A 576,716-nucleotide genomic window follows, 5' to 3' on the forward strand; every position below is an offset into this window, starting at 1 on the left:
AGACAAAACATCTTAAGTAAGTCTCCAGGCTCTGATTAGTGCGCTCGGTCTGTCCATTCGTCTGAGGATGAAAAGAAGAAGAAAAAGACAGTTGTACCCCCAGCCAAGTACAGAACGCCTTCCAGAATCTGGAAACAAACTGAGACCACGTCAGAGGGATTGCCATGAAGTTTCACAATATTGTCAACAAACACTTGCGCAAGTATTTTAGCATTAGGTAGGCCAGGCAATGTTATAAAGTTCACCATTTTACGAAAACAATCAACTACCACCTGAATAACTGTTTTTCCAGACGAATTAGGAAGATCAGCAATAAAATTATTAGACAAGTGAGTCCATCGTCTTGACGGTATGGGCAACGGAAGTAGAGATCCAGATGCTACAGGATTGACACGCTTACGCAACCCCGGCCACCAGAATCTACAAGAGATGAAGTCGGCAGTGAATCTACTCCCAGGGTGTCCCGTAAGAACCGTACAGTGATGTTCCTCAAACACTTTATGACACAATTCTGATGGAACAAACAATTTCCCAGAGGGGCAAGATTCTGGTGCATCTCCCTGAGCCTCTAACACCTTCACCTTTATGTCAGGGTATAGAGCAGATATCACTACCCCCTCCAACAGTATCGGACTCGGATTTTCAAAATCACCACCTCCAGGAAAACTACGTGAGAAGGCATCAACCTTGACGTTCTTATCCCCAGGACGATAATTGACAATGAAATTGAATCTGGTGAAAAACAAAGACCATCTGGCCTGCCTCAGGTTCAGTGTTTTAGCCGACTCCAGGTAAGCCAGAGAGTTTTTTTAGAGAAAAATGCACATGGGTGCCATTTGCCAGATGACGGGCCCTGCGATAAGACTGCTCCTACCCCTACCCCCACCTCGGACGCATCAACTTCCACAATGAAAGGTTGTGATACATCCGGCTGCACCAATATAGGGGCAGAAGCAAAGCACTCCTTAACTGCAGAAAAGGCTCGCAACGCCGAATCAGACACCACTGAAACATCTGTCCCTTTCTTAGTCATGTTCGTTAAGGGTTTCACCACTGTCGAATAGTTCTGAATACATTTTCGGTAATAGTTGGTGAACCCCAAAAACCGCATAAGAGCCTTCAGATTTTCGGGTCGATCCCAGTCCAATACTGCACAGACTTTCTCTGGATCCATTCAAAAACCTGAGGATGACAGCATGTAGCCCAAGAATTGCACCTCATGTACAGCAAAAACACACTTTTCTAATTTTGCATACAATTTATCATCTCTTAGGATCTGTAACACCTGTCTAATGTGATCCTGATGAGTCTCCACATCTGGAGAATAAATTAGTATGTCATCCAAATACACGACAACAAACCTCCCCACCATGTAATGAAAAATGTCATTCACAAAATGCTGGAAAACCGCAGGAGCATGGGTCAACCCAAAAGGCATGACAAGGTTCTCAATATAACCCTCTGGGGTATTAAAAGCCATCTTCCATTTATTCCCTTCCTTGATCCTGACCAGATTATATGCCCCCAGATTATATGCTTAAAGGGCTTCTGTCACCCCACTAAACTCTTTATTTTTTTTTGTGTACTTATAATCCCTATCCTGCCATATTGCCATACATTATGTTATTAATAATTTTTGTTCAGTAGATTTAGCAAAAAACTTACTTTTATGATATGCTAATTACCTTTCTACCAGCAAGTAGGGCGCCCACTTGCTGGTAGCAGCCGCAGAAAACCGCCCCCTCCTTCTGTTGATTGACAGGGCCAGCCGCGATCTCCTCCTCCAGCCAGCCCTGTCAGCATTTCAAAAATGAACACAGGCGCTCTGAGATAAGGAGGCTCGCCTCCTCAGCACGCCCTCAGTGCGCCTGCGCCGATGACGTCACCGAAAGAGAAGACGTCATCGGCGCAGGCGCACTGAGGGAGTGCTGAGGAGGCGAGCCTCCTTATCTCAGAGCGCCTGCGCCGAATCAACACAGACGCACGATTTTTGAAATGCTGACAGGGCTGGCTGGAGGAGGAGATCGCGGCTGGCCCTGTCAATCAACAGAAGGAGGGGGCGGTTTTCTGCGGCTGCTACCAGCAAGTGGGCGCCCTACTTGCTGGTAGAAAGGTAATTAGCATATCATAAAAGTAAGTTTTTTGCTAAATCTACTGAACGAAAATTATTAATAGCATAATGTATGGCAATATGGCAGGATAGGGATTATAAGTACACAAAAAAAAAAAAATGAGTTTAGTGGGGTGACAGAAGCCATTTAAGTCCAACTTGGAGAACACCTTGGCATCAACAATCTGGTTAAATAAATCAAAGGAAGGGGGTAAGGATCACGGACAGTAATCCGATTGTGTTCACGGAAATCCAGACATGGCCTAAGAGTTCCGTCCTTTTTTTTAACAAAGAAAAACCTTGCTGGAGACTTGGAAGGTCTTATGTGTCCTTTAGCCAAACTCTCGGTAATATACTCTCTCATGGCTGTTCTTTTGGGTCCAGAAAGATTATACAACCTAGATTTGGGCAACTTAGCTCCGAGAATAAGGTTGATAGGACAATCATATTCCCGATGCGGAGGTAAATCCTGGCATCCACTTTCAGAAAATACATCGGCAAAATCAGATATAAAAGAGTATAATGTTTTAGTGGTTAAAGCAGAAAAAGATGTATTCAGACAATTGTCAATGCAATAATCACCAATCCAGAATCTGTCTAGCTTGCCAATCGATGGTTGGATTGTGCTTGCTTAACCGCTTTAGGACACAGGGCGTACAGGTACGCCCTGATGTCCTGGTACTTAAGGACACAGGGCGTACCTGTACGCCCTGTGTATTTTCGATCACCGCCGCGCGGCACCTGGGGACAATGCGCCGGGGGGTCCTGTGACCGCCCCATGTAGGCGAGCGCAGCAAACCGCAGGTCAATTCAGACCTGCGGTTTGCTGCGTTTCCGGGTTATTCGGGTCTCTGAGGACCCTATAACCCGGAACAGGATGGTGATCGGTGGTGTGATATTACACCACCAATCACCATCCTGCGATCCTGAGAGGTGATGGTGACATCACCTCTCAGGATCGGCTCTGATTGGTAGGTGGGCGGGCGGCGGGAGGTTCAAATCATAGCAGTGCCCCTCTCCTCCTCCTTTTGTGTCCGGGAGCCGAGGAGAGAGGAGCGCTGCCGCTGCACGTCGTCGCATCTCAGCACCCCCCATCTGTCCAGGCATCACCCCATCTGTGCCCAGCACCCGATCTGTGCACCAGCACCCCCCATCTGTTCAATCAGGTACATAGGGAAAGGCTAGGGAAAGGTTGGGTTAGGCAGGAATAATTAAGGGAAAGTTAGTGGAAGTAAAAAAAAAAAAGTTTGTGATTGCATCACCCTAAACAGCTGTGTGACCCTAGACCCCCCCAGGGGTGCTGCAGCTTACCCCCCTGCCCCCCCCCCCCCACAACTTTTTTGGGGCACAGGCATTTTTTTATTTTTTGTGCATACGCTGACTGTTGCCGGCACTCTTAGCGTCCGGCCACTGTTAGCGCATCGCACACCCCACCGCTGATCAACTTCGGACGGTTGATCAGCGGTTTAGAATTTTTTATTTTTTCAAATTTTTTGCCCTTTTTTTAGTTAGTCTTTTCTTTTGTCTGTTAGGTTTAGGGATAAGTCTGCGAACACCCGTGCCCCCACACACACGCACACTGAATAAAGATTTACACGCACACACACACGCAGACACACGAGGATGACCCCACTTTCCTGTTGTCATCCGCGTCCTCCTCATCATCTAGCGATGATGATGAGCCCCGAAGGCGGCGGAGACGCCGCCAGGCGGAGCAAGGGGACCGCCGTGCTAGGGACCCTGTGGCCCACCCTAGTACGAGCAGCTCTGGGGCTCATACTAGTTTTCCGGCCCACCAGTTAAATCCACAGGAGCCCCCTGCCGGTGAACTTGTCTGGTGTACCCCAGAGCGTTATAAACCAGTGATTCCTGATTTTGTAGGCCAACCAGGAATCCAGATTTCCACAGTGGGCTTCACTGAATTCGACTACTTTAGTCTTTTTTTCAGTGACCACTTTGCAAATCTAATGGTGGAGCAGACAAACCTGTACGCCCAACAGTTTGTTGCTCAACACCCGGGCTCCTTTTTGGCTAGGCCCGGTGGCTGGACCCCGGTCAGTGCAGCCGAGATGAGGACATTTTGGGGCCTCGTGCTGCACATGGGCCTAGTCAAGAAACCTAGTGTCAGGCATTACTGGAGTGGGGATATCCTCTACCAGACCCCACTTTACAGTACAGCCATGACACGTACCCAGTTTGAGGCCATCCGGAAATGCCTGCATTATTCAGATAATGCAGCATGTCCCGCCCAAGGTGATCCTGCCTATGACCGCCTGTACAAAATCAGGCTGGTCATCGATCACTTTGGGGCCAAATTTGTACAGACCTATGTACCTGGAAGGGAGGTCGCGGTTGATGAGTCTCTCATTGCGTTCAAGGGGAGACTCATTTTCCGCCAGTATGTTTCCTCAAAGCGGGCGAGGTATGGCGTGAAGCTGTGCAAACTTTGTGAGAGTACCTCAGGGTACACTTACAAGTTTCGTGTGTACGAGGGGCGAGATTCCCATATTCAACCCCCAGAATGTCCCCCCACTCTGGGTGTTAGCGGGAAACTTGTGTGGGACCTTATGCACCCACTGCTAGATAAAGGTTATCACCTGTACGTGGATAACTTTTATACTAGTATTTCCTTGTTCCAGTCCCTCGCCGCCAGATCCACGTCCGCTTGTAGGACCGTACGGAAAAATCAACGCGGCCTCCCTGCCCACCCCTTCCAGGTACTTATCCCCAGGGGTGAGACCCATGCCCTTACCAGTGAAAACCTGTTGCTGGTCAGATATAAGGACAAGAGGGATGTCCTTGTACTGTCCACAATTCATGGTAACTGCATCACCCCTGTCCCTGTGTGAGGTACCGCGGCAACAGTCCTCAAGCCCGATTGTATCATTGACTACAATCGATATATGGGAGGAGTTGATCTCTCTGATCAAGTTCTCAAGCGATATAACGCCATGCGCAAAACCCGGGCATGGTACAAAAAAGTTGCGGTCTACTTGGTACAGGTTGCCTTGTACAACTCTTTTGTGCTGTCAGGGAGCGCTGGCAACACAGGGACATTCTTTCAGTTCTATGAGGCAGTCCTCAAGGCTCTTATCTTTTCGGACCGGGAAAGAACAGGCCAGAGTACCTCGGGAACTGGAGGCGCCCGGATCGTCCCTGGCCAACACTTTCCAGGTGTGGTCCCCCATACTGGAAAGAAGGGACGGACCCCAAAAAAGAGCAGAGTGTGTCGCAGGAGGGGGATAAGGAAGGACACCACTACTCAGTGTGACACGTGACCCTATCATCCGGGCCTCTGCATTGACGGTTGCTTCAGGGAGTACCACACTTCCATGGAGTACTAAATTTATATCCCAATTTAGCCACTGACAATCGGATAAAAAACTGGTTCTCAGACTTGAGACACTAAAACAAAAATAAATAAATTTCAAAAATATTATTTAGTAATACTAAAATACATATTAGGTATTGCCCCGTCCGTAATAATCTTCTTTATAAAAATACCCCTCCAACCCCTCAGATGAACACTGTCAAAAAAATAAAATAAAAAACGGTTCAAAAAAGTTTTTTTTTGTCAGCTTACATCACAAAAATTGTAATAGCAAGCGATCAAAAAGTCATATGCACCCCAAAATAGTGCCAATAAAACCGTTCTCTCATCCCGCAAAAAATGAGCCCCTACCTAAGATAATCAGCTAAAAACAAAAAAAATAATTACTCAGACTATGGAGATACTAAAATGTTTTTTTTTTGTTTATAAAAAGATAATATAGTGTAAAACATAAATAAAAAAAGTAGACATATTAGGTATCGCCGTGTCCGTAAGAATCTGCTCTATAAAAATACCCCCCCAACCCCTCAGATGAACACGGTAAAAAAAAAAAGGTGCAAAAAAAGGTATTTTCCATTTTAATCCTTTTTTTTCCAATAACAAAGTAAGGGTTAACAGCCAAACAAAACGTAATATTTATTACCCTCATACCGCAGTTTACAGAAACACCCCATATGTGGTCGTAAACTGCTGTATGACCAAACGGCAGGGCGCAGAAGGAAAGGAACGCCGTACAGTAGTTTACGGCCACATATGGGGTGTTCATGCAAACTACAGAATTGGGACAATAAATATAGCATTTTGTTTGGCTGTTAACCCTTGCTTTGTTACTGGAAAAAATGGATTAAAATGGAAAATTTGCCAAAAGATTTAAATTCTCAAATTTCATTCCTATTTGCCAATAACTCTTGTGCAACACCTAAAGGGTTAACGACGTTTGTAAAATCAGTTTAGAATACCTTGAGGGGTGTAGTTTCTAGAATGGGGTCATTTTTGGGTGGTTTCTATTATGTAAGCCTCATAAAGTGACTTCAGACCTGAACTGGTCCCAAAAAATTGGGTTTTTGAAAATGTATGAAAAATTAAAAGATTTGCTTCTAAACTTCTAAGCCTTGTAACATCCCCAAAAAATAAATATATCATTCCCAAAATGATCCAAACATGAAGTAGACATATGGGGAATGTAAAGTAACAACTATTTTTGGAGGTATTACTATGTATTATTGAATTAGACAAATTGAAACTTAGAAATGTGCAATTTTTTTAAATTTATGGTAAATTTGGTATTTTTTATAAATAAAAATGAGGTTTTTTTACTTCATTTTACCAGTGTCATGAAGTACAATATGTGACGAAAAAACAATCTCAGAATGGCGTGGATAAGTCAAAGCGTTTTAAAGTAATCACCACTTAAAGTGACACTGGTCAGATTTGCAAAAAATGGCCTGGTCCTTAAGGTGAAATAAGGTTGTGTCCAACGGAGCAGGGAGACCCTCCAACACAAAACACGAGATGAATTCCTGATGAAAGTCACCCACTATTAATCATATGTCATGCACCATCTGGGATAAACACTTCTAAGTTAGAGGCACAGAATCAATAGCAAAAAATGGAAATGTTTTTCTCTAATGCACTTGGAGACAACCCATGCATACGGACGAACTGAGCATCAGTCAGGTTCACCCATGCCCCACTGTCGATAAACACCTCAATCCCCACAGTCTTGGACTCTAGTGCCACCTCGGCAGTCAGGAGAAATCGGGCACTACCAGTCAAAGACAAATGCACGTTCTCTGACTCTTCTCTCACCCCTCCAAGAGTCAGATGGGAATTAGACGTCCCCTTTTATTTTATTTTTGACGCTGAATGCATGGACATACATCAATAAAATGTCCCTTTTGTCCGCAGAAAAAACACACTAGTGGCGTATTGCTCCCCCTACCAACCTGTGGCCATGCCCCTTTTTACAAATAATGTAGAAGATATCACTTGCAGTCATACGTAACACCACAGATAACACAATCATTACTCTCTGAGTACAGATAATGTAGTAGATGGGTGTGAGCCCTCAGAATTCAGAACACGCACAGTGTGACCTGAAGTCTGGAGCCAAGCGGCTACAGTGTGGGCCAAATTCTATATCCACCTTCCCATCACTACAGAACATACAGGGTAATACAGCACCCCATACCTCTTACATCCAGTGACATTTCCTTTGATGTAAATGTTCTATTTCCTCATCTTCTCCTTTCAGACCTTCAGACCAGACCATCATTTTTCCGCCATTTCTCATCTCTTCAGTTTGACAAAAAAAATCGTAGTTTACTACTTTTTCATCATGTTGTTATAATGAGAGGGAGACAGGGTGAACTTCAAACCAAAACTTACAGAAAACCCACATCTACCAATGCTCTCCTTAGTTGGAACAGTCACCATCCCCTTCCACTCAAAAGGGGTGTCCCTACTGGACAGTACCTGCGAATGAGGAGGAACTGTTCCACCCTGAGAGAATTTAAACAACAGGCTGATGATTTGCGTGAAAGGTTTAGGGAAAAAGGTTACCCCGAATCGACTCTTAAAACAGCCTATCAGAGGGCCTGCTCAAAAAACCGTACAGAATTATTGTATCCCAACAAAATTGTGAAAGAGGATAAACAGATTTGCCTAATTGGTACCTTTGATGGAGCCGCAAAGGAGGTACGTGAGGTTTTATCCAAACATTGGAACATCCTTTTGCTTGATCCAGACATTAAGGATGTCGTCGCACCCACTGTTAACATCACGTATCGTAGGGGGCGATCTGTACATGACCGCCTGGTACGCAGCCACTTCAGCGAGACCAATGCCCGGTCAGGTGGATGGCTTAAACCGCCTGCGGGTTGCTTTCGCTGCAGTGGCTGCGTTGCGTGCCCCTACATCAACAAAGGATGTGAATTCCAAAGCAATGTAACCGGCAAGAGTTACTCCATTAAGGGATTTCTTAATTGTAGATCTAAAGGAGTTGTTTATAGAGCCACATGTCATTGTGGCATGGAATATGTGGGTAAAACCACACGGGAATTTCGAAGGAGGGTGGGGGAACATCTTGGAGACATCAGGCACAAAAGAGACACTCCATTGGCCAAACATATTGAAACCTGTCACAATGGAAACTATAGGGGTATTACCTTTATGGGCATCGAATTAATCCCTCCCCTGAAGAGAGGGGGCAACTGGGATAGGAGGATATTGCAACGTGAGACGTGGTGGATATTTGAGCTAAAAACTTTTAACCCCACCGGCCTTAATGAGCAGCTCTCATTTAGGTGCTATATTGAGGAGTCTAGATCCATTCACTAATTCATTATTCTAGATTCATCCATTGACATTGGGGCAAACCTACCCATTCAGTATACTCACTTGCGAATCTTCTTGACCGGATTTATACACCTGTCATCTACCCAGTGCTCGGATTATTATATGCCCTAGTTTGGTAGGTTATACATACTGTCTACAGTCCCCTTTCAATTATAGCTCCATTGAACTAGGTCTGGAGGTAGATCACATTTTTATGTTTTTCTATTTTGAATCTCTAGAAGGGCTACTAGGGTCTCATGGTGTCGTTTAATCTATAGCGACATACCCTGGCTCTTACTCTTTGCTTATGTGTCTATATGGGATTGTTAGTTCCTAGGATCTCCTGTTCTCCCCCCTCCTTCCTTTCTTCCCCTTTTCCTCTCCTTTCTTTCCCTTACCCTGACATGTTGTATTCATATCTATGGGGTGACTACATTCATTTATCATTCATTTATCAATATACATCAACTCTACACTTGGGATATATATCCATCCAGTCTTTGATCATCTAATCTGCCATTAAATACTCTAGGTAGCGCCTCCTGTGACTGTACGGAGTGACGCACCTTTGCCTGGCTATTCTAGCCGGAATATTAAAAAAGGTAACTGGTGGCGATGTGAATTAGCCCATCTTCACTTCACCAGCAGTTTACTCTGGCATCCGCCCCCCTCCCACCCCCCATCTTTGCTGGACCTATCAGGTACTGAGGAGATACGGCCACAATAGAAGAGAGGCTTTCTTGCCGCATCCGATCATGTGATCTTCGATAGGGACGTGACGTTACACGTCATGTGTCACATGATTGATCATGTGCTGCGGGGGGAGGAGCCTATGTGACGCGCAAGGTTTAAAAGGACGCCAGCGCTAGTCACCCGCTCCCACTGCCATACGCAGGAGAGGTGTGGACCGAGGACGCAGGCTAACTACTTTGGCAAGCTAAGTATATCCATATATATCAATAAGATTGTCTTACCACGTGCCATAGCCTGTGATTTAGGCTGTGACAAGCTCACATTGTTTGTTGCTGTTTGCCTGCGTTCCTGGCATTGTTTGGTCCCCTGATGATCTGGCATCCGTCAGTGAAACGCGTAGGGACATTTTTCTTTACTATGTATTTTGTCTGCCTGCCCTAGCAAGTGACTGGTCTTTGTTGCTTCTGACAAAGCTGGGCAGTCAATGGATAGGTCTGAGGGCCATCTAGGGGCAGTCAGTGAGGGTTTCATGTGTAGTTAGGACACAGGGACGCTGTTAGGGGAAGAGACCCAGCATCTGTCTCCCTCTTATTATCTATCCCTGTCTTCTTCCTAACTCACCCTCTGAGTGAGCCAGTGAACACACCTTCTGGCTGTTATCAATATATATTTTTTTCTTCCTACCAGTTCACCTTGGTTGGCAGTTGTTTATAACCTCCTAATGAGGTATTGCTTACATTATTGTTGGGCCTATCATTTTAAGAGGTACTATTAAAGTATATATTTTAAGGCATTCCATTATCCAATTTATTTAGATACTTTTCCATCATCCTCTCATCTTCTGGACAAATCATCCTACCACCCCCAATATTGTGCCGCTGTGCTCCCCAATACTATACTGCAGAAACAGATAAACCCCCTGAAAATACTAGTGCCACACAGATAGTGCCCCCTTCAATAATTATTGGCATACACTGCCCTAAAATAACTGCTCCCAGCAAATAGTGCCCCTTACACTAATAGTGTAAAACATAACGTCCCCCAAAAATAATTGTGGTAAGCTGATACTGTGCCATGGTGTCCCCACAGTAATGGTGCTCCCAAAAGTCCCACCAATAGTAATAATTCTCTGCTAGAGCACACATGGTAGTAATAGTGCTCCTACAGTGCCCCCAACATGTCCCCACTGTGCCCCAGAAGTAATAATGCTCCCATAAGGCCCATACTAGTAATCATGTTCCCCATAGACCCCCAGCAGTAATAAAGCCCACCATAATGCCCCCCAGTAGTAATAATTTTCCTTATAATGTGACAGTACACAAAATGCTTCCTTATAATGTGTGCTAGTGCAAAAAAATACCCCCTTTTAATGCCCCCAGTTGAGCTAATGTCCCCATAGTGTCCCAAAAATGTGCCAGTATAAATACCCCTATATAGTGCCCCCAGTTGAGCTAATGTCCCCATAGTGCCCCCATAATGTGCCAGTATAAAATACCCCTATATAGTGCCTCCAGTAAATGCCCCCATAGTGCTCTTCTCCCCCCTTCCACCTAGTGCCCCCCATAATGTACCAGTATAAAATGCCCCATATATAGTGCCCCAGTAGATGCCCTCAGTGTCCCCCATAATTTGCAAGTATAAAATACCTCTTCTTAGTGCACCCGTAGATGACCCCATAGTACTCCTCTCCCACCTTCCCCATAGTACCCACCAAAATGTGTCCCAGTATAAAATGCCTCAGAGCAGAGCCCCCCATATAAAATACCCCTTCTTTGTGGCCTCAGTAGAAGCCCCCATAGTGTTTCTCTCCCCCTTCTCCCATAGTGCCCCCCATATAAAATACCCCTTCTTTGTGGCCTCAGTAGATGCCCCCATAGTGCCACCCAATAATGTGCCAGTAAGATGTGCCCCATAGATGCTCCCATAGTGCCACTCAATAATGTGCCAGTAAAAAGTGCTCCCATAGTGCCCCCCAATAATGTGCCAGTAAGAAGTGCCCCCATAGATGCCCTCCACAGTGCCCCCCAATAATGTGCCAATAAGAAGTGCCCCCATAGATGCCCCCCAATAATGTGCCAGTAAGAAGTGCCCCCATAGATACCCCCAATAATGTGCCAGTAAGAATTTCCCCCCATAGATGTCCACCCAAATCATGTGCCAGTAAGAAGTGCCCCCCATAGATACCCCCCCAATCATGTGCCAGTAACAAGTGCCCCCCAATCATGTGCCAGTAACAAGGGCCCTCATAGCGCTCCTCTCCGTATTGTACCACATTAAAAAAAATAAACACTTATACTTACCTCCATTAGGCTGGCAACGATGCTATGCAAGCCTCTTCCGGTCTGTGTCCTGTGCTGTACGGCTCAGGTGGTGCGATCATCGCGCCGCCTGCACCGGCCTCTGATAGGCTGCAGGCCTAGTGCCTGCAGCCTATCAGAGGAACAGGGAAAGGAGACGCCTCTCCCTCCCCTGCCCCGCCGCAGCACATCTATCTGTATTGCTGTCCTGAGGACGGCGATACAGATGACTATGGAGATGAGCGCTTCCACAATGGAAACGCTCATCTCCCTGTGCCCTTCTGCCACCCCCCACTTGTCACCAGGGCCATGCTGCCTGAGGCAATTGCCTCACCTCACCTAATTGGCGGTTGGCCCTGCTGGTGCCCCCTGCAGTTTTGTCCCCCCCCTCCCCCCACGCAACGCCACTGAAACACACTCCCTTCCTACAACTAATACACTTAAAAGCAGATCCAGGAGTATCTCCCCCTAACTGCATGGGTTCGTCCCCAGATATAAACCCAGGAGTATCTTCATCCAAAGGGTCAGAGAAAGACGATATGTTATGTGATAGTACATCCTGAGAGTGGGGGCCCCTAGATCTCTCTCTCAAGCATCTATCAAAGCATACTGCAAGCGACATAACGGCTTCCAGAGACTCAGGATTCTCATAGTAGCATAGTATATAAGGCCGAAAAAAGACATTTGTCCATCCAGTTCGGCCTGTTATTCTGCAAGTTGATCCAGAGGAAGGCAAAAAACCCTGTGAGGTAGAAGACAATTGTCCCCACTTTAGGGGAATAAAAAATTCCTTCCCCACTCCAATAAGGTAATCAGAATAACTCCCTGGATCAACGACCCCTCTCTAGTAGCTATAGCCTGTAATATTATTACACTCCAGAAATACATCCAGGCCCCTCTTGAATTCCTTTATTGTACTCACCATCACCACCTCCTCAGGCAGAGAGTTCCATAGTCTCACTGCTCTTACCGTAAAGAATCCTCTTCTATGTTTGTGTACAAACCTTCTTTCCTCCAGACGCAGAGGATGTCCCCTCGTCACAGTCACAGTCCTGGGGATAAATAGCTGATGGGATAGATCTCTGTACTGACCCCTGATATATTTATACATAGTTATTAGATCTCCCCTCAGTCGTCTTTTTTCTAAAGTGAATAACCCTAATGTTGATAATCTTTCAGGGTACTGTAGTTGCCCCATTCCAGTTATTACTTTAGTTGCCCTCCTCTGGACCCTCTCCAGCTCTGCTATGTCTGGCAAGCGCCCGACTTCTAGGGAGGGTGCTTAGGGACTGGTGGCCCCCTTTCCCCCTTCCTAGCCGTGGGAAGATGCAGCACCTTGACGGTTGCTTTCAGGGACTGAAGGGTTAAGGGAGTCGTGGCACGTCACGGAGGGACGAGTTAGTGATGTTCCCTCCCTCTAGCAGGGTATATAACCCCCTCCCCGGCTGCTGCACTTCCTCTTTGCAGCGGAAGCCGTGTTGGCTGTCTGTGAGGAAATGTCCGCAAGGGATGCCTCCTTGAGGGAGGCCCTTATGGCGAGTTTTTCGGAAGGGGGAGAGGGTTGGCTGCGCTCCTTTTTGAGCAGCCTTGGTTCCCCTCTGCCCCCTTCGGCTGTCGCGATCAGTGGGAATGTGGCGGCCCTGCCGCAAGTGGCAGGCAGCGCCGTTACTTCTCTAGGAGGCCGGCGGTCTGCCCGGTGTACCCGCCCTCCCACCCGTTTAGGTCACAGCCCCCCCGCGCCCTCCCATAGAACAGGAGACACTCACCGGAGCTCCCGGTCCCGCGCGTGCGCTTTGCCGTCCGGCCGGGAGTCTTCTTCGGCGAGTCAATGCGTTTTGGCCCCGCCCCTTCCTGTTTCGTCACCTCCGGCCGCTCCGGAGTTAGCGCGCGCGTGGCAGGCGAGTTTGTTCAACATAATGGGAGCACAAGGCAGCGTCGAGTATTGTGACTCCACACCGACCTCCCCTCTCTCTCAGCCCGCAGCTCTTGCTGCTAGTGTATATGAGGCCCCAGGGGGCACAGGTGCTGCCCCGAATATGTTAAATGCCAGTCAGGCTAGCTTTATGGGGACTGCTCCTACCCTGGCGGCCCCCCCCCCCCCGCGATAGCTGGGCCTCCTCCTTTGCCATCCCAGTCCCTCCAGCTGCCTCAACCCCCCCTGCAGCCGCAAACCCCCCTGCAGCCTCAGACTCCCCTGCAGCCTCAAACCCCCTTGCAGCCTCAACCCCCCCTGCAACTTCCAACCCCTGGGGGCAGCGTTAGGTCACGCAGGCGTAGGGAGATGTCGGGATCTTCGTCATCATCCTCAGGCAGTAGGCGGCGGTATCATCGCCATGCACGTAGGCGTCGATCCCGTCGCCGTTCCAGGATTTCAGGTAGCAGCAGGCGTTCCAGATCCTCTAGATGGCGCTCACCGTCATCTTCGGATGGATCGACGGGCGCATCTGAGGAGTCTGGTCGGGCGGCGGATTCAAGAAAAAAGAGGCGGGTGCCTAGTCATACCTCCAGGGCCCCCAGCCTGGCTCCAGTGTCGGAACCCCGGATTGAGATCCCGGTACCCGGTCCTTCTCCGGTTTCAGCGACTGACGCACCTGGTGAGTACCAGTATACCGGGGCATGGGGGGGAGGGGGGGTTGGTGGGGATGTGGAATCAGTGCTTAAAGCATTGCTTGCAAAGATGTCCCCTTCTCCTGCCCCGTCTCCTTCTTTATCGCGCGCCCCAGTTTTAGCGGGGGTATATAAAGACTCTTTCTTTTGTGGTGTTAGCCCCCTGGGTTGTCATTTGGATGAAACTGCGAGAGAGAAAATATGGTCCAACCAATATATCGACATTTGGTCTCTTATATCGGTGGATCAGCATATGGTTGATAAGAAGAGGCGTTTTCCTGACAAGCCGTTTGATCGCAAGCCCAGGGTCGCTAAGACCATTAATAATTGGTTGCAAGCTTTTTCAGTATTGGGATGTATTATGGGTCAGCGTCACCCTGACCGTTGTTCTGAATTGTTTGTCTACCAAGATACCATTTATAGTGCTTATAGAGCTCATGGTGGTAGTGCTTGGTGGAGATATGATGAGGAATTTAGGCGACGGTTAGCGTTACATCCGGAGGTAGGTTGGGGTGTCAAGGCAACGGATGTATGGCTTCGCCTTATGGTGTCCCAGCGACAGCCCCCCTTTCTTAGCGCGGCCACTGGTTCCGGAACAAGTGCTGGTCAAGGACCAGTGGCCGTCCGCCGCCCAGGGGCATGCTGGCTTTTCAATGAAGGCCATTGCAAATATGCAGGCTTGTGCAAGTACAAGCACGAGTGCTCGGCATGTGGTGGCAGCCATGACGCAAACCGGTGCTCTCGTCCCTCGTCTAGACCTTTCAAAACCCCTGCTTCGGGAAACCCTAAGGACCCCGGTGAGCGTAGCAGAGATGTCCCCTTGGCTAGACATTTACCCCAATAAGGCGGCTGCCTCACAGCTTCGGTTTGGTTTCACGTTTGGTTTCTTTATTCCTTTTGTCTTGAGCAGGTTTCCTGTTTTTTCCGATAATTTACGGTCTGCTAGGGAGCTCCCTGAGGTTCTTCGTGAGAAATTGGGTAAGGAGGTATCTTTGGGAAGAGTCAAGGGTCCGTTTCAATCCCTGCCGTTTCCTAACCTTAGAGTGTCCCCTTTGGGTATTGTCCCCAAAAAGGAACCTGGTAAGTTTCGCCTCATTCACCACTTATCCCATCCTAAGGGTTCGTCGGTGAATGATGCTATCCTTCCTGAGGAGTCCTCAGTGTCATATGTATCTTTTGACCGTGCGGTTTCTCTGGTCAGGACGGCAGGCCAGGGCGCCCTTTTGGCCAAGTCTGACATTGAATCGGCTTTCCGGCTCTTACCTGTTCACCCAGATTGCCATCATCTTCTCGGTTGTTCGTTTGATGGTCTGTATTATTATGATACTTGCCTTCCTATGGGGTGTTCTATTTCCTGCCATTATTTTGAGATGTTTGGTTCTTTTCTAGAATGGGTGGTCAGGTATGAAACGCTATCCTCGTCGGTTATACACTATTTGGACGACTTTTTGTTTGTTTCCCAAGGAACGGGGGATGGTTGTCTTTTGCTACTCAACACGTTTTTGTCCTGTATGTCCAAGTTCGGTGTTCCCATATCAGCGGAGAAAACGGAGGGTCCTGTCACGTGTTTGTCTTTTTTGGGCATTGAAATTGATTCTGTCAAGATGGTTTTTCGTTTACCCAGTGACAAGTTGCAGAAGTTGTTGTATTTGATAGAAGGCTTCTTGGCAGTGCGTAAGGTTACCCTACAGCAGCTTCAGTCATTGCTAGGTTTGCTCTGTTTTGCATGCCGGGTCATGCCCATGGGGCGGGTTTTTTCCAGGCGTTTGTCATTGGCTACGCGGGGGGCTAAGTCTCCTAATCACCGCATCCGCCTGACTAGGTCCCTGAAAGCCGACTTGCGGGTATGGCGGGATTTTCTGCACTCGTACAATGGTCACACGTGTGTTATTTCTGAGGAGGTCCCTAATTCGGTTTTGTCCCTTTTTTCAGACGCATCTGGTTCCTGTGGTTTTGGCACCATTTTTGGTAAGGAGTGGTGCTCTGCCCCCTGGCCAGAGTGGTGGCGCTCTCATGGTCTTTGTAAGAATTTAACGTTGCTGGAATTGTTCCCTATTGTGGTTGCTGTGGAGATCTGGGGCCGCGAGCTTTCTAATCACCACGTTTGCTTCTGGTCTGATAACTTAGGTGCGGTCCATTGTATTAACCGCCTGTCATCGTCTTCTCTCCTGGTGATTGCGCTGTTGCGACATTTGGTATTGCGTTGTCTTGAGCATAATATCTATTTCAGGGCTCGACATGTTCCAGGTGTTGATAACAGTATTGCTGATGCTCTCTACCGTTTTCGTTGGCAGGTTTTTCGGGAGCTGCTTCCGGAAGCGGAGCACATCGGGAAGGAATGTCCGGAGGATCTATGGCGTTTGGTGGCCACCAGCTGATGTCTCTGGTTGGGGCTTCGGTGTCGCCTGCGACCTGGCGGGGTTACGGTAAGGCATGGGCCGACTGGTGGTTGGGCGTGGGTGCCAGGGACGTTTCCACACAGGACTCCCTCCGTCTGGAGGTTACGGTAGAGTGGTTGCTAAAGCTCAGATCCATGGGTGTATCTGCACCAGTTGCGCAGCGGCGGTTATCTGGGGTTGCCTTTTTCTTTCGCCTTTGTGGTTGGCCTGATGTCTCCAAGCATTTTATCATCAGGCAGGCTATGAAGGGCTGGAAGAAGGATTATGTTTTGAAGGATTGTCGCCGTCCTATTTCTTTTAACTTGTTATGTAGGTTGGTCGAGGCTTGTTCGGGGGTGTGTACTTCAGTGTTTGAGGCAAAGCTTTTTTCGGCCTGTTTTAGTTTGGCCTTTTTTGCAGCTCTCCGGGTGGGTGAATTGCTTCCCCCTTCCGGTAAGAAGCCAGGGGGGTTGTTATCTCAGGATGTGGTCTGGGGGAATGGGGCTGTCAGGGTCCGTGTTCGCAGATCTAAGACGGACCAGTTTGGCAGGGGGGCGTGGATCCCGCTTCACCAGGTGTCTGGTGTGGCTTGCCCGGTTCGTTTGGTCTCGGTTTACGGTGAGTCTCGCGTTGGTGGTGCTAATTTCTTCACTCATCTGGACACCTCCCCTTTGACAAAATTCCAGTTTGTATCTGTATTTCGCGCTTGCTTATCACGGTTGGGAATCGAGCCGAAGGATTTTGGCACTCACTCGTTTCGCATTGGTGCGGCTACAGAGGCGGCCAGAGCCGGTTTGCCTGAGTCGGAGGTTATGCGCATTGGCAGGTGGCAGTCCTCCTGTTACGCCAGGTATATTAGGCCGGATCTCTTATAAAAAAAATAAAATAAATAAGTAAATAAAAAAAGTAAGAATTTTGCAATAAATGTGTGAGTCATACGGGTGTTGTATATGTGTGTTTCTTGTGTTTCAGCCTGTTATGCAGGATACGGCACCAGTGGGTTTTTAGCGCGGGTTCGCAGCGTTATCATATGTTACTTTGGTACTAACTGTTTTCTCTTTTAGGTGTGGTGCGCCCGGCGGTCTGGTTGGTTGGCCACTCGTACATTTTCTGGGCGGCTCAAAGGGCGGAATGCAGGCCTGGCGGTCGGATGCTGGGATTCCGTGAAGTGGATGTATCCTGGAGGGGTATCCGTGGTCTTAAATGGTCACAGCTTCTTACTGAGGTGGTAGATATTGGTTTTCATTCCAGGGGTCCGGTGATTCTTGTCATTCATGCTGGTGGCAATGACCTATGTCTATCACGCTTGGCTGAGCTCATGACTCTCATGCGCTCCGACATTGAGAGGTTCTCGTCCTTCTTTGCCGAGATGGTACTGGTCTGGTCCGAGATCATTCCCCGGGTGGTCTGGCACGGCGCCAGGGATGCCGAGGCTGCCGAGAAATGTAGGAGGACGGTCAATTCTCGCATGTCCCGGTTTGTTCGGTCCCGTGGCGGGATTGTGGTGAGACATCGCCAACTAGAAGGCGACAATAGATCCCTGATGAGGCCCGATGGAGTTCACTTGACTGAGATTGGGCTGGATATCTTTATTTCTGGCTTGCAGGACGGTATTGAACAGGCCATGTTTTTGCTGGGTGGTGGTCGGAGCCCCGTGTAAGGCTGCGGGTCTCCTCCGTGGCGGCAATTGTTACAGTGGAGCGTTGGAAATGGCTGATGGCGTACTTGGGGCAGTTCTTAGGTAAAGGGAGCTTCAGGTAGGCAGAGGTGCCGGCCCGGTTCTTAGCTCTCCTTTGCCCTCTCCTGAATACCAGCAGTCTGGCAAGCGCCCGACTTCTAGGGAGGGTGCTTAGGGACTGGTGGCCCCCTTTCCCCCTTCCTAGCCGTGGGAAGATGCAGCACCTTGACGGTTGCTTTCAGGGACTGAAGGGTTAAGGGAGTCGTGGCACGTCACGGAGGGACGAGTTAGTGATGTTCCCTCCCTCTAGCAGGGTATATAACCCCCTCCCCGGCTGCTGCACTTCCTCTTTGCAGCGGAAGCCGTGTTGCCCACCCTCCCGCCCTTGGATGGGTGTCTTAGCGGAGAGTTTCCTTAATTTTCTGTTAAAAAAAAAAAAAAAAAAAGAAAAGTGGGAAGTGGAAATATAAGAGGAAGATGAGATAAGTGAAGGTGAAAGGAATGACGAGGTATAAGGTTTAGTTTATGTAGATGTTAAACCGGTTACCATGTTTGAGTTATTTACATTGTCTTCTCTTTTAAGAAGGGCGATTTGATTTGAGAAATGAAGTCACAGCTGGCGGCAATTGTTACAGCGGAGCGTTGGAAATGGCTGATGGCGTACTTGCCCGCCGGGAGACCGGCGGTTGTTACCGCTCCAAGTTGTTATTTGGTTTTGCCGCATAAAATAAATAAGCTGTGGCCGATCATCACCCAGCTAAAAGGTTACCTGTTGTCCTGCGTTTTTATTGTATGGGGCAGTTCTTAGGTAAAGGGAGCTTCAGGTAGGCAGAGGTGCCGGCCCGGTTCTTAGCTCTCCTTTGCCCTCTCCTGAATACCAGCAGTCTGCCTTGTTCACAGGAGCCCAGAACTGTACACAGTACTCCATGTGTGGTCTGACTAGTGATTTGTAAAGTGGTAGGACTATGTTCTCATCACGGGCATCTATGCCCCTTTTGATGCAACCCATTATCTTATTGGCCTTGGCAGCAGCTGCCTGACACTGGTTTCTACAGCTTAGTTCGCTGTTTATTAAAATTCCTAGGTCCTTTTCCATGTCAGTGTTACCGAGTGTTTTACCATTTAGTATGTACGGGTGACTTGCATTATTCCTTCCCATGTGCATAACCTTACATTTGTCAGTGTTAAACCTCATCTGCCACTTCTCTGCCCAAGCCTCCAGTCTATCCAGATCCCTCTGTAGTAATATACTGTCCTCTTCCATGTTAATTACTTTACACAGTTTAGTGTTATCTGCAAAAATTTATATTTTAGGCCCCTTTCACACGGGCGAGTATTCCGCGCGGGTGCAATGCGTGAGTTGAACGCATTGCACCCGCACTGAATCCGGACCCATTCATTTCTATGGGGCTGTGCACACGAGCAGTGATTTTCACGCATCACTTGTGCGTTGCGTGAAAATCGCAGCATGCTTCTGTACGGAGTTTGGATAACTCACAAAAATGACTGCTGAGGTTCAGCTTGTCCTCAGATATGACACACTGACCTTCTTCTTCCTGCTCTGTGGACTGCGTGTAGGGCGGAGTTAACCCTTGGAGGCCTGTTAGAACCTCCCCGTCCCTATGCAACTTTATGAGAACAAATCTACGAGCATAGTTTACATGAAACACAATCACAACATTAAGCAGTGGGTTTCAGGACACTGCAAGTGGGAACCCCACCCGCATTAAAGGTTCTCACTGAAATTGCAGTCATTTCTGACTCTGTACTACCTTATGAGACCTATAGTGGGAGCCCCACCTGTGTTTTGTAAGCCCATACCATTGATCATACATAGGGCGGGAGCCTTTCACATGTTTGCACTATATTTTTGCACTAAAGTTTACTGGTTCTGCAATGTTCAAGCACTTTAGCCCATTGTATGGACTCTTTTTATGGGTACAACAATGTGATCTGGATGCACTTTAAATGGACTTCGCACTTTTAGCTAGATGGCTAGCATCCTTGCTTCATTGCTCATATGGACTGCCTCTGAGAGCGCCGAATACTAATGGTCCCACTTTGCCTTGTGTCAGTCTAGAAAGCCTAGGTATTGTACTGTATTTGCATATGCCCTTAACCTTCTTCTCTCCACACATTTGGAAGGGGAAGAAGCCAGTATGTCCTGTGTCTTTGGGATCATGTGCTGTTGCTACACAGGAGGACCATGGCGTAGAGTAACAAGCAGTCTCACCATCTTTAAAGGGTAACTATTCCGACTCCGATTGTTGTGATAGCGATCTATCCCTTGGAAGACCTCTATGCCTGGCCTGTATAAGCAGATATAATCACTGCGGACAATCCTCATTAGATAGCTGAACTCACCAATACCGTGTCCATCCACAAGTTGCTTTATTCTGTACATCAGACACCAGGATGCAGCAGAATTAATGGATCTCAGTATTATGTGGTCAAAAGATGGTACTTTCTTTAGCGTACCATGAAGAATACATGTGTCCCTGTTACATGAGGCTTGTTAGCTGCATCCATGACACAGGAAGTGATGTACTTAAGAAGAAGGGTGGAGCATCACACAAAGGAAATGTGTCATAGATCTCAGGGAGGGAACATGGAAAAAAAAGGTCACTAGATGGCAGCATATAACTAACCATAGAAATGTCCATAGGAAATGGTTCAAAGAATAAACTATATAAATTCCCATCTACATTAATGTAAATATCAACTGTGTAACAGCATAGTAACACTTCTGCTAAGAATATGCTTCTAGGTGCCTTAAGGCACTGTGCACTGCCTAAGAAAAAATCATGTGAAAAGCTACCAGTCTAGTCATCAAGGTAATGAAACGTAAACCATGATGCAAGGAAGGGATTACAGGATGAAGCCACCTTCTATTTGTGGGATTTTATTGCATAGTGGTGGGATTACTGAGTAAAGACACCCCCGCGCCTTCTGTGGTACTAGGGCCCTATATACACAAGACAGAAATGATCGCTTGGTGCAGTCTTTTGGCTCTCTGGTTATACCGAGAGGGAAACGAGACACCCTACTCAAAAGGGCAGAGATCTGTAGGTAGCCGTCAGGGCCGCACACCGCCAATTAGGCGAAGTGAGAAGATCGCCTCAGGCGGGGCAGCCCTGGTGACAAGTGGGCGGCAGCAGGAGTGGAGATGAGTGCTTCCATTGTGAATGCGCTCATCTCTCTATTCATCTGTATTGAGGTCCTTAGCAATAGAGATGAATGGTGCAGCAGTGAAAGGAGAAGCGTCTCCCATCTCTGTTCCTTTGATAGGCTGCAGGCACTAGACCCGCAGCCTATCAGATGCCGGTGCAGACGACGCGATGACGTCATCTCGCTCCCTGAGCCGTACAGAGCGGGACATAGGCTGGAAGAGGCCTGCATAGCATCTCTGCCAGCTTAATGGAGGTAAGTATAAGTGTTTATGATTTTTTATCTGGCACACAATGCAGGAAAGGAGCGCTATAGGGGTATCTATGGGAACACTTCTTACTGACACATTATTGGGGGGGATCTATGGGGGCACCTCTTACTGGCACATTAATGGGGGCACAATGGGCACTTCTTACTGGCACATTTTTGGGGGTAACTATGGGGGCATCTATTGAGGGCACAAAGAAGGGGTACTTTATATGGAGGCACTATAGGGAAGGGGGGAGAGGAACACTAAGGGGGCATCTAGGGTCACTTATTACTGTCACATTATTTAGGGGGTCATTTACTGAGAGCCCAAAGAAGGGGTATTTTATATGGGGGCACTATGGGGAAAGGGGGAGAGGAACACTATGGGGGCATCTACTGAGGCCACAAAGAAGGGATATTTTATATGGGGGGCTCTTTATAGGGGGATTATATACTGGGACACATTATGGGGGTACTATAGGGAAAGGGGGAGATGAGCACTATGGGGGCATCTACGGGGGCACTATATAGGGGTATTTTATACTGGCAACTGGCAAACAATCCTGTCCTCAGACCATAAGGACACAGCAGCCAATCAACAAGCATCATACTACTTTCCCCAAAAGGCCATCACAGCCATGCCTACTACTGGCATGGCTGTGTTTGGCCAACTGCAGCATGTGACCCAGCCTCTATTTAAGCTGGAGTCACGTAGCGTCGCTCGTCACTCTGCTCGGATTAGTGTAGGGAGAGGCTGCAGCTGCTGTGAGGGAGAGATCAGGGAGAAATCTTATCAAGAACTGGTTTATGTACTCAGCGATCTACAGAAAAAGTGTTTTCTGGGTGCAGTGCACAATTTTTTTTAAGCCTGCCCTGAGCCAACTACTGCTGAAAACGAACTTTTTTTTCTTCAGTTAGTCAATATCAATACATGATCGGCAGCCATTTTATGCAATGATAGTGCACCAGTACAGGTTATCTGCAAGTCCAGAAATACAGCTTTGGCATACTGGGGTGAAAAAACCCTCTGATATACTGCACATCTGGGATTAGACAAGCATAAGTGACTGTCACATTTAGGCCATAAATACGGCTTTTTGGTTACTGGGGTGAAAAAAGCCTCTAATATATTGCACATCTGGGATTACACGTGCATACGTAACTGTCACATTTAGGCCAGAAATACGGCTTTGGCATACAGCGGTGAAAAAGCCTCTCATATACTGCACATCTGGGATTACACGTGCATAAGTGATTGTCACATTTAGGCCAGAAATACGGCTTTGGCATACTGCGGTGAAAAAGCCTCTCATATACTGCACATCTGGGATTACACGTGCATAAGTGACTGTCACATTTAAGACAGAAATACAGCTTTTTAGTTAGGGTGAAAAAACCCTCTAATATACTGCACATCTGGGATTACACGTGCATAAGTGACTGTCACATTTAGGGCAGAAATACAGCTTTTTAGTTAGGGTGAAAAAACCCTCTAATATACTGCACATCTGGGATTACACGTGCATAAGTGACTGTCACATTTAGGACAGAAATACAGTTTTTTGGTTAGGGTTAAAAAAAAAACCTCTAATATACTGCACATCTGGGATTACACATGCATAAGTGACTGTCACATTTAGGCCATAAATACGGCTTTGGCATACTGGGATGAAAAAAGCCTCTGATATACTGCACATCTGGGATTACACGTGCATAAGTGACTGTCACATTTAGGACAGAAATACAGCTTTTTGGTTAGGGTGAAAAAACCCTCTAATATACTGCACATCTGGGATTATACGTGCATAAGTGACTGTCACATTTATGCCAGAAATACAGCTTTTTGGTTAGGGTGAAAAAACCCTCAAATATACTGCACATCTGGGACTACACGTGCATAAGTGACTGTCACATTTAGGCCATAAATACGACTTTGGCATACTGGGGTGAAAAAAGCCTCTTATATACTGCACATCTGGGATTACACGTGCATAAGTGACTGTCACATTTAGGCCATAAATACGGCTTTGGCATACTGGGGTGAAAAAACATTCTAATATACTGCACATCTGGGATTACACGTGCATAAGTGACTGTCACATTTAGGACAGAAATACAGCTTTTTGGTTAGGGTGAAAAAACCCTCTAATATACTGCACATCTGGGATTATACGTGCATAAGTGACTGTCACATTTAGGACAGAAATACAGCTTTTTGGTTAGGGTGAAAAAACCCTCTAATATACTGCACATCTGGGACTACACGTGCATAAGTGACTGTCACATTTAGGCCATAAATACGACTTTGGCATACTGGGGTGAAAAAAGCCTTTTATATACTGCACATCTGGGATTACATGTGCATAAGTGACTGTCACATTTAGGCCATAAATACGGCTTTGGCATACTGGGGTGAAAAAACATTCTAATATACTGCACATCTGGGATTACACGTGCATAAGTGACTGTCACATTTAGGACAGAAATACAGCTTTTTGGTTAGGGTGAAAAAAACCTCTAATATACTGCACATCTGGGATTACACGTGCATAAGTGTCTGTCACATTTCTGCAATAAATACGGCTTTGGCATACTGGGGTGAAAAACCCTCTAATATACTGCACATCTGGGATTACACATGCATAAATGACTGTCACATTTAGGCCATAAATACGACTTTGGCATACTGAGGTGAAAAAAGCCTCTTATATACTGCACATCTGGAATTACACGTGCATAAGTGACTGTCACATTTAGGCCAGAAATACGGCTTTTTGGTTACTGGGTTGAAAAAAGCCTCTCATATACTGCACATCTGGGATTACACGTGCATAAGTGACTGTCACATTTAGGACAGAAATACAGCTTTTTGGTTAGGGTGAAAAAAACCTCTAATATACTGCACATCTGGGATTACACGTGCATAAGTGACTGTCACATTTAGGACAGAAATACAGCTTTTTGGTTAGGGTGAAAAAACCCTCTAATATACTGTACATCTGGGATTACACGTGCATAAGTGACTGTCACATTTATGCCATAAATACGGCTTTGGCATACTGGGGTGAAAAAACCCTCTAATTTACTGCACATCTGGGATTACACATGCATAAGTGACTGTCACATTTAGGCCATAAATACGGCTTTTTGGTTACTGGGGTGAAAAAAGCCTCTAATATATTGCACATCTGGGATTACACATGCATAAGTGACTGTCACATTTAGGCCAGAAATACGGCTTTGGCATACTGGGGTGAAAAAAGCCTCTCATATACTGCACATCTGGGATTACACGTGCATAAGTGACTGTCACATTTAGGACAGAAATACAGCTTTTTGGTTAGGGTGAAAAAACCCTCTAATATACTGCACATCTGGGACTACACGTGCATAAGTGACTGTCACATTTAGGCCATAAATACGACTTTGGCATACTGGGGTGAAAAAAGCCTCTGATATACTGCACATCTGGGATTACACGTGCATAAGTGACTGTCACATTTAGGCCATAAATACGGCTTTGGCATACTGGGGTGAAAAAAACTTCTAATATACTGCACATCTGGGATTACACATGCATAAGTGACTGTCACATTTAGGCCATAAATATGACTTTGGCATACTGAGGTGAAAAAAGCCTCTTATATACTGCACATCTGGAATTACACGTGCATAAGTGACTGTCCCATTTAGGCCAGAAATACGGCTTTTTGGTTACTGGGTTGAAAAAAGCCTCTCATATACTGCCCATCTGGCATTACACGTGCATAAGTGACTGTCACATTTAGGACAGAAATACAGCTTTTTGGTTAGGGTGAAAAAAACCTCTAATATACTGCACATCTGGGATTACACGTGCATAAGTGACTGTCACATTTAGGACAGAAATACAGCTTTTTGGTTAGGGTGAAAAAACCCTCTAATATACTGTACATCTGGGATTACACGTGCATAAGTGACTGTCACATTTATGCCATAAATACAGCTTTGGCATACTGGGGTAAAAAAACCTCTAATTTACTGCACATCTGGGATTACACATGCATAAGTGACTGTCACATTTAGGCCATAAATACGGCTTTTTGGTTACTGGGGTGAAAAAAGCCTCTAATATATTGCACATCTGGGATTACACATGCATAAGTGACTGTCACATTTAGGCCATAAATACGACTTTGGCATACTGGGGTGAAAAAAGCCTCTGATATACTGCACATCTGGGATTACACGTGCATAAGTGACTGTCACATTTAGGACAGAAATACAGCTTTTTGGTTAGGGTTAAAAAACCCTCTAATATACTGCACATCTGGGATTACACGTGCATAAGTGACTGTCACATTTAGGACAGAAATACAGCTTTTTGGTTAGGGTGAAAAAACCCTCTAATATACTGCACATCCGGGATTACACATGCATAAGTGACTGTCACATTTAGGCCATAAATACGGCTTTGGCATACTGGGGTGAAAAAAGCCTCTCATACTGCACATCTGGGATTACACGTGCATAAGTGACTGTCACATTTAGGACAGAAATGCAGCTTTTTGGTTAGGGTGAAAAAACCCTCTAATATACTGCACATCTGAGATTACACATGCATAAGTGACTGTCACAATCAGGCCATAAATACGGTTTGGCATACTGGGGTGAAAAAAGCCTCTTATATACTGCACATCTGGGATTACACGTGCATAAGTGACTGTCACATTTAGGCCAGAAATACGGCTTTTTGGTTACTGGGGTGAAAAAAGCCTCTGATATACTGCACATCTAGGATTACACATGCATAAGTGACTGTCACATTTAGGCCATAAATACGGCTTTGGCATACTGGGGTGAAAAAAGCCTCTCATACTGCACATCTGGGATTACACGTGCATAAGTGACTGTCACATTTAGGACAGAAATGCAGCTTTTAGGTTAGGGTGAAAAAACCCTCTAATATACTGCACATCTGGGATTACACATGCATAAGTGACTGTCACATTTAGGCCATAAATACGACTTTGGCATACTGAGGTGAAAAAAGCCTCTTATATACTGCACATCTGGAATTACACGTGCATAAGTGACTGTCACATTTAGGCCATAAATACGACTTTGGCATACTGGGGTGAAAAAAGCCTCTGATATACTGCACATCTGGGATTACACGTGCATAAGTGACTGTCACATTTAGGCCATAAATACGGCTTTGGCATACTGGGGTGAAAAAAACTTCTAATATACTGCACATCTGGGATTACACATGCATAAGTGACTGTCACATTTAGGCCATAAATACGACTTTGGCATACTGAGGTGAAAAAAGCCTCTTATATACTGCACATCTGGAATTACACGTGCATAAGTGACTGTCCCATTTAGGCCAGAAATACGGCTTTTTGGTTACTGGGTTGAAAAAAGCCTCTCATATACTGCACATCTGTGATTACACGTGCATAAGTGACTGTCACATTTAGGACAGAAATACAGCTTTTTGGTTAGGGTGAAAAAAACCTCTAATATACTGCACATCTGGGATTACACGTGCATAAGTGACTGTCACATTTAGGACAGAAATACAGCTTTTTGGTTAGGGTGAAAAAACCCTCTAATATACTGTACATCTGGGATTACACGTGCATAAGTGACTGTCACATTTATGCCATAAATACGGCTTTGGCATACTGGGGTGAAAAAACCCTCTAATTTACTGCACATCTGGGATTACACATGCATAAGTGACTGTCACATTTAGGCCATAAATACGGCTTTTTGGTTACTGGGGTGAAAAAAGCCTCTAATATATTGCACATCTGGGATTACACATGCATAAGTGACTGTCCCATTTAGGCCATAAATACGACTTTGGCATACTGGGGTGAAAAAAGCCTCTGATATACTGCACATCTGGGATTACACGTGCATAAGTGACTGTCACATTTAGGACAGAAATACAGCTTTTTGGTTAGGGTGAAAAAACCCTCTAATATACTGCACATCCGGGATTACATGTGCATTAGTGACTGTCACATTTAGGACAGAAATACAGCTTTTTGGTTAGGGTGAAAAAACCCTCTAATATACTGCACATCCGGGATTACACATGCATAAGTGACTGTCACATTTAGGCCATAAATACGGCTTTGGCATACTGGGGTGAAAAAAGCCTCTCATACTGCACATCTGGGATTACACGTGCATAAGTGACTGTCACATTTAGGACAGAAATACAGCTTTTTGGTTAGGGTGAAAAAACCCTCTAATATACTGCACATCTGGGATTACACATGCATAAGTGACTGTCACAATCAGGCCATAAATACGGTTTGGCATACTGGGGTGAAAAAAGCCTCTTATATACTGCACATCTGGGATTACACGTGCATAAGTGACTGTCACATTTAGGCCAGAAATTCGGCTTTTTGGTTACTGGGGTGAAAAAAGCCTCTGATATACTGCACATCTAGGATTTCACGTGCATAAGTGATTGTCACATTTAGGCCATAAATACGGCTTTTTGGTTACTGGGGTGAAAAAAGCCTCTGATATACTGCACATCTAGGATTAGACATGCATAAGTGACTGTCACATTTATGCCAGAAATACGGCTTTTTGGTTACTGGGGTGAAAAAAGCCTCTGATATACTGCACATCTAGGATTAGACGTGCATAAGTGAGTGTCACATTTAGGCCACAAATACCGCTGTCATATAGAGTTAAAAAAAAAAATAGAGTGCAATACCCTACATCAGGGTATATATTGGCGGGTTAATTATTTTTAACATACTTAACCACTTTTTACTTTGCTTTGTGAACGCTAACTATGAGGCAAACATCTAATAATGCGGGTTAATTATTTTTAACATACTTAACCACTTTTTACTTTGCTTTGTGAACGCTAACTATGAGGCAAACATCTAATAATGGATGCGGTCATGGTCGTGGTGGTGGTGTTGGTGGAGCCTCTGGTGCAGGGAGAGGACGTGGCCGTTCTGCCACAGCTAACACGTCCTACTGAACCTACTACCTCAGGTCCCAGTAGCCGCCAGAATCTACAGCGATATTTGGTCGGGCCTAATGCCATTCTAAGGATGGTAAGGCCTGAGCAAGTACAGGCGCTAGTCAATTGGGTGGCCGACAGTGGATCCAGCACATTCACATTATCTCCCACCCAGTCTACTGCAGAAAGCGCATAGGTGGCGCCTGAAACCCATGCCCATCAGTCTGTCACATCACCCCCGTGCATATCGGGGAACCTGTCTGAGCCTCAAGTCATGCAGCAGTCTCTTATGCTGTTTGAAGACTCTGCTGGCAGGGTTTCCCAAGGGCATCCACCTAGCCCTTCCCCAGGGGTGGAAGACATAGAATGCACTGACGCACAACCACTTATATTTCCTGATGAGGACATGGGAATACCACCTCAGTACGTCTCTGATGATGACGAAACACAGGTGCCAACTGCTGCGTCTTTCTGCAGTGTGCAGACCGAAAAGGAGGTCAGGAAGGAAGACTGGGTGGAAGACGATGCAGGGGACGATGAGGTCCTAGACCCCACATGGAATGAAGGTCGTGCCACTGACTTTCAGAGTTCGGAGGAAGAGGCAGTGGTGAGACCGAGCCAACAGCGTATCAAAAGTGGGAGCAGGGTGCAAAAGCAGAGCAGCCGTCGCCAAAACAGTTCGCCTGCTACTGGTGGCCACCGTCAACAGGGACCGAGCACACCAAAGGCAGCTTCAAGGAGTTCCCTGGCATGGCACTTCTTCACACAATATGCTGACGACAAGACCCGAGTGGTTTGCACGCTGTGCCATCAGAGCCTGAAGCGAGGCATTAACGTTCTGAACCTTAGCACAACCTGCATGACCAGGCATCTACATGCGAGACACGGGCTGCAGTGGAGTAAGCACCTTAAAAACCAAGAAAGGGCTCAGGCTCCTCCTGCTCCCTCTTCTGATGCTGCCTCGGCCTCTTCCTCCGCCTCTGAAGGAACGTTGGCACCTGCCACCCAGCAAACAGAGGATGTGCCACCAACAACACTACCTCCGTCACCAAGCATCTCCACCATGTCACACTGAGGCATTCCGCTCTCCATCTCACAAACCTTTGAGAAAAAGCGTAAATTCCCACCTAGCCACCATCGATCCCTGGCCCTCAATGCCAGCATTTCTAAACTGCTGGCCTTTGAAATGCTGTCATTCAGGCTGGTGGAGACGGACAGCTTCAAACAGCTCATGTCGCTTGCTGTCCCACAGTACGTCGTTCCCAGCCGCCACTACTTCTCCAGGAGAGCCGTGCCCTCCCTGCACAACCAAGTATCGGATAAAATCAAGTGTGCACTGAGCAACGCCATCTGTGGCAAGGTCCACCTAACCACAGTTACGTGAACCAGTAAGCACGGCCAGGGATGCTATATCTCCCTAACTGCACACTGGGTAAATGTAGTGGCGGCTGGGACCCAGGCGGAGAGCAGTTTGGTGCACGTCCTTCCGCCGCCAAGGATCGCAGGGCATCATTCTTTGCCTCCTGTTGCCTCCTCTAACCCTCTGGGGTATTAAAAGCCATCTTCCATTCATCCCCTTCCTTGATCCTGACCAGATTTTATGCCCCCCTTAAGTCCAACTTGGAGAACACCTTGGCACCAACAATCTGGTTAAACAAATCAGGAATCAAAGGAAGAGGGTAAGGATCACGGACAGTAATTCGATTGAGTTCACGGAAATCCAGACATGGCCGCAGACCTCCGTCCTTTTTTTAAACAAAAAAAGAACCCTGCAGCCAATGGAGACTTGAAAGGTCTTATATGTCTTTTAGCCAAACTCTCTGCAATATACTCTCTCATGGCCTGTCTTTCTGGTTTAAAAAGGTTATACAGCCTAGAATTTGGTAATTTAGCTCCGAGAATAAGATTGATAGGACAATCATATTCCCGATGCAGAGGTAGATCCTGGCATACACTCTCAGAAAACACGTCGGCAAAATCAGATATAAAAGAGGGTAATGTCTTAGTAGTTAAAACAGAAAAGGATGTATTCATACAATTGTCAATGCAATAATCACCCCAATCCAGAATTGTCTAGCTTGCCAATTGATGGTTGGATTGTGCTTGCTTAACCACGGTAAACCCAGAACCACCGGAGCAGGGACACCCTCCAACACAAAACACGAGATAAGTTCTTGATGAAAGTCACCCACTCTTAATCTGATATCATGCACCACTTGAGATAAACACTTCTGAGCTAGAGATGCAGAATCAATAGCAAAAACAGAAATATTTTTTTCTAATGCACTCGGTGACAACATGTGCATATGGACGAACTGAGCATTAATCAGGTTCACCCCGGCCCCGCTTTCGATAAACACCTCAATCCCCACAGTTTTTTACTCTATCGCCACCTCAGCCGCCAGGAGAAATCGGGTACTACCAGTAAAAGAAACATGCACATTTTCTGACTCTCCTCTCACCCCTCCAAGAGTCAGGTGGGAATTAAATGTCCCTCTTTTTTCTTTTTGCCGTCGAATGCAGGGACATACTCTGATGAAATGTCCCTTCTGTCCGCAGAAAAAACACACTCCCTTCCTATTACCAGTATGCTTAAAAGCAGATCCAGGAGTAGCTCCCCCAATTGCATTGGTTCGTCCCCAGACATAAACCCAGGAGTAGCATCACCCAAAGTGTCATGTGATAGTACGTCCTGGGAGTGGGGGCCCCTAGATCTCTCTATCAATGCGTATGGCCAGAGACATAGCAGCCTCCAGAGACACTGGGGTTTCAGGAAAGGTCAAAGCGTCCTTTAGCCTCTCTGATAACCCTTGACAAAACTGGTTACCGAGGGCATGATCGTTTCACTCTGTATCCGTAGCCCACCTCCTAAATTCAGAGCAATAAATCTCAGCGAAACGATCACCCTGACGAAGGCCGCGCAGCGTGGTTTCGGCTAGAGAAGTCCGATCCGGATCATCATAGATAAGACCCAAAGCTTTGAAAATTCATCTACCGACCAGAGAGACTGCGATCCGGTCGGCAGAGAAAAAGCTCATGACTGCGCATTCCTCTTAAGCAAGGAAATAACCACACCGACTCGCTGTTTCTCATCCCCAGATGAGTAGGGACGTAGCCTAAAAAACAGTTTGCATGGCTCCCTAAACATAATTTAATTATCATGTCCCCCGAGTATCTATCCGGGAGGGCAACTTTAGGTTCAAGACAGGCTTGGTCTCCACCACTACTACTAGGACCAGTAGCCGGTCGTCTCTGCATCTGTGAGACGGTCGTGCGGAGGTCAGTTACCTCCAAAGATAGCCCTCGCAGCTGACCTGCCAGTGCAGCAATAGGATACATGGCTGCACACAAACAAAAAAATGATGGTTTTGGCGGTTTATAATGTCACGCTTTGGTGTGGGAGGGATACACCACACCGAGCATGAGAGGGAAGAGGGGAACAGGGAATCAGGCCTGAGAACTAGGGAAGGAAGAGGGATACCTCCTAGTAAAACCCTAACCAAAAACCTGAATGACTACCAGTATGAATAAACCCCAGAGGTAGGTGTGTTTATGCACAGGAATACCCTATAGGACCCTGGTACTAATGGCAGGGACTGTTTTGTAGTGATATACATAATGTTAGGAGGAAATGGGTTAGGTTGATAATTTGGTGATGCCGGGAGGAGGGGGGAGGGGGTTCTGTTTCAATTTTCGCCACAGGCAGCAGAAAGGCTAGGTGCACCCCTGGTAGTCGTTGCTATTTCTGCTTATATGGTAATAGAAAGTGATATAAAGCAACACTCTAACTTAAAAAGGGAACCCTGGAGCATACCCTAAGCACAAGCTGTGGGCTGCTTGGTTTTAAGTAAGAGAGTATGTAATACCTCAGAGTGGTATTACCATTACTACACCCTGCCATTGTCTCTAGTGGGCTAACCATAATGTCATCTGTGTATTTATTGCATTAATTGTTCTGCTATGTAAATGTTATTTGTTGTTTTGTACATGTAATATGCCTGCAGGTGGCAGTGGATATGTGGCAGACATAACTCTAGATAGAATGGAACTTAACATTCCATTCTCCCCTTTTTGGGCAGAAGTGGGCCAGTTCTGCTTCCTACCAAAGAGAGGGGCTGCAGGAAGTGTTTAGTCAGTCTTAGTCCTTCTAGTATTGAAGGCAGATGTGTGGAGATGTAGCAGCGAGAGGCCCCCCTCCTGCAGCAGGAGTCCCTCAAGAGGGAAGAAGCTAATAGAGCACCCTGACTACTTATGGATTTGCAGAAAGAATATTACGAGGGGGTCAACAGCCAAAGGCACTCCACTCCAGAGGTACCAGAATTCTATCTGCCAGACTAAAGCCGAGTTTAGCACAGCAGAGAGAAACAGAGAGATAAAGCAGAATATCCCAGTTTGCCTGCCAGTTTATGCCAAAACCTGCTGGAACCAAGAGAGAGCCTGAATATAGTCTGGATGCAAGTTGATGCAAATAAAGTTGTTGAACTTTATAAAAGTCTGGACTCAACTTATTCTTCACCTCCGCCATTACTCTCTCCTTTATTGCTTCAGAGCCTAACCCTGGTGAGTGACGGTATCCAGGTAGAGGCACCGTGACACACACCGAGACTATTAGGGCCGTACCACACCACTCAGCATTACTATAAACCTGGGACACGATCAGCCCTGGGGGGGTGGCACGTTGCAGGTGTAATGTATCTGCTCTTATTCTGTATATATGGACACTGCACAGTACCACTTTTCTTCTCCTGTATACTGGGTGTAATTTTCAGTATCTGCTCTTATTCTGCATATACTGTATGGATACTGCACAGTACCACTTCTCTTGTCCTGTATACTGGGTGTAATCCTCCCTGTCTACTCTTATTCTGTTTATATGGACACTGAACAATACCACTTCTCTTCTCCTGTATACTGGGTGTAATTCTCTGGGGTGGGGGGGGGGGGGGGTAATGTGTTACCCGTGGACAGACTGTGAATGTGGTCTCAGCTGGGCAAGGCTGAGGAACCAAGAGGCTGGGAAATATTCTGGACTAACTTTGTTACAGCCTGGAAGTGAGCTGGACTACTGGCTAAGAAAGCCGCACCTGAAACAGTGTGTGAACTGTGAGGTATACGTTAGGTGAGTCAGGTTATCATATGTTTAGTTAGAGCCCAGCCGGGCAGGTGTTTGCTTTGTATTATGTTTTTGCTGAGGTGCCAAATAAAAGCAATGTTTGGACCTTAAAACTTGGTGTCCGTGAAGACGTGTGTGACTGTCCCCCGGATAAGAGCTAACCCCCCCACAATTGGTGTCGGATGCGGGCAAGGGTCCCTGCTGAAAGGAGACAACTGGTTGCTATGGGCAACAGCAAGAGCAGGGGCTGCTGAATTCTGCTGTGTTGCAAAGGAAATTGCTGTGTGGATTGCTGGGAAAGAAACTGTGATGTCTGCGATGCAAAAGAGACTGTGAATGGTGAAATTATCTCTAGAGAGTGACACACCTGGAGGCCGGGTCTCTGTTTCAAAGTGGACTTGTTGCTGAAAATTTTTCTAGTGCCTGGGCTGTCTGTTGCTATGGGGTGGATGGAGGATCTCACCGAGCAGCTGAGGCAGGCCAATCTGGAGGCTAACCAAAGGCACCTGAAGTGACAGCAGGAGCATGAAAAACTCATGGAGGAGTATGAAAGACAAAGAGAACTCCTAACCCAAAGCGTTTCCCAGGGTAACAGCTGTGCTGATGCTTTGAGGGCGCAGTTGCAGTGGGCCCTGGAGAAAAAAACCTGCAAACGTGAGTGGACAATGTGTAAAAGTCCAAAGTGTCGGTGATGCGGCTGGAAAACCAGTTGAAAAGGTGATGTGTGCCGTTGCCAAGGGCAACCGTCTGGAAGAAAAGGAGGCAGAGAGCGGTGCGGCTTTCAAGAGTTAAAGTGTTTACGGCTCGGGTGTACAGAGTCCTAGAGAGGATGTCCGGAGGAGCCGTGATGCGGGTGCTAGGTGCAATCAACCACCAACCAACCACGGCGTCTCCAGCAGCTGTCCTGCAACAAAGAGAGGGCTGCTGGAGACACCGTCAAGTCACAAAGTGTGTGTAGTGTCCCACTACGTAAGGGTGGGCACTACTAAGGGTCATGTTGCCCCACCTCCTGGGGGAAATTGCTATTGTATTTTATATTGCATTGTAATGTCTAATTTCATTATTATCTCCTGTGCCAGGCCTTCTAGGGGTGTAGTTTCTCCTCCTAAGCTGTAGAGGGAGCTAGGGATCCCCCTAATATATATAGTTAGGCCCAGACAGGAAGGAGGGGTTCAGTCCAGTCCAGGAGGCTAAGTAGCTCAGTCTAGCCTGCCTGAGGGTCCTGAGTAAGCAAAGCTCAGAGGTTAACCCAGGAGAAGAAGTTGCCTCCTGAAGATATCTAGCACCTTGAAAAGTACAGTGCAGAGCCACTTTTATCCAGCTAAGTAGAAAGCTGAAGGGCAGAAGGATATTTACAGCAAGAGGATTTACACCAGAGGAAGGTTTCCCTACCCAAGGATAAAGCCAGCTATAGGGCATACGGGCCTTGGAGAAAGCCAGACAGGATCTGAGGACAATACAGCCTGATCTGTAAGTGTTTTTCCCTCTGAGTATCTTGCAAAGACTTTGCCTGCCATTTGTATGAAGCCTGCCTGTATTCAACATTATACCTATGGAACTAACTGAAGACTGTATATAGTTGAACTGTTCAGTAAAAAGAAGTTCTGGTTCACTGCAACTTTGTGTATCTCAATTCTTCCTACAATAAATCGGTGTGCCACCGTTACCGGCACTGGCGTCACGAACTATAAGGGATTTTGCCACAGGCACACTAAACCTACAACACCCAGGGCACTTCACCTACCACCTGGCCTGGTCCCTATACACAGAGAGTGCCCCAGAGGATCCATGTGCCAGCCTCTCCATCACTGCTGTACGCCTGCCCAGGGTAGATAAAAACTGTGAGTACCAAGAACAACCCTCGGTTTGTTAACTACCCCTGTGACCTCACATTCGCTCACCCTGCAGGGCTGCGTACTGCATGTGCACATGATTGTCCTATCGTCAGAAGTCAGGTAACCAGGAATCAAAGGCGGGAGCCTCCTAATGTCCAGGAGAAGGACGGTGACCTCGGGGAAGATGTTCCTGGCTTTCCCTCATCGCCTGAGACTGCCGAACCAGTGACGTCTGTGGGTAAGACTGTTCCGGGTTTTTCTTGTGTAAAAGACAAAGTGACAGTGAGCACGGATTTTTGCCGCCCTAGGCAAGATAAAAATTGACGCCTACCCCCCCCCCCCCCCCCCCCCTTATCAGATGATCTGCCCATATCATGACATCACATACAGTGGGGGAAATAATTATTTGACCCCTCACTGATTTTGTAAGTTTGTCCAATGACAAAGAAATGAAAAGTCTCAGAACAGTATCATTTCAATGGTAGGTTTATTGTAACAGTGGCAGATAGCACATCAAAAGGAAAATCGAAAAAATAACTTTAAATAAAAGATAGCAACTGATTTGCATTTCATTGAGTGAAATAAGTATTTGAACCCTCTAACAAAAAAAGACTTAATACTTGGTGGAAAAACCCTTGTTTGCAAGCACAGAGGTCAAACGTTTCTTGTAATTGATGACCAAGTTTGCGCACATTTTAGGAGGAATGTTGGTCCACTCCTCTTTGCAGATCATCTCTAAATCCCTAAGGTTTCGAGGCTGTCTCTGTGCAACTCTGAGCTTGAGCTCCCTCCATAGGTTTTCGATTGGATTAAGGTCCGGAGACTGACTAGGCCACTCCATGACCTTAATGTGCTTCTTCTTGAGCCACTCCTTTGTTGCCTTTGCTGTATGTTTTGGCTCATTGTCGTGCTGGAACACCCATCCACGACCCATTTTCAGTTTCCTGGCAGAGGGAAGGAGGTTGTCGCTCAGGATTTCACGATACATGGCTCCGTCCATTTTCCCGTTTATGCGAATAAGTTGTCCTGTGCCCTTAGCAGAAAAACACCCCCAAAGCAAAATGTTTCCACCCCCATGCTTGACGGTGGGGACGGTGTTTTGGGGGTCATAGGCAGCATTTTTCTTCCTCCAAACACAGCGAGTTGAGTTAATGCCAAAGAGCTCTATTTTGGTCTCATCAGACCACAGCACCTTCTCCCAGTCACTCTCTGAATCATTCAGGTGTTCATTGGCAAACTTCAGACGGGCCTGCACATGTGCCTTCCTGAGCAGGGGGACCTTGCGAGCCCTGCAGGATTTTAATCCATTGCGGTGTAATGTGTTTCCAATGGTTTTCTTGGTGACTGTGGTCCCTGCTAATTTGAGGTCATTAACTAACTCCTCCTGTGTAGTTCTAGGATGCTTTTTCACCTTTCTCAGAACCATTGACACCCCACGAGGTGAGATCTTGCGTGGAGCCCCAGAGCGAGGTCGATTGATGGTCATTTTGTGCTCCTTCCATTTTCGAACAATCGCATCAACAGTTGTCACCTTCTCTCCCAGCTTCTTGCTAATGGTTTTGTAGCCCATTCCAGCCTTGTGCAGGTCTACAATTTTGTCTCTGACATCCTTGGACAGCTCTTTGGTCTTTCCCATGTTGGAGAGTTTGGAGTCTGCTTGATTGATTGATTCTGTGGACAGGTGTCTTTTATACAGGTGACTAGTTAAGACAGGTGTCCTTAATGAGGGTGACTAATTGAGTAGAAGTGTCTAACCACTCTGTGGGAGCCAGAACTCTTAATGGTTGGTAGGGGTTCAAATACTTATTTCACTCAATGAAATGCAAATCAGTTGCTATCTTTTATTTAAAGTTATTTTTTCGATTTTCCTTTTGATGTGCTATCTGCCACTGTTACAATAAACCTACCATTGAAATGATACTGTTCTGAGACTTTTCATTTCTTTGTCATTGGACAAACTTACAAAATCAGTGAGGGGTCAAATAATTATTTCCCCCACTGTATGTTCCACCCCTTTCTCAGCATTTAAATTAAAAGAACCGCTATGTTTTCCTTAGGGTTAATCAAGTTTCTTGTAGCTGTCTCCCTGAAAGCCGCTAGAGGTGCTTCCGCGATTCTCACTGTGAAAATTACAGTGGGAAGACGCGGAACATAGTTTTGAATGCATTCGCATGCGCATTCGCAGCTAAGAGGAGGATCGGGGAGAAGAGTTCCTAGTGCCGGCGCTGGAGAAAGGTAAGTGGCTGAAGGGGTTTTAACCCCTTCAGCCCAGTGGGAGGGGGACACGAGGGTGCCCCACTCCTAACAATTATATAGTGCCAGGAAAATGAGTTTGTTTTCCTGGCACTATAGTGCTCCTTTAGGCTCCATTCACACATCCGCAATTCCGTTCCGCATTTTGCAGAAAGGAATTGCGGACCCATTCATTTCTATGGGGCCGCATTTCCGTTCCCGAATAAAATAGAACATGCCCTATTCTTGTCCGCAATTGTGGACAAGAATAGGCATATTCTATTAGTGCCAGCGATGTGCGGTCTGCAAAATGCGGAACGCACATTGCCGGTGTCCGTGTTTTGCGGATTCGTGGATCTGCAAAACACACACGGATGTGTGAATGTACCCTTAACACCAGTACTGCACAGTGTCTTTTCTCTGCAGGAACAGGCTATAGACACCAGTACCACTACATTAAACTGTACTGGTTCTGGGACTATAGTGTCCTTTTAATGTGAGGTAAATTAGTTTCCAATGTAGTATTAATAACTAAACAATTACATAATAAACATATTGCATTGTCTACTTACCACCAGGACAATAAGATGATCTGCTCTCTGGCTGCAGTCTGGCTCTTGGTCTGGCTCTGGGGACTCCCTTGTCACTCTCTTCTCCCCCCCTCCCTCCCTTGTCACTCTCTTCTCTCCCCCCTCCCTCCCTTGTCACTTTCTCCCCCCCCCCCTTGTCACTCTCTTCTCCCCCCCTCCCTTGTCACTCCCCCCCCCCTCGTCACTCTCTTCTCCCCCCCTCCCTTGTCACTCTTATCCCCTCTCCCTTGTCACTCTCTTTCTCACCCGCCCCTTGTCACTCTCTCCCTTGTCACTCTCATTCCCCCCTCCCTTGTCACTCTCATTCCCACATTCCCCCCTCCCTTGTCACTCTCACCCCCCCCCTCCCTTGTCACTCTCACCCCCCTCCCTTGTCACTCTCACCCCCCCCTTGTCACTCTCATCCCCCCTCCCTTGTCACTCTCTTCTCCCCCCTCCCTCCCTTGTCACTCTCTTCTCCCCCCTCCCTTGTCACTCTCTTCTCCCCCCTCCCTCCCTTGTCACTTTCTCCCCCCCTCGTCACTCTCTTCTCCCCCCCTCCCTCCCTTGTCACTCTCATTCCCCCCTCCCTTATCACTCTCGTTCCCCCCCTCCCTTGTCACTCTCATTCCCCCCTCCCTTATCACTCTCATTCCCCCCTCCCTTGTCACTCTCATTCCCCCCTCCCTTGTCACTCTCATTCCCCCCCTCCCTTGTCACTCTCACCCCCCCTCCCTTGTCACTCTCATCCCCCCTCCCTCACTTGTCACTCTCATCCCCCCTCCCTCCCTTGTCACTCTCATCCCCCCTCCCTCCCTTGTCACTCTCTTCTCCCCCCTCCCTCCCTTGTCACTCTCTCCCCACCTCCTCGTCACTCTCTTCTCCCCCCCTCCCTTGTCACTCTTATCCCCCCTCCCTTGTCACTCTCTTTCTCACCCGCCCCTTGTCACTCTCTCCCTCTCCCTTGTCACTCTCATTCCCCCCTCCCTTGTCACTCTCATTCCCCCCCTCCCTTGTCACTCTCACCCCCCCTCCCTTGTCACTCTCACCCCCCCTCCCTTGTCACTCTCTTCTCCCCCCCTCCCTCCCTTGTCACTCTCTCCCCCCCTCCCTTTTCACTCTCATTCCCCCCTCCCTTGTCACTCTCATTCCCCCCTCCCTCCCTTGTCACTCCCCCCCCCTTGTCACTCTCATTCCCCCCTCCCTTGTCACTCTCATTTCCCCCCTCCCTTGTCATTCTCAGCCCCACCTTCCTTGTCACTCTCAGCCCCCCCTCCCTTGTCACTCTCACCCCCCCCTCACTTGTCACTCTCACCCCCCTCCCTTGTCACTCTCACCCCCCCTCCCTTGTCACTCTCTTCTCCCTCCCTTGTCACTCTCATTCCCCCCCTCCCTTGTCACTCTCATTCCCCCCTCCCTTGTCACTCTCATTCCCCCCTCCCTTGTCACTCTCATTCCCCCCCTCCCTTGTCACTCTCATTCCCCCCCTCCCTTGTCACTCTCCCCCCTCCCTTGTCACTCTCCCCCCTCCCTTGTCACTCTCCCCCTCCCTTGTCACTCTCCCCCTCCCTTGTCACTCTCATCCCCCCTCCCTTGTCACTCTCATCCCCCCTCCCTTGTCACTCTCATCCCCCCTCCCTCCCTTGTCACTCTCATCCCCCCTCCCTCCCTTGTCACTCTCTTCTCCCCCCTCCCTTGTCACTCTCTTCTCCCCCCCCTCCCTTGTCACTCTCTTCTCCCCCCCTCCCTCCCTTGTCGCTCTCTTCTCCCCCCTCCCTCCCTTGTCACTCTCATTCCCCTCCTCCCTTGTCACTCTCACCCCCCCTCCCTTGTCACTCTCACCCCCCTCCCTCACTTGTCACTCTCATCCCCCCTCCCTCCCTTGTCACTCTCATCCCCCCTCCCTCCCTTGTCACTCTCTTCTCCCCCCTCCCTTCCTTGTCACTTTCTCCCCACCTCCTCGTCACTCTCTTCTCCCCCCCTCCCTTGTCACTCTTATCCCCCCTCCCTTGTCACTCTCTTTCTCACCCGCCCCTTGTCACTCTCTCCCTCTCCCTTGTCACTCTCATTCCCCCCTCCCTTGTCACTCTCATTCCCCCCCCTCCCTTGTCACTCTCACCCCCCTCCCTTGTCACTCTCACCCCCCCTCCCTTGTCACTCTCTTCCCCCCCCCTCCCTCCCTTGTCACTCTCTCCCCCCCTCCCTTTTCACTCTCATTCCCCCCTCCCTTGTCACTCTCATTCCCCCCCTCCCTCCCTTGTCACTCCCCCCCCTCCCTTGTCACTCTCATTCCCCCCCTCCCTTGTCACTCTCATTCCCCCCCTCCCTTGTCACTCTCAGCCCCCCTTCCTTGTCACTCTCAGCCCCCCCTCCCTTGTCACTCTCACCCCCCCTCACTTGTCACTCTCACCCCCCTCCCTTGTCACTCTCACCCCCCCTCCCTTGTCACTCTCTTCTCCCTCCCTCCCTTGTCACTCTCATTCCCCCCCTCCCTTGTCACTCTCATTCCCCTCCTCCCTTGTCACTCTCATTCCCCCCTCCCTTGTCACTCTCATTCCCCCCTCCCTTGTCACTCTCATTCCCCCCCTCCCTTGTCACTCTCCCCCCTCCCTTGTCACTCTCCCCCCTCCCTTGTCACTCTCCCCCTCCCTTGTCACTCTCATCCCCCCCTCCCTTGTCACTCTCATCCCCCCTCCCTTGTCACTCTCATCCCCCCTTCCCTTGTCACTCTCATCCCCCCTCCCTCCCTTGTCACTCTCTTCTCCCCCCTCCCTTGTCACTCTCTTCTCCCCCCCCTCTCTTGTCACTCTCTTCTCCCCCCCTCCCTCCCTTGTCACTCTCTTCTCCCCCCCTCCCTCCCTTGTCACTCTCTTCTCCCCCCTCCCTCCCTTGTCACTCTCATTCCCCTCCTCCCTTGTCACTCTCATTTCCCCCCTCCCTTGTCACTCTCATTTCCCCCCTCCCTTGTCACTCTCTTCTCCCCCTCCCTCCCTTGTCACTCTCTCCCCCTCCCTCCCTTGTCACTCTCACCCCCCCTCCCTTGTCACTCTCACCCCCCCTCCCTTGTCACTCTCATCCCCCCCTCCCTTGTCACTCTCTTCTCCTCCTCCCCTCCCTCCCTCGTCACTCTCTACTCCCCCCTCCCTCGTCACTCCCCCCCCGCTCCTCGTCAATCTCTTCTCCCCCCCTCCCTTGTCACTCTTATCCCCCCTCCCTTGTCACTCTCTTTCTCACCCCCCCACTCCCTTGTCACTCTCATTCCCCCCCCACTCTCTTGTCACTCTCATTCCCCCCCCACTCCCTTGTCACTCTCATTCCCCCCCCACTCCCTTGTCACTCTCATTTCCTCCCCCCCTCCCCCTTGTCACTCTCATTTCCTCCCCCCCTCCCCTTTGTCACTCTCATTTTCTCCCCCCCCCTTCCTTGTCACTCTCATTCCTCCCCACCTCTAGTGTAGTTTGGCCGAACTCTGTTCGGTCCGCGGTACAGGAGCATTTGTTTCCTGTACCCGGCCGGACTGAAAGGAAGTGCACACTAAGTGAGCACTTCCTGTCAGTCCGGCTGGGTACAGGAAACAAAAGCTCCTGTACTGCGGACCGAACAGAGCTCAGCCACGCTACATTAGAGGCTCTTCCCTCCTGTCAGTCCCTCTCTTCAGGCTGTGCCCGGGCGGTGCACATACATAGACGCGGCAGCCGCCCGGTGCAGGGGAGGGTCCTCCGCCGGACTTAAAAAAAAAAACTTGCGGCAGGACCACATAACCAACGCTTTTTTTTTTTAAACCACACGGGGCCGGCGCCCCCTGCTCAATTGCGCCCTAGGCGGCTGCCTAGGTCGCCTTACAGGTAGCGCTGGCCCTGCCTGGGGCTTCAGAAGCCGTGAACTCTGGTGTGAACCGGCGGCAATTGCTATCTTCCGAGCCGGGAGGTGTTGAGACACCAGCACTGGAGACTGAGCCGCAAATGATAGATGTGCATGACAGTCATGTGGATAATAAGGACTATCTGGTGGTTCTCACTCAGTGTGAGACTCCAGTGAGAACTGGGACTTGTGAACCTGATGTTATAAATATGCTCATACATGAGGGAATGTTGGGCCGTGATTTCCCATTGTTCCATCACTTGTCGGGAAGTGGAAACACTTCTGCAGTCAGTGACAAAACTCCTGGAGAACTGGTACCTAATCCGTTAAGTGAAGTGACCATTAAAAACAATGGTGCAGATAAGGTGCAAGGTGATTGTGTCAAGTTGGCGGAAATGCATAATGAAAGGGGGATGTCATGTGAAATATCTGATGTTGATAACGTGCCTTTTCCGTTGCAGGTTGTGGTCAGGGGAGAAGCACCCCCTGGTGGTAAAAATGGAAATGATAATGAAGCTTTATTTTCTTCATCTGCTATTTTTCATGAAGATCTATATGACTTGATCAGAAGATTTGAAGAAATGCATATAAGTAGTGAGGAGCAAAGCACAGCTCCAACTCAGTGTTTGAATGTGCAGGGAAATATGATAGGGCTAGAGGGTGTACGGCACGTACCAGAGGTGGATATGCAGTCTCCTCAGTGTTTTATGGTTACTAAGGAAGTGTCCCAGGTGGGGATTAGCTCATCGGTGCCCCTAGAGGTCAGAATAAATAATGACACGAGCGGTATATGTGACTTATGTGCTGTGACCGATAGCAACTCAGAGAGTGAAGCTATCATGTCAAGGTCCTGCGAAACTAAGGTGGTTACTAGTAGCGACCAGACAGTTATATCTGACGAGATGAGAATTAAGTCAGATGACGTCAGCCTAGTGTCTGAAGCCCATATCCAGACAGTTGTAGATGACCTGATAGGACAGTACAGCTGCAAACAGGAGGATGATCTCTCTCTCTCTCTCTCCACACGCTTTCTAGAAACGTTAGGGAAGGGACTAGCTGTCTTCACAGAGCAACTGAAGAAGGCTTCAGAAAGGTCAAAGGAGGAGAGCCAGAAAGAGAATGGTGATACTCCTACATCTGCTGCAGCAGAGCCGAGCGAGGAGCAGCTGGAACCGGAGGCCCAAAAGCGGGGCACTTCCCACAAGCTTGTGCGAAAAGCTGAAAAGAAACTGTTGAAAAAGTTGATGGTTCCGCGCCTGGAGAAAAAGGGTCTGACCTACGAAAAGTTGGAGAAAACCAAGAACAAACTTCAGCGAGAATTGGATGATCTGATGGTGGACTTGGACCACCAGAAGCAAATTATGTCTAACCTAGAGAAGAAACAGAAGAAGTTTGACTGGCTCCTGGCTGAAAAGAAATACATCTCGGCTATATGACGAAAAACATGACCGAGCGGAGACTGATGCTTGGGAGAAGGAGACCAAGGCCCTCTCCTTGGCTAGAGCACTTGAAGAAGCGCTTGAGGAGCATGCTGAATTTGAGAGGCTGAACAAGCAACTCAGAGCAGAGATAGATGATCTTGTGAGCTCAAAGGATGACGTCGGGAAGAACGTCTATGAGTTGGAGAAGTCTAAGTTAGAGCCTATTAAGAATGGGTCTGGAGATGGTGGTGATGGACGAGGCAGATAAGATGGAAGATGCTTCTGCTGAACCAGTTGATTGGGCTTATCTGGATGCCGAAGACCATAGACCCGTAATAGAGTGTAGCCCGGGCATGGAAGACGTCCCCTCTGCCTACAAGGCCATCCAAATAGCCAGCAGCCTGCTGGGGAAGAAGTACGAGGAGGTGAACGATCAGTTTTTGGATCCTGGCTATTACGATGGGCTGTCTTTCCTGACTCCTCCCCAAAAGGAGAACAGTGTCCTGGGTGAGCCTCTGGAGAAAATGCCAGAAGACGAGGAGTCTGCTGAAGACCCCGGTGTCTCCGGTGCCTCCTGCCTCGATGAGAAAGAGGGGGAGGAGTTAAGAGGACAAGTGTTTGGTGCCATATCCGAGAAGGATAAGAAGGCGGTCAAAGAGACTGGAGACTCCAAGAAGAGAAAGGCTGAAGAAGTTAAGGCCGATGTGTTACAGGACGTGAAGTCCCCAGGTGCTGCAGAGACCAAAGTTAAGACAAAGGGAGCGGCAGCCGAAGTGGAATAAGCCACTAAAGTAGCTGAGATCTCTGAAACTGCCACTGTAGCTGGGGAAACTACTGCTGGAAAGAAGGAAGAAGTGAACCAAATGCATGTAAAAGAAGAGACCAGGGGCAAGCATGCTCTGCTGAAGGAGCCCTAAAAAACAAAGGAGAATGTGTCTGGACATGAACATGACTGGGAGCAGTTCAGTCAAGAGCTGCAGCAGTCCAAGAAAGGACATGAGGCGCATGTGCGGGAGCCAGAGGATCTAAAAAGAGAGAGAGATCAAAGAGAGCGAGAGCGCATCATCATCACCTGCGAAAGGGTAGAAAAAAGAGTATCTGGCCATGAGATGGGCACATGAGGCATTTAGGCAGTTTCTATTGGGCAAGACGTCAGTTTTGGTGATAAAGCAAGCTCTGCTGGCGTGGATCTGGCAGAACAAAGGGAAGGTTATAGGCCAGGTGGATGCCCTCTCAGCAGCCTCCCGTGGTTATGCATGTGTTCACCCTCACAGGCTTGAACAAGGGGGGGGGGGGTGTATGTGAGACAGCGACAAGTCTCACACAGGTTAGAGGCAAGGAAGGGGTGGATAGTGTGATCCACACCCCTATTCCACCACCAAAACAGCGCGTCCTCAGCCCGGGAAATCTGTCACCAGCTTCTCGTTTGATATAAGCCCGGTCCGCTAACATGATTATATAGGGTGAGAAACCAACCCGCAGTAGCTTATAACTAGGCCGAAACACGGACGTGGGGATTCGTGACCGAGATACAAGACATAACACAAGATTAAATTATATATTTAATCGCCTTAAGGGCACACTAGATATAACACAATATACACAGAGAATATACACCATGGTCTGAGGTTACAGATACAGGTTATATGGGTACAACAGGGTTAAGCAGAGCAAAAGTCAGTTACTGGGTAGATGAAAGTTTCTTTGGGTTATAATGGTGGAATAGTCCTTGGCTGCAGTTACGTGGGGGCAGTCAAGTCAGCGGGTTCCCGGTCTCTCCAAACACATTGGCAAGATGTGACCCCCTTCAGAAAAGACCCCGCTCACTGGCTTGCATTGGCTTATGACCTGTAGCCGGCCGCTCCCCTCCCCGTATATGGGTAGGGTTCTCTCCTCCTTCTCTGGTGCTGGCAGAAAATGACCCATAAAACCCCTTAGGACTCATAGCCTCAGACCAGAATTTTGCAGGAAGATGGTTCTGGGCCCAATTGATCCGCCTGGGTTCCGGCTACAACTAGAGTCCAAGCATGGTACCGTTATTTGGTTTCTGTGGGAAGATATGGATATCTCCCCTCCCGGGCATCCTAGCATGAAGCCAGGACCACTTGGATGTTTGGCTTTGCCCCAGGATCACAAAAAGATAACCGAATTATGCCTGGGATGGACGTCCTGGGCCATGAAGCGACTGAAGACCCAGGATCCTACTTCCCGGGGTAGGCCGGCGGGAGGTAGGGGAGGTGAGCTACCGGCCTCAGTTCCATCTTCCACCTCGGGGGTCAGAAGATCCAGCAGGAGTCGTGGTGCAGCGGCCCCTGCAGCCCCCGGAGGTGAAGCGGTGTCCATCGCCGGCAGTTCCAGGGGGGCAGACAGTAGCCCTCCAAGAGGTACGCAGAGTGCTCCTGGGGGTGGGTCGGTTCCGGTTGAGGCTGACTGGGGCAGTATGAAGTCCCAGGAACTAATCGACGTTTACAGCTCCCGGATCATGGCCTACCTCCGGGAGTATGAGGAAGCGAATAGGACCCTCAAGAAGCTTAGAGAGCGCTTAAAGCTCGAGAGGGGGAAGGTTGATAAAGCAGCAAGAAAAAACAGGCCAGAAATATAAAAAAAAATAAAAGGCTTAAAAGAAATTATTAAAGAGCTGCAAGAAAGAAGGGCGGCCATTCTGGAAAACAGTGGTCCCTTTAAAGAAAAGCTCATGAATGATGAAAGGTTCAATGAAATGGCTGGAAGCCAAAAACAGCAGGAAGATGACTCCTCTAGTGAGGAGGAAGAGTTGGACATGGGGGGGGCAACCTGCGGAAACTGGTATCACCACAGGTATCACCGCAGAGCAGGTATCCCTGCCCCCCACTAGTTCCGATGAGGAAGGAGAGTACTATGAGAACAGCGGAGTTGGGGGGCAGCTTATGGCCAAAATACGCCACCTGGAGTCCCCCAAAATTCGGAAGGACATTTGCTTTGGTAATGAATTACCTGAAGATGAGCCGATAGGAAAGAGGAGAAAGACAAAGACATTAAAGCCAGAGGTGAGGTATGTCTATGTGACTCACCCTGCGTGCCCTGGGCCGGCTGAAAAGCCAGCTCAGGGCACGAACCCCACCATCCTCCTTGGCCCGGTCTCTGCTGTGGGACCGGTACGTAGGAGTGGGGAGAAAGACGTGGCAAAGATGGCGCAGGACGCCGTCCCTGTTTGTGGTAACAGGGGCGGTGAGGAGAAGCAGGAGGGGCCAGACAGGAAGGCTCCCGGGGCGGGCGGCGAGGGGGACATGGTTGGTGGTCGGATGGCTCCGCCTGCCTCTGCTGGGGCACTGGACAAGTGCCAGGTGGAGGTGCGGCGGGACGGTGTGGCTGCCACTGCCCCCCTTGCAGAGGTCATTGCCGGGATCCCTGTCCTGGGGTCTGCCTCCTCTGCCCCGGTCTGCTTCGCCGCTCCCGTGCGCCCTGCCGGTTTTGGCATGGCGGTGGGGGACGGGGGGGGCGGGGGTGGTGGCGGCGGCTGTGGGTGGAGGGGGTGGGGCCGCGGGTACAGCGGTGTCCCGATCCGGAGTTGCAGGGGGAGGGTGCGAGGTGGCTGCCTCTGCCCCTCCCAATTTGTATGCCCAAGTCCTTGCCTGGTCCGGCTGCCCCTCCTGCATCGGTTACGCCTGGCAGAAGTTATGCTGGTGTGGTCGCCGGCGCAGGGGGGGAGGGGCGGTCCCCATTGTCCTCCCTATTACCAATGTCTGGTGACGGTAACTTGCAGTGGCAACTTTTAGAGGCTCTTAGGAGAGGGGAGAACTCCATAACAGTAGGGGGGCAGCAGGTGGATCTATCCTTCTGGATAGACAGGCATGGCCTGCGTGCCTTCCGAGAGCAAGGCGGGAACGAGACCACCTGGTCCTCACCCACAACCGGCCCCGGGTCAACCAGATGGAATGTTGTCTGTCTGAAATGGAGAGGCAATGAAGCGTGCCCGACCAGGAAGAGGGTGGCAGAGCTTCTCTTTCGGATGGGCATCAGGGCATGTGACATCTTTGCCCTGATACATCCGTATGGCACCCGGGAGTTTGATGTCAGTTTTGCCCGGCCAGAGGGTCTTGAACTTTTCTGGTCTGGGTATGAACTGGCAAAAGACCAGCCGGACTGGCAGGGGTTCTTTGTGCAAGCGATAACCCGCCAGAATGAGGTCAAGAAAGTGACCGTTCTGACCCGTAATGAGTCACTTTCTTGTGTTGACATCTTGACCTGGTTGACCAGGTACGGGGACATCCAGGGTATTCCTAGCAAGATCCTGGATGAGTTTAGCATCTGGTCGGGTGCCTGGACGTTTCAGATTAAGTTGAAACATTCAGGGGGGTCGGTTTCCCACATACCATCATCTGCTTTCCTTGGTCGGGATAGGATCATGGTGTTCTACAGGGGGCAGCCTAAGCTGTGTTACAAGTGCGGCAGCCCTTCGCACTTCAGCGCCAGCTGCCAAGTGCAGAGGTGCGCATTGTGCGGGGGTGAAGGCCATCTAGCTGCATCTTGTGGGCAGATTAGATGCAACCTGTGTGGTGAGCTAGGGCACTCGTTCAGTCGTTGCCCTCGCTCTGTCGCCAACGTGGCTCGTGCACGCGCGGAGGTGAGCCGGGAAGCCCCCACCGCCGAGGCGAGTGCTGGTGAAGGCGACAGGGCAGTGGGGTCGATGAAGAGAAAAGACGGCCCGTCCCAGCAGAGACGGAGGGAGAGGCGTCAAATGGAGAGGGGGCAGGTGGAACCCCGTCCTGGGGTGATGCCTGTGCCCTCCCAAGAGAATGCCTCTCCTAGAGCTGAGATCCTGGGGGATATCGAGGTGAATGAGGAACTCAGGAGACTAGACCGTTCCGAGGTGACTCTGTCCTCTTGCTACGAGAGTGCAACAGAGGGGAGTGAGACAGAGTCTAAAAGAATAAGAAGGAAACGTCTGACCAAAAAAAGATCTAGCCCGACTAGAGTGCCTGTGGAAGGCAAAGCCAGCTCCCCCCTGGACCTCTCTAATCCTGACTCTCTTCCCCTGGATCTTTCCAACCGTTACCTCACCTTGGATGAGATCTCCACCTTCTCTTCTTCCGGGGAGGAGGTTGAAGGTGGGGAGCCGGAGGGGCAAGAGAAGGAGCCTCTGGAAGGGCCTGCACCTCCCTCCGGTGAGGATGCAAGGTCCTTGGGAGGTGGGGCGGGTCCAGACACTGGGAATGGGAATGACAAGGGTGGTGCGAAGGGGGAGGCGGTGGTGACTAATGAGATGGACACCACTGTCTCTCTCAAAAGAAATCGTGTCACCTTAGGGGGTAGCCCCAAAAGGGGTAAGAAGAAGAAGGAAGAAGGCCGTCTAATTTAATCACTCTGTATGGCGGCACTCACTCGTTGACGCTGGCGACCATTAATGTCGCCAGTATTAAATCGGATGCGGCTAGGTTTGCAGCCTTTGATTTTCTCAGCCAGATTGAAGCAGACATTTTATTTTTGCAAGAGACCAGGCTGCCAGATTTGGCGGCTGTATATAAAGCAAAAAAAGGAGTGGAGGTGTGGTCCATCATATTGGTCTCTTGCGGCTGAGCCGTATAGCGGAGTGGCGGTTCTTTTTACCGCACCAGTAGAAAGCCGACGAGTGATTAAGTTAGAAATGAGGAGGTGTTTGATTTTAGATGTCCTCATGAAGGGTCAAGAGCTTCGTCTGATAAATATCTATGGTCCCCAAACCAGGTGGGATCGGAAGCGTCTCTTTATGAGGATCAAACCTTTCCTTTTTACGAGTCGGCAGGTGGTCTTTGGCGGGGACTTTAATACAGTCACAAGGTCCCAAGACCGGGGAGGCGCCAGAGACCGGCTGGCTTATGATAGTGTATCCCTGAATAGCATAGCTAGCGAGGCTAGTCTGGTGGATGTCCACATTAGGCACACCCCAGGCCACGGTGGTTTCACTTATTATAGAGGTAGTCAGATTAGGTCTAGAATAGACAGGTTTTATTTAAAGGAGGAGACTACTTTTTCACCTTTAGAGGTGGTAGAGGTGGAATTCTCTGATCACTGTATGATTATGTTCTCTTTGAATGTTGCAGAATCCCCCCAAATGGGAAGAGGCTATTGGAAGCTAAATTCGGCCCTCCTGGAGGAAGCAGAGGTGAGACAATCTTTTGAGGACTTCCTTCAGAGTCAGGTAGAGTTGCTGGATCTTTGTGACACTAAGTCGGAGTGGTGGGAGATATTCAAAGATCGGGTGGCAAAATTCTTCCGCCAGCTCTCGAGCCTCAGGTCCCTGGACAGGTACCGCTTGTATCAGGGTCTGAGGAGGAAACTCGAACAACTGGTCTCGACTGGAGGTAGCCGAGAGGATATCTCCAGGGGGAAATATTTGCTTAAGAGGTGCCAGTACGATAGGCACACATCTTTGGTTTTTGAGAGGGATTTCGGGAAGTACCGCTCGCCCGACCCTTACAGAAACTGTAAGATGTCAGTGAAAAGTAAGTTGGTGATGGGACTGGTCGATGGTACGGGATCTCTGGATAGGTCCAGATCAGGGATCTTGGAAATCGTCAAGTCCTTCTACTCGTGCCTCTTGAGGAAGAAGGATCTGAATCGGGACAGGATTTCGGCTTTCCTGGCTGAAACCATCCCTGAGTCAAGAGTAGAGCGCTCTCTTGACGTTTTGATAGAAGAAATCAGAGAAGAGGAAGTCAGTCTGGCGATCGAAGGGCTTGCCCTAAAGAAGTCACCAGGCCCGGATGGCTTAACATCTGAGTTTTATAAGACCTTTAAGGACTCCTTGGTTCCCCTCTTGACTAAGGTATTCAATGAGTGCCTTTCCTCGGGTGCTCTGCCAAAGTCAATGAGGAGGTCAGCTCTGATCCTTATATCAAAGGGTAAAGATCTGAGCCGTATTGAGAATTGGCGTCCCATAGCGCTTCTCAATACGGACAGAAAGATCCTGGCCAAGATACTGTTTAATCGGTTGGTGCAGTTTGCGCCCCGGCTCCTTTCGGAGACCCAACATTGCTCGGTTCCAGGCCGAAGCACGTTTAGTGCTGTGCTCGGTGTCCGAGAGGCAGTGGAACAGAGTAGGGCGGGTAACTGGAAGGGGTACATGCTGGCTTTAGATCAGGCAAAGGCTTTTGATCGGGTTAACCACGAGTACCTCTGGGCAGTCCTTCTAAAATATGGCCTGCCGGGAGGGTTTGTCGATTGGTTAAAGATCTTGTATGCAGGGGCAGAGAGTTTCCCGCTGGGTCTCTTTCCTCTGGAGAGGCTTCACCTTTGATGTGCCGTAGCCTCAGTAGCACTTTTCCTGGTGTTGGGCTGAGGCTTTCACATTAGGTTTTTGTTTTGTATTTAAGATGAGTTTTTGAAGAAAGGTTTGCAAATGACTGAACTTGGGCCTTCGGGTGGATTTTAATATTGGTTTGTATAGATTGATATGGTTGTTATAAGATGTATATATTGTATGATAGGGTAAGTGGGGTGTAGTTAGGTTGGGTGGGATGGGGTGGGGGGGTTCATATTTTTGTGTGGGGAGGCCTGCATCCAGCCCTGGACTATGCGGACATAGGAGGACATGAGGCGAGGGGCTGGGTGTGGGTGGTGGTGGAAGGGCTGGCCTCATGGAGGGACAAGAGGCGGAGGTTGGCCCTGGGTGAAGGTGATGGGATAGATAGATTGGTAGGGATAGTATAGGTTTGTGTTTTCTCATAAATGTGTATGTGTATAAAAAAAATATATATATAATAATAATAATAATAACAAAAAATAAAAAAAGTTATTGTTATTTGATATTTCTATTATGATTTCTATTATGATTATTTAATTTGTGTGGATTATTTATTGTGACAAGTTGTCATTTATTTTCTGTTATAAACAATTTGTATAAATTTGTATATAGTCAGGGTTCAGCCGGATCGGATGTTTAGGTTAGGCTAAGTTTCTTTTTCTCTTTTTCATTTTCTCTATTTAGTAGGTATGAATGAGATAGTATGCATGTAGCTGGGCCAGTAGGGTAAGTGTATATACTTTATACCTTGTTTTATATCTTGTTTGGAAATTTTATGGCAAAGTTTTTGTATTTTTGTATAAAATCTGCTCCTATTCTGTATATATGGACACTGCACAGTACCACTTCTCCTGTCCTGTATACTGGGTGTAATTCTCAGTATCTGCCCTTATTCTGTATATATGGACACTGCACAGTACTACTTCTCCTGTCCTGTATACTGGGTGTAATTCTCAGTATCTGCCCTTATTCTGTATATATGGACACTGCACAGTACCACTTCTCTTGTTCTGTATATTGGGTGTAATTCTCAGTATCTGCTCTTATTCTGTATATATGGACACTGCACAGTACCAGGGCCGGACTGGGGATAAAAACCAGCCCTGGAAAAAGTTGCTTACCAGCCCCACAGCATTGCGTCATTGTTTACTTGTTTATAATAGGAGAAAGCATTCATTTTAAAACACGTGTGTAAACACGAATATGAACTTTGCCCCACGATAGCTCTTTTGTAGAACCCCCATTGTTCATATTATCACAGTGTTTTCCCAACCAGGGTGCCTCCAAACTACAACTCTCAGCATGCTCAGACAGTGTTTTACCACGCCCTTTGACCCGCCCCTTTTTTGTTGGCCACCTATTTAATGATTGTTGCATGCAACATTTTACTTGACCAGCTATTTTAGATATTCTACGGCAGTCCTGTTATAATCCCCCCCAATGAGCCTTTCGACCAAATAATAAAAATATTTATAAAATCTCACCCATATGCTGCAAAAAAAATAAAAAATCTGCAATGTAAAATCGATAATAAAGATCAGATACAAACATAAACATATTTCACATAAAAACTTACAGTTACTTGGCTTGGCCCTTGGGGGTCTCGGACACCACTTCAACACTTGGCTGGGGGGCTCGGTGGAGCTGATGTGTTTTATCCTAATGAGAAAGATTTCATAATAAGGATTTGGAGAAGGGGCAGAGGGATAGCAGAGCAGGAAGAAGCTGGTGCTGCTACTAGGGGGTCATACCATGGGGAAGTAATAAAGCCCACCATAATGCCCCCCCCCCCCAGTAGAAATAATTCTCCTTATAATGTGCAAAACATACCCCTTTGTAATGCCCCCAGTTGAGCTAATGTTCCCATAATGTGCCAATATAAAATACCCCTTCTCAGTGCCCCCGTTGATGACCCCCATAGTGCTCCCCCCCTGCCCCATAGTACCCACCATAATGTGTCCCAGTATAAAATGCCCCTATACAGAGCCCCCCATATAAAATACCCCTTCTTTTTAGCCTCAGTAGATGCCCCTATAGTGCCACCCAATAATCTGCCAGTAATAAGTGCCCCAATAGATGCCCCCAATCAGGTGCCAGTAAGATGTGCCCCCATAGATGCCCCCAATCATGTGCCAGTAGTAAGAGCCCCCCCATATCATGTGCCAGTAGCGTGAGCCCCCCCATATCATGTGCCAGTAGCCAGAGTGCCCCCCTATCATGTGCCAGTAGCCCCCCCTTATCATGTGCCAGTAGCCCCCCTTATCATGTCCCAGTAGCCCCCCCTTATCATGTGCCAGTAGCCCCCCCTTATCATGTGCCAGTAGCCGCCCCTTATCATGTGCCAGTAGCCGCCCCTTATCATGTGCCAGTAGCCGCCCCTTATCATGTGCCAGTAGCCGCCCCTTATCATGTGCCAGTAGCCGCCCCTTATCATGTGCCAGTAGCCGCCCCTTATGTGCCAGTAGCCACCCCTTATGTGCTAGTAGCCCCCCTAATGTGCCAGTAGCCCCCCTTATGTGCCATGGGGGAGTAATAAAGCCCACCATAATGCCCCCCCAGTAGTAATAATTCGCCTTATAATGTGCAAAACATACCCCTTTGTAATGCCCCCAGTTGAGCTAATGTTCCCATAATGTGCCAATATAAAATACCCCTTCTCAGTGCCCCCGTAGATGACCCCCATAGTGCTTCCCCATAGTACCCACCATAATGTGTCCCAGTATAAAATGCCCCTATACAGAGCCCCCCATATAAAATACCCTTACTTTTTAGCCTCAGTAGATGCCCCTATAATGCCACCCAATAATCTGCCAGTAATAAGTGCCCCAATAGATGCCCCCAATCATGTGCCAGTAAGATGTGCCCCCATAGATGCCCCCAATCATGTGCCAGTAATAAGAGCCCCCCACCATCATGTGCCAGTAGTCAGAGCCCCCCGATATCATGTGCCAGTAGCCAGAGTGCCCCCCCTATCATGTGCCAGTAGCCCCCCTTATTATGTTCCAGTAACCCCCCTTATGTGCCAGTAGCCCCCCTTATGTGCCAGTAGCCCCCCTTATGTGCCAGTACCCCCCCCTTATCATGTGCCAGTAGCCTCCCCTTATCATGTGCCAGTAGCTGCCCCTTATCATGTGCAGTAGCCGCCCCTTATCATGTGCCAGTAGCCGCCCCTTATCATGTGCCAGTAGCCGCCCCTTATCATGTGCCAGTAGTCCCCCCATCATGTGCCAGTAGTCCCCCTATCATGTGCCAGTAGCCCCCCTGGCACATGTGCCAGTAGCCCCCCTTATGTGCCAGTAGCCCCCCCTTATGTGCCAGTAGCGCCCCCTTATGTGCCAGTAGCTGCCCCTTATCATGTGCCAGTAGCCCCCCCATCATGTGCCAGGAGTCCCCCTTATGTGCCAGTAGCCCCCTTATCATGTGCCAGTATTGTACCTATATAAAAAAAAAAAAAAACACTTATACTTACCTCCAGTGATGCGATGCAGGCCTCTTCCGGCCTGTGTCCCTCGCTATACGGCTCAGGCGGCGTGATGACCTCATCGCACCGCCTGCATCGGCCTCTGATAGGCTGCCAGCACTATCAGAGGAACAGGAGGGGACACACCTCTCCCTCCCCTGCCGCAGCATAGACATCTGCTTCCACAATGGAAGCGCTCATCTCCTGCTGCTGTGCCCTGCCGCCGGCCACCCCCACTTGTCACCAGGGCCGCGGTATCCCGGCAGGCCAGTCCGGCCCTGCACAGTACCACTTCTCAAGTATGGATACTGCACAGTACCACTTCTCTTCTCCTGTATACTGGGTGTAATTCTCAGTATCTGCTCTTATTCTCTATATATGGACACTGCACAGTACCACTTCTCTTCTCCTGTATATTTAGTGTAATTCTCAGCATCTGCTCTTATTCTGTATATACGGACACTGCACAGTACCACTTCTGTCCTGTATACTGGGTGTAATTCTCAGTATCTGCTCTTATTCTCTATATATGGATTCTGCACAGTACCACTTCTATTGTCCTGTATACTGGGTGTAATTTGCAGTATCGGCTCTTTCATGGCTCTGAGGAAGAGATCTGAATTAAAGGGACTGTCCAGAAGTTTATTTCACATGGTGCTGGACAGTCTTTCATTTTGGGATCTTTGTGATTAAAGGGCATTATGTTGATGGTGTGATGTGTGGCCATGGTCTTTAAAACAGGTCAGAGTGTTTGTCTGTAAAAAAAAGTTGGGCCGTCGATGATTTTTGTTGTGTATGTGTTTGTATATGATGTATTTGTTTATATACTGTAAGCTGTATATGTGTATGTTGTGTACGTGTTGTGTACGTGTTGTATACATATGCTGTGTACAGTATATGTGTGTATGATGTACATATGTGTGTATATACTGTCTATGCGTGTACTTGTTACTAGTGTAAACCTGTCTCTGCCTCTCAGTATGAGTGACCCCACACCTATGCCTGGTTGTCTCTATGGCAGGATCCCTGGATTCAGCTCCCAGCGCTGGAAACTGAGGAGATGAGTAACCACCAGACACCAGGTACTTGACTCATTACTTTCCATAGACACTTAAAGGGGTTGTCCGGCTTCAGAGCTGAACCCGGACATATCCCCATTTTCACCCAGACAGTCCCTCTGATATGAGCATCGGAGCATTTTATGTTCCAATGCTCTCCTTTGCTCTGCGCAGGTTTTTTGTTGTTGAGGAAAAGCCCCCAAAATTTGCAGAAAAATCTGAATGCTCAGCAGTGCATTTTGCCATGGAGTTTGCATTGCAAAGTCTAACATCTAAGACCAGATCTACAACATTGAAAATCTGCAACATTATTATTATTTTTTTACTAAAGAGGGGGCGTCATTTCACCTTTAGCCTCAGGCAGCAGAAGGGCTAGATACAGCCCTAACCGAGCTTTCACAGCCTGTTCATTGAATCTGGGCGGCCCTGACAGAACTACAAGCCCAGGGAGAGCAGACTGTGCCAGCAGTGCGACCAGGAGCCTGTGGAGGATGAGGCCCACTTCCTGCTGCGGTGCCCCAAATACTCAGCAGTGAGGTACAGTCACTTCAGGAGACTGATTGATCTCTTCTCAGACTTTGCCTCCATGGAGGAGGAAGAAAGGCTATCCATACTGCTGGGGAAAGAGGAAAACACAGCGGCCATAGCAGTACGGTGCCTGCCATAGACTGAAAAGAGTGGGATATGCTATGGACTCCTATACCCTTAACCTGGATGTGTCTCTATCCCCATTCCCCATCCAACCCAATTATCTCCTACTTGCTTTCGCAATGCTATTATGCATTTAATCCTGAAAATAAAGCCTATTCGAATTTGATAGATAATAAATACAAGATAGATAGATATGAGATTGATAGATACTAGATAGATAGATAGATAGATAGATAGATAGATAGATAGATAGATAGATATACATAAGATAGATAGATAGATAGATAGATAGATAGATAGATAGATAGATAGATAGATAGATATGAGATGGATAGATAGATAGATAGATAGATATTAGATAGATAGATATGAGATAGATAGATAGATAGATAGATAGATATACATAAGATAGATAGATAGATAGATAGATAGATAGATAGATAGATAGATAGATAGATACTAGACAGACATTAGATAGATAGATAGATAGATAGATAGATAGATAGATAGATATTAGATAGATAGATATGAGATAGATAGATAGATAATAGACAGATGATGGATAGAGAGGAGATAGATAGATAGATAGATAGATAGATAGATAGATAGATAGATAGATAGATAATAGATAGATAGATAATAGATAGATAGATAATAGATAGACATTGAATTATTGAATTGACAATAGATAGATATCTCTTAGCTAATAATCCAGACATCATATGACTCATATCCAGTTACATATATGCAGCAATACATGACACTATACATGTACACGCTACATACACATCCGTCTGAGGCTCCGTCCCTCCTCGTAGTGTGTACACATAATGGCAGCCCCCGCTATGTATGCGGAGCTCCAATTAAATCCTAATGAGGATTGTATGATGTACTATGGAGACAGACAGAGAAGGGGGGTATAGGCAGGACAAATGTACAGAGAAATCAGTGTAACATGTACAGGGAAGGATGCTGAGAGGGGAGGGGACCAAAGATGGAGTGAGACAGAAATGTTTGTACAGAAAGAGGAGGAGAGGTTGATGAAGCAGGCGAAAGATGGAGAGAGAGAGGAGGGAGCGGGTGAAGGAGAGGAGAGGGTGGAGATAGGGAGATGGAGGGACACAGAAGGAATGAGAGCAGAGACGGCGGCATACAATGGTAGAGGTGAAGCATCAGTGAGACACAGTCAGAGTGCCTGCTCTGAGGGCAGGGAATGGCAGACAGCAGAAGAGACAGCTGAGATGAAAGAGAGAGTGCTAGGGTGAAGAGATTTACATCTGGCGAAGGGTTAAAAGGAGTGAGGGGGAGGGAAGAAGGGAGGGAGAGAGAGGAGAGGGAGAGCAAGGGAGGGAGAGACAGAGGAGGGGCAGGGAGCTGGAGACCGAAACAGCCCCACAATCTCTCATTTATTTTCTTTGTTATTTCTTTACGTGGGATACAAAATTACAAGAAGAAGAGCAGTGGCAGAGAACATCTCCAATCCTGAGGAGAGAAGAGACAGATCGAAAAGAGACACCTCTAGTGAGAGCTCACCAGTCTACTAGAGAGGGAATGCGAGAGCGGAGCAGAGGAGAAGAGAGAGGCAAGTAGCGAGAGACAGACAAGAATAACAGACACGGAGACATCTCTGAGACAGAGAGTCAGGTACATGGAGAGGACCAGTGGAGACCCCAGATAGCCACCGAGATAGCCATGAAGAGAGGACAGGACCAGTAATGAGATGATTGGGGGCTGCTGACAACATTAGGAGTAGTGAGGACATACGAGGGGTTTGGCTCCTTTTCGCCTTTGCCGCTTTTCCGCCTAATTCTTCCCGTACCCTGGTAATCATGTCTAATATGATGGATGTCAAGATTGCAGCTCTCAGACAGTCGGATACAAGTGGCCACTGAGTGACTACCTAGCAGGTGCAGCAATAGGAAGTAAGACATTTGCCTCGCACCCTGGAAAGCGACTGGGCCACCCGGGGATAGGAGGCTGTTGGACAGGTGACAGTGACTGGTTACTACACAGGTTAAGAGAGTACTAGCCCACTGGGGCCAACAAGACAGGAGGGCAAATATCTCCTGACAAATCCCATGTGGTCCTAGTTTGCCCAAGCATTCGATGACCTCCCCCTTCTTCTCCCTTCCAAATCCTGCAATGGCTAGTCTATGGGAAAGTCTCTGAAAGCGGTCAGGCCACAGGGATACAATTCCGGCTTAGAGTGTAGGAAGACGGTCTTCCATCCTGCGGCGAGCAGGAATTCACAATGAATAACGTCTCGGAGAAGCATCATCAATCCTGAAAAGCCAGCAGTGGCTACCAGTACAGAAAGGATAAGGAAGAGGAATTCTACTGACCTATGGCAAGGCCCACTAAATGCAACCATGCCAAATCCAAACCGAGTCTTCACCACGGCAGCTAATACATGTCCGAGAAGCTAAGAGGGGAAGAAGACGGACTGGTGTTTTGGTGACAAATGTATAGGAACATCTGGAATTGCCTAGATTGTTGTGTATTTAAAGCTATTCCGGTTTCTGGACTCTTGGTATAGTGCCACACAGATCCCTCCAGCAACAAACCGGGAGCAGCCATACTGGACAGGTGGCCATATTCTTTAACTACAAGAGGCTGGCTTATTCGCAGCCCTCCAAATACGAGGACAACCGTCCTGTTGACAGAAGGCCAGAATTCTCTTTCCATCCTTGGACAGTGGCAATAAGGCGCAGGAGGCGGGGCCTACCTATCAGGCTCCACCCCTGTGGGATCATGTCCATGGCAGGTGGTCTTCTTGGACAAAATCAGTGACCAGGCTTTACCCCAATCCTCCAAAAACATAAACAACTGGGCAAAAAAAGACAACATTATAAGGTGAGGAACCCGGATATTTCTATATCTGCATAGGCATGCAGCATATACCACTGTATACAGCCATCCATATACATACGTGTGTGTGTGTGTGTGTGTGACCGTGTGCACAATGTACAGACACACAGACCTCACTACATTGTCACACTAGTTAGTATGCACAGCACTAGTACTGGTTCTGCAGGGGTCAGAGAGATTTGTATTATCCATCTGTCTGTCTATCATCTATCTATTTTCTATTTATGTACATGATTATCTGTTTATCTATCTATGAATTCCATTTTCATATCTGTCTGTCTATCTAATCGATCTATTGATCTATCATCTCATATCTATGTAGCCACCTCATATCTATCTATCTATCTATCTATCTCATATCTATGTATCTAGCTACCTCACATCTATCTATCTATCTATCTATCTATCTATCTATCTATCTATATATCTATTTATCATCTATCTTCTTATCTATCTACCTATCTCATATCTATCTATCTATCTATCTATCTATCTATCTATCTATCTATCTATCTATCTATCTATCTCATATCTATCTATCTCATATCTATCTATCTATCTATCTATCTATCTATCTATCTATCTATCTATCTATCTATAAGTCTCATATCTATCTCCATGTCTTGTACATTACTGTTCTGTAGGCAGCCTGTACAGGCCATCTGGCCTCTATTTGTGGATCTCGTTCTGTTTCACTGCAAGGCAACCTGTATTATTTCCATGCTGGGATTCACTCTGTACTGAGCGGTCAATTAGAAATTTATGAAAGGTGGTCTCTCTCGTCTCATGCTGGTGGAGGCAGCCTGCTTCATGGCATAATACTTTTATTTGCTTTCCCTGGCACAATGCAAAGCATGGCCAATCTCATTTCTTCAATATACATCCATTTGAAAGCAATCTCATTATTTGCTAGACCACGGTATGTTATCATCATCTGCACAGTCCTGGTCCAGCTCTCCTTTTTAGGACAACAATACAGTAAGTGTCTTATCTGTTGGTTTGGGTTTTATGACATTTTAGGACTTTGTAGAGGATTTTCTCAATGTGGAAATTAGCCTATTGCTTCGACAATCAATTGGTCCTAGGTCTTGTTTTATGCAATAGAACTAAGACCCGTTCTGTCCTGTCTGTTGTGCATTATAGTGAGGTTCTAAAATCTGGTGCCATGAGCTTGTATCTCCATTAACGGAAGGTTCATACCTGAATTTACTGCGTCCCTGGTAAGTATAAGACTAAGAATTGACCATTTGGAGGGGAAAAAAGCCCTTGGTTCTTAGTACATGGTCATGGTCATTAATGATCATTTTAATTGACCTGACTGAGGATCCTCTTCTTGGATGGTGACGACAGTAGATGAGATTTCAGTACTAGTGGTAGATCACTCATTTCAGGTACTGTCAGCAGAAGACAACACATTGGGAAGGAGTCTTATTACAAGGCAAACTGTCTATAATGGACAGTCTCCCTTCCTGCAAAATGCCATAATTGGTTGAAGAAATTGCCTCATCCAACAGAATGTGACTTTTTTTTTGACAAACATCTGTTATTTATCAAGAAACCTGTAAGGAGCAGCCACCGGCAGAGAGTAACTACCGTAGTATTGTAATTGTACATATCAGTCATTGGCAGGTAATGTCACTTATTAAAATCTATGTCACTCACTGGTGGTAACCTGAGTCAATTACTCATCGGGAAAGTAACCCAGGGAAAAAATGTACTACCACTCATTAAGAGATAAATCTAGTAGATGGTGGGGTGACCGAGGACGGTAAAAATGACTATTGGGAAATGCAGAATTACCGAAACTGAGATCAGTCACTCATAGTAGAACCATACAACCCGTTGTGGTATCAGAAATGGTTACTAATCATTTTCTTTTTTTAAATTTGGCCAAAGAGGCATACTATAAAACCTTTGGGCCCTATTGTAAAATCGGTAGCATGGTCTTATAACCATCACATGCCTTTTATAGTCTTCTCATTGGGCAAAGTGGTCTTTAGACACCAGGCTTGGGTGAGACTAAAACCTTCATACCTCTTGTACAGTGATTTTAGTATACTTACCTTGACCCTTTTACTGGAGGTCTGGTCATTGACATGGGCATCATCGAATAAATGTGCACAGCCTTTCTAATAGCTTAGTTTGGTAACTTTGGGCTAGCTTAGTTGTCTTTTGAAGTGCCAGTAGCCAGGAAGAGACATTGATGGCCCCAGGGGTCTTTTTCAGGATCTGGTTCAGGTCACCATGCCATCCTCATGACCTAACAGTCTGGAGTTTGGTCATCCAGAACTCGTGCTAAACATAAGAAACTCTTACCCCATGGGCTGTTTTCATCCTTCCCATGAAGAAGAAAATGGAGCAGCCTTATTTTAGCCCTCTTCCTTTATTGGTCCCATAGAAGCCGCCTTGTCTGCATCTGTGGTATGTACAGTCTTGCCAATAGCATCCCATGTGTGATAATAAGCATATGTACCGATTTCCCAACAATCTGTGAACTCTCCCAGCCAATAAACACAATGACAAAAGGGTTCACGTCTCCATTTTTGAGAGTCTCATCCAACCCCTTGTGGTTCCTTGTGTTACATATGCTGTTAAATACATGGCTTACTGGCAAGAGAGAATAGGAGAGATTTACAAATTTAGATGGTACAAACTTAAGAGTATATAAAAATGCACCAGATTTATCCCAGAGGCTGATGCTGGATGGTAAATTGGGTTTACTTAAAGTAGACCACCTATTAGGTGGCTCATGTTGCAGCAGAATTTTCAGCCAAAATTTTGTTGCCCTTTTGTCACAGTGTTGCAACTTAAAGGGGTCTTTCCATCTCAGACATTGATGGCACATCGCTAGGATATGCCTTGAATGTCAGATTGGAGTGGGTCCTAGGGGTGGGACCAGCACCTATCCTTATAAAAGGTCCCCAAAAGTGAAGGAGAGCAGACCACGCATGTGCGGCATGCTTCCCATTCATTTCTATAGGACTTTAAAAAATAGGCGCCCATGTTCACTCAGCTATATTCAGAAGTCTCATAGTTGTAAGTAGAGAGTGCATTGCATATGCCCGGCTATCTCTCTATTCACTACTATTGGACTGCCGGAAATAGCCGAGCCAGCGCTCAGCTATTTTTAAAACTCCCATACAGGTGAATGTGCATACATAGCTGCCCTCTTTGCATTTTGGAGGGCCAATTCTTGAAATAGGAGAGAGTCCTAAGATTGATGGTATATCCTAGAAATATGCCATCAATGTCTGAGATAGAAATACCCTTTTAAGTCACAACTGTTTTCCGCTAAACTAGGCCCAATTCCCCCGCTAAGCCATGACCACTTACAGACCAAGGTGCAAAAACTGTCTAAGACACTTAATAAAGGTGGTGGACAGCTATTGCCCTTGAGGTTACTCATGCCCTGAGCTACATAAAAGATACATCTAGCATATACCTACTCCCATGCAAAGAGAATCCCTTGAAAGCCGTGTACAATTGCTAGATGGAATGTAGACTAATTTATCGAAAGGTAGAATAACTCCCTGGAATGTCGACCCATCTGCTGAAAGTTAAAGTCATTCTTAAGATGTGGAAGGTACAGTCTTCTAGAGGAGAATCAAATTACTCACTGGAATGTTGGCTTCTATAAACCCTGGTATATGGTTGGAATGTACATTTCTCTGGAATGTAGACGGGTCCATTGAAAGGTGTAATAAGTAAAAAGAATGTAGAATAAAGGGTAGAGAGATAGATATGGGACAGTTCAATGAAATGTAGAATGGAGGCTAGCCAAATAGATGAAATGGTCTATCAACAACTAGACCTTATGATAAGGCACACCAAGAGATACAGCCAAATTTCACAAAGAAATTTGATTCATGCCATTTTTTTTTATGTAGGGGGCACAATCACGGGGAACGTCGATTGCGCCTCCCCCCATCATTGAACCCCTCAGATGCCGCGTTCAACGCTAATCGCGGCATCTGAGATTAAAATTAGGACCTTTCAGTGGCTAATCCTGTTAAACAAAAATATAATACATACTCATCTTATCCATTTGATCGTCGAGAGGCTGTTGCAGCCATCTTGATTGAAAACACCACGCGAAATCTCACGCGGTGACGTGATGACGTCATCATTGTGCCCGGCCAGCGCGGTGACACACACATCTTCCCATGCATGATTTTGTGTGATTTTTGAAATTAAGATGGCTGCGGCGGCCTCTTTTCGCAAAGATGGATAAGGTGAGTATGTTTTTTTTTTTACCGCCATTTCAGGAAAAATAGACTCGTTAACCATGAAGCACAAGGAAACTCGGCTTTGTGGTGAATCAAATTTTTACTGAAATTCGGGTCATTTCACTAGGAATGCTTCCTAAGGGGAATGATTAAGCATTTCTGATGAAACGCGTTAGCTGAGTGAGTCTATTTTTCTTCTTCCGTTTTCTGTTGAGCTGAGCCTCTTGGCCAAATTTGCCTGGGAAATTCTCTGGTATTTACGTTGATGGAGGTTTTTTGCGTCACACCTAGAACTGGGGTCTATATTTGCACATTGCACGTTATTCTATTGCAATCTTTGTTTGGATGCCTTTTTTTGACCTCCCAATACCAGCTTTTATATGTCCGGTTGTTATGTTTGTTTCCACTTAATTGTCTGTGCTAAGGCTACCCCCTCACATGAACTGTACTTACCTACTGTTGTGTGGACTCCTCCTCTTTTAATGTTTACCTAAGTGTATTTTAATTCATTTTAATCAAGGATATACTTTTTTATAGTGGATGGTACCGGTAATTTTTTGTCTGGGCATCAACACCCGTATTTCTCATAGGATTGGTAGCTAATTAGATGGTGGAACCACCTTGATGGAACGTGGCTTTAGGCTAGAGAAGCTCACTGAGATGTGCTGCAATGGAGATTTGTTTGAGACTAAAGGCTCATTCAATGGTATGTAGAACCAGTGTAAGGGGAAATCAGTCACTAGAATGCAGAATCGATCAGATACGGTATTGCGGAATCACTCACTGCAAGCAAAAGTCATACTGTACGGCTGAATCATTGCCTTGAATCCTTAATCAGTAACTGGGCAGTTTTTTCACACACTCGAAAATATTGTGAATTTCTAATGTGAAGAGACCATTACTCTTTGTCAAGCAGAACCATTTATTAAAGAACAGGGTCAGGTTTTTTTCTTACACTGTAAGGTGGAATCAATTATTTGAATCCTTTAGTTGATAAATTAATTATTTGTTCTCTGTAATTCATATGCCTGAAAAATGAACATAGTGCATGTGTGAGCTTATTTTCGAATACAGAGACTGTAATTTTTCAGTAATGTCACACTCCCTATCATCTTCTGTGGATTCATCACTAATGGAGCCACATGAGTGGACAGGTCACTGCCTCCTACAAGGTCTGCACATTCCTCTACTGCTGTTGCTGTTTTTCCAGTGATCTAATTGTTGAATGTTTTATCCCTTACCATTGTGCGCTACAGTTTTAGTCACATACAGCCTATTTTTTTCATTCACTTAATCCAATAACTGGGCAATTCACCACCTCTTACAAAGTCAAAACACTCATTTGCTGCTGCTGTGATCATTCCTGCAATCTGATTTTAAAGTTGTTTGCCCCTGCCTGCTTCATGTTACAGTTTCTGACACCTGTATCCATTTAGTTACTAACATAACCACAGGACTAGACAAGTCACTGCCTCCTACAAAGTCAGAATACTCATCTATTGCTGCTGTGATCATTCCTACAATCAAACTGAAATGTATTTTTGCCCTGCCCGCTTCATGTCACAGTTTCTGACACATGCAGCCATTTCCTTTCTTATATAATCCCTGGACTGGACAAGTCTCTGCCTCCTACAAAGTAAGAAGCCACATCTGCTGCTGCTGTGATCATTCCTACAGATTGTTTTAATCTAGCCCAACTTGAAGCTCACATGCAGTGCTGTACTCCGTCATATAAACCTACGAGTACAGACGTGAAAAGCCCTTACAAGGTCAGCGTTAGTGTTGAGCGAATTGAGCGATCAGTGCGTTGAGCGATCACCGTTCCCCATCATTGCGCCCGCTACATACAATGGAATGCGATTCGTGATGAAGTCATTCGTAATAAATCAAATTTCTTTGTGAAATCCGCGGAAGCAGCCAAATCAAATTTTTGATAACTTCACTCATCTCTAGTCAGTGTACTGCTTCATGTTAACAATATGGCCACTGTGCCGAGTCTTCCAGGGTGATGGCAGTTACCTGATGATTAAATGAATTGTAAAAGAAAAAGCATCACTGGTGGCATCACTGTTGACCTAATTGTTGATTGACAAGTCAATTCAAGACTTTACCTCACCAGTTCCAACTCCTCAGCACCTTCTGTGGGTTATTTCACGTATGTTCTTTATGAAAGTCTTATTTTAGCCAACAACCATACCAATTTACCATAAAAAGAGCTAAGTTCCATGTTTTCTGCCCTAGTTAGCTCCTAAGCAGGGTCCTACTCTAAATTAGTGAAGTCAAGAGTTCTTAATATTGAGCATACACATAAGGTCTTCATTCTTCAACAGAGAAAAGAGCAGAGACAATCTTCCAAAATGCTCTTAACACTAAGATGATGATCACTAACCTTGTGTTACCAAGTAGGTAACAGATTTTACCTGTAAAGATAATTATTTTACATGTAGGTTTGGAGATGACCCATTCAGGTTCTAAGAGGTTGTCCAGATTAGAAAAATATGGCTTCTTGGTGGTATTGCAGGTCAGCTTCGGTGAAGTGAAAAGGACTGACCTGCAATACCACGCACAACAAGCATGGTGCTGTTTTTGGAAGAAAGCAGCCATGTTTTTCTAATGCTGGACAACGCGTTTAAGGGTCTTCAACCACGCAAAGATTTTCTGTAGAGAAAAGGGCAAAGTGAATCGATTGAGGAATAGTGCTCCATTCTAATGTGTAGGAGTGACGTCAGCTGTGCAGATAAAAAATAAAGCAAGGCATAACTTCAAACCCGTGGGTTCTGATTCTGAACCTGTACGAGATCCCCCAAACCATAATGTGCTATTTAGAGCACTAGTGTTTTTTTCTATGTGGTAGATGGGCCATAGAGCATCATCAACCACCAGAATCAAGGTACAGCTTCTACCTTTGCAGTCCCCTACAGTTAACCCCCTGTGTGTATTGTATGTTACATTGGTAGATTATAATGTGTAGCCAGTTATACTGTGAAATACCTTAATGAATTATCTTAAAGTATATGGACTGTGGTTGGTACCTTGCATGGAAACCAAGTTGGTTTCTCTGTTAAATTATTAAGATTTAATGAGCTTTGAGTACATGTATGAAATAACGCTCTTTCCAATCCATAGAAAGATCTGGGCTGTTGGGGTGGAGCAATGGATGGTATTGACTATCCTCAACAAGTGTCTCCTGGTTTTCCAGGACTTAGATATTGATGACTTATCCACAGATCAGTGTTGGTCTGATTCTCTGCACCTTCCCCGATCAACTGCTTTGGGCAGCCACTGGCACCACAAACAATAGAGGGGAGGGAAGGCTCAGAAGACTGCCAGGTGTCGGATCCCCACAGATAGGATATTAATGACCTATCCTGGGGACCGGAAAACCACTTTAAAGCCACTGTCTAAAGCTGACTGAGACATAGCAATTTTTATTTAAAATGTCTAAATGATGAAATTTGTCATGCTTAACTAGTGGATCCAGATTGACCGTTCCTGAGAAGAACTGGCTATGTCTGCTCATTTCTGTTTATTGTAACGCCTATGGTCTCATTTACTCAATGGCTATATGAAGTACCTATTGAAAGTACTACACAGTTCCCATGGTGTGTAATTTCATCATGCATGGTTGATGTGGTCAATTCTGATTAGATGGAGGGTTTTGGTAGAACATTTGCACTGGAGGCCAAGAGCTTCAAGCTATGGCTCAAGGTGTAACGCTTTGGAGTAGTAGTAACAGTTGTATCAGAGGACTCAAATTCAATGTAATATTGGACTTCTCAATACTCAGAGACTTTGTCCCAATTAGCGGATCCTTCATTTAACCTTCACTGGTTACCACTATTCTTATGGTAACAGATGTTATTTATTACTGTATGGGTTTAAGCCGCTTCTTGATGTTTTAATTCACTGTGTTCTTATTGTTTATTAATCCAGCTAATATTCTATTCTATTAACTTTTAGGTAGTCTTAGTCTATTGTATATTTTATCTGTATCAATTTATGGGTATATTAATAAATTAATCCATTTGAATATTACGGTTTTTATCTCATGGTTCTATTTATAGTGTGAGTGCCCAGTATACTGTATTTTATTGTTAGCTTTGGAGTAGTAGTCTACTGGTGACGTACTGAAATAGGTTAATGAATTGAATATTTATTCAACAATCCCTAAAGAATCCTAAAAAAAGAAGAAAACTTAACATTGTACATGATCTAGTGATCTCTTGATCATTGCGGCTAATGAAGGACAGACAATATACCACATATATCGACATTGATGGCGCAATGCAAGACCCGAGGTATGTTTCGTCCTGCTTCTTCTGGTGGGTCAAGTTCCTAATGCATATTCCACCCTTATAAGCCCGAGTTGACCGAAAAGGACACCAAACTCACCTGTCCATAATTACATAAATGAAGTGTGCTGTCTTAGGCTACTTTTACACTAGCGTTTTAGTTCTCTGGTATTGAGATCCGTCATAGGGTCTCAATACCGAAAAAAAACGCTTCCGTTTAGTCTCCATTCATTGTCAATGGGGACAAAACTGAACTGAACAGAACGGAATGCTCCGAAATGCATTCTCTTCCATTTAGTTGCGTCCCCATACCGGAGAGCAAACCGCAACATATTGTAGTTTGCTTTCCGTCCTGGGATGCGGCATGACCCCCAATGCAAGTCAATGGGGACGGATCCGTTTTCTCTGATACAATCTGCCACAATAGAAAACGGATCCGCCCTCCATTGACTTTCAATGGAGTTCATGACGGATCCGTCTTGGCAATGTTAAAGATATTACGATCGGATCCAGCAAAAACGCTAGTGTGAAAGTAGCTTTATGAAGATGGTGTCCACCACTCAGTAACGCCAGGGGATGTTTATAAATGCAACATGTTACATCGCTAGCTACTTACCGCATCATCGCTTTTGCACTGCTTGATCTCAAACCAACTTAGGGCACTTGTTAATGTACCTATACATCATCTTTTTAATAAAAAAAATATAGCCAACAATTATGTATAAAGAGTAGTCTACACATCGTATAAGCAAATGCATGACAAAAAAAACTAAATAGATAAATATAAGTATATAGTGCAAAAATAAAGTGCAAACATGCTCAAGTGTTCCCCCAGTGATGTGAACAGTGAATACACAACCTATTCTGACAGTAATGAACATTCTACAATTTAAAAAAAAAATATTCAAAAAGCTAAAGTGAAAATTCCTATATTTATCTCCAAACCAAAACAAGAAAAAAGAAAGTACCAGAGCTACAACCATTTGCCATTAAAATCAATCTTTATTAAATTATAATAATAAAAGAAATAATAATTACCCCATGTAGTATGGAAACAGTATGCAAACACAGGATTGAACCCTACAACTAGAGTTGAGCGAACGTGCCTTTAGCAGGTTCGGGGTTTAAGTGAATTATGTAATGGATTCCATTCTCATGGAATCCATAACGTAATTCAGTCCTGGCATGCCAAACGGATTAGCTTTAGAGGCATTCTGTTTTGCATGCCATCATAATACAAGTGTACGGCCAGCAGAACGGAACCCTCAGAGCTGGCCATACACTTGTATTATGCGGCATGCCGGCATTGAATTACGTGATGTATTTCGTGAGAATTTAATCCATTACGTAATTCACTTAAAACCCGAACCTGCCAAAAGGCAGGATCGCTCAACTCTACCTACGACAGTATTGTCAACCATTACAACATTGTTTTTCTAAATTTATGTATGAGAAAAAGCATATTATTTAATAAAACATATACAACGTATGAACCTAACCATACCCTTAAATATATCTGGAAAATACCATAGATACATACAGTCAGGTCCATAAATATTGGGACATCGACACAATTCTAACATTTTTGGCTCTATACACCACCACAATGGATTTGAAAAGAAACGAACAAGATGTGCTTTAACTGGAGACTGTCAGCTTTAATTTGAGGGTATTTACATCCAAATCAGGTGAACGGTGTAGGAATTACAACAGTTTGCATATGTGCCTCCCACTTGTTAAGGAACCAAAAGTAATGGGACATAATAATAATCATAAATCACTCTTTCACTTTTTAATACTTGGTTGCAAATCCTTTGCAGTCAATTACAGCCTGAAGTCTGGAACGCATAGACATTACCACATGTTGGGTTTCATCCCTGGTCATGCTCTGCCAGGCCTCTTTTGCAACTGTCTTCAGTTCCTGCTTGTTCTTGGGGCATTTTCCCTTCAGTTTTGTCTTCAGCAAGTGAAATGCATGCTCAATCGGATTCAGGTCAGGTGATTGACTTGGCCATTGCATAACATTCCACTTCTTTCCCTTAAAAAACTCTTTGGTTGCTTTTGCAGTATGCTTTGGGTCATTGTCCATCTGCACTGGGAAGCGCCGTCCAATGAGTTCTGAAGCATTTGGCTGAATATGAGCAGATAATATTGCCCGAAACACTTCAAAATTCATCCTGTTGCTTTTGTCAGCAGTCACATCATCAATTAATACAAGAGAACCAGTTCCATTGGCAGCCATACATGCCCACGCCAAGACACTACCACCACCATGCTTCACTGATGAGGTGGTATGCTTAGGATCATGAGCAGTTCCTTTCCTTCTCCATACTCTTCTCTTCCCATCACTCTGGTACAAGTTGATCTTGGTCTCATCTGTCCATAGGATGTTGTTCCAGAACTGTGAAGGCTTTTTTAGATGTCGTTTGGCAAACTCTAATCTGGCCTATCTGTTTTTGAGGCTCACCAATGGTTTACATCTTGTGGTGAACCCTCTGTATTCACTCTGGTGAAGTCTTCTCTTGACTGTTGACTTTGACACACATACACCTACCTCCTGGAGAGTGTTTTTGATCTGGCCAACTGTTGTGAAGGGTGTTTTCTTCACCAGGGAAATAATTCTTCGGTCATCCACCACAGTTGTTTTCCGTGGTCTTCTGGTGTTGCTTAGCTCACCGGTGCATTTCTTCTTTGTAAGAATGTTCCAAACAGTTGTTTTGGCCACGCCTAATGTTTCTGCTATCTCTCTGATGGGTTTGTTTTGTTTTTCAGCCTAATGATGGCTTGCTTCACTGATAGTGACAGCTCTTTGGATCTCATCTTGAGAGTTCACAGCAACAGATTCCAAATGCAAATAGCACACTTGAAATGAACTCTGGACCTTTTAGCTGCTCATTGTAATTGGGATAAGGAGGGAATAACACACACCTGGCCATGGAACAGCTGAGAAGCCAATTGTCCCATTACTTTTGGTCCCTTAACAAGTGGGAGGCACATATGCAAACTGTTGTATTTCCTACACCGTTCACCTGATTTTGATGTAAATGCTCTCAAATTAAAGCTGGCAGGCTGCAGTTAAAGCACATCTTGTTCATTTCATTTCAAATCTATTGTGGTGGTGTATAGAGCCCAAAATGTTAGAATTGTGTCAATGTCCCGATATTTATGGACCTGGCTGTAAATCATATTGTTTAAATAATCAAGTTAGTACCTACAGTCATATAAACAAAGAAAAAAACTATATAAATGCCTTAATCATGTCAGCAAGTAAAAGCCAAGACGACCAAATCACATATCAAAAATATGTATACCATAATAAAAGAAATATCTATATATAAAATTCCTACAATATGATGTAGTAAATCAATGGAGTAAGGACAACGTCATATGATTTTTCAATTTTAATAGGGTCGGCAGCAGGAGCGTAGCTAAAGGGTCATGGGCCCTGGTACAAGAGTTCAGCTTGGGCCCCCTTTCCTCAGTGCTTTGTGGCCAGGGGCACATAGCCCTTCTGCTGGCTGAGGCAAAAATTGAAATGGCTCCCAAACCTGCCAAATTCTTGAAATAATCCCTTCTGTCCAGCCAGAAGTGTAACTTAACCTACATGCACTTTATATAATACGGGTGTCTTTTTGTGTGCCACAAGAGTCTTTGGGCCCCCTCAGGCTCCTGGGCCCAGAAGCAACTGCTACCTCTGCACCCACTATAACTACACCCTGGTCGGCAGTCTTCAGATCCTATATAATCCATACAGTAATAAATGTATAATCCGTACGGAATAAATAGAGTAAGGACAATGTCATGTCATTCATCAATTTTCATGGACTCCACATTATTTAGATCCTCAGGTGCTACAAAAGAAACTAGTCATAAATATATTTAAAAACGCAGTAGAAAGATTACATTCCTATTAGAGAAACCCTCATCAAATTAATTACACCAATCTACTACGGTACATATTACAAAAAAGGAGCAAAACTGATGCATTCATTTAAACCTTTTGGGGTTCATGTGTCTAGGGTATATATTCACTTCATCTCCTCTTGGGCCAAGATCTTCTTCCAGTTGCCTCCTCTTCACAACATCAGAACATGAGTTGAGAACTGTCACAGTCATAATGCTCTTTGAAGAGTCTGGGGAAAGTTTTTAAAAAAGTATTATCTTGTTTATCCCTAGCTGCATCCATCCTCAGAACCTGTTCACGGATCCTGTGGTGAAATTGCCTAGATGTCTTTCCTATGTAAATTAAATTGCAAGGGCAAATGGCGCAGTAAATGACCCCCATCGTACTGTGTAATAGGATATGTTTTTTGAATTCAACACTTCCAGAGGAATTCCAAAAATTGTTCACTCTGTCCACATTGCTACAAGCTGCACAATTGCCACAGGCCCTACACCCCCATTTTGGTTCTTTAGATCCAAATGGTTGTTCAATGCCAGATAGTTCCTCAAGTTTTTTGACCTGCCATATATGATTGAAGGATTCTGGGTAATATGTCTTGACAAGTATGGATCAATTAACAACAAATCCCAATTTTTCAACTCTTGCTGCATTTCCTGCCATCTTGAATTGTATCCTGAGATGAATCCTACCTATTTTTCTTGTGTTTCCTGATGTACACGAGGAGATAACAAGGTCTCCCTCTCTGTTCATCGAGCTCTTTGACATCCAGTTTCAATATGCCACTGATTGTTCCCTCGTTGTATAGATCTTTTACGTCTGTCTCTCAAAAGAGTCCTCTGTTGATTAGATACGTCTAATTCACAATTTTTTAAATGTACCTTTTTATGAATTTTTTAATGATGACCTAATAACGATGAAATTATTTAAGGAGTTGTGTGGTTTTGTGTGTTAATTTTGGAGTACCACACTGACCTATTTGAAGGGTTGTGACAAGCCCATTGTTTATTGGCTTAGTAACTTGCATACAAAATATATAATAGACACAAGGTGCCTATCATTTATGGAGATTAGTGGCAGAACGTAGGAAAGAGTAGCACCGCATAAAGTGCCAATCATTGTAACTTATTGATGCCACCTGGAAGAAAGAACATACTCTTTATAAAGTTCTGTAATTGGAAGGAACAACCTCATAGAAACCAGATAGACAGGTCAACCTTCATCTGGACATGTAGTAGTCATGCCTGACATGCTTACCTACTGGCACAAAACTGGAAGCTCTTACCACTTATTATTGTACTAGACTTCAGAGGTTGGTCGTACTTTTTGGAAGATGTAGTAGCTAAATTAAACATAGAATCACTCATAAGATGATAATGTTACTGACTTTGTGTTTTAATCACTCTGAGATAGTGTCACTCAAAGCTTTTAGTCACTCAGTGTTGGATGGTGTAAGTCATAACAAGATAGTGTCACTTAATGGAAGCATGGCACTTTCATTAAAAGATAATGTCACTCATCGGAACAGCTTATTCTTGAGTGGATATTGGCCCATGGGAATGTGTCACCTTCAGGGGGTCCACCACCAACTGGCAGCTTTTACGGATGACCTACTGGGGTTTATTACGAATCCTAACAGTGTTTTTCCAGCGATTCAGACTTTGTTTGATCGTTTCGGGGCACTGTCTAATTTTTTGGTCAACCCCTCTAAGTCACAAGTGTTGAACATAACACTTGACTTGCAGAAGCAGAAGACCCTGGAGCTCCTCACCCCCTATCAATGTTTTGAACACAGCTATGAAATTCCTGAGAGTGCATATTACCTCTGACCCTTCAAACCTTTACAAGGAGAACTTTCAGAGTTTACCTCAAAATATTAAAATCTTGTTAGACTCGTGGGAAATCCCATTCACCTCATGGTTCGGTAGGCGTTCTCTAGTCAAGACGGTAATCTTGTCCAAAGTACTATATTACTTACAAACCCTTCCTATCCCTCTCTCACTCCTTTTTTATACAACTGAGATCCATTCTATCAGTGTTTCTTTGGTGCAAAAAGAGACCTAGACTTAAGCATTCTTATATTACCCAGCCAACAAGACAAGGCGGCATTGGGATGCCAGACTTTTTCATGTACTATAAAGCTGTACAAGGTATGTGCTGTATGGAATGGCTCAGACCACAAAAGGATCGCTTAGATATCCACGCTCAATCCACCTTTTCCCCAATCCCCCTAAGGACTCTACTGCTGTAAGACTGTAAAGATGTACAGATATATATCTTAAACCCTATGACACGGAACACGATCAAGATGTGGAAATCTAATTTAGGCCCATTATTACTATCCTTCCCCCTTTCTCCCTTAATACAGATTAGAGATGTGCTCTGGGATTCATCTACCCACTTCAGGCCCACTCTAACAGAAATAAGTAAACTCCACAATTCCACTGATTGACTTAACCGACCCCCAGGGAGGCCTGAGGAGGGACTGGGAATCTCACGACCATCTATCCTCTTTGACTATATTTCACCGTTTACACATTATCTCAATAATTTCCTCCCTATTTTCTGGAAGGACCCCACCACGTTTGAAAAAGAAGTTCTCTTGACCCGAGAACCCACTAAAAAAATTTCCAACCTATACACTTGTTTGGTTTCCCAGGCCAGGCCAGCAGCCTTTGACTATGTTAAGGAATGGGAGAATTATTTACAATTATCACCCACGCAGAATGCCCTCTAGCGCTGTCTCACTTTGACCCCTAGAATCTCAACATGCGTCAGATTGCATGAGAATTATTATAAGGTCCTTACTCGCTGATATTACACCCCAGAAATTCTGCACAAGATATACCCAGAGGTCAGTCAGCTGTGTTGGAGATGTGAGACTGAGACTGGCTCCTATATAAACATTTGGTGGAGCTGCCAGGATATCCACCCCTTTTGGAACGAGGTATGCCGAGTCCTCTCCAGTGTCTGTGAGGTCACAATCACCCCCTAGCCACAATTGTGTCTATTAAAGGGGTTTGCCGGGAATTAAGAAAATTGAAATACTTAAACATTACTTCATTATAAATATATTCCCAAATACCTTTCATTAGTTATAATAGCTCGTTTTGTCTAGGGAGCAATCATTAGGAGAAACAAAATGGCCGCCATCCTAGTAGTGCACACAAAACCTGTCCTAATCACACAGCAGGACAAGTTACTTCGCAACACTGAGCTAAAGAGCTGCTGCATCCTCTTCTCTGCTTGTCAGTGATTATGATCCTGAATACAGATACTAAGATCTTTAGCTAGGAATGGAGTTCATGAGCAGATGTGGCTAATGAGCAGCAGCACTTGTATGCAGTCTCAATTACCACAGCCTCACATTGCCACAGTCTGTCCTGTCCTCCTCTCTGTACTTCATGTCTCCTCATGAACTCCATTCCTACAAGGATTCAGCTAAATATCATATTAAACTGTATTTAGGATCATAACCCCTGACAGGTAGAGCAGAGAGGAGGATGAGGCAGATCTTTATCTCTGTGTTGTGAAGTAACTTGTCCTGCTGTGTGATTAGGACAGGTTTTGTGTGTAGTAATAGGACAGTGGCCATTTTGTTTCTCTTAATCATTGCTCCCTAGACAAAACAAGTCATTATTACTAATGAAAGGTATTTGGGAATATATTTATAATAAAGTTATATTTACGTATTTTCATTTTCTTAATTCATGGAGAACCCCTTTAAGGTTAACAGACCAAATAAAATGCCCAGCCCATACTAAAACTCTGTCAACACAGCTTTTGGCAGCAGCTAGAATCCTTATCGCCTCATACTGGCGGAAAAACTCCACTTCCCCACTGGTCGATTTGCTAGCAAAATGTGACAACATTTACAGGTTAGAACAAATTGCAGAATGGGAGACCAGACGCACAACCAAATTCACAAGAATATGGAGACCATGGCGTGAGTTTCGTGGTTTTCTCTCTGGATGAGATTGTATTTCAGCTTCAGAAAAGTCTTCTCTGTAATATGGGACTACCTCCCTTCCCTATTCCCCCCCTACCCCCTTCCCTTTTGTTTCCTTCTTGCACCTTGTTTTTTTATTGTTTATGTGCATATTTTGTGCGCTTATTCAATACTGTATGTTAAAATGTCATTTGACTCAGTTGATTTCCAATTTCGTGATGTAATGTCGCATATAAGTGCTCTCAATAAAATGCGTTTATAAAATGAATATAAATGTGGAGTTGCCCACAACAGTAGGGTAAACCATTACAACATTGTTTTCCCACCTGTGACAGTGGCACAGGTGATATCTTACCTAAACCTCAGGTTAGAAAGACAGTTAGAAGACACAAGATGTGTTAGGCAGTACTGTCTCATGAAGCTTTGTTACTCTTGAATGGACACCGTCCCTTCTTGGATGGAAGCATCATCAATAGCATGGTGGGGTTGCCCACAAGAGTAGTGTCAACCATTACAACAGTGTTTTCCCACCTGTGACAGTGGCTCAGGTGATATCTAACCTAAAACTCAGGTTGGAGACCACTATATAACAAGGTATGACTGATCTAAGACGTTAGCATACCTCCCAAGTGTCCCTCTTTTGGAGTGACAGTTTCTCTTTTTGACCTAAGTCCCTCTTTTCAACCCGAGAAATAAATGTACTTTAATAAACTTCTAAAAACAATCTGTTTGTGTTCTACCAGTACATTATACCCTCAACTTATTGTTTTTTTGTTTTCATTATGTGGACAAATTAGGACCTTAAAATGTCTATATTAGATGATTACGGAAGTCATTGGAATGGCTTACTCTTGAGTGGATAGAGTCCCTTCTTGGATGGTGGCATCATCGTCGCCGGAACTGCCTGCCGGATCCATCAAAATGTATGCTAACTGATGGCATTTGTAAGACTTATCGGGATCCTGATCTGTCTTACAAATGCATTGAAATGCCGGATCTGTCTTTCCGGTGTCATCCGGAAAAACAGTTCCGGCATTTATTTTTTTCATCTTTTGTTCAGTCTGCGCAGACCGGAAGGACGGATCCGGCATTCTGGTATTTTGAATGCCGGATTCGGCACTGACACATTCCTATGGAAAAAAATGCTGGATCATTCAGGCAAGTGTTCAGTTTTTTTGGCCAGAGATAAAACCGCAGCATGCTGTGGTATTATCTCCGTCCTGATCAGTCAAAAAGACTGAACTGATGTATCCTGAACGGATTGCTCTCCATTCAGAATGCATGGGGATAAAACTGATCAGTTCTTTTCCAGTATAGAGACCCTGTGACGGAACTCTATGTCAGAAAAGAAAAACGCTAGTGTGAAAGTACCCTTATTTTTATTTTTCTATTTTTTATTTTTATTTTTCTATTTTTTATTTTACACTTTGTGTCCCCCATGAGATCATACAAGACCCCTGGATGACAATTAACATCACTTGAAGACCTGGCAGCTCCTGCATTCTCCCTGCCCCGGCAGTCATAGTGCTTCCTGATCTGTATACACAGCGCTCGTTCAGAGCTGTGTATACAGTGATCCAGAAGGCAGGGACACAGAAGAAAGGTGCCTGCTTTCTCTATAGGGTGCCCTGCTGTCATTGACAGCGGGCCCACAGCACAGCAGCTCCACGATTAGTGTGCAGCTGCGGTCTCTGAATGAACGTTCTAAAATGTCCATTCAGAGGTAAATCCCGAACCCCCAGGAAGTTTATAGTCTATGGGCGTTCAGAAAGTGGTTAAAGGGGTTGTCCCACAAAAAATATTCTAAAGTTTTCAAACCAACACCTGGATATGAAAACTTTTGTATTTGCATGTAATTAAACATTTAGTACAGCCATTCAATAAAATGCATCTGTATAGCGCCACCTGGTGTTTGATTTTTTCTTATTTCTTTGTCCTGCTTACTGAGATAGCCGCACATGCTCAGTTTCATCTTTCAACTACCTCCTGAGTTATGATAGGCAGAGAGCTACAGCAGAATGGACACGCCACTTGAACTGAAGCAAAAAAGACGCTCCCCTTGAGCTGCCAGCTTGATATGAATATAGCAGAGCAATGTGGAGATCTCTGGATCCATGTAAGGTACAGGGCTGGTTTTAGCTTTGTTAGAACGAAGTTGTCATGTCCTGTATGATGTCCGATTTTCATTATTTTACAGTAGTCAGGCGAGAACCCCTTTAAGCAGCAAGGCTGCTAATATAGCCCCACCCCTGAGGTGTATGAGGTGGCCTGCCCACAGACAATGGCATTAGTTATGAAGGAGATGTGGAACCTCCACCCCCCTCAGCCACACGTGTCTGTGTGGAGGGCCGGGGTTCCCATTATATGATGGTGGGATCTATGGGAGTTAACCCAGTGTGAACGGTCGGTGGACTGTTCGTGGCATGTGAAATAGAGGACTTTTTGAAAGGGACAAAAGCGGTTACATATGATCGATATCATGAGAATACTAGCTACAGTCCTGATGAAAAGTTTAGGACCACTTGAAAAATGGCAAAAAAATCATATTTAGCATGGCTGGATCTTAACAAGGTTCCAAGTAGAGCTTCAACATGCAACAAGAAGAAATGGGAGTGAGACAAAACATTTTTTGAGCATTCAATTTAATGAAAACAACGAATAAACTGAAACAGGCTGTTTTTCAGCTAATCAAAAGTTTAGGACCACACCTCCAAAAAAAAACGAAACCCCCCAAAACAGAAATCCAACTTCCAAACATGAACTCAGTAATGAGTAGCTCCGCCGTTATTGTTTATGACTTCAAAAATTTGTTTCGGCATGCTTGATGCAAGCGTTCCCATGAGGTGAGTGGGAACATTTCTCCAAGTGGTGAAGACGGCCGCAGGCCATCTACTGTCTGGAACTGTTGTCCATTTTTGTAAACTTCCCTTGCCATCCATCCTCAAAGGTTCTCAATTGGATTTAGATCAGGGGAACACGCAGGATGGGCCAAAAGAGTGATGTTATTCTCCTGGAAGAAGTCCCTTGTCCTGCGGGCATTGTGTACTGTAGCGTTGTCTTGTTGAAAAACCCAGTCGTTACCACACAGACAAGGGCACTCAGTCATGAGGAATGCTCTCTGCAACATCTGGACATAGCCAGCGGCCGTTTGACGCCCCTGCACTTCCTGAAGCTCCATTGTTCCACTGAAGGAAAAAGCACCCCAGACCATTATGGCGCCCCCTCCACTGTGGCGCGTAGAAAACATCTCAGGTGGGATCTGCTTGTCATGCCAGTAACGTTGGAAACCATCAGGACCATCAAGGTTAAATTTTTTCTCATCAGAGAATAAAACTTTCTTCCACCTTTGAATGTCCCATGTTTGGTGCTCTCTTGCAAAGTCCAAGTGAGCAGTTCTGTGGCGTTCAAGGAGACGAGGTCTTTGAAGACGTTTTTTGTTTTTGAAGCCCTTCAGTCTCAGATGCCGTCTGATGGTTATGGGGCTGCAGTCAGGATCAGTAAGGGCCTTAATTTGGTGGGTCGAGGATCGTCCAGTGTCTTGACGGACAGCCAATTGGATCCTCTGGCTCAGTGCTGATGAAATTTTTCCACTTGCCTTTTTTGTTCCATAACCCTCAGGATCATTTAAGAAATTCCAAATGATTGTTTTACTGCGTCCCACCTCAGCAGCGATGGCGTGCTGTGAGAGACCCTGCTTATGCAGTTCAACAACGTTCAAAAAGGAAGAGTTTTTTTGCCTTTGCCATCACAACGTGTGACTACCTGACAGAAAATGACAATGAATCCACATCTTTGCACAGATTTGGCCTTTTAAAGGCATGTGGTCCTAAAATTTGGATCAGCTGAAAAACAGCCTGTTTCAGTTTAATCGTTGTTTTCAATTAATTGAATGCTCAAAAAATGTTTTGTCTCACTGCCATTTGTTCTTGTTGCATGTTGAAGCTCTACTTGGAACCTTGTTAAGATCCAACAATGTAAAATAGGATTTTTTGCCATTTTTCAAGGGGTCTTAAACTTTTGATCAGGACTGTATATGTTGCAAAGAGAAAAGATGGGAAAATTTAATAAATTAGACAATGTCCAAAGCAGAAATAGAGAGAATATCACAAAAACGTAAAAACAACATGTAAGGTCATACGTTTAAGGCTACATGCACACGACCGTTGTGTGTTTTACGGTCCATTGTGTGTTTTGGCCTCCGTGCGCGTTTCGCAATTTGTGGAACGGCACGGACAGCCTTTAATATAACTGCCTATTCTTGTCCGCAAAGCGCGGACAAGAATAGGACATGTTGTTTTTTTTGCGGGGCCACGGAACGTAGCAATGGATGCGGACAGCACACGGAGTGCTGTCCACATCTTTTACGGCCCTATTGAAGTGAATAGGTCCGCATCCGAGCCGCCAAAACTGTGGCTCAGATGCGGACCAAAACAACAGCCGTGTCCATGAGGCCTAATAAACATAGCAAATTGTGTGTAGGGTGGTAAATTGGGGGATGGTGTATATATAATGAATATGAAGACATCAATTGGATGTGTAGATATTAAACGGCAGTGGAGTACTATGGGGATATATTAAATGACAGTGGTCATAAACATACATATATACATATACATGACCATGGTCATGGGCTAAATATATGTGGGGCCAAGCAACAAGCCCACATGTACCAGGGTGACCAGAGATAGAAATTGATGTGAGACATGATATATTGTGGGTGTTTCCTATATATCATGCTCATGTTAGTCATGTCATAAACGACTGACCATAGGAAACAATGTATAGTGTCATGCATGTGTAACCAAGGTGGCACATGTAGTGAGAGCTGTCAGATAGCCATGGTATAGCAAGTCGCAAGTATATTATAATTCACAAGTTCCCACCTATATCGGAGGAGCAATGTAAGTTGGCTAGTGCCAAATTGATTAGAGAAAACACTCAAGATGGAGCTGCTCGTCGAAGCCCCAAGGGTATTGTGGTTTTTAGGTGAAAAATCCAACATGCTTCCTTCTGCAATAGTTTTTCATCCAAATCTTCTCGCTTCTTGGAGGAGAGTATTCTTTCTATTCCTGTGAATTTAATTCTGCGTTGGTTGCCACCATGTTTGGTGCTCACATGTGCTGCCAGGGGTGTATTACTTTTATTATGGACTAGCTGAAGGACTCGGCTTCGCTCGGGTATATTTAATCTATTTCATTTAATGTTTGTGTGTGTCGTTAAAAGATATCAACACTATCCACTATAACAGTCACCTCCACAGCCCCCCACCCCTTAACACTGACCACCTCTACAGTGCCCTGTCCCTTAAAATTGGACCTCCACAGCAGCCCACCCCCGGAACTTTGACCTTTACAACAGCCTTCCCCTTTAACAGTGACTTTCACAGCACACCACCCCCTTGACAGTGACCTCCACAGGGGACTGCCCCCTTAATAGTGGCCTTTACAGCAATCTGCCGCTTAACACTGACCTCCATAGCAGACCATCCCCTTAACTGTGACCTCCACAGTAGCCAGAGGTCTAGTTTTAAGCCGGACAGTCCACCTTTCAGACTCCCTGTCCTCCGTCTGGCGCAGGGCCTGGACGGACACAAGGATGTCCTTTTTAACAGCTCACTCTCAGACAGCAGCACTGTGCTGTCTGAGTGTGAGCTGCAGGAAGAAAGTCACCCTCCCTCCTACCCCTGCAGCTGACAGAAGTTGATTTTTAACTTCATTTTTTCAATCCCTGTCGGCTGAGGAGTGGGAGGGGGTGTGACCTAACCAAATTGGGGTGTGGCTTAGCGGGACCTAAAAGTAGATTTTTAACTTCATTTTTTCAATCCCTGTCAGCTGAAGAGTGGGAGGGTGTGTGGCCTAACTGGATCGGGCCATGGCTTTACTTCTTGGCTTTAAGTGCTATTAGGCCATGGCTTTACTTCAATAACGATTATCCTGGTGACAGATTTCCTTTAAAGCTCACCTACAGCAGTGAAGAAAAATGGCTTGGTTGTTATGGAAACCTGGAGTAAAACTGTGTATGTGGAGGCTAACAGCCTGCGAGCTTCTATTGGCTGATAAAGGTAATGTGACCAAGCTTCTATTGGCTAATGCATTTTTTTGGGAATATCTCAGGAACGGTACATCCTAGAGAGCTGAGACCTGGTCTAAAACCTTCCCGGACACCTGATGTACCTGTGTGCCAAATTTTGTGATTGTAAATGCGACGGTGCAGATTCCTTTAGCGGACATGCATACATACATACATACACTCAGCTTTATATATTAGAAAATCTGATATGTTCCCACATCTAACACCTTAGTTCGATGTATGTTCCTTAGGCGACTCCTTGACTGCCTATGAAGCCATGTATGTTCCTTAGGGGACTCCTTGGCTGCCTATGCAACCATGTATGTTCCTTAGTGGACTCTTTGGCTGCCTATGCAACCACGTGTGTTCCTTAGGGGCCTCCTTAACTGCCTATGCAGCCATATGTGTTCCTTAGGGGCCTCCTTGGCTGCTGATGCAGCCATGTATGTTCTTTGCAGCCTCCTTGGCTGTTGACGCAGCCATGTATGTTCCTTAGGGGCCTCCTTGGCTGCCATTGCAGCCATGTATGTTCCTTAGGGACCTCCGTGGCTGCTGATGCAGCCATGTATGTTTCTTAGGGGGCCTCCTTGGCTGCCTATGAAGCCATGTGTGTTCCTTAGGGGCCTCCTTGGCTGCTGATGCATCCATGTATGTTTATTGCAGCCTCCTTGGCTGCCGACACAACCATGTATGTTCCTTAGGGTCCTCCTTGGTTGCTGACGTAGCCATCTATGTTCCTTAAGGACCTCCTTGGCTGCCGATGCAGCTATGTATGCTCCTTAAGGGCCTCCTTGGCTGTTGATGCTGCCATGTATGTTCCTTAGGGGCCTCCTTGGCTGCCAATGCAACCAAGTATGCCCCTTATGGTCCTCCTTGGCTGCTAACGCAGCCATGTATGTTCCTTAAGGGCCTCCTTGGCTGCTAACGCAGCCATGTATGTTCCTCAGGGGCCTCCTTGGCTGCCGACGTAACCAAGTATGCCCCTTAGGGTCCTCCAAGGCTGCTAACGCAGCCATGTATGTTCCTTAAGGACCTCCTTGGCTGCCGATGCAGCCATGTATGTTCCTTAGGGGCCTCCTTGGCTGCCATTGCAGCCATGTATGTTCCTTAAGGACCTCCTTGGCTGCTTATGCAGCCATGTATGTTACTTAGGGGGCCTCCTTGGCTGCCTATAAAGCCATGTGTGTTCCTTAGGGGCCTCCTTGTCTGTTGATGCATCCATGCATGTTTATTGCAGCCTCCTTGGCTGCAGACACAACCATGTATGTTCCTTAGGGTCCTCCTTGGCTGCTGACGCGGCCATGTATGTTCCTTAAGGACCTCCTTGGCTGCCAATGCAGCCATGTATGTTCCTTAAGGGCCTCCTTGGCTGTTGATGCTGCCATGTATGTTCCTTAGGGGCTTCCTTGGCTGCCGATGCAACCAAGTATGCCCCTTATGGTCCTCCTTGGCTGCTGATGCAGCCATGTATGTTCCTTAAGGGCCTCCTTGGCTGCTGATGCAGCCATGTATGTTCCTTAGGGGCCTCCTTGGCTGCCTGTGCAGCCATGTATGTTCCTCAGGGGCCTCCTTGGCTGCCGACGCAACCAAGTATGCCCCTTAGGGTCCTCCAAGGCTGCTAACGCAGCCATGTATGTTCCTTAAGGACCTGCTTGGCTGCCGATGCAGCCATGTATGTTCCTTTAGGGCCTCCTTGGCTGCTGATGCAGCCATGTATGTTCCTTAGGGGCCTCTTTGGCTGCTGATGCAGCCATGTATGTTCCTTAGGGGCCTCCTTGGCTGCCAGTGCAGACATGTATGTTCCTTAGGGGCCTCCTTGGCTGCCTGTGCAGCCATGTATGTTCCTCAGGGGCCTCCTTGGCTGCTGAGGCAACCAAGTATGCCCCTTAGGGTCCTCCAAGGCTGCTAACGCAGCCATGTATGTTCCTTAAGGACCTCCTTGGCTGCCGATGCAGCCATGTATGTTCCTTAAGGGCCTCTTTGGCTGCTGATGCAGCCATGTATGTTCCTTAGGGGCCTCCTTGGCTGCCAGTGCAGACATGTATGTTCCTTAGGGGCCTCCTTGGCTGCCGCTGTAGTCATGTATGTTCCTTAGGGGCCTCCTTAGCCACAATAATGGAGTCAACCTGTGGCAGTGGCTCATTTGGTCACCAAGTGGAGACCTCTATATCACAAGGTATGGCCACATCGTACATGGAAAGAGTAATGCACAAAGATGTAGGAAGCAAGGAACTCCCTACTTAGTCTTCTGCAGTTAGAAGGCCCAGGATGCATTGGTCGGTACGGTGTGTTGTACGTCTGTGGCACTCATCGGGTGACTCATTAGTCTGGCTCATGGGTAGGCATTATTGCTCCTCATCGCGATGTAGTATCACTCTTTCGTGGATAAAATTCATTCATGAAGGCAGTGGCAGTCACTGGGAGATGCTGACACTTTTGAGAAGGTGTTGTCAGTGTTTCTCACATTTCCTTTGGTTCCCATTAGATTTTATATAACATTCAGCAGGCAGATGATTCTTACGACAAGTTTTTCACAAGGTAATTGTTGATCATGTGCATCAATGTGAGTATCTCTCTCCCTGTTCAGCTCAATTTTGCGTCTTGATGCTCAGAGTTTATTGAGACCTGGTGCCAATATATACCTTTATCACACGGACATATTAGAATATGGTTAAGAAGCAGAGTTGGTGCACTTCCATATTGAAGACCTAATAAGGTCCTTTCTCCTGAGCTTTGGGGGAGATTTATCAAACTGGTGTTAAGTAGAAGTGGCTTAGTTGCCCATAGCAACAAATCAGATTCCACCTTTAATTTTTCATAGCTCCTTTGAAAAATGAAAGGTGAAATCTGATTGGTTTCTATGGGCAACTTAGTTCTACTTTACACCAGTTTGATAAATCTCCCCCTTTGTTCCTACTTTTCTCTTGTCCATGGACCTTGAGTTGATTTTTTGGACGCCATTGTCTGCAATAATGACTATACGCTTTATTGCTTAGGAATTTAAAGGGGCTTAGGCAAATGACATTTATCATGTAGAGAAAGTTAATACAAGGCACTTACTAATATATTGTGATTGTCCATATTGCCTCCTTTGCTGGATGGATTCATTTTTCCATCACATTATACACTGCTCGTTTCCATGGTTACGACAACCCTGTATTCCATCAGCACACTATAAGAAAAGGCTCCAGCCTGTCTGGTGGTTGGGACCGTGGCAGCTCACATATAGTTGTGTTCAAAATAATAGCAGTGTGTTTAAAAAAAGTGAATAAAGCTCAAAATCCTTCTAATAGCTTTTATTTCCATACACACAAATGCATTGGGAACACTACACATTCTATTCCAGATCAAAACATGAAGAAAAATATATAAAATTTGTGTTGTTCCTCTAAGAAAATGGAAGAAAAGTGAATATTAGACTGTTCAAAAAAATATTGTATTCTTCTTTACAAACTCAAACATTCACAAAATGTTTGAAGATTTTGCTTTCCTTTGAATCACTTCACTAATATTTAGTTGTATAACCGCTGTTTCTGAGAACTGCTGTACATCTGTGTTACATGGAGTCAACCGACTTCTGGCCCCTGTGAACAGGTATTCCAGCCCAGGATGATTGGACTACATTCCACAGTTCTTCTCTATTTCTTGGTTTTGCCTCAGAAACTGCATTTTTGATGTCACCCCACAAGTTTTCTATTGGATTATGATCCGGGGATTGGGCTGGCCGCTCCATAACGTCAATCTTGTTGGTCTGGAACCAAGATGTTGCCCGTTTACTGGTGTGTTTGGGGTCGTTGTCTTGTTGGAACACCCATTTCAAGGGCATTTCCTCTTCAGCATAAGGCAGCATGACCTCTTCAAGTATTCTGATGTATTCAAACTGATCCATGATCCCTGGTATGTGATAAATAGGCCCAACACTGTAGTATGAGAAACATCCCCATATCATGATGCTTGTGCCACCATGCTTCACTGTCTTCACAGTGCACTGTGGCTTGAATTCAGTGTTTGGGGGTCGTCTGACAAACTGTCTCCGGCCACTAGACCCAAAAAGAACAATATTACTTTCATCAGTCCACAAAATGTCTCTTTAGGCCAGTCCATGTGCTCTTTGGCAAATTGTAACCCCTTCAGCACATGTCTTCTTTTCAACAGTGGGACTTTGCGGGGGCTTCTTGCAGATAGCTTGTCTTCACATAGGTGTCTTCTAATTGTAACAGTACTCACATGTAACTTTAGACATTCTTTGATCTTCCTGGAGCTGATTGTTGGCTGAGTCCTGCCATTTTGGCTATTCTTCTGTCCATTCAAATGGTAGTTTTTCGCTTTCTTCCACGTCCTTCAGGTTTTGGTTGCCATTTTAAAGCATTTGGGATCATTTTAGCTGAGCAGCCTATCATTTTCTGCACTTCTTCATATGTTTTCCCCTCTCCAATCAACTTTTTAATCAAGGTACGCTGTTCTTCTGAACAATGTCTGGAACGACCCATTTTACTCAGAATTTCAGAGAGAAATGCACTGTAACCAGCAGGTACAACATTTGCTGCCTTCCTTCCTTAAATAAGGACAATAATTGCCACCTGTTTTTCAAAGAATGAATGACCTCACTAATTGAACTCCACACTGCTATTATTTTGAACATGCCCCTTTAAATAAGTGATTAAATTACAGAGAATCAGCAGTATGCATGTCATGACTGTTGGGTCTGTTGGGTTTCTATTACTCTACACCTGCTAGTAAATTATTTAATCAAGCCGGCAAAGAAGGCAATATGTACAATCACAATACATTAGTAAGTGCCTTGTGCTAACTTCCTCTACATAATAAATGCTACTTGCTGAAGTGAGACAACCCCTTTAAAGGCGAGCTTTCACATGTTTCTAGATTCAGTTTTTAGAGTGTGTACCAGGTGATTCAGAGTGCCTTCCACACGGATGAGTGGGCCCAGAGAATGCCACGAAAACATTCCCCAGACCATAGCGCTGCCACCTCCAGCTGGTGTTCTTCCAGCAGTGCTTGCAGAGTGTTTGTTCTCTGATGTTTCTTGCCTGACACACCAATGACCATCCTTTCGCTGAAGCAGGAAATGTGACTTATCAGAGAAGACAACCCTTCCATCACCGGAGGTCCAATTCTGATAGTGCCGCGAAAATTGAAGCCTTTTCTGCCAATGCAACCTCATTAGCAGAGGCACAGTGGCCGTCCGTCTGCTTCGGAGCCCCATAAGCAGTAGTGTTCACTGAATTGTTGTTTTAGACACACGTCTGGTAGCCCACTGTTCATTTTGGTGGTGACCTGCTCCACTGTGCGCACCTTCTTACCTGACGTTTACCTCTCCCATCAATGGCATGAGGTGCTCCGCAGTTTCCAAGTCGCTTATTCACAATGGTGCCATTTGTCCACTCACCATACACTTTCATCACAGCAGCACATGAACAGTTCACACTGCACAGTTTCAGAAATACCCCCACCCTTGGCCCGAAAGCCAATAATCCTCCCTTTTTGCAATTCTGATAAATCGCCCCTTTTACCCATGATAGCAACAAGGTATTATGTGTACAGACAGCCTATCACCCACCTTATATACCCACCAAGACAGCTCAGCACGTGACTTTCTGCATGAGCTACGCACTACCGATGGCAATAGTAGGTAGTGGTCATAATAATGTGACTTGACTGTGTCTATATATATATATATATATATATATATAAAGTGATAACGTGCACTGTAGAGGTATGGTCGGGTGTATCTCACCTGGTGGTTCAGTTTAGCTAGGTGAGATAACTGAACTCCAGAAATAGTTCTGCTTCAGCAGGGCATAGCTTGCTGGAGATTGTTTTATTTAAAGTTGTATGGGCTGGATTTCTTTGGACTGGGAGACAGGTTGGTAGTGGGAGTCTCTCAGTCCATACCCCTCGTCCACTACAGGTATTACCTTTAGCTGAGAAGATCACAGGTGAGGTCAGCTGGGCTGTAATCAAGGAGGGATTGTCACAGCCAGACAGCTGAGAAGCGCTCACAGGAGCTTCTCAGATCCTCCTCCTTGAATTTCTTTGTTTTGGTTTAGTTTCTCATCTCGTTAGTCTATCTCAGCTGTCATGCAGTTGGACTAATTGCTACCCTTTAAGTTCCTCCCCATAATGCAGTAGTGTGCGGCTGATACAACTTCCTGGAGTGTGTGTGCATGCTGTTCCCAGTTTCCAGTCCTCAGTCGTCAGTTGTCTGCAAGATAAGTGCTGTTTATGTATTTATGATTTTGTCTTTTCTGGATCCAGGTGACCCTGACTCCCTCCGTGTCTGTGTAGGGAGCCGGTGGTCGTGTCCCTTCACTATTGTAGGGTCTTCAGGTAATAGATAGCCGAGGAACGTGGATATGCGGCCCTCCACCTTTGGGGTGTTCGCATAGGCTGAGCAGTGAGGGAGAGCGGCAGGTCTATTACAGGGGTCTCCCTTGGTTCCTTAGTTGTGGATCCAGAGAGACATTGTTTATATGGTATTGTCTTGTTTCCTGTACACCATCCGTGACATTATCAGCCGCCAAAACCGTCTCAAGCATGGATCCGGTTTCACTTTTGGCTGAACGCTTTCAGGGTCTTTCTTTGGAGGTAGCTGATCTCCGTAAGACTTTTTCTCAGTTTCAAGTGACCGGTTCAGCTTGCGTTCATGGAGTTTGTGTTGAGCCTAAGATCTCGCTCCCGGATACGTTCTCCGGGGGTAGTGAGAATTTTGTGCGTTTTAGAGAGGCTTGCAAACTCCATTTTCGCCTTCTTCCCCATTCTTCTGGTGATGAAGAACGGAGGGTGGGGATCATTATATCGCTGCTCAGGGGTAACGCTCAGTCCTGGGCCTTTTCGCTGCCGGAGGGGGCACGGCCCCTTCGTTCAGTGGATGAATTCTTTTTAGCCCTGGGTCAGATACAGTCATGTGAAAAAATTAGGACACCCTTTGAAAGCATGTGGTTTTTTGTAACATTTTTAATAAATGGTTATTTCATCTCCGTTTCAACAATACAGAGAGATTAAAGTAATCCAACTAAACAAAGAAAACTGAAGAAAAGTCTTTTCAAGATCTTCTGTAAATGTCATTCTACAAACATGCCTATTCTAACTGAGGAAAAAGATAGGACACCCTCACATGTATTCCCTCTTAAATTGGCTCAGATCACACACAGGTATATCACACCAGGTGCACATAATTAGTAGATCGTTACTCTGCATGTTGAATGAGGCTTGCCCTATTTAAACCTCAGACATTTAGTTTGGTGTGCTCCTGACTGTTGAAGTGAGAGTGAGCACCATGGTGAGAGCAAAAGAGCTGTCAGAGGACTTCAGAAAAAAGATTGTAGCAGCCTATGAGTCTGGGAAGGGATTTAAAAAGATCTCAAAAGATTTTGAAATCAGCCATTCCACTGTCCGGAAGATAGTCTACAAGTGGAGGGCTTTCAAAACAACTGCCAACATGCCCAGGACTGGTCGCCCCAGCAAGTTCACCCCAAGAGCAGACCGCAAGATGCTAAAAGAGGTCTCCAAAAACCCTAAAGTGTCATCTCGAGAACTACAGCAGGCTCTGGCTACTGTTGATGTAGAAGTACATGCCTCTACAATCAGAAAGAGACTGTACAAGTTTAACTTGCATGGGAGGTGTGCAAGGAGGAAACCTTTGCTTTCCAAGAGAAACATCGAGGCCAGACTGACATTTGCCAGAGATAAAGTTGACAAAGACCAGGACTTCTGGAATAATGTTCTTTGGACAGATGAGTCCAAAATTGAATTATTTGGACACAACAGCAGAGGACATGTTTGGCGTAAACCAAACACAGCATTCCAAGAAAAGAACCTCATACCAACTGTGAAGCATGGAGGTGGAAGTGTCATGGTTTGGGGCTGCTTTGCTGCAGCAGGACCTGGTCAGCTCACCATCATAGAATCCACGATGAATTCTACTGTGTATCAGAAGGTGCTTGAAGAACATGTGAGACCATCAGTTAGAAAATTAAAGCTGAAGCGGAACTGGACCATGCAACATGACAATGACCCAAAACATACTAGTAAATCAACCAAAGATTGGCTGAAAAAGAAGAAATGGAGAGTCCTGGAATGGCCAAGTCAAAGTCCAGATTTGAATCCCATTGATATGCTGTGGGGTGACTTGAAAAGGGCTGTACGTGCAAGAAACCCCTCAAACATCTCACAGCTGAAAAAGTTCTGCATTGAGGAGTGGGGTAAAATTTCCTCAGACCGATGTCGAAGACTGGTAGATGGCTACAAGAACCGTCTCACTGCAGTTATTTCAGCCAAAGGAGGTAACACTCGCTATTAGGGGCAAGGGTGTCCTATCTTTTTCCTCAGTTAGAATAGGCATTTTTGTAGAATGACATTTACAGAAGATCTTGAAAAGACTTTTCTTCAGTTTTCTTTGTTTAGTCGGATTACTTTAATCTCTCTGTATTGTTGAAACGGAGATGAAATAACCATTTATTAAAAATGTTACAAAAAACCACATGCTTTCAAAGGGTGTCCTAATTTTTTCACATGACTGTATATGATGATCCGGATCGTATTGCTCTGGCTGAGTCTAGACTACGTCTGTTATGCCAGGGTAAACAATCCGCAGAGATATACTGTTCAGAATTTCGGAGATGGGCAGCAGATACGGGTTGGAATGATGCTGCACTCCGAAGTCAATTTTGCTATGGTCTTTCAGAGGGATTGAAAGATGCATTTGCCTTTCATGAAAGACCTACCTCCTTGGATTCTGCTATGTCTCAGGCTGTTCGTATTGACAGGCGTCTTAGAGAGAGAGGAGAGATCTCTCCTTCCTGTCATACTCAGTCCCGGGACAGTGCAGCGGTCTCATTCTGTGCACAGGGGTCTCAGTCGCTGTCAGCCCCTTCTGAGCAGGAGTCCATGCAGCTGGGGTTGATTGCCTCTGACAATAGAAGATTCAGCCCGCAGGGGAGGGTTTGTTTTTGTTGTGGAGGTATAAATCATCTGGCAAATGTTTGTCCCTCTAGGAGATTCAGGCAGTTTTCTGGGAGTAATAAAGAGACAAAAAGGAAAAAATCTTTTAAAAATGTTCCGTCTGTTACTATTGGCAGGGTTGAGGCGGAAATTGAAGGTTTTCCGTTTGCTTGTAGGGTGGCGCTAGAGAGCAAGAGCATTTTTTGTGAGATTTTTGTGGATAGTGGAGCAGCTATCAACCTCATTGATAATCAATTTGCAATAACTCATGGTTTCCAGGTATGCACTTTGGGAAAGGATATTCCTGTTTTTGCTATTGATTCAGCTCCACTTTCTCAGAAATCATTAAAGGGCATAGTTCACAATATCCGTTTAATTGTGAGTGATGCTCATGTTGAGGATGTGTCATGTTTCGTCCTTAGCGGTTTGCCTACTCCTCTAGTGTTGGGGCTACCCTGGCTCACTAAACATAACCCCACCATATATTGGCAAGCGAGGCAAATAAATGGTTGGAGTAACTTTTGCAGAGAGAATTGCCTCATAACATCTGTTTCTGAGGTTTCTACTAAGACTGTACCACCTTTCCTCTCTGAATTTTTGGATGTCTTCTCTGAGAGTGGAGTTCAGGGTTTACCTCCGCACAGGGAGTATGATTGCCCTATTAATCTCATCCCAGCTGCCTAAATCTCGTTTATACAATCTCTCCCAACCTGAGAGGGTCGCTATGCGGGCTTATATCTCTGAGAGTCTGAGAAAAGGACACATACGACCCTCGAAGTCACCTGTTGCCGCTGGTTTTTTCTTTGTTAAGAAAAAAGATGGTTCTTTAAGACCTTGTCTGGATTTCAGGGAGCTGAACAGTATCACTATTCGTGATCCTTATCCGCTTCCTCTGATCCCGGACCTGTTTAACCAGGTTGTTGGGGCTAAAGTCTTTTCCAAATTAGACCTAAGAGGGGCATACAACCTGGTTAGGGTCAGAGAAGAAGACGAATGGAAGACTGCTTTCAATACCCCTGAGGGCCATTTTGAGAATTTGGTTATGCCTTTTGGTTTGATGAATGCCCCAGCCGTTTTTCAGCATTTCGCCAACAGCATTTTTTATCATTTAATGGGAAAATTTGTATTAGTGTATTTGGATGACATTTTGATTTTTTCTCCTGATTTCAAGACTCATAAGGAACACTTACGTCAGGTCTTGCTCATCCTGCGGGAGAATAAATTATACGCGAAACTGGAAAAATGTGTGTTTGCGGTTCCAGAAATCCAATTTCTGGGGTTTCTTGTCTCCGCTTCTGGTTTTTGCATGGACCCCGAGAAGGTCCGCGCTGTGCTTGAGTGGGAGCTTCCTGAGAATCAGAAGGCGCTGATGCGTTTTTTGGGCTTTGCCAATTATTACAGGAAATGTATTTTGAATTATTCCTCTGTTGTTAAACCACTCACTGATATGACCAGAAAGGGGGTAGATTTTTCTTCCTGGTCAGTAGAGGCGCGTAAGGCCTTTTCTAATATCAAGGAGAGTTTTGCTTCCGCTCCCATCCTAGTAAAACCTGATATTTCGTTACCCTTCATAGTTGAGGTTGATGCTTCTGAGGTAGGGGTGGGTGCGGTCTTGTCTCAGGGTTCCTCTCCTGCCAAATGGCAACCGTGTGCCTTTTTCTCAAAGAAACTCTCCTCCGCAGAGAGAAATTATGATGTGGGAGATAGGGAATTGTTGGCCTTCAAGTTGGCTTTTGAGGAATGGCGCCATTGGTTAGAGGGAGCCAGACACCCTATTACCGTGTTTACTGACCATAAAAATCTGGCCTACTTGGAGTCAGCCAAGCGTCTGAACCCGAGACAGGCCACATGGTCTTTGTTCTTTTCAAGGTTAAATTTTGTTGTCACGTTCCGCCCTGGGGTTAAGAATGTGAAGGCAGATGCCCTGTCACGTTGTTTTCAGGGAGGTGGGAATTTTGAAGACCCGGGTCCCATTTTGGCTGAAGGTGTGGTGGTCTCTGCTCTTTTTCCTGAATTGGAGGCAGAGGGGCAGGCAGCCCAGTCAGAAGCTCCTGATCTTTGTCCTCCTGGGAGGTTGTTTGTGCCTCTCGCTTTGAGACACAGGATTTTTAAAGAACACCACGACACGGTCCTTGCTGGGCACCCGGGGGCAAGAGCCACACTGGATCTCATCGCTCGGAGATTCTGGTGGCCTGCGCTTCGTAAGTCGGTTGAGGGTTTTGTGGCAGCTTGCGAGACTTGCACTCGTGCCAAGGTCCCTCATTCACGGCCATCTGGTCCTCTCCTTCCTTTGCCCATTCCTTCCCGTCCTTGGACACATCTGTCCATGGACTTCATAACGGACTTGCCTCGTTCCTCGGGGAAGTCTGTGATTCTGGTGGTAGTGGACCATTTTAGCAAAATGGTGCATTTTATCCCTTTTCCTGGTTTGCCCAATGCTAAGACGCTGGTGCAGGCATTTATTAATCACATTGTCAAATTGCATGGGATTCCTTCAGACATAGTCTCTGATAGGGGCACGCAGTTTGTTTCCAGATTCTGGAAGGCTTTCTGTTCTCGCTTGGGGGTTCGGTTGTCATTCTCTTCTGCTTTCCATCCGCAGTCGAATGGCCAGACAGAGCGCGTCAATCAGAATCTGGAGACATATCTGCGCTGTTTTGTGGCGGAGAATCAGGAGGATTGGTGTTCTTTTTTGTCCCTTGCTGAGTTTGCTTTAAATAACCGTCGTCAGGAGTCCTCTGATAAGTCACCATTTTTTGGTGCATATGGGTTCCATCCGCAGTTTGGGACTTTCTCGGGAGAGGGCTCTTCTGGTTTGCCTGATGAGGACAGATTCTCCTCGTCTTTGTCATCTATTTGGCAAAAGATTCAGGATAATCTAAAGAGCATGAGTGAGAGATATAAGCGTGTGGCGGATAAGAGACGTGTGCCTGGTCCGGACCTGAATGTAATATGAAGACCTCTGTATTAGCTAGAGCCCAGACGGGCAGGTGTTTATTTTGGTTTATGTTCATGTTTGTGATGGTGCTGAAGTGCCAGAATAAAGCACCATTTGGACTTGAACGTCATTGTCGGAATAGAAATCTGTGATTGCGACCCCTTGTGAGAGAGCGATCCCTTACAATATATTGACATAAGTATTCAGACCCTTTACTAAGGACTTAATTGAAGCACCTTGGCAGTGATTACAGCCAATGCAACAAGGTTTCTACACCTGGATTTGGGGATGTTCTGCCATTTTTCTCTGCTGATCCTCTCAAGCTCTGTCAGGTTAGATGGGCACCGACGGTGGACAGGTATTTTCAGGTTTCTCCAGAGATATTCAATTGGGTTCAAGTCATGGCTCTGGCTGGGCCACTCAAGGACATTCACAAAGTTGCCTTAAGACACTCTTCTGTTCCAAAGTATTATGCTTTTGTAAATTTTCAGTGCAGCAGAACTTTTTGTTCTACCCTTCTCCAGATCTGTGCCTCCACACAATCCTGTCTCTGAGCTCTACATGTAATTCTTTCCTCCTCATGGAAAAAAAACACCACATATACACAATCTGAATATACAGAGGATGTTTTACTTCCTCATTAAAGGGACCTATAAATCTCAGACATTGTGGGGGAGTGGTAAGAGTCACACTGGGGCCCTGTGGGGGCTCAAAAGCCCTGTTCTGTATAAGAAGACACCAGCATTATAAATGACACACAGTAGGTGGAGTGACAAATTTTGCATTGGCCCAAATACGTCAACTTACCCCACTGGCAATGTCATTGAAATGCACCAGTTCAGCTATTGGGGTGACATAATACAATGGCCGTGATACATGAAATGTGACACTGGGACTATATGATACCAGTGTGGTATAAGTCATTCTACAGTCCTTACCAGCACTGAAGACTATTGGGGTCCTGCATTTCCAGTATTGAGGAGGATGGAAGACACGTAGCACCTTACCAGCCCTACATCCCTATTTTGTCACTTTACAAATAAATTATATGAAAACCGTATAATTCACTGAATCCACACCACGAGGGGAAACTAGATAGATATGAGATAAATAGATAGATATGAGATAGATAGATAGATATATAGATAGATATGAGATAGATAGATAGATAGATAGATAGATAGATAGATAGATAGATATGAGATAGATAGAGAGATAGATAATAGATAGATAGATAGATAGATAGATAGATAGATAGATAGATAGGAGATAGATAGGAGATAGATAATAGATAGATAGATAGATAGATAGATAGATAGATAGATAGATAGATAGATAGATAATATATTCATTTTTTTTACTCATAATTAGATAGAGAGATAGATATATATGAGATAGATAGATAGATAAATAGATGTCTCAGTATGATAGATATAGTATAGTATAGTATATAGTATAACAGTGTATTGTAATATATTGTCAGTTATAGAGGCAGCATCTGGGCAATCAGGGGTTACACACATAATGTGTGCATGATCCTTGTGTGGCTATAACCAGAGCACAATGAATGGTTAATTTGGCAATCAGGGTAATTATGCCTCCTAATCTGCCCCATTCTTCTCTCTGCTGTGTGTGTGGCACAGCTCTTTCTGTGTGTTAACCATTGTGCTCTATGTCGCTCATTCTTTGCCTTGTTTTTTGGCTTTGTTCTTCATGTGAAATTGTTAGTGAAACCGCTGTTATTATTATTTTAATACGTTTGTATATTTGTAGCTGATTTGGGTTAAATTTAGGAATATTATTTTCTGTTAGGCCTCATGCACACGACTGCTGTTTTTGTCCGCATCCGAGCCGCAGTTTTTGCAGGGTCGAATGCGGACCCAAAAGAGGCGAACAGCACTCCGTGTGCTGTCCGCATCCGTTGCTCTGTTCCGTAGCACCGCAAAATAAAAATATAACCTGTCCTATTCTTGTCCGTTTTGCGGACAGGAATAGGCATTTCTATAATGGGCCGCCCGTTCCGTTCCGCAAATTGCGGAAGGCACACGGGTGGCTTCCGTGTTTTGCGGACCGCAAAAAACGGAACGGTCGTGTGCATGTAGCCTTACATTGCTAGTGTGTGATTTTCTTATATAAACACCATATGTAAATTATAAAATATGTTATTAGATAGATAGAGAGATAGATAATAACAATATTCCACGGCACTCCAGAGAAGTCAAATAAATGTGACTTTTAATTCACCAACGCAACGTTTCGGTCCGCACACTGGAACCTTCCTCAAGGTTTTTGCAACAGCTGGAAAGCCACAGGTTGGCCATCCCTGCTCTAGGAGCCTACGGGGGCGTTGTTATTACACCTAGAGGCTCTGCTCTCTCTGCAACTGCCTCGCCCCCTACATTTTGATCAACAGGGACCAGGCAGTGTAACTGTGATCTCGCCTGTCCTTGACCTTTCCTAAAGTCTTGCGCTGCACTGTGCGCTTCAGTATCAGTACAGGAAAGGGGCTCGCCGGCAGTTCTCTTCTGTACTGCAAGCCTCTTTCCTGTACTGCGCCTGCGCTGTATACCAAAGCACACGGCGCAGTGCAAGACTTTAGGAAAGGTAAAGGCCAGGCGAGATCACATTTTAACTGCCTGGCCCTGTCAATCAAAGTGCAGAGGGTGCGGCAGTTGCAGAGAGAGCAGAGCCTCTAGGTGTAACGGCAACGCCCCCGTTGCTCCTAGAGGCTAATTTGCATATATAAAAACTTCATATTTCTCAGCAATGCGGGCACATATGAACATGGGACCAACACTGATGTCTGAGTAGCGCCACACTTGTCTGCGGGCTGTGTCTGGTATTGCAGGTCCTCTCGTTAGAAGTAGATGTGACTGAGCTGCAATACCAGACACAGCCCATGGACAAGAGTGGTGCTGTTTCTGTTTTCTAGTCCTGGACAGTCCCTTTAAGAAATATTTCTGCGAGTGTGGTGAACATGGTGTCCACAGAGACATATCTGTGTGTTATTAGGGGAACACGTACAGGACGGGGTGAAGAATCACACGCTTCGTATAAACATACGGTGCGGTGATAGCTCAGCTGCCGGCCTGAGACCCGACCCTCCTCCCTCCCCTGTTTTTAAAGGGCCGGTGCCACACGCCTATTAACGAATCAGACTAATTAGCGCTGTGCTGTTACCCAGTAATTTCCCTGCCAGAGCTCACACTCCCCCGTTAATTAACACACATAACGATATAGTTGTTACAGGGGAACCGGAGGAAAGCTATCTCTGGCTGTGTCCGTGTGCCCTGCGAGTGCCAGACGTTCTCATATCTTCTTCCCTGTCTATAGGATGCCATAGTCTGTCAGCATGCTCACTGTGACGCATGAGAGGGTAAAGTTATTTTATGGCAAGGCCTCTATTTTTGTGTGCCAGTCTCCGTGCCATGACAGAGGTTGGCACTCAGTATAGTATTATAGCGCCACAATCTGTTGCCCTGCTCAGCTCTGAATGCACATGGTTCATCCAACATGCTGCCACCCGAAATCCCTGCCAGCCTTGATCATGCATGCCGCTTCAACCGTACCTTCTTAACGCGCAGCTGCTGTCAGCGCCATGTATAATACAGGGCCACTAAACATCATTCATGGCGCCAATCTTCAGAATTATGTAGACAAGGTGTAAATCCGAGCCTCCACACTGTGCCCGCTATCGCCGATATATGTATGGGCGAAGGGGAGCAATATCCATAGGAATTTTTGAAAAGGTTTTTTCTGGTACTTTCATATTGAAGACCTACCCTCATAGGTCATCAATATGAGATGGGTGGGGGTCCGACTCCCAGCCGATCAGCTGTATGGAGAGGCCACGGCAATCCGTGAGTGCTTAGGCCGTGTGACGTCATGCTAATCGGTCATATGGCCTAGGCGCAGCTTAGTCCCATTCAAGCACAGCCACTATCCAAAGGACGGCACTCTGCTTGGTAAGCGGCAAGGAGGCCGTGGCGCTCACAAGAGCTTCCTCAAACAGCTGGTCGGTGGGGGTGTTGGACCCCGCTGATCTCAAATTGATGACCTATCCAGAGTATATAAAAATCTCAGAAAACCCCTTTAATGTAATCACTTACTGTACATGACGGGTTCCTCCATAAGTCGTAGTTGATCACTGGGAAGTTCTACCATTTTGTATAAACTGTGCTGAACTTTGGAGGAACCCTTCCAACAAAAAAGGGATAGTAAAAAAGTGGACAAACCCTTTAAAAATACTGCAAAAATGGCTGTGGATGTGTATAAGGCTCTGTTCATTTTCCGCCAAATAGAAGACAAAGAAGAGGAAAATCGTTCCTCCTCAGGAATGCCGGAATTTTGAGCACCAGAAAATGTACCAAACTGCGGATGGAATCCATATGCCCCAAAAAACGGCGACTTATCAGTGGATTCCTGTCTACGGTTATTTATAGCAAACTCAGCTAACGACAAAAATGAAGACCACTCTTCCTGATTCTCTGAAACAAAACATCTCAAGTAAGTCTCCAGATTCTGATTAGTGCGCTCCGTCTGTCCATTCGACGCAGGATGAAAAGCCGAAGAGAAGGACAATTGTACACCCAGACGAGTACAGAACGCTTTCCAGAATCTGGAAACAAACTGAGTCCCTCTATTGGACACCACATCAGAGGGAATGCCATGTAGTTTCACGATGTTGTCGACAAACACCTGTGCAAGAGTTTTAGCATTGGGTAGACTAGGTAATGCAATAAAGTGTGCCATTTTACTAAAACGATCTACAACCACCAGAATCACAGTTTTTCCCGAAAAATTCGGTAAATCCATGATAAAATCCATGGACAAATGGGTCCAAGGTCTGGACGGGATGGGCAATGGAAGCAGAGATCCGTAAGGCCGAGTATGTGTCTCCTTAGCACGTGCACAGGTACCACAGGCTGACACATAGTCCTCAACACACGCAACCCCGGCCACCAAAATCTGCGAGACATGAGATCGACAGTCGATCTGCTCCCAGGGTGCCCAGCAAGCACCGTACAGTGATGTTCCTCGAACACCTTGTGACGTAATTCGGAGGGAACAAACAACTTCCCCGGAGGACAAGAGTCCGGAGCATCCTCCTGTGCCTCCAACACCCTGCCCTCAAGATCAGGATAAAGAGCGGATATGACAACCCCTTCAGATAAAATGGGACTAGGGTCATTAGACTCACCCCCCCTCCCCCCCCCCCAGGAAAGCTACGCGACAAAGCATCCGCCTTAACGTTCTTAACCCCAGGGGCGGTAAGTGACGATGAAGTCAAATCTGGTAAAAAACAATGACCATCTGGCCTGCCTTAGGTTCAGTCGCTTAACCGACTCCAGGTAGGCCAGATTCTTGTGATCTGTAATTACTGTAATAGGGTGAATTGCTCCTTCCAACCAATGCTGCCATTCCTCGAACACCAACTTAATGGCCAGTAATTCCCTATTCCCCACATCACATAATTCCTTTCAGCAGTAGAGAGTTTTTTAGAGAAAAATGCACATGGGTGCCATTTACTAGGTGAAGGACCTTGCGACAAGATTGCTCCTACCCCTACCTCGGACGCGTCAACCTCAACAATAAATGGCTGAGTCAAGTCCAGTTGCATCAGAATAGGGGCCGAAGAAAAACATTCTTTCACAGCAGAAAAGGCCTGTAATGCCGCATCAGATCAGACAGAAATATCCGCACCCTTCCTAGTCATGTCTGTTAAAGGTTTAACCACCGATGAATAGTTCAAGATAAATTCACGATAGTAGTTGGTAAACCCCAAAAACCGCATAAGCGCTTTCAGATTTTCGGGTCGATCCCAGTCCATCTTAGCATACAACTTATTCTCTCTTAGGATCTGTAACACCTGTCTCACATGATCCTGATGAGTCTCTATATCAGGCGAATAAATTAGTATGTCATCAAGGTATACCACGACAAACCTCCCACCAGATGATGAAAGATGTCATTGACAAAGTGTTGAAAAACCGCAGGAGCATTGGTTAACCCAAAGGGCATGACCAGGTTTTCAAAATGACTCTCAGGGGTATTAAATGCGGTCTTCAACTCATCCCCCTCCTTGATCCTTACCAGATTATATGCCCCCCTCAGATCCAACTTAGAGAACACCTTGGCACCGACAATCTGACTAAACAAATCCGGAATCAAAGGAATGGGGTAAGGATCACGGACGGTAATACGATTGAGCTCACGGAAGTCCAGGCATGGTTTCAGGGTACCATCCTTTTTCTTTACAAAGAAAAACCCAGCAGCCACTGGGGACTTGGATGGTCTAATATGTCCCTTTGCCAAACTCTCGGTAATATACTCTCGCATGGCCTTTCTTTCTGGTTCCGAAAGATTATACAACCGAGATTTGGGCAATTTAGCTCCGGGAATAAGATTGATGGGACAGTCATACTCCCGGTGCGGAGGCAACTCCTGATTACCACTCTCAGAGAAAACATCAGAAAATTCTGAAATGAACGAGGGTACAGTTTTAGTGGTCACCATAGAGAATGATGCATTAAGACAGTTATCCATGCAAAAATCACTCCAATCGAGAATCTGTCTCGCTTGCCAGTCGATGTTAGGGTTATGTTTGCTTAACCATGGTAAGCCCAACACCAACGGAGCAGGCAGACCCTCCAATACATAACAGGAGATAGATTCCTGATGCAAATCACCCACTCTTAAATTAATGTCATTCACTACCTGCGACAAATATTTTTGGGTGAGAGGTGCTGAGTCAATTGCAAAGACAGAAATACTTTTCTCTAATGCATTAGTAGTCAACCCATGAATGTGTACAAACTCTCCATCAATCAAGTTAACTCCTGCCCCACTGTCGATAAATGCTTCGATTTTCACAGTTTTGGACTCTAGCGCCACCTCGGCAGTCAGGAGAAAACGGGTACTACCAGTAAAAGACAAATGTGGGTTTTCTTGCTCCACACCACCAATAGTAACTTGAGGATTAAAAGTTTTTTTCTTTTTGTTTACACCTTGATGCTGCAAGTACGGACAAATGTTCACAAAATGTCCCTTCTTGCCACAATAAAAGCAGACTCCTTTCACATGACTCAAGCTTTTACCAGGAGTAGCTCCTCCTAACTGCATAGGCTCATCACAAGGAGCAACTACCAGTGTCTCAAAGGAAGCAGTACCCTTATTGGACAGTACGTCCTGAAGGTGAGGACCCCTAGATCTCTCCCTCAGGCGTCTATCTAGATGTACAGCAAGGGACATAGCTGCCTCCAATGACACAGGATTTTGATGAAAGGCCAACGCGTCCTGCAGTCTCTCAGAGAGACCCTGACAAAATTGGCTGCAGAGAGCAGGATCGTTCCACTCAGTATCAGTAGCCCATCTCCTAAATTCAGAGCAATAGGTCTCCGCGGAACGATCTCCCTGCCGCAAACTCCGTAACTAGGTCTCGGCCTGAGAGATCCAATCCGGGTCATCGTAGATGAGAACCAAGGCTCTGAAGAATTCATCTACCGACCGGAGGGACAGTGATCCGGTCGGCAGAGAAAAAGCCCAAAATTGGGCGTCCTCTTTAAGCAAAGAAATAATCATACCCACACGTTGTCACTACCCCTGGAAAACCTGTCCGGGAGAGCCACCTTCGGTTCAGGACAGGCCTGGGACCCACCACCGGAACCAGCAGCCTGTGGACTCTGAATCTGCAAGACAATTGCGCGGAGGTCTGCTACCTCCAAAGTCAGATTCTGCATCTGTTCGACCAGTGCAGTCATAGCATCCATAGCTGCACAAATCAGAACAAAAAATGGCGGTATGGGCTTGGGATAAAGTCACGGATGAAGTAGGGGAGAACACCAAAAGACAATCAAGAAGGAAGGAGAAAGACACTAGGCCTCACCGCTAGGGAAGGAAAAGGGTCACCACCTATAAAACCCTGCTCCTGGCCCTAACTCCTATCTGTATGGGCACCTCTCGATGGTAGAGATACCCATACACGGGAACCTAGATAACCCTGGTGACCCTCAGATGCCCTAAAGATAATGACTGGGCAGAGACCACCTGTTCCTTCCCTGGTGAAGGAACTAGCGTCTCACTGAGGCCTAGTAAACAACCGGGGGGGAAGGGGGGGGATACAAAACATGACAAGCGGAACACTTAACTTCAGAGGATGAAGGATGAACAGGACTTCAACACGAACCACACTCCAGCTCTTCCAGGACCAAATGAAGCTATCCCAAGCAGGGATGATTGGAAAAGTCAGACTAAATAGGGTGTGGTAGAGGTCACATGATCCACACCTAAACATGGACATACCAGCAACACACAGACAAAGTGAAACCAAAAGAGGCTGTCAGATTACTAATGCATAGATAATCTTTCAGACCTTCTGGGACCTGTCACAGATGTGACACACAGGGGTGCACCTAGCCTTTCTGCTGCCTGAGGCGAAAACAGAAATAGAGCCCCTCCCTCCCAATGCCAATTTCGTAACCTAACTCCTTCCCTTCAGTCCATGGCCCTTCAGCTGCCCCCTCTTGCCCCTGCCTGGTGCTGCCTAAGGAAATCGCCTCACCTGGCCTCATTGGTGGTGAACCCCTGCTGACACATGCCACAGTGCAGGTGAGGTATGCCCGGGTGAATGGGGTCCCGGGGACACGTTTGGCATAGGACTTGGCAGCTTTCCCAATGCAAACACTGGGCACAAAGTGTGAGCAGAATATCAGATGTACAGTAGTGCAGCCAGAAATTTCGTGTTTCACCCTGGATTGGTTTTAGAGAGTGAAAATTTTGGAATTATGTCACTTTCCTAGGAGCCCAAAAAGGAAGAAACTCAAGAGCAACCTGAGAGTGAAGCAGAAGAAACTTTGCATCCATCATCATGTCCAATGGTTGTACAGGGCGGTCATTTATACTGAGTGGGCGGGTCCTTCCTGTGTGATGTATGAGCTGTACTGAGCCAATCACATCTCCCCACCTCTGCTTCTCCTCACCTCTCACAGGATGCAGTCTCACACACACTGTGGGAGTGATGGTGCAGCTTCATCTCCCTCCTCCCTCTGCTGAAGCCCTTAAACCATATAGGTGCAGCGTATGATTACTGTCCGCAGGAGACTGGGACCCATATGCAGCATAGGGCAACATGTTATTAAGATGGTTGCCGGTACTTACAGTTAGAGCTGTGTGAAACACAGACCAGCAAAGATGATTCCTTTCTTATTTGGATTTCTAGAAGGCTTTTCACATTGTGTTGCAGCTCCTGGGTGAGCACGATGGCTTCTTCTTGTAAATTCTTTTATTTTGAAAAGTTTTAAGATTACAAACATGAGAGTAACGTCACTCTCAGTAAACAAAAAAAAGCATATATATAAATAATGCAAATCACATAATTCCGAAAAATGGGGAATAAGAAAAAACTAGGGTGAGTGATGGGACAGTGGAAGGTTGTTTTTGCTTGTTTTCTTTATTCTATGATTGTAAGTCGTATGTTTTCAACATCTTTAATTTTTGTTTAGTGCTTTTTCCGAAATATGAGAAATAATCATTGGGTTACGATGGCTTCTTCTATCTATACTGGTTCTGATTATAGAGAAATCCCCAATATCTGCCCCCTTAGGTCTGACTTGCTGAAGTACAGTACTGTATATAGAGTTAATACGTTTATTTATACAGGGTGAAGAGTCCCTTTACATTTAGAGGGGCTGCTCAATGTAAACAATGGCTTTCTACTTTAAATGCCCCTTGATTCTTTTCATTAGACGCTGTCACTTCACAAGGAGCTTCTTCTTCACAAAGAAGCGACTGATTGTGCCAAACTGCGGTAGTCAGTCTTCTCTGCAAAATATTGATGGCACCTGAATATTGTATGATAGATAGATAGATAGATAGATACATAGATAGATGATAGATAGATAGATAGATAGATAGATACATAGATAGATAGATAGATAGATAGATAGATAGATAGATAACGAGATAGATAATATACAGATAGACTATAGATAGATATGAGATAGACAGACAGATGAGATATACCCTCTGTTGATACAGACAATAACCCTTTAAATGCTGGGCATAGACTGCTGGTCTGCAGTGGATATCACGCACATACAATGTGAATTCCCATGCCCCAGCCATTTATTTATAGCCCTATCATTCACATGGGTGAAGCAGGTGGGACAGCATGGCGTGAAACACACTGCCGCAAAGATGGCTGCTTTGGTTTCCGGGTGTCCTGAACCATGGTCTGTATCCATGGAAACCAGGCAGAGCTCACACAGTTGCTATGGTTACCTTGGTCTCTGCCTTCTGACAACTGTTTCTAAAGACTAGATACTGCAGCAGCCACTGAGTGCATTCTGGGTCACATATATATATATATATTACATAAGTGATATACCCATATATCTAATATATAAAGCTGAGTGTATGTGTGTGTGTGTGTGTGTATGTCTGCTAAAGGAATCCATACCGACGCATTTACAATCACGAAATTTGGCACACAGGTACATCAGGTGTCCGGGAAGGTTTTAGATCAGGTCTAAGCTCTCTAGGACGTACCGTTCCTGAGATATTACCAAAAAATGCATTAGCCAATAGAAGCTTGGTCACATCACCCTTATCAGCCAATTGAAGCTCGCAGGCCAGTCTTCACATACACAGTTTTACTCCAGGTTTCCATAACAACCCAGCCATTTTTCTTCACTGCTGTAGGTGAGCTTTAAAGGAAATCTGTCACTAGGATAATCGCTATTGAAGTAAAGCCATGGCCTAATAGCACTTACTACCTTATTTCCAGATGTGCCTTTGTATCAGGAATAGATGATCCTTTGAAAATCCAGATAATTTAGTATGCAAATGAGCCAGTAAGGTGCCCAGAGAGTCGTCACTCTTGCAGGAAGGAGCCCAGACACGCCCCCTGTCATAATGTGTCCACCCTCAAAAGATAAACTTAAAACCCCGCCCCCAGGTCCCGCTAAGCTACGCCCCTGATCTGGTCAGGCCACGCCCCTCCCACTCCTGAGCCGACAGAGATTGAAAAAATGAAGTTAAAAATCAACTTCTAGGTCCCGCTAAGCCACGCCCGATCTGATTAGGCCATGCCAGCTCCCACTCCTCAGCCAACAGGGATAGAAAAAATGAAGTAAAAAATCAAGTTCTGTCAGCTGCAGGGGTGAGAGGGACGGTGACTTTCTTCCTGCAGCTCACACTTAGACAGCACAGTGCTGCTGTCTGAGAGTGAGCTGTTCAAAAGGACATCCTTGTGTCCGTCCAGGCCCTGCGCCAGACGGAGGACAGGGAATCTAAAGGCCGGGCTGTTCCGACTAAAACTGGACCTCTGGCCACCCTAGGGGCAGGCTGCTGTGGAGGTCACTGTTAAGGGGATGGTCCGCTATGGAGGTCAGTGTTAAGGGGCAGATTGCTGTAAAGGACACTGTTAAGGGGGCGGGCCCCTGTGGAGGTCACTGTCAAGGGGGTGGTGTGCTGTGAAACTCACTGTTAAAGGGGAAGGCTGCTGTAAAGGTCAAAGTTTTGGGGGTGGGCTGCTGTGGATGTCCAGTTTTAAGGGACAGGGCACTGTGGGGGCAGTGTTAAGGGTTGGAGGGCTGTGGAGGTCACTGTTAAGGGGGCGTGGTGCTGTAGATGTCACTGTTATAGTGGATAGTGTTGAAATCTTTTGTCAACACACAAACATTAAATGAAATAGATTAAATATACCCAAGCGAAGCCGCGTCCTTCAGCTAGTACCTGTATATATACCTGCAGATACAGGCGTCCTGCACTGCTGTCTGCCAGACTGCCACTGTAACATCCATGATAGGAAATCTGGCGATGCCACAAGATGGTGGGTTAAAAGCACAGATAGTATGTAGAATATCTATTAACCCTTCATGACAAATATTTGAATCTGGAATTCATCTTTGACTGTGAAACTTTTTGTCACGCTAACCATATTCTCTAACATGGAAAGTTTACATATTTCTGGTCCTTTTCAGACAGACTCCAGAGGTTAGGTAGACGTGGGTCTTCTGTACTTGCCTGCAGAGCCTGTTCAGTGGCACGTGGAGCCCCCACAGCTTCTTATCATGAGTCATTGAGCCTCCATTTGCTTTCATATGGCACCAAATATTCTTCCTTAAAGGGGTTGTCCGGGATTGGTGACATTTGTTTAATAGCACCAAAGTCACCTTAACTGTATATATATATATATATATATCTGTGTGTTACCTTTATTTTTCTATTGTGATCCCCCGATTCATCCGCTTTAAATTGCGAGCCGGAAGTGAGGATTTTCTAAATGTGAGTGACATACCGGGCTCCTTTATGGAAAGTGAAGCCTCTTCTTCCGCTTCGGAAGGAGCCCGGTGACGTCACAGGCACACAAGGAGGGAGGGAGGTTAGTAGGCGGTAACTGGCAGCGCTAGGCAACGCCCCTCTGGGGCTGGTGATGTCACCGGGCATTCAGGAGCGCTATCCTCTGAAGAAGGAGGCAGAGAACTATGCTATTTACCATAGTCCACACTTCCCATCTACATTACATATGAGTGGCAGGAGGCGGAATAGCAATGAGGGGGAGGGATACACGGAGGAGTGGAGACTGCTGTGACATATAGCCTAACAGTGGCGATGGGACCCACAAGGCACTGCGGCCGGGAATTACATAACACAGTTTCAGACATGTAAACATTCTGTGGGGGACCGTAGCAGCACTGGAGAAGTACTGAAAATATTAAAAACCAACAGGGGGACATTGGAACTGCTAGACAAGGTGTTATTGCATGTTTAAAAAAATGTGTTTTATCCCGGACAACCCCTTTAAGTGCAAAACTTCCATTGGGCCATACCATGAAAAACCCTCTGTGTCTCCATGTGCAACCAGAGGTACACAGAGGTACTGTAGGGCCCCATAGCATGCCACGTTACAGATCAGTACAGCGTGTTTCTTGTACGGATCCATAGTTAAGCCCTGCACACAAGGCTTTTGGGAATCTGTATGAAATGTCTGAGATACAGTAAACCAGCAGGTGAAGACTTGAGAAAACATGACCAAAGCGTGAAGCGGTGTATCAGGTATCCCTCTGCTCAGCCTCATGTTCTTGAGTCGTAGAGTTCAACCTCTCATTAAAAGCATTAATTGCATCATTATGTTCAGTGCTGAACGCCGGTCATTGAGCAGATCTGGATCGTCAGCTCTGGTCAGTGGAGCAGAGTCTACAGGAGGATAGTCGGGAACATGAAGGACAGTGAGAGGAACAGACGTCATCAAGGGACACGCTTGATGGCTGATAACTAAAGAGAACAAATTAAAGGGCAACCAAACCCAACATGAGCAGCTTATACCAGTACAATGGTGCAAAAGAAGACAAAGACTGATGGCAGTCACACATATGGATGTAAAGGCATCTGCAAGTTCTCAGCACTGGACATATGTGACATAAACTAGTGATCATGGGGGCAGGAAGTTTTCTAAACTCCATGTCATAGATCCCATTGATCCCAGTGTGGTTCTTGGTCAAGATCATCTATTAGCCACAGAGTAGAGCTGCGTTAAAGACTGTCTCAAGCCCTGAAGGACCAAACACATCTGATCATTACATGGACAACCCAATGATTTAAATGGGCAATATGCAATGCTTCATTTCCCCTGTGGTGGAACTGCAGAGCAATTGAAGAGTTTTTTCTGAGATCCCCAACAGATTGCAATTGAACACTTGTCACAACCTTTGTAATTAAGTTAAATCCTCTATTTCAAAACCTCTACATTGATGGAATAGGCATATAGTAGGGTTGTATCCATTCAAGGGGTTATCTGACTTTGACCACCCATGTACACATGCAGTGCTCACATACTTTATAGAATGTTTCTTGTGATGTCTTACATATATGTAATTTAGCAAACATTAAGCCAACAGGTAGCGTTGAGAGACACATCATGAGATAATATTGGCAGGTTCAGATCATGGGGACCCCCTATGTCATTAAAACAGAAGGTCTTGAGATATCTCCACTGACATCATGCAGCTCTCACATGTCTGCCATGTCAGATGATGGAACAATCTTACCTTACCTCACCAGTTTGGTATTTCCAATGTTGGGATACCGCTATATTAACTGTGCTGGAAATGTATTCCCTTTGACCTTAAAGGGGTTGTCTCACTTCAGCAAATTGTGTAGACAAAATTACTACAAGGCACTTACCAATGTATTGTGATTCTCCATATTGCCTCCTTTGCTAGGTTGATTCATTTTTCTATCACATTATACACTGCTGGTATCCAGGGGTTACAACTACCACTGCAGCGTACATATAAGGTGGACAGGCCGGGAGCTGCTGCGTATGGATGTTTATGTGCGCTCCCATGGTTCTGGCCTCCAGAGAGTGCTGCTTTTTTCTATAGTAGTAAAAGCACGACCACCGCTGCAGGATTGTAGGTCATAACCCCTGGATACGAGCGGTGTATAATGTGATGGAAAAATTAATCAAGCCAGAAAAGAAGGCAATATGGACAATCACAATACATTAGTAACTGCCTTGTAATCACATTCTGTACATGATAGGTCAAAGGGCATTCATTGATCTACTTAGCCCTTGACTCCATGGACTAGACATGGCTATGACTCTTCATGATGTATCCCATGGACATTGTTACTAGTGTCACCTGTATGCACACATGGGATGTTAAGGGCCAACAACTTATTCCAACCTTGAGAGCAACTCTCGTGGGCCAAATTCTAAAGAAAACTCCAATAGAGGAACATAAAGTCCACTTACAGCTTCTTACCACCTATAATGGATGCAGAAATAGTTGCAGAAAAACCATAAAATGGATTATGATCCAAGTTTTCCATGATCCAACGCTGTGTATTCTACTTGGGCAGAGGATGTCCAAATATGCCCACCCACCTCTACTCTGAGTGACCAAGTGGCCTGTCCACCAGACCACAAACTGATGTATCGTGGCTGTGGCCAAATATACAGTGCCAATTAAGGAGTCTGGAGTTTTCCTAGTCATTTTGAAGGCCCATTCACGTTTGTAGTAGGGCTGAATTTGTCCTTTGGAGTTACTTCATCTGTGCACTGTGCACCATCTGTGCTGTGACATCGCTGTGATGCTTCAGCACTGACACATCTATAGATCAAACTTTGCAATCCCTTTAAGGCAGTAATCCTACAGTTCTTGCTCTTTGATGCCCAATAATGGTCTATGATGTGAACTTTTATGCATCCAATGTGGGCGGATATGTGTGCTATATGTAGCGATGGTTTGCCGTCTCCTTTTATGGAAATCCTCCCGCTATCCACTGTTTTCGCAGCGTAGGAGTATCTGTTTCGGGTACAGTATATTATTTTCTATGTGGTTAAGTTCAATAAATTATGCTAGCACATTATAAATAAATGATAATAATTATGCCTTGCCGCATGGAACTTGTTAGATGCACACGGAAGGTTTCCATTCCAAGAACTTTTCCTTTTGTTTACAGACGTATAGTTTAGACTCTTGCGAGGTGCCGCGGGATATTATCCTTTGTGGTGAATACAAGACCTGGATTTTCGGGACCGGACTCATTGTTTCACGTGATGTTATTATTTATAGGATAATTCCAGCCTTCTGGGTTATGTTAATGTGCAATAGAAGCAAATGACTTTACATTCAGTGCGCACAATATAGCGGCTGTATTTATAGATGTATAGGTACTCCGTTTGACAGATGTAATACCATATTATTCAGAACTGAACACGCGGTGAGAACAAGATGGTTTAGACAACAGAAAATAAGAAAAAATGTTCTGTGCTAACTTTTAATTCTCTGGTGGTAACAAAGATATTCATCTTAGCTTCCTTGGTGGTCTAAAGTATAAAAGGGTCTTGGTTTAAGGTTGAAAAGGGGTTAAAGGAGTTATTAGGCTAAAAAACTAAAAAAAAAAAAAAAAGCATTAAAAAAAGTCATACTCAACCTTACCGATCCCCTGCCACTCCTACTCCAATGCTTTCCGGGTCTTCTGCCGCTGTCTCCTTCCTGGTCCCTCTCAACATGGAAATGTGATGGGTCATCGTTGTGGCTATCAATTGGCTGAGTGGTCACATATTACGTGCGATAAGCAGAGTATTTCTTCTTAGGGCTGTTTTTTACATGAATTTGATCGTCCAGGATTTCCTGGGCCGACCGCGCTTCCCTGAACTGACTGTATAGTGTTTTATGATGTAGTGTAGTCAGTTCCATAGTTGCCAACTGTCCCGAATTTACTGGGACTGTCCCTGATTTTCAGAGACAGTCCTGGCATATTCGCGCTGTCCTAGGACAAAAGTGGGCAAGGTGGGAAAAAGTGGGCCAGGAAAGATTAAAGGACCTTAACATGTATAGCTTGGAAGAAAGACGAGACAGAGGGGATATGATAGAAACTTTTAAATACATAAAGGGAATCAACAAGGTAAAAGAGAAAAGAATATTTAAAAGAAGAAAAACTGCTACCAGAGGACATAGTTTTAAATTAGAGGGGCAAAGGTTTAAAAGTAATATCAGGAAGTATTACGTTACTGAGAGAGTAGTGGATGCATGGAATAGCCTTCCTGCAGAAGTGGCAGCTGCAAATACAGTGGAGGAGTTTAAGCATGCATGGGATAGGCATAAGGCCATCCTTTATATAAGATAGGGCCAGGGGCTATCCATAGTATTCAGTATATTGGGCAGACTAGATGGGCCAAATGGTTCTTATCAGCCGACACATTCTATGTTTCTATGTTTTTAAGGTTAACACAAACCCCAACCACAAGTGCGTGTTCCTGGGCAGGTTAAGAGCATCCCCGGTGGTGGGGCTTATATGCCCCCATTTTACCAACTAAAATGTTGGCAAGTATGTAGTTCACATCTGATTGTGGATCCCTTGTACTGTACTCACATCGTGTGATTTCAGTACAAGAGATCATTGATGAGATATGACCTGACAGCATCATAAAACACTAAGCTACCACTGTCAACGGTGCACAATCTGCAATCTGCCCAGGAGATCCGGCAGACACAGGGCCCGTTTTTCCTTATACTATTGTACATCATTTTGCCCACATCATAAAAGCTACGATGCTTGAGCGCTAAACTGACATTGACTGACTTAACTGATAATCAAACTTGGTTCTCCATATGGTGTCCTTCATCTCTTCCCATGGGCCCACAAAATTTATGGGCGTGAGAAAGTATGACCATTATCCAAGTGTTTGCGTTAAAGTACTAGATGGAGTTGGACGGAAATGATAATGTGTTCTGCCCAGATATTTCTGATGGTCGCCCAGTATCTATCTTTTCATGGCTCTTTGCAATGGCCTCCCAGCCAAGGTCTGTGGCATTTGATAATCTGAGAACATAGACGTTGCACCCGCATGCCCACAAATGAAAGGGGTTTTATGGGTGTTTTAATATTGATGACCTATCCTCGGGATAGGTATACAATTAGACAGCACTCCAAAACTGAAGGTGAGATAATCAGTGATTTTTATTCAGCCCGACATAATGGTGTATAATAAATTCAGGCAACGTTTCGGGCTAAATGTAGCCCTTCATCAGGCTTATGAACAAAGATATAACAAGAAATTGCAATTAACTAAATGCATAATTTTGATACAATTGATACATGATTATATATGATTCATATTCTTGCAGAAAATTTAAATACATGATTAAAGGTTCATAGTTTTGCAATACATGATCCAGAACTTTCATACAATTCATGCAACTGTACAATATATGCAATATATTAGTTAATGTGAGGTATATAAGGGTTAAAGTACCCTATGTGATAGAACCACACATATAGCAGGAAAAGCAGGCTGAATAAGTAAATAACAATAGATAATGAATAAAAGATGAATAAAAGTGACAGTGATAAAGTGAGTCCCTGAGGGGTGTAAGGGACGAAGCTAGCGGTAGAGAAGAGCAGAAACCGATGGTAACAGGTAAAATAAGGCTGGAAAGAACAGAAGTTTGTTGAGCTTATCCTGGTGTATAGGTACAATCCTGTGGACTCCGGCGCTGGGATGAAGGGATGGCGAGCGTCATCTTAAATAGTCCTGATAGGAGGAGCAGGTCGGGAGCGAGCACAAGAGCAGAAGCGCAATGAATAGGGCTCCGGAATGATGCCAGGGCTAGGAGGTGCGATCGCGCATGCGCATTAGGCGCTAAGGATACGATCGCCACCTTGGATTAGGGCAGGAGCCGAATTTCACATGCAGGGCGCTACCACGCAGGCGCATAGAGTGCTGAGGATCAAATCACTATATTTGAGTAAGACAGAAACTCATACTAACATAAAGCACTTGTCAGTGTGCAGAACTGTTGGTGCGTCATGACAGAGCTGGTAGAAGTGCCAAATCATAGGCAGAGTTAATGGCCATATTTGATCAAATTACCGCAAACTGAAATGGCAGTACAGTAGGGAGTATAGTGAGACACCAAGGTGTAATTGCCTTTACGTAGTAGTGTTTGTCATATACTGTGTATATATATATATATATATATATACAGTGGCGGAAATAATTATTTGACCCCTCACTGATTTTGTAAGTTTGTCCAATGACAAAGAAATGAAAAGTCTCAGAACAGTATCATTTCAATGGTAGGTTTATTGTAACAGTGGCAGATAGCACATCAAAAGGAAAATCGAAAAAATAACTTTAAATAAAAGATAGCAACTGATTTGCATTTCATTGAGTGAAATAAGTATTTGAACCCTCTAACAAAAAAAGACTTAATACTTGGTGGAAAAACCCTTGTTTGCAAGCACAGAGGTCAAACGTTTCTTGTAATTGATGACCAAGTTTGCGCACATTTTAGGAGGAATGTTGGTCCACTCCTCTTTGCAGATCATCTCTAAATCCCTAAGGTTTCGAGGCTGTCTCTGTGCAACTCTGAGCTTGAGCTCCCTCCATAGGTTTTCGATTGGATTAAGGTCCGGAGACTGACTAGGCCACTCCATGACCTTAATGTGCTTCTTCTTGAGCCACTCCTTTGTTGCCTTTGCTGTATGTTTTGGGTCATTGTCGTGCTGGAACACCCATCCACGACCCATTTTCAGTTTCCTGGCAGAGGGAAGGAGGTTGTCGCTCAGGATTTCACGATACATGGCTCCGTCCATTTTCCCGTTTATGCGAATAAGTTGTCCTGTGCCCTTAGCAGAAAAACACCCCCAAAGCAAAATGTTTCCACCCCCATGCTTGACGGTGGGGACGGTGTTTTGGGGGTCATAGGCAGCATTTTTCTTCCTCCAAACACAGCGAGTTGAGTTAATGCCAAAGAGCTCTATTTTGGTCTCATCAGACCACAGCACCTTCTCCCAGTCACTCTCTGAATCATTCAGGTGTTCATTGGCAAACTTCAGACGGGCCTGCACATGTGCCTTCCTGAGCAGGGGGACCTTGCGAGCCCTGCAGGATTTTAATCCATTGCGGTGTAATGTGTTTCCAATGGTTTTCTTGGTGACTGTGGTCCCTGCTAATTTGAGGTCATTAACTAACTCCTCCCGTGTAGTTCTAGGATGCTTTTTCACCTTTCTCAGAACCATTGACACCCCACGAGGTGAGATCTTGCGTGGAGCCCCAGAGCGAGGTCGATTGATGGTCATTTTGTGCTCCTTCCATTTTCGAACAATCGCACCAACAGTTGTCACCTTCTCTCCCAGCTTCTTGCTAATGGTTTTGTAGCCCATTCCAGCCTTGTGCAGGTCTACAATTTTGTCTCTGACATCCTTGGACAGCTCTTTGGTCTTTCCCATGTTGGAGAGTTTGGAGTCTGCTTGATTGATTGATTCTGTGGACAGGTGTCTTTTATACAGGTGACTAGTTAAGACAGGTGTCCTTAATGAGGGTGACTAATTGAGTAGAAGTGTCTAACCACTCTGTGGGAGCCAGAACTCTTAATGGTTGGTAGGGGTTCAAATACTTATTTCACTCAATGAAATGCAAATCAGCTGCTATCTTTTATTTAAAGTTATTTTTTCGATTTTCCTTTTGATGTGCTATCTGCCACTGTTACAATAAACCTACCATTGAAATGATACTGTTCTGAGACTTTTCATTTCTTTGTCATTGGACAAACTTACAAAATCAGTGAGGGGTCAAATAATTATTTCCGCCACTGTATAATCTCAAACCACAAAGCCGATAAACCACTGGCAACCTGACAAATAACCCACCCAGTATAAAGGGGAAAAAAAAGAAAGGGGGGGGGTACCACCTTAAGGACAGCAGAAGTGAGGCCCATGGAGCGTGCTTCACGAGGGTCGCCACTCACTATTGGACATCAAAGGCCCTGTAAGTAAAAAAACAAGAAACGTAAGGTTAAAATATCAATATTTATCACATTATTCTTATTTCTATTCCAATAAAGGTTATCATAATGGCAAAATTAATCCCAACAATCTTTATTAAGACCAGCTGGTTGTAAGGTATTGAGGCGGAGGATCCAAGCCATCTCTCTCTTCCGGAGCAACTGTTCACAATCCCCTCCTCTCCTCCGAGTGAGGACCAAGTCGATGACTTGGAAACGTAATTGGCTCACAGAATGTTTGTGTGTGGAGAAATGTTCCACTAAGGGGGCTTCAAGTTTCTTTGTGCGTATATTGGATATGTGTTGGCATATCCTATCTTTAATTTTCTGGATTGTTTCGCCAACATATCCCATGCCACATGGGCATTTGATAAGATATATGACATGGCTGGTGAGACAAGAGAAGTGGCCTCTGATATTAAAGATTTTGCCCGTTATTGGATAGGTAAATGTCAGGCCCTTCGTGACATTCCCACACTGGGCGCAAGTAAGACAAGGGTATGTACCCTTAATGGGAGTACTTGTGATGGTTGTCTGGACGCTTTTTGGTTTACAGGAGCCCAAATCGGATATAATGAGTGTATCCCTAATATTTCTAGCTCTTTTGTAGGACATTAGCGGTCTAGTTGGGAAGATGTTTGGGAAATTCCTTTTTAGAATGTGCCAATGTCTGAAGATAATCTTTTTGACATCATAACTTAAATGAGAGAAAGTGGTAACACAAGGTATCTGTTTTGTTGGAGGTTCAGGGGCGGGTTGTTTCGGGGATAGCAGACTCTCTCTAGGTAAATCCTGAATTCTGTTAAAATGACCTTGGAGGATATGTGCCGGAAAACCCCTCTTATGGAATTTATCAGACATATCACGGAGTCTGGAGTCCACATCATTGGTATCAGATACGATACGTTTGACTCTCATGAGTTGTGATAAAGCGAGAGACCTAACTAAACCTGGAGAATGGTAGCTATCAAATCTGAGGAGGCTGTTCCTATCCGTGGGTTTGGTGTATAGGTCTGTACTAAGAACACCATCCCTTACCTCAAGTCGGACATCAAGGAATGAAATCGTTGTCTTGCTGAAGTCCAGGGAGAGAGAGATGGAATCCACACTTGTGTTAATGGTTTCATGGAACTTAAGTAGGTCATTCTGAAAACTCTGCCTGATACAAAACACGTCATCAATGTAACAAACCCAAAGTAAAACATTCTCTTTAAATAATGGATGCGTGTATACCACCTTTTCTTCTAAATGGTTCATGTACATGACAGCTAATGTAGGCGCAGTGTTACAACCCATCGCTGTCCCTGACACTTGTAGATAGAACAAATCCTCAAACAGAAAATAATTACGTCTCTACACAAAGGATAACATGGTGAGAATAAATTGTTGCTCTACAGGTCAAAATTCCTGGTGTGATTCAAGGGTTTCCTTGACACATTCTATACCCTCTAAAGTAGGGATGTTGGTGTATAGCAGGGGTAGGCAACCTCCGGCACTCCAGGTGTTGTGAAACTACAACTCCCAGCATGCATACTTGCTCTGCTCTTCTCAGAACTCTCATAGAAATGAATGGAGCATGCTGGGAATTGTAGTTTCACAACAGCTGGAGTGCCGAAGGTTGCTGATCCCTGGTGTATAGGCTGGCAACATCCATCGTCACCAGAGTACAATTTGTCCAGTAAGGATGGATGCTTTGGATTTTATTTAAAAAATCGGTAGTATCTCTGATGAAGGATTTGCCACTCTGGGCATAGGGCCTTAGAAGGCAATCCAACATCCTGGAGGCTGGTTGAAATAAAGAGTCACATCCGGAAACTATGGGCCTTGGTGTAAAATCTCATACCTGTATTCTGATTTATCCATGATAAATCAGATTACAGGGATGAGATTGCACACCAACTGGGAGACCAACAGAATTATTTACCTATTGCTTGTGACCCCACAAACAACTTTCTAAACAAACTCAGAACGATTGTCGAGGAAGCTCGTAAAGATGGGGTCATTAACAACAAGTTGGCTGAATATCTCACCCCTAAACATCCACGTATTCCAGTGATATACACTCTACCCAAAGTACATAAGAACCGTGAACATCCCCCGGGGAGGCTCATAGTTTCAGGATGTGACTCTTTATTTCAACCAGCCTCCAGGATGTTGGATGGCCTTCTAAGGCCTTATGCCAGAGTGGCAAATCCTTCATCAGAGATACTACAGATTTTTTTTATAAAATCCAAAGCATACATCCTGACTGGACAAATTGTACTCTGGTGGCAATGGATGTTGCCAGCCTATACACCAACATCCCTACTTTAGAGGGTATAGAATTTGTCAAGGAAACCTAGGAATTTTTTTACCTGTAGAGCAACAATTTATTCTCACCATGTTATCCTTTGTGTTGAGACGTAATTATTTTCTGTTTGAGGATCAGTTCTAACTACAAGTGTCACGGACAGCGATGGGTTGTAACGCAGTGCCTACATTCGCTGTCATGTACATGAACCAATTCGAAGAAAAGGTGGTATACACGCATCCATTATTTAAAGAGAATGTTTTACTTTTGGTTCGTTACATTGGTGACGTGTTTTGTGTCTGGCAGGGTTTTCAGAATGACCTACTTAAGTTCCATGAAACCATTAACACAAGTGTGGATTCCATCTCTCTCTCCCTGGACTTCAGAAAGACAACAATTTCATTCCTTGATGTCCGACTTGAGGTAAGGGATGGTGTTATTAGCACAGACCTTTACACCAAACCCACGGATAGGAACAACCTCCTCAGATTTGAAAGATACCATCCTCCAGGTTTAGTTAGGTCTCTCCCTTTATCACAACTCATGAGAGTCAAACGTATCGTATCTGATACCAATAATGTGGACTCCTGACTCCGTGATATGTCTGATAAACTTCGTAAGAGGGGTTTTCCAGCACATATCCTCCAAGGTCAATTTAACAGAATTCAGGATTTACCAAGAGAGAGTTTGCTATCCCCTAAACAACCCGCCCCTGAACCTCCAACAACACGGATACCTTGTGTTACCACTTTCTCTCATTTAAGTTATGATGTCAAAAAGATTATCTTCAGACATTGGCACATTCTAAAAAGGAATTTGCCGAACATCTTCCCAACTAGACCGCTAATGTCCTACAAAAAAGCAAAAAATATTAGGGATACACTCATTATATCCGATTTGGGCTCCTTTACACCAAAAAGCGTCCAGGCAACCATCACAAGTACTCCCATTAAGGGCACATACCCTTGTCTTACTTGCGCCCAGTGTGGGAATGTCACGAAGGGCCCAACATTTTCCCATCCATTTACGGGCAAAATCTTTAATATCAGAGGCCACTTCTCTTGTCTCACCAGCCATGTCATATATCTTATCAAATGCCCATGTGGCATGAGATATGTTGGCGAAACAATCCAGAAAATTAAAGATAGGATATGCCAACACAAATCCAATATAAGCACAAAGAAACTTGAAGCCCCCTTAGTGGAACATTTCTCCACACACAAACATTCTGTGAGCCAATTACATTTCCAAGTCATCGACTGTGTCCCCCCTCTGAGGAGAGGAGGGGATCGTGAACAGTTGCTCCGGGAGAGAGAGATGGCTTGTATCTGCCACCTCAATACCTTACAACCAGCTGGTCTTAATAAAGATTACTGTTGGTATTAATTTTGCCATTATGATGACCTTTATTGGAATAGAAATATGAACGATGTTATAAATACTGATATTTTAACCTTACGTTTCTTGTTCTTTTACTTACAGGGCCTTTGACGTCCAATAGTGAGTGGTGACTCTCGTGAAGCACGCTCCATGGGCCTTACTTCTGCTGTCCTTGAGATGTTAACCCCCCCTTTCTTTTTTTCCCTTTATACTGGGTGGGTTAATTGTCAGGTTGCCAGTGGTTTATCGGCTTTGCGGTTTGAGATATATATATATATATATATATATATATATATATGACAAACACTATGTAAAGGCAATCACACCTTGGTGTGGCTCTTCTACCAGCTCTATCATGACACACCAACAGTTCTGCACACTGACAAGTGCTTTATGTTAGTATGAGTTTCTTTCTTACTCCAAGATAGTGATTTGATCCTCAGCACTCTATGCTCCTGTGCTGTAGCGCCCTGCAGGCGTCCTATGTGAAATTCGGCTCCTGCTATAATCCAAGATGGCGATCGTATCCTTAGCGCCTAATGCGCATGCGCGATCGCACCTCCTAGCCCTGGCATCATTCCAGAGCCCTATTCATTGCGCTTATGCTCTTGTGCTCGTGCCCGACCTGCTCCTTCTATCAGGACTATTTAAGATGGCGCTCGCCATCCCTTTATCCCAGCGCCGGAGTCCACACGATTGTGCCTATACACCAGGATAAGCTCAACAAACTTCTGTTCTTTCCAGCCTTATTTTACCTGTTACCATCGGTTTCTGCTCTTCTCTACCGCTAGCTTCATCCCTTACACCCCTCAGGGACTCACTTTATCACTGTCACTTTTATTCATCTTTTATTCATTATCTATTGTTATTTTCTTATTCAGCCTGCTTTTCCTGCTATATGTGTGGTTCTATCACATAGGGTACTTTAACCCTTATATACCTCACATTACCTAATATATTGCATGAATTGTATTTGCCATATGAAATTTCTGGATCATGTATTGCAAAACTATGAACCTTCAATCATGTATTTCAATTTTCTGCAAGAATATGGATCATATATAATCATGTATACCTGAATTTGACACAACTATGAATTGTATCAAAATTATGCATTTAGTTAATTGCAATTTCTTGTTATATCTTTGTTCATAAGCCTGATGAAGGGCTACATTTAGCCTGAAACTTTGCCTGAATTTATTATGCACCATTATGTCGGGCTGAATAAAAATCACCGATTATCTCACCTTCAGTTTTGGAGTGCTGTCTAATTGTATACCTATATTGATGCAAGTGTTCCTGAGGTGGAGCTGGGAACGAATCTAGGCGAGCACCCAGAGAAAGCCTAGAAAGTTAATAGATGTGTGCTTTGATCTTTTGAATCTCAGGATAGGTCATCAATACCTGATCGGTGTGGGTCTCACACCTGGCAACCCCGCCGATCAGCTATTTACACATGCCGTGGCGCTCCGGTGAGCACTGCAGCCTCCTCAGAGCTCACCAAACATGGTGCCGTCCATTAAATAGTGGGTAGAGATGAGAGAATCGAAGCTGATGAAGTGGAATTTGATCAGAATTTCAGGAAAAATTCGATTTGCACCGAAACCGAATTTCCTCACACTTCGTGTTAACGAATCACATTTTTTCCTAAAATGGCTGCTGCACGTGTGAGGACATGGAGAAAGGAACTGTGGGAAGGCGGGATCACCCATAATGCCATGCATGCAGCCAATCAGCAGCCAGCCAGCCCTGAGATGTCACAGCCCTATAAATAGCCTCAGCCATCTTAGATTCTGCCATTTACCAGTGTACTTAGTGCAGGGAGAGACGTCAGCAGGCGCTAGGGACAGTGCTATAAAAAACCTCATTGTGTTAAAAAAACGATTTACAAGTACAGGGAAAGATTATTCAAGGTGTAGGGAAAGGATAGAGAGGAATCATTCCACAGCATTTATGTAGAACAGGGTTCAGTAGGGGAGGTTACAGCCTGGGTAATAGGAACAATCCTATTACACCTTGCTGCACTGACTGCGGATCCAAATTGCCATTATACAGCTCTGTAATTCCAGCAAACCGTTCTTGTTATTGGGCTGCAAGTGCTGTTTGATACAGCCATTAACAGGGTTTATTACATGGAAATATTTCTACGTCTTATTTGCCCTTGTGTGCAGTTATATTTTCTAAAGCATTTTTTGGCTTGTATTAGTGGGAAAAAGGGCTTATTAGCCATTGTGTGGTGAAATGAGAAAATTACAGACCTTTTTGTCGTGTATTAGTGGCAAAAGTAAAATATATTTGCCGTTCAGAGGTGCAGTTATATGTTCTAAAGCCTTTTGTGGCGTGTATTAGTGGCACAAAAAAGTATTTGCCGTTGTGTGGTGAAGTGAGAAAATTACAGCCCTTTTTGGCGTGTATTAGTGGTAAAAAAGGGCTTATTAGCCGTTGTGTGCTATAGTGAGAAAATTATAGATTTTTTTCGGGTGTTTTAATTTCTTTTTTATTTATTTATTTGATCTAATAGTATGTCAGACAGAGAAGTGCCAGACCCTGCACAGGGTAGTGGCAGAGGCCTAAATGTTTCTGGCGCAGGCACGGGTAGCAGCAGAGTAAGGGGGCCGTGGCAACAGGGGTCGCAGCAAGAGGCCTGAGCTCCCGGTGTCATCTAGTGGTCGTGTCTTGACCAGCAACCCAGCGGTTCTTGAATAGTTGACTCGGTCATCTCTGTTTTGGATCCACTCCTGTTTTTTATTTTTACATTAGCAATACTGATGGATTATTGATCAAATGCTGACTGAACGAAGGCGGATGCTCCACAGACAGGATCCGTTTTTTGGGGGTTATTGTTCTGACGGATCAGAGGAAGGGCAAAATAATCAGTGACGTCAACACAAACTTACTGCTGACTCCCTCTCCACTCTGTCAGGGGGGCTCTACTTGTATAAGCGTTTAATAGAACAGGGTCTGTAGACATCTATGTGGAATCAGCTGATGACGGTGCAAAAGGAGTGCGCTTCTTCTTTGCGCTAACATCGACCTGTAAGGCTGAGTTCATACTTGAGTTATTTAGTCAGTTTTGGCCCCGTGACTGCCCAAATAAGTGAAGTGTGCAGTGATTCTAAGAGCGACACCTGTCATCTGCATGTCATATGGACTCACAGTATTATTTTACTACCAAAGCAGACTCCCTAAGCGTGTTACTGCTAGGCACAGTGTTTTACACCACTAGAAAGACTCTCTGCAGCCAGGAAATAGCCTTTTTTTTTATCAAATTCGCCACGAATATATTCAGATCTAACCAAATTTTATATTTTTTTATTCGGACCGGCGAATCAAATTCTTGAAAAATTCACTCATCTCTAATAGTGGCTGTGCTTGGTATTGCAGCTCAGCCCCATTAATTTGAATGGGTTGGAGCTACACCTAAGCCATGTGATCGATGACGTCACATGAAACAGATAATCGGCTGGAATTCCGGGTGCCAGGTATGGATGACCTATACTGAAGATAAGTCATGAATATTACACCCTCGGAAACCCCTTTTAAGTATTTTTATTCTTCTACTGCAGTTGCTCTTTTTTTATACTATATCATAATATATGCTTTTTCCTATGTTTGATCCCCCGGACAGCTTCCTGCAATCAGTCCCCAGAGAAGGTTTTTAAAGGTTAGGGTTGACCTGACCATTTGACCACATTTAGCCACCAAAAAAAAAAGTGTATTTTAAGCAAAGTATTCCTGCGATCGACTGTAGCTCAGTGACTCCATATTACAACAATCTGCTTTCCAAACCTCACACGTAGTCAATATCTTCCTGCTGCTTCAGCCATCTGAATTACAAGATTTCTAAGTAATTTTGCTAGGAAAAATGGCCACTTAGGCTCATTTCAGCTGGAAATATTCTATTATATCCCAATTAACCCCATTATGGCTCCCATTACCTAGAAATATGGGGACTCTGACAGCAATATTCAGCTTAAAGATACATTGCGTTACTAATGACAGCTTTAAAGGCAAATATTTTTGATTTTTATATGGCGGTTTTTATAGGTGACATATCCGGTAAAGCATAAAAATTAAACATTAGCTGATTTTAATGCAGCTTTTTTTTTTAATGTAATGCATTATACAAGCAGCAGGGATGTGATGAGACTCTTATATATGTTATTAGGACTCTATTGATTATACATTGTACACCTTCTACAAACGTTCCTCAATCCGCCGGTGATATTGATTCGTAACTTGACACATCACTAATTTACTTATCAAAGACAGCTGCCAGTTTGCAGTCACCTGGCACGACATGCAATGAACTGCTTCAGCGTCCATGCAGTACCACCGCTGACCAGCAGGGCATGGATAATTTTTAGGGCTTTCATAAAATAAAGGGGGCTTTATGATTATGTGTGCTGTAGATTACATTATGTAAGGGCAGAGGGTAGACTATGCCAGTCATTTTGCTGGTGGAAATGTCTCCCTATAGCCCACACATAGTTGACTATGGCATCTTGAATATTACGATCCGAATTTCAGGATAAATTTGATTTGCCACGAAGCCGAATTTCCTCATGCTTCATGATAGCGACTCGATTCAACCTGGAATAGTGTAAAAAACTAAATAAATCATACATACCTCCTCTATTTGCTCAAGATGGGCTGGCCGCCGCCATCTTGATTGCAGATCGCGGCCAAAATCTCATGCATGGTGACGTATGACGTCACCATGCCGGCGTGATGATGTCATATAGCTCTATGCGAGATTTTGCGCAAGATCTTTAAGCAAGATAGCGGCGGCGGCCAGCCTGTCGTGAGCAAATGGAGGCGGTAAAATTACATTTTTTAATGTTAATTTTACACTGTATTAAAGGGGTTGTCTCATCATAGACAAATGGGGCATATCGCTAGGATATTCCCCTAATGTCTTATAGGTGCAGGTCCCACCGTTGAGACCCGCACCTATATCGAGAACGGAGCCCCGCAAGGTGGTGGCTGGAGGACTGCGGTCCGGCCACCACCAAGCCGGCTCCCCATAGAAGTGAATGGGAGCGTACCGCGCATGCGCGGCCCCAGCTTCCATTCATTTCTTTGAGGCCGACAGAAATAGCCGAGCCAGGGCTCATCTATTTTTGCCGGCCCCATAGAAAATGAATTGAGGCCGGCTGCGCATGCGCAGTGCGCCCTCTTTCACTTGCAGGGCTCCGTTCTTGATATAAGATGCGGGTGGGAGTGGGATCTGATGGGTACATTGATGGGGAGGGGCTCCCTGTCATTGCACCCGCTACTTTAAAAAAATGCACTGAAAATTCGATTTGGCTGTAAAATTCGGCGAAGCAGCCAAATCGAATTTTCCAAAACTTTGCTCATCTCTAAATATTACTAACTTCCAGGAAAAAATACTGTGATGTGGGTCTAGAGCTTAGTTTATGTGTTTGGGGGCTTATCTTTAATTGGTTTACCACTAAAAATATAGAATACCCTATTTTGCAGCGTAATTTATGTCTTGTACCTAATGAGATTTACTTTGTTCCTTTATAAAATTAAAAATAAAATAAAAGTGGTCTCCTCCTTAATCTCCTGCCACTCCCACTATGATGCTTATGGGTGCTTCCCAATCCCTCTCCATACAGGAAGTAACCCTTAATTTTTTTTTAAAAAAAAGTAATTTTGCTGGCCGGACAACCACTATATCTCTTTGCCTAGAGGACTTTCTTCCTTTTCTGTGTGTGGGTAGTAATTCATCATGTACCTGCATCTCTCAGGAGACATTGCAATTAGCTCTTTTTAACCCCTTCCTCCCCTGCATAGAAAATAGTCCCTCACATATATACATATATGCCCCCACATTTTCCTTCTTCACTGTCTAGCGCGAGATATAGCGATATATTTCAACAAATTTAGTAGTATGCATGAATGAATAAAATGAAAGTTGTCTTCAACCTGCTTCTCTATGAGTTCGCAATGCAGGAACTGAGGAGAGTAGAAAGGAGCAGGGAAGCTACTGGGCATGTTAGTCCACCTCTAAATGAAGGAGAAGGTGGACCATAAGGATAACCAGCAGTTGGCGCTACCAGAGAGAAAAATGTAATGTACATAAAAAAAAAAGATATTTTTATTGAATGTATATAATATGACACTACTATTTCATTTGAAATACTGTATTCATTGACTAGTAATACTTTTCGTGGGATAAGCCCTTTTTGTGAGGCTATGGTCTATACATAGAAAAAAAAAATATTCCATAGCATGTAGAAAAGCACATTTTGAGATCCCCAGAAAAAGATTGTGGAAGGTAGGCATTTTGGATGGTTGTCTCAAAGAGGCTTCCCAGTATTCCTACTCAAACAATAACTCTAAGGCCTCTTTCACACGGGCGTTGCGGAAAAAGGTGCGGGTGCATTGCGGGAACACCCGCAATTTTTCCGCGCGAGTGCAAAACATTGTAATGCGTTTTGCACTCGCGTGAGAAAAATCGCGCGTGTTTGGTACCCAAACCCGAACTTCTTCACAGAAGTTCGGGATTGGGATCGGTGTTCTGTAAATAGTATTATTTTCCCTTATAACATGGTTATAAGGGAAAATAATAGCATTCTGAATACAGAATGCTAAGTAAAACAGGGCTGGAGGGGTTAAAAAAAAATAAAAAATCATTTAACTCACCTTAATCCACTTGCTCGCGATGCCCGGCATCTCCGTCTGACTCTTTACTGTATAGGACCTGTGGTGAGCATTAACTATAGTTTAAGGACCTGGGATGACGTCACTCTGGTCATCACATGGTACGTCACATGATCTTTTACCATGGTGAATCACCATGGTAAAAGATCATGTGACGTACCATGTGATGACCAGAGTGACGTCATCCCAGGTCCTTAAACTATAGTTAATGCTCACCACAGGTCCTATACAGTAAAGAGTCAGACGGAGATGCCGGGCATCGCGAGCAAGTGGATTAAGGTGAGTTAAATGATTTTTATTTTTTTTTTAACCCCTCCAGCCCTGTTTTACTTCGCATTCTGTATTCAGAATGCTATTATTTTCCCTTATAACCATGTTATAAGGGAAAATAATAAGGTTCGGGTCTCCATCCCGATCGTCTCCTAGCAACCGTGCGTGAAAATCGCACCGCATCCGCACTTGCTTGCGGATGCTTGCGATTTTCACGCAACCCCATTCATTTCTATGGGGCCTGCGTTACGTGAAAAACACACAAAGAGGAGCATGCTGCGATTTTCACGCAACGCAAAAGTGATGCGTGAAAATCACCGCTCGTGTGCACAGCCCCATAGAAATGAATGGGTCAGTATTCAGTGCGGGTGCAATGCGTTCACCTCCCGCATCGCATCCGCGCGGAATACTCGCTCGTGTGAAAGGGGCCTAAGGATATACTTCTGTATGACCGATGCTTCTTATGTTTAATCAAAACATTGCATCTTAAGCCTCATTTACACAGTGTTTTGGTCAGTGATTTCCATCAGTGATTGGGAGCCAAAACCAGGATTCGAGCCTCCACAGACATAAGGTATAAGGGAAGCGTCAATTTTGACGTAAATTTGTTTTTCCTTAGTCCTAACCAGCAGCACAAGTGGGGGATTTGCCCCTGTGAAGCTGGTCAGGACAGGCGGAATTTTTATTGAACAAAAATCTCTGCCAAGTATCATTAATTAATTAATTGATGCCCCCCCCCCCCTATATAACCCGCCCCTTGCCTGGACGGGGTTGCTTTTTTAACAAGTAATTCACACAACCAAAAAGGGTGGGAAATTTGTGTGCTGCTGTTAGGACTAAGGGAAAACAAATTTACGTCAAACTTGACGCTTCCCTTTCATCCTAACCAGCAGCACAAGAGGGGAAGTAGCAAGGACTTTACACAAATCTGGGAGGGCAAAATATTATGTGTGAACATATTTACCAAGAAATAATTTCTCTCAGTCTAAGGGAGTACAGCATTTTGAACGGAGTTTCCAAAGGCAGCTCCTTCTGCTCGCCTTGAATCTATCCGGTAGTGAGAGATAAAGGTGTTCTGGGAACTCCAAGAGGCGGCAGCGCAAATCTGGTCTAAAGGAATTAATTTCCTTTCAGCATACGATGTGGATACTGCCCTGGTCGAATGGGCAGATACAAGTGATGGCGGTGACAGATTTTGTGATAGAAACGTCAAATGGATAGTGTCCTTGATCCACCTACTCAAGGTAGGCTTGGAGGCTTTAAGCCCTCTGTTTTTTCCTGAGTAGGCTAGAAGGAGATTCTCAGATCTTCTGAAGTCCAGTGTTCTATGTAAATATATTTTTAGAGCCCTCGGAATGTCCAGGGTAAGTAACTTTTCCTCCTCTGGAGATGTTGGAGCGGGGGAAAACGGTAATGTTATTGTCTGGTTAAGATTTACGAAATCAAGGCACCTTCGGCAGAAAGGTTGGCAGGAACCTCAACAGGACCCTGTCCTGGAGGAAAGTTAGGTATGGCTCTGCCGCTCCTAGAGCTTGAAGTTCCCCAATTCTTTTAGCCGAGGTAATGGCTAAAAGAAAGGTGACTTTGAGAGATAGGAGTCTCAAGTCTACCTCGTCTAATGGCTCAAAGGGGGAAACACACAACCCCTTTAGCACTATTGCTAGATCCCACTCAGGGATCGGTCTCAGGATGCTAGGTTTAAGTCTCTGAGCTCCTTTAAGGAACCTCCTGATTAGGGGGTCTTGAGAAATCGGGCTACCAATACATGCCGACAAAGCAGAGACGTGAGCTCTGAGCGTAGATGGGCTTAGACCCTTGTCTAGACCATCTTGAAGAAACTGTAGGATCGCCGAGAGAGGAGGATCTGAGGGAACTACCTCTCTCTCAGTACACCATAGAATGAAAATGTTGTATATCCTGGAGTATTTCTTGTTTGTGGACTCCGCCCGGGAGTGCGAGATTGTTCTCAAGACCTCCTCAGATAACCCTCTAGCATCTAGAAGGGACCTGTCAATCTCCAGGCTGTCAGACTGAGCCTCCTCAGATCTAGACAGGGACCTGTGTCCTGATACACTAGGTCCTGTATTAGGGGAAGTCTCCAATATGTGCCCTGGCTCATCTGCATGAGCTGGGTGAACCAAGACCTCTTTGGCCAGAATGGTATGATGGCTATCAATGAGGTCTGGTCTTGCTTGATCTTCATCAATACCCTTGGTATCATGGAAATTGGAGGGAACACATAAGCCAGCCTGAACCTCCAAGTTATGGACAGAGCGTCTATCGCTACAGGGTTGTCCTCTTTGTAAAGGGAGCAGAACCTGTTCACTTTGGCGTTCAAACGAGTTGCCATCAGATCGATCTCTGGAGTACCCCAACGCTAGACAATCCTGGAAAAGATGTTCTCGTTCAATGACCATTCCCCTGGAATGGGAAGACCCCGACTTAGGCGATCTGCCACTACATTGAGGTTTTCTCTGATATGAACCGCCATCAGGTGGGATAGGTTGGTCTCTGCCCAAGCGAGAATTTGTCCCACCTCCCTCAGGAGAGTCTGGGATCTCGTTCCTCCCTGTCTGTTTAGATAAGCCACTACTGTTGTGTTGTCTGTCCGGACTCTCACCGCCTGACTGCGAATGAGAGGAGCAAAATGATTGAGGCCTAGTCCGACCGCTCTCAACTCCCTTAAATTAGAAGAGAGAAGTCTCTCCCGAGGACTCCAGGTACCTTGTACTGGATAGTCCTCCAGATTGGCTCCCAAACCTAGAAGGGAGGCGTCTGTGGTCAACGTAATCCAATGCGGTTGGATTAAGGACCTCCCATCTGTTAGGTTCCTCCACCACATGAGTGAAGAACGGGCTTTTGCAGACAGGGAGTGCATCCGACCCAAGTCCTTTGGCTTGCGACTCCATACGGTTAACACTTCTTCCTGAAGTGGGCGTAGATGCCATAGGGCCCATGGAACTGCCTCTGCAGATGCTGACATGTGGCCTAACATCCTCATGAGAACCCTGATAGACACCCGTCTGGGTGGAAGTAGAAACTCTGCTGCTTTTATTACTCTGTCTTTCCTCTGTGGCGACAGGGAGAGGATCATCTGCTGTGAGTCGATCACAAACCCTAGGAATGTTCTCTTGGTGGATGGGATCAACTGTGACTTGTCCCAGTTTATAAGCTAACCTAGAGTCTGCAGAGTGTGGAGAGCTTGCTGGAGGTGAGTCTGCAAGACGACTGCAGAGGCGGCTTTTAGCAGCCAGTCGTCTAAATAGGGGACGACTTCTAACGCTAGAAGCCTTAAATGCGTGACAACAGGAGCCGCCACCTTTGTAAAGGTGTGTGGGGCAGAGGAGATGCCAAAGGGCAACACCGCAAATTGGTAGTGCTTCACTGCACTGCCTATGGTGACCGCAACTCTGAGGTATTTTTTGCACTGGATAGATGGGAACATGAAGGTAAGCATCCTTCAGATCTATCGTCACCATCATATCTCGGTTCAGGATGTTTAGAACTGAACGAATGGTTTCCATCCGGAAACGCTTCTTTCTGATAAAATTGTTTAAATAGCGTAGGTCGATGATCATACGCCAATCCCTTGATGTCTTTGGGACCAGAAATATGGGAGAATAGACTCCCCGACCTTGCTCGCGCGGAGGAACTTCCTCCAGTGGCCCCTTTTTTACGTACTGCCGTACTGATTTCTCCAGGATTAACTGCCTGGTGGGAGTCAAAACCCTCGTCAGGATAAACCTCTCCTGAGGTAGGGAAATAAAGTCGATCTTGTACCCTGATGTTATGACTTCTAATACCCATGGGTCTGGGATTTTTTTATTCCAAAAAACTCAAAATAAACTTAAACGACCTCCAACTGGAGGAATGAACTGAGGGTTTGGGGCTGGCACAGCGGTGGGGGACGGGGGGCCGTCGGGCTGCTGAGAGTAATGGTTCAGCCCTGCAGTTTCCACGACCGTGGCCTCTACCTCTTTTATCTCCTTCAGGACACCTCTGGGTCCTGTCCCCCCTCTGGAACTTTGCTGGTCTACCTCTTCCTCGACCCCGAAAGGACTGTTGAGGAAGGGACTTCCCTTTTTTATCAGCGAGGTCCTCCATTAAGCGATCCAGCTCAGAGCCGAATAGTCTACCCGGCTCATAGTGAAGGGAGCAGAGGTTAAATTTCAACGTGTTGTCTGCTACCCATGGCTTCAGCCACAGGGGGCGTCTACTGGCCGAAGAAAGTGCCATAGATTTAGCAGCTAACTTTAGCTGCTGCTGGGATGCATCAGCCAAAAAATCTATCCCTAACAAAAGGGTCTTGAACTGGTCCAGTATATCATCTCTGGCAACCCCAGAATCCAGCTCAGACTGAATTTTAAGTGTGCGGGCGCGGATGAAATTTGAGACTTCATTGCTTGCGATAGCCACAGAGGCAGAGGCAGCAGTGTAGTTGTATCTGAGTGAACATTCAGCTCGTCTGTCAAGGGGGTCTTTTAAATTACTTCCATCATCAGAGGCAACTAGAGTTCTCCTAGAAAGCTTAGATATTGCCATATCTACTTTAGGAGGTGGAAACCAACTCTGCGAGTCATCCTCCTGTAGGAGAAACATTAGTTTAAATCTTTTTGTCAGGATCGGACCTTTTTCCGGGTGTTTCCATTCTAAGGCCATCATGTTTTTCAAAGAATCGTCCACTTTGAAGGCCCTTGGCCCCCTAGAGGTGGATTGTGGAGCTTCCCCATGCTCAACATCCTGGTCCCTTGACCTGATGGAGCGAAGTAACCTCTGAGTTTTTTCGGCCGGGAAGAAAAATGGCACGTCCTCATCATTAGAGGAAGAATAATCTTCTAAGGAGACAACTTCTTCCAACATGGGGACTGGCCCCGGAGAGGCCTCTCTAGGTCTCTTATTAGAAACCGCGCCTTTTATCTGCGCGACGGAGGTGTCCATGAACTCTTTCATCCAGGAGAACATCTCCACCATAGTAGGTTCCGGATTCGCAGGTCTGGGTCGACAACCTGGACAGCGGTGGAACTCATATCCATCAGGCAAGGGGGTGCTACAATTAGAACAAGCCAGATGTCTCTGCTTGTGCGTAGACTTCCCTAGGAATAATAATAATAATACAATTAATATAGGTGTATTTACCTCCACCTTACCAAGAGAGGGCATAGAGGGATCTGGATTAGTTGACATGCTGGAGAGACAGAAGACACCACTCAATACACAGGTCAGTTGCATACAAAACTGAGTGCAACTCTGAGCTTTAGCACCTGGAGGTTTAAATAGGGTGGTAGGCCACGCCCCCCGCCTGTTCCGCCCCCCCGCCCCAGCCCTTGGAGGTACTAACCTGTTTGATTTTAATCAAACTAAGGGAACCTGCATGCACTACCCTGTACCGCTGAGCGAAAGAGCCCCAGTGGAGTCAGCCTTCTTGTTTTGTTATTTTTCAGAGCACACGAACGGCGTCCGAAACCGGAAGTGATCCATGACGCACTTCCAGTATTACGAGAAATGCAGTGAGAGGCGGTGTACGCACGCAGCACTAGCCTGCGGCGCTGACGAAAGCGCAGGGTAAGGCTATGAGCATCGGAGGGGGTAGGAAAAAAAGGGGGGGAATGGGAGAGAAAGGATCTCTAAGCGGACGCTCCTCATATCCTGGCCGGATCCATCGTCTGCAGCAGCAGGCAGCGGACCTGTAAAAACAAAGATGTAAAAAATATTAACATACTCAACCCTACCATGGGGAGAAAAACTCCTAAAGGAGTTTAGCCTGTCCATTTCCAGTCCACAGGACAGAAAAAAAGCAACCCCGTCCAGGCAAGGGGCGGGTTATATAGGGGGAAGGCATCAATTAATTAATTAATGATACTTGGCAGAGATTTTTGTTCAATAAAAATTCCGCCTGTCCTGACCAGCTTCACAGGGGCAAATCCCGCACTTGTGCTGCTGGTTAGGACGAAAGGGAAAGATCTGATCCTGTTCTGTTTAGAGCCGCACCTGGTTTTGGCTCACAGTCACTGATGGAAATCACTGACCGAACACTGACGTGTGAATGAGGCATTAGGTAAGAGATATGAAGAAAAAAATCTTGATCTAGATAAAACGTTTACTCTACTGAGTTTTGGAATGGGTCAGTATTAGTGTTGAGCGAACACCTCGAAGTTCGGGTTCGCCGGGTTCGGCCGAACTTCGGGTCAAAGTTCGGGTTCGGGACCCGAACTTGACCCCGAACCCAAATTCTAATGAAGTCAATTAGGACCCGAACTTTGGGGCACTAAAATGGCTCTAAAAAAGTCATAGAAAGGGCTAGAGGGCTGCAAAAGGAAGCAAATTAGGGGTAAAAGCAGGACAGTTGCCCTGCAAACAAATGTGGATAGGGAAATGAATTCAAATAACATAGAATAAAAAAAATGTAAAAGATAATGATCTTGAACTAGGAGGCGGAGGACAAAGTAGAGTAGGAGATTGAGGAGGCGGTTGACGTGGCGGTGTAGGTGGAAGCGGTGGTGGAGGAGGAGGAGGTAGCCAACATTATTTTTGTATATATATTTTTTTATCTTTTTTATTTTATAAATTTGGGAAGACCCTAAAACATTGGGAAATATAAAAAAGAAAACAAACAGAAAGTGCGCTGGAGTATAACAATGGCTGGGTGCGGCCGGTATACTTATCTATTCTGCAAGAGGTACAGACAAGTCCTGAGGGATCCATGCCTCGTTCATTTTAATGAACGTGAGCTTGTCCACGTTGGCTGTGGACAGGTGGCTGCGCTTGTCTGTGATCACCCCCCTGCCGTGCTAAACACACGTTCAGATAATACACTGGCTGCAAGGCAGGCCAGCACCTCCAAGACGTAAAGGGCAAGCTCAGGCCATGTGTCCAATTTGGAGACCCAGAAGTTGAAGGGGGCAGACCCGTTATTCAGTATGTGTAGGCGTGTGCACACGTACTGCTCCACCATGTTGCTGAAATGCTGCTTCCTGCTAAGACGTTCCATATCAGCTGGTGGTGCTGGTTGTTGTGGCGTGCTGACAAAGCTTTTCCACATTTCAGCCATGCTAACCCTCCCTTCTGAGGTGCTGGCGGTGTCCCAGTTGCGTTGGTGACCTCTTCCTCCTCCTCCCCTGCCTTCACCTTGTGCTTCCACTGAACCCTCGGTGTCAGGTGGAAATGCCATCAGCAGCGTGTCTACCAGCGTGCGCTTGTACCCGCGCATCTTCCGATCACGTTCCAGTGACAGAATTAAGGACAGCGCGTTCTCCTTGTAGCGGGGATCCAGCAGGATGGCAAACAAGTAATCAGCACTGGTTAGAATGTGGGCAACTCAGCGGTAGTTGCGCAGACACTGCAGCTCTGACATAATCGGGGTAATTTTTTCAGTAACCTCTGCACCACCAAATTAAGCACATGCGCCAAGCAAGGGATGTGTGTCAAATTGGCTAGGCCCAGAGCTGCTTCGAGATTTCGCACACCACCAGATGAGGGTGAGGTAAAGGAGGAAGCGGAGTAGAAGAAGGAGGCAACAGGAGGCAAAGAGAAACGTCCTGCAATCCTCGGTGCCGGAAGGACATGCACCAAACTTCTATCCGCCTCAGGCCCAGCCACCACTGCATTTACCCAGTGTGCAGTTAGGGAGATATAACGTCCCTGCCCGTGCCTACTGGTCCACGTATCAGTGGTTATGTGGACCTTGCCACAGATGGTGTTGCTCAGTGCACACCTAATTTTGTCTGCCACTTGGTTGTGCAGGGAGGGGATGGCTTGCCTGGAAAAGTAGTGGCGACTGGGAAACACGTACTGTGGGACAGCCACCGCCATAAGTTTTTTAAAAGTCTCCGTCTCCACCAGATGGAATAACAGCATTTCAAAGGCCAGGAATTTTGAAATGCTGGCATTCAGGGCCAGGGATCACGGGTGGGTAGGGGGGTACTTCCTCTTTCTCTCCAGTGTTTGGGAGATGGACAGCTGAACACTTCCTTGGGACATTGTGGAGATGCTTGGTGACGGACGTAGTGGCGTTACTGCCACATCCTCTGTTTGCGGGGTGGCAGGTGCCACTGTCACTCTAGAGGGGGAGGAAGAGGCCGAGACTGCAGCAGAAGAGGGACCAGGAGGAGCCTGAGATCTTTTGTGGTTTTTGAGGTGTTTACTCCACTGCAGCTCGTGCTTTGCACTTAGATGCCTGGTCATGCAGGTGGTGCTCAGGTTTAGAAAATTTATGCCTCGCTTCAGGCTCTGATTGCACAGCGTGCAAACCACTCGCGTTTTGTCATCAGCACATTGTCTGAAGAACTGCCACGCCAGGGAACTCCTTGGAGCTGGCTTTGGTGTGCTCAGTCCCCGTGGTGCGGTGGGCAGGAGCAGGCATACTGGCTAGGAGACGGCCACTCTGCTTTTGCACACTGCTCCCTCTTTTGCTGTGCGGCTGGCGCTGTGTGACCACCACCTCTTCCTCCGAAACGCACACGTCACTCGCATGACCTTGATTCCATGTGGGGTCTAGGACCTCATCATTCTCCAAATCATCTTCCACCCACTCTTCACCCCTGCCCCCCTTGCCAGTCTGCACACTGCAGAAAGCCGCAGCAGTTGGCACCTGTGTTTCGTCATGTGGACGGCCCTCAGAAACCCTGCCAGCAGAGTCATCAAAAAGCATAAGAGACTGCTGCATGACTTGGGGCTCAGATTGCTTGGCTGATTTGCAAGGGGGTGATGTGAAAGACAGATGCCTATGGGCTGCAGGTGCCAATTCTGTGCTTTCAGCAGGGGACCGCGTGGGAGACAATGTGAAGGAACTGGAGGCACTGTCAGCCACCCAATCAACTACCGCCTCTTCTTGTTCTGGCCTCACCACCCCCAGCAGCACCACAACCGGGGCCACGTCCCTTATTTGACGCTCTCCTCATTCTTTGAGGTCACCCACTGAACTAACAGATGGATTAACTATATCAATTTTCCTGTCACGTATGCAGTGCAGTTCGGGTTCGCTCAACACTAGTTAGTATATTACTCCACTTGGTGTATTAGATAGCCTCTGATCTGAATATACACAAGATGGGCCTAAAGAAGAGTAAGAGCTAGAACAATAAATGATTTAATCCTAAGAGCTATAATGGCAAACTCAAGATTTTAGTGAAGGTTAATTTTCTAAGCTACACCTTGGTCACCAAAATATTTCGAAACACAGATGAATGTTTAGCAACAAGCATCATAAAGTAGTGCTTTATATATAGTAAAAAAGCAGGCCAACTGAGTCTGCTTGAGCAGCAGCCACTGTTTGTGGGCATATGGACAGAGGATGTCCAGTTGGGTCAACCCATTTAAATTTAGAGAAACGGTAGTTTAATCCTTGATGGACAGTGATATAGTCAATGCCATTCAAAGAGACAGCTAACACCCCACTGCCCGACACTCAGTGATTGAGAATTTGGTCTTTTGTGGTCAGTGGTCCATTCAGCATTCTGTCACTGTGGTGATCAGATGGGAAGGTTTCGGGACTGTGGTGGTCTAGAACCTGTTGGAGGTGAGCAAAGATCTTAAAATCTACTAACGTTTCTGAAGGTCCAATGGACAGATTCATACAGTTTGTCCTAAACCACTTTGTGTCTCAGAACTGTTTCAGGATTCTCTTGAGCCCCATATTCTTTGTAGAGACAGCGTTAGAGTCATTTTTGCCAACTCTTGGTTTCCACCAATGCATTAATAAACATGTAGCTCGAACAAAGAACATGGTACACATGATGTACAGAAAGGTAATTCTACGGGAGAATAGTTCTTAAGGTCTGGAATAAGTTCCTTTCTATTGTACCTTGCCGATCGGTCTCAGTTTGCTGGTTATGAGATTCCAGTGGATTTAAACCATGGAACCTATAGCTAGAGACTATGCCAATATTGAGTGCTTATGGCCACTCTTCCAGGCTAATCTCCAACTCCAGAAGTGGATGGTGGACATCTGGCTATGATCCAGGGAAATATATTTATCAATAATGATATCTATCAGAAAAAAATAGAAGAAGGTAACATTTTCTCTACTACATGTGTTGACTAGAGATGAGCGAACTTTTCAAAAATTTGATTAGGATGCCAATTTTTTTAAAGAAATTTGCTTTGTTCCAAATTCATTTTTCACAAAGCGCATTAAATCAGCTATACTGGGGCCTGCAAGGAGAGTGTATCTTGATGTACATCACTGTGCATTGCAGCAACACGCATAGCTAGTCCTTTCTGGAAGTAAAAAGTGAAAGTTATTTTGACAGGCAGGTGGGCACCCCAAGAACAGTAGAACTAGAAAGCCTATTCACCACAATTTGAGAATCAAGGCCTAATCGAATTGCTTATCTATTAAACAAGGTGGAGACCTCAATGACAGTGGAACTAGACAATTTATTCATCCCAATTTGAGAATCAAGGCCTACTGTAATTGAATTTCTTATCTATTAAACAAGGTGGACACCGTAATAACAGTAAAATTAAAGAGCGTATTCACCCCAATTTGAGAATCAAGGCCTAATAGAAATGCTTATCTATTAAACAAGGAGGACACTGTTCAATTAGATAGCTCTGTGTCCTACACAGAGATGGCTGCAAACTGCTCTGTCTCGTATGGATCCCTTCACATTACAGTCTCTGAACTGTCCCTGCAGTCTCCCTATGCTCTAACTCTGCTCCACCTACAGTGTGTAAGAACTCTCCCTACGATCTCCCTACACTGTCCCTGCACTCTCCGTATCCAATATTCCACAATTAAAAGCTTTGAGCAACACTTTCCCTAGCACTTGTCACTTTGCTGAGATCACAGTGAAATAAAAATAAAAAATTTACTCTAAAATTTGTGTCTTCAGATTTGCTGTTTTGAACAAAGGAATAGGTCATTTCAGATGTTGTCGTCGGGACATTGGCCAAGTTTCTTCTAGGTCATGTCACAAGAACATTTTGTTGCAGTGGAAATGCCCTGGTAAACACGTGTGAAACAGTAGATGTATATGCTTACCTATATAGCCAGAGGCTGCACAGATAAATTTAGCAGGACCCTTAGGTGAATAATTTATATAAAGGAAGTCATTTAGATTTTTTTTTTATGTGACCTGATATGTCCTCCTGTCCCGGATAAATAATTAATTGATAACAACATTATTGTCGGCCTTCACTAGAGTCCTGTAAACAGCTCTGGATTACTGTTGGTCATAGACGCCTGGTGGCCTGCCAGCTTATCTTTCCTTTCATATCCTTGGCTTCCTATCATAAGCATTATGAGCCAACTTTTTTCTACAAGTGTATACACTAATCAATGATTCTCATAAAAACAAGAATGTTTCAGTGCACTTTTGGAACCATGTATTTTTGCTTCTACGTGTCTAAAATAATTTTAAAAAAAAACTTGCAAATAGGTTTAGATTAGATATAGATTAGATATTTCCTATATGTTACAAGTTGCAAACAAACCCTGCGTGTATTACAATCCTAATACACACACGGCTTCCTACTTTTCTCCTTCTACAGTCTGTAGGTCAGTATCACAGTGGTGTAGCTATAGGGGGCACAAAGGTAAAGGTGGCCATATAGAGTAGAGAAATGTTGGCTGAATTGGCCAATTTCAGTAGCACTGGCCAACCATCTAACGAGTACGGGGTGTCCCAACTCTTTCCCCTAACATTCGTCATTGGGGTACAGAGGGATCGGGCATGTTGGACGTTATCCTTTTACTCCAAAGGTTGCTAAGCCATCACCAGTGGTGTCAATGGAGTATCTCATTCCCTTCTCCATATTGAGTACATATGCCCACTTTTCCAAGATGAGCATGCATGTGTATGGGGGGAATCTGAAGGCACAGCTGTCAGTGGAATGAGCATTTGGCTGATGACTATCTAAAGTTCATGGCCAGCTTTAGTGTAATACCTGGGCCCTGGGGCCACAAAGAGCACGCTACCTAATGTCCTTAAAGGCTATGTACACCTGTGGACAATAATTTTGTATTATTATTTATTATTATAATTATTATTATTATTATTCATTTTGAGCTAAAAATATTTTTTTCAATTGGTCTTTATTAACAATATAGAACCTGTCACAGGGAGCTGGCGGCGTGCTCTTGATTCGCAGCTCAGCCGGCATCCCGCGCATACAGCGGAGCGAGGAAGCGGTCGGCGTCCTCGTCTCCATGGGGACCAGGGGGGCGGGGACGACCTGGCCGCGCACGCCTCCTCAGCGTGGCCGGCGTCCTCTGTCCCCTAGCCAACGAGTAGCAGGGGATCATTAACATCAGCGCTCAGCTGTGTTATGAGCAATCAGAGTCACGTGACGCTGGCCACGTCACGTTACTAGCCTGTAGGTGTTATTTAAACAGGCAGCCTGCTGGCCACAGCTTGCCTGTGATTGGTCTTGCTACCCTCACCAGCATTTTGTATTGCGCCTTTCTGTGTGTGTTTGGACCTCGGCTCTGTTTTTGACCTTGACCTTGTGACCTCCCTGGAATTGACGTGACCTCTTGGCTTCTGACTCCGGATTGTATTTTGACCTCGTTATTGTATTGCTCCCTGTGTCCCTTTGTGACCTTCTGGCTTTGACCTTGGGTTTCCTGACTCTGCTACGGTACTTCTTTATCTTCTTAGGCCCCTGCACGTGTCTAAGCGAGGGACTGCCACCAAGTTGTATGCCGTTGGTTAGGACGGGCCGTGCAAGTAGGCAGAGACAGAGGTGGGGGGGGAGTTTAGGGCTGCACTTATCCCTACCCGCTGTCGTGACAGGAACCCTTTTTTCTGGACAGAGCTGAGATGCTCTACTAGATTTTTTGTATTTTCCGTCATCTGAGGAGCAGATGGGTTCCTTATCTCTGCCGACTGACATTATAAACACTCATCAAAGATCAATCCTTATCTTACTGATAAGAATGTTGCTTAAATGAGTGTTTATGACTTCTTAGTAGCTTAGAGAAGAAGGTTATTAGATGACAGCACAAAGTGAAAGGGAAAGTACCATTCACACAGTTAGAAAAACACTTAACCCTTTGTAAAAGAACAGCTCAATATTTTAAAAAAAGGCCAATTGAAAATATGACTTTTAGCCAAAAATAAGCGAAAGACAGTCATAAACAAAAATTGCCTCCAAAGGTGTACATAGCCTTTAAAATAACATATTTTTTGCCCAAAAGTTTTAAGTTACACTACCTGATCCTACTAACTAGAAGGAGTAAAGTAACATAGGATCTGACTACACACAGCCTGTTTGTAGTCTGTTACCATGGAAACACGTAGGATTGCAAACGAGCTGTATACACAAAACAGTTAGAGAATTTAAATTACGTCTTAATTTTTTTTATCTTAAATTAATCGGAGCAACGCAAATAAGAGCAGACAAATGAAATCTATCGAGATAAGGCTGAAGAGAGGAGCCAATAGTCTATATGGATGGCATAGTAAATAATCTTCACAGACTATGCCCCAATATGACAAACATATCAGATCACAAACTGGCAGCTCCATCCACGTTTCTGGCACCGGTTCCTGCCTTTGTGATGTTTATATTTATCCAAGTGTGCCTTTGTGAAAACACTCCAGAAATGACGCCAACGTGTTTTCAGGGGAAGTGTTGTATCTGCTGCAAGAAGCCATGTTATTTTATTTTTCGGCCGACTCCTCAGTTGTGAAAACATGCTGTTCTTGCTATAGGAAAGCAGCGATATCTATTTTAACCTTTCTCTGCAATCTGTATGGTTTTAGGATGAGCAGCCAAAACCCTGGTATGATATCAAAGAAAGATATTATGTAACTTTAAGCTCCGCGCAAACAGCAAATGGTAAAGCAGACGGGCCGCAGCAGACTGCAGGAAATCCGTCGTGAGCGCTTCTGTGGGTATTCGCCAACCTGTGTCCATGTTCAATTTTGTAGCCGTGATTGGTCTATTTGTGAGAGAGACTCGGGTAATTGTCCAACTGTGATTATTGACCAGAGACAGGTGCACTTGTATAAAAGTGGACTCGGAGGTGAATTGATGTAAAAAATAAAAAAAAATCATCAAACTCAATTTTAAAGTACAACTAAACCGGCGAGAATAATAACATTTGATGGCAGGTAGTAAACGGCGTAAGAAATCTATTTAGAGCTGGTGCTTATTATACAGAGACGGTGTATTAAGGATGCCCCCGACATGGGTAAAGTGAGCCATGCCCACTGCATAAGTCTTATATAGTGTCTCTCTATGGCACCATATTATGGGGCCATTCTAAAGGGAACCTGTCATGTGGATATTTGATTATAATCTAACTAATTATATACAATCATTAACTACTAAAAAGTACCTTAGATGTATTCACTTACTGGTGTGACAGATGGTTGCCTCATAATATACACACAAAGATGCCACATGCCGCATGCTAATGAGCTGATTTGAGTCCAGCGTGATGTCATTGAGTCCAGCGTTTATTTAATTCAGAGCTATAGCCACTCCCCTGCCCACCTGCTGCTGATTCATATGGAAAAAACTGTCAATCTGCAGCCAGTAGGCGGGGAGAGTCAGGAGCTCATAAATATTCATGACTCATCATTATCAGCTGGAGCTTTTCAATACAAGATGTTGGCAGATTACATAGAAACATAGAAACATAGAATGTGTCGGCAGATAAGAACCATTTGGCCCATCTAGTCTGCCCAATATATCTGAATCCTATGAATAGTCCCTGGCCCTATCTTATATGAAGGATGGCCTTATGCCTATCCCATGCATGCTTAAACCCCTTCACTGTATTTGCAGCTACCACTTCTGCAGGAAGGCTATTCCATGCATCCACTACTCTCTCAGTAAAGTAATACTTCCTGATATTACTTTTAAACCTTTGCCCCTCTAATTTAAAACTGTGTCCTCTTGTGGTAGTTTTTCTTCTTTTAAATATGCTCTCCTCCTTTACCGAGTTGATTCCCTTTATGTATTTAAAAGTTTCTATCATATCCCCTCTGTCTCGTCTTTCTTCCAAGCTATACATATTAAGGTCCTTTAACCTTTCCTGGTAAGTTTTATATTGCAATCCATGTACTAGTTTAGTAGCTCACTTGGGTCAATTGACTGGGTCAATTAAAGAAAGTGACCCAGCATTGTGCTAAGAGAATCAGTCACTTATTTATGTTGCCCTTAGTTAGGACACCATAAAACTGGTGACAGGTTCCCTTTAAAGGGTTTGACTCACAAAAAAATATTCTACATTATTCAAACCAGAACCTGGATCTGAATACTTTTGTAATTGCCTGTAATTAAAAATGTAGTATAGCCAGTCAAACGTCTCTGTATGGCGCCACCTGCTGTTTGTATTTTTCCCTATTTCTCTGTCCACCTACTGAGGAGGTCGCATATGCTCAGTTCCATTCTTCAACTGCCACCAGTCGTATTGAGAGAGCTGCAGTAGAAATGACTTGTCCCCTGAGAAAGGATATGCCTCTGAGAAAGGACATGCCCCCGGCTTTGTGATTGGGCGAGATCTGCGGCAATCTGCCAGCTTGAAATACATCTAGCCGAGCTATTGGTGCAATGAATGGGGAGATCTCTGGATCCATGTGAGGTACATGGCTGGTCCTAGCTTTGTTAGAAAGAGATTGTCATGTACTGTATGATGTCTAATTTTCATTTATTTTACATTAAACATGCTGTGACCCCTTTAACTGGAAGCTATTTTTCTAGGGCAGAATGCCTCCATAAAATGACATCTAATAGAATATGATACAGGTTGTTTTTGTATGCAGTCGTGACATACAAAGGTACAGTAAGACTCCATAGGTTTCTACGGGTGCAATTTTATGCACCTGTATGTACTTATCCTGGCACTGAGCTGCTTTCACTGCTACCAAATACAGTGAAATTAATTTCCTACAGCCACCACTAGAGGGAGCACACTCCATAGAGGTTTATACAGCTCATTTTGAGTCCTGTTGTAGCTGTGTAAATACATATGTACTGTATAAATACGTGTACTCCCCCTAGTGGTGGCTGCAGGGAGCTAGAACTTTATCATTTACGGATATTGAGCTTACTGAGGAGATTAGTGTATTTATTGCAGTTTTACAGCATAAATATACTGGGACAAACATCATAACATTTCTGGTGTGTAACTGTCACTCAGAGTGCTAACAACATCAGTCACTATAACACATACTGTAAAAAAAAAATTGTTGCTTTTTTTAGAGCATTTTAGTTTTTTCAAAAACAGCTACAATCGTCAGAGATCCAACACCCTGCCCCTTCTGCGGATCAGCTATTCTGCCGCAGCTCCAGCACAGAGTGAATGGGAAATGGAGCAGAGCTAGCTACCTGTCCACTGAACAGCAGATGGACCTTTGTAGTTTCTGCACCACAGCTACTGCCGAGTACCTGATTGATGTCGGTGTGGAGTGTAAGACAACTCCCCTTTGTTACCACTTTAAAAACGCCAAATAAACTGCTTTTGATTTTTATGTGTTTTTATTTTGTGGCATTTTTGTTTTGTTGGTAGCGGTATTTTAGGCCTTTTTTCCCTATACAGGAAGAAATGTTAAAAAATTGCAGCTTCAGCAAGCCACTTTTTAATTAAAAAATGCCATAGATTTCAGCTAAGATCTGGAGCTGGCATTTTTGTAAAAAAATTAATAAATAAAATGCGTATGAATACCTACGTGTGAACCCAGCCTAATCTTCAGATGGTGCAGTGGTTCTGCAGCTATCACTGGTGAAGCCCAAAACCATGTCAAATCATGAGAAAATTGTGGCACAACCACACTGTCTGAATATACCCTTAAAAGTACCTGCACATTTCTCAATTTTGTTATTTTTGTGCGGCAAATCCAGATTTACAGTAATGGGTAAATAGATTACATTTTCAGCTCTCTTTGAAGTGTGACCAGCACATTTTTGGGGAGGATTTCTCAAATTGAGACATAAATTATATTACGTAGTTGTATAACTCTTCAATAAGGAGGTACATACTAGACATATTATACTTATTACAAAGATGGTAGTTAAATTTAGTAGATGTAATGTTCACATGCAGCAATGGCTGTGGAGGAAGGAAGCAGAAATAATGTAAATGTAGAAAATTTGAATAAAAAACATTTAGGGGTACTTTCATACTAACGTTTTTCTTTTCCGACACTGAGTTCCGTCACAGGGGCTCTATACCGGAAAAGAACTGATCAGGCACATCCCCATGCATTCTGAATGGAGAGTAATCCGTTCAGGACGCATCAGGATGTCTTCAGTTCAGTCATTGACTGATCAGGCAAAAGAGAAAACCGTAGCATGTTACAGTTTTATCTCCGGCCAAAAAAACTGAAGACTTGCCTGAATTGCATTTTTTTCTATAGGAATGTATTAGTGCCGGATCCAGCATTCAAAATCACTCTTCCGCAAGTGTGAAAGTAGCCTAAAGTTTTTTTTTCCCCCAGCACTTGAATACTTATGGCCTATCCTGAGGATAGGTAATCAATATCTGATCGGTGGGGGTCCAACTCTCAACACCCCAACTGATCAGCTGTTTGATCGGAGCAACTCTTCCTAGGCTTCTGACGTCACGTTGCAGCTCAGTCTCATTCAAGTAAATAGGCCTGGAATTCAATACCAAGCAATGGCCTATCCTGAGGCGTGAGGGTATTTTATTAATGTTCTACTCCCAGAAAACCACTTTAAAATGTATTTTACCTCCTGGAAAATCATCAAACCAGAACAAACCCTGTAACCCTAGTCATATTGAATGATAAGGCTGAGTTCACATCACCGTTTAGCTTTCCGTTCTTCTGATCCGTCAGAACTTCGAAGAAGAGAGAGAGAGAGAAAAAAAACAGGATCCTGTAAAAAAACGGATCCTGTTGCATCAGTTGTCATCCGTTTGAAGCCATTTCTGTCTGAGGCTACTTTCACACTGGCGTTTTTGGTGGATCCGGCAGGGCTCAGCAAAAACACTTCCGTTACTGATAATACAACCGTCTGCATCCGTTATGAACGGATCCAGTTGTATTACCTTTACCATTGCCAAGACAGATCCGTCATGCACTCCAATGAAAGTCAATGGGAGACGGATCCGTCCCCATTTACTTGCATTGGGGGTAATGCCGGATCAGTCTTGCTTCGCATCCCAGGACGGAAAACAAAATACAACATGTTGCGGTTTGCTCTCCGTTCTGTTTAGTTCAGTTTTGTCCCCATTCACAATGAATGGGGACAAAACTGAAGCGTTTTTTTCCGGTATTGAGCCCCTATGTTGAATCTCAATACCGGAGAACTAAAACGCTAGTGTAAAAGTAGCCTGAGATGTGTTTTTTTTTAAGACGGAAGCAAAAGTAGTGCATGCAGGACTTTTTTTTTCATCTACGAAAAACGGATCTCAGACGGAAATGGCTCAAACGGATGACAACTGATGCAACATGTTCCTTTTTTTTTTTTTCTCGCTCTCTTTTCTTCTGACGGATCGGAAGAACGGAAAGCTAAACGGTGATGTGAATGCACCCTAACACTGTTATTTTTTTCTGTTTGTTGCCTTTCCCAAAAAGCCTTAGTCACACATGGTGGATCAGTCGCAGCTTTCACTGTCTAAGGCCTCATGCACACGACCGTTTTCTTTTAAGGTCCGCAAAAACGGGGTACGTAGGTCCGTGATCCGTGACGTTTTTTTCATCCGTGGGTCTTCCTTGATTTTTGGAGCATCCACGGACATGAAAAAAAAGTCGTTTTGGTGTCCGCCTGGCCGTGCAGACCCAACGGATCCGTCCTGACTTACAATGCAAGTCAACGGGGACGGATCCGTTTGACGTTGACACAGTATGGTGCAATTGCAAACGGATCCGTCCCCCATTGACTTTCAATGTAAAGTCAGGAGTCCCTATTATACCATCGGATCAGAGTTTTCTCCAATCCGATGGTATATTTTAACTTGAAGCGTCCCCATCACCATGGGAACGCCTCTATGTTAGAATATACTGTCGGATATGAGTTAGATCGTGAAACTCAGATCCGACAGTATATTCTAACACAGAGGCGTTCACATGGTGATGGGGACGCTTCAAGTTAGAATATACTAAGAACTGTGTACATGACTGTCGCCTGCTGCCTGGTAGCACCCGATCTCTTACAGGGGGTTGTGATCCGCACAATTAACCCCTCAGGTGCCACACCTGAGGGGGGTTAATTGTGCGTATCATAGTCCCCTGTAAGAGATCAGGGGCTGCCAGGCAGCAGGGGGCAGACCCCCTCGGCCCCCCTCCCTCCCTCTATTGTATTAATTTCATTGGTGGCCAGTGTGCGGCCCCCCCTCCCTCCCTCTATTGTATTAATTTCATTGGTGGCCAGTGTGCGGCCCCCCCTCCCTCCCTCTATTGTATTAATTTCATTGGTGGCCAGTGTGCGGCCCCCCCCGGCCCCCCTCCCTCCCTCTATTGTATTATTTTCATTGGTGGCCAGTGTGCGACCTCCCCTCTCCCCCCCCCCCCGATCATTGGTGGCAGCGGAGAGTTCCGATCGGAGTCCGAGTTTAATCGCCGGCGCTCCGATCGGTAACCATGGCAACCAGGACGCTACTGCAGTCCTGGTTTCCATGGTTACTTAGCAATATTAGAAGCATCATACTTACCTGCTGCGCTGTCTGTGAACGGCCGGGAGCTCCTCCTACTGGTAAGTGACAGGTCTGTGCGGCGCATTGCTTAATGATCTGTCACTTACCAGTAGGAGGAGCTCCCGGCCGGTCACAGACAGCGCAGCAGGTAAGTATGATGCTTCTAATATTGCTAAGTAACCATGGCAACCAGGACTGCAGTAGTGTCCTGGATGCCATGGTCACCGATTGGAGCCCCAGCAATTAAACTGGGACTCCGATCAGAACTCTCCGCTGCCACCAATGATGTGGGGGGGGAGGGGAGGCCGCACACTGTGCCACCAATGAAAATAATACAATAGAGGGAGGGGGGGCCGCACACTGTGCCACCAATGAAAATAATACAATAGAGGGAGGGAGGGGGGTCCGGGGGGGCCGCACACTGTGCCACCAATGAAAATAATACAATAGAGGGAGGGAGGGGGGGCCGCACACTCTGCCACCAATGAAATTAAAACTCGGGAGGGAGGGGGGTCTGCCCCCTGCTGCCTGGCAGCCCCTGATCTCTTATAGGGAGCTATGATATGCACAATTAACCCTTTAGGTGCAGCACCTGAGGGGTTAATTGTGCGGATCACAGCCCCCTGTAAGAGATCGGGTGCTGCCAGGCAGCAGGGGGCAGTCATGTACACAGTTCTCAGTATATTCTAACTATAAGCGTCCCCATCACTATGGGAACGCCTCTGTGTTAGAATATACTGTCGGATATGAGTTTTCACAAAGTGAAAACTCAGCTCTGAAAAAGCTTTTATGCAGACGGATCTTCGGATCCGTCTGTATGAAAGTAACCTACGGCCACGGATCACGGACGCGGATGCCAATCTTGTGTGCATCCGTGTTCTTTCACGGACCGATTGACTTGAATGGGTCCGTGAACCGTTGTCCGTCAAAAAAATAGGACAGATCATATTTTTGGGACGGACAGGGAACACGGATCACGGCCGCTGATGAACAACGGTGCATTTTCCGAGTTTTCAACGGACCCATTGAAAGTCAACAGGTCCGCAGAAAATCACGGAAAACAGAACAACCGCCACAGATGCACACGGTCGTGTGCATGAGGCCTAACCATCACAACTCATTACCTGTCCACAGAATAGGCCTGTGATGGCTAACCTCCGCCACTCTAGCTGTGGTAAAAAATTACAACTCCCGAGATGTACCCTTGCTTGGCTGGTCTCAGAACTCCATAAAAAAAGAAAGGAGCATGCTGGGAGTCGTAGTTTCACCACAGCTGGAGTGCCGGAGGTGAGCCATCACTGGAATAGGTAATACTGTAAGCGTTTGATTGCCGGAGATCCCACCACTTGGATCTCCACCGATCACGAGAACAGTTGTTACACGTCCAACGTCTAAATGGAGTGGTGGTCAGACATGCTCAGTACTTCTGCATGGGACTGCTGGACAGTGTTATACTCGGCGGTTTCCATCAGTACCATAGACATTGAGAGTGCGCATGTGTGATGTGAAGCTATCTATAATAATAATGTCGTGGTGGATGAGTCTTTGGACCTCCTTTATGCACCTGGAGATAGGTTCAACTGCTACTCCTATACTCCATATAGCTAAACTGCAAGAATATGGGCTTATTGATTTTACTAATGACCTTCTACCTAATGTTTTCTGCGTTTTTCCCTATTTTGTGTTTTTATGTTAATGCTATTTATATAGTTTCCAATTTTAAGGTCAAGGATTCTGCATCTGACACCCTCAAAGATTTCCACCCGTTTTATCTGTGAGCTTGCTCGAGACAAATTCCCTTGGAGATGAAAATTTGACTTCATTAAGTGTCTAGGTATATATCCCAAATGTCCTCTGCTTCTGTATACACTAGATTACTCTACACTGCTCTCAGTGATCACTTCAGAATTATCCCAGCGGGATTCCACGAAATTCTCATGGCTGGGCAGAATTAACATCACAGTGAGGAGAAAAAGTAAATACTTACCATGTACAGCGAAAAGAAAAGAAATATTGAACACAGCGATCATTATGCCCAGCATAACAGCCCCATGCCAGCTTGTGCCGCCTCATGCCAGTATAAGAGTCCCAGCACAACGGCCTCTTTCTGACGGGTAACACATTAAAGTGCTAAGTTAACGGTTTCACCTATTGCCTTGTGAATGGGCGGCCTTTGTGCTGTAACTAATGATGTAGCCTGTGGCTTCCTAATTACTGAGCGGGGCACCAAGCGTCAGCAATTTCCATTCACCAGTGAAGCATCTTGCATTGTGAGGCCCCACAAATCACGTCTTTATGGTAGGAATGTGCTAGTTAGTAGGTTATTACTTCCCCTTAGACCCGCTGGTTTCCTATGGTCACTCCAGATTCATTCTACAATCAAAAATATCTTGGTTGATTATTTGGCTGTCTGAGAAATTCTGCGGTGGAGAAATTATATAGAAAGCTCTACAGAATCCTTAGAATAAATATAAAGAACAGTGAAATATTGGGTTTATGAGATTTGCAGAAGTCCAATTATTTGAAGCTATGTATTTCACCTTTTTAAGACTCAACCCTGGTATGAGATTGGAAAAACATGATTGTATTCTTCCAAAAGCAGAACCGCTCTTGTCTTTAGGCTGTGTCTGGTATTGTAGCTCAGTCTCATTTACTTGAAGGAGGTTGAGCTACAATAGCATACACAGCCCATGGATAAGAGTGGCACTGTTTGTGGAGGAAAGTGGCCATGTTTTTCTATATAACCCCTCTAACCCTAACACCTCTTTAAAAAAGGGGTGTCCCATGACTAGATCTTCTTGGGGAACCACTCTATCAGCTAGAACTTATAAGAACAGCTCTTTCTCGTACGTATATTACATGGTTGGCCATTCATTTAATATATGGCTAGATGTTTGCACTAGGGGTTCGGGTTAGCAAACCAAGACCCCTGCTGAACAGTTGATCTCCAGGCTGGCTTTGATGTACAAAGGGGTTGTCTCATGATTAACACTAAGAATGAGCGAATCAATTCATCAGCAAGAGTTCTTCACCTGTGAAGGGCTGTCCCTGAAGGTGAAGAAGCACCCACCTGCTGCTTGATTTACAGGCCTGGACATCTCGCCAGGCCCAGACAATCTTGCACCTGTGGCACTGCTCCAAGTAGCAGCACAAGGGCAGAGGCTCTGCTTTCGATGCCAGTGTAGGAACTGTTCATGCACTGCTGTCTGGAAGTGTAGGTTCCACTGTCTGCACTTGTGCTTCTACTCAGAGCAGCGGTGCAGGCAGGATATTGTCAAAGCCAGGCAAGGTATCCAGTCCTGTCAATAAAGGAGCAGGTGGGTGCTTCTTCATCTGTGGGGACAGCCCCTCACAGATGAAGAACTCTTACTGATGAGACAAAATCAATTTGTTAAAATCAATTTGCTTATCCCTAATCAAGTCCTTCTTGGGACCCTACTCAATTAGCTACAACTCAGAAGAGCTGCTCTTGAAGACCTGGCCTATACATATATTACATGGGCAGGAAATAATTCAATATATGGCTACACGTGAGTTCCCAAACAATAACAGATGCTTGCCAGAGGTTAGAGAAGCCAGATCGCTAGCCTGGCTCCGATGTACAAAGGGGTTGTCTCATGATTGAGACCTTCTTGGGACCCCACTCTATGAGTTATATCTCACAAGGGCTGCTCTTTCTAGTAAGTATATTACAGGACTGTCCATTTTTCAATACAGCTTAGATGTGGGTTCCCCAAAAATAGCAGATGATTGTCAGGGTTTAGCAAAGCCAGGCCCATGTTCATCAGCTGATCACGAGGCTTGCTTAAATTTTCAAAGGGGTTGTCTTTGTGATACCAAAACTTTGAACTGAGTATATTTAAGTCATCATTGTTATTGGCTGTTTAATCTAGCATAATGTTGGTCAGTCTTACAAACAACACGACGGGTGATTAATCAGCCGCATTTTGGCCAATTATAAGCGTAAGTGTATTGCCAACTTTAGATCACCACAGAACCCTATGGTGATAGAAGTTAGGTTAGGTTAGGCGATTTAACTATGGGGGTCCTGATCTATTTGCTTTATATGTATATACGATAAAAGGCAGAAGTATTATAGCACAAGGCCTTACAATGAATATAGTTTTTTTAGGCAGGGAGACCAATCCTGTATAGAGACTTACTGGAAGTACTCCATGTTGGAGACTTATTGCCAATGCTCTATTGGAAACATATATGCAAATCTTGAGATTTTAGAAGGGAATATAGCCAGACTAGATAAAATAGTTATATTCCTTTGCAGGGGCGGACTGGGAACTTAAAGTAGCCCTGGAAAAAAGCCTAAAAGTGGTCGCTTGCTATAGGCGAATCCAGATTGACAGAAGACTAGGCAACAGAAGTTGGCAGGGACAACAGAAGTAGCAAAGGGCCAGCAATACTGTAGTACTGCACAAACTATCGCCCCAGCAGAACAAAATGTAGCACAAAATGCTACTTCAGCAGAACCAAATACCACAGTGCAGCACAAAATACTGCCCCAGCAGAACCATATACCACAGTGCATTTCAAAATACTGCCACCCGTACAACAGTATTCAACTGTATCCTGTGGATGCATAAGTAAATGATGCTCCTAGCATAAATCAATGCTCAAAGCATCAGATCATTGTGTACCCAGCTGGTGGCCATGAGTAGTGATGAGCGGCAGCGGCTATATTCATATTTGCGATATTTCATGAATATGTTGTAGAATATTTGTCATATATTCGCGAATTTCGAGAATGCTAGATTATTTTATTGAATGTGAAAAATCGGCAATGTAAAAATCGCGTATTGCAAATTCGTAATGTGAAATGCAGGCGTGGGTCACTTTGGCTACATTTTCCAAGCTGCTAGAAGTTTACTGAGACTGGAGAACATGGTTGGCACGGCAGAACATTACAATAGCTTTATATGCAGATAGAGCCAAGTGCTCCAATATATTCGCGATTGCGCTAATCGGCAGTGATTAGAATATTTTTTCGTACTACGTGCAACTTCACATTTTAGCAGGTCTGACTACAGATTACTGATTGGTGCACCAAGTATTGTTGTGAACTTGTCATTGCTTCCTTTTCATTGGCCCACAAGCAAGAAGCAGAGAGGATCTGTGTTCAGATGGAAAGAAATGCTGAATATTCGATATAACAAATACATAGCACTATAGTCTAAACACTCGTGAATTCTCGAAGTGAAGATATTTGCGATAAAAATTCGCTATTCGAATATTCGTGCTCAACACTAGCCATGAGGAGGGCAAAGAATTTTCCTGTGGGGGTCTATGGCCAGTCCGCTCCTGTTCCCTTGTCAAATCCCAAGGCTTGTTGGAAAGTCAGATCTTGACTCGTAGGGAGCCACTTTTAATAGGTAGCACTGGCAAGATCATTCTTTCTTGGGAGATACCTCTTTGCATATAAATATCATTGTAAGATTACACGCTAGATTTGATGGACTTCTGTCATTTTTTCAACCTTGTCAACAATGTGACTATTTCATAGGTTGAAAAACATTGCCCAACAGCTTACATCTGAAGAGATGAGCATTCAGGGAATGTCTGAGGGGTTGAGTTTTAACAAAGTGGTGAAATGCTTATGCAAGGAATTTCCAGGAGAGGCGCAGGCGATATGTAGTGGTGAGAAAGTGAAGCAGTAGAGTAGATATGCAAAGTACTGTAGCATAGTACCGTAGATAGGCAAAGCTGTGCATCTGGTGCCACCAGCTGGAAGATTACTATCCTATAAGTCCGTATTCAACCATTTAAACAGGCCTTGAAGCATAAGTTAAGAATATAACGAAGCCAGTACTTCATCTACAGAAAGCTGCTTATAACTACGTGGTGGTGAGCTTGATTTTTTTTTTTTTTTGGAATATCTGCAGATTAGTCAGCAGATATACAGAAGAGCTAGGTTAAGTTGTTTTGTTGTGGGTTATCATTTGGCAATTAGTCAGCCAGTGAGGGCACTGAGGGCAGTGAGAAGCAGTACAAGACTGGATGGAGAGGTCTAGTAGCCGAGCAGCTGTATTTAGGTTGACCTGGAGAGACTTTCACACAGTTCTGTGCAACCAATGATCTGTTTACTCATTATCTTCATCACTTATTATACTTAATTAATCCAAACATTCTTCTGCCATTGAAACAAGCTTGAGGATCATGGTCTCTATGGTCCTCCCGAAAACCTTAAATGGCCAAGGTGTTGCTTGTGAATAAACATAGATCACATAATTAGCTACAAATGCTAGAAATCCATTTAAAAACAGTTCAAAATGTAAGTGGAAGTTTCTCTGATACAGATAAAAAGACCATCCATGCATCAGACAGGAGTTTCCAAATACTTTTATTGAGGACACATGGTAGGAATATTAATGATTGGCTCCCATTTCTATAACATACAGAATATTGCTAGATTGAAGAGAGGAGTTAATAGGGGGACCCTACTCCTTAAAGGGAAACTGCCATCAATTTTTTTTATCACATATCAGCCCTTATGTGACTATTGAAAGATTTTTTTTTTACATAAATTAAGTGGATTGTTTTCTGGATATCACATTTTGAAGTCACTCCATGTATTCTACTTCCTGTCCTGGATCTTAAACTTCCTCTTTGTTTGGACAGCAAACAACTTCGCTTTAGGGCCCCTTTACATTGCTCCACTTACATTGCTCCACTTCTGACAATTACCTGCTCGTCAGAAGAGACCGCTGCCTTTACATGTAGCAATTTCTTCCAATTCGTTTCACACGTTCACCGGGTAATCGGCGGCACCTTTATGCCGCCAGATTATTGCTAATGAGTATTTGTACAAACTCTCATTAGCAATAATCTGCCCAAACTTTGTGCAGTCTAAAGGGGCCTTAAAGGTAGATTTATACGGGCTGATGAGCAGCAGATTGTTGGGAAGGAAGCAGTCGGCTCCTCATTAAGTGGAGGACTAGGGATGGCTATTACGATCGCTCATCCTCATACAGCTGCATTGTTTCTGGTCAGCAGATCTTTGTTTAAACAGCGCGATCTGCTCACCAGAAAAGATAATTTAGGTGCCTGCATGAATGACAGGATCACCCAAAGAACGAACTCATTCATAGGGTGATAGGCTGGACCTTTAGATGGGCAGATTGTCGGGAATGAGCGTTCACAGGAATGTTCGTTCCCAATAATCTGCACATCTGAATCCATCTAACTCTCTCTCTCCGACCAGAGAGGGAAGAGGGTTGAGCGGCTCAATGAGGGCATCACACATTTCTTAATGCTCTTCTGTGGGCATCTTTATCTAGTGTTATCAAGAGAACAAAAAACTATTATAGTAAGGATAATCCTTCAGATAGCATCTTACCTAACAGCAGCAGTATGCTCAAAATGGGTTCGCTGTGTGTATCGGAGTTTAATCTTTTTTTGCTGACCGCTACAGAAGAACAAGATTTTGAAGTGGAAAAGAAAAACGAGCAAATTTTTTAAAAATAAAATAGTTTTCTATGAATATTGAGTTAAAATAAATAAATAAATAACCCGTGCTGATGGAAGCGTCCCTTTTAGAGATGTGTGAACCTGGACCCGAACCTGGACTTTTTCACTGAAGTTCAGGTTCAATGTTTGGGTGATTTTATTATGCATGGTTATATCGGAAAATAATAGCATTGTTAAGACAGAATGCAAAATGGCCATTTAGGGGTTAAAAAAAAAACTCACCCACTTGATCGCACTGCAGCAGCTTCTTCTATCTTCACTGAACAGGACCTGCCAAAGGACCTGCGATGTGCGAGATGACATCACCGCGCATATTGCAGGTCCTTTGCCTTCTGTCTTAAGAATCCTATTATTTTCCAATATAAACATGTTATAACGGAAAATAATAAAGTGAAGTTCGGGTTCCCGTTGACTTCAATGGGGTTCGGGGTCAAGTTCAAGTCCCGAACCAAAACTTTGAACTGAAGTTCAGCCGAACCCGGAAAACCTGAACTTCCACGGTTCGCTCATCCCTAGTCCCTTTAATAATGAAGCCACCAGGTTCCTAAGTTAAATTGACAAGGCAACTTGTTATCCATTTATTAAGAAATCCTGTACTTTGATTTTGTTTTGCTCAATCTGATATCTATTTGTGTTCCAAGCCGATGATGCAATCTGCCACTGGCTGTCACCAGAACACGATTAGTCCATTTTGCTTTTAAAAGTTATACATTTGCCTGTGTAGTTAGCAATGAGTAAGAATGTGACCAGTGTATTTTATGATGTGCCAATAAAAGAATTAGTTTTACCTACGAAGACTGCTATATTGCCAGTCTTAGTTCCAGAGAGACATCTACAGAATCATCCAGATTTGGAAAACCGATTGGGATTACACTGGACCTGTGGTGAGGATTGAGCTGTATGCTGTTTTGTTGCCTTTGCATGTTGGGTTTAGTGCATTGGTTATATCACGGACCTCAAATTCTTCATTGGATAGAGTTGGAAATGTATGTGGCTTGATATACAGTACTTTTAGTACATAGTACCAGTGTCCAAAAAAGGGCAATATCCAAGCACTGAGTTATGGGGAGCAAAGAAGAAGAATAGTCACAGTATTAACTAATCATCTTCATTGGCAGTGTATACTGTGATACATACTGTACATGGTATATTCTGTGGATTTCTTTACAAGCCCTTCATTACTGGTATTTTTCCTCTTCTATGCTGGATCCATGTCTTTGTATATCCTCCTATTTGACCCAATGTACAATTTGCCGACCCAGGATCCTGTTTTGGGGCTGTAGAGTAGTAACATTTCCTTAGAGGCGAATGTCTGGCAGTACAGTTTTCCTGAAAACCAACCTCTGAAGTTGTAGACGGCAGCAGTTTACATTCCACTCCACATACATTCCTGGTCATCATTATACACTGATAATTAAAGCATTTCACAGTTGTAAACAGTTCTTCCCGTTCTCTGAGACGAGCATGTTGCCCAGATCACAAGTGAACAGCAGGTGCTCCAGTGGGGTGTAAGAGTACGACAACAGGTGAGATTTATGGGAGGAAGTAAACACCTGAGTGTGACATCAAAGCAACAGATAGAGATTTAGGCGTACAGTTGACTCTAGCTGTTGTTAATCTCATAAAGTTATTCTAGGGCCTCTTTTACACGAGCGTGACGGATCAGGTCCGGATGCGTTCAGTGAAACTCGCACCATTTTGCAAGCAAGTTCAGTCAGTTTTGTCTGCGATTGCGTTCAGTTGTTCAGTTTTTTCCGCACGGGTGCAATGCGTTTTGATGCGTTTTCACGCGCGTGATACAAACAACATCTCTTAGCAACCATCAGTGAAAAACGCATTGCACCCGGACCCGCTTGCAGTTATATTAATGTATCAAAACATTGCATTTCTTCTTCAAATGTTACTTGGCATAAAATTAAAGAATAGATCAAATGTAACGGTACAGTAGCTAGAATACATCAGCATTTCCAATGTACGTAGGGGATGACAGTGTTTAAAACATCTTGTGGTATCCAATGCATCCAAATATTTTTAAAATTGAAGAGATCCAGATGGCGTCCAGAGAATTAATTCAGACAATGGTCCATGGGAAAAAAAGCATGTAAATAACTCTCCTACAAAGGGAAGACAACGAACTCATACCAGCCAAACCAGACTCCTCCAAAAGTAAGATCACCATCTGTAGACAACCATTTCATGAATCCTACCACTCATCAGTATGGAGAAGGGGACTGGTAGACTGGATGAAACGCCTTTGACGCAGCTCTTGGGGGGAATTCATTTACAGCTTCTCACTGGAGCGATCAAGATGCGTGGAATCCTACTTCAGTGATGCTGGTGATCGTAAATGAGCTCTGTTAAAATGTGAAACCTCTTGGATGTTTGTGTTAAAGGTGTCCCACAAAAAATATTCTACATTTTTCAAACCAGCACCTGGATCTGAATACGTCTATAATTGCATGTAATTGAAAATGTAGTATAGCCACTAAGTTATTCAAAAATATGTATCTATAGTGCCACCTGCTGTTTGATCTTTTCCTTATTTCTCTGTCCATCTCAATAACATCCCTGAGGCGGACGCATATGCTCAGTTCCATCCTTCAACTGCCACCAAGCCGGATGTTTGGATGAGTTTACCTGCATGAGTAAGGTCGGGTTAGGCCTGAAATGTGTCAAATAGTGATCTATCTATCTTATATATTGCCCATTTGCATGAAACTCATCTTGCTAGATTTTACTTTTTCCACAGTTTTCAAGCTGCGACCAGACACAACCTGTATATAAAGCCCATAAAGGTCTGGTGAGCTGCACTCTTATTCTTCTACCTACTGTAAATGGAAGAGTATGGGCCCTTCCACCTCGGTTCTGGGATGTATAAGACATATTTCTGTAACTGAGAATCAAGTGCAATGAAAGGCACAACCAGGGGCGTAGCTATAGGGGCTACAGAGGAGCCTGAGGAGGCGCAAAGACCCTTGTGCTATATATGAAGACACCGGTATTATAGAAAGTGCACGCTGGGAGGGCTCTGTCATAGATTTTGCACTGGGGCCCAGAATCTTCAAGTTACACTCCTGGCTGGAAGGAAGGGGTTAGGTCAAGAATTTGGCATGGGGGGAGGGTGCCACTTCAATTTTTGCCTCAGGCAGCATGAAGGCTATGTGCTCTTCTGCCCCTTGACACCAAGCATTGAGGGAAAGGGGCCCAAGCTGAACTCTTGCACCAGGGCCCATGAGGGCCCCTGGTCACAACTATTTTGTATTATCACGATTGATGGAGTGTGGGCAAATTCAAATTTCTTTTTTAGGCCTGTTTCACACCGCTGTTATGGGTTCCAGCAGGCTGTTCTGGCTAAAAGCAGCCTGCCAAAGATCTCTGGATCTGGCATTGCCGGATGTTACCAGAATGCCCGCTGGCCCCATTGCTCCCGGCGGAGATGAAGTCGCTACCCGGCAAACACAAACAACCAAGAAGCAACAATCATTGTTTTCCATACATTGTGAGGGCCTAAATGACCATGATGAAGGTCAATCTCATACTAAGGAATAATATCATGTATCATTCAAACATAATAGCTCATATATTGTAAAAGCAATAAGGAATTATTTTTTTCAAATTCAACAATTTCCTTCGATTCACACTTTTTCCGTAGTTTCAGCTGGTGGATGTTGACTACATCCATGAACAACTGCTTGAACAATATTGAGGTCATTCGCTATATTTTATTGGCTGTGAATACTGGGAACCAAGCAAAAAAATACTACAGAGACCCATTATCCTAAGAGAGGGCAACATGTGTTGATCATTTTGCTGCTTCTGAGGCAGACAGTCACTTCCAGTGCAGACCGAGCTACTGTAATAGATGCTCGACCGAGTAGTAGGAAGTCGAGTGCTTATTACAGATACATTAGACCGCCACTTGCTTCCCTTTATGTCTCTGTGGTGACAGGGAATTCCTGCCCAGGAGAATGCTGAATTCTCCAGACGTATTGCCTTCTCCATAGGAACTGTAGAGAGAGTTGGAGGTCCGCTATAATGACACAAAATTCCCATAGACTGAGACCGTAGGTTTTAGTCCTCATTATAATAGTGAGTTTTTCCACATGCTGATAATGAATAGGCAGCCCAATATAGCTAGACAGCAAATCTCTATCTATGCAGCGATAATTAATGTCAATTACACATTTTCGTTGCAAAGAGTTAATTAACCTGATCACCTAGCCCGCACACCTCTCTGCTCACATGTGTCTCTTTTGAAACACGCCGTGCCATCACTGTCAACATGCTGCACACCTCCGGGGCTGATGGCAACAAACCTTTCTGATTAAACATGTCTTCGAAAGCCGAAAACACTCCTCTGACTAAATTTAATTGCCGTGAAGAAAAATGATCATTGATCCTGTAAGAAATGAGTCAGGAAATTGAATGTTCCTTCATCGGTTGTGCTGCCATGTTTACTGGAGAAACAAGTGACGTGGATCGCACAGTTCAGGGCACGCAGTCTTGTCCATGGAAAGCAAATTTAGTAAGAAAAGGCAAAAACATGTAAAAGATTTCTTCGAAAGGACTTATTGGTGTTAGTCTTTTTCCTAAATGTTATTTGTAAGACTTTATTCACATTGGCATTTTTATGTTTTTTTTTGGGGGCCTTGTGTCTAAATAGACCTGTCAAGGGATGCCTTTCATTTTGGTGGTATTCAAGGTAAAGGAGATCCTTTATATAACCTCATAAATGAAGAAATTGGATTACTTTTCCAATACTGTCCTATCCTATAAAGCTGCCACCCAATCAAACCCCATTTTGTGTGCCCTACTGTCCATAGACATCAGAGAGCGTCATAGACACAGCATGTGCCCCATGGGGTACACGCACTTTAGGTTGAAAACCAAAACTCTACACCATGTTAGAGGTAGCTTCTAGAGATGAGCAAATCGTTTCTAAAATTTAGAAATTTGACCAGAATTTTCCAAAAGAAAGAGAGAGAGAAAATTTTCAAGGTCATTGGGGCACTTTCAATATAGGTTGAATTTATTCAAACCCGAATAGAATCTGCCATCCGATTCGGCCAAATTGCCACAAAATCAAATTTTAAGAAAATTGTTCATCTTGTACCTTGGTTTTGTGTAAGAACTGGCTGGATAGCGAGGGTTGTTGCCTTGAAATCATTCCTGCTGCCAATGCAAATTTTGCTTGCAGGTGTACCAGTCTACTTCTCATGTCGCATGCTAGCTAGCGCGATTAATTTGTCATGAGGATGTTTAATCAAGTAACACAAGTTTAATAGGTCTGTAGAGTCAAACGTCAGTTCATTTGCCAGAAGTCTTGGTGGACCAATCTATGGCACTTGGTCTCCATTGTGACCATGTCACTGTGTTAGTGCTAACAGGCAAACGCTAAATCAGTATGTGCAGATCCACACTTGAGGGAACCGATTTTTCCAATCCATCGCTTACAATTTTTTGGAAAAAGCCAAAAAATTGACTTCCTTAACTTTTAACTTTACTATATCAAACTGTGCCTGTGGTTTTGCAAAAAAGAGTTAACAAAATGATTTTTGTAGGGCATGTCACAGTGAATACAGCTCTGTGACATACCATGTAGTTCTGGTGTTTTCCACAGGGTACAGCTTAGAGGGCAAACTTTTCTGAACCTTGTACATATTCAGGGAGTGTGCCCTCGAGCTGGGTGTTGAACTGGTAGACATGCAGCCAGCTTGTCCTTAGGCATAACAATTACACGTGCATTACACAAGTATTTATGCATCTCTCTTCTGCCGTTAAATATCTATCTCCCAGACAGCCATGTTTTATGATATTTCATTATCCATACATTTGACCTAAATAAATGGCTCCATAAATGATGTGTTTCCCCTACGCCTCCTGTGCCTCCCTGAGCAGTACTAGACACCTAAGGCAGCAGAGTTATGTCCAAGAGCTTGGCTTCTGGCTTAAGAAACATTTCAAAATCCATGTAGGAAAGAGAAAGAAGGAAGACCTAGACCCAAAAGTAACAAATACAGAAGCAGAGCAGCCGTTACGTGGGTTGAGCCAGTGTGAATATATTTATTTGGGACCTATTCTCATAGGATTATAAATCCTATTTTACATAAATGGGAGGTAAACTCTCAATAACCAAATAAAATTAAAGAGAATAAAAGAAAGACACTTGGAAGTCAACGGGAACAGCACTATGGTAGCAAGATCCCTCTAAAACAATGTTGATGGTGCTGTGTAGTTCCGGCACCAGCTTCCAGTGATGGAGCTACACCAAATAGCTGATCAGTGGGGGTGTGGGGTGACAGAACCCCCTGCAGATCAGCCAGTGATGGCCATGACTTAAAAAGGCTAGACAACCCCTTTAATGACTTTTGTTATTACGTCGGGTGGCGGCTATTTAGCACAGATTCAATCTTTAGAAATGGGTCCATGTTCTGACAAACCGAGAGCTCCAACTCAGACATAATTTATCCAAATCTTGAGGGTTACATGTTTAATCCAGAAGCCCAATGACCCTTGGTCACTGGGTAGGCTATTTATGTACCTTAGCCCAGCATCAGCAATGACATACAGTAGGTCAAAACAAAGACCTAATTATTGACTGTTGCTACCGACCTGTTGCTACCGACCTCTAAACTTGCCCAAATATAGAAAGAAAAAAATAGAAAAAAATATAGAAAGAAAAAAATTGACACTTTTGGTGGGAAAATTCCTCGCAAAGCATCTCGCAAATTGAAGGAAAAACCATCTGGGCCGTTCATATTATTTACTTGGATTCCAATGTTCCAGGATTTTTCTAGTAAATACCAACAGCCACTACTGTGTGGCTAAACAATCCATACACACTACTCCTGAGCTGCATTAATAATTCAGCTGGTTACTATTGGAATCAGTTGAGAAGCATGTGTTTTACGGTATTGGGTGAGGAACCACTGTTTCAACCAACAGATTTGACTTTGGGCTACTCCAAAAGGTGTTATCCTGGCCGTCCCCTGGTATTAAACCTTTAATCCTGTGCAAGAACCTGGACTTCGCTGCAGGGGAACCACCAGGCCGTTACCTCCTGGAGTATTCATAATGTGACTGACAGCTGACCCATGGGGTCAATAGACACTGGTGCAGGCAAAATTATAGTCAGAGACAATCCAAAGCCAGGACGGACAGAGCACGAGCAAACAATGAATATAGCACATCTTTGCAGAATAGAAGCAAACTAGGAACCTATTGCTGAGGCATCCTGCCATAGGCTGGAGTAGATTAGAACATGAGCACGCTGGCCCTTTAAGATCTGAAGGGAGCACGCATGTGTTCCCTATGGGAAGAGGAAGAGAGTAGGGATGAGCGAATCGACTTCGGATGAAACATTCAAAGTCAATTCACATAAAACTTTGTTTGAATACTGTATGGAGTGAGCGCTCTGTACAGTATTAGAATGCATTGGCTCAGATGAGCCAAAGTTATTACTTGGCGAAGTCTCGCGAGACTTCGGGTAATAATTTCAAAATTATTAGACAAAGCTCTGACAGCCCTATTACATAGGGGACAGATAGTCTTTTCATTTATCTTATGACTGTATAGTCATATTCATTTATCTTATGACTGTATAGTCATGATTGCAAATCATCCATGCAGACATTGATTAGGCAAGGAATGCTGGAAATTTTAACTTCTAAAACTTTATAAACTGAATTATAAATATAGTTCTAAACTGTTCAAATATTTGTCACAAAAGGTAGGGATAAGTGCAGCCCTAAACTCCACCCACTCCTCTATCCCTACCTACTTGCACAGTCCGTCCTAACCGATGGGGTACAACTGGGCGGAAGTCCCTAGCTTACGTACGTGCAGGGGGTTACAGGAAGGAACAACAAGGGGATAAAACAAAAAACAAAGACAGAACACACAGAAGCGCAAAGCTTCCCAGGCTGGGTAAGAACCGCAAACGGAACTAATGCAAGCCAAGGTAAAGAGCCAGGAGGTAACACAAGCACTTAGGGGTAATACAAGATCGAAGTCAATACAAGCGAGGTCAGGAGCCAAGAGGTCGCGTTAGTACAAGGGGTAACAAGGTCAAAGTCAAATTCAAGCCGAGGTCAAACAAACGAAGTCACACATGCAGAGTACACTAGTGAGGTAACAAGACCAATCACAGGCAAACAGTGTCCAGCAGGTTACTTGTTTAAATAGGCCTAATTGATGGGTCACATGACATGGCCAGCATCACGTGACCGATGTCCAGCACATCAACACACCTGAGCGCCGACTCATCGATATCAGCGCTCAGTTCTCCCCCTGCTCGTTGTCTAGAGGATGAAGGACGCCGGCCATGCTGAGAAGGCGTGCGCGGCCGGGTCCCCCCCGCCCATTGTTACCATGGAGATGAGGACACTGAGTCCTCGCTCCTACTCAAGCACGGTATGCCGGCGGAGCTGCAGGGAGTGAGCGCGTCGCCGACTCCCCGTTACAATATTATTAAACATAAAGTGAATAAACTTAAAGGGGTTTTCCAGGACTTGTTACTGTAGATATTGATGACCTCTTCTCAGATCGGTGCGTGTCCTGCACCCCCACAATCATCGGGCAGCCGCCAGGTCTGAAAGCTATAGAGTGGAAGGAAGCCTGCATCCTCTGTGTAGTTTCCACCACAGTCATACTCCAGCTAAGTTCCCATTCACTTGATGCCACTACATGGTGGACAGAACCTTCTGCTTCCAGTTCCATCCACTGTATAGTTTCTAGCGCCAACGCCTGCCTGAAACAGCTAACAGCCGATCTGATATTGATGACCTATCCTGATGATAGGTGTTCAATATCTAAGTACCAAAAACTCTTTAATGGGGAACTTTTCAATCGAAACATGTTTCTCAACTTTTCACTTGGCCACTAAAATGTTCCATATTCATCGTGGCAAAACTGTTTTAGGTCTCGCAATTGACATGGTACAAGTCCATGATTGAGAGAGTGGGATGGCCAAAACCGCTATATGAACAAAATGTGAGGATGCACCCAGCATGTTCATGCACACAACCATATTACAGTTCTCTTCTGTCCAGAACCATAACTGTACCTCCATTCACCTCCGATTTCTTACACACACTATTTCTATCGTATTCCGTAGAAATGTTCTGTCAGATATCTTATGTATGTAGGTAATCTTCCCCCCACCCCACAAGCTTTGACTCTCCAACATACAGTATGTCACATGTCATGAAAAATAAAGGGTCTGGTTATACAAATAGGGGGTGCAGTAAAATATTGCATCATTCCTAGGATCTATTATAACTTACATCTGATGACTCATACTGAGGACACTGAAACAATACAAAAAAGAGAGGATATGCTCATATGGATGTGTGTAGATACCCCCTGCGCTAACTTGTGAACTAGGTCAACCTCTTTTGAGAAAATAGCCCTTACTCTGTGACACCACTGGTCAAATGGTACTGCAATGAACTCACCTCTCCACACTCCATCACCCTGTCACCCACCTCATGGCAGCCACTGCACTGAGTCTCATCCAACCAAAACCAAAGGACCTATACCCTGTCAAGCTTTATTCACATCTTCATTGGCCATTCTGTCCTCTTCTTTCATAGGAACAAACAAAACGTAAAATAAGCAAACAACGTATCCATCACATGACTGACACCATTGATGCCCAACGAACTCCACTGACTAAGATGAGGTCCATTGGTTTTCCGCTAGGGTGTCCATCATTTTACCAGACCACATAAATGTTGTGCCATGTCGTCTAGCATTTTCATCACAATCTGTGGCATATGTCCCTAAGGGGACCTCTAACACAGAACTCAGCCTTCTCTAGGTATTACTTCTCTGCTTTGACGAATGTTCATTTTTTGCTTTCCTAGTGACCTAGCCTTCCAGACTACTCCCCATGGTATGGCATCCTAAACCCTTGGTCAAATTTGAACCCAGGACCCCAGAGATGCAAAGAACATTACTCACTACTGAGCCACTATGTTGCTCACAGTCTTCACATTAACATATTTGTGACTTACATCAATATATATACTGTATATATATACTGTGTGTATATATATATATATATATATATATATATATACACTCACCTAAAGAATTATTAGAAACACCTGTTCTATTTCTCATTAATGCAATTATCTAGTCAACCAATCACATGGCAGTTGCTTCAATGCATTTAGGGGTATGGTCCTGGTCAAGACAATCTCCTGAACTCCAAACTGAATGTCAGAATGGGAAAGAAAGGTGATTTAAGCAATTTTGAGCGTGGCATGGTTGTTGGTGCCAGACGGGCCGGTCTGAGTATTTCACAATCTGCTCAGTTACTGGGATTTTCACGCACAACCATTTCTAGGGTTTACAAAGAATGGTGTGAAAAGGGAAAAACATCCAGTATGCGGCAGTCCTGTGGGCAAAAATGCCTTGTGGATGCTAGAGGTCAGAGGAGAATGGGCCGACTGATTCAAGCTGATAGAAGAGCAACGTTGACTGAAATAACCACTCGTTACAACCGAGGTATGCAGCAAAGCATTTGTGAAGCCACAACACGCACAACCTTGGAGCGGATGGGCTACAACAGCAGAAGACCCCACCGGGTACCACTCATCTCCACTACAAATAGGAAAAAGAGGCTACAATTTGCACGAGCTCACCAAAATTGGACTGTTGAAGACTGGAAAAATGTTGCCTGGTCTGATGAGTCTCGATTTCTGTTGAGACATTCAAATGGTAGAGTCCGAATTTGGCGTAAACAGAATGAGAACATGTATCCATCCTCTGGTGGCTACTTCCAGCAGGATAATGCACCATGTCACAAAGCTCGAATCATTTCAAATTGGTTTCTTGAACATGACAATGAGTTCACTGTACTAAAATGGCCCCCACAGTCACCAGATCTCAACCTAATAGAGCATCTTTGGGATGTGGTGGAACGGGAGCTTCGTGCCCTGGATGTGCATCCCTCAAATCTCCATCAACTGCAAGATGCTATCCTATCAATATGGGCCAACATTTCTAAAGAATGCTATCAGCACCTTGTTGAATTAATGCCACGTAGAATTAAGGCAGTTCTGAAGGCAAAAGGGGGTCCAACACCGTATTAGTATGGTGTTCCTAATAATTCTTTAGGTGAGTATATATATATATACATATTTTAGATGTACATTTCATGAAATTTCAAGAGACAGAAAGCAGTCAGGTAGTCATTTTATGATCAAAACCAATACAGTGGATATAGAGTCTACACACACCTGTTAAAATGTCAAGTTTCTGTGTTGTCAAAAAATGAGACAAAGATAAATCATTTAAGAACTTTTTCCACCTTTAATGTGACCTATAAACTGTACAACTCAATTGAAAAACAAACTTAAATCTTTTAGGTAGAGGGAAGAAAAAATATAAAAATAAAATAATATGGTTGAATAAGTGTGCACACCCTTGAACTAATACTTTGTTGAAGCACCTTTTGATTTTATTACAGCACTCAGTCTATTTGGGTATGAGTCTATCAGCATGGAACATTTTGACTTGGCAAGATTTGCCCACTCTTCTTTGCAAAAACACTCCAAATCTCTCAGATTGCGAGGGCATCTCCTCCTGTGCACAGCCCTCTTCAGATCACCCCACAGGTTTTCAATCGGATTCAGGTCTGGGCTCTGGCTGGGCCATTCCAAAACTTTAATCTTCTTCTGGTGAAGCCATTCCTTTGTTGATTTGGATGTATGCTTTGGGTCATTGTCATGCTGAAAGATAAAGGTTCCTCTTCATGTTCAGCTTTCCAGCAGAAGCCTGAAGGTTTTGTGCCAATATTGACTGGTATTTGGAACTGTTCATAATTCCCTCTAACTTAACTAAGGCCCCAGTTCCAGCTGAAGAAAAACAGCCCCTTGGCATGATGCTGCCACCACCATGCTTCACTGTGGGTATGGTGTTCTTTTGGTGATGTGCAGTGTTGTTTTTGCGCCAAACATATCTTTTGGAATTATAGCCAAAAGTTCAACCTTGGTTTCATCAGACCATAACACCTTCTCCCACTTGCTTTTGGGAGACTTCAGATGTGTTTTTGCAAAATGTAGCCTGGCTTGGATGTTTTTCTTTGTAAGAAAAGGCTTTCGTCTTGCCACTCTATGCCATAGCCCAGACATATGAAGAATACGGGAGATGGTTGTCACATGTACCACACAGCCAGTACTTGCCAGATATTCCTGCAGCTCCTTTGATGTTGCTGTAGGCCTCTTGGTAGCCTCCAAGACCAGTTTTCTTCTCGTCTTTTCATCAATTTTGGAGGGACGTCCAGTTCTTGGTAATGTCACTGTTGTGCCATATGTTCTCCACTTGATGATGACTGTCTTCACTGTGTTTCATGGTATATCTAATGCCTTGGAAATTCTTTTGTACTCTTCTCCTGACTGATACCTTTTACAATGAGATCTCTCTGATGCTTTGGAAGCTCTCTGTGGACCATGGCTTTTGCTGTGGGAAGCGACTAAGATAATTTCAGGAAAGACCAACTAGAGCAGCTGAACTTTATTTGGGGTTAATCAGAGGCACTTGAAATGATGGCAGGTGTATGCTGACTCCTATTTAACATAATTTTGAATGTGATAGCTTAATTCTAAACACAGCTACATCCCCAGTTATAACATTATTTTAGTTTGTTTTTTGTTTTTTCCCTCCACCTAAAAGATTTCAGTTTGTTTTTCAATTGAGTGGTACAGTTTATAGGTCACATTAAAGGTGGAAAAAGTTCTGAAATTATTTCTCTTTATCTCATTTTTTTACAGCACAGAAACCGGACACTTTAACAGGGGTGTGTAGACTTTTTATATCCACTATATATGAGGCAGTAACAATGTCTATTTCCAGCATTTGGAGTCAAAGGTTATTAGAGAGCAGTCTATCATCTCACTAGATGCTGGTGACTTATATCACGTTATTAGGTCCCAGTCAATTGATAGATTGTGTTCTCAAGAGTATTGGTTCAGCCCACAAGATGGTCGCATCCTCTGTGCATGAGTAACTACTTTGACATTAAAAGCCTTGGGAACACTAATGACCACTTCATCAGCTCTGAAGAAATCTTTCGGATTGACTGGCCAACTGATTGTAATGACCATGTTACAGGGCCCATTGATTGCTGGTGGAGCTAGTGATGGGGAGTGATGGTGGATTATGGAGCTTGTGGTGAACTGCTAAGTACTTTCTTGTTCAGGATTGTTTTTCCCGTTATTTTGTATATATTAGAAACCACTTATTGCTTCTTCAGTTTCTGTCATCAGTTTCTGGTATGTCGTCTATAAATCTCATTGTCAGTGGTTACTCTAGTCACCAATTCTCTTCTTGTGTATATTGGATCTGGATCAATACCTCAATAACAAGCTTCCTTTTATTTATGCTAATAGTAATTCTCATTATCCATCAATGTTTTCCATGTTATATTTTATTGATTTTTTTTTATGCAAAAGTACAATTCTTCAGTGTCTTACAGGAACGTGAAACTTGCATGTCCTACTGTATTGCTATAAGTGGTAAATGTGGGTTTTCATGCGGGTATGTATACTTCCGTGTATTAGTGTACACTCTAAGGGCTGCTGTGTGCTAAACCAAATGGGCATTAAAAGGTTATGAGCACTGTTGCACAGATTTTTTTTGTTGTTTAGTTTAGTTTGTTTCCTAAAAATTGATAAACTTTCTAAATAGCCTTGGTTAAAAAATCCTACCATTTGGCTTATGCAGAGTGTGCAAGTGTGCTTCTGTTTCTGATGGCTCTCTCTGCTCTCTCCCTCAGTGTTGTATATAGCGGGGAGAAAGAAGAGGTTCTCCATGGAAGATAAGAGTAAAGAGAGAGAGGAGAGTATCGAAGGTGGACAGCTAACACAGACTATAGATAGAAAGCACACACAAGCCAGTTTTCAGCGAGACAATGAGAGATCAAACAGGTTGTGCCCATGTGTAGAGAGAAAGCAGTGAACCCATGGCAAACTTTACAGGGGGAGAGGAATTACACAATCCTCACCTTTAGCGAGGACATCCCTAATAGGTTGCAGAATTGGAAATCGGTACAGGAATGAAGCTGTACTCATACAGGAGAGCTAGTGAAGGTAGCAGCAACCTGGATACACCAATCTGGACACATCCAGCAGGTATTACTAGATGGGATAGGACCACGTGAGAAAAGACTGAAACTAAGAGCAGCAGCAGACTGAATATCAAGGGGTGCAAAAATGAATGGCAGACTGAAGCTTAGTTTACCAATCACATGTCAAAGGCGTCCATAGGTTTTAAAGGTCCCAGGATAGAGGATACATTTCTGACCTGTGGGGGTCCAAACCCCACTGATCACGAGAAAAGGGACCCATGCTTCCCTATTTCAATGGAGCGCCATTCATGCATGCACTTTGCCGTTCCCTTCAGCTTCAGGGGGCTGCGAAAGATAGCTGAGCGCTTGTGCTCAGTTGTCTCCAGCAATTTCATAGAGTTGAATGGAGCAGCAGACACTCATGTGTGTCTGCTGCTCCATTCATACAGAAAAAACTAACCTCCCCCATTCTAGTCATTCTAGTAATCAACAGGAGCCTCAATGATTGGACCCCAACCGAACATTCACTTATCCCCTATCCTGTAAAAAGGGGATAAATTGTCTTAAATGGACAAACTCTTTGAGGCATCCTATAGCAGTAACATACTATATAGGAGACTGATAGACACAGAGATGAGATAACGAGGGTTGAGGTCTATCTACACTATCTACCAGTCTAACAACCCTTTGTTGAACTCCAGCAACCAAAATCTATTTACCTGCACAGATGTTGTATGCTATCTCTCTTTTTGTCCTGTGGTCCACTTTCAGAAATCTTTAACAAGAGCTGCTCTCACACAATTCACAAGTGCAGCGCTTTTGCCTCTGCACGTGTTGGAGCTTCACCTACAATCATCCCACTTTCATGGTTTGTTAGATCACGTAATTTACACATTATGCCTCACATTAATCTCCCAGGTAGTTGCATAATGATTTCACCTTCAACTACTTCAAACTTCCAGTCAATAATATCTACAGAGTACATAACTTGCCCTAATGGTCACAGTAGTCACAGTACAATGACCTCTATGAGTACTTATAATTACATAGAAATCTAGGTTTATTTTACCAGAAGCTTTAGTTTTTTTCTGATTCAGAGGAAACCAACTTGATATCTTGGGAGGTAGGGTTGCCTTATGTACACACTTCCCCCTAATCCAGTGCCAAACTCTCTGCTGCCAGTATACAGTATATTATGGTCAAATGTATGTCTGGTATGCAATCAGTAACTATGCTTTCCACTGGAATACTTTATAACAGGGCTTGTCTTGATCATTTATTCAGTTTGTCTTGATTCCTAGTACTTTGCCTCCTGTTATGCAGTGGGTGTGGAACCACTGTGTCAATCAACAGATTTCAGTTATTGCTACTCCTAAGGGCCTAATCCTCGCAGTCCCCTGGTTTTCACCATTTAATTCCTGTACAGGGATTTGGACTTCGCTGCAAGAGAGCCACCAGGCCATTACCTCCTGTAGAAGTTGACTGCTAACCGACAGGGAACAAGAGACACTGGTGTAGAGCACCGAAAGATGAGGCAAAAGCATAGACAGGGACAAGCCGTGGTCAGGGCAGGCAGAGTACATTCAATCTGATAGGCAATCAGAGCAGGCAGCTCCGGGTCAGTATTGAGGTCAGGCAGACAGTTAGGTCAGGCAGTGAAGGTCAAATATGGAAAAAAGGCAGACGTCAGTACTGGGCAGACTAACGTTAAACAGCACACCTTAGTAGAACACTAAAGCACTAGAACTTATTGCTCAGGCACCTACCCCAAAGTGACCAGCCTTTGGCTGGTGAAGACTAGGGTACGCACACTCTAGCCCATTAATAATCAAGGGGAAGGATTGTTTGTGTCCTACAGGCAGAGCTAGAGAAATATGGCCAGCAAGCAGGTTATAGCCTGCATGGAGAGACTGAACTACCCCGGTGGCCAGGCCTGCCAAAAAGAAGAGGGAAGAGGGGAACTGGCAGCGGATCTAATCTGCCGGGACAGGGGCAGAGTTCCTTTCTTTTTGGCCAGCCTTCATTTCTGTTTTGTGTTCTGAAACATCCCTTCACCTGAGTCAAAGACTGAGTTTACTGTCCTAGTTTTGTATCTAAATACTCTAGCCATCTTGAAGCTTCTTGGTGCCTCCTGAAGCTCAGCACCTGAGGCATATAACTTTTTATCCCACCAAACTACGACCCAACTTCTGGTTTCATGCGTCTTGCTTTATCCTAACTTATTCAGTGGTCTACACCAGTATAATTTGGTGCTTTGATTTTTCCTCACTTGTCTTTTTAGCTGAAATGTCTTTATAGTGGCAAAAACAAGGTTTGTGATTGTCCAGTGGTGTCTAATGAAGCTCACCCTTCATTGCTGGTGCTCTCGGTGAGGATCATCTATCCATGTAGACATGGCTGAGCATATGACTATCATTAGTGACACAGTGAGTCCACAATTGCATTGTGTAAAAATAGTTCCTGAGGTTATGGAAGCCAGATAAAATACATGCATCAGTTAGCCCTGTAATAAGATCTGACAGTTATGACTAGAAATTCCAATTTTAGAGGGAAGGTTTACAAATGACTTTTAAATCCAGCGGAGAACTGGCTGTCGACAGTTGAGAACCTCATATTTCCCAGATGGGCAAAGAGCCCTTCTTATCAACCTACAAGATATATAACTTGTCTAATTCTTAGGCATTAAGTGATTTTTAGATCTTTATATATTTCCCATTGGCCAGGAACAGTCATTTGACTTGTTGAAGACCAGAATGTGGGCAGGGGCTATGTGGAATCATTGGCTGAGGAAAGCCTTTATATTGGGAAATACTTTCTATTGAGTTCTAGCATTTGATTTGGCTGTCCAAAAAAGTAGGGTGTCCATTACGGACTTTGATGTGGGGACTTATGAATTCTAGTGTTGCCCCTGCAAACTATCCATTCCTCCTGGCTGTTTTTTGAGAACCAGCCTGGTATCAGCGGGCCAGATATTTCAGTACTTCTGCCCCTGCTCATCCCCCCTTCCCTTGGTGCCACAGTTTTTTGAAATAGCCAAAAACAAAACAAACAAATAATCCACATCTTCACCTTCTAGCGACTGCAACCAAGACAGACTTTGAATTTTCATCTTAAATAAAAATAGATTAAAGATGTTCCAGTGACAGCCTCCAACATCAGATGAGTGACAAGTTTATATACATACCCACTGGACATACCTATAATGTCTCACAGGCAGATGGGTGCACTTAGCGACATGACTATTGTCCTAAGCCTGACCTGCATCGTCGTAGACTAAGCAACCCAGTCACGTAGAGTTAAAGGTGCATTCAACAGTGCTCTCAAATGTATCCTCTTGATCCTCATCACTTATGGAAATGAACGCTAATGAACAATCGCATATTCATGTCTTCTCTTCTAATTGGGCATATCATTAATTAATATTCTAATAGGGAATTGCATATTCATAAACACGGATATCATTAGGAGTTATTTAAATGAGCCTGTACCTTCTCTTCTTTCATTTCAGGTTGATGTCTGACTGATGTCCCACTTACCACCTGCAGATAGTATACAGCACGGGTCAGGGCAGAACACTATGTCAATGCACTGGAGCAATATGCACTGCACTGTATAACAATGATGAGTATCTCTGTTGGCACAAGCGGCACTGCAGAGCATTATGCGGTATCTTTATGCAAGTCAGGATAAGGCAATTTAGACCATAAGTGGTACCTTTTCAAAAAAAAAATCAAAAGTTCCCCGGCCCTTTTAATTTTATTCTTGGGCATATGTCGAGGAAACAACAGACTTCAAGGCACCAGTAATAACATAAAACAGAACAAAGATACTTTGCATGGATGTGATTATATTAAATGCAGGAGATAAGGAGCTATTGAAGCAAGAGAGATATGGCTGAGAACATAACCCAGAATGGCTCACATGTGACATCATTGTGAATTCTTGTTCAACGAGCCAAAACTGAAGCTCGGAAAATAAAGCCAGCCCCATTTATCATAGCCTAAGAGCTTTTCCAAAAGGTAAAAAAACAAAATATGGCTATGCGTCCGTCATTTTTACTTTTGTAGTGGATGCTGAGGCTTGCTTCCTGGATAGTTGCTATATATTAGACTGTTCAAAAAGCCCAATAGACACTTGCTTGTCACTTCACCCTCTGAAGTGCCGTGATTTTTGTAGTCACTTGGCTTAAAGAAGTTTTCCCACAAAAAATATCCACAGACTAGGTGATAAAGTTCGGATAATGATCATGAGAATGAGGGTCCTGTTTTCCCAACTGAATGGAGGAAAAGTCAGGGATGATCTCTGTCCTTCCATTCAAACTGTATGGGGCTGACGGGTATATCCAATAACAATCTGTTTTCTATTGTTTGTATCATGTCTCATGAAGAAAACCTTACTCTAAAATTGAAGCCGATCCTCTAATTAGCTGGTTATTAGGATAGCTTCTGGTCAGGCATTTCCACTGCATTCAAATTATTGAACATCCTTGTAATGCATAGATGACTCTGGATGATAGATGGTGGACCTCGAGAAGGAGACACCCTCTATGATGTCCATATGTCCTAATCGCGTATATAGATATGGTTGGATTCATTAGACAACCTCATCAAAGCATGTCTTGCCACTCAAAAGAAGCAAATGAAATGAGGAGGGGTCTAATAGTCAGCTTACTTTTACTACTATGCAGGTCGAGGTACAGCATAGAATTTGGCATAGGGACAGGGTTTCTCTTCACAAAACATCTACTTTAAATGGGAGTAAGGGTCCATCCCATATGCAAACATCATGAGTATTTCAGATGATCAAAGGTGCCCAAACCCTCACAAGTTGTTCAAGTAATATGAGGTCTTTGAAACATCTGTGGTCTAATAGTCAACTTTTACTACTATGTGGGAGACACCATGGTAGTAAATACCAGGTGAAGTGACTGGAGGGTGCACCATTTCTCCCTTTGGGGTACACCCTGATATTGTGGCTCCTGCCTAGTGGTAGTTGCGGTGCCCTTGATGGTAAAAAGCTGGCAGGGTGCAAGACAATAGTGTAGATGCAGTGGACAGCTGATGGGCGGTGGAATCAATAACCAGGCCCGTTTGTTGTACTGAATAAAATCTTTCTGTACTGAACCAATGATAACACTGGTAGTACAAAGAGCAGCAAACAGTATGGTTCCAAAGTTTATCAGGGGTGCAGATCTTGGACACGGATGGCCAGTCTGTCTCAAAGTGTAGCAGATACCTTTCCACAGCAGTAAAGTCTCTTCTGCAATAAATGAGTGAATACATTACTGACATTATCTTGCATGGCCTGAATGGTTCTGGATCTTTTATAAAGTATGGTCTATTTCCTTCAGGGGTACTCTGGTAGTAGAGGTGCTCCTTTGGTAGCTATAGTCTCAGAGACATACCTGTAGATTCTTATTACTGGTCTGCTGAAACTCTCACATGCATGTCATTCTTGTAGCTTTGCTCTGACTAGATTCCTTAACCAGAGGGCAGGCCTAAGTACATCACCCTGGTAACCTACACAGTCTACCAATATTAAATGTCTGTTGCCCATACATTGCTGTTAGGGTCACACAGTACATAAAGAAGTGAGTGCTTCAACAGTAAATCACAACATTTAACATGACAACATTAAATTACCCTTTTGGCAATAATTAACACTTTGCATTCATCCTCTAGGGCACTGCACCATTTGGTGTTTGGACAGCATTTTTCTTCATAAAACAAACCTTTCATTTGAGAATAAGCGTCCATCCCATATCCAAAAGTCTTGAGTATTTCAGATGATCATCAGTGCCCAATCTTTCACAAGGTGCTCAGGTAATATGAGGACATTCGACCAATTGTGGTCTACTGGTCACCCTAAAATTACAAAGTAGATTGAGGTATCAGCACTTACAAAAAGTCAAGTTGTTCAGCAGGGAGAAGAATTGGAAGCTCAGAAGAATACTTATTGCACTCTTTATTTTTTGACTGGAAGCAGAGGTTGAGGTTGGTATTGAGTGATCTGATGCGCTTCCCTGAAGAGGTGTGTTTTCAGGGAACAGTTAATTGCATGGACAGATTGTGATAGGAAAATCCACAGGCTCTGTGCAGTCGGGAGAGGAAAATGTTGTTAGAGGGAGGCTGATGCTGGCAAGGGGATAGACATTGACAAAGCACATTTATGGAAACAGGGCGGTACTCAAAGACAGGAGAAAGATGGTGCCGTTGTGCCTTTATATGCCGGAATCATGATGCGATTTAGTATTTCTGAGCCCTTTTCATCTCTGGGTATTTATATTCTAAAAGTTATAATAGTTGCGTGATCTCAGAGAGAAAAAAAAAGAAAAGCTAAAGTGTGAAGATGAACAGATTGCCAAACAGAAAGAAACTCGAATAGTCATGTACAAAACAACTGTTTTTGAATAACGTTATGTGAATGTTATAGCATAAAAATTGAAAGGGAATCTGTCACATTGAAAATCCAGACTGACCTGCAGACAGGGTGTTATAGAGCAGGAGGAGCTGAGCAGATTGATATACATATTTGTTGGGGGGGGGAATTCAGTATAACTTTTTATCACTATTTTTATGTTTAATGTGTGTGTGTATATACACTTACACAGAGAAGGCTGTCAGTCACTGAGTAGGACCACCCACTGGACTCCTAAGCACAGAAAGAGAAGGGATGTAAATGAGTTACAAGTTATAATGAATCCTTCCCCATAAAACTATATATCAATCTGCTCAGCTCCTCCTGCTCTATAACATGCTTTTTAAAGGGTATTCACATCTCGATATTTAAATACTCATCGTATGCGGTGGACAGAGCTGGGTGTCAGGGTGACACTTCCTGTTGGTATTGTAATATTTGCCATAAGGTAAGTCACCCAGTTCAGCACCCCACTCTATAAGCCAGAACGAAGACCGATTCCTGTTCTGTTGAACTCAATTAATACTTCTATTACATAGAACCCCATTCATCTGAATGGCCGTTATTTAATATTACATTTTTAGCTGTTTTCCAGGAGTGCCAGGAGCATGACCCACGGCGATTAGCTAGTTGGTGTACCTTCTGCAAAGGGTTGTCTTTGATCAGACAACCCCATTAATATCAAATCATGTTGGTAACAGGGTCTAGCCCACATATACAATGCATTTAGAAACTCCTCAGACACTCACTTTTTTCAAATTTCGTTATGTTGTGGCGTTGTGTTGAATTTTAGAGATCTGCTAATTTATTGAAAAGGAAAAATTTATTTTAAAATCTTGCATTGACATAAGTATCCAGACTCTTTACTCAGGACTTAGTTGAAGCCCCTTTGGCAGTGATTACAGGCCAGCCTCCAGTCTTCTTGGGGATGATGCCACAAGGTTTGCCACTCTGCTCTGCAGATCCTCTCAAGCTCTATCAGGTTGGATAGGGACCATCGGTGGACAGCCATTTTCAGGTCTCTCAAAAGATGTTCAATTGGGTTCAAGTCAGGGCTCTGGATGGGCCACTCAAGGACATTCACAGAGTTGTCCGTAAGCCGCTCCTGTGTTGTCTTGGCTGTGTGCTTAGGGTCATTGTCTTGTTGGAAGGTGAACCTTCAACCCACTCTGAGGTCCAGAGCACTCTGGATCAGGTTTTCATTAAGAATATCTCTGTACTTTGCTCCATTCAGCTTTCCCTCAACTCTGACCAGTTTCCCTGTCCCAGCCGCTGAAAGAAATCCTCACAGCATAATGCTGCCACTACTGTGCTTCACTGTAGGGATGGTTTTGGGCAGTACCTGGTTTCCTCCAACATGACGCTTAGAATTAAGGTCAGAAAGTTCAATCTTGGTCTTGGGGACCTTTAGGTACTTTTTTGCAAAAGTTCATGTGCATTTTTGCAAACGTTCAAACCTGTGCTCATGCCAAAGCCATTGGGCTTAATTGGGCCGTGACAATCAAGGTAAACAAGATCGCTGCCAGTGACACCATTACTGAGCATCTGTGAATAAAAGGATATTACCAGTTTTGAGTGGCATTACCTTTTAATTAAGGTACAGATGTGATTTAACTCATCATATGATAATGGTACAAGAAATTGCCAAGACAAAATAATAAGAGGCACAAGAAGCACAAGAGTGATTTCTGCCACTGAACTTCAAACATCCTTATTCTTCATGTTAGGATCATTACTGTGCATGTGGAAGCAACCTCATTAAATCTCTCCCATTGAGAGACTTTACAGGCAGCCATCAGCCAATCCTTCTAACTTACTGCTTATTAGTATAGTTCCATCTAGATGGAAGACACATCTCTGTCATTGTTTGCTAATACAGGTTATACCTCTCGTAGAGGTCATCTCTCATCGGTCCATGGTAATGGAGATCAGCCGCCATTACCCTGCATTAGTAAAAATCACCCTTTACCACCTAGTATTAGTGGAAAACAACCCCATCACTCTCCATCAGTACAGATCAGCCCTCATCAACCTCATATATCAGTCCCCATCACCCTGCATTAGTAGAGATTATGCCCCCATAATCCCCTCATTAGTAGAGATCAGTCCCCATCACCCTCTATTAGTAAGACCAGCCCCCATAATCCCCCGATTAATAGACATCAACCCCCATCACCCTCTATTAGTAGGTCAGCCCCCATAATCCTCTATTAGTAGAGATAAGCTCTCATAATCCCCTCATTAGTAGAGATCAGTTCCCATCACTCTCTATTAGTAAAGGTCAGCCCCCATAATCCCCCGATTAATAGACATCAACCCCCATCACCCTCTATTAGTAGGTCAGCCCCCATAATCCTCTATTAGTAGAGATAAGCTTCCATAATCCCCTCATTAGTAGAGATCAGTTCCCATCACCCTCTATTAGTAAAGGTCAGCCCCCATAATCCTCCGTTAGTAGAGATCAGTCCCCACCAGTTTCTATTAGTAGAGATCAGTCCCCATAATCCTCCGTTAGTAGAGATCAATCCCCATCGCTCTCTATTAGTAGAGGTCACCCCCCATAATCTTCTATTAGTAGAGATCAGTCCCTATCACCCTCCGTTAGTAGAGATCAGCCCCCCATCATCCTCTATTAGTAGAGATCAGTCCCCATCACCCTCCGTTAGTAGAGATCAGTCCCCATCACCCTCCGTTAGTAGAGATCAGTCCCCATCACCCTCCGTTAGTAGAGATCAGTCCCCATAATCCTCTATTAGTAGATGTCAGCCCCCATAATCCTCTATTAATAGAGATCAGTCCCCATCGCTCTCTATTAGTAGAGATCAGTCCCCATAATCCTCCGTTAGTAGAGATCAATCCCCATCGCTCTCTATTAGTAGAGGTCACCCCCCATAATCTTCTATTAGTAGAGATCAGTCCCTATCACCCTCCGTTAGTAGAGATCAGCCCCCATCATCCTCTATTAGTAGAGATCAGTCCCCATCACCCTCCGTTAGTAGAGATCAGTCCCCATCACCCTCCGTTAGTAGAGATCAGTCCCCATCACCCTCCGTTAGTAGAGATCAGTCCCCATCATCCTCTATTAGTAGAGATCAGTCCCCATAATCCTCTATTAGTAGAGATCAGTCCCTATCACCCTCCGTTAGTAGAGATCAGTCCCCATCACCCTCTGTTAGTAGAGATCAGTCCCCATCATCCTCTATTAGTAGAGATCAGCCCCCATAATCCTCTATTAGTAGAGATCAGTCCCCATAATCCTCTATTAGTAGAGATCAGTCCCTATCACCCTCCGTTAGTAGAGATCAGTCCCCATCACCCTCCGTTAGTAGAGATCAGTCCCCATCATCCTCTATTAGTAGAGATCAGTCCCCATAATCCTCTATTAGTAGATGTCAGCCCCCATAATCCTCTATTAATAGAGATCAGTCCCCATCGCTCTCTATTAGTAGAGATCAGTCCCCATCGCTCTCTATTAGTAGAGATCAGTCCCCATTGCTCTCTATTAGTAGAGATCAGACCCAATCACCCTCCGTTAGTAGAGATCAGTCCCCATCACCCTCCGTTAGTAGAGATCAGTCCCAATAATCCTCTATTAGTAGAGATCAGTCCCCATCGCTCTCTATTAGTAGAGATCAGTCCCCATCGCTCTCTATTAGTAGAGATCAGTCCCTATCACCCTCCGTTAGTAGAGATCAGTCCCCATCACCCTCCGTTAGTAGAGATCAGTCCCCATCATCCTCTATTAGTAGATGTCAGCCCCCATAATCCTCTATTAATAGAGATCAGTCCCCATCGCTCTCATTAAATCTCTCCCATTGAGAGACTTTACAGGCAGCCATCAGCCAATCCTTCTAACTTACTGCTTATTAGTATAGTTCCATCTAGATGGAAGACACATCTCTGTCATTGTTTGCTAATACAGGTTATACCTCTCGTAGAGGTCATCTCTCATCGGTCCATGGTAATGGAGATCAGCCGCCATTACCCTGCATTAGTAAAAATCACCCTTTACCACCTAGTATTAGTGGAAAACAACCCCATCACTCTCCATCAGTACAGATCAGCCCTCATCAACCTCATATATCAGTCCCCATCACCCTGCATTAGTAGAGATTATGCCCCCATAATCCCCTCATTAGTAGAGATCAGTCCCCATCACCCTCTATTAGTAAGACCAGCCCCCATAATCCCCCGATTAATAGACATCAACCCCCATCACCCTCTATTAGTAGGTCAGCCCCCATAATCCTCTATTAGTAGAGATAAGCTCTCATAATCCCCTCATTAGTAGAGATCAGTTCCCATCACCCTCTATTAGTAAAGGTCAGCCCCCATAATCCCCCGATTAATAGACATCAACCCCCATCACCCTCTATTAGTAGGTCAGCCCCCATAATCCTCTATTAGTAGAGATAAGCTTCCATAATCCCCTCATTAGTAGAGATCAGTTCCCATCACCCTCTATTAGTAAAGGTCAGCCCCCATAATCCTCCGTTAGTAGAGATCAGTCCCCACCAGTTTCTATTAGTAGAGATCAGTCCCCATAATCCTCCGTTAGTAGAGATCAATCCCCATCGCTCTCTATTAGTAGAGGTCACCCCCCATAATCTTCTATTAGTAGAGATCAGTCCCTATCACCCTCCGTTAGTAGAGATCAGCCCCCCATCATCCTCTATTAGTAGAGATCAGTCCCCATCACCCTCCGTTAGTAGAGATCAGTCCCCATCACCCTCCGTTAGTAGAGATCAGTCCCCATCACCCTCCGTTAGTAGAGATCAGTCCCCATAATCCTCTATTAGTAGATGTCAGCCCCCATAATCCTCTATTAATAGAGATCAGTCCCCATCGCTCTCTATTAGTAGAGATCAGTCCCCATAATCCTCCGTTAGTAGAGATCAATCCCCATCGCTCTCTATTAGTAGAGGTCACCCCCCATAATCTTCTATTAGTAGAGATCAGTCCCTATCACCCTCCGTTAGTAGAGATCAGCCCCCATCATCCTCTATTAGTAGAGATCAGTCCCCATCACCCTCCGTTAGTAGAGATCAGTCCCCATCACCCTCCGTTAGTAGAGATCAGTCCCCATCACCCTCTGTTAGTAGAGATCAGTCCCCATCATCCTCTATTAGTAGAGATCAGTCCCCATAATCCTCTATTAGTAGAGATCAGTCCCTATCACCCTCCGTTAGTAGAGATCAGTCCCCATCACCCTCTGTTAGTAGAGATCAGTCCCCATCATCCTCTATTAGTAGAGATCAGCCCCCATAATCCTCTATTAGTAGAGATCAGTCCCCATAATCCTCTATTAGTAGAGATCAGTCCCTATCACCCTCCGTTAGTAGAGATCAGTCCCCATCACCCTCCGTTAGTAGAGATCAGTCCCCATCATCCTCTATTAGTAGAGATCAGTCCCCATAATCCTCTATTAGTAGATGTCAGCCCCCATAATCCTCTATTAATAGAGATCAGTCCCCATCGCTCTCTATTAGTAGAGATCAGTCCCCATCGCTCTCTATTAGTAGAGATCAGTCCCCATTGCTCTCTATTAGTAGAGATCAGACCCAATCACCCTCCGTTAGTAGAGATCAGTCCCCATCACCCTCCGTTAGTAGAGATCAGTCCCAATAATCCTCTATTAGTAGAGATCAGTCCCCATCGCTCTCTATTAGTAGAGATCAGTCCCCATCGCTCTCTATTAGTAGAGATCAGTCCCTATCACCCTCCGTTAGTAGAGATCAGTCCCCATCACCCTCCGTTAGTAGAGATCAGTCCCCATCATCCTCTATTAGTAGATGTCAGCCCCCATAATCCTCTATTAATAGAGATCAGTCCCCATCGCTCTCTATTAGTAGAGATCAGTCCCCATCGCTCTCTATTAGTAGAGATCAGTCCCCATCGCTCTCTATTAGTAGAGATCAGACCCAATCACCCTCTCCGTTAGTAGAGATCAGTCCCCATCACCCTCCGTTAGTAGAGATCAGTCCCCATAATCCTCTATTAGTAGAGATCAGTCCCCATCGCTCTCTATTAGTAGAGATCAGTCCCTATCACCCTCCGTTAGTAGAGATCAGTCCCCATCACCCTCCGTTAGTAGAGATCAGTCCCCATCATCCTCTATTAGTAGATGTCAGCCCCCATAATCCTCTATTAATAGAGATCAGTCCCCATCGCTCTCTATTAGTAGAGATCAGTCCCCATCACTCTCTGTTAGTAGAGATCAGCCCCCATCACCCTCAATTAGTAGAGATCAGCCGCAATCACTTCCAATTCGTAGAACTCAGTCCCTGTCATCCTATAATAGTTCAGATCCTTCCCCATATTCCTTTAGTAGACATCACTTTTAGGGGTGAGCATATTGATTCTAAACAGATTAGTCATGAATAGCACAAAAATTCTTCTTCCAAACGAATCAAAATTTTTGACAATTCGCTACAGATAAACATGCAAAATGGCATCCTCCATTTTACATTTAAAATCCAGTGACGCCCCTGTGAGATCAGCTACTAATGAGACAGGATGTATCTGTCCCATCTGCAATAGACACAAAGAAGATAGCCATTTTAGGATTGTGAAGAAAGTAGTTGGAATTACTAGGTAGAAAGTCAGGTTTTATCATTAGGGACAGCATAGGGGTAAATAGTGTACTGTGCGTCTTACGGTCAGGGCTGCTGGAGCTGTTCATAACTTCATGTGTTTTACTGCAAAGGACAAGAGACATGAGCTTTTAGGCTAGGTCTACACGACGACATTTGTCGCACGACATTTTTTTGCACTAATGTCGCGCGACAATTTTTATAATGGCAGTCTATGGTGTCGCACTGCAACATGCAACATGCTGCGACTGCGATGCAACAGTCACAGAAAATCCATTCGAGATGGATTTTTCTGCGACTGTTGCGTCGCAGTCACAGCATGTTGCATGTTGCAGTGCGACACCATAGACTGCCATTATAAAATTGTCGCGCGACATTGGTGCAACAAAATGTTGCGCTTCAAATGTTGCAGTGTAGTTGTGTCCTATCTGTCGCACGACTTATTGTCGCGCGACAAATGTCGTCGTGTAGACATAGCCTTAACGAGACAATACTCTTTTTTCTGCATGAGACATTGTTTTTGTCCAAAAGTGTGGAATAAGCATATTCCCAGCATTACTATCAGCTTATGTTTCACAATTGTGCTTTTTTTTTTCTAAATACAGTTTTTCTACTATTTATATGTGCACAAATAATCAGAGTTTAGTGTGTCAATAGCAGTGTATAGTTTGGTGGCAACCAGTGGATGTCCAATTGTGCTTTTTCCCCCCCAAAAAGTTGTAAAATTCCTGATTTAATAATCAGTGTACCAAACCTCTCACTTGTCATTGTTTAAATAAGCTTGTCTGGTAAATGCAAGAAGGAAAATGAATAACCTGTGCTTCATCAACCACGAGTGGAATGTGGGTGGCTGTGGTAGTAAAACAACAGTAGCAGCAGAGTCAGCACCAGTCTTCCGGCCAGTGGTAGTAACAGCAGGCCACAGTTCTCCCTTGCTTCCAGTAGGCAACAGATTATTCTTGAGGAAAAAGATTGTGGACTGGATGGCTCACTCCTCCTTTAGCAGGTTGATGTCACCTCTGAGTCTGACACCATGTTTTTGAGCCAGGGGTCAGCACATTCCTTCTGTTCTTCTTCCTTGTGGCTCCAGAAAAGCCTTACATTTGCATCATCTATGTCTTCAGAGCCCCCTCCTAGTGGGGTGTCTTCTTTATTTCCTATGAAGAGAAAATAAAATCTCATGTGCTATAGAAGATACTCAAGATAGTCTCCCGGTTGCTGAGTCAACGTTTGGATTGCTATGAGGAAGAGGTTCAGGCAGAGGCAGGGGACCTGATGACTAAAATGCATAGCTCTGTTGGTGGTGGTGGTAGTAGTGACACTTGTAGCCATGGTGGTGGTGATAGGGAAATTGGTAGCTGGGCGACAGTGGTACTCAAGGAAAATACAGAGCAGGGAATCATGAGGGGTACAAGGAGCCCAGAATTGGCACAGTGTCATAGAAGTGGCAGGAAGAGTGAGTGCTATGATGATGATTGTGTGCTGAACAGGGCTTGGGAACCAGATCAGAGTGCTGAGGAGGAGGTGACATCAGAGTAGGAGGGTAGTGGCCGGAATAAACATGACCAATATATGACCAAAACATCTGAAAAGACTACCAGAACCAGATCTGCTTCTATTGTGATCAGCTCAGTAACTGGTGATGCCGCTGATATCATTGGCACAGACTTATACCATGCCAGACCTAGGCCAGGCTCGGCTGCTGGTAGGTATCTCCCATATGCAATTTTTTCCACAGTGCCTGCAGATAAAACCACAGCCAAATGCAAGATCTGCAGGACTAAAATAAGCCGTGGGCATTCAAACATAGGCACAACAGCTCGAAAGCAGGACATGAGGCAGCATCACCAGATCCAGTGGGAAAATAGAACTGGCCAGCAATCAAAACAAGATTGTCTTTTTTCTCGTTCTTCTTTGTGGCAGCCGGGTCACATCCACAACAGTACAGTTTCCTTGTCATCATCATGACCAGTTACTTGTTCTCCTGCTCAGACTATTCCCCCTCTGCTCCGTCATCAGTCTTCCATAACTAAATGTGTGACCAGAAAACAGCTATCGCGCCCAGCAATCTGCTTGTGAGCAAGCTGTGGCCAAGCTGCTGGCACAGGGCAGAGAGGATGGAAGTCGTGTATGTGGCCCTTATGGTGGTAGTAGTACTCACAGTTCATGGTGACAGTCCTCCTTCTTGTGCTCCCTGGGGCCGTGCGTACAGTGAATAGAGGTTGCACTCCTCATTCCATCAGAGCACACCCTGATTTTGGGGCTCCTGCTTGGTGGTAATGTTTGACGGGGTGCAAGGCAGGAGTATGGATAAGGGGCATGTTAATGGTGGAGAAAAGTCTTTCTTTACTGAGTTGATGATAGGAGCAGTAGTACACAGCAGCAAAAGGCATAGTTCCAAGGTAGACCACAGTGAAATCCTCTCTCAATAGCAAAAAATGGTGATAGTTGTAGTTGCTCTCTCTCTCTCTCTAAAGAACTCTTTACAGCCTTTCTTCAGTACCACAGCCCTGCAGTGAAATTCTTATCAACTTCATCTGCAGTTCACTGACTGAGGAGAGCAGAACTTAGATATGGGTGGGCAATCAATCTCAAAGTATGAGAGGATGCTTTAGGAAGATTCTCTCTCCACAGCAGCAGTCTTTCTGCCATAAACATGCACAATACTGTACCTTGATTCCAAAGCACAACCTTGTGGGTTGTAGACCTTCTAGGATGTCTGGTCTCTTTTCTTCAGGGGTACTTTGGTAGCAGTGTTGCTTCCTTGGTAGCTGTAGTCTCAGAGACAGAGGTTTTCTTAGCTTGAGCTCTAACTGTGGGTGTGCACTCAGCCTCGATGGATGATACCTAGCAGCCATTATTTCTCCAAAAAAGCTATCCATGCCTTGTATTCTCATGTGGGGTACAGAATGTGAGCTGTTCCTTGGAATTGTTGCTGTGTGACCAGGTGCACGCCACTGTCGAAGCTTGGAGCAGCTGTTATGGGCAGAGACAATACACGTCTTTCATGGCCTACTGGGTCAATGTTTTGTGTGGTAGTGGCAACGGTTTACCACAGCAACAAGGCCAGGTCTTATATATGTCTCCACGTTTTTGTTGGTCTGATTCCCACACCAGGCAATTATCCACCTCCTCCAATCTTCCTCAATGGACAGCATTATGTCCCGAAAAGAAACAGGGCAGAGCATCGCTTTCACTTCCCTTCCCTCCTGTCATATGTGTAAACTGAAGCGTTGACATGCTATCTTAGAACTGATAAGCCTGAGCAAGAGATGTCACATAGCAGATCAGTTGCTAAAGTGCATCAATCAACAAATATCCTACTGACTGTCTCTCTGCCAACGGCAACTGGGGTAAGATGGTAACAATGGCAGGAACATTGTGGCTGTGATGCACTTGAGGGAAGTAACACATGCTCCCTGCATGGTGCACATGACAAATTTAGTGGTGCAAAGCTTTTTGAAAAAGTATTGTTATTTACCGAACGTTCTGAACAAATCCAGGGGATTGTTTTCATACATATTTCAGCCCTTCTTTTGTGACAAAAAATGCCCTCCAAGGACAAAACGGTCTGCCTTTGCACCCCTTGATCCAACTCATTGGAATTCCACTCTGCATATGCTGGAGTGTTCAGTGATTACATCATTCATACACCGGACCACCACTTTAGGGAGCATATGTTATTTTTGGCTTAGGCAGTGGCAGCTCATCAAGGATGCATGTCACATACTCAAGCCCTTCAAAGAGCCCATCAGATTTGTCAGTAGGGACAACTGCACCATTAATGATCATCCACCTGATATTTATTTTGGAGCAAACACTCATGCTGATGTAACAAGGGATGGTGGAAGAAGACCTTCCACATCTTGCTGACTGCCTGTAGCTGTTGGGAACCCGCAAGGACGAAGTGGAGGAGGATGAGGATGAAGAGCTACCATTGAAGCTGATGATGATGATTACAACCCTGGCCATGACCAATCATCGCAGTGGGTGGAGAAGCCAGAAAGAACTTTCTTACAAGCTGATAGGTGTATCATAAGCATCAAGGAAAGTGATGACTACTGGATAGCCATGCTTTTAGTTCCTCATTATCAAAGCAAAATGGGAGAATCTTTTACTGATGCTGAAAGGGAGGTAAAATCGTTGTATTACCAGGATACACTCTGTATGGCTTTCTAGATGCAAAGCTCCATGTAGCTTCTATCAAGTCCTCAGATAACTCTAGAGACACACTGGCTGAACTAAGGATGGACCTAAGTGCATCACCTAGCTTCCTACAGGGGCAGAGTCAGGATTGCTAGCCCTGACTGATCCATACAGTGCTATGCATGTTGCAATACATCAGAACATTATACAACAGGAAACAATTTGCAAGTACCTTATTCTTTGATACACAGCGGCACATTTACTGCCTTGCCACTAATATTAGGTTCCATGGTGTTCTGCTACTGCTGCCGCTACTATTGCTGCTACTTTTACTGTTACACAGAGGTTGCACATCTCTTAACTTGTCTGTGAAGTTCCACATCCACACTGTACTGCTGCTGCTTCTAAAGAAAAGTGAAAGATTTTGACAGCTTGTTCAGTAAAAGCTACTGCTTCTTCGAATACTAGTATGGGTGTGTGTGCATAAACACAGGCAGGCATCTGACGCCGTTATGACATCATTTTTGGACCATTTGTTCAGAACAAGCCACTTTTTTTTTTTTTTACAATACTACTGTTTACTTAAATAGCAGCAGGTATCTACTCCCAATGTTTGGATTTTTTTTAACCCTTTCAAGACCTGGTGATTTTTAAATTTTACATTTCAGTTTTTTACGCCCAGCCTTCCTAGAGTCCTGACTTATTTATTTTTCCGTTCACATAGATGTATGAAGCTTGTTTTTTGGAGAAAAAGCTGAAAAAAATACCCAATGCGGTGGAATTAGAAAATAACGCAATTTCACCAAAGTTGGACTTTTTTTTTAAGGCTTTCACTATGTGGTAAAACTGCCCTGTTCCCCTCATTCTACGGTCAGTACAATTACAGCAATATCCAGGGTCAGACTGGAAACTCAAAGTGGCTGTGGAAAAAATAAATAAAAGTGGCCCCATTTTGTAGACAGGTTCAAACTGACAGAAGGTGGGGCAAAACAAGTAGGTGGGGTCAACAATACCATAGTGCAAAATACCATCCCAGCAGAACCAAATAACACAGTGTAGCACATTACACTGCCCCAAAAGCTGTCCCTCTGTGGTGGCCATCAAGAGCTACCATCTTCTGTCCTCCAGTTGTCAATGGTGCAGGGGGCTTAGGAGGTGAGATGTGGGCCACAGCAGTTGAATTCAAGAGGGCATGTGCGGTCACTGACTAGGTACATGAGTTCCTGATTCTCACAGTGTTAAATACTGTTGAGAGCTCATTACCCAGTCAGTGGCAGAGAGGCGTACTTGGGTGGTCCCCTGGGGCATCGGCCCACCGGGAGATTTCCCTGTAGGGTCTATGGCCAATCCTCCCCTGGCAATACCATATTTGTACAGTTTATCTTGTGTGTTAATACTGGAAAAAAAAAACTTGCCATAATTTGACCCCCATAACATTTTTGTATTTACAGCTACGGAGATAAGTGAGGCTCATTTTTTGTGGGGCAATGTGTTTTTAATGAAGCCATTTTGTAGTGAGTATGACTTTTTGTTCACTTTTTACAAAAATTTTTTGGGGGAGGTGAAGAGAATTAAGAATCACCCATTTCGATTTTTTTCTGTTATAGCGTTCATCGTAATGGATAAATATGTTTAATTTTAATAGTGCTGCCATTTTAGAACACGTCAATGCCTATGATCTTTATTCAATTATTGTCTATTTTTATTAGGGGAAAGTGGTTAATTAGAATTTTTATATTTTTAAAATATTTTTATAGACTTTTCTTTTACTTTTTTTTTACCTTGCCATGGTATCTGAGAGGTTTAATGTCTGAGATCGGCATTCTCGACGATCGCAGAGCTTAGCTCCAGTTATCTGCTGTTGTAGCCTGGTGGCTATAAGCAGGCAGGGGCAATTTTTAAACCCTGGACTTCTGCCATACGTGTGCAACGGCTGTCCTAAAGTGGTTAAAACAGGCTGTATATTAACACCATCAACCATGTGTTTACCCATAGCTACATATGTCAGTGTCGCTCTGACATTATTTACTTTAAAGAGCTTGAAAAGGTTTAGAGTAAGAAAAAAACTAATGATTAAAAAAGATTGAAAGAAAAGAGAGAAAAATATAACTCCTAGGAAACCTAATAGTGTCATATACCAAATTTAAAGAGATTCTTTAACCTCTTTTTACCTTATAGAGATGCGGACAAGCACGGCTAGATCGCCGCAATATACCTGTCCCATATCTCTGAGTGGTTTTATTGAATGTAAAAAATCATTTTATATATATGTCAGCCTGGTAAGGAGCCGAAGGGGCGGTACTAACTGTTCTAGAGCCCAGCCCAGCACCGCCTGTGTCCACGAATCTCCTCCTTGCTCACAAAGTCAGATCACCGTAATCTCGCGATGCGCGAGCTCACCCATGTGCAGTGCCGGCATAGTGTTCCTTCCCTGTGCTGGCATCAGCCTCAGGGAAGCAACTGCACATGCGCAAGCTCGTGCACCGTGAGATTACGGTGATCTGACTTCGTGAGCAAGGAGGAGATTCCTGGATACAGGCGGTGCTGGGCTCCTTCACAGGGGGTCGTGGATGGGCTCCATAACAGTTAGTACAGCCCCTTGGGCTCCTTACCAGGCTGATTTACATATACACTCACCTAAAGAATTATTAGGAACACCTGTTCTATTTCTCATTAATGCAATTATCTAGTCAACCAATCACATGGCAGTTGCTTCGATGCATTTAGGGTTGTGGTCCTGGTCAAGACAATCTCCTGAACTCCAAACTGAATGTCAGAATGGGAAAGAAAGGTGATTTAAGCAATTTTAAGCGTGGCATGGTTGTTGGTGCCAGACGGGCCGGTCTGAGTATTTCACAATCTGCTCAGTTACTGGTATTTTCACGCACAACCATTTCTAGGGTTTACAAAGAATGGTGTGAAAAGGGAAAAACATCCAGTATGCGGCAGTCCTGTGGGCAAAAATGCCTTGTGGATGCTAGAGGTCAGAGGAGAATGGGCCGACTGATTCAAGCTGATAGAAGAGCAACGTTAACTGAAATAACCACTCGTTACAACCGAGGTATGCAGCAAAGCATTTGTGAAGCCACAACACGCACAACCTTGGGGCGGATGGGCTACAACAGCAGAAGACCCCACCGGGTACCACCCATCTCCACTACAAATAGGAAAAAGAGGCTACAATTTGCACGAGCTCACCAAAATTGGACTGTTGAAGACTGGAAAAATGTTGCCTGGTCTGATGAGTCTCGATTTCTGTTGAGACATTCAAATGGTAGAGTCCGAATTTGGCGTAAACAGAATGAGAACATGTATCCATCCTCTGGTGGCTACTTCCAGCAGGATAATGCACCATGTCACAAAGCTCGAATCATTTCAAATTGGTTTCTTGAAAATGACAATGAGTTCACTGTACTAAAATGGCCCCCACAGTCACCAGATCTCAACCCAATAGAGCATCTTTGGGATGTGGTGGAACGGGAGCTTCGTGCCCTGGATGTGCATCCCTCAAATCTCCATCAACTGCAAGATGCTATCCTATCAATATGGGCCAACATTTCTAAAGAATGCTATCAGCACCTTTTTGAATCAATGCCACGTAGAATTAAGGCAGTTCTGAAGGCAAAAGGGGGTCCAACACCGTATTAGTATGGTGTTCCTAATAATTCTTTAGGTGAATGTATATAAAATCATTTTTTTACACTGAATAAAAAAACACTCAGAGATATGGGACAGGTATATTGCGGACATGCTAGCCGCGATCTAGCCGTGCATGTCCGCATTTCTATAGGGTAAAAAGAGGTGACAGAAGAGATCAGCCCCCATCACCCTCTATTAGTAGAGATCAGCCCCCATCACCCTATGTTAGTAGAGATCAGCCCCCATCACCCTATGTTTGTAGAGATCAGCCCCCATCACCCTATGTTAGTAGAGATCAGCCCCCATCACCCTCTGTTAGTAGAGATCAGCCCCCATAACCCTCTGTTAGTAGAGATCAGCCCCCATCACCCTCTGTTAGTAGAGATCAGCCCCCATCACCCTATGTTAGTAGAGATCAGCCCCCATCACCCTCTGTTAGTAGAGATCAGCCCCCATCACCCTCTGTTAGTAGAGATCAGCCCCCATCACCCTCTATTAGTAGAGATCAGCCCCCATCACCCTCTATTAGTAGAGATAAGCCCCTATCACCCTATGTTAGTAGAGATCATTCCCCATCACCCTATGTTAGTAGAGATCAGTCCCCATCACTCTCTATTAGTAGAGATCAGCCCCATCACCCTATGTTAGTAGAGATCAGTCCCCATCACCCTCTATTAGTAAAGATCAGCCCCCATCACCCTATATCAGTAAAGATCGGCCCCCATCACCCCCTATTAGTAGAGATCGGTCCCCATCACTCTCTATTAGTAGAGATTGGCCCCCATCACCCTATGTTGATAGAGATCGGTCCTCATCACTCGCTATTAGTAGAGATCAGTTCTTATCAACTTTTTTAGTGGAGATCAGTCGCTATCACCCAGAAATGTTCCACTGCCAAACACTAGAGATTGATGGATTCCCATACAACTATATCAGAAGGGATCATCAATTGTCCTGGGCCAAATATTTAACACTTTTCCTAACTTTTTGTTCCTGAGATAAAGTACAGTATCATCAGCATCATCAACCATGCAACTTTTAGAGAAGATAGCTACTCACTCCACCTTTATAATGTTGAGTAGAAGGTAAAAAGGGGTGATTTAGGGCTCTATGTTCTCAGTTTGGCCCTGAAATACAGTAACACTACTCGATAGAGCTAGACTGGAAGCATTTTGAGATGCCAGTGGACTTGTCTTGAGGACACTGCAGTGTGTATAGGTACTATAGAGAACCTGTCTTTAGCATAGTCTTCTCAACGTTGGACTGACACCAGGTAACACGTATCCCTCTCTACCCCTTGCCTACATTGTCTTCTCTAACTTTCCCTATTTGTATTAGGATCCTGTTCATATCAAGTAGATTATCTACATATCTGTAATATTATGATGCTGTATGAGTAGGAAACGTTGTATAACGGAGCCTGGTTATATGCACATTGACAGACTCATATTATACATAGCTATGAAGCAAAGCAGATGCTTTCTCTACCTAGATAATGCACAAATATTGCTCCACAATGTTGATAAGCATCTCAATTTTATGTGATTTGTGTAACAATATTATCTATTCCATACACTTGTAAAAGCCACATTGCCCTTCTCTACATTGGCAATGTGAACATGAAGTATATGCAATGAACAATAGTCCAATATGCAAAGCATATGGATGACATTGGTGGATTTCACTGGAGTCATTGGGTAGCGACACAGACAGCAGAGAGCCCCTATGGAAGCAACTATGAACAGTATACAGGCCCCTTACTATACTATAATTAATCATAGACCACCCTTAAGTTTCTAACTGTTCACCATTCTAATGGAGAGCACGAAGCTGTAATTAAAGGGCATCTGTCAGCATGATCAACCCAATAGTCAGCTCATCCATTGCCTCCCTGGACACTTCCCCTTCCACTTGATTGACAGGACCAGTTGTCCTGGTAGAGGGGGCAGTGTCCAGGGGAGCAAATCACAGGAGCTAAGGTGCACCGAGTAGGTGGGTCAAGCCCTCAGTGCACTTAAAGGGGTTATCCAAGACTATAAAATGCCCTCCCATATGCCGGGCCCCTCACATTGAATATACTTACCTGGCTCTCTGCGCCACTCCTGGTCCCCGCACCGCCGCTGCTGCTTTCCCCGTGCGCGGATGAAAACATCCGGTGTCGGGCGGGAGCAGCCAATGGCAGACAGGGACGGGGATGAGCCTCCCTAGCATCAACCACCATGGGGCGGATTTTATACTCTTGGATAGCCCCCTTAAGCCCTAATTTACATATTTTTAAAAACACTTATTTGTCCGTAATGCAGAAACGGATCAGAGAAAGGAAAAGTATACTTTTAATCATCCCTTTTTAGCTGTTATGACTGGCTTAATAGGGCTGATCCTACTTACTGATGCCCTTTAAGGTGGTAGTGAGCCCCCTTACCTACTGGGAATAATTGCAACTGTACAGGATATGCATATGGCATGTCCAACCCTGGTGCATTTCAAGGTCATTTTGTTTCTCCTACAATAAACTGCTTTTTTGAAAAAATAAATCACATATAAAATCATAATTAAATATAGAATATTATTTTTGCTTTCTATTCAGATGCATAAATGTCGCAAAGCTGAATTTGTTGCGTACGTTGTTGTGCTCTGTGATATTCGCCAGGTCTAATATCCACTATAACTTATTGGGATGACAAGGAGAATTGGGATGAATGAAAAACTCATTCCTCGGAAATGCAAGCCAAAGATGGGCCTGTCACATGACAGACTCCATGACAGAAACCCAATGGATCCCATTATAGTCAATGAAGTCCACTTGGTTTCTGTTATGATGTCCATCATTTGGACACACATTTTGTCTACCATCTTTACGCTATCTGTTCAACATTTGACACCTATATAATCAAACAAGAATACTATAGCTTCATATATATTATGGTTCAGTACCCACAATCAGCTAGATATTGGGGTCCCCTATATCTAAAATGAGTTGTCCACAGTTAATCCAACCCAAAGGTGTCAACTCTTCTCTGGTCTAATGTTGCTTGGCTGCATAATCCATATTTCTCCACTACGGTTCTTAGCCGTTCTTAGTGTACGTGCCAGTTCCTTGCTGCTTTTCTATAGAAAAAAAATCACTAATCAATACCCACCTCCATCAGTCGATACAGTGCCTTCCCCTAAGCAGTCAATAGAGCAAAAATAGAAACAAAGCACTGGAACAAGACTTGATAGGACCGATGGTTCACACAGCGTGATCAACACTACATTTCCATCTAGAGTTCTGAGATCATCTTGTAGGAATATTGATTTTGTAATGTTAGAGTCTATTCAATGGACGCGATGCTCTGTAGTAATCTATACGTTGAAGGATATAGCAGTGATCAGATCCATCTGGCTCTTGGAAGTATTATAAAGGGAAGGTTTAATATCTTGCTTACCCCCAAGGCTTCCAGCAAAACAAACCCTCTTTAGTATAAGATGTGTTTGACCTCCATGGTGTCAGGCCAAGATCTAGACTGTAGGCCCGCGGTTTTGTCTTTATACCATATCTGGCAGAGTTCATACCCGACGTATCTCCGAATAGGGTTAGCACCTGACACCTCACTATGGGTGCAATGTGGCCGCCTACATCCTGCTGCACACAATGTATGCCAATCATAAACCTTATTAGGGGCATTCAGCAAAGAAATGTAGGAAGCATTCGAGATAAAGGAAAACTCTAAACAAGAGGTCATGCTGTGAAAACGTAGGATGCTAGTGAAGTGAAAGCTGGAAGAACCTTGAGTACATCACAGGAAAGTGGAAAATTGGAGATATCTATCAAACTATGAGAGCTGAGCTTTTATAGGATATATCCCTCTAAATAAAAAATACTCTGGATAGAGGTGGTGAATGTTGTATTCTCTGTAACATGATACTGGGTTCTTTTATACTTTTTCTATGTGAGACAATTAATGTTCTGTACCGTGTACCCAACGCTTAACCCTCACCACATAGGTGATGCCGGTATTTCATTATACTGCCACACAGCTGTATGATGGATCTACTTATTTCAAATTGTGAGAAATGTAAATTACTCCTAAAATGTTTCTTATTGGTTACACCAATGTTCTGGAAAATTGTACAACCAATGAGAGGTCCTCATAGGTACAGACCAATACCAACCTTAAAGGGGTTTCCAATAGTTACAACTTACAGTACCAGCTATTCATAGGATAGGTGGTTAGTGTCTGATCGTGACATCGGAGGTCCCATGTCCCACATTTGAATGGGGCAACAGTAGCACATGTGCGCTACCGATTCATTCAGAGTCTATAACACTGATGAAGATTATCGAGCACTCTACTCTGCTATCTCTGTCAGTCCTATAGGAATTTAATGGAGGTGCAGTAGGCATGCGCAACACTCACATCAGTCAAATGTGGAAAATTGGACCAATTTCCGTGATTGGCGGGGATCCCAGGGGAGGGACCCCTCAGTGATCAGACATTTATCACCCATCCTGTTGACAGATTATACATTGTGATTATGGAACAACTCCTTTCAGAGACATAACTTCAAATTAGGCAACAAGGTAACACGTGGCACAGAAAGTCAAAAACACTTAGTGTCTATCAAGTTCAACTTTTTCCCATTTAATACTGTGTTTAGCCAGAATAAGACAACACCAAATTCCAATTGCGACTGCTTGAGCTTCATTAATGCAAGCAGGTTAATTCCCGAGATCCATCACCCCCATAATGTTATTTACCAAGATAGCTAGACAACATTTCTAGCAAGAAAGACATCCAATTAGTGAACTTACCAACCCAACTTCCTTGTGAGTTGTGTAAGTCTATTATTTTTAATGAGAAGGCAACAATTATGTATTCTAGAAATTTGTAGTTTTAGTAAAACTTCTACTCTAATTGGCAGATACTTTCGCAAAATGAAAAGTCTTTGCGTAAACATGTATATGTGGATAAAGGAATACATTAGTTCCTTTGTTAAATAGACTAAACTTCCTAAACATACCCCCGACTATACGCATTGTGACAGGAACGTTATATTTCCCCAAGATTACTCTCATATGTGTACTAGGCTCCAGAAAGTATATATCTCATATAGGGTCCAGGAAAGCAGAGCAGTTTACTAAGGACTATTGTAAGTCTTGATTTGGGGCCTTGGTTTTTATGGAATGATGAGCAGTTTGGTAGTGTGCCTATACTTCCCTTTCTGGCTAATACAGGCTTTTTTTGTAACACGGTCCAGCTCATTACTGGGCTATTAAGGTGCAAAGTGTGCACTAGAGAGAGATAGACATCTGAGGAAACAGAACCTGTCTGCGGAGACAATTACGATTGTTAACGTGATTTCTAGCCTAAATGTGGGTGGACATTTACTGCTGATGTGAGGTAAAACATGTTTATGTAATTTTGTTTGACTGATTGGTAGTAAGCCACTTGTACAGGTGAAACTCTGGTTCTACGGAATTACCAATTGTCTCATGGTTAGAGTTGCCGAAGATATGACTACAATATTTGAGTGAGCTAATGTGGGAATACATGGTGTGCATCATATGTACCTGTCCCTTCTTTTCAAACTTTAGTTTGAGAAGAAATGGGCACCAGTTCACTATCTGCCTCAAGCAGCAGAGAACCCCCTGTGATCCTTAACTCAGTGATCCCCAATTACCAATAGAGCGAGCCCCAGAGGAGCCAGTGCACAGGATTGGAGTGCTAGTGACCCTGATGAAGTGTTGTGTCACAGTGTACTCCCTTAGGCCCTTGCTCCCTGGGGAATAAATAGCAGCTGATTTCAAGTCCAATTTTCTGCCACCAGTAAAGATTATGGAGGCTGGCTGGATGGCTCTCCTCTCTCTGTCCTAACAGGGACTCCCCCTCCTGGCAGGAAGTTGGCCCAACCCACTCCTATCGAGATACGGTAGCAGGAACAGGGTAGTTAACCCTGGGCATGGAGGTATTCAGGTTCTGTATGGTATCCTGTGCTCCATTTGTTCACAGATGTTACAGCTAAGCCTATAGATCCTGCTGAATCCTAGGTTGCCGAAACTGATGCCCCAGCTGGTCCCGTAAATGATCTATCGGTGATAAGGGAGGAAGTGTTGCAATCTGGATGAGACATTTCTGGGAAAACCTTTCATTCTGCTAAAGGCTTGTAAATAGCCCAGCAGAGAAAGGGGTGTGTAATGAAGGGGCCATCTGTGTCTGCATGGTGGACCACGAAAATGTGGGAGCCAATTGTGCTTGTTGGTGGATTAAACAATCCTTTCTACTGTTCACCATGTTTATATGCCATCATGTAACCACTACTCCCAACACCTCCTTAACAGTTAAGTTAGAATGTCCTAGATGGCAGGCCATTCACTGAAATTACCATCCTGCTTCTCTTAGTCTAATGAGGGATCCCCTCTCAAAGTCTGTCAGCTGGGCAAAATGTCAAGTGCATTGTGGGCGCATGTGTAGCACCCAGTGATCATTCACCAAGAGGTACACTACGCAAAAGTAGCTTCTAGGTATCTTTTTATAGGACAGTGAGAGATGCAAATCTATGCCCCCTTCTGGAAACCACCATTGTCAAATTAGACCACACCAAACATCATTAACATATCTGCCTGAGACATAACTGCATGCCAAGTTATGCAATAATCTGACATTTCTATCTGGATGCATTATTTTTATTTTATTTTTTTGTGACTGAATAGATATCTCACCTAGCCTACCTACCGTAGATGGGTGAGGTAAAAGAATCCAGGAAAGCTAGGTTACCTCAGAGAATTGTTGTTTGCCGAGGTCTTTTCTAAATATGTTTATTGGGCTGGATTTTTTATGGAATAGCAGGGAGGATTGGTAGTGGGTTCTGCTATTCCCTCCCCACTCGAGTACACCACATTCCCCTAGCCTAGAGCAGGCTAGGTGCAGATGCTGGGGCTCATTAGGGGAGGGGGATAAAAACAGGACTGGAAGCAGGGCCAGAGTGCCTATCTTGCAAATACTAGATGGGCCTGTGCCAGAGTGAGCTGTCCTGGGCATCACTTGGCCAAGACACCCTGAAAATAGTGTCCTACCACAAATAACCCAAATGTATTTCCGTCCTCAGAACGGCAATGCAGTTGAATAGTGAGGTGGGGTTTCCAGCCCCACCATTCACTCTCATAGACCATAGGCCGCTAGCCCTGAAGCCTATGAGGCAGCACAGGTGGTCAAAAAGTGATGACCTCAACGCGACTCAGGTGGTTGCAATGAGGTAATCCTGCAGGGAAGTGAGGACATAGCCGTAACAGGCCTGCTACACAGGCTGAAACAAGAAGCAGGACTCAGGTGAGTATTTTTTTCTGTCACTTTTGCAGTAATACAGGAGGTACACAATACAAGGGAACCATTACTAGGGGCATGACAGGACATTATAAGTACCTAGGGCAATACAGGGGGGTATTATAACTACTGGGGGCACGACATAAAGACAATATAAATACTGGGGGTAATACAGGTGGACATTATAACTACCTGAGGCAATACAGGAAGACATTATAACAACCTGGGGCAATACAGTGGGGCATTATAACTACTTGGGGCACGAAAGACAGACATTATAATTATGAGGGGCAATACAGGGGGACATTATAACTACTGAAGGCAATACAAAGGGACATTATAAGTGCTGGGGCAATACAGGGTGCATTATAACTATGTGGGCACTATAAAGGAAATTATAACTTCCGGGGCGCATCAGGGGCCCAGTAGGTTACTGAGGGCACTTCAGGGAGCCTTATTACTACTGTGGGAACTTTAGGGGGCATTATTACTACTGGGGACACTTTAGGGAGCATTATTAAAGGGCACAATATAGAGGGCACTACTACTATCAAGCACTCTCAGGGACTATTATTACTGTAGGGGATATTATTAATAATGAGGGCACTCTGGGAGGAATTTACAAATGGTGGTACTTTTGGCAGCAATATTAGTTGGCGGGGGGGGGGACTATCTGTTTGGTACTTTCATTTCTGCAGTATAGTGTTTTGGGGCACTGGGGAGCATAGCAGGCACAGTATTGGTGGTAGCAGCAATATAACAAAATTGCAGCACCAGGAGAGGGGGTGATGGAAAAGTGAGAAATCTAAGATGTCTATGTGGTAAACTCCAGAGACCAGACATGGCTGAAAGATGTCCATCATGGTGGTCTGCTTCCAATTGGGAAGATGAGGAAACGCACCATCTACATCAGAGGAGACTGGATGTAGGAGGTATGTAGTGCTGTATTCTCCTGTATTTTTGGTAGTTTAGAATGTAATGTCCATACAAATATGCCACTAGCACTGAGGTGGGTGTGGCAGGTTTGCACACGTATTTCACGTTTACCACACAGCAGGTGGGCCTGTGTGATTTAGAACACCAGGGCTAAATTTCACTCCCAGTCCAGCCATGTCTGGGAGGCTCAGTAGGAGTCAGACCCTGAGGAGCTGCAAATGCTTGCTGGGAGAAGCCTGATCTCCTGGTTATACTGACGTCTTTACGTGAGAACTAACCTGTGTTTAGTTAGTGCCCAGACGGGTAGGTATTTTTTGGCTGCTTCTGTTTTAAAGTGATTATTCAACTTTGATGTCACTGTGTTTATTTGAACAAAATAAACCTAATTTGGACTTTTAAACCTCTGAAGCCTGCGGATTTTGTCACTGCCCACACATTCAGATCCCGACAAAATATAATATATATAGTAGTCCTGCAGTTTTATAACCCCCACATTTTCTGAAACATCCTCCACCATCCTTTTGATGCTTCAGCTGGAGAGGAGGACATTAAAATTTCATAAGTTCAAAATATCACTTACCCCCTGTTATCTTTAAGCTATATAGAGAGGTTACATTCCTATGGTAATTCCAAGCCTTGTATTTGTATGACCCAATGATTTAATTGTATTATTGTGTGACCATATCTGTAGCCTTTAAGACCTATTCCCCTCCACGAGGATTTCTCTATCCTCATAGAGCCATCATTTCTAATTTTAGCCTGTTTTGTACTATACATCAGTGCCTCTGAACACATAGTTAGTCACAGAGTAAAGAAGATTGATTTACATGGTGCGGGCCATTATGTCTGGAGGGATGTGCGATGGAAGAAGTCCCAGTAGTTCTTCATGTATCAGAATCAGCAATACATTAATCAATATCTCCATTTCTCTGTTTCCTCAACTTTGGGAATTGATCAAGAAAAGGTCAATAAAGACTAAAATCTCTGCAAATCAGGGCTAATGAATAATGAATAAGATTCATACTGCACATATTTAATGGATGTTCAGAGACAATCTCCAACATGAATGTCAAACATTGAAAATGCGCATGATAAAAAATAATAAAACTATCCCAGCACGTCCTCATTTACACTTCTTTCCGTTAATCTTATTTTGTCTCAATTAAGACATAGAAATATCAAGAAATCTTTTGTGTGTGTCCTAGGAGCTCAGCCGTGTCCCCAGCTCCTCTTAACTGTCCTGTGTCTAGCTGTAAGACAACTGGCTGCAGCAGGAGCCTTTGCAGGAATTTTTGGGAGATGATTCCCCATTGGGCGTTCCACAGTAGGTCTGGGTGGTTCAAGCAAAGCGGCTAAAATGCTCCATATTTACCAACAAGAATGGTGGTCAGTATGCAGTGGTAAATGCGAACATTGCTTCTATGGGGTCATATCTTCATACACATCTGACCTATAAGAGTTTATCCAGCAGGAATTTCTGCATCTCGGTACTTGGGAAGGTCTCCGTGTCCTGCGGCACTTAGAGTAATATATATTTATTTTTTTACCATTTCATTTTTTTATTCATAAGTTCTGTGATTTATAACTTTTCATGCTTCACGTTGCTGAAAGGGAGTAAAGAAAACAAGTCTGCGTGGCAGGAAGAGGCAGTCTACAGTACAGCAGATAAAGCTTCCTATGACATGTACAGGTGAAACTCAAAAAATTAGAATATCGCGCAAAGTTCATTTATTTCAGTAATGCAACTTAAAAGGTGAAACTAGCATATGAGATAGACTCATTACATGCAAAGCGAGATATTTCAAGCCTTTATTTGTTAGAATTTGGATGATTATGGCTTACAGCTTATGAAACCCCCAAGTCACAATTTTGAGGTCCCCTTTGCTCAGGGGGTATGGATTAATTAGCTGACTAGAGTGTGACACTTTGAGCCTAGAATATGGAACCTTTTCACAAAATTCTAATTTTAAGCTGCATTAATGCAATTCCTTTTAATTTGCATTACTGAAATAAATGGACTTTTGCACGATATTCAAATTTTTTGAGTTTCACCTGTATTACTAGGAAACTTGAACTAACGGGTAATTCAATGAAGGAACGACACACACAAAAAAAAATCATTAGGGCCCAGTACAGAAAATGGCTTCCTACCCTCTTTACACCCTGAATGCTTGCTTAGTTCAAAAAATGGCCTCCACTGAGCTTAGCATTAAACCTTCTTAGTTAGAAGAGTGCTCTCTTCTAACTCCTTCCAATAGTTTGACTGTTGATTGCTAAGTTTACAAAGTCACTTTGACATTTTTAGACAGGTGTTCTAAGCCCTGGATGGGAGGGGGTTTATATTTTTTAGAATAATGTCTTGTATTGATTGCTTTTTATGCAAACCTGTAATGAAGATCATGCAAATGATATCTTCCAAATCAAATAATTCATTAGAAAGTAGATTAGTAACTTGCATTTTCTTGCATTTTATATCTCTTTTTATGCATGTATTACCAGGTTCTGCTATCACTGTTCTCTTAGGGATTGGCTCGCAAACAACAGTTACTGCCTAAACACAAGATTGGTTATAGATGTACAATTGCTGAAGGTCTGCCCACTAGGACCCTGACCATTTATGAGAACAGGGGCCCCTGTGAATGGAGTGATAGTGTACATATGTGACCACTGCTCCATTTACTTTTATGGGACTGCTTAGTACATCGCTTGGCTATCTCCTTCAATCCCTTAGAAGTGAATAGAGCTGTGATCATGCAGGCACAGGGCACTCAGGGACCCCTGTTCTTGTAATCGGTGGGGCTCGGAGCTATTGTATTTTATTTTGTGGGTAGGTGATAACAGGGGTGCATCAACAATGAGGCCAGGTGAGGCGATCACCTCAGGCAGCACCAGGTAGTAAGAGGGGACGCAGCGGAAGGGCCATGGGCAATGAGCGCTTTCATTGTGGAAAAGGGGTTAAGTTAAGAAACTGACATGGGGGGGGGGCGCCTTTTCAGTTTTCGCCTCAGGCAGCAGAAAGACTAGGTGCTGAGGCTGAGTGATAAATGTTGCTTATGTAAAAAAACTTTTAAGTATTTTGAAGCTTTCTGAAGTCATGGTGAAGAATAGTGATGAGCGAATTGATTTGTCTCATCAAATTTGTAAAAAAATTACCCCCGTTGAGCAGCGAGGGGCTGGCTACACTGCTCAAGAGACTCCCTCTACCCCTTTTTTTGACAGGGCCAGACATCTCACCTGGCACTATTAATCTCATGGCCGCGCTGACTGTGCGTGAGCCGCTTACATCTGGGTACGCCTGGAAGCGGTGAATGAAACATAGAACCATTCGGCCCATCTAGTCTGCCCAATATACTGAATACTATGAATAGCCCCTGGCCCTATCTTATATGAAGGATGGCCTTATGCCTATCCCATGCATGCTCAAACTCCTTCACTGTATTTGCAGCTACCACTTCTGCAGGAAGGCTATTCCATGCATCCACCACTCTCTCAGTAACGTAATACTTCCTTATATTACTTTTAAACCTTTGCCCCTCTAATTTAAAACTATGTCCTCTTGTAGCAGTTTTTCTTCTTTTACATATTCTTTCCTCCTTTACCTTGTTGATCCCCTTTATGTATTTAAAAGTTTCTATCATATCCCCTCTGTCTCGAGATTGACAAGGCCAGGTCAGATTTCTTGCTCTGTCAATCAGTCCTGTAAATTGATCCACTCATCACTAGTCAAAATATAAAATATATGGGCTCGCGTTTACTAATGTGCTCCACATTTTGTGCTTTTTGGGGACAATTTTCCGCATCTAGGGATGTGGCCTAAGATGCACCATTTTGCTCATGTTGTACAACACGGTGTCACAAAATAAGCCAACCAATAGTTGGAATAAAGTTAGACTAAAGTGTCCACCAAATTGTCTTGTTGAAGCTTTGTACATTGAACCTATGTTTCCTCTGCATCATGTGCCGCTCTTCCTTGGTGCTGCTAGTAATATTTGGTGCTGGAGAGAATAAGTCTCCTTCCTCCTCTGGCAGCTGACAACATAGTCCCTTCTTATTCTCCTCACAGGAGGAGTCCTCTAGGGCTATACTGCTATACTACTGTACAGGCTCTGACCGAAAGCTATTCCTGTGGCTGCTCTGCAGTGAACAGATGAACACTATGCAGAGACTTGGCTTTGGGGACAATGGCTGGGAATGTGTGCCCACCAGCTCCGAGCTCATTAGGTGGGCCTGCACATTGCTATGCCAGGTGATTCAATACCATTATAATGGCATAAACATGCAAACATACAATATCTGAACTAATGCTATATACACTACATAAAATGAATTTGAGGTACTTAGAAAATTGTTACAGTGAGTGTGAATCCACTGTGCCAAGCAACCATTTGACTTTGGGCTAGTTCTGAGGGTGTTATCTTCTATACAGAGATCTGGCCTTTGCTGCAAGGGAGCCACCATGCCACTTCCTTTTAGAATAGTCCCCGTGTGGTTGGCTGCTGACTAATGGGGTCAAAGACACCAGTGCAAGCACCGAGGGATCAGGCAACAAACGTAGCCAGGAAGCAGGCAGAGATCAGGGCAGGCAACGTGCGTGTGAATCTGAAAAACAGTCCAAGGTCTGTGCCCACCCTGGATAGTAGGATGGTGGCGGGCACAAAGGGTTGCCATGACACAAATACAACATGGGTTTACTTCAGGGAGATCATGTCAAACAAATCTTATAGATTTTTTTGACTGGGTGAATAAAATAATAGACGGTGGAGGTGCAGTAGACATCGCATATCTAGATTTTAGTAAGGCTTTTGACACTGTCCCACATAGAAGACTTATCAATAAACTGCAGTCATTGAGCATGGACTCCCATATTGTTGAGTGGATTAGGCAGTGGCTGAGTGACAGACAACAGAGGGTTGTAGTCAATGGAGAACATTCAAAACAAGGTCATGTTACCAGTGGGGTTCCACAGGGATCTGTGCTGGGACCGATTTTGTTTAATATCTTCATAAGTGATATTGCAAAAGGCCTCGATGGTAAGGTTTGTCTTTTTGCTGATGACACAAAGATATGTAACAGGGTTGATGTTCCTGGAGGGAAACGCCAAATGGAAAAGGATTTAGGAAAACTAGAAGAATGGTCAGAACTCTGGAAACTGAAATTTAATGTGGATAAGTGCAAGATAATGCACCTGGGGCGTAAAAACCCAAGGGCAGAATATAGAATATTTGACACAGTCCTGACCTCAGTATCTGAGGAAAGGGATTTAGGAGTAATTATTTCAGAAGACTTAAAGGTGGGAAGACAATGTAATAGAGCAGCACGAAATGCCAGCAGAATGCTTGGATGTATAGGGAGAGGTATAAGCAGTAGAAAGAGTGAAGTGCTTATGCCGCTGTACAGAACACTGATGAGACCTCACTTGGAGTATTGTGCGCAGTACTGGAGGCCATATCTCCAGAAGGATATAGATACTCTAGAGAGAGTTCAGAGAAGAGCTACTAAACTGGTACATGGATTGCAGGATAAAACTTACCAGGAAAGGTTAAAGGACCTTAATATGTATAGCTTGGAAGAAAGAAGAGACAGAGGGGATATGATAGAAACTTTTAAATACATAAAGGGAATCAACTCGGTAAAGGAGGAGAGCATATTTAAAAGAAGAAAAACTACCACAAGAGGACACAGTTTTAAATTAGAGGGGCAAAGGTTTAAAAGTAATATAAGGAAGTATTACTTTACTGAGAGAGTAGTGGATGCATGGAATAGCCTTCCTGCAGAAGTGGTAGCTGCAAATACAGTGAAGGGGTTTAAGCATGCATGGGATAGGCATATGGCTATCCTTCATATAAGATAGGGCCAGGGGCTATCCATAGTATTCAGATATATTGGGCAGACTAGATGGGCCAAATGGTTCTTATCTGCCGACACATTCTATGTTTCTATGTAAATATATTTTGGTCAAAATCATTTGTGCCCATTCACCACAGCAAGGTTATCCCTTTCTGGATTGGGAACCTACTGTATGATACCACTATCTGTGCCAGCAGGCCTCAGATGAAATGAAGGAGAGCAGACTACAGAAATAATTGCAGTTTTGTCTGACTTTAGTGATGCCTTTGAGTCTTCAGCTTTGTAGAAGTTGAGTTCCTAGTACCGCTATCTACGCCTCTTCCTTCATCCCCTCCTCCAACTCTTCCCCCTTTAATCGCATATATTACGAGACAATGTTACTTTTTGCACTTGACATTTTCCTGTGTAATTTCCGCTTTCTATAGATTTTGACCTACATGGGAAGATATGACTCTCGCTCTTCTTGTTGTTTTTTACGCCGTTTATGGAACGCAGCCTCGAATAAGGTCATAATTTGTTTTAAATGTATATGACTACATTTCATTTCTCTTATTTTTTTCGATGCCTCATTTGATATTGAATCAACCCCTAAAAGCGATCGCCTCATTACCATATCCCCACCCACATCTGCTCTCTTCCGCGAAAAATGCAATTTTTCTGAGATTTTTGGTGACAAGGGCAGTCTAATTACCTGGTTTGGAACATGCAAATCTTCTCGTGTTTCATCATTACTGTACTTTGTACGGCGGAGGAGTCTATAGCTGTGTTTACGCACCATAACCGCACTGAACGTCTTAATGTATGCCATCATTTGTGTCACTTTGGAATGACGAGATGTAATGATGCAGAGTGTCTATATGCAGATAATGAGCCCTACACACTCTACAATTATGCTGAGTATCTGTGTACTTTGGTAATGAACACGCTGCATTTTTACAAAGATGCTGAGTATATTATATGCATCTATATATACGGCTAATCACCCGCCGGTGCTCTATAGGTATACTGACTGCCTCTATTTTACCATGATGAAAGCACCTTAATACGGTAGCAATATTGTTAGACATTGGCAAATCTTTCATTGATTTTCCAAAATGCAAATCCCCCTGATTCGTTACGAATCTCGAACCGGGAATATTGATTCTACAGTCTTAAGGGGAATCTGCCACCACATACCTTGAAATAAATCCAGCTGACATGGGAGATGCGCACTAGTCAGCATATTCTAATGCCATTTTCCCTATCTTGATATGTGGCCCGAATCCGGAGAAATAAACCTTTACATTTTATGCAGTTTGGTGCAGAGAGGGCGTTACTCTTGCACCTCGTTGCACTGAAGTCTAGACTCATTTTCTTTCTTGGCTACGCCCCTACCACTTTGACAAGGCCAGGCGGTGTAGACGTTATCAGGCTTGGCCCTGAAACTTGGCCCTCTATGATCGGCGCATGCGCAGTACACATTCCGTTTAACCAGTGGGCTTCAGAACTGTGCTGCAGCCTCGAGGCTTCAGGGCCAGTCGTGATTACGAAGAGATGAGCAAATCGAATCCCACAAAGTGGAATTCGATCCGAATTTCCGGATAAATTCGATTTGCCTAGAAGCCGAATTTCTTTGTGCTTCGTGTCAGCGAATTGATTTAACCTAAAATAGTATAAAAAACAAAAAAATTCAAACTTACTGTCTCCATTTGCTCACGACAGGCCACCAGCCTCCATTTTGCTTGAAGATCTTGGACGAAATCCTGTGCGGCTCGAGATTACATCATCACGCTGACTGGCGTGATGACGTCATACAAGCTGGCGTGATGACGTAATCTCGCGCCGCACCGGATTTCGGCCGAGATCTTCAAGCAAGATGGCAGCATCCGGCCCGTCGCGAGCAAATAGAGGCGGTAAGGTTGATTTTGTAAGTTTGAATTATTGTTAATTTTACACTCAGATGCCGCGATCATGTATGAACGCGGCATCTGAGGAGTACAATGACGGGGGGCGGCGCTATTGCTGCTCCCTGTCATTGCATCTGCTACTTACAAAAAATGCACTTCGTGACTAAGTAATTCGTCACGAAGCGAATTTTTTTGTAAAATTCGGCGAAGCAGCCGAATCGAATTTTCAATAAATTCGCTCGTCTCTAGTGATTACGTTTTCACTGCCTGGCCCTATCAGCCAAAGCGGTGGGGGCATGGCCAGCAAAGAAAATAAGCAAAGCCTTGGATACAACGTCAATGCTTTTGTTGTACCAAGGGGCTTATTTGCATAGAATTAAAAGGCTTATTTCTCTGGATCTGGGCCATAGATCAAGAAGGAACAAAAAACGGTAGAATCTGCTGACAAGTGCACATCTCCCACGTCAGCTGGATTAATTTCCAGGCATGTGGTGATAATATCCTTTTAAAATATTACTTCTCCAAGAACATCCCATATATTGTATGGACTTATAATATTCACATTAGATTCTATCAGATTGCTGGCTATGATTTCTGATATTCTAGATGGCATCGAACAAGCACCAGAAATATTGTATAATTGTACATTGGGTCTCAATGGTGACCTATAGAGATGAGTGAAGTTTTTAAAAATTCCATTTGGCTGCTTCGCCGAATTTTACAAAAACATTATTTTAGTATTTTTTAGAAAGTAGCTGGTGCAATGACAGGGAACGATGATTGTGCCGCCCCCCCCCCCCCCCCCCCATCATTGAACCCCTCAGATGCCGCGTTCATCGCTGATGGAGGCATCTGAGATCCATATTAAAGCATTTTAGTGGTTGCTAATAAAAAGAAAATTTTAATTGTACTTACCTTATCCATTTGAGCGTGAGGAGGCCGCAGCGGCCATCTTGCTTTAAGACCCAGCGCGAAATCTTGTGCAGCGAATCGAATGTTTCCTGAAATTCGGATCGAAGTCCACTTTTTTAACTTCAATTCGCTCAACACTATTGACATATATGAATTTCATACTATCAGGGCAAGGACAAAGGGGTGGCTGCCTAGGGAGTCATTGAGAAGGGGAGCTCTGACTTAAAATGTTATTCTACAAGGAGCGGGACGTTGGATTCTATCTTCTCGTAATGATGGTGAAATTAATACTTCTCTCTAAAGCATTGGTGAGGGGATCTCATATGCGGTAGTGCCAAGAGAGGAGCCGGCAGATATGTGTGATAGAGTAGCCCATCAGCACTGCTGGGGATTCAGAATCAAGTAGTAGAGTTTGTATTGCTGATGGAAAACTTCTGGTTGCCGAAAATGTGATCGACCAGCTTGGTAAATTTTGACTGTGGTCAACTGAAAGTACAAGTGGGTGGCATGATCAGCTCATTTTGGCCAAATATCTTTCCCATGGAGTCAGTCTTAAAAAAAAAAAAAAAAAAAGTCGGTTTAGGCTACATGCATGCAACAGTGAAAAAAACATCCGTTAAAAAGTATGAACTGTCCATTTTGAACGGGTGTTTTTTTCATTGATGCCCTTCTGAGAAACGGACGTTAAAACGGGCCAATTCAATTGTATGGAGGATGTCGGTCAGTGAAAAATGGACAAGATAGAACATGTTCTATTTTTTGACATCTATTATTCACTGGCCGTCAAAAAAAAAAACGCAGTTTGAATAACCCCATAGACTACCATTGGTCTTAAAACGGATGTGTGATGGCTGTTAAAAAAAAATTCCATAACTTGTCCGTTTTTCACTGTTGTGTTCATGTAGCCTAAGTCTATAATCTTGATTGCTGAATCGTTCATGCGAACCATCCCACAAAGCCGATTTGTGGCCGATCATAATCTCATGTGTATTTCCCAAACCTGGGAAAAAGATTCAGTTTGTTGCCCCTTGTTTTTAGGCACTCCTTCAGCTCTGCACGTCAAGGAATGGACCGAACCTTCTCTATCATGGGCATGAACCTTTGATATGTTGTTGATGTGTCAGCCATATTTGTGGCCCTATTTGATACATGGTGTTATAGCTTTATATGATCGCAAGTACTTTTAGATCATTGGAGTTTATGGCCTAAGCCTGTGATGCTCAACCTGCGCCCCTCCAGCTGTTGCAAAACTACAACTCCCAGCATGCCCTAATAGCTGTAGGCATGCTGGACGGCTGCAGGTTGGGAATTCCTGGTCTAAGTGTTTCGTTAATTCAGCCCTATAGGACCACAGTTTTATCGCGCCCATTTTGGGTTCCTGCTCATGTTATTTAAGCCATTATCGCTTGTACACTTTTGCCCTGTTATATATTTTTCTGTATCATTCTGTTATTATTTATTATTATTTTTGGGGGCATATCTGTACTGGCTTAGGTGTGCAGTATTATATAGTCATTAGGGTCTAGCTGTCTATCAACTCATGGTTTTTCCATGTATGTAGTAGTAATATTGGGCTTTTTCATCTTGCCTTCTCTTTTTCACAGATATATATTTAATATGATGTATTGTATATTGCAATGAACATTTATATTTGTTATTTAGTTGTCCTTAATTTATGGGCTATTGGTGTAAATGTACAGGTTTTCTAAGGCTAGGGCTACGCAGTGACTTTCGGTGGTAGTGATATCATCGGTTACTGTATCCTCAACGTTTCCCTGTGAGGGACGACAATGTGCAACAATTACAAAAATTTGGACTTTTGTGATTGTCATAAGTGAATAAGATTACATTGCGTTTGCATAGTGGTCTCAGTTATTGGAAATGTTATTTATTTTCTCACTTACAGTGGATATAAAAAGTCTACACCCCCCTGTTAAAATGTCAGGTTTGTGTGATGTAAAAAAATGAGACAAAGATAAATCATTTCAGAAGTTTTTCCACCTTTAATGTGACCTATAAACTGTACCACTCAATTGAAAAACAAACTTTTTTTGCAGCACAGAAACCTGACATTTTAACAGCAGTGTGTAGACTTTTTATATCCACTGTATATAGCTCTGACATATTCCACAGTCCTTTACTGACATTATCATCAGTCCCAATGGGGCTCACAATCTAAGTTTCCTATCAGTATGTCTTTGGAGTGTGGGAGGAAAGCAGAGGAAGCCCAAGCAAACATAGGGAGAACAACAGAACATACAAACTCCACGCAGATGTTGTTCTTGGTCAGATTCTAATCTAGGACCCCAATGCTCCAAGAAACCAGTGCTAACCACTGAGCCACTGTGCTGTCCATTTTGCCATGAAAAGTCAGCAGAAGACGTTATTCAACTCCATATTGGAGAATTCTCTTTGTGCAGAGAAGCTACAAAGAGTCTCCCCCTCTATATGACCCAACACATCCATGCACTCCAATGGACACTGAGTAGTGGCACTGTTGGGGCAAAACCCCTTCTTCTATAATTGTCGGGGTCCCAATTGAAGTTTTCTTTATGAGCGCTAAGAGAGTTGACATAGACACACTGCTGAATCAGATTCTCTCCTATATTCCATAGAAACATACATCTTTATAACACTACAGATATTCATAGACAAATCTAGCACACCACCAAGGGGGTGGAAATCAAAACTAATCATTTGATTTGTTATTCATAAAAGGCAATACTTCTGCACTATACTAACAGAATTCTAATCATTAAAAAGTTTCTGCAGCATCTTATCTCAAAGTTGACATTCTTCAGCAGTACATCCCGAAACTGAGAAAACGAAACGTAACTTTCTTGGACATCAAACTCTGATAAGGGGAGCGAGGGAGCTGCTTACCTCGGCCTTGTAGCTAGAACATTTGGTTTATTCACAGAAACCCCCTTACATCCTTCACAGCTGGCTCAGTAATTTTCCACATATGCACAAGATGGAGGACATATGTTTATGCAAAATGGATTCTCATCCCTCACAGCAAAGCACCAACAGACCATGGCTGATTACTGGGGGGTCCCAGCAGAGGTATACCCTATTTCGGCGTATCATCTCGGACCCTTATAATAGGGTGTTGTGACACAGTGAGGGGTTGTGTCTGGCAAGGCAGGTATTTTCCTCCCAGCATGTGTGGCTGGGCTGGTTTCCAGCCACTTGAGGTAAAATACCGGACCGAAGTTTAAGTGCCAATCCGGGTTTTGGCGGCACCTGGCTGTCCTTAAATAGGCAGCTGGTCTCAGAAGAGATCCCTCTGTTTTTGGGATCTGAGGCTTTGTACCGTGCTGGAGGGCTGAGAGCCGCACGCTGGGGAAACAGGCCCGGTAAAGCCTGATGTGGACTACTGGAGGCAGAACTGCCAGCAAGGTGACTTGTGTTATATGAACTTTCCATTGTGTGTGAATTAACACCAAGACTGCAAAGTTACGTGCTGTTTTGCGCAATTGTCTCAAGTGTGAATAAACACTGACGTTTTGAGTTAAGAACTTGTATTTTGCCTCTGTAATGCGCCAGCTTACCCTATCTACCAAAGCGAAACCCCACAGTGTATACAGTAATATCTATATATATATTATTGTAGATGAGTGCATAATTTTTTGGTGAACGATAACCCTCACTAGATAGCGTTGAAGGGAAACTTTATTTCCTAATTACTAAAATTGAGCTACTAGGGGTTTGTAGGCTCACATGCTGAAATCTCTTCTTATCTCCGTCACAAAAAATTAAAACAACTTACAGAAAACCTTCGGACCTCCCAGACATGTAAGCCCCCTTCCCTTTACCCATCCAGATGTCTAGAGCATGTGTTGTTGTTAAGATAATTAATACCACAGTACAAAGTGATTGTAAAAACTTACAGTTATATTTGTGGTGTGACTATTGAGGTGTTGACAGAGTAAATATAATATTAGATAACACAATCTGGGGCGTTTATCACAGGTGTCATCATAAGTGAGAAGAATAATGAATCTCACACCGTGTGTTTCATGAGTCCCTCAGCTTACATAGCAACAGAGGCTCAATAGTGTCTAGTAATAACGAACCTCCGGTCCATCTTTTGGCTGCGTAATCCTACGTTTTTTACTAGAGCAGGAGTGTTCAACTGGTGGACCTCAGTCCAAATCCAGCCCGGGGATGCCAGCTGACTGAATACCTCATGCCTGCCCTAACAGTAGCAATTAGTGTTGAGCAAAGTGAAGCATTCGAAGTAGAATTCAGAGAAATCTAACGAATGCAAATTTTCTCGTGTTTTGTGGTAACGAGTCAGGTTTTCCTAAAATGGCAGCTGCACGTGTTACAAAGTGAAACTAAGAGTAAAGGAGACAAGCCCAGGAACGCAAGATTACCCATAATGCCGCGCAGCCAACCAATCCGCCATTCCCTGTGATGTCACAGCCCTATAAAACCCTCATCCTGCATGGTCTCCGCCATTGTCCTGTGAGATGACCATAGAGAGAGATTTGGCAAGCACTCATGCGCTAGAGACAGTGTTGCTGAAAATGATTAATGGAAGAATTCAATACTAATAAGGCCTCTTTCACACTTGCGTTGTCCGGATCCGGCGTGTACTCCACTTGCCGGAATTACACGCCGGATCCGGAAAAACGCAAGTGTACTGAAAGCATTTGAAGACGGAACCGTCTTCCAAATGCGTTCAGTGTTACTATGGCACCCAGGACGCTATTAAAGTCCTGGTTGCCATAGTAGGAGCGGGGAGCGGGGGAGCGGTATACTTACAGTCCGTGCGGCTCCCGGGGCGCTCCAGAATGACGTCAGAGCGCCCCATGCGCATGGATGACGTGATCCATGTGATCACATGATCCATGCGCTTGGGGCGCCCTGACGTCACTCTGGAGCGCCCGGGGAGCCGCACGGACGGTAAGTACACTGCTCCCCCGCTCCCCGCTACACTTTACCATGGCTGCCAGGACTTTAGCGTCCCGGCAGCCATGGTAACCACTCTGAAAAAGCTAAATGTCGGCTCCGGCAATGCGCCGAAACGACGTTTAGCTTAAGGCCGGATCCGGATCAATGCCTTTCAATGGGCATTAATTCCGGATCCGGCCTTGCGGCAAGTGTTCCGGATTTTTGGCCGGAGCAAAAAGCGCAGCATGCTGCGGTATTTTCTCCGGCCAAAAAACGTTCCGTTCCGGAACTGAAGACATCCTGATGCATCCTGAACGGATTTCTCTCCATTCAGAATGCATTAGGATAATCCTGATCAGGATTCTTCCGGCATAGAGCCCCGACGACGGAACTCTATGCCGGAAGACAAGAACGCAAGTGTGAAAGAGCCCTAAGATGGAAGCCTTTACTATTCCAGTGCCATCCAGTCTGCACCCCTTAGGGGGGCCAGGTCTTAATGATGACCAGCCTTATCTTTTGCCGGCTTTACTTCTTCCAAATCATCCTTCAAAGTCTCCATGTCCTAGAAAAGTCACCAAGATGCAGAGAGAGGAGGAGTTGGATGTTCCTGATGACATATTCTCAGCATTATTAGATGATGTAGAAAAGGAGGAAAAGCAGATGGCAGAAGAAGGGCTCCCACCTGTAGGACAGGAGAGAGTTGGGCAGGGGCGTCGTTAGGTCAAAACATTCAGGGCTGGAGGCCCGGATGTGTTTGCAGTGCCCCGAATGTTTATGCTGGTGGGATTATTATTTTTTATTAGGCTATTCCTAGCCGTCTGGGCAATCCCACAGATCATCCCCCAACCCTCCTTGTACTTGTTCTGCTACTTGCAGGCTGCGCGGGCATGAGTTCAGAACTTCAGTCACTTTGGTCCACAATTCTGTTCTGCGGTGCATGAGCCCGCGAGACCCGCCGCGGGAGGTCACGGGTCTCGTGGAATCACGCGCTGCAGAACAGAATTGCGGACCGAAGTGACTGAAGTTCTGAACTCATGCCCGTGCAGCCTGAAAGTAGTGGAACAAGTACAAGGGGGGTTAATGGGTTCCAGCTTCTGTGATTAGTTTATAGTTGGGGGGTTTGCTTAATATTAAATTAGGATGATCATAGGTTAGGATGATCTGTGGGGTTGCCCAGACGGCTAGGCCCTTCACTGTAGTTATTAACCCCTTTCAGCAGTCCCCCATTCACTGGAGGGGGACTGCAGAAAGGGGTTAATACCTACTGTGAAGCCCCCCCCCCCCCGGTGGCAATGAGGGTGTGGCTTCATGGGGTGGGGGGGTGGCTTCACATGGACTCGTGCCCCCTCAGACCCTAGCAACGCCCATGGTTGGAAAAGTGGGTATGCCAGCATATTGTGCCCCACCTAACCAGCTAAACCTCATACCAGCAACAGCCCCTGTTTAAAGGTGTATTAAAGGTGCCGCGCAGCCATTAACAGTGAAGACCGACTATACGGTTCTTTACCGCAGCATGGCCATAACTCGCCCGCTGCACGGCTGCTCCATGTGGCTGTACCCTAAGGCAGGGTGGCCTGAGTATATCTGATTTATAGCAATTAGTTATGAAATAATTTGCAATCAATCGAATTTCTTGGCAAACTTCAGTGAAGCTGCTGACTCGAATTTTTCAAAATGTCGCTCATCTCTAGTTGCAATGAATCTGTCTGGTACGCAAGGTCCTTATGTGGGCAAGTGTCAGGACCATGTGTACAGCAGCGCATGGAAGTGAAGAGGAACCCGGAGTGATAAGTATATATTTTTCTTTAGGTTTGCTCGGTCTGGGGTCTGAATAAATTGTAGAAGCGTGTGAGTGTGATTAATTATAATAGTGTGTTCTGGGCTGTGATTTTATTTTAGAGGAGTGGTCTAGGGTCTGATTTAATTTTGGGATCTGGTTTGGTGACTAAATGAGTTCAGGAGTCTGATCTGGGGTCTAAATGAGTTTAGGGGTCCGATCTGAGGACTGAAAGAGTTCAGAGGTCTGGTTAAAATTAATTTAGAGGAACTAAATGTTAATAATACAACATCCTTATTGTTGGTGTTTAGCTCAAACTCTCCCATGAACTCAGATCAAGGTAAGTGAACCCTAACTACAACTGAGTGCTTCTGGATTAGAGCATCATACCTTACACTAGTCCTAATTTTGAGGTATATGGCCTATCAATGGTGGCATAACTGAAGATATACCACTCCACAAAAACCACCCCTTTTCTGTAACTGATTTTTCTGCAATTCCCTCATATTCAGTGTATGTTGGCCTCCTCTTCGAGAGGATGAATTCTGTAGACCAGGGATCAGCAACATTCGGCACTCCAGCTGCTGTGAAACTACAACTCCCAGCTTGCAAACTTACTCGGCTGTTCTTGTAACTCCCACAGATGTGAAAGGAGGATTCTGGAAGTTGTAGTTTCAGAACAGCTGGTGTGCTCCAGTTTGCTGATCCTTGCTTTAGACCTTTTATAAATTATGGGTGGTCATCAGAAAGTCTCAAAAATCTTTCCAGAAGTGGATAACCTTCTTTGTCTTTTTTTTTACCACTACTAATATACAAAAAAAAGGCTGAAAATGAAGACTAGCATCCTCAACATGTAGGGATAAATGAATCTAAAAGAATCTTCATGCCTTTGGTCTTTTGTGTTTATTCATGTTGTCCTGCAATTTGGACTACATACTCATCTTGAGCGATATAAATCACACTAAAATGGTATCTAGCAGTACTTGTAAATTGAAGATGAATGCACAGCCACATTCGTCGCTGCATCATCTGTCCAAACAGCATGTTTAAATTCCACACTGAGCTTTAAATTATATAGAACACAAACCTTCTGAAGTAGGCTGATAGCACAGCACTTAGGTGAAATAGCGTCCATCCAATGATCGCCACAAAGTCATTCTTTGGCTTGCTTTCCGAAATAACACTTGGCTGATTATCTGTATTTCAGAGGTACGTGACAAATCCATATAAAACATATCCAAAAACTTCACAGCAACCAAAACTAAGCTCATGCATGTTAGAAATTAACCCAATTTTTGCATTTGAATGTCAGTTGCATTGCCAAGTTAATCTTATGTCCTTTAGTGCGTCGAAGTAGACTCGTATGCCATCAAATATTAGATTTCATATCTATGAATGTAAATAAAAAAAATTAAAAATTCACAAAAGAGAGAAAATTGAACAGAGGTAAAGGCCGTGATCTGCCATACAGTAGCTCCTTTTCAGAAGGGAGTTGGTGGAGACAATCCAGTGAGTAATGACCCCATCTGTGTCCACCAGCTCCATTGACTTAAAATGTCACCTAGTTGTAGCTGCCAGCACAGTATAAAGCATGAGACTACATTGCATTCAATCAGTTGTCCGTGGGATTGTTCATATCAATGAACAAAATGTCAGACTAAACTGGTTGACGAGGGATTTTTTAGTTTTTTTTTAAACCTGACTTCCTGGTCCTTGGCCGTAGTGGTAAATTATCAGCCAAGTTCGGTTGACCATGCCATACACATGTAGTTTTGACCAACCTATGGCCAACTTTTCCTACCTGTCCATTCACATTTTTAACAGACAGAAGTTTGCTGTTGGCCCTGGTGAATGATTATTAGCAATAACTTTTCAAACACTGGAGGAGGACATAGAGGTAGGGGACATCGACAGGATAGAAGGTGCAATTTGTGTAATAGAGTGGGTCACCATGGAGAGAAGTATATGAGACAGGAAGGGAACCATGGAGTAGTATGTGATTGCGGGAGGGCATGGGGCCCAGCGTGTGGGAGGGGGACATGGGGTTTATGGAGAGCAGTCAGTGTGAGAGGGGGGAATGGCGAGTAATCTCATCGTTGAATGTATCGCAGTTGTGTTTGTTGTGGGTTCAGCTTTCTGTTTGCAATCCAGGTTTTGATTTTCTGTTTGTCTTGTTGGACTTAGCAGTTCAGGGTCAGTTTCTGCTAGGATGTATTCCTCTTACCTACATTCATCGCTCTCCACCTGTATGCCATTGCCATCTGCTGACTCTTCCTCATCCGCTGCCATCCTCATTCAGTTTTCTGTCATCTATCGCGAGTTTCCTATTCTGTATTTGTAGTCTGATACTTGATTCATATATCTTTCCTTGCAACCATTTGGTTGTTACGTAATTCTGCTCTCTTCAAGTCTTGGGGATATCTGAGTACAAAGAGCCCTTGATTAGGACTTGGGAAAAGTGATTGCTTTAGGTGAAGTCAAGTTCTGCAGTCTCTCCAGCAACCAGTGTCTTTACATTATGCCTTAGCTGTATTTAAAGGGCATCTGTCAGCAGTTTTGTACCTTTGAAACTGGCTGACCTGTTACATGTTCTCTTGGCAGCTGAAGGCATCTGTGTTGGTCCCATGTTCATATGTGTCCGCATTGTGAGAGAATTGAAGTTTTAACATATGCAAATAAAGCCTCTAGGAGCAACGGAGGCATTGCCTTTACACCTAGAGGCTCTGCTCTCTCTGCCACTGCCGCTTCCTCTGCACTTTGATTGACAGGCTGAGGCAGTGTAAGTGATGAAGCCACATTTCTCAGCAATGCGGACCATATGAACATGGGACCAACACAGATGTCTTCAGCTGCCAAATGCACATGTAACAGGTCAGCCAGTGTCATAGGTACAAATCTCCTGACAGACGCCCTTTAATGTATTGTATTAAAGAGGACTTTTCATTGGTTTGTAGTAAGTGAGATAAATATCTGTACCTGCGGGGTACCCCCGCTGATGCTGCCACCCTGCCTGTTTTTTTAAAAATAGCGTTCCTGCCCCCCGTTATGGCCCCCTGCATATTTTGCGCTCAGTATGCTAATACTGAGCATCGGAGCAAAGGGGAGGAGACGCAGTCGTTCTCTGTGGGCGTCTCTCCGTCTCCCCTGTCCAATTGCAGCGCAGAGCATCTCAGCCAGGGAGTTTTTTTCAGTATTAGCATACATCACAGCCAGGGGCGCAAGAGCGCTATTTTAAAAAACCAGGCAGGGTGGCAGCATTAGCGGGGGGAGGTACCCCGCAGGTACAGATATTTATCTCACTTACTACAAACCAATGAAAGGTCCTCTTTAAATGTATTGCGTATAATCTTTATCATGCATTATGGTTTTCCAATGTGTCTGTAAAAAATTTGGGTTGTCCCTGATTTTGGGATAAAAAAAATTTTGGTTGTCAACCCTGTTCCCCACAGGCTTTGCCTCCGTCTACAGTGCCAAGGACTTTCTAACCAGCTTTGTTTTATGACTGATTTGTAGACTGATTTGTAGATTTCCTCCTGCCCTGACCTAAATCACATACTAATATCTGTTGACAAATGTCCCCTTTTCTTATTATTACCTACAGGTGAAACTCGAAAAAATTTGAATATCGTGCAAAAGTCCATTTATTTCAGTAATGCAAATTAAAAGGAATTGCATTAATGCAACTTAAAAATCAAATTTTGTGAAAAGGTTCAATATTCTAGGCTCAAAGTGTCACACTCTAGTCAGCTAATTACCATATTTTTCACTTTATAAGACGCACTTTTCCCCCCCAAAGGTAGGGGGAAAATGGCAGTGCGTCTTATAAAGCGATGGTGTCATTTTTACATGGCTGACACTGATGTATCGCAGGCTGGTATGCTGCACAGCGCGGCCGGCGATACATCAGACACAGTTATGCGGGGTGGGAGGAGGGGCTGGAGGCTGGCAACTCGCAGCGGGGTCTGGTGCAGTCACTGTATTACACCAGGCCCCGCGCACAGCAGTCTCTTTCTATGTAAAGTCTATTTCTTTAATGCTAACGCAATCGCTCCTATTTTGATAAACTAGCCTAATCGTCTGAAACAGTAGTCACTATGAATGCAGCGGTCCGGCCGGCACGTGACGTCAGTCGCACTCCTGCTCCTTTAATGAAGTGGGAGGAGCGTGACTGACTGAGTGACGTCACGCACCGGCCGGACCGCTGCATTCATAGTGAGTACTGTTTCAGACGATTAGGCTAGTTTATCAAAAGAGAGCGATTGTTGCAGCATTAAAGAAATAGACTTTACATACAAAGAGACTGCTGTGCGCAGAGTGTAATGGGACACATATTAATAAAGTAATCCTGTGAAACATAGGGCCATGAGGGGGACCAGCATAAGATGCTATATGTGTGTCATCCAGACATATAGCATCTTATGCTGGTCCCCCATAACAGTGCATAATCCACAGATCCCCCATAACAGTGTGTCATCCACAGATCCCCATAACAGTGCATCATCCACAGATCCCCCATAACAGTGCATCATCCACAGGTCCCCCATAACAATGTGTCATCCACAGATCCCCCATAACAGTGTGTCATCCACAGATCCCCCATAACAGTGTGTCATCCACAGATCCCCCATAACAGTGTGTCATCCACAGATCCCCCATAACAGTGTGTCATCCACAGATCCCCCATAACAGTGTGTCATCCACAGATCCCCCATAACAGTGCATCATCCACAGGTCCCCCATAACAGTGTGTCATCCACAGATTCTCCATAACATTGTCATCCACAGATCCCCCATAACAGTGTGTCATCCACAGATCCCCATAACAGTGTGTCATCCACAGACCCCCATAACAGTGCGTCATCCACAGGTCCCCCATAACAGTTCATCATCCACAGGTCCCCATAAAAGTGCATCATCCACAGGTCCCCCATAACAGTGCATCATCCACAGATCCCCCATAACAGTGTGTCATCCACAGATCCCCATAACAGTGTGTCATCCACAGATCCCCATAACAGTGTGTCATCCACAGACCCCCATAACAGTGCGTCATCCACAGGTCCCCCATAACAGTTCATCATCCACAGGTCCCCATAAAAGTGCATCATCCACAGGTCCCCCATAACAGTGCATCATCCACAGATCCCCCATAACAGTGTGTCATCCACAGATCCCCATAACAGTGTGACATCCACAGATCCCCCATAACAGTGTGTCATCCACAGATCCCTATAACATTGTCATCCACAGATCCCTCATAACAGTGTGTCATCCACAGATCCCTCATAACAGTGTGTCATCCACAGGTTCTCCATAACAATGTCATCCCCAGAACACTATTAGTTCAAAATCCACCAAAAGCACATCTTTTGGTTCAAAATATTTTTTTTCTTATTTTCCTCCTCAAAAACCTAGATGCGTCTTATAATCAGGTGCGTCTTATAAAGCGAAAAATACGGTAATCCATACCCCCTGAGCAAAGGGTACCTCAAAATTTAGACTTTGGGTTTTTTATAAGCTGTAAGCCGTAATCATCCAAATTTTAACAAATACCGTATTTTTCGCCCCATAAGACGCACTTTTTCTTCCCCCAAAATGGGGGAGAAATGCCCCTGCGTCTTATGGGGCGAATGCTTGCCGTTTTACATCGCAAGCTGCGATGTAGGAGCGAGCGGGGACTCGGGGAGGGACTGGGAGGAGGAGCTGGGGGCCGGCAATAGCGGCGGGGCGGTGCAGTCAGTGTAGTATAGCCCCGCCCCGCCGCTCCGGTATACTAATATAAGATGTCATATTCATTTATTGGTTATTAAACATGCCCCCTCAGTCCTATTACTACCTTACATCCTAATCTCATCTGTAGAATTTAGGCAGGCCAGGCGGGCGGCAGCGTAACTCTTGTCATGTGCCTGAATGAAGCCGGCGGCGCAGGCAAGTGACGTCAGTGAGAGACGCGCCGGCCGCCCGGCTTGGGCTGCCTGAATTCTACAGAAGCGATTAGGATGTAAGGTAGTAATAGGACTGAGGGGGCATGTTTAATAACCAATAAATGAATATAACATCTTATATTTGTATACTGGCGGCAGCGATCTGTGGATGGCACAGTTATGGGCTGGGGGGGTCTGTGGATGTCACTGTTATGGGCTGAGGGGGGGGTCTGTGGATGTCACTGTTATGGGCTGGGGGGGGGTCTGTGGATGGCACTGTTATGGGCTGGGGGGTCTGTGGATGGCACATATATAACAGTGCCACCCACAGATCCCCCCAGCCCATAACAGTGCCAGCCACAGATCCCCCTGTAACAGTGTCCGTCATCCACAGATCCCCCCCATAACAGTGACCGTCATCCACAGATCCCCCCCATAACAGTGTCAGTCATCCACAGATCCCCCCATAACAGTGTCCGTTATCCACAGATCCCCCCCATAACAGTGTCCGTCATCCACAGATCCCCCCCATAACAGTGTCCGTCATTCACAGATCCCCCCCATAACAGTGTCCGTCATCCACAGATCCCCCCCATAACAGTGTCCGTCATCCACAGATCCCCCCATAACAGTGTCCGTCATCCACAGATCCCCCCATAACAGTGTCTGTCATCCACAGATCCCCCCCATAACAGTGTCCGTCATCCACAGATCCCCCATAACAGTGTCAGTCATCCACAGATCCCCAGTAATAGTGCCATCCACAGACCACCATTAGTTCCAAACCCACCAAACACACAGCACACCTTTTGGTTAAAAAAATTTTTTTTCTTATTTTCCTCCCCAAAAACCTAGGTGCGTCTTATGGGCCGGTGCGTCTTATAGGGCGAAAAATACGGTAAAGGCTTGAAATATCTCGCTTTGCATGTAATGAGTCTATCTCATATGTTAGTTTCACCTTTTAAGTTACATTACTGAAATAAATGAACTTTGCACGATATTCTAATTTTTAGAGTTTCACCTGTATATAATATGCCTAAACCGATGCCACCTCCACTAAACTAGATTTTTGCCTCACAATCCTGGCCCACGCTTCTGGTATCCAAATATGTCCTCTTCTCGGCTGTTGGAAACTATTGGACACCTGCCATTTACTTTAGAAAAGTTGACAACCCACTATTGTCTCAAAGGCGTTGTCCAATATGCTTCCTCGAAATGTGTGCCGGCCAGGCCCGTAAACAGCAGGTCCGCAATATAGGGGCATCACTTGAGTTCTACGGAGCTCCACACCGCAAAAAAATAGAACATGTTCTATTTTTTTGCAGTGAGAACGGATCACGGACCCATTCAAGTTGAATGGGTCTGGATTCATCTGCAGAATCCGCACGGATGTTGCCCTTGCATTGTGGACCACAAATTGCAGTCCCCAATGTACAAAGCAACGGCCTTATCCAAAGGCTCCCAACACCATCACTTCATTTTCTGAAACATCCCAACAACTGTACTGAAGGGGATAGCTTAGCCAGCCCGGGCTCCTATTAGAGCCGAAACATAGACTGAGAAGGTGGCTAGCTTAGCTACTAAACTGAGCAAGTTGGCAATGTCCCATCAGCCACACTACTGATGACGAGCCAACACAAGAAACGTCGTCCTGTGTCGTACGCAACCTGGAAATGGGGGTGTTCAGACTTTGGGCGGCATCCAATAGCTTCAGAAAAATAAACACCAGAATTTTAGTGAGATTAAGACCAAATTATTTTAGCACATGCAAAGATATTTTTGTAACTGGACAACCCCTTTAATTTTTTTTTCGGAGGCTGTAGCAGGCTGCTCATAAGGAGATTGTCACAGGCAGTGCGGGACGTATGGCTGATCCTGCTGAGGGATGTTTCAAGTAGATTAAGGTTTTAGCCACATACAGATTATAAGTAAAGCCAAATGAACAGAGGAAGTCTGTGAATGAGAGAGATAGGTGTGACTATCGAGAGGGATATCCGTTACATATAGCAGTGTAGATGACAAGTATCTCTACACTGTGATAATGGACACGGTATATAATGAGAGGTATCTGTATATACACTGATAATGTACACGGTATATAATGAGCGGTATCTGTATATACACTGATAATGTACACGGTATATAATGAGAGGTATCTGTATATACACTGATAATGTGCACGGTATATAATGATGAGAGGTATCTGTATATACACTGATAATGTACACGGTATATAATGAGCGGTATCTGTATATACACTGATAATGTACACGGTATATAATGATGAGAGGCATCTGTATATACACTGATAATGTACACGGTGTATAATGAGAGGTATCTGTATATACACTGATAATGTGCACGGTATATAATGATGAGAGGTATCTGTATATACACTGATAATGTACACAGTATATAATGAGAGGTATCTGTATATACACTGATAATGTACACGGTATATAATGAGAGGTATCTGTATATACACTGATAATGTGCACGGTATATAATGATGAGAGGTATCTGTATATACACTGATAATGTACACGGTATATAATGAGCGGTATCTGTATATACACTGATAATGTACACGGTATATAATGAGAGGTATCTGTATATACACTGATAATGTACACGGTATATAATGAGAGGTATCTGTATATACACTGATAATGTGCACGGTATATAATGATGAGAGGTATCTGTATATACACTGATAATGTACACGGTATATAATGAGCGGTATCTGTATATACACTGATAATGTACACGGTATATAATGATGAGAGGCATCTGTATATACACTGATAATGTACACGGTGTATAATGAGAGGTATCTGTATATACACTGATAATGTGCACGGTATATAATGATGAGAGGTATCTGTATATACACTGATAATGTACACAGTATATAATGAGAGGTATCTGTATATACACTGATAATGTACACGGTATATAATGAGAGGTATCTCTATATACACTGATAATGTACACGGTATATAATGATGAGCGGTATCTGTATATACACTGATAATGTACACGGTATATAATGATGAGAGGTATCTGTATATACACTGATAATGTACGCGGTGTATAATGATGAGAGGTATCTGTATATACACTGATAATGTACACGGTATATAATGAGAGGTATCTGTATATACACTGATAATGTACACGGTATATAATGATGAGAGGTATCTGTATATACACTGATAATGTACACGGTATATAATGATGAGAGGTATCTGTATATACACTGATAATGTACACGGTATATAATGATGAGAGGTATCTGTATATACACTGATAATGTACACGGTATATAATGATGAGAGGTATCTGTATATACACTGATAATGTACACGGTATATAATGAGAGGTATCTGTATATACACTGATAATGTACACGGTATATAATGATGAGAGGTATCTGTATATACACTGATAATGTACACGGTATATAATGATGAGCGGTATCTGTATATACACTGATAATGTACACGGTATATAATGATGAGAGGTATCTGTATATACACTGATAATGTACACGGTATATAATGATGAGCGGTATCTGTATATACACTGATAATGGACACGGTATATAATGATGAGAGGTATCTGTATATACACTGATAATGTACACGGTATATAATGATGAGAGGTATCTGTATATACACTGATAATGTACACGGTATATAATGAGAGGTATCTGTATATACACTGATAATGTACACTGTATATAATGAGAGGTATCTGTATATACACTGATAATGTACACGGTATATAATGATGAGCGGTATCTGTATATACACTGATAATGTACACGGTATATAATGAGAGGTATCTGTATATACACTGATAATGTACACGGTATATAATGAGAGGTATCTGTATATACACTGATAATGTACACTGTATATAATGAGAGGTATCTGTATATACACTGATAATGTACACGGTATATAATGAGAGGTATCTGTATATACACTGATAATGTACACGGTATATAATGATGAGAGGTATCTGTATATACACTGTTAATGTACACGGTATATAATGATGAGCGGTATCTGTATATACACTGATAATGTACACGGTATATAATGATGAGAGGTATCTGTATATACACTGATAATGTACACAGTATATAATGAGAGGTATCTGTATATGCACTGATAATGTACACAGTATATAATGATGAGAGGTATCTGTATATACACTGATAATGTACACGGTATATAATGATGAGAGGTATCTGTATATACACTGATAATGTACACGGTATATAATGATGAGCGGTATCTGTATATACACTGATAATGTACACGGTATATAATGATGAGCGGTATCTGTATATACACTGATAATGTACACGGTATATAATGATGAGCGGTATCTGTATATACACTGATAATGGACACGGTATATAATGATGAGAGGTATCTCTATATACACTGATAATGTACACGGTATATAATGATGAGCGGTATCTGTATATACACTGATAATGGACACGGTATATAATGATAAGAGGGATCTGTATTGTGACAAACTGCCATTTGCCACTGGGCATTGTAGAAAACTTATGGCTAGCCTCCTGCCCTACGACTATGGCCCCGGGACATATTACCCTTCAAGAACAGTGTAACAGAACTATGCCGCATGTCTGGACTGTTAATAGGACCGAACGCGGTTGGAATTTGTGACAGACCCATCCGTATGGATTAAAAAATGGCACCTAGATAGCTAATTTTATTGTATTTGTGTACTCTGAGCGGCATTCCCCTAATGATATGCACTCAGACTTGAGCTATCTGGGAATAGGTTAAATGTCTGTGTTTGCTGTGAGGGTGTGACATTGTGTGTTGGGTGGTGATTCCTGTCCTGTTGTTCCCACATGTGTATTGGTGATTTCCCTTTGTCCTGAGAGACAATTGAATTGCTCTTCGGGTGTCTCCAGGGCAGAGAGGAGGAAACCATGATGCATTGTGGGGATGTGTTGTGTCTGTGTATCCTGAGTGCTACGTATCTGTCCTGTGTCACAGTTCTCCTTCTGGTCCCCTAGGGGCATGTACACCAGATGGGGACCTGCATAAATACGGGCGGGTAGCCCTCAATAAAGGTTCATGTTTTTCTAACCCTTCAAAACGGAGCCTCGTCTTGTTCTTGAGAGGGAAAATATGGGATCGTTACGCCGCTCTTTTTACCGCTGAACCCGACTCTACCTCTGGACCGCGTGGATGGGGTTATACCAGCTGCCCTCGTACCCAGCAGCTTGCCAGGAAAAGGACGTCCCCAACGGCTGATACCCTCTCACTATCTGGGTAGCCGTTACATGTATATACACTGATAATGTACACGGTATATAATGATGAGAGGTATCTGTATATACACTGATAATGTACACGGTATATAAGGATGAGCGGTATCTGTATATACACTGATAATGTACACGGTATATAATGATGAGAGGTATCTGTATATACACTGCAGTAAGGGACAGGGAAGTGGTCGTGATGCTGATTGTGCACGCAGAGGCCGTGGCCCTGGTTGCGGTGAAACTGTGCCTGCCGCCAGAGCACAAGAAAAACAATCATCCACGATACTTAGTTTCATGTCCCAGTTTGCAGGGCGGCACAGGTCAACGCTCTCGAAGTCAGACCAGGTGGTCGGTTGGATTGCAGCAGATAATGCTTCCAGTTGGTTAAGCACCACCCTGTCTTCCACAAAGTCCAGTCTCGGTAGCCAAGAGTCTGGTCAACAGAATCCTCACCATGATGGCACACTGGGTGAACGTTGTGGAGGCCGGGAGTTGGCTGCTGGCACCAGACTTGCCCTCCAATAGATCCTCGTTAACGGAAAGTGTACTCATTCCAATAACAGGTCCGCCTAGGAGTCCTGCATTGTGTTTTATCGTCACTACCTCCCCGAGTCGGGAGTGGGCAATTGCCGCGCACCTGCTGCCTTCCTTGGACGCTTGTGTTTAATAACTTGACCCACCCTCTCTAGGTGGTTCACAATTAGGAAAAAAAAGGGGCAAGGCAACAACAGCCAATCAGATTTCAGCCATTGACCTCCCTTGGATGTGGTATCCCTTTCTCAAGCTCCGTCTCCGGCATCAAACCCTGATTCCCCGTTACCCGTGATCACCATGGTAGGCGCAGAAAGTACCATCGAAAGTTGATAGGGAAGACATCCAAATGGATCGTCGCCGTCACTGGGACGTGCAATCGCACAGAGGTTATCTAGATTCACCTATGCGGCAGCAAGCCCTCGCCCCTAATGTTTTAGAGGGTCGCCAGAAGGCCCTTGCTCCATATGTTTTTGAGGGTCACCAGTAGGCCATCAATCATAATTTTTCAAGGCTGTGTATGATGCCCTCCTTTATGTGTAATAAAGGGTGTATTGGAGTGCCGGTTTCTTGTAGTTTTTGGCAGCCCTTTCCCTTAGTGCATAGGCTTTATGAGTGTAGGAGTCCCACTACCTAAACAATTGTACCATATTTTTTTTTTTTTTTTTAGTTTTTGTGCGTATTATTGTCAGTCTGTAAAAGTGGCGTACTACTCGGACAACATCATTCCCAGCAGAGACCTGGGAGTCCAAGATGCATCCAGACATCCTCCCCATGCTGTTCCCAAACCATTTCAGTGGTGTTTCCATCAATTTCTGACCTTTTCCTATGAACCAGGTACCCTCCCCTCTTCAGAGTAGGAGGTGCCTGGTTTTATGCTCGGGTTCTCCCATTGACTTCCATTATACTCGGGTGCTCGGTAGAGCACCAGAGCATCGTGATGTGTTCAGCCAGAGCACCCGAGCACTTTGGTACTCGATCAACACTAATAATGATGAGAGGTATCTGTATATACACTGATAATGTATATGGTATATAATGATGTTTAGTATCCATACCCCAGAGGAGTACTGCATAGAGTTAACTTATACCTAAAGAGTTAATGCAATGTTCTTAAAGGGGTTGTCCCACAAAAAATATTCTACAGTTTTCAAACTAGCACCTGATTACTTTTGTAATTGCATGTAATTAATATTTTGCATAGCCAGTGAGTTATTTAATAAAATGCATCTGTATAGCGCCACCTGCTGCTTGTTTTTCTTCTTATTTCTTTGACCTGCTTACTGAAAAGGCCGCACATGCTCAGTTCCTTCAACTGCCTCCTTAGTTGTGATAGGGAGAGAGCTGCAGCAGAATGGACACGCCCCCTGAGCTGTGATAGGGAGAGCTGAGACACGCACCCTGAGCTGCAGCAGTAACGACACTCCCCTTGATATAAATCTAGCAGAGCAATGAATGGGGAGATCTCTGGATCCATGGGAGGTGCAGGGCTGGTTCTAGTTTTGTTAGAAAGAGGTTGTCATGTACTATATGATGTCTGATTTTCATTTTTACATTAGTCATGTGATAACCCCTTTACGTTAAAAGTTGTAATTTGCTGTGTTGATGTAAACTCAGTAGCAACGTATTGGCAAGTTACCGGTTAACCAATTGGCAGACTGTGTTTAGGATGCCTGGTGATGGACTGGTTGCGCCCCCTGGTTAGTAGTCATTAGAGTCTATTCTGAGGAGAAGCTCCAGGAGAGACGTGTGTGGTGAGTAGTGATGAGCGGGAGGTGCCATATTCGATTTCGCGATATTTCGCGAATATTCGCATGAATATTCGTGTTATATTCGTCGAAATCGAATATTCGCAATTATTCCAATTATCGCGAAATTATTTTTTCGCATATTGCGAAAATTTATCTTGATAGTATAAGGCAACGTTCCTATGCTAATGACTATGGCTAGGCTAATATGTGTATTTTACGAAATTTCGTAATATTGCTCTAACTTCGTCTCTTAGAATATTACGAATATTCTAAAAGACGAAGTTAGAGCAATATTAAGAACATTTGCAAAAGTCGAAATTGCGATGCGAGTAATATAACACGAAATATTCGCATGAAGATTTAAACTTAGCACAGCTATATTCCATATTCTAGCCTAATATGGAATATAGCAGTGCTAAGTTGAAATCTTCATGCGACTATTTCGTGTTATATTACTCGCATCGCAATTTCGACTTTTGCAAATGTTCTTAATATTGCTCTAACTTCGTCTTTTAGAATATTCGTAATATTCTAAAAGACGAAGTTAGAGCAATATTACGAAATTTCGTAAAATACACATAGATTGTATTTAAGCTAATATACTGCTATAGTAATAATTTTTAATAGTGTACATATTTTACAAAACTTAAGTTCAGAAGAGGCAAAAAAAAAATTACAGGAAAAAAAAGGGATTATAGCACTATATTAGCTAAATTACAATCTATATGTGTATTTTACGAAATTTCGTAATATTGCTCTAACTTCGTCTTTTAGAATATTCGTAATATTCTAAGAGACGAAGTAAGAGCAATATTACGAAATTTCTAAAAGACGAAGTTAGAGCAATATTAAGAACATTTGAAAAAGTCGAAATTGCGATGCGACTAATATAACACGAAATATTCGCATGAAGATTTCAACTTAGCTCTGCTATACTCCATATTCTAGCCTAATATGGAATATAGCAGTGCTAACTTAGCACAGCTATATTCCATATTAGGCTAGAATATGGAGTATAGCAGTGCTAAGTTGAAATCTTCATGCGAATATTTCGTGTTATATTACTCGCATCGCAATTGCGACTATTGCGAAATTTCGTAAAATACACATATAGATTAGATTGTAATTTAGCTAATATGGAATATAGCAGCAAGTTGAAAACGCCACTGACTGGAGCAGCCAGGAAGCCAGGAATCCAAAGGACAGGTAAAAACAACTTTAGGGAAGTGGGAAAGAAAAAAATATAATAAAAGAAAAAAAACGAATATTCGATTTCGCGAATATATAGAACGATATTCTAAATATTCGCGAAATCTCGAAATTGCGATATTCGAGAAAAAAATTCGCAATTCGAATATTCGCGCTGAACACTAGTGGTGAGAGCCTCTGCATGGACTAGGCCCAAGCTCAGATAACCTCAGTCTCTGACACTACAGCTGCCAAGGAAGCAACACTGCTACCAAAGTACGGCTGAAGGAAAGAGACCAGACATCGTAGAAGGTCTAGAACCCACAGGGCCATATGTTGGACTCAGGCAGCAAGGCATTGTGCACGTTTATGGCAGAGAGACTTTGCTGCTATGGAGAGGGAATCCTAAAGCATCCCCAAATGCTTCGAGACAGATTGGCCACCCATATCTAAGTTTTGCACCCGTCTGTCCGGAAACTGCAGATGAAGTTAACACAAAAGAACCTCATTGCTTGGCTGTGGTTCTGATGAAAGACTTTAAAGAGTTCTTTAGAGGGAGAGCAACTACAACTACCATCATTGTGGCTTCTACACTGCCATCGAGAAGGGATTACACTGTGATCGACCTTGTAACTGTGCCTTTTACTGCTATACGTACTGCTGTATATAATGGTGTGCTGTGTAGTAATTATGGGAAATGTCTGGGTGTCGGTGTACATGCCTAGGCCCCCTGTGTAGTGACACCACTCGCTCCTGTACACAGCTAGCGGTATATTGATGTAGGGAGGCGGTAGATCAGAGCTGCCAGTAATTACAAACTGTGTTAATCGTTATTCACTGTGCTGCGATTAGACTGACATGGATCCATCAGCAGGTAACAATAACTGGGGGAAGGACGGGTTTACTAAGGTGCGCTCACATTTACAGGTGTCTGGCGGCATATTGATGAGATTAATCAGGATATAATGGAGAATTGGATGACACATTTATTTCTCTGATCTGATTTCTATGAATATATATATATATACAGTATATACACTTCTGGATGCAGAGCTGCAGATTGTTCTGTGTGACTGCATGCCGTGCATCACCCATGTCACCAGACAGGTGCAGACACACAGCCTGGGTTTTGGCGGGACTTGAGTCTTTTCTACCTGTGCTGCGTTGGTGTGGGAGGGCGGATGTTTATTAGATGTTTCCTGTGCTAAATTTATCTGCAGTGATTGTGAAGCCTCAAGAGACACAAGGCAATAGACAGAGAGAAGGAAAATAGGGGAGAAGACACAATGTGAGCAAAGGAGAGCGACAGAGAGAGAGGAGGGAGGAAGAATGTAAGAGAGGGAGGAACAGACTGCAACCCAAGGAAATGGAGGCAGGGAGAGAGAGAGACCCGGGAAGGTACAGAAAGACATGAAGGGGAGTCCTATAGAGACAGACTCAATAAGAAAGATTGAGGAAGACACGAGTGTATGAGAAGAGAGAGTGACCAATTAGAGGGAGTCCTAGAGAGTGATCTAAGAAGAAGGAGTCATAAAGAGTAAGCTAATAGGAAGGAGTCCTAGAGACTGACCCAATGAGAGGGAGTCCTAGAGAGTGACCTAAGCCTAGGAAGTCATAGAGAGTGACCCAATGAGAGGGAGTCCTAGAGAGTGACCTAAGCCTAGGAAGTCATAGAGAGTGACCCAATGAGAGGGAGTCCTAGAGAGTGACCTAAGCCTAGGAAGTCATAGAGAGTGACCCAATGAGAGGGAGCCCTAGAGAGTGACCTAAGCATAGGAAGTCATAGAGAGTGACCCAATGAGAGGGAGTCCTAGAGAGTGACCTAAGAATAGGAAGTCATAGAGAGTGACCCAATGAGAGGGAGTCCTAGAGAGTGACCTAAGAATAGGAAGTCATAGAGAGTGACCCAATGAGAGGGAGTCCTAGAGAGTGACCTAAGAATAGGAAGTCATAGAGAGTGACCCCATGAGAGGGAGTCCTAGAGAGTGACCTAAGAATAGGAAGTCATAGAGAGTGACCCAATGAGAGGGAGTCCTAGAGAGTGACCTAAGAATAGGAAGTCATAGAGAGTGACCCAATGAGAGGGAGTCCTAGAGAGTGACCTAAGAATAGGAAGTCATAGAAAGTGACCCAATGAGAGGGAGTCCTAGAGAGTGACCTAAGAATAGGAAGTCATAGAGAGTGACCCAATGAGAGGGAGTCCTAGAGAGTGACCTAAGAATAGGAAGTCATAGAGAGTGACCCAATGAGAGGGAGTCCTAGAGAGTGACCTAAGAATAGGAAGTCATAGAAAGTGACCCAATAAGAGGGAGTGACAGAGTGCCCCAACAAAAGGGAGTCCAAAGGAGTGACCCAAATAGAGGGAGTCCTCGAGAGAGACCTAAGAATAGGAAGTCATAGAGAGTGCCCCAACAAAAGAGTGACCTAATGAGAGGGAGTGGGCAGCATGGTGGCTCAGTGGTTAGCACTTGCTGTGCTGGGGTCCTAGGTTCGAATCTCACCAAGGACAACATCTGTATGGAATTTGTATGTGTTTGCGTGGGTTTCCTCCGGGTTCTCTGGTTTCCTCCCACACTCCAAAGTCATACTGATAGGGAACTTAGATTGTGAGCACCATTAGGGTCCATTCACACGTCCACATGAATGGGTCCACATCCGTTCCGCAATTTTGCGAAACGGGTGCGGACTCATTCATTTCAATGGGGCTGCACAAGATGCGGACAGCACACACTGCAAAATAGATAGAGCATGTCCTATTCTTGTCCGCAGCCATGGACAAGAATAGGCATTTCTATCATAGTGCCGGCCATGTGCGGTCCGCAAAATGCGGAACGCACATGTCGGGTGTCCGTGTTTTGTGGATCCGCAATTTGCAGACCGCAAAACATTTGCGGACGTGTGAATGGACCCTAAGGGGCAGCTTGACGCTAATGTCTGTAAAGCGCTGCAGAATATAGTAGCGCTATATAAATGCGTATAATAAAACAAATAGCGAGTGACCCAATGAGAGGGAGTCAATATAGGGTGAGATTATAAGTGGGAGTCGTGGAGAGACACCCAACAAGAGGGAGTCATAGAAAGTGACCTAAAAAGAGGGAGTCGTAGAAGGTGACATAATGAGAGGTCATAGGGACAGATAGATAGATAGATAGATAGATAGATAGATAGACAGACAGACAGACAGACAGACAGACAGACAGATAGATAGATAGATAGACAGACAGACAGACAGACAGACAGACAGACAGACAGACAGACAGATAGATAGATAGATAGATAGATAGATAGATAGATAGATAGATAGATAGATTCCCTCTTCTCGCCTGCAGGTAGGTCTCCCTGGGATAAGTCACACAGACCCGATCCCCCTCCCTTGTGTCACAGCTGCTGCTCGGTAGGAGCTGTCTGTGGTACTGAAACATTTACTGGAAGAGGAGGGAGGGAGCTGGAAGGAGGGGTGAGGAGAGGAGGAATGGGGGAGAAGAGGGAAGGAGTCTCAGCACTGAGCCTGGTAAAGGAGGGAAGCCGGCGGCATGGAGGGGAGAATGTTATACTGAAGGCTATAGAGGCATGTCTATGTGCAGATACATAGTGGTAGGATGGGCACTGGGGTCACACACCATTCACTATACAAACACTAATATGCAATATTCTGACCACTGACGGACTAGACCAGTGTATAGGAGATTTACAGATGTAGCAGAGTTGAATTTGTCATATACCTCTTTGTTTGTGGGAGAATTCTATAAGATAATGCAGTAGATTTACCTGCAGTCATACGTATGGTTATAAGACTAAGCTCTGGCGCTCCAGTACATGTATGAGATGTAAGTATAGTGTATTCACAAGGTTAGGGTGGAATGTGTTTGCAGGGTGCAATAACAGAAGGTGTATACATCGGTATCAGCAGGAGCGGTAAATTATATCATACAATGGTGTGTGATACGTGCAGCCATAATAGCTGAAGGTGAGATGAGTGGGAATGGTAGGAGAGACAGAGTATGAAGGTGTAGTAGGGTCAGTCTCTGCAGTGATAGATCTGCATGCGTGGGTGGACTGGGAGCACTGGGGGAGCAGCAGACAGGGCTGCATACAACCAGATATATCAGGACGCGGCGAAATGTATAATTACCAGTCATAATAGGCACAAACTGCAGAATGTGGTAAAGAAAATGTGTGCTGATATGTTATATAAGTACATGTATAGTAATATGTATGGCAGATAGAATAATCAGTGCATATGGCTATTGTGTTGTATGTTCAATGTGTACGTGTACCATATAATGATAACTATGTCTAAGGCGTGCATAAAGCAATGCTATATGAAGCTTTCTTATGTGCAGTGTTCTGTCAATACGTGTATGGTGGAGTGCTTTGTGTATAGCATCTGTACATGTGAATTTAAAGAGGACTTGCAACTAGAAAATACAGTGCAATCTGCAGGCAGCATGTTATAGAGCAGGAAAAGCTGAGCAGATTAGTATATAGTTTTGTGGGAAAAGATGCAGTAAAACTTGTAATTAATACATTTATATCTCTGCTTTTTCTGACTTCATTGTACACGGGGGAGGTGTTATTAGTGGTAGCATTCTCTGTGTAAGTGTGTATACAGAGATAGCTGCCAGTCACTGATAGTTGTACACAGGGGAGGTACTATCAGTAATTGATAGCATTCCCTGTGTAAGTGTGTATACAGAGATAGCTGTCAGTCACTTATTGTTGTACACACCGACGAGGTGTTATCAATGATTGATAGCATTCTCTGTGTAACTGTGTATATAGAGATAGCTGTCAGTCACTGACAGCTTTACATGGGGAAGGTGTTATCGGTGACTGAGAGTATTCTCTGTATAAGTGTGTATACCTAGATAGCTGTTAATCACCAAAAATTGTAGACATTTGAGGAGTTATCAGTGATTGATAGCATTCTCAGTGTGTGTATACAGAGATAGCTCTTAGTCACTGATAGTTGTACACGGGAAGGTGTTACCAGTGATTGATAGCATTCTCTGTGTAAGTGTGTATACAGAGATAGGTGTCAGTCACTGATAGTTGTACACAGGGGAGGTATTATCTGTAATTGATAGCATTCCCTGTGTAAGTGTGTATACAGAGATACAGTAGTTGTCAGTCACTGATAGTTGTACATGGGGGAGGTCTTATCAGTGATAGCATTCTCTGTGTAAGTGTGTACACAGAGAATGCTATCAATCACTGAGGACCCCTCCGTTTTGTGCAGTTATCAGTGACTGACAGTTATCTTGGTATACACACTTGCATGCGTATGGAAGCCTATGAGGCTCAGCAGAAGACATCTGCTGAGTCAAAATGTTCACTACACCCCTTGGAAAACTCTGTGATGGGGTCACCTCTTTGGGATTTATCTTTGTATTTCACCTCAGAGCATCTTCAGTTGCTGGCCAGTGTCGTACAAATCACCAAACTAGGCCTCAAATGCACCTGGTGCTCTTTCTCTTCTGAACTCTGTAGTCTGCCCAAACAGCAGTTTATGATCGCATTTGGTAAGTTACTGTATTCTGGAGAAAAATTTTAACAAATTATGGGTTGCTCTTGATTCCTGTTACTTCTTGTGAAAAGGAAAAAATTGGGGTTAAAGCAACAGTCTATTGGAAAAAATCTTTCATTTTCACAGCCAAGTGCTTCTAAATTCAATGAAAAGCCAGTTGGGGCAAAGCACTCACTGCGCCCCTCAATAAATTCCTTGAGGGGTGTAGTTTCCAAAATGAGGTTACTTTTTAGGGGGTTTCACTGTAGGGGTACCTCAGGGTCTTTTCAAGAGCAACATGGTGCCTGAAAAATATTTTGGCAAAATCTGCCCTCCAAAAGCCATATGGCACTCCTTCCCTTCTGAGCCCTTTGGTGTGCCCATACAGCAGTTTACACAATTTCACTGAGAATGATCAAGTAGGCAGGCGTCTCACTATTAGAAAAAGAATCACTGCCCATTGAAATGCTAAAATGAAAATAACAAGTACTTTATTTTACTAAATATATAATAATAAAAATCAGACCAAGTCCTTTATAATACAAAAGGCAGAAAAACTCACACAGGGTAGAATGATATGACCACAGGCACAGTTATCTAGATTATAGTTTGTCTATGCCCACCTGGTCAATACAGTCAACTTAGGAGTGCCTTCCACTGTCCGGGTCACGGTACATATAAGACCCTATTGCAGTATTTTCAGGACACTCAGAGGCACCAAAAATAGGAGCTTATTTACAATAGTAATAGGGTCAATATATACAAGGATATTAAATACAGCATACAGCAGTTTACAACCACATATGGGGTGTTTCTGTATTCAGGAGAAAAAAAATTGTGTAATGCATTTCTTCCTGCTACTGGAAAAATTTGGGGCTAAAGTAACAGTTTATTGAAATTATTTTTTTTTTATCAAGTTTTTCTAAATTCTTTGAAATGCCTATAAGGTCAAAGTGTTCAATATACCCCTTGAAATATTAAGTGGTGTAGTTTACAAAATGGGGTCATTTTTGGCGGGGTTTCCATTGTAGGGGTACCTCAGACTCTCTTCAAATGTGACATGGCGCACAAAACCCATTCCAGCATTATACCACAGGTGTTTCCATAAAGTGCAGAATCAGGGTAATAAATATTGAGGTTTGTTTTGCTGCTAGCACTTGCTGTGTTACAGTAAAAATATGAATTAAAATGGAAAATCTGTAAAAAATAAAAATAAAAATAATGTGAAATTCCACCTTTATTTTCTTTTAATTCTTGTGGAACACCTAAAGTCATTTTTGGGTAGTTTCTATTATGTAAGCCCTTCACGGTGACTTCAGAACTGAATTCAAAATTTTTCAAAATATGAAAAATTGCTTCTAAAAATTTAAGCTGTATAATGTTCTAAAATGAAGCAAAAAATGAAATTGGCAAAATGATGCCAACATAAAGTAGAATATGTTGAAAGTTAATTAATGAATATTTTAGGAGGTGTCACTATATGTCTTAAAAGCAAAGAGATTCAAATTTAGAAAATTGCGAATTTTTTTAAGTTGTATGTATGTATGATTAATGATATGAAGGTAGAGTGCTGTGTGCATAGAGTGGTTATACGTATAGTTACTGATATGAAGGTAGAGTGTTGTGTTGTGCGTATATACTGGTTATACGTATACTTACTGATATGACGGTAGAGTGCTGTATGTATAGAGAGGTTATTATGTATGATGAATAATACGAAGGTAGAGTGCTGTGTATACACAATAGTTATATGTCTGATGCATGATATAAAGGTACAGTGATGTGTGTGTATAGGCTGGCTATACATGTGATGCATGATATGAAGGTAGAGTGCTGTGAGTATATAGTGGTTATATGTATTACGAATTATATGAAGGTAGAGTGCTGTGTGTATAAAGAGGTTATACGGATGATGAATGATAGGAAGGTACAGTAATGTGTGCATAGAGTGGCTATATACATGATGAATGATATGACGATAGAGTGCTGTGTGTATAGAGAGGTCATATCTATGATGAATGATATGAAGGTACAGTGCTGTGCGTATAGACTGGCTGTACATATGATGCATGATATGAAGGTAGAGTGCTGTGAGTATATAGTGGTTATACCTATGATGAATTAAATGAAGGTAGAGTGCTGTGTGAATAGAGAGATTATACATATGATGAATGATATGAAGGTACAGCGTTGTGCGTATACAGTGGTTATATGTATGATGGATGATAGGAAGTTAGAGAGCTGTGCGTATAGACTGCTTTTACATTTAATGAATGATATGAAGGTAGAGTGCTGTTCATATTAAGTGGGTAGATGTATGATAAATGATATAAAGGTAGAGTGCTGTGTGTATAGAGAGGTTATATGTATAATGAATGATATGACGGTACAGTGCTGTGTATGAAAGATGAGATGAGGGAGATATGTGTAGAGTTTTTTAATCGATAATCGCTGAAATTTACAGCCAAATGAGAGATGGAGAAAGGTGTTCAAGACAGAGCGCGTGCCAGGATTAATAAGGAAGGGGGAGGGAGCAAGAGGGAGAGAGGTGTGCGGGAAACGGAGAGCATGGAAGGGAGAAGGGAGTGATGAATGTCTACATGCTGGGCTTAGAAAAGGGAAGGGTTGGGGCCCTGAGAGCAGAAAGTCAGACAAAGCAATATGTGCAAAATACTTATACGATAGTTAGATACATAGCGATGGATACATATATAATAGATAGATAGATAGATAGATGATAGATAGATAGATAGATAGATAGATAGATAGATAGATATGAGATAGATAGATAGATAGATAGATAGATAGATAGATAGATATGAGATAGATAGATTTGAGATAGATAAGGGATAGATAATAGATAGATAATAGATATATAGATAATAGATATACACTGCTCAAAAAAATAAAGGGAACACTTAAACAACACAATGTAACTCCAAGTCAATCACACTTCTGTGAAATCAAACTGTCCACTTAGGAAGCAACACTGAGTGACAATCAATTTCACATGCTGTTGTGCAAATGGGATAGACAACAGGTGGAAATTATAGGCAATTAGCAAGACACCCCCAATAAAGGAGTGGTTCTGCAGGTGGTGACCACAGAACACTTCTTAGTTCCTATGCTTCCTGGCTGATGTTTTGGTCACTTTTGAATGCTGGCTCTAGTGGTAGCATGAGACGGAGTCTACAACCCACACAAGTGGCTCAGGTAGTGCAGCTTATCCAGGATGGCACATCAATGCGAGCTGTGGCAAGAAGGTTTGCTGTGTCTGTCAGCGTAGTGTCCAGAGCATGGAGGCGCTACCAGGAGACAGGCCAGTACATCAGGAGACGTGGAGGAGGCCGTAGGAGGGCAACAACCCAGCAGCAGGACCGCTACCTCCGCCTTTGTGCAAGGAGGAACAGGAGGAGCACTGCCAGAGCCTTGCAAAGGGACCTCCAGCAGGCCACAAATGTGCATGTCTGCTCAAACGGTCAGAAACAGACTCCATGAGGGTGATATGAGGGCCCGACGTCCACAGGTGGGGGTTGTGCTTACAGCCCAACACCGTGCAGGACGTTTGGCATTTGCCAGAGAACACCAAGATTGGCAAATTCGCCAATGGCGCCCTGTGCTCTTCACAGATGAAAGCAGGTTCACACTGAGCACATGTGACAGACGTGACAGAGTCTGGAGACGCCGTGTAGAACGTTCTGCTGCCTGCAACATCCTCCAGCATGACCGGTTTGGCATTGGGTCAGTAATGGTGTGGGGTGGCATTTCTTTGGAGGGCCGCACAGCCCTCCATGTGCTCGCCAGAGGTAGCCTGACTGCCATTAGGTACCGAGATGAGATCCTCAGACCCCTTGTGAGACCATATGCTGGTGCGGTTGGCCCTGGGTTCCTCCTAATGCAAGACAATGCTCCATGTGGCTGGAGTGTGTCAGCTGTTCCTGCAAGACGAAGGCATTGATGTAATGGACTGGCCCGCCCATTCACCAGACCTGAATCCAATTGAGCACATCTGGGACATCATGTCTCGCTCTATCCACCAACGTCACGTTGCACCACAGACTGTCCAGGAGTTGGCAGATGCTTTAGTCCAGGTCTGGGAAGAGATCCCTCAGGAGACCGTCTGCCACCTCATCAGGAGCATGCACTGGCGTTGTAGGGAGGTCATACAGGCACGTGGAGGCCACACACACTACTGAGCCTCATTTTGACTTGTTTTAAGGACATTACATCAAAGTTGGATCAGCCTGTAGTGTGTTTTTCCACTTTCATTTTGAGTGTGACTCCAAATCCAGACCTCCATGGGTTAAAAAATTTGATTTCCATTTTTTAATTTTTGTGTGATTTTGTTGTCAGCACATTCAACTATGTAAAGAACAAAGTATTTCAGAAGAATATTTAATTAACTCAGATCTAGGATGCGTTATTTTTGTGTTCCCTTTATTTTTTTGAGCAGTGTATATACTGTATATGAGATAGATAGATAGATAGATAGATAGATAGATAGATAGATAGATAGATAGATAGATAGATAGATAGATAGATAGATAGATATGAGATAGATAGATAGATAGATAGATAGATAGATAGATAGATAGATAGATAGATAGATAGATAGAATGAGAGGTGGAAATGGAATGAAATAAAGGAGGGGTGACTCTCGGCATCTGGGAAAGCAGCGCTATTACTGGTGGGGGAGGGGAAGGGCGTCTCATATAAGGGGTTAGAGGGAAATCTGTTGTATTCTTTCATACGTATATAATATGTGCGGTCTGCCCTGTGATCCCGCTCTCTCACTGAGGACTGGAGGATTTCTCACATAGTCTCGCTCCTCTAGTGGTGTCAGAGTTATTAACCCTTACTGATTTCCAGCTCTTAGGTTACTTCGGACATGGAGGAACACATGATCTGGGGCAGACATACCAGACATGGTACAATGGTCAGGAAAAAGTCCTACAAAATTCTTCCTCTTAGGCTTCATGCACACAACCGTCTCCGTATTGCGGTTCACAAGCGACAGATCCACAGAATACAGACACATTCCAATGCATCCGGCATTTTTCTCACTCCCATTAATAGAAAGGACTTTTCTCCTCCACAAAGCATACCAAAATATGGTAAAAAAAATGGGTCAGTGTGCTATCCGCAAAAATGCGATGAAAAATATGGTTGTGGGTATGAAGTCATCAAGACATTATCTAATAGACGGCTCTTTGTAATATTAATATCTTCATATCTTCTGCTTTCCTTGCAGAGCTCACTGGCTGCGAGGTGATGTTACAGAGGAGCGCTCAGTGACAGTGTCAAGCGGTATGGCGGGGGCCTGGCTGGTTTTGTGGGGTCTCTGTTCAGTCACCATATTGTTGACGTCCACTACTCAAGGTGAGAGCTTACTCAGTCTTACTTGGTTTATTAGAGGGGTTTTGTATCAGAATAACTCTCTAACGACTACAACTTATAATATTACATCTTACATGAAATGCATCCAGTCCATAGTCTCACTGCTCTTACAGTAAAGAATCCCGTATGTGTGTAACAAGTAACCGAGGGCCCCATATCAAAACGTCACATGGCTCCCCACTCCACCTGGACCATTTTATCCGCAAGTTCAGAGAAGCACACCGTCCCGTATACAGTGATGTCACAGTACAGGGATAATGCACACAGTGATGTCACAGTACAGTGATAATAAACACAGTGATGTCACAGTACAGGGATAATGTACACAGTGATGTCACAGTACAGAGATAATGTACATGATGATGTCACAGTACAGTGATAATAAACACAGTGATGTCACAGTACAGGGATAATGTACATAGTGATGTCACAGAACAGGGATAATGTACACAGTGATGTCACAGTACAGAGATAATGTACACAGTGATGTCACAGTACAGGGATAATATACACAGTGATGTCACAGTACAGAGATAATGTACACAGTGATGTCACAGTACAGAGATAATGTACACAGTGATGTCACAGTACAGGGATAATATACACAGTGATGTCACAGTACAGAGATAATGTACACAATGATGTCACAGTACAGGGATAATGTACATAGTGATGTCACAGTACAGGGATAATATACACAGTGATGTCACAGTACAGAGATAATATACACAGTGATGTCACAGTACAGAGATAATGTACACAATGATGTCACAGTACAGGGATAATATATACAATGATGTCACAGGACAGGGATAATGTACACAGGGATGTCACAGTACAGGGATAATATACACAGTGATGTCACAGTACAGGGATAATGTACACAGTGATGTCACAGTACAGGGATAATGTACACAGTGATGTCACAGTACAGAGATAATGTACACAATGATGTCACAGTACAGGGATAATGTACATAGTGATGTCACAGTACAGGGATAATATACACAGTGATGTCACAGTACAGAGATAATATACACAGTGATGTCACAGTACAGAGATAATGTACACAATGATGTCACAGTACAGGGATAATATATACAATGATGTCACAGTACAGGGATAATGTACACAGTGATGTCACAGTACAGGGATAATGTACACAGTGATGTCACAGTACAGAGATAATGTACACAGTGATGTCACAGTACAGGGATAATATACACAGTGATGTCACAGTACAGAGATAATGTACACAATGATGTCACAGTACAGGGATAATATACACAGTGATGTCACAGTACAGTGATAATATACACAATGATGTCACAGTACAGTGATAATGTACACAGTGATGTCACAGTACAGTGATAATATACACAGTGATGTCACAGTACAGGGATAATATACACAGTGATGTCACAGTACAGTGATAATATACACAGTGATGTCACAGTACAGTGATAATGCACACAGTGATGTCACAGTACAGGAATAATATACACAGTGATGTCACAGTACAGTGATAATATACACAGTGATGTCACAGTACAGTGATAATGTACACAGTGATGTCACAGTACAGGGATAATATACACAGTGATGTCACAGTACAGGGATAATGTACATAGTGATGTCACAGTACAGGGATAATATACACAGTGATGTCACAGTACAGAATAATGTACACAGTGATGTCACTGTACAGAATAATGTACACAGTGATGTCACTGCACAGGGATAATGCACACAGTGATGTCACAGTACAGAGATAATGTACACAATGATGTCACAGTACAGGAATAATATACACAGTGATGTCACAGTACAGTGATAATATACACAGTGATGTCACAGTACAGTGATAATGTACACAGTGATGTCACAGTACAGGGATAATATACACAGTGATGTCACAGTACAGGGATAATGTACATAGTGATGTCACAGTACAGGGAGAATATACACAGTGATGTCACAGTACAGAATAATGTACACAGTGATGTCACTGTACAGGGATAATGCACACAGTGATGTCACAGTACAGTGATAATATACACAATGATGTCACAGTACAGTGATAATGTACACAGTGACGTCACAGTACAGGGATAATATACACAGTGATGTTACAGTACAGGGATAATATACACAGTGATGTCACAGTACAGGGAGAATATACACAGTGATGTCACAGTACAGAATAATGTACACAGTGATGTCACTGTACAGGGATAATGTACATAGTGATGTCACAGTACAAGGATAATATACACAGTGATGTCACAGTACAAGGATAATATACACACTGATGTCACAGTACAGGGATAATGTACACAGTGATGTCACTGTACAGAATAATGTACACAGTGATGTCACTGTACAGGGATAATGCACACAGTGATGTCACAGTACAGTGATAATATACACAATGATGTCACAGTACAGTGCTAATGTACACAGTGACGTCACAGTACAGGGATAATATACACAGTGATGTCACAGTACAGGGATAATAAACAGTGATGTCACAGTACAGCGATAATACACACAGTGATGTCACGATACAGAGATGTCACAGTACAGGTATAATGTATATTGTGATGTCACAGTACAGGGATAATGCACACAGTAATGTCACAGTACTGGGATAATATACACAGGGATGTCACAGTACAGGGATAATATACACAGTGATGTCACAGTACAAGTATAATGCATATTGTGATGTCATAGTACTGGGATAATGCACACAGTGATGTCACAGTACTAGATTAATGTACATAGTGATGTCACAGTACAGGGATAATATACACAGTGATGTCACAGTACAGGGATAATAAACACAGGGATGTCACAGTACAGGTATAATGTACATTGTGATGTCATAGTATAGGGAGATATAATGCACACAGTGATGTCACAGTACAGGTATAATGTACATTGTGATGTCATAGTATAGGGAGGGATAATGTACACAGTGATGTCACAGTACAGGTATAATGTACACAGTGATGTCACAGTACGGGGATAATGTACACAGTGATGTCACAGTACAGAGATAATGTACACAATGATGTCACAGTACAGAGATAATATACACAGTGATGTCACAGTACAGGGATAATATACACAGTGATATCACAGTACAGGTATAATGCACACAGTGATGTCACAGTACAGAGATAATATACACAGTGATGTCACAGTACAGAGATAATATACACAGTGATATCACAGTACAGGTATAATGCACACAGTGATGTCACAGTACAGAGATAATATATACAGTGATGTCACAGTACAGTGGAAAGTAGAGATACAAAATGGAGTCAGGTGAAACTTGTGTGTCAAGGGTTCCTGCAATCCAGAGAAGCTTCATCCATTTTTTTAATATCAAGTATTCTATGATTTATTGGAATAGTATACAGTGATCCCTCGAGATACAATGGTCTCAGGATACAATATTTCCAACATACAATGGACTTTCCTGGGACATCGTAAGTTGAAACTTGACTCCACATACAATGCCTTCGACTCAGATCCAACCAACCAATCATAGTCATTGCTCTGTTGAGTGCATAGTCGCTCCTCTTTACAGTACAGTGCGGTATTACATGTCCTGTACTGCCCTCTATCTGTGCCAGGATGAGGTTGGTACACTGGTTGCTATACAAGACCCTGAAGAAGCTCCTGTCCTCATTACAGCTCCCAGCAGCTGCTTCTGTTATACACTATGTAAGGACTTTCATTTACTTTCACACTAGCGGCAGGACGGATCCCACAGGCTGTTCACCCTGTCGGATCCGTCCTGCCGCTATTTCGCCGTGCCGCCAGACCACCTCTCCGTCCCCATTGACTATAATGGGGACGGGGCGGAGCTCCGGCGCAGCACGGCGGTGCACGGTGAAAGCCGCCGGACTAAAAGTTCTGCATGTCCGACTTTTTAGTCCGGCGGCCCTTTCACCGCGAACCGCCGCTCCGTCCCCATTGACTATAATGTGGACGGGTGCGGAGCTCCGGCGCAGCACAGCAGTTCGCGGTGAGAGGCCGCCGGACTAAAAAGTCAGACATGCAGTACTTTTAGTCCGGCGGCCTCTCGCCGTGCACTGCTGTGCTGCGCCGGAGCTCCGCTCCCGTCCCCATTATAGTCAACGGGGACAGAGCGGCGGGTCGCGGTGAAAGGGCGGCCGGACTAAAAAGTTAGACATGCAGTACTTTTAGTCCGGCGGCCTCTCGCCGTGCACTGCTGTGCTGTGCCGGAGCTCCGCTCCCGTCCCCATTATAGTCAATGGGGACAGAGCGGCGGGTCGCGGTGAAAGGGCGGCCGGACTAAAAAGTCGGACATGCAGTACTTTTAGTCCAGCGGCCTTTCGCTGTGCACCGCCGTGCTGCGCCGGAGCTCTGCCCCCGTCCCCATTTTAGTCAATGGGGATGGAGCGGCGGTCCGGCGGCACGGCGAAATAGCGACAGGACGGATCCTACAGGGTGAACAGCCTGTCGGATCCATCCTGCCGCTAGTGTGAAAGTAGCCTTAAATCTTCGTTTTCTCTTATTGTGGATGATATTTTGGGGCTTTGAAACCAATTACTGAATTATGGACCAAACCTTCAATGGTTTCAACACACAATGGTCGTCCAGGAACCAATCAATATCGTATCTTAGGAGACCACTGTATTCTGATGTAAAGATTGTATAATTATAATCAAAAACCTTTATAACTTTTGTTGCCAAATCTTATGTTAAATTTATAACAAAAAGTCACTTTCACATGACCCATGTTTTGTGAAGGATTCATTACTTAATTTTCCTGTCTCTTTCTTATGTCCTTTGCCCCATTTTTCTTACGTAAATATGTTCTTGGGTAATTTCCATGTTCTAAGAAATTGTGTCTGTGTCCTAAATGTGTCCCTTGTGTTTTACCCATATTATATTTTATATTAACCAGTTCCAAGACATTGTTGTACTGCTGGAATAAACTATGTGCTCATGTGACGAAAGATAGGCAAATGGAAGATGGCAAAAGTCTTTGACTCCATCATCTCGGCATCGTCTAGGGTGGATTTCTAACGTGCAATTGTCAGGCTAATTATCATGAATTAATGCTCATACGATAGTTGGCCTGTGTAAATGTCCTACAGATCACCTGATGAATGAGCGAAACACTCGTTCATTGGGTAAAATCATCATTCATGTGGACAACTAAGTCATCATTTCTGGGCAGCAGATCGTGCTATGTAAGTAGTGATCTGCTGCCCCGAAACAATGAATCTGTATGAAGAGAAGCGATGGCAGTAGCCAGGGCCGCCATCGGGGCAGTACTGGTGGTATGGCAGTCAGGGGCCACGGCCAGCCTTATTAATGTTTACTTCAGCGTAGTGAATTTTAATAACGTTGTGGGGCCCTTGGGATCGATGGGATTTGGGGGAGGGACCCTCTCCCATTTCATAGATTTTTACTAAAGAAACTTGCAGTCCTTTGGGTGGATTTGGACCCCAGAACTTCAGAAAAAAGCTTGCCGCGTCCAGCTCAGGTGTTCAAGAAATAACTTTATTCCAGCGGCTATTAAAAACTTGTGGTACACACAATTATGTTACGCGTTTCAGACCATTATACATCCAGGTCCTTCATCATTGTCATCAGGTTTTACCTAAGTGCAAACCAGGCACTACGTCCGTGCTCGTGGCAAGAGGACACAGGTGAGAGCTGCCTTCTTCTATTTTGTTAGTAGGTAGAACTGTATGGGGCTCTGAAATTTCCGATGGCAGCCCTTGCAGTGGCCATCGCTTGTCTATATGGATAGTGGAGGAGATTGCTGTATGTAAATACAGTTCTTGAGCAGGCAGCTATCAGGAAGGAATGATCCCTTTTCAATAATTGCTTGGTCGTTGAGGCAGTGTAAATGCAGCATTAGTGTTCTGCTGTACTTGCTATGTGAGCCAATCGATTGTCTCAGTAAACTATTTACTTCAAGCAAGAACTTTGGTCTCCTTGTGGCTTCCTTAAAAGCTCAACTTAACAGTTGGTGACCCCAACGTTCCTTCAATGCTCACTGCTGTCTGCTCTACCTATAACAGGAGATATCACAGTACAGGGATAATGTACACAGTGATGTCACAGTACAGGGATAATATACACAGTGATGTCATAGTACAGGGATAATATACACAGTGATGTCACAGTACAGGGATAATGTACATAGTGATGTCACAGTACAGGGATAATATACACAGTGATGTCACAGTACAGGGATAATGTACACAGTGATGTCACAGTACAGGGATAATGTACACAGTGATGTCACAGTACAGGGATAATGTACATAGTGATGTCACAGTACAGGGATAATATACACAGTGATGTCACAGTACAGGGATAATGTACACAGTGATGTCACAGTACAGGGATAATGTACACAGTGATGTCACAGTACAGGGATAATGTACATAGCGATGTCACAGTACAGGGATAATGTGCACAGTGATGTCACAGTACAGGGATAATATACACAGTGATGTCATAGTACAGGGGTAATATACACAGTGATGTCACAGTACAGGGATAATGTACACAGTGATGTCACAGTACAGGGATAATATACACAGTGATGTCATAGTACAGGGGTAATATACACAGTGATGTCACAGTACAGGGATAATGTACATAGTGATGTCACAGTACAGGGGTAATATACACAGTGATGTCACAGTACAGGGATAATATACACACTGATGTCACAGTACAGGATAATGTACATAGTGATGTCACAGTACAGGGATAATATACACACTGATGTCACAGTACAGGGATAATGTACACAGTGATGTCACAGTACAAAGAAAATATACACAGTGATGTCACAGTACAGAGATAATGTACATAGTGACGTCACAATACAGGGATAATATACACAGTGATGTCACGGTACTGGGATAATATACACAGTGATGTCACAGTACAGGGATAATATACACAGTGATATCACAGTACAGGGATAATATACACAGTAATGTCACAGTACAGGGATAATGTACACAGTGATGTCACAGTACAGGGATAATATCCACAGTGATGTCACAGTACAGAGATAATTTACATGATGATGTCACATTACAGGGATAATATACACAGTGATGTCACAGTACAGAGATAATATACACAGTGATGTCACAGTACAGGGATAATATACACAGTGATGTCACAGTACAGAGATAATGTACATGATGATGTCACATTACAGGGATAATATACACAGTGATGTCACAGTACAGGGGTAATATACACAGTGATGTCACAGTACAGAGATAATGTACATAGTGATGTCACAGTACAGGGGTAATATACACAGTGATGTCACAGTACAGGGATAATATACACACTGATGTCACAGTACAGGGATAATATACACAGTGATGTCACAGTACAGGGATAATGTACACAGTGATGTCACAGTACAAAGAAAATGTACACAGTGATGTCACAGTACAGAGATCATGTACATAGTGATGTCACAATACAGGGATAATATACACAGTGATGTCACAGTACTGGGATAATATACACAGTGATGTCACAGTACAGTAATAATATGCACAGTGATGTCACAGTACAGAGATAATATACACAATGATGTCACAGTACAGGGATAATATACACAGTGATGTCACAGTACAGAGATAATATACACAGTGATGTCACAGTACAGGGATAATATACACAGTGATGTCACAGTACAGAGATAATTTACATGATGATGTCACATTACAGGGATAATATACACAGTGATGTCACAGTACAGGGATAATGTACATAGTGATGTCACAGTACAGGGGTAATATACACAGTGATGTCACAGTACAGGGATAATATACACACTGATGTCACAGTACAGGATAATGTACATAGTGATGTCACAGTACAGGGATAATATACACACTGATGTCACAGTACAGGGATAATGTACACAGTGATGTCACAGTACAAAGAAAATATACACAGTGATGTCACAGTACAGAGATAATGTACATAGTGACGTCACAATACAGGGATAATATACACAGTGATGTCACGGTACTGGGATAATATACACAGTGATGTCACAGTACAGGGATAATATACACAGTGATATCACAGTACAGGGATAATATACACAGTAATGTCACAGTACAGGGATAATGTACACAGTGATGTCACAGTACAGGGATAATATACACACTGATGTCACAGTACAGGGATAATATACACAGTGATGTCACAGTACAGGGATAATGTGCACAGTGATGTCACAGGACAGTGATAATATGCACAGTGATGTCACAGTACAGAGATAATATACACAGTGATGTCACAGTACAGGGATAATATCCACAGTGATGTCACAGTACAGAGATAATATACACAGTGATGTCACAGTACAGGGATAATATACACAGTGATGTCACAGTACAGAGATAATGTACATGATGATGTCACATTACAGGGATAATATACACAGTGATGTCACAGTACAGGGGTAATATACACAGTGATGTCACAGTACAGAGATAAAGTACATAGTGATGTCACAGTACAGGGGTAATATACACAGTGATGTCACAGTACAGGGATAATATACACACTGATGTCACAGTACAGGGATAATATACACAGTGATGTCACAGTACAGAGATAATGTACACAGTGATGTCACAGTACAAAGAAAATGTACACAGTGATGTCACAGTACAGAGATCATGTACATAGTGATGTCACAATACAGGGATAATATACACAGTGATGTCACAGTACTGGGATAATATACACAGTGATGTCACAGTACAGGGATAATATACACAGTGATGTCACAGTACAGGGATAATGTACACAGTGATGTCACAGTACAGGGATAATGTACACAGTGATGTCACAGTACAGGGATAATATACACACTGATGTCACAGTACAGGGATAATATACACAGTGATGTCACAGTACAGGGATAATGTGCACAGTGATGTCACAGGACAGTAATAATATGCACAGTGATGTCACAGTACAGAGATAATATACACAATGATGTCACAGTACAGGGATAATATACACAGTGATGTCACAGTACAGAGATAATATACACAGTGATGTCACAGTACAGGGATAATATACACAGTGATGTCACAGTACAGAGATAATTTACATGATGATGTCACATTACAGGGGTAATATACACAGTGATGTCACAGTACAGAGATAATGTACATAGTGATGTCACAGAACAGGGGTGATATACACAGTGATGTCACAGTACAGGGATAATATAAACACTGATGTCACAGTACAGGGGTAATATACACAGTGATGTCACAGTACAGGGATAATATACATAGTGATGTCACAGTACAGGGATAATATACACAGTGATGTCACAGTACAGGGATAATATACACACTGATGTCACAGTACAGGGATAATGTACACAGTGATGTCACAGTACAAAGAAAATATACACAGTGATGTCACAGTACAGAGATAATGTACATAGTGATGTCACAGTACAGGGATAATATACACAGTGATGTCACAGTACAGGGATAATATACACAGTGATGTCACAGTACAGGGATAATGTACACAGTGATGTCACAGTACAGGGATAATATAACACTGATGTCACAGTACAGGGATAATATACACAGTGATGTCACAGTACAGGGATAATGTGCACAGTGATGTCGCAGGACAGTGATAATATGCACAGTGATGTCACAGTACAGAGATAATATACACAGTGATGTCACAGTACAGGGATAATATACACAGTGATGTCACAGTACAGAGATAATATACACAGTGATGTCACAGTACTGGGATAATATACACAGTGATGTCACAGTACAGGATAATGTGCACAGTGATGTCACAGGACAGTGATAATATGCACAGTGATGTCACAGTACAGAGATAATATACACAATGATGTCACAGTACAGGGATAATATACACAGTGATCTCACAGTACAGAGATAATATACACAGTGATGTCACAGTACAGGGATAATATACACAGTGATGTCACAGTACAGAGATAATGTACATGATGATGTCACATTACAGGGATAATATACACAGTGATGTCACAGTACAGGGATAATGTACACAGTGATGTCACAGTACAGGGATAATGTGCACAGTGATGTCACAGTACAGGGATAATGTACATGATGATGTCACATTACAGGGATAATATACACAGTGATGTCACAGTACAGAGATAATATACACAGTGATGTCACAGTACAGGGATAATGTGCACAGTGATGTCGCAGGACAGTGATAATATGCACAGTGATGCCACAGTACAGAGATAATATACACAATGATGTCACAGTACAGGGATAATATACACAGTGATGTCACAGTACAGAGATAATATACACAATGATGTCACAGTACAGGGGTAATATACACAGTGATGTCACAGTACAGGGATAATATACACACTGATGTCACAGTACAGGATAATGTACATAGTGATGTCACAGTACAGGGATAATATACACACTGATGTCACAGTACAGGGATAATGTACACAGTGATGTCACAGTACAAAGAAAATATACACAGTGATGTCACAGTACAGAGATAATGTACATAGTGACGTCACAATACAGGGATAATATACACAGTGATGTCACGGTACTGGGATAATATACACAGTGATGTCACAGTACAGGGATAATATACACAGTGATATCACAGTACAGGGATAATATACACAGTAATGTCACAGTACAGGGATAATGTACACAGTGATGTCACAGTACAGGGATAATATACACACTGATGTCACAGTACAGGGATAATATACACAGTGATGTCACAGTACAGGGATAATGTGCACAGTGATGTCACAGGACAGTGATAATATGCACAGTGATGTCACAGTACAGAGATAATATACACAGTGATGTCACAGTACAGGGATAATATCCACAGTGATGTCACAGTACAGAGATAATTTACATGATGATGTCACATTACAGGGATAATATACACAGTGATGTCACAGTACAGAGATAATATACACAGTGATGTCACAGTACAGGGATAATATACACAGTGATGTCACAGTACAGAGATAATGTACATGATGATGTCACATTACAGGGATAATATACACAGTGATGTCACAGTACAGGGGTAATATACACAGTGATGTCACAGTACAGAGATAATGTACATAGTGATGTCACAGTACAGGGGTAATATACACAGTGATGTCACAGTACAGGGATAATATACACACTGATGTCACAGTACAGGGATAATATACACAGTGATGTCACAGTACAGGGATAATGTACACAGTGATGTCACAGTACAAAGAAAATGTACACAGTGATGTCACAGTACAGAGATCATGTACATAGTGATGTCACAATACAGGGATAATATACACAGTGATGTCACAGTACTGGGATAATATACACAGTGATGTCACAGTACAGTAATAATATGCACAGTGATGTCACAGTACAGAGATAATATACACAATGATGTCACAGTACAGGGATAATATACACAGTGATGTCACAGTACAGAGATAATATACACAGTGATGTCACAGTACAGGGATAATATACACAGTGATGTCACAGTACAGAGATAATTTACATGATGATGTCACATTACAGGGATAATATACACAGTGATGTCACAGTACAGGGATAATGTACATAGTGATGTCACAGTACAGGGGTAATATACACAGTGATGTCACAGTACAGGGATAATATACACACTGATGTCACAGTACAGGATAATGTACATAGTGATGTCACAGTACAGGGATAATATACACACTGATGTCACAGTACAGGGATAATGTACACAGTGATGTCACAGTACAAAGAAAATATACACAGTGATGTCACAGTACAGAGATAATGTACATAGTGATGTCACAATACAGGGATAATATACACAGTGATGTCACGGTACTGGGATAATATACACAGTGATGTCACAGTACAGGGATAATATACACAGTGATATCACAGTACAGGGATAATATACACAGTAATGTCACAGTACAGGGATAATGTACACAGTGATGTCACAGTACAGGGATAATATACACACTGATGTCACAGTACAGGGATAATATACACAGTGATGTCACAGTACAGGGATAATGTGCACAGTGATGTCACAGGACAGTGATAATATGCACAGTGATGTCACAGTACAGAGATAATATACACAGTGATGTCACAGTACAGGGATAATATCCACAGTGATGTCACAGTACAGAGATAATATACACAGTGATGTCACAGTACAGGGATAATATACACAGTGATGTCACAGTACAGAGATAATGTACATGATGATGTCACATTACAGGGATAATATACACAGTGATGTCACAGTACAGGGGTAATATACACAGTGATGTCACAGTACAGGGATAATATACACACTGATGTCACAGTACAGGGATAATATACACAGTGATGTCACAGTACAGAGATAATGTACACAGTGATGTCACAGTACAAAGAAAATGTACACAGTGATGTCACAGTACAGAGATCATGTACATAGTGATGTCACAATACAGGGATAATATACACAGTGATGTCACAGTACTGGGATAATATACACAGTGATGTCACAGTACAGGGATAATATACACAGTGATGTCACAGTACAGGGATAATGTACACAGTGATGTCACAGTACAGGGATAATGTACACAGTGATGTCACAGTACAGGGATAATATACACACTGATGTCACAGTACAGGGATAATATACACAGTGATGTCACAGTACAGGGATAATGTGCACAGTGATGTCACAGGACAGTAATAATATGCACAGTGATGTCACAGTACAGAGATAATATACACAATGATGTCACAGTACAGGGATAATATACACAGTGATGTCACAGTACAGAGATAATATACACAGTGATGTCACAGTACAGGGATAATATACACAGTGATGTCACAGTACAGAGATAATTTACATGATGATGTCACATTACAGGGATAATATACACAGTGATGTCACAGTACAGGGGTAATATACACAGTGATGTCACAGTACAGAGATAATGTACATAGTGATGTCACAGAACAGGGGTGATATACACAGTGATGTCACAGTACAAGGATAATATAAACACTGATGTCACAGTACAGGGGTAATATACACAGTGATGTCACAGTACAGGGATAATATACATAGTGATGTCACAGTACAGGGATAATATACACAGTGATGTCACAGTACAGGGATAATATACACACTGATGTCACAGTACAGGGATAATGTACACAGTGATGTCACAGTACAAAGAAAATATACACAGTGATGTCACAGTACAGAGATAATGTACATAGTGATGTCACAGTACAGGGATAATATACACAGTGATGTCACAGTACAGGGATAATATACACAGTGATGTCACAGTACAGGGATAATGTACACAGTGATGTCACAGTACAGGGATAATATAACACTGATGTCACAGTACAGGGATAATATACACAGTGATGTCACAGTACAGGGATAATGTGCACAGTGATGTCGCAGGACAGTGATAATATGCACAGTGATGTCACAGTACAGAGATAATATACACAGTGATGTCACAGTACAGGGATAATATACACAGTGATGTCACAGTACAGAGATAATATACACAGTGATGTCACAGTACTGGGATAATATACACAGTGATGTCACAGTACAGGGATAATGTGCACAGTGATGTCACAGGACAGTGATAATATGCACAGTGATGTCACAGTACAGAGATAATATACACAATGATGTCACAGTACAGGGATAATATACACAGTGATCTCACAGTACAGAGATAATATACACAGTGATGTCACAGTACAGGGATAATATACACAGTGATGTCACAGTACAGAGATAATGTACATGATGATGTCACATTACAGGGATAATATACACAGTGATGTCACAGTACAGGGATAATGTACACAGTGATGTCACAGTACAGGGATAATGTGCACAGTGATGTCACAGTACAGGGATAATGTACATGATGATGTCACATTACAGGGATAATATACACAGTGATGTCACAGTACAGAGATAATATACTCAGTGATGTCACAGTACAGGGATAATGTGCACAGTGATGTCACAGTACAGAGATAATATACTCAGTGATGTCACAGTACAGAGATAATATACTCAGTGATGTCACAGTACAGGGATAATATGCACAGTGATGCCACAGTACAGAGATAATATACACAATGATGTCACAGTACAGGGATAATATACACAGTGATGTCACAGTACAGAAATAATATACACAATGATGTCACAGTACAGGGATAATATACACAGTGATGTCACAGTACAGGGATAATATACACAGTGATGTCACAGTACAGAGATAATGTACATGATGATGTCACATTACAGGGATAATATACACAGTGATGTCACAGTACAGGGGTAATATACACAGTGATGTCACAGTACAGAGATAATGTACATAGTGATGTCACAGTACAGGGGTAATATACACACTGATGTCACAGTACAGGGGTAATATACACAGTGATGTCACAGTACAGGGATAATATACATAGTGATGTCACAGTACAGGGATAATATACACAGTGATGTCACAGTACAGGGATAATATACACAGGGATGTCACAGTACAGGGATAATATACACAGTGATGTCACAGTACAAAGAAAATATACACAGTGATGTCACAGTACAGAGATAATGTACACAGTGATGTCACAGTACAGGGATAATATACACAGTGATGTCACAGTACTGGGATAATATACACAGTGATGTCACAGTACAGGGATAATAAACACAGTGATGTCACAGAACAGGGATAATGTACACAGTGATGTCACAGTACAGGGATAATATACACACTGATGTCACAGTACAGGGATAATGTGCACAGTGATGTCACAGTACAGAAATAATATACACAGTGATATCACAGTACAGGGATAATATACACAGTGATATCACAGTACAGGGATAATTCGCACTGTGATAACACAGTAAAGAGATAATATACACAGTGATATCACAACAAAAGTATAATGCACACAGTGATATTACAGTACAGGGATAATGTGCACAGTGATGTCACAGCAAAAGTATAATGCACACAGTAATATCACAGTACAGGGATAATGTGCACAGTGATGTCACAGGACAGTCATAATATGCACAGTGATGTCACAGTACAGAGATAATATACACAGTGATGTCACAGTACAGGGATAATATACACAGTGATGTCACAGTACAGAGATAATATACTCAGTGATGTCACAGTACAGGGATAATGTACACAGTGATGTCACAGTACAGGGATAATGTACACAGTGATGTCACAGTACAGAGATAATGTACACAGTGATGTCACAGTACAGAGATAATATACACAGTGATATCACAGTACAGGGATAATATATACAGTGATATCACAGTACAGGGATAATATACACAGTGATGTCACAGTACAGGGATAATATACACAGTGATATCACAGTACAGAGATAATGTACATAGAGATGTCACAGTACAGGGAGAATGCACACAGTGATGTCGCAGGACAGTGATAATATGCACAGTGATGTCACAGTACAGGGATAATATACACAGTGATGTCACTGTACAGGGATAATGTACACAATGATGTCACAGCAAAAGTATAATGCACACAGTGATGTCACAGTACAGGGATAATGTACATAGAGATGTCACAGTACAGGGAGAATGCACACAGTGATGTCACTGGACAGGGATAATATGCACAGTGATGTCACAGTACAGGGATAATATACACAGTGATGTCACTGTACAGGGATAATGTACACAATGATGTCACAGCAAAAGTATAATGCACACAGTGATGTCACAGTACAGGGATAATGTACATAGAGATGTCACAGTACAGGGAGAATGCACACAGTGATGTCACTGGACAGGGATAATATACACACTGATGTCACAGTACAGGGGTAATATACACAGTAATGTCACAGTACAGGGATAATTTGCACTGTGATATTATAGTAAAGAGATAAAGTGCACAGTGATATCTCAGAACAGGGATAATGTACACAGTGATGTCACAGTACAGGGATAATGTACACAGTGATGTCACAGGACAGGGATAATGTACACAGTGACAGAATACAGGGACAATTCATGGGTGAATCAGTAAAAATCACAACCTGCTTTAAAGCATGGCTTACAGAATCGAGTTGTGCATCCCCACCAACAAGAGAAATAATAAAGGATAAACACAAGCGCTACTAAAATATGGAGGACCACCCATTATATAACCCATATACACACTATGGGAAGTGAGCTTCTGACACACTCTGTACACACGCTGATCCTTCTATGTCAGCTCCTGTGCCTGCCTGATCAAGGACAGTGGCCAGGCTGTTACAGATAGCCAGACATCTAAAGTACCAGCCGGCATCGCTGAAAACATTATTGCTGGCAGATTTACCTCTTAGATGCCACTGTCAATGCTGACCACCGCATCTAAGGGGTTTACAAAGGGAGGGAGCTCCCTCTTTGACCACTTTGGCTCCCTGTTATCGCAGGGTGCCGATTGTTACCATCGCACCCAGTATTGTTACAAAGGCCTGCCATGTACAGAATCCTATAAGACCAAGCCCCCAGGCTGGGCCTCATGGGCAACTGTTACTGTGAAACTGACAGTTTCAATGTAGCACAATACAGCATGTATTGTACTGCATTGAACCAGGGATCAGACCCTCAAAATCTGAAGTCCTATAATGGGACAAAAATAAAAAGTGAAAGAAAAATGTAAAAAGTGTTTTATAAAAAAATAAAAGTTTCAAGTATAAAAAAGTCCCATTTCTTATCAAGCCATTTTGAGAGAGAGAGAGAGAGAGAGAAAGAGAGCCCAGCATGCTACTCTGTGTTTCTTGACAATATGCACAGTATTGCAGGCCAAGCAATGCCCCTCTTAGTTTCTGGGAAAGATACCCAAATTAGCTTTCCTAAGCCTATCTGATGGCAGCAGTTGTTAGACATGGTAATTTGCATATATTTTCCCAGAAATCAAGAGGAGTGTTGTCTAGCCTACAGTAGTTATCACGTATATTAACTGGTCTCCATTATAGAAATAGTACCCACCCAGAGGTCCATTCAAAGTCTTGCAACCTGAAAAGCTGCCTCTCTCTCTTAAAGGGCTTTTGTCCTGAAAAGGCTAGTTGCAGATGTGAGGCTGGCTTAGCTACTATATTTTCCTAGTTTTGCTACATAAGCTTGTTTAAAAGGCTGACAGGCACCCCTGTCGATCAGCTGTGGGAATATAATATAGTTCTCATGTAATGCACCTCTTTTTGGACTCCCACTATCTGTAATGGTTGATTCTGTGTCATCTCCTGCAAATAATACTATGTCCTGCACAGTGTGTAAATATATTTATGTTTCTGTAAAGGTTTGACATGTAATGTGCCTGGCTCACCAGCAGATGGCGGCATTTCTGGCGGAGCTGAGTTAGATAGGATGAAACTAGTGTTGAGCAAACCCGAACTGTAAAGTTCGGGCCCGTACCGACTTTTCCTGAAAAGTTCGGGTTCGATTTTGATGTACAGGCATTTAATATAGCTTGTTTAAAGGCTGCCTATGCGACGTACCCACAAGGTGGAACTCCACCTTGCACATGCTGGAGAGACTGTGCGAGCAGCTGCAGGCGATAGTGGAGTTTTAGCTGCAGCACGCACAGGTGAGTCGCTCTGCGGAACAGCACAACTTCACCACCAACGAGTGGGCCTCCATGCGGGACGTGTTGCGCTGTTTCAAGTACTCCACCAACATGGCCAGTTCACTAGCTGAATTTGGTCGCAATTTGCAGTATGCTGTTAGCAGTAACTATTTGCAGATTGGTCGAGTATGATCTGGTATGGTTATATGCAATTTGGATTGCAATATGGACTTTGAATTTGGATCGTGAACTTTGTAGTTTGCAATTGAATTTGGTGGAACTGTAAGTAAACACACATATAACTGTTTCAGTATACAGTTCTACTCACTATATTAACAGTAGGAACATTATATAACTGTTTTAAATACCTATTTTGGCCTCTCTGCTTCCATAAAACACAGCTCTTAGTGGAGTGAATGTCTGTTCAGCTTCTCTCCTCTGGTGTAATGATTTTAGCAGCTCCTGCTAGGGGAATTTCCCACACAGGCTGTGTGTGAGGCTGGCTGTGATTGGTCAAGACTCCTGCCCAGAAACAACAGTTTAACTCTATGCTTTCTGTTGTTTCTGCTGTGTCATTGAGCTTACCTCACATCCAGATAATGAATTTTAAAGGCATATTATATTTTCTGCTTCTGTGAACACAATATATATTTATTAAGGCATTTGCCTGGATTTGTGGGAGGGGCTGAGGTCCGCCTCCAGCCTATTTAGGGCACCCCCCTTACCTGGCTCCTGCACCGTCTGAGGTCTGAGCTTTGTGAGAGGAAGTCGCTTGTTGGAGTTCTGAGGAATTTACCTGCGAGCCGCTGTTTTTCTGAGAGCTTTTTTCGTCGCCGTCTGGTTCTGGTTGTGGAGCATTGCTGTTCTTTTCCCAGTTTCTCTCGGTTCACTGTGGGTCGCGTTTGCCCGTCAAACTGTGAGTTATTTCGTACGGGTCTGCAGGGCCTCACGGTTGCCCCAGCACCGGTTCATCTCATTTCATCAAGGCACACCAATGTCACGGTTTCATGCAAGTCACCATCATTCATTTCTGTCACACCTGTTCATGCGTTCTCATTACGATCCGCACCACCAGTTGGTCATACACACTGGCAGCATGCGGCATGGTTCCTGGTTCAAACACCCCCCCTTTTCTGTTGTTGTCCACACGCTGCACCCATGTCACCAGCAGCTCCTTTTTAGGCCCTCTGGCGTCTCCACAGGGCCGTCATGCCGGCCAGCAACCTGCTGATCCCTGCACATTCCCCGGTTTGGTTCACCCCAAACAAACATTCATCATGCACAGCACAGTGGGCTGCTGCCGTGCACCCCCCCATTCATTTTCACTTTTCACTGGGCTGCCGTTCGTCCCTTCCCTGTCGCCTCCTGCCTGTTGCCGCTCCTCCTGCCGCGCGGCCGATGGCGCCCGACCGCGTCCTGGGGCCTGGTCTGCGCATGCGCGGCCGGGGGGTTCTGCGCATGCGCGGCATTTCGATGGCGCATGCGCAGTGTCCCGACGCCTCCGGACGTTGGTGTTCAACACACTGATTTTTCCCAGCCTCCCATGTCACTCCTCAGTCACAAACCCCCCCCGGTCATTCATGTGCGCAGTCGTGGGGGCCAGCAGCAGTGCAACCGCACAATCTCCCCCCCCCCCCTTTTCCATTCATTACCTGCACTGGGCTCACCACGGCCGTAACATCCCCTCACCACCTGCTGCCTGGTTGCCGCTCCCCCTGCCGTTATATGACATCCAAACATGAAGTCACAGTAAATAACTCTGCTTTTGTCTTTAATTTATAAAGATGGGAACTGTATTAAGGTTATTGGCAGGTCAAGCTATATTAGCAACCTAGGACAGGTGTTAGCTGACCAGTTACAGTCTGCCCCATTCAACTTCTGGGTCTCCAAATTGGGCACATAGCCTGAGCTTGCCCTTTATGTCTTGGAGGTGCTGGCCTGCCCTGCGGCCAGTGTATTGTCCGAACGTGTGTTTAGCACGGCAGAGGGGGTGATCACAGACAAGCGCAGCCGCCTGTCCACAGCCAATGTGGACGAGTTCACGCTCATTAAAATGAACCAGGCATGGATCCCACAGGACTTGCCCGTACCTTGTGCTGAATAGACAAATATACCAGCCACACCCAGCCATTGTTAGACTCCAGCGCACTTTCTCTTTGCATTCTCTTTTTCTATTTCCCAATGTTTTGGGGTCTTCCCAAGTTTATAATAAAAAAATAAAAAAAAATAAAGGAAAAAACAAACAAACAAAAACAGTGTTGGCTACCTCCTCCTCCTCCACCTTCGCTTCCACCTACACCGCCACGTCCACCGCCTCCTCAACCTCCTCCTCCACTTTGACCTCCGCCTCCTAATTCAAGATTATAATTTTTTTATATTCTATGTTATTTTAAGTCATTTCCCTATCCACATTTGTTTGCAGGGCAAATGTCCTGCTTTTACCCCCATTTTGATTCCTTTTGCAGCCCTCTAGCCCTTACTATGACTATTTTACAGCCATTTTAGTGCACCAAAGTTCGGGTCACCTTTGACTTCAATGGGGTTGGGGTTCGAGTTTGGGTCAAGTTCGGGTCCCGAACTTTGACCCGAAGTTCGGCCGAACCCGGTGAACCCAAACATTCACGGGTCCACTCAACCCCTAGATGGAACCCTTCTTCCATTCTATTCCCCTTTCTAGAGATGGAGGAGTTTAGTGCTAGTGAAGGCAGTTTAGCCTTCCCCTCCGTGGGGACAGGAAGCAGTTGAGAGTAGCCCCTGCATGGGGAAGCAGCAGGCTCTCGTCCCTCCTGGACGAGCCTGCAGGAAACAGTTAAGAGCAGCACCTGCAAGGGGATGGCTGTGTTTCAGCCAGCAGAGCACTGTCTGCTCTGCTGGGCATAGAGGCCCAAGCTACAAGCCTCTGAAGCCAGGAGGAAAGTTTCCCTGAATAAGACAAAGAGAAAGATAGAGTCAGACAGAAAGTTGCAGCAGAAAGCAGAAGGAAAAGTACCTAAGTCAGCTAACGTAGCATGGCCGAAAGTGTTCAGATGTAGCAGAGCTGAGAGTGTTCGCCTGCCAGAACTTAAGCCAAAGCCTGCCGGTAACCAAGATAAAGTTGGAAAATTGTTCCTTAATGAAAGTTTGCCAAGTAAAGCTGCATTTGATTGTTTCAATACAAGTCTGTACTCAGTTTCTTTCTTCACCCACTTCATCCACAACCCTATTTGCACTGCTTTGGACTACAACGCATGGGGTTCCGGATATCCAGGTAGGAGCACCGCGGCAAAGTGCTAAAGCCACATCTAAGGGACACTATAGGCAGCCCTCATACCACTCTGGCATTCCTACATCTGGGTATCAACACCACTACACTTAAAGGGGACTCCGTGTCCTCGTTGCTTCAATACACGACAACTTGCTCTATCAGAGGGACATATATCATAGAAACCTCTTCAGAGGCAAGGGATACCCCAAGTCACTAGTAGGCGACCGTTGCATCAAGTGGCGTCACGGACGGGATTCGTGCAACGTTAAAAAACTGTGTGCCATTACGAACAGGATAAGAACAGGATATGGACAACATTTAAAAACTGTGTGCCATTAAGAACCGGATTCGGACAGTACCAAACTGTGTGCCTACACACTTTATTAGCCTATTGGATTTACAAATATACTGTTAAAGATGATCGTGACACCTTCAGGGATATTGTAGGTCACTCTACACCACTCTGGCAATCCTACACATGGGTACCAACACCAGGGCCGGCGTCATAACCCAGCATCCCCGGGCAAGTGCCGGGGCCCAATGCTCCTGGGGGGGCCCACTGAGCTGCTATGAGCACTTCCATCAATACAGATGGAAGCTCTCACTGCTGTCATTTCACATACGCAGTACCCCTTTGGTGGGCCCTCTGAGCTGCAGAGACTCCGGACACGCCCCCTCTACACAGGACACGCCCCCTCTACACAGGACACGCCCCCTCTATACAGGACACGCCCCCTCTGCACAGGACACAAGCTGCCTGAGGAGAGAGACCGCAGGGCTGGAGCTGGAGCAGAGAAGTGTGAACACAGTCTGTGAGTGAGTCTGCACTGTGACTGGCTCTTGTCTTGGCTGCTTCATTCTACTTAGTTGTTTTACTGTTTCATTAAGCTGTTTGCCTCCATGACACCTGCCCCCCCCCCCATCCTGTCCTATCTCATCCTCATGGAGCCCCTGCTGTCTCCTTTCCTCCCTCATGTATCCAGAGCTCCTGTCCCACCCTCCTATCTCCTATTGCTGCCCTGCACAGACTTCCTGCCCCTACTTGTATGAATCCCCCTCAGAGCCCCTTCCACCTACTTGCTGTGTCCACCCCTCCTGTCCATCCAGGGCCCTTGTCTCACTCCTCTTCCTCTCATTATGGTGGCATCTGAACCGCATTCACCATAAGGACCTTCTAATGTCACAGGGTCATGTGACTGTGCCCCCCACCCCGTACTGTGCCCCTTTATACCCTGCATTGTGCCCTCCTACCACACCCTGTGCAGTGCCCATAGTCATTCCCTGTACTGTGCCCTCTTATACCCTTTTATCCGGTCACTGTATGGCGGTGTTATCACTATATGGCGGTGTTATCACTATATGGCGGTGGTATCCAATAACTGCATCCCCTTCCCTGCCCACACCACTTTTTTTAGACCTGGCATGAGCGGGAAAAGATACAGATTGCGGTGTTAAGGACCTTTGCGCCACATCTGTGTCAGAAATACGCCTAATATAGACGTATTTCTATATAATAAATGACCCCCTAATTGTATTATTATTCGGGGGTAGGGCTAATATCTTTATATTATATAGATTCTAGTGTATTATACTGTGCCCTGTATTTCCCAGTAGAAAATGATCCTTGGGAAGCACAGTCCTCATCCCTGACCACCAGGACCAGGTAGCGCTCTGTCAGTACATGGCGGCCTCCCCTCTCCGCCACGCTGCTCCGCTGTGTACTGGTGCTTAGGGTACTTTCACACTTGCGTTTTTCTTTTCCGGCATAGAGTTCCGTCACAGGGGCTCTATACCGGAAAAGAACTGATCAGGTATGTCCCCATGCATTCTGAATGGAGAGTAATCCGTTCAGTTTGCATCAGGATGTCTTCAGTTCAGTCGTTTTGACTGATCAAGCAAAAGAGAAAACCGTAGCATGCTACGGTTTTATCTCCGGCTAAAAAAACTGAAGACTTGCCTGAATGCCGGATCCGGCATTTTTTCCCATAGGAATGTATTCAGAATACCGGAATGCCGGATCCATCCTTCCGGTATGTGCATGCGCAGACTGAAAAAAAGGTGAAAAAATAAATGCCGGATCCGTTTTTGCCGGATGACTCCGGAAAGACGGATCCGGCATTTCAATGCATTTTTTCGACTGATCAGGCATTTTTAAGACTGATCAGGATCCTGATCAGTCTTACTAATGCCATCAGTTAGCATACATTTTGCCTGATCCGGCAGGCAGTTCCGGCGACGGAAGTGTGAAAGTAGCCTTATTCTGACACTGGGGCTGGGTTCACATCCTATTTTTTCCATCCATTTAATGCATACCAAAAATGTCTGCGTTAACAGATGCCTCAGACTGATGCCGTACAGTGGCGTCCGTTCACCATACAGTTCCATGGTAAAAAAACATATACGTTGATATACGTTAACGTATGCATTTTTTACTTGACTCTGCAGGATACAAAAACGTGGAGTGCTGCACATTTGTATACATCAAACCGATAGGAAAAACGTAATGTGAACACACATTGGGGGGGAGGGGGGCGTACTAAATTTTGCTGTGGGGCCCAGTCAGTTCTAGCTACATCACTGCACATCTCCTTCTCTCCTCCAGGCCTGGCTCACTGCTGCAGCGGGCCGCCGTAGAGAAGGAGCGCAGGGAGCTGCGGTTAGTGAATGACAGGACCACCAGGTATGTGAGGGGGCCACTGGGGGGTCATTCATCACACTGTGAGGGTCCCTTACACAGTATAATGACTCCCAGTGCCCCCTATTTAGTATAATGATCCCCATTGACCCTCCATTTAGCATAATGACCACCAGAGCCCCCGTTAAATATAATAACCCCTTGTGCCCCCTCCATACAGTATAACCCCCAGTGTGGGGGCGACTGGGGGTCATTATTCTGAATGGAGGGTCACTGTGGGGTCATTATACTGTGAGGGCCCTTTACATAGTATAATGACCCCCAGTGTCCCCCATTTAGTATTATGATCACCAATGACCCTACATTCAGTATAATCACCCCCAGAGCCCCCTCCATACAGTGTTCCCCCAGTGTGGGGGCTACTGGGGGTTATTATTCTAAATGGGGGCGACTGGGGGTTATTATTCTGAATGCAGGGCCACAGGTGGTCATTATACAGTGGGGGGGGGGATTGGGGGTTCATTATACTGTGTGAAGGGCCACTAATAGTCATTATACTGTATAGGGGCCACTGGGGGTCATTATACCGTGTAGGAGCCACAGGGGGACATGTCAATGTAAAGAAAAGCCTCATGGGGGCCCACTGGGATTTATCGCCCAAGGGCCCACATGAACCTGGAGCCGGCCCTGACCAACACTACCATCTACAAAGGGGACTCCACGTCCTCGTTGCTACAATGCAACTGGCGTCACAACTACTTGCTCTGTAAGAGAAACATATATTGTAAAAACCTCCTAAGGGGAAAGGGATACCCCAGACGCCGGTATAGGGTGTTGCACTCATACAAGTGCTGTGTTCTGTTCACTGCTGTGCAGCAGGGAGCAGGTGTAATTACAGCTCCACTGTCCCTATCCTAGAAAAAGAGTAATATATGAAAATCGGTGATATGTACCATGAGTCATGCAGCTAAGGGAAACTGTATCATCGAAGGCATAAGACTTAAAATATAACTTTTATTTCATTACAAAATCAAAAATAATAATGATAATCCTCAAAAGAAAGTTAAAGAGGTTGTCCGGTGCCAAAATCTAAATTTTGTGTTTGTGCTCCTAACACCCCTCTACATGCATACATATGCCCCCAATTTTTGTGCTTTTCTTCCCCTGTTTGTGCTTCAGACTCTCCTGTGTAAAGCTTAGTTAGTATTGGTTTCTTTGAGGCAGAGCTGTTTACATTCTTCAGTTTCCTGTTTAGTTCTTTCCTAACTTTATTCATACTCAAACTTGGCCGCACTGCGCAGACATGAGTCTTAGACTGTCCCTGCCTGCTACACATATAGGAGAATAAACAAATCACTGCACACACACCTTTTTGTAGCTAGCCAGCCAAGTTTTCCTTTTTTTTTATTTTTATTTAAAGATAGTAACGTAACAAGGTACATGTAAAGCATCTTATACGTCTAGCAAGACGTTGAAGTTGTAAAGGATATATTACATTCCATAATGACTTGTAACAGTATTCTTGATAGAGGTGATACACAGTTGTGTTTACAATCACACATTGTTGTTAGTATACCATATATTGCTATAGAGTTGGTTTAAAGCATCTCCAAGAGTGGAGTAATACACCTCATGGTTTGTATGTATGAGTAAAATTATAGTATATATACATATCATCTTAGCTATTGAGGGTACGTAAGTACCTTCCATGCGTTAGTCAGGGTGTCTGAATTCCTGCCATAATCGCCATTGTTTTAGAAATTTGTGGTGATTACGGGCTTCCCAAGTGGAAAGCTCCTCGAAGCGATATATTTGGTCGACTTTCAGCTTCCATTGTTCTAGGGGGGAAGGGGTAGTTGATAGCCAATATCTTGGCACTAGTAGGTGGGCAGCTATCAGCAGTTGCCTAAAGAGGAAAGGAAGGGGGAGTGTCTCTGTAGGATCATCTAAGTTGAGTAAGGCTTTTGAGGGGGACATCTGCACCGTAGTGTGGCAAATTTGGTTGCTGATATGAAAGATTTCCTTCCACCATTTATTGATAAGAGGACTGTCCCACCATATATGGAAGAATGTTCCTCTATTCTCAAGGCATCTCCAGCATCTGTCTGAAGCTGTAACTGAATAAAGAGAGGTTATGTCTGGTGTCTTGTACCATCTAGTTAAAAATTTATATCCGTTCTCCTGTATACAGACGCATCGAGATGACTTATGAGGAGATAAAAGTATGTCTGGTAGTGTTGGTACGGAGAAGTCCTGACCCAGATCTTTTTCCCTTTGCCGAATAAAGGCAGGTTTAATGAGTATGGAGGGAGTATTCAGTTTTTTATATAGTTGCGAAATTAGCTTTTTTGGAGGGCTAAGGTTAGCTATAAGTGATTCGGACCATACCAGTGGTCGGAGGGGGTCGCTGCTGGATATATGTTGTGAGATGAATGAATGGAGGTAAGAGATGGCGGATAAGGAATGTTGGTGTGGAGTGAGTTCCTTCTGGGATTCCTTAATTGGAAGTATAAAGCCCTCAGGCTTAAAGAAGGAAAAAATGGAGGTGGTCGATTCTCTCAACTCACGTGGGGTACAGTCGATCACCGCAGGAAGAGCTGTTCCCAGAATGTCTCTCACTGAAAGGAGTGGAGAGGGGAAGGGTATTGAGCAGTAAGTGGACTGGAGCCATTTCCACGCATTGAGGGTAGCTTGAATGATTGGATAAGGCGAGGAAGGGATGTTAGCTACACTTGCGTTTCCTAAGAGAAGTGAGCGTAAGGGTTTGTTCACGAGTCCTTGCTCCATCGCAACCCAAGACTTGGTGTTGGGGGTTCTAAGCCATTCAATTACTCTGGATAACAGAACTGCCCTACCATATAGTTCAGGATCCGGCAAGGCTATTCCTCCCGTGTGTTTGGGATGTGAAAGTAAGGAGTAAGATAGTCTCGGTTTCTTCTTGTTCCAAATGAATGAGCGAAATAGTTTTCTAAGGGAGTCGTAGTAAGATTTAGGGACATGGATGGGTAGGACCTGTTGGAGGTAGGTAAGGCGGGGTAATATCAGTGACATTAGGAGATTTTTGCGACCGAACTAAGAGATAGTAGGAATGTCTAGTTTAGTTATGTTTGCTGTGATGGATTGTAACAGAGGCGAGTAGTTGAGCGCGAAAAGTTCAGATGTGTCGGGGCTTATTTTAATTCCTAGGTAAGTTAGATAAGGAGATGACCAATCAAATGGGGAGTCCTTCCTAAGGATTTGCTGTGTAGATAGAGGGATCTTAATACATATCACTAGAGATTTTTGCTTATTAATTTTAAAGTTGGATAGGAGGCTATAGGTATCTATGTGTTTTTGGATTGCGGGAAGCAAATTTTTCGGATTAGCGATCATGATCATAATATCATCAGCGAAGGCTGCTATTTTATGCTCGTGACCTCCCAGCACTATTTCCTGGATTTCCCGGATCTGCTCTCAGTTTGATGAGAAGGGGGTCCAAAGCTAAAACGAAAAGCAGGGGGTAAAGGGGGCATCCTTGACGGGTGCTATTCTGAATGCGAAACGTATCAGACAGGTCGCCATTGATTAGCACTGAGTCTGATGCTTGAGAATACATTGCAAAGGTGGCTTGTACAAAGGGACCAGGTAGGCCAAATCCATACAGGATTTGCTTCAGGTATGTCCAGTTGATTCTATCAAATGCTTTTTCCGCATCTGTACTCAGAAGAAGAAGAGGCTTAGAGCGGATATTAGAATAGTATATCACATTTAGGACTGTGGACGTATAGTCTCTGCCCTCTCTACCTCGGACAAAGCCCACCTGATCCCCATGCACCAACAAGGGGAGAAGGGTTGTGAGACGATTTGCTAGTATTTTCGCCAACAGTTTAAGGTTTATGTTGAGGAGTGAGATGGGTCTATAATTTGCACATTGTTTAGGGTTTTTTCCTTCTTTGGGTATCAGGGTTATGTGGGCTATTGTCATATCCTGGAAAGTTGTTTCCCCTGCAGGGTAAGGTTGCAAACCGAGAGAAGATGGGGGAGGATGTGCTGGTGGTAGGTTTTTGTAGGTTGTTGACACCGTTAAAATTGGAATCAACGTATTTTTCCTTTAACCACCTCAGCCCCCTTAGCTTAAACACCCTTAATGACCAGGCCACTTTTTACACTTCTGACCTACACTACTTTAACCGTTTATTGCTCGGTCATGCAACTTACCACCCAAATGAATTTTACCTCTTTTTCTTCTCACTAATAGAGCTTTCATTTGGTGGTATTTCATTGCTGCTGACATTTTTACTTTTTTTGTTATTAATCGAAATTTAACAATTTTTTTGCAAAAAAATGACATTTTTCACTTTCAGTTGTAAAATTTTGCAAAAAAAAGCGACATCCATATATAAATTTTGCTCTAAATTTATTGTTCTACATGTCTTTGATAAAAAAAAAAAATGTTTGGGTAAAAAAAAAAATGGTTTGGGTAAAAGTTATAGCGTTTACAAACTATGGTACAAAAATGTGAATTTCCGCTTTTTGAAGCAGCTCTGACTTTCTGAGCCCCTGTCATGTTTCCTGAGGTTCTACAATGCCCAGACAGTACAAACACCCCACAAATGACCCCATTTCGGAAAGTAGACACCCTAAGGTATTCGCTGATGGGCATAGTGAGTTCATAGAACTTTTTATTTTTTGTCACAAGTTAGTGGAAAATGATGATTTTTTATTTATTTATTTTTTTTCTTACAAAGTCTCATATTCCACTAACTTGTGACAAAAAATAAAAACTTCTAAGAACTCACTATTCCCATCAGCGAATACCTTGGGGTGTCTTCTTTCCAAAATGGGGTCACTTGTGGGGTAGTTATACTGCCCTGGCATTCTAGGGGCCCAAATGTGTGGTAAGTAGTTTGAAATCAAAATGTGTAAAAAATGGCCGGTGAAATCCGAAAGGTGCTCTTTGGAATGTGGGCCCCTTTGCCCACCTAGGCTGCAAAAAAGTGTCACACATGTGGTATCTCCGTACTCAGGAGAAGTTGGGCAATGTGTTTTGGGGTGTCATTTTACATATACCCATGCTGGGTGAGAGAAATATCTTGGCAAAAGACAACTTTTCCAATTTTTTTATACAAAGTTGGCATTTGACCAAGATATTTATCTCACCCAGCATGGGTATATGTAAAATGACACCCCAAAGCACATTGCCCAACTTCTCCTGAGTACGGAGATACCACATGTGTGACACTTTTTTGCAGCCTAGGTGGGCAAAGGGGCCCACATTCCAAAGAGCACCTTTCGGATTTCACAGGCCATTTTTTACAGATTTTGATTTCAAACTACTTACATAGAAACATAGAATGTGTCGGCAGATAAGAACCATTTGGCCCATCTAGTCTGCCCAATATATCTGAATCCTATGAATAGTCCCTGGCCCTATCTTATATGAAGGATAGCCTTATGCCTATCCCATGCATGCTTAAACCCCTTCACTGTATTTGCAGCTACCACTTCTGCAGGAAGGCTATTCCATGCATCCACTACTCTCTCAGTAAAGTAATACTTCCTTATATTACTTTTAAACCTTTGCCCCTCTAATTTAAAACTGTGTCCTCTTGTGGTAGTTTTTCTTCTTTTAACCACCTCAGCCCCCAGTGCTTAAACACCCTGAAAGACCAGGCCACTTTTTACACTTCTGACCTACCCTACTTTCACCGTTTATTGCTCGGTCATGCAACTTACCACCCAAATGAATTTTACCTCCTTTTCTTCTCACTAATAGAGCTTTCATTTGGTGGTATTTCATTGCTGCTGACATTTTTACTTTTTTTGTTATTAATCGAAATTTAACGATTTTTTTGCAAAAAAATGACATTTTTCACTTTCAGTTGTAAAATTTTGCAAAAAAAAACGACATCCATATATAAATTTTGCTCTAAATTTATTGTTCTACATGTCTTTGATTAAAAAAAAATGTTTGGGTAAAAAAAAAATGGTTTGGGTAAAAGTTATAGCGTTTACAAACTATGGTACAAAAATGTGAATTTCCGCTTTTTGAAGCAGCTCTGACTTTCTGAGCACCTGTCATGTTTCCTGAGGTTCTACAATGGCCAGACAGTACAAACACCCCACAAATGACCCCATTTCGGAAAATACACACCCTAAGGTATTCGCTGATGGGCATAGTGAGTTCATAGAACTTTTTATTTTTTGTCACAAGTTAGCGGAAAATGATGATTTTTTTCTTTTTTTTTTTTTTCTTACAAAGTCTCATATTCCACTAACTTGTGACAAAAAATAAAAACTTCCATGAACTCACTATGCCCATCACGAAATACCTTGGGGTCTCTTCTTTCCAAAATGGGGTCACTTGTGGGGTAGTTATACTGCCCTGGCATTCTAGGGGCCCAAATGTGTGGTAAGGAGTTTGAAATCAAATTCTGTAAAAAATGACGAGTGAAATCCGAAAGGTGCTCTTTGGAATGTGGGCCCCTTTGCCCACCTAGGCTGCAAAAAAGTGTCACACATCTGGTATCTCCGTATTCAGTAGAAGTTGGGGAATGTGTTTTGGGGTGTCTTTTTACATATACCCATGCTGGGTGAGAGAAATATCTTGGTCAAATGCCAACTTTGTATAAAAAAATGGGAAAAGTTGTCTTTTGCCAAGATATTTCTCTCACCCAGCATGGGTATATGTAAAAAGACACCCCAAAACACATTCCCCACCTTCTCCTGAGTACGGAGATACCAGATGTGTGACACTTTTTTGCAGCCTAGGTGGGCAAAGGGGCCCACATTCCAAAGAGCACCTTTCGAATTTCACTCGTCATTTTTTACAGAATTTGATTTCAAACTCCTTACCACACATTTGGGCCCCTAGAATGCCAGGGCAGTATAACTACCCCACAAGTGACCCCATTTTGGAAAGAAGAGACCCCAGGGTATTCGCTGATGGGCAAAGTGAGTTCATGGAAGTTTTTATTTTTTGTCACAAGTTAGTGGAATATGAGACTTTGTATGAAAAAAAAAAAAAAAAAAAAAATCATCATTTTCCACTAACTTGTGACAAAAAATAAAAAATTCTAGGAACTCGCCATGCCCCTCACGGAATACCTTGGGGTGTCTTCTTTCCAAAATGGGGTCACTTGTGGGGTAGTTATACTGCCCTGGCATTTTCCAGGGGCCCTAATGTGTGGTAAGTAGGTAAATGACCAGTGAAATCCGAAAGGTGCTCTTTGGAATATGGGCCCCTTTGCCCACCTAGGCTGCAAAAAAGTGTCACACATCTGGTATCGCCGTATTCAGGAGACGTTGGGGAATGTGTTTTGGGGTGTCTTTTTACATATACCCATGCTGGGTGAGAGAAATATCTTGGCAAAATACAACTTTTTCCATTTTTTTATACAAAGTTGGCATTTGACCAAGATATTTATCTCACCCAGCATGGGTATATGTAAAATGACACCCCAAAACACATTCCCCAACTTCTCCTGAGTACGGCGATACCAGATGTGTGACACTTTTTTGCAGCCTAGATGCGCAAAGGGGCCCAAATTCCTTTTAGGAGGGCATTTTTAGACATTTGGATACCAGACTTCTTCTCACGCTTTGGGGCCCCTAGAATGCCAGGGCAGTATAAATACCCCACATGTGACCCCATTTTGGAAAGAAGACACCCCAAGGTATTCAATGAGGGGCATGGCGAGTTCATAGAATTTTTTTTTTTTTGGCACAAGTTAGCGGAAATTGATATTTTTTATTTTTTTCTCACAAAGTCTCCCGTTCCGCTAACTTGGGACAAAAATTTCAATCTTTCATGGACTCAATATGCCCCTCACGGAATACCTGGGGGTGTCTTCTTTCCGAAATGGGGTCACATGTGGGGTATTTATACTGCCCTGGCATTCTAGGGGCCCTAAAGCGTGAGAAGAAGTCTGGAATATAAATGTCTAAAAAATTTTACGCATTTGGATTCCGTGAGGGGTATGGTGAGTTCATGTGAGATTTTATTTTTTGTCACAAGTTAGTGGAATATGTGACTTTGTAAGAAAAAAAAAAAAATTCCGCTAACTTGGGCCAAAAAAAAGACTGAATGCAGCCTTACAGAGGGGGGGGGGGATCAATGACAGGGGGGTGATCAATGACAGGGGGGGTGATCAATGACAGGGGGGTGATCAGGGAGTCTATATGGGGTGATCACCCAACTGTCATTGATCACCCCCCTGTAAGGCTGCATTCAGACGTCCGTATGATTTTTACGGATCCGATCAGTCTATCAGTGGATCCGTAAAAATCATGCGGACATCTGAATGGAGCTTTACAGGGGGGTGATCAATGACAGAGGGGTAATCAATGACAGGGGGGTGATCAGGGAGTCTATATGGGGTGATCACCCAACTGTCATTTATCACTCCCCTGTAAGGCTGCATTCAGACGTCCGTATGATTTTTACGGATCCGATCAGTCTATCAGTGGATCCGTAAAAATCATGCGGACATCTGAATGGAGCTTTACAGGGGGGTGATCAATGACAGGGGGGTAATCAATGACAGGGGGGTGATCAGGGAGTCTATATGGGGTGATCACCACAGTCATTGATCACTCCCCTGTAAGGCTCCATTCAGACGTCTGTATGATTTTTACGGATCCGATCAGTCTATCAGTGGATCCGTAAAAATCATGCGGACATCTGAATGGAGCTTTACAGGGGGGTGATCAATGACAGAGGGGTAATCAATGACAGGGGGGTGATCAGGGAGTCTATATGGGGTGATCACCACAGTCATTGATCACTCCCCTGTAAGGCTGCATTCAGACGTCCGTATGATTTTTACGGATCCGATCAGTCTATCAGTGGATCCGTAAAAATCATGCGGACATCTGAATGGAGCTTTACAGGGGGGTGATCAATGACAGGGGGGTGATCAGGGAGTCTATATGGGGTGATCACCTCCGTCATTTATCACTCCCCTGTAAGGCTGCATTCAGACGTCCGTATGATTTTTACGGATCCGATCAGTCTATCAGTGGATCCGTAAAAATCATGCGGACATCTGAATGGAGCTTTACAGGGGGTTGATCAATGACAGGGGGGTAATCAATGACAGGGGGGTGATCAGGGAGTCTATATGGGGTGATCAGGGGTGATCAAGGGCTAATAAGGGGTTAATAAGTGACGGGGGGGGGGGGGTGTAGTGTAGTGGTGCTTGGTGCAACATATTACTGAGCTGCCTGTGTCCTCTGGTGGTCGATCCAAACAAAGGGGACCACCAGAGGACCAGGTAGCAGGTATATTAGACGCTGTTATCAAAACAGCGTCTAATATACCTGTTAGGGGTTAAAAAAATCACATCTCCAGCCTGCCAGCGAACGATCGCCGCTGGCAGGCTGGAGATCCACTCGCTTACCTTCCGATCCTGTGAACGCGCGCGCCTGTGTGCGCGCGTTCACAGGAAATCTCGCGTCTCGCGAGAGGACGCACCGGCGCGTCCACCCAGAACAACAGGACCGCCGCAAAGACGCAATCCTGCGTACGGCGGTCCTGAGGTGGTTAAATATGCTCTCCTCCTTTACCGAGTTGATTCCCTTTATATATTTGAAAGTTTCTATCATATCCCCTCTGTCTCCTCTTTCTTCCAAGCTATACATATTAAGGTCCTTTAACCTTTCCTGGTAAGTTTTATCCTGCAATCCATGTACTAGTTTAGTAGCTCTTCTCTGAACTCTCTCTAGAGTATCTATATCCTTCTGGAGATATGGCCTCCAGTACTGCGCACAATACTCCAAGTGAGGTCTCACCAGTGTTCTGTACAGCGGCATAAGCACTTCACTCTTTCTACTGCTTATACCTCTCCCTATACATCCAAGCATTCTGCTGGCATTTCGTGCTGCTCTATTACATTGTCTTCCCACCTTTAAGTCTTCTGAAATAATTACTCCTAAATCCCTTTCCTCAGATACTGAGGTCAGGACTGTGTCAAATATTCTATATTCTGCCCTTGGGTTTTTACGCCCCAGGTGCATTATCTTGCACTTATCCACATTAAATTTCTGTTTCCAGAGTTCTGACCATTCTTCTAGTTTTCCTAAATCCTTTTCCATTTGGCGTTTCCCTCCAGGAACATCAACCCTGTTACATATCTTTGTGTCATCAGCAAAAAGACAAACCTTACCAGCGAGGCCTTTTGCAATATCACTTATGAAGATATTAAACAAAATTGGTCCCAGTACAGATCCCTGTGGAACCCCACTGGTAACATGACCTTGTTTTGAATGTTCTCCATTGACTACAACCCTCTGTTGTCTGTCACTCAGCCACTGCCTAATCCACTCAACAATATGGGAGTCCATGCTCAATGACTGCAGTTTATTGATAAGTCTTCTATGTGGGACAGTGTCAAAAGCCTTACTAAAATCTAGATATGCGATGTCTACTGCACCTCCACCGTCTATTATTTTAGTCACCCAGTCAAAAAAATCTATAAGATTTGTTTGACATGATCTCCCTGAAGTAAACACATGTTGTTTTTCATCTTGCAATCCATGGGATTTTAGATGTTCCACAATCCTATCCTTTAATAGGGTTTCCATTAATTTGCCTACTATTGATGTCAGACTCACTGGTCTATAGTTGCTCGATTCCTCCCTACTACCTTTCTTGTGAATGGGCACGACATTTGCCAATTTCCAATCTTCCGGGACGACTCCTGTTACTAATGATTGGTTAAATAAATCTGTTAACGGTTTTGCCAGCTCACCACTAAGCTCTTTTAATAATTTTGGGTGTATCTCATCAGGCCCCTGTGACTTATTTGTCTTCACCTTAGACAGCAAACTTAGAACATCTTCCTCTGTAAAGATACATGCATCAAACGATTTATTAGTCATCCTTTCTAGTGGAGGTCCTTCTCCTTTTTCTTTTGTAAAAACTGAACAGAAGTATTCATTAAGGCAGTCGGCTAGCCCTTTATTCTCTTCTACATACCTTCCGTCCTTTGTTTTTAATTTAGTTATTCCTTGTTTTAATTTCCTTTTTTCATTTTTATATCTGAAGAATGTCTTATCCCCTTTTTTCATAGACTGAGCTAGTTTTTCTTCTGCCTGCGCTTTAGAAGTTCTTATAACTTGCTTGGCCTCTCTCTGCCTAATCTTGTAGATTTCCTTATCTTCATTGCTCTGTTTTTTTTTATAATTACATTATTTTTAATGATTTGGGCCACTTCTGCTGAGTACCACAGTGGTCTCCTCCTTTTTTTTGCTTTTACTGACAAGTCTAATGCAATTTTCTGTTGCCTTCAATAATGCACCTTTTAAGTAGTCCCATTTCTCCTGGACTCCATGTAATCCGTTCCAGTCTGATAAGGACTCATTTATGACTAATTTCATTTTTGAAAAGTCTGTTTTTCTAAAATCTAAAACTTTTGTTTTTGTGTGGTGGGACTCTTTCACAGTACTTATATTAAACCACACTGACTGGTGATCACTAGATCCCAAGGTTTCGCCTACAATGACATCATATACCGAATCCCCATTTGTGAATACCAAATCCAAAATGGCCTCCCTCCGGGTTGGCTCCTCAACCACTTGTTGTAGAGATAACCCCAGTAGGGAATTTAGAATATCTGTACTCCTGGTAGAACTTGCTATTTTGGTTTTCCAGTTTATATCTGGAAGATTGAAATCTCCCATAATGATAACTTCTCCTTTCATTGTCATTTTAGCTATTTCTTCAACTAGTAGATCATCTAGTTCTTTAACTTGACCAGGTGGTCTATATATCACACCTACACGAGTTACTGCATGGTTAGCAAACTGCAACGTAACCCAAACTGACTCTATGTTGGCCTCACCAACTTGTATTAGGTTAGATTTAATGCTATCTTTCACATACAGGGCCACTCCTCCTCCTTTCTTGCCTTCTCTGTCTCTTCTGTATAAAGAGTACCCTGGTATGGTTATGTCCCAGTCATTTCTTTCATTAAACCATGTCTCCGTAACAGCCACTAAATCTACATTCTCAGATGCCATTATTGACCCAAGTTCATTGATTTTTTTACCTAAACTGCGAGCATTTGTAGACAGGACTCTGAGCTTATCATTTCTTAACCTCTGTGCTTCTGACCTGTTCTGGCATTGTTTCGGGGGGCAATTGGACTCTTTTATTTTCACACATTTATTTTCACACATTTATTCCCACACATTTGGGCCCCTAGAATGCCAGGGCAGTATAACTACCCCACAAGTGACCCCATTTTGGAAAGAAGACACCCCAAGGTATTCCGTGAGGGGCATGGCGAGTTGCTAGAATTTTTTATTTTTTGTCACAAGTTAGCGGAAAATGATTATTTTTTTTTGATTTTTTTTTTCTTACAAAGTCTCATATTCCACTAACTTGTGACAAAAAATAAAAACTTCCATGAACTCACTATGCCCCTCAGCGAATACCTTGGGGTGTCTTCTTTCCAAAATGGGGTCACTTGTGGGGTAGTTATACTGCCCTGGCATTCTAGGGGCCCTAATGTGTGGTAAGTAGGTAAATGACCTGTGAAATCCGAAAGGTGCTCTTTGGAATGTGGGCCCCTTTGCCCACCTAGGCTGCAAAAAAGTGTCACACATGTGGTATCGCCGTATTCAGGAGAAGTTGGGCAATGTGTTTTGGGGTGTCTTTTTACATATACCCATGCTGGGTGAGAGAAATTTCTCAGCAAAAGACAACTTTTCCCATCTTTTATACAAAGTTGGCATTTGACCAAGATATTTATCTCACCCAGCATGGGTATATGTAAAATGACACCCCAAAACACATTGCCCAACTTTTCCTGAGTACGGCGATACCAGATGTGTGACACTTTTTTGCAGCCTAGATGCGCAAAGGGGCCCACATTCCTTTTATGAGGGCATTTTTAGACATTTGGATCCCAGACTTCTTCTCATGCATTAGGGCCCCTAGAATGCCAGGGCAGTATAAATACCCCACATGTGACCCCATTTTGGAAAGAAGACACCCCAAGGTATTCAATGAGGGGCATGGCGAGTTCATAGAAATTTTATTTTCTTTGGCACAAGTTAGCGGAAATTGATTTTTTTTTTTTTCTCACAAAGTCTCCCTTTCCGCTAACTTGGGACAAAAATTTCAATCTTTCATGGACTCAATATGCCCCTCACGGAATACCTTGGGGTGTCTTCTTTCCGAAATGGGGTCACATGTGGGGTATTTATACTGCCCTGGCATTCTAGGGGCCCTAAAGCGTGAGAAGAAGTCTGGAATATAAATGTCTAAAAATGTTTACGCATTTGGATTCCGTGAGGGGTATGGTGAGTTCATGTGAGATTTTATTTTTTGACACAAGTTAGTGGAATATGAGACTTTGTAAGAAAAAAAAAATAATTTCCGCTAACTTGGGCCAAAAAAATGTCTGTGATTGCTGTGATTTATGCTCTTGACACCCCCGTCATTGATCACCCCCCTGTAAGGCTGCATTCAGATGTCCGTATGCGTTTTGCGGATCCGATCCATGTATCAGTGGATCCCTAAAAATCATACGGACATCTGAATGCAGCCTTACAGGGGGGTGATCAATGACAGGGGGGTGATCAGGGAGTCTATATGGGGTGATCACCCCGTCATTGATCACCCCCCTGTAAGGCTGCATTCAGATGTCCGTATGCGTTTTGCGGATCCGATCCATGTATCAGTGGATCCGTAAAAATCATACGGACGTCTGAATGGAGCCTTACAGGGGGGTGATCAATGACAGGGGGGTCATCAATGACAGGGGGGTGATCAGGGAGTCTATATCGGGTGATCAGGGGTGATCAGGGGTTCATAAGGGGTTAATAAGTGACAGGGGGGGTGTAGTGTAGTGTAGTGGTGTTTGGTGCTACTTTACTGAGCTACCTGTGTCCTCTGGTGGTCGATCCAAACAAAAGGGACCACCAGAGGACCAGGTAGAAGGTATATTAGACGCTGTTATCAAAACAGCGTCTAATATACCTGTTAGGGGTTAAAAAAATCGCCTCTCCAGCCTGCCAGCGAACGATCGCCGCTGGCAGGCTGGAGATCCACTCTCTTACCTTCCGATCCTGTGAACGCGCGCGCCTGTGTGCGCGCGTTCACAGGAAACCTCACGTCTCGCGAGATGACGCACAGATGCGTCCAGGAGGAATGAATCAACCACCTTCCGGACGCATCCGTGCGTTAGGCGGTCGGGAGGTGGTTAAAGTGATACATTTACTCGGATTAAACGTTTGATCTGTCATCTACGTTCTATTACAAATAAAATATTGACATTTGCCATCTCCACATCATTGCATTCAGTTTTTATTCACAATTTGTTTAGTGTCCCAACTTTTTTGGAATCCGGTTTGTAGATCAGCCATAATGTTTAGAGTAGGGTGGATTACCTTGCTGAAGCCTGGTCCCTTCCCAGGAAAACGTCCTGTGAGTGAGTATATTTTCAAGAGTCTGGGTGGATGAGATGGACGCCAGAGGGGCCCTCATTGTATTAAAGTTCACTGGAATGGATGAGACAAGTACCTTAAACACAAAGTAAACAAAGGAACATATAACAAGGGTATAAACTTCTGTGTAACGATACCCACTGTAATGGGTTGCTCTAGTAATAAAAGTGAGGGTCGCAAGGGGGGAAATGGTTAATCAACCCTATTGTGATCCTCATAGCACTAGATAAAGGCCTCTATGGTGAGGCATATAAACAGACGAGTAATAAGTCGTTGAGGGAGGGGGGGTAGATCTGGAATAGCGGGGGAGGGGGAGGTGGGGGTAAGTTGATACCATTAGTAACAAATTGATAATGTGAGAAGGAGATAAGATGAGTGGGGGGAGGGAGGTAAGTCAGAGGGAAATGGAGGAGGCTTGTAAGGTGTCAGGAAAGATCAGATTTGTAAGTTGCAATACTGGAACCAGTCTCTACGGGGTCAGCTGTGTGTTCCTCCGCTTGAACCTGTGAGACTTCAGGGTGCGTGGGGGTTCAAAGGGTGAGATCTTCGGTAGGTCTGGCAGCTCTGTCAAATCTTGATATAGCTCCCAATTTTCGACTTCCAGCGGAGCTATTTGTAGATGGTCGTAGGCTCCAATTAAGTCGGTAAATGTGGTGATGGTAAGGCGGTGTTCCTCATGGAAAAACGATAATCCAAATGGGAAAGTCCATCTGTATGGTATCTTTTTGGCCCTGAGCCAGTCGGTCAAAGGCTTCAGGGTCCTGCGCTTCTTGAGAGTTGAGGGAGTCAGATCTTGGTATATTGATATGGGGGCTTCCTCATATGTCAGGTCTTCATGGTTCCTGGCAGCCTCCAAAACCGCCGTTTTGACTTGAAAGTTAAGGAACCTACAGATTATGTCTCTGGGCGGTTCAAATGTTTTGGGCTTAGGTCTCAGCGCTCTGTGAGCCCGTTCAATGATTATATCCATCTGGTAGTCTGGTCCCAGAATGGAGCAGCAAATCGTGGTCACAGCCCCAGGAATGTCAGCCGCGAGGACAGTTTCGGGTATTCCCCTGAAACGCAAGTTGTTCCTGCGCCCTCTATTTTCTTGGTCCTCCAAGGCGTTATGGAGGTCGTTGAGGTAAGTGCGGCATTTCTGCCAGGAGGACGCGGTAGCCGTCTGGTGGTCCAGAACTGCAGCTTGGCGCGTTTCTAGGGCTACAACCCGGTCCCCTATCTGATGAACATCATGGCGGAGGGCCGTCAGTTCCCTTAAGATTGACTCCATGGCTTTACTGAGTGACTGCTTTAGGAAGCGGCGAGTAATCGGAAGAGCCGTTTTGCAGTGAGAGTCCTCTGTGAGTGTCTCCCTCAGAGAATTCTGTGGGGCGCTCGTTCACCTTGTGAGATGGAGTCGGCGCCATCTTGGCTTCTCGAGCCGCGACAGTGGCGGCAGCTTTTTTTATGAATTTATCCATGTCTCCACTATTATTTGGAGGTTTGCTGGCATTAGGATTGTCCCCGGCTTTGGGGTGACTGATCTTGACCATTCTCTCGTCTGTTAGCTTATGTAAGCTGGTGCTTTACAGGATTTTGTACGGAGAGCTCCTGACTATGCGGCCATCACAGTCCGGCACTAGCTCTGCCCCCCCCACCAGCCAAGTTTTCCAATTTGCCCAAATGCCTGCCGAAGTTGAAATGAAACAAAAGCACACAAGTAAAAGTTTATTAGTCCTTTATTTTCTACACTACTCAAATTACTAATTATATTAGTAATTTGAGTAGTGTAGGACAATCCCAATAGGAAGCAGTTTCTGGCGCTTCCCTCACTGTAAACATGTAAGTACGAGCCGGAGGAGATATCGGCGCATTCGCAGTGCATGTGTGTACGGAGCCGGAGCAGAGATATCGGCGCATGAGCACTGTAATTGTGCATACTGTGCCTGCGTTGGGGAAGGTAAGTATGTGAGCAATAATCTTTGCTCCACAGGTTAGCTTTTCATAGCCAAAAATAGGTTAACCCGGAGAACCCCCTTAATGTCATGAACCTAGGTTCACTCAAAAAGAGACTAATCATAAGGGTAGGCAGATGGGGGAAGGGATAATGAAACAGGGAAGGGGAATCTTTCCCTATCTTGATCCCTATATACTCCTTAACCCAGAGAAGTGCCCTAATGGTGGGTACTCTCTGTCCTCGAGCTTGCCCTAAATGACCCTTTCATACCCTACTAAGCCCAAAATGGGTTCCTCAGGGGGTAAAAGTAGAGAGGGTATATAGTGAATGAAATGATAGTCAATACAAGGGTTATATTGATTAGCAACTGGATGAGATGAATAGATAATCTCTACTAACGCGACAGGGCTTAGTAGGGTATGACAGGGTCATTTAGGGCAGGCACAAGGACAGAGAGTATCCACCATTAGGGCATATCTCTGGGCTAAGGAGTATATAGGGATCAAGATAGGGAAAGATTCCCAATCCCTGTTTCGTTATCCCTTCCCCCATCTGCCTACCCTTATGATTAGTCTCTTTTTGAGTGAACCTAGGTTCATGACATACATTTTTTTTGAGGATTATAATTATTAGTTTTTATTTTGCAATGAAATAAAAGTAATATTTTAAGAGTCTTATGCCTTCTATGATATGAAAGTTCTGTGTGATCAAAACACTCACTACACCCCTTGATACATTCTTTGAGGGGTGTAGTTTCCAAAATGGGGTACATTTTTAGGGGGTTTCCAAAGTAGAAGTACCTCAGGTACAATTTGAGCAAAATCTGCCACCCAAAAGCAAAATGGAGCTCCCTATTTAGCTGAGGTGTGAACACACCTCCATGCCTGAGCTTTGGGTTCTCCAGTGCCTAGTAACCAATAAAGGTGTGATCTCGGATCTGACAACCCGTGTGCCACACCTTGCCTGACTACTTATTCTACTCTTGCCGCCTGACCCAACCTCGCCATTGCTATCTGTTTTGCTCACGTAATCTGCCTGCCCCAGCCTTGGAAGCGCTATCTGGAATATGCACGTCCTCAGCCTGGCCTGATACTGGACTGTAGATAGACTACAACTTTTGCCTGATCCCTTGGTGCTTCACACCAGTGTCTTTGACCCCTATGGGTCAGCTGCCATCTACACCAGGACTATTCCAGGAGGTAGTGGCCTGGTTAGTTCCCTGCAGCAGAGTCCAGATCCCTGCACAAGGGTTAATGGGTGAATATCAGGGAACTGTCAGGACAATGCCATTTGGTTTAGCCCAAAGTCAAAATAGTTAATTGGCACAGTGGGTCCAAACCCACTGCCTGTTACAGACATTTTGTTGACATGAAAACTGATTTTCCTATATATTCACTAGATAGTAGTTACATAGTTGAGGCTTGAGGAACCTCAAATGTTGGAGTTTTATGGCTGCTCATGCCGTGCTATAATAGGACAAAAGTTTTGTATAGCCTTCTTATCTACCACAAGTTGATGAAAAGGCATGGACCTGTCAAGATGGTTCATGTAGCTCTATGAACAGTGACAGTCTTGGGTAATATACTAAGTTCTAGTCATTTTATGGTAGTCTGGTGATGAGACTTCCACATGTTGATTTATTACATTGAGCTGATTACATAAACGGCTGAAAAGTTAATGGAAACAGGGGAAGTATCTTCTATTTTCCTATTACCCCCCCCCCCCCCCCCTCCTATAATTAGCCTTCATCTTTTCTTCTTTTCTCTGTATTTAATCATTCATCAGAAAGGTAATTAACACCTAATTAATTCAGGGATCTCTCTAACCTGGGAATCAGGAACACTCAACATTTACTGGCAGATACATAAATTGGGAGAACTCTGCCAACTTCCGAAAGAAATAACAAACAGAAAGTTTATTTCTGAAAGATTTCTTCAAACCGGAAAGTAAGAAGAAGTTTGGCCATGTCTTAAAAGTTATTCAGACACGTTAAAGAGGAGCTGTCCCCTCTCCTGACATGTCTGTTTTAGTTGCTACCTTCATTCCCCATCTAATAGCAATTCTGGAGCATTTATTCTTATGTCTCTAGGTTGTGCCATTCATGTATTACATATATCCCAACTTTTAAAAAGAGGGACACTATGAGCAACGCACCAATTTTACTGACACCAAGCCACACCTCTGACTCAATGCCTACCTAAACACTCCAAGTCCCGCCCAGTGCCCCCTCAAACAGTAGTTATGCCCCTTTATGCCCCCACAGACAAGAGGATGCCCCAGTGTGTCCCCACACACAGTAGAATGCCCTTTTATGCCCCCATACACAATAGAATGCCTCACACTTAGTAGAATAATAGACATGTAGACATAATAGAATGTCCTATCATGCCCCCACAGTAGAATGTTCCTTTATGCCCCCACACACAGTAGAATGCTCTATCATGCCCCCACACACAGTAGAATGCTCTATCATGCCCCCACACACAGTAGAATGCTCTATCATGCTCTCACACACAGTAGAATGCCCTTTCATGCCCCCCACACACAGTTAAATGCCCTTTCATGCCCCCATGCATAATAGAATGTCCTATCATGCCCCCACTCACAGTAGAATGCTCTATCATGCTCTCACACACAGTAGAATGCCCTTTCATGCCCCCATGCATAATAGAATGTCCTATCATGCCCCCACTCACAGTAGAATGCTCTATCATGCTCTCACACACAGTAGAATGCCCTTTCATGCCCCCACACACAGTTAAATGCCCTTTCATGCCCCCATGCATAATAGAATGTCCTATCATGCCCCCACACACAGTAGAATGCTCTATCATGCTCTCACACACAGTAGAATGCCCTTTCATGCCCCCCACACACAGTTAAATGCCCTTTCATGCCCCCATGCATAATAGAATGTCCTATCATGCCCCCACTCACAGTAGAATGCCCTTTCGTGCCCCCACACACATTATTATGCCCTTTTATGCCCCCAAACACAGTAGAATGCCCTTTTATGCCCCCACACACAGTAGAATGCCCTTTCATGCCCCCACACACAGTAGATTGCCCTTTGTGCCCCCTGCACACAATAGAATGCCTGTTTATGCCCACACACAGTAGAATGCCCTTTCATGCCCCCACACACAGTAGAATGACCTTTCATACCCCCACACACAGTAGAATGCCATTCCATGCCCCTACACACACAGTAGAATGCTCCTTTGTGCCCTCACACACAGTAGAATGCTCTATCATGCCCCCACAAACAGTAGAATGTTCTGTCATGTCCCCATACACAGTAAAATGCTCTATCATGCCCCACACACACACACAGTAGAATGCCCTTTCATGCCCCCACAGACAGTAAAATGCTCTTTCATGCTCCAACACATAGTAGAATGCCTTTTTATGTCCCCCACACACAATAGAATGCCCTTTGCACAGCAATGAGACAATGTACATGTACTATTTTTTCATTGATAAAAAAAATCAATAAAATAAACAATTTTAAAAAAAGAATGCCCTTTAATGACCCCAACACACAGTAGAATGCCCTTTCATACTCCCTACACACAGTAGAATGCTCCATCATGCCCCCACACACATTAGTATTTCTTTTGTGCCCCCACAAATAGTAAAATGTTCCTTTGTGCCCCACAAACAGTAGAATGCTCCTTTGTGCCCTCACAAACAGTAGAATGTCCTGCCATCCCCCCACACAAAGTAGAATTCTCCTTTGTTCCCCCACACACAATTGAATGCCCTTTCATGCCTCAGACACAGTAGAATGCCCCTTTGTGCCACCACACATAGCAGAATGCCCTATCATGATTCCACACACAGTAGAATGCCCTTTCATGCCCTCACACACAGTGAAATGCCCTCTCATGCTCCCACACACAGTAGAATGCCCTTTGTGCCCCCACACACAATAGAATGCCCTTTCATGCAGACACACACAGTACAGTAGAATGCCCTTCCATGCCGCCACACACAGTAGAATGCCCCTTTGTGACCCCACAGCAACAGTCATTGTGCCAGCTGGGATAAACACAAGAGCGTACAGGCCGGGAGATGATCATCATTCCTCGGCCTGTGCTCTCTTTTACTCAACCCTGCACGTGCGACGAGTTTACCCCATCACGCCAGCCGCTGGGCAGATCCCCGGCCTGGTGAGTGGTGAAGTAGGAAACTGACTGCTCCCTGCTTCACTACTGCACTCAACAGCTTCTGCTTCCTCAGGATGCAGAATCAATCAAAAGCGGGACATAGCTGTCCTGGGACCACTGGTCAGCCGCCAAAATCCAGGACTATTCCACCGGATGCGGGATGGTTGGGAGGTGTGCTGTTATATCTACTGGAAATTATGGATAAATTGCTAGCAGTCTGCAATCAAGGTCCAGATTGTTGTTACCAGTTGCACTGTCTGACACTGGCAGCACTGATTGAATAGTGTATTGTACAGGGACACCCCCCCCCCCCCCCCCCCCCAACTGACAGCATCCATCTGGACCTTTATTGTAGACTGCTTATTCCAGAATTGTTGTTGCAAGGTGAATGCAAGTAGTTGATAAAAACAGATATGTCAGGAGAGGTTACAGGTCCTCTATTAAGGGGAGCAATCACCTGTCCTGACAAGTCTGTTTTAACAAATACATGACAACAATGACACATCTTTTTATTATGTATGAGGCATCCTATTGGTGCTGATAATTCATTGGCATGGGTAATACAGTAATACCCAGTTGTACATTTAGTCGTATATTTCCAAGAGGAATAACAGAGGAACACCATGCAGAGTTCTAAAGGTATTGTCTGGGATTTAAACTTTGATGGCTAATCCTCAGGGTGGGCCATCGATATCTGATCGACGCTCTGCACCCCAGCTGAGTAACTCCAGCATCGCAAGCTGGCGGCGGTACTGCACAGCTCCATCCATCGTGTAGTGGACGGAGCTGGTTACTGCAGCTCTGCTTCCATTCACGTCAATGGGAGCAGCGCTGCAGGTACCAGCCGCACAATGGATGGCGCTGTGTAGTTACAGCACCAGAGCTACTGCAGAAGAACTGATCGGAAGCAGTGCGGAGTGTCAGACCGACTTCTCCTGAGGATGGACCATGTAAATTAAAATCTCGGAAAAAACTTTTAAAAATGCAGTCGTTTCGGGGGAGCTGGTTTTCTTTCATTGATAATTATATAAGTGATCTTGCTACGAGCGGAGAGGATGAAATCTGAATATCTGCACCCTGGCAAAATAAGTGGCATCTGATCGGCGTTGGCAAATTTGGTATGCCATTTGTGTTCGTTTTCTGACCTGTGTCACATGTTATTATATTTTATTCATAAGCGCTAGGACATTCTGCCGAGCTGTATTTGGATGTCGTCCGTGACAGGGTCATTTACAGAGGGTAAAACTGAGCAGGACGTCTGCTAATGCACTCACTGGCAAGTGCTTTCTCTCCATCAACAGTGAATACATGCACAACGAGAGATGCTGCTCACAGACGCTTCTAACCAATGCAAATTCTATGCAATTCCTAATGAGAGTGACTTTACCCACCCGCTTTAATATCAGTCATCTGATAGAGAGGGCGACTAATCAGAACACAGCCTGTCCACGTAGTCAACTTCCCGATATTTCAGTGGAGAGTGACAGATACATAGTTACTACAGTTAGCCAATTGAGTATATTACTGGATGTACTAACAGCCCCAGCACCACAGATATCAGCTCCTTTCTCTTCTTTTGTATATACAGAGCTAAAAAACGCATTTAGTAACTCTGCCTTTTCCTTATCTTCAGTGACTACCCCCCCCCCCCCCTTTACCATTATTTAGGGGACCTACCTGCTCGGACCTTGATTTTTTTAGCATTTCTGCAGATCTTGGATTTTATTGACTGGTGCATGGACTAATCGCAACTGTAAAGGTGGGAGGCATCAGGCAAGCTGTTTTGGTCTATACTGTACCTCCAACTTTGACTTTTTACAAATCTGTGAGCAAAAAAAAAATTCGCTATGCCCTATTGTCCACTAGATTCACTTCTTGGGGTCAATATGGCACCATATGAAAGATGTATATGTCTGCTGCTGTATAGGCTGAATTTTTGAATTGCAATGTGCATGAGACCATCATATCATCAAAATCACTTACATTAATCACCAACAAAGTAGCCCATGAAATTTCATATTTCTGTAAAGAATAAGGGGTAGCAGCCATAGCAGCTGATAAGGGGCCCACAATATGAAGCCACGCTGTTATTTTACCTCAGTACCTGATCTATTTCAGGCTGTATAGAAGCTAGAGATATTGCCTTGTTTTAAATCTGACAATCTAAGCTTTAAAACAAGGATAACATCAGGATAACAGTGTTAGCAATACAGCCAGGGATAGAGCCTTTAGAACCAGCGTTGGGAGTGAGATTGGCAGGTACCTGCCAATCTCACTTCCAACCTGGTTTGTAAAGATTCTGTTTCTGGACGTATTGAGAATAGCACCATTTTAGATTGTCAGCTTTAAAACAATACTAAGCTACTCCTCTAACACTGTATAATGTCTGTCTATACACACCCCAATCACACCTAGTCCCCTTTGTGCCCCCACAGATTAGTCATATCCCTTTTTAAAACTAAAGCAGTGTCAGACTAGGGTTCCTTGGACCCTCCAAAGGAAATTATTCTAAAGGTCCCACCCCTATATCACCAATAAAGTCTAATAATGTCAAGTATTGTCTCGAAAGGCAGCCAAATGGATTTCTTCTCCTGGATCTTTGGGGCACATTATCGTATAAGGGCCTGGGACGTCCGGAGGATCCTCTGGTACTCTGGTGGGCCAGTCTGACACTGAACAAAGGTGATGAGACCAACCATGGTGGTGCCCATGGCAGTGGCACGCTCTGCCTCTATGTTATGTATGCCCTTGGCCATAACAAATCCTTAGGAATATATCATTTGGCCTGTAGATGAGGTTTTCACAGGGCCGTTGAGTGGGTGCGATACGTGCCTTAATTTACTGCATCCGTCTGGTTATACTTTATCTGTACAGCTTCCTTGCACAGTGAACATGTCTCCGTCTTCTTCTTTCCTCCTCCATACATTTTTGTAATTGGCATAAAATGAAGGTTCAGAATTGCATTTCCCATCGTGGAAGCTCAGAGAATTTTATTTTATTTTATATACGGCATACAACGCTGCATCTTAAAATAGCCACCACACTACCGCCCAAGAGAGCAGATCGCCCCACCAAACACAATTATTTCTTCTCTACAGTGTCACTCATGTACTCCAGGCTTACACGTCATCTTTCTTTCCTGCGTGTTGTACAGTACAGTAAAAGCTGTGTCGTCACCTTTGTGACCCTCAGTAATTTGTTTGTGTACCTGTTATGTTGCCTGCATGGCTGCAGAGCCGATACGCAGCTCTCCGGCCATAAAACACACGGCCTGAGATTGGTCAAACTGTGCTCTGTGCTGAGGTTCAGCTCCGAGCAGAAATGAGAAATTTTAAATCAGAGGGTTGGAAACAGATGTGAGGAGGTTGTTGGAGTGTTCCCTCATGCTGTGATTGATAGGCTTTGTTTAGGCTGAAGCAGAAGGACCTCCCAATAGACCTGCCTCTACCCACAATGCAGTGGGGCATACACCATTCTGTTTGAATTCCCAGCCTCCCGAAGACAACCTTTATTTTCCAGCTTCATGTTGTGTAATATTTGACCCTTGAATAAAAATCAACTATGGGTCCAGATGGACGGGAGCACAGTACACCCCTTAAAGGGCTATTTCTGGAACACAATTGGTATGTCATCACTTAGTGATCGGTGAGGATCAAACTTTCGGAACCACCATAGATGTTTTACCCTCCATAGTGGCTGGCCAAAAGTAGAGGCATAACTAGAAGCTTCTGGACCCCGATGCAAACAATCAGCAGGAGCCTCACTTACCATGTGCCATGTATAATGATGGAATCTTTCTATATGACCCAGGGTCCTTTGGACCTCCAAAGGCTACAGGGTCCAGGTGTCATTATGATCATGTCCAGTGGTCAGGTCATGTTCGGGGCTGTAGTCCTCCATGTATAGAGTATAATAGAATTGTATTATGGTCATGTCCAGTGCTCAGGGCATGTTGACAGGTGTAGTGCTCTATGTGTAGAGTATAACAGAATTCTATTATGATTATGTCCAGTGGTCAGAACATTTTGGTAGGTGTAGTGTTCTATGTATAGAGTATAGTAAAATTGCAGTATGGTCATGTCCTGTGGTCAGTCGTCTTGGGAGGTGTAGTGTTCTATGTACAGAGAATAATAAAATTGTATTATGGTCATGTCCTGTAGTTGGATCATGTTAAGGGTTGTAGTTCTCTATGTATACTGTAGAATATAATAGAATTGTATTATGGTCATGTCCTGTGGTCAGTCATGTTAGGGGTTGTAGTGTTCTATGTATAGAGTATAAAAGAATTGTATTGTGGTCATGTCCTGTGATCAGGTCATGTTAGGGGTTGTAGTTCTCTATTTATAGAATATAAAAGAATTGTATTATGGTCATGTCTTGTGGTCAGTCATGTTTGGGGTTGTAGTGCTCTATGTATAGAGTATAATAGAATTGTATTATGGTCATGTCCTTTGGTCAGTCATGTTAGGGGTTGTAGTGTTCTATGTATAGAGTATAATAGAACTGTATTATGGTCATGTCCTGTGATCAGGTCATGTTAGGGGTTGTAGTGCTCTATGTACAGAGTATAATAGAACTGTATTATGGTCATGTCCTTTGGTCAGTCATGTTAGGGGTTGTAGTGTTCTATGTATAGAGTATAATAGAACTGTATTATGGTCATGTCCTGTGATCAGGTCATGTTAGGGGTTGTAGTGCTCTATGTACAGAGTATAATAGAACTGTATTATGGTCATGTCCTTTGGTCAGTCATGTTAGGGGTTGTAGTGTTCTATGTATAGAGTATAATAGAATTGTATTATGGTCATGGCCTGTGGTCGGTCATGTTAGGGGTTGTAGTGCTCGATGTATAGAGTATAATAGAACTGTATTATGGTCATGGCCTGTGGTTGGTCATGTTGGTAGGTGTGATGTCCTACAGAATCTGTGCATTCAGTATAGTAGAACAATGTTATTCCTCATTACCACTTTTTAACCTCACATGCTCCTATGTGTCTAACATTAGTGTCACGAGTTGGAGGTCCCAGGAGAGACCACCGCGTCGTCAAGCAATAAAAAAACGGAAATCAGGTACAGACACATAAGAGTTTATTGCGCAAACAAAAACCAGGGAAGGCAGCACAGACAAAACATGAGCTCTATGTACCGTCAGCACAGTGGGAGAAAACCCCCATTGCGCCACTGTCTAGTAATACTCCAGAGGGGCATGACTAAGCAACTCCTGGTATTCACTAGGGCCCCAGATGGTAGGGTTAGACTTTGCAGCAGGACGTTGCCAGGGTCCACTCTGGAGCGTGAACCAGACAGTGACAGCAGGAACGAATGGACAACAGGTACCAGAAGGTACCAACGGCACATAGGCATACATAACAGACAGGCAAATACAAACAGGGCAACTAATAACACAAGCAGGAGTACATAGCAAGGAAACAGGAGTGACAATGAGCAGAGAAGTACTTGCTCCACCAGTAGTAAACTGCATGGCCTTGCGCATGGCCCTCTGCTGCAAAGAAAAGTGCAGCAAGGGCTTGCTGAACAGAGACATATAACATAACAAACATAACTGGCAGAACAGATAACAGAAACATAGGAAAGAGGACATCAAAGAGGATGGGAATGAACAAGTAGGAAACCCACAGAGCACAGACAGACAGACACGGATCCCATGGGTCAGCAGCATGGGAGAGTGAGTACAAACAGGAGCAGGACAAGACAACACACACCAGGAGAGCCGACACAGAACTGAGGAAACCCCAGCCCTAGACACAGGTTCCATGGGTGCAGCAGAGAGGCCACACCCATGGAGCAGACAGAGGATTAACTCAGGATAGAAACACAGGGGAGTTAACCCATAAAGAATCAATTCATACACAGAAACGAAACTTCAGCAAGGAGCGCCCAACGAGCAAGGACGGAAGGTCACAGCCAGAGGTAACGACTGTGACAATTAGGCTATGTTCACATCAGCATTTAGAAATCCGGCAGCCTGATAGATTTCTAAACGCTAATGTGAACGTAGCCTTAGTGACCCAGAGGCAAAGTTTGCAGTCTACCAGGTGAAGAACAGATGTTCCAGGCAGTATATTGCATATAAGATTAACAGCACAATGTACCTATCATCTTTACATCTGACATTAGTTCAGAAATGCACAGGCTTGGATATACATTAACGGTGGATTTACTTGCTCTTTAACATGCTTCTATTTGATTGGGGAATATATGTCTCCGAAGTGACTTTGCAGGCGATCCATCCACATTACATTGATATATCTCCCCCTCGCATGCTGGTGATCCCTGTCTGAACCTCCATGCATTATTTATGAAGCTCAGTAGTATGTCTGAAGCTGAACATCAATGACCTAAGTATGGATAGCCAATCGTGTCTGCCAGATGAATAGATGGCAGCTGTTCCCTCCGCACACAATATCCTGTCCTCGCTGATAATACCATTCAGTTTGATGTCACACACTCATAGGATTATGAGCTTTTGCCTTCAGCGCTCCTGTCATTAAAGCAGGAAGACTACAAGTCCCAGAAGTCCTTGCTGCTGACGGCGCTGCATGATCACATATCTTGATAAAAAGCAATCTGTGTAGAGGCTCAGGATTGATTGTCGCAGGTAGCGAATCGGTAGCATTAGTATATTCCAAATAAAGTAAAAATCCAATACGGATAAGTATATAAGTATGCGATCACTCTACAGGATAAACTCATTACACCTGAGACTTTGAAGACCCCCTGGCCAGGATCGCACGTAGTATATTGAAGATTGATGGCAGCACACTTCACACAGGCTTCTGATCAATCCTTTTATTTAGAACAATTTGTGGCTCAACGCATTTCGGGGAGATCCCCTTCTTCAGGAGCATACAATAAAAAGTATCACTAAAATACATGTTTAAATAGAAATACCAGACTCAGGGATTGCGCCATAATTCCCTGGTCACATGACTTCCAGACCGGAAGTGTATGATGCGTTCCACCCTGACATTAGTACCAGAGTTCTATAGAGTGAGTTAGGACATTAGGTATTCCTGTGTATGAACTCACCTACAGTAACTCTGGGGTCTGTTCATACTGGTAGTTAGTCAGGACTTTGATTAGGGTTTTACTAGGAGGTGTCCATCTCCTTTCCCTAGTTTCCAGGCCTTATTCCCTCACCCCTTTCCCTCCTATGTTCAGTGTGGTGTTTCCCTCCCACACCCAAACATGACACCACTACAGGATACAGGGTTTTGAAGGCTCATCTGTCCAGGACATGTCCAGGTGTGAAGGGTGTCTTATCAGTGTCTTCCACAGCAGCAAAGTCTGAATGACTGTAGTAGCAGATTACCTTGCTGTTCTTCTCTTTCTCTCCGCTTTCCGTTTTTTTTCTCTCTTTCTGTGGATCTTGCAGTAATTCACACAGAGAACTGTTCTGGGCCTAAGAGGCATAAGGCGCTGTTTCCTTCCTCCATAATCTCTATTCTAGATACTCACTAACTGAGCTGGGGGCAGATCCTGGATCCCCACCTCCTGCAAAGGGCTGAACCAGAAGTATTAACCCTGGCTAAGCCATCCGTACACAGCAATGCTGGGTATAATAAATAACATGACAACACATACAGCAACATTATCCAACAAACCATCTGCAGACACCTCCTGCTCCGGGGTATTGCATAAACTCCAGTTTCTGAAAAACACCCATACAAATAAATGAGGCGAGACATTTCTGTATTTGTGTATGGTGACTTATCATGCAGGTGGTGTTCTGCAGTGTTGTGTGTTCTTAATGTTTTACTAATTATGAATAAATTGCAAGCAGATTTCAGCAAAGTTACAAAATGGGAAAACAAGACGTGAATCCTTTGGTTTTCAATTAAGCCAATACTATAAAAGTATCATAATCATCCATTCCCCCACACTTAGTAGTGATCTGTAGTGGCTAAAAGGTGGCATCTTCTGCAGGCACCCTGTCATATCACCCAAAACCAATGTTGCATGGAAGTGGAAGGGAATGGAGTTTTCGATGCTTGGATGAGAGAAGATCTGGCCTTCTAAGCAGAATTAAATTCTGTGGTCCACTGGGGCAGAGACTTGATTTAAATGATTAAAGCAAATCAATAAAGCTTCTACACTTTGGTGTCCTGGTATTGATAATAAGCAATTCCATAATTGCATCTTCAGTGAGTCACCTGAATGACACACGAGGGCAGAAGCAAGCATGCTCAGATGTTATTAGATCATAGCAGTAAAATCCATAAACCCCTTCACTGTGACAACCAACACGTAGGAGGAACATAGACTATGCTGGTTAGACACTAAAATATAAGGAATTTTAGACACCTAAAATCTACCAAGACTACAACCAGTTATGTTAGCATGTCCAAAATTTAGGAAGACCACCAGAAGAACCCATCCTGTTATTGGGTCTTCAAAAAAAAAAAGTTGTCCTGCAGAGACTGAGAAGGATGGAAGTGCTATACCTCCCCTTTATACAGATCATGCTGGAGATGCTTAATACTGATTTTAACCCGACAGCTGGGTCAATTCAAGTAAGTGGTTCAACTTTCTCAGATAAGATGGCATAAAACTAGTAACAGATCCCTCTAAAGGGGTTGTCCGGGTTCAGAGCTGAACCCAGACATACCCATAATTTTACCCAGGCAGCTCCCCTGATGTTAGCATCGGAGCAGTTCATGCGCCGATGCTCTCCCTTGCGCTGGGCTGGATCGTGCAGTGCAAGGGCTCTTTTATTTGCAATAACACACTGCCGGGCGGAGGCTTCCGCCCCGCAGTGTGTTCGGTGACGTCACCGGCTCTGATGGGAGGGCTTTAGCGCTGCCCTAGCCGTTTTACAGGCTAGGACAGCGCTAAAGCCCGCCCATTAGTGCCGGTGACGTCACCGGGCTCACTGCTGGGGGGAAGCCACCGCTTGGCAGCCCTAAGGAGAACCCGATATGTCACCGAAACTCAAGAAAATGCCTCTGCCCTGCGCAATTCATCGCAGGTCAAAGGAGAGCATCGGAGCATGAACGGCTTAGATGCTCAAGTCAGGGGGGCTGCCTGGGTGAAAATGGGGATATGTCCGGGTTCAGCTCTGGACCCGGACAACCCCTTTAAGATATCTTAAAGGGGTTGTTACACGAAAAAAAATTCTACATTTTTCAAACCAGCACCTGGATTTAAATACTACTGCAATTGTGATAGCCACTTAGTTATTCAATAAAATCTATCTGTATAGCGCCACCTGCTGTTTGTTCTTTTACTTATTTCTCGGCTCACCACCACTATCTACTGATAGATGCCGTGACAGTAACAGGAAGAGAGCTGCAGCAGAAAGGACACTCCCCTTCAGCTGTCAGCTTATCTAGCAGAGCTTGATCTCTGGATCCATGTGAGGTACAGGGCTCGTTCTGTACTATATGATGGCTATTTTTTTTTTTTTACAATAGTCATGGGATAACCCCTCCAAATACTCATAGCAGCATCCACCCCATTATATAAACTATGATCTGTTTAGTAACCTACTCTAGCATTTTATAGAAAAAGAATGGACTAGTGTATAAAGCTACCATCCAATACATACCTTTAGTACAACCAACAGACTGCGGTGTGTTTCATCAGCACTCTATTTGAGTATTTTATGTTTTTAGTGACTATGGTGTTTTATATGAGAAATACTCCTGGCTTATTGCTTTTCTGTAATAGCAAATAGCGGTCTGCAATATACAGGCACTGGCCGTGTGCACTTCGTGCTGCAGATGCGGACCCATAGACTTGAATGGGTCTGCGATCCGCAAGATACGGAAAAAGATTGGACATGTCCTATCTTTTGCTGTGCGGAGGCAAGGACCTGAAATCCTATGGAAGTGCTTCAGAGTGTTTCCGTGGGCTTCTGATCAGTGCTTCTGCTCCGCAAAAGATAAGACATGTCCTATCTTTTGCCGTATCTTGCGGATCGGGGACCTATTCAAGACAATGGGTCTGCATCTGCAGCACGGAGTGCACACAGCCAGTGCCTTTATATTGTGGACCTGCCGCAGTACTGGCACGGAGCCCTTACATTTGCGTGAATGGGGCCTCATATGAATGCAGAGAGAGTCTCATGGTTAAAGGGGTTGTCCGAGACCGAATAGGATTTACATGGTGGCTGGAGAGGATTTCAAAAGACAAGTAAAAAGCGCTCACCTTTTCAAAGTGTCCCAATTCCAGCTCCACAGCTCCTGGCACTTCTGTTGCCATTGGACCAGAAGTGAGGACGTGCGATATACAGTGAGGAACAGAAGTATTTGAACACCCTGCAATTTTGCCAATTTTGTTCTCCCACTTAGAAATCATGGAGGGGTCTGAAATTCACATTGTAGGTGCATTCCCACTCTGAGAGACAGAATAAAAAATAAAAAATAAATAAGGAAATCACATTGTATGATTTTTAAAGAATTTATTTGTCTTGCACTGCTAAACATACGTATTTGAACACCTGAGAAACAGCAAGAATTCTAGCTCTCAAAGACCTGTTACTGTGCCTTTAAAAAGTCCACCTCTACTCCACTCATTAATCTAACTTAGTAGCACCTGTCTGAGCTCTTTAAAGACCCCTGTCCACCCCACAGTCAGTCAGACGCCAACTACTACCATGGGCAAGACCAAAGAGCTGTCAAAAGACACAAGAGACAAAATTGTGGACCTCCACAGGGCTGGAAAGGGCTACGGGGCAATTGCCAAGCAGCTTGGTGAAAATAGATCAACTGTTGGAGCAATTGTTAGAAAATGGAAGAGGCTAAAGACGACTGTCAATCTCCCTCGGACTGGGGCTCCATAGAAGATCTCACCTCGTGGGGTATCACTGATGATAAGAGAGGTGAGGAATCAGCCCATAACTACAAGGGAGGAGCTGGTCAATGACATGAAGAGAGCTGGGACCACAGTTTCAAAGGTCACTGTCGGTAGAACACTACGACGTCATGGTTTCAAATCATGCATTGCACAGAAGGTTCCCCTGCTCAAGTCATCACATGGCCAGGCCCATCTGAAGTTTGCCAATGACCATCTGGATGATCCAGAGGAGGCATGGGAGAAAGTCATGTGGTCAGATGAGACCAAAGTAGAACTTTTTGGTCTAAACTTCACTCGTCGTGTTTGGAGGAAAAAGAAGGATGAGTTGCATCCCAACTGTGAAGCATGGTGGTGGTAACATCATGCTTTGGGGGTGCGTTTCTGTAAAGGGGACAGGACGACTGCACTGTATTAAGGAGAGGATGAATGGGGCCATTTATTGTGAGATTTTGAGCAACAACCTCCTTCTCTCAGTCGGAGCATTGAAGATGGGTCGAGGCTGGGTCTTCCAACATGACAACGACCCGAAGCACACAGCCAGGATAACCAAGGAGTGGCTCCGTAAGAAGCATATCAAGGTACTGGAGTGGCCTAGCCAGTCTCCAGACCTAAATCCAATAGAACATTTTTGGAGGGAGATGAAACTCTGTGTTGCTCAGCGACAGCACCGAAACCTGACAGATCTAGAACAGAATTGTGTGGGGGAGTAGGCCAAAATCCCTGTTGCAGTGTGTGCAAACCTGGTCAAGAACTACAGGAAACGTTTGACCTCTGTAATTGCAAACAAAGGCTTTTGTACCAAATATTAACACTGATTTTCTCAGGTGTTCAAATACTTATTATGTTCAGCAGTGCAAGACAAATTCTTTAAAAATCATACAATGTGATTTCCTTATTTTTTTTTATTTTTTTATTCTGTCTCTCAGAGTGGGAATGCACCTACAATGTGAATTTCAGACCCCTCCATGACTTCTAAGTGGGAGAACTTGCAAAATCGCAGGGTGTTCAAATATTTCTGTTCCTCACTGTACATGCACATGATCGTTTCTGATCTATCAGTGTTCTGAGTGGCGACGTGTACATGAATGGCACATGACCGCTGACACTCGATGGTCACGTGCCGTTCAGGCACATGTGCCAGTACAGTCTCCATGCAAATGATGGGCTATACGGTAACCAGTCTCCGTTCAGACGATGGCCTAAACAAGATCAACCCAATGGCCTTATCAAACTGAAAATTCTATCAGCAAGCCATGCCAGTGGTAATATAAAGTGTAACAAAGGTATAATCAGTGCAAAAACATCTCAAGATCGTCCGTAAAAACTATTCCTGTAGCATTCATATCTGATACGTGCAGCGTGTTTTTAGGATTCTGTAACTACCGCCTCTTTTTCACACTTTTTTTAATCTGTTGAAACTTTTCGATAAACATTTGCAAGCTTAAAGGTCACAAAGCGTTCTGTGATACCGCCACGTCGTGCCTTAAAAATACACCTCTCAATAGCCTTTTTTTTCCATTCTGGTCTGTAGAAAACGTAAGGTTCAATCCATTGATTTACAAACCGTTCTGAAATGTCGACTGAAAACACTGCAGGCAAAGTTACATAGTCTTGGGTCCAGGAAAACCTACAGGAAGCGTTGTGCCGCCAAGTGCCTTTAAGCTCAGCTTCCACTAAATGTCTGTCCTTCTGTTTCTACAAATTTCTCATTTCGAGATTCATACTATAAATATTGGCTGAGATAGAAATCACTTAGCCTCAAACCACAAACGGAATCCTTTATTACAAACACACACATAGAAAACCTTCGCTCCTTGCATGACATCAATGGCGCCCGTATGCAGAGCCGGCGTCTAGCACCCGGCATACCCGGGCAAGTGCTAGGGCCCACTGCTCCTGAGGGGGGCATACTCTGCTACAATGAGTGCTTTCATCAATACAGATGGAAGCGCTCATTGCTTCAGCGTCAGGAGCTGCAGTCCTTTCATTCACTTAACCGCATCTCCAGGTACGTAGCTATCGGGGAAGCAGGAGAAGCAAATGCCTCGGGCCCCGAGGGCAGAAGGGGCTCGGGAGCAGTAGCAGGGCCGCAGCTTCAGACTTGAGCAATGGATTATTCCCTGGTGGGCCCACATGAGGCCTATTTCAGCAGCATGCAGAGGCCGGCTGCCGCTGTCCCCTTATAAGCTCCTGTGCTGCGGAGCTTCAGACACCCCCCTCTTCACTCAGTTCAGCAGAGCCGGACATCTTGCCTGAGAAGCTTCAGAAACCCCCCTCTTCACATGGCGTGCTGCCTGAGGAGGAGAGAGACCGCAGGGCTGCAGCAGCAGTGTGAAGACAGTCTGTGAGTGAGTCTGCACTGTGACTGTCTCTTCTCTGTGGGACAGGAGGGGTGGGGTGGGGGTGGGAAGGGTCTCTGTGGGACAGGAGGGGGGGAATTTGGGGGGAGTAGGGAACTCTTCAAGCTGCTGCTGGATGCTGTAGACCAGCAGCTTCACTGCTATTTAGTTGTTTTACTGCCTCATTAAGCCTCCATATCCTCCCTGACACCTGCATATCCTGTCCTATCTCATCCTCATGGAGCCCCTGCTGTCTCCGTTCCTCCCTCATGTATCCAGAGCTCCTGTTCCACCCTCCTATCTCCTATTGCTGCCTTGCACAGACCTCCTTCCCCCTACTTGTATGAATCCCCCTCAGAGCCCCTTCCACCCACTTGCTGTGTCCACTCCTCCTGTCCATCCAGAGCCCTGGGCCCCTGTCTTACTCCTCTGCCTCTCTTTATGGTAGTGTCTAAACTGCATGCACCATAAGGACCTTTTAACGTCACAAGGTCACATGACTGTGCCCCCTACCCTGTACTCTGCCCCCTTATACCCTGCATTGTGCCATCTTAACATACCCTGTACAGTGCTCCTAGTCATTCCCTGTACTGTGCCCTCATATACGCTTTTATCCGGTCACTGTATGGTGGTGCTATCCAGTTACTGTATGGCGGTGTTATCTGGTCACTGTATGGAGATATCTAGTTACTGTATGGTGGTACTATCCAATTGTTTGGCTGCGTTATCCAGTCACTGTATGGTGATGTTATCCGGTCACTGTATTGAGGTATCTGGTTACTGTATGGTGGTGCTATCCAGTTACTGTATGGCAGTGTTATCCGGTGACTGTATGGTGGTGTTATCCAGTTACTGTATGGCAGTGTTATCTGGTCACTGTATGAAGGTATCTGGTTACTGTATGGTGGTGCTAGCCAATTGTTGTTTGGCTGTGTTATCCAGTCACTGTATGGTGGTGTTATCCGGTAACTATATGGAGGTATCTGGTTACTGTATGGTGGTGCTATCCAGTTACTGTATGGCAGTGTTATCCGGTGACTGTATGGTGGTGTTATCCAGTCACTGTATGGCGGTGTTATCTGGTCACTGTATGAAGGTATCTGGTTACTGTATGGTGGTGCTAGCCAATTGCTGTTTGGCTGTGTTATCCAGTCACTGTATGGTGGTGTTATCCGGTAACTGTATGGAGGTATCTGGTTACTGTATGGTGGTGCTATCCAGTTACTGTATGGCAGTGTTATCCGGTGACTGTATGGTGGTGTTATCCAGTCACTGTATGGAGGTATCTGGTTATTATATTGCGGGCCGCAATGCACGAACACCGACCATGCGGCAGCCGCAGCGGATCGCTGACCCATTCACTTTAATGGGTCCGCGATCCGCCCATTCCGCAAAAAGATAGGACATGTTCTATTTTTTTGCGGAACGGAAGTACTCTCCGCAGTGCTTCCGCTTGGTCCTGTTCCGTCGCACCATTCCGCTTTTCTAGATTTGCGGACCCATTGAAGTGAATGGGTCTGCATCCGTGATGCAGAATGCACACGGAATGGTGCCTGTGTATTGCTGATCCGCAAATGCGGTCCGCAATACGGCAACGGGACACCTACGATCATGTGCAGGAGGCCTAAGGGTGGGTTCACATCACATTTTTGCCATCCGTTTAATGTAAGTCAAAAACGTATACATTAGCAGATGCCTCGGACTGATGCTATACAATGGCATCCGTTCACCATACAGTTCCACGTTAACGTATGTATTTTTGTTTTTACTGGACTCTGCAGGATACAAAAACGTTGTGTGCTGCACATTTGTATACAGTACCTTTTTTTAATCAATATATACATCAAATGGATAGGAAAAACGTGATGTGAACCCATGGGGGAAGGGGGGGAGGCTACAAAAATTTGCGTGGGGCCCAGTCAGTTCTAGCTACATCACTGCACAGCTTCTTCTTCTCTCCTCCAGGTCCTGCCCAGCGGTGACGTCATGACGTGTGTATCACTGCTGCGGCCGGACAGAGGAGAGAAGAGTGCAGGGAGATGAGCTGCGGTTACTGAACGAAAGGACCGCCGGCTCCCCTGCGCTCCAGCAATGATAGGTATGTGAGGGGGCCACTGGGAGGTCATTATACTGTGTGAGGGTCTCTTACACAGTATAATGACCCCCAGTGCCCCCCATTTAGTATAATAATCCCCAATGACCCTCCATTCAGTATAATGACCCACAGTGCCCCCTCCATACAGTATAACCCACACTGGGGGTCATTATTCTGAATATAGGGCCACTGTGGGGGCATTATACGGTGTGGGGGACCACTGGGGGGTCATTATACTGTGTGGGGGGCCACTGAGGGTCATTATACTGTGTAGGGGGGCATTGGGGGGGTCATTATATTGTGTGAAGGGCCACTAGTGGTTATTATACTGTTTGGGGGCCACTGGGGGTCATTATACTATGTGAGGGCCACTTACACAGTATAATGACTCCCAGTGCCCCCCATTTAGTATAATAATCCCCAATGACCCTCCATTCAGTATAATTACCCCCAGTGACCCCCATACAGTATAATGACCCCCAGTGCCCCCTCTATACAGTATAACCCCCACTGGGGGTCATTATTCTGAATATAGGGCCACTGTGGGGGTATTATACTGTGTGGGGGACCACTGGGGGGTCATTATACTGTGTGGGGGGCCACTGATGGTCATTATACTGTGTAGGGGGCATTGGGGGGTCATTATATTGTGTGAAGGGCCACTAGTGGTCATTATACTGTTTGGGGGCCACTGGGGGCCATTATACGGTGTGGATGCCACAGGGGGACATGTAAATGTAAAAAAAATGCCACAAGGTTTATTGCCAAAGGGCCCACACAAACCTGGAGCCGGCCTTGCCCGTATGGATTGTGTGTAATGGATAAAGGGGAATTATTATATTTTTCTAATGCCTGCGGCCTGCCTCCATAAACAGAAAATTCAGAGGCAGGATTACAATGACAGATATCATAGATAGATAGAACACAGGATCCACCATTCACAATAGGTGATGGTCACAGGTAATATACAGAGCTCCATCACTGCACAGGTCACAGAGCACGCCATAGAAGTCAATGAGGTCCCCTCCTGACCATTGTGTCTATGGCCCATGGTGGCCGCTGTAAAGCACATCTCTAAATGGTGTTAGGAATAGCTCAGGCAAGATGGCAGACTCTATAATCATATTAAGGAAATAGAATTGACAAAAATCTAGAATCAGAAAATAAAAACTGCTGTGTCACTATCTGGCAGAAAAAAAAATACACATGACACATTCCTTTTAAAGTAAATATCCGCCCTTGAACCTCTGATCTCTGTTGTTTAACACTTTGTCCCCTTTCACACGAGCGAGTATTCCGCGCGGGTGCAATGCGTGATGCAAACGCATTGCACCCGCACGGAATCCGGACGCATTCATTTAAATGGGTCTGTGTACATGAGAGTTGGTTTTTACGCATCACTTGTGCGTTGCGTGAAAATCGCAGCATGTTCTGCTCCCTGGACTTTGTGTGGCTATCATGGCCCATAACAGGTAGGTACTAGTGTTAGGGACCACTCCATAGAGGCGACCTTGACGTGGTGAGTGGCTTATTACGCTTTGGCCAAAATGTACACCAATGCCTCATTCAACATCCAGCATAGAGGCAGGGTGGAGTGCTGGTTGCAGAGTGCTATCGCATTTGTGTTTTTGCGTTTGTATGTGTATTTCGCCATAGCGATGTGCACCTGCATACAGGGTTGTGCTGACTGAACCCCCCACATATGTTCTATATTATGCGATCGCAGGCAAAACTGACTGACTTTGTCTGCGGAATTGTGCATTTTTCACTGAATGCATTTGCAACGCATCCGGACCTAATCCGGACACGCTCGTCTGCAAGGGGCCTTTGAGTGTCATAATCAAAGCTGATTCAAAGGGAGAGACTGAGGAAGGACAACCCCCCCACCCACCCTCTTTGACTGCATGACAGGAATCAAGACCAAAATCTAGCATGGGCAGACAGCCCGGAGTCAATGGAAGACTCCATAATGCCTGTGTACTATTAGTGCATCGGCTAATGTAGTCAGTACATTATACTTCAAAAATTACTAATCCCATACAAAATAAAATAAATGTAAATTTAAATTAGACAATTAACATAGACTCTCTTTTTGTGATAAAGTTTATTAAATTTATGTCTCAAAACATTAAAGGTGTTTTCCGGTTGTCATCAACATCCTTTAACCCGCTCGGAACTTGGCGACTGCCCCTTTTTTTGTTTTCATTTTTTAACTCTCTGCCATAACTTTTTTATTTTTCCTTTCACATAGCCAGGGTTTGTTTGTTTGTTTTTGTTTGTTTTTTTGCAGGACAAGTTGCACTTTCTAATGGCACCATTTAATATTGCATATGATGTAGCGGGAAGTTGGAAAAACATTCCAAATGGGGTGAAAAAAATGAAATTCTGTCACAGTTTTATAGGTTTTGTTTTTACGCCATTCCCTATAAAAACTGACCCATGCCTTTCATTCCTCAGGTCGGTACAATTACAATAATAGTTTTTCTTGTGTTTTAATACTTTAAAAAAAAAGAAATATATATTTTTTTCTTTGCATTGCCATATTCTGACCACCATAACTTTGATTTCCATCACGGCGCTGTGTTAAAGAGGACCTTTCATAGGTCCAAACATTGTGAACTAAGTATCATGACATATACAGCGGCGCCCAGGGATCTCACTGGGCGCCGCTAGGCGGAGACTAGGCGGAGACTTAGGGGACTTGGTTATAGTAGGCGGAGTCTGCCCTTGTTCCGCTGGGCGTCTCCTTCTCCTAGGCTGTAGCGCTGGCCAATCACAGTGCAGAGCTCACAGCCTGGGAGGTCTTTTCTCCCAGGCTGTGAGCTCTGCGATGTGATTGGCCAGCGCTACAGCCTAGGAGAAGGAGATGCCCAGCAGAACAAGGGCAGACTCTGCCTACTATAACCAAGTCCCCGAACATACCGGAGGACATAACGGGAGAACGGAGCGGCGCCCAGGGATAATAGTAAGTGCAGTGAGATCCCTGGGCGCCGCTGTATATGTCAGGATACTTAGTTTACAATGTTTGGACCGATGAAAGGTCCTCTTTAAGGCTCATTTTTTGTGTTATCACATTCACTGTACCAGATAAATACCTTTATACCTTAATACCTATTATCTTTATTTTTTATTTTTTTATATGGAGAAATGGGGTATTTAGAATTTTTAGACATTTTTTATTTTTTAAAACAATTTTTTGTACTTTTAGGAAGTCCCTGTAGGAGACTTGAACATAGGGGGAATGGAAAAAAAACAGCAATACTGCCACAGAGTTTTTACTTTTTAAATTTTGCAGCATTCATTTTTCAAAATAAATTACATGATAATTTTATTCTTTGGGTCAGTACTATTACAGCGATACCTAATAGATATACGCGGGTCATTTATCAAACTGGTGTAAAGTAGAACTGGCTAAGTTGCCCATACCAACCAATCAGATTTCACCTTCCATTCTCCAAAGGAGCTGTCAAAAATGAAAGGTGGAATCTGATTGGTTGCTATGGGCAACTAAGCCAGTTCTACTTTACACCAGTTTGATAAATGACCCCAATAGTTTATTTATTTTTTTACGTTACTACTTTTAAACAATAAAAACTCTTTTTTTTTAAAGAAAATGTTTTTCTATCGCCGCATTCCAAGACCCATAACTTTTGTTTATTTTTCGTTCTATGGACCTGTTTTAGAGCTTGATTTTTGTGGGACCACTTATTGTTTTCTTTGGTTTCATTTTGGGGTACATAATACTTTTTAATCATTTTTTATTCCGCTTCTTTAGTCTACTTAGAGTGCAAAATATCTGCAGTTGTCTAACATATCCAGTTTGGTTTTGGACTAGTCCCAAGGGCGTTATCCTGGCAGTCCCCTGGTTTTCACCCTTTAACCCTTGAACAGGTATCTGACCTCTGATGCAGAGGAGCCATCAGGCTGCTACCTCTTGAAATAGTCCTGGTGTGGTTGGCTGCTGATCCACGGTGTCAGATACACTGGTGTATGGCAATGGAGTGTCAGGCAGTACAGCTAGTCTGGAAACGGGGCAAGATCTGGGCTGGCAGAGTTCACAAATCTGTGAAACAATCCAATGGTAAGGGCAGGCAGCACAGGATCAGTACGGTGAACAGGCACAAGTCAAGATCCAGGAAACAGGCAGCAGTCGGTACACAGGCAGACAAACGGATTAGAGCTCTTTAGCTCTAGCAAGGGGCTTGGCAGATCTACTGGAACCTATTGCTCAGGCAAGAAAGTGAGGAAACAGCAGAGCTTACATAGCCCAGGCTGATTAGCAATTAGACTCAGCCTCGCAGCAGCTCACAGAGCCAGAGGATGTTAACCCTTGCAGTACTGCAACTGAGGTGTGATACAATGAACAATGGCCCTAATTCATACACAGGAAGCTGGCAGCCATGTGCACGGGACAGCGGGGCCATGAACTGCCATTGTAACATCAGGTCTATCAAAGTAAAAAAAAAAATCCATCCCAGACTAACCTTCTCTCTCAAAATCATTCCGAAAATCAATCAGGCGTTAATCTCGTCACGTCATTGTAATACCAGGAGGTAATCAGCGCTTGTTGAGTTGGAAATATTTATCTAAATTCCGCGTCAGCTAATATTCTTCCTATTCATGTAACTCCAAAGTGTTATTGAAGCTCTTCGTGTCATATAGCGGGAATACCATCTAGTATGGAGGAATTAAGATGCTGTATTGATTAGCTGAGGTAATTAGTGTGGTCGGTGTTAATAAATGCAAGCTTTCATTTGCCAGGCATAAGTATGCTTTTAGAGTGCGGATGGTAATAGTAATGTGATAATATTAGTACATGTGTATTAGTCCAATAACGCAAATCGCAAAATGCATACGTTGGTGTTGGAAATGTAATGTCGTTAGCAGATATTAAGAGATAACGAGGTTTACTCAGTAGGACTGGACTGACCACGTGCAATGCCGGCTTCAGGTATTGCTGTCAAATTTTATTTGCTTCCTTTTATTATACTAAATCTGATTAGAAGGACTGTTTACCACATCTCAGGTATCTCAGACATGAGACAGTACTTGATGTGATTTCTAATGGGCCTAAAAGAATGAAAAGCTGGCCATACACATTAGATAGCTGTCGGCCATGCGCTCATTTGAAGTCTCTTCCGACCCCTAAATATACATGCACACTTCTGGAGCTGTATGGGATCTCAACTTCACTGCAGGAGAACAACCAAGCTGCTACCTTCTGGGGTAGTCTCTGTATGATTGACAGCTGACCCATGGTTGTTAGAGACACCAGTGGGATAAAGCAACACCATTTTCAGGGACTGGTCGAGGTCAATGAGGGAAGAGTACAAACAATCCGCTACACCATCCGAGGTCAGGGCAGGCAGCTCACGGTTAGGCACAGGTCTGGTCAGGGAGTAGAGGGTCAAAATCCAGGAAACTGGCAGAAGTCGGTACATGGGCAAAGAACATAAATAGCACACCTGTGCAGGAACTAGAAAGCTATGAATCTATTGCTCATGCAACTTCCCAGATGGGAAGGTGCCTTAAGTGCCAAGAGAGTGCATGTGCAGCAGGCCGCCCCCTGGGGCCCTATTAGGCCTCCTGCACACGGCCGGTTTTTTTTTCCCGTTTACTGGCCGTTTTTTGCGTTCCGTATACGGTCCGTATACGGAACCATTCATTTCAATGGTTCCGCAAAAAAACGGAATGTACTCCGTATGCATTCCGTTTCCGTATTTCCGTTTTTCCGTTCCGTTCTAACATAGAACATGTCCTATTATTGCCCGCAAATCACGTTCCGTGGCTCCATTCAAGTCAATGGGTCCGCCAAAAAAACGGAACACATACGGAAATGCATCCGTTCCGTTTCCGTTCCGTTTTTTGCGGAACCATCTATTGAAAATGTTATGCCCAGCCCAATTTTTTCTATGTAATTAGTGTATACTGTATATGCCATATGGAAAAACGGAACGGAAAAAGGGAACAGAAACGGAAACACAACGGAAACAAAAAACGGAACAACGGACCCGTGAAAAACGGATCGCAAAACACTGAAAAAGCCATACAGTCGTGTGCAATAGGCTTAGAGTAAGGGGGGAGTACTCAGGTGTAGGAATGGCCGAGTGGTATAGGGTGGTCTAAAACGTCCCTTTATGTGTAAGTGTGAGTGTCACGGTGCACCTACCTGGATACGGCTGGACCCCAAGTGTTGGCTCCAAAGCAGACAAATAGGGGTGAATAATTGAGGGTTAAAAGAATAACTTGAGTCCAGTTGAAAAGCAGCTTGACTTTTGGTAAACTTTCATCAGAAACAATCTTCAAGCTTTATCTTGATCCCAGCAGGCTTTAGCATGAAAACTCTGGCAGGCAAACTCATCTCTGCTACATCAGTTTCTCTCTGGCTCTGCTGTACTGACAAGCTGGCTGTATAACTTTGCTTCTTTTCTTTATGCTGCACTACACTCTCTAGTCTGACTCTAGGTTATGCCAGGGAACACTCCTCCTGGCTCCTGAGGCTTAAAGCTTTGGCCTGCATGTCTAGCAGAGCTGAGGGTACTCTGGCTGGTTTGGCTTGGCATGGGCACGTCCGGCGGAGACGTGCCTTCCTGCACACCCTCCCTTGTCAGGGGGTAAGCTGGAACTCACTAACTCTCATCCCCACCCTTCCTGCAGGAAGTGGGACTCGCCCACTCCTCCACAGAGCGGGGGGGGGGGGTTCAGAATGGAATGGAAGGTTACATTCTGGCTAAGTACAGCTCTGCCGTGTTTTCTGCCACCTGCTGGTGAACCAGGCACATTATACGTTAACATAACAGTTACATTAGAAATAGGAATACACATTATAGTGGACCTGAAATAAATACACAAGATGACATAATATTAGCCCATTAAATACAGTAGCGGGGTGAAGAAGTGGTAATGCCACTCTGGGGCATTAAACATGTACACACCTTATGGGCAAAGGAGGAGAGCAATTGCCAGAGAGACAGAGCAAGCCCGGCGGCGTGGCATGGAGACAACGGGAAGCGGCTCCGTTCTGCCAGGAGAGGTGAACAGAGAAGCAGCAGCCACAGGCTGCCTCTGTAACAGGAGAAAACGTATCCCCACTTAGGCTACTTTCACACTAGCGGCACGGCCCTCCGGCAGGCTGTTCCGTCGGGTGAACAGCCTGTCAGATCCGTCCTGCTGCTAGTGAACGTGTGCCCCCGGACTGCCGCTCCGTCCCCATTGACTATAATGGGGGTGGGGCGGAGTTCCGGCGGAGGCACGGCAGCGCACGGCGAGAGGCTGCCGGAATAAATGTCAGACATGTCGTTTTATTCCGGCAGCCTCTCGACGTGCCTCCGCCGGAACTCGGCCCCCGCCCCCATTATAGTCAATGGGGACGGAGCGGCAGTCCGGGGGCACGCGTTCACTAGCGGCAGGACGGATCCGACAGGCTGTTCAAATGACGGAGCAGCCTGCCGGAGGTCCGTGCCGCTAGTGTGAAAGTAGCCTTAGAATAAAAGGATCTGCTATAAATCTGCATGTAATACTCCACGTGTCCGTTTAGCCACAACATCGTTGATGTGAATAATTGCAGCTTTTTATTAAAATACAGCTTCTGTGTCGCGAGCTGGAGAGCGGAGGCCAGCGTTCATTATGGCTGACCGCTCTGCTGACCTAGCAGGTCTCCTCTACGCACAAATGTCATCTGACATCAGGAAGGGGTAATTGTTGCAATCAAATCTGTAGGAGATCCTAAAACCCTAATTACTTGATGTGTAAATGTACCATAAGAATCCAGGCCAAAACAGACTTGACCTCTCTACAGTAAAAATGAAAGCTACAGCTCCTGTCATCTGGGGAACCCTAACTAGGTTCTGGGTAACCCTAACAGTGTTCCAGTGGATTATTTTTGAAAATCATTGACCCATGACATGGACCAAACAATGGCCGTCAAAAAATTGATCAATCACCTTTTTTTCTTCTATGTCATAGGTAGAGGTGAGAGTAAAGCAGCAGTGTGAGGAACACAGAAAAGAACTCATATGTCAGCTTCCTTAAAGGGGTTATCCAATTTCTGAAACAGCCCCCCATGTTCCGGGCCCCTAACAGGTAATATATTTACCCCGCTCCCTGCTTTGCTCCTGGTCCCCGCACCGCCGCCGCTGCTTCTCCCTGTACACGAATGAAAACATCCGGTGTGGGGGTGGGAGCAACGAATGGCAGGCTGGGATGGACACGAGCCTCCCTAGCATCATCCGCGATGCTAGGGAGGCTCGTCCCTGTCCCCGCCTGCCATTGGCTGTTCCCCCCTGACACCAGATGTTTTCATCCGTGTACAGGGAGAAGCAGCAGCGGCGGTGCGGGGACCAGGAGCGAAGCAGGGAGCGGGGTAAGTATATTACCTGTGCGGGGCCCGGCACATGGGAGCGCTGTTTGAGGAATTGGATAAACTCTTTTAAGAATGAAATACATGGGAATGAAGGAAGAAGGAAGGGTTACAGGGCGAGAGTTAATCACAAGGAAGTTTGTCATCCTCATTTTATGGGGGAGTTAAAGGACTGGATTTGGGTTAGCCTGCAGGATTGAGTAGACTGAGGATTAACCTGCATGAAGTTAAGTGCATTTTCCTCATTTTCAAGAAAAAAAAAAGGTTGCAGGCAATTTGTGATTATCACAAGACTTTAACGGTACGACCACACGGTCAGGTTTTTTGATAGAGTTTTGGAAGCCAAAATCAGGAGTGGGTTATAAATGGAGAGAATGTATGGAGGACAAATATGTTTTCTTCAATTTTTTTTTCAATTCCCTCCTGGTTTTGGTTTCTAAAACTGCATCAGGAGACATAACTGCATGGCTGTATACCAGGGGCGTCGTTAGGTCAAAACATTCGGGGTTGGAGCCCCGGATGTTTTGTCCAGTGCCCCGAATGCAGGGCCGCCGCCGCCTCCTAGCTAATTTATTCACTTCACTTGCCTCTGTGTAATCTCGCACAGGCGCACTGGCAGAGGCATCGTCGAGCGAAGTGCGCATGCGCCGTCTTCCAGCGCACCTCGTTCGACGATGACTCTGCCAGTGCGCCTGTGCGAGATTACACAGAGGCAAGTGAAGTGAATAAATTAGCTAGGAGGCGGCGCTGGGCGGGGAGGGGATCTGTGGATGACACTTATGGGGGATCTGTGGATGACATTTATGGGGATCTGTGGATGACACTTATGGGGGATCTGTGGATGACATTTATGGGGATCTGTGGATGACATTTATGGGGATCTGTGGTGGAGGACACTTAGGGGGATCTGTGGATGACATTTATGGGGATCTGTGATGGATGACATTTATGGGGATCTGTGGATAACACTTATGGGGGATCTGTGGATGACACTTATGGGGGATCTGTGGATGACACTTATGGGTGATCTGTGGATGACATTTATGGGAATCTGTGGATGACACTTATGGGGATCTGTGGATGGCACTGTTATGGGGGATCTGTGGATGACACTGTTATAGGGGATCTGTGGATGGCACTGTTATGGATGATCTGTGGGGTTGCCCAGACGGCTAGGCCCTTCACAGTAGTTATTAACCCCATTCAGCAGTCACCCATTCAATGAAGGGGGGACTGCTGAAAGGAGTTAATAACTACTGTGAAGGCCCTCCCCCGGTGGTGATGAGGGCGTGGCTTCACGTGGGCTTGTGCCCCGGATCTCTTCAGACTTTAGCAACGCCCCTGCTGTATACTAATGGTCAGAGTTTGTGTGTTGTTCCTTCTACACAGTAGTGAATGTCGCACATGTGTATAGGTCCTAAGAGTACCCTGAAAACTGAACCTGTTGAGAGGTGTATGTGGTGTTGAGGAACACATCACCATGGACATACTTTGCATGTTCTTCACTGCCAGGGTGAGTTCATTTAAGAAATCAGAAGACGTGATCTCTAGTTGAGGGCCTATGGCGCTTAGAAGTCTATAAGTCAATGTACACAGCTCAAAAAAATAAAGGGAACACTTAAACAACACAATGTAACTCCAAGTCAATCACACTTCTGTGAAATCAAACTGTCCACTTAGGAAGCAACACTGAGTGACAATCAATTTCACATACTGTTATTTAAATGGGATAGACAACAGGTGGAAATTATAGGCAATTAGCAAGACACCCCCAATAAAGGATTGGTTCTGCAGGTGGTTAACCCAGACCACTTCTCAGTTCCTATGCTTCCTAGCTGATGTTTTGGTCACTTTTGAATGCTGGTCGTGCTTTCACTCTAGTGGTAGCATGAGACGGAGTCTACAACCCACACAAGTGGCTCAGGTAGTGCAGCTTATCCAGGATGGCACATCAATGCGAGCTGTGGCAAGAAGGTTTGCTGTGTCTGTCAGCGTAGTGTCCAGAGCATGGAGGCGCTACCAGGAGACAGGCCAGTACATCAGGAGACGTGGAGGAGGCCGTAGGAGGGCAACAACCCAGCAGCAGGACCGCTACCTCTGCCTTTGTGCAAGGAGGAACAGGAGGAGCACTGCCAGAGCCCTGCAAAATGACCTCCAACAGGCCACAAATGTGCATATGTCTGCTCAAACGGTCAGAAACAGACTCCATGAGGGTGATATGAGGTCCACAGGTGGGGGTTGTGCTTACAGCCCAACACTGTGCAGGACGTTTGTCATTTGCCAGAGAACACCAAGATTGGCAAATTCGCCATTGGCGCCCTGTGCTCTTCACAGATGAAAGCAGGTTCACACTGAGCACATGTGACAGACGTGACAGAGTCACCGTGGAGAACGTTCTGCTGCCTGCAACATCCTCCAGCATGACCAGTTTGACATTGGGTCAGTAATGGTGTGGGGTGGCATTTCTTTGGAGGGCCGCACAGCCCTCCATGTGCTCGCCAGAGGTAGCCTGACTGCCATTAGGTACCGAGATGAGATCCTCAGACCCCTTGTTGTGAGACCATATGCTGGTGCGGTTGGCCCTGGGTTCCTCCTAATGCAAGACAATGCTAGACCTCATGTGGCTGGAGTGTGTCAGCAGTTCCTGCAAGACGAAGGCATTGATGCTATGGACTGGCCCTCCCGTTCCCCAGACCTGAATCCAATTGAGCACATCTGGGACATCATGTCTCGCTCTATCCACCAACGTCACGTTGCACCACAGACTGTCCAGGAGTTTGCAGATGCTTTAGTCCAGGTCTGGGAAGAGATCCCTCAGGAGACCGTCCGCCACCTCATCAGGAGCATGCACAGGCGTTGTAGGGAGGTCATACAGGCACGTGGAGGCCACACACACTACTGAGCCTCATTTTGACTTGTTTTAAGGACATTACATCAAAGTTGGATCAGCCTGTAGTGTGTTTTTCTACTTTAATTTTGAGGGTGACTCCAAATCCAGACCTCCATGGGTTGAAAAATTTGATTTCCATTTTTTAATTTTTGTGTGATTTTGTTGTCAGCACATTCAACTATGTAAAGAACAAAGTATTTCAGAAGAATATTTAATTAATTCAGATCTAGGATGTGTTATTTTTGTGTTCCCTTTATTTTTTTTGAGCAGTGTATTTCCCACCAGGAATGAAATCTCTATTTGCACCCTATCTAATGAAGGTGTTGGAGTTACAATAAAGGGTTTTAGGATCTCCTACAGATTTGATTGCAACAATTACCCCTTCCTGATGTCAGATGACATTTGTGCGTAGAGGAGACCTGCTAGGTCAGCAGAGCGGTCAGCCATAATGAACGCTGGCCTCCGCTCTCCAGCTCGCGACACAGAAGCTGTATTTTAATAAAAAGCTGCAATTACTCACAGGAGAGATATAATATGTTCCTTTCATATCCCTATTAAATTTATGTATAGACTTACAAAATGCTCCTTCTAGCAGAATTCTAGTTTAGAAAAAATGGTCATGGCTTATATGGCTAGCCATTTATTCTGGACCTAAACCTGAGGTCCTGCTGTACCCAGAGACCCAAGTACAAAAGCTTAATATGTAACGTCTCTGCACATGTTATGTATGATTCAAAGGAGCAGGAAAATATCGAAGCAAGTTAATTGCAGACATTTAGTACCGTCTGACTAGGCAGTGATCAACTACTGCAGCCAAGGCATTCATCTCTGAAGGATCTCCAAAGGGAAGTATTTATTGCATTGGACCGGTAACCTCTTCTGACATGTCTGTTTTAATAAATGATTGCATTTCCTGTGAATTTTTTTTTCTTCTTACAACTCTGCTTTGTGCCATTCCTCTGTTATTCCTACTAGAAATGCATAAATAAATGCATAAATGAGGAGACAGGGCACGTGCAGCGAGCCCCTGAAGAGTCACTGCAGAGGATGGGAGTGGGTGGCCCTGATGAGATGTTGTGATGGCCACAGACCATGGCTTCTTGGTGCTCAGTGCAGTGAAAATGTGGATTGAAGGATTTAGGACATTAGAGAACAACAAACGTTTTTCTTTACTGGATGTAAAGGATAATTTGTGGTACATCCAGCAATAATGAACACAAGCTGCAGTCCCTGTCACCAGATGATGAGGTATGATGGCTGGTTAGATGGCACTCAGAGGTAAACTAGCTGACAAATTCTCGATCTTCTGATTCTTGATTACTATTTAGTTGGCACCTGGGACTGTAGGTATTTCTTATGTTATACAGGTTTTCAGATTTGCCTATCCTGCCCTGGGGTGATGGGTGTCTTAAATCGTTATTCCCCACCTTGCAGAGACTTGGGTTATGGTGATGGGTGTTTTAACACGTTATCCCACACCTTAAAGCAGTGTCTGCTAAGCAGATTATAGCTGTTGGGAATGCTGTAGCTTGATGGGTTTCTGCAGCCCTTGGACCTTCCTGTTCCTCTTGAGCAGTGTTCCTCACAGTGGAGATGGATTTCTGGCCCTAAGGAGCAGGAGCGGATGGAACGTGCTCCCTGTCTCCTCACTAGCTTAGCTAGTTCTTCCCCCTGACAGGAATTCGGACCAGCCCACTCTTATCAAGGTGGGGGGGGGGGGGAATGGAGTAGTATGCTCCATTCACAGTGTCATTCATACACCATCTGCTGGTGTAACAGTACACTACATTAGTAAATCATTACCATAGCACTATAAACCAAACAATTTTCAAATATCCTGTCTGGGGTATTGCAAGCATGTCCATCAGCTCCTGCTCCATAGAGACTTAGGACCAGAAACAGTTCATCTGTGAATAACTACAGCTTTATAGACACTGCTGCAAGGTGAGGGAGAACAAGTTAAGACACCCATCAGTATAGCCCAAGTCAGGAAAACCTGCAGCCATAGGTGCCAACATTATAGTTGTAGTGAAGGGGAATTAGGAAAAAGAGACTTTTCCAGCTAGCATACTTCTGAGTGCCATAAACTGCAAACTAACCAGCCACCATACCTTATCATCTGGTGACAGAAACTGCACCTTGTACCCACTATTGCTAGATAACCCTCCTTTGCATTCAGGAGAGACATTTGATGTTCTTGTATGTCTGCTGATTCCTTCATATCACCTTTTCACTGCACCAAACCCTAGGGAGCGATGGCCTGAGGGAGTACACCATGACACATCTCACCAAGGCCACTACCACTCCCATTCTCTGTACCGGCTCCTCAGGGGCTCATGGCACTCTTGTCTCCGTAAACCTTAAAAAAACACACACACCTGTCAGCGGTTCCATTGCCAGTTTGATGTATGTACAGTACAGTAGCTTTGAACACTGAGACCTGTGAATAGCCACAACAGTGACGGGATCTGGTCCTGAGAGAACTGGAAGCAGGCAGGAAAAGAGCATTGGTGGGTGCACGGACAGGTGAGTATATATATTTTTTGTTATGTTCAGGGGGACAGGGGTTGTCAGCTCCAAGGCTGGAATACCCCTTTAAGGTGTCTATATATACAGGTGAAACTCGAAAAATTTGAATATCGTGCAAAAGTCCATTTATTTCAGTAATGCAAATTAAAAGGAATTTCATTAATGCAGCTTAAAATTCGAATTTTGTGATAAGGTTCAATATTCTAGGCTCAAAGTGTCACACTCTAGTCAGCTAATTAATCCATACCCCCTAAGCAATGGTACCTCAAAATTGTGACTTTGGGATTTCATAAGCTGTAAGCCGTAATCATCCAAATTATAACAAATAAAGGCTTGAAATATTTCGCTTTGCATGTAATGAGTCTATCTCATATGTTAGTTTCACCCAAAGTTGCATTACTGAAATAAATGAACTTTGCACGATATTCTAATTTTTCGAGTTTCACCTGTATATGAGATAGACTCATTACATGCAAAGCAAGATTTTTCAAGCCTTTATTTGCTATAATTTGAATGATTATGGCTTACAGCTTATGAAACCCCAAAGTCTCAATTTTGAGGTCCCCTTTGCTCAGGGGGTATGGATTAATTAGCTGACTAGAGTGTGACACTTTGAGCCTAGAATATTGAACCTTTTAACAAAATTCTAATTTTAAGCTGCATTAATGCAATTCTTTTTAATTTGCATTACTGAAATAAATGGACTTTTGCACAATATTCAAATTTTTCGAGTTTCACCTGTATATATTATAGAAGTCAGCCAAAATCTCCACTAACCATGATTTGGAAAATTAGCACAAATGACTATGCATGTGATAGCCAAAAGCAGACTTACAATAGGTTTGTCAAAAGTGAGACCGGCCACATTGTAAAATTCAACCCATGGTCAGCCAAAACTACATGGGTATATCATAATCGGCTAAACTCAGCAGTTCACTTGCCATTTTGCGCAAGGGCACCGAATGAGATTTTTAATTGGTTGGACAGTTTAGTCTGTAATGTTGCTGGTGGGAATGTTTATATGAACCATCGCACCACAGTGCTGTCGACCATTATCTCATGTCTATGGCTGACTTTAGAAGCTTAGGTGTATCTCCATATAAATGTCACCTCATGCAGCAGTACACAAAGGCCATGCGGCTCCAGTACTCAAACTGACCATCACATCAAGTCAGTGCATCAGCTGAACCCTCCAGTTGTGGCGGGACCAGCCGACCATCTAATGTGGCCTCCTGACTCTCCCCCAATGGCAGGTGTCAGGGGAGAGAAGGATCGGGTATTTGGAAATGCTAGGTCCTTTTGTTCTCAAAGAGATTAGCCTCTTGCCAAATGTGTCTGACAATGCCATTGGAGCCGAGTTCGCAAAGAGTAGTCAGGTGGGAGCCGAGGTCACAATACCAGGTCACAATACCAGGAGGGATGCGCAGTACAGGAGGAGCAGGCAAAGGATCGTCAGGGAAGAGGATCAGGTGAGTAATCAATAGTCCAACAAATAGCCAGGAACCTAGAATTAACAGGCAACCTGTGGCCAGCAGGCTGCCTGTATTTATAGTGGGGTCTGAGGGTCATGTGACGTAGCCAGCGTCACATGACCGACAGACAAACAAGTCGAGCACCGAGTGATCAGCTCGGCGCTCAAGGCAGACCTAGGAGCAGGGAGCCTCCCAGCTAGCAAAGCCGCCCTGGGAACGAGGCCAAATACAGATCCTCGCTCCCGAAGCTAAGCAGCAGGTCTGCGGCTGATGGGAGACAGAGTGCGCCTTTGGCGCCCCGTGACAGGAGGCATAGGGCTAGCTTCTCCAGTCTCCTCCCTGGCAGAAGAGGGGTTTGATGCTGAGGAAAAGCCTTAGCTAGCTGTCCCTCTCTTTGTCAGAAGACTGGTACCCTGGCCAAAGGATGGTTATCCAGGGTCTGTGGCAGAGTATCCCCATCTCAGAGTCTTCTTCTGGTCACTCAATGGTCTGGCAGAGTCCCCTCTTCTAAGCACTGTTCCTTAACTGCAGAACACTAGGGGCTCTGACTGCTAAACTTCTAGTGGGAGAGGTGGAGTGGAGAAACTCAGCATAAACAAATACAATGTTACAACTCTCATCTCCCATAGACTTGCATTAGAGCTTCAATGATACTCAATGGCAATGACACAAAAGTGTTTCTAGACATAAGGTTTTCAGGCATAATAACATAGCTAAACCAGACATTCAAAAGGTCAGTCTGTCTGAGTTTGGTGGTAAACAAGTCTGTTCCCCCCCCCCCCCCCCCCCAAAAAAAACATGCTATTCTTTAAACATTATGGTAGCTGTGGAAAATTACCAGCTTCTTATAATGAGCTAGAAAATTTCCAAAAGTCTCTTATTGCTCATTAACCCTTTCCACACTGGTGTGCAAACACAATGCAAATGAACAAGATATATATCACAACATACATATAAAAAGCAGTTCCACAATATTAAACAGTATAAGTCAATGCAAGTTAACCCTATAAAGTAAAATCAAGTAAGGAGTTGATGACTTTGCATAGGGGTAACAGGGGCAAATGTCCACAAATGTCCAGACTTCAAAGTACCTCTGTTCCAGGGCATTACAACTCCTCTATAAATGTGACTTTGAAACAAAAGAAGCATCCTCTGGTAAAAACAGGGCAATAAATACAGAAAAAATATATTTTCATAGAATTGTAATATAGGGTGATGGCCGAATACAAAGATTGTAATGCTGTCTCTGTAACAAAGCTCCACATTGTATTTTTAATAAAAAACAAAAGTATTGTGGCGGATACAAAGCACATACATTAGTGTGATCTCACTGAGTGCACAGATTTCATTGGCAGGCGGTAAATGAATAACATAATATATCACTGATTATTTATTAATATCTCTGGAAAGAGTTTCACGCTGAAGCTCAGCACATGCAAAATTCATGGAACATCAATATGGATTGCTACAATATCACATAACCCTGATTCCTATTGGGCTCTGAATATAAATTGTGCTTTGTGAGAACATGATCCTCCACTCCATTCCAAATGTACCACTCATAGCTACAGAATCGGGCCTCAAATCTTGCCAAAAGATATGGATTTGCAGGCAAAATGGCTGCATTAGGACCTTCAGTGGACAACGAGATGAAAGCTGGGGTCGATTTGTCTTAATTTCTTGTAAAATGATGGACTCTGGACCACTAAAGATTTTCCCATCATTGAAGGATATGGCATATTGCTGATATAACATCCTGATCGGTGGCAGTCTATTGGAACCCCCACTGATCTTGAGAATGAGGGGGCTGCAGTGCTGTTTATCACTATGGCATCTTTGTGGTTTTTCTCTGTAATGCAGCTCCATTCAAGTGAAGGGGTATATGCTGCAGTTCTCTGCCCAGTGGGTGCTGGGACTGCAGCTGTGCAGGGGGAACAGGCTGCAGTCACTTCATTCTAAGAACTGGTGGGAATCCAGGCAGTCGGAACGATCTTCAAAGGGGTTGTTCGACCCCCAAATCAAATTTTACTAGGGCTGAGAAAGTGTTTAATAGCCACTCACCTATTCACTTCCAGCACTAAGGCTCCCTCCCTAGCTGTTCTCCTATAGCCTGCTATAATCATGAGGGAATTCACCAGGAGAGATGATGTCATCAGAATATCTCAGTAGTGCAGCCTATCTGAGCTTCAAGAGTCCCTGTACTTTCACACAATTTCATTTCATTTAATAGAGAATGGTGTAACTAGCAACTTTCTAAATCACTTCATTTAAAAAAAAAAAAAGCCTGCATCAGCCTGACAAAAAAACCCTGTAAAGTCATGGCCACTAGGAGTCTAACTTCTACCTCATTTGCAGTCCAATGCGTGTTGTCAGGCAAGATCCATCCCAGAGACACAGGAGACAGGCAAAATGAAGTGGGGACTAAGAGAACTGCTTCTACACTGCTTCTGCACATCACAGGAGCCTCCTTCCTTTCTGTAAGTGTGATCTCTCCCTCCTTATCTGTTCTGTGAGCTCTGGAGATGGACACATAGTGGGAAGCAAGGGAAAGAATTTCACAGTAGTACAGTGCTAATAGAAGGGAGACATCCCCTACTTCTAAATGAAATGCATCTAGCTGTGCAGCTTATATGCAGACTTTTTTTGAAAACTCAAGTACGCTTTCAGTTTTATTTGCTTCAGTTCTTTTCCATATGAACACCATCGCTCATATCATCTGATTATGCCACAGCTTCTGAAAAAAATGACTTATCGGAGATGTAGGTAAGCTGTAAACCCCAGCAACCACTGAACTGTGGCTGCTGGTGTTAGAATCAGTGCCATGAAAATGCTCGTAGATGTCAGGGCTCAATAGAGTTTGGGAGGTTTCCGTCAATCAGGGAAAATATGATCTATGCTTGTGAAACCAAGTGTGGCGAATGGCCAGGATCCATATTGACTAACAACTAGCCTAAGCATCCTAATATACATGGAGTCAGTCCTGTTAGTTGTCAGTTCATTAGGTAACAAACAGATTGTGTTGCAGTCGGTGGTGGATGGTCTCTAACACCCAATGTCAGTGGCTGGGGTGATGTTCCATTGACTCTGAGTAGTAAAGACCACCTACCTGACTTTTACTAACATCAGAGACTGAACAGAAGGCACCAACTGCAGGGGAATGGAAGGCACTAGAAGTAAACCTGTGAAGAGCCAGCTGTAAAAGTATGCAGACCTTTTTTAGTTCAGTAAGGACATAGTAAGTCATCTTCAAGGGATTGTCTGGTTTAGAAAACCCTTGTAAAATATACTGTTAGTAAATGAATAAAGGGGGTCTCCAGTTCAGGACTCTACTTTACAAGCCAGAGTGGTAGAGGACAAGCAGGGGTGGACTGGCCATAGACCCTACAGATAAATTTCCCAGTGGGTCGATGCCCAGGGGGCCACCCAAGCTAGTTATGCAAAGATCTGATGTTCTCAGCATTAATTAATGTAGGAGTATCGGGCACTTAGGCACCTGGCCAGCAGAGTGCCCCCATGAATTCAACTGTATTGCCATCCTCAGGACGATGACGCAGTTTCATACTGTGGCAGAAGTGGCAGGTATTTGGTTCTGCTGGGGCAGTATGTTGTGCTGCACTACTGTATTGTAGGCCCTTTCTATTTCTGTTGTCCTTGCCTACTTGTGTTGCCCTGCCTTCTCTCAGTTTGGACCCACTTACAACATGGGGCCACTTTTAGGGTTTTTTCCAGGGCCACTTTTTTCCAAGTTCCCAGTCTGCCCAAGGACAAGGCACACCTGTGCATTTCATGGACTGTCTGTTGATTTAAATAAGAACTGTGTAATGCTTCATTTCCCCATGCGGAGGAGCTGCAGGCAAATTAAACATTTACTTCATCAATACTGGAGGTCCCAGCAAAATGGACAACCCCTTTAACTCAGATCATCAGTGAATTGTAGGACATTGTATTCACATATAAATGGAGATTTTACCTTGTGATGTTTAAAGAAAATGTCCTCCTTTTAATGGGAATACAATAAAGACGGGTCGTACAAGGAGACAAACAAAAATGCTTGTAATTAGATGTCTGTTTTTAACCTGATGGGACGCGATAACAGGATGTACTTTTGAGGAGGCTTTTCGCTTTTGGAAACATACACATGCTGCTCAAAGTGTCATCTCAAATGGACCATGAAAAAATATAATAGAGTGTGCCGCCGCATATACACTTAAAAAAACACATACAAAGCATCAAAACTATGGAAAATTACCCAGTGTAAATGAAATATTTACTTCCAAGTAGTAATAGCTGCAGGAAATAATATCACTAAAACCCATTTGGCCATAGGTACAACAGTAATTATTGTGACAGAGAATACGACATGTCCAACTGCCGTCATAATAGATGGTTAAGAGCGTCTGGCTAAATAAAATCCAATGTGGCCTCCAAATAACCGGTTATCTATCTAATATCATCCATTATATGAAAGCAGGTAGAAACCAAAGTGTCTTCATGTCTATGATGACCTAGCCATATGTAGTAGAAGTCTACTAAAACAGAGGTTCTTTTATAGCCCTAGATCACACCATGGATTCTAAATGGTCCTAAAGGGTCCTCCAAGCACCTCAAGTTATAAAACCTTGACCAGTCATAATTCCTCTATCAGTTGCTAGGACTTGATATATCTAGTCAAGCTCTCTGTAGATAGGGCCAGCAATGCAGAGAACTGATGAGATAATGAATGTTCAACCAATTGCAGAATAGGAGTATCTAGTGGAACATCTGACTGATGACCATCATAAATTGTACTGAACAATGGTCTTCTAGACAGGTGGTTTTCTCAAAGACAAGAGACAATATATTCTGTACATAAAATATAAAGGAACTCAAAACCTGTTGCAGGCATCTGTCCTAGATCTATCCAGTCTTCTAATGTATGTGAGTATACAATTCTGTTCACATACCTCTCTTATACTAGTACATTAAAGCCCTCTCTTTGCACAGTTGCATGGTATAGTCCATAATTCTGTCCTGTATCGTGTGTTTATGGACTACACATGATGGTGGTCAAATGACCTGTACATATCGTATGATCTGGCACATATACCCGATGTTAAAATGGTTGTCCTCTCTGAACAGATCCCTCTCTAAATGAGGACACACTGTTGACTACAGATCCAGGGGCTAAAGCTGGTGGCCTATACAAATAAAATAAACTCATAACACAGGTTTGGGCCAAGTCTTCAAAAGCAGGAGCCACTCTTTGCAGTGAACAGGGGCCCCTTCTGGATGAGGCCATATTTCCCAACTGGACAACCCCTCTTATTCTGTTCGGGGTGGTTCCCCTGTGCATGTAAAATTTGCCACCAGCTGTAAAGGCAAATGTCCATGATCAACCAATTATTTTAATTATTAGTAGTATTATTTCACTTAGCCATCTGATATACACCGCTTTAGTCTTCAAGCATCTCTCGAAGCATCTCGAAAGTTTTCATGAATACCCAATCTAAACATGTCATACAAATCAAATGAGATGGACCTGGAATTGGATAAACCTTGAGGAGCGATGAAGCAATGGATCTCCTACATTTAAAGAACATCCATCAACTCAGATAATACTAGAATGTTATTAATCACGTCTCTCTATGTCAGTACTCAGCACGTCTACAGCTCATACACCAAATGTTCAATATGAACACAACCATGGCCGGTCGCTATCAACTGGTTTGAGGACATTTCTTTGTGTATTGATTTTTTGGGCGCTTTATCTTGATGCAGTTCATTATGTATAATATAATTGTAAATTTGTCTGTACAAGGATTCTAGATAGATAGATATTAGATGGATGGATAGACAGATATTAGATGGATGGTTGGATGGATAGAAAGATAGTTCTGTTTACCGATGTAGATAGATAGATTTATTTTAGGAGGACAGATAGGTATGAGATGTAGGACACTGTGGAGCACTTAGATAGATAGATAGATAGATAGGCAGCACACATTTGAAAAATTAAAAGCAAATAAAGTGTTTATTCAGCCATGTGGACGCTGTGTTTTGGCTCAAAACTAGAGCCTTTCTCAAGCAAAGATAGATAGATAGATAGATAGATAGATAGATAGATAGATAGATAGATAGATAGATAGATAGATATGAGATGTAGGACACTATGTACTTGTGTATATTGACTTAAGACTTGATAAGATTACATCCGTAGTGTTCCTACTTGTGACATGAGTGAGTCGCTGGTGTCTTGACATGGGGCCATCTATAGATGGTACAGTACTGACTCATGTCAGTGGAGGGTGGAGATGACGAGCAGATGTTGAGATCTCTGCACTCCGTCTAAGACATTCTGTTTTGTGCCACAAGCAGCATAATGGACCTAAATGCTAATAACCAGCCTCGTCTACTGAGCAATAAGATGTAAACACTCTTCATGTCATGCTGACTGGATACTACCTGAGGCACTGGGAATGATTACTCCCTGCATTATTAATGACCCCACTTACTAATATCTCTATCCTACTGCAGGATACAATAGCAATAATACACCAAAATGATTGTAAAATTCCACCCAGTAGTCCACAACTGTACCGCCATGTGCTGAGTAACCAGAATCTAGGATTCTGCCCTTTTGGAATGTCTTTTAGAGTGCCTGATAAAACAGAAAACCCAGTGGTCCAGCTCTACATTTTTCTATAGCTGCCTGGTGCTTCTTTGGTTTCTGGCCTTTGCATTAGAGGACTTTCTGACTTTACATTTGATCTTTAGTGTTCGGTAAAAACATTATATTACTTTTTCATCCTAAATTACAGTTTGTATTTAGTCCAGAGCTGCATTTACAATTCCGCAAGCTTCACAGCTGAAATCTTTAAGCATTCCTTGCTGACTTGTTTGATGATTCACATTTTAAGTATTATCTCTACACCAAGTAATGTACAGTAGCCTTAAGAAAAACTTTTTCCAGTAACCAGCAGAACTTTGAATAAGATTTTGGACTACAATATAAGCTGTGATCCAGGATTAGTACAAGATCGCTGCATGTAAAGCATGCCTCCAGTGTTTTACTTAATATACACCAAGATTTCGAACTACAATAATAAAAAAAAAACATATGCTGTATGCTATTTTACTCTACATGCCCATGCAGTCTGCACACTCCATTTTTTTCAATATAGGGAAAAGTAGAAGGAAGCAAATTAATGCAGATCTTTGCTGTCTCCTTGCTGTGCGAGAGTGTATTATCCAATATAACTTGAATATCTGAACTAAACATTGAATTAAAAGCTGTCTCTGTGTCTGTAGATGTAACTTGATGGTTAATGAGGTTCTGTGATTACAGCAGCCTCTGCACTGATTCAATTAGTATGTAGGAATTCAATGTGAGCTAGCAGCATTTTAGAAGCAAAGGTCAGTGATCGGGCTGCATCTCCTCTGTACCTGTAACATAGCAGATAAGGACAACAACTTTATGTTCATGGGTCAGGAAGAAGGAAAGGTCTGAAGCAGACATGGCTGAACTTTGAAGGGAAAGGCTGTAGAAAGATTCTGTATATAGGAATCTAACAGCACCATGAAGTTTAGTTTTTTTACTGGAAGTACACTATAAGGTTGCTTACCTAGGCAGAAAAAATTGATATTGAAAGGTGAAACTACATTTATAGGGCTATGGCTTAGCAAATATACCCCTACACACCTGTAATACCTGCTCCAAATGTAATATGTTATATTATTAGGTGCTCTAATAACCCAGTACAGCATTACTATTACTAACTTCCTTTCATTTCTCTGCCAGGCTTGAGTCGAGCAGCTCTTCCATTTGGACTGATGCGTCGAGAGCTGGCATGCGAAGGATACCCCATTGAGCTACGGTGCCCAGGCAGTGATGTCATCATGGTGGAAAATGCAAACTATGGACGGACAGACGACAAGATCTGCGACGCTGACCCCTTCCAGATGGAGAATGTGCAGTGTTACCTGCCAGACGCGTTCAAGATCATGTCGCAGAGGTCGGTGTTGTAACAACGCCTCCTATATGTCTGGACATAGAGAGAACTACAGTAGATGGCTACTCTATATGAGTGGCATGATGCAGATTCCATTCAGTCTACTCTACACATACAGTGGGGGAAATAATTATTTGACCCCTCACTGATTTTGTAAGTTTGTCCAATGACAAAGAAATGAAAAGTCTCAGAACAGTATCATTTCAATGGTAGGTTTATTGTAACAGTGGCAGATAGCACATCAAAAGGAAAATCGAAAAAATAACTTTAAATAAAAGATAGCAACTGATTTGCATTTCATTGAGTGAAATAAGTATTTGAACCCTCTAACAAAAAAAGACTTAATACTTGGTGGAAAAACCCTTGTTTGCAAGCACAGAGGTCAAACGTTTCTTGTAATTGATGACCAAGTTTGCGCACATTTTAGGAGGAATGTTGGTCCACTCCTCTTTGCAGATCATCTCTAAATCCCTAAGGTTTCGAGGCTGTCTCTGTGCAACTCTGAGCTTGAGCTCCCTCCATAGGTTTTCGATTGGATTAAGGTCCGGAGACTGACTAGGCCACTCCATGACCTTAATGTGCTTCTTCTTGAGCCACTCCTTTGTTGCCTTTGCTGTATGTTTTGGGTCATTGTCGTGCTGGAACACCCATCCACGACCCATTTTCAGTTTCCTGGCAGAGGGAAGGAGGTTGTCGCTCAGGATTTCACGATACATGGCTCCGTCCATTTTCCCGTTTATGCGAATAAGTTGTCCTGTGCCCTTAGCAGAAAAACACCCCCAAAGCAAAATGTTTCCACCCCCATGCTTGACGGTGGGGACGGTGTTTTGGGGGTCATAGGCAGCATTTTTCTTCCTCCAAACACAGCGAGTTGAGTTAATGCCAAAGAGCTCTATTTTGGTCTCATCAGACCACAGCACCTTCTCCCAGTCACTCTCTGAATCATTCAGGTGTTCATTGGCAAACTTCAGACGGGCCTGCACATGTGCCTTCCTGAGCAGGGGGACCTTGCGAGCCCTGCAGGATTTGAATCCATTGCGGTGTAATGTGTTTCCAATGGTTTTCTTGGTGACTGTGGTCCCTGCTAATTTGAGGTCATTAACTAACTCCTCCCGTGTAGTTCTAGGATGCTTTTTCACCTTTCTCAGAACCATTGACACCCCACGAGGTGAGATCTTGCGTGGAGCCCCAGAGCGAGGTCGATTGATGGTCATTTTGTGCTCCTTCCATTTTCGAACAATCGCACCAACAGTTGTCACCTTCTCTCCCAGCTTCTTGCTAATGGTTTTGTAGCCCATTCCAGCCTTGTGCAGGTCTACAATTTTGTCTCTGACATCCTTGGACAGCTCTTTGGTCTTTCCCATGTTGGAGAGTTTGGAGTCTGCTTGATTGATTGATTCTGTGGACAGGTGTCTTTTATACAGGTGACTAGTTAAGACAGGTGTCCTTAATGAGGGTGACTAATTGAGTAGAAGTGTCTAACCACTCTGTGGGAGCCAGAACTCTTAATGGTTGGTAGGGGTTCAAATACTTATTTCACTCAATGAAATGCAAATCAGTTGCTATCTTTTATTTAAAGTTATTTTTTCGATTTTCCTTTTGATGTGCTATCTGCCACTGTTACAATAAACCTACCATTGAAATGATACTGTTCTGAGACTTTTCATTTCTTTGTCATTGGACAAACTTACAAAATCAGTGAGGGGTCAAATAATTATTTCCCCCACTGTATACACTCTCCACTGTGTCCCTATGTCACCTGCTTCAATAGTACAGTAGCTTTCCCTGGTTATTAGATATATTGTCTATTTGCATTTGCCTATAATCTTACAGGGTATATTGTGTTTTCTACATAAATTGCCTTGATAACAAGCGTGCCTCCATGTTATAATAGCAGTCTGCCATGTGTCACCTTGAAGGGCACTGTTCCATGTGAACAATACAATTGCTGATGTATAATTTACATAGGTGGATAATTCCATGCAAAAGGCTTGTGTGTGCAGTTACTTGAAAATTGCTTGAAATTCCTACAATAAGCATGTAACTTGATGCAATCTGCAGCCCCGTATCATTGTCTCGATGCTGACTGTTGCTCCTTTATGGTAAGTCTAGAGTCCTACTCAGCGCTGGGGGGTGTAGTCATGAGCATTTTTCTCTACAATATAAAATCAGCAGTAAATAACGGATCAGGAGTCTTCATCTGCTGTCAAATAAATTATATGGTTCTGAGAAAGATGGGTGACAACAACCATTGTGGGCGACATAACGGCTCCCGGAGAAGTTGTCAGTCAGTATTCTATAGGCATTATTGAGAAATCTGCCTAGCAATGCCCCAATCTGGGAAAAAGAAATGTACTGTGTCACAGCGTTTGTTGTGCAGGAATCTAGGAGAGCAATGGTTCTCACTCAGCTTACAAAGTTTCAAAGTAGCGCTCAGAGATCCAACAGGGAGCAGTCTGCTGGAGGTCTCTGGATCCGGCATTGCCAGACGCTGCTTGAATGGCCTCCGGCCCCATTGACTATAATCCACCAGGCAAATACCACTGCGCACAACTTGACAAAACAAGGTGATTCAATGACGTATAATTAAAGTGGATATGCTCCTTCAGCTTAACCATGCTTGCCTAGTCTCCTGGAACATTAAAAAGAGTCAGGGAAAATGGAGAGTCCTCCTAGACACGGAAAAGGCAGGCATATGTCTTCTCCTATAGACTTCTGTATGCTAAGTGTCTTATGTAGACTCATCGGGGTGGAGGCTAAAAGCATAGGGTGGTGGCTGTAAACATAGAGAGGGGTCTGTACACACAGGGAAGGGTCTGTAAGCACAGGGAGGGTTCTGTAAGCATAGAGAAGGGTCTGTAAGCACAAGGAGGGGTCTGTAAGCACAGAGAGGGGTCTGTAAGCACATAGAGGGGTCTGTAAGCACAAGGAAGGGTCTGTAAGCACAAGGAAGGGTCTGTAAGCACAGGAAGGAGTCTGTAAGCACAAGAAGGAGTCTGTAAGCACAAGAAGGAGTCTGTAAGCACAGAGAGGGGTCTGTAAGCACAGAGAGGGGTCTGTAAGCACAGAGAGGACTCTGTAAGCACAGGGAGCACTCTGTAAGCACAGGGAGGACTCTGTAAGCACAGGGAGGACTCTGTAAGCACAAGGAGGACTCTGTAAGCACAGGGAGGACTCTGTAAGCACAGGGAGGACTCTGTAAGCACAAGGAAGGGTCTGTAAGCACAGGGAGGACTCTGTAAGCACAGGGAGGACTCTGTAAGCACAGGGAGGACTCTGTAAGCACAAGGAGGACTCTGTAAGCACAGGGAGGCCTCTGTAAGCACAAGGAAGGGTCTGTAAGCACAGGGAGGCCTCTGTAAGCACAGGGAGGACTCTGTAAGCACAGGGAGGACTCTGTAAGCACAGGGAGGACTCTGTAAGCACAGAGAGGACTCTGTAAGCACAAGGAGGACTCTGTAAGCACAAGGAAGGGTCTGTAAGCACAGGGAGGCCTCTGTAAGCACAGGGAGGACTCTGTAAGCACAGAGAGGACTCTGTAAGTACAGGGAGGACTCTGTAAGCACAGAGAGGACTCTGTAAGCACAGGGAGGACTCTGTAAGCACAAGGAGGACTCTGTAAGCACAAGGAAGGGTCTGTAAGCACAGGGAGGCCTCTGTAAGCACAGGGAGGACTCTGTAAGCACAGAGAGGACTCTGTAAGCACAGGGAGGACTCTATAAGCACAGAGAGGGCTCTGTAAGCACAGGGATGACTCTGTAAGCACAGGGAGGACTCTGTAAGCACAGGGAGGACTCTGTAAGCACAGAGAGGACTCTGTAAGCACAGGGAGGACTCTGTAAGCACAAGTAGGACTCTGTAAGCACAAGTAGGACTCTGTAAGCACAGAGAGGACTCTGTAAGCACAAGGAAGGGTCTGTAAGCACAGGGAGGCCTCTGTAAGCACAAGGAAGGGTCTGTAAGCACAGGGAGGCCTCTGTAAGCACAGGGAGGACTCTGTAAGCACAGAGAGGACTCTTTAAGCACATGGAGGACTCTTTAAGCACAGGGAGGACTCTGTAAGCACAGGGAGGACTCTGTAAGCACAAGGAGGACTCTGTAAGCACAAGGAGGACTCTGTAAGCACAAGGAAGGGTCTGTAAGCACAGGGAGGCCTCTGTAAGCACAGGGAGGACTCTGTAAGCACAGAGAGGACTCTGTAAGCACAGAGAGGACTCTGTAAGCACAGGGAGGACTCTGTAAGCACAGAGAGGACTCTGTAAGCACAGGGAGGACTCTGTAAGCACAGGGAGGACTCTGTAAGCACAGAGAGGACTCTGTAAGCACAGGGAGGACTCTGTAAGCACAAGGAGGACTCTGTAAGCACAGAGAGGACTCTGTAAGCACAGGGAGGACTCTGTAAGCACAGGGAGGACTCTGTAAGCACAGGGAGGACTCTGTAAGCACAAGGAGGACTCTGTAAGCACAATGATGACTCTGTAAGCACAGGGAGGACTGTAAGCACAGGGAGGACTCTGTAAGCAAAGGGAGGACTCTGTAAGCACAGAGAGGACTCTGTAAGCACAGGGAGGACTCTGTAAGCACAGAGAGGACTCTGTAAGCACAGGGAGGACTCTGTAAGCACAAGGAGGACTCTGTAAGCACAATAATGACTCTGTAAGCACAGGGAGGACTGTAAGCACAGGGAGGACTCTGTAAGCAAAGGGAGGACTCTGTAAGCACAGGCAGGGGTCTGTAAGCACAGAGAGGACTCTGTAAGCACAGGGAGGACTCTGTAAGCACAGGGAGGACTCTGTAAGCACAGGGAGCAGTCTGTAAACACAGAGAGGGGTCTGTAAGCACAGGGAGGAGTCTGTATGACCAATGTGAAGGGTCTGTAAGCACAGGAAGGAGTCTGTAAGCACAAGAAGGAGTCTGTAAGCACAAGAAGGAGTCTGTAAGCACAGAGAGGGGTCTGTAAGCACAGAGAGGACTCTGTAAGCACAGGGAGGACTCTGTAAGCACAGGGAGGACTCTGTAAGCACAAGGAGGACTCTGTAAGCACAGGGAGGACTCTGTAAGCACAGGGAGGACTCTGTAAGCACAAGGAAGGGTCTGTAAGCACAGGGAGGACTCTGTAAGCACAGGGAGGACTCTGTAAGCACAGGGAGGACTCTGTAAGCACAAGGAGGACTCTGTAAGCACAGGGAGGCCTCTGTAAGCACAAGGAAGGGTCTGTAAGCACAGGGAGGCCTCTGTAAGCACAGGGAGGACTCTGTAAGCACAGGGAGGACTCTGTAAGCACAGGGAGGACTCTGTAAGCACAGAGAGGACTCTGTAAGCACAAGGAGGACTCTGTAAGCACAAGGAAGGGTCTGTAAGCACAGGGAGGCCTCTGTAAGCACAGGGAGGACTCTGTAAGCACAGAGAGGACTCTGTAAGTACAGGGAGGACTCTGTAAGCACAGAGAGGACTCTGTAAGCACAGGGAGGACTCTGTAAGCACAAGGAGGACTCTGTAAGCACAAGGAAGGGTCTGTAAGCACAGGGAGGACTCTGTAAGCACAGAGAGGACTCTGTAAGCACAGGGAGGACTCTGTAAGCACAGAGAGGACTCTGTAAGCACAGGGAGGACTCTGTAAGCACAGGGAGGACTCTGTAAGCACAGGGAGGACTCTGTAAGCACAGAGAGGACTCTGTAAGCACAGGGAGGACTCTGTAAGCACAAGTAGGACTCTGTAAGCACAGAGAGGACTCTGTAAGCACAAGGAAGGGTCTGTAAGCACAGGGAGGCCTCTGTAAGCACAAGGAAGGGTCTGTAAGCACAGGGAGGCCTCTGTAAGCACAGGGAGGACTCTGTAAGCACAGAGAGGACTCTGTAAGCACAGAGAGGACTCTTTAAGCACATGGAGGACTCTTTAAGCACAGGGAGGACTCTTTAAGCACAGGGAGGACTCTGTAAGCACAGGGAGGACTCTGTAAGCACAAGGAGGACTCTGTAAGCACAAGGAAGGGTCTGTAAGCACAGGGAGGCCTCTGTAAGCACAGGGAGGACTCTGTAAGCACAGAGAGGACTCTGTAAGCACAGGGAGGACTCTGTAAGCACAGAGAGGACTCTGTAAGCACAGGGAGGACTCTGTAAGCACAGGGAGGACTCTGTAAGCACAGAGAGGACTCTGTAAGTACAGGGAGGACTCTGTAAGCACAGAGAGGACTCTGTAAGCACAGGGAGGACTCTGTAAGCACAAGGAGGACTCTGTAAGCACAAGGAAGGGTCTGTAAGCACAGGGAGGACTCTGTAAGCACAGAGAGGACTCTGTAAGCACAGGGAGGACTCTGTAAGCACAGAGAGGACTCTGTAAGCACAGGGATGACTCTGTAAGCACAGGGAGGACTCTGTAAGCACAGGGAGGACTCTGTAAGCACAGAGAGGACTCTGTAAGCACAGGGAGGACTCTGTAAGCACAAGTAGGACTCTGTAAGCACAGAGAGGACTCTGTAAGCACAAGGAAGGGTCTGTAAGCACAGGGAGGCCTCTGTAAGCACAAGGAAGGGTCTGTAAGCACAGGGAGGCCTCTGTAAGCACAGGGAGGACTCTGTAAGCACAGAGAGGACTCTGTAAGCACAGAGAGGACTCTTTAAGCACATGGAGGACTCTTTAAGCACAGGGAGGACTCTTTAAGCACAGGGAGGACTCTGTAAGCACAGGGAGGACTCTGTAAGCACAAGGAGGACTCTGTAAGCACAAGGAAGGGTCTGTAAGCACAGGGAGGCCTCTGTAAGCACAGGGAGGACTCTGTAAGCACAGAGAGGACTCTGTAAGCACAGGGAGGACTCTGTAAGCACAGAGAGGACTCTGTAAGCACAGGGAGGACTCTGTAAGCACAGGGAGGACTCTGTAAGCACAGAGAGGACTCTGTAAGCACAGGGAGGACTCTGTAAGCACAAGGAGGACTCTGTAAGCACAGAGAGGACTCTGTAAGCACAGGGAGGACTCTGTAAGCACAGGGAGGACTCTGTAAGCACAGGGAGGACTCTGTAAGCACAAGGAGGACTCTGTAAGCACAATGATGACTCTGTAAGCACAGGGAGGACTGTAAGCACAGGGAGGACTCTGTAAGCAAAGGGAGGACTCTGTAAGCACAGAGAGGACTCTGTAAGCACAGGGAGGACTCTGTAAGCACAGAGAGGACTCTGTAAGCACAGGGAGGACTCTGTAAGCACAAGGAGGACTCTGTAAGCACAATAATGACTCTGTAAGCACAGGGAGGACTGTAAGCACAGGGAGGACTCTGTAAGCACAGGGAGGACTCTGTAAGCACAGGGAGGACTCTGTAAGCACAAGGAGGACTCTGTAAGCACAATAATGACTCTGTAAGCACAGGGAGGACTGTAAGCACAGGGAGGACTCTGTAAGCAAAGGGAGGACTCTGTAAGCACAGGCAGGGGTCTGTAAGCACAGAGAGGACTCTGTAAGCACAGGGAGGACTCTGTAAGCACAGGGAGGACTCTGTAAGCACAGGGAGCAGTCTGTAAACACAGAGAGGGGTCTGTAAGCACAGGGAGGAGTCTGTATGACCAATGTGAAGGGTCTGTAAGCACAGGAAGGAGTCTGTAAACATAAGGAGTAGTCTGTAACCACAGGGAGGGGTCTGTGTACACATGGAAGAGTCTGTAAGCATAGGGAGGGGACTGTAAGCACAGGGAGAAGTCTGTAAACATAGTGGAGGTATCTGTAAACACAAGGAGGAGTCTGTAAGCATGGGGAGGAGTTTGTAAACACAGGGAGGAGACTGTAAGCACAGGGGTGGGCAGGGGTGTAGCTAAAAGCTCATGGGCCCTGGTGCAAGAGTTCATCTTAGGCCCCTCTTCCCTCAGTGCTTTATGGCCAGGGGCAGGGAAGCACATAACCTTCGTGCTGCCTGAAGCAAAAATTGAAATGGCACCCCAAGCCCCATGCCAAATTCTTGACCTAACCCCTTCCCTCCGCCAGAGGTGTAACTTGACCTGCATGCACTTTCTAAAATACTGGTGTCTTTTTATGTGGCACAGAGGTCTTTGGGCCCCCTCAGGCTCCTGGGCCCAGTAGCGACTGCTACCTCTGCACCCACTATAGCAACACCCCTGGCGGTTAGTCTGTAGGCACATGAAACGGTCTGTAAGTACAGGGAGGTATCTGTGTGCACACATAAGAGTCTGTAAGCATAGGGTGGGATCTCTAGGCATAGGGAGTAGTCTATAAACACAGGGAGGAGTCTGTAATCATAGGGAGGAATCAGTAAGTACAGGGAGGAGTCTGTAAGGATAGGGAGGGGTCTGTACTCATAGGGAGGAGTCTGTAAGCACAGGGAGGAGCCTCTAAAATAGGGAGGAGTCTGTAAGCATAGGGAGGAGTCTGTAAGTACAGGGAGGAGCCTCAAAAATAGGGAGGAGTCTGTAAGTACAGGGAGGAGCCTCTAAAATAGGATGGAGACTGTAAGCATAGAGAGGAGTCTGTACACAGGGAACGGTCTGTAAACATAGGAAGGAGCCTCTACTATAGAGAGGACTCTGTAGGCACAGACAGACTCTGTCAGGAGACTCTGCTGGAGATTACGCAGCATGCAGACTTTTTATTCCTGTCATTCAAGGAATACTGGGAGAACCTAGCAGACCCCATTATAAGTCGAAGAAGTCCTCTTGTCACCACCATTGTCCACTGTGTAGCAGATTTATCTCTGTGGATGTGAACAAGGCCTAATACACACGGTACTTTCCCTCTTTTCTTGGTCATGTCAGTCATGAGGTCCGGCAGCATCTGTCGCTCCATCCCTCACCACACCAGTGCTTGCTGTCTTCTGGGTGACCATGATGCCATGTGGGCACCTGTCCAGTCACCAAGGCAGTAGACCGTAGGTGCCCACTGTATTATCTTCAATGACAGAAATCTAGAGACAACATAATGTTGTTTTTTTATACCTATAAATTGTCACCCCCCCATCTCCATCCACACTATGGCACCCTAAGCAGCTGCCCATTCCGCCTAACCCTTGTCTCCTATTGTTGATAGAGATAGCTAAATAGAGTATTCATTGCAGAATGTTTAATACTTGTACCCTAAATATAGGTAGTAGGATATGTGAGTAAGGACGCCATTATGGGCATGTATGACAGCCCTGGAGGGGTGACGATGAGGTGTAATAACAGTAACCCTAGGGTTGTAGTGTAATAACCTAGGATGAGTGATTCTCAGCCTCTGACCTGTAGAAAGTTTTATTGGAGGACAGAGAGATCGAGAAAATAATGGCAAAATTCATTTTCAGCATATCAGTGGCACACGTGGGGTTAAGCCGTGTAGAAGCCTGCGTCTCGCTGATACAGGATAATGGTTTGTGTGAGTCTCGGGGAAGTGCGGGTGGTTGGGGATTATTATTCTGTATTAGGACACTGGAAAAAATAGCTTGTTGATGCGATGTTATACAGATGTTTTGCAGTGGAGATGCGCGATGCTCTGCAGTTTACGCATGGGGTTGCTGTTGTGTTCTACAATTTTCCATTGCAGAAGCACAGGGCTCTAAGGGGATCACAAAGTTTACAGCGCAATGATCTGCAGCTGGTGTTTGCTCATGAAATATAGAAAAAAATAGGCTAAGGATGCAATACTCTGCATGACTTAGTTGGCAGATCTTTCTGTGATACTCTGCAGATCATGTTCACATATTGACTCAATTTTATTGCCCAAAGAACTGGCACTAGTAAAAAAAAATATATATCCCTAATTTCGGGGCAAATTAACGGACAGAGGGTTCATGGTGCCTTTTTTTGTTGAAACTGTTTTACACAATGATAAAAGTGGTGCAATGTTCTGCAGACTCCTTATGGAACTGTCTTCAGATCTCGCAGTGAATAAAGGTTGGTAGTGGGTCAGGTGGTGCAATGCTCTGTAGGTCTTTAAATGATAAAAACAGAGGTGGTACAAAGGTTTCTGAATAGAGCAATGCTCTGCAGATCTCTGAATGAATACAGGCTAGTAGTACAATGCTCTGCACCTCTGTGAATGAATAGACTTATGTGATTTACAAACCTATGACTGTATAGTATTGGTGGTGCAATAATCTGCAGACCACTGAATGTATACATGTTAGTACTGCAATGCTCTGCTGCTCTAAGAATGAATAAATCTACGATATTTATAAACATATGAATGCATAGTGCCAGTGGTGCAATGCTCTGCAGATCTCAGAATTTATACAGGCTAGTAGTACAATGCTCTGCAGATCCCTCAATGTATACAGGCGAATAGTGGAACGATGCTCTGCAGCTCCGAGAATGAATAGAGATATGTGATTTACAAATGTATAACTGTATAGAATTGGTGGTGCAATGCTCTGCAGCTCTCAGGCTGAGTAGTGATATGAGATTTATAAACATATGACTGTATAATGTTGGTGGTGCAATGCTCTGCAGATCCCTGACTAAATACAGGCTAGTAGTATAATGCTCTGCAGATCCCTGACTGAATACAGCTAGTAGTAGTAAAATGCTCTGCAGATCCCTAACTATATACAGGCTACTAGTAGTAAAATGCTCTGCAGATCTCTGACTGCATGCTAGTAGTAGTATAATGCTCTGCAGATCCCTGACTGTATACAGGCTAGTAGTAGTATAATGCTCTGCAGATCCCTGACTGTATAGAGACTAGTAGTAGTATAATGCTCTGCAGATCCCTGACTGTATACAGACTAGTAGTAGTATAATGATCTGCAGATCCCTGACTGTATACAGGCTAGTAGTAATATAATGCTCTGCAGATCCCTGACTGTATACAGGCTAGTAGTAGTATAATGATCTGCAGATCCCTGACTGTATACAGACTAGTAGTAATATAATGCTCTGCAGATCCCTGACTGAATACAGGCTAGTAGTAGTATAATGATCTGCAGATCCCTGACTGTATACAGACTAGTAGTAATATAATGCTCTGCAGATCCCTGACTGTATACAGGCTAGTAGTAGTATAATGCTCTGCAGATCCCTGACTGTATACAGACTAGTAGTAGTATAATGCTCTGCAGATCCCTGACTGTATACAGACTAGTAGTAGTATAATGATCTGCAGATCCCTGACTGTATACAGACTAGTAGTAATATAATGCTCTGCAGATCCCTGACTGTATACAGACTAGTAGTAGTATAATGCTCTGCAGATCCCTGACTGTATACAGGCTAGTAGTAGTATAATGCTCTGCAGATCCCTGACTGTATACAGACTAGTAGTAGTATAATGCTCTGCAGATCCCTGACTGTATACAGGCTAGTAGTGATATAATGCTCTGCAGATCCCTGACTGTATACAGGCTAGTAGTAGTATAATGTTCTGCAGATCCCTGACTGTATACAGACTAGTAGTAGTATAATGCTCTGCAGATCCCTGACTGTATACAGGCTAGTAGTAATATAATGATCTGCAGATCCCTGACTGTATACAGACTAGTAGTAGTATAATGCTCTGCAGATCCCTGACTGTATACAGGCTAGTAGTGATATAATGCTCTGCAGATCCCTGACTGTATACAGGCTAGTAGTAGTATAATGCTCTGCAGATACCTGACTGTATACAGACTAGTAGTAGTATAATGCTCTGCAGATCCCTGACTGTATACAGGCTAGTAGTAATATAATGCTCTGCAGATCCCTGACTGTATACAGGCTAGTAGTGATATAATGCTCTGCAGATCCCTGACTATATACAGGCTAGTAGTAGTATAATGCTCTGCAGATCCCTGACTATATACAGGCTAGTAGTAGTATAATGCTCTGCAGATCCCTGACTGTATACAGGCTAGTAGTAATATAATGCTCTGCAGATCCCTGACTGTATACAGGCTAGTAGTAGTATAATGCTCTGCAGATCCCTGACTATATACAGGCTAGTAGTAGTATAATGCTCTGCAGATCCCTGACTGTATACAGGCTAGTAGTAGTATAATGCTCTGCAGATCCCTGACTGTATACAGGCTAGTAGTAGTATAATGCTCTGCAGATCCCTGACTGTATACAGGCTAGTAGTAGTATAATGATCTGCAGATCCCTGACTGTATACAGGCTAGTAGTAATATAATGCTCTGCAGATCCCTGACTGTATACAGGCTAGTAGTGATATAATGCTCTGCAGATCCCTGACTATATACAGGCTAGTAGTAGTATAATGCTCTGCAGATCCCTGACTATATACAGGCTAGTAGTAATATAATGCTCTGCAGATCCCTGACTGTATACAGGCTAGTAGTGATATAATGCTCTGCAGATCCCTGACTATATACAGGCTAGTAGTAGTATAATGCTCTGCAGATCCCTGACTATATACAGGCTAGTAGTAGTATAATGCTCTGCAGATCTCTGACTGTATACAGGCTAGTAGTAGTATAATGCTCTGCAGATCCCTGACTGTATACAGGCTAGTAGTGATATAATGCTCTGCAGATCTCTGACTGTATACAGGCTAGTAGTAATATAATGCTCTGCAGATCCCTGATTGTATACAGGCTAGTAGTAATATAATGCTCTGCAGATCCCTGACTGTATACAGGCTAGTAGTAGTATAATGCTCTGCAGATCCCTGACTGTATACAGGCTAGTAGTAGTATAATGCTCTGCAGATCTGATGTTGAGTATAGAGTGCAGATTTAAAGCCTTAGACATTTCTGAATGGATATTGTTGGTGCAATGCCATGCAGTTCTCGGAATGAATATGAGTACAATGGTCTGCAGGTAATGAATACAGAGAGGCATTTGTAAACATCTGAATGTACAGTGGTGCGATGCTCTGCAGATCTCTGTACAGGTAACGAGAGACTAAAAACGAGAAAGGCAGAGGGTGCAATAGTCTGCACAAAAGCCAGCGGTGTATGACTGTGCACATCTGCCACAGGGAGGCTTGCGCTGTCATATAGGACAGGCAGTGAAGGGGTTAGCAGCATGCTGCCCTCCAGATCTGCTCTATTCTCCTGACGCCGCTATTTAATGGCACCTGATCTCAGCTGATGCAACTGCGGAGGCCCCCCCGACACGCAACCACCCTGCGTACACATTCTGATACACCGCAACAGACAGCAGTCTCTGGAGCGCAGCTGCTGGAACTACCACCCTCAGCATCCCACTCGACAGATAACAGCGCACGCTGGCTGCTTGGCCTGGCCGCGCTGATCAGCAGCGACTCCCGGCATGCACACGAGTGACTCTGCAGATGTAGTGTCCTGACCTTTATTCAGGCCCGTACAATGCGCTGACATCCAGTGCGGTGAAGGAAAGGTCTCCGCCACACAGCAAACAGCAGAAATACAATAGGGAAACGTCCCCTACACAGGTAGATAGCTGGTGGGCGGACACACAGGCCACCAGGCTCGCCCGGCAGTATGATATTACGAGGACCCTCAAGATGGCAATCTCTATGGTGGTTGGCGTACAACACCAAATCCTTTAGGAAGGCATCCATGCTTTATGGTTACAGCTGGCTCTTCCTTTAGTGGAAAGACCCCATAAGTCACTCCCTAGCTGCAATTATGGCCACACAGAAAAAGAGGGTCTGTCAGCAGTTTTGACCCCTTAAAAAAACGGTAACAGCGCTATATAGGGGGAACAGCGTAAGCATGACTGGAGTGATGTCACGCAGGTTTCACGACCAAGAAATCCCACTTTTATGTCCCTGGCGCTGTGATGGAGGAGGTCCCTCTCACCTCTCTGCTCTACATGATCCACAGCCCCTCTCCTCTACTCCAGCAGTCTCTTTATAGGACGCTATAGTCGTCACTCCGAGCAGAGAGGAAGGACTGCCGATCATTCAGGGTTGAGGGCACTGAACAGGAAGCGGCCTCCACCATGGCACTTCCAGACATCCCAACCTGCAAAAACTCATTTCAGGGAGGTTTTCTTTTTTTTTTCTTTCACAAACTTTTTATTACATTTTCCAAACACATGCAGTATCTGCACTCTGTGCTCTATGGTGTGGAGGACGGGGCTCATTACCCTGCCCCAAATTATCATATTTATGTATATGATTAAAGGGATTCTGTCACCACCTATAAGCCCTGTGAGCTAAACATCTGCTCATGTCCAGGGTAGCATTCTGATTTCTAAGGTGGCCTTATAAAAGCTATTTGTGGCTTTATTCTGCAGAAAAACAGGTTTTACTAACCTGTCAATCATTGAATTAAGGTGCCCAAGCAGGGGAGGTCTGTGGATGCATGGTGCCCGGCCGCACGCATCGCCGTTCGTGCCCAGGGCCGCCTTCTACTCCTTAGTGCCGCCTCTCCCTCCCTCCCCCTCCTACCGCCTTGAGATCCCGCGTGTGCGCACAGCCTCAGCCTGATGCGCCGTGGTGTACTACGGGCATCGGCTTCTTCTTGCACTGTGCGCACGCGCCGAGAAGGGGACACTGCTGCAGGTTGCCGAAAAGGTTTACTGCGAGTAAAAGTAAACCTTTCCGGGATATATTGTTTCACATGTGGGCGTCAGGGAGCCGCTATCTAATAGCGGGAGACTCCCTGAACGTCCGGGAGACTTGAGATCCCTGCACTTCCCTCCACGATGCCATGGAAGTTAAGAGTTGCATGCATGTAAGACAAGCATCTCTTCGACCCCGAGTAGTATCCAGTTCTCTAGGATAATGGAAGAACAGGGGCTCATGCACACGACCGTAGGTATTTTGCAAAAAATACGGATGACATTCATGTGAATGGAACAGCCGGCCCCTAATAGAAGTCCTATCCTTGTCCGTAATGCGGACAATAATAGGACATGTTCTATTTATTTGCGGAACGGACATACGGAAATGGAATGCACACGGAGTAACTTCCGTTTTTTGGGTTTTTTTGCGGACCCATTAAAATGAATGGTTCCACATACGGTCGGCAAAAGAAACCTGGAATGGACACGGAAAGAAAATACGTTCGTGTGCACGAGCCCTTAGGGGTGGACACAAGGGTAAGGGCTCATTTACAAACAGCGGGTCGACAATATGTGGGCACCAGCCCTGTGCTCACCGCATCACGGATGCGGACCCCTTACTTGACAACTATTTTTCTGGCGTGCGGATGGATCACGGACCCATTCAAGTAGAATGGGCCTGGATCCGTTGCGGCAGCTGCACGGATGGTGTACATGAATTGGGGACTGCAAATTGTGGCCCCCAATGCACGGAACAGCTGAACAACAGCCGTGTCAATGAACCCTTAGTAACCAATTCAGCACCAGGCTATTTACCCCCCTCCCTGATCAAGGCATCTTCCGTGTTTGTTTTGTTTTTTTAGTACATGTATGTTTCAAAGCCATAATTTTTTTCCATTCATTTTTGTACCTTATTTTTTGCTTTATAAGACGCACTTTTTCCCCCCAAAAGTGGGGGGTACTGATGGGCTAATCTGGGGTCTGATGGGCTAGTCTGAGGTCTGATGGGGGTCTGATGGGCTAATCTGAGGTCTAATTGGGGTCTGATGGGCTAATCTGAGGTCTGATAAGGGTCTGATGGGCTAATCTGGGGTCTGATGGGCTAATGTGAGGTCTGATGGGGGTCTGATGGGCTAATCTGAGGTCTGATAAAGGTCTGATGAAGGCTTTTACTACTTTAAAATCTGGGGTGCATCTTATCATCGGGTGCGTCTTATAAAGCAAAAAATACGGAATCATGTTTGCAACTTCTTTTTCGGTGAAGCATGGGGCTTTATTTTAATGTCATTTTTATTGTGGTATTTTTTTTTTTTTTTTTTTTTATAACCAGAAAAATGTAAAAAATAAAAAATAAAATTGTATGTCCATCCCCTTTTTTTTTGTTAATAGCACAACATGCAATTAAAATTAATTTTTATGTCCCCTTTCCATAACAATTGTTTTGAAATACAGAATGTATGGATTATGTGGTGGTGGTGGTGTGTGGTGATCGAAACTGCGGCGTGGTGTGTGGTGGCTTTTTTTATGATTTTTTTTATTTTATCTTAAATAATTTTTTTTTTTTTTACACTTTATTTCCCCATAATGTCATAAACTAAATTTTTTAAATATTTGACTTCTCCTGTATCTGGAGCTGAGCCCCCAGAGAGGTTGTACAATGCTATACAACCTCACTGCAGAGCTGATCTGGCTCTGCTAAGACTCAGCAGCTCATGCAGACTCCCAGCCCCCAAGCAATCACACGACCGCAGGGACTGGAGCAGGAATTGCCATTACGGCTTCCTAATCTCTATACCTAGTGCTCATCTAGTGCTGTGTACAGATCGATGAGAAAGACAGGGGCGTCACTGCCACCTCTGTGAGGAGCCCTGACAGTGGACTCCCGCAGCTGCAAGAATAGAGCAGAGCAGCCGGACACTTTAAAACATTCATGCAGAGATATGTGCCGACCACCCAAGTATATAGTCATAGGGCGGTCAGCAAGCAGCCAAAGAGGTTGTCCCCATGAAAAATATTCGACATTTTTCCAAACCAGCATTTAGATCTGAGTACTTTTGTAATTGCATGTAATTATACATTTAGTGTAGCCTCTGAGTTATTCTTTATCTGTGTAGCACCACCTGATGTTTGTTCAGTTCCTGATTGCTCTATCCACCTCTGAGGTGGTCGCACATGCTCAGTTCCATTCTTCAACTGCCACCAGCCAGATCTATTGTCAGTAGCTGTGACAGTTACAGGGAGAGAGCTGCACAGATAGCCGGCTCCCTCTGAGCTTTGATAGGAAGAGAGCAGCAACAGAAAGAAAATGTCCCCTGATAATGGACACACCCTCTGAATGAGACCAGAGAGAGGGCACACCCCTGAACTGCCAGCTTAAAATAAATCTAGCAGAGCAAGAGCTGTTTTTTTTGTCCATTTCACTGAGTTGGTTTAAAGTTTAAAACCAGCCATATGTTCTCTAGCAGTTACAATGAGAGAGCTGCAGCAGAAAGGACACGTCCCCCTGAGCTGTGAGGCTGAAGAGAATCTAGCAGAGGAACAGTGAATGGTGAGATCTCTGGACCCATGCGAGGTACAGGGCTGGTTCTTGCTTCGTTAGAAATAGGTTGTCATGCACTATATATCTATATATATATTTTTTACCTCAATCATGGCATAAAACCTTTGGCTTGGTTCACATGTAAATCTGCCGCATTTCTTTGTCTCATCTGCAGTAGAAAAAAACGGACCAAAGGGTGCGTACACACGCTGCGGATTTTGTTGCAGAAAAGCTGCAGATTAGACGCAGTTTCATTCTTTACATTGGAAAGGGTGAAACCCACGATTAAATCCGCTGTATAAATGGACACTCTGCAGATTTCAAATCCGCAAAACTTTTCTGCTGCGTTTTTTTTTTTACGCAGCATGAGGATGAGAACTCTGAAATCCTCATCTACTTTGCTGGTACTGTACTGGACAATAATCCATATTTAAGTTTATTTGATGGTACTGTACAACACTGCGGATTTGCCGCATGAAAATCCGCAATGGCAAATCTGCATGCAGTATAAGGCCGCATGCACACGGCCGTGGCCGTATTGCGGCCCGCAAAAGGCGGGTCCGCATATGCGGGCACCAGCCGCGTGCTCCCCGCATCACGGATGTGGACCCATTAACTTGAATGGGTCCGCAATCCGGAGCTGCAGTGCGGAACAGAGGCGCAGAACCCCACTGAAGCACTACGGAGCGCTTCCGTGGTGTTTCTGCCCGTGCCTCCGCACTGCCAAAAAATAGAACATGTTCTATTTTTTTTGCGGTGCCGACGGATCACGGGCCCATTTAAGTTGTATGGGTCTCGATCCGTCCCGGCCCGCCGCACACGGATGCTGCCCGTGCATTGGGGACTGCAAATTGCGGTCCCCAATGCACGGACTGGATGCACAACGGCCGTGTTCATGAGGCCTAACTAGTACCAAGCGAAATCTCGTGCGGTGACGTGACGATGTCATGACGCTGGCCGACGTGATGCCATACGTGCGGTATCTTCAAGATCAAGATCGCGTGCAAATGGATGAGGTGAGTATGTCTTTTTTTCGTTTTTACTGCCATTTCAGGGAACATTCATTCATTACCACAAAGTGGCTTTGCGATGAATCCAATTTTTAAAAAAATTCGGATCGAAGTCAAACGAATTCGTTCAACGCTACTTATACTCAACCCAGCCTGTGACGTGTAATCAAGGCTGTTAACTCTTTTACTGCTACCAGTGTGCCTTTACCAATATACAGTGCAATCCAAGCATCTTCATCTGAGGGGGTCAAAACTGCTGACAGCCTCCCTTTAGAGGGTAATTCCCATGATGGCCTATCTTGACAATGAAGGGAACCCGCCACCTAGCTTCGCACGGAACTACGGCACAACGCTGAAAACACGCCGGCAGTGTTTTGGTATCCGTCTCAGGAGGCGGAATGGTGACTGATCGGAGGCAAACTGACGCGTTCTGAGCGGATCCTTTTCCATTCAGAATGCATTAGGGCAAAACTGATCAGTTTTGGACCGCTTGTTAGAGCCCATGACAGATCTCACAAACGGAAAGCCAAAACGCCAGTGTGAAAGTAGCCTAAGTGATCAAAAGATCGCATTTTAATATCCCATAGGGGGACTAAAAATAAATGTGAAAAGAAGTACAAAAAAAAGTTTTAAAAAATATATAAAATAAAAAAGGTATAAAAATTCTAATCATCCTCCTTTCCCCATTTTTAAAATAAAAGTAAACTATAAAAAAATAAATATCATTTGTATCACCGCGTCCCAAAATGCCCGTACTACAAAAATACAAATGCATTTATCCCATACTGTGTAAAGGAAAAAAATCTAAATGGCCAATTTGCCCATTTTTGATCACTTCACCTCCGGAAAAGAATGAAAAATAGACGTCAAAATGGTATCAATCAAAGCTATAGCTCGCCCTCCCACAGCTCCATAGAAGTAACTATAAGAGAGTTATGGCGGTGAGAATATGGCGATGCAAAGAAAAAAAAATTTTTTTTAAAAAGTTTTTATCTTTTTAAGTATTAAAACACAAGAGAAACTATAAAAATGTGGTATCGCTGTAATCGTACTGCCCAGGGAACACCGTAAAAATGAAACCGATAAAACTTTGGCATTGAGTTTCTTCGTCCAATTGCAAGCCATTTAGAATTTTTTTCCAGATTCCCACTACATTGTAGGCAATTTTAAATGATGTCATTAGAAAGTACAACTTCTCCCGCTAAAAACAAGCCCTCACACGGGTATGTGAATGGTAAAAGTCGAATAAAGTATGCTCCTGGAAGGAAAATGGAAAATTGCTGCATCAGGAAGGGGTCAAAATGATATTATTTATCAAATCAGAAAAACAGAGCCCCCTATTGGAATATATTGTGAGTTGAATCGCCACATCATTCTGGACCATGGACACATATTCATGGAGGGCTGGAGCTTATTCTGAATATTGGTGTGGGGTCTCCGTGGCCTTCTGTGACCATGCCACGGCGCCTATTCTTTGTCATACTATAAAACCTTTTCCGCGCATTGCAGTGGGCCGTATTTTACGTAAATGTAGATTTCCAGGTGGGTGGGTACTGGGTAGAGCAATCTGCGTAGCCAGGAGCAGTGGCATACATAGAGAGGTAAGGGCCCCATAGCAAGGATCAATCCAGACTTGCAATAAATTTGAGTGTAGTGATAGTAGGAGTAATAGAGGAACTTGGCAGAATAAATGATGTCCAGACCTTTAGATGAAGTTCAAACGTTGCTTTAATTGACATAACTTGCATCCATGCAGTATACAGCTTTGGTCTCTTGGTCCCAGCAGGTTTTGGCAATGATTGGCAGGAATGAGTAGTTCTGCTTTAAATGTGGAGCTTGCAGGATAGACGTCTGCACTTAGAAGATAGTAGCGGGGTAGAGGAGTGTAGTAACACAACTCTGGGGTGTTACATCTGCATAAGGCTTTAGAGGGTAGAGTCCTGACCAAGTTTTCACTCCCACTAGAAGAGGTGATGATCCCAACTGGACCCCCTTTTGCCCTGGGCCCCATAGCAGTCGCCTAGTCTGCCACTATGGTAGTTACGCCCCTGGCCAGGAGTCAGCTAGAAGTGGCTCTCAACTTACCACCTTACCAAATACAAACTGCTGATATCCTCGCATTTCATAGCTCAGGACACCGTCTTTACCAGGAGCCAAGGGGTTAATAGCACTTATTTTCTGAAAACAAGTTTTTGTTGTTTAAAATGAGAGGTCTGCCGTTTCTGGCAGATGCTCGATTACTGGATCTGAAAAATCAATGTTCCCTCTGAATTAGGTCACAGCTGGTGGCACTGTTGCATTGTTGTCTATGGAAAGTCAGCGTGAGCGGCAGTGGCGGGTGACGGTACTGCAGTGAGAAAAGTAACTTTAAATTACAATGTAATTTGAAGGAACTATCTGCCAGAAGACGTAGAACCTCATTTTTAGCCATTACAAACAATTCTACAGCGTACTAGGAGGCATAGTAATCCTTGTAAGTGATGGAACAAAATTCCATGTTCTGCAGCGAGGGAAAAATTGCTTCCTTTTTTTCCTTAAAGTGAATATCCACGAGTGTTTATCTAAATAGCTTCAAAAGCATATGCCGATTAATTTCTTAAGGGGGTTGGGCAGCGCTACGATATTGAGGACTTATCTTGTTGACCATTTAAGTGACTGTAGTATGGTTATTGCACACTGCACCACCGTTTCAATCTACAGTCGTGGCCAAAAGTTTTGAGAATGACCCAAATATTAGTTTTCACAAAGTTTGCTGCTAAACTGCTTTTAGATCTTTGTTTCAGTTGTTTCTGTGATGTGAAATATAATTACACGCACTTCATACGTTTCAAAGGCTTTTATCGACAATTACATGACATTTATGCAAAGAGTCAGTATTTGCAGTGTTGGCCCTTCTTTTTCAGGACCTCTGCAATTCGACTGGGCATGCTCTCAATCAACTTCTGGGCCAATTCCTGACTGATAGCAACCCATTCTTTCATAATCACTTCTTGGAGTTTGTCAGAATTAGTGGGTTTTTGTTTGTCCACCCGCCTCTTGAGGATTGACCACAAGTTCTCAATGGGATTAAGATCTGGGGAGTTTCCAGGCCATGGACCCAAAATGTCAACGTTTTGGTCCCTGAGCCATTTAGTTATCACTTTTGCCTTATGGCACGGTGCTCCATCGTGCTGGAAAATGCATTGTTCTTCACCAAACTGTTGTTGGATTGTTGGAAGAAGTTGCTGTTGGAGGGTGTTTTGGTACCATTCTTTATTCATGGCTGTGTTTTTGGGCAAAATTGTGAGTGAGCCCACTCCCTTGGATGAGAAGCAACCCCACACATGAATGGTCTCAGGAAGCTTTACTGTTGGCATGACACAGGACTGATGGTAGCGCTCACCTTTTCTTCTCCGGACAAGCCTTTTTCCAGATGCCCCAAACAATCGGAAAGAGGCTTCATCGGAGAATATGACTTTGCCCCAGTCCTCAGCAGTCCAGTCACCAAACTTTCTGCAGAAGATCAATCTGTCCCTGATGTTTTTTTTGGAGAGAAGTGGCTTCTTTGCTGCCCTTCTTGACACCAGGCCAAATTTGCACCAAAATTTTAGTGCAGATGTTTTTAGACTCATTGATGAAATATCTACGCAAAATAGAACAGATATAACACGTATAAGATTTTTCCAAAGTGTCTAGGCAAGGTTCATCTCAACTGGCCCTATCAAATCAAGAAAAATGAGGGGCTGGTAGAGGAAGCAAAGGTGCACAGAGTGGATTGGTTCCGCCCTCGCAGCTCTTAACTGCTCATTTGCATACGGAACTGAAAATTGCTGCGGGATATGTCAGCGCTATAAACATAGTAACATAGTATATAAGGCCAAAAAAAGACATTTGTCCATCCAGTTTGGCCTGTTATCCTGCAAGTTGATCCAGAGGAAGGCAAAAAAAAAAAAGTGAGGTAGAAGCCAATTTTCCTCATTTTAGGGGAAAAAATTCCTTCCCGACTCCAATCAGGCAATCAGAATAACTCCCTGGATCAACGACCCCTTTCTAGTAGCTATAGCCTGTAATATTATTACACTCCAGAAATACATCCAGGCCCCTCTTGAATTCCTTTATTGTACTCACCATCACCACCTCCTCAGGCAGAGAGTTCCATAGTCTCACTGCTCTTACCGTAAAGAATCCTCTTCTATGTTTGTGTACAAACCTTCTTTCCTCCAGACGCAGAGGATGTCCTCTCGTCACAGTCACAGTTCTGGGGATGAATAGATGATGGGATAGATCTCTGTACTGACCCCTGATATATTTATACATAGTAATTAGATCTCCCCTCAGTCGTCTTTTTTCTAAAGTGAATAACCCTAATTTTGATAATCTTTCAGGGTACTGTAGTCCACCCATTCCAGTTATATACTTTAGTTGCCCTCCTCTGGACCCTCTCCAGCTCTGCTATGTCTGCCTTGTTTACAGTAGCCCAGAACTGTACACAGTACTCCATGTGTGGTCTGACTAGCGATTTGTAAAGTGGTAGGACTATGTTCTCATCACGGGCATCTATGCCCCTTTTGATGCAACCCATTATCTTATTGGCCTTGGCAGCAGCTGCCTGACACTGGTTTTTGCAGCTTAGTTTGCTGTTTATTAAAATTCCTAGGACCTTTTCCATGTCAGTGTTACCGAGTGTTTTACCATTTAGTATGTACAGGTGACTTGCATTATTCCTTCCCATGTGCATAACTTTACATTTGTCAGTGTTAAACCTCATCTGCCACTTCTCTGCCCAAGCCTCCAATCTATCCAGATCCCTCTGTAGTAGTATACTGTCCTCTTCAGTGTAAATTACTTTACACAGTTTAGTGTCATCAGCAAAAATGTATACTTTACTATGCAAGCCTTCTACAAGATCATTAATAAATATATTGAAGAGAATAGGGCCCAATACTGACCCCTGAGGTACTCCACTAGTGACAGTGACCCAATCTGAGTGTGTACCGTTAATAACCACCCTCTGTTTTCTATCACTGACCCAGTTACTTAGGCCTCTTTCACACGACCGTATGGCTTTTTCAGTGTTTTGCGGTCCGTTTTTTCACGGATCTGTTGTTTCGTTTTTTGTTTCTGTTATGTTTCCGTTTCTGTTCCGTTTTTCCATATGCCATATACAGTATACAGTAATTACATAGAAAAAATTGGGCTGGACATAACATTTTTAATAGATGGTTCCGCAAAAACGGAACGGATATGGAAGACATACGGATGCATTTCGGTATGTGTTCCGTTTTTTTTGCGGACCCATTGACTTAAATGGAGCCTTCTATCTTTCAACAGAGCGGAGAAACGGAAATACGGAAACGGAATGCATACGGAGTACATTCCGTTTTTTTGCAGAACCATTGAAATGAATGGTTCCATATACGGAACACAAAAAAACGCCCGTAAACGGGAAAAAAAAAAAACGGTCGTGTGAAAGAGGCCTTAGTGACTCCACATGTTCATGTCCCTCACTTATATCTTCTCGAACTGTGGGCTTTAGACAGGACTTTATATAAAGGCAGACCCCCCCCCCCTTCTCCGGTTTTGGCGATCTTTTCTAAACAGACTGTAACCCTGTACATTAACCGCCCAGTCATAGCTATCATCCAGCCATGTCTGTCATTCCCACTATGTCATAGTCCTCCTCACACATCACTAATTCCAGTTCACCAGTTTTATTAGTCAGGCTTCTGGCATTAGTATACATACATTTGAGAGGTTTATGTATATTTTTTACCCTACTTCTTTCTTTCGGAACTGTTCTAGTCCCTCCTTCCATTCCTCCCCCAGTCCCGCTACCTTGCCCCCGGTCTCTATCTGCGCTATCTTCCCCTTCTATAGTGTAATTACCCTCCCCCCCCAGTCCCTAGTTTAAACACTCCTCCAACCTTCTAGCCATCTTCTTCCTGGTCCTCTGCTTACCGGAGCTGACATTCCCCTGACTGGCAGAGGAAGTGTCCGGCTGCAGCAGTGCTCTCCCTGAACCGACATCCCGCTCATCTGCCAACCGTGCAATCTTGTTAGGGTGTGTCAGATCAGGGCTAGCCTCCCTGGCACTCTTCCCTCTACCCTGTGAGTAAAAAAAAAAATTTGTCAGTGACAAAAATAAAAATCAATAATTCACCTTCCCTGGTGCCTCCATGCAGCACCCTTGCCTGGCCCCAGGCTACATGGGATGAGATGTCTTGATAGGAGGCCAAGGAAGGTATTTTTTATTTTTTTAAAGGGTCAGTGACTTTTGGTAAAAAATATTATATGACTCTATGAGATCAGACAGAAGCGGTTGGATCGCACAGGCAGTAGGCGGTACTGCGCCTGCGCGAGATTTCAGCCAGACGAATTCCAGGTGCGTGGCTTGAATGAATTAGCTGACGTAGCAGAGGGGGCGGCGCCGTTAAACTAGGGTGTGGGACGACACTGCATAGCGAGGAGGCGTGCTTGGGCGCTAAATACAGGCGGTCTAGGCACTGCAGGGGGGCGTTACTGGGCTCAGAGGGTGAAGAATAACGCCTCTCTGGACACCTTCAGGGTTCATTTGCATAATACAAAGATCGCTTTTTTTAACAAAATGAAAGCATGAATATAAGAAAGAAAACCACTGCAGGAGAAGGTATTTTATTAAACATGGCAATGGTGAGAGCTTAATATGGTCAAACCAGGGGACAGATTCCCTTTAAGTTTTACACAATAACAAAAAAAAAATCATGTTTTAGTGTCTCCATATTCTGAGATAGTTTTTATTTTTTTTGGGACAATTGTCTTAGGTAAGGTCTCATTTTTTGCGGGATGAGATGATGGTTTGATTGGTATGATTTTGGGATGTGCATGACTTTTTGATCGCTTGGTATTACACTTTTTGTGATGGGAAATGGCTTTTTTTTTACACCGATTTATTTCTTTATTTTTACAGTGTTCACCTGAGGGGTTATTTCATGTGATATTTTTATACAGCAGTTTGTTACGGATGGGGCAATACCTAATATGTATAATTTTTTTTTATTTATTGAAGTTTTACACAATAATAGCATTTTTGAAACAAAAAAAAAATCATATTTTAGTGTCTCCATATTCTGAGAGCCATAGTTTTTTTTTTTTTTTTTGCCCGATTGTTTTATGTAGGGGCTCTCCTCAATAGTCAATCTCGCCGTTCCAACACCCTGGAAACAGGTCAGGCCCCTTTTACATGTCAAAAATGCCCAAATAGCAGTCCTGTAGAGCCGAAATAGGGTCCAATTAGCACCGCACTGTGATCAAATTTGAGTACCATAGAGTGTCCAAATAATACCAAAATACTATGCCAGAAACATATCACCACAAATAAAAATAATATAATACAGTGCCCAATTAAAACCAATGTATATTGCCCAAATAATACTAACAAATAGGGGCGATTAATCAAAACCAGAAAACTGGTTTAGTTGTCCATAGTAACCAATCAGATTCCACCTTTCATTTTCCAAAGGAGCTCTGAAAACTGAAAGGTGGAATCTGATTGGTTGCTATGGGCAACTAAACCAGTTTTCCTTTACACCAGTTTTGATAAATCTACCCCATATTGTGCAAATAACAGTTCTCTAGCAGTGATGTATAAAGTTGTGAATACCGGTACATCATGGACCTCCGTCCTCCGCACCTGTTAATTGACCAAGGTGGAGGAAGATATCTGATGGAGGTCATGGACCACTTGTGCCTTGCATTAATATTTTCCTGTGGCATCAGGCTTAGGCTCTCTTCTCATGCATGATTCTCCCGTCTGTGTGCTGTCTGTGTATAAAGCACCTGAACTAAACATTGACCCATTAAAGTAAGTATGGGTCAATTCACATGAGTGATTTTCCGCATGGACCACGGAGAAAATTGTAGCCTGCAGCATTCTGCTCCAATCTTTCAGCAAGAAAAAGAACACACATGGATGCCACGAGTTTAAAAACGTATCTGTTTTTATTATCCACAACACAGCATCCATCTGAACAAGCCCTTTTGGATCTCATGAATGCAAAATTGACTACATAGGTCAAACAGCTGTGAATGGACGTAATGGAGTAATACCTTCTGATGCACCCATGCCAGTGCTTATCTGGTCCCCTACCATCTCTATTCACCAGGCTCCAGCAATCACCATGACCAATCACTGGCTGGAGTGGTGACTTGATGACCCCACTGAGGTCAACAAAGTGACGAGAGATTGGCTGCAGGGGTCAGATGTCAGGTCGCCATGTCATCACTGGAGCTGGGTGAACAGAGACTGCCAGGAAACCTGGGGAACAGCAGCATGGGAATGACAGGGGATTGGTGAGGTGAGGTTGGAGAACATCTTTATGGCTTGTTAGTCCTCATCAGTGGAAGATATGGAGGCAAAAGGAAAATCAATTATAGTTATGCCGTGGTAAGATGAAAGGAACCGAAGAGTCATCCATTGAAAGACCACATACCAGCATTAGAAGACTTGGGCCAACCAAAGGAAATGTTTGAGGACACAGAACTGGTTCTTAGCTGGTGACATCAATGAAAATACCAAGACCAATGGACCAATAGGTTTGAAAAGAAATAACCCCAAAACTTGATCTTAACAGCATGTGATCCATTTCTCATCTGATCAGGTTGCCTACTTCGGGAAACTGTAGGTGTTCAGCTGAACCATGTATTTTCAAAAGCCTGGCCTATTGGAGGAACTTTGGGATTTTTGGTGAGTCTGTCCATCCCAGTCCACCATAGTAATTTATTATAGTCGCATGACTCTGAAAGTAAACAAAAAACTAAAGTGTGTTTTACATGCATATTTATTTTCCTCCAAAAAGATAGGTCCCCCATAAAGAGGACTTATCAGTCCTCCGAATATGTCTGTCTTAAAAAATACTTGTATTCACCATGAAATTAAAAAAAACTCAGAATTCCTTTCTTAGAACTCATCATTGTGTAATTCTTTAGTTATTTCCCCCTGAAAATGGCTGAATAAGTTGACATTTGGTGGTTACCGCTTCCCTTGTCAATGGGTATGTCCTTACAAACACTGTTGAATCAGTACTGACCGTGTCAGGCTGTATAGGTACACATCCTATGGTACTAGGTATGGACCTAGAGGAATTGTAACATTCAATTTTCAATTTATTCATAAATTTCCCACAGGAACAACCCAGGAAAGTCAAAATACAGAGTTCTAAGGAAAAGTGGTACATAAATTTTATCTCATGGGGAATACAAGTGTTTACTAAAAGAGACATGTCAGGAGAGCTGGCTGGTCCTGTTTGATGGCTGGTAGCACAAAGGGTGATACAACTAAGGAAAGGTTCACATCTGCGGCAGGTATCACAATGAATGGGTATCTAGCAGTGCCCAGCAGTCGGACTTCCGGATTTCCCTGACGCAGATATGAACCTACACTAAGACACTTCAAGAGGTTTTGCAAGACTTAAATATGGATGAATAATTATATATAAAACAGGCACTCTATCATTCAGAACTGCATCGAGTGTCTGTGCACACAGTGATGTGGAGATAGTGCAGATGATGTATATTTTGTATGTGACCGCCCTCCTAAGCTCTCAATATCACAGATATAAGTATAATATAATAAAGAGTATCTGCCACACCAATTAATTGCATAAAATATTATATAGATTAAAGCATATCACTACAATTATTAATAACGCAATTTTAATAAGACGGTAGAGTTAATAATATTAAAAAAGGGATTGTATATAAGAAATAAGAAAAAATTTAAAAAATAGAATAAAATGTATATATAAAAATATTAAAAATCCATAATCTGCCACACCAATTAATTGTATAAAATATTATATAGATTAAAGCATATCACTACAATTATTAATAACACAATTTTAATAAGACGGTAGAGTTAATAATATTAAAGGGATTGTATATAAGAAATAAGAAAAAAGAAAAAATAAATAGAATAAAATGTATATAGAAAAATATTAAAAATTCATAATCTGCCACACCAATTAATTGTATAAAATATTATATAGATTAAAGCATATAACTACAATTATTAATAACGCATACATGAATGTAATTTTAAAGAAGCTTCTTGTATACTAAAAGTTCACACTGTATGCGGCAAAGATAATCCACTAAAGAAAATAATACTACCACAAGCCGTGGAACACAGTGTGGCAGGAACTTAATTGGGGTGAGATTCCTACAATCCCCAATCGCAAGGAGGATTTAAAACAGCCCGGCAACTCAAACAGCCCGGAGGGAAAGCGCACCAACACGTGGGACGCCAACCTCAGGAGCAGTATCAGAACGCCGCTGAATGAATGAAAGGACGCGGTCGGTGGGATCACAACACAGAAGTCAATACGGTAACTGAGCTACATAGTAGCTAATAGCGCGCTATTGACACAACTTGATATAAATACTGAGCTTGGCACCAACTATATATCCTAATACGAAGGAGTCAATTCCAGACCCAAATCAAGTAATAACCAGAGGGACACACTAATTATTGATAGATAAGGCAACATCACTAGTCTATCCCTAATATTTATATCTATATTTACTATATTTATTGTATACTCATTTTCATACAACTTTTTATTTTAATATTTAAATTTTTTACCTTTTCTATATATTTTTTCATGTTTTTTTGGTTTTGTTTTTTTACAATTTTTACATATACACTTTCTCACTATTTTATCATCACAATCACTGGACACTGAATAACTTTACCTCTTTGGGTCAACTTGATAACGAATATATTCATTTATCAAATACGGAGACATTGAATTAAATTGAACCACAAAAGGATATTAATGGACTGCTCTGGACTATATACATAATTGTGCTTATATTTATCAATTTATTAATTTTTAATATATTTTAATATACATTTTATTTTTTAAATTTTTTAAATTTTTTCTTCTTTCTTATATACAATCCCTTTTTTAATATTATTAACTCTACCGTCTTATTAAAATTGCGTTATTAATAATTGTAGTGATATGCTTTAATCTATATAATATATTTTTTTGCAATGAATTGGTGTGGCAGATACCGTTTATTATATTATACTTATATCTGTGATATTGAGAGCTTAGGAGGGCTGTCACATACAAAATATACATCATCTACACTATCTCCACATCACTGTGTGCACAGACACTCGATGCAGTTCTGAATGATAGAGTGCCTGTTTTATATATAATTATTCATATTTATTCTGTGAGGCTTTTCAGGGAAACCTTTTTTGGCAGAGCACCTTATCCATTTGCCACGACAGGTGAGCCACCACACACTCCTGTATTAAATATGGATGACCAATCCTGAGGATAGGTCATCAATTTCAGAGTCTGACCCCCGCTGATCGCCTGATTGCAGAGCCCTGGAGGCCGGCACCATTTACTATGTAGTGGTCATGCCTGGTTCCTGCAGTTTTCTCAAATTCACTTGCATAGGACTAAGCAGCAGTAACCATTTACAGCCACTATATTGTGTATGGAGCTGTGTCTGGTTCAGCTCTGCAATCAGCTGATCGACAGAAGTCAGACTCTGCTTTTGATGACCTATCTTAAGGATAGGTCATCCATATTAAAGTCCTGGAAAACCCCTATGACCTGCCAGGGATCACACATGTAGTAATAGGTAAAACATGATAGATCTGATCTACAAAATCTATTTCCCAATTTTTCCTAACAGGATCTTCTGTGGGAAGACCCGCTGTACCCGCTGCCTGATGTCCCCCTAATTATGGCGGCTTGTGTGGCCTGAGTAGTGGTTACAACTCATTTTTGGGTGTACAGAAGTTCAGGTTATCTCGAAACATCAAATCCAATTAACTCCTGAGGAGAAATTGCGGAATGTTACAGGGAGCAGATGAAATAACATAGAGAGTTATAATAACCTTCTAAAGAGAAGCGATAAGCATGGCTCCATCTGCACATGATAAATGACGGTACATATTGAAAATAGCTTCTCATTAAGCAGCCAAAGGGACAGCGCTTGGCACAATTGTGTATGACAGGGGTGTATAATGAGGTGGTACATCTTACTGGCAAGAAACAGTGATCCATCAGTTGTTGTGTGGAAGCTTGAAGTCCAAATGTAATAAACTATTTGGAGGTCAAAGGCTTGGGCTGGGGTAATGCTACTTATGGAGGGGGTCTTATGGAAAATGCCAGGCAAGAGCTCATTTAGCAACCCAATATCTTAAATCAAAAGCATCCAGAATTTATATAGAATTCTTAATTAAATTAGTCTAAGCTGCATCCCTAACGATGCACATTTCCGTCACTGCACAATTCCAAACTTGTTATCTTCACGTTGGCCAGCATAATATACAAAACACGTTATATCAGAAACTCTAGCGGAATAGCTTGATATTCAAAGATATTCGTCAGAAAAAGTCTACAGGAAATCAGTTTGGGCCGCGGTGCACTCGCCTTATACTGTACATGCGTCATGTGATGCGGGTGGAGCAGCGAGAAGGTGGAGCAGGGGCAATGACCTCACAGCAGCTGGTCAACGTTTACTGTACGGTAGATCCAGTTAAAAAGGTGATAAAACGAAGGCACCGCACCTCCATTCTATTTGAAGGGACAACTGTCCAGCCAATATAGAAAAGACTTCCCATACCGAGGAACAGCATAATGTCTTAAAGGGGTTGTCCGAAGATATAAACTTATCCCCTATCCACTGCACTATACTCAGCTATCTCCACCAGTCCTATAGAGAATGAATGGAGTGGCAGTGTGCATACTCAACCACCGCGCCATTCATTCAAGGAACTCTTGTTCTCAGTTCCAGTGTTAGGACCCCCACCGATCAGATACTTATACGCTATCCTAATGTTAGGGGATAAGTTTATATTTTTAAAGGGGTTGTTCTATCTGGATATTTATGACCTATAGATAAGATACAATAGGCTATACCATAAATGATCGATAGGTGTGGGTCCCACCTTTGTGACCTGTCTCAAGAACAAGGCTCTGTCATGAATGAAGAGCATGTGAGAAATTGTGCAAATCCGAGTACTCCTTCAATTGCTATTCAAAGGGGTATTCCCATCGCAGACTTTCATGGCTGGGATTGGAATACCCGTTTAATGGGGCAGCAAAAGTTACAGAAACTGGAGCAGCTTGTGCCATGTGCAGTGGCTGGGTTTGGGGTGGCACCAATGCTATACTTTGTCCCCTGGACACCGTTGAGGTGTCACTATGTGTTGCTGCTCTGTGGAAGGCGTGGTAAGGGGTGGTGCACCCCAATGGGAAATCAATCCAGAGAGTCAGGGTTCGCATTCAACCAATGTGCTTCATTGCACGCAAGGAACTGAACTGGCTTCTCCAGTCTCCTTCCTGGCTGACGAAGATTCTGTGCTAAGGAAAGGCCTGAGCTACCTGTCCATCTCTTGGTGTAAAGCAATGCTGAGAGTTGTAGATTCACAAAAGAGAATGCTACCACCCATCATCACGCTGTAGACCATACAAGTGACTACAGCACTGATCAGACACAGTCTGTGGCAGAATAAACATTTACATTTAGTGACTTACAGGTGACGTCTCCACCTGAGTTCTTCTCTTCCCTTATCTTTCCATCCAGTTCAGACACCATGATGACTTCTCCCTGCCACAACTTTTCTCTGCAGAGTTTGCAACCGAGAGGTCTTCAGCTTCTTGTTTTACCAACACATCGGCAACCTACATACTAACACAAAATCATCTTAAGTTCCACTTGATGTACTCTCAATAATAGCAACACACAGTATGCTCCTAAATACAGTCATGTCACATGCGATGCCCCCTGAAAATAAAGCACCACACACACAGTGCTCTAAATGGTAGTACCCCCTTGTATAGTGCTGCACACTCTGTGCCCCTTGTATATATTGCCGCATGCTCCGTGCCCCCTGTATATAGTACCCCATGTGTTGTGCCCACTGTATATGATGCCCCCTTTAAATAGCGCCAGGATCTGTGACCCCTTTATATAGCACCTTTTGCTCTGTACCCCATTACTATAGTGCCAAATTTGGTGCCCCCTTTATATAATGCCAGGATCTATGCCCCCTTTATATAGTGCCTCTTACTCTTTGCCCCTTTGGTGCCTCATACTCAGGGGGGTAGTGCCTTATGGACTGAGTCCTCCTATAGTTTGGCTTATGTTTGTACCCCACTATAGTGTGCCTCATGCTATGACCACTTAGGACTGCATCTGCGGAACGCTACAACGCCACCTGCATCAGAAAAAAAGACTACAAATAGTGCTGCAGGCAACTACTGCTTACCTACCTCGCTATTTGGCACTTTTTTAAGATGTACGGGATGCAAAAACATCATTGCACCACCTGCAACATTCTGCAGATGCAGGTCCGTCCAGAAGAGGCCATACAAACATCTGCAGAATGTTCGAGCTTTGGCATATGCCTACTGTTTCACAATATTTATTTCCCCCCTTAGTGCCCCCTCATTGTAAGAATGCACTGCTAGTGCCCTCACACAGTAGAATGCCCAATTAATGACCCCTCAGAGTAGAATGCCCCCTTTGTATCCCCGAACAGTAGTTATGCCCCCTTAGTGCTCCACAAAGCAATTATTCTCCCATAGTGCACCCACACAGTATTTATGCCCCCTTAGTGCCCACACACAGTAGTTATGCCCCCCATAGTGTCCATATGCACTAGTTATACCCTAATAATTCCCCCTCATAGTAGTTATGCTCCATTAGTGCTCACACACAGTAGGCATGCCCCCTTAGTGCCCCCATACAGTAGTTAAGCCCTTTAAGTGTCCCCAAAGAGTAAAATGCCTCCTAAATGTCCCTACACAGTAAAAGACGCCCTTAGCACCCCCAAGTACAGATGCCAACTTAGTGACCCCATCCAGTAGTGCTGACCTCTGAGTGCACACAATCCAGTATTTCTGCGCTCTTATTGCCCCCATCCAGTTGTTCTACCCCCTTAGTGACCCCATTCAGTAGTGCTGCTCCCTTCTTGTAGACCTGCCCCCTTAGTTCACCATTCAGTAGTGTTTTCCTCTTAGTGCCCCCAATCCAGTAGTAACTGTGGAAGATTTCTAACTTGTCAGTGCATAGGTAAAAAGTCCCAAAGTCTCTCAGTATTTGCTGGCTGTGCACTAATCCTTTCCACAATGTAGTGCAAATACAGTGCAATAACTGTGCGAATGAACAGGATATATTACAATAAACATATAAAATGCAGTTCAACAATATCAAACAGTATAAATGTAAACAATAGTGCAAGTTAACCCTTCAAAGTGCACTAAAGTAGTGAGTTAATGGCTTTGCATAGTAACAATAGGGGGCAAATGTCCGCAAACTTCCATAGTCAAAAGTAGCCTAAGGGCACATGCCCTGTAAATGGCAGTTATGCAGACTGTGTAACACAGTCTGTTTGGTTTTCATAATTTTCATCACTCTGCCCACCACATAAGATGAGTATTACAGTCTTAGCCATAAATAGTTGAGATGACAATACCCCTTTAGAAAATTCCTTATCCCTTAGGGTCCATTCACACGTCCGTAGTGTATTGCGGATCCGCAATGCACCCGGCCGGCATCCCCATAGAACTGCCTATTCTTGTCCGCAATTGCGGACAAGAATAGGACATGTTCTATTTTTTTCAGGAGCCGCGGACCGGAAGATTGGGGCCGTGCTCCGGAAATGCGGATGTGGACAGCACACTGTGTGCTGTCCGCATCTCTTCCAGCCCCATAGAGAATTAATGGGTCCGGATTAGTTTCGCAATGTTGCGGAACGGATCCGGAACCATTCTACAGACGTGTGAATGGACCCTAAAAGGGTTTTTTCGAGTTTGTATCATCATCCTTTAAAATAATCATTATAAAGGAAGCTGTAATGTTGTAATGTATGTCTCATACCTTTTTATTGCTTCTACTGTATCCGCCGTTTTGGGCTGTGGTCACATGACCATGTCCATGCAGATCTTTCCTGTTTCCTGTGATGTTATGTCCAGGGGTGGGGCAGTGATAGGGGAATGTCTATGTAACAAGTTGGGTGGGAGGAGCTACAAACTAGCTGGGTGTTGTTCGGGGCAGTGATAGGGGAATGTCTATGTAACTAGCTGGTGGGAAGAGCTATAACTAGCTGGGTGTGGTTAGGGGCAGAGATGGGGGAGTGTCTATGTAACTAGCTTGGTGGGAGGAGCTATAAACTAGCTGGGTGTGGTTAGGGGCAGTGTTAGCGGAGTGTCTATGTAACTAGCTGGGTGGGAGGAGATATAAACTAGCTGGGTGTGGTTAGGGGCAGTGCTGGAGCGGTGGTAGAGAAAGGAGAAGTGCATCATGGGTTTGGTTTGATACAGCAACAGGAAGTGCTACATACAGGATGGAAACAAACCAGAGGGATTGGGTCACATGGTTAAAATTAATCCAAACTGAAAAAAAAGCATGGAAAAGATCTACATGAGGAAAGCAACTACATGAACATATCTCTTAAAAACCATAGTGATCCCAGAAAACCCCTTTAAGGAAACTAACACTTGAATAAGGAGTTGTTCTTGAGTGTGGTTCCTACTTTTCATGCTTTACCATCACTTACTGTATATTCATGCTCCACCATGACTATGTAATTGTCCTTCTCGATGGTGTTTGCACCTCATACGGTCATACAGCAGCCTGTGGTATGGTATGTTTTACAAAACCCCAGATCAAAGCACCGCTGCCTCCCCATATGCACAGATTACCGTACACCTCGTTAAAAAGACCATCTCAATTTTCACCAAATGAAATTCATGCTTCACACTCATCAATGTGGGGCCTGATGACTGATGTTACCAGACAGAAATGGCCGTTTTAATAAAAAATCCTCAGCGACATATTACTGATAATAATTTATTATAAATGATATATAAATACCTTGTATTAATACACCTATAATACAGTTATTATTAGTTTTTTTTTCTTATCTGACGACTTTATAATAAAACTCTTAATGGATAAAAAAAAATCCAGTAATTGAGGCAGAGTAAAAAATGGAACGCAATGCATAGATTAAAAACTAAAATCCTGCGGAAAGTAATCCAAGGTTTGGCACGGCATGAGCTGTATTCAGTAGAAAGCCTATTATACAAGACTTAGCAGACGGAAGAGAGAAATCACTATAATATATAGAAACAGAGAGCTGGCTGGCAGAAAAGAACATTAGGCCCATCTGCTCTGACCATTATGTTATAGCTACATATGGGTTTTTACTCTTTTTGGGGGGTCTTACATTTTAGGGGAAGCGGAATAGTTCAAGCTTTGTTTGTTTTTTCTTATGATAACCAAATGTTTGGTATTTACTTTCTACTATATACAACATTTTTGATATATACTATATACTCAGTCAACAAGTTATTTGCAGCTCATTGGCCACCAAATGTCCACCAACTATTACATGTGATGGTGTAAAGTTCCTGGAGATATGAACGTAAATGTGTTATAATCGTGTATATACTGTGCATGTGTGTATATGTATGTGCGCCTCGGTGTATATGTATGCCTGTGTAAGTTTTTGTGTGAGTATTGTGACACAGCGAGGGGTTTTGTCTGGGAAGGCAAGTATTTTCCTCCCAACATGTGCGGCTGGGCTGGTTTCCAGCCAGGTGAGGTCAAATACCGGACCGGAATTTTGGCAGCACCTGGCTGTCCTTAAATAGGCAGCTGGTCTCAGCAGCTGAGTCTCTGCATTGGGATCTGAGGTTTTATGCTGGACTGGAGGGCTGAGACCCACGTGCAAGGGGAACAGGCCCCCTAACGCCTGCTGTGGACTACTGGAGGCAGAACTGCGCAATATGAACACCAAAGACTGCAAAGTGACATGTTGTTCTGTGCAAATTGAACTTTCCATTTGTGTGTGAATTAACACCAAAGACTGCAAAGTGACATGTTGTTTTATGCAACTGCCGCAAGTGTGAATAAACACTGAAGTTTGAGTTAAGAACTTGTAGTTTGCCTCTGTACTGTGTCCGCTTACCCTATCTACCAGAGCAAAACCCCACAGTATGTAAATGTGTGTAAGTTTATATGTACACTTGTAGAAGTGAGAATGTATTGTATGTGTATGTACACATGTACTATATGTATGTGTGTGAGTATGCAACTGTATGTGTGTGAGTATGTTTTGTATGTGGGATTATATACTGTATGCGTGAGTATGTACATATGTATAATTGTGTATTTAATGTACGTATGTGTGAGTATGCATCTGCATCATGTATGTGTATGTATATGTGTCTGTGTGTATATATGGCACCAGGGCATATTTCTTAATCCTGTCAAATTTTTACATAGTATAAATTTTGGCTAGTTTCACAGCTTGTTAGAGTTCATCGTATCCGGCATTACTGGATACTAACTTTCCCCACCAAATCCCATTGACTATAATGGGACCCGGCAGGGATCTGGCCTGTTTCCAGCATTAGTGCTGCTTATAGTCAGTGGGGCCTAGCGGTGCTCTGGCCCCTTTCGGCTATGCCAGATACAATAAACTCCGGTAGGCTGTTCCTCTGCCAGAACAGCCTGCCAGATCAGTCTAAAGATGCTAGACATGATATATATATTTACTAGATATGATATAGCTAAATGTATGTGTTTTTAGTATGTATCTATGTTTTTGTATTGTTTGTGTGCATATATCTCGTTCTTTGATTTTCACGTGAAAGGATTGGATGCCTGTCAGAGTCTGTATGTATGCTCTGTATATACTGTATATGTATGTATGTATGTCTGAACTTGCATGTGTGTCTGTATGTTCGTATATTTGTGTACAGTATGTATATGAGCCTATTTATGTTATTATGGAAATTGGCTTTTTACCTCACTGTGATAGTCGGCCATTATATCTCTTTCTGGGGATCCCTGGTGGAAATCACTTTAGTAGGAATGTGATAATGAAAAACGAAATATAAATTTTCAGATCCCAAGTGGGGTTCTCCTTGGCATTATTAATACGCCGTATGCCATCCAGGGAAACTAGAGTTTTTGGGAATAATGAGATTTCCTGCCAGGTATGGATTGGCCTGTTACTGATTGTAGCCATGAGAAAAGGTATTATTATAAGGAGTTAGTGTCTTGGGTTGTGTTCCCTGCATCGTTGCTATAGAACAGGGATGGCCAACCTGCGTCGCACCAGCTGTTGCAAAACTATAACTCCCAGCATGCCCAGACTGCCTACAGCAAGGATGCCCAACCTGCGGCCCTCCAGCTGTTGCAAAACTACAATTCCCAGCATGCCTGAACAGGCTACAGCTATTAGTGCAGCGACCGGGCCGCAGGGGCAATATGTGAGTGTTGGTGGGGGATCGAGGTAGTAGTTTTTTACTCACTGTTCTGTAGATCTCCATGAACCGGTGTGCAGTGAATGGAAGGACAGCACCAGCTCCTTCGGGGCACACTCTGTTGTCCAGGGAACCCCGCCAGATAGTGGTTGAGGTGCCCTTGGTGGAATGGTTCAAGGTGCCGTAGAGGCAGGGTCCCTGGTGTTCGTGACGCCAGCACCGTTAGGTGCAAAGGAAAGTGGTAGAAAGGATGGGTCAATGGTTGTGAACAACAGAACTTTTACTTGATCAATTGTTCATCTATATAGAAAAAGTAATAACCCAAATATTGGCTCAGCTGTAATCCTTGTAACAGGCTTGGCAATAGGTTCAATGAGACTTTCCTTCAGATTCCTTCTTATTTCTGTCTCCACTATGTCCACACTCTAGCAGCCAACTACTGGATATAATAACTTCTTACTTGTAATTAGCAATCCACAGGGCGGTCTCCCTAAAGGCAGGCAAAATCCTCTGCTTCATTATTTGCACAGGTTGCTTTCATAAACTCTGATCCACAATGTCCATAGAGGAATGTGGCAATGGACAACCACGCGTAGTCCAGGTGATTTTAGGCTTCTCCCGGTCACTGGTGCTGTGGAGTCCATGAGCTAATGCTGCTTTTACCTCCACTAGACTTTCTCTATATCCATAATTCACTCTGGTCTGTGCTAGGTAGCTGTTAGGGTCCATTCACACGTCCGTAGAATGGGTCCGCATTCGTTCCGCAATTATCCGGAACTGGTGCGGACCCATTCATTCTCTATGGGGCTGGAAGAGAGGCGGAGCGCACACTATGTGCTCTCGGCATCCGCATTTCCGGAGCGCGCCCCCGATCTTCCAGTCCGCAGTTCCGCAAGAAAATAGAGCATGTCCTATTCTTGTCTGCAATTGCGGACAAGAATAGGCATTTCTATGGTGGGGCCGGCCGAGTGTATTGCGGATCCGCAATACACTACGGACGCGTGAATGGACCCTAAGGCTGGTTTCCATACTCCCTCAGCTTGGCCAGGGCCAAGGGGCTAAAATGGCAGCTACATACTGGACTTATCCTGTTCTGCTCCTCACTCCTCCACTAACTTCCTCCCTTCTCTTTTTGTCTTAGCACACCCTAAGATATATATATATATATATATATATATATAGTGCCAGCACCACCTAGGGGTGAATGGTTGTAATGACATGCTCAAATAAAACAGCCTGTTTTAAGGAATTACAGTTCACACAGAAATACATTGACGTAGTATAATGCATATGCCCAAAGTTATACCGAGCCCCACGACTATCACGGAGTGGGACTTGCATTAGGGCATGCTGGAGAGCCGCAGGTTGGCAATCCCTGCTATAGAAGCATGGACACCTAGCCCTATACCCCCAACTCCTTCCACACAGACATACACTCACACATAGTCACATGGATCAAGAACCTACACATGTAAAGGCTACATTCACACAACCGTAATTTCAATCCGAATCTGATCCAATTTTTTTGCGGAGCGCACGCAGACTTTTTTACAGGATCGCAAAAAATGCAGACAGCACATGGATGTCATCTGTGTGCTATCCACATCTGTGTGGTTGAGCCGCAAATGTTAGAACATATCTGATTCTTGTCCGCAAGATATTTTAAAAATGGGGCCCGCAAAAGTGCAGGATACTCACGGACCGCATCCGTATTTTTTGGATCCGCGATTTGTGGACTGCAAAACAGATATGGTCATGTGAATGCCCAAGTGAGACATATATAAATACTCAGAACCAGCTACTTACTTTATACAGATGCATATACACTATGCAGACATACATACACAGGTATACATATTTACATCCTGATATACTTGCACTCATTGACATAAAAAAGGAGTTGTTGGAATGGAATGAAATGATGATATATGTGATGACAGTATTAGGGTGAAAGAAGTTTATTGGGGAAACTGTACAATTAAAAGGAGGCTCTAGGACCCTGTTGTGTCACCTCTAGCCTAGATACAAGATTAGATACGACCTCTGACCTGGATACGATATGAGATACGGCCTCTAGCCTAGATACAAGATGAGATACGGCCTCTAGCCTGGATACAAGATGAGATATGGCCTCTAGCCTAGATACAAGATGAAATATGGCCTCTAGCCTAGATACAAGATGAGATATGGCCTCTAGCCTAGATACAAGATGAGATACGGCCTCTAGCCTGGATACAAGATGAGATATGGCCTCTAGCCTAGATACAAGATGAGATACGGCCTCTAGCCTAGATACAAGATGAGATATGGCCTCTAGCCTAGATACAAGATGAAATATGGCCTCTAGCCTAGATACAAGATGAGATATGGCCTCTATCCTAGATACAAGATGAGATACGGCCTCTAGCCTGAATACAAGATGAGATCCAGCCTCTGGCCTGGATACAAGATGAGATACGGCCTCTATCCTGGATACAATATGAGATGCGGTTGAGCATAGAGGCATACCGGTTCTGTATGGTATCCTGCAGCACATTTGCCCACAGATGTTACAGCTGGACCTGTAGATCCTGGACACTCGTAGGTTGCTGAAGCTGGTGTCCCAGTTGGTCCCATAAATGCTCATTGGGTGATAAATCTGGTGATCGGGCAGCCAAGGAAGTGTTGAGATCTATTGGAGACATTTGTAGAAACCTTTGCTGTGTGCGGGCGAGCATTATCCTGCTGAAAAATGCCAGGTGGAAGCCCTGCCATGAGAGGAACACATGTGGCCGCGGGATGTCCTGTACATATCACTGAGCTGTTAGTGTCCCTCATATCACTACTAGGGGTGACCGACTGTCCTATGTGATGGCTCTCCAGATCATCTCACCAGTAGTTGGGGCAGCATAGAGGCATGTCTAGCAGTCAACGATCTCTCACAAAAAAGGTACACTACTCAAAAGTCGCCTCTGAGAGCATTTTTTTTATAGATCAAAGAGGGAAGCTCTTTTATGCCCTCTTGTGGCAAATCAGACCACATGTAATCATTTACTGAGACATAACAAAGACGTAACTGCATGCCAAGTTTAGCAGGAATCCAACATTTCTAGCCAGGTTTGTTATTTTGTTTTGTCAATGAGTGTACATACACCACACAGACACACCGACATACTTACACAAATGCACATATGGGCATATAGACATGCACACATACAGTACAGACCAAAAGTTTGGACACACCTTCTCATTCAAAGAGTTTTCTTTATTTTCATGACTATGAAAATTGTAGATTCACACTGAAGGCATCAAAACTATGAATTAACACATGTGGAATTATATTCATAACAAACAAGTGTGAAACAACAGAAAATATGTCATATTCTAGTTTCTTCAAAGTAGCCACCTTTTGCTTTGATTACTGCTTTGCACACTCTTGGCATTCTCTTGATGAGCTTCAAGAGGTAGTCCCCTGAAATGGTTTTCACTTCACAGGTGTGCCCTGTCAGGTTTAATAAGTGGGATTTCTTGCCTTATAAATGGGGTTGGGACCATCAGTTGCGTTGAGGAGAAGTCAGGTGGATACACAGCTGATAGTCCTACTGAATAGACTGTTAGAATTTGTATTATGGCAAGAAAAAAGCAGCTAAGTAAAGAAAAAGGCCATTACTTTAAGAAATGAAGGTCAGTCAGTCAGCCGAAAAATTGGGAAAACTTTGAAAGTAAGGGCTATTTGACCATGAAGGAAAGTGATGGGGTGCTGCGCCAGATGACCTGGCCTCCACAGTCACCGGACCTGAACCCAATCGAGATGGTTTGGGGTGAGCTGGTCCGCAGAGTGAAGGCAAAAGGGCCAACAAGTGCTAAGCATCTTTGGGAACTCCTTCAAGACTGTTGGAAGACCATTTCAGGGGACTACCTCTTGAAGCTCATCAAGAGAATGCCAAGAGTGTGCAAAGCAGTAATCAAAGCAAAAGGCGGCTACTTTGAAGAATCTAGAATATGACATATTTTCAGTTGTTTCACACTTGTTTGTTATGTATATAATTCCACATGTGTTAATTCATAGTTTTGATGCCTTCATAGTCATGAAAATAAAGAAAACTCTTTGAATGAGAAGGTGTGTCCAAACTTTTGGTCTGTACTGTACATATGCAATCATACATTATACGTACAGTACCTAATGCTATATTATTATCATCACTCCTTATATCTGGTTGTGTTTTTTCCCACAGGTGTAACAATCGCACACAGTGTGTTGTTATTGCCGATTCCGAAGCCTTTCCTGACCCGTGTCCAGGGACCTACAAATACCTGGAAGTCCAGTATGACTGCGTGCCATACAGTGAGTATACACCGTGACACTATCTAGAAAACCACACACCATGGGAGGCCATATAGCACACATCGCTAATATTAAGTGTCCGTGTACGGTTTTGATGCCTACCACCCCACATATGTTGGGGGTCTCATCACCTTATACCAGTATTGTATTATAAACCTATGTTTTTCTCCACTTACACAATGTACACTCATTATAATGGGACAGAGCATCTCACTAGTACACGACACAAGTCCCAGTGCAGCTGACTGGCAGCACATTGCTATGCATAACGCAGCATGTCACAGACAAAGAGGAATCTGACAGAAAGAGCACTGCGCACGGTGGCAGATACTGCTCCATATACCCAATACTCCACTGTTGTAAGCCGAGGGACTGCTATACCCCTCACCATATACAGTTCGGTAATTTTCCTCTTCTTCTTCATCATATAAAGCCATTCACAGTTCTTGTTCACCTTGTCTTTACCAGTCACGTCTACCAAGGTAATATCATTCCCCATCTATGGCTATTTTTTTTTTTTTACTATTCGAAAATTATTTTTTTACCCCATTGCATCATTCCCGTAAATTTCTCCTATTGTATTTGAGAGTAATGTTCAGTATATCACTTTAATTGTCTACATCCATGACACTAATGTGTTTTGTCTCCCTTGACTACACTTTTCTTATATATTACTGGCATGATTTTAAGAATTCAGCTTTTTAATATTTCAACATAAGTACTGACACAACGTTTCACAGTTGGGATGAATGCACATTAGCATTTTTTATGTTATTGGTATTATTGCCATCACAATTTACATGGGTGAACAAGCTGTGGTTTGGCATCCCAGGTTAGGTTTCTTTATCTGTTTCGGGGGTCCCGTTCCATGTATACAAGATTGGTAGATGTGTATTACATTCTACAGAAAAAAAAGAGTACAAAAAGAATTGTGATTCCTGACCAACACCATGCTGATAGCTGAAATCCAATGACAGTGACATCAACAGCAAAGACCAAGAGGCCAAGAAACATGACGCATTGACAGCCTAGATTAAAAAATGGTACACTGATAGCTGAGACCAAAGAACAATAGCAAACATTAACATGTGAGATCCAAGAACGATGGTACACTGACAGCATATTGACAGCTGGGGTCTTAGAATAATGGTATACTGATGGCCTAGATGAAAGAACAATGGCATATTGACAGCTGGGATCCAAGAATGATGGTACACTGACAGCCTGTATGAAACAACAGTGGTATATTGACAGCTGAGGTCGAAGAATGATGGTATGTTGATGGCCTAGATGAAAGAACAATGGCATATCGGCAGCTGAGGTCCAAGAACGGTGGTATAGTGACAGCCCATATGAAAGAACAATGGCATATTGACAGCTGAGGTCGAAGAATGATGGTATATTGATGGCTTAGATGAAAAAACAATGGCTTATTGGCAGCTGAGATCCAAGAACGATGGTACACTGACCGCCTGTATGAAAGAACAATGGCATATTGACAGCTGAGGTCTTAGAACAATGGTATACTGATGGCCTAGATGAAAGAACAATGGCATATTGACAGCTGGGTTCCAAGAATGATGGTACACTGACAGCCTGTATGAAAGAACAATGACTTATTGACAGCTGAGGTCCAAGAACGATGGTGTACTGACAGCCTAGATCAGTGGTCTCAAACTTGGCTGGATATATGGGCTACACATAGAAAAAATTTCCACTTGACAGGCCGCAATATCCACATACTGTATATCACACATTCAGTACATAATTGTGTCACACCGTCCAGAACTTCAACTCAGCCGCCCACACCTGAAAATGACGTCAAGATCTCCCCAAGTGGTGAGAACAGTGGGGTGAGAGGTATCACTACTTTTTTATGGCATTCTAATCAGTTTTCAAAAGTTAATTTCACATGGATGGACAACCCCTTCTTACTACAGGCCCCAGATGAGACCCCAAAAGTAATACAGACAACCAGACCAGACCCCAGAATTAATACACACCCCCTGATTAGACCCTAAAATTAATATAGACCCCCAAAAATTAATTCAGATTATGTTCAACCCACAAATTTATACAAACCCCATATTAGACCCCAGATTTATAAAGACCCAGATCAGACCCCAAATTTATACAGATTCCAGATCAGGTCCCCAATCTATGCAGACTGCAAATACACAGACCTCAGATCAGACCTAGAATTGATACATTGATTCATACAGGCCCCAGATGCCCAGATGAGCCCACAAATTTATACAGACCTCAGATTAAACCCCAAAACACCCCCCAGATGAAAACAGACCCCCATATGAGCCCAAAAATGTATACAGACTCCAGAATAAACCCCATATCAGCCCCCATATTATTACAGACCCCAGATCAAACCCCCAATTTATACAGACCCCAATTCAGACCGCAAATTTATACAGACCTCAGTTCAGGCCCCCGATTTATACAGACCTCAGTTCAGACCCCCAATTTATACAGACCTTAGATCAGACCCCTAATTTATACAGAACCCAGATCAGACCCCCAATTCATACAGACCTCAGATCACAAAGTTCACAAAGTTACAGACTACAGATTAACCCCCAATACAGACATCAGATCTGAGCCCCCAATTTTTACAGAACCCAGATCATACCCCCAATTCATACAGACCTCAGATCAGACCCCCAATTTATACAGACCTTAGATCAGACCCCTAATTTATACAGACCTCAGATCAGACCCCCAATTAATACAGACCCCAGATCAGACCCCAAATTTATACAGACCTCAGATCAGACCCACAATTTATACAGACCTCAGATCAGACCCCTAATTTATACAGACCTCAGATCAGACCCCTAATTCATACAGACCTCAGATCAGACCCCCAATTAATACAGACCTCAGATCAGACCCCTAATTTATACAGACCTCAGATAAGACCCCTAATTTATACAGACCTCAGATCAGACCCCTAATTTATACAGACCTCAGATCAGACCCCTAATTTATACAGACATCAGATAAGACCCCCAGGTTATACACAGCCCAAATCAGACCCCCAATTTATACAGACCCCGGATCAGACCCCAAATTTATACAGACCCTAGATTAAGCCCCAAATCATCCCCCAGATCAGACCCCAAATTTATACAGATCTCAGGTCAAACCAACAATTTACATAGACCCCAAATCAGACTGCAAATTTACTTAGACTTCAGATCAGACCCCCAATTTATAAAGATCCCAAATAAGCCTGCGCCACCCCTTATAACCCACACCCAACCCCTCCATCCCCTAAATGCAGACCTCTGAGCAGACAAAAAAAAATGCCTCCTTCAGGTGCCACTACCACTCTGGCTCTTCTGCAGCGCAATACTGTGCCCTGACTCCAGCGTCCTGATGGTCTGGTGCATCTTGATGTCGCGTCAGGTCATAGTGCACTACGTCCTGAAGCTGTACTCTTCCCTGAGGTATCGTGGGCTGCAGATAATTGCCTCGGGGCTACATATTTGAGACTTATGGCCAAGACCAGGGGTCTCAAACACGCGTCCTGCGGAGGGTGCACTATTAACTAATGAGCGCTTCCATTGTGGGAACACTCATTTGTACAGGGAGCGGTGAGTTATAGTAGAAGGTGGCATTACTCACCACTCCCTAGTTCTCTTCTACAGGTGCCAGCACTGCCCTATGTCCTGACAGTGTACGTTTCAGAATTTAGTGCATGTAGGCATGCATTATGATTGGACGCAGTGCGACGTCAGGACGCAGTGTATCGCTGGCTCCAAGACATAGTGCTGTGCTGCACAAGAGCCAGAGTGGTGGTGGCGCTTAGTGGAGGAGAGGTATTTTATTAAGTTTTTTTGTCTGCTCTGAGGTCTGCATTTAGGGAATTGAGCAGTTGGGTGTGGGTTATAGGGAGCGGCAACAGTTTGATTTGGGGTCTGATCTGAGGTCTGTATAAATGTGCAGTCCAATTTTGGGTCTGTATAAATTGGGGGTCTGATTTGAGGTATGTATGAATTTGGGGTTCTATATTAATTTTAGGTCCAGTGCTCCGTAATTAATTTTAGGATCTGGGAGTCTGTATTGGGGTCTCATCTGGGGTCTGTATTAAGAAGAGATTGTCCAGCCATGTGAAATGTATTTTTGTAAACTGATTAGAATGGAATGAAAAAGTTGTGATACCATTCTCATCCCTCTGTTCTCACCACTAGGGGAGCTCCTGGTGCAATTCCTGGGCATGGCAGGCTAAGTTGAAGCTTAAATGGCAGTGAATGTGACACATGTGTATTGTATTGTATTTGAAATCCACGTGGCCCCTCAACTGGAAATATTTCTATGTACGGTTCATATGTTCAGCTGAGTTTGAGCCCCCTGGCCTCAGGCTCGGACAGGCCCACCGGGGAGGCAGGGGATTCCTCGGTAGGCCCCCAGTCTCCTGCACCTGGAGATAAGACGGAGGAGTAATTATTTCTCTTGTTTCTCAGGAGAGATAATTATTGTAGCCACTAGGTGGCAGTATCGCACAGTGATGCAGCCTCCTACTGGTGTAAATTGTACAGGGGGCCCCGCAGTATCTTCTAAACTTCCCGGCTGCAGGCAGTGAAGGAGGAGAGAACATGTCTGGCCATCCTCCTGCCCTCCCTGCTTTCAGAAAACTGTGGTTGCTGGAGAGAAGGACTCCTCTTCGGTGCTGGGCTGATTTCTCAAGTGTGCGACAGTAGTGAGATGTAGGAGACTGTAAGGGGGAATAGGGGATTGGTTTATAGTAGACTCGGATCTGTGTATGTGTGCTGCTCTCTGCAGAGTTCAGAGTGGCATTGGGGGGACTCTGCTCTAGGTCCCCCCAATGCCTCTGCTTTAGGTGCACCCCATTAGTGCCACAGCTCCAGATGCCCCCCAATGCCCCTACTCTAAATGCACCCCTAATATTGCCTCTTCTCCAGTTGCCCCCCTAATACCTCTGCTCCAGGATCCCCACTATTACCCTGCCTCAGGTGACCCTAATGCCTCTGCTTCAGTTATGACCCTCCGTTTGTGCCCTTTGCTCACGTTGCTCCTCTAGCGCCTTTGCTTGGGCTTAGTTAAAGGCTATGACCCGCAAAGCAGGTTGGACTTATGACTGAAATATTCTGCACAGTGCGTCACATTCTCCAGTATTGACACGTATGGTTTACATGGCGGTAGTGATGATATTCCGTATATACAGGCATCACTGCTGCCATGTAAAGAGATACTGGTGGTGGAGGATTTAAAGGGGTTGTCCAGGTTTTCAAGTTATCCTCTCCACACTATAGGGCATAACTATATGATTAGTGGGGTCCGATTTTGCGACCCCTTCCACTGATCCCAGGAACGGGTCCTGTTCCCTCTTTTTGATGGCGTGGCAGGTCACACATATGCTCCATTTATTCTCTTTGGGACCACTGGAAATAGCCAGCGCTGTACTCTGCCATCTCCAGCGACCCCATAGAGAATGGATGGAGGCCGGGCATATGCTCCACCTGCCACTCAATGAAGAAGGGGGATCAGTGGGGGCTCCAGTGTTCAGACCCCCACAGATCACTTAGTTATCCCCGATCCTGTGGATAGAGGATAACTAGAAAAGTGGACACAGGTCCTATAACAGACGAGCATTTCTATTTTAGTTTGACACATATTTTGGCCAGATTTTTTATTTTTATTTTATTTTATTTTTTACACCCAAAGAAAACCTTTAGGCCTCCTGCACACGGCCATTTTTTTTTCCCGTTTACTGGCCGTTTTTTGCGTTCCGTATACGGTCCGTATACGGAACCATTCATTTCAATGGTTCCGCAAAAAAAATCGGATTGCACTCCGTATGCATTCCGTTTTCTGTATTTCCTTTTTTTCCGTTCCGTTTTAACATAGAACATGTCCTATTATTGCCCGCAAATCACGTTCCGTGGCTTCATTCAAGTCAATGGGTCCGCAAAAAAAAACGGAACACATATGGAAATGCATCCGTATGTCTTCCGTTTCCGTTCCGTTTTTTGCTGAACCATCTATTGAAAATGTTATGCCGAGCCCAATTTTATCTATGTAATTACTATATACTGTATATGGCATATGGAAAAACGAAACGGAAAAACGGAACAGAAACGGAAACACAACGGAAACAAAAAACGGAACAACAGATCCGTGAAAAACGGACCGCAAAACACTGAAAAAGCCATACGGTCGTGTGCAATAGGCCTTACGCCTCATGCACACGACCGTTTTTTTTTGCGGTCCGCAAAAACGGGTTCCGTTTTTCCGTGATCCGTGACCGTTTTTTCACCCGTGGGTCTTCCTTGACTTTTTGGAGGATCCACGGACATGAAAAAAAAGTCGTTTTGGTGTCCGCCTGGCCGTGCGGAGCCAAACGGATCCGTCCTGACTTACAATGCAAGTCAATGGGGACAGATCCGTTTGACGTTGACACAATATGGTGCAATTGCAAACGGATCCGTCCTCCATTGACTTTCAATGTAAAGTCAGGAGTTAATATACCATAGGATCAGAGTTTTCTCCAATCCGATGGTATATTTTAACTTGAAGCGTCCCCATCACCATGGGAACGCATCTATGTTAGAATATACCATCGGATTTGAGTTACATCGTGAAACTCAGATCCGACAGTATATTCTAATACAGAGGCATTCCCATAGTGATGGGGACGCTTCTAGTTAGAATATACTACGAACTGTGTACATGACTGCCCCCTGCTGCCTGGCAGCACCCGATCTTTTACAGGGGGCTGTGATCAGCACAATTAACCCTTCAGGTGCCGCACCTGAAGGGGTTAATTGTGCGTATCATAGCCCCCTGTAAGAGATCAGGGGCTGCCAGGCAGCAGGGGACAGACCCCCCTCCCTCCCCAGTTTGAATATCATTAGTGGCCAGTGTGCGGCCCCCCCCGGCCCCCCCTCTATTGTAATATCATTGGTGGCCAGTGTGCGGCCTCCGTCGGCCCACCCTCCCTCCCTTTATTGTAATATCATTGGTGGCCAGTGTGCGGCCTCCGTCGCCCCCCCCTCCCTCTATTGTAATATCATTGGTGGCCAGTGTGCAGCCTCCCCTCTCTCCCCCCCCCCCCCCCTGCCCGATTATTGGTGGCAGCGGAGAGTTCCGATTAGAGTCCCAGTTTAATCGCTGGGGCTCCGATCGGTAACCATGGCAACCAGGACGCTACTGCAGGCCTGGTTGCCATGGTTACATAGCAATATTACAATATTAGAAGCATCATACTTACCTGCTGCGCTGTCTGTGACCGGCCGGGAGCTCCTCCTACTGGTAAGTGACAGGTCTGTGTGGCGCATTGCTTAATGATCTGTCACTTACCAGTAGGAGGAGCTCCCGGCCGGTCAGAGACATCGCAGCAGGTAAGTATGATGCTTCTAATATTGTAATATTGCTAAGTAACCATGGCAACCAGGCCTGCAGTAGTGTCTTGGTTGCCATGGTTACCGATCGGAGCCCCAGCGATTAAGCATGTGAGCCACGTATAAGTGTCTTGTGTCCCACATCTGTCCAATGAGTGATCGGTCTGCGCTGCGTGTGTCTTGTTTCTGACTGATTAAAGTGCAGGATATCCATATACGTGTAAATTCTGCCACATGTATGTTTGTGCATTTTGCTGTAAATGTCTGCCATCTTACTTCATATTTAATATTTCGGTTATCACTGTAAGTGCTCAGGAACACGACCGTTGGATGTTTTGCAGTCTGCAAATTGCGGATCCGCAAAACATGGAGACCGGGTGTGTGCATTCCACATTATGCGGAACAGAACAGCCACCTCTAATAGAACCGTCCTATCCTTGTCTGTAATGTGGACAAGAAGAGGACACGTTCTATCATTTAGCAGAATGGCCATGCGGACATACAGACACAGAGTCTTTTTTTTTTTTGCGGACCCATTGAAGTGAAATTAAGGGTACAGACATGGGGGAAAAAAAAGTTAGTGTGCAGGAGCCCTAAGGTGGGCCCCCAGAATCAGTTAGACTGGTGGACCCTAAGTACCCCAGTGCGGCGACACTGCCTGGCCTAGATAAGAGAACATTGGCATACTGATAACTGAGGTCCAAGAACGATGGTACAATCAAAGCTTAGATGAAAGAACAATGGCATATTGACAGATGAGTTCCCAAAAACGATGGCACACTGAGAATCTGGATGCAAGAATAATGGCACATTGACAGCTGTGGTCCAAGAACGATGGCACACTGACAATGAGGACCGAAGAACAATCGGTCACTGATAGAGGGGATGCAAGAATACTGGAACACTGACAACACTGACAACCTAGAATGGATGGGACACAAGAATAATGGCACACTGACAACTGAGATCTAAGAATAATGGCACATTGACAGCTAAGGCTACTTTCACAACTGCGTTAGGTGCGGATCCGTCTGGTATCTGCACAGACGGATCCGCACCTATAATGCAAACGATTGTATCCGTTCAGAACGGATCCGTTTGCATTATGAAGAACAAAGTCAAAACGGATCCGTCCTGACTTACATTGAAAGTCAACGGGGGACGGATCAGTTTTCAATTGCACCATATTGTGTCAGTGAAAACGGATCCGCTCCCATTGACTTACATTGACAGCAGCATTTTGGTGTCCGCATCCAGAGCGGTATGGAGCCAAACTGATGCATTCTGAGCGGATCCTTAACTATTCAGTATGCATCGGGGCTGAACTGAACCGTTTGTGAGATGCCTGAAACGGAATTCAAAACGCCAGTTTGAAAGTAGCCTAAGACACAAAAATATCATCCTGATAACCTAGATCCAAGAACAATGGCACACTGACAGCTTATGTCCTGGGGCAGTGGAAATAAAAAAAAGAAAAGACTAATGTCGCGCGACAATTTTTATAATGGCAGTCTATGGTGTCGCACTGCAACATGCTGCGACTGCGACGCAACAGTCGCAGAAAATCCATTCGAGATGTTGCATGTTGCAGTGCGACACCATAGACTGCCATATAAAAATTGTCGCGCGACATTAGTGCAACAAAATGTTGCGCTACAAATGTTGCAGTGTAGTTGTGCCCTATCTGTCGCGCGACAAATGTCGTCGTGTAGATGTAGCCTAAATCTACAGTTGCAAGACAAAGTCAGTTGCGGTCTGTCACAATTATAGACGAAGACAATCTAACTAAACCACTAACACACAAAGGATGTATTGAGCTATATGAAGGTTATCCACTCAGTCCAGTAGAGTAACACTGCTTGCATTCAGGGGTTGTAGGCCTAATAGCAATAGACAGCTAAGAACCAGCACTTGTATACTAGCAGGTGAACCCTCAGTAATTTATTGCTAAGATGGTAACAGTCATTCCGTATTATGCTCTATGCAATAACTTACTGAAGACTCAAAAGTAAGTACACAAGTGCCAGTCCTTTTTAGTCTATGTCTTTTATTGAGCACATTTAGTAAACATTCACAGTGCAGGAAGAAGTAAAGGAAGAATAAAGCAAAAATACGCGAACCCTTGATTTTACTATCCTGTACATTCCCAATCACGTCCACCAAAAGTTTCTTGTAGATGTGCACAACATTGAAGAGGAATTTTGAACCATTCCTCCCTGCGAATGTGTTTCAGTTCATCAATATTTCTGGGATTGCATGCCTGCACAGCACTCTTCGGGTCATGTTGCAGCATCTAGATAGGGTTAAAGGGCTTGTCCGGGTTCAGAGCTGAACCCGGACATACCCTTCTTTTCACCCAGGCAGCCCCCCTGATGTTAGCATCGGTCTCTTTTGTTTTCAATAACACATTGCCAGGCGGAAACTTCCGCACGGCAGTGTGTTCGGTGACGTCACCGACTCGGATGGGCGGGCTTTAGCGCTGCCCTAGCCGTTTTACTGGCTAGGGCAGCGCTAAATCCCACCCATCAGTGCCGGTGACGTCACCGGGGTTCCTAGCAGCCCCATGGAGAGCCCCGGTACGTCACCAGATCTCCAAAAAATGCCTTTGCCCTGCGCGATTTAGCGCAGGGCAAAGGAGAGCATCGGAGCATAAACTGCTCCGATGCTCAAGTCAGGGGGGCTGCCTGGGGGAAAATTGAGGTATGTGTGGGTTCAGCTCTGAACCCGGACAACCCCTTTAAGGTTGGGTCTTTGACATGGCCATTCTAAAAGACAAATCTTTTTTTCAGCCATTAGTTGATTTACTTAATGCTTTGGGTCATTGTCTTAATGCATCACCCAATGTCTCTTCAGCTTGAGGTCATAGACTACTGCCCATACATCCTTCTGTAAAATGGTTTGCTACACCTTAGGCTGAGTTCACACGGGCGAGTATTCCGCGCGGGTGCAATGCGGGAGGTGAACGCATTGCACTCGCACTGAATCTGGACCCATTCATTTCTATGGGGCTGTGCACATAAGCGGTGATTTTCATGCATCACTTGTGCGTTGCGTGAAAATCGCAGCATGCTCTATATTGTGCGTTTTCCACGCAACGCAGGCCCCATAGAAGTGAATGGGGCTGCGTGAAAATCGCAAGCATCCGCAAGCAAGTGAGGATGCGGTGCGATTTTCACGAACGGTTGCTAGGAGACGATCGGGATGGAGACCCGATCATTATTATTTTCCCTTATAACATGGTTATAAGGGAAAATAATAGCATTCTGAATACAGAATGCATAGTAAAATAGGGCTGGAGGGGTTAAAAAAAATATATATTATAATTAAACTCACCTTAATCCACTTGATCGCGGAGCCCGGCATCTCCTTCTGTCTCCTTCTTTGCTGATTGTAGGAACAGGACCTGTGGTGACGTCACTCCGGTCGTCACATGATCTTTTACCATGGTAATGGATCATGTGATGGACCATGTGATGACCGGAGTGACGTCACCACAGGTCCTTTTCCTGCAATCAGCAAAGAAGGAGACAGAATAGAAGCCGGGCTCCGCGATCAAGTGGATTAAGGTGAGTTTAATTATTTTTTATTTTTTTTTAACCCCTCCAGCCCTATTTTACTATGCATTCTGTATTCAGAATGCTATTATTTTCCCTTATAACCATGTTATAAGGGAAAATAATACAATCTACAGAACACCGATCCCAAGCCCGAACTTCTGTGAAGAATTTCGGGTTTGGGTACCAAAAATCGTGCATGTTCCCGCAACGCACCTGCACCTTTTCCTAGAACGCCCGTGTGAACTCAGCCTTATAATTCATTGTTACTTCAATGATAGCAAGCCATCCATTCATTGAGGAAGCAAAGTCATGATGCTCCCTCCACCATGCTTCATGTTTGGGGTGAGGTTTTGGTGTTGGTGTGCAGTGTACTTTTTCCCCTAAACATTGCCACGTTGTGGATGAAGGAGCACCTGCTGACTTGTTTGACATATTCCCTTTAATGAAATTTTCTTAAGATAGGCACTTATCACTAATCTAAAAGAAAGAAGATAAGAGTCTGATGGCTGGGAGTCCCACAGCCAGGACCCCTACCATCCTATGTTCCCTATTAATATAGAGCAATTGTCAGGCATGGGTGCCGCTGTTCCATTCCCTGATGAAGATAGCCTACAACTGTAAGTGTATGTGTCTTGAGGAGAGTTAGGAGAGATAGCTGTAGGCCAAACACATATGACCAGCTTTAGAGTCTTATGGTAGAATGCCCGACCTACTGTAAATCCTTAGCTCAGTCAGCAGGGGCGGACTGGAAACATAAAGTGTCCCTGGAAAAAAAACCTAAAAGTGGCCCATTTTGTAGGCAGATCCAAATAAACAGAAGGTGGGGAAACACAAGTAGGCAGAGTCAACAATACCATAGTGCAAAATACCATCCCAGGAGAACCAAATAACACAGTGTAGCACAAATAAACTGTCCCAAAAGCTGGCCCTCTGTGGCGGCCATCAATAGCTAACATCTTCTGTCCTCCTCCTCCTCCAGTTGTCTATGGAGCATGGGGCTTAGGAGGTGAGGTGCGGGCCACAGCAGTGGAATTCAGGAGGGCATGTGCGGTCACTGGCCAGGTACATGAGTACCTGATTCTCACAGCGTTAATTACTATTGAGAGCTCATTATGTACCCAGTCAGTGGCAGAGAGGAGGGCTTGGGTGGCCTCCTGGGGCATCGGCCCACCAGGAAATTTTCCTGTAGGGTCTTTGGCCAATCCACCCCTGTCAGTCAGAGCAAAAACACAGAATATCTCTACAGGAACGCACAGAGCTTCTTAAAATAACATACACTACCAAGCTGGTATCTTTCACTTGTATTAAAAATGTCAGCTTCCATGGTGGGGTAGGGAGACATACACCATCAATGTATTCAATATTTGAGTGGCAATTATGTTTATTTTTATAACTGGGGGGGTTCGTGACTTTTGACTCACCCCGTTCACTTCTTACATACAAAATCACCAATTACTATACTATTTCATTTTACAGACCACTTCTTCAAAGAGGACCTCTCAGCTCTCCTGACGTGCCAATTTGACAAAATGTTTGAATTCTCCATCATATAACGGTTCTGGAGCTTCTCTTCTTACAATTCTGCATTGTGCTGGTCCTTGGCTATCCCTTATGGAAATGTATGAATAAACGGGTATAATTAACGGGATGTTAACATTCCCTTTGGGTAAAGGGTGTGTCCCTACACAGCCCGACGCTGGTACCGCTGATAGGATTGTGTCAGAGTGTGTAAGGTCACATCCCCAACCGGTAACAGTCAGATGTCAACCAAGTCATGCGTTTCAAGTAGGAATGGCAGAGCAACAGCACGATTCATAGTTCTAAAAAAAGATGTTCCACAATTGTTGTAATATAGGGAATTCAAGTATTTACTAAAACGGACATGTCAGACATGGAGAGGTGACCCATTGTCTTTAATGTATCATCTTAACAATCAATTTTCATTGTGTCTTCCTAATCACTCACTTCCTGGTCACGTACCATCCATAGTCCCCATCGGGGCCTATCTGTCCACCTTGCGTGCCGCCTGATGCCAGCTTTATGGTCATTAAGCCGCTGATGGGCCATGTCTAGTGCCTGCTGATCATTATGTATAGACCTGTTCTAAGATGGAGACCATCATGTAGAAACTTTACACACAGATCTGGATGGTACACACTTGGATGCACACGTGACTATACAGTGTCACCTACTGACTGGTGGTATATTCAGTCTGGATGAAGAATGAATTAGTATCTCCCACCCTGAGCTCCTGATACTTGTCAGGGCGCATCTAAGAAGGTATCATGCCCCACTACGGCTGAACATTGCTATTCACTGCACATACAGATACACAAGGCGACTATTTGCATGCATTGTATTTGCTGCTCGGCGACTTGTAGACACACACGACCTGTAGCTACACCGGACACAGACGTGATATTGTTCTGCACCCATAGCGCTCTGCACATCCTCCAGTATGCAATCAGACTAACAGGTCTCTGCAGTGCTCTGCAGGCCCCTCTTTTAGTCACAGAGCTATTTGCTTCACTTCATGCGGAGCCCTGTGGGAAAGCAAGGTGCATTGTCTATGTGCAACATTTAACTATTTCCTTTCCTTTCCAGGATTGGCTCATTAATATAACGCTTCTATCCCCAGGACGTGCTGCCAAGGCTGTCACGCTCTGTCTCTTTCTCCCTCTGCCTGTCTCTCTCACTCTTAGCAGTTTTCATTCTGTCGCTCCTGACTTGTTCTGCCTCCAATCGGCTGTCTCTGCCTTTCTTGTCTGTCCCTTTAAACATAAAATGTGTCTCATTTATTGACCTAAATGATATTTTTGTTTTCTTTCCGAGTCAGATTTTTGCTCTGTCTCTCTCTTTCTCTGTCTCTCTCTCTCTCTGCTTGTGTTCATCTCTCAATATATTCCTCTGCCCTGGAGTTATCAGATGGTGGCAAGGTTTAGCACTCCATAATTCTTATTTCCATGGGTGTGAGATAAGGACTGCAAAACCTTAGCACCTTTTGCTAAATCTTGGCTTATTTTACATTCTCTGTCTGTTTTCTAACTTTGCTTATCTGTAAATACTAACTTTTACGTTGCAGATTCCTTGAGTGTGTCTCCCCTGAATCTGCCCTAGTCATAAATCCCCTCCCCTGGTTCTTCACTCTCATGCTATGACCTCCTCTACTCCATCGACCAATTCTCCCTTTCTTCGTTTACAGAGCCCCCGGGGAACCATGGACATGTTTTCTTACCGCCACATTTCAACCCTCATGTCAAGTCCTTTCTTCCCGCAATTTTTTTCCCTCCACCTCTCCTCCTTCCATTCCCTCCCTTCGCAATACATTACCAACACCCTGAAGACTTCTCACCACCTTCATACTTGTAATGGATTTCGTTGTCCTTAAAAAACTTCACTTTTGTTTTTTTCCCTTTGCGATCCATATGACTTCCACAGTCTTCCTCACTTTTCGCTTCAACATGTTGTTTTTCCACATTGCATGTTCTTCTCATTACCCCTTTTATGTCTTTGCAGGACCTTTTAGAGAAACCTAATGTCCTCCATCACCTACCTGTCCCTCTCATGCATTCTGTCATGTTCACTGAATTCCCAGTCCATTCCACCCTAAATTTCCATCCAACCCATCCTTCCCAACCCTATTGTTCCCCAAACCCCATGCATCTCTAATCACCTCTCTCTTTACAGGGCCCTCCACTGGGAACCCAAGACCCCCATCCCCTCCCCTACATCACACATTGGGTATACGGTTCTGAGTTTGTCTTGTCTGGTGGGGTTTCTGGGTGGAGGGAGGGTTAGAGGCATGGTACCTTAAGTGGTGGGGATGAAGGGTTTGCTAATGACACTCATGAATATCTTTCTCTCCTTTTTCCTATCCTCTTTTTCATTTGATATTTTTCTCTCTCTTTCTTTTCTGATGCGTGAATAGAAGTGGAGCAAAAAGGTAATTTTCATTGGTCCCTTCCTGTTACCCTCACGGTGACTCGTTAATTCCGCCCATAATTAATGTTGGAATCCTAATTTCTCCTTTTCTCTCCACCCCTCTTCCTCTGCCCCCTTTCTCCCTTGCTGACCCCATTACCCTCTAATCCCTTTCGCTTTTTAAGGATTACAAGAGCTGGAGTTTATTTGAACCAGTAGAAAATCCTCAAAATTCCCTACAACATAGAGAGAGCGAGAGGATTTAGCCTTGTAAAGGGTTAGGGTTATATGTTTGGATTAGAGATCAGATGGTATTTTAGGAACTCTATAGGGTAGTCACACATTTTTCAGCGCTAAATGAGATTACATTGGAGATGTGTTTCACCGACAGAAAAAAAAAAGTGAATACAGAATTTCATGACGAGAAGTCATTAAAAGAGTAAGAATATTTTAAGCCATGGTTTCTAACAGGAGAAGGCTTGTCAAGTTTGCAAAAGGTAGAAAGGGCAGCCATTTTAAGATGTCTCTCAGAGAGGAAGTTCACTGGCGCATCGTTTGTGGAGACATAATAAGACTGGTGATAGGGAAAGGGTTAGTGAAGTGGTGACCGGCTTCGTAGGGAACGGTTTAGCTGTAGTTAGCAGGATCGTGGCAGATAAGGGTTTAGTGGTGAAATACTCTGCAACCTCCAGCTTCCCTTCATTCCTCACACCCTTCCTCTTATCCCGTCATGTTTCCATAGCAACCTCCAGAAACCTAGCCTACCTCAATTATTCCCCTCAGCTTTTCCCTACTTTTTCACTCTCTTCCCTCCACTCCTCTCTCTCCCACTCTCTATGTCACTTTCCCTCTTAATTTAATTAAATACCATTTATTTTCCTTTATTTCTGTTCTGCCCTCCTCACCCTTTTTTTTCTTTAATTTTTAAAACGAAGGGAACTCCTTCTCCCTTGCAGCATTTGTACTTCTGTCAGGGAAAGCATTAAAGGCAGCTCTGCGGCAACACCTTATGTGAAATGTACTTGACGCCTGTGCCTGCCACAGGAGGGGCATATGGGGTCCACATACATGAACCGGCAGACATATGTGTCTGGTATGCACGCACAGATACGCAGAGTACATTTTCATAGGGTCTGGCTGCTCCCTGAGGATTTGGGAAAATGTTCAGAGATCAGGATATGGGGGGATGGATTGTGGTGTTCGCTGATAACATACAGCACCCCCGTGGTGATGATTAACCTCTCATCTCTCTGCTCTGTGCCACACTCTGATTACTAACGCCATTAATCTGGTCTCTCCTTCCGCCTGTGCACAGACCTGTCTATTGATACAGTAAAAACCGACGGCGGGAGCTTTCTCTGTGGGTGGAATTAAGAGCTGAGCTGAAATTTCTGCTATTTCTGTACCTATCCTTTCCATATAGCGCCTAACATTGATTTTTTTACTTCATTAGTTTGGTCCGTTTTACTTTTATGTTGCCCTGCTGATCCATCTACATGATCTATATAACCCCTTCTGATTATCTATTTTTAGAATTAAAACTCTTCATCTGATTCCTGTTATAAAATATACCACTTCTTTCTGTTACTCCATATAACGTCTTTCTATATCCCCTCCGATTACTCCATATATCCTGTCTCATATCTCCTCCTATTACTCCATATAACCTCTCCCTATATCTCTTCCTATTATTCCATATAACCTCTCCCTATATCTCCTTTTATTACTCCTTTTATCTCCTCCTATTAATAGACATAACCTGTCCATATATCTCCTCCTATTACTGCATATAACCTCTGCTTTATCTCCTTCTATTAGTCCATATAACCTCTGCTTTATCTCCTTCTATTAGTCCATATAACCTCTGCTTTATCTCCTCCTATTACTCCTTATAACCTCTCCTATATCTCCTCCTATTATTCCATATAACCTCTCCCTATATCTTCTCATGTTATTACATATAACCTCTCCTTTATTTCCTTCTATTTCTCCATATAACCTCTCCTATATCTCCTATTACTCCATATAACCTCATCCTATATATCTTCATATTACTCCATGTAACTACTCCTATATCTCATCCTAATACTCCATATATCCTCTTTCTATATCTCCTCCTCTTACTACATATAATTTCTCCTTTATATCCTTCTATTACTCTAGATAACCTCTCTTATATCTCCTACTATTACTCCATATAACCTCACCCTATATCTCATCATATTACTCCATATATCCTCTGCCATATCTTCCCCTATTACTTTATATAACCTCTCTATTACTCTATATATCCTCTCCTATATGCCCCCTATTACTCCATATAACCTCTCCTATATCGCCTCCTATTACTCCACATAACCTCCCCCTATTTCACCATATATTTTCTCCTATATCTCCTCATATTACTCTATATATCCTTTCCCTATATCTCCTTCTATTACTACATACAGTTGCAAGAAAAAGTATGTGAACCTGTTGGAATGATATGGATTTCTGCACAAATTGATCTGATCATCTGATCTGATCTTCATCTAAGTCACAACAATAGACAATCACAGTCTGCTTAAACTAATAACACACAAAGAATTAAATGTTACCATGTTTTTATTGAACACACCATGTAAACATTCACAGTGCAGGTGGAAAAAGTATGTGAACCCTTGGATTTAATAACTGGTTTAACCTCCTTTGGCTGCAATAACTTCAACCATACGTTTCCTGTAGTTGCAGATCAGACGTGTACAACGGTCAGGAGTAATTCTTGACCATTCCTCTTTACAGAACTGTTTCAGTTCAGCAATATTCTTGGGATGTCTGGTGTGAATCGCTTTCTTGAGGTCATGAAACAGCATCTCAATCGGGTTGAGGTCAGGACTCTGACTGGGCCACTCCAGAAGGCGTATTTTCTTCTGTTTAAGCTATTCTGTTGTGGATTTACTTCTATGCTTTGGGTCATTGTCCTGTTGCAACACCCATCTTCTGTTGAGCTTCAGCTGGTGGACAGATGGCCTTAAGTTCTCCTGCAAAATGTCTTGATAAACTTGGGAATTTATTTTTCCTTCGATGATAGCAATCCGTCCAGGCCCTGACGCATCAAAGGAGCCCCAAACCATGATGCCCCCACCACCATACTTCACAGTTGGGATGAGGTTTTGATGTTGGTGTGCTGTGCCTCCTTTTCTCCACACCTAGTGTTGTGTGTTTCTTCCAAACAACTCAACTCTGGTTTCATCTGTCCACAGAATATTTTGCCAGTACTGCTGTGGAACATCCAGGTGCTCTTGTGCAAACTGTAAACGTGCAGCAATATTATTTTTGGACAGCAGTGGCTTCCTCTGTGGTATCCTCCCATGAAATCCATTCTTGTTTAGTGTTTTACGTATCGTAGATTCGCTAACAGGGATGTTAGCATATGCCAGAGACTTTTGTAAGTCTTTCGCTGACACTCTAGGATTCTTCACCTCATTGAGCAGTCTGCGCTGTGCTCTTGCAGTCATCTTTACAGGACGGCCACTCCTAGAGAGAGTAGCAGCAGTGCTGAACTTTCTCCATTTATAGACAATTTGTCTTACCGTGGACTGATGAACAGCAAGGCTTTTGGAGATACTTTTATAACCCTTTCCAGCTTTATGCAAGTCAACAATTCTTAATTGTAGGTCTTCTGAGAGCTCTTTTGTGCGAGGCATCATTCACATCAGGCAATGCTTCTTGTGAAAAGCAAACCCAGAACTGGTGTGTGTTTTTTATAGGGCAGGGCAGCTGTAAACAACACCTCCAATCTCATCTCATTGATTGGACTCCAGTTGACTGACACCTCGCTCCAATTAGCTCTGGTAGATGTCATTAGTCTAGGGGTTCACATACTTTTTCCACCTGCACTGTGAATGTTTACATGGTGTGTTCAATAAAAACATGGTAACATTTAATTCTTTGTGTGTTATTAGTTTAAGCAGATTGTGATTGTCTATTGTTGTGACTTAGCTGAAAATCAGATCACATTTTATGACCAATTTGTGCATAAATCCATATCATTCCAAAGGGTTCACATACTTTTTCTTGCAACTGTATAACCTCTCCTTTATCTCCTTCTATTACTCCATATATCCTCTCCTATATCTCCCACAATTACTCCATATAACCTCTCCTATATCGCCTCCTATTACTCCATATAACCTCTCCTTTATCTTCTTCTATTACTCCATATAACCTCTCCTATATCTCCTCCTATTACTCTATATAACCTCACCCTATATCTCCTCCTATTACTCCATATATCCTCTCCTATATCTCTCCCTGTTACTCCATAAAACCTTTCCCTATATATCCTCCTATTATTCCATATAATGTCACCTATATCGCCTCTTATTACTCTATATAACCTCTTGCTATATCTCCTCCTGTTACTCCATATATCCTCTTTTATCTCCTTCTCTTATTCTATAAAACCTCTCCGTTATCTCCTCCTATTATTCCATTTAACCTCTCCATATATCTTCTCCTATTACTCCATATATCCTCTCTAATATCGCCTCCTATTACTCCATTTAAAGGGAACCTGTCATCAACTTTATTCTGCCCATACTAACGGCAGCATGAGTGACACACCGTTGAAATCAGCTTTTCTGTCACAAATTTATTCTGCCCTCAGTGAGGTCATCATAAAGTTGATGACAGGTTCCCTTTAACTTCTTCTATATCTCCTCTTATCAATCCATATAACCTCACCTATATCTCCCCCTATTACTCCATATAACCTCTCCCTATATCTCCTCATATTATTCAATATATCCTCTCCTTATATCTCCTCATATTACTGCATATATCATCTCTCTATATCTCCTTCTATTACTACATAAAACCTCTCCTTTATCACCTTCTATTACTCCATATAACCTCTCCCTATATCTCCCCCTAGTATTGAATATAACCTCTCCTATATCTCCTATATCTTCTCCGATTACTCTATATATCCTCTCCCTATATCTCCTCCTATTACTGCATATATCATCTCTCTATATCTCCTTCTATTACTACATAAAACCTCTCATTTATCTATTTCTATTACTCCACATAACCTCCCCCTATATCTCCTCCTATTATTCTATATAATTTCCTATATATCTCTTTAGTACTCCATATATCCTCTCTATATCTCCTTCTATTATTCCATATAACCTCTCCCTATATTTCCCCCTAGTATTTAATATAACCTCTGATTACTCTATATATCCTCTCCCTATATCTCCTCCTATTACTGCATATATCATCTCTCTATATCTCCTTCTATTACTACATAAATCCTCTCCCATATCTCCTACTATTACTCCATATAACCTCCCCCTATATCTCCTCCTATTATTCTATGTAATTTCCTATATATCCCTTTAGTACTCCATATATCCTCTCCCTATATCTCCGTCTAGTACTCCATATATCCTCTCCCTATATCTCATCCTAATCCTCCATATAACCTCTCCCTATATCTCCACCTATTACTCCATATAACCCCTCCTATTACTCAATATAATCTCCTCTATAGTTATTCCTATTACTCCATATCAACTCTCTTGTATCTCCTTCTATTAATCTATATAAACTCTACTTATATCCCCTCCTATAAGTCCATATAATCCCTATATATCTCTTCCTATTACTCCATATAACCTTTCCTATATGTTCTCCTATTACTCCATATAACTTCTCTCCTATATCTCCTCCTGTTACTCCATATAACTTCTCTCCTATATCTCCTCCTGTTACTCCATATAATTTCTCTCCTATATCTCTTCCTATTACTCCATATAACGTCTACTAATATTTCCTCTTTTTACTCTATATAATCTCTCCTATATATTCTTCTATTACTCCATATAAATTCTCTCCTATATCTCCTATTACTCCATATAACCCTCCTGATTTCCTATTGCTATGTATAATCTCCTCTATATCTCCTTCTATTACTCCATATAACCTCTCCTATAGCTCCTTCTATTACTCCATATAACATCTCCTATAGCTCCTTCTATTACTCCTTATAACCTCTCATATATCTCCTCTTATTACTCTGTATAACCTATCCCTATATCTCATTCTATTACTCCAAATAACCTGTCTCATATCTTGTCATATTACTCCATGTAACCTCTCCTTATATCTCCTCCTATTACTCCATATAACATCTCCCTATATATCCCCATAATACTCCATATAACCTCTCCAAATATCTTCTCCTAATAATCCATATAACTTCTCCACATATCTCCTTCTATTATTTCATATAACCTCTTTCAATATCTCCCTGTTACTCATTCTAAACTCATCCTATATCTCCTTCTATTAATTTAAATAACCTTACCCTATATCTCCTCCTATTACTCCATATGTATATCCTCTCCGTGTATCTCCTACTATTACTCCATATATCCTCCCCTATATCTCCTCCTATTACTCCATATAACATCTCCCTATATGTCCTCCTATCACTCTATATATCATCTCTCTATATATCCTTTTATAACTCCATATAACCTGTCCTATGTCTCCTTATATTACTAGATATAAACTCTCCTATATCTCACCCTATTACTCTATATAACCTATCCTATATCTCCTCCTATTACTTAATATACCCTCTCCCTATATCTTCTCCTAATACTTAATATAATCTTTCCATTTATCTACTCCTACTACTCCATATAACCTGTCCTATGTCTCCTTATATTACTAGATATAAACTCTCCTATATCTCACCCTATTACTCCATATAACCTGCCCTATATCTCCTATTACTCCATATTATGTGTCCTTATATCTCCTCCTATTACTCATATAACCTATCCTATATCTCCTATTATTAATCAATATTAGGTCTCCTTATATGTCCTCTCATTACTCCATATAATCTCTCTTATATCGCCTCATATTACTCCATCTAACCCCTCCATATATCTCCTCCTATTACTCTATATACAGTACTCTCTACTTACATATCCTTCTATTACTCCATATAACCTTTCTTTATATCTCCTTCTTTTACTCCATATGACCTATCCCTATGTCTCCTCTTTTTACTCCATATTACCTCTTCCTACATTTCCTCCAATTACTTATTGCTCCATATACCCTATCCTATATTTCCTCCTATTACTACATACAGCCTCTCCCTACAGCTCCCTCCTGCTATTACTCAATATACCCTCTCATATATATCTTCCTATTAGTCCATATAACCTCTCCTTATATCTCCTCCTATTAGTAACATAGTACATAAGGCCGAAAAAAAGACATTTGTCCATCCAGTTCGGCCTGTCATCCTGCAAGTTGATCCAGAGGAAGGCAAAAAAAAAACTGTGAAGTAGAAGCCAATTTTCCCCACTTTAAGGGAATAGAAAATTCCTTCCCGACTCCAATCAGGCAATCAGAATAACTCCCTGGATCAACGACCCCTCTCTAGTAGCTATAGCCTGTAATATTATTACGCTCCAGAAATACATCCAGGCCCCTCTTGAATTCCTTTATTGTACTCACCATCACCACCTCCTCAGGCAGAGAGTTCCATAGTCTCACTGCTCTTACCGTAAAGAATCCTCTTCTATGTTTGTGTACAAACCTTCTTTCCTCCAGACGCAGAGGATGTCCCCTCGTCACAGTCACAGTCCTGGGGATAAATAGATGATGGGAGAGATCTCTGTACTGACCCCTGATATATTTATACATAGTAATTAGATCTCCCCTCAGTCGTCTTTTTTCTAAAGTGAATAACCGTAATTTTGATAATCTTTTAGGGTACTGTAGTTACCCCATTCCAGTTACTACTTTAGCTACCCTCTCCAGCTCTGCTATGTCTCCCTTGTTCACAGGAGCCCAGAACTGTACACAGGACTCCATGTGTGGTCTGACTAGCGATTTGTAAGTGGTAGGACTATGTTCTTATCACGGGCATCTATGCCCCTTTTGATGCAACCCATTATCTTATTGGCCTTGGCAGCAGCTGCCTGATACTGTTTTTTGCAGCTTAGTTTGCTGTTTATTAAAATTCCTAGATCCTTTTCCATGTCAGTGTTACCCAGTGTTTTACCAGTTAGTATGTACGGGTGACTTGCATTATTACTTCCCATGTGCATAACCTTACATTTGTCAGTGTTAAACCTCATCTGTCACTTATCTGCCCAAGCCTCCAATCTATCCAGATCCCTCTGTAAGTAGTATTATTCTATATAACCTCTACTTACTGTATATTTCTTATTATTTCATATAACTTCTACTACAGGTGAAACTCAAAAAATTTGAATATCGTGCAAAGTTCATTTATTTCAGTAATGCAACTTAAAAGGTGAAACTAACATATGAGAGACTCATTACATGGAAAGCGAGATATTTCAAGCCTTTATTTGTTATAATTTGGATGATTTTGGCTTATAGCTTCTGAAACCCCAAAGTCTTCATTTTGAGGTACCCTTTGCTCAGGGGGTATGGATTAATTAGCTGACTAGAGTGTGACACTTTAAGGCCTCATGCACACGACCGTTGTGTGCATCCGCGGCCGTTGTTCCGTTTTCCGTATTTTTTTCGCGGACCCATTGACTTTCAATGGGTCCGTGGAAAAATCTGAAAATGCACCGTTTGGCTTCCGCGTCCGTGATCTGTTTTTCCAGTCCGTGAAAAAAATAGGACCTGTCCTATTTTTTTTCACGGACAACGGTTCACGGACCCATTCAAGTCAATGGGTCTGTGAAAAATCACGGATGCACACAAGATAGTCATCTGCATCCGTGATCCGTGTCCGTGATCCATGTCCGTTTTTCCTATCATTTTCAATGCAAACTTGACTGAGTTTTTTTTTTTCACTTTTAATGTCCGTGGATCCTCCAAAAATCAAGGAAGACCCACGGAAGAAAAAACGTTCACGGATCACGGACCAACGGAAATCCGTTTTGCGGACCTCGTGTGCATGAGGCCTAAGCCTAGAATATTGAACCATTTCACAAAATTCTAATTTTAAGCTGCATTAATACAATTCCTTTTAATTTGCATTACTGAAATAAATGGACTTTTGCACAATATTCTAATTTTTCGAGTTTCACCTGTACAGGGTGGGCAATTTATATGGATACACCTTAATAAAATGGGAATGGTTGGTGATATTAACTTCCTGTTTGTGACACATTAGTATATGTGAGGGGGGAAACTTTTCAAGATGGGTGGTGACCATGGCGGCCATTTTGAAGTCGGCCATTTTGAATCTAACTTTTGTTTTTTCAATAGGAAGAGGGTCATGTGACACATACAATTTCACAAGAAAAACAATGGTGTGCTTGGTTTTAACGTAACTTTATTCTTTCATGAGTTATTTACAAGTTTCTGACCACTTAAAAAAAATGTGTTCAATGTGCTGCCCATTGTGTTGGATTGTCAATGCAACCCTCTTTTCCCACTCTTCACACACTGATAGCAACACCGCAGGAGAAATGCTAGCACAGGCTTCCAGTATCCGTAGTTTCAGGTGCTGCACATCTCGTATCTTCACAGCATAGACAATTGCCTTCAGATGATACGAGATGTGCAGCACCTGAAACTACGGATACTGGAAGCCTGTGCTAGCATTTCTCCTGCGGTGTTGCTATCAGTCTGTGAAGAGTGGGAGAAGAGGGTTGCATTGACAATCCAACACAATGGGCAGCACATTGAACACATTTTATAAGTAGTCAGAAACTTGTAAATAACTCATGAAAGAATAAAGTTACGTTAAAACCAAGCACACCATTGTTTTTCTTGTGAAATTCCCAATAAGTTTGATGTGTCACATGACCCTCTTCCTATTGAAAAAACAAAAGTTGGATTCAAAATGGCCGACTTCAAAATGGCCGCCATGGTCACCACCCATCTTGAAAAGTTTCCCCCCTCACATATACTAATGTGCCACAAACAGGAAGTTAATATCACCAACCATTCCCATTTTATTAAGGTGTATCCATATAAATGGCCCACCCTGTATATCTCCACCTATTACTCCATATAACCTATCCCTATATCTCCTCCTTTTACTCCATATAACCTCGCTTTAAATCTCTTCATATTACTCCATATATCCTCTCCTATATCTCCTCCTATTTCCCAATATAACTTCTCTCTATATCTCCTCCTATTACCCCAACTTCTCCCTATATCTCCACCTTTTAGTCCATATAACTTCTTCCTGTATCTCCTCAATTACTTCGTATAACCTCTCTTTATATCTCCACCTTTTACTCCATATAATCTATCCTACTCTGTCTCCTCTTAATACTCCATATACATCTTCTTATATCTCCTCCTTTTACTCCATGTAATCTCTCCCTATATCGTCTCCTGTTACTCTATATAACTTCTCTATATCCTATTACTCCATATAACCTCTCCTATATTTCCTCCTATTACTCTAAATAACCTCTCATATATCTCCTCCTATCACTCTACATACCTTCTCTTATATCTTCTCCTATTACCCCATATAGACTTTCCCTATATCTTCTTCATCTAACTCCTCCCTATAACTCAACCTGTTAAGTCATATAACCCCTTTCAGTAACCCGTTACTAATCCCTACAAATGTCCCCTATGTTCCCTTTTACCCTCAATAATCCTTCCTTATATCTCCACCTATTACTTCACATGACTTTTCCGTATAATTCATCTTAATACCATATAACGTTTCCCTAGAATTCCTAAATATGAGCATAATCTTTCCCTATGAATCCAGCTTTACCAACTCATTGACCTTCTCTGTGTAGATTGTGTTCCATGTAAAAATTATTTTAGTTTAGTTCAATGTTCAGTATCTTTCTTCCTTTATGTCCCATGTTTCTCCGTTGTAATAAACATCTACCTCCCCATATAGGTGCCTCCTAAATCCCCTCTGTTTGTGTCCCTCTGTGGGGGAGGGACAAACTCCACCAGTCTCTTCCCAACATCTTATGAATTGGTGACAAAGTTGTCTTTACATTATAGGCTTTTGTCACTTCTAACGACTTCCTTTGTGAGCAGGCGGATACAACACCACCGTACAACACGCACTATCTCTCTGACTTCACTCTTCTCCCTACAGGTGTCTGAGATTAACTCCCTTTCTTTCTGTGTTGCTGTGTAAGCTGTCTAACTGAACTAAAACCTGTTACAAGAACACCCCTATCGGAATATTTTGCAGCCGGGTCATTCCCATTGCTATAAAAGGAACCCCAGTTACAAGGACACCCCTTTAAAAGAATGCGGTCAATACTATGCCAATAATTGGATACCAAATTATGAGGTTTGAATGTCAAAAACTCTGTGTGGTCAAATAAGGACAGGCAGCAAGGCTCCTTGGCCTTCTCCTAGTATGGTCCATCAAAAATAGTTACCAGAGCTTATTCACAGAGCTTGTTCACTGTTTTTGTACAAATTGAGGATAGTCAACAAAGCTCCTTGGTTTTGTTAATGGTGTGCTCAGACTTTAAATAGGCAACAGTCCTTCTTTAAGCTTGTTAGTGCAGATTCAGATTTCATCCAACTCAAGGCAGGCAAGTAGTGTTCTTGGTTGACATAACTACATGAAGATGTAGTAAGACTATGAAGTATCTTGGTTGCCGTCTGTTGAGGCTATAACAGACAGCAAGCAGACAGCAATTCTTTACAACTTCCTTCTAATTTAGTTAAACCAAAGAAGGTCAAGAAAATCCAACCGATAAGGATGGCAATACACACTAGATGAATTTTGGCTAAAACAGTCCACCATCTAATGTATATGGTGGTGTCCCAACTCTCACTAACAGCAGATATTACTAAAAAGAAGGACTGGACATGTTGGATTTCAACATACCAGATTCTTTTGTTCTCAATGAAGATTAGCTTCTACAAGAGGAGTCTGGAGGGGACAGAGGTGTCTGGCAGTAGTTTTTAATCCCCCATCCAAAATACATGCATGTGTATGGGGTGGTTAAGGGGAAACAACTTTAACCAAACACCTCTATCTAAACTGTATGGTCGGCCTTACTCTTAAAATGATAAAGATTATTATAGGCAACAAACATGATGAAACTTCTGGCGAGGTCAAGTGAGAATGACAAATAATGGCCACGTGATCATATTTAAGCTTTGACCATAATGGACCTCAATCTCAAAATGACCCTCTATAAATCAATTTTAATTTCATGTAAATGATAATAGACAACTTTATTAAATGTATGTATGTTTGATTGTACATTTCCATTCATTCCCTTCCATTTGCATGCAAAGCAAATGGATTTATTATTTTGGAAAGGGAACACGTTTGAACACGCAAAATATCCAGTTCAGTCACAGCGCCTGTACAATCAGCAAATGTGCTATGAAACATACAGATTGATGGGGTGTTCTTATAACGGGAAGCTTATTTATGGGAAGGGGCATGCTGGGGCTGTGAGCTCTGTAGGGGTATGTTCTTCTAACACGAGTTCACTGATGGTATCTTTGTTGCTGCAATAAAAAAATTACATTAAACTACAATACCAGCCCTACACTGCCCCAAAGGAGGTCTTTTAGAAGTAGTTATATCTATATGTATATAAAGTTCATCTCCATGGTCAACCTATGTCCTAGGATAGAGAGTCGCAATAGTACATATTCATATGAAAAGTTGGTGCTATGCTGCTATAGATGAATACTTCCATAATATGGCATCTGGTAGAGCATTGTCTTCTGCTGGATCCAAGCAGAATTTGATAGAACACCCCCTTTGTATGGCTCCATAAGAAATCAGAGGTACATTAGAGCCCAAACAAAAGCTATGGCTTTATACAACTCAGAGGTTGTAAGTAACCTGAATACAATTGGGCACATTAGCCTTAAGGCTGGCCATAGACTTGAGACATGATTTGCTAGTGTTTTATTGTCAAATTCAGAAAGTTTTGGTGGACCAGTCAGCAACCGATTGTCTGTAGCCCACCATAAACATGAAGTTGTCTACAGATCCCACCTAGATGTCTTGGATTTGCTCACAAATATGTCTGTCTATGTCCACAAAGGAGAGCAAAGTTATGGCAACTGTAAGAGTGTTTTATGCAAGAAGAAGCAAAACGAAAGTTGAAGACAAGTTATTCCCGCAGATTTAATCTTGTTAGGTTACCACAAGAGGAAAGTTAGCTTTAGCTTGCTTTCTAGGGAACAATGAAAGTTGCATGAGTATTGTACAACCAGTATTTAAGTCTTCTAACAACATAAAACGTAATTACCTCTTTCCAGGAAGTACTTTATAAATTGGGCGTGAAAATATCAGTTTTAACTTGTAGCAATTTCAATTTTAACTTGTCCTAGACTCTTGGACATGCCATGTATGGTCTGACTGCAAGCAAGAGGTAGCCACTTAAGACTTACAAAGATTTTATTATGTGAATATTGGGTATGCCCACTGGTCAGTGCCATTTGTAAAGTAATATTACACGCTAGCTCAAAACTGCTGACCTTAGAAGTTTACAGATGGGAACAAAAAAGAATAACATTGGGGAAAGGAGAACATATACAGATAAATATTCCTTCTTTTCATTACAGATAACAGAAATGTTGCTTCTCTTGCAACTAGCTGGACTTTTCCAAAATCCAGTTGCAGTTAGCTTTGTGATGTCACCATTTACTTGATTTCATATATGGACTAGCCTCATAATGACCTGTTTCTTATGTGGTGGGAATAATCTGCCCAGGATTGGTGGATGGATGGTGGATTGCTTTGAACTATAAGTAGAAAGATCCATGTAGTGTTGAGGTATACAAATCCTGCCATTATCATTATCTGTAGCCTTCAACTTCCTTTCATTCTCCTCTTTACATCTGGACATTGCCCTGTCCTTACTAACATCATCTTTTTGATGGACAGGTTACTGCTCCTCACAAGATCAACACAGTCTTTTCTGCTACTGCAAACTTTATTTATCACTTCCAACTGGTGTGTTCATTTGCATGACCTGAAAGTCTGCAGGTTATCATATCACCCTCATACTCCAAATGAAGGGTGCTCATCCTAACGTTACAGGATGAGACCTTTATATTTATGCACTGGAAAGGCCAAGTCACATTTGCATCTTGATGCAACCCTAAATAGATACCAAGTCATAGATGCATTGAGCTGTATCCTTTCTTTGATTCCTGTTCCTATGGGACATGACATCATGCAACACCGCGTGCTGTATCCCAAGGAGGGAAAAAAAAAAGCTGTCAAACTCCAGCTTGCAAAGTTCTCCGACCATCAATGTAACAGAGGAACCCTGTTTATTGATTGCTACCAAGCATGTAGTCATGTATGTTATGTAACATACCAAATGGCCACTGTGACATTGTGATGTTTTTGTAATGTCACCAATGAAAGTAGGTTAAGGCTACTTTCACACTTGCGTTTTTCTTTTCCGGCATAGATTTCCGTCCTAGGGGCTCTATACCGGAAAAGAACTGATCAGTTTTATCCCCATGCATTCTGAATGAAGAGCATTCCGTTCAGGATGTCTTCAGTTCAGTCTTTTTGACTGATCAGGCAAAAGATAAAACCGCAGCATGCAACGGTTTTATCTCCGGTCAAAAAAACTGAAGACTTGCCTGAATGCCGGATCCGGATTTTTTTTCCATAGGAATATATTAGTGCCGGAACCGGCATTCAAAATACCAGAATGCCGGATCCGCAGACAGAAAAAAAGGTGAAAAAATTTGCCAGATGACACCGGAAAGACGGATCCAACATTTCAATGCATTTTTCAGTCTGATCAGGATCCTGATCAGTCTTACAAATGTCATCAGTTGGCATACGTTTTGCCAGATCCAGCAAGCAGTTCTGAAATCTGCCGCAAGTGTGAAAGTAGCCTGAATATAGATATAGCATCAGACACGCAGCTAAAAATGTATTGCGAGAAATAGGATCACCTGTCACTTGTGCTCTGTAATGGGGTTCACCATGTTTATGTTGGGGTTCTGGTGTTCTTGGCATTGAGATAGCTAAAATATTGAAACCCTTGATGGAAAATAAAAATGTGAACAGAGCCTAAGTCAGTAGTTCAATCTAGTATGATTTTTAGTGGACAGTCAGAAGCCCAAGAAAGAGATTACCAAATTACTAGGGTTAACCAAATGCATAAAGAAAGGAATAGAGCACACCAGTTATCAGGCCATGCTGAGGTATAGAATATACTCACAGAACTATCTTTAAAAGACAGCGAATAAATCCTAATGTGTGTTAAAACGTATAAAAATTCTTTATATTAGCTAGTAGGAACTTTCATAAGACCACTGACCAGCAGATTAAGCTTAACCATATAGATCAAGACATAGTGGATGTCTGCCAGTTTGAACTGACCCCAGTTAAAGTGTAACCGTCATGTTTTCATAAAAAAATCAATTTTAGCATATGTTACTGTTGCAGCAGCATTATGCATAAAGCAGTCCTTAGTTTCTTCACATACCACTGTTTTCCTTGAGTTTTTCCCTTAGTTACGGCTGTTTAAATATTTACAATATGAGGACCTTCTCAAGATGGCTCCTCTGCCAGTTCTCTGAGGCCAAAACTGCTTTCCCTCACTTCCCATACACACTTGCTGTAGCCAGCAGCTCTCTGCCAGCCAATCAGATTGGATTACTGAGAGACACACCTCCGAAGCCTAATGCAGGCATGCAGTGTGAAGGACCGCCCCTCTATCTTCTTAGCCAGAGACAGACAAGCCATAGCAACTGTCTTTTAAGGGAGCAGTGGAAAGGGACAGAGGACATTAATGAAAGCTGTTATTATAAGGTAATTACAGATCTTTTGACAATCATTGACAGACTAACTCAGATATACATACCTAGCTCTAATAAACTGTCAAATAAAAAAAAAATATATGACAGTTACCCTTTAATTCTTAGTGCTCCACTCCATCCACTGATGCCTCTGCTGTGTATCAGTGGTGTCTTCTCCTCGGGTGTCCTGTTTAGCTGGGTGGTAAATTAACTTTATAATGGGGGACTAAATTGCAGGGATATGAGATTAACCTAGAAAATGGGGTGTTCTTTTAATGGGTTCCCCTATCTAAGGGGAACATTGACACAACAGGACTTTCCTTCAAATGGGATACTTGTTTTCTGAGTTTATTTCACTTAATCAATATTTCCGTCCAACAGGATAGTGGATGCCAATTTCATTTACCCACGATGCAACTCAGCAGGTCTCTTTCTTGCGTCTCACACCTCATGGCTGTTTAATCAGCTCCCCTCTAACCCAATTAGCTTTCAGGATCCCAGCCTGAGCAGCAACAGAGATCCTCAGTGGGGGGAGGTCAACCACCAATGGTTCATGATTGGCTGTAAGGATGATATGTGACCTCAGAGATTTTTTTTTCTTTCTCCCTCCCCTAACAGCATTGCCATGGCAATAAACGTGTCATTTTCTGTACTGCGGGGATGGAGAAGATATAAGTCATGAGGAGGAGGAGGGGGAGAGAGAGTTGCTTATGAGATGGGGGAAAGAGACACTTCCTAAAGGGACGGAAAAAAAGTTTTCACAGCACGGTGAAGGAAATAGAGACTCCTAAGCCATGAAATAGCTCATTAGATGATCTCAGCAATGTAGGATAGTATTCAAGGAGAATGTGGTTGGGTAGAGCGATCAGGACAAAGCTTATGATAAAGGTAAGGAACTTAAAAATGTGGGAAAGTTTTGGTATTGCTGTAAGCCAGATAGGCTGAGATAGTCATATGTTGAGAGTGGGAGTTTTTTGAGATTAGGAGAGGGTCTTCTCTTCTGATTCTCTCTCTTAATCTTCTTCCCTTGTCATACCCTTCTCACTCCCCCAGACTCATCCTCCTATGATCACAGGGTTAATACAGGGGGTGCAGAGAGAATTCTCAGCTCACAACAATTTTCTTTTCTCTTTCCCATCCTGCCCCGTCTCTTTCCTTCCTTTTTTATGCTCTTTCTATTTGTCATTCATTGCTCATTCAACATCCTTATTCCACTTCTTATCATCCTAATCCATCTAATTTTCTCATAATTGCTTTATTTTTTAACATGGTTCATTTTTCTCAATGGCTTTTTTTCCTGATTTCCTATATGTACCACTTAACTGTTATTATTTTTTTTTTTTGCCATTCAACCACAATTCACACACGGTTCTACTGTCATTTCCTTTCATATTTCATTTCTTCCTCCCTCTTTCCTTTCCCATTTCTTCCCTTCCTCACAGTTTTTGTCTGCCCGGGAATGTTACAAGAAATTCTAGAACCCACTTCTACCCATGAATCTGAGCACCAGTCAGGAGCATGGTGTCGAGATCCCCTTCAAGCTGGAGAGCGTCTCTATGTTATGCCATGGATCCCATATCGTACAGATACATTGACAGAGTATGCATCATGGGAGGACTATGCTGCTGGCCGACACACTACTACGTATCGTCTACCAAGTCGTGTGGATGGAACAGGCTTTGTAGTATATGATGGGGCTGCCTTTTATAACAAAGAACGTACACGTAACATTGTGAAATATGATCTTAGGACACGGATCAAGAGTGGAGAGGCCATTATAGCTACAGCTAATTATCATGATACCTCACCGTACAGATGGGGCGGTAAAACTGATATAGACTTGGCGGTGGATGAGAATGGCTTGTGGGTTATCTATGCTACAGAAGGAAACAGTGGGAGGCTGGTGATCACCCAGCTTAATCCGTATACTCTCCGTTTTGAGGGCACATGGGACACTACATATGATAAGCGTTCAGCATCAAATGCTTTCATGGCTTGTGGGGTCCTTTACGTGTTGAAATCAGTGTATGCGGATGATGATAACGAATCAGCAGGTAACAGATTAGAGTATGCCTTCAATACTCACCGAAACAGAGAAGAACCATTAGGAACAAATGGAGCCAATGGTATGGATTTTCCCAATCCATATCAATTTGTGTCATCTGTGGACTACAACCCAAGGGATGGACAACTATATGTCTGGAACAACTACTTTCTTGTGCGCTATGCATTGAGGTTTGGCCCTCCGGATCCAGCAGAAGGTTAGTTTTTGGAAAATGGGGATAATTGTTTACATGAAGTGGGGGACACTGCATGTTGGTGAAATAACATGAGAGGTCTGCATGATATCCACAATTATCAGTATACAATGTTGTAAATATATCATATTATCTGATAGTAGCTACTAAAAAGGAAGATAAAAGGTCTAGAAGGGTCCTGGTACTTTACTTACAGGTAAGATCCTTTTTAGTTAGAACCTGAATCTGATCCAAGAGGCATTACTATAGTGTGACCTGATGGGATGTCTTTACTGGGAAATTAAAACCATTTCTTCCAGTGTATTGTGTCAATTGCAGGAAAATATTCTCGCAGCTAAAAAGAGGAATTGGAATGGAAAGGTCTTAGTAATTCAAAATTCTGAGAACCTTTTGTTTCATCACAGTTGGAATAAGGTATAACAGTGTGGTCAAAAGATATATGTAAAAAATAGACAAAAGAAAAAAGTACAGAGACATTAAACGATTGATGAAGTTCATGGACATTCCTAGTAGAAAAGAAGCTACAAAGGCAAAAAGGGTCATCTATGACGGCAAGAGTCATTTTCTATCCTAGCATGATACTTGATAGCTGCTGCGCTGTATATAGCTTCGCTTCACAAGTTGAGGTCTTTACAAAGTAGATGATGTGCACATTTAAAGATAAACTTCCCTGAAAACCGTAAAAGGTCTGACTCCAGTTAAGCATAATACCTCACTCCCCCTCCATAACATATTAACTGGACTGCAAAAACATTCAAGAGGTGTTTAGTAAGGTTTTCACACTGTAAAGCTCTATTACCTGTCCTTGTGTCTACAGAATTGAAATGTAGTGGTCACCAGTGATTTTCCTGACTAAAAATAAAAGAAGCTCTGAGGGTTAAAAGATGAAAAAAAAATTACCCTGAAGAGCCATTATTTACAGTGAGGAACAGAAGTATTTGAACACCCTGTGCGATTTTGCAAGTTCTCCCACTTAGAAATCATGGAGGGGTCTGAAATTCACATTGTAGGTGCATTCCCACTCTGAGAGACAGAATAAAAAAAAAATTCAGGAAATCACATTGTATGATTTTCAAAGAATTTATTTGTCTTGCACTGCTGAACATAAGTATTTGAACACCTGAGAAAATCAGTGTTAATATTTGGAACAATAGCCTTTGTTTGCAATTACAGAGGTCAAACGTTTCCTGTAGTTCTTGACCAGGTTTGCACACACTGCAACAGGGATTTTGGCCTACTCCCCCACACAATTCTGTTCTAGATCTGTCAGGTTTCGGTGCTGTCGCTGAGCAACATGGAGTTTCATCTCCCTCCAAAGATGTTCTATTGGATTTAGGTCTGGAGACTGGCTAGGCCACTCCAGTACCTTGATATGCTTCTTACGGAGCCACTCCTTGGTTATCCTGGCTGTGTGCTTCGGGTCGTTGTCATGTTGGAAGACCCAGCCACGACCCATCTTCAATGCTCCGACTGGGGGAAGGAGATTGTTGCTCAAAATCTCACAATAAATGGCCCAATTCATCCTCTCCTTAATGCAGTGCAGTCGTCCTGTCCCCTTCACAGAAGGGATGGTGTTCTTGGGGTGCAACTCATCCTTCTTTTTCCTCCAAACATGACGAGTGAAGTTTAGACCAAAAAGTTCTACTTTGGTCTCATCTGACCACATGACTTTCTCCCATGCCTTCTCTGGATCATCCAAATGGTCATTGGCAAAATTCCGACGGGCCTTGACATGTGATGACTTGAGCAGGGGAACCTTCCGTGCAATGCATGATTTGAAACGATGACGGCGTAGTGTTTTACCGACAGTGACCTTTCGAAACTGTGGTCCCAGCTCTCTTTATGTCATTGACCAGCTCCTCCCTTGTAGTTCTGGGCTGATTCCTCACCTTTCTTATCATCAGTGATACCCCACGAGGTGAGATCTTCTATGGTCCGAGGGAGATCTCCCCAGTCCGAGGGAGACTGACAGTCGTCTTTAGCCTCTTCCATTTTCTAACAATTGCTCCAACAGTTGATCTATTTTCACCAAGCTGCTTGGCAATTGCCCCGTAGCCCTTTCCAGCCCTGTGGAGGTCCACAATATTGTCTCTGGTGTCTTTTGACAGCTCTTTGGTCTTGCCCATGGTAGTAGTTGGCATCTGACTGACTGTGGGGTGGACAGGTGTCTTTAAAGAGCTCAGACAGGTGCTACTAAGTTAGATTAATGAGTGGAGTAGAGGTGGACTTTTTAAAGGCACAGTAACAGGTCTTTGAGAGCTAGAATTCTTGCTGTTTCTCAGGTGTTGAAATATTTATGTTCAGCAGTGCAAGACAAATAAATTCTTTAAAAATCATACAATGTGATTTCCTGAATTTTTTAAAAAAAATTCTGTCTCTCAGAGTGGGAATGCACCTACAATGTGAATTTCAGACCCCTCCATGATTTCTAAGTGGGAGAAATTGCAAAATCGCTGGGTGTTCAAATACTTCTGTTCCTCACTGTAGATAATTAGTGAAATAAATTCACTGGTGACCACCTTGTTCCCTTCACATCCATTCTGTAGGCACAGAATTCTCCAAAATAACTCCAGTATGGGAATCTAACCAAATACATTGAAAACTCTTTGAGACAACCAACCAAAATTGCCTCTCATAGGCCAGTATGGAACTACAATCTTTCACAAGAAATCTAGTCTGGATAAAGGGGTGTACTTCTCAAAAAGGTGATCTTTTTGCGGTATCCAGAAAGAAAGGGGTCTCAAGAATTCAAAAATAGGTTAAAGGGGTTATCCTGTTTTTTTATTTTTTATCTCAACTTGCCCACAGTGTAATTGAATTACAATGATTTATTTTTTTTACCTTACAGGGCGAGCGCTGTTCTCCCTGGTCTAATTATGTTGGGGTCACTTTTGGGATCACATGCCGTACCACGGGCACATGATCTTAGCCCGGTTTTGACCCGCAATGTATGGCGGTTGCATCTGCACAGTCAAGCAGCCTTGAGCACTGTGAGCTGTCTGCGCCCAAGGCTGCCTGATTGCACAGGTGCAACCCACAAACATTGTGAGTTAAAACCAGGCTAGAAAGTGGTTGCAACATACTTAGGAGCACCTGGTAAGGTAAAAAAAATAATTGTAATGCAATTCTTGTAAGACTCCTCACTGTGGGCTAAAAAATAACCTTTAAAAAAACAAAAAAAATTATTCTATGGTAAAACATTGAATGTACACGCAAAGCAAAACATCTGGTTCGAAATGCATAAATGAAGGTCTTGTTTTGGGTGCATACGTGATAATTTTTATGTGGAAATAAAGTTTTGGTTTCAACCTATTTTAAAGTGCTGAAGAACCCTTCTCTTTCTGGATACTGGCCCAGCACCTTTCTTCTGTACACCAAATTATACCATTGTGTACATACATGGAACTGATCTAGAGGACAGCGAGTTTATTTGTCCAGATGTACTTGATAAACCTGGTCTTGTTGGAGGAGTACCGTGTTCAGAATCTATGACATTCTGAAGATAAGGCAAACTACGTGGTTTTTTTTCCATTCGGCATCTAAGGCAAAAATTCAGTAGTAGTGTTATTTTTCCATATCACTTATCAGAATAAGCAACTTCTTGGAAGCCTTGCATATGTAGCTGTCCATTGATCTCACCAATGTTGTCCTTAGACTTGACCAATATTTACATTAATGACATTTCACCCCTTATTGTAGTGGAGGTTCCAACTAGGGCTACTGCATCGAAGAATGACCTTCAGTAAAGGATAATTCCTAAATTAAGGTTAGCTGTAGATGACCCACCCAAAATGATTTGTCTATATTATACTTTCTGCCTATTTGGATTTAAATTTCTATTCTTCATATATTTTAGTCATTTCGGGCGGGCGGCATTGCCGTTCAATAGGATTACTAGACATAAAGTGCAACTTCTGCAGGAGAATAATAACTCCTATAATCGCAATTCTGGATGACCTAAAAAAATTGCAGGTTGAACTGCCCATGTGGCAAAAAGGCAAGCTGTCGATATTGCCAGAACATTACTACTGCCGGGGCTATGTCCAGTAAAGCCTGTCATGTAGTCCAAGCCAAATGAGGACTGTTAAAATAACAGTTCACATTTCACAGAATTCTGTATCGTCATAATAAATATAATAGAGTGTTTTACTTTTTATAGAGTCTTTTGTATTTTGATTGTGTACATGGGAAGGATGTTAGTTACAGATAACAGGTTCATGTTATGCTCGGGGAACTGTCTGATTGATTTGCTAAACTTCTGCCTGCATCCTGAATACTCTGTGCCCCTGTACTGCCCTTGAGTCCTTCAGCCGTAAAGAAATAAACCTGACCTATTGTTCTAGGATAGCCCAATCTGAAAGACATGTGCTCTTGTGGCATTGTTAAACAAATATTATCTTACAGCTGTCAACCTTCCCCGATTCCGGGGACATTCATAGCGCTTAAAGGTTTTCCCTGTCAATGCCCTGTTTTCAAGTAATGGACAACTGTACGATTCCGGTTCTTTGCTTTTTTACGAGGACACACTTAATCCTGTATAATGAGTTGATGTAAACTTATAGAAGACAATAGAACAGGAGTCAATGCTGTCACTCATCACAATAACATCCCATCTAGAGCTTGCCGCCATTAAAAAGAACTTTCTAAAATGTAGCGTTTTTGGCTTCTTGGCTTAAAATATTTGATTCTTAAAGGGAATCTATCACCTACGACCTTCCTATCAAACTATTCTTATAGACACATAGCTATGGCTCACCTGATTAAAACACCATTTTTCTTTTGTTGATTCGAAGCTCCGTTCATGAGTTATGATACTTTTTAAATATGCAAATTAGGCCTTTGGTTTCAACGAGGGCATCACCGTTTCTCTTGTTACCTACAAGCTTCTCTCCTTTCTGTAGCCAGCTCCTCTGGTTTCATTGACTGGGCCAGGCAGTGGCAAAGCAGCAAGGGAGGGCCTGCCACAGAAAATGACGGGAGCTTGGGTGTAACAGGAGCAATGTTGAGCTCTCATTGCACCAAATGCCTAATTTGTATATTAAGAAAAATTATCATAACTCAGGAATGGAGCCTCGGATCAACCAAAGAAAAACAGTGTTTTAATCAGCTGAACCACAGCTATGTGTCTGTGCAAAGAGTTTGGATTCCCTTTAATACTGAAACATATCTAATGGCCATTGTGAACCCAACCTCAGAGAAATAGATATCCTATTCTCAATAAGTATTATTAAAAAGTATCCAATCTTGGCACTTGTATTGCCCACAGTGGGCTTTTTTAGCCAGATTATCAGGCACAAAGTCCCCAATAATGACTTGTCGCTGAGAAGAATTTCACTACATGCCCCAAATAATTTAACCAATGAGAGTTTTGCTGCTATAGATGAGTTTGTTATCTATATAACTACCAGACATATCAACTAAATTATTTATAGCAATCTTACCAATTTATGATTATAATTCTATCCAAAGAGTCTGGTTGACTGGCTGGTTATCATACTTCCTCCAAAGGGAGCTAAATCTCTGCATGTAAGTAAACTGTTGTAATTATATTATGTATTATATCCCATTTAAATGGTCATTACATTTTCAACAAACTTTGAATAAATCAACAGTATAGGGCAGTGATGGCTAACCTCCAGCACTCCAGCTGTGGTGAAGCTACGACTCCCAGCATGCTCCATTTATTTCTATAGAGTTATGAGAGCAGCCAAGCAAGGGGGGCATCTTGGGAGTTTTAGTTCTACCACAGCTGGAGTGCCAAGGTTAGCCATAACTGGTATAGGGGAATGTAAGAAACTTTGTAATATATCTTAATTATTTATTTTACACACTTATATAGCGATGCTATATTCCGCAGCGCTTTACAGACATTAGCATCACGCTGTCCCCAATGGGGTTCACAATCTAAGTTCCCTATCTATGTCTTTGGAGTGTGGGAGGAAACCCACGCAAACATGGGGAGAACATACAAACTCCATGCAGATGTCGTCCTTGGTGCAAGGCACCAGTGCTAACCACTGAGCCACCATGCTGCCCTTATCAGAAAACATTCTCTACTAAAGGTGCCTTTGTGCTCTTAATAGTTATCTCTCCAGACTCCACCCCCCTATTTAAACACTCAGCTCGGGCAAATATGTATGTGTTTTTAATGAGAAGAGAGGTGAAAGTTGTTGTCAGACACCCCTGATGGTGGCTTATCTTCTGGGAGAACAAAAGGATCAGGTGATAAAATTCATAGTGCTCGATCCTTTTTCCCTCCGACATTATCTGGTGGTGGGGTGGGGTTGGGATGGTTTGCCAGACAATAGCCTAATGTATATGGGGTCTTTAGTCCATTAAAATGGACTGTCGGCTAACTTAAGTATCAAATTACATGCTGCCCATAGTGGCTTATGGAAAGGGGTGAAGAGTAGTGAGTTGCTAGAGGGAGAAAATTGCTAGATAATTGTTGATTGAGGGAATACTACTTTTGGGTATGTTCACTCAATGGATTTTGAAAGTCCTCCTACAAAATTAAGAGCAGGAACCTATGCGTGTTTTTTTCAGCGTGTTTTTTGTGCATTTTTAATATGGTTTTTGGACACTTTTTTTTTACCAATGGGTGGTTTAGCTCATGGTTTTTAGCGTGGATCCACGCCAAAAACCATGCAGAAAACGTACAGTGTTTTTTACGCATCCCATTTATTGCAATGGGAGAGTCAGAGCGGATTCCACCCCTAGACAGAGCATGCTCCTTCTTTTTTCCACATGGAGTGCTGCTTCCCATCAAAATGAAGGGGAGGCTGTTTTGAGGGACTTTTTGGAGCTGATTTTCAGGTGAAAACTTGCCAAAGTTGGGTGTGAACTGGCCCTTTAAGTGTTTTCCAGCTAAATAAAACCCGGTAGCAGTGGGCTCAAAGGGGATTAATGTTAAATATCACAGATTCTTGTAGGCAAACTTAAAACAAAAACCTCTTGGAGAGTAGTAAAAAAGGAACATTTAATGCACAAGAAAAATGAAATTACATAAAAATCTATGTGCATACTGCATAGAAAAATGTATTTACAGTCCATACGGAGAAGCATTGAAAAATGAGTCTTACGATCTAAGGACTTTGAGTCCTTCAAGGTATGAAAAAAAATAAACGTGTGAAAAGTGGTGGTCTTCGCGTCGTAATCCTGCCAAGTCAGACAGAGGCTTATTATATGCCCTTTGCTATATTCCTACAACTAGTACTATAGCCATATAGGCCAACATTCCAAGACCATATAGACCCTCTTGTGTCCTAATATGGTGAGGCCCTTATATATTCTATATCTGCTTGTCCATCTATAGTAGATAAGATTGGTTATACTCATGATGCCTCATAGAATATTTGTTAATAGTTTTGTTAGTTCTTGCATTTACACTTAAAAACACACAAGAATGAATACTTGCCTTCACCGATCCTCCGCCACTACTGTTCCGATGCTGCTCCAGTGCCCACTGCTCTCCACTTCCTGTCCCAGCTTGAAATGCCAGGAAGGGCCATTGATTGGCTGAACAGGCCTTCCTGACATTTTCAGCATGTGAAATCGAGGCAGGAAGTGGAGAACAGAGGAAATGGAGCACAGCCAGAACGGCAGCGGTGAGGGACCTGTGAAGGTGAGTATTCATTTTTTAATGTTTTTAAACCTCCATTGCCACCAATATATATTGCGCTGGATAACCCCTTCACGTTAGACATTTTAAAGCACATTCAAGTTTTATTATTCAGGCCGAGAGAAGTTGGACAACATTTTAGATGAGAATCTGCTGATAATCAGATCAACGTTCCTACTCTGTTTTTACCAGGGGTCTAACTTGAAATCCCTGGGCCCTAATGCAAAATCTATAAAAGGGCCACCCATCTATCGCAAGTAATTTACTGATCTACTCACATGGGGCAGAGGGACATTTTGGGACCCCTCAGGCTTAGGGCCTGGGCGTGACAGCAACCTCTCAGGACGATAGCATAGACAGGACGATAATCTACTGATCTTATTTGCATCATTAGCAATTATGGTTATGTTTGTGGCAACGTATGTCCTTCTTTGTTATCAGTCCTTACTCCATTGCCTGTAAATGGGGGATTGTAATATTGTACATTCAATGAACATTTTATGCTGCGTGACCAAGTATGGTATTATTACAAACCCTATTAAATGAATGTTAATAATAATCCCAGCCTAGTAGTGATGCATGAAAGCTTGAAATGGGGGAAGGGGGTTTAAACTTTTCGATGTGTTTCTCTTCAGATAGCAGTCTGCTGCCTGCCTTCCCCACAATATTCATGAGTTCATATTTATTTCTAGTGCATTCCCAAAATCCAATAAAACCGTTAATCCTCTGCTTTATTATGCTACGGTAATAGAACGGGTGCAGTCGTAGTAGAAGAGGCACTGGCTATAGGGAGATGTTGCCTGAAGTTATTTGATTCCCTTATAGAGGACATTTAATTCTAACTGAGACTCATCGTACTGTGCCAGGGCTCCCGGCTGTGTACTCCAAGTAGCTGGTGCCCCGGGCATCAACGGTATGAAGAGAACTGACTTTATATCTTCCTTCTTTTTTGGGGGGGGATGGTGGCTGACAAGTGACAAACCTTATTCATAGTGGGATTTTTCTGTCCCCATAAAGTGTGAAGCTGGCCATGCACATTAGACTGATAAAATATTTTGGAACCAGCGAACCTTCTAATGTGTATGCATCAGGAGGAACAAGGATTGGGCTGATGGATTTCAACATGCCCAGCCTTTTTTTCTCACGGGAGATAAAAGGTTACCAGAAGAATCTAGCAGAGGGTTTCATTCCTGCCTTCATTCAGAACACATGCATGCTTAGCTAAGCCCTATGTGCGTGTTGTTGTTTTTTTTTTTTGGGGGGGGGGTCAATAGGAATACCATTGCTATAAGGTGTATAGCCAACTGTACTATTGTGTTATATCATCTTTCTTTTTAAAAATGTGTCTTTCCTGTTTTATTTTTCACATTCTAGGTCCAGTTACTCCCACCCCATCAGTGGTGACCGTTACCCTACCTCCACCTCCAATGACGGTTACTACTCTACCTTCTGCCACCACTACTGTCCGCCGGCAGCCCCTCACAACACATCCAGTAGGCGCTATCAATCAAGTAGGCCATAATCCTCCTACCCCTGGAACACGTCGTCCTCCCCCCTCTAACCAGAATTCCCATCCAGAGATTTTCTGTCCAGCCCGTGAGGAGAGGAAAGTACAATGGCCAGCTACCCAGCAAGGCATGCGAGTGGAGAGACCATGTCCAAAGGGTACCCGTGGTAAGTTGTTGATGTTTGTAGGTTTTTAAAGTATGTGAATATATCTTATTTATTGTATATTAAACATTTATACTCGATTTCTGCCATACTTTGCACAGTGGTCCCTCAAGTTACAATATTAATTGGTTTCAGGACGACCATTGTATGTTGAAACCATTGTAAGTTGATTAATCGGTTCCAAAACCCCAAAATGTCATCCAAGATGAGAGAAAATTAAGATTTAATAAAAATAAGCAGATACCTAAGACAGAGAAAACAAGTCCTTACGTATAACAGTCAGGAATAGCTGCTAACTAGCAACTAATACAGCTGTTTTACCAGAGAAGTGGCCTTGATTGGTTGGATCTGAGTCTGAGCCATTGTATGTTGAGTCTGGTTTCAACTTACGATGGGTCAGAAAAGACCATTTGATGTTGAAAATATTATATCCTGAGGCCATTGTATCTTGAGGGATCACTGTATATGAAGTCCTGAATCTGCTAGCTGTTGGTGAAAAGAAACATTGCAAGGCCCAATAGATAAGAGCTATCCAATACACCTGACCTCTGGATCACCTGGATCGGATCAGGATGAGTTTGCAGCTTCAGTATGCTTCGACACTGACAGCAAGCAGAGACCTTGAAAATGAAGAAGAAATGAAAGCTGAAGCTCTTACCATTATACAATGAATATGATTTAAAGTATGTATGACACATATCGAGTTGTGTGCATGTGCGTGTATGCATGGAGAGCGGACTCTGATTACATTTGCACTGCTTGTTCTAAATCTAAGGATCGGAGGCATATTGTGACCTTGGCTCCTGAGAGATAAATCAGGTGGTCAACATGACAAGTCAAAACACTCCCTGCATGGTACTGCGCCTCAGGCCTAGGTTTTCAACCTTTGGTATAGGTACCCCAGGAGGTATATGCCAGGTCTCTAGGGGTATTGCAATGTGCTCATGCTCTGCTTTTAATAGAAAGCACAGTGTATGATCATAACCTTGTAAGTACTTTGATGTAATTTGTTTAATTAGGAGGCACTGGAAAACCCTTTAAGGACTTGTACACACAGCAACATTTTTTGCACAGATTCCTGCATGGAATCTACACCGAAATCCACAACAAATCAGCCTCCTAGTATTTTCAATGGAAGTCCGTGCTCCTTATGGCCATGAATTATTTGCATGCAGATTTTCAAACCACATTAGAAGGGACACGTTCCTTCCTAGTGCAGTTTCTGTTCGTAAACAGGCACGAAACTGCAGCAGGTGTCCATACACGGATTAGCCCTGTTGAATATGGTTACAACCATGGGGTACGGCCAAGTGGTCTGGTTTCCTGATGCAGTTTTGGAAACCAAAACCAAGCCACAAATTCAAAGTAGAGGAGAAGTCATATCTGTCCTGTATACTTTCTCCCTTTTTATGGTCTATTCCTCATTTTGGTTTTCAAAGTTGCCACAGAAAACCTAAATGGGGGGCTGTATCCATGGCATGCAAAATAAAAAAAAGTGACACAAATCAGAAGGTCATCCTTGGATTTCTGCTGCAGATTCCACTGGGGGGGGGGGGTAAACATATCCTTAAAAAATTGCCCTCATCCAAGGTCTATACTGTAAATCATAAAGCTAGGCAGATATTGCAGGCCATAAGGAAAATATTGGAAAGACTCAAGAACTCAATGTGGATGGATAAAATTCAAGTTTTAATTATACAAACATCATCATTGACATGTTCCTCAGAGGCTTAGGCGTTTAGATCTAAATGTTCCTAAGATGGTTTAGATCAGGGATGCTCAACCTGCGGATCTCCAGCTGTTGCAAAACTACAATGCCCAGCATGCCCTAATAGCTGTAGGCTGTCCAGAACGTGGGTCTAGATCAAAACATGTACAGTAAGTGTATAGGGAATATGTCCACAATGATGTTCGTACAATAAAGCCTTGAATTTGTACCCTTCTGCGTTGAGTGCCAGAGTCTTTCCAGTTTTTGCATAGAAAGTTCTCAGCATTTTTCCAGTCACCATCTTCATCACGTGTGTGCACATGGAGTGAGAAGACCTTTGTTTCTTTGGCTTTTTTGAGGAAAATATCCCAGTTATCATTTGTAAACATTGACACCCAAACGAAGTCCTTCAAAAGACTGTAGTAGTTGATATGGAGTCACAACATAACTTCTGAACTCTGTATCTTCTCCTCAGGCATTGCCTCCTTTCTCTGTTTGCCCACACTGGCAGTGTGGAACCCTCGGGGGCCAGATCTGAGTAACTGCACTTCTCCCTGGGTCAATCAAGTGGCACAGAAGGTAAGGCGTATATGTAGGTGGGAGCTTCTATGCTCATGCAGAGTATTATTTCCTACCGGTATGGTATCTTTTTAAGATGATTCAATTTGAAATATAATTCATCATCCACAATTTAACACTTGACTTACATTCATACCTGACAGATTAAGAGTGGAGAGAACGCCGCTAACATTGCAGGGGAATTAGCCCGTCACACACGTGGACAGATCTATGCAGGGGATGTTACTTCGTCTGTACGTCTTCTGGAACAGCTGTTGGATATTCTCGATGCTCAGTTACAAGCCCTGAGACCAATTGAAAGAGAGAGTGCTGGGAAGAATTACAATAGGGTAAGTTCACTGAAACTATAAATTTATCTCACTCGTCTACTCATTGGCCTACTGGTTGCCAAATCATCTAATGCTTTCCCCTTGCAAAATCAGGCTGCCCAATAAATCTACCAAATGAGTCCAAGAAGACACTGTCGTGTTAGATGCAGCTATCCAATTAGTAAAAAAGGATACAGCTGTCAAATGACAGCCGCTCCTTCTAGGAACAGAGCAGCTTTAAGGTGACATCTGTACCATTCTGTATATCCTTAGGCATATCGGAAGGAGAAACATTTTACTAGCTTAGCACTGGGCATCTAAAGAGCTTATTTCTCCATTGTGTTACAGTGTGAATCTCATCGGTTTCAGTTTTCCCATATACTGTCTGAATTCATTATTCTGGAGCTGAACCACAGAGGCATTACGCATGCCAGTTTTTAGCCCTCTTTTTTTTATTTTACAGATGCACAAGAGAGAGAGAACCTGCAAGGACTACATCAAGGTATACATGACATTGTGCAGGTCCTAACATTACTGTCTGCGGACATGTACAGTCATATTCAGTCCGCGGTGCTGTATTATAGCAGGTAGCTACTGATGAGGAGGTTTTAATTCTGAACTTTATTTGTGCAGGCGGTGGTGGAGACGGTGGATAACCTTTTACGCCCAGAAGCACTTCCATCATGGAGAGACATGAATGTCACAGAGCAAGAACACGCAGCCACCATGTTACTGGACATATTGGAGGAAGGGGCTTTCCTAGTGGCTGATAATGTCAAGGAACCTGCACGCTTCCAGACTGCTAAGCCTAATGTTGGTGAGGCACCAGTAGGGTTGTTGCTATGCCATTTTTGAAGAAATATTTAAAAAGTATTCCCTTGCTTTAAGAGTAGTTTAAGAAAAAGAATTAAATACACTGATGAAGCGATTCTTACTCACATCATATTAGTCTAAAGACTTCGATACCAGATATATTATGTTGCACACAGCGGCTATGAACTCATTCAAACATGGCGGTCAGGACAACCCAAAACCATACTCTGGCAACCTAGAAGGTAAAAAAAAAGTGAGGGACTACATGTTTGGCTAAAACTAGGATAGAGATCTGCTTGGACGTTCCCACATGATCCTAGATTCATGGTCTCCAAACTGTGGCTCTCCAATTGTTACGAAACCACAACTTGATGACGGGTTTTCAGGTATGCTAGAAAATTTAGTTCTTCAACAGATCGAGATGGTTGTGCACGCAATAACAAAAAAAGAAAATAACACACCCAGATAGAAATGTTGGATTGCAAAACTCAGCCAGCAGTTATGACAGATATGTCAAAGACTACAGGTTTGATTAGACACAAGAAGGTATAAACATGCTTCCCCTGCTGCCCTGTGAAAAGGCTCTCAAAGGCTACTTTAGGGTGGTATACATCTTGTTGAGAGATCGGTTTCTGCTAGATATGCCCCTATACGGCACTCAGACATTTTGCCCAGTTGACAGACTTTGAGAATGAGTGCGTGATTGAACTAAGAGAAGCAGGATGGTCATTTCAAAGAATTGACCTCCATCTAGGCCATTCTCACGTAGCTGTTAGAAGATTTTGGCCGCAGTGGTTACATGAGGGCACCCATACAGAGGACAGGCTCTGGGTGGCCCAGGCAGACCACCAGTAGACAGGATCATTTGATCCACTGACAATCACGTGCAGCTGTTTTTTTGTCCACCATCCATCCAGACATAGGTGGCACCTTCATTACACCCTCGTCTCTGCCCAGGCACTTACCAGAAGGAAATTTGGTGTTACAGCACCTATTACATGTCCTGTCATTGACAGTCAGCCACCATTAATTTTATTGCAAATCCTAACAGATCCTAATTGATCCCATTGATTTACAATGGGTTTGTCATGTATTTATGACTAAGGGTCCTTTTAGATGGGTTGATGTAAGGCCACGGCAAGCACCTATCAAAGATATAACAAGTCAATAGGCTCTTGTATAAAGAACCTTCAGACTAGCCGATGGATACCACATGGGGAATGAATAATCGTTGATACAATTGTTTGTCCCCCATACACTTTTCGTTGTCGGCAACACATATCCTGTTTACATGGGTAGGTAAAAGACCCAGTCAGCCACCAAGCAAGCGTTAGCTTGTTTTACGGCTGATCACTGCCCTCTATAAAGGGGGAAATTATTGGAACGGGCGTTCTTATGCATTCTTATTGGTCCATGAAAAGATCCTTTTGACAAAGCAGGGTGAAAAAGATTGGACTGTAAATGTGTGTGCTGTTACCAATCTAATTTCATGCTGTGAAAACCCAACAATTCAACAACCCACGTTCTATACAGCATAGCACCAATCAACCTTATAGTGTATGTTCTCAGAGCTTACTCACTGAAGTGATTTTGTTCTGTGCCTTCCTCCGCACTCTCTGTGTGATCTCTAAGGGTATGTTAGAACATGGCAGATTTATTGCAGAATTCCTGAAAATGAAAATCTTTTCCATTGATCTGAAAGGGAAGGGCTTGTTTCGGAAGTGGGCTCACGCGTTTCTACAAGACCCATTCTGATGAATGGGACAGTGACAGGAATTTCTGCAACAAATCTACCGCATGCGAATTCACCCTAACTCTCTATGTCTTCTCGTAGTGCTGGAAGTTTCTGTCATAAACACTGATGAACCCGTCTCGGAGCTGATCTTCCCTCAAGACAATCACAGCGTCAGTTCTATCCAGCTGTCGGCCAGAACCATCAAGCAGAACAATCGCAACGGTAAGATGAGCCTTTATTAAATGGGTTGTCTCACTTCCGCAAATTTCATTTATCATGCAGATAAAGTTAATACAAGGCACTTACTAATATATTATGATTGTCCATATTGCTTCCTTTACTGGCTTGATTCCTTTTTCCGTCACATTATACACTGCTCGTGTCCAGGAGTTAAGGTCACTGCTGAATAGCAGATACGAGGTGGCCAGAACAGGATCTGCTGGGCATGCGTGCCTATGTGCGCTCCCAGGGGTGGACTGGGAACTTAAAGTTGCCCTGCAAAAAATACTACAATTGGCCCCGTTTTGTAGTCGGGTCAAAATTGATGGAAGGCAGGGCCAACACAAGTAGGCAGAGCCAGTAATACCACATTGTGGCATGTTATGCCACCCCAATAGGGCCAAATACCACAGTCCATCAAAAAATGCTGTCAGCACAAAGTACATCCCCAAAAACATCCATTGGCCAGCCATGAGGAGGGCCCAGGCGGCCCCCTGGGCATTGGCCCAGCTGGAAATTTGCCTGTAAGGTCTATGGCCAATCCGCCCCTGTGTACGCCCACTGTTGATGGATTTCAGGGTGGTAATAACCCCTGGAAACAAGCAGTGTATAATGTAATGGAAAAATGAATAAAGCCACCAAAGAAGGCAATATGACAATCACAATACATTAGTAAGTGCCTTGTATCAACTTTGTCTACATGATAAATGCCACTTGCTAAAGTGAGACAACTCCTTTAAGGTTGTGTTTCTCTGTGTAGGTATGTCATCAGTGAGATGTTCTCTCATTACTACATAAATACCATTCTACATTATGACATTACTTGGAGTTCAAGGCTCCAGTAGAAAGAGGCAATATGGATTAAATTCGGCTTCATACAGTCTCTTGCCTAGCTGAAGAAACTTTGTCCACAGGAGAAGCTTAGTAGATGCTCTATCTGCTGTAAGGGAAGCACCTTTAATTTACATGGTTTTCTGTCCTAGGGGTTGTGAAAGTGGTCTTCATCCTGTACAATAATTTGGGCCTCTTCCTGTCCACTGAGAATTCCACTGTACGCTTTGGCGGAGAAGGCAGCTCCTCAGGGCACTCTTTGGTTGTGAATTCGCAGATCATCGCAGCTTCGATTAATAAAGAGTCAAGCAGAGTTTTCCTCATGGACCCAGTTATTTTTACGCTGCCTCATTTACAGGTGAACACAAAAATCTATACGTCAAAACAGTGTACATTGTATGTGGAAGAAAAAAATAATGGAGAATGTAGGCAGCTATTGCTTGGCAGCTGCAAAGGTTTATGGAACCTGAAGGGATAAATATTAACTGGTTTGCTTAAACATGACAAAATAATTAGGAAAAAAACTTAGACCTTGCTGGAGACTTTGTAAGTCAAGAAAAGGTCAAAAATCCATGACAATGGTGAAGTTGGATCTCACTTAGACACTTTGGCAGACAGGGAGGTTCTATCTATCTTCCATGAAAGGTCATTTAAAACCAATGGAAATCTGAACGGTCAGACAATTTTACTTAGTTTAGTCAATTTCACTGCAGAGAGTCATGGGTCAAGGTGGACACTAATATTAGATGGTTGTTCCAGAAAATGTCAGGACACAATTTTTGTAAAAGCAGCACCTTAAAGGAGTATTCCTATCTCAGATACAGATGATATATCACTAGGAAATGCCATCAATGTAAAACAGGTGCAGGTCCCAATCCCAGAATGGGACCTTTGAAGTTAGGGAGATCATACTGCTCTTACGCAGTGTGCTCTTCATTCATCTCAAAGAGAGTTCTGATAATAGATGAGTACGTGAAGGTGAGCTGTTTTCGGAAGTCCCATAGCAGTGAACAAAGGGTGGCCACGCATATGCGGGTGCTCTTAGTTCAACATGGAGGTCCTGCTCTGGAAAGCGGGTCATATCCTAGCAAGATTGTTTTGGCTGAGCTTCTTCTTGCACGGACATTGGGTGTTGTAGACTTTGCAGATTTAAGGAAATACAGTAGTTTTTGAAATGTGCTGTAGATTGTGAAAGTTTTTTGATGATTTATGACCACAGAAGATTGTAGGATTCGAGGGGCACATCATTTTACCATATATTTCTGTTTTTCAGTCAAAGAACCACTTTAATGCCAACTGCACCTTCTGGAATTACTCTGAGCGCTCGATGTTGGGTTTTTGGTCAACACAGGGTTGTCGGTTGTTGTATACTAACAAGACCCACACAACCTGTGCGTGCAACCATCTCACTAATTTTGCTGTGCTAATGGCCCATAGAGACATGGTGAGAGCGCTGTTACTGTCATGATTTATTTCATTGTTTCCTAAGATTAAGATTTCATAACTTTAATGAAATATGAATTTTATTTGTCCTTTCAATTTGGTACCTAGTGCATTTAACCTTATGAACAGAGTTCTGTTGTAAAGTTTAAGCCAAGCACTACATTTTTAGTTTGTTGGATTTATGACTCCATGTGATGAGTAATGTATAACATCCTAGATAAAAGCCATACAACATGATTAGCTCTGCCACAATGTAGAACATACATGATGTAACATGCACAAACCGTGTTCTGCTGTTGTTACCCTAACCTGTTGCTTGCCCAGTTTTATTTAGAGATTTTATTCAATAACAAGGGGGTCTGTTTTCTCAGTACCAGGGTCGTATAAATGAGCTGCTTCTCTCTGTCATCTCATGGGTGGGAATAGTGATCTCTCTGGTGTGTCTCGGAATCTGTATATCCACCTTCTGCTTCTTGAGAGGTCTCCAGACTGACAGAAACACCATTCATAAGAACCTGTGTGTCAGTCTGTTCCTTGCTGAACTTCTTTTCCTCACCGGTATCGACAAAACACAGTACCAGGTACAACTAGCTTATCTTTTTTCTCTAATTGTCTACTGACATTTTGTATTTGACCATTCCTCAGAACCTTGTCCAGTTACTTGATGGTGACCATGTTTTATCTCCTTTAGGTGGTATGTCCCATTTTGGCTGGTCTCCTGCACTTCTTCAGCCTGTCGGCTTTCTCCTGGCTGTGTCTGGAGGGTGTTCAGCTTTATCTTATGCTGGTGGAAGTGTTTGAAACAGAACATTCCCGTAGAAAGTACTACTACCTCTGTGGTTATGTGTTTCCTGCTCTTGTGGTGGGGATCTCTGCAGCTGTGGACTACAGGAGCTACGGCACAGATAAAGCGTGAGTCTTAGTCGGTCTCCTATGGTGTCACATATTCTATCCCAACATATAAACTTATCAGTATCTCATCCCATTTTCATCCTAGTTATTACATGTACACGGGTTCCATAGAAAATGGAAAGATGAAGTATGATTGGAGTCAGTCAAAAGGCGTCGTGATTGATCACGACGCCTTTTGACTGACTCCAATCATACTTCATCTTTCCATTTTCGATCCATAAAACATCATTCTACGACAGTCTTTAGTCTCCTGTCATTTGGTCATCATTCTGGAAGTCTCGCATATTCTTTTCTCATGTAATTGCTCTCTTAGACTGTCTTGTGTTGTCTCGAACAATGTGATACTGCCATTTAACATTCTCGCTCATCCCATGTAACCACTGTGATTGGAAGTGTCTGCGTCTCACATTAACTACTGATCTGGATGTGGCTGTTTCTCTGCGTTTCTATCACTGTTCCTCACGGTTTTGCTGCTTTTCTTATTGTCACAGTTGCTGGCTGAGAGTTGATAATTATTTCATCTGGAGTTTTATTGGCCCGGTTTCCCTCGTTATTGTGGTGAGTAACGATACTGGTGTCCTTTCTCTTTAGCTAACTGTCAGTGCGTAACTTTATCCAGGACTATCTTCTCTGCCCTCCTTCTCATGTATTCTATCTCGCTTTTCCACTCTTTTCTCGTCTTGGCTACTAACGTCTTCTGTTCTGCATAACACGGCTAGGGGCAATGTATCAGGGCTTTTATTATATTGAATCCCTAATTGACTCTTATCCTCGAGCCAAGTGCAAATCTAGTCGCGTATGTGCTGTGAGGAGCAAGTTGCACGTTCTACTCCTCATTAATGAACTTCAAACAAGTGTCTGTAAATTTTTTTTAAATATTTTTAAAGAACCTTTGTTAAAGGTTGCACATGAGTAGGACACCGGCACATGTACATACTCCATCCATCTATCTAGAAAACCAGCCAAAACGTATGCCTCACATGGACCAGTATACATTAGGGCTCATGGCTCATGCACATGAATGCGCCGTGTTTTGAAATGCCTATTCTTGTCCTCAAAATGTTTGAGGGCCACGGAACGGACGCAGACAGCACACGGAGTGCTGTCCACATCTTTTGCAGCCCCATTGAAGTGAATAGGTCCATATCCGGAACCAAACAACATTCGTGTGAATGTTCCCTAACGCAGTACTGGTTAAAGGAGTTGTCCCACACACACAAAAAAAAATTCAACTTTTTTCAAATTAGCACCAGGATCTGAATACTTTAGTGATTTCATTTAATAAAAAATGTACTATAGCCAGTGGGCAATTCAATTAAATGTATCCATATAGCGCCACCTGCTGTTTGTTCTTTTCCTTTTATTCTCTGTTCACACTGAGAAGGTCGCACATGCTTAGTTCTATCCTTCAACTGCCACCAGCTGGATCTGTTAGAAGCTGTGACAGTTACAGGGAGAGAACTGCAACAGAAAGGACACGCCCCCTTAGCTGTGATAGGGAGAGAGCTGCAGTAGAAAGAACACAGCAATTAGGGTTCATTCACACATCCATATGTGTTTTGCGGATCCACGGAATCCGCAAAACACGGACACTGGCAATGTGCGTTCCGCATTTTGCGGACCGCACATCGCCGACACTATAATAAATTATGCCTAATCTTGTCCGCAATTGTGGACAAGAATAGGACATGTTCTATTTTTTTTAGGGAATGGAAATGCGGACCCGGAAGTGCGAATCCGCATTTCCGGATCCGGGCAGCACATCGTGCGGCCCCATAGAAATGAATGGGTCCGCAATTCCGTTCGGCAAAATGCGGAACAGAATTGCGAAAGTGTGAATGGAGCCTTAGAGCAATGAATGGGGAGATCTCTGGACCCATGTGAGGTACAGGTCTGGTTCTAGCTTTGTTAGAAACGTATTGTCATGTACTATGTGATGTCTGATCGTCATTTAAAGGGAACCTGTCACCTAAAAAACACATCCCAAACCTCCAGCTTTACCTTAAATTAACCAACAGCATCTAAACAGCCGATAGTTTTCAGCTGTTTAGCAAAGCCGTCCGAAGTCTCACGCATGTGCCCTGACGTCTCTATTAACGCACCTGCATATCATCACTGTACGCCGCTGTTAGGTAGCTTTCAGCGGCTCAATGCGCAGACGCAAGCTCCCAGGTACTAGTGCACGTCAATACGTTCACGGACATCAACATATTATTTTTCGAGATTTTGCCGCATCTGGAAGGATCTTTAGAAACATACTGCTGGTTATTTTAAGGCAATGCTGGTGTTTTGTATTTTTTTTTGGGGGGGGGGGCATTTTTTAGGTGACAGGTTCCCTTTAATACATTAGTCATTGGAGCATGTCTTGCTCCTATATCATTATATATTATTATGATATCATTGCCAAGACTTCTTTCTGATTCCTCTAGTCTTTCTTTCTGTCTTCTGTCTTGTTTTCCTCAACAAACTCCTTCTGGTTTTCCTCAGAACCATGCAAACATCTAGGCTACTTTCACCCTCGCGTTTTGGGCAGATCCGTCATGGAGCTGCAAAAACGGATCCGTTACAATAATGCAACCGCATGCATCCGTCATAAATGGATCCGGTTGTATTATCTGTAACATAGCCAAGACGGATCCGTCATGAACTCCATTGAAAGTCAATGGGAGACGGATCCGTTTTCTATTGTGCCAGATTGTGTCAGAGAAAACGGATCCGTCCCCATTGGCTTACATTGTGTGCCAGGACGGATCCGTTTAGCTCCGCTACGTCAGGCGGACAGAAAAACGCTGCAGGCAGCCTCCAGAGCGGAATGGAGACTGATCGGAGGCATACTGATGCATTCTGATCGGATCCTTTTCCATTCAGAATGCATTAGGGCAAAACTGATCCGTTGTGGACCGCTTGTGAGAGCCCATGACGGATCTCACAAACGGAAAGCCAAAACGCCAGTGTGAAAGTAGCTTTATTTGTATGGAGGTGTACCGACTATCCACCAAACGGCAGACGTGGTGGGAAAGAAGAGTCAGGCATGTTGGATTTCAACATGCCCAACCCAATCCTTTTGTTCTGAGTGAGATAAGGTTTCTGGCAGCAGCTTCCTCCCCTCTCACCATTGAAAACACATACATGCTCGGCCAAGTGTGCCTGTGTATGGAGGAGGTGGAGAGGAGTCGCTGTCAGCGATCTACGGTATATAGTCAGTTTTAGAGTTTGCTGTGTTTTTCTATACTTGCTATTGTATCTCCTTTCTCCGCTGTTCAGTGGTTTTTCTATACCATGTCCTTGATCTATTGTTATCTTCTTCATCTTTCTACTGTAATGCATCTAGCCTAGTTAATTCGATTTTTCTGGTTTTATGTAAATCCAGGTTGATTCATTGTATAACTTTTCTAGTATACTTTATGTGGCACATTTATTCAGACCGGCGTTTAACTCTGGCGGTCTCTACATAACTTTGGCGGATCCACTGCTGCTTCTAAATGCAAGACAGCTTCCTTGCTGTCTTACATTTAGACCATTTTCTATGCCTGAAATAGGCGTAGAATATGGTAAATGAGAAGGGCCTGCTGTCCCGTCCCCTTCCCCACCCACGTCACTCCCACTTTATTTTTAGACCTGCCGTGAGCAGAGAGAAGTCACAGATTGCGGCGTGAAGGACCTTAGCGATGCAATCTGCGCCAGAAATACGCCTAATTTAGGCATATTTCTATTTAATAAATGACCCCCTATGTTTCAATTCTTCACCTTCTCCCAGATCTCAGCATGCTGCCAGTGGACAAAAACATTGGGGCAGATTTATCATTTATATGCGCCAGAAAAATACAGTGAAAAAGTCATAAACTTGCAACTTTTTCAACACTACTTGTGCAAAAAATTTTGTGCAAGTGTCACTTCTCCACCGGCCACGCCACTTTTCAAAATAGGGGCATGGCAAGGGTGGGGCCATCGGCTCCACCACATTTATCATTTATCAGCCTGCCAAATACCGAGCCTAATTATGACAAGGCCGGGCTATGATGAACCCGCCCCATTCTTCTTAAATCCAGTGGATTAAAACCATAGTTAGCTAAGGAGTCTATATATTTCTATCCAGTCTAGACAATTTTCTTGGAGGCGGTGTTCTTCTTCAACTGTGTCCAGTGATTTTCAGACCGTCTGTGATCAGTAGGGCTGTTTCTGAGCAAGAGACTCTAAGAAGACCTCCCAACTCTCCCCGACAGATGATACCGGGGGCGAGAAGGATCGGTGGAAGGGAATATTTTTTGCCTGATCCTTTTGTTTTCCTGGGAAAAAAAGCCACCCTCAGAATTGTCTTTCAGTGGCTTTCTCCTCTGTCCCCGCTGAGTACACATACATCTTCAGCCAAGCCAAACATGTATGAGTTTAGGAGATCTGGGAGGGAATCGGGAGAGAGAGCCTGACTTATATAATGACTTAAAAGGAGCAGTGGGCCAGACAATAGAAGTTCAAGGATTACTCCTTTCCCAGTCATTCATGGCTGAGATCAGAATACCTGTTGTATGCAGTGGTCAGAGGTGGACGGGGAACATTACATTATTTCCATATCTACCATGCACTTCTATGGGTGTTACAAAAACAGTGGAGGATGGCCTACTGTGCCGCATACGATGGGTATTCCTACCCCTTTAAGATCCAGTATATCACACCAGCGGCCAAAAGAATTGAAGGAATCTTCCCTTTCCCAGCAGCAGTGTTGTCTTTTTCCACCGAATGTGTTAGTTAATATGCCATTACTAATTGAAGGTACCTTTACACCAGGCGATTATCGTGTAAGTTATCGTGAAATCGAGGGAAACTGCACGATAACTGAGCAGTGTAAAAGAGCGACAACCGACAATCGAGAGATTTCTCGTTGGTTCGATCGTTTGTATGGGCACAAAAATCATCGTTAGACGTTAAAGATTTCATACGTGTTGACAGGAATTGTTCACTGCACGCGCGATTACAGACGATTACATCGCCACTCAAGTTATCACTTTGTGTAAATACAACTGTCTGCTTTACAAAACTACGGAACATGCGATCGAAATTACGATTTTATGAATGATATTCAGTGCGTCTTAATAGTCATTGCGGAAACATTCAGTACACCAAGAAACGACTCGTTCGTCGCTCAATCGTACCGATCATCGCCTCGTGTAAAAGTACCTTAATGGGTAGAGGTTCGACTGTCGGGACCCCCATTTTTTAGAATAAGGGTCCATTCACGCAACCGTATTTGTGGGTCCGTATCTGTTCTGCAATTTTCACGGAATGAGTGCAGACCCATTCATTTAAAAAAAAAAAAAAGATAAGAGATTGTCTGCGGGCAAGGATAGTCATTTCTGTCATAGGGCTGGCTGTGTGCGTTACGCAAAATGTGGAACGCACACGGCCGGTACCCGTGTTTTGCAGACCGCAAAACACTTACGGTCATATGAATGGACCTTTAAGGGATGATAGCGCTTTTTTCTTTACGCAATGATGCTCTTGGCCTACATTCACTGGAATGGAGCTATATTGCAGTCATCCATCGCCGAGTCCTCCAGAACCAGACATGCTCCTGTAATCAACTCTCTATTCAAGCGAGGAACCCGCAATGACATCCATAAACTCTAACAGGGCAGGGGGGGTCCAGAGAACAGTGGTTTCCGACAAATACACTATAACTCTGATATCACAATAAGTTTTGCCACATGACAAACTCAGCTCTGCCGTATCTGTACTTGATGTTTAGGGACTATTACACTAAGATGTGCCACTCAGAAGGATCGAAGCAACGCCACAGCTGTTGCTGACTTCTTTGAGAAATTAATTTTCACCATCAGGTCTTCACCAAATGATGCTTATAATAAAAATGTAAAATTATAGGGGGGGGGGGGATGACAAAAGTTCTCTCCTAGGACCAATTAGATATTTTAATTAATATACAATTTTCAATACAGCTTAAGGGTTTTATTTTTTAAGTGGTGGCAGACTGACTCCGCTGGAGCATAACTTTGATGGCGGATCTGCCCTGCGGCGTTATAAGTCGCAATCTCCGTATGTTTTCTACTAAACTAAGACTTGCAGTGACAAGGGCGTTTTACACTTGTGGCAAAAATAGTGACTTCATTCTGTATGCGGCTCCATGTGCAGGTAGGAGAGATTTTGCTAAGCTTTCTAGTCTTTAATGCCAAGTACATTTATTAAACATTTGAGATATTTTTAGTCCTACACAATGATGAGAAGGTATCGAATTTAGCGTCCAAACATAAAAAAAACGGCTGAGAGTAACGCTAGATCATTAGCATACGATGGGGCCAGTTCATCTCTACAGGGACTAGAACGTTAGTAGACAAGGGACTGATGAGTCGGCCCAAACGTCATTGAAAGAGTTTGGGGGCAGACAAGAACAAGGGGCTCTTGTTCTGTGTTGGGATACATTCTTTCTTCTATACTCAAGCACTTCTTCTCTGTCTGCAGGTGAACCTCCTCATCCTCCTGGTCACTCTTCACAAGATGCTGCGCTCCTCTTCCGTCCTAAAGCCAGATTCCAGTCGACTAGAAAACATCAAGTGAGACCTCTCAGCGACCTCCCACTTCTTCTCGTTGTCCATTTATGATCCATGCTTGTGCCTTTATCTTTTCTATCAGATATGTTTTATAGAATGTGTTTTTTTCTTCTTCTTTCTTAGGTCCTGGGCCTTGGGGGCCGTTACCTTGCTGTTCCTTCTTGGTCTCACTTGGGCGTTCGGCCTTCTTTTTATTAATAAGGAGTCTCTGGTCCTGGCGTACCTCTTTACTACCTTCAATGCTCTGCAGGGCTTGTTCATCTTCATCTTCCACTGTGCTCTGCAGAAGAAGGTTAGCGCTCGATGCAGAACATCTCTAACGTGAGGCTTGCGGGGAGTCTCACAAATAACATGGCCTTAAACTGAAGGCCACTCCACTGCAATTATTCTCTGTAGAAACCTAGAAAACTGCTACTCACTAACCGGCAGACACCTACATAAAGTGCTGCTGTTACATAACACATAGGTAATGAAAACTGGGGAGTAATGGCACACAAACAATAGAAGATCTGAGCACCACCACCAGCGCCGCCGTCACTTAGACTCACAGGTCTATGTAGGTGTTATACTTGGGTCTCGAGCTGTTGCGAAAGAAAAACTTCCAGTGCCTGAAGCTGTCAGAGCTTGCTGGGAGTTGTAGCTGGGAAATACAGCTGTATAATAATATGAATATCACCAACGGCTGAGGTTCAGTATGCCCCGGTAATGTGTTTCAGTGTATACTTTGGACAGACAAGGCAGATTGCAGTGTGATGGTATCCTTGTTGGTGCAGTTCGGTTCTAGGTTAATATTGTGCATCCACTGCCCCCGCAGGTACATAAGGAATACAGTAAATGTCTGAGACACTCGTACTGCTGCGTGAGGGGCCCAGGAGCCGAACACGGTACCTTGAAGTCTACGGTTAACAGTCGATATTACACCCAGAGCCGGATCCGCAGGATGTGGAATGATACAGTGAGGAAACAGACAGAATCCTCCTTCATCGCTGGAGACCTCAACAGCACACCAACTCTGAATAGAGGTGTGTGTCTACCATTGCTGGTCTCTTTATATATGGGGGTTTGCTTTAGGCTATTACAGCTCCAGAATACCACATCTTATTTTTATTAATGTCTTCCACCCCCCCCCCCAGGCACAATGGGAAACCACTTGCTGACAAATCCTGTGTTGCAGAGTCGTGTTGGCAGCAGCCCATACAACACGCTTATCACCGAGTCTGTGGGCTTCAGCCCATCTTCCCCAGGATACAATGCCACCGGTGAGATATGAAGCTAGATCTCGTTTTTTTTTTATTATTATTATTATTTATTACATTTATTGGTACATAAAACAAATCTATGAAGCTACACCAAAACCAGGAACAAAAAGTGGGGTAGAGGTTTTAGCCCTGCTCCCCAGGACAGGATGAATCTTGTCAAAACACAGGCATATTATGTCCCTTTTACCCAACTATTACTATACAATACCAAATGACACTTCCAGTGCCCAAATAATAATACCGCCAAACAATCCCTAAATAATACCACCATACAGGATATACACTCACCTAAAGAATTATTAGGAACACCATACTAATACGGTGTTGGACCCCCTTTTGCCTTCAGAACTGCGCCTTAATTCTACATGGCATTGATTCAACAAGGTGCTGATAGCATTCTTTAGAAATGTTGGCCCATATTGATAGGATAGCATCTTGCAGTTGATGGAGATTTGAGGGATGCACATCCAGGGCACGAAGCTCCCGTTCCACCACATCCCAAAGATGCTCTATTGGGTTGAGATCTGGTGACTGTGGGGGCCATTTTAGTACAGTGAACTCATTGTCATGTTCAAGAAACCAATTTGAAATGATTCGAGCTTTGTGACATGGTGCATTATCCTGCTGGAAGTAGCCATCAGAGGATGGATACATGTTCTCATTCTGTTTACGCCAAATTCGGACTCTACCATTTGAATGTCTCAACAGATATCGAGACTCATCAGACCAGGCAACATTTTTCCAGTCTTCAACAGTCCAATTTTGGTGAGCTCGTGCAAATTGTAGCCTCTTTTTCCTATTTGTAGTGGAGATGAGTGGTACCCGGTGGGGTCTTCTGCTGTTGTAGCCCATCCGCCTCAAGATTGTGCGTGTTGTGGCTTCACAAATGCTTTGCTGCATACCTCGGTTGTAACGAGTGGTTATTTCAGTCAACGTTGCTCTTCTATCAGCTTGAATCAGTCGGCCCATTCTCCTCTGACCTCTAGCATCCACAAGGCATTTTTGCCCACAGGACGGCCGCATACTGGATGTTTTTCCCTTTTCACACCATTCTTTGTAAACCCTAGAAATGGTTGTGCGTGAAAATCCCAGTAACTGAGCAGATTGTGAAATACTCAGACCGGCCCGTCTGGCACCAACAACCATGCCACGCTCAAAACTGCTTAAATCACCTTTCTTTCCCATTCTGACATTCAGTTTGGAGTTCAGGAGATTGTCTTGACCAGGACCAGCCCCCTAAATGCATTGAAGCAACTGCCATGTGATTGGTTGACTAGATAATTGCATTAATGAGAAATAGAACAGGTGTTCCTAATAATTCTTTAGGTGAATGTATACTAAAAGAGAAGTACCAATTAGTGCCACATCACCGTTCAGTGTCCAAAAATACTGCCATACAACACCTGTATAGTAAAGGGGATATATAGTAAAGTTCCCAGTGGACTGGGCAGACCTGTTGACGGATTCAAATTAAACTGGTCCTGGCGCAGCCACCCTCCTCTATTCACCACAATGAGAGTCTTGAAAATAACCAAGTGCTGGCTCAGCTATTTCCGGCAGACCTATAGAAATGAATGGAGAGGTGGCCGTGCATGCACAGTGCACTCTCCAGTCACCAATATGGGACTTCCGAAAACAGCTTTTTGGAACTCCCTCAGACGCGAATGGAGAACACTCACGCATGCGTGGTGTGCTCTTCTTCACTTGAGGGGGGCCGTTCTAGGGGATAAGTTTGGATCCCAGAGGTGGGACTCGTACTTTGGAATCTACACCTATTTGACTTTGGTGCCATATCCTATAGATATGCCATTTAAATCTGAGATGAGGCGTCCCCTTTAAGGCTCATGCACACGACCGTATGCCCTGGCTCCGAGACATACGGTCTGTGAGCGGGCCATATGTCCCGGAGCGGCATACATCATGCGCACAGGAGCACACAGCATCCTAGGTTACTATGATGCTGTGCACATCGAGCCGCCCGCGGGGCTATTGTCCTTCACTCATAATATCATATGAGTGCGGGACAATAGTCCCGCGGGTGGGCCGATGTGCACAGCATCATAGTAATTTATGATGCTGTGCGCTCCCGTGCGCACGTTGTATGCCGGTCTGGGACATATGGCCCGCTCACAGACCGTATGTCTCGGAGGGCATACGGTCGTGTGCATGAGCCCTTAAATGGATTTTTTGGCATTTTAAAATGAATAGCCTATCCTCAGGATAGGCCATCAATACCTGATTGGTGAGGGTCCGACGCCCTGCACACCTGCCAATCAGCTGTTTGGGGGTAGCTCCAGGACTGGAATTTGGCGCCAAAACTACACAGTTCCTTTCATTTTTGTAGTGGATGATGCTGATTACTGCAGTTCTGTCTACAACACAATGGACGGAGTGCCGGAACCCGAGCTACATACTCCAGAACAGTAGATCTCTAGTTGTGGTGGGTGTTGGGCAACCACCAATCTGATGTTGATGACCCGCCCTAGGAAAAGGTCATCACTTGTCACCTTTAATAAAGGAGTAGTACCTTTGGCAGAGCTATTGGTGGGGTGAGGGGCTATTCTGTGTTATGGCTCCTGGAGACAACAAGTTTCAGGCTTGGTGATGGAACTTTCTCATGGTTTCCAACCAAGAACTTCTGAAAGATGCAGTCTTTTTTTTTTTTTTTTTTTTAAATCACCAGGAATGTATTTTACCGGGAGGCTGATTGCATTCTATGTGAAATCCTCTTTAAATGTGTGCTCTTAAAACTGCGGGGAAAGACAGAAAGTGAAAACACATTTCCTTTTGCATAATTAAACTAATATTGTAATCAGAGCGGGTGCGGGCAGCATGAGGCGGCAGTCAGCATCCCATTAATAGATTGCTAGAATCGCTTTTTCAGTGTCGCTCCGTGATTGTCGTGTATCCACTTTCCTGTTCTGTTGAACCATTTATCTTCATAGAGATCAGTTCATTTAAGGGGTTTTCTGAGATTTTTTTAATTAATGGCCTATCCTCTCGACCAGATACTGATGTCCAATCCAGAGGATAGTTCATCAGTTAAAAAATTTTGCAGAAAACCCCTTTAACATCGGGCAATATACAGATGCAGAGGGGCAGCAGGGAACCATTGGGCGTCTTAGTTTACAAAACGGATACAGTCGTGTGAATCAGCCCTTCGAGAGATTGTCTGCTTTTGCCTAAATTTCCATAATGCCACACACTAGTCTGTAAAGGTATAAAAACCTGCTAAATCTCCTCCTGATTTCCTTTAGTCCGAATGAAGATGCAACTCCTCCAGTGTCCATGAAACAAGAGTCAGCAGCTATAGCTTTTCCAAGATGGCGCTTCTGTCTTCTACCGCACAGGCGCTGATACAGAACATCCAAGTTATAGACGTCCCTGATTTGCACCTCCTTTGAAGGCCTTTGGCACATGTGCAGTAGAAGACAGAAGCGCCATCTAGGAAAGGCTATGGATTTTGGCACTTGTTTACATCAGTACCCCCTGGACACCAGAGGGAAGGCAACTTCATGCAGCCTAAGGGAGTCCAGAGGTGATTTAGCAGGTTCTTATTCCATTACACACTGGTGTACGGTATTACTGACATTTATGCACAAAGTAGACAACCCCTTTTAATAAAAATGTCCTGATAAAACATCTAGTGCAGTGGCATATTCTTACCGTGTCCTCCAGAACTTTCATTCTCTCCTGTGGACATTACTGCAATCCCAGCTCCCTTGTGTCACTGTTACAAGAGAGCAGTCCCAAGGTGCTGAATTCCATCTAAAACTACACAGAGGCGCACCTTCAACGGAGGCTGACCGCTCCTGGGACCGGCGTATCTTCAATGGAGGCAGACCACGCAACTGCTACGGGAAGGGAAAAGGGGATGCAGACACTCAACTCCTTTTCCCCAAAAAATAACACTGTATTTTCATACAGCAGCCACTAGGAGGTGCTCAATGCAAAAAGATTACTTCAGCTTCAAGTAAATATTAACTATATGAATTCCTACACACTGAGCTCCCCCTAGTGGTGGCTGCAGACAGACAGCTTTGTAATAGAAAGGAAACAGGAGATACATCAATGTATTTTGCCAGTTGTCTGGTGTAACTACATTGAGAAATACACTGTTCAGAATAAGTGCCATATTTATGAAGTACTTGTTCCACTTTTCCTGACATAGAAGTCGAATAAAGTGAGTGAGGTGGAGGGTGACTTTTTTTTTGTTAAAAGTTCTGCTTAATTAAAAAAAAAAAAAAAAAATGAAACTTTTTCAGAAATCTAGGATGTTGAGCTTTGCGTTGCGAGTGATTGTCACACCTGTACTGGGAAATTGGGTGGGGCTGGGGGGCCCATACTGTTTTGTTATGGGGCTCTATGTAGACTCCTGATTTCCCATGATTCCTCTGATCTCACTCTTGGCGTACACATCCCTTATCCACTTCAGCCAGGCACTCCCACCTTTAATGTTTCCCGCAGTGGGAGCGGACATTTCCATATGGGAAAGGCTGCACAGAGAACAGAAGGTCACATGAACTGCGGCATTTTGTATTCTCGGAGCAGTGCTCACTATGACCAGTGAATAAGCTGGAACACAAAATGTCACAAGGTAAAGCGTGCATGTCGTTAAACATTTTTAAATAAATCAGAGGTACCTTAGAGTCTACTTGAAAGTGGCATTTTCACCACCTTCCAGCAGCGTACTGTTGTTTTATATCTGAATGTCCAGTAAAAAGATTGCCTTTGGTTATTGAGGAAGGGGAGACATGATGCTGCAGTCTTTCTGCTTTAGCCTGTTTGTGAGACTAAGGCTACATGCACACGACCGTATGTGTTTTGCGGTCTGCAATTTGCGGATCCGCAAAAAAAAATGGATGACATCCCTATGCCATCTGTTTTTTTTTGCGGATCCATTGTAACAATGCCTAAGGCTACATGCACACAAACGTTGTTTGTTTCCGTGTCCGTTCCGTTTAGTTTCTCTTTGCAGATAGGATGCAGACCCATTCATTTGAATGGGTCCGCAGAAAATGCGGACAGCACACCGTGTTCTATCCGCCTCCGCATGTCCATTCCGTAGCCCCGCAAAAAAAAAATAACATGTCCTATTCTTGTACATTTTAGGCATTGTTACAATGGATCCGCAAAAAAAAACGGATGGCATCCGGATTTTTTTCGCGGATTCGCAAATTGCGGACCGCAAAACACATACGGTCCTGTGCATGTAGCCTAAAACGGACAAGAATAGGACATGTTATATTTTTTCGCGGGGCTACGGAACGGACATACGGATGCGGATAGAACACGGTGTGCTGTCCGTATTTTTTGCGGACCCATTGAAATGAATGGGTCTGCATCCTATCTGCAAAAAAAAACGGAACGGACACGGAAACAAACAACGTTCGTGTGCATGTAGCCTAATGCTGTGAGAGGGGAAAGGGAGCTGCAAGGGGAAAGAGCTAATTAGTCAGAGCACATGGAACAGCATTTAGATCATAACACTCAGCAAGGTTAGAGAAATACATTTTACTGATAACCTATCCAGAGGATGGGTCACATCAGTAAAAAAAAAAAAAAAACTGTCGAAAAACCACTGTAAGAATTACACAAATGATTCAGAGGGAAGAAAAGGACCCAAAACTTGCAGGTTACACACAATGTATCTGACAGCACTATATATATAGAAAACCACAACTGCGGAATCACATGACAGTATCAATGCTGTGATTATCTTGCCAGTCGACCCTTCTTCTTTCACTATCCATTTAATGATTTTTCCTTGTCTTTTTACCACTGCCACAACAGGAAGCTTCAGAGATCCCAGTAAGTATTTCTTTGGTCTTGTCTAAATTATAATCACACTGCAGCTGCCACTAGGGGGAGCTAACTGCATACTGCTAGATGTACATTCCTAAACTCCCTCTAGTGACCTATCCTTAGGCTAGACCACCAATATTATATCATGGGTGGTGAGGATCTCAGCCATCCCATCCATAAGCTATTTTAAGAGGCCATGTCCCCTTCCTTGTTTACGAGGTATGACTCTCTTCTTTCAGCGCGGTGTGTGCCTGGTATTACAAGTCACAATCTGAAATACCAGGCCCCTTCAAACAGCCAATAGGTAGGGGTGTCAGAAGTTGGATCCCCACTGATCTAATATTGATCATGAGGACTCTACAGATATCATGTCTGGAAACTAAACACTTTGAGAAAGAAAACTGGCATGAATGAAAGTGTGGAGCAGCAGTGGCAAGAGGCGGTGTTTTCTTTATGTCCCCAAACACAGTCTTTTATACCCCAGAGGACAAAGGAAAAATTAGTATCATAATTCAAGTTTTCTACAGTATGCCGCAGTACATAGACTTCAAGGATCACACACCGATTACATCACTACATCGGTGTCATCCCAAATATTTTACTATTCATATACATTGACGTACATAAGTTACGCATCCACCAACTTTCAATTGGACGAGTTTCTTATCATAACAAGTCATGCATAAATAATTTGTTCCTTTGGGTCATTCATCAATATTCTCCAGCCTTCGTTCTTGTCTCCATTCTCCTTCTCCAAGGAGACATATGGACCATTAACACTTGAATTGGTCATCCTTATGTATTACCTATCCCAACACCAAGGGTCAAACATAATCATAAACATTTCAATGAACCTCTACAATTTCGGTAAACAAGTACGGTACATTTATTCCAGCCAAGACGTCTACCATTAATACATATACCATTTACTTTCTCAAGTTCACCCTTACATCATGACCCTTTAAACCATTACTTAAAACTCTATCTCCTACCACTAGGACACATCACAATCTACTTCAACAAGATAATTCATTCCTCAACTAAACTCCTTTCTAAAGCAAGGACACAAGATGTCTGCTTGATACAACATGGCTGACTATCAGATCTAATCCTGATTCTGGAACACTATCAGCTACCATTTTTTATCATCTCCATAGCTACATTTTCAGCCTTGATTGCGAATATAAAACGAGCGCCACCATTTGCAGACATTATAGGGGTTGTCAGCTTTGGATTATCCCCTTTTTTTAGAACCGTCCCATGACAATAAGCATCACATAAAATGTCCTCCTGCTGGGACCTTCCGCAATCAGTTTCAATCTGTGAGAAGACCTGGAAATAAGTGTTCTTGCTGCATTTTTCTGCAGTGCCCCCCACTGGGAAAATGAAGCACTATACTATGCCAAATCAAATCAATGGCTTGTCTGTCTAATGCAGGGCAGGTCTACCTAAAAAGAGCTCTAAATAACCAACAATTTCTCAAAAATTAAATATATTCAAAAGAAAGATAGAAAAACTGCCCCCTAGTAAATCCCTAGTCAATCTGAGAGCGGAACATCCACCCTGATAAGGGCAATCCCACTATTTGGAACCTAACCCTAGAAATCCTTAGCTCCTCCCTAGAGGTTAGGTAAGATTACTGCGCATGATCTGCCCCTACACTCTGTTGGGTTGTGACGAGCCTCGGTGGGTGATATATATACAGTACAGACCAAAAGTTTGGACACACCTTCTCATTCAAAGAGTTTTCTTTATTTTCATGACTATGAAAATTGTAGATTCACACTGAAGGCATCAAAACTATGAATTAACACATGTGGAATTATATACATAACAAACAAGTGTGAAACAACTGAAAATATGTCATATTCTAGTTTCTTCAAAGTAGCCACCTTTTGCTTTGATTACTGCTTTGCACACTCTTGGCATTCTCTTGATGAGCTTCAAGAGGTAGTCCCCTGAAATGGTTTTCACTTCACAGGTGTGCCCTGTCAGGTTAAATAAGTGGGATTTCTTGCCTTATAAATGGGGTTGGGACCATCAGTGGCGTTGAGGAGAAGTCAGGTGGATACACAACTGATAGTCCTACTGAATAGACTGTTAGAATTTGTATTATGGCAAGAAAAAAGCAGCTAAGTAAAGAAAAACGAGTGGCCATCATTACTTTAAGAAATGAAGGTCAGTCAGTCAGCCGAAAAATTGGGAAAACTTTGAAAGTAAGGGCTATTTGACCATGAAGGAGAGTGATGGGGTGCTGCGCCAGATGACCTGGCCTCCACAGTCACCGGACCTGAACCCAATCGAGATGGTTTGGGGTGAGCTGGACCGCAGAGTGAAGGCAAAAGGGCCAACAAGTGCTAAGCATCTCTGGGAACTCCTTCAAGACTGTTGGAAGACCATTTCAGGGGACTACCTCTTGAAGCTCATCAAGAGAATGCCAAGCAGTAATCAAAGCAAAAAGTGGCTACTTTGAAGAACCTAGAATATGACATATTTTCAGTTGTTTCACACTTGTTTGTTATGTATATAATTCCGCATGTGTTAATTCATAGTTTTGATGCCTTCATAGTCATGAAAATAAAGAAAACTCTTTGAATGAGAAGGTGTGTCCAAACTTTTGGTCTGTACTGTATATATAGTTTTTTTTTATGTTTTAATACTTTTGCACAAATAAAACCCTTTTTAAAGGATAACTGTCATATATTTTTTTATATAATTGGATTTGTCTCATTACGTTTACATTAGTGCCCTAGTTTATACTTTTGGCTAGGTATTAAATTACCATGTAATTCCTGCATGTTCGGTCCTCCCTTTGCCGCTAAAAGAGCGTTGTTAGTGGTGTTTCGGGTATCAAATTTTCGATACCCAATCAATACTTTTGCCTGGTATTGACCTTGATACCAGGATTTGCCTTTTTCGATACTAGGCTTCGCTAGTATAGTATCAGAGAACAATCAGCGCACTGCTCTCAGCGCGCTCATTGTTCTTCTCAGCAGCACAGGGGAGAAGGAAGCAGTCTCTCCTTCCCCCCTGTGCCACTGCTGCCGCTGCCACCAATGAGGAGAGAGGGGCGAGCGCACTGCGCCACCAATAAAAGTAAATGGACCTTTCATCTGGCAAAAAATTCTGAACTAAGTATCATGATATGTAGAGCGGCGCCCAGGGATCTGACTGCACTTACTATTATCCCTGGGAGCCGCTCTCCTGCTATGTCCTCCGGTATCTTAGGGGACTTGGTTATAGTAGGAGTAGCCTGCCCTTGTTCTCCTGGGCGTCTCCTTCTCCCAGGCTGTAGCGCTGGCTAATTGCAGCGCAGAGCTCACAGCCTGGGATTTTTTTTTAACCATTTACTAGTACCACAAGGGAACTTTAATAGGCAATCTTTTAATCCCTTCTAATGCTAATACAGTACAAATGTATTATACTGTCAGTGCTATACTGACAGTCACCAGCAGGCTGCGGAATATACTGGTGGGATTTAACAATGACCGCTTGTTTTATCCAACCTGTAAACGACCAACATCATCTGAAAAGAAGCTGGGGATGTTAGAATTTTTCATCCGATAGTCAGACGAAAGATCTTTTATTTTAAGAAACTGTTTGTGGACGAAAGATCTTTCCTCCATCACCCAATTTCATTGACTATGTATGGCCAGTTTGAACAACTGTAACCAATATGAACCATTATGTGGCCAATATGGACTAGGTAATTTGTGTGTCGATAGTCACCCCCATTCTTTCGCTGTGCACCCTCAAGCCATCCATGGAATGCACTGAGAGGACTTCTGTGTATGCGCACATAATGGAGAGGACTCCAGGAGAAGTCCTCTGTATGCATTTCATTACCAGTTTGCGGGCTTATAGCAGGTGAATGGGGGTGAGTATCTACATTCAAATTAATGATCTGGAGTCAATGGCAGACGTTCCACACGTATTATTATACCACAGATTCCCTTTAAGAGAGATAGAAGCAATAATGGAAAGATATTTGGTATGCTGAGTATCACTGATTATTAATCTTTTCTTTCCCTATAGAACACACCTTAAGCAGAGATCCATGTGGTAAGGATGCACTCCCACCCCTTCCTCTAAATGGCAATTTCAATAACAGTTACTCTCTAAGAGCTGGAGACTTTCCTCCTGATCCTTCCAAAATGGGAGAAGGTGGCCGTCGTAATATTACAGATGCAGCAGCCTTTGAAAAGATGATCATTTCCGAACTCGTACACAGCAACCTACGAGGCAAATCTCATGCAGGGACAACAGACACCGGAGATGAGGAAGTGACATCTGGGGCAATGGCAGAAGGTGGAGAGGTACCTACATTAGAGATGGAGCGCATGTACAAAGCTTTGGAGGAGCCCCTTCTCTTACAAAGAGCTCAGTCAATCCTTTACCAGAGTGATCTGGAGGAGTCTGAAGCTGAAGCTGCCCCACGCGACTCACCAAATCGCGATTCACTATACACTAGCATGACCAACCTCAGAGACTCTCCATACCCAGATAGTAGCCCTGAACCGGGCCTGCCATCATCTGGGGAAATGCTGCCGTGCCACCAAGGGGTTCCCCCACCCACGGGGGCAGATGCCATGTACTTCCCTGGCCGTCTGGGTTCAGTGCCCAGAGGGCAGTTGCAGGCCTTCTACCAGATGCCACAGGGGTTTCTGGGTCTCGAAGGGTCAGTGCCCGAGGGTGACGGGCAGATGCAGCTTATCACCAGCCTCTGAACTTACTCACCCACCCCTGACACCAACCTCGTTACTCCCCTATAAAAAGAAAATGATACTGCCTTCACTTTCCATTTCAGATGAAAGCAGGGTCAGATGGAAGGAAGGGGTATTTGAATAGGGGCTATTTTGGTGGGGCAGGGGTGAGGACAAGACACTGCCTGGGCTAATGGACAATGAGTTTTGATGTGTGCTCAGTCTACTTGGATTTCATTTTGACTTCAAGTGTCTGTTAGTAATTCTTAAATGCAAGGCCACCAACAGGTAGGGGTTTGGGTGCCAAAAATATGTTTCTGAAAACGCAATTGTTTGCCCAAAGATGACCCGTGTATGCTACTAATGCAAAAACAGTTGAGGTGCTGGAATGTGCAGTATTGTTAAAAAGCCAATTTAAAGAAATAATGAAAAGAGACAGGCAGGTGTAGTGTTTAGCCTGTAATAATTGTAGGCAGCCCATTTGTGTTAGAAACACCAGATGTCTTCAAGTGATGCAAACAATGAGACTACCTGGTAAGGAATTAATCACTAGTGCTCGATAAGTGGTGCCAAACAGCCTATGGGGCTTGCTGAGTAATGAGAAAGTAGAGGACAGAAATTGCCTAAGATTGTGAAATTAAAATATTTTTAATTTTTGAAAGGTCGCAGCTTATAATTTGCATTCCCATGATATAACAGGGGCAGAACATAAAAATTCGAAGAAAAGATACAGAAAAAGGTCACTTTTCATATGATAGTCTTTCTTGGGCTTTTCAAAAACAGTGGCTGTCACCTCCACCTTCTCTACTGACCCAAATCCCTATGTCTGCCCCAAAGACAGGGTAAGAGATTTTTTAATACATCAATTCAGAAGAGACTACAGTTTACATGGAAAGAGCAAAGAACTTGGCAAGCAATTACAACATGGAATTTGGAAATGACTAAATTGAAAGTTGGGGTGAAAGAGAACTTGACAACTGCCCTGCATATTCTTTATTTAAGCACAAAACACCCCCTGCCTCTATTACAGAGGAACATTGGAACTTTTACAAAGGGGGAAGCGAGTGTCCTTTCCGACTGCTGTAAATAACGAACTTCTAAAAGGAGGAAGGGAGAGACGAGGAGAGATGCCTACACCCTTCTTCCCAAACTTGTATCCAAGGTGTGGAAATGGTCAGTAGGGGGCTTTTTTATTTATGTGTGTTTGCCTTCTGCAATTTTCCTTTTGTATCTGGTTGGGACACATTATCATAGTATCTGTCTTTTCTGCAACTGGATCATCGATGATCTTTTTCGTCAGTCCCAAAGATTCCACCTTGTGTCTCTCTAGCTACCTTATTCGTTTCTTTTTAGCATCTTCATCTTAATTTATTTTTATTTTGCATGTAGAAATCTAGAATTGTACAGGTTCTTATCATATTTGGCCACCTACCTGCCTGAGAAAAAGCTACCTTTATTTTCTGATGCTGATCAAAATGGTGGCGATCAACGTTTCATACAACAAAGTATATAATGTGAACCCTAACAAGGTCTGAGGATGGCATGATCCAAAAAGAGCAGAATGAATAGTATCGCTATAAAAGTCATTATAAACTTATACATCTTACAGCCACCTGCTGCTATATGTAGGCCATGACATATAGGGAACAGTGCAATAAGGCATGACCTTTGGGGGCCACACTGGAGCAATGATTTTACCAGCCCCTACAGTGCCGCAACCTGAAGTGAACTGTGATTTTGGTCTTTATATTCTCACTAAAGGTTACACAAGGCGCTGGTGACTTTTCCGTGGTTCCTGCACACAGCTAAAGCCAAAACCTGTATACGATCATATATCTGCTTTATGTTTCCCTGCACAGATCTATACGTCTCCAAATTTATAGATCTTTATATATTTCCATAGATATATGAATTGTTAATATATCCATATTTAAGGGTTTTAGGAACAGAAGTGCAGGTCCCATGGTGTAGACTCCTTGGAATTGTCAATCTTATTACAATGGTGGTCTTTACTCTGCGTTGGTAACAGCAGAAGCTCAGTCCATTTGTTTGTGTAAAACTAGGAATGGTACCCCCTACCATGAAAAATCAAATGTGATGAGAGCAGAAAGAAACAATTATAATTTTGCCACACTAGGATAACTTTATCCTATTATATTGTATGTAAGCCAGTTAAGTGTCTCATGATATGTCCTTGGTTGTCTGATCAACCACCAGGAAACATATCTCCAAGCTCAACGAGCTGTAAGTACATGGGGAGTCTGTCCCTGAAGCTATAGTAGTCTACTGAGCTCTACCTAAAAAAGAAATAGAGGTTCCACTGACTATCACGAATCTGCATGTTTCCTCAAGCAGAACACAGCACTTACAAAGAATATTTTTGTCATTGTTATATTTCAGACAATATGAATATAGAAATGATATTTATGAGAAGCCCATGAAGAAACGGGTATAAAATACCATTATAGATTCTTATAGAAAAGACCTTCCTATTAGAGGAAGTTCAGAGGACTGCTGTATACGTTCCATCAGTGGTCATGGTCTCTGAATTTATGGAGAAAAGCCTTGAGATCTGTAATTAACAGATTTTGTCTGGGAAGTCTACTTTTTGAGAGGTGGTCTTGAGTTCATTAACACAACATCAGTGGCACATATTTATGTTCTGTGCACATGTATGTCACGTTCTGCTTTGTCCTGATGTGTTTTGCTGCCAATCCTACCCCACCCCTAAGTCTGATAACAAGAAAAGGGTAAAAATACCTCTCCGCCCCCCCCCCCTCCTCTTCTCTCTCTCCTTCCTTCATTTTCTTTTTCATATGCCAAAACCAGAAATGGGTCGAACGCCATTCTACAAGCGAACAAAAAACAAGAAAAAAAATGATTGTACGAAAGACTGAAAATTATATCGTACATAGAAAAATAAAACAAAAAAAAGGCAGAAAAAAATAATGCTGAAAAAAGTTTAAAAAAAAAATTAAATATCGCAACTTGTGGAGTGAAAGAAACACACCAATAAAAACATTTTGATTTCTGGATGGTCTTCTTTTATTGTGTACTCCACTGTTTTAATTTAAAGAATGCTAGATTTATATCCAGGAGAGTAACTAGAAATGACAGGGACCAACAGATTTAAGTTCCAAGGGATCCCCATGGCGCCCAAAGCCGAGTTCTAAAGTAGCAGATAGTTTTACAAAATCCAACAATATTGCTAGTTATTGCTCTCATATATTGTCTTGCACTGTCTAGAAAGACAGTAGTTGTGTCCTTAATTATACTGAAACGTTCCAAGCAAAAGCATTTTCACATAAGCATAATAGCTCTATGTCTTCACATATAATATACATGGTGTGAGCAAAAAAAATCACTTTTACGGATGTAACTTGACTGGACGTAGCCTTTATGTAGCTCTAAGAGTAGGACAGTGTTAGGTAGGGCAGTGGAGACAAAAAAAAAATCATGTCCTGAACATCATGTTTAAAAGGGTTGTCCAAGATTTTCGTATTGATTGGTGGGGGTCGGACTCCCGACTGTTGATCAGATGATCACTGCGGCCTCTTCCTAGGCCTGTGCAGTCATGTTCATTGGTCACATGGCCTAGGAGCAGCTCAGGCCCATTCAAGTGAATGGGGCTGAGCTGCAATACCAAGCACAGCCACTATCCAATGGACTGCAATTGTCACCACTTGCGGAGCTGCCTAGGGCAGTTGAGCCTCAGTGCACTGCTCTACAATAGATGGTAATGATGGGATCCTGCCTACAATATGCCATCATGACTGAGCAGCCTGACAGGAACGCTCACCAATATGTCATATATGTAAGTTTCAGAGCGTAGTGTGTAGTGAGGCCCTTCATCGCCCCTAGGCAGCTCTGTAAGTCGAAGAAACCAGTCCTGCTCTCACGAGATTAGAAACTCAATAATTAAAATACACTAATAATAATAACCATACAATTATAATAAATAAAGACTTAGACAAGTATAATTGGCTTAATCAGGGCACACTGCTTTATTCAGGGATATCAACTAATTTAAATACCATTAATAAAAGCTCAGCTCTACAAGCTGGAGCTAATAACCACAAAATGTATTCATCATATAAACCACGTCCACCCAGCCCATGAGCGGGATAACTCAGCCCTCAAACAAGTACTCTATATATACATTTTGCTTCTTTTTTTTTTTAAATACCATAGGGTGGGCTTAACAGAGTTCCTTCTTCCAATCCTGTCAGAAAAAGGTTGCTGTGACAGGAATGCAGGACAATATGTCACTTTCTGCTTCCCGACAGAAACATGGAGACCAATCAGCTGAGTGGAAAGCAGCCTGGGGACGACCACAGAAACTTCTGGACTCTCCTGGTGCACTTCAAGCACAATTAAACCTTCAGAATTCAAGAATTGCGCAATGCCCTCACAATGTCCTTCTCCACTCTCTGGAGCACTATAGCTATATATTTCTATAAATGTAAAAAGTAGGGCTGGGTGAATAAAAAGTGTAAGGACCGCTTCACCTGTTTCTCTGTGAGATTACTGAGGGATGCAAAAGGGACCAGGGAAGCTACTGAGCATGTTAGTCCCCCTCTGAATGCTGGAGAAGGTGGACCAGAAGGATAAACAGCAGGGGGCACTACCAGAGAGAAAAATTATAATGTACAAAAAAAATATATATATTTATATTGCAATAATACGTCCTTTAAAATGCCCTTTTCAGTGCATAGTCATACTTCTCCTGGGATAAACCTTTTTACGGTGGCCATAAACATGGATACCGCCGAACCTGCCAGTGTCATCTGGCCAACCATGTAATATGGGGTTCTTCCCCCCCTTCCCTAAAAGAAAGAAGTATGGGTAAAGAAGGATTGGGAATATTGGATTCCTGGGAATGAGCCGAGCAAAAATGTGTTTTGGGTGAGGGGACCTGAATGAACAGCTTTCAGCTGAATACGTTTTGGCCTACAGCTATCTAATGCAGGGGTGTAACTACCGTAGCGGGTTCCTCGCCTCTTGCCCCGTTGGGATCCTCTCCTCTTCTACTGAAGGGGAAAACTTGGTCAGTACTCTACCCTCTAAAGAAACAACTTTTAGCAAATGAGGCAGCGAAAAAGTGTTCCAACATCATTGAAAAGGGTTTAGGCAGAAACCCTTCTGTCCTGTGTGGGGGGCCTGGTTTGATCCTTGCTATGGGGCCCTCACTTCTCTATGTATGCCACTGATCTAATGTGTGTGGATAGCCACACTGATGTTATGGCCTTTATGTGCAATTGTTTACACTTGCTCCATATTCCTTGGAAGATCAGACCCTCTGAATAATTCCCTTGATGGGCCAAAGGTAACCAAATCTGAAACTGCATTATTTTCAATTGACCCATTCTTCTGTGCAAATCCACACACACCACAAATAATTCAGAAAGGTTCTGTAGAAGACCACATGTCTGGTATTACTGGGCACTTTTACCTATTTCCAAATATTATCTGAAATATTGAGAACAGGTATTATCTCTCATTGCTGCAATGTTGACTAGAGATGAGCGAATTTCAGAAAAATTCATTTCGGCCGGATCGCCAAATTTTTGGGAATAAACGGCTATTTCCTGGCTGCAGAGAGCATTTATAATGGTGTAGGACACTGTGCCTTTCAGAAACACACATAGGGAGTCTGCTGTGGTAGTGAAACAATACTGTGAGTCAGTATGACATGCAGATGACAAGCGCTGCTCTTAGAATCACTGCACACTTCACTTATTTAGGCACTTACGGGGCTAAAACTGACCAAATAACTAAAGTGTAAACTCAGCCTTACAGGTCAATGTTATTGTCAAGAAGAAGCGCACTCCTTTTACACCGTTGGCAGCTGATTCCACATACCGTATTTTTCACCGCATAAGACGCACAGAGAAGCGCTCATTAGTACTGGAGGACCAGGAAGCGGTGAAGGCTCTGTACTCACCGCTTCCTGGTCCTCGGCTGTGAAGGCTGAGCACAGCGTGAGGGTGCTCTGTGACCTCACGGTGTGTGCGCTAGTTCACAGCGCATATGACAGCAGGAGGAAGAGGATCGCAATGTGAGGAGCGGCGGCGTCCAGGAGCAGGAGAGGTAAGTGGGTTTTTTATTTTTGTTATCTGAGGCTGAATTATGGCTGGGGGCTGCTCACATATGGCTGGGGGCTGAGTACATATGGCTCGAGGCTGATTATATGACTAGGGGCTGCTTATATGACTGGGGCTCATCACATGAGGCTGGGGGTTCATATGAGGCATGGGGGGTCTCATCTGAGGTCTGATTGGGGTCTGATCTGAGATCTTACTAACATTGGGGATATGATTGGGGCTGTGAGCTGAGGTCTGATTAACATTGGGGGTCTGATTGCTGATCTGAGGTCTAAAATATATTTTTTCTTATTGTCCTCCTCTAAAACCTAGGTGCGTCTTATGGGCTGGTGCGTCTTATAGGGCGAAAAATATGGTAGATGTCTACAGAACCTGTTCTATTAAATGCTTATACAAGTAGAGCCACCCCAACAGAGTACAGAGGGTGTCAGCAGTAAGTTTGTGTTGACGTCACTGATTATTTTTCCCTTCCTCTGATCATCAGGACAATAACCCCCAGAAAACGGATCCTGTCTGTGGAGCATCCGCCTTCACTCAGTCAGCATTTGGTCAGTAATCCATCAGTATTGCTGAAGCCCAAAAAAACAGGAGTGGATCCAAAACAGAGATGACACGTGAATGGAATATTTGCATGTCTTCAGTGTTTTGTACCCACTCCTGCTTTTGGCTACCAAATCATAAGCCAATTCTGATGCAAAACAGGGACCATGTCATGCAGGCCTTACAGCTGTTACATAGACAGGACCCGTTGTGCGTCTCATTTTTCCTTCCTTCTGACAGATCAGAAGAAGGGTCAAATAAATGATGATGTCAGCCAGGCCGAAAGGCAAAATAGTGGCCTAGTCATGAAGTGGGAACAGCATGAGAAGTCCACAGAGTGGCCCTATGGAAGCAGCATAAGGAGACCACAGAATGGCCCAATGACAGTCTGGAGGTGGCAGCAGCAGCATCAGGAGGAGGCTACAGAGTGGCAGAATTACAGTGTGGAGGTGGCAGCAGCATGAGAAGACCACAGAGTGGCACAATGACAAAGTATGGAGGTGGCAGCAGCATCAGAAGGAGGCCACGGGGTGGCACAATGACAGTGTGGAGGTGGAAGCACCATCAGGAGACCACAGAGTGGCATAATGACAGAGTGTGTAGGTGGCAGCAGCATCAGGAGGAGGCCACAGAGTGGCACAATGACAGGGTGTGGAGGTGGCAGCAGCATCAGGAGACCACAGAGTGGCAAGGTGACATAGTGTGGAGGTTGCATCAGGAGATCACAGAGTGGCGAAGTGACATAGTGTGGAGGTGGGAGCAGCATCAGGAGACCACAGAGTTGCAAGGTGACAGTGTGGAGGTAGCAGCAGCATCAGGAGACCACAGAGTGACCCGGTGACAGAGTGGGGAGGTGGGTGGCAATACCAGTACCAGCTGAAGATGGTGGGTAAAAGAAGGAGCACTTGGCATCAGATGTGTGGCATCAGGCGGGTGGCAGCATCAGAATAGTAGCTCAGGCAGGTAGCCAGAAGAAACTGATCTCTTTTGTCAAAGTGTTGGTGTGGCACCATAGATGATCTAGTCTAATGCATCAGGCATTGGTGGGTGGAAATCCTGGCTGATCCACGCCTGATTCATCTTGACAAAGGTCAGTCTCTCCACATTTTGGGTGGATCGGCGAGTTCCTGGGGTAACTATGGCCCCCGCCACACTAAACACCCACTCTGATGCCACACTACTGGCAGGGCAGGACATCTTTTCCAGGGCAAACTCTGCCAGTTGTGGCCACAAATCCAGTTTGGCTGCCCAGTAGTCCAGCGGATCTTCAATGTGGGGTGGCAAGGTGCTGTCCAAGTATGCCACCACCTGCTGGTTCAAGTCCTGCTCCAGGTCTAGCTGCTGGTGCTGCTGGTGAGTAGTTTCTTCACTTGGCGAGTGAAGAAAGCTGCTCATCAGCGGCTCTAGACTGAAGTTGCTGCTGATGGAGCTGGAAGTGCTCCTACCCCTCCACCCTGCCACAGCAGCCATGGCAGAGGAACGTGAGTGCAGAGGGCCCCCCCCCCCCCGGTCAGATCTGAGAGAGGATAGACGATGGCACAGATAGGCAGCGGCCAACTGACTACATAGGATGTCTCTATGGCAGTTCAGTTTGTCCTCCCTCTCAGCGGGTTTAAAAATGGCCCTCATTTTGGACCAGTAGCAAGGGTCCAATAAGGCAGAGAGCAAGATGTCATCCCTCTGCCAAATGGTGACAATTCGGCTGTCACTACGCAAGCAAGTGAGCATGCATCGGACCATTTGTGCAAGTGACTTGGAGGGACTCCCTGCCTCCATCTCCACTGCATACTGCCACGGTGTGCTTGGGTCCTCTGCCTCGTCTTCCTCATCGCCCTGTAACTCCTCTGGCTGCTCCTCCTCTCCTGTCAACTCTGTAGAAAAACCACCCATTTCGCTACACATTGCTTGTGCTTCAATGTCCTCCCCCTCTTCCAGTTCAGCCCCCACAGGGCTCATGTGGCCGTGAGATCTAGGCGCCACGTCTCCAGTCCCCAGACCAGCCAGATTTACCAGGACATGAAGCAGTGGAATGCCGTTGTTCATTCCATAGTCCAAGCGACTGACAAATAACGTGGCTGTGCAGGAACCACATTCACCCAGTGGGCCATAAAGGACATGTATTGTCCCTGACCGTAGTTACAGCTCCACACGTCAGCACTGCCGTGCACTTTGGCAGACACCGACAGGCTCAAGAACTGGCCCACCCTTTGTTCTACATACGTGTGCAGGGCTGGTACTGCCTTTTTGGCAAAGAAATGCAGCACCAGCAACTTGGCCAGGAGCACATTCAGCTTCTGCACCTTTGGATTAGTGCACGCATACTGTTATCTCTTGGCAATCGCTTCGGTGTTCGGTTGCTGTCGGGCTGACGAGGAGGAGGAGCAGGAGCATCAGGACCAGTAGATGATGGGAAGGACAGACAGCTCCCTTCGGCTGAGGGGGTGGAGCCTTGACTTGCCTGAAACCGGGTGCGTGCCACTGGGTGATGCAGCGGTTGCTGCGGCAGGCTGGACCACCACATCGGAGCCAAGATTCTCCCAGGCCACTTTATGGTGACTCTGCATATGTTGATGCAGGGCCGTGGTGCCCTGGCTACGCTTCACCGTCTGCCCACAGATTCTACAAATGGCCATGTTCACCTCCTCCAGCAGCTTAACAAAAAACTGCCACACAGCCGAGTAGGTGATTTTACCCCCAACACTCCACACTGACTGACTGCTACCGCCGCTGCTTCTGTGCACCCCTGCACCACTACTTTCCGGGCAGGTAGGCTCCTGCGAAGCGGGCACGTTTGGCTCCCGACCTCCCACTGCTGCCACCCTGCTGACTCCCAGTCATGTTACCGACTTGCTGGCTCCACCGCTGCCTCAAGGGAAAGCTGCCACCCTCTTCTTATGATAATGATGAAGCCCCTAATTGTTTCCTCCACATCTTGGCTGGCCAGTAGCTGCTGACAGTCCTCTAATAGCTCGTCCTCGCTGCTGTATAGTGGAGCTGAGCCCACAGCATATAATACTTCTCTGGCTGAGGGAACAGAAAAGGACAGAGGCAGGTTGAGGACAGGTGAGGGCACAGGGCCTGCTCCCGGGCCATGCCAACTAAGGGTTGTGTCTGACGAACCCACGACTCTTGTCTGGGGGTGTCTGATGTCACTTGGGACAAAGTGGATGACAGAGTCAACCATTCAAGAACCGCTAGGTTGCTGGCCAAGACACGACTGCTAGATGACACCGGTAGCTCAAGCCTCTTGCTGCGACACCTGCTGCCACGCCCCCTTAATCTGCTGCAACCTGTGCCTGCACCAAAAACATTTAGGCCTCTGCCACTTCTCTGTCTGACATACTGTTAGATCAAATAAATAAATAAAAATAATAAGCCCTTTTTTTCCCACTAATACACGCCAAAAAGGGCTTTAGAACATATAACTGCACCACTGATCGGCAAATAGGCCCTTATTGGTTTCTACTTATACACGCCACAAAAGGCTTTAAAATATATAACTACACCGCTGAACGGCAAATACCGTATATATTGTTTTGCCACTAATACACACCTAAAAAGGCTTTACAGGGAGTGCAGAATTATTAGGCAAGTTGTATTTTTGAGGATTAATTTTATTATTGAACAACAACCATGTTTTAAATGAACCCAAAAAACTCATTAATATCAAAGCTGAATATTTTTGGAAGTAGTTTTTAGTTTGTTTTTAGTTTTAGCTATTTTAGGGGGATATCTGTGTGTGCAGGTGACTATTACTGTGCATAATTATTAGGCAACTTAACAAAAAACAAATATATACCCATTTCAATTATTTATTTTTACCAGTGAAACCAATATAACATCTCAACATTCACAAATATACATTTCTGACATTCAAAAACAAAACAAAAACAAATCAGTGACCAATATAGCCACCTTTCTTTGCAAGGAAACTCAAAAGCCTGCCATCCATGGATTCTGTCAGTGTTTTGATCTGTTCACCATCAACATTGCGTGCAGCAGCAACCACAGCCTCCCAGACACTGTTCAGAGAGGTGTACTGTTTTCCCTCCTTGTAAATCTCACATTTGATGATGGACCACAGGTTCTCAATGGGGTTCAGATCAGGTGAACAAGGAGGCCATGTCATTAGATTTTCTTCTTTTATACCCTTTCTTGCCAGCCACGCTGTGGAGTACTTGGACGCGTGTGATGGAGCATTGTCCTGCATGAAAATCATGTTTTTCTTGAAGGATGCAGACTTCTTCCTGTACCACTGCTTGAAGAAGGTGTCTTCCAGAAACTGGCAGTAGGACTGGGAGTTGAGCTTGACTCCATCCTCAACCCGAAAAGGCCCCACAAGCTCATCTTTGATGATACCAGCCCAAACCAGTACTCCACCTTGCTGGCGTCTGAGTCGGACTGGAGCTCTCTGCCCTTTACCAATCCAGCCACGGGCCCATCCATCTGGCCCATCAAGACTCACTCTCATTTCATCAGTCCATAAAACCTTAGAAAAATCAGTCTTGACGTTTTAGCTTGTGTGTCTTGTTCAGTGGTGGTCGTCTTTCAGCCTTTCTTACCTTGGCCATGTCTCTGAGTATTGCACACCTTGTGCTTTTGGGCACTCCAGTGATGTTGCAGCTCTGAAATATGGCCAAACTGGTGGCAAGTGGCATCTTGGCAGCTGCACGCTTGTCTTTTCTCAGTTCATGGGCAGTTATTTTGCGCCTTGGTTTTTCCACACGCTTCTTGCGACCCTGTTGACTATTTATGAATGAAACGCTTGATTGTTCGATGATCACGCTTCAGAAGCTTTGCAATTTTAAGAGTGCTGCATCCCTCTGCAAGATATCTCACTATTTTTGACTTTTCTGAGCCTGTCAAGTCCTTCTTTTGACCCATTTTGCCAAAAGAAAAGGAAGTTGCCTAATAATTATGCACACCTAATATAGGGTGTTGATGTCATTAGACCACACCCCTTCTCATTACAGAGATGCACATCACCTAATATGCTTAATTGGTAGTAGGCTTTCGAGCCTATACAGCTTGGAGTAAGACAACATGCATAAAGAGGATGATGTGGTCAAAATACTCATTTGCCTAATAATTCTGCACGCAGTGTAGAACACATAACTGCACCGCTGAACATCAAATATATATATTTTTTCGCCACTAATACATGCCAAAAATGGCTTTAGAACATGTAACTGCACCGCTGAACGACAAATAAAATATATTTTTTTGCCACTAATACACGCCAAAAAGGGCTTTAGAACATATAACTGCACCACTGAACGGCAATTATATATTTTTTTGCCACTAATACACGCCAAAAAGGGCTGCAATTTTCTCACTTCACCACACAAATACTTTTTTGTGCCACTAATACACGCAAAAAGTGCTTTACAACATATAACTGCACCGCTAAACTTTTTTTGCCACTAATACACGCCAAAAAGGGCTTTAGAACATATAACTGCACTGCTGAACGGCAAATAGGCCCTTACTTTTTTCCCCTTATACACTCCACAAAAGGCTTTAGAACATATAACTGCACCGCTGAACGGCAAATAATATATCTAATTTTTGCCACTAATACACACCAAAAAGGGCTGTAATTTTCTCACTTCACCACACAACGGCAAATAAGCCCTTTTTTTACACACTAATACAACCAAAAAAATGCTTTAGAAAATATAACTGCACCGCACAAGGACAAATAAAACGTATAAATATTTATTTGTAATAAATGGCTGTATCAAACAGCACTTGCACCCCAATAACAAGAACGGTTTGCTGAAATTACAGAGCTGTATAATGGCAATTTGGATCCGCAGTCAGTGCAGCAAGGTGTAATAGGATTGTTCCTATTACCCAGGCTGTAACCTCCCCGACTGAACCCTGTTCTGCTTCAATACTGTGGAATGATTCCTCCCTATCCTTTCACTGAACTTCTATACAGCAAAATAAAAGTTTTAAAGTCTTTCCTACCACTGTCCCTAGCGCCTGCTGACATCTCTCCCTGCACTAAGTACACTGGAAAATGGCTAAATACAAGATGCCTGAGGCTATTTATAGGGCTGTGACATCACAGGGCTGGCTCGCTGCTGATTGGCTGCATGCATGGCATTGTGGGTGATCCCTCGTTCCCAGAGTTTCTTGCTCCATGTCCAAACACGTGCAGCAGACATTTTAGGAAAAAATGCGATTCGTTACCACAAAGCGTGAGGAAATTCGGATTCAGTGCGATTAGAATTTTTCCTGAAATTCAGATCAAATTCCACTTCGTCAACTTTGATTCGCTCATCTCTAATGTTGACTAACACACCAATTCACAAGTTTACCTAAAGAGGCAAGTAGTGGAAATGCAACTGGGCCAACCTCTGCTATCATAAGGGATAGGGTGGTATGAAAAAGGCAAATGAACAGACCCTTTAAAGCAGGCATACTGAAACTGCGGCCCTCCTGCTGTTTTAAAACTACAACTCCCACAATGCCCTGCTGTAGGCTACCTGTAGGCTGTTCGAGCATGCTGGGAGTTGTAGTTTTGCAACAGCTGAAGGGCCGCAGTTTGAGGAGGCCTGCTTTAAAGGCTGTGGACATCTTAGGAGTGCCTTTTTAGTTGAGATGTATTTTGGTACTTAAAGTAAAGGGCTTTTATTAAACATTTTGCTTAATTTGGCTTCTACCGCTTCACAGTGCATAACCAGCTGCTGAATACTATGCTGTGATAAATCATACATTATGATGGCTTGTTCGTCAACACCTCTTTCTGAGCCATCTTTTAAGTAGATTTTTTAAATAAAATCAATGTTAAACTTTGATTTAAATCAGCATAGATTCATTCACTGTGAGTAGCTTTCTGCAGCTTGCTATGTACTGTGAAACACAGAAGCAATTAGTAAGTAAAAGCATTTTAAAGTTACCACCACATAAAGTGACAGTGGTCAGATTTGCAAAAAATGGCCTGGTCCTTAAAGGAAACCTGTCACCGGGATTTTGTGCATAGAGCAGAGGATATGGGTTGCTATATGGCCACTAGCACATCCGCAATACCCAGTCCCCATAGCTCTGTGTGCTTTATTGTATAAAAAAAAAACGATTTGATACATATGCAAATTAACATGAGATGAGTCCTGTCCCTGACTTATCTCAGGGACAGGACTCATGTAAAATACATCACTCCCCGCCTTCAGCCCCTCCACCATACAGTCTCATGTAAATAATATCACACTCCCTCTCTTTGCCGTCTGCCTTCAGCCCCTCCAGCATACAGTTCATGTAAGATACATCACACCCCTGCCTTCCAGCCCTTCTTGCAAACAGTCCCATGTAAAATGCATCACTCGTCCTGCCTTCAGCCCCTCCAGCATACAGTCCCATGTAAAATACATCACTCCCCCTGCCTTAAGCCCCTCCAGCATACAGTCCCATGTAAAATACATCACTCCCCCTGCCTTCAGCTCCTCCAGCATACAGTCCCATGTAAGATACATCACTCTCCTGCCTTCAGCATATAGTCCCATGTAAGATACAAACCCCCGCCTTCAACCCCTCCAGCATACAGTCCCATGTAAGACACATCACTTCCCCTGCCTTAGCCCCTCCAACATACAGTCCCATGTAAAATACAAAACTACCCCTGCCTTCGGCCCTTCCAGCATACAGCCCATGTAAATAATATCACCCTCCCTCTCTTCGCCGCTGGCCTTCAGCCCCTCCAGCATACAGTCCCATAAGATACATCCCTCCCCCTGCCTTCCAGCCCTTCTTGCAAACAATCCCATGTAAAATTCACCACTCTTCCGGCCTTCAGCCCCTCCAGCATACAGTCCCATGTAAATAATATCACCCCCACTACCCTCTTTTCAGACCCCTCTAACATACAGTCTCCAGTACAAGGATTATTCCTCCTCCCTTCAGCCCCTGCAAAAAGCCCCCCAAGTAAACATACCAGTCAATATTCTCCTCCACACACAGACCTGCAGCCTCTGCTCAACGTGCTCTGTAGAATCTCCTGCAAACATTGAGGCCCCGCCCCCTGGATGACGAAACTCCGCCTCTTCCCCTGACATCATACCTCCTAGGAGCAACTCAATTCTAGTCACTACGGTCGCTCTACGGCCTCATAGGCTTCAGGCCACTAGCATGAAGCCTATAAGGAAGAACGGAGGGGACGGGAGCCATAGGCTTCCGTGGCCCTCATTGAAGTGCTTTCTGCCTGCCCCCCACCACCAGCACCACTGTGTATATAACCAGAATCCAGACTCTCATTGGAACCTACAGGAAGCGTTTAGAGGCTGTAATTTCTGCAAAAGGAGGATCTACTAAATATTGATTTCATTTCTTTTTTGTGGTGCCCAAATTTATGCACCTGCCTAATTTTGTTTAAACAATTATAGCACACTTTCTGTAAATCCAATAAACTTCATTGCACTTCTCAAATATCACTGTGTGTGTCTCCTATATGATATATTTAACTGACATTTTTTAACGTAACAACCAACGATTTATACAGGAAAATCATGACAATTAACAAGGTTGCCCAAACTTTCGCATCCCACTGTATATATCAGTATCAGCCAAATTAAATTAGAAATCTACAACATAAATGATTACTTATCAAACTTACTTGCAATTCTTGCAAGTGCCCACTAGCTATATTAAATGGGGTTCTCCGAGAATATTTAAAATGGCTGCCAGCAACCTGTCCTAGAATGTGAGAAGGACTGGTTGCCTCCACTTGCAGAGCTTCCTAGGGAGGTGAGGAGGCAGAGCCTCACTACACACTGCACTGCTCTACAATCAATGGTAATGATGTGATCCTGCCTATGATATGCCTTCATGGCTGAGCAGCCTGACAGAAATGCTCACCTATATATATATACACCAAAGTCCCACCCCTGTTAAAATGTCAGGTTTCTGTGATGTAAAAAAATGAGACAAAGATAAATCATTTGAGAACTTTTTCCACCTTCAATGTGACCTATAAACTGTACCACTCAATTGAAAAATAAACTGAAATCTTTTAGGTGGAGGGAAGAAAACACAAAAAAAAACTAAAATAATGTGGTTCCATAAGTGTGCACACCCTCTTATAACTGGGGATGTAGCTGTTTTCAGAATTAAGCAGTCACATTCAAAATCCTGTTAAATAGGAGTCAGCATACACCGGCCACCATTTAAAGTGCCTCTGATTAACCCCAAATAAAGTTCAACTGCTCTAGTTGGTCTTTCCTGAAATTTCCTTAGTAGCATCCGACAGCAAAAGCCATGGTCCACAGAGAGCTTCCAAAGCATCAGAGGGATCTCATTGTTAAAAGGTATCAGCCAGGAGAAGGGTACAAAAGAATTTCCAAGGCATTAGATATACCATGGAACACAGTGAAGACAGATATCAAGTGGAGAAAATATGGCACAACAGTGACATTACCAAGAACTGGACGTCCCTCCAAAATTGATGAAAAGACGAGAAGAAAACTGGTCTGGGAGACTACCAAGAGGCCTACAGCAACATTAATGGAGCTGCAGGAATATCTGGCAAGTACTGGCTGTGTGGTACATGTGACAACAATCTCCCGTATTCTTCATATGTCTGGGCTATGGGGTAGAGTGGCAAGAAGAAAGCCTTTTCTCATGAAGAAAAACATCCAAGCCAGGCTACATTTTTGCAAAAACACATCTGAAGTCTCCCAAAAGCATGTGGGAAAAGGTGCTATGGTCTGATGAAAGGTTGAACTTTTTGGCCATAATTCCAAAAGATATGTTTGGCGCAAAAACAACACTGCCCATCACCAAAAGAACACCATCCCCACAGTGAAGCATGGTGGTGGCAGAATCATGCCAAGGGGGTGTTTTTCTTCAGCTGGAACTGCGGCCTTAGTTAAGCTAGAGGGATCTATGAACAGTTCCAAATACCAGGCAATATTGGCACAAAACCTTCAGGCTTCTGCTAGAAAGCTGAACATGAAGAGGAACTTCATCTTTCAGCATGACAACGACCCAAAGCATACATCCAAATCAACAAAGGAATGGCTTCACCAGAAGAAGATTAAAGTTTTGGAATGGCCCAGCCAGAGCCCAGACATGAATCCGATTGAAAATCTGTGGGGTGATCTGAAGGGGGCTGTGCACAGGAGATGCCCTCGCAATCTGACAGATTTGGAGTGTTTTTGCAGAGTGGGCATATCTTGCCAAGTCAAAATGTGCCATACTGATAGACTCATACCCCAAAAGACTGAGTGCTGTAATAAAATCAAAAGGTGCTTCAAGAAAGTATTAGTTTAACCCCTTAAGGACGCATGACGTACCGGTACGGCATGTTTCCCGAGTCCTTAAGGACCCATGACGTACCGGTACGTCATGTGTTGTTCCGATCACTGCCGCCCGGCCGGCTGTGATCGGAACACGGTGCCTGCTCAAATCATTGAGCAGGCACCTAGGCTAAATGCGCGGGGGGGTCCCGTGACCCCCCCATGTCGGCGATCGCAACAAACCGCAGGTCAATTCAGACCTGCGGTTTGTTGCGATTTCTGCAGTTTCTGATCCCCGCGGTCCCTGACCGCGAGGATCAGAAACTTTATAATGCCCAAAATCTATCTGTATCCCCCCCCCCTGCACCCCCGAGTGATTTTAGCCCGGTGGGAGGTGCAGGGGGAGGGTTGCGGGCGGTGCGGGCGGTGCGGCAGGCGGGATTGCGATCCCCCGCCCGCCTCCCATTGAATAATCGTTGGTGTACAGTGGGTATACCAGGGTGCCAGCACATTGCTGGCACCCTGGTATAAACAGCTGACATCGGTGATGCGATGTCAGCCGTTTAACCCTTTCCATACAGCGGTCCGTACGGACCGCTGTATGGAAAAGGTTAACAGCTCAGGGAGCTCCCTCCCTCTCCGATCGGGGGGCTGCAAAGGCACAGCAGCCCCCCGATGGAGAGGGAGAGAGCCCCAGACAGCCCCCCGACACATCCCCTCCTTACCCTTCCCCGTCTGCGAAGTTGTGGCAGACGGGGAAGGTTCCCATGGCAACAGGACGCCGTCTCAGGCGTCCTGCTGTCCATGGTGCTGAACAGATCTGTGCTGAAAGCATAGATCTGTTCAGTGTAAGTAAAATACAGTACAGTGCAATATATATTGTACTGTACTGTATTATACAGACATCAGACCCACTGGATCTTCAAGAACCAAGTGGGTCTGGGTCAAAAAAAAAGTAAAAAAAAGTGAAAAAAAAGTAAAAATCAAAAAACACATTTATCACTGATTAAAAATGAAAAAAATAAAATTCCCTACACATGTTTGGTATCGCCGCGTCCGTAACGACCTGATCTATAAAACGATCATGTTACTTTACCCGAACGGTGAACGCCATAAAAATAAAAAATAAAAAACTATGATGAAATTGAAATTTTGCCCACCTTACTTCCCAAAAAAAGGTAATAAAAGTGATCAAAAAAGTCGCATGTACGCCAAAATTGTAACAATCAAACCGTCATCTCATCCCGCAAAAAATGAGACCCTACTTAAGATAATCGCCCAAAAACTGAAAAAACTATGGCTCTTAGACTATGGAAACACTAAAACATCATTTTTTTTGTTTCAAAAATGAAATCATTGTGTAGAACTTACATAAATTAAAAAAAAGTATACATATTAGGTATCGCCGCGTCCGTATCGACCGGCTCTATAAAAATATCACATGATCTAACCCCTCAGATGACCACCGTAAAAAAATAAAAATAAAAACGGTGTAAAAAAAGCAATTTTTTGTCATCTTACGTCACAAAAAGTGTAATAGCAAGCGATCAAAAAGTCATGTGCACCCCAAAATAGTGCAAATCAAACCATCATCTCATCCCGCAAAAAATGAGACCCTACTTGAGATAATCGCCCAAAAACTGAAAAAACTATGGCTCTTAGACTTTGGAGACACTAAAACTTTTTTTTGTTTTAAAAATGAAATCATTGGGTAAAACTTACATAAATTAAAATAATTGTATACATATTAGGTATCGCCGTGTCCGTGACAACCTGCTCTATGAAATTACCACATGTTCTAACCTGTCAGATGAATGTTGTAAATAACAAAAAAAAAAAACTGTGCCAAAAAGCTATTTCTTGTTTCCTTGCCGCACAAAAAGTGTAATATAGAGCAACCAAAAATCATATGTACCCTAAACTAGTACCAGCAAAACTGCCACCCTATCCCGTAGTTTCTAAAATGGGGTCACTTTTCTGGAGTTTCTACTCTAGGGGTGCATCAGGGGGGCTTCAAATGGGACATGGTGTCAAAAAAACCAGTCCAGCAAAATCTGCCTTCAAAAAACCGTATGGCATTCCTTTCCTTCTGCGCCCTGCCGTGTGCCCGTACAGCGGTTTACGACCACATATGGGGTGTTTCTGTAAACTACAGAATCAGGGCCATAAATATTGAGTTTTGTTTGGCTGTTAACCCTTGCTTTGTAACTGGAAAAAAAATATTAAAATGGAAAATCTGCCAAAAAAGTGAAATTTTGAAATTGTGTCTCTATTTTCCATTAAATCTTGTGCAACACCTAAAGGGTTAACAAAGTTTGTAAAATCAGTTTTGAATACCTTGAGGGGTGTAGTTTCTTAGATGGGGTCACTTTTATGGAGTTTCTACTCTAGGGGTGCATCAGGGGCTTCAAATGGGACATGGTGTCAAAAAACCAGTCCAGCAAAATCTGGCTTCCAAAAACCATACGGCGCACCTTTCCCTCTACGCCCTAATGTGTGCCCGTACAGTAGTTTACGGCCACATATGGGGTGTTTCTGTAAACGGCAGAGTCAGGGCAATAAAGATACAGTCTTGTTTGGCTGTTAACCCTTGCTTTGTTAGTCGAAAGAATGGGTTAAAATGGAAAATTTGGCAAAAAAATGAAATTCTCAAATTTCATCCCCATTTGCCAATAACTCTTGTGCAACACCTAAAGGGTTAACGAAGTTTGTAAAATCAGTTTTGAATACCTTGAGGGGTGTAGTTTATAGAATGGGGTCATTTTTTGGCGGTTTCTATTATGTAAGCCTCGCAAAGTGACTTCAGACCTGTAGTGGTCCCTAAAAATTGGGTTTTTGTAAATTTCTGAAAAATTTCAAGATTTGCTTCTAAACTTCTAAGCCTTGTAACATCCCCAAAAAATAAAATATCATTCCCAAAATGCTACAAACATGAAGTAGACATATGGGGAATGTAAAGTCATCACAATTTTTGGGGGTATTACTATGTATTACAGAAGTAGAGAAACTGAAACTTTGAAATTTGCAAATTTTTCAAATTTTTTTGTAAATATGGTATTTTTTTTATGCAAAAAAATTTACTTTTTTGACCCAATTTTAGCAGTGTCATGAAGTACAATATGTGACGAAAAAACAATCTCAGAACGGCCTGGATAAGTCAAAGCGTTTTAAAGTTATCAGCACTTAAAGTGACACTGGTCAGATTTGCAAAAAATGGCCAAGTCCTTAAGGTGAAATAGGGCCGAGTCCTTAAGGGGTTAAGGGTGTGCACACTTATGCAACCATATTATTTTATTTTTATATTTTTTCTTCCCTCTACCTAAAAGATTTCAGTTTGTTTTTCAATTGAGTTGTACAGTTTATAGGTCACATTAAAGGTGGAAAAAGTTCTGAAATGATTTATCTTTGTCTCATTTTTTTACATCACAGAAACCTGACATTTTAACAGGGGTGTGTAGACTTTTTAAAGAGCCTGTCTGAAAGGCCTCCTCTGCTTCATCGTTCCACTTTATCATCACTGAGCCTCTTCCCTTGGTAAGATCAGTTAAGGGAACTGCTATAGCTGCTAAATTGGGTATGAACCGCCTAGAGTAGCCAGTAATCCCCAGAAATGCCTTCACTTGTTTTTTATTTGCAGGCTGGGGCCAGTTCTGTATGGCTTCAATCTTGGCAATTTGGGGCTTAACTACACCTCCCCAATAAAGTAACCCAAGTACTTGGCTTTTTCTAGCCCAATGCTACATTTCTTGGGGTTCGCAGTCAACCCTGCTCTCCTCAAATCATCAATCACTGCCTGTACTTTGAGTAGGCATGTCTCCCAATCCGCACTTTGTATCACTATGTCATCAAGATAAGCAGAAGCGTACTGTCTATGTGGCCTTAAAACTCTGTCCATTAGCCCCTGAAATGTTGCAGAAGCCCCATGTAGTCCAAGGCATAGTTACATATTGGAATAAGCCATCAGGTGTGGAAAATGCTGCCTTTTTTTTTGGCATCGTCCGTCAGGGGTATCTGCCAATAACCCTTTGTCAGGTCTAAGGTCGTAATGTAACGGGCTGTACCAAGTCGGTCTATAAGTTTGTCCACTTGTGGCATAGGGTATGCATCTTGTGCTTAGACACAGCATTCAACCTCCTAAAATCATTACAGAACCTTATGGTACAATCAGGCATTGGAATTAACACAATAGGGCTGGACCATTCACTATGAGACTCCTCAATTACTCCCAATTCCAGCATATCTTTCACTTCTTTTGAGACTGCCTCTCTTCTGGCCTCAGGAATCCTATAAATTTTTACATGGACCCTAACCCCAGGTTCAGTTATGATATTGTGTTTTATGAGTGGTGTCTGCCCTGGCTTTTCTGAAAAAAAAAAACCTCTCTGTTCTGAGCAACCAACCGTCTAGCTTCCTTCTTTTGGACATCGGACAGAGTCTTGGCTATACTGACAGCAGGCATTACTGCCCCATTATTGATGGGTGGAGCAAGGACTTGCCGATCTTTCCAAGTTTTAACAGATTTATATGATAAATCTGTTCTGGCTTCCTTTTCCACCTACTCTTTCAATAATTTCAAATGGACCTTGCCATTTAGCTAAGAATTTACTTTCCACTGTGGGGACGAGAACTAGTACTCAATCTCCTGGCGCAAATGTTCGGATTTTGCCCCACCTATCATAAATCATTTTCTGTACTTCTTGATCCCGTTCCATATGTTCTTTAACAATTAGCATAACTGCTGAAATCCAATCCTGCATCTGTGACACATGCTCTATTACACTTTTGTATGGTGTGACCTGTCCTTCCCACGTTTCTTTAGCCACATCTAATTAACCGCGTGGATGTCTACCGCATACAAGCTCAAAAGGTGAAAACGCTGTGGATGACTGTGGTACCTCCCTGTCACGGGTAATGGGAATGCGATAACACCAAATGACACAAAAGGAATAGACCGGAGTCTAGGCCTCAAAGCTAAGGGAGAGGGATGGTGACCTCCTAGGTATCCCTAAACCTCTCCCTGACTCCTGCCAGTATGAGTAGACCCAGAAGGTGGAAATACTCATACACCGAAACCTAGGCCCTGAAGACCCTGGAAGGCCCTAGGAATGGTGACAGGGAGTGAGACTACTGGTTCCTTCCCAGATGAAGGAAGCAGCATCTCCCTGAGGCCTAGACAACAACACACACAAGCGAACAACAAAATGCAAGACAAAATGCACTTAGCTTAAAGCAGAATGGAGGAGCAGGAGATCCAAAGGAACAACACACCAGCTCAACCAACTCCAGGAGAAAATATCAACCGCATGGTAAGCAGTGAGAGTCAGAACTAAATAGGTCTCACTAATGACTACAAGCTGCACCGGACAAGAGGTGTGGTCATTACCAAAGATTTGTTTGTGTCATGTGACCACGGAGTGGGAGTGAAGCGCTTGCTATTACTCCTGCTCTGTGGTCTCCCGCTGCGCTTGGAATGCTCCCCTGTCTAGCAGGGGGCCTCCAGACACTTCACAGCACGTCCATGGTCCCGCGCTGCACTGACCTCCTGACGTACGCACGCCGTGACCTGACGCGCTGTGTGATGTCTGGCAGCGCCCCTGCTGGAAAGGTCGGCAGCGCCCATGCTGGAAAGGTAAGTTGGTGAAACAGAGGGGGTGGGGGCGCGACTAAGGCTGGGCACCCGGAGTGTACAGTATCATAGCAACCAATGACGCTGTGCAATCCGGGTGTCAGGAGGAGCAGGGCAGCAGAGACTATGGCACAAGAGGGGAGAGCTGATGGCACAATGGGGGGAGAGTTGATAGCACAGTGGGGGGAGAGCTGATGGCACTGGGGGAGTAAAGCTGATGGCACAAGGGGAGACAGAGAGCTGATGGCACATTGGGGGGAGAGCTGATGGCACAAGGGGGGAGAGATGGTGGCACTTGAGGAGTAAAGCTGATGGCATAAGGGCGCGAGCTGATGGCACAAGGGGGGGAGCTGATGGCACAAGGGTGAGAGCTGATGGCACAAGGGGAGAGAGCTGATGGCACTGGGGGAGTGGAGCTGATGGCACTGGGGTGGGTAAGAGATAATGGCACTGGGGTGGGGGAGAGCTGATGGCACTGGAGGAACGGACCTGATGGCATGATAACATCTGTGGTTGTAGCCATTTCCTGGTCAAATGGATGAGATCGAACATCTGAGAACATGGTGGTTTATCCATTTTCTATGTCAAATGATGTACTCTCTGGGCTCTGACTGCTAGGGTAGTGCCGAGCTAGTATCACCGACTTAACTTTATCAAAGTATTGGGCAGCCTCAGGTTCCAGGTCAAAATAAGCCTTTTGCACTTCACCTGCAAGAAACAGGGTGAGCAATCCTGCCCACCGTGCCTTTGCCCATGCTTCCTGCACTGAAGTCCTCTCAAATGTAGCCAGGTGAGCTTCCACATCATCTTCTGCTATCATCTTTTGCAAAAAATGACCCACATGGATAGTTGTCTGCTCTTCTCCTGGCTGTATCACTGAAAGACTTGCCACACGCTGCACCACTTCCTGCAAAACTTGGCAATCTTTATTCGTGGCCTCTATCAGGGTGGTTAGGTGTGCAGACAGTAAGCGGTTTGCTTCTTGTTGGGATGCATTTGTGCGCTGTTGTTCTGTGGTTGCCTCCTGGTGGGCTGCCACAGACTGTATCAGGGCCTTTACCACGTCATCCATTTTCAGACTTTTAATGTGTTGCCCGCATTCTCCACCACTTGTGAGGGTTATGCTTCGGATCGCCTTTGCTGGGGTCAAAGGACACTTGTCTGTTCCATCTAATTCAGACCAAACACCGAGGTAAAAGTTTTAAGCTGACTTGTAGCCAGGTTTATTGAAGAGGTTGCAGATAGAATAACAAAAAGCAAAAGAAAACCTAGCATGTCTGGCACTTACTATACATAAGACGTCCCTGTCTACCTGCTTGAGGGTTTCTCCCTGTCAGCTCACAAAACAAGACTTTCAGCAACCTTTTACTCACGTTTGGCTCACTCCTACAGACATGCTTTCTGTGTCCCCAGGCAGTGAGAGACTGACTGACCTCTTGGCTCTGTTATATCCCCACCCTCTGTGCTGCTTCATTCATTACCTCACAGGTGAGAGTCTTCCACCTGCTACTTAGGAGAGGAATCTTGGAGAAATATACCTCCCTTCCACCACCAATCCGGCTGATGCTGATATATACAGTGGGATGCGAAAGTTTGGGCAACCTTGTTAATCGTCATGATTTTCCTGTATAAATCGTTGGTTGTTACGATAAAAAAATGTCAGTTAAATATATCATATAGGAGACACACACAGTGATATTTGAGAAGCGAAATTAAGTTTATTAGATTTACAGAAAGTGTGCTATAATTGTTTAAACAAAATTAGTCAGGTGCATAAATTTGGGCACTATTGTCATTTTATTGATTCCAAAACCTTTAGAACTAATTATTGGAACTCAAATTGGCTTTATTTTACGGTTTCCATTCTCCTTTAAAAATCCAGAGGAAAAAAAAGCAGTCTGGTTTGAGAACTGCATTTATACAAGCAAACAACGCGAGTTTGTGAGCGTTCGCGTGTTTGATGTTTGAGTTCCAGTGTGTATTTGTATTAAGTGTGTGACTTTAGATTAAGTGACTTGAGATTCAGGGACTTTAGGAGGGGACTACAGTAATTTAGAAGCTTATCACTGCACTGTATTGTATTTTTTCTCTTTTCTTGCGTAATCCCCATTTAGTATGTGTTCCATTATTGACAGCGCAGTCCAGTGCACATCTTGTCTAATGTATGCAGTCCTGGAACAGACATTTGAGGGTGCATATCTTTGTTCAAAATGTGAGCAAATTGCCAGTTTGGAATCGCACATCGTGTATCTAACCGGGCGAGTTTCAACACTGAGGAGCATTGACAATTTGGAAAAGAGTTTGCTGCTCGCTGAGCAAGCATTCTATGGGGTAGATGTGGGGGAGGGTGGTAGCGAGGAGGCTCAGGAAAGTGAGATAGCTAGCTGGATAACAAAAAGCAGGGTAGAGTGAAGAGTGCCAGGGAGGCTAGCCCTGATCTGACACACCCCAACAAGATTGCAAGGTTGGCAGATGAGGTGGATGTCAGTTCAGGGAGAGCACTGCTGCAGCCGGACCCTTCCTCTGCCAGTCAGGGGAATGTTAGCTCCAGAAAGCAGGGGACCAGGAGAGCAGGGCAGGCCAGACAGGTGCTGGGAGATCCAGCGGTCATGGTCCATATCGGAACCAATGACAAAGTTAGAGGTAGGTGGAGCGTCCTTAAAAATGATTTTAGGGATTTAGCTCACAAGCTTAGGGCAAAGACCTCAAAGGTAGTGTTTTCCGAAATACTACCTGTACCACGAGCCACACAAGAAAGGCAGCGGGAGATTAGGGAGGTTAATAAATGGCTCAAGAACTGGTGTAGGAAGGAGGGGTTTGGGTTCCTGGAGAACTGGGCCGACTTCTCTCTTGGCTACAGGCTCTATCATAGGGATGGGCTACACCTCAATGGGGAAGGGGCAGCTGTGTTGGGGGAGAAGATGGCTAGAAGGTTGTAGGAGTGTTTAAACTAGGGACTGGGGGAGGGTAATTACATTATAGGATGGGAAGATAGTGCTGGAACTGAGGGAGGAATGGAAGGAGGGACTAGAACAGTTCAGAAGGAAAGGTGTAGGGTAAAAAAATATATATAAACCTCTTAATTGTATGTACAGTCGTGGCCAAAAGTTTTGAGAATTACATAAATATTGGAAATTGGAAAAGTTGCTGCTTAAGTTTTTATAATAGCAATTTGCATATACTCCAGAATGTTATGAAGAGTGATCAGATGAATTGCATAGTCCTTCTTTGCCATGAAAATTAATTTAATCCCCAAAAAACTTTTCCACTGCATTTCATTGCTGTCATTAACGGACCTGCTGAGATCATTTCAGTAATCGTCTTGTTAACTCAGGTGAGAATGTTGACGAGCACAAGGCTGGAGATCATTATGTCAGGCTGATTGGGTTAAAATGGCAGACTTGACATGTTAAAAGGAGGGTGATGCTTGAAATCATTGTTCTTCCATTGTTAACCATGGTGACCTGCAAAGAAACGCGTGCAGCCATCATTGCGTTGCATAAAAATGGCTTCACAGGCAAGGATATTGTGGCTACTAAGATTGCACCTCAATCAACAATTTCAGGATCATCAAGAACTTCAAGGAAAGAGGTTCAATTCTTGTTAAGAAGGCTTCAGGGCGTCCAAGAAAGTCCAGCAAGCGCCAGGATTGTCTCCTAAAGAGGATTCAGCTGCGGGATCGGAGTGCCACCAGTGCAGAGCTTGCTCAGGAATGGCAGCAGGCAGGTGTGAGCGCATCTGCACACACAGTGAGGCGAAGACTTTTGGAAGATGGCCTGGTGTCAAGAAGGGCCACTTCTCTCCAAAAAAACATCAGGGACAGATTGATCTTCTGCAGAAAGTATGGTGAATGGACTGCTGAGGACTGGGGCAAAGTCATATTCTCTGATGAAGCCTCTTTCCGATTGTTTGGGGCATCTGGAAAAAGGCTTGTCCGGAGAAGAAAAGGTGAGCGCTACCATCAGTCCTGTGTCATGCCAACAGTAAAGCATCCTGAGACCATTCATGTGTGGGGTTGCTTCTCATCCAAGGGAGTGGGCTCACACACAATTTTGCCCAAAAACACAGCCATGAATAAAGAATGGTACCAAAACACCCTCCAACAGCAACTTCTTCCAACAATCCAACAACAGTTTGGTGAAGAACAATGCATTTTCCAGCACGATGGAGCACCGTGCCATAAGGCAAAAGTGATAACTAAGTGGTTTGGGGACCAAATGTTGACATTTTGGGTCCATGGCCTGGAAACTCCCCAGATCTTAATCCCATTGAGAACTTGTGGTCAATCCTCAAGAGGCGGGTGGACAAACAAAAACCCACTAATTCTGACAAACTCCAAGAAGTGATTATGAAAGAATGGGTTGCTATCAGTCAGGAATTGGCCCAGAAGTTGATTGAGAGCATGCCCAGTCGAATTGCAGAGGTCCTGAAAAAGAAGGGCCAACACTGCAAATACTGACCCTTTGCATAAATGTCATGTAATTGTCGATAAAAGCCTTTAAAACGTATGAAGTGCATGTAATTATATTTCACTACATCACAGAAACAACTGAAACAAAGATCTAAAAGCATTAGTGATGTGTGAGGAGGACTATGACATAGTGGGAATAACTGAGACATGGCTGGATGATAGCTATGACAGTGGGAATAACTGAGACATGGCTGGATGATAGCTATGACTGGGCGGTTAATGTACAGGGTTACAGTCTGTTAAGAAAGAATCATCTAAACTGGAGAGGAGGGGTCTGCCTTTATGTAAAGTCCTGTCTAAAGCCCCCACTCCGGGAAGATATAAGTGAGGGACATGAACATATGGAGTCACTGTGGGTAGAAATACATGGAGGAAAAAACAATAATAAAATACTAATAGGAGTTTATTATAAACCACCTAATATACCAGAGTCCACAGAAAATCTGCTACTAAACGAGATAGACGAGGCGGCAGATCATAATGAGGTCGTTATTATGGGGGACTTCAATTACCCAGATATAGACTGGCAAACTGAAACCTGTACATCTCATAAAGGAAACAGGTTCTTGGCAATAACCAAAGACAATTTACTTTCCCAACTGGTTCAGGGACCGACTAGAGGGACGGCTGCACTGGACTTAGTATTAACCAATACACCTGACAGAACAACAGATGTGCAGATCGGGGTACACCTGGGAAATAGTGACCATAAAGTAATAACCTTCCAATTGTCATTCAAAAGAGTGTTCAGGGAGGAACAAAAATACCAAACTTCAAAAAAGGTAAATGTAGCCAACTAAGAGAGGCCATAGGCCTAACTAACTGCTACAAAGTCCTCAAAAATAAAAATACAGCCACAAAATGGGATATTTTTAAAAGCATCCTAAAATCTAATTGTGAGAGGTACATACCTTATGGGAATAAAAGGTTAAGGAACAAGAAAAAACCAATGTGGATAAATAGAACTGTAAAGAAAGCAATAAATCACAAAAAGAAAGCATTTAAATCACTAAAACAAGAAAGTAGCGAGGAAGCACTGAAAAACTATAAGGAAAAAAATAAAATATGTAAAAATCTAATAAAAGCAGCCAAACTAGAGACCGAGAGATTAATTGCCAAAGAGAGCAAAACTAACCCTAAAATGTTCTTTAATTATATAAATGGTAAAAAGTATAAATCTGAAGGTGTCGGCCCTCTACAGAGTAATGAAGGGGAGTTGCAGAGAGTGATGAGGAGACAGCAAAGCTATTAAATATTTTTTTCTCCACTGTATTCACTGAGGAAAATAAACTGTCAGATGAAATACAGAATGTAAAAGTTAATTTCCCATTAAAAGTGCCCTGCCTGACCCAGGAGGAAGTACAGCTGTGTCTTAAAAAGATTAAAATCGACAAATCGCCAGGACCAGATGGCATAACCAGGGACAGTTCTAGGTGAAATAAGGCCCTGGGGCGAAAAACAATAAGGCCCCCCCCCCCCCACTTGTTGACTTTAACGTCCCCCCATCACTACAGAAATACAGTGCACATACCGCTTACATCCAGTGATGTCTCCTTTGATGTAGATGTTCTCTGTCCTCATCTTCTCCTTTCAGACCTTCAGACCAGACCCCCATTTTGTCACCATTTTCCGTCTCTGCTGTGCTCCCCAATACTATACTGCAGAAACAGATACAGTTGTGTTCAAAATTATTCAACCCCCACTGAAATTGAGTGTTTTGGCCAGTTTGACATTGATTTTGATCATTTCAGTCATCTTGTTTACAATTAAATCAAAGAGGCACTTGTAAGTCAGACAAATATAACATAACATTTATAATTAAATAACCCCAAATGTATTTTCTGTGCTCACATCATTATCAGTTTTATTCAACCCCCAAGTGACATTCAATCTTAGTACTTAGTACAACATCCTTTTCCAGTTATAACAGCTTTTAAACGTGAAGCATAGCTTGACACAAGTGTCTTGCAGTGATCTACGGGTATCTTTGCCCATTCTTCATGGGCAAAAGCCTCCAGTTCAGTCACATACTTAGGCTTGCGCGCTGCAACTGCTTTCTTTAAGTCCCACCAGAGGTTCTCAATCGCATTTAAGTCTGGTGACTGCGATAGCCACTTCAAAATGTTCCAGCCTTTAATCTGCAACCATGCTCTAGTGGACTTGGAGGTATGCTTGGGATCATTGTCCTGTTGAAAGCCCAAATACTTATGATAAGAAGACCAGCACTCCATAATTCCAATGTTGAAAAAGGGATTTCTTTATTCGTCACCCATATGTGACGCGCGTTTCGACACCAGTCTGTGTCTTTGTCAAATTACAGGTGATAACAGCTCAATTCCACATACAAAATACACCATTTAAATACAATTCAAATAACCCGCCTCCTAGTCACGTAAGTAGTCACATGACCGGGATCGGACTGATCCGCCCCCAGCCACATGACCAGTAACGTGACTGTAGCATCATATTGCTACGCAACCAGCCCAAACCAAGTTGAATCTATCTAAAGACAGAGTGCGGAAGAAGTATGTATCTGGGTCCATAAGCTACTAGATGTCTGGGTAATCCTTAATCGATTACAAATCAGAAATAGACATTTTTCATAGTACACCATTCAGATACACTTGGAAACCGCCTCCTAATCATGCAAGTGGTCACACGACTCGGGTCGGAACCCAGTCACATGGCCGGTCACATGATCATGACATCATATTGCTACGCAACTCGTCCAAACAAAGTTAAATCTGTCAAAGGACAGAGTACGGCAGGATATATATCAAGATCCATACTTCATTTAAACATCTGAGTAATCCGTGATCAATTACAAAACCAAAAGCAAACATTTACACAAAAAAACACTTAATTATCATACGTTCCACATATTGATTCAGATAAAACTGCTCAATGAGTATTCCTTATTGAGGCCTTTAGGGGCAAGCGTCTTAAGTCGATGGATCCAATATGCTTCACGTTGGTGGAGCATCTGGATCCGATTTCCTCCACGTCGGGGTAGGTTCACTTCCTCTATAATTTGAAAACGCAGTTGTGAGATGCGGTGATTTTTTTCTTTAAAATGCTGAGGGATAGGTAACAAGGTGTTTTCCTTCCTAATCGTGGACTTATGTTTCCCTACTCGGTCTTTAATGCGCATTGTTGTCTCTCCAACATAGCACAACCCACAAGGACATTTAAGTAAATAGATCACAAAACTACTGTCACATGTAAAGTGACCCCGAATGGGGATTTGTTGTCCTGTATGTGGGTGTGAGATGTTGGAGCCTTTAATAACATTTGAACAGTGAACACAGTTAAGACAGGGAAATGTTCCCTTCTTAACTGTAGAGAGAGTGAGCTGTCGCAGGAGTGTCCTGTCACTTCCTATGTCCGCCCGAATAATCATGTCTCTGATGTTTTTGTTACGCTTGTAGCACATCATGGGTAATTCCCTGAACTCCTGAATTGTAGGATATGATTTTTGTAAAATGTTCCAATGCTTATTAATAACCGCCTTGACGCGATCCATCCAGGGGTGATATTTTACAATTAGTGGTATTCTCTGTCCTTTATCTATCTTTTTCTGTGGTTCTATGGGACTTTCTACCTTATCTCTCTGTTCATGTAACAGTTGGGGAGGATAACCCCTATCCACAAATTTCTGGGTCATTTCCTGCATCCTAAGATCACATGTGTCCCGATCCATTACGATGTTGGCCACCCTTTTAAACTGCGAGTATGGCAATGATTTTTTCACAGTTAAGGGGTGATTACAGTGGAATGACAGCAGGCTATTTCTGTCAGTTTTTTTGACATACAAGTCAGTGGTGATCCTGTTGTTAATTCCTCTGATCACCCATGTATCGAGGAAGGAGACACGTTGTGAATCTTGGTGCAGGGTGAATTTCAATTCAGATCTTATATTGTTAATGTAGTCCATAAAGGACATAAGGGTCTCAATGCCGCACCGCCATACGCAAAAAACATCATCTATGAAACGTTTCCAAAATATACAGTGGTTCTGATATAGCTCATTTGGGTAGATATACTCTTTCTCAAAATGTACCATATAGCAATTTGCGTATGGCGGTGCGGCATTTGACCCCATCGCGGTCCCACACCGCTGCTGGAAAAATATGTCTTGAAATAAAAAATAATTGCATCGCAAAACAATAGAAAGTAAGGAGAGAAAAAAATCCTTCTCCATCCCTGTGTATGTGCTATCATCTAATAGTGCCTGGACGGCCTCCAGGCCCATTTCGTGAGTTATACTAGTGTATAGGCTACAGACGTCTAGAGTGACCAGGATACAGTCCTGCGACAGCTCAATCTCTCGTATTGTCTCTAAAAAATGTTGTGTGTCCCTAAGATAGGAAGGGGCCTTCTTAGTAAGAGGGGTCAACACTTTGTCAAGAAATATTGCAGGGGGAGAAAGGACTGAGTCCGTGGCTGCAACTATTGGGCGTCCCGGGGGCTGTTCCAGGGATTTATGCACCTTGGGGAGTGTATAGAATACAGGTGTCACAGGGTGTTGGTTGATTAAAAATTCTGCTAGCTTTTTATCAATAACTTCATGTTTTAGATTCTCATCAACCAAGGCCTGTAACTCCCGCTTAATTGCCCAGACCGGATCCCCCTGCAATATTTCATAGACATTGTGGTCAGATAATTGTCCAAGGATCTCCTTGACATAGTAGTCTTTGTCTAGTATGACAAGGGCTCCCCCTTTATCCGCGGGTTTAAAGACCAGGGAGTCATCATCAGTGAGATGATTGATTACCTGTCTTTCCTCAGCGGATAGATTATGGTGTATGTAGTAATCTCCCTTTTTAAATTTCGCAATTAACAAAGAAACATCACGTTGTACAAGCTGTATATATGTTTCACTGGGATGATATATTTTCGGAGGCATGTAATGGCTCTTTAGCCTTAAACCAAACTGTTGCAAGTTTAACAGTGATTGTACATTCTCAGTTGAAACAATATCATGTGTAGATACATTTGAAAAATGGCTTTTAAGCCGTATACAGGGAGTGCAGAATTATTAGGCAAGTTGTATTTTTGAGGATTAATTTTATTATTGAACAACAACCATGTTCTCAATAAACCCAAAAAACTCATTAATATCAAAGCTGAATATTTTTGGAAGTAGTTTTTAGTTTGTTTTTAGTTTTAGCTATTTTAGGGGGATATCTGTGTGTGCAGGTGACTATTACTGTGCATAATTATTAGGCAACTTAACAAAAAACTAATATATACCCATTTCAATTATTTTTTTTTACCAGTGAAACCAATAGAACATCTCAACATTCACAAATATACATTTCTGACATTCAAAAACAAAACAAAAACAAATCAGTGACCAATATAGCCACCTTTCTTTGCAAGGACACTCAAAAGCCTGCCATCCATGGATTCTGTCAGTGTTTTGATCTGTTCACCATCAACATTGCGTGCAGCAGCAACCACAGCCTCCCAGACACTGTTCAGAGAGGTGTACTGTTTTCCCTCCTTGTTAATCTCACATTTGATGATGGACCACAGGTTCTCAATGGGGTTCAGATCAGGTGAACAAGGAGGCCATGTCATTAGATTTTCTTCTTTTATACCCTTTCTTGCCAGCCACGCTGTGGAGTACTTGGACGCGTGTAATGGAGCATTGTCCTGCATGAAAATCATGTTTTTCTTGAAGGATGCAGACTTCTTCCTGTACCACTGCTTGAAGAAGGTGTCTTCCAGAAACTGGCAGTAGGACTGGGAGTTGAGCTTGACTCCATCCTCAACCCGAAAAGGCCCCACAAGCTCATCTTTGATGATACCAGCCCAAACCAGTACTCCACCTCCACCTTGCTGGCGTCTGAGTCGGACTGGAGCTCTCTGCCCTTTACCAATCCAGCCACGGGCCCATCCATCTGGCCCATCAAGACTCACTCTCATTTCATCAGTCCATAAAACCTTAGAAAAATCAGTCTTGAGATATTTCTTGGCCCAGTCTTGACGTTTCAGCTTGTGTGTCTTGTTCAGTGGTGGTCGTCTTTCAGCCTTTCTTACCTTGGCCATGTCTCTGAGTATTGCACACCTTGTGCTTTTGGGCACTCCAGTGATGTTGCAGCTCTGAAATATGGCTAAACTGGTGGCAAGTGGCATCTTGGCAGCTGCACACTTGACTTTTCTCAGTTCATGGGCAGTTATTTTGCGCCTTGGTTTTTCCACACGCTTCTTGCGACCCTGTTGACTATTTTGAATGAAACGCTTGATTGTTCGATGATCACGCTTCAGAAGCTTTGCAATTTTAAGAGTGCTGCATCCCTCTGCAAGATATCTCACTATTTTTGACTTTTCTGAGCCTGTCAAGTCCTTCTTTTGACCCATTTTGCCAAAGGAAAGGAAGTTGCCTAATAATTATGCACACCTAATATAGGGTGTTGATGTCATTAGACCACACCCCTTCTCATTACAGAGATGCACATCACCTAATATGCTTAATTGGTAGTAGGCTTTCGAGCCTATACAGCTTGGGGTAAGACAACATGCATAAAGAGGATGATGTGGTCAAAATACTCATTTGCCTAATAATTCTGCACGCAGTGTATTGCGGAAGAAGCGATTTAAATCCATGTCCAGTCCAAATGTGTCCAGACTAGCCGTCGGACTGAAAGATAGTCCCTTTTCAAGGAGTCCAATTTGGAGTGGAGAGAGATTCTTAGAAGATTAATTTAGTACTAAGGTGTGCTGAGTACCTGTGACCGGTTAGGCGTGGAGCTTGGGCGTCCCCGATGATGGCGTCGGCCTGAGCGCCTGGTGTTGGCCTTCTTGGGCGTCTGCGTGCTCCTAAAAAATTCATGCGTTGACCAGTTGTGTCGAAACACAGACTGGTGTCGAAACGCGCGTCACATATGGGTGACGAATAAAGAAATCCCTTTTTCAACATTGGAATTACGGAGTGCTGGTCTTCTTATCATAAGTATTTGGGGATTCAACCTACTGACCGTGCACCTGGACCCTAAAGGAAGCACAGTGCCGCCCATTTGTTCCTAGTCAATTGTCCTGTTGAAAGGTCCAACGTCTCCCAAGCCTCAGGTTTGTGACGGACTGCATCACATTTTCATCAAATATCTCCTGGTACTGAAGAGAATTCATGGTATCTTGCACACGCTGAAGCTTCCCTGTACCTGTAGAAGCAAAACAGCCCCAAAGCATGATTGACCCCCCGCCATGCTTCACAGTAGGCAAGGTGTTCTTTTCTTCATAGGCCTTGTTTTTCCTCCTCCAAACATAGCGTTGATCCATGGGCCCAAACAGTTCTAATTTTGTTTCATCAGTCCACAGAACACTATCCCAAAACTTTTATGGTTTGTCCACATGACTTTTGGCATACTGCAGTCGACTCTTCTTATTCTTTGGAGACAGCAAGGGGAGTTCTGGCATGGAGGCCTTCATTACGCAGTGTGCGCCTTATTGTCTGAGCTGAAACTTCAGTACCCACATCTGACAAATCTTTTTTCAGTTCCTCAGCAGTCACACGGGGACTTTTCTCCACTTTGCGCTTCAGGTAGCGCACAGCAGTCAAAGTCAGCATCTTCTTTCTGCCACGACCAGGTAGCGTTTCAACAGTGCCCTTTGCCTTGAATTTGCGAATGATGCTTCCTATGGTGTCTCTTGGTATGTGTAACATCTTTGCAAACTTCTTATAGCCATTGCCCTTCCTGTGAAGAGAAATCACCTCTTCTCTTGTCTTCCTGGACCATTCTCTTGACTTCACCATGTTTGTAAACACACCAGTAAATGTCTAGAAGGAGCTGAGTATCACAGTCCTTTTAAATCTGCCTAATTGGTGCTTATTATGCTTGATTGCTGCTCCTTGACATCCACAGGTGTTTTCAATACCTGATCGAAAACACTTGAATGAACCTCTGTTCTTAAGAGTGGTAGTGTTTAAGGGGTTGAATAATTGTGTCAATGAAGAAATAACAAAAAAAACATTTAATACTGTATTACAAAAACAATTGATGTCATTTTCGTTGCATTTGGTTCATTAAAAAGTCCTTGTAAGATTTCATTCTGAACACAATTACAAATGTACACTAAATTCCCTAAAACCCTTTACAGCATTGGGGGTTGAATAATTTTGAACACAACTGTAATACCCCTGATAACACTAGTACCACACAGAACCCCCCATATAAAATACCCCTTCTTTGTGGCCTCAGTAGTAGCCCCCATAATAATGTGCCAGTTTCAAGTGCCTCTCTTCCACCCCCCATGTGCCAGTAACAAGTGCCAACCCCCCCATGTGCCAGTATCAAGTGCCAACCCCCCCATGTGCCAGTATCAAGTGCCAAACCCCCCATGTGCCAGTATCAAGTGCCAAACCCCCCATGTGCCAGCATCAAGTGCCAAACCCCCCCATGTGCCAGTATCAAGTGCCAAACCCCCCATTTGCCAGTATCAAGTGCCAACCCCCCCACGTGTCAGTATCAAGTGCCAACCCCCCCACGTGCCAGTATCAAGTGCCAAACCCCCTTCTCCACCAGTATCAAGTGCCACCCCCCCCCTCCGCCAGTATTAAGTGCCAAACCCCCCCTCCCAATGGCACATTCCTCCCGACCCCTCCATGGGCCAGTGGCAGCAGCACATCTCTCCTTCACCCGGCTGAATGGTTGTGTGTGTGTATGGGGGGGGGCCTTCCCTGGCAGTGGCTGGCTGGCGCTCGCTGCCTCGCTCGCTCCTTCTTTGTCATGGTCTTACCTTCTTGCTGTTCTCCTTCGTTTGACATGTGCTGGCGGCCATCTTGGTTTCTGGGTTTCTTGTAGCCTTCCACCCTGCGGCTCCTCCTTCCCACTGGGAGGAGCTGGATGCCTAGCTCATATATATAGGAGGTCTGTGGCTTCAGTTCCTTGCTTGGTCCTCTTGTGTTCACATGCTTCTAAGACTGCTGCTGCTTCTGGTTCCTGATCCTGGCTTCGTCTGACTACCCTGCTGGTTCCTGATCCTGGCTTCGTCTGACTACCCTGCTGGTTCCTGATCCTGGCTTCGTCTGACTACCCTTCTGGTTCCTGACCTCTGGCTTCGCAAAGACTCTGCTCGGTTTCACCATCCGTTTGGACTTTTGCTTTACAGCTTTATTTTCAATAAAGCCTTCTTATTTTCACTTATCTCTTGTTGTACGTCTGGTTCATGGTTCCGTGACATTAGGACCAAGCCATGAATTCTGACGGTACAGGGCCATCCTCGCTACCCACGCTGGTTGCTTGACTTGATCAGCAGGATCACCTGTTGGGTCGGTTCGCTGTGGCGTTGCAAACCCTGCTTGAACGCACGGCTCATTTCGCTCCCGTTGCCGATGGGTCGGTTGTCGCTCCTGGGCTCGCTCCTACTGCCGCTCCGGTTGTTGCGCCAGAGTCTACCCCGACACCTGTTGTTGCGCCTGCGGTGTTTCGGGGTATGACCGGTTCTGCCCCTCTTCCACAGCGCTTTGGGGGAGAGCCAACTCAGTGCCGAGGTTTCCTTAACCAGGTGGGCATTTATTTCGAGTTGCTGCCACATGCCTTTCCCACTGAGAGATCAAAGGTGGGCTTCTTGATCTCGCTGCTCTCGGACAAGGCCTTGGCCTGGGCCAGCCCTTTATGGGAGAACAACAATCCGGTGGTTGCCGAGTTTTCCGGTTTTGTTGCTTCTCTTCGGAAGGTATTCGATGTGCCGGCTCGTGCTGCCTCTGCTGCGAAGCTCCTTATGTCCATCAGACAGGGTTCACGATCCGTAGCTGAATACGCCATTGAGTTTCGTACCCTGGCAGCAGAGGTGGGCTGGAATAATGAGGCTCTGGTCGCTGCTTTCTCTCATGGTCTCTCGGATGCCTTGAAGGATGAGGTTGCAGCTAAGGACCTACCAGTTGAGCTCGAGTCTCTTATTTCTTTCCTGATTTTGATTGACACCAGACTCAGGGAGAGACCTTCCTTTAAGGAGAACCTGCGGAGGTCTTCTAACAGATTGGTGCCTACGTTTGCTGTCCCACCCGTGCCTCCCTCTCCTCCCACGCCTCCTGGGGATGACTTGTCTGGGGGTGAACCCATGCAGCTGGGGTTTGCTCGCCTGTCCGAGGGGGAGAGGGCACTCCGGAGACGCGAGGGCCGATGCATGTACTGTGGTCTCGGTGGGCATTTTCGGTTGGCATGTCCGAACCGTCCGGGAAAACGCTCGTACCTGAGATCCTGTCGGGGGCAGATCTTGGGTGGAGTCTCCTCGTCCCCGGTTTCCCGTGTTGACAAACCACTGATCACTGTTGTCCTCTCCTGGGTCGGGGGCTCGGTGACGACCCAGGCGTTGGTGGACTCTGGTGCTGGTGGTTTGTTCATTGATAGTGTGTTCGCTGCCGCCAATTCCATTCCTCTGCAGGCTCGAGGTTCCCCACTGGCTCTTGAGGCGATAGACGGCAGACCCCTTCTGCCGCCACACGTGACTCATGAGACCCTTCCAGTGGGGATAGCCATTGGTGCCATTCACAGAGAGTCGGTCTGCCTCCAGGTTATTTCGTCTCCACACTACTCGGTGGTCTTGGGGTACCCCTGGCTCCAGAAGCATAATCCGACTTTCGATTGGAGATCGGTCGAGATCCTCTCGTGGTCACCGCAGTGTGGGGCTAGTTGCATCCATGGGTCTGTCAAGTTGCTGTGTACTTCCTCGGACTCTCTGTTGCCTCCTGAATACGAGGAGTACCGGGATGTATTCGATAAGGTGCGCGCGGTTGCCCTACCTCCGCACCGCCCATACGATTGTGCCATAGAGTTACAATGTGGTGCCGTTCCTCCTCGTGGCAAAGTCTATCCACTGTCGGTAGCGGAGAATGAGGCTATGGAGGAGTACATGAGGGAGGCGCTTTCACGCGGACACATTCGCAAATCTTCGTCCCCGGCAGGGGCTGGATTTTTCTTTGTGAAAAAGAAGGGCGGTGAGTTGAGGCCTTGCATCGATTACAGGGGTCTCAATCACATCACGATCAAGAACGCTTACCCGATACCCTTGATTTCCGAGCTGTTCGATCGCCTTAAAGGGGCCACGGTCTTTACCAAACTCGACCTGAGGGCGGCATATAACCTGGTAAGGATCAAGGCGGGCGATGAGTGGAAGACCGCGTTTAACACCAGGACCGGTCATTACGAATCCTTGGTTATGCCCTTTGGGTTGTGCAATGCGCCCGCAGTCTTTCAGGAATTCATCAACGATGTTTTCCGTGACCTGTTGCAGCAGTGTGTGGTGGTCTATTTGGATGACATCTTGGTATATTCTGAATCCATGGAGGCCCACATTCTGGATGTCAGACGAGTGTTGCAACGGTTACGAGAGAACAAGCTGTTCGGTAAGCTTGAGAAATGCAAATTTCACCGATCCCAGGTAACCTTCTTAGGTTACATCATTTCCGCTGAGGGGTTCTCCATGGATCCTGAGAAGGTTTCGGCTGTCTTACAGTGGCCCCAGCCCAGTGGTCTTCGTTCCCTGCAGCGCTTTTTGGGCTTCGCCAATTATTATCGGAAGTTCATCAGGGACTTTTCCATGCTGGCCAAGCCTCTCACGGATCTGACCAGGAAGGGCAGTAATTCCCAGGTCTGGCCGCTCGAGGCCATCCGAGCTTTTGAGGCCCTAAAGTCCGCCTTTGTGTCGGCTCCGATTCTGTCGCATCCCAACCCTGGGTTGCCCTTTGTCCTCGAGGTGGACGCGTCTGAGACGGGAGTAGGCGCCTTTCTGTCTCAGCGTAGAACACCAGAGGGTCCTCTGCTTCCTTGTGGGTTTTACTCCCGGAAACTGTCTTCCGCGGAGTGCAACTATCAGATTGGTGACAGGGAGTTATTGGCCATCGTGCAGGCCCTTAAAGAATGGAGGCACTTGCTCGAGGGTTCGGTGGTTCCGGTTCTCATCCTGACGGACCACAAGAATCTGACCTACCTTTCTGAGGCCAAGAGATTGACACCACGTCAGGCCAGATGGGCTCTGTTCTTGTCACGTTTTAATTACGTGGTCTCCTACCTACCCGGTTCCAAGAACATCAGGGCGGATGCCTTATCACGGCAGTACTCCGAGCTGTCCAGGGAGGAGTCGATTCCGACTTCGGTCATACCTCCGAATCAGATCCTGGCCGCCATTCGCACCAGCCTGACCTCTCCCCTGGGTGAGCAGATTTTGGCGGCTCAATCTGGTGCTCCCTCTGGGAGACCCAACGGCAGATGTTTTGTGCCTGAGGAGTTGCACACTCGGTTGTTGCGAACCTACCATAACTCCAAGACCGCGGGGCATCCTGGAAAGAATCAGCTGTCCTGGGCTGTTTCACGTCTGTTCTGGTGGCCTTCCCTACGTTCCGACATCGCCGCATATGTAGCGGCATGCTCCGTTTGTGCCCAGAGTAAGTCCCCTCGGCACCTTCCGTTGGGCCTTCTGCAACCCATAGCCACCGGGGAGCGCCCATGGTCACACCTGGGGATGGATTTCATTGTGGACCTCCCTGCATCCCGAGGCCATACGGTCATTCTCATGATTGTGGATCGGTTTTCCAAAATGTGCCACTGTGTTCCTCTCAAGAAGTTACCCTCTGCACAAGAGTTGGCCACGATTTTTGCCAGGGAGGTCTTCCGGTTGCACGGTTTGCCCAAGGAGATTGTGTCGGATCGGGGGAGTCAGTTTGTGTCCAGGTTCTGGCGCGCCTTTTGCTCCCAGTTGGGGATTCATCTCTCCTTCTCCTCGGCCTACCACCCTCAGTCCAATGGGGCCGCAGAACGATCCAATCAGGCCTTGGAGCAATTCCTTCGTTGCTATGTCTCCGATCACCAAGACAATTGGGTTGACCTCCTGCCTTGGGCTGAGTTTGCCAGGAACACGGCGGTGAACTCTTCCTCTGGGACGTCTCCCTTCACGGCCAATTATGGGTTCCAACCTGCCGTGTTACCGGAGGTATTCTCTCCCCAGGATATTCCGGCTGTGGAGGATCACCTTTCCGTCCTACGTGCTTCTTGGGTACAGATCCAGAAGTCCCTTGAGGTCTCTGCGCAGCGCCAGAGACTCCAGGCTGATCGCAGACGAGCGCCTGCTCCTTCCTACCAGGTCGGAGACCGTGTATGGTTGTCCACCCGCAACCTCAACCTTCGAGTGCCCACTCCCAAGCTGGCGCCTCGCTTTGTTGGTCCCTTCCGAGTGCTTGGCAGGGTAAACCCGGTAGCCTATGCCCTTGCGCTTCCTCCTGGCATGCGGATCTCCAACGTGTTTCATGTCTCCCTGTTGAAGCCACTGGTGTGTAATCGTTTCACTTCCTCGGCCTCGTCCGGTCCAAATGGGCAATCGTGAGGAATATGAGGTGAGCAATATCCTGGACTCACGCCTGGTCCGCGGTCGGTTGCAGTTTTTGGTCCATTGGCGTGGTTATGGTCCAGAGGAGCGTTCCTGGGTTCCCTCCGCAGATGTCCATGCTCCTGCCTTGCTCCGAGCCTTCCACGCACGCTTCCCTCAGAAACCGTTTTGTGCTCCGCGGAGGAGGGGCCCTTGAGGGGGAGGTACTGTCATGGTCTTACCTTCTTGCTGTTCTCCTTCGTTTGACATGTGCTGGCGGCCATCTTGGTTTCTGGGTTTCTTGTAGCCTTCCACCCTGCGGCTCCTCCTTCCCACTGGGAGGAGCTGGATGCCTAGCTCATATATATAGGAGGTCTGTGGCTTCAGTTCCTTGCTTGGTCCTCTTGTGTTCACATGCTTCTAAGACTGCTGCTGCTTCTGGTTCCTGATCCTGGCTTCGTCTGACTACCCTGCTGGTTCCTGATCCTGGCTTCGTCTGACTACCCTTCTGGTTCCTGACCTCTGGCTTCGCAAAGACTCTGCTCGGTTTCACCATCCGTTTGGACTTTTGCTTTACAGCTTTATTTTCAATAAAGCCTTCTTATTTTCACTTATCTCTTGTTGTACGTCTGGTTCATGGTTCCGTGACATTCTTCTTCTCTGGGGGCGGAGCTGGCAGGCAATGTCACAGATGCGAAGACGCGCCTGTGCGGCGGCACGCTCCAGCAGCCACTGCTCTCTTAAAGAGGCAGGCAGCAGAGAGGGGCTCAGAGCAGCTGCCTCAGTCTTTCCATTAGTCCGGAGACTCCGGACTCCATCCGCTTAGCACTGTTAGCCGGGGGCCCCTAAGGACTAGGGAGCAATTGCCCCCCTTGCCTGTATGGAAGCACCGGCCCTGGGCATAACCCCCCGTATCCTAAGAGAATTAAGTACTGTCATAGCCAGACCCTTATTTCTGATATTTAAGGACTCTATACTGACAGGGAGTGTTACACAGGATTGGAGCATAGCAAATGTGATGCAAATATTCAAAAACAGAGCCCGGAAACTATAGGCCGGTAAGTTTAACATCTGTCGTGGGTAAACTGTTTGAAGGTTTTCTAAGAGATGCTATCTTGGAGTACCTCAATAAAAATAGGCACATAACACCATATCAGCATGGCTTCATGAGGGATCGGTCATGTCAAACTAATTTAATCAGTTTCTATGAGGAGGTAAGTTCTAGACTTGACAGCGGCGAATCAATGGATGTCGTATATCTGGACTTCTCCAAAGCATTTGACACAGTACCGCATGAAAGGTTAGTATATAAAATGAGAATGCTTGGACTGGGATAAAATGTCTGTATGTGGGTAAGTAACTGGCTCAGTAATAGAAAACAGGGTTATTAATGATACACACTCAGATTGGGTCACTGTTAAGGATGAGCGAATTAAGTTATTGCGTGAAGTTTCACAATAACTTCGGCTCATCGGCGCCAATACATTCTAATACTGTAAGGAGCTGTCACTAGTGGAGTGCCTCGGGGGCAGGGCCGTCTTTATTATTGATTGGACCCTGGGCAAGAATTTACTTGGGCCCCCTGGATCCTGCCTTCCCACACCCTAAAAGAAAGCGAAAATCTTATACTCACCTGTGTCCTTTCACTGGCGCTCACTAGCTGCTGGTACGGCGAGGGATGGTGCAACGCAGACGCGCACACCTCACCGCGTCCTGGCACAGGCGGGCGTGATGACATCATCACGCTTGCCTGCGCTGGGATTTCACTACCAAATAGACCTCAGGCCTGTAGCCTATGACAAGTCTTGTCGCCATCTGCAAATTTTAAGGCACATTGGCGACCATTTTGGTCGCCATCTGTAGCGCTGTATTGCATCAGTGACATGAACACTCTCCACATATAATGATATATTGCATCAGTGACATCACCGCTCTCCACATATAATGTTATATTACATCAGTGACATCACCGCTCTCCACACATAATGTTATATTACATCAGTGACATCACCGCTCTCCACATATAAGTGATATATTACATCAGTGACATCACCGCTGTCCACATATAGGCGATATATTACATCAGTGACATCACTGCTCTCCACATATAGGCGATATATTACATCAGTGACATCACCGCTCTCCACATATATGTGGAGAGCGGTGATGTCACTGATGTTATATATTACTTACCGGTATATGTGGACAGCAGTAATGTCACTGATGTAATATATTACTTATGTGTGGAGAATGGTGATGTCACTGATGTAATATATTACTTATAAGTAATCTTCCTTCTCTTCTAGCTGAGAGCCGTTGCTCTGCACACCGGAAGCTCTGACAGTCACGTGACTTTCGGTCGGGCTCCTGCAGTCATATTGGGGGAAAGCGCCGGATGTGGGGGGGAGGGGGCTTGGCACTGGGGTGCGCAGCCAGGGCCGGCCTTAGGTGTTCAGGCGCCCTGTGCGAGCTAACCTTGTGGTAGTGTTACCTGCAGTCCTATGTAAAACCACAGATAACACTAGTGTAGATCATGTGGAAGTGTTACCTTCGTCCTTAGTATGCCTCCCTGTGTCTATCGCATGGACTCCATGCTGGCGCTAACTCCTCTTCCATCTTCTTCTTCTTGCCCCGCACAGAACGTTCTGAAGCAGCTGCGTCAAGACATAGGAACACTGTGGGCATGGTGATACACACAGGGAGAGACACACACACACACAGGGACGGACACACACACACACAGGGACGGACACACACACAGGGACGGACACACACACACACAGGGACGGACACACACACAGGGACGGACACACACACACACACACACACAGGGACGGACAGACACACACACGGACGGACACACACACACAGGGACGGACACACACACACACACACAAAGGGACAGACACACACACAAAGGGACAGACACACACACAGGGACGGACACACACACACAGGGACGGACACACACACACACAGGGACGGACAGTCACACATACACACACACACACAAAGGGACAGACACACACACACAGGGACGGACAGTCACACACACACACACACAGGGACGGACACACACACTGGCACACTCAACATCAGCAGCAAGGAGTTAAAGTCCAACCCTTAATGGCCCCCAAAATCCCTGGGGGGGGTTGATGTAGTAGCAGGAAAGCACACACTGTCCCCCTGTCCTATATGAGCCCCCCATGGCACATTTCTCCCACTCCATCATGGGCCAGTGGCAGATGGGATCCATCCAGTTGTTATCTTTGTACAAAATTGTACTTTGTACTACTAAATACCTGTAAGTTCTGTTAATTGCTTGGCTGGCTCAGGCTGTGTCTGTTGTGGCTGCTGGCTGGGGCTCAGGCTCGCTCCGCCTCCTTCTTCTCTCTGCCTGTGCGGCAGCTGCGTCAAGCTCTCTGTTAAAGAGACAGGCAGGCCAGGCAGCAGAGCGGAGCGCAGAGCGGCCGTGGGCCCCGCCCCCTCCTCACTCTTTCTATAGTCCGGACCGTGACTTTGTGATGTTACATGGCCGGCGGGCGGCAACAAAATATAGGGGGCCCAAGTAAATTCCAAGTAAAATGCTGCTTGGGCCCCCCAGGAGCAACTGGGCCCGGGGCAGCTGCCCCTTTTGCCCTGCGGTAAAGACGGCCCTGCTCGGGGGTCAGTATTGGGGCCTATTCTCTTTAATATATTTATTAATGATCTTGTAGATGGCTTGCACAGTAAAATAAAATTTTTTGCAGATGACACTAAACTGTGTAAAGTATACTAGTATGACAATATACTAGTACAGATGGATCTGGATAGATTGGAGGCTTGGGAGATAAGTGGCAGATGAGGTTTAACACTGACAAATGTAAGGTTATGCACATGGGAAGAAATAATGCAAGTCACCCGTACATACTAAATGTTAAAACACTGGGTAAGACTGACATGGAAAAGGACCTAGGAATTTTAGTGAACAGCAAACTAAGCTGTAGCAACCAGTGTCAGGCAGCTACTGCCAAGGCCAATAAGATAATGGGTTGCATCAAAAGGGGCATAGATGCCCGTGATGAGAACATAGTCCTACCACTTCACAAATCGGGGACTACAGTACCCTGAAAGATTATCAAAATTAGGGTTATTCACTTTAGAAAAAATACGACTGAGGGGAGATCTAATAACTATGTATAAATATATCAGGGGTCAGTACAGAGATCTCTCCCATCATCTATTTATCCCCAGGTGGTGATGGTGAGTTCACTAAAATAGTTCAAGAGAGGCCTGGATGTATTTCTGGAGTGTAATAATATTACAGGCTATAGCTACTAGAGATGGGTCGTTGATCTAGGGAGTTATTCTGATTGCCTGATTGGAGTCGGGAAGGAATTTTTTCCCCCTTAAGTGAGGAAAATTGGCTTCTACCTCACAGGTGTCAGCACGTCCCTCCAAAAGTGCCGCCAGCACACCAGGACCAACAACTAGGCCCCTAGCAGCCAGCTAACAAACAGTCAGGATAGACCATACCAAACACTGCGTCCCTCTCAGGAACAGTTCACACTCGGGGGCGCTGCCAGCAAGCATTCCCCAACCAGCACATAGCCAGTACACAAAAGAATTACTGCCAGCAACCAGCCCAAGAGCAAGGAACCACTGAGAAAGGACGAGGGGATACACCAACACAAGCGACGGTTCTACACCAAGGTAACACTTACCAAGAACCGCGCAGTAAATGGTAACTCCTCTTTCGCCTTCCCTCCGGAGGACAAGCATGTTTGCCAGGGGAAGATGGCAAAACATGCTGCTCCCTCTTCCGAAGGAGAAACAGAATGGCCTTTGTGGGACATACTGTCACGTTGGGGAGTGGGGGAAACTCCCCACCGTATAAGGTCTGCTGATACTAGGCCTGGAATCAGGGATAAGGGAGCAGGTCACCTCCTAAAGCTTCCCTAAATCCTATCCCTGACCTCCTAACCGCATGAGCGAACCAAGATGGTAAGAGCGCTCATGCACAGAAACCTGGGCCCTGCTAACCCTATCGGTCCCTGCAATAAGGAAGAAAGTAATAAGAGATTAATCGGAGTCTCCCACAGGCCTGGTAACAAGGAGGAGACAGCAAGCAACAACAGAACGGCAGGTAAGTGTCCTGTGACCAAAAGACCACAGACAACAGAACGACAAGATCACTTACCAGAAGCCACAGCTTGCTGTCTTGTAGTTCCCCCTCCGGGGAACCCCAGGGACCCCCTTCCGGAGGTACAACAAACAGAACATGTCTAGCAACCATGCGGGATCATCCACACCATAGACAGACCAGGACCTCGATGTCCCACAAGGTGGTCCTCAAGGACAGGGCAGCTGGAAATGCCCAGAAAGGAGCATTGCATCCAGCCCCAATAAAGCCTGAAGAGAATCTGACCTCAGGCTCTCAACACCAGGACTATAAGAGCCAAGAGGCCACACCCAGCTCCACCTAGCACACACCTTAAAGGGGTATTCCCATCTTCAGTTTTAATACTTACCTTCTTCCAGCGCGACGTCCACTTCCTGGATTAGGTAAGAGGGGACTTATTTTCTCAAAAAGGGTGGGAATTGGGTAATAAAATGTATTTAGAAAAATTATCACTGTCAAATCATTAATAGATTTAACAGTGATCATTAAGATGGGAATACCCCTTTAACCCCGTGCTCACCAGAAGGGAAGGGAAACAGCCTTAAAGGGCAAGCGCACACACATGCATAAACAGCAACACGTTGCCACCGGCAACCAGCATACGTGGCGAAAGTGTCACGGCAAACAACCTCCAAGCCGTGACAGTATGCTTTTACCAGCTGCCAAGTGACTGAAAACTACCAGTAGCAAGATCCGGTACCAGCAGGCACTGAGATTTAAGGCAACTTTCACACTAGCGTTCGGAGCGGATCCGTCTGATGTTTCATCAGACGGATCCGCTCCGATAATGCAGACGTTCGCATCCGTTCAGAACGGATGCGTCTGCATTAAAACTTAGAAAATTTTCTAAGTGTGAAAGTTGTCTGAGCGGATCCGTTCAGACTTTACATTGTAAGTCAATGGGGAACGGATCCGCTTGAAGATTGAGCCATATAGTGTCATCTTCAAGCGGATCCGTCCCCATTGACTTACATTGTAAGTCTGAACAGATCCGCTCGCCTCCGCACGGCCAGGCGGACACCCGAACGCTGCAAGCAGCGTTCAGGTGTCCGCTCACTGAGCGGAGCGGAGGCTGAACGCTGGCAGGCGGATGCATTCTCAGTGGATCCGCCTCCACTGAGAATGCATTGGGGCCAGACGGATGCGTTCGGGGCCGCTCGTGAGCCCCTTCAAACGGTGCGCACGAGCGGACACCCGAACGCTAGTGTGAAAGTAGCCTAAGTTTGCACAGAAAAGTGCATATTAAACACCAAAGGTCTCCATGCCGAAGTCCAAGTCGTACACCTCTACTGACCCAAAAGCACAAGAGAATTGAGTTCCAACATGCTCAAAATCATATAAATCAGCAACAAAAATTTTGGGATTGTGCTCTGAGGAGCAATGAAACAAAACTGGGAAACAAAACTTTGGTATGCCTGGAGAAGGAAAATTGAAGCATATGCTGAAAAGACACACCTGGCCACAGTAAAGAAGGGTGGTGGCTGGGGCTGCTTTGCTTCCTCTGGCACCAGAAACCTGCAGCGTACAGAGGGCAAGATGGTTTCTATCAAGTATCTGGAAATCCCATGAGAAAATATTATGCCTTCCGTGAGGAAGCTGAAGCTTGAGCATCAATGGACCTTTCAACAGGACAATGATCCTAAGCATACATCAAAGGCCATCAAGGTATGTTTTCAGAAGAAATCCTGGAAGATTCTGAAATGATTATAGTTGCCTGACTTGAATACCATATAAAATGTTTGGTAGGTCTTTAAGAAAGCAATTGCAGCATGCAAACCCAAGAATATTAGTGAACTGGTGATCACTGTCCATGAGGAGTGGGCTAAGATTGCTCAGGAATGCTGCCAGAAGCTGGTGTCTGGCTATCCATCACATTTGGAGCAGTTCATAACAGCAAAAGTATGCACTACCAAGACCTAAAGATGCTTGACATGATGGGGTTGAATAATTGAGACTGCAGTAGTCATTAAAAATAGTATTTTGTGTGGAAGTTGGAGGAACCACTTATTTTATTAGCTGTGTTGAACTATCCATTGCTATTGTGGGACATGACACATGGGCAACATGTGGGGTGGGTTTGTGAAAAAGGGGAACAACTGTCAACTGATCCCAAAGGTTCCACTTTTCTGTTGGTATATTTTTAATTATTGAAATGGTCTTCCTAGCCGATGCACCCAATATTTCAATACTAATGGCCTTATCAGTTTAGTAATTCAGACACTTAATGACTTAAAGGGAACCTGTTACTTCTACTATGCTGTGTGGGTGGCCACTTGATTAACCCCAAAAAGGACACCTGCGACCACGCCCATCTCTGCTAAGCCACACCCCAACACTGCTAACCCACACCCCTAAAAACAGTGCCAGGCAAAAAAAGAGGGAGAGCTTAAGGCCCTAAGGTTTTCTCTCACCCATGGTCAGTCACAGATTGACATGTCGGCCAGTTCCAGTGATTGACTGGGGGGGGGAGAAAGCCTCAATCAATCAGTCTTTAGGTGTAGCGCACCCTCAGACAGTGCAATGCTGCTGTCTGAGTGTGGAGCCACTGAAAAGGAGGACACCCAAGCGTCAGTCCAGGCCTTGTGTCAGAAGGAGGACAGACGGTCAGGAAACTAGACTGTCCAGCTTAAAGCTTGACATCTGGCCACCTAATAAGCTGCTCTCGTTGAGGGCAGAATAGTATAGCAACAGACCTGCTCAACTGAGCGGGCTGTCACTTCTGAGCTAGTATTCAGTACTTTTACAGTACTGACAGGGAGAATCTTGCAGCACCTGCAATTAGCTGGTTTGCCACTATATTATGCTGTCCTCAATGAGGGCAGCATAGTAGAGATGACAAGTTCCCTTTAAAAATGTCTTCAGAACAGAGCACCTCGCTCATGTTGCCTTCAGTTTCCTTTCAGTTATCAGTCAGATAAACACTTGAGCTCAATATATAGAATGTAATCTTTAGTCAGATGAGATGTTTAACCATACTTTAAATAGTCTCCAAAAACTACCTTTCATGTGTGATTTTCTGTTACACTGGTGGTCCATGTCTGTCGCTGCCCATTTACCTCTATTAGAAACATTATTCATTGAACTACTACTACTCCCATTTTGCCCTCACCACCACTCCCGTCCTCGCCTTCCTCTGTGTGCAGTTGCATGGCTGCCTCTAATTGTTAGTCAGCTTCTGCTATAAATGCCGGCCTGCCCTATCACTACTTGCCTGAGCTTAGGTTTCTAGTTTACCAGTGAAGCAGTGATGTAATTAGACCTCAACTTATATAGTTATTATATGATTATTTTATATTTATATAACTATATATTTTTCAATATTTGGTACAATTTGGAAGTGGTCTTCCTGTGCGAGAAAAAAGATGTCCCAGGGCACCTTACTGATTCACCGACACTTTAGTTTTGGTGCACTCCACTTCCTACTACTGTCTCAACATGGCAGGAAATAGCTTTGATGCTGATCAACCAATCACTGGCTACAGCCATGACCCGCCTCACAACCAGTGATCGAATCTTACACACAAAGACGTTAGTGTCCCTCTTTGTCTATTCAAAAAGTTGGGTGGTATAGTGAAGGTGTGCTATTCCGATTGTCTGCCTGTGTACCGAACTTGTACCTGTTCTACCTACTCTGATTCTCTGCTGCCTGCACTGACTTTTGCCTCTCTACTGTACTAACCATTTGCTGCCTGCTCTGACCTTGGACTGTTTCACAGAACTGCCCTGGCTGACCTCTATCTGTTTTTTGACTACAAGTATCATCTGACCCCTTGGTGCTTTGCATCCTTGTCTCTGTTTCCCGCGAGTCAGCTGCTAACAACATCGGGACTATTCCAAGAGGGAGAACCTGGTGTTTCATCTGCTGCGAAGGCCAAAACCAGGGATCGCCAGGATAACACCCTTAGGACTAGCCCAAAGTCAAACTGGTTAGTTGGTACAGTGGGTCCACACTCACTGCCCATTATATTTTCCAGGCAGAGTCTACATTTTTGCAAAATTGCAAAGTGAAAAAACTACAGTGGTTTGGAAGATGGTCGCTATCAAACCTATTTCCAATCCGTAGAGGTTCTTCACAACAGAACTCCATCATGTTGACATATTTTCTGTTTTGAGGTTGCACTCAGAGCATTATACCTCTTGTACTAACATCCTCCACAGCAATCTTGTCACTCACATTTCAAGGACATGTGGATTGCAAAAATGACTTTTTGAGCAGTATGTTTGAGTAAAGAGTTCCTTTTTATGATTTTTGCCTTTCGTATAATATATGGACATTCTGCGGCTTTCAGAGTTGGGAGCTTACAGACTTATATATACAGTATATGGAGGGGGTCCAGCACATGGTCTCTGTTGGACAACCCCTTTAAATAAGACCTCTTTCACACCTCAGTGAATCACAGATGTGTGCTGTTCATGTTCTCCACAGACAGCACACGTAACCTTTGAATTATAATGTGTTTATTTACACATCAGTGATTTTCCACTGACTGTTTTGTCAGTGAAAAACCACAGAGACCAGCACCATTTTGATCCGTGATGCAGACCAAACACCCACTAAAGTATATGGGCTGTGAAAATCAATGACACAACAAGGATGTCATCTGTGTTCTCTCAGTGATTTTCTCAGACCATTGCTAGGAGCTGCTGTGGAAACTGATTTTCAGCCTATCAGTGTACATGTTATAGGGATGAAACACAGAGGGCAAAAAACAGACACATGGACCAAACACTGATCCTTCTCAGAAGAACCACTGACCATTATGTCACAGATGCCATTACAGACATGGACACATGAAAAAGGTCTAACAGTTTACCTCGAATTCTGCTCTGGCTTGAAGAACATAAGAGGGTGCTGCTACTCTAAAGGCTCTAGCTCCAGAATGCTGCTAGAGCCGTGATTTTAGTCTCGTTTTAAAGAAAAGAATCTCTGGCCACAATCCATCAAGAGCTTCGCAGCCTCTTTAAAATGCTGAACCTGATGACAGGTCATCAAGAATGAACTGAATTTTTTTTTACTGCTGAAGTCACAAAATACATGCTGAATGATAACTGCAGAGAGATGGAGGGTGGACATTAGAACCATTTGTTCTGGTGGGTCCAAGAAACCTCAGTTTGACTTTCATTAGAAGAACAAGGCTAAGAACGTAGTTTTTATTTATTTTTGTTACCGGAGTATTGCTTGAAATTAAAAAAAAAGGTTTTCCACTGCGCAGATACTCGAATGTATTTAGCTGTAAATTGAGTGATGGATGATATAATTGAGGACTCTAATAGAGAAAGGATGTTGAATAATCTCAGAGTTTAATTGATTCGAGAAGTGATTAATTTGTTAAATTCAGAAACAAAAATCTTAGTGTTAATTTAATACTTAGAGATGTTCATCTCTTCACTTAAGAAAGAAGATAAAAAATTTCTATTACTTAACCCCTTGCCGACATCTAGGCGAAAGTATGGTCTTTAACGCCTTCAGCCCTGGAGGGTTTTTCGTTTTTCACTTTCTGCTTTTCTGGGGCCATAACTTTTTAATTTTTTTGTTCACATAGCTGTATGAGGACTCAATTTTTGCAGGAGAAAAGGGTCCAAAAACAGAGCCCAGAAACTATAGGCCGTTAAGTTTAACATCTGTCGTGGGTAAACTGTTTGAAGGTTTTCTAAGAGATGTTATCTTGGAGTACCTCAATGAAAATAAGCAAATAATGCCATATCAGCATGGCTTCATGAGGGATCGGTCATGTCAAACTAATTTAATCCGTTTTATTTGAGGAGGTAAGTTCTAGACTTGACCCCTGCAAATCAATGGATGTCATATATATATATATATATATATATATATATATATATATATGTCATATATTGACTTCAGCATTTGACACTATACCACATAAAAGGTTAGTATATAAAATGAGAATGCTTGGACTAGGGGAAAATGTCTGTATGTGGGTAAGTAATTGGCTAAGTGATAGAAAACAGAGGGTGGTTATTAACGGTACACACTCAGATTGTCTCACTGTCACTAGTGGAGTACCTCAGGGGTCAGTATTGAGCCCTATTCTCGTCAATATATTTATTAACACGGAAGAGGACAGGATATTGTGTGTATATATATACATTACAGAGGACAGTATACAGAATACAGAGGACAGTATACTGCTACAGATGGATCTGGATAGATTGGAGGCTTGGGCAGAGAAGTGGCAGATGAGGTTTAACACTGATAAATGTAAAGTTATGCACATGGGAAGGAATAATGCAAGTCACCAGTACATACTAAATGGTAAAACACTGGGTAATAAATCACTAGTCAGACCACACATGGAGTACTGTGTACAGTTCTGGGCTCCTGTGAACAAGGCAGACATATCAGAGCTGGAGAGGGTTCAGAGGAGGGCAACTAAAGTAATAACTGGAATGGGTGGACTACAGTACTCTGAAAGATTATCAAAATTAGGGTTATTCACTTTGGAAAAAAGACGACTAAGGGGAGAGTTCAAGAGGGGCCTCGATGTATTTCTGGAGTGTAATAATATTACAGGTTATAGTTACTAGAGAAGGGTCGTTGGTCCAGGGAGTTATTCTGATTGCCTGATTGGAGACGGGAAGGAATTTCTTTCCCCTAAAGTGGGGGAAATTAGCTTCTACCTCACAGTTTTTTTTTTGCCCTCCTCTGGATCAACTTGCAGGATAACTGGATGGACAGATGTCTTTTTTCGGCCTTATAAACTATGTTACCATGTAGAAATTGTACCTTCTAATGACACAATTTAATATTGCATACAATGTAGTAGAGGCTGAAAAAAATTTCAAATGGGGTGGAATTGGGAAAAAAATGCAATTCCAACACAGTTTTATGGGTTTTGTTTTTATGGCGTTCCCAATGCAGTAAAACTGACCTGTTAACCTCATTTATTTCGATCTCTCCTGATCTCCATACCTGGCGCATTTCAAACCAAATTGAAGTCGGTTTTTAGTATGTTTCTGTGGGATGGTAAAAAAGCAAGACTACCCTACTCGCTTCTTACTAGGAAAAAGAAACAAGGTGGCATCTCTTTACCAGATGTTAACTTGTATCTACAGGCCATACACTTAGAAAGATGGCTAGCATTGACACAACCGGAGCCGGTCCCTATACATGTTGATATGGAAAAATCCCTGTTGGGAAGACATAGAGAATTTCTGCTTTGGTATAAAGCGCCCTTACCGAGTAAACAGGATTTACCATATGATCTAATCAGAAGCACAATCTATAGATGCCAAAATTCAGATGAGCTGAATATGGGGAAGAATAAATTGTCACCCCTGGCACCCCTTCATATACTACCACAGATACTTGCAAAACGCCCTCTAGAGGTCACGAAAGTTTGGTCATCTGTAGCTCATATTAGAAAGGGGATCTGTATCGCTCCAAAGCTAGTAGCGACTTTTAGAAAGACATCACAGGCAGTGTTAACATGCCGGGAGATATCCTACAAATTTGGGACTTTGGATCTCTTAAATCTAGTACAGGATTTCTCAATCATCTACCTCTGCCTGACCCTACATGGTTGGAGAACTACATACTATTACCCGCCCTACCAGCTAAATGCCTATCCATGGTATACAGACAGGTGTTAAGAAATGGGAACTCCCAAAGCCCCAACTATCTAAATAACTGGGAACGGGAGTTGAACATACAATTAGATGATAGTAGTAGAGCCTCCATTCTGGCCAACTCTCATGGGTTCTCTAAGTGCATCAAAATCCAGGAAAATTCCTTTAAAACGATATCTAGGTGGTATAGAACTCCAGAATTCCTCCACCGAATAAACTTATCTCCCTCAGACAAATGTTGGCGATGCTCATCAGATATTGGTAACATATCACACATTTGGTAGTTTTGCCCCAAAATGAGAGGGCTCTGGTCAGGGATTGAAGGTATAATTAATAAAATATGCCCTGGAAGGGTAAAGCTCTCTACCCCATTAGTACTGCTTTGGTTACCAGAAGCAGATTTTAGACCAAGTAAATCAAACTTGGCCACCCATATGATCACTGCAGCAAAACTACTAATTCCACTACAGTGGAAAGAAGAGAACCCCCCAACTTGGGTATCATTGCGACGAAAAAACGTCCATGCTATTAAAATCTGCGACACCCGTGCAGTATAGAAGGACCACCAGGGAGGGAAACCCAGGGTGCTGTCATGGGCTCTGTAAAATCAAATTACCGGTAAGTAATACCATTTTTTCGCCCATGACAGCACCACCGGAGATTTACTAGACAAATCCCTAAGGGTGGGAAGTAGAGAGAAGAACCCCTTTACCAAAGGAAGAATCACCAGAAAAGTTCAAGTCCAACCTGTAGTGCTTAAAAAAGGTGGAAGGAGAAGACCAGGTTGCTGCCCCACAAATTTTCTCAATTGGAACCGAGAACCTCTCAGCCCAGGAAGCAGCTACCGCCCTGGTCGAGTGGGCCCTCAGGCCAACCGGGGGAGATAACCGCGAGGAAAGGTAGGATAAGGAAATGGCCGAAACGACCCACCGTGATATAGAACTCTTTGAGGCAGCAGAACCCTTGTTCCTCCCCTGAAACTGCAGGAAGAGTGAAGAAGACTTCCGCCAAGAAGAGGTAGAGGACAAATAGGCCAAAAGAGCTCTCTTGACATCCAGACAATGGAGAGATTCTTCTTCCTCCGAGGAAGGATTTTGAAAGAGAGTAGAAAGAATAATCTCCTGAGAGCGGTGAAATTTGGTGGCGACTTTTGGAAGAAAAGCCGGGTCAGGACGGATAATGACTTTGTCCTCTAAGATTAAAGTGTACGGAGGGTTGATGGAGATGGCTTGGATCTCACCAATCCTGCGAGCAGAAGTCAAAGCTATCAAAATGGCTAGGTTCAGGGTAAAATGCTTAATTGAAATAGAATTAATGGGTTCAAAGGGGGGCCCAGATAAAGCTTTTAACACCACCTCTAGACTCCAGGGGGGAGCTCTCGGAGCTATTACTAAGGAAGACCTCTCCATGGCCCTAAAAAACCTGGAAACCCAAGGGCTCCCGGCTATGTTCTGGTTAAATAGAACAGACAGGGCAGAGACCTGAACTTTCAGGGTACTGACTGATAGACCTATTTCTGAAGAAACTCAAGGATAGAATGTAAAGGAGCAACCGAAGGAATGTTCCTTAACTGGATCTGGGCAAAATTTAAGAATTTGTGCCAAATTCTGCTATAAATCCTTACTGTAACTTCCTATTTTGCTTTTTAGCAGGGTAGAACTTAAAGCATTTGAGAACCCTTCCTTTTTGAATAGCCACCTCTCAAAATCCAGGCCGTTAAGTGTAGGCTGTCTACAGCTGGATGTATCACTGGTCCCTGGCTCAGAAGGCCCCGGACCGTCGGAAGCACACAGGGATCAGAGACCGTCATGGTCCGGAGCCCCGTGAACCAGGACCTCCTGGGCCAGAAGGGGGCAATTAGGATTACTGTGGCCTGCTCTTCCATGATTTTCCGTAAAACCCGGGGAATCAGGGGAAGTGGGGGGAAGGCATAAACCAGGCGGAATTTCCACTCCTGCGTCAGGGCATCTATCCCACAGGGGGAGTTCCCTTAATGTGGGCACCCCACCCCCAAGGACTTGCATCCGTAGTCAGGCACACTAACCTGTCCGTCTTCCATGGGGTACCCTGAATAAGATTCTCCGTATTCAGCCACCATGATAGCTTCTGTAGAGTTTGGACTGAGATCTTCATTTTTGCGTCTAAGGACCAGTTTTTCTTCCAAGCGGACAGGATCTCCCACTGTAAGGCTCTGGAGTGCAGCTGAGCCCACCTCACTCCCGGAATGCAGGATGTGAGGGAGCCGAGGACCGACATTGCTACACTTATTGAAGTAACTGGTTTCCGGGTCACATTCCTGATTTTGTTTTGAACGACATCTACATTGTCTGTAGGTAAAAAAGTTCTCTGGAGAGATGAGTCCAGTATTAAGCCTAGGAAGGTCTGCCTTCTTGATGGACGGGGTCTTGACTTCTCTTCGTTCACTATCCACCCTAACCTGTTTAAGATGGACCGGATTTCTGAAACTGCCGAATTGCAGGCTTCTTCTGTCTGCCCTACTACTAAGAAGTCGTCCAGGTAAGGGATAAAGAGAATATCCTTTTCCCTTATGTGGGCTGCCATTTCCGCCACCAACTTCGTAAACACCCTTGGGGCCATGGAAAGGCCAAAAGGGAGAGCCTGGAACTGGAAATGTTCCAGTTGACCCTTCAAATGGATGGCCACCCTTAGGAACCTCTGGTGCTCTATTGCAATGGGGACGTGGTAGTACGCGTCTTTTAGGTCGAGAACAGCCATGAAGCACAGAGGATATAGAAGATTGATTGCTGAACGTAAAGTTTCCATCTTGAATCTTTTGGGTTGAAGAAACCGGTTTAATTTTTTCAGATTTATGATGGTTCTGAAAGAACCGTCTGGTTTTCTGACCGATAAAAGAGTAGAACCCTCTGCCTTCTTCTTTTATTACCGGGGTTAAAACAGATTTTTCTATTAATTTTAACACCTCTCCCTGAATGACTGACTTCCCTAAGGCTGAAGAAGGATCTACGGTTGGTAAGAATCTGGCAGGAGGGGACTGAAGGAATTCTAATCTTAACCCCTTGCCGATGGTATCTAAAACCCACGGACTTAGGGAAATTTTTCTCCACTCTGCTAAGAAGTCCTTCAGTCTTCCCCCTACCGGAGTTCTGGCGTCATTGTTGGTCTGGCTTTCTCTTATCCGAGGAGGACTGGTTAAAGAAAAAATTTCAGTTTTTCCTCTGACCTCTGAACCGGTCCTCCCTGGCCTTTTTATCCTGTTCTGGCTACCCCTAAAGGGACGAAAGGGCCGACTGAACCTATTTTTATAAGAAAAAGATCCCTGGAAACGAGGAAACCTTTTCTTTTTGTCTGCCGCTTTATCCAGCAAGTCGTCTAGGCTTGGACCGAAGAGATATTCCCCCTCACATGGAACTCCACAAAGCTTTGATTTAGAAGCAATGTCCCCAGTCCAATTTTTTAGCCAAAGAGTTCTTCGCGCTGAGTTGGATAAAGCCGCTGATCTGGCTGACAACCTAACAGAGTCAGCCGAGGCGTCTGCCAGAAAGTCCGCTGCCTTCCTGATCGTAGGGAGGGAGGCTAAGATATCTTCCCGGGGGCACCTATTCTTTAACTGGGACTCTAGCTCACCTAACCATACAATAAGAGACCGGGCCGTGCAAGTGGAGGCTATACTAGGCCTAAAGGAGGAGGTTGATGCCTCCCAAGCACCTTTAAGAAAGGCATCCGCCTTTTTATCCAGGGGGTCCTTCAATATTCCTGTGTCATCAAATGGTAGGGCCGTCTTCCTAGAGACCTTGGATATAGCCATTCTCCTTTTATCAATGCTGATACATTTTTATGTATTGGAAAGGTACTATGTTGTCTGGACTCCAACCCCCTAAACATAATATCCTGAATTGAGCGGGGTTCCCGAGTTTCCTCTATGCCCATAGTCGAGCGGATAGCTTTAAGGAGCTTTTCGGTGTCTTCTACCGGAAAACAGGGTCTCCCCCCTATTTCTTCTTCCCCAGAAGAGGTCTGCGATGAAACATCAGAGGGGCCAAACACCGAAGAAGGGATCTCTCCCTCATCTGACGAAGGAGGTTCTCTGGAATACTCTCTACGCTTAGACTTTTGCTGTTTTTGGGTAGCCTGGGATTCATTAACTTCAGAACGTACCAACGCTTGCAGGCACTTGTAAAAGGAGGGAGACTCCTCAGCCACCGTCCTATCTATACAGGGCTGGCACATCTTCTTATCCCTGAGAAATATGAATTACATAAGGTTGCAGGCCATAATGTAAAAACATAAAATGACACTCCGTCCAAGCTATAACCAACAGCTATGTCAGACGTTCCATCTTACCAATCAGATGATAACCCCACTCTGCATAAGGCACATTCCTTATTCTTCTTGTTTGACACAACTTTCTTAGGCCTAGCTGGAACAGGAAAGACAGTGGGCTCCTCAGATAGCTTGTCGTCCTCCATACCTGCAGGGTTGATTAGCTCAAGTCAAAGGAGACGCTGGCCGAAAACCTCGCGCTCTTCTCATAGGGCGCCCGAAGATGACGTCACAGCCGGCGTTCAGAGGCCGGTCATGTGACTTTAGGAGCGCTCCACGGCCTGCTCATAGCCGGAGCCGCTCCTCTTCCTCGCCCTGGTGGCCGGCGTTCTTCTTCTGGCGTAACACGATGCCGTCCGTCTCCAGTACCCCCGCACACTGACCGTCCCCTCCGGAGCTCAGCTGTGCCTCTGCCTGCCCTCAGCGCACCTGATGCCACAACTTACCAGGGACTCGCAGGTTAGTGGGGAGCCACCAGAGGGAAGGAACAAGCACGTAGATGCTACAGGCTTCTACAAGACAAGAAACTACACTGAAGGGGAGGAGAATGTCCGCCCATTTTATCCTGCAGGTTTCCTGTCTCTGTGGGGCGGATCCTTCTCTCCGGTGGTGCTGTCATGGGCGATAGGAAAAAATATATTTTTTATTTTCTTCACCATATTCTGACCCCTATAACTTTTTTGTAGTTATGTGTGCAGAGCTGTGTGAGGGCTCATTGAGGGGCGATCATTGATACCATTTTGGAGTGTGTATGACTTTTTGATCACTTTTTACTCAATTTTTGGGGGGAGGTGAAGCAAGCAAAAAATTTTGAATCAGCCATTTTGACTTGTTTTTCTGTTTTGCTGTTTACCATACGGTTTAAGTAATTAAAATTGACACCAGTAGATCAGTCAGCAGCGACTAAAAATCCAAGAGAGGATATAGATGGGCGCCACAACATCAGGTCATGATTAATCCACAATGTGCTTCAAAAAGATCAGAAACATAGCCAGCAATACAGAATAAATATAAAGTATATCAAACAGACTCCAATAGGAGTTTCCAATCATATTACATAAAGCTAAAGGCAATATAACTAAAAAGAAAAACAAATATACGGATTATAGACCAATATGGTAGCCATTAACCTACCCTAATGGCACGTGAGGCAGTTTCATGGCGGCCATGGTACTTCCAAAGGCCGGATGAGGGAGATGAACACGCTGGAAGACGTCGGGGCATGCATTCCGGGCCAAATCAAGGCTCGAGATGCACGTCACCATGCATTCCTACAAACCAAATTGATGCACCTAAGATTCCACAAGAAGGAATGCATGCCCAAATATGTGCATGCACATTTTCTTTACTAGTCTGTATAAAGTGCTGATATCCCGGTATAGTTTTGTACACTTTTTAAAAGTTCACAATAATTAGATTGTGTCTCTCACAGACCCCAATGCATTATTGTTGGTGTCTATGAGAATTAGGCCTCTTGCACACGAATGTGTGCTGCCCGTGCTGCAGACCGCAAATTGTGGTCCACAATGCACCGGCACAGACCGCGGGCCAGCCGCATGAGGATTGCAATCCCATACACTTAAATGGGGTCCGCGATCTGTCCGTTCCGCAAAAAGATAGGATAAGTTCTATCTTTTTGCAGAACAGAAGCAAGGAACGGAACCCCACAAAAGCACTCCGTAGTGCTTTCGTTCCGTATCTCTGAATTTGCAGACCCATTCAAGTGAACGGTTCCGCACGGGGGACACACGGTCTTGTGCAAGAGGCCTTACACTATGTTCCTATGGAGCTCTGCCACAGACAGTGCTTCATAATGAACCTATCTGTGGCAGCCTCTGAACATTAAGGAGGGCCGAAGCTGCTGCACACATTATCCGATTCCCCATTGCCTCTGCTCTCTGGATTTTTAGCTTCCAGATGCCGTAGTTACATTTTATCATGGCATCTGAGAGGTTAAATGTGTGCGATCAACATAATCATTAATCGTATACATAAGCTCCGGGTGCCTGCAGTTTTAAACAGCAGGCACCTGGTGTCTATGACATCCGCTCGTGAACGCAGTGGGTGCCATCTTTACATACCTGGCCAGGGCAACATAGCCAGTGGGTGCTTGCTATTTTAAACCAGTATCTGTTATCAGACACAACTTCAATTGACATTTAATCCCTCAGATGCTATGGCCAATTGTGAGTATGGCATCTGAAGGGTAATTTACAGAGAGCCGGCTGCTTCTGGTTACTGAAATACCTCCTTGCGACAAGATCGCTGGAGCTGTTCAACTGCCATAACAGCCTGAAGACTTGTGAAGGCTCCCAGGCCTGCCATGGTTAAGTTCCCATTGAGTCCTGCCCAGGCAGGGCTCAATAGAGAAACAACAATTTTTAAGGTTCTACCATAGGCTACTTTCACACTGGCGTTTCTGGGTCCGCCTGTGAGATCCGTTTCAAGGCTCTCACAAGCGGCCCAAAACGGATCAGTTCAGCCCCAATGCATTCTGAATGGATAAGGATCCGTTCAGAATGCATCAGTTTGCCTCCGTTCAGCCAATCATATTTAGCATGGCTGGATCTTAACAAGGTTCCAAGTAGAGCTTCAACATGCAACAAGAAGAAATGGGAGTGAGACAAAACATTTTTTGAGCATTCAATTTAATGAAAACAACGAATAAACTGAAACAGGCTGTTTTTCAGCTGATCAAAAGTTTAGGACCACACCTCCAAAAAAAACTAAACCCCCCCAAAACAGAAATCCAACTTCCAAACATTAACTCAGTAATGAGTAGCTCCGCCATTATTGTTTATCACTTCAAAAATTCGTTTCGGCATGCTTGATGCAAGCGTTTCCATGAGGTGAGTGGGAACATTTCTCCAAGTGGTGAAGACGGCCGCACGAAGGCCATCTACTGTCTGGAACTGTTGTCCATTTTTGTAAAATTCCCTTGCCATCCATCCCCAAAGGTTCTCAATTGGCTTTAGATCAGGGGAACACGCAGGATGGGCCAAAAGAGTAATGCTATTCTCCTGGAACAAGTCCCTTGTCATGCGGGCATTGTGTACTGTAGCGTTGTCCTGTTGAAAACCCCAGTCGTTACCACACAGACGAGGGCCCTCAGTCATGAGGAATGCTCTCTGCAACATCTGGACATAGCCAGCGGCCGTTTGACGCCCCTGCACTTCCTGAAGCTCCATTGTTCCACTGAAGGAAAAAGCACCCCAGACCATTATGGTGCCCCCTCCACTGTAGCGCGTAGAAAACATCTCAGGTGGGATCTGCTTGTCATGCCAGTAACGTTGGAAACCATCAAGGTTACATTTTTTCTCATCAGAGAATAAAACTTTCTTCCACCTTTGAATGTCCCATGTTTGGTGCTCTCTTGCAAGGTCCAAACGAGCAGTTCTGTGGCGTTCAAGGAGACAAGATCTTTGAAGACGTTTTTTTGGTTTTGAAGCCCTTCAGTCTCAGATGCCGTCTGATGGTTATGGGGCTGCAGTCAGCACCAGTAAGGGCCTTAATTTGGGTCGAGGATCGTCGATGGCGTGCTGTGAGAGACCCTGCTTATGCTGTTCAACAACCCGACCACGTTCAAAAAGGGAGAGTTTTTTTGCCTTTGCCACCACAACGTGTGACTACCTGACAGAAAATGACAATGAATCCACATCTTTGCACAGATTTGGCCTTTTAACCACCTCAGCCCCCAGTGCTTAAACACCCTGAAAGACCAGGCCATTTTTTACACTTCTGACCTACACTACTTTCACCATTTATTGCTCGGTGATGCAACATACCACCCAAATGAATTTTACCTCCTTTTCTTCTCACTAATAGAGCTTTCATTTGGTGGTATTTCATTGCTGCTGACATTTTTACTTTTTTTGTTATTAATCAAAATTTAACGATTTTTTTGCAAAAAAATGATATTTTTCACTTTCAGTTGTCAAATTTTGCAGAAAAAACGAGATCCATATATACATTTTGCTCTAAATTTATTGTTCTACATGTCTTTGATAAAAAAAAATGTTTGGGTAAAAAAAAAATGGTTTCGGTAAAAGTTATAGCGTTTACAAACTATGGTACAAAAATGTGAATTTCCGCTTTTTGAAGCAGCTCTGACTTTCTGAGCACCTGTCATGTTTCCTGAGGTTCTACAATGCCCAGACAGTACAAACACCCCACAAATGACCCCATTTCGGAAAGTACACACCCTAAGGTATTCGCTGATGGGCATAGTGAGTTCATAGAACTTTTTATTTTTTGTCACAAGTTAGCGGAAAATGATGATTTTTTTTTTTTTTCTTACAAAGTCTCATATTCCACTAACTTGTGACAAAAAATAAAAAGTTCTATGAACTCACTATGCCCATCACGAAATACCTTGGGGTCTCTTCTTTCCAAAATGGGGTCACTTGTGGGGTAGTTATACTGCCCTGGCATTCTAGGGGCCCAAATGTGTGGTAAGGAGTTTGAAATCAAATTCTGTAAAAAATGACGAGTGAAATCCGAAAGGTGCTCTTTGGAATATGGGCCCCTTTGCCCACCTAGGCTGCAAAAAAGTGTCACACATCTGGTATCTCTGTATTCAGGAGAAGTTGAGGAATGTGTTTTGGGGTGTCTTTTTACATATGATGATGATTTTTTTATTTTTCATACAAAGTCTCATATTCCACTAACTTGTGACAAAAAATAAAAACTTCCATGAACTCACTATGCCCATCAGCGAATACCTTGGGGTCTCTTCTTTCCAAAATGGGGTCACTTGTGGGGTAGTTATACTGCCCTGGCATTCTAGGGGCCCAAATGTGTGGTAAGGAGTTTGAAATCAAATTCTGTAAAAAATGACCTGTGAAATCCGAAAGGTGCTCTTTGGAATATGGGCACCTTTGCCCACCTAGGCTGCAAAAAAGTGTCACACATCTGGTATCTCTGTATTCAGGAGAAGTTGAGGAATGTGTTTTGGGGTGTCTTTTCACATATACCCATGCTGGGTGAGATAAATATCTTGGTCAAATGCCAACTTTGTATAAAAAAATGGGAAAAGTTGTCTTTTGCCAAGATATTTCTCTCACCCAGCATGGGTATATGTAAAATGACACCCCAAAACACATTCCCCACCTTCTCCTGAGTACGGAGATACCAGATGTGTGACACTTTTTTGCAGCCTAGGTGGGCAAAGGGGCCCATATTCCAAAGAGCACCTTTCGGATTTCACAGGTCATTTTTTACAGAATTTGATTTCAAACTCCTTACCACACATTTGGGCCCCTAGAATGCCAGGGCAGTATAACTACCCCACAAGTGACCCCATTTTGGAAAGAAGAGACCCCAAGGTATTCGCTGATGGGCATAGTGAGTTCATGGAAGTTTTTATTTTTTGTCACAAGTTAGTGGAATATGAGACTTTGTAGGAAAAAAAAAAAAAAAAAAAAAAAAATCATCATTTTCCACTAACTTGTGACAAAAAATAAAAAATTCTAGGAACTCGCCATGCCCCTCACGGAATACCTTGGGGTGTCTTCTTTCCAAAATGGGGTCACTTGTGGGGTAGTTATACTGCCCTGGCATTTTCCAGGGGCCCTAATGTGTGGTAAGTAGGTTAATGACCTGTGAAATCCGAAAGGTGCTCTTTGGAATGTGGGCCCCTTTGCCCACCTAGGCTGCAAAAAAGTGTCACACATCTGGTATCTCCGTACTCAGGAGAAGGTGGGGAATGTGTTTTGGGGTGTCATTTTACATATACCCATGCTGGGTGAGAGAAATATCTTGGCAAAAGACAACTTTTCCCATTTTTTTATACAAAGTTGGCATTTGACCAAGATATTTATCTCACCCAGCATGGGTATATGTAAAAAGACATTCCTCAACTTCTCCTGAATACAGAGATACCAGATGTGTGACACTTTTTTGCAGCCTAGGTGGGCAAAGGTGCCCAAATTCCTTTTAGGAGGGCATTTTTAGACATTTGGATACCAGACTTCTTCTCACGCTTTGGGGCCCCTAAAATGCCAGGGCAGTATAAATACCCCACATGTGACCCCATTTTGGAAAGAAGACACCCTAAGGTATTCAATGAGGGGCATGGCGAGTTCATTGAAAAAAAAAATTTTTGGCACAAGTTAGCGGAAATTGATTTTTTTGATTTTGTTCTCACAAAGTCTCCCTTTCCACTAACTTGGGACAAAAATTTCAATCTTTCATGGACTCAATATGCCCCTCAGCGAATACCTTGAGGTGTCTTCTTTCCAAAATTGTGTTATTTGTGGGGTGTTTGTACTGCCCTGGCATTTGAGGGTCTCCGCAATCATTACATGTATGCCCAGCATTAGGAGTTTCTGCTATTCTCCTTATATTGAGCATACGGGTAATGAGATTTTTTTTTTCCGTTCAGCTCTGGGCTGAAAGAAAAAAATGAATGGCACAGATTTCTTCATTCGCATCGATCAATGTGGATGAAAAAATCTCTGCCAAAAAAAGAAAAAGGAGGGGAAAGGCGTCTGCCAGGACATAGGAGCTCCGCCCAACATCCATACCCACTTCAGCTCGTATGCCCTGGCAAACCAGATTTCTCCATTCACATCAATCGATGTGGATGAATAAATCATTGCCGGGATTTTTTTTTATATATATACAAAGTGTTTGCCAAAGTATATGAACACCGCCACCTCCTCAGCTCATATGCCTCGGCAAACATATCTTTTACTGCAGAGGAGAAATCTCGTCTTGCAGCGCCGCATACACCGACTTGCGTGTAATCTGACAGCAGCGCAATGCTTCTGTCCGAATGCACATCAGTGCTGCAGCTGGTCGATCGGTTGGTCCACCTGGAAGGTAAAAAAAACAAAACAAAAAAGAAAAAACCAGGCCGCAAAGCAATAACTTTATTAACTTTAGAACAGAACATATTAACTTTTTTTTAACTTTTTTAACTTTTTTACTTACCGGTAATTTTTTTTTTGTTTAGTTTTTTTTACCTTTATAGAACAAACCTCTCCTTCCCCATGGGACAATGTGCAAAGCGCAAATCGCCCAAAGATGTGGCGAAGTACGTTATGCACTTTATCCCAGGTGAAAGGAGAGGTTTGCAGCAGCTGAGAGTAAAAGGGCCCTAATAGCCCTGTGTGCCTGTCCTGTGAGATGCAATCCCTATGCTAGGTGTACCTGTGTGTGGTACTTCCGGAAACACTCACCAAAGCATAGGGCAGGGTGGTCAGGACAGTCAGGACAGAAATAGCGGGTGTCACGCCTTATTCCACTCCTGCTACAGACACGACATCTTTTTCGGGGTGACGGTTGGGTTGAGGTACCAGGAACGACACTGGGGAAATGTCGCTCGTGTAGACGGCTAACTACACTGGTGGATGGGGCCACGGAACCTCCTGGGTAAAGGAGGTTCTCGATGATCTCTTCCTGGAATTTGAGGAAAGATCGTGTTCTCCCAGCCTTACTGTAGAGAACAAAACTATTGTACAGCGCCAATTGAATTAAATATACAGACACCTTCTTATACCAGCGTCTGGTTCTGCGGGAAACTAAATACGGAGACAACATCTGGTCATTGAAGTCCACCCCTCCCATGAGCGCATTATAGTAGTGGACACAGAGGGGCTTTTCAATGACACGGGTTGCTCGCTCAATTTGGATTGTCGTGTCTGCGTGAATGGAGGAGAGCATGTAAACGTCACGATTGTCTGTCCATTTCACCACGAGCAGTTCTTCGTTACACAAGGCAGCCCTCTCCCCCCTTGCAAGACGGGTGGTTACAAGCCGTTGGGGGAAGCCCACGCGACTAGTTCGCGCGGTGCCACAGGCGTAAATCCGTTCTAGAAACAAATGCCTAAAGAGGGCCACACTTGTGTAAAAATTGTCCACATAAAGATGGTACCCCTTGCCGAATAAGGGTGACACCAAGTCCCAGACTGTCTTCCCACTGCTCCCCAGGTAGTCAGGGCAACCGACCGGCTCCAGGGTCTGATCTTTTCCCTCATAGATCCGTAATTTGTGGGTATAGTCTGTGGCCCTTTCACAGAGCTTATACAATTTGACCCCATACCGGGAACGCTTGCTTGGGATGTACTGTTTGAAGCCAAGGCGCCCGGTAAAATGTATTAGGGACTCGTCTACGCAGATGTTTTGCTCGGGGGTATACAAATCTGCAAATTTCTGGTTGAAATGGTCTATGAGGGGCCGAATTTTGTGGAGCCGGTCAAAAGCTGGGTGGCCTCTGGGACGGGAGGTGGTGTTGTCGCTAAAATGCAGGAAACGGAGGATGGCCTCAAATCGTGCCCTGGACATAGCAGCAGAGAACATGGGCATGTGATGAATCGGGTGCGTGGACCAATATGACCGCAATTCATGCTTTTTTGTCAGGCCCATGTTGAGGAGAAGGCCCAAAAAAATTTTACGTTCGGAAACTTGGACTGGTTTCCACCGGAAAGGCTGGGCATAAAAGCTTCCCGGGTTGGCGGATATAAATTGTGTGGCATACTGGTTTGTCTCTGCCACGACTAAGTCCAAGAGCTCCGCAGTCAAGAACAGCTCAAAAAATCCCAGGGCCGAACCGATTTGAGCTGTCTCAACCCGAACTCCAGACTGGGCGGTGAAAGGGGGAACTACAGGTGCGGCTGAAGTTGGTGACTGCCAATCAGGGTTTGCCAGCACCTCAGGGATTCTAGGGGCTCTACGGGCCTGTCTGTGCGGTGGCTGCGACGGGGTAACTAGTGCACGTGCCACCGTAGCAGCTTCAACTGCCCTTCTGGTGCTCGCCACGTCACCATGTTGTACGGCAGTGCTGGTACTAGGTCCAGGGAGGGCTGCGCTGCTGGTGTATGCCTCACCACGTGATCCGGCAGCGACAGCCCCACTCTGCTGCTCTTGAAGCGGATCCTGCATAACCTGTGGTCTAGCGACACGGGGCCGGGTACGCCTGGTGCTGCCAGGGACCTCCACCTCCTCGTCCGAACTTTGGGTCAGAGAGCCACTGCTTTCCACAGGTTCATATTCTGACCCGCTAGATTCGTCAGATGAGGGTTCCCACTCCTCATCCGACTGGGTCAGAATCCTGTAGGCCTCTTCAGAAGAATACCCCCTGTTTGACATTTGGACTACTAAATTTAGGGGTATTCCCGGAGACTACCCAAGAAAAAAAGCAAGCCTGTCTTACAAAGGGGAGGCTAGCGAAGTACCGGAGGCCGCTGCGGTTGATAAAAAATATCAAAACTGATTTTTTTATCGCCGCAGTGCGTGTAAAATGAATGTGCAGTGATCAAAAAATAAATATTTTTTGTCACTGCGGTGGGGCGGGCGTGGGTGAACGCACGTGTGGGCGACCGATCAGGCCTGATCGGGCAAACACTGCGTTTTGGGTGGAGGGCGAACTAAAGTGACACTAATACTATTATTATCCAGAATTGCCACTTCATTTCTGTGTTTTTGTCTTGTTAGATTTGGGTGTGTTTGGACACTCTGTTGCACCTGGTAACCTCCATCACATGGTCTGGTATAGGTGTGGCTCACGGCCTGGCCTCATTCACATTGCACTGCCACAGTATTCATGCTGGGCCTTTGTGTGGAGGCTTGGCTGTGTGCTGAATTACAACACCCCCAGACCGTGTTCACACCATAGTTAGAGCAGCGGCTAGGACCCTCTGCCATGCTGAGTGACCGTGACGTGGTGCAGTGATGGGCTCTGACATCTTCCTTTCTGGAACATATTGGCGGAAGTCTCAGCTTTTAATACCTGCATGTATGACTCCCCTGTTTAGTCAGTAGCATTTCTTGTTGGTGCAAATCCTCTCTTTGTTTCCTATGTTTATTTACTACATTCTGTGTAGTTTGCTCTTGTGGTGCATGTGGACCGCGTCGACGTCCTCCATTGTATGCATATTTTGCTGGGGTTAGTCGATTATTGCGGTCCACATGCGGTGGGGCTGCTCCTCCATTAAATAGACACGCCACAGTGTCAGGGGCTGAGCAGCTCCTCCAGAATTGCCACTTCATTTCTGTGTTTTTGTCTTGTTAGATTTGGGTGTGTTTGGACACTCTGTTGCACCTGGTAACCTCCATCACATGGTCTGGTATAGGTGTGGCTCACGGCCTGGCCTCATTCACATTGCACTGCCACAGTATTCATGCTGGGCCTTTGTGTGGAGGCTTGGCTGTGTGCTGAATTACAACACCCCCAGACCGTGTTCACACCATAGTTAGAGCAGCGGCTAGGACCCTCTGCCATGCTGAGTGACCGTGACGTGGTGCAGTGATGGGCTCTGATATCTTCCTTTCTGGAACATATTGGCGGAAGTCTCAGCTTTTAATACCTGCATGTATGACTCCCCTGTTTAGTCAGTAGCATTTCTTGTTGGTGCAAATCCTCTCTTTGTTTCCTAATACTATTATAGATCTGACCGTGATCAGTTTTGATTACTTACAGATACTATAAAAGTACAAATGCTGATTAGCGATACGCTAATCAGCGAATAAGTGACTGCGGTGCGGTGGGGTGGGCGCTAACTGATGCTTACTACCTAACCAAGGGGCCTAAACTATCCCTAAAACCTAATAGCCAATACCAGTGAAAAAAAAAAAGTGACAGTTTACACTGATCACTTTTTTTCCTTTCACTAGTGATTGACAGGGGCGATCAAAGGGGTGATCAAAGGGTTAATTGGGGTGCAGGGGGGTGATCTGGGGCTAAGGTGTAGTGTTTGGTGTACTCACAGTTCAGTCTGCTCCTCTGCTGGATCCAACCGACGAAAAGGACCAGCACAGGAGCAGACAAGCCATATAACAGATCATATTTACTAATATGATCTGTTATATGACTTTTGATTGGATTTTTTGAAAATCGCCAGCCTGCCAGCCAATAATCGTTGCTGGCAGGCTGGTGACGAACTTGTTCTTTGAATTTTGCCGGCCCGCGATGCGCATGCGCGGGCCGGCTTTGAGCGAAATCTCGCGTCTCGCGAGATGACGCGTATATGCGTGATTGTGCGCAGCGCTGCCACCTCCGGAACGCGAATCTGCGTACAGCGGTCCGGAGGTGGTTAAAGGCATGCGGTCCTAAAATTTGGATCAGCTGAAAAACAGCCTGTTTCAGTTTAATCGTTATTTTCAATTAATTGAATGCTCAAAAAATGTGTTGTCTCACTCTCATTTCTTCTTGTTGCATGTTGACAGTGGCGTAGGGATCGCCATAGCAACCATAGCAGTGGCTATGGGACCCTACACCACTGGGGGCCCCTCCGGACCGCATTTAGTTTTTTTTTTTTATTAACACACACAGTCACACACACGGTGACACTACACACAGGCAGCCAGGCCCGACCGCCCGCCCAGTGTAGTGGGCGGGGCGCGGGTCGGGCCTGGCTGGGGAGAAGCCAAGGAGTCAGATCAGGACTGGAGCAGGCCGGGCGCACGGCCGCACGAGCAGCAGATGAGGTAGGCGGTGGAGGGGGCCGGAACGGGGGCGTACCTGAGGGACGGAGGCGGAGCCAGGCACCAGCGCCGCAGCGCAGGAAAGAATTAATGATTCCTCCTAGTAACTAGAGGGAGGAGGCGGACTCAGGCGGTGGAGGGGGCCAGGGGTGTACCTGGATACTGGAGTGGAGGGACTAGGGAAGGAGTGGTCCCGCCGGCAGCACTGGCGCCAGTCAGATTTGCGTTATCTGACTGCCCGGGCCCCGAAACCAGTCTGAGGCTGAGCAGAGCAGCTCAGAGTGAGAGAGAGGAACCTCACTCCAGTCCAGTCCTCAGTGGTCTCCAGTCCTGCCACTCCAGTCTGTGCATGCTGTCTGTGACTAGTGACTCTAAAAGTAAGTGATTCGCTTAAAGTGAATTTAAGGAAGTGAGAACTTATGATTTCTGAGATAATCTAAGTTAAAAAGAGCTGCCTGCAGAGTGGGGCCCCCAAGAGAAGCAAGGGGCGCCCTCCTTATCCTTGCAGGTCTGCAGGCAGCTCTTTTTAACTTCAGAATTCAGATCATCAGACTCTCACTAATTACTAATTACAGCACACACTCTGCACCCTGGCCTGTCGTGTCCACCATCAGACAGGGGAGGGAAGAAACCCCAGAACTAGCACTGACACTCTAGTTCTGGGGTTTCTTTTCTTCCCTACCCTGTCTGATGGTGGACACTACAGGGGTGTGTAATTAGTGAGAGTCTGATCTGAAGTTAAAAAGAGATGCCAGCAGTGATAAGAAGGGCGCCCCTTCCTTCTTTTCCGGCATAGAGTTCCGTCACAGGGGCTCTATACCAGAAAAGAACTGATCAGGCATATCCCCATGCATTCTGAATAGAGAGTAATCCGTTCAGGATGCATCAGGATGTCTTCAGTTCAGTCGTTTTGACTGATCAGGCAAAAGATAAAACCGTAGCATGAAGACATGCCTGAAGGACGGATCCGGCATTTTTCCCCATAGGAATGTATTAGTGCCGGATCCGTCCTTCCGGCCTGCGCATTCGCAGACCGGTAAAAATGTGAAAATAAATACAAGACGGATCCGTCTGTCCGCATGACAAGCGGAGAGATGGATCTGTTCTTGCAATGCATTTGTGAGACGGATCCGCATCTGGATCCGTCTCACAAATGCTTTCAGTCACATCAAAATCAGCGGATCCGGCGGGCAGTTCCGATGACGGAACTGCCCGCCGGATCACACTGCTGCAAGTGTGAAAGTAGCCTAGGTGGCTGTTTCTTCGCCAAAATGCCATTAACCATTACCACACCACACTATTAAATAATGCAGCTGTGCCTGCCAGGCTTGAGCAGGTATATGTGTGAATAGGGAAGATGCTGATATCCGGCTGTACCTCACAGTGAGGTACAGCCAGATCTCAGCATCTTCCCTAATCCATATTCACACATATACCTGCTCAAGCCTGGCAGGCACAGCTGCATTATTTAAAGGGGCGGGGGGCATAAATTTTTTTTGCTATGGGGCCCAGTCATTTCTAGCTACGCCCCTGCATGTTGAAGCTCTACTTGGAACCTTGTTAAGATCCAACAATGTAAAATATGATTTTTTGCAATTTTTCAAGTGGTCTTAAACTTTTGATCAGGACTGTATTTGAAAGGAAAGGCAGGGAGTGAAAAACAAAAATGAAAAAAATTTTTTGTTTAGAATGGAACTGGGGTTAAATGTCAAGTATCTGGATATTGTGGAGGGGCAATACCATAAAAATATGAATGAGAACCACCACCGAAATTTTTAGTGATGGGTATCACCAAGGAGATTTGGGCCATGGATGACACAGTGAGCCCCTTGACTATCCCACCCTTGGCATTATAAGCGTAAAAAATGTTGACCCATTTGGCACTGGTGGATTCAGCACTGGCTCCTAGCATCTAACTAACCTGGTAACCTGGCAATAGCAGATGTTCACAGGTGGGTTGTCATCCAGAGGTCTTGTTAACTATTACTAAGCAACAACCTCCCTACAGCAATGCAGGAAAATGATTCATTAGGGAGTGTGAACCAATTAATGTGGCAAACATTTGTATTACTAATACAGATCAGTGAATCGATTCTAAATTAATCAAACTCTACCCGAATTTTCAAAATATTTGAGTAAAATTTTTAGCTACTCCATTCTGGCAAATTTTTTTAAAATGGCATCAACCATTTTCAGATCAGAAGACAGGAAAGATGAATAAGGTTGATATGACCCCAGAAGGTGTGTGAGTGTGTACACACTCCGGGTGGCAAGTGCCGACAAAAGAACAAAAAAAATTCGAGCCAGAAATTTTTTTAAAAAAAATAAAAATACTACAGTGCATGCAATTTTAAAGAGTTTGTGTTTACCCATAGGCATATATGTCTCCCACTTTTGACATTACTAAGGCCTCATGCACACCACTGTAAGCATTTGACATTCCCCAAACTGCAGATCTGCAAAATATGGAAGAGGTCCATGTCCCATCTACATTTTTTTCTGGACCCATTGACTTCACAAGTATAGGACATGTTTAATCACATGCGGAACAGGCATACGGATGCGTAAGTCATTAATTGCAGTTGCGTGCACCGTAATTAGCAAAAAGCAGCAACATTTATTGGAACTACTAATAGAGTCTTTTAAAGGGGGTGTGGCCATGGGTAGTGTTGAGTTGAGTGAATTGAAGTGAAACAAATTGAATTAGATCAGAATTGCAGGGAAATTTCGATTCGCCACGAATCCAAATATCCTCTTGCTTCGTTGTAACAAATTGATCTTTTCTTAAAATGGTGGCTACATGTGTTACAAAGTGAAAGTAAGAAGCCTGGGAAGGAGATATGACCCATAATGCCGCTGCCACTGTCATCCAGCAGTCGTGTTTTGACCATCATCCAGCTGTACTGGAATGGTTGACTCTTCATTATCTCAGATCACAACAGATACACACAAACAGGAATTTGTGGGTTCCTCTGACACAACACTTAGTTGGAATGGCCCTGGAACAACCTCTGTGCCCTCACCTGTCCCGCAACTGCCGCTTTCGTTTGCTGCTCATTCTGCTCTGAAGTTATGCATGCTGCCAGCTCTGCTCCGCTTTTCCGCGAGGACAAGCTTAGTGAGGACAGTCAGCAGCCACAGGCCAGCACAAACTTGGAAGAGAGGTCTGATGCATCCTCCCTTAGGCATGCAACTAGTGATGTAGACAGTTAAGTGGGAGCCCATGTTGCGAGCGGTCATGGACATGGCCATGAGACTGGTGAGGGTGACATAAGTGACGAACAGACATTAGTGGATGATGATGTAGCTGATTGCATGTGGGAGCCAGTTGAAGAGGGGGCATCATCATCATCAGGGGGTGAGGGTGGCAGCAGACCCATGAGAAAGCAACAGGGTGGCAGAGTGTCGGTGACCCAGCTGGGTGGAAGTAGTGGGAGATCTGGAGCCAAACGCACCCATGGTAGACTATCTGCTCCTCAGGAGCCTACCTGTCAGGAAACAACTAGCGGTGCACAGGTTCATAAAGGCAGCGGCAGGCAATCAGCACGGAGTGTTGGGGGTAAAATGCCATACTCAGCAGTGTGGGAATTTTTTATCAAGTTCCTGGAGGATGTTAGGGTGGCGGTATGCAGGATATGTGGGCAGAAGGTGAAGCACAGTCAGGGTGCTAAGGTTGGCACCACAAACCTGCATGAACATATGGAGCGTCACCATAAAGTGGTCTGGGAAAACGATAGCACTAATGTTGTAATACAGCCTGACGCAGCAAGCACTGCATCTCCCAGTGGCACACGTTCCTTCCCCAGCAGTCAGGGCTCCTTAACCCCAGCAGTGGAAAGCTGTCATTCCTTTCCTTCATGTACTGCTCATGACCCTCTCCTCCTCGTCACATGTCTCGCCAGCAATTGATCACCGAATGAGATGTAATGAGACAACAGTATGCGTGCACTCATTCAACAGCACAGAAGCTGAACATGCACCTGGCCAAGTTACTGGTACTACAGTCCCTGCCTTTTCATACCGTAAACATTTCAGAAAACTGATGGCTTGAGCACATCCAAGGTGGAGAGTCCTAAGCCGTCATTACTTCTCTAAAAAAAGCTGTACCAGCCCTGCACACGTATGTTGAGCAGAAGGCAGGCCAGTCGTTGAACCTGTTGGTGTCTGGTAGAGTTCATGCCAGCGCTGATGTGTGGAGCTGTAACTATGGCCAAAGACAATATATGTCCTTTACAGCCTACTGGGTAAATGTGGTTCCAGCCCAGGCACACCAGCAACTTGGCCAGGTGATGGCAATGCTGCCTTTACATTGTAATCGTGGGATTTCTGCACCAGTGTTCTCCTCATCCTCCACCTTGTCTTCCGCCTCCACTGTAGGCACAGTTCAGAGTGCTCCTCCATCATACCACCTATGCAAAGCACGGCATTATCACACGGTTCTGCACCTGGTCAGCCTGGGAAAATGGAGTCACACCGGGGAAGAACTGCTCCTCGTCATTAACCAAGAAATTGAATTCTGGCCGTCTCCTCGCCAACTGAAGATAGGAACCATGGTCTCCAATAATGGGAAGAACATTCTGTCTGCACTGTGTCAGAGATGGCTGACCCATGTGCCCTGCATGGCACACATCTGCAATCTGGTTGTCACCCAGTTCCTGAAATCTTCCAACCAACTGTCTTGAAAATGTCAAGGAAACTGTGCATGCACTTCAGCCACTCTTTCAGCTGCAAAGGCAGAATGGTGTCCCCCTACATTGCTTCATATGCAACGTTTCCACATGTTGGAACTCCACATGTTGGACCAACTGAGCAGAGAAAATACGCAACCGATTTCTTGATGATGCAGATGGACAGGGCTACTTCTCGATGTAATTTTGACGTTAGACATTGGCAGCTAATGTGTGACACCTGCCGTTTGCTAAGGCCCTTTGAGGAGGCCACTTTATTTCTCAGTCGCCAAGACTAAGGGGTGAATTATGTCATTCCACTCCTTCACGTCCTGGAAGGGATGCTGATAAATCTAACTGGTAAGGGGACAGAAGATGTGGTGCCTACATCTCTCGGCCACCTGAGCCCTGTGGAGGCTGAACTGGCAAAGAGGGAGGACATAAACGCCCCCGAAAATTCTATATAGAACTAGGTGGTTTATCTGCCCAAGGGACAGGAAAGGAGCAGGAGGAGCATGAGGAACTAGAGGATGACAACGAAGACGATGCAGATGCACCTGACAGACCATGGCAGTATGCAGTGGAGATGGAGGCCCTCCAAGTCCCTTGCACAAATGGCCAGATGCATGCTGAGTTGCTTGTGTAGTGACAGCCACATTATCACCATTCGGCAGAGAGTTGACTACTGGCTTTCCACAATGTTAGACCCTTGCTATCGGTCCAAAATGGGGGCCTTTCTTATACCTTCTGAGAGGGATTAAAAACTCTAAACGACTATCGAGACATCCTTTGCAGTAGGTTGGTCACTGCCTACGCGCCCCATCGCCCATCCTCACAAACCAGGGGGACCCTCTGAGCTCACGCTCCACTACCATGACTGCTGGAAGGGGGAGGCAGGAGCAGCACAGCTCCATCAGCAGCAACTTAAGTCCGGAGTCTCTGATGGGCACTTTTCTTCACTTGCCAGCCAGCAGCAAGACATAGAGCAAAGCCTGAACCAGCAGGTGGTGGCATACTTGGACTGCACCCTCTCACCCCAAATCCAAGATCCCCTGGACTACTGGGCAGCCAAACTTGAATTGTGACCGCAAATTGCAGAGTTTGCCCTGGACAAGCTTTTCTGCCTGGCCAGTAGTGCGGCATCAGATCAGGAGTTTAGTGCGGCGGGTGGCATAGTTGCCCATAAAAGAACTCGCCTTTCAGCACAAAATGTTGAGAGACTAAGCCTTTATAAAGCTGAATCAGGCGTGGTTCAAGCAAGATTTCCAGACACCGGTGCCTGACACAACAGACTAGATCATTCTGGCAGTAATGATATGGCTGTAGTGTGATGCCACACCAGAACATTGCGAGAAATGGCCCATATTACTTCTGCCCACATCCTGCTGCCACTATTCTGATGCTGTCACCCGCCTGATGCCACATGCCTGTTGCCTCTACTGTCATCTGCCACCATCTTGTGCTGTTGCCCCACCCCTCCCCACTATGTTCCAGGGCCACTATTGTTACTCTTAAAGGGGTTATCCAATGCTATAAAATGCCCCCCATATGCCGGGCCCCTCCCATTGAATATACTTACCTGGCTCCCCGCACCGCCGCTGCTGCTTCTCCCTGTGCGCGGATGAAAACATCTGGTGTCGGGGGGGAGCAGCCAATGGCAGGCGGGGATGGAGGAGACTCTTCCCTGTCCATGACTGCCATTGGCTACTCCCCCCCTTCCCCCGACACTGGATGTTTTCATCCATGCACGGGGAGAAGCAGCTGCGGCAGTGAGGGGACCAGGTGCAGCGCAGGGAGGGGCCCAGCATATGGGGGGCAGTTTATAGCCTTATATAACCACTTTAATGCTGTTCCCACCCTCACCAGTCTGTTCCAGGGCCACTATTGTTACTCTTCATGCTGTTGCCACCCTCACCAGTCTGTTACGGGGCCACCAGTGTCCCTGATTGGCAGTGTTGACAACATCATTTATTTTTCCGTTCTGCAGATCCGTCAGAAGAACCAAAAAAAAAAAAACGGGTCCTGTCATCCAGAAGGCCTCTATCACATGGTCAGTATTTTGTATCAGGATTTGATCATGATTTGGAAGCCAAAAGCAGGAGTGGGTACAAAACACATGCAAATATTTCCTTCACATGTCATATCTGTTTTGAACCCACTCCTGTGTTTGCCTTAGAATACTGATGAAATGCTGACCAAATACAGACAGTGTGAAGGATAATGCTCAAACTACAGGATATGCTTTTTCTGGCCTATTATTCTCACAGTGATGTGAAAGCCTTACTGCTGACACCCTCCACACTGTCATTGGGCCACTCCTTGAATTTTGGGCCACTGCACGGTCAAGTGCACGCCAATAAATTAGAGCTGATGCTAACATTGATCTGTAAGGCTGAGTTCACTCTTCTGTTATTTGATCAGTTATTTCCATCACTTATTGTGAGGCACATTCAGGAGCCAAGTCTACTCTCAGATTAGGTATCATGACTAGATCTGCACCTGTTCTGTGGGTTTGACCAACACCTGCTTTGGGATAAGTGAATCGTGAACTAAGCCTAATAGTGAAGCACAGTCATTCTACATATAACAGAAGGGATTCAAACGCATGTGTTTGCACTGCCATAATATGGATTTTTTTTCTTGCTTTAGTGAAGGATGTTGTATGCTTTTTTTGGGGTTTAGCTAGGGGTTAGCTAGGAATGTTGGTGTCCTGCACGACCATATATGTGACCTGCCTGTCATTCTGATGCATAGTAACTGTTTCACTACCAAAAAGGACTAGCTATGCATGGTGCTGCACTGCACAGTGATGTACACCAGGGTACATGCTCCCTAAAGTTTAACTGCAGGCCAGGACAGACCTGATTTAACTTGCTTTGTGACAAATAAATTCGGATCAAAGCAAAAATTTTTGCAAAGCGACCGAATCTAATTTTGGAAAACTTCACTCATTTCTAGTCATGCGTGAGGGCTATTAATCCTAGCTGTGAAATTCACTGCAGAATATAGAAACATAGAATGTGTCGGCAGATAAGAACCATTTGGCCCATCTAGTCTGCCCAATATATCTGAATCCTATGAATAGCCCCTGGCCCTATCTTATATGAAGGATGGCCTTATGCCTATCCCATGCATGCTTAACCTCCTTCACTGTATTTGCAGCTACCACTTCTGCAGGAAGGCTATTCCATGCATCCACCACTCTCTCAGTAAAGTAATACTTCTTGATATTACTTTTAAACCTTTGCCCCTCTAATTTAAAACTATGTCCTCTTGTAGCAGTTTTTCTTCATTTAAATATTCTCTCCTCTTTTACCGAGTTGATTCCCTTTATGTATTTAAAAGTTTCTATCATATCCCCTCTGTCTCGTCTTTCTTCCAAGCTATACATGTTAAGGTCCTTTAATCTTTCCTGGGAAGTTTTATCCTGCAATATGTGGCAGACCTTGCTCCAATCCTTTAGGCCCCTTTCACACGAGTGAGTGTTCTGCACGGGTGCAATGCATGAAGTGAACACATAGCACTCGTACTGAATCCTGACCCATTCATTTCAATGGTTCTGTGTTTATGAGCGTTGTTTTTCACTCATCCTTTCTGCAATACGTTAGAATCGCACCATGTTCTAGATTCTGCATTTTTCTTGCAGCCCTGGCCCCATAGAAGTGAATAGGAATTCAGTGAAAAACGCATCGCATCCGGGTGGTTGCTAAGAGATGTTGCTTGTAAATATTCTGGGGTTTTTTCACGTGTGTGAAAAACGCAGCAAAGCTGATTACAGGAAAAAAATTAAACACTGAACGAAATTGCAGACAAAACTGACTGAACTTGCTTGCGAAAAGGTGCGAGTTTCACTCAACGCATCCTGAGCCAATCAGTATCTTTCGTGTGAAAGAGGCATTACTCTTTTCAAATATATAACTAAAAGCTCTGCCCCACAGCTGACTATATGTACAATAAAGTGCACTGAATAGTTATCTTTTAATAACTCCATTGTTACATTCCTGGAATACGTGAAATCAGGGACATATCTCTTAGGGTTCATGCACCAGAACGTATTTTCTTTCCGTGTCCGTTCTGGGGTTTTTTGCGGACCGTATACGAAACCATTCATTTCAATGGGTCCGCAAAAAAAACGGAAGTTACTTTGTGTGCATTCCGTTTCCGTATGTCCGGATTTCCATTCCGCATTACGGACAAGGATAGTACTGTTCTATTAGGGGCCAGCTGTTCCGGAATGCACACGGACGTCATCTGTATTTTTTGCAGAAAGCAAAATACATACGGTCGTGTGCATGAGGCCTTAATGTCATGATCTGGATGACTGATCCCGGTGAGAAATGCTCCCTTTCATTCACATGGCATTGATGTAGCCATTACATCATTCTACAACCAGCATTCAGCGAGACAGAGGACGGTAAAGGCATCAGATCTATCACTACTTGGTATTTCCCCCAGTATGGACCGAATATGCATCTGGATATGATCATCTGGATCACAGTGACCCCTAGTGGTACAGCATGTACATACCCTATATCTGGATATCGTACTTACCGGCTGCCCTGTATATGCCTAGTAGTTTACTAATCTTATTTCCATGCTGCTGCTGGCACCATATGAATGAGAAGGGCAATGGCTTAGGCTCCCGAGGAGTCCGAGGGAGATTTCAGACTACCACAGACTCCCATTAGATACTGCAGCTAAACCTGGGCAATGATCATGGTGTAGTCCTAAGGAACATTGCCGTCATTAAGATACAGGAAAGCAGCTAGGAAGATTTCACATGGCCGCTCTGTGTTATGTTTGCAACACCTGGACCTCCTGCAGTTCTGCTGACCCAAACTTAATGCACCATATGAGGAACTAAATCCAGTTAGAAATGTGGGAAGTAGTGTTGAGCGAACTGGTGTTTTAAGTTCGGCGTCTAAAGTTCGGGTTATCGAAGAATCGCGTTATGGATTCCGCTACCACGGACCATAACGGAATTTAGAATCCATAACGCGATTCTTCGATAACCTGAACCCGAACTTTAGACGCCGAACTTAAAACAGAAGTTCGCTCAACACTAGTGGGAAGTCCAAAGACCATAAAATACAAACACAGGAAACTGGCCTTTGCCTGTAAATGTAAAACATTTAGTCAGAAATACACTGCGTGCAGAATTATTAGGCAAATGAGTATTTTGACCACATCATCCTCTTTATGCATGTTGTCTTACTCCAAGCTGTATAGGCTCGAAAGCCTACTACCAATTAAGCATATTAGGTGATGTGCATCTCTGTAATGAGAAGGGGTGTGGTCTAATGACATCAACACCCTATATTAGGTGTGCATAATTATTAGGCAACTTCCTTTCCTTTGGCAAAATGGGTCAAAGAAGGACTTGACAGGCTCAGAAAAGTCAAAAATAGTGAGATATCTTGCAGAGGGATGCAGCACTCTTAAAATTGCAAAGCTTCTGAAGCGTGATCATCGAACAATCAAGCGTTTCATTCAAAATAGTCAACAGGGTCGCAAGAAGCGTGTGGAAAAACCAAGGCGCAAAATAACTGCCCATGAACTGAGAAAAGTCAAGCGTGCAGCTGCCAAGATGCCACTTGCCACCAGTTTGGCCATATTTCAGAGCTGCAACATCACTGGAGTGCCCAAAAGCACAAGGTGTGCAATACTCAAAGACATGGCCAAGGTAAAAAAAAGGCTGAAAGACGACCACCACTGAACAAGACACACAAGCTGAAACGTCAAGACTGGGCCAAGAAATATCTCAAGACTGATTTTTCTAAGGTTTTATGGACTGATGAAATGAGAGTGAGTCTTGATGGGCCAGATGGATGGGCCCGTGGCTGGATTGGTAAAGGGCAGAGAGCTCCAGTCCGACTCAGACGCCAGCAAGGTGGAGGTGGAGTACTGGTTTGGGCTGGTATCATCAAAGATGAGCTTGTGGGGCCTTTTCGGGTTGAGGATGGAGTCAAGCTCAACTCCCAGTCCTACTGCCAGTTTCTGGAAGACACCTTCTTCAAGCAGTGGTACAGGAAGAAGTCTGCATCCTTCAAGAAAAACATGATTTTCATGCAGGACAATGCTCCATCACACGCGTCCAAGTACTCCACAGCGTGGCTGGCAAGAAAGGGTATAAAAGAAGAAAATCTAATGACATGGCCTCCTTGTTCACCTGATCTGAACCCCATTGAGAACCTGTGGTCCATCATCAAATGTGAGATTTACAAGGAGGGAAAACAGTACACCTCTCTGAACAGTGTCTGGGAGGCTGTGGTTGCTGCTGCACGCAATGTTGATGGTGAACAGATCAAAACACTGACAGAATCCATGGATGGCAGGCTTTTGAGTGTCCTTGCAAAGAAATGTGGCTATATTGGTCACTGATTTGTTTTTGTTTTGTTTTTGAATGTCAGAAATGTATATTTGTGAATGTTGAGATGTTATATTGGTTTCACTGGTAAAAATAAATAATTGAAATGGGTATATATTTGTTTTTTGTTAAGTTGCCTAATAATTATGCACAGTAATAGTCACCTGCACACACAGATATCCCCCTAAAATAGCTAAAACTAAAAACAAACTAAAAACTACTTCCAAAAATATTCAGCTTTGATATTAATGAGTTTTTTGGGTTCATTGAGAACATGGTTGTTGTTCAATAATAAAATGAATCCTCAAAAATACAACTTGCCTAATAATTCTGCACTCCCTGTATAGCAGGGTCCAGACAGTGACTAAGATGTGCAGTACTCCTAAAACAAGGCACTGTGCAATGTTATAGAATGCTATTTTATATGTTCATACCATTTAATGTTCCCAGCATATCTTTGTATGGATTGGTCAGGGTAAATTATCCTGACCCAACCCTTGCATGAAGCAGGGTGCGGATCCTGGATCGCCCCTAGCTCAGTCTAGTGAGTCTAGAGCAGGGGTGCATAACCTTTTTTGGTCTGGGGGCCGCATTGTCACATCGCTCTAATTCAAGGGGCCGCAAATTTTTTAAAAAATGTTGATCGGCGCTCATCTGCCTATTACACAAGCCAGTGCAAAGTGACTGGGGAGGAATGATCGCTGCCACAGTCATTCCGCCTTCATTTAGATTACATAGTGAGATGTGCTGCAGATAATCGGACATCTTTCATCCTGATAAAATATGCAAATCAGCCGACAAATGAGCGATTCCTTCCTTATCGACTAATCAGCTGCACAATTATACCGGCCAGATAAAAGATATGAGCGTTCCTATGAACACTTTTTCCCAGTAATTGTCCCAAATATCGTGCTGCAGCATGGCCCCTGAAACCGAAGAGTTAGGGTCCATTTACACGTCCGCAATTTCGTTCCGCATTTTGTGGAATAGAATTGCGGACCCATTCATTCCTATGGGGCAGCACGAAGCACTTCCGCACTTCCGGGTCCGCACTTCCATTCCGCAAAAAAATAGAACATGTCCTATTCTTTTCCGCAAATGCGGACAAGAACAGGCATATTCTATTAGTGCCGGTAATTTGCGGTCCGCAAAATGCGGAACGCATATTGCCACTTATCGTGTTTTGCGGATCCGCGGCTCCGTAGATCCGCAAAACACGTTGCGGACATGTGAATGGAGCCTTATACTTACCTGCTCCCCGCCGCTCCGGTCCTTCGCACTGCCCCCGCTGTTTACACCTGGCAGTGCATGGACATGGTCATACACCACTCCAGCCAATGTGATGTGGCCACAAGCAGCGTGTCACTTCTGAAGACAGTCATTGACTGGAGCCGTGCAAGTGACCATGGCCATGCACTGCCAGGTGTAAACAGGACGGGGACCGGAAGATGGAAGCAGCGGGGGCAGCGCAGAGGAGCAGAGCGGTGTGGAGCAGGCAATTATGAATCTACTATTTTATAGGCCATGCTACAGGAACTTGTTCAAAAACATTTTTAACAGAAAAGTGGCGACATTTCCTTCCTGCCTCCTATTCATAAATCAGCGTTTTCCTTCACTGCAGAGGACGCAGCTCACTGGTTATTACCATATCCTGCAACTCCAGTTATAGACGCCCTACAGTAACCAGTAAGCACTTTACCTTGCTAGTGGGGAAGGTGCTTATTGGTTAACACTTTAATGACCAGACACTTTTTCCACTTCACCACCATGACGGCCCAGAGAGATTGACCCCTGACCTCTGTAGGGGCAGGAACAGAGATTGGTTAAAAGGACCCCTCCCACCACCATTCACCAGTGTGTTCCTGCCCCTATAGCAGCCAGTACAGAGAAAAGTCCTCTCTGGCTTTCAGGGAGGTGAAGTGTATAAAGGACCTTTTTTTATTCTCGGTACCTGGGGGCCGCATCGGTGGAAATTTTGCTTTTGCGGGCCTCCCACCCAGGACTGCGTCCTCCCCTGCTCTCCGGCGGACTCCGTTCTAAAGCTGACAGGGAGACGCCGGGGTCACGCTCCCTGTTGTGCGGGAGCCTGCCCTGAGCTGCCGAAGGGTCGCCTACCTCCCTGTGTAGGTAGCTGGCCGGGAGGACGTTTGCACAGGCGCGCGCGTCTAACGTCACTTCCGGGCCGCCGGGTGAGACCCGGGAGTGGACGTCTTAAAAAACTCACATGCACTTTCCCGCTGCGCTCTCTGCTTTGCCGGGCGAGATGTCGGACCAGGAAAAGGAGCCGCAGCAGAAGGAGCAGACCGCTCCAGAGCGCCCCTGCGTGAGTAGCCCACCTGGGCATGCCGGTAGCTTGACATATGCTGATCTAGGGGGGAGGGAGCCTCAGGTAACCACTGTATAGGAGCCCCCCCCCCCTCCTCTAAGGTCTTCTGGTATAATGCACCTATACTGGATCTGCACAAATTGATGGGCTGCTCTCTCACTTTAGGCCAAACTAGCTTTGAAAAAGCCCAGGAAGACCGCCAGATGCATCCAATGCTCCGTCAGGCTTCCCGATGATTATCCTAAGAAACTTTACAATGATTGTATTGCCAGGATTGTGAGAGAAGAACAACCCTCAATTATGCAGGAATTTAGAACTATGATTCAGGAGGAAGTTAAATCTTCTCTAGCCTCCCTCCGTGAGGACACCCTGGGGGCTCGCCCACCCAAGCGTCCTAGAATGGCGGACATTTCCTCCTCAGACTCTGAGGATTTGGAGGGCGAGGCCTCATCTTCCAAAAAGGAGGACGACGAGTACCCCCTATCAGAGGGCGAAATCGTTGAGGAATCTAGAAAATTCTTCTTCACTCCTAGCGAGATGAGTGACCTTCTAAAAGCAGTCAGGGATACAATGGGGGTGGAAGACATCCAGAGACCCCACTCAGTTCAGGAAGAGATGTTTGGGGGATTGAAGGTCAAACGTTCCCATGTATTCCCCATAAATGAAAATATTAAAGAGATGGTGATGGATGAATGGGCTCATCCAGAAAAGAAACTAGGTATTTCCAAGGAATTCAGGAACCGCCTTGTATTTGACCCGTCAGACTCTAAGATCTTTGACGAGGTTCCCAGAATTGACGTCCAGGTGGCCAAAGTTAATAAAAAAAACTCGCAACCATTCGAGGACTCCTCTCAGTTAAAGGACACCATGGAGAGGAAGGCGGACAGTCTATTAAAAAAATCCTGGGGGGCAGCTATGTTCAGTCGCCAGGTCTATGTACCTGTGGCTAATTGAGTTAGAGAATCATCTAATCAACAAGACGTCCAGGGAACAAATATTAGACTCTATTGCCTTGTTAAAATCCGCCACTGGGTTCTTAGCGGATACCTCCGCCGAGACAATTAGATTCTCGGCCAAGGACGCGGCTTTGTCCAATGCTGCCCGGAGGACACTGTGGATGAAATCTTGGTCAGGCGACATCACTTCAAAAATGAAGCTGTGCTCTATAGCCTTCTCGGGCGAATAAGTGTTCAGTCCTGTATTGGACAAGATCCTCGAGAAGGCTACTGATAAAAAGAAAGGGTTCCCTGAAGAGAAAACCCCTAAAAAGAAACCCTCCTTTCGTAACCAATACCCTCAAAATAGTTCCTTTCGTGGTAAAGGTAAATCCGGACGTTGGAGTTAACCAAGAGGGGGGAAAGGTAGAGGATACCTCCTTAATCCCCAGAACAAGGGTGGTGAGAAACAATGACGCCGGGATTAGGGGTAGACTATCCCAATTCTTTGCCCAGTGGCATCAGACTTCTCCCAACCCCTGGGCGCAAGTTCTTATCAGAAACGGCTACAGGATAGAGTTATCTTCCCCCCCTCCGAATGTATTTCTGGTATCTCACCACTCTTCCCCATTCCAGCAGAACCAAATTTGGAAGGAGGTCCAGAATCTTCTGGACTTAGGAGTAGTGGTTCCTGTTCCCGAGCTTCAACGGGGGCAGGGATTCTACTCCAACCTTTTCTTAGTAAAAAAGCCAGGGGGTTCCTTTCGCATGATTATAAACCTTCAAAAAGTTAAACAGATTCGTAGTTTACAAAAAATTCAAAATGGAATCCCTAGACTCTACCATTCCTTTAATTCAAAAAGACGCGTTCCTTGGCACAATCGACCTGAAGGACGCATATTATCATGTTCCTATTCACATCCAGTCTCAGAGGCTCCTGCGTTTTGCATTGAAGGATCACAGAGGCTCTGTTCACCATTTCCAGTTCGTGGCTCTCCCCTTCGGGCTGGCCTCAGCCCCAAGGATTTTCACGAAACTGGTGGTAGAGATGGTCGCCTCCCTGAGATCTCAGGGGGTGACTGTTGTTCCTTACCTAGACGACTTTTTGCTGATTTCAGACACTGTGGATCAGTCAATAGCGGATCGAGAGACCTTCTGCACCCTTTTAACAGCCCTAGGTTGGGTGATAAACCTAAAAAAGTCATCCCTAGTTCCGGATACCAGGGTAAAAATCCTAGGGGTATTGCTGGATTCGGTAAAACAGACAACCTTTCTTCCAACAGAAAGAATTCAGAACCTTCAGACATCAATCAGGGCCTTCCTAGGACGTCGCTTCTTCTCCTTCAGAGAAACAATGAGCCTTTTAGGTCAAATGACAGCCTGTATTGTAGCAGTCCCTTGGTGCCAGGTCCATTACAGGGCCCTTCAGTCCTGGCTTCTAAGGAGATGGGACAAACATCTGCCCTCTCTAGACAAAAAGATCCTGATCCCGGGCCATGTAAAATCTTCAGTCCGGTGGTGGCTTCACACAGAAAATCTAAAAAAGGGCATGGTTTGGCTCAAAACCACAGCAGTGCATGTTCAGACAAATGCCAGCGCAAAGGGATGGGGCGCAAAAATATACTCCGACCTCTACCAGGGAGCCTGGTCTCCGAAAATTGCAGCTCAGTCAAATTACAGGGAGCTCAGGGCAGTCTGGGAGACAATACGAGCAGCTGCTCCAAAACTAAAGAGCCAGCATATAAAAATCTATTCAGACAATGTAACGACCGTGTCCTACCTCACACTCCAGGGGGGCACACAGTCTCAAAAACTAGAAAGTCTGTCCAGAAGAATCTTCCTTTGGGTGGAAAAAAATGTAAAATCAGTATCTGCGATTCATTTAAAAGGAAGCCTAAACAGCGCTGCGGACTTCCTCAGCAGTAACACTAAAGACCAGGAGGAATGGTCTCTAAACATCGATGTCTTCAATCTAATTGTCCAGAGATGGGGCCTCCCATTGGTAGATCTATTCGCTTCAAGGAAAAACGCAAAGGTATCAACCTTTTGCTCCCTAAACCCGAGGGACAGGCCTCTAGCGATCGACGCTTTCTCCCTGCACTGGAACTGGGATCTTGCATATGCATTCCCTCTGTTCCCGTTAATCCCAAGGGTTCTCTAGAAGATCATCAGGGACAAGGCCAGAATAATCCTGGTCACCCCATACTGGCCCAAGAGGTGCTGGTTCTCGATCCTAACCTCTCCCCACAGGAAGTATTCATTCTCCCAAGGAGGAAAGATATCCTGATCCAGGGGCCGGTTCTCCATCCACATCCAGAGATCTTCAACCTCTCGGCTTGGATCCTGAGTCCGACCTTCTGAGACGCAGAGGTCTCTCAGAGGGAGTGATATCTACCTTGCAGGCCAGCAGAAAGAAAGTGACTAACTCCATCTATTTAAAAATCTGGAGAAGATTCTGCACCTGGTCAGGTTAAGAAGCCCCAGACCAGGCTAAACCAAATATACAGAGGATCCTGGACTTCCTGCAAGAAGGACTAGAGTCAGGGTTACGTCCATCTACCCTTAGAGTCGAGGTCTCAGCGCTTAGCGATTTTTTCTATTCTGAATTAGCCATAGATGGATCCAAAGATTCCTGAGGTCTGCAGCCAGACTAAGACCATCTCTTAAATCAAGGGTGCCTACCTGGGATTTAAACATTGTCCTTAGGGGACTCACAGGTCCGCCTTACAAACCCCTGGACTCGGGTTCCCTAAAGCACCTTTCATAGAAGGTGGCTTTTCTTGTAGCAATAACATCAGCAAAAAGACAATGCGAGATCCAGGCAATGTCAATAAGACAACCATACCTCACAATCCAGGAAGATTGAATTACCTTGAGGCTAGACCCAGGGTTTTTACCAAAAGTAGTAACAGACTTCCATAGAAACCAGGAGATTGTTCTTCCCTCTTTTTGCAAAAATCCTAAGAATTCTGGGGAGGAACGATTCCATACCCTGGACGTCAAACGAACAGTACTTAAATACCTAGAGGTCACTAAGGACCTAAGAAAGGTGGACAATTTACTAGTACTCTTCAGCGGTAAAAATAAAGGGAAAGCAGTTTCCCGATCTACCATTGCCCGATGGGTAAAACAGGCTATTACAGACTGTTACAAGATGGAAGGCATTAGCTGTCCAGACGTCATTCGGGCTCACTCTACGAGAGCCATATCTGCCTCATTTGCTGAAAAAGCAGGAGCTTCCCTAGATCAGCTATGCCGGGCCGCAACCTGGTCCAGTGTAAACACTTTCGTTAAACATTATAGACTTGACTTATCCAGGTCTTCCGACCTGGCCTTTGATCGCAAGGTCCTACAGGCCGTTGCCCCACCCTAAGATGTATATAATCTGTTATGTCTCTCTGGGCCGTCATGGTGGTGAAGTGGAAAGCCGGAATTAGACTTACCGGTAATTTATTTTCCACTAATCCACCATGACGGCATGATATCCCACCTAGAAAATTATTATGCAGACTTGGTATGAGTTAATACCAAGGAAAAAAATAAAAAATTTGGAGTTTTTTCACTTCTTTACCGGTGGTTGTGGCACTATAATCTGGAACTCACTGGTGAATAGTGACGGGAGGGGTCCTTTTAACTTATCTCTGTTCCTCCCCCTACAGAGGTCAGGGGTCAGTCTCTCTGGGTAGTCATGGTGGATTAGTGGAAAATGAATTACCGGTAAGTCTAATTCCGGCTTTTGTGACTTAGCACAAGTGGTTTAAATGGTTGTAACTATCTATTATCTATTATTTGTTGGACTACCAAAATAATTTTTGCAACAATTTTTATTTTGGAGAAACTGTACAAAACGTTTTTAAAAAGTATTTTTTTTTTTCAAAGTATAGCTCCTTATTCTTTAACCACCTCAGCCCCCAGTGCTTAAACACCCTGAAAGACCAGGCCACTTTTTACACTTCTGACCTACACTACTTTCACCGTTTATTGCTCGGTCATGCAACTTACCACCCAAATGAATTTTACCTCCTTTTCTTCTCACTAATAGAGCTTTCATCATGGTATTTCATTGCTGCTGACATTTTTACTTTTTTTGTTATTAATTGAAATTTAACGATTTTTTTGCAAAAAAATGACATTTTTCACTTTCAGTTGTAAAATTTTGCAAAAAAAACGAGATCCATATATAAATTTTGCTCTAAATTTATTGTTCTACATGTCTGATAAAAAAAAAATGTTTGGGTAAAAAAAAAATGCTTTGGGTAAAAGTTATAGCGTTTACAAACTATGGTACAAAAATGTGAATTTCCGCTTTTTGAAGCAGCTCTGACTTTCTGAGCACCTGTCATGTTTCCTGAGGTTCTACAATGGCCAGACAGTACAAACACCCCACAAATGACCCCATTTCGGAAAGTACACGCCCTAAGGTATTCGCTGATGGGCATAGTGAGTTCATAGAACTTTTTATTTTTTGTCACAAGTTAGCGGAAAATGATGATTATTATTATTTTTTTTTTCTTACAAAGTCTCATATTCCACTAACTTGTGACAAAAAATAAAAACTTCTATGAACTCACTATTCCCATCACGAAATACCTTGGGGTCTCTTCTTTCCAAAATGGGGTCACTTGTGGGGTAGTTATACTGCCCTGGCATTCTAGGGGCCCAAATGTGTGGTAAGGAGTTTGAAATCAAATTCTGTAAAAAATGACCTGTGAAATCCGAAAGGTGCTCTTTGGAATATGGGCCCCTTTGCCCACCTAGGCTGCAAAAAAGTGTCACACATCTGGTATCTCCGTACTCAGGAGAAGTTGAGGAATGTGTTTTGGGGTGTCTTTTTACATATACCCATGCTGGGTGAGATAAATATCTTGGTCAAATGCCAACTTTGTATAAAAAAATGGGAAAAGTTGTCTTTTGCCAAGATATTTCTCTCACCCAGCATGGGTGGAATATGAGACTTTGTATGAAAAAAAAAAAAAAAAAATCAGCATTTTCCACTAACTTGTGACAAAAAATAAAAAATTCTAGGAACTCGCCATGCCCCTCACGGAATACCTTGGGGTGTCTTCTTTCCAAAATGGGGTCACTTGTGGGGTAGTTATACTGCCCTGGCATTTTCCAGGGGCCCTAATGTGTGGTAAGTAGGTAAATGACCTGTGAAATCCTAAAGGTGCTCTTTGGAATATGGGCCCCTTTGCCCACCTAGGCTGCAAAAAAGTGTCACACATGTGGTATCGCCGTATTCAGGAGAAGTTGGGGAATGTGTTTTGGGGTGTCATTTTACATATACCCTTGCTGGGTGAGAGAAATATCTTGGCAAAAGACAACTTTTCCCATTTTTTTATACAAAGTTGGCATTTGACCAAGATATTTCTCTCACCCAGCATGGGTATATGTAAAATGACACCCCAAAACACATTCCCCAACTTCTCCTGAGTACGGCGATACCAGATGTGTGACACTTTTTTGCAGCCTAGATGCGCAAAGGTGCCCAAAGTCCTTTTAGGAGGGCATTTTTAGACATTTGGATACCAGACTTCTTCTCACGCTTTGGGGCACCTAGAATGCCAGGGCAGTATAAATACCCCACATGTGACCCCATTTTGGAAAGAAGACACCCCAAGGTATTCAATGAGGGGCATGGCGAGTTCATAGAAATTTTTTTTTTTTGGCACAAGTTAGCGGAAATTGATATTTTTAATTTTTTTCTCACAAAGTCTCCCGTTCCGCTAACTTGGGACAAAAATTTCAATCTTTCATGGACTCAATATGCCCCTCACGGAATACCTGGGGGTGTCTTCTTTCCGAAATGGGGTCACATGTGGGGTATTTATACTGCCCTGGCATTCTAGGGGCCCTAAAGCGTGAGAAGAAGTCTGGAATATAAGTGTCTAAAAAATTTTACGCATTTGGATTCCGTGAGGGGTATGGTGAGTTCATGTGAGATTTTATTTTTTGACACAAATTAGTGGAATATGAGACTTTGTAAGAAAAAAAAATAATAATTCCGCTAACTTGGGCCAAAAAAATGTCTGAATGGAGCCTTACAGAGGGGTGATCAATGACAGGGGGGGTGATCAATGACAGGGGGAGTGATCAATGACAGGGGTGGTGATCAATGACAGGGGGGTGATCAGGGAGTCTATATGGGGTGATAACCACAGTCATTGATCATGCCCCTGTAAGGCTTCATTCAGACGTCCGGATGCGTTTTGCGGATCCGATCCATCTATCAGTGCATCCGTAAAAATCATGCGGACATCTGAATGGAGCTTTACAGGGGGGTAATCAATGACAGGGGGGTGATCAGGGAGTCTATATGGGGTGATAACCACAGTCATTGATCATGCCCCTGTAAGGCTTCATTCAGACGTCCGGATGCGTTTTGCGGATCCGAACCATCTATCAGTGGATCCGTAAAAATCATGCGGACGTCTGAATGGAGCTTTACAGGGGGGTAATCAATGACAGGGGGGTAATCAATGACAGGGGGGTGATCAGGGAGTCTATATGGGGTGATCACCACAGTCATTGATCACGCCCCTGTAAGGCTTCATTCAGACGTCCGGATGCGTTTTGCGGATCCGAACCATCTATCAGTGGATCCGTAAAAATCATGCGGACGTCTGAATGGAGCTTTACAGGGGGTTGATCAATGACAGGGGGGTAATCAATGACAGGGGGGTGATCAGGGAGTCTATATGGGGTGATCAGGGGCTAATAAGGGGTTAATAAGTGACGGGGGGGGTGTAGTGTAGTGTAGTGGTGCTTGGTGCTACTTTACTGAGCTACCTGTGTCCTCTGGTGGTCGATCCAAACAAAGGGGACCACCAGAGGACCACGTAGCAGGTATATTAGACGCTGTTATCAAAACAGCGTCTAATATACCTGTTAGGGGTTAAAAAAAACACATCTCCAGCCTGCCAGCGAACGATCGCCGCTGGCAGGCTGGAGATCAACTCTCTTACCTTCCGTTCCTGTGAGCGTGCGCGCGTTCACAGGAAGTCTCGGCTCGCGCGAGATGACGCGTATATGCGTGACTCTGCGCAGGGCTGCCACCTCCGGAACGCGAATCTGCGTTAGGCGGTCTGGAGGTGGTTAAATACACAAACTGACACCAAAATAAATTATTATAATTAGTTCCCTATTTTGTGTAGGCTATTTTGTTATATAATACAGTATGTACCATATTTTTCGCCCTATAAGACGCACCGGCCCATAAGACGCACCTAGGTTTTTGGGGAGGAAAATAAGAAAAAAAATATTTTTAACCAAAAGGTGTGCTGTGTGTTTGGTGGGTTTGGAACTAATGGTGGTCTGTGGATGGCACTATTACTGGAGATCTGTGGATGACGGACACTTTTATGGGGGGATCTGTGGATGACGGACACTGTTATGGGGGGGATCTGTGGATGACGGACACTGTTATGGGGGGGATCTGTGGATGACGGACACTGTTATGGGGGGGATCTGTGGATGACGGACACTGTTATGGGGGGATCTGTGTATTACGGACACTATTATGGGGGGGATCTGTGGATGACGGACACTCTTATGGGGGGATCTGTGGCTTGCACTGTTACAGGGGGATCTGTGGATGGCACTATTACTGGAGATCTGTGGATGAAGGACACTGTTATGGGGGGATCTGTGGATGACGGACACTGTTATGGGGGGGTCTGTGGATTACGGACACTGTTATGGGGGGGATCTGTAGATGACGGACACTGTTATGGGGGGGATCTGTGGCTTGCACTGTTACAGGGGGATCTGTGGATGGCACTGTTACAGGGGGGATCTGTGGATGGCACTGTTACAGGGGGGATCTGTGGATGGTACTGTTACAGGGGGGATCTGTGGGTGGCACTGTTATATATGTGCCATCCACAGACCCCCCCACCCCATAACAGTGCCATCCACAGCCCCCCCCCCCACCCCATAACAGTGCCATCCACAGACCCCCCCTAGCCCATAACAGTGCCATCCACAGACCCCCCCAGCCCATAACTGTGCCATCCACAGACCCCCCCAGCCCATAACTGTGCCATCCACAGATGTCCCACATAAAAATGTCATCCACAGATCCCCCCCCCCGCCGCTCCGGTATACTAATATAAGATGTCTTATTTAATTAATAGTTATTAAACATGCCCCCCAACTCCTAATAGTACCTTACATCCCAACAGCTTCTGTACAATGCCGGCAGGCAGGCCGGGCAGCCGGCGCGTCCCTCACTGATGTCACTTGCCTGCGCCACCTGCTTCATTCATAAAGTAGGCGGCGCAGACACGTGACATCAGGGAGTTACGCTGCCGCCCGCCCGGCCTGCCTGCCTGCATTCTACAGAAGCGGTTAGGATGTAAGGTACTATTAGGAGTGAGGGGGCATGTTTAATAACTATTAATTGAATAAGACATCTTATATTAGTATACCGGTATTGCCGGCCCCCAGCTCCTCCTCCCAGTCCCTCCCCGAGTCCCCGCTCGCTCGTACATCGCAGCTTGCGATGTAAAACTGCAAGCATTCGCCCCATAAGACGCAGGGGCATTTTCCCCCCATTTTGGGGGGAGAAAAAATGCATCTTATGGGGCGAAAAATACGGTTTGCACTTCTGTATGGTCCATACAGGATCCCCATAGTTCGCAAAGAAAACTTTACTTGCTAGGGATAAAAGGGACATAATAGAATTCCACTTCATAGATGTGTACAGAGAATAGAGGACACATTGAGAACCCAAGATATTAAATAGGTTCCACACATAATCAAAAACCATAGGAGAAAGATCTTCATAATGAGCAACAGTGTTCAGGTTAAGGACAGGAAAATAAAATTTAAATATCCAATCCTGGAGGAAGCGTTCATTCAATGAAACATGCGTATGAAATCGCATCATTGAGGCCTTTGGGCTTAACAGTGTTTAAAGTGAAAATCCACTGTGCCTCCTTCCTAAGGAGCAGTGTGTCAATATCACCTCCCCTGGGTGGTGGTCTTACATGTTCTATACCCTGGAATTGGAAGCAATCTGTGATTTCAGGATGACAAGTGGCCACATGTTGTGCAATAGGGGTATCTCCAGAACTTCTAATCTTCAATAGATGTTCCCCTATGTGCCTCCTGAATTCACGCTTCGTTTTCCCTACATATTGTGAACCACAAATGCAGGTCGCCAGGTATACCACCCCAACTGTCTTACAGTTGATGAAGGATTTAATGTGGTATTCATGTCCTGTAGCTGAACTCCTGAACCGTGTACTCTTTAAAATCACTATGCATGCTATGCAGTTAGCACACTTATATGTGCCATTTGGTATATTTGCCCCTAGCCAGGTCTCATTTCTAGGGGAACTAAAGGCACTATGGACCAACTTATCCTTGATGTTACCACCACGTCGGTACGTGATCATGGGATAGCTGCCCACTAGATGTCCAACATCCCAGTATTCAGTAAGCAGAGCACGCATCTCCTTATGTGCCGTATCGAAGGTTCCTATTATCCGTATCTGTGCATCATCAGATGTCCTAATCCTAGGATGCAGAAGATGTTCCCTATCATATGCCGCCGCATGTTAATAGGCTTTTTTCAAGACAGGTTTAGGATAACCCTTTTCAATAAACCGTTTTTTTAAGGTCATCCGCTGATGCCTTAAAATCAGACCACTGAGAACAATTCTGTCTCATTCTAAGGTACTGTCCCTTAGGAATGCCCCTCTTGAGTGGGTACGGATGTCCACTCTCCCACCTCAAGAGGGCATTAGTGGCCGTGGGTTTACGAAACACTTTTGTTTTGACATGTCCAGAGGGATCAATCTCAATTGTAAGGTCCAGAAAAGTGATATGTCTTTCGTCAATTTCGGACGTGAAGAAAAGGCCCAAAGTATTGACATTCAATCTTGATACAAAGTACAAAAATCTTTTCTTCGTACCCTTCCATAGAATGAAAATGTCATCAATGAACCTCATCCATAATAGTATGGATGAGGTCCATTCTTCCATCTCCTCGTTAAAGACAACCTCTCTCTCCCACCAGCCCAGGTAGAGGTTGGCAAAGGTAGGGGCACAGGGACTGCCCATTGCCACCCCACTGAGCTGGCGGTAGAGAGAACGGTCAAACAAGAAGATGTTGTGGTGCAGAATGAAGTACAACAGTGTGATTACCAGTTCATTATGTTCATGAAACTGAGACTCTCTCTCTAGTATGTACGGGCTGCCTCACAGCCTCGTTGATGCGGGATGGAGCTATACAAAGCTTCTACATCCAAACTGGCTAGTAGGGTGTCATTATCACATCTGATGTCATTCAATCTCCTCAATACGTCCATAGAATCCCTAATGCAGGACGGTAAGCTGAATACAAAAGGCCTCAATATTTTGTCAACATAGATACTGATTCGTTCAGTGAGACTACCAATCCACGACACTATCGGCCTTCCCTTTAAGGGATCAGTCCCCTTGTGTATTTTGGGTATACTGTAAAAGGCCGGTAGTGTCGGGTGTGTAGGCAGCAGGTAAGCAAGTTCGCTTGCGCTTATTAATCTGCGCCACTTTGCTCTACTGAGAATCTGATTCAGTTCATTTTTGTAGGCCTCAAGAGGATTACGATCCAGTTTGATGTAACAGGTCCTATCATCAAGAATTCTCTTGCACATTTGTGTGTACATATTAACATCAAGAACCACTATGTTCCCACCCTTGTCTGAGGGTTTAATCACTATAGTTAGATCTTGCTGTAATTGTGCTAATGCTAGTTGTTCCTGCTCAGACACATTTCTTGGATAGGGACTCTGAACATGTAGCGATCGTATTTTTTCCGTGACAACAGTGAGGAAGACATCAAGAGGCGAATAATTTCCCACCGGAGGGTATTTCTTAGACACCGGTTTTAGATCAGTAAAAGGTCCTTCACCTAAGTCCCTATCACCATCTGCTAAAAGACCTGCAAGTAGTCTCACGTCTGGAAGATCCTCCTGATCAATACCCAGCTTATCACATTGTTCCCTGTCATGGGTACAGAAGAACATCTTCCACTTTAGCTTTCTGATAAAAAGATTAACATCTTTTACCCACGTGAAGGGATTAAATCTACATTCAGGTACAAAAGACAGGCCTTTGCTCAAGACTGTCATTTCAGCAGTGGTTAGGGTCCGTCTAGAAAGATTCATGATCTGTGAGGTATCTATAGATACAGGCTCCCTCAATTGCCTCTCCTGTTTCTGAGTGGGTACTCGCTTGTTACCTGAGTTGGTTCCAGAGACCCCAAATCTGTCCCTAAAAAACCTCCTCGATGTCCTCTCACTGTTGCCACGTCCCCGACTACGGGCTCTATCTGCACCTCTGCCTCTACCTCTGCCACGACTCTTGTAGCGTGCGCTAGATCCTATCTCAGGATCGGTCTCGTATTCAGAGGAGGACAGATCTGTTTCACTCTCCGTGGGATTTTTTGCCACTTGTTGGCCTGCAAATTCAAGAATTTTTCCCTCTCTAAAGTCCTTACTATCTCTCACTAATTGATTATGCTTTCTCTCTTTTAAATATCCCGTGAATCTCTCCACTGATTGTTGCAACAGTGTTTCTCTTTTGGCAAAATCCGGTAGGGGGGAGAACTTCTTTGCTAACTCAATAGTTTTTTTCAGTTCTGTTGTATTTTTGGCCAGTAGTTCTTTCTCCTCTTCAAGAAGGAATTTCATCAACCGTAACTAGGGATGAGCGAACCCGAACTGTATAGTTCGGGTTCGTACCGAATTTTGGGGTGTCCGTGACACGGACCCGAACCCGAACATTTTCGTAAAAGTCCGTGTTCGGGTTCGGTGTTCGGCGCTTTCTTGGCGCTTTTTGAAAGGCTGCAAAGCAGCCAATCAACAAGCGTCATACTACTTGGCCCAAGAGGCCATCACAGCCATGCCTACTATTGGCATGGCTGTGATTGGCCAGTGCACTATGTGACCCAGCCTCTATTTAAGCTGGAGTCACGTAGCGCCGCACGTCACTCTGCTATGATCAGTATAGGGAGAGGTTGCAGCTGCGACGTTAGGGCGAGATTAGGCAGATTAACTCCTCCAAAAGACTTGATTCTGTGATCGATCTGCAGCTGTGGATCATTGAAGTGCTATTATTGACTTGCTCACTTTTTTGAGGCTGCCCAGAGCGTTTTTAGATCACTTTTTTTCTGGGGTGATAGGCGGCCATTTTGTGACTTGTGGTGCGCCAGCACGAGCTATCACCAAGTGTATTTAACCATCGATAGTGTGGTTATTTTGTGCTATATCCTACATCAGCTGCAGGCTGAGCCTGTGTCACCCAAGTGCATTTAACCATCAACAGTCTGATTATTTTTTGGCCATATACTACATCAGCTGCAGGCTGAGCCTGTGTCACCCAAGTGCATTTAACCATCAACAGTGTGGTTATTTTTTGGCCATATATTACATCAGGGGCAAGTTGAGCCTGTCACCCAGCGCCTAAAAAATAGACCTGACATTTCTATTCAACCAAATCTGCACAGTTTTAGCTGGTCAAGTTATTTGTAGTGACCGTAAAAGCAGACTTTTTGTTCTGGGTTGAAAAAGCATTCCCAAATTTGCCATTCTGAAAATAACTAGTTTGTGGTATTTGAGGCCTACTTGAAATCTATCCCAAAAAGAAAATCTTACATTGAAGGTATTGATAGTGTCATTCAGAAAAACCTAAGACACACGCTAGCGTGCTGATAGAAGTGTCATTCTGTGATTAAACCTATAACTGTCACACAGCGCAAAAAAAAAACAGGTCTCACATCTCTATTCAACCAAATCTGCACAGTTTTAGCTGGTCAAGTTATTTGTAGTGACCGTAAAAGCAGACTTTTTGTTCTGGGTTGAAAAAGCATTCCCAAATTTGCCATTCTGAAAATAACTAGTTTGTGGTATTTGAGGCCTACTTGAAATCTATCCCAAAAAGAAAATCTTACATTGAAGGTATTGATAGTGTGATTCAGAAAAACCTAAGACACACGCTAGCGTGCTGATAGAAGTGTCATTTTGTGATTAAACTTTTAACTGTCACACAGCGCAAAAAAAAAACAGGTCTCACATCTCTATTCAACCAAATCTGCACAGTTTTAGCTGGTCAAGTTATTTGTAGTGACCGTAAAAGCAGACTTTTTGTTCTGGGTTGAAAAAGCATTCCCAAATTTGCCATTCTCAAAATTACTAGTTTGTGGTATTTGAGGCCTACTTGAAATCTATCCCAAAAAGAAAATCTTACATTGAAGGTATTGATAGTGTGATTCAGAAAAACCTAAGACACACGCTAGAGTGCTGATAGAAGTGTCATTCTGTGATTAAACCTATAACTGTCACACAGCGCAAAAAAAAACAGGTCTCACATCTCTATTCAACCAAATCTGCACAGTTTTAGCTGGTCAAGTTATTTGTAGTGACCGTAAAAGCAGACTTTTTGTTCTGGGTTGAAAAAGCATTCCCAAATTTGCCATTCTGAAAATAACTAGTTTGTGGTATTTGAGGCCTACTTGAAATCTATCCCAAAAAGAAAATCTTACATTGAAGGTATTGATAGTGTGATTCAGAAAAACCTAAGACACACGCTAGCGTGCTGATAGAAGTGTCATTCTGTGATTAAACCTATAACTGTCACACAGCGCAAAAAAAAAACAGGTCTCACATCTCTATTCAACCAAATCTGCACAGTTTTAGCTGGTCAAGTTATTTGTAGTGACCGTAAAAGCAAACTTTTTGTTCTGGGTTAAAAAAGCATTCCCAAATTTGCCATTCTCAAAATTGTTGTGAACGGGAACAATGAGGAAAACATCTAATAAGGGAAGCGGACGTGGACATGGTCGTGGTGGTGTTAGTGTACCCTCTGGTGCTGGGAGAGGACGTGGCCGTTCTGCCACAGCCACACGTCCTAGTGAACCAACTACCTCAGGTCCCAGTAGCCAGCAGAATTTACAGCGATATTTGGTGGGGCCCAATGCCGTTCTAAGGATGGTAAGGCCTGAGCAGGTGCAGGCATTAGTCAATTGGGTGGCCGACAGTGGATCCAGCACGTTCATATTATCTCCCACCCAGTCTTCTGCAGAAAGCGCACAGATGGCGCATGAAAACCAAGCCCATCGGTCTGTCACATCACCCCCATGCATATCAGGGAAACTGTCTGAGCCTCAAGTTATGCAGCAGTCTCTTATGCTGTTTGAAGACTCTGCTGCCAGGGTTTCCCAAGGGCATCCACCTAGCCCTTCCCCAGGGGTGGAAGAGATAGAATGCACTAACGCACAACCACTTATTTTTCCTGATGATGAGGACATGGGAATACCACCTCAGCACGTCTCTGATGATGACGAAACACAGGTGCCAACTGCTGCGTCTTTCTGCAGTGTGCAGACTGAACAGGAGGTCAGGGGTCAAGACTGGGTGGAAGACGATGCAGGGGACGATGAGGTCCTAGACCCCACATGGAATGAAGGTCGTGCTACTGACTTTCACAGTTCGGAGGAAGAGACAGTGGTGAGACCGAGCCAACAGCGTAGCAAAAGAGGGAGCAGTGGGCAAAATCAGAACACCCGCCGCCAAGAGACTTCGCCTGCTACTGACCGCCGCCATCTGGGACCGAGCACCCCAAAGGCAGCTTCAAGGAGTTCCCTGGCATGGCACTTCTTCAAACAATGTGCTGACGACAAGACCCGAGTGGTTTGCACGCTGTGCCATCAGAGCCTGAAGCGAGGCATTAACGTTCTGAACCTTAGCACAACCTGCATGACCAGGCACCTGCATGCAAAGCATGAACTGCAGTGGAGTAAACACCTTAAAAACAAGGAAGTCACTCAGGCTCCCCCTGCTGCCTCTTCTGCTGCTGCCGCCTCGGCCTCTTCTGCTGCTGCCTCGGCCTCTTCTGCTGCCGCCTCGGCCTCTTCCTCTGCCTCTGGAGGAACGTTGGCACCTGCCGCCCAGCAAACATGGGATGTACCACCAACACCACCACCTGCGTCACCAAGCATCTCAACCATGTCACACGGCAGCGTTCAGCTCTCCATCTCACAAACATTTGAGAGAAAGCGTAAATTCCCACCTAGCCACCCTCGATCCCTGGCCCTGAATGCCAGCATTTCTAAACTACTGGCCTATGAAATGCTGTAATTTAGGCTGGTGGACACACACAGCTTCAAACAGCTCATGTCACTTGCTGTCCCACAGCCCGGGGTAAACGTCAGCAGGCCATTCTGAAACTCATATGTTTGGGGGACAGGCCCCACACCGCACAGGAGTTGTGGCGGGGTATAGAACAACAGACCGATGAGTGGTTGCTGCCGGTGAGCCTCAAGCCCGGTCTGGTGGTGTGCGATAATGGGCGAAATCTCGTTGCAGCTCTGGGACTAGCCGGTTTGACGCACATCCCTTGCCTGGCGCATGTGCTGAATTTGGTGGTGCAGAAGTTCATTCGCAACTACCCCGACATGTCAGAGCTGCTGCATAAAGTGCGGGCCGTCTGTTCGCGCTTCCGGCGTTCACACCCTGCCGCTGCTCGCCTGTCTGCGCTACAGCGTAACTTCGGCCTTCCCGCTCACCGCCTTATATGCGACGTACCCACCAGGTGGAACTCCACCTTGCATATGCTGGACAGACTGTGCGAGCAGCAGCAGGCCATAGTGGAGTTTCAGCTGCAGCACGCACGGGTCAGTCGCACTGCGGATCAGACACACTTCACCACCAATGACTGGGCCTCCATGCGAGACCTGTGTGCCCTGTTGCGCTGTTTCGAGTACTCCACCAACATGGCCAGTGGCGATGACACCGTTATCAGCGTTACAATACCACTTCTATGTCTCCTTGAGAAAACACTTAGGGCGATGATGGAAGAGGAGGTGGCCCAGGAGGAAGAGGAGGAAGAGGGGTCATTTTTAGCACTTTCAGGCCAGTCTCTTCAAAGTGACTCAGAGGGAGGTTTTTTGCAACACCAGAGGCCAGGTACAAATGTGGCCAGACAGGGCCCACTACTGGAGGACGAGGAGGACGAGGATGAGGAGGAGGTGGAGGAGGATGAGGATGAAGCATGTTCACAGCGGGGTGGCACCCAAAGCAGCTCGGGCCCATCACTGGTGCGTGGCTGGGGGGAAACACAGGACGATGACGATACGCCTCCCACAGAGGACAGCTTGTCCTTACCTCTGGGCAGCCTGGCACACATGAGCGACTACATGCTGCAGTGCCTGCGCAACGACAGCAGAGTTGCCCACATTTTAACGTGTGCGGACTACTGCCACCTTGCTGGATCCCCGGTACAAAGACAATGTGCCCACCTTACTTCCTACACTGGAGCGTGATAGGAAGATGCACGAGTACAAACGCACGTTGGTAGACGCGCTACTGAGAGCATTCCCAATTGTCACAGGGGAACAAGTGGAAGCCCAAGGCGAAGGCAGAGGAGGAGCAAGAGGTCGCCAACGCAGCTGTGTCACGGCCAGCTCTTCTGAGGGCAGGGTTAGCATGGCAGAGATGTGGAAAAGTTTTGTCACCACGCCACAGCTAAGTGCACCACCACCTGATAGGGAACGTGTTAGCAGGAGGCAACATTTCACTAACATGGTGGAACAGTACCTGTGCACACCCCTCCACGTACTGACTGATGGTTCGGCCCCATTCAACTTCTGGGTCTCCAAATTGTCCACGTGGCCAGAGCTAGCCTTTTATGCATTGGAGGTGCTGGCCTGCCCGGCGGCCAGCGTTTTGTCTGAACGTGTATTCAGCACGGCAGGGGGCGTCATTACAGACAAACGCAGCCGCCTGTCTACAGCCAATGTGGACAAGCTGACGTTCATAAAAATGAACCAGGCATGGATCCCACAGGACCTGTCCATCCCTTGTGCAGATTAGATATTAACTACCTCCCCTTAACAATATATTATTCTACTCCAGGGCACTTCCTCATTCAATACTATTTTTAATTTCATTTTACCATTATATTGCGGGGCAACCCAAAGTTGAATGAACCTCTCCTCTGCCTGGGTGCCGGGGCCTAAATGTGTGACAGTGGCCTGTTCCAGTGGTGGGTGACGTGAAGCCTGATTCTCTGCTATGACATGAAGACTTATTCTGTGCTGACATGAAGCCAGATTCTCTGTTACGGGACCTCTCTCCTCTGCCTGGGTGCCTGGGCCTAAATATGTGACAGTGGCCTGTTCCAGTGGTGGGTGACGTGAAGCCTGATTCTCTGCTATGACATGAATACAGATTCTGCGCTGACATAAGGCCAGATTCTCTGTTACGGGACCGCTCTCCTCTGTCTGGGTGCCGGGGCCTAAATGTGTGACAGTGGCCTGTTCCAGTGGTGGGTGACGTGAAGCCTGATTCTCTGCTATGACATGAAGACAGATTCTGCGCTGACATAAGGCCAGATTCTCTGTTACGGGACCTCTCTCCTCTGCCTGGGTACCTGGGCCTAAATGTGTGACAGTGGCCTGTTCCAGTGGTGGGTGACGTGAAGCCTGATTCTCTGCTATGACATGAATACAGATTCTGCGCTGACATAAGGCCAGATTCTCTGTTATGGGACCTCTCTCCTCTGACTGGGTGCCTGGGTCTAAATATGTGACAGTGGCCTGTTCCAGTGGTGGGTGACGTGAAGCCTGATTCTCTGCTATGACATGAATACAGATTCTGCGCTGACATAAGGCCAGATTCTCTGTTACGGGACCGCTCTCCTCTGTCTGGGTGCCGGGGCCTAAATGTGTGACAGTGGCCTGTTCCAGTGGTGGGTGACGTGAAGCCTGATTCTCTGCTATGACATGAAGACAGATTCTGTGCTGACATAAGGCCAGATTCTCTGTTACGGGACCTCTCTCCTCTGCCTGGGTACCTGGGCCTAAATGTGTGACAGTGGCCTGTTCCAGTGGTGGGTGACGTGAAGCCTGATTCTCTGCTATGACATGAATACAGATTCTGCGCTGACATAAGGCCAGATTTTCTGTTACGGGACCTCTCTCCTCTGCCTGGGTGTCTGGGCCTAAATATGTGACAGTGGCCTGTTCCAGTGGTGGGTGACGTGAAGCCTGATTCTCTGCTATGACATGAATACAGATTCTGCGCTGACATAAGGCCAGATTCTCTGTTACGGGACCGCTCTCCTCTGTCTGGGTGCCGGGGCCTAAATGTGTGACAGTAGCCTGTTCCAGTGGTGGGTGACGTGAAGCCTGATTCTCTGCTATGACATGAAGACAGATTCTGCGCTGACATAAGGCCAGATTCTCTGTTACGGGACCTCTCTCCTCTGCCTGGGTACCTGGGCCTAAATGTGTGACAGTGGCCTGTTCCAGTGGTGGGTGACGTGAAGCCTGATTCTCTGCTATGACATGAATACAGATTCTGCGCTGACATAAGGCCAGATTCTCTGTTACGGGACCTCTCTCCTCTGCCTGGGTGCCTGGGCCTAAATATGTGACAGTGGCCTGTTCCAGTGGTGGGTGACGTGAAGCCTGATTCTCTGCTATGACATGAATACAGATTCTGCGCTGACATAAGGCCAGATTCTCTGTTACGGGACCTCTCTCCTCTGCCTGGGTGCCTGGGCCTAAATATGTGACAGTGGCCTGTTCCAGTGGTGGGTGACGTGAAGCCTGATTCTCTGCTATGACATGAATACAGATTCTGGACAAGTTGAGCTCTCTAGAGCAGTGTTTCCCAACCAGTGTGCCTCCAGATGTTGCAAAACTACAACTCCCAGCATGCCCGCACAGCCAAAGGCTGTCCGAGCATGCTGGGAGTTGTAGTTTTGCAACAGCTGGAGGCACACTGGTTGGAAAACACTGCTCTAGAGGGGTCTATCAAGATGAAAGCCATGGTGAGATGCTCTATGACGGACCGCCCAGCTTTCCTAGGAGCAGAAGTGAGATTCCTACTAGGACTTGGTAAGAGACACAGAGAATGATATTTCATTTTATTAAGACTAATTTGATAGTGTGGGTAAAATTATCTAGATTGGAGAATAAATAAATAAATTAATTGATTATCTTCATATTGAGATGTAGTCTTAGGATATTGTGAGACTTCATTCTACCTGCAGAAGAATCAAGACTCATAATCTCGCAAAGCATTAAATGATTGCCTATATATATACCGTATTTTTCGCTTTAAAAAGACACACTTTTTCCCTCCCAAAAGTGGGGGGGAAATAGCCGTGCGTCTTATAAAGCAGATACTTCGCTGGCCTCTATGCTGAACAGCGCGGCCAGCGAAATATCAGTGTAGAGGGAGGAGGCGGGGACACTCATGGCGGGGCCCGGAGCAGTGACTCTACTCTAATACACCGGGCCCCGCAACTGTTAAATACATTCAATCTGATCTACATCTAAATGTATACGCTCTGTTCGGTACTTACTGTAGTACCGTAAGTATAGCATTAAGACGGCGCAAACCAACATCTCCCTCGGTCATGCGCCGCCTGCCCCAGCTCCCTCTGTCATGCGCCGCCTGCCCCAGCTCCCTCTGTCATGCGCCGCCTGCCTGATCATTCATAAAGTGAGATAAGTAGGCAGGCGGCGCATGACAGAGGGAGCTGGGGCAGGCGGCGCATGACCGAGGAAGCTGGGGCAGGTGGCGCATGAGGAGGGAGCTGCGGCAGGCGGCGGATGACCGAGGGAGCTGCCGGTCTGCGCCGTCTTAATGCTATACTTACGGTACTACAGTAAGTACCGAACAGAGCGTATACATTTAGATATAAATCGGATTGAATGTATTTAACAGTTGCGGGGCCCGGTGTATTAGAGTAGAATCACTGCACCGGGCCCCTCCATGAGTGTCTCAGCCTCCTCCCTCCACACTGATGCATCTGATGGGGGATCTGTAGATGACACTTATGTCATCCACAGATCCCCATAAGTGTCATCCACAGATCCCCCATCAGTGTCATCCACAGATCTCCCATCAGTGTCATCCACAGATCCCACCATAACAGTGTGTCATCCACAGATCCCACCATAACAGTGCGTCATCCACAGATCCCCCCCATAACAGTGCGTCATCCACAGATCCCCCCCATAAAAGTGCGTCATCCACAGATCCCCCCCATAACAGTGCGTCATCCACAGATCCCCCCCATAACAGTGCGTCATCCACAGATCCCCCCCATAACAGTGCGTCATCCACAGATCCCCCCATAACAGTGCATCATCCACAGATCCCTCCATAACAGTGCGTCATCCACAGATCCCCCCATAACAGTGCGTCATCCACAGATCCCCCATAACAGTGCGTCATCCACAGATCCCCATAACAGTGCGTCATCCACAGACCACCATTAGTTCAAAACCTACTAAAAGCACACCTTTTGGTTCAAAATATTTTTTTCTTATTTTCCTCCTCAAAAACCTAGGTGCGTCTCATCATCAGGTGCGTCTTATAAAGCGAAAAATACGGTGTATATATATATTAATAGAACATTCTTCGCCAAGCTAAGTGATGGATTCCCACAGGAAAGACTTGTTTCAAGTCCTTACCATTTAAGATATGGTCTAGCAAAGATCCTAGATCCCTGTTATTTGTCTTAATAGTCTTACCAAAGTCATATGTGTGAAAATAGTCCAGGATGGGGCGGAAGGATACAGTTATCTCTTCTAAGTTATATCCTTGAATGGATTTGCCCATCTTGATGTCATGTGATGTGTAGTTGGTTAGGGGGGGGGGGGGGGGGGCAGAATGTATTTAGCATTCCATTTTGATGTCTAGGATTAGACATGCCCACCCTGGTATCATGAGGTTTTCTCTGAACAGAAGTAATGTATATAACTTATGTTCCTATTTTGATATCCTAACCTAATAACAGCTTGCTTATAATGTGACAAGTTATTTCCACTCACATGTATTGTTAACCCCTTCACGCAACATCACGTACATGTACGTGGGGGAATGTGGTGCCTCACCGCATCCCCACGTGCATGTACGTGATCGGGTTTCACTGTCAGCGCAGGGAGCGAAGCGCTGAAGCTTCAGTGAAGCCGGCGTGCTGGGGTTGCTAGGCAACCAGAGAAGCCGGCAGGAGCTGTATTGTAGCTCTGACCCGCCCACGATCGCTGTGATTGGTCCATTACTGCAGAGGGACCAATCACAGCGCATCGGGGCAGGTAAGGGGGGGTTAGGGAGGGACTATGTGCTTCTCCTTCTCTGATCGCCCCAATTCCTGTCAGGGAAGCGATTAGAGAAGGAGATAGTGTGAAAATCTTCCCCACCTATGACGAGTATACTCGTCATGGCGCACTGCTACTTAGCGCGCCATGATGAGTATACACGTCATGGCATAAACTGTCACCATGTCTGCAGACATGGTGACAGCGCTGAGATCCCGGCTGTCACACACAGCCGGGCACCTTAGGTCAATGCCGAGGGGGGTCCTGTGACCCCCCCATGTCGGCGATCGCTGCAAACCGCAGGTCAATTCAGACTTGCGGTTTGTAGCGCTTTCTGCGGTTTCTGATCCCCGCGGTCCCTGACCGCGGGAATCAGAAACTTTAGTATGCCCAAAATAAAGATGTTTCACCCCCCCTGCACCCCTGAATGATGTTATGTGGGCGGGTGGTGCAGGGGAGGTGTCGCAGGCGGTGCGGTAAGGTGCGGGAGGCGGGATCGCGATCCCCCGCCCGCCTCCCCTTCAATGATCGTTGGTGTCTAGTGGGGATACCAGGGTGCCAGCACATTGCTGGCACCCTGGTATAAACGGCTGACATCTGCGATGCGATGTCAGCCGTTTAACCCTTTCCATACAGCGGTCCGTACGGACCGCTGTATGGAAAAGGTTAACAGCGCAGGGAGCTCCCTCCCTCTCCCATCGGAGGGCTGCTGTGCCTTTGCAGCCCCCCGATGGGAGAGGGAGAGAGCCCCCCGACAGCCCCGTCCTTACCCTTCCCCGTCTGCGCAGTTCTGACCAGTACTGAGCAGACGGGGAAGGTTCCCATGGCAACAGGACGCCTCTCAGGCGCCCTGCTGTCCATGGTGCTGAACAGATCTATGCTAAAAGGCATAGATCTGTTCAGACAAGTGTAAAATACAGTACAGAACAACATATATTGTTCTGTACTGTATTATACAGACATCAGACCCACTGGATCTTCAAGAACCAAGTGGGCCTGGGTCAAAAAAAAGTTAAAAAAAGTGAAAAAAGTAAAGTTTCAAAAAAACACATTTATCACTGAATAAAAAAAAATTCAAAAAAATACACTACACATATTAGGTATCGCCGCGTCCGTAACGACCTGATCTATAAAACGGTCATGTTACTTTCCCCGCACGGTGAACGCCATAAAAAAAAAAAAATAAAAACTATGAGGAAATTGAAATTTTGCCCACCTTACTTCCCAAAAAAGGTAATAAAAGTGATCAAAAAAGTCGCATGTACGCCAAAAAAGTACCAATCAAACAGTCACCTCATCCCGCAAAAAATTAGCCCTTACATGAGACAATGGCCCAAAAAATAAAAAAACTATGGGTCTCAGACTATGGAGATACTAAAACATGATTTTTTTTTTGTTTCAAAAATATTATTGTGTAAAACCCTGATAAATTATAAAAAGGTAGACATATTAGGTATTGCCATGTCCGTAAGAACCTGATCTATAAAAATACCACATGACCTAACCCCTCAGGTGAACACTGTAAAAAAAAAATAATAAAAACGGTGTCAAAAAAGCTATTTTTTTGTTACCTTACATCACAAAAAGTGTAATAGCAAGCGATCAAAAAGTCATGTGCGCCCCAAAATAGTACCAATCTAACCGTCATCTCATCCCGCAAAAATGATACCCAACCTGAGACAATCGCCAAAAAACTGAAAAAACTATGGCTCTCAGACTATGGAGACACTAAAACATGTTTTTTTTTTGTGTCAAAAATGTTATTATTGTGTAAAACCTAAATAAATAAAAAAGTATACATATTAGGTATCGTCACGTCCGTAAGAACCTGCTCTATAAAAATAGCACATGATCTAACCTGTCAGATGAACGTTGTAAATAATAAAAAATAAAAACAGTGCCAAAACAGCTATTTTTTGGCAAATTTTCCATTTTAATTCATTTTTTCCCATAACACAGCAAGGGTTAACAGCCAAACAAAACTCAATATTTATTGCCCTGATTCTTTAGTTTATAGAAATGCCCCATATGTGGTCGTAAACTGCTGTATGGCCACACGGCAGGGCGCAGAAGGAAAGGAGCGCCATATGGTTTTTGGAAGGCAGTTTTTGCTGGACTGGTTTTTTGACACCATGTCCCATTTGAAGCCCCCCCGATGCACCCCTAGAGTATAAACTCCAAAAAATGACCCCATTTTGAAAACTACACCCCTCAAGGTATTCAAAACTGATTTTACAAACTTTGTTAACCCTTTAAGTGTTCCACAAGAGTTAATGGCAAATGGAGATGAAATTTCAGAATTTCTATTTTTTGTTACTTTGCCTCACAAAAAAGTGTAATATAGAGGAACCAAAAATCATATGTACCCTAAAATAGTACCAACAAAACTGCCACCTTATCCCGTAGTTTCCAAAATGGGGCCACTTTTTTGGAGTTTCTAACCTAGGGGTGCATCAGGGGGCTTTAAATGGGACATGGTGTCTAAAAACAATCCAGCAAAATCTGCCTTCCAGAAACCATATGGCATTCCTTTCCTGCTGCGCCCTGCCGTGTGCCCGTACAGCAGTTTACGACCACATATGGGGTGTTTCTGTAAACTACAGAATCAAGGCCATAAATAAAGAGTTTTGTTTGGCTGTTAACCCTTGCTTTGTTACTGGAAAAAAAATATTAAAATGGAAAATCTGCAGAAAAAGTGAAATTTTATCTCTATTTTCCATTTATTCTTGTGGAACACCTAAAGGGTTAACAACGTTTGTAAAATCAGTTTTGAATACCTTGAGGGGTGTAGTTTCTTAGATGGCGTCACTTTTATGGAGTTTCTACTCTAGGGGTGCATCAGGGGGGCTTCAAATGGGACATGGTGTCAAAAAAAACAGTCCAGCAAAACCTGCCTTCCAAAAACCGTATGGCATTCCTTTCCTTCTGCGCCCTGCCGTGTGCCCGTACAGCGGTTTACGACCACATATGGGGTGCTTCTGTAAACTACAGAATCAGGGACATAAATAATGAGTTTTGTTTGGCTGTTAACCCTTGCTTTGTAACTGGAAAAAAAATATTAAAATGGAAAATCTGCCAAAAATGTGAAATTTTGAAATTGTGTCTCTATTTTCCATTAAATCTTGTGCAACACCTAAAGGGTTAACAAAGTTTGTAAAATCAGTTTTGAATACCTTGAGGGGTGTAGTTTCTTAGATGGGGTCACTTTTAGGGAGTTTCTACTCTAGGGGTGCATCAGGGGGGCTTCAAATGGGACATGGTGTAAAAAAAACAGTCCAGCAAAATTAGCCCTCCAGAAACCAAACGGCGCACCTTTCACTCTACGCCCCGCTGTGTGGCCATACAGTAGTTTACGGCCACATATGGGGTGTTTCTGTGAACATCAGAGTCAGGGCAATAAAGATACAGTCTTGTTTGGCTGTTAACCCTTGCTTTGTTAGTGGAAAAAATGGGTTAAAATTGAAAATTAGGCAAAAAAATGAAATTCTCAAAATTCATCTCCATTTGCCAATAACTCTTGTGCAACACCTAAAGGGTTAATGACGTATGTAAAATCAGTTTTGAATACCTTGAGGGGTGTAGTTTCTTAGATGGGGTCACTTTTAGGGAGTTTCTACTCTAGGGGTGCATCAGGGGGCTTCAAATGGGACATGGTGTAAATAAACCAGTCCATAAAAATCAGCCTTCCAAAAACCAAACGGCGCACCTTTCACTCTACGCCCCGCTGTGTGGCCGTACAGTAGTTTACGGCCACATATTGGGTGTTTCTGTAAACGGCAGAGTCAGGGCAATAAAGATACAGTCTTGTTTGGCTGTTAACCCTTGCTTTGTTAGTGGAAAAAATGGGTTAAAATGAAAAATTTGACAAAAATATGAAATTCTCAAATTTCCTCCCCATTTGCCAATAACTCTTGTGCAACACCTAAAGGGTTAACAATGTATGCAAAATCAGTTTTGAATACCTTGAGGGGTGTAGTTTCTTAGATGGGGTCATTTTTGGGTGGTTTCTATTATGTAAGCCTCGCAAAGTGACTTCAGACCTGAACTGGTCCCTAAAAATTGAGTTTTTGTAAATTTCAGAAAAATTTCAAGATTTGCTTCTAAACTTCTAAGCCTTATAACATCCCCAAAAAATAAAATATCATTCCCAAAACAATTCAAGCATGAAGTAGACATATGGGGAATGTAAAGTCATCACAATTTTTTGGGGTATTACTATGTATTACAGAAGTAGAGAAACTGAAACTTTGAAATTTGCAAATTTTTCCAGATTTTTGGTAAATTAGGTATTTTTTTGTGCAAAAAAAATAATTTTTTTGACTTCATTTTACCAGTGTCATGAAGTACAATATGTGACGAAAAAACAATCTCAGAATGGCCTGGATAAGTCAAAGCGTTTTAAAGTTATTAGCACTTAAAGTGACACTGGTCAGATTTCCAAAAAATGGCCTGGTCCTTAAGGTGAAAATGAGCCCGGTCCTGAAGGGGTTAAGCTTGTAATGCTTTATATCAACGCTGAATATATTCATTTGCATTTATCATTGTGGTTATTTACTTATATATGTTTATAATCTTGTAACCAATAAATCAGCATATTTTTATAATACCTGTGTATTATTGTATAATGTAGGACTACATTTTTATCATTAACGTCATCTCACGTCAAAAGAACTTATTTATCTGAGGAAATAGTCAGACTCAGATGTGAATTGTATTGATTAGTTTGTCTACAATTCACCAGGTCATGATTTTAAGAATTTATGAAAAATGTTCTACTTTTTTTTTCTATGGTTAATTATTTTTATGACCATAATTAATAATTCTTAATTGAATTATTACTGCCCAACACAGTCTAGTGTAATCGCGGCTGCCACTCAGTCCATAGTTTAGAGGAAATACTGCCGCAGACAGTCGATGGTCTAATGAAAATGCTGCCGCCAGTCAGTCCACAGTCTAGTGTGAAAGCTGCGGCGCTGCAGTCAGTCCATGGTATAGTGTAAATGCTGCAGTCAGTCCATGGTCTGATGAAAATGCTGCCGCCAGTCAGTCCACAGTCTAGTGTAAATGCTGCGGCGCTGCAGTCAGTCCATGGTCTAGTGTAAATGCTGCAGTCAGTCCATGGTCTGATGAAAATGGTGCTGCCAGTCAGTCCACAGTCTAGTGCAGTGATGGCGAACCTTTTAGAGACCGAGTGCCCAAAGTGAAACCCACTTATTTATTGCAAAGTGCCGACACAGCAATTTAACCTGAATACTACAGTCCAATAGTATATCTTCCATGTACTTTATCACTTACCTATATTAGCCTGTCTACATTCAGTGCGCTGCCTGTGCTGTTCATAATGCTCCCTGCGCTGATGAAAGGCAGAAAAAGTCTAAGACATATTGGTACACCATAGACTTTTTCCAGGATGCCCACAAGAGAGGGCTCTGAATGCCGCCTCTGGCACTTGTGCCATAGGTTCATCACAACTGGTCTACTGTATATGCTGTGGTCAGTCAGTACACAGTCTGGTGGAAATGTTGTGATCAGTGCACAATGTAGTGTAAATGCTGCAGTCAGTCTATAGTCTAGTATACAGGTAAAACTCGAAAAATTTGAATATTGTGCAAAAGTCCATTTATTTCAGTAATGCAAATTAAAAGGAATTAGAAGCTTAAAATTAGAATTTTGTGATAAGGTTCAATATTCTAGGCTCAAAGTGTCACACTCTAGTCAGCTAATTAATCCATACCCCCTGAGCAAAGGGGACCTGAGATTGTGACTTTGGGGTTTCATAAGCTGTAAGCCATAATCATCCAAATTATAACAAATAAAGGCTTGAAATATCTCGCTTTGCATGTAATGAGTCTATCTCATATTTTAGTTTCACCTTTTTTTTTTTTTTTTTTTTAACTCGTTTTATTAAAGGAAAATAAGACAAGTATGGCACACAGGACATCACAGTGACCCACGCAGGGGCCAATCAGAAATGCAGATACAATGCTTATTAGAGGCTAAGATAACATACAGCTGGAATCACATATGTAGGTTTTACATGATAGTTACACAGGTGATGCATTTATAGAACATAACTATACAGGCACATGACATACTCAAATGAACATTTAGTTGTAAGTAGTACATGCAGGACTATCCAGCAGACACCACCTCGTGTGTCAAGAGGACTCCTAAGGGTCGCCAGCTGTCGAGTGCAGGCGCAAATCATGCAAGGTAAGTGGAGATGAACACCAATCACCCCAAACCCTATCGAATTTTTGCAGGCATTCCCTATGTTTATAGACTATATTCTCCATGGAAACCGCACTATTTACCAAAGAGAGCCACTGTCCCTTTGAGGGGGGGGGGGGGCGTATCTCCCATCCATCGCAGGGCGATCGCCTTCCTAGCCATAATCAGTGTTCTTTCTAAGAAAATTCAGTGATAATGTGACCAAGACTCTTCATCCACTATGCCCAGGATGCACATCTTGGGGCACAGCTGCAATGTCGGAGGGACCAGGGCCTTAAGAATCTCCAGTACCGATACCCAATACTGATGGATGGTTGGGCATTCCCAGATCCTATGCCAAAAGTTGGCACCCTCCGCACTGCATCTGTGACACCTGGAGTGATCAATCCTGCCCATCTTAAGAAGTCTAGTGGGAGTTAGATAGCTGTAGTGTAGAATAAAGAGCTGAATCATTCTGTTGTTAATAGAAGGGGACACTCTAGTTGGAGCTATCAGAGCCTCCTCCCACTCCTCAGAAGTCAAGGAAGGTATGAGCACTTTCCACCTGCCCTCGACAGCCAACGGGGTCACCAGCATACGACAATCAAGCAAATGAGTGTAAAGAACTGATACTATCCCTCTAGGGCCCTGGGATCTCAGAATCCCAATGATAGGGTACTTAGATATGCATCTATTTCCACCCCGAAATTGGGCCTGAAGTGCATGTCGCAGCTGAAGGTACCTGTAGAAAAGGGTACGCGGCACCAGAAATTTGTCTTGGATTTGAGAGAATGTGATCAGCTGGCCTCCCTCATATATATCCCCCAATACTTGAATCCCGTATCTCCTCCACTCCGATACCCCTTCTAACCGTGATAAATGGGGGAACATGCAGTTATCCCAAATGGGAATCTCAGTAGGTAAATCTTTATATGTATTTACCGTATTTTTCGCTTTATAAGACGCACTTTTTTTCCCCCAAAAGTGGGGGGGAAATGGCCGTGCGTCCTTTAGAGCGAATACTTCACTGGCCGCTATGCTGCACAGCGCGGCCAGTGAAGTATCAGTGACAGTGTGGAGGGAGGAGGCGGGGCCCGGTGCAGTGACTCTACTCTAATACACCGGGCCCCGCAACTGTTAAACATTCAATCTGATCTATATCTAATAGTATATGCTCTGTACGGCTCTTACTGTAGTACCGTAAGTATAGCGCAGACCGGCATCTCCCTCGGTCATGCGCCGCTTGCCGCACCTCCTTCCTCATGCACCGTCTGCCCAAGCTCCCTCTGTCATGCGCCGCCTGCCTGTTCATTCATAAAGTGAGATAAGCAGGTAGGCGGCACATGAGGAGGGAGCTGGGGCAGGCGGCGCATGACAGAGGGAGCTGGAGCAGACGGCGCATGAGGAAGGAGGTGCGGCAAGCGGCGCATGACTGAGGGAGATGCCGGTCTGCGCTATACTTACGGTACTACAGTAAGAGCCGTACAGAGCATATACTATTAGATATAGATCAGATTGAATGTTTAACAGTTGCGGGGCCCGGTGTATTAGAGTAGAGTCACTGCACCGGGCCCCGCCATGAGTGTCTCCGCCTCCACCCTCCACACTGATGCATCTGATGGGGGATCTGTAGATGACACTTATGGGATCTGTGGGTGACATAAGTGTCATCCACAGAGCCCCATAAGTGTCATCCACAGATGCCCCATCAGTGTCATGCACAGATCCCCCATCAGTGTCATCCACAGATCCCCCCTCAGTGTCATCCACAGATCCCCCCTCAGTGTCATTCACAGATCCCCTCTCAGTGTCATCCACAGATCCCCCATCAGTGTCATCCACAGATCCCCCCATAACAGTGCATCATCCACAGATCCCCCCATAACAGTGCGTCATCCACAGATCCCCCCATAACAGTGCGTCATCCACAGATCCCCCATAACAGTGTCATCCACAGATCCCCCCATAACAGTGCGTCATCCCCAGATCCCCATAACAGTGCGTCATCCCCAGATCCCCATAACAGTACATCATCCACAGACCACCATTAGTTCAAAAGCTACCAAAAGCACACCTTTTGGTTCAAAATATTTTTTTATTATTTTCCTCCTCAAAAACCTAGGTGCGTCTTATCATCAGGTGCGTCTTATAAAGCGAAAAATACGGTAACTTGGACGCCTGCCATATCTGGTGGGCTAATTTGTGAATTGGAAGAGTGCACTTTTGTAAATGTCCCGAGCATTCTAGTACGGGCCATAATGTGGAAACCTGCAGATGCTCATGCAAATAAGATTCCGCATTGGACCTTGGAGCCTCAGTAACCCAGCACCTCAAAAATCTTAACTGACTTGCTATAAAGTATAGAAAAAAGTCAGGAAGGGAGGCACCCCCTTGCAGTTTTGACCTTTGAAGAACCGCGAGTGAGAGCTTCCTTCTGGCCTTACCCCAAACAAAGGCAGTGATCAGAGCGTGAATGCGTTTAAAGAATCCTTGGGGAATCGGGGTGCAGGCATGAGACAACAGGTATAAACCCTTGGGTAACAGAACCATTTTCACCAGGTTTAGTCTTCCCATAGCCGAAAATGGAAGGGACTCCCACGTTTTCATTTTATCTTGAAACATTGTTTCTAGGGGCTCAATATTCAAGGTATAGGAGAGCTGCGGTGCCTTAGTGATCACTACCCCAAGATATTTGAACCTATCGACTACAGTTAAATTGTGATGGCATTCCGGCCAGTCGTGTGCCCATAGAGGCATGATTGCAGACTTTCCCCAGTTTATGTGTAGACCTGAATATCGCCCGAAGGACGCAATGACCTCGATCGCTCTTGGAAGGGACACTTCCGGGTCAGACATAAACAGGATCAGGTCATCCGCATACAGTCCTATTCTATCCTCCCTGCCTCCCGCTGACACCCCTGTGTATACTGGATCCTGTCTAATTCTTATTGCCAGGTGTTCTATCGCTATTGCGAACAAAAGAGGTGAGAGCGGGCATCCCTACCTAGTTCCCCTATGTAGAGATCTTTTCAGAGTATGAGCCATTGAGCTGAATACTTGCAGAGGGGTTATTATAGAGTATGCCAATCCATCTAATAAAATTGGGACCGAAGCCAAAGCTCCTCAGCACAGCTATTAAGAAGGGCCACTCTAGGGAATCAAAAGCTTTAGCCGTGTCTAGAGAGGCTAATGCCCACCTTGCTTTCTCTGCAACTCCCACCTGCGCAATCACTTGCGCTCTCCTGATGTTATCCGAGGTAGATCTCCCCGGCATAAAACCTGATTGGTCAGAGTGAATCACGGACGTTATCACCTTGTTAAATCTGTTAGCTAGAATCCTAGTCAGGATTTTATAATCCAAGTTCAGAAGCGAAATTGGACGATAAGATCCACAGTCCAGCGGATCCTTGCCGGGTTTTAATATCACGACAATGATCGATTCCGGCAGCCCTATACAGCTTCAGCAACTGTGGGCTCAGACCCTCCCTATACCTAGAATACACCTCCACCGGGATGCCGTCCGGTCCAGGGGCCTTTCCTGAAGGCAAGTCCATGATAGCTCATTCCACCTCCTCCAGAGTGATATCCTCCTCCATGATACCCCTATCCAGATCATTTAGTCTAGGGTAGGAAACTTCACTAAGATATGATACTAAATCCTGCTCAGTGTAATTAGCCACCGACCTGTATAGATCCGCATAGAAAGCATGGAGGCATTTTAATATATCTTGAATCGTCTCCAATATGCGTCCATCAGTCTCTCTTAGGCGAAGTACTGGTGGAGCCATAGTGTTGGCACGTGCTATATGGGCAAGTAGTTTCCCTGCCTGGTTGCCTGTCTCAAACGCCTGTTGCTTAAGGAAGAAAAGTTTTCTTTTGCTCTTTTCTTCCAAGTGCAGCATGTATCGTCTACCCTTAGACATCCACTCAACTCTATGCTCCTCCGTGGGGGACTCAGTAAACTCCCTCTCAGCGACCTTGCAACTAGCAAGTAGTTCCTCCTCTTTACGCTCCGCTTCTCTCTTCACATATGAAATGGAGGACTTGAGACAACCTCTAAGATATGCCTTCAATGTCTCCCACAGTAATAAGGGATCAGTGGAAGCATTCTGGACCTCCAAAAACACTTTCAACTGATCAGGGACTCTGTCTGTTGGGCCAAATAGGGTGGACACGGATTTTACTGCCCGATCTAGGAGAGTTAGAGGATGCCAGCTCAGCTAACACGGGGGCATGATCAGAGAGTCCCTGCGGTCCATGATAAATGTCCACCAAGTCTGTATACACTATGGAGTTGGCAAACAGATAGTCTATTCTAGATAGAGCACCTCTAGAGGGTGTGAAAAAAGAATATTCTCTAGTATGTGGATTCCTAGCCCTCCACATATCTATCCATCCCATCTCCTGAGAGATCCTAGCGAGGGACGTATTTTCACCACTCATCCCCACTCTGTCAGCCCTGCCACTAAATCTATCCAAGTCGTCGCTCATCACCTGGTTAAAGTCTCCCATACACAAGAAGCGAGCAGTGGGATAATGAGTCACGAAACCCATGACTGACTGCAGCAGGGAGAGAGATGCAGGGGGTGAATTATACAAATTAACAATTACATAGGGGACACAGTTGATATGAGCAAATATGAAAATGTACTGACCTCCTGGATCAACCATAGAGTGATGAATCTCACACCTAAGACTTCTATGAAACAGGAGTGCTACTCCTCTGGAGTGTGCACTGCCGCAGGCACTAAATAAATGCTGGGCCCAGGGTTTTTTAAGCCTATTTCCCGTTTCCGGAGTGAGGTGGGTTTCTTGAAGTCCCAATATGTGAGGGTTAAAAGACCGAATCTGTGAGAATACAGCAATCCTCTTTTTAGGGTCTCCCAAGCCTCTGACATTCTATGACATGACTCTCAAGGGGGCCATAATGATGCAGTTGCTGAATCAAGGACATATAACCCCTTATACAATTTGTGCGCCGTCAGTGCATACACCTGAACTCTCCAATACAACAATCTCCCTGCAAATAAGTTGAAGAAATTTGGCCATACTTGATACGAGTATACATGAGCGTGCAATAAAATAACATATAACAATAACATGAATGACCTGAGTGTGTCAGGTACCGGACCAACTAACTGAATGGTCCTAAACTCGGGGACCCGTATGGTGTAGATGGTTGTTAATACCACACAGGTAATGCCCCTTCCCTCATTACAACTAAATCATGAAAACTGCTACCATTAACTCAATAGAATGGAACATGTTGGTATAGCGTCCACGGATAAAATCGTAGAGATCCCTGTGGATAAGACTAGCCCTCTCCTGAGGCCTGCAAGATAATGCGGCCTTTTATAACATGGTGTAGAACCCTTAAAACTCGCAGTAAAGTCAGGGAGTCTCTAAACACGTCCCACCCATGGGAGACATGAAGGAACAGATAATACTTGCTGTGTGAACGGTGAGCAAATCAGCGCAAAGGAGGGCGCGCAGCCATCCTCAAGGCCCAGTCCTCAGCCTCCCTGGGATCACTAAAGAAGACGGTCTTGTCGCCATCTATTACTCTAAGGCGAGCTGGGTAGGCCATAGAGTACTGTAAATTTAGCTTCCGGAGACTGCGTTTAACCGCTACAAACGTGGCCCTTCTCTTCTGGAGATCAGCCGAGAAATCCGGAAAAAGGGAGATCCTCGCATTGTCATGCCTTATATCTTGCTTGTGCCTGGCTTGACTAAGAAGAAGATCACGATCCCTCCAATTCAAAAGACGTGCCAGAAGTGGTTTTGGGGGAGCCCCAGGTGGTGGTTGTCTGGCTGGAACACAATGAGCTCTCTCCACTGCATAAGCAGGAGTGAAAGGTGCCTCAGGGAACTGCTCCTTGAACCAGGTCTCCAGGAACGCCGCCGGATCTCTGCCCTCAGCTTTCTCAGGTAGGCCCAAGATCCTCACATTATTGCGACGCGATCTATTCTCCAGATCATCACGCTTCTGTTGCCACTGACCAACAGATCTCTCCAGGTCTTGCACTCTCCCTTCAATCAGTCTGGTCAGATCTTCCAGGGCTGATACTCGGTCCTCAGTGGTCTTGACCCGATCCCGCAATTGTTGCATGTCATGGCGGAGCAAGCTGACATCAAGACTCACCTCCTCCAGCTTCCCGGTGAGCGAGGACTGGCATGATGAGATCGCCACCAGCAGCTGGTCATATGCAGCCTTGAGGGTGAATTCAGGCTCGGTGGGTTCCTCAGCCTCTGCCTGCTGAGTGGCCTGTCCCCGGGTGACCGCCGCGCACGATGGTGATGCGGTCACGGCACCATTTTGGGCCTCAGACCTAGCGACTTCTTTTAGCCTCTGCGCTGCAGTCTGTGTTTTGTTAGGCCCCATCGTCGGTGTGCGGGGTCTTCTCCTGCGTTTACACACCGTCCACTCTGTGCCTGGAGTCGGCAGTTTGTCAGGATTACAGAGGGTAAGCGGAGTTGCTCTCAAACGCGTGCTCTCATGCCGGCAGTTGGCCACGCCCCCCTTAGTTTCACCTTTTAAGTTGCATTACTGAAATAAATTAACTTTACACTATTCAAATTTTTCGAGTTTCACCTGTAAATGCTGCCTCCTCTTAGTCCATTATCTAGTGAAAATGCTACCGCCGGTCAGTCCACAGTCTTGTGAAAGCCCTGCTGTCAGTCCACAGTCTTGTGTAAGCCCTGCTGTCAGTCCACAGTCTTGTATAAGCCCTGCTGTCAGTCCACAGTCTTGTGTAAGCCCTGCTGTCAGTCCACAGACTTGTGTAAGCCCTGCTGTCAGTCCACAGTCTTGTGTAAGCCCTGCTGTCAGTCCACAGTCTTGTGTAAGCCCTGCTGTCAGTCCACAGTCTTGTGTAAGCCCTGCTGTCAGTCCACAGTCTTGTGTAAGCCCTGCTGTCAGTCCACAGTCTTGTGTAAGCCCTGCTGTCAGTCCACAATCTTGTGTAAGCCCTGCTGTCAGTCCACAGTCTTGTGTAAGCCCTGCTGTCAGTCCACAGACTTGTGTAAGCCCTGCTGTCAGTCCACAGTCTTGTGTAAGCCCTGCTGTCAGTCCACAGTCTTGTGTAAGCCCTGCTGTCAGTCCACAGTCTTGTTTAAGCCCTGCTGTCAGTCCACAGTCTTGTTTAAGCCCTGCTGTCAGTCCACAGACTTGTGTAAGCCCTGCTGTCAGTCCACAGTCTTGTGTAAGCCCTGCTGTCAGTCCACAGTCTTGTGTAAGCCCTGCTGTCAGTCCACAGTCTTGTGTAAGCCCTGCTGTCAGTCCACAGTCTTGTGTAAGCCCTGCTGTCAGTCCGCAGTATTGTGTAAGCCCTGCTGTCAGTCCGCAGTCTTGTGTAAGCCCTGCTGTCAGTCCGCAGTCTTGTGTAAGCCCTGCTGTCAGTCCGCAGTCTTGTGTAAGCCCTGCTGTCAGTCTGCAGTCTTGTGTAAGCCCTGCTGTCAGTCCACAGTCTTGTGTAAGCCCTGCTGTCAGTCCACAGTCTTGTGTAAGCACTGCTGTCAGTCGGTAAAATGTAATGTCTAAAACCACTTTAAACCCTTGGCACAAATCACAGGAGCTGTGCCTGCAGTAACCCCAGACCTGGGGGTATCTGCAATTGTTTAATGTTTTATATTCAATGCTATGTAATGGGATGCTATGCATTTATTACAACATGAGAGGTAATGGTTGGCAGGAACAGGGCTAACCACCCTGTCCCTCTCCTCTTGGTAGGAGTGGGCTGATTCTGCTTCCTGCCATGAGGGAGAGTTCCAGTCTAGTGAGACAGAGAAAGGAGAGAGGGGAGCTCCTGTTCAGATATTGGGGGAGTGAGGAAGCACATGTCAGAGTTCCCACTCCCAGGAATAGTATCTTATTCCACTGAGATACACTCCAGGGGGAAACTCAGGAACCAGATATTTTTCTCCTGTGAGAACAACTTAATCCTTCCTCTAGAAAACACTTGAGAGAGACAAGACAGCAGAGTGATCAGCGAAATACAGCTTTACATACACTGCTGCAAAGCGAGGGATAACACCTCAGACACCACTACCTACCTAAACCATTGCTAGGCCAGACGAACTTTGAGTGCTTAGAGGGGGGCAGCATGGGGAGGAGAGCCTGGGACGTCGGACAAAGACGTGAGGCCCGCTCCACCACATGGCACTCATGCGGCCCACTTCCTGACTGCGAGCCTCCTCCTGGGAACTCACCACTGACACCCTGCAAGGCGACCGCTGCTCCCGGACAACATCTGATCACAGGAGAAACTGGAGCACAGCCTCGTCAAAACTGAGGAGGACGCACAAGCAGCGCCACCATATCCTACCCACCTGCTTACAGTGTTCCTCCATAAAGCATAACTGGCAACCAGGCTACCTTCTGAAGGGGTCTCACCTAAATGTCATTTATTGACTGCCTTGGGATACAGAGGGAACAGCACCCCTCTAAACTAATCATGGGATGCCCGTCAATTCACTTTACCAGGGGCTATAAGACCATGACCAGTTTCTCTAATTAATAACAGCACTCTGATACCATCGGTGGCTCAAAAGGATATTGGAGAGTTTTCCCTCCAGGATTATTTTTTATTCTTTATCTATAAAATCCAGGCCTGAGCCTCCAATTTATTTGTTAATACATTAGTTCCATCTAGTGGTGTTTTCTAAGAACTGCAGCCACTACACTTCCTATAGACAGCACATTCAGCGCTGCTTGATCCAGATCCTGCTTTTCACACCACTTTTCTGCTGATGGCATTTCCAGTGGGGCGCACCAGAACTTCTTCTTTGTTCACTGTGACTCAGTAGAGTCCTAGGAATCGCCAGTGCACTGTTAGGAGGATAAATACTTAGAGAGACCCGTCCTCCTTCCCCTACTACCTGTTTACAGTCAGGCACATCATTGTAGGAACATGTCTCCAGAGTCTTATAAAGATGGAAAGCAGACTGCGGGTTCACACACCACCCACAAGCAGGCTCTGAAATCGAACCCCACCTCTCATGAGGGTGGTGCCACTGGTGTAAATACCTCAAATAACATACTTAACTGGTTGACTGCAGATATGGTCCTTAATATGCTAAAAGATTTAAAGTGAACAAGTCCCAGGTCCAGATGGATTACACCCTAGAGTTCTAAAGGAGATCAGTTCAGTTATTGCTTTGCCTCTGTTCAGAATATTTACAGATTCTATAATGACAGGCATTGTACCAAGAGACTGGCGGAAGGCGAATGTGGTGCCCATTTTCAAAAGGGGTGCTAGGTCTTCACCAGGAAATTATAGACCAGTAAGCTTAACATCTATAGTGGGAAAATGTTTGAGGGCCTTCTACAGGACTATATACAGGATTATGTAACTGTCAATAATATAAGAAGTGATAGCCAACATGGTTTTACTAAGAACAGAAGCTGTCAGACTAACCTGATTTGTTTTTATGAGGAGGTGAGTAGAAGCCTGGACAGAGGGAAGGCTGTCCATATTGTGTTTTTGGACTTTGCAAAGGCGTTTGGTACTGTCCCACACAGACGATTAATAGGTAAATTGAGGTATATTGGTTTAGAAAATATAATTTGCAATTGGATTGAAAATTGGCTTCACGATTGTATCCAAAGAGTTGTGGTCAATGATTTCTATTCTGAATGGTCCCCAAGGAAGGTGAATCACAACCAGGGTGCCAATCTTGGCACCACAGCCTTGTGTCAACACATGGAGTGTCACCATATAGTGGCCTGGAAAACTGTGGCGCTAATGTAGTGGTACAGCCTGACGCAGCAACAGCTGCATCTCCCAGTGGCCTGTACCCCTTCTCCAGCAGTCAAGGCTCCACCACCTCAGCAGAAGGGATCTGTGTTTCTTTCACATCGTCTGCTGGTCCTGATGCTCTTTCTCCTCCTGCTCCTTATGCATTTCGCCAGCAATCGATCCCCGAGACAAATGCAAAAAGACAACAATGAATGTGCGCATTCATCCAATGGCACAGAAGCTGAACGTGCTCCTAGCCAAGTTGATGGTACCACAGTCCCTTCCTTTCCATGTGGTTGACTCATTTCAGAGAACTGATGGCTTGTGCCGAGCCAAGGTGGAGAGTCCCAAGCTGTCATTACTTGTACCAACCCTGCACACCTACACTGATCCGAAGGTGAGCAAGTCCTAGAGTACCTTTCTAGAGGAGGCAGCAGACTTGGTGAGGCTGACTGCTAGATCTACAGCCTTGTCCAACGCCACACACAGAGCTGCATGGCTCCACTTTTCGTCAGGCATTTCAGGGTCAAAGAGCAGACTTTGTTCTATCCCCTATGAGGGAGACAGATTGTTTGGTTCTGCATTAGACAACGTACTTAAAAGGTATGGGATAAAAAAAATAGGAATTAGACTTACCGGTAATTCGGTTTCCAGAGATTCCCTCCTGACAGCACGACAGGAGGTTGTTCCCCTTTGACCTTCTTGGGACAGGAAACAGAGAGGTTAAAACGTCCCTCACACCTCCACCCACCAGTGCTTTTCCAGATTACTACACCAGGATGGATGCAACCGATTTAATAAAATCAGAAAATCTTATACGCAATATTTACATAGTAGTCAGTAAGGGAGGGAATGTACGGGTGCTGTCATGAGGGAATCTCTGGAAACCGAATTATCGGTAAGTCTAATTCCTATTTTCCAGCTCATCCCTCATGACAGCACAACAGGACACGTATCAAATTATAATTTAGGAGGGGGGGGGGGGGGGCAAGTCTAAGGACAACATATCTCAGATATTTATCATTAGATAAAAAATACCATTTCATAGAATCAGGAATAAACCTGAGACAGAAACTTTTTGATTCTGCCAGAAAACTAAATCTTGCTGACAGAATTTGTGAACCCAGTCGTAACTCTGAAATGTCTCTTTATCTGCATTCTTAATTCTCATAGCTCTGTATTGACCAAACAGATCCTGGTTCCCTCTATTCCTAAAACTAGCAGCATGGAACTTCTGGCCTCTCGCTAGACTTCCAGACCTTCTAACACAGGGCCCAGTTCTACATCCAGTGGTTCCTCAATTAAAGTTGACAGCATGGAGACTGAGCGCGTCATTCTAAAAAGAAACGGCCTTTCGGATCAATTCATTACTACGCTACTGCACAGCAGGGAAGAAATCACATCAAAAATTTACCATAGTTTAGAGAACCTTTTTGTTTTTCCTCTTCTCAACAGGAAGATTGGATGCTCTAGCTACACCTGACCTATCTATTATCTTAGATTTCTTGCAATCTGGATTGGATAAAGTTCTCAGAGTAAATACTTCAAAAAGGTACACATGGCTGCCTTGAGTGCAATCATGGACATAAAATTAACTGACATTAGAAGGTTTGTAAAAGCAGCAAGCAGAATGTACCCCACCCTTTGTTCCTCAGTGGGACTTAAATCTGGTTTTGACCGTCCTCATGCCCTCTCCATTTGAGCCTGTAACAGACCTTTCTTTAAACTCCACCTTGAAGTTGACAATTACCACAGCCCGCAGAATGGGAGAACACCAAGCATTTTCTTGCATACCTTACTACCTTACTATTTTAGAGGATCCTGAAGCATTTTAGGATCTATTTTAGGGCTCTTTCACACTTGCGTTCTTTTCTTCCGGCATAGAGTTCCGTCGTCGGGGCTCTATGCCGGAAGAATCCTGATCAGTTTTATCCTAATGCATTCTGAATGGAGAGAAATCCGTTCAGGATGCATCAGGATGTCTTCAGTTCCGGAACGGAACGTTTTTTGGCCGGAGAAAATACTGCAGCATGCTGCGCTTTTTGCTCCGGCCAAAAATCCTGAACACTTGCCGCAAGGCCGGACCCGGAATTAATGCCCATTGAAAGGCATTGATCCGGATCCGGCCTTAAGCTAAACGTCGTTTCGGCGCATTGCCGGATCCGACGTTTAGCTTTTTCTGAATGGTTACCATGGCTGCCGGGACGCTAAAGTCCTGGCAGCCATGGTAAAGTGTAGCGGGGAACGGGGGAGCAGTATACTTACCGTCCGTGCAGCTCCCCGGGCGCTTCAGAGTGACGTCAGGGCGCCCCAAGCGCATGGATCACGTGATCGCATGGCACGTCATCCATGCGCATGGGGCGCTCTGACGTCATTCTGGAGCGCCCCGGGAGCCGCGCGGACTGTAAGTATACCGCTCCCTCGCTCCCCGCTCCTACTATGGCAACCAGGAATTTAATAGCGTCCTGGCTGCCATAGTAACACTTGCGTTTTTCCGGATCCGGCGTGTAATTCCGGCAAGTGGAGTACACGCCGGATCCGGACAACGCAAGTGTGAAAGAGGCCTTAGTCTGGAGAATCCTGAAGCATTTTCCAGCCTTTCTCCCAAAAGTAGTCTCAAATTTTCATTGTTAAAAAGAACTATCTCTCCATTCACAAAGAGCATTATTTTGAGCAATCAAAGTCATATCTACCTAAAAATGGTACCAATAAAAACGCCACCTCATCCTGCAAAAAACAAGCCCTCAAGATCTTCTACAGTTGTCCGCACAAGATGCGTAAATCACCACATTGGGCCTCAAATGCGAATGGTGCTCTTTTACTCCTGGGCCCTGTTGTATTTCCAGGTAAAAGATTAGGGCCACACATTGGGTGTTTCTAAAACCAGGAAGCAGTACATAATAATAAAATGCCTTGTTTCTCAAACTGGTACACAATGGGCACAACATATTGGGCACTGAAATGGCATATCTGTGTAAAAATTGCTATTCTAATTTTTTTCCAATTGCACAAACAGCAGTTTATGTCCATATATCAGTGGTGGACATACCGCCTGCGCAGCTGGTGCGGCTGCACAGGGGCCCAGAGCAAGAGGGGGCCCCTTCTTACCGGCAGCAGGGGAAGATGAGCGATTCCATTGCGGAAGCGCTTATCTCTATTCATCTGTATCGCTGTCCTTAGGACAGCGATACAGATGGATGCTGCGGCGGGGCAGGGGAGAGGCGTCTCTCTTCCCCAGTCCTCTCCTAGGCTACAGGCACTATCAGAGGGCGGCGCAATGACGTCATCACGGCGCCTGAGCCGTACAGCGCGGGAGACAGGCCGGAAGAGGCCTGCATCACATCGCTGAAAGCGGCAAGGAGGTAAGTATGTGAGTTTATATTTTTTGTTTTATTTACACTTTACTGGGGGCCCTATCTGGCACTCATGGGGGCATCTACTGGGGGCCCTATATTATGTACTGGCATGCATGGGGGGCACTATGGAGGAGGAGGAGCACTATGGGGGCCCTATTTTAAATACTGACACACATGGGGGGCACTATGGAGGGGGGGAGTACTATTGGGGTCCTATTTTATATGCTGGCACACATGGGGGACACTATGGAGGGGGAGGAGCACTATGGGGGGCCCTATTTTAAATACTGACACACATGGGGGGCACTATGGAGGGGGGGAGTACTATTGGGGCCCTATTTTATATACTGACACACATGGGGGGTACTATGGAGAGGGAGGAGCACTATGGGGGGCCCTATCTTAGTTACTGGCACACATGGGGGGTACTATGGAGGGGGAGGAGCACTATGGGGACTTAATCTTCTATACTGGCACACATGGGGGGCACTATGGTGAAGGGGGGGAGGAGCACTATGGGGGCATCTTCTGGGGCTCTATCTTATATATTGGCAGACATGGGGGGCACTATAGAGGGGGAATAGCACTATGGGGGCACTATCTTATATGCTAGCACACATGGGGGCACTATGGAGAAGGGGGGAGTAGCACTATGGGGGCATCTACTGGTGACCCTATCTTATATACTGGCACACATTATGGGGCACATTGTCAGGCACCATGGGGACAAGGGGAGGCGCACAATATAGGAGTATTTTATACTGGTGCAAATTATAGGGCACTATGGGGACCTTGACTACACTGGGGGCACTAAGAGGGTATTTTTTGGGCACACAGTAGGGGGCATTGGCACACATTATGAGGGTACTATGGGGACATTGGCTCTACAGGGGGCACTAAGAGGAGGTATTTTTTATACTGCCACACAACAGGGCACTTTTATGTACTGGCGCACATAAGGGGGCATTTTTCTACTGTTACACATTATAAAGAGAATTATTACTACTGGGGGCATTATGGAAAGCTTTTTTTTACAGTTGAGGGACTATGAGGAACATGAATACTAGTATGAGCACTATGGGAGCATTATTATTTCTGGGACACAGTGGGGACATTATTACTGTAGGGGCACTATTACTACTACGTGTTGTCTGGTAGATAATTATTTCTATTGGTGGAATTTTGGGAAGCAGTATTACTGTGGGGGGCACCCTGGCACAGTATCAGCTTAGCACAATTATTTTTGGGGAACATTATGTTTACACTATTAGTGTCAGGGACACTGTTTCCTGGGTGCAGTTATTTTTTAGGTCACTATGTGCCAATATATATTGAAGGGGAACTATCTGTGTGTAACTTGTATAGGGAGCACAGCAGGCACAGTATTAGAGGGGTGTTGATTAGGTGGGAGGATGATGGAAAACTAGGAAACTAAGATGTCTGTCTGTCAAACACTGCAGAGAGAAGAGATGACTGAAAGAAATCATCATGGCGGTGTGGTCTCAAAGGAGAAGATGAGGACAGAGAACATCTACATCAAAGGAGATGTCACTGGATGTAAGAGGTATGTGTCACGACCATGGTTATGGTCGTGACTCCTGATCCACAGGCTGTTGCCTGCGGTTTGGTTTTGGTCAATCACATGGTGAGGGCGGCTGGATTGTTGCCTCACGTGTGGTTGCCGCTGGCAACATGTTTGTGCTTTGCAGCTTGCTGCAAGCTGCATGCGGTTACATCTGGCAACCTGCGTTTGTAGGTGTGCCTTTTTATATATCTGGTGTGCACGAAGTTTGGATGTGTGCACTGGGATGGTTTCCCTTCACTTGTGGCTGCCCGAGGTAACGTGGTGTTTTCTGTACATGTGGTGGTGGTGTCTCGGCCTTCTGGCTGACTCCCAGGACACGGTTGCCACGCATGTCGTTGCCTGCGGTAACAGCTGCAGAGTGATAAGGGTTTGTTCACTTCCCCTGTATGTGGCTGTTCTCCCTTCCCTGGTGTGAGAAGGGTTAATTCCCTTCCGTGTGTGTGAACACTGGGTGTGTCTGTGTGGGTGTGGCTACATGGGCTATAAAGTCTCAGTTGAGACCTGATCTCTGAGGGGTACTCCAGCCTTGTTTGTAAGCTGGAGGCACCCTCCTGGTCCCTTATTCCATCTGCCAGTGAGGGCCACCCTTGTGGTCATAAATTGTGATACACGATGTTATGAAGATGTGTTGGTGTTATGCTTATTTATTGCAGCGTATGGTTTCCTGGGTTCCTGTGTGGTGTGTGCTCTGTCTCTTGTGTTGTTGTGGACAGCAGCACTTATACTTGGGTTCCAGGCTCTGTGTCTGTGGCAGGTAGGTGTGGTACTAGTTACCACTTACCTGCCATTGCCATATGTCTGTTTCTGTTCCCCTTGCAGCCCGGCCAGTTTAGACTCCTGTTTCTCCGTATCCAGGAGGAACAGGTGGTCTACCCAGCTCCTAGTACAGGGATCGGCGGAGGGTGAGTAGGGAACCGAGGTTCCTGAGCATGAGGCCTCCTACCTTCAAGGTCGGCTCATGCAGCTAGGAGTCAGGGTCAGATTAGGGATGCATTAGGAGGTGACCTGCTCCCTAATTCTGTGGTCCTGGCCGAGCAGCCACTAACATCTCGTGGCATCGCACGGCTGAGGGTTTTCCCCATCCTCAGCCGTGACAGTATGTGAACCTGTATTAGGCTACCTTCACATCTGAGTTAGTGATTTTGGCAGGCTCTTCCAGCAGAGAACAGCCTGCCGGAATGCTCCAGCACTGCTGAATGCAGACAGAATGCCCGCCGGCCACATTAACTATAATGGGGTCTGGCAGAGATCGGCCACAATCTGGCAAAAATGCAGAGAATCAGCGGGACACAAACTGCTGCATGCCTGAGTTTGTGTTTCTCTGCCGGATCAGGTGGCCGGAGCGTAGTGCTGCAGGTGTGAAAGATAATAATTACTCTTACCGGTAATTGGATTTTCCTTTAGCCTCCACAACGGCACTACGTGGAGGATTACCCTGCCTTCTTCAGGGACAGGAAACAGCTTTCGAGCCCAGCCAATAAAGGGCCCCCTCCCTCTTACCTTGTCAGTTAGTAACCTAGTACTCAAAGATAGATGCAACAATTAAAATTTAATGAAGTAAATAATATCAATAACAATATCGTTCAACATACGAGGTCAGGATTAATTATCCTGAGCGTAATAGAAATGAAAATGTTAAATATTCAAAATTATCCCCTTTTTTTTTTTTTGGGGGGGGGGGGGGGAATTCCTCGTGCCGTTGTGGAGGCTAAAGGAAAATCCAATTACCGGTAAGAGTAATTATTATCTTTTACACCAGGACAAAGGACAAGTCTCTATTTGTAGAGACGTCCAATCTGTAATGTTTAAAAAAGGTACCAGGATTGGACCATGTGGCTGCCTGACATATTTCTTCTATCGAGGCCGAGGCCCCTTCAGCCCAGGATGTGGCCAATGCCCTGGTGGAGTGGGCTCTCAACAAGGGTGGAGGGTCTAGCCCTTCTGTTTCATAGGCTAGGACAATGCAGGCCTTGATCCATCTTGAGATGGAAGTCTTGCTAGCTGCCTGTCCACGATGTAGACCCAGATATTGCACAAGTAGCTGGTTTGATTTCCTTAGATCTTTTGTGGCCTTTTTATATACAAAATATTGGACCCAAAGGAGGTGACTTTATGGAAGACCAGACACGACTGATACCGGATGAGACACATCGTTACCCTCTGTCCGATAGCAGTCTGGACCCTTCCACTGAGGGGCGAATTATAAGCCATTATACCTAAACTGCGTCACCTGGTCTGTGATTCAAACCGCAGGGTAATGAATACGGTTGCCATCTGACTGTCGTAGCTAAATTGCCATACTACCATACACCTCGTGCACCGTACTGAAAGGGAGACCTGGCACCCAATAGACACAAGGCTCTTCCTCTATTCATGACCGCCTCGAGATCTTTATCCGCTCTCTGAGTAGTCATCAAACCGTATGTGTTTCTTCCTCTGTTATATAATATCGTTGGGTCCAATATAAAATGTAATGACACCGTGGCATCAACAACGGTGTGCCACACCCGTTTAACGGAGTTCGGTGTATTAACCCACGCTCCGTTCTCTGACTATCCAAGTGTATCGGTTTTTTTTGACTATCTATATATCTAGTTTTCATCACCCCCTGATGATCCCACACTGTGGGGGAAACGCGTCGGGGTTTTTCAGTTCACTATCTTAACTATCACATTCATCATTTGGATGTTTTTTAGATTACTCGGGTGTACCTTGTACCTCTTGATGTGTCCTCACATCAACAGGGCTGTATACATAGGGCACCTCCTATTTATATGTTTGTGTGTTTGTCTGTTTTAAAGGTAGTCCACCACGTAGCTAGCATCCGCCACCTGTCATTTTTGAGGGAATGATAGGAGGCGGTAGTTTAGGCTTGAGGACAGAGAGTCCCCACCATCAGGGGGCGTCTCTGGGCTGAGGTGTAGTTTAGGGTATCAGTATAGGGACATCACTCCCGTACCCACTAATAGCTCACTCAACCCCCGGTGGATCTACCTTCAAACAGTGTAGTCGAGTTCGTTACGTGTTTGAAATTCAATAAAGTATTTATGTTTCGAGGGTTGACTCTATTGCTGGACTAGGTTGATTCTGTACGTTTAACCCAATACTATCCCTTATCATACCATTGCTGGACCTAATGATTTCAGCTATAGGTTCAAAGGGTGGATACATTAATCTGGATAGTACCAGATTTAAATCCCAGGGCAGAACTGAAGATCTTAATCTTGGGCGGATTCTACTTGCCCCCCTAAGGAACCTTTTGATAACATTTATGTCTGATATCTTGGTATTTAAGAACGCACTTAAAGCTGCTACTTGGACTTTTAGGGTACTTACAGATAGTCCTTTATCTAGTCCTGCTTGAAGGAAGTCCAAGATTAGCGCCACCTGAAGTTCTCCGGAAGGGTCATATTTACCGCCACTAAATCTCAGAAAGGCTTCCCAAGCTCTCAGATATATTCTTGATGTAACCGGCTTTCTACTTTGCAAAAGGGCGGATATTACTCCCTCTGAAAAACCTTTCCCTCTTAGTATACTCCTTTCAGTCTCCAGGCTGTTGAGTGAAGCTGGGTGACTCTGGGATGAACAACTGGGCCCTGAGACAATAGATCCGGCTGGGGAGGGAGGATCCAAAAGTCTTCCCCTGCCAGGTTCTTTAGATCTGGGAACCACGATCTTCTGGGCCAGAACGGAGTTATCAGTATGATCTGGGCATTTTCCTCCATGATCTTGCCTAGTACCCTTTGTATCAGGGAAAAGGGGGGAAAGGCATAGAGAAGTTTCTGGGGCCAAGGTGTTGACAAGGCGTCCACACTCAAGGGGAAATCTAGGACTGAGAGGGAGAAAAAGTCCTTGACCTGTGTGTTTTTCCTTGTGGCAAACAGGTCGACACTTGGAGTGCCCCATCTGGAACAGATTTGCTTGAAGACCTGTTTGTTCAGAGTCCATTCTCCTGCCCTTAGTCGGTCTCGGCTGAGGAAGTCCGCCACTTGATTTTCTTTTCCCCTCACATGGGTTGTGGATAGAGACAGTAGGTTTTTCTCTGCCCATCTTAGGATTTTCGCTGTCACCAAGGAAAGGGAGCGACTCCTTGTTCCCCCCTGCTTGTTCAGGTAGGCCACAGTCGTTGAATTGTCTGATAGAATCTTTACATTCTTCAGGAGGATGAAAGGGGCAAAGGCTTTGAGGGCTTCCCATACTGCGGTCAACTCTCTCAAGTTTGATGAGGCTTGTTATAGGTGAGAATCCCATAGACCCTGCTGCAACCGTTTTCCCATGTGGGCTCCCCACCCGTGTTGGCTGGCATCCGTAGTGATGACGACTTGATTTGTCGGTTTCCAGGCCACGCCTCGGGAAAGATTTGTTTGATTCATCCACCAGGACAAGGATATTTTTACACGAGATGGAATTTTTATTCTTTTGTTTAAGGAAGTTTGTTTTTTGTCCCAGCTCTCCAAAAGAAAGGACTGGAGCTCTCTTGTATGGTGCTGGGCCTATTTTACCGATGAAATTGTTGAAGTCATAAGACCCAGGATTGTCATTATTTTCCGGACGGAGGGACGTTCCTGTCTCCGGAAATTCTTGATGCTGGAAATCAAGGTGTCCTGTTTTTGCTCTGGAAGGAATACATTAGTATTGAGTCCAGTAGAACTCCCAAAAATGTCATTCTTTTTGAGGGAAGTAGACATGATTTTTCTTTGTTGATCATCCATCCTAGGTTGGTCAGGGTGTTCTGTATAATCTGAAGATGACAAAACAAGAGGTTTTTCGATGGAGCCGCAATAAAAAAATCATCCAAGTATGGGATCAATAGGATCCCTGCCAGATGAAAATGTTTTGCCACTTCCGTCACGACCTTTGTGAATAGTCTTGGAGCTGAACTGAGGCCAAATGGAAGAACCTGGAACTGGTAGTGACATAGGGATCCTTTGAACCATACTGCCGTCCTCAAAAACTTCTGGTCTTTCTGTCGGATTGGAACATGGTAATAGGCGTCTGCCAGGTCTAATTTTACCATGAAACAGTCTTTCTGAAGGAGGTTGGTCACGGACTTTATTGACTCCATCTTGAACCTTTTGTACACTATGTACTTGTTCAGGGCTTTCAAGTTTATAATTGATCTGAAGGAGCCGTTCGGTTTTTTTATCAGAAAAATCGGTAAATAAAACCCTTCCTTTTGTTCTTCCACTGGTACAGGAACGATGGCCCTCTTTTCCAGCAGGAGTGATATCTGTAAGTCCATAGCCTCTTGATTCTCCGCTTTTAGTTTTATGTTCTCCATATATCGGTTTGGGGGATAATGATTGAATTCCAGACTGAATCCATTTTCTATCCCCTCTAGTACCCAGGGGCAAGCTTGAATGTTTTCCCAGGCCGAGTGGAAAAACCCGAGTCTTCCCCCTACGGCCCCTCTGGCGTCATTGGGAGGATGTGCGGGTGGACTTGTCGGGGTTAAACAAGAACCGTCTCCCTTTCCCTCTGGTAGACTGCCAAGACTGTCCTGAATCTTTCTTTTTTTGGTCAAATCTACCACGTTTCTGGGGACGAAAGGAACGTCTTTTGTAAAAAAAACTTTGATTCAGTGGGAAAGCCCTTTTTTCTATCCGAGGCTTTTTCCAGGATGTCATCTAGAGCCGTGCCAAAAACTCTGTCTCCTTCACACGGTAGAGAACAAAGTTTATTCTTTGACGCCGTATCACCTGACCAGGTACGCAACCAAATAGCTCTCCGTGAAGTGTTTGATAGGGCGGCTGTTCTGGCCGATAATTTTACTATATCTGCTGAGGCATCAGCGATAAAATTTGCAGCTTGCTTCAGTATAGGGATTGAAGCAAGGAAGTCTTCTCTGGTGTGCCGGATCCAATATGCTCCTCTAATTGTCCCAACCACAGAGACAGGGTTCTGGCGGTGTAGGTTGCAGCAATACCAGGTCTCAATACCGCGGTGGAGGATTCCCATGTCTTCTTTAGGAGACTTTCACATTTTTTATCCATGGGATCCTTAAGAAGTCCCAGGTCTTCAAAGGGTAGGGCAGATTTTTTTAGAAATTCTTGCCATGGGGGCATCCACCTTAGGCGTTTTATCCCAAGTGGCCGAGTCCTCTTCCCCAAATGGATATTTCCTTTTGAAAATTTTAGAGGCGGATTGCCTCTTTTCAGGGTCTTTCCATTCGTTTTGGATTAAGGACTTAATATTAGCGTGGAAAGGAAACACACGTTTTTTCTTGTCTCCTAGAGCTGCGAACATCTGATCTTGCACAGATAGTGGCTCTTTCGCTTCTTCCAGATTAATGGTAGCTCTGATATTTTTTAACAAGGCTTCCGTCTCTTCTACAGAACACATGGGTCGACCATAGGTGTCTTCCGAAATATCAGAGTCTGGACCGGATGAAATTTCTCCTTCATCCAAATCAGAATCTTGCTCCACAATGGAGGTGCTACAGGTAGAAGGCCTGGGCTGTATGGTAGATAGCTTTGCTTCTACCGCTGACCCTACTTCTTCTTTAATGATATTTCTCAGAGTCTCCACCAAGGAAGGGGTTTCTTCTGAGACCACTTTGTCGCAGCATTTTTGGCATAAAGATTTTTTATGAGAGCCAGACAGCGTTTTTTTGCACATAGCACATTTTCTTCTGATGGATGGCTCCTTTTTAGAAGATTCTCTTCCCTAGGAGACACAAACAGCAAGAATAGATTTATCTATCTCCCTTCTTTTTTTTTTTTAGGAACCACCACCAGAAGAAAACCGAGTGCAAGTACATACAAGTGCATTGACAAATAAACACCCCTCATACATGGAGTAGGGAGGAGGCTTACCGGGCTAGAAGGCCTTGAGGAATCTGTGGGCTCTTTGGGAGAGTCATCTTCGGCATGCATCGTCGGTGTTCGTTCGTGAAGCACTTTAAGAGCTGCAGGACCAGAAAATCTGGGTAGAACGCCGACTGCTTGTACTTCCGCCTTATGTATGAAGCTCCGCCCCCTCCCATGCGTCACGCCGGCCCCTTCTGATGACACGATCCTCCGCGTCATAGAGGCAAGCGCCGCAGCTATGGGAGGAATATGGGGGCGCTCAAGCCGCACAGAGACGCCGGTTCATATAGAACGCAGAGAAACAGCCCGGGGTGACCAGCGCAGCTGGCGTTTCACCAAGGGAAGGAAGGACCAAGCTATCAGGTCCCGCGATCCTCTCCCCTGCGACGGCCCTCCGGCAGCGCCGGGACAAACAAACCAAAGGCCGCGCGGAATAATGCTGGTGCTCGAGATCCCGATCCTTCTGAGGGACAGGAAACAACTGACAAGGTAAGAGGGAGGGGGCCCTTTATTGGCTGGGCTCGAAAGCTATTTCCTGTCCCTGAAGAAGGCGGGGTAATACTCCACGTAGTGCCGTTGTGGAGGCTTCAGGAAAAGTAGCCTTAACCTATATGTTTTGTATTGCTATAAGTAATGTTAGGACAGAATAGGCTATGTTGAGAATTTGGCTTGGGGGCAGGGCCCAGGCACATTCTTTGCACAGGGGCCTTCTGCTGTCTGTGTCCGCCCCTGCCACATATGGGGGTGTTACCATATTCAGGAGAAAATGGGTAACAAATTGTGGGGTCCTTTTTTTCCCCATTACCCCTTCTGAAAATGAAAAATTTCAGACTAAAGCAACATTTAAATTTATTTTTTTATTTTTTTCATTTTCACAGCCAAGTGTTTCCAACTCCTATAAAACACCTGTGGGGTCAAAATGATCAGTAAACACCTCAATAAATTCCTGGAGTGGTGTAGTTTGCCAAAATGGGGTCACTTCACCTCGGGGTCTCTTCAAATGTGACACGGCAACCAAGAACCATTCCAGCAAAATCTGACCTCCAAAAACCATATGGCACTCCTTCCCGTCTAAAACCCGCCGTGTGCCCAAACAACAGTTCACAACCACATATGGAGTTTTTCTGTAAATGAGGTAATGAATAATGCGGTTCGTTTTACTGTTACCCCTTGCTGTGTTGCAGAAGAAAAAAAATGATTAAAATGGAAAATCTGCAAAAGAAAAGTGACATTTTGAAATTTCACCTAAATTTTCCTTTAATTATTGTGGAACACCTAAACAAACCTTAAAGGGAGTCTTTCACCGAATATGACCATTACAGACCACTCAGATCAGGTTCTCCATTACTTTCCCCAGATTACTATGTACCTTTCATATTGGAGTCCATCGCCGATTTGCTCCAAAAAACACTTTTATACTATATGGTAATTAGGTTCTGAAGGTACCCAGGGGCGGTGTTCATGCGGCCGGTGCCCAGGCCCCTCTGCGCTTTGCTTACCAAACCCCTCCTCTTTCACCCCTCTGGCCCGCCCTTTTTTAATCTGATTACCTCCTCCTCTCCGTCTGAAATCCTGTGCCTCTGCCGGCTGGATCGGGTTGCGCAGGCTGGCGCATGCGCATTCAAAGTCCCTGTTCCTCTGCCCATAATGGGCAATGCAGTGCGCACGCGCCAGGAATGTGTGGAGCGGCGAGGACGCGGGATTTCAGACAGAGAGGAGGAGGTAATCAGATTAAACAAGGGCAGGCCAGAGGGGTGAAAGAGGAGGGTTTTGGTAAGAAAAGCGCAGAGAGGCCTGGGCACCAGCCGCATGAACGCCGCCCCTGGGCACCTTCAGAACCTAATTACCATATGGTATAAAAGTGTTTTTTGGAGCAAATCAGCGATGGACTCCAATATGAAAGGTACCATAGTAATCTGGGGAAAATAATGGAGAACCTGATCTGAGTGGTCTGTAATGGTCATAATCGGTGAAAGGTCCTCTTTAAGAAAGTTTGTAATTGCAGTTTTGAATAACCTGAGGGGTGTAGTTTCTGAAATGTATTGTATGGGTGGTTTCTATTAAAGGTTTATATTAAAGGGGTTATCCAACCCCAAAAAGGCACCCCCAAATACCCAAGCCCCTCGGATAGGGTTGCACCCAGCCAGTATCTCACTGGCCGAGCTGGTAAGTTACTGCCCCTGCCAGTAATTTTTTTTTTAGAAACATACGGTACAAAGAACAAAAAAATAACTCGGACAACCCCTTTAATTCTGGGGAGCACTAATTGGGGCATTGATATTACTGGGGGGCACTAATGGGGACGATACTATTACTGGAGGCACTATTAATTCTGTGGGGTGCTAACAGGGGTATTATTAATTCTGGGGGGCACTAATTGGGGCATTAATATTACTGGGGGCATTAATATTACTGGGGGCACTAATGGGGGAATTATTAATTCTGGGGGGCACTAATGGGGGCATTACTATTACTGGGGGCACTATTAATTCTGGGAGGCACTAATGGGGACATTATTAATTCTAGGGGGGGCACTATTGGAGGCATTACTATTACTGGGGGCACTAATGTAGGCATTATCTCATCTCTTGGCATCACAGACCTGGCCCTCTCCTGGATCACATCATACCTCACAGACCGGACATTTAGTGTCTCCCACTCTCACACCACCTCCTCGTCTCATTCCCTCTCTGTTGGTGTCCCTCAAGGCTCTGTCCTAGGACCCCTGCTCTTCTTGATCTACACCTTCGGCCTGGGACATCTCATAGAGTCCCATGGCTTTCAGTATCACTTTTATGTTGACGACACACAAATCTAGCTCTCTGGTCCAGACATCACCACCTTATTATCCAGAATCCCACAATGCCTATCTTCCAGATCCTCCTTCTCCTCTCACTTTCTAAAACTTAACATGGATAAAACAGAAATTTATCATCTTTTCCCCCATCTGTCACGGTGGGGAGTGTGGGAAACCCTCCACCGTGCGGTGTCAAAGGGTAAAAGGGATAAGCCTGGCCAAAAAATAGTAATAAGGGAGCAGGTCACCTCCTACAACATCCACAATCCTCTCCCTAACTCCTCACCGTATGAGTGGACCCCGATGGTAGGACGAATCATACTCAGGATTCCTAGAGACCCTAAGTCGCCCTGGTAATCCCTCACCAAGGAGCCGGGAAGAGACAACCTGTTCATCCCAGTCATAGAGGAACAGGAGTCTCCATCTGAGGCCAGGCTGCAAGGAGAGGGGAACACATACAGCAAAAGGAGATGGCAGGTAAGCGAAACCCATAACACACTTACCTGCCACAGACACACTGACTGGAACCCGTGCACAAGTGCTGCTGTCCACACCAACATTAAAGGACACAGCACACACCACCAACCACACAGGGACCCAGGACACCATAGCTGCTATAACATGAGACGAAACACCACCAGACATGTAACACCAAACTAGACATACAAACACCCTGAACATAACCCACTCCATACAAATAGGGACAGGAAGGGAAGGAGACACCGGGATAACATTGGTGACCACAAGGGTGGCCCTCACTGGACAGATGGAACACCCTGGACTGGAGCAGAGCTCCAGCACCAACGACAGCTAAAGTACCACAGACTCGAGCCAGGAAACCACAGAAGATATAAGCCAAGTGACCACACCCAATCAGGGAGTTAACCCTTACAGCACCAGACAGAGGGAGGCTAAAACTTAAAGGGGAAGTGCACACACAAGCATACCAAACACGTAACCACCGGCGACAGCATGTGTGGCAACCATGCCACGGCAATCACCCAGAAGACCGAGACACTGCCACCGCATGCTGTCACAGCAACACGTTGCCGTGGGCAACCGCAAGTGTGGCAACAGTGTCACAGCGTACACCATAGGCAGTGACACCATCTTGCTCAACCCCCCAAGAGACCTATCTATCACGATCAATGGCTGCACACTATCCCCGGTCAACCAAGTACGCCGCCTTGGAGTGACCCTGGATACTGCCCTCTCCTTCAGACCGCACATCCAAGCCCTTTCCACCACCTGCCGTCTCCAACTCAAAAACATCTCCCGCATCCGCGCTTTCCTCAGCTTTGAGTCTGCGAAAATGCTTGTACATGCCCTCATCATTTCCCGCCTAGACTACTGCAACACTCTCCTCTGTGGCCTTCCATCTAGCACTCTCACACCCCTCCAATCTATCCTCAACTCTGCTGCCCGACTAATCCACCTCTCACCCTGTTACTCCTCTGCCTCCCCCTCTGCCAATCTCTTCACTGGCTCCCCATTGCCCACCAAATTTAGTTCAAAATTCCAATAAATACGTATAAAGCCGTCCACAACCTGTCCCCTCCATACATCTCTGAGCTACTTTCCTGATACATCCCCACACGTAATCTCGGATCCTCACAAGACCTCCTTCTCTCCTATCACCTCTTCCCACAATCGCCTCCAAGATTTCTCCCGTGCATCCCCCTCACTCTGGAACTCTCTACCCCAACATATCAGACTCTCACCTACAGTGGACTCCTTCAAAAGAAACCTGAAAACCCACCTCTTCAGACAAGCCTACAACCTAGGGTGGCCAGACGTCCGGTTTTAGGCCAGACGTTCGGTTTTCTGGCTTCCTGTACTCCGTCCGGCGCGGTGCCTGGACAGACACAGGGATGTCCACCCTTGCAGTAGTTCACGCTCAGACAGCGGCACTGCGCTGTCTGAGCGTGAGCTGCAGCAACTGACTGCGGCTTCTCTCACCCGCACTCAGTCGCTAGAGCCGCAGACATGGCTCCCTGTGGCTGACTGAGGGGGAGAGAAGTGCCTCGGGCTGCCCCCCCCGGCTCACCTTCCTGTCTGAAAGTTCTACCCTCTCCTCCCTGTGTTTTTCCAGCCGGCGGTGGGGTGTGTGGCTTCACGTGGTTTGGAGGCGTGGCCGGTGAGGTCCAGCTTTCTAGGGTGAAGCCAGTGACCCTGCTGCTGCTATACCTTGAAGTAAAGAGATGACCGCAGCACTCACTGTCTTCAAAAATGTGAAGGTTTATTCACCAACAATGCGACGTTTCGACTATACAGAGTCTTTGTCAAACGGTGCATGATGCTTGAGGTAGACTCTGTATAGTCGTCACATAAACGTCACATTCTTGGTGAATAAAGCTTCACATTTTTGAAGACAGTGAGCGCTGCAGTTTCGTCAGGAGTTGGTCAGGCTTGAGCCCAACACCCCTGGCACCGCCACCATAGGAAAGTGGGAAAGTGAGTAGTGCTGTCTACCTTACCATTATAAAGCCTGCTGCCTCCATACCGCCATGACCAGCTTCACCCATTCCTACTGTGTCCTTCCCCCATACCCTGTAGATTGTAAGCCCTCACGGGCAGGACCCTCTCTCCTCCTGTACCAGTCTGTAACTCGTCTTGTTCATGCTTAGTGCAATTGTCTGTATTCTGTATGTGCACCCCTTATCATATGTACAGCGCTATGGAATGAATGGCGCTTTAATAATAAATAATAATATTACTGGGGGGCACTATTAATACTGGGAGCATCATTATGACATAGCCATTCCCCTTTGGGGTGTGGCTTAACTAGGGTTGCCACCTTTCCCAACAAAAAATAACGGGCAAGGTTTTGGGGGCGTGGCTTAACACGGGGTGTGAAGTCGCTGTCATACTGTGGCTCCCCAGGAATATTAAAGCCCCCATTAGCGCCCCCAGTAATAGTAATGCCCCCTCAGTAATAGTAATGCCCTAACTAGTGTGCCCCAGTAAGAGTAATTGCCCTATTAGAGCGCCCCAGAATGAATAATGCCCCCATTAGTGACCCCCAGTTACTGTAAAGTGGCCCTCATTCCCCGGGAACCGTCACTCGGGGTCGGCACATTGACTGTAGAGTGTTGTGTGAGGGTCCGGCAGCTTTCCTGGGCCCGGTAACGGAGACCGGCGGAGAGGGGAGGTGTCGTGATAGGAAAGGAGCGCAGCAGAAGAGACGGGGACGGGAGGAGCGCAGGCTCGTCTCATTGTTATCCGGCCTGATCTAGGAGTGAGAGCAGCTCAGCCCCGGCGCAGCCGCCATGCTGTGGGGCGAGGGTTTGCTGCTCTCCTTCAGCAGCGTCTTTGTGCTCCTGATCACCCGCAGCACCCAGCTCTCCGGCTTCCAATCCATCCTGACCGGCGACTTCGTCCTCTTCAGGTTCGGGCAGGTCCTGGAGTGCCGGCCGCTCACAGCTCGCCGCCAGCTGTCAGGACCGTGAGCGAGCAAGTCAGACAGTCTGCACTGCAGTCTGAAAATAATCCTGTGTCCTGTGGCGACCCTACTGACGGAAGTGGCGGAGTCCATGCTCGGCCATTTTCAGCAGTCCGCTTCTCTTTATGGGCTCCATTTTAGAGACAGGTGCAGGTCTCCGAGGTGGGACCCGCAGTTGTCAGACGTTGGGGGCACATCCTACCAGCATGAGATGAATAGGATATAATGCACAGCACCACTGTTTTATACAGGCCTTATAAATGTCAGAACATATGCCCTTCTTCTTTTACCTAGTCCTGAATGGGTTAAATGAACCTAAAAAGATGCCGAACTAACAATTTGATCCGTCCAACCAGCGCTGAGCCGCTTCTCTTAAACCAATCACAAGACACGTTAAATATGGACAAGCCCCGCCCACATGCACACGCGTGGCCATCTTTAGCCCGGGAATGAACGTCAACCGGTCTCCTCCTTCAAACTACCGGACGAGTCCTATTACGACGCAGGCATATTTAATGTGGGCAAGTCATTTAATTTGAATACAAAATACTTCAGCGGTAGTTCATATCCAGGACTACCATTTGTTTCCAGCCTACTCACGTAAATAGGTTTCGACAGCCTTTAGAATAGCGCGTGCGGCTGACGTAATGACGCAGGCTTTGAACGTAGAGGAGGGCGGTGCTTTGCGCGGTTTTGGAAGAGGACTGTGGCGAGTGGGCGTGGCTTCCTGGACTGTGGGCGGGGATATGCTTGCAGCATATGGTGGCGTTGAGAGAAATGAGCGGGAGTTTTGACGCTGTCGATGAGAGAGGGCGGGGCTGGTGACGTAGTGTCGGGGGCAGTAGGCGGGGCTATGATTTGTGAGGTAAGGTTGGCGCAGGAGGAAGGGGTTTGTGCGCGGGAGACAAACGGAGGGCGGGAAAGGCTGCGCGGCGGAGCTGAGCGACCGAGGGGAGAACGGAATCACCGGGAAGTCGAAACGAAGGGCCATTAACCTGGTAATGTCACCGCTCCCCCCTCTCCATTGTGTCGTGCTGTCATGAGGTAGTTGGCGGGAGCCTTGTCCGTATGGTGTGACATTCTCGTCCCCCATTGTGCGCCATCGTCCCCCTCACAGTGGACAGTCCTCGCAGTCTCCTGGGCTGACTGTCAGTCTCTGTGTAATTGGCTGTGGTCAGGTCTGATAAGGACAAGGAGACTTATCCAAACTAGTAGTGTGTGGGGAATGGGGCGCTGTAACCCATGGCAACAACTTTTACCTGTTTTTATTTCCCACAGGGCAGGTATCGTCCTGAGGAGCAGCTCGTCTACTTTGCCTTCACCCCTTTGGGTTTGCTCGTGAACGCCCCCATTAGCCAGTGCTGAGAACTGCGGCACAGGCTGGGTTTGGCATTTCTCTGTATTGTAGTAGGGGCCGGGTGTTGCAGGATCCCCCCAGTAATCACAGCCCAGCTGTGGGGCCCCTGCCTGTGTGATATCCGCTATGTAGATGAGATCTCCACACAGTACAGAAGTGTTCAGTGTGTCGATCTTACACTCCTTAGCGTGTCGGTCTATACTGAAGGTTTCATGCAGAAAATCCACATTGACTTTGGGGGGGGGGGGGTTACGGTCTGTATGAGTCTGCAGGTCCTAAAGTCCTGTCGACGCTGTAAAAATCCTCTGCATATAATGAAACCGCCATGGATGTTCACCCTGGATGCGCCCTCTGTCTGCACGCTGCACCAAAAAGGATCTGTCAGCAGTTCTGTCCCTATGACACCGGCTGACCTGTTGTATGTGCACTCGGCAGCTGAAGACATCTGTGTTGGTCCCATGTTCACACGTGCCTGCATTGCTGAGAAAAAGGAAGTTTTAATATATGCAAATGAGCCTCTAGGAGCAACGGGAGCGTTACCATTACACCTAGAGGCTCTGCAACTGGTGCAGCAGTTGGAGAGAGCAGAGCCTCTAGGTGTAACGGTAACGCCCTTGTTGCTCCTAGAGGCTCATTTGCATACCTATGACAATGGGGGCATATCCTAGCGATATGCCCCCATTGTCCATGATGAGACAACCCCTGTGCTCTGGCATCACTGAGGAGACTGACTGTTCCTTAGCACCCCCTTCCCCCGCTTTTGGACAGGGTTCAGCTGGTTTTGTAAACTTTTTGTTAATGTTTTTTTCTGTTCCCTCCTCTCTTCCAGTGCTTATTCATCGTGTGAAGGATCTCATCAGCAACATGGCAAAGGTACAGATATTGAACATGGTGGTCCTTGACAACCCGTGTCCCTTCCGTAATCCCTTCCAGTTTGAGATCACTTTTGAATGTATAGAAGATCTACCAGATGGTGAGTGTCGTTCAGTTTAGGGCTCTGCTCACATCTCCTTTGTGACTTCTATTCGTAGCGAAGCCATTACGCTAGTGGGGCGATATGGCCTAAAATCTATATTGCAATATAATTTGAAGCATGTGCGATATATATTGCAATATATTATTTTCTTCTGTATGTATACAAATTACAAAACTTTTAAAGAAATTTTTAATGTGTATTGTGTAACAGATTTTTTCCCAAACCATGTAAAGATGAAGACTAAGTGTTAGTAAAACACAAATTTCATACATGTCCCCCAGAGCCAGTGCCATCAGCCCCATGGCATTTGCCATCATCTTCATACATGGCACTGGCTATGAGGGACATCAGCCCCATTGCATTTGCCAGTTGCCATCGTCATCATACATGTCCCCCAGTGCCATCAGCCCCAGGGCATTTGCCATCATCAGACATGTCCCTCAGAGCCAGTGCCATCAGCATCAGATCAGCCCCATGGCCATCCTTTGCAAATAGATTTCCCCCCCCCCCCCCCCCCTCTACATTCGCGTATTTAATATGCGAATGTATTTTATACATCCCTTGAAGGAAAGAAAGTCAACATACCGCTGTTCCACCAAGTTCTTCTAAGCTCTTATAGCAGAGAGAGGTAGTTGGGCAGAAGCCGCTGCCTTCTCCTTTGTGTGCTGCTCTTCTGCTGAAGATAGGGCAGTGGGGGGATCCAGGACGGGGCAGGGGAAGGGGCATTTATTTTAAAACATGATTTCCCTAGTAGAATCCCATGGTCATGGTTAAAGTTTAAGCTAACAATCTGAGTTTACAAGGTTTTATAGCCTTAGCTGAATGACAGCAGTTTTTCAAATGGTTTGCAGCTTCAGTCTTGAGCTATTGACTATCCATTACCTTATACAAGTGTCTCTAGTCCTGCAAAAAACATATTTACTTAATCAGTTATCAGTGAGAGGCGAGGTTAACCATGGACGTTGCGTTCCCTGTAACAGCGGAACACAACACAATGGAAAGTATAAGTATTGCCGCTCCTTAAAGGGGACCTTTCACTTGTGAAAACAATGTGAACTAAGTATGCTGACATGTAGAGCGGCGCCCGGGGATCTCACTGCACTTACTATTATCCCCGGGCGCCGCTCCGTTCTCCCGTTATGCCCTCCGATACCTTTGCTCTGTAAGTTATAGTAGGCGGTGTCTTCCCTTGTCCCGTGGGCTTCTTTCTCCTGGGCTGTAGTGCTGGCCAATCGCAGCGCACATCTCACAGCCTGGGAGAAAAAAAACTCCCAGGCTGTGAGCTGTGCGCTGCGATTGGCCAGCACTGCAGCCTAGGAGAAGGAGACGCCCACAGGACAAGGGCAGACACCGCCTACTATAACTTACAGAGCAAAGATACCGGAGGGGATAGCAGGAGAACGGAGCGGCGCCCGGGGATAATAGTAAGTGCAGTGAGATCCCCGGGCGTCGCTCTACATGTCGGTATACTTAGTTCACATAGTTTTTACAAGTGAAAGGTCCCCTTTAAGGACTTGGCCATTTTTTGCAAATCTGACCAGTGTCCCTTTAGGTGGTGATAACTTTCAAACGCTTTGACTTATCCAGGCCGTTCTGAGATAGTTTTTTCGTCACATATTGTACTTCATGCCACTGGTAAAATTAAGTTTAAAAAAAAAACATTTTTATTTATAAATTAACATTTACCAAAAAGTTGTAAAAAATTGCAAATTTTCAAGTTTCAATTTCTCTACTTCTTTAATACATAGTAATACCTACAAAAATAGTTATTACTTTACATTCCCCATATGTCTAATTCATGGTTGGATCAATTTGTGAATGATATTTTATTTTTGGGGGACGTTAGAAGGCTTAGAAGTTTAGAAGCAAATCTTGAAATTTTTCTGAAATTTTCAAAAACCCACTTTTTAGGGACCAGTTCAGGTCTGAAGTCACTTTGCGAGGCTTACATAATAGAAACCACCCAAAAATGACCCCTTTCTAGAAACTACACCCCTCAAGGTATTCAAAACATCGGCACTATTGGGTAAAACTTGTTCACACAGTATAACGTCCCCTTGTGGGGGCAGCCACAAGGGGACGTTATACTGTGTGAACAAGTTTTACCCAATAGTGCCGATTGCGCAGCCACATGTGGAGGCGGCGTGTGTATGTTTGTGTTGGTCTGTTATGTGTAATAATGCTAGGCAATCCAGTTAAAGGGCTCCTGATGAGGCTTAAACATTAACCAGAAACGCGTTGAGCCGAAATTAGCTTTAGCCAGCATTAGCAGACCTGACTTGCATGCGATAGGCAGCTGAATATTTTTTATTTTTTTTTGTGAGGGCTATACCATATCCACCTTAGCAATCATCACATTTATCACTGCTTAGGGTGGATTCATCAATAATCCCAAAGGAAGGGGGTGATTGTAGGACACAGAGTTAAATAGGGTCCATTCATATCAGACATTACAGGGCTCCAGATGGCGACCAAAATGGTCGCAAATGCAACCTAGAATTGCAAAATGGCGACAAGACCTTCTGTTCCGGCCGGAAGTCCTTCCGGTCGGTCTGCTCCTGCGCGAGACCCCGACTTTGCAGCCGATTAGTCTGCAACTTCCGTCTTGCAGTTTGGTTGGCGGGGACTGTCCCCCCGGGCAGTAAATCTTCATGCCCAGACTAGGGTTGTTGCGGGTATCGAAATTTCGATACTTTTGTCCCGGTATCGATAAGATACTGGGATTTCCATTTTTTCGATACTGGGCTGCGCTTCTGCGCAGTCTCGTATCTCTGAACATGAGCGCGCTTCTGTCGGCGCACTCATGTTCTCTCAGCTGCCGCTGCCACCAATGACAACAGAGAGGCGGACGCACTGTGCCACCAATGATACGACTTTTCCTACACCGAGCGGCGCCCAGCGATGTCCCAGCACTCACCATTATTCCTGGGCGCCGCTCCGTTCGCCTGTTGTTCACCATTACTGTCTCCTCTCCTGCTCCACATGCTGATTGCTATCGGAGCGATGGGGAGGAGACATCAGCTTCACTAGTGGGCGTTCCTTCTCACTGCGCTGCGATTGGACAGTGCTACAGCAAGGGAGAAGGAACGCCCACTAGTGAAGCTGATGTCTCCTCCCCATCGCTCCAATAGTAATCAGCATGTGGAGCAGGAGACAGTAATGGGGCACAGCAGGCGAACGGAGCGGCGTCCAGGACTAATAGTAAATGCTGGGATATCGCTGGGCGCCGCTCTGTGTAGTCTAATACTTAGTCTGGACTCAGGAAAAGTAGACTTTAACCTATAATACAGGAGGCGGGTGCCGGCAGCAGAATCGCATTGCCGGCACCCTGCCCCTGACAGGAAGCTGCGATCAGCTGCAGTTAACCCCTCAGGTGCAGCACCTGAGGGGTTAACTGCCGCTGATCTGCCAGTACCCGCCTCCTGTATTAAAGGGTAATTGTCATTGGTTGCGCAGTGCGCCCCTCAACCCCCCCATCCCATTAAAATCATTGGTGGCACAGTGTGCCGGCGCCTCTCAACCCCCCAGTATTAAAATCATTGGCAGTGGCCACAGGGTCCTCTCCCCCTCATTGGTGGTGCAGTGGCAGCTTCTGATCGGAGCCCCAGCTGTGTAATCCTGGGGCTCCGATCGATTACCATGGCAGCCAGGAGGCTACTGAAGCCCTGGCTGCCATGGTAACATCCCTGATGCTGTGTGCACAGAGCAGCAGGGACAGTGTGAAGTCCTATTCACCCTGATAGAGCTCTATAAGGGTGAATAGGACAAGGGATGAAAGATCCCAGGTTCTAGCCCCTAAGGGGGGAAAATAGTTATTAAATAAAGTGTAAGAAAGAAAAAAAACACCAAAATATTAAGTATAAATCACCCCATTTTCCCAATTTCACATATAAAATGTATAAATAAACATTAGGGATCGACCGATTATTGGTTTTACCGATATTATCGGCCGATATTCAGTTTTTTGACCGTTATCGGTATCTATTTTACCGATAACGTATTGGGAACACAGAACGCGCTGCTGTCAGCGCTCTCCGTGTTCCCTAAGCAGAGGGGAGAAGTGTGCTGAATCCTAAATATCGGCCGATAATATCGGTAAAACCGATAATCGGTCGATCCCTATCTCTCTCTGTCCCCCTTGGCCTTCCCTTATCTCGGTCTTGAGTGATCATATTCCATACTTTTTAGTCTCTTCTCATGCTGGATCCTTTACAAAGGAGTGGCTACCCACTGTTTTCTTATACAAATTGACCCACAGGGGTCTCCTCACGTACCTGGGAGATCCCTACAGGGCTAGCCCTCGGCCAGTTGCCCTGTAATTTCTTCCAGTTTTTTCCTGTGGTGAGGTATCCCACCCTGATACTTACACATTTGGTAAGGTGGTGTCTGGGTTTTCCTGTTGCTCGTTCGCCAGGTCTCGTGCATACCCAGATTCTACAGGTTCACTTCTGTTGAGTAAACGCCTCTCGGTTTTCAATGGGGCCTATGGCCATGCAAGACGTCCAGGTCGCCACACCAATTCTGTGGTCCTTGTTATCTGGAAGTGCCTTCTGCACATAATCTTCATTCGTCAGACATGCTTATCCTTCTTGTAGATATTATGTGCTGCTATCCACATCTTCCGAGGCCTCTTGGGCTTCATTTAACTGGGTTTTCCTCTTTTTGCCCAGTCTAAGGCCTCTTTCACACTTGCGTTGTTGGGATCCGGCATGCACTTCCGTTGCCGGAGGTGCCTGCCGGATCTGGAAAAACGCAAGTGTACTGAAAGCATTTGAAGACGGAACCGTCTTCCAAATGCGTTCAGTGTTACTATGGCACCCAGGACGCTATTAAAGTCCTGGTTGCCATAGTAGGAGCGGGGAGCGGGGGAGCGGTATACTTACAGTCCGTGCGGCTCCCGGGGCGCTCCAGAATGACGTCAGAGCGCCCCATGCGCATGGATGACGTGATCACATGGATCACGTGATCCATGCGCTTGGGGCGCCCTGACGTCACTCTGGAGCGCCCCGGGAGCCTCACGGACGGTAAGTACACTGCTCCCCACTACACTTACCATGGCTGTCAGGACTTTAGCGTCCCGGCAGCCATGGTAACCACTCTGAAAAAGCTAAATGTCGGCTCCGGCAATGCGCCGAAACGACGTTTAGCTTAAGTCCGGATCAATGCCTTCCAATGGGCATTAATTCCGGATCCGGCCTTGCGGCAAGTGTTCCGGATTTTTGGCTGGAGCAAAAAGCGCAGCATGCTGCGGTATTTTCTCCGGCCAACAAACGTTCCGTACCGGAACTGAAGACATCCTGATGCATCCTGAACGGATTACTCTCCATTCAGAATGCATTAGGATAATCCTGATCAGGATTCTTCCGGCATAGAGCCCCGACGACGGAACTCTATGCCGGAAGACAAGAACGCAAGTGTGAAAGAGCCCTAAGACGCCATGCGTTCTACGCTCTCTAGCTGGCCTTCCTGGTTTATGTTTTTCCTGTCCTATTCCAGGTTCCTGTGCATCTTTTCCCCACATTTCTGTGCGGGATGCCATTTCCAGCCTTAGATTTGTTCTGGTCTTTTATTGCCGCCCCATGGTACTACTTTGGAACGTCCCATGGTCTCCTGTGTCCCCCAATGATACGAGCGAGAAAATAGTATTTTTTATTTTTTTGTGCTTACCTGTGAAATCCTTTTCTTGCAGAGTTTATTGGGGAACACAGCACCCACCCAATAAGTACATTGCTGGTTCTTTTTGGTGGGTCCTACCTGTTCTTGGTTCTGACCATCTCCAGCTCTCTCATACAGTTGGCTTCTCCTACTTTTGTACAAACTGATTAGCTCAGTGTATGCAGGAGGGGTATAGCTGAGAGGAGGAGCTAGCACTTTTTTTGCCCAGTGTCGCCCCCTAGTGGCGGCAGCAGCTAGCCCACGGTCCTGTGTGCCCCAATGAACTCAGCGAGAAAAGGATTTTACAGGTAAGCACAAAATCCTATTTTCCCTTTTTGCATCATGGTGTAGGCCACAGATGAATGGAGGTGACATGATCCAGCATGCCTTGTTATAGGTAAGGTGGTTCCTTATTACTATATATCTGTGGCAGGCAGGTGACCACTATATTTTATAAATGCGTATGGAGCACTTTTCTTATTGCTTGTGAATTGGATTGCTTGCGTTCTCGTCCTATATAAGTATACAAACTGGGGTCAGTGGAGATGACCTCCTCAGAATAGCGGTAAAGTTTAATAATGTCCCAGTAAGGTATCATTTTTATTTTCCTGTCTGTAGTGAACTGCCTTTGTTTCCACAGATTTGGAGTGGAAGATAATCTATGTGGGCTCGGCAGAAAGTGAGGAATATGATCAGGTTCTGGATTCTGTGTTGGTCGGCCCCGTCCCAGCTGGGCGTCATATGTTTGTATTTCAGGTAAGTCAAAAAGCACTCCGTGGTGTTCCGTGCCTCCGTTCCACATCTTCCAGATTGTGGCATGGGTCCTCATCCATAATGTGGTGAGCATATGGCTGGTGCCCACATGTGTGTATGAGGTCTTACCCTGTGGAAGTACCGTATTTTTTGCCCTATAAGACGCACCGGCCCATAAGACGCACCTAGGTTTTTGAGGCGGAAAATAAGAAAAAATATATATTTTGAACCAAAAGGTGTGCTTTTGGTGGGTTTGAACTAATGGCGGTCTGTGCATGACACGATTATGGGGGATCTGTGGATTATGCACTGTTATGGGGTGGGGGATTTGTGGATGTCACTGTTCTGTGGATGGCATTATGATGATGGGGGGGGGGGGGGTCTGTGGATGGCATTATCATGGTGGAGGGGGGAATCTGTGGATGACACTGCTATGTGTCATCCACAGATCCCCCCCCCCCCCCCCCCCCAATCATAATGCCATCCACAGACCCCCTTCCCCCATCATTATCCCATTCAGATTCCTAGGGAGGGACTGTAGTAGGCGGGGCCATGCAGGCACTGTACCCTGGCCCCGCAGCTCAGTATGTACTGTATTATACATAGTGTTAATCATCAGATCTCAACTGAATAATGATGCGCTCCCCATGTGTACCATACCTACGGTACATGTCGCGCTCCTGTAGTAAGCACTAGCAGGCAGACCGGGCGGCCGTAATTCATAAAGTGGCCGGAGCAGGCACGTGAGTTGCGGCCGCCCGGCCTGCCTGCTAGTGCTTACTACAGGAGCGTGACATGTACCGGTAAGTATGGTACACATGGGGAGCGCATCATTATTCCGTTTAGATCTGATGATTAACACTACGTATAATACAGAGAATACTGAACGGCGCGGCCAGAGTACAGTGCCTGCATGGCCCTGCTGCTCTCCCCGCCTACTACAGTCCCTCCTCACTAATACATTGCAGACTGCGATGTAAATTGCCAGCATTCGCCCCACTTTTGGGGGGGGGGAGGGGGGCGAGTGCGTCTTATGGGGCGAAAAATACGGTACACACTGGACCGGTAACAGCTGATCGGTGGGAGTCCTGGGTGTCTGATCTGATATTGATGACCTATCCTGAGGATTTCATCAATATCTAAGCATGAA

General features: G+C 44.5%; 2 protein-coding genes across 10 annotated transcripts in view; both read left to right on the forward strand.

The window, feature by feature from the left end:
- The first annotated feature begins 57,452 nt into the window (after positions 1–57,452).
- Positions 57,453–433,245, forward strand: ADGRL1 (adhesion G protein-coupled receptor L1). 9 transcript variants are annotated; one of them, XM_040414664.1, is made up of 24 exons: positions 57,454–59,149; positions 60,308–60,384; positions 235,348–235,475; positions 317,960–318,173; positions 359,604–359,713; positions 374,578–374,592; positions 391,757–392,575; positions 401,568–401,867; positions 404,048–404,151; positions 404,295–404,480; positions 404,923–404,961; positions 405,093–405,276; positions 407,107–407,229; positions 408,210–408,415; positions 409,331–409,501; positions 409,872–410,081; positions 410,192–410,412; positions 410,904–410,970; positions 416,881–416,972; positions 417,093–417,261; positions 417,784–417,991; positions 418,103–418,228; positions 424,022–424,039; positions 428,069–431,769. In XM_040414664.1, exons 3-24 carry the CDS (start codon positions 235,406–235,408, stop codon positions 428,758–428,760), a joined length of 4,344 nt encoding a protein of 1,447 aa, XP_040270598.1. In that variant the 5' UTR covers positions 57,454–59,149; positions 60,308–60,384; positions 235,348–235,405; the 3' UTR covers positions 428,761–431,769. The 9 variants fall into 9 exon arrangements, with proteins under 9 accessions (XP_040270604.1, XP_040270603.1, XP_040270598.1 ...); XM_040414670.1 differs by lacking the exons at positions 60,308–60,384; positions 428,069–431,769 and adding an exon at positions 432,928–433,245 and having other exon boundaries at positions 57,453–59,149; XM_040414663.1 differs by lacking the exon at positions 60,308–60,384.
- Positions 433,246–567,672: 134,427 nt separating this feature from the next.
- The window catches only part of LOC120986228 (histone chaperone asf1b), a 20,066-nt gene continuing 11,022 nt past the window's right edge, over positions 567,673–576,716 (forward strand). Inside the window, exons 1-3 of the mRNA XM_040414673.1 lie at positions 567,673–567,823; positions 569,012–569,155; positions 575,454–575,569. Of these exons, the coding sequence (XP_040270607.1) occupies positions 569,047–569,155; positions 575,454–575,569 (225 nt within the window). The 5' untranslated portion in view covers positions 567,673–567,823; positions 569,012–569,046. The remainder of the gene's footprint in view (positions 567,824–569,011; positions 569,156–575,453; positions 575,570–576,716) is intronic.

This window comes from Bufo bufo, chromosome 1 (genome assembly GCF_905171765.1).
Source record: "Bufo bufo chromosome 1, aBufBuf1.1, whole genome shotgun sequence".
NCBI lineage: Eukaryota > Metazoa > Chordata > Amphibia > Anura > Bufonidae > Bufo > Bufo bufo.

Excerpts from the sequence above, each read along its gene's own strand:
- ADGRL1 (XM_040414664.1), top strand. The coding sequence starts at position 235,406 with ATGGCGGGGGCCTGGCTGGTTTTGTGGGGTCTCTGTTCAGTCACCATA. Across the intron at positions 408,416-409,330 it reads TTACGCTGCCTCATTTACAG|TCAAAGAACCACTTTAATGC; the intron begins GTGAACACAAAA and ends TCTGTTTTTCAG. Across the intron at positions 417,262-417,783 it reads ACTGTGCTCTGCAGAAGAAG|GTACATAAGGAATACAGTAA; the intron begins GTTAGCGCTCGA and ends CTGCCCCCGCAG.